This window comes from Bos indicus x Bos taurus, chromosome 7 (genome assembly GCF_003369695.1).
Source record: "Bos indicus x Bos taurus breed Angus x Brahman F1 hybrid chromosome 7, Bos_hybrid_MaternalHap_v2.0, whole genome shotgun sequence".
Taxonomy (NCBI): domain Eukaryota; kingdom Metazoa; phylum Chordata; class Mammalia; order Artiodactyla; family Bovidae; genus Bos; species Bos indicus x Bos taurus.
The window spans coordinates 32031950-32608665 of NC_040082.1; the positions used below are offsets into that span (position 1 = coordinate 32031950).

Here is a 576716-nt window from a genome sequence, read left to right on the forward strand (position 1 = left end):
TACTGTAACTGAGAAAAGGATGAGGCACTCAACTAATGCTCCTGGTTTGTGTTTAGATAAAAGAAGAATAAGGAGTTAGTAGAACGATTCATTAACTCAAGCTGAAATACAAACTCAGTACCATAGAAACTAGTACACAGGACAAACGGATTGGCCAGAGGACCTTCTGGAACTGAAGAAGAAAAAGGAAGAGGGGGAACAGAGAAGCGCGGGGAGTTGTTCTGTTGCTATGTCCGAATCTTTGTGGCCCCATGGACTGCAGCATGCCAGGCTTCCCTGTCTTTCACTACCTCCCAAAGTTTGCTCAGCTCATGTCCATTGAGTCGATGATGCCATCCAACAATTTCATCCTCTGTCACCCATTTCTCCTCCTGCACTCTATCTTTCCCACAGAGGAGAAAAGAATAGGAAGAAGAACGAAGGAGGAGGTGGTGGTAGTACCAGAGAATTTTTTAGGAGACCACTGTATGCAATGTATCCTGTTTATAGTCTGAATTTGTAGAGGGGGGTTTACTAGATTTTGGACCAAACAGTAAATGATAAAATTATCTTACCTGGCAGTTCTCTGAGGTACTTCTACCATCAGACTCAACAATGGAGTAGGTTCAAGTTCTAGGTAGATAGGATATCTTTCAAGCAGAAGCACATCACTCCTGCTTGGTACTGGCATTGAAATAATAGTTAAGAGCTCAGGGGAAGCAATGGGAAACAAGATGACAAAGAGGTTTAGATGTCAAGAAAGGGACTTGGATCTCTATAAAAAATGAGATACTCTGGAACAGTTTCTTGGGTTAGGACTGACAGAACAGAGCAATTTCTTAGAGTGGTTTATTAATCTAACAAATTTTTATTGAAGTTTTATTATGTAGCCATCATGTTGAGATTAATCCAATTGTGGTCATACAGAATGGAGACAGAGTTTTCCAATGAAATCACCCTCATGTCAGAAAGCAGTGAATGGGCATCCTGGATAATTTTTTAAAATGTGAAGCCCTGGTAATTAGAAATTAAAATTTAGAAATCTTTAAAAAGTAGTCATGTGTATTTTAACCTAGAAATATAACCGAATGCAACTGATGCTCCAAGAAGATGCAGCACATTTACAGTGTCTTCCAGTCCCTGTGAGGCACTTTCCTGTATCTTGGGTCATGATGGAGACAGCTTTTCTCTGTTAGGGCTAAGTGTGAAGTACAGCTACACGTTGGGTGGGGAAGTACGTGGGATCTACAAGGAAAGCATGCAGAGACCACCTTGTCTCTGTGTGTCTCCGTCTCATTTTCACATTATTTATTCTAAACCCCTTTGTTTTGTTTTCCACAACTGTCAGGGCATCACGTACCTTTAAAAGAAAAAGGCAGGCCACTGATCCTGCTGTTTTCTTAGTTACGCTAGTTATCCCAGTAGGTCATGTGGAAAAAGAGACATTTAGGTCGAAGCATTTTCTCAACATTCAAGTCTACTCAGAACCTGGGACTATGATCTTATTTGCAAATAGGATCTTTGAAGATGTAGGTCCTACTGAATTAGAGTGGATCCTAAATCGAATGACTGATGTATAAGAAAACAGAGGATGTGCAAAGAGACACACAGACACAGAGGAGACAGAGAAGATGTAAAGATGGAGGTAGCAGATGGAGTGACACTTCTATATACAAGCCAAGGAACACCAAGGAGTGCTGAGAGCTGCGAGAAAAAAGGAAAAGGCAAGGAAGGATCCTTCCTTAGAGCCTTCAGACAGAAGGAAGGCTGACTTGCTGACCCTCTAATTTTAGACTGCTAGTTGCCAGAACTGTGATAGAATATATTTCTATTGTTTTAAGCCATCCAGTTTGTGACAATTTGTTAATTTGTTAAGGGCTATATTAGTGGGGCTTTACTACTGGTGACTCAGTGGTAAAGAATCCACCTGTCAATGCAGGAGATGCAGGTTTGATCCTCTGGAGAAGCAAATGGCAACCAACTCCAGTATTCTTGCCTGGGAAATCTCATGGACAGAGGAGCCTAGCTGGTTATGGCCCACGGGGCCGCCCAAAGAGCTGAACACCATTTAGCAACTAAACTGAAACATACTATTAATGCATTATTTTAGCTTTATTTTAAAGCCAATCTTAAAGACTAAAGTCTTTCAGTGAGCTCAGGCACACAAGGGTATAAAAAAATAAAGAAATGATAGAATATTTCAAGAAATGGTGGTTGTTTCTCAATATTTTATGTAATAGACTACTGTATTTGTATCTAACAATGTATATGTATTTGTATATGTACAACTGCATTTAAAAATAACACAACACTTCAAAATATGAAATTTTAAAGAATCTTGGCTTCAGGTTAAATAATCCTCTTGCTTTGGGCCTCTATCTCCATCTACTCTTCCTTCCCATGGACCTGTCAAAGACTTTACTCCCTAAGTCAGGGTCAGAATCAAGGGGTTATGCCTCTTTGTGCCCACTTCTCTCCTTTGAACCGTGCTCCCAGTTGAAACTGGATAAGAAAGAAGAAACTTGGCTACTATTTTTGTAGTATTGAGCTAACTCATTTTTCTAGGTCACCTTACAGAACTGGAACCTTAGTTGGCAATTAGAGGTCAAGCCACAGTGACCTTAAACAGGATTATTACTATATATTTTTTTAATGGCTCAACTTGATCAAATACCAAAAGTGTGTTTTGGTGCCCAAAAGGACAGCGATGTTTTCCCAGGGTGAAAATGAGTTTTTAGCCAACAGCCGAATGGGAACCTGCCTTCACAGATAAAGTACTAATCATTTCAACTCAAGGACAGCTGTTCTTGGCAAAACATATTCCTAAAAAAAAGAGAGTTCAGCAGTGTACTCACAAATAGTCTATTCCTATGAGAAAACCAATCACAAGAGATCATTCAGGAAAATTGGCAGTGTCTGGTAAAGGGAGCTCCAGGCCTCTGCCTACCTGTGAAGTGAATCATTTGTTATCCCCTGAGAAGGTACAATCTTCAGCTCAGGGCAAAGGTCAATAGCAAGCCGTGTGATGAAGGTACACGTTTATGGCTATATGCACTCTCCACCTGGTCTATGAATAAAAAGACAAAACTACCTCAGCATTATCATTCCCTTGACCTTCATGAGTAGAGCTGTCCCAGCAGGGGAGGAAAAAAAAAAACAGCTGGGGAAGAAAAGGGAAAATTAAAATGTTAAAAATTATATTATAGCTTGTTTGTGACCTTTAAAAAATATTAGACTTGAGAATATTAGGCTGGAGTGGATACAACAAAATCTGACAGCTGTAAAGTCATAGACTTTTTTTTTTTTCTTAGTGGCTTTCTACCAAAATCTTAAACAATAAGCAGACCCTGCATGCTTCTTGCTGGCTGACAGCCAGAGAAAATTCAGAATTCTGATCAGCACTTAACTCTTGAAATAAATTTGCTTGAATTTCAGAGCATTCCTCTCTCCTATAAGCTATTTGCAGGGTTTATCAGAGAGTCAGTTCCTATTAATAAGAAATGCAAAATGCTGCAGATTGCAAGTTATGCAACAATATTCTTTTCCTTTACACTTCCATGTTAGTTGGTTTGCTAAGTGAATTCAGCATGACAGGCAAACATTTGAAGCCATCAGTGTTATCATAAGAATACTTCAAGAAGATCTGTGTTAGAAACGACAGTAAGTGTCAATATATTCCAACTACCTAGAGCATTCAAATTTAAAACCCAAAATATGATTGTTGTTAGAGCTGTGTGTTGAAGCCTAAAGACAGACTGCTGCAGTGTATAGGCTGAAACGATTCTATCGTCCCTAGGAAAAGGAGCCCTTAGTTTTCCCTGGGTCATCCTTGACAATAAATAAACAAGCAAACAAACAAACCCATCCAGGATTTTACAGCAATTAAGTATCCATCTGCTCTAAACAAAACGATCTTTCTACTTGGTGCAGTGGGAGGGGGTCAATACAGTTTTTTTTTTTTTTCCCCCTTTTTTTGACATCTTTGGGTAATCAGCATTTGACTCATGCTGCTTCCTTTAATTCTCAAACATTTTATGATCTCTCCTCACTGTCTAGAGAGTATATTAGAAGGTTGCTGATATTTTTAAATGGCCATTTAATTTCTATTTTTTTTTCAGACTGGATAATCACAAACAAATCTATTTAACCTCTAGGCTTAAACTTGTCATAAAGGTAATTTTAAAATAATACTTTTGGATGATGTTCTGCCCACACATAAGAAACGCCATTAAAGGTCAGTCAGAATTAATATGGAGATTAGCAAGTGTCAGAAGTTATTTTGTGGAACCTGAAGAATACGTTTGCAATCTGATTTTGTGGCATATCTATTACAAATGAGAAAGAACCTCAGTGGTTTTTGCCGAATCCCATTTTCTTAATAGGAAATTGATGAATGACAGCATCTGGCAAGAAGAAAAAAGCATATGGTCTAACTGTTTCTATAGAGGTTAAAAACAGCTTTGGAATATTTCTGGTTGCCATTATGATTGACAGACCATCATATAAATCATTCACCTCTCCTTCCCCCACCATTGGTCCCATGTACTGACAAAGACACAGAGGGAAATCAACAGTGTGGTGCATGAGAAATTAGACATGCAATGCCCATTAACATAAATGGATTTTTTTGCACCTAATTCCCTACACACCATGCAAAAATCTACCCGCAGGACATGGGGTATGCATGTTTTCTTGTTCTTTCTATTTATAATTTTTAATTATTAATTTCATATATAATTGGTTTCTTTAGAGAATGAAATGCCTACTAGGTTATCTAAAACACTGTTTCAGAGTCTTGGGGCTTGATGCTGAAAAAGATGGGCTGATACTGAAGGATGTTATCGTGTGTAAGACAAACAATGAAAATTAGGCTGAGAGGTCTTGAATGAAGTTAGGCTAATTAAACAATTCTCAGTGTTTAAATTCTTGCTACCTTCTCCAGAGTATACTGCCAATCATCTCATCTTGGGGGACTGCTCTGCTTTGCCCTTACCTCAAGGCTCACTTAATACATGCAACCCTCAAATAATTTATCAAATATTTTCACTATAAAAATGAAAAATGTTTCGGTGTTTTCAATTCACTTCATTTCTCTCTTTCTTTTCTTTTTCCAAGTCAGTTTAAATACTCCTAAGAGAACAGTGAGTTCTGAAAGGAGGGAACTTGTCTAATCATTATGTGTTCTAGAATTCCCCCATCCTTTTCCTCATTTGCTCAGTTCTGACCTAGGTTTTGTTTGTGTACCTCCAGTAACCAGAACTTAATCGCCTCATGAAGCAACCTATTTTGTCATTGGACAGCTTCATCATGGTGGCTGACCTCCAAGATGGCCCCCATTGACCTTTATCTCTTGGTATTTGTGTTCTTTCCTAGTAGTCTCTACCTCCTGACACTGAATAGAGCTTACAGATTAACAGAAAGGATACTGTGGAAGTGAGGAGATTTGACTACCAAGAATGAGTCATAAAAGATACTACAGTTTCTACCATATGACACAGCAGTCCCAATACTGGACATATACCCTGAAAAAACCATAATTCAAAAAGATACATGCACCCCAATGTTCAGTTCAGTTCAGTTCAGTTCAGTCACTCAGTCGTGTCCGACTCTTCACAACCCCATGAATCGCAACACGCCAGGCCTCCCTGTCCATCACCAACTCCCGGAGTTCACCCAAACTTGTCCATCAAGTCGGTGATGCCATCCAGCCATCTCATCCTCTGTTGTCCCCTTCTCCTCCTGCCCCCAATCCCTCCCAGCATCAGGGTCTTTTCCAATGAGTCAACTCTTCAATCAGGTGGCCAAAGTAGTTTCAGCTTCAACATTAGTCCTTCAAGTGAACACCCAGGACTGATCTCCTTTAGAATGGACTGGTTGGATCTCCTTGCAGTCCAAGGGACTCTCAAGAGTTCTTTCCAACACCACAGTTCAAAAGCATCAATTCTTCAGTGCCCCAATGTTCACTGAAACACTATTTACAGCAGCCAGGACATGAAAGCAGCCTAAATGTACCCTGACAGTTGCATGGATAAAGAAGATTTGGTACATATATACAATAGAATATTACTCAGCCACAAAAATGAATGAAATTGGGTCATTTGTAGAGATGTGGATGGATCTAGAGTCTGCTATACAAAATGCATTAAGTTGGAAATACAAAAATAGGTATCAGATATTAAAGCATATATGTGGAATCTAGAAAAATGGTACAGATGAACCTATTTTCAGTGTAGGAAAAGAGATGCAGATGTAGGGAACAGATGTGTGAACAGACCATCAGGGAGCAGAGGGAGGCTGGGATGAATTGGGAGATTGGGATTGACATATACACACTCAAACAACATTGTAAAGCAACTATACTTCAATTGAAAAAAAAAAAAGATATTGCAATTTCTGACCTGCTATCTTTTGAATCAGTAGTTCTTTGGAAAGCCAGCTTCCATGATGTGAGGACATCCAAACAGCTCTGAAGAGAGGCCCACGTGTGGGCAGGCACGAATGAAGAAACACTGAAGATTCCTGTCAAAAACCAGTAGCTCCTCACCACTCAGGTGAGCTAACCTCGTTGGGGGTTGGTCGCCCAGACTCAATGAACCCTTTAGATGACTATAGCTCTGGCCAACAACTTGGCTGCAATTTTGTGACAGACATCAAGCCAGAACTACCCACCTAAGCTATTCTGGACTCTCTGATCTACAGAAATTGCTGATAATAAACATTTATTATTGTTTTGAGGTTGAGATAAGTTTTGAAAAGAATATGTAGATGGCTGACACAGATTTCATTATAGTCTTTTTATTATTCCTCACTCATCCACTGAAGACTTAAGAAATCAGTGAAATTCCTTTCTCATACAACAGCAAATTCCAGATGCTAGGAAATCTGTTTCTTGTCAGGTAACATTCTCAGTCTCTTCAGGTCTTTGGTCTTTGGCTCTGCTTTCTCAATCTACAACTTCTTTCTGGGTCATCTCACTCACAAGCCTCCAGCCTTTATTACACTGAGGTCTCCTATATTCTACATAGATATTTCTGATTGCCTCTTACTCAGATCTTTCTAATGGCCTAACAGCACCTCAAACTCATAGGATCAGAATTAAACACCTCATTTTTCACCTGCATCCAAATCTGCTCTCTAAATGGCTTGGTCTATCTTGCCTAAGTGCACTGCTGGCCACTCAAATTTCCAAAGCATAAATGCAACATAACTTATGCTCTTCCTTATAACACAAAATAATGAACATGTCATTCCCCTGCTTAAAGTTCCTTTGGAATTCTCTACTGCCTTCGGATAGAATTAATCTAAACCTGTAAGCTCATCCATCAGAGATTTTGCACTCTGGTCAGTGCCTACTTCTCTAGCCTTTTCTATCACTTTCCATAACTCATCTACTCCTTACCCAAGAGTCCTACTGAACTATCTACTAGTTGTTTACCATTCTAGCACCTTTGCACAAACTGTTCTCTATGCTTTGACTGGCTTCTTCTCACACTGACTCCCTGTTCCCTGGGCATTTCTACCATCTGAAAGAGAAGGTATATTGATTTCCTTTTTCTATCTGGAACTCTTTATTGGAGTATAGTTACTTTACAATGATGTGTTAGTATCTGCTGTACAATGCAGGGGATCAGATGTATGTATACATGTATCTCCTTCCTCTTTGACATCCCAGCCCCCAGCCTATCCCACTCCTCTAGTCACCACAGCACCAAGCTGAGTTCCCTGTGCTATACAGCAGCTTCCCACTAACTATCTATTTTACACATGGTAGTGTATATATGTCAATCCCAATCTCTTAATCCCCCTTTCTCCTCCCCACCACATCCACACATCCATTTTCTACACCTGTGTCTCTATTGTTGCCCTGAAAACCGTAAGCGAGACAAAAAGAGAAGCCTCAGAATGGGAGAAAATATCTACAAATAAAGCCACTGACAAGGGATTAATCTCCAAAATATACAAACATCTCATCAGTTCAATAACAACAACAACAAAAAACAAACAACTCAATCAAAAAATGGGTGGAAGACCTAAACAGACGTCTCTCCAAAGAAGACATACAGATGGCCAAGAGGCGCATGGAAAGATGCTTAACATTACTAATTAGAGAAATGTAAATCAAAACTGTATCGCCTCACACCGGTCATCAAAAAACCTATACTGACTCCTTAAAACCTTTAAAGTCAAGCCTCCTCTGCTTCTGTCTCCTGTGCATCATTTCATCTGTGTAACTCTTAAGACATCTTACCATGTTTTATATCATGTTTCTTCATCCAGGTATATTTTACCAATCTCTGGATTTCTAGAGAGTACCTGTCTTATTCATATTTAAATTTATTCAATTATGCAGCTATTTAGAAGCATTTATTGAGTAATTTTTTTAATTGTATGTCAGTGACTATTTTAGATTCTGGGGATACGAAAGTTAACCCAACCGACAGAATTCCTGTCCTCAAGAAGCATGCTTTTAAGTCGCTTCAGTTGTGTCTGACTCTGTGCGACCCCATAGACGGCAGCCACCAGGCTTCCCCGTCCCTGGGATTCTCCAGGCAAGAACACTGGAGTGGGCTGCCACTTCCTTCTCCAATGCTTGAAAGTGAAGTCACTCAGTCATGTCTGACTCTTAGCGACCCCATGGACTGTAGCCCACCAGGCTCCTCCGTCCATGGGATTTTCAAGAAGCATATGTCATAGTAAAAGACAGAGAGAGCAAATTAGTATGCTTGTAAATACATAGCATGTCAGTTGGTAAGAAGGATAGTAAAGCAGGATAATGACTTTGGGACAATAAAACAAAACAGGATGAGTTTAGGGAGTATGCATGTGAGGGCAGGTAGGATGTTTGAATTTTGTATATGGTGAACAGGGAAGGCCTCTGTCATGCTGCTGCTGCTGCTAAGTGGCTTCAGTCATGTCCGACTCTGTGCGACCCCATAGACGGCAGCCTACCAGGCTCCTCTGTCCCTGGGATTCTCCAGGCAAGAGTACTGGAGTGGGTTGCCATTTCCTTCTCCAATGCATGAAAATGAAAAGTGAAAGTGAAGTAGCTCAGTTGTGTCCGACTCCTAGTGACCCCATGGACTGTAGCCCACCAGGCTCCTCCATCCATGGGATTTTCCAGGCAAGAGTACTGGAGTGGGTTGCCATTGAAGCTCTTTGATACCTGAGGAAAAGGTGCTTGAAAAATTTCTAGGAGCCCTTGTATGGCTGGAGCAGAGTAGGAAAGGGGCAAGAAAGAGCCGAAGGTCAGAGAGGCATCATGGCTAGGGTCCTGTAGCCATGGTATAATATCTGATGTGTAAACTATGTAAAGTGAAAGTCAGAGGAAATTTTTGCACAGCAATGTGTGAATACTAGTGTGGGGGCATGGATGAAGTCTTACTATTTTCAATAGCTTATCTAAGTGACTGACACATGAAGGTGCTCACAAGTGTCAATTAAATAATTAAGTCCATTGGGCCAGTCTAAACACCATTCTCAGAGCATATTTTAGTTTCTCTATGTCCCATTTTTGTCACAATATTTAGAACTAGACCAAGGCACCCAAGTTTCATCTAAAAAGCAAAGTGAGGAGAAATACGTATTCTATACTTCAATCAGTGATTTCCATAGACTTATTTTTGGTCTGATACAAGACACTATTGACTCATTTATATTAAAGTTAATGAATACGTCTTACCTGATAGTCCTATTTCTTTTTTCTTAAGCAATTTGGTTGAGGCATGATTGGAGCCATGAAATTAAAAGACGCTTACTCCTTGGAAGGAAAGTTATGACCAACCTAGACAGCATATTAAAAAGCAGAGACATTTCTTTGCCAATAAAGGTCCATCTAGTCAGGGCTATGGTTTTTCCTGTGGTCATGTATGGATGTGAGAGTTGGACTGTGAAGAAGGCTGAGCGATGAAGAACTGATACTTTTGAACTGTGGTGTTGGAGAAGACTCTTGAGAGTCCCTTGGACTGCAAGGAGACCCAACCAGTCCATTCTAAAGGAGATCAGTCCTGGGTGTTCTTTGGAAGGACTGATCCTAAAGCTGAAACTCCAATACTTTGGCCACCTCATGTGAAGAGTTGACTCACTGGAAAAGACACTGATGCTGGGAGGGATTGGGGGCAGGAGGAGAAGGGGATAACAGAGGATGAGATGGCTGGATGGCATCACTGACTCAATGGACATGAGTTTGAGTGAACTCCAGAAGTTGGTGATGGACAGGGAGGCCTGGCGTGCTGCGACACATGGGGTCGCAAAGAGTCGGACATGGCTGAGCAACTGAACTGAACTGATAATCCAAGTAGAGGAAATTACATTTACCTTGGCCAAGTTTATCTTATTTAATGATAGCATCAGAAACTGAGATAATACACCAAATACTTGGTGAGCATCTAACATAAACCAGTTCTTTCCTATGGTCATGAGATAAGTTTAGCATAATATATCAAATGATTTTTAAAATTTTCGTTTCATATATCACTGATTTTTAAAATATTTTTTAAAGTTGTTGTAAAACAAATACTTGATTATTGACAAAGATTGGGTCACATGTATGTATTTCTCTCTGATATTTGCTCTCAATATGCTATGTTTACACAGAAGATTCTATAGAATAGATATCCCATAAACTATTGATATACCCTCTAAACTATTAATATTTTAAATAGCTCTAGCATTTTGTGCTTTCCCCCACCTCATAAACTGCATGTTTATATCCATTGCCTAATTTTTATATTTGTTTGTCTTTTCCTAACTGGAACTAGTTTATGAATTTAGATATTAATCTTTGGTGTATCAAATATTTTACAAATACCATCAGTGTGTTTCTCACCTTGTAATGTTCTCTATACTATACTCCATCATATGTAAATTTAGAAATCTACATGGCCAGAGTGACCAGTGACATCAGTGACATCAGTGGAAATAGCAGTGCAGGCAGTTCCATCCCTCCAAAGACCAAAATAAATAAAATCAAGCCAAAAGTTGTTAATCAGATCACTGTAAAGAATTCAAAAGTATGCAGTAACCAAGTGACTCCTTAATTAAGAAAATCCCAAATAAAATTTGCTAGAAAAGTTTTGCAGCATTTTTCACTTGGCCTTGCCTCCTTCTCCGGCTTTGTGGCGGTATTAAAGATGGCAGCCCATGCTCAGAGTGCGGAATCCTGTCTCTGATTCCAGTGGAAGCAGAGCAGATCTTATAAACAAAGAACTGTGTTTGTCTGCTGTAAATGGCTGGAGACTGCCTGAAGGACTGCACAAGCTGCTTATTTCAGTGTCACCTAAATCAGAACTCCCTCAGGGTAGCAAAGCACCAGAGACCAACCCTATATTGTAAAGCAACTATCCTTCAACAAAAAATAAATACATTAAAAAAAAAAGTGTCAGGCAAATGAAAGAACCCATAGTCACCTGAATCAAGCAAAAGACTGACTGAGGTATACAACAGAGCATTGAAAACCTGGGAGAAAAATCTGAGAAGAGAGTTTTCTTTGAGAAATTATGGCATTTGAAAGCTTCCTGTGCATCCTTTGAAATTTAAAAAGCCATGAACATACTCTGGATAAGATACATGCTCAGAAAAGACCTCAGAAGACCCTAAACTTTATCTAGGTTAAATACAAGCTGAAGAGGAAGGTCATGACAGAGTTTTCCATGGCATGGCTAAACATTAAAAGAGTGCCCCAGCACAGATACAACCTGCAGATTAGGAAACATTTTCATTTATTTTTATTATATTTCTCTCTCTTTCTTTTTCTCACCTTCTGATCTCTAAGTACATCAGTCAAAACCTACCTGATAACAACTTAAGGAATGGAAATTTCATAAAAAGAGTAGTTTTTACAAAATATGTTATAGACTGTAACAATGTGATCTCCATTTACTACATAACAATATTCATAAGGCTTAATATTCATAATGCTCAGTTCAGTTCAATTGCTCAGTCATGTCCAACTCTTTGCAACCCCATGAACCACAGCACGCCAGGCCTCTCTGTCCATCACCAACTCCCAGGGTTCACCCAAACTCATTTCCATTGAGTTGGTGATGCCATCCAGCTATCTCATCCTCTGTTGTCCCCTTCTCCTCCTTCCCTCCATCTTTCCCACCATCAGGGTCTTTTCCAATGAGTCAGCTCTTCACATCAGGTGGCCAAAGCACTGGAGTTTCAACTTCAACATCAGTCCTTCCAATGAACACCCAGGACTGATCTCCTTTAGGATGGGCTGGTTGGATCTCCTTGCAGTCCAAGTGACTCTCAAGAGTCTTCTCCAACATCACAGTTCAAAAGCATCAATTCTTCAGCACTCAGCTTTCTAATAGTCCAACTCTCACATCCATACATGACCACTGGAAAAACCACAGCCCTGACTAGATGGACCTTTGTTGACAAAGTAATGTCTCTGATTTTTAATACGCTGTCTAGGTTGGTCATAACTTTCCTTCCAAGGAGTAAGCGTCTTTTAATTCCATGGCTGCAGTCACCATCTGCAGTGATTTTGGAGCCCAGAAAAATAAAGTCAGCCACTGTTTCCACTGTTTCCCCATCTATTTGCCATGAAGTGATGGGACTGGATGCCATGATCTTAGTTTTCTAAATGTTGAGCTTTAACCCAACTTTTCACTTTCCGCTTTCACTTTCCTCAAAAGGCTCTTTAGTTCTTCTTCACTTTCTGCTATAAGGGTGGTGTCATCTGCATATCTGAGGTTATTGATATTTCTCCTGGCAATCTTGATTCCAGCTTGTGCTTCTTCCAGTTTTCAGCATAAAAAATTATCAAGCATGCAGTGAAATAAGACACACACAAAATGAGCTAAGGAAAATCATGGCCAAAGAGCAAAAAAAAAAGCAAAAGAAAAGAGGAGAATGAAATATGAACAAATAAATAATATCAATAAAGAAATTAAACATTATAACATAGAACTAAACAGAAATTCTGAAAGGCACAATAATCAAAATGAAAATTCACTAGAGCATTTCAAATAGCAGATTTGAGCTGACAAAATATAGAATCTGCAAAGCTGAAGGTAGCTCAACTGAAATTATCTAGTCTGAAGATCAGAAAGATAAATCAAAGAACAAAAATGAACAAAGTCTAAGAGACTTGTGAGATACTATTTAAAAAATATATAGCATACTTAAAATGGGAATCCCATAGAAGAAAAAGAGGAAGAAAAAGAGGAAGAAAAGAGGAAGAAAAAGAGGAAGAAAAAGAGGAAGACTTGTGAGATACTATTTAAAAAATATATAGCATACTTAAAATGGGAATCCCATAGAAGAAAAAGAGGAAGAAATAATGGACCCAAACCCCTCAAATTAGATAAAAGCACAAATTAATATATTCAAGAAGCTCAATAAGTTTCAAGTATAAATCAGAGATCCACATGGACACAGGTTATAGTCAATTTGTTGAAAGCCAAGGACAGAAAGTAAGTAAATAAATAAATCTTGAAAGCAGTAAGAGAGAAGTAGTTCACTTTTACAAAGTGTCCTCAATGAAATTAATAGCAGATTTCTTATCAGAAAACATGGAGGCTAGAAACTATAGGATTTTTTTTAATAAGAAAGAAAAAAAAAGAAACTGTTATCCCAGAATACTATATTCAGTAAAACTATCTTTAGTTTTAGAATGAAGAAGAAATGAAAACATTCCCAGGCAAACAAAAGTTGAAAGAGTATCACTGATAGTAAACCCGCTCTACATGAAGTGCTAAAATAAATTTTCAGGCTGAAATGAGAGGACACTAGACAATAACTCAAAGCCATAAGGATGAACAAGAAATTCTGATAAATAGAACTACACAGATGCTAGACTTTCTAGAAAAATGGCTAGATGAGATGATCATAAAGATACTTAACATGATCTAATAATTCCTCATTCTCCCCAAGTAAGTCCATGTACCCTATGACAGACAGGATTAATTTCATTATGCTGTTTATCCAGGTAAGTATAAAAAAAAGAGGTGATTTTTATGTTTTACATCCAAGAATTATCTATATTCCTATTCCCTATTACTATGAACATAGTTATAACTATATAATATAGTTATATAGTTATATATATAACTACATAGTTATATTTATAACTATATATATAACTACGTAGTTATATATATAGTTATATAGTTATATTCATTACTATGAATATTTCTTATATGAACAAACAGGATAAATATAAAAGTGAATTTTGTATAAAGTGGATGAAAAATTCAATACACTGAATTCATTGTAACCATTGTAAATGTACTTTGTTAAAAATAATGAATCATATCATGGAAAATATATATAGCCAAATTTAATAGTTTTCTTTAATAGTTTCTATATTTTGTGTAAGGTTTTCCTTCTTACAACACAATTATATAAATATCATCTAAAATGTTCTTCTAATATGTTCAAAGTTTTCTCTTTTTATGTATAGTTTACATAGGAATTGGTTTTATATTTTGTGGGTGAGCAATTGAATATTTTTTCCAATATTACAGCTATTTAACCAGGGCTATTTATTGAAAAGTTCACCATGCCCTTTTCTTAAAAGTTAAAATAACTTAAAATGTTACACTGATCATAGGTTAGATTTTCAAAACTATTAATGAATGTTTCTGAACTCTCTACCATTGTTATCTATTCTCTGTTATCATGCCAGGTCAGTGATGTTTTAATTACTACAGCTTTTTAGTATGCTTTACTGTCTTGATATCAAGTTTCACCATTTTCTGGATTGTTTTCAGTTCTTAAATAGTTTTTTCTTTTTTTTTTTTGATAAATTCTAAAATCATCTTGTCATATTCCACTTAAATACTGATTCAGTTGGGATATAGATTGAGACTACTGATATAGATTCCTATTAATACTGAGTCTTCATATTCAGAGATATGATATCCTTTCATTAATAATATTTAGAGCACAGTAGTACAGAATGCAAGCTCTGTCTCTTTATTCCCGTGTAATTTGGGGAAATTTACTTAACTACTCTGAGGCTTCCCAGGTGGCGCTAGTGGTAAGGAACCCGCCTGCCAACGCAGGAGACAAAAGAAACACAAGTTTGGTCCCTTGTTTGGAAGATCCCCTGGAGGAGGGCATGACAACCCACTTCAGTATTCTTGCCTGGAGAATCCCAAGGACAGAGGAGCCTGGGGGGCTACAGTCCATAGGGTAGTGAAGAGTGGGATATGACTGAAACGACTTAGCACACACACACTTAACCACTCCATGGAGTGAAGATTTAACAATTTAATCCATATAAAGCTTTTAGAAAAAAGGGTAGCATATTGCAAACAGCCTATTAAAGTCCTTTTGAATTTTCCTTTAGAATAAAGTTATGTAACATGTGATTATAGAAAATAAAACAGAGAAAAAAAAAATCAAGCTTTAGTGACCAATTACTTCTTCCAGTAAGCACCTACATGTCAATTTGTGGAATGGTGCTGACAAATGTCCTGTTTTCTAGGCTTTGGTTGCATGTGATGGAGGGACAACAGGTGTGCATTTGAGTTGCATTCCAGCTGTGGATCTTCATTATGTCATCTAATCCCCTTTCTAATAATATCTACCTTCAACATTTAGAAAATTAAAAATATCATGATAGCATAATAATGATGTTGATGAAGAACTCAGCATATACTTGACACTTCAGACATTAACATTTACTATTCTAACAAACTAAACTGTTAATATCCCTACTTTATGATTGAGGAAACTGAGGCACAGAGGTTAGAAGACCATCTTTAGATTATAAAACTAGTTAATACTCAACCACTATGCTATGAAGCTTTTCATTTTTCCACAGAAACAAATAACTGCTTTAACAAGTAACAGATAACTTGTTTGTTTTAATTGCTGCTATTTTTCAAAAAATTATTGAGGTATGACCTCAAATTTGAGAGAAATAAAATATATACCAAAGAGTAATAAAATTGAATGAAGGAGAACCCTGTTTTGTCTCTGGTCATGTATATACATGCACACTAGAGTGCTGTGTCCTTCTGACTGATTTCCCGGCTAAGAAACCAGTAACTGGGTAAATGCCCAAGGTGGGTAATTGTTAACTCAGTGGACTTATGAACTCTAGCACTGTGGTCTCTGTCTTAAAGACACATTTATGACTACTGCCAGTAAACACCAGTATTTTTAGTCTACGACAACATCCATTAACAAGTTTGAAAAACGCCATTGAAAAATTTAATCCAACTCCACAATATAGGTCTTTTACATAGCTGGGTGTTTTAGCTTTCTATTGCCATAGTAGCTATACCCGGAAGTAAGGATATAAACTGAGATATTAGTATTATGATCTAGCACAAGTGTAAGTTTTGATTACTTAGCATTATATCAACTTCCAAGATTACCAGTCTTGTTAGTGGTCTTAGAATTACACTCATTAAGAATAAAGCACTGTTGGTGGGAATATAAACTGACACAGCCACTATGGATAACAGTATGGAGATTCCTTAAAAAACTACAAATAAAACTACCATATATGCCCACTACTGGGCATATACCCTGGGAAAACCATAACTGAAAAAGACATATGTACTCTGATGTTCACTGCAGCACTATTTACAACAGCTAGGACATGGAAGCAACCTAGATGTTCATCAACAGATGAATGGGTAAATAAGCAGAGGCACATATATATATACAATGGAATATTATTCAGCCATAAACAGGAACACATTTAAGTCAGTTCTATTGAGTTGGATGAACTTAGAACCTGTTATATACAGAGTGAAGTAACTCAGGAAGAGAAAAATAAATATCATACATTAATGCATATATATGGAATCTAAAAAAAAAATGATACTGATAAATCTCTTTGCAGGGCAGGAATAGAGACACAGACATAGAGAATAGATTTTGGACACAGAGAAGAAAGGAGAAAGTGGGATGAATTGAGAGAGTAGCATTGAAACATATATATTACCATATGTAAAATAGATGGATAATGGGAAGTTGCTGTAAAACACAGATGGAGGGATGAGACCGGGTAGGAGGTAGGGGGGAGGGAACATATGTATACTTATGGCTGATTCATGTTGTTGTATGGAAGAAGCCAATACAATACTGTGAAGCAACTATCCTCCAATTAAAAATAAAATTAAAAAAAATTAAGCAACAAAATCTGTCATACTGACTTCTAACAGTACATAATTTATCCCTCATGAAAAAGCACCAAACTGATATCTGACAATGGTGAAGTCACTTTCTTTATGTAATAGAGCAGTGCCATGCATGTTTAATGCCAAATATGCTGATGAAGTCAGAGAAATTCATTTAATTATCCAAATACCAGAATGTCAAGTTAACAAAATCTTAAGATATGCAATAAATTTTTACCACTTTGCCTTGATGCATGCACATCATTTAGACATGTGTCTGGGACTAGGAACTGTTAAAAATGAAATCCAAAATCTTTAATGAAATCTAGATTCTTCAAACAAACTCTGAAAATACTGCTCAATTCTAGTTTGTAATAAGGGCAATTTTATTAGAGGCTATGCTTACAGACAAACTCAAATTTGGGAATGTAAAGCTGAAATCATTCAAAAAGTGGTGACTGAAATATTTTAAATCTTAAAAGAAAAGAAAAAGAAAGCAACTCCTAAGAAATACAGAAAAAAAGGTTTTCCAATAAGATACACATTATACAAAATAAGGGTAATCGCTCTAATAGTACTTCTGAACAGAAAAGTGAAACACAGTTGAACATTAATAAACCCCTTTACATAAAAACTTCGGATTTCTGGTCTGAAAAATCAAAGCTTCAGAAAATGTAAGTCTATTTTTTTTTAGATATAAGCATATGGGTCTTTTGTTTGAAATATCACACTTTCTAAAAGCTACGAGATTTTGACCAATATATTATGCCTTGCTGACTTTAAATATCAGAGGCAATTTCTAAAGTGTTTCTTCTGTCTGAAAGATTATGTGCTTATAAAAACTAAATATAATCTTAGGCAACTATAAACCAAAGTAATTGGAATGGAATACTCTATTCCAGATACTACAGTTTGCATTTGTTCGATCATGTCATTAATTTATAATATTTTAAGTATTTTCTATTCCTTTCTTAATGTACCTGGCATCTTATTTCTGGCTTTAACTGCTGACATGAACTGGGCATAAAGTCCAAAGAGCCCTCTACAGACAGGATGACTCCTAAATATTTTTCCTCAAAGGAGCTATCAAAATCAGAGCCTATCAGAGCAGAGAAGGGTTTCAAGACTATTTTGGACAATATCCATTATTTTTCACATTATTCTAGGTTATATTTCATGTACCATCCAATTCCCTAAAGTGCTTACATCCACTTGGAATTTTTCCAGAATTCCAACTTTCCATCAACCAAAATAATTTGGGAGAGTGTGACAACATCACTTGCCGGCTTTCCTTGGACTCTTTCGAGAAAGCAGTGACTAACTAAGAGAAAACTACTTCCTATATCCTTACTCTATCCATGCCTGCCTCCTCTCCCATTTCTCCAGGACTTATTCCATCCAAATAATTTTTTTTAATATTTGGAGAAAATATTAGAATTTTTTTTTATGTTTGAGAATTAACCTAACTAGTTACTGCTCATCTATACCTTTGAAAATTTCAAGCAGATTATAGACACATTTGAAGGCATGAACCTTCAAAAGCATACTGAGAGAGTTCATGGTTTATTCTTTTTCCCCAAAAATAGTCTTTCACATTTCTTCCCAAATAATCATTCATAGCACCTAGTATGCATTGTTTTTCATCAACTATTATGATATTTAGAGGTTAAGTGTATAGATTTCACAACATCAGAAAGCTTCTCTTTGAATCCTGAATCTCCACAGATTTGGGCAAATTATTTAACTTCCCTAAGGTTCAGTTGCCTTGTTTGCAAAGGGAAAACACCAGGCTATGAAGCTGTTAGGAAAATTAAGTGACATAGTCTATAGATAGAATTTAACACTCACAGAGCATAGTTGTAAATGTTAGTTATTATCCTTATCAATTCCAAAAATATCAAGCAAAAATCTCATTAACATCAACACATCAAAAGCTGGATGAATGCCTACAATTGATCTATAGTTCAGACTTAGTATCACCTCAAACAACATAGTTTAGGTCTCCCAAGAAACAGGAAAATGTAGTTTCCTTGAAAGAAAGGATGACAGCTCATTCATGTCTAGTGCTATCCTTACAGCCCACCACAACAGGCTATATGCAGTCCTAGATGAAACACTCACCTGAAAAGATAGTTTCTCTTTACATAAGGAATAAATTCTAAACTCTTTAATATGCATTCAAGGCTCTCACTGCTAAGACTGGAAAACATATGATGCTTGCTTCAGCAGCATCTTAAGAGAATGTCCCAGTTGTACAGCAAGCCTGGTCATTTGGCAGGCTTGACTCCACCTTCAACTTCAGAAGAGGCCTTTGTTGGTCTCCTTCAATGCATCTCTGGTTTAGATTGGAGTGACGATCAGGCCTAAGCCAATAAGAATGCCATTCCTAAGCTACTTTGCTAGTTTCAAAGATGACTATGTGATATGAGTCAGCTAAACCAAGATACAACATGTAACTTTAATCCTTGAATTAAGAGAATCTCTCAGAAGGCAAAAATGGAAAAGCATAGCATCTTGTTTTCTTGATAATCACTTTTTGACAAAACATACACACAAACAAAAAGGTTCCTCATGGGGAGCTGATATTCCGTGTGGCAGGACACAGAGGTATAAAGAAAATGTAAGAAACTTTTTGTTGTTGTTGATACTGTTGAATCAGTGAATCGACCCATAATACACCATAAGTATTATGGTGTACTTAAACAGTACATTAGTTTTTAATTGAATTGAGCATACTTTTACTTGTAGTCAACGTTTTTGAACTTATATATGCACCAACTAGTTTTTTCAGAGCAAGACCCTTCTAGATCTTTTGTAAATATTCTGGTCCAGCCATACTTGCTGGTTTGCAACCCAAAGACCTTCCACAGATGAATAGCCCTGAATGCTTTTTGAGGTAGTTCCTTGCATCCAAATTTCTTTCCTCCTTTATTTTACTCATTTTTTCCAATTCCAGTCCAAATATACTCCCACTTGCAAACCTTTTCATAAATGTTTGGATTATGCTACAAATATAATGATTTGTGTCTTTCCAGGTTCCTTTTGCCCCAACTGCAGATTGTCAGTCAATTATGGGCAGAGTTGATATCATGCTGGTCTCTGCATCTCACCACTGAACCTACAGAAAGGCTTACACACAATAACCCTACTAATTTTAATCAAACCGGATGCTTTGGCTACATATTTAGGGGAAAATATATAATAACAGTGAATCTGTCTAATTGATGGAAGTGAAAAATTAACATACTCTGGACATCTATGTGTTGACCACTATGTTATAGGGTTTTACATATTCGTGGGTTATATCATTTAACTTTCATCACAGACTTGGAATTCTTATCCCTATTTTACAGATCAGGAAATTGGTACTTAGATAAGTATTTATCTAAATGCTTGCGTAAAATCACAGTTTGTGAGAGAACAGGCCAGAACCAGAATTAAGAATCAAAACTTGCCATGGGATAAGATCACTAAGTGGGAGAAAATATACTACAGAATATATACTACAGAATTTACAGTCCTTGGCTGGATTGGTCCATTTAGTCAAAAGATCAGTATGAAATAATGTTAATGTTTAGTGTTATGCAACCCTCTGTAGTTTAACTGAGCCTGGTTAAAGAACCAAAAATTTAAGGGAGTAAATCGATTAACTTTCCTGAAGGAACTGCCCTAAAGGAAGAATACAGTTTGAACTTGCGTGCTGCTGCTGCCGCCACTGCGTCACTTCAGTCGTGTCCGACTCTGTGCGACTCCATAGACGGCAGCCCACCAGGCTCCCTGTCCCTGGGATTCTCCAGGCAAGAACACTGGAGTGGGTTGCCATTTCCTTCTCCAATGCATGAAAGTGAAAAGTGAAAGTGAACTCGCTTAGTCGTGTCCGATTCTGTGCCACCCCATGGACTGCAGCCTGCCAGGCTCCTCCATCCATGGGATTTTCCAGGCAAGTGTACTGGAGTGGGGTGCCATCGCCTTCTCCAACTTCTGTGCTACTTTCATTTATTAAACATTTAGTCAGTGACTTTCATGTGGCATGCTATATTCTAGGTACTTGAAAATATCACATACACATGTATGTATATATATATTCTCCAACATAATTTGGTCAATATAGGATCTGTGGAAATTTCTCCACACATAAAATACAAGCACATACAATAATAAATTTTGAAATATAATTTAAAGAATATTAAACCTCTTATTTGTCTAAAATACAAATATCAATTAAAAAGCAGTCTTATGTAAATGTCTCTGCATTAATTTGAGAGTGTTAATTAACAGAGGTTAGAGGTTTTCCTTTCCTATTTGCCAGATGAAGTCAAATGATAGAGTTTTCCATAGAGGGTGTTTTTTTTTTCTCTTCAGCCATGTCAACCATAGATTAGGGGAAAATTTCAATCTACTAGTCAAAGCAGATCAAGATCTATAACATCATTTTGATCCTTACCCAGAGAAAGGTCTCAGCTGATTGCTGTTATCACATATCCTTCCTTGTTTTTCCCTAAGATTTCTAAGGATGATAAAAAAATCAACATCTCAAATTCTCTTTCCTCAGAGAATTTATTATTGAATCCTCTTTCGAATATCAGGCTCAAAGTTATAAGGAAAGGATTAATAAATGCAAAATTTAGGATATAATTAAATTTTATGTGGAGGAAGGGGAATTGGATAGGAAACAGATTTAAGACTTGAAATATAATGTTGGTAGATACATTTTTTTAATCTAAGTTTTTGAGAAAAAAGTCCCACAAAAATCAGTCCACCATCAACAGGTTTTCCTCCCCTTTCTTTTAGCTTGTAACAAGGATGTTAAGCTTTTATTTTGAATGCTTCTGATTGCAAAGCAGCCTTTTGATACAATAATTTCCACTGGAAAGATGCCACTTACTTAACAAGGGTCACAGTGTGATAAGGGAAAGCAAAGGCAGGTCTAGCCAGAAAAAAGATGCCAGTCACACACTGCAATTGAGTTTCATATGCACAGATTTAAAATTGAACAAAATTGGTATCTCTCAAAACTAGATTTGTGGCAACAATTTCCTTCCAATAAAAGCCCAAGGTCTGATTTTCTCCTTTTGATGACAATATACCAAATACTGTAGATTTATTGGTCACAGCTAAATAGTGTTTCCCAGAGGCACACATTATTGAACAACCTTAACATTGTATCTTCATGCTTAAATGCACTATTTTATTGAAAAAAATTTCATTCATGGTATAATGAACTAATTCTTAAGGGAATGACCTCAGAATTTAAAATGAAAACAAATAGAGGGTTGTGAAGTCAGTGTTGGTGACACGGGAGAAAAGTGGGGTTTCTTAGAGGAAGGTCAAATGATTTTAACGTACAGCATTTGGAGGACAAGTTTTCAATATATGTAAAAAAATTTTTTAAATAAGTTGATCTTTAATCTTATAAACTCAGTTCTAGGAATGTGTTCTAAAACAGAATCAGAAAAGCACCCAGACACCTATATATTTCCATCCACTGGAATACTACACAGAAGTGATGATAAATCAGCTACTGCTACATATCTGAACATGGATCAATCTTGGACATACTACTTTGAGAAAAAAAATACTACAAACAATAATTTTGTTTGTTTGTTTAAGTAAAACACAAAAGCAGACAAAACCAAACAATAGGAATAGCTGGATGGCAAAATTATAAATGAAAGATCATTAAGAACAATATTGAAAATAGTAATTAGATCTTAAGAGAAGGAAAAGTACTCAAAGAGCAAATATCTACAGAGCTAAGACTTAGTATACAAATGCAGAACCATCTGAATTCCTTAAACTTTTGATTCCTCTTCCATATATGTCACTACAGCCTAGATATGAATTATGCACTCAACAAAATGGTTTTGAAAACCAACCTTGTTATCTTAAGGTTTCCGGTAAAGGAGATCTTCCCCATCAAAACATTCATAGGGAGTACAATTAATTAAAAGATATTCATGAGGAAAATATTTATTGATGCTACAAATGCTAGCTCTTATTCAACAGGTTTACTCTGGTGACTTCTTATAGGAATGCTAAGTGGTTAGTAGAATTACTCTTGTTAGAGATAAAGGAAACAGAAATACATATAAAATATGATGGAACATGCCAAGGAAGTGGTTATCTTGTGGAAACATTTTTAAGGCATTGGTAGTATAAACAGTCCTTTTGTGTTTATTGTTCTATATCATAGATATAAAAGAGCTAGACGGATCCAAACCTAAAATACATTTACTCTTGCTAATATTATATGTCATTCAAAAGACAGAAATTGATGGAATCAATGTAGAAACATTTAAAAATAACAATAAGATCAGGGACTAAGTGCTCTATATTAGGCAAAGGAATAGATATAATAAAACAGGAATTTTCAGGAGAGTAAAATCAGTTTTAAATAGTCAGAAAAAAACATAAAAAAGATATGAAAGGGTAAATTATAATATAAATTAAATATAGGGAAATAAAATTTGATTCTAAGATAGCAGTAGGAAGTTGAAGTACAAGTAAGTGAAGTTGTAATTAGCACGTATTAAGTATAACTTCATAAAAACTCTATAATAGAAGTGAAATGGCAGTAGAACTCATATGTAGAACAAAGAAGAAGATGAAAAATGTAACAAAAACTTATACAATGGTGAAAATGTCCATTTAATTTAGGAATGTGTAAGATGAAAAGCTGAAAATAGAACAGTAATAGATAAAAGAAAGTAAATAATGACAAAAAAGAAAAGGGACTTGAGAAGAGCCACAACTTCAGTGTAGCATGAAATTGAAACATGGCAAAAGGATAATATGAAATTCTGAAAAGGCAAATGACAAAAGGACAAACCCCCCAAAATTGTTAAAAAACAAGGCAAAGATGAAAAGATTTCGGATGGTTCTGAAGAATTAAGTTAACAATGCATTGGTATGAGTTGAAACATACAAATGAGAACAAGTGATTGAACTCTATAAAGAAAATGAATAACGAAACGCTTCAGGAAGACTTTTTTTAAAAAAGCTGAATAAGATGAGATAAACATCTCGCTCAAAAACCAAAAAGAAACACATGGAAACAAATGCTTGCTTTAATGGTAGGTCAAAGAGCAATACAGAAATTGCAGAAATGCTTTTGAAAAGATAAAAGGCCAACAGAAAGCTAAAAGAAACTAGGGGAAAAAAGCTTACTGAGAGACGAAACTGCTGAGAAGGGCACCTTTCTCAATTATTTATGGGCTTTCTGAAGTAAGTTGTTATGAGATGCTAGTACAAAGATTTTGGTACTAAATAGGAAACAATATAAAAGATGATTAAAACGTTTAAGAGTTTTTTAATGTGAGCAGTCAATAAATGCAAAGAGAATCAGATGCTAAAGAACAGTCTGTGTAGACAGAATGTTGAAATATTATTGTATCACAATTTGAGACTAGTAGATTTGGACCAACTTGTCACTGGCAGTACCTGATGCTTCTACCAAACACCAGATATTTAAAATATAAAATAAGGTGAATTTCTGGTGCTAATCTGCTTCACAAACTCACTCTTGTATAAATGACTGGACTTTAAACTCCTTTAATGTCAAAATTATACTATGAGGCAATAAAGAGATAGTAAAATATAGGAACTTCATACAAATTAAAATGGACATTTTAAAAATTAAGAAACTACAGAAACATACAAATATGTTTATTTGATGAAATATTCACCCCAAAATTTTTACTAAATAAGAGGAGAAAATAAACCTGAGGGATAATTATGTAGGAAAAAAAAATAGGAGAAAAGTTGAAAAGAATGCCTTTCAAACTTTGCTAAATTTTGTTAAATTCAAAACTTGCTAATGAAGTTGTTAAATTCAAGATAGTTCTTTTAGCTATAGCATAGAAAATACTGAAATCAGTTTGGAAAGTTAACTTTTAAGATCCTGGGAATCAAACACTGAAAAACTGCCTATGGAAAGGGCATAAAAGACAGGAAGAAAAAGAAAATCTGAAGATCAAAAGAAATGCTGTATATTATTTGACAGTAAGAAAGGGTGATCATGGGCAAGTAAAGGATGGTTTGAAACCATTCCTGAGATGATGCAGGGCATATCTCTAAGGACACAAGCATCACTTGGGATCATTTTTCAAACTTTATACAGACTATCTACAATTTGTCAATGGGATGAAGCCATCACTTTTTACCAAGTAGTTGGTAGAAACTGCTAAAAGGTATCTTGTAATTTAATAAGCCTTGAAGAAATCTTTTCTAAATAAACAGGAATTACCTTCCAAGATTTGCCTGAGAAGTTGAGTCAAACCACACCTTCACTATTATTTAATTAAGTTATTATCAATGCCTAGACGGTGACTGCAGCCATGAAATTAAAAGATGCTTGCTCCTTGGAAGAAAAGTTATGGCCAACCTAGACAGCATATTAAAAGGCAGAGACGACACTGCTTTGCCAACAAAGGTTTGTCTAGTCAAGGCTATGGTTTTTCCAGAAGTTGTGTACGGATGTGAGAGTTGGACTATAAAGAAAGCTGAGCACGGGAGAATTGATGCTTTTGAACTGTGGTGTTGGAGAAGACTCTTGAGAGTCCCTTGGACAGGAAGGAGATCCAACCAGTCCATCCTATAGGAAATCAGTCCTGAATATTCATTGGAAGGACTGATGCTGAAGCTGAAACTCCAATACATTGGCCAAAGAACTGACTCCTTGGAAAAGACCCTGATGCTGGCAAAGATTAAAGGCGGGAGGAGAAGGGGATAACAGAGGATGAGATGGTTGGATGGCATCACCGACTTAATGGACATGGGTCTGAGTAGGTTCCAGGAGTTGGTGATGGACTGGGAGGCCTGATGTACTGCAATCCATGGGGTCTCAAAGTACTGGACACAACTGAGCAACTGAACTGAACTGAACCAGGTTGTTTTGGCACGATGAACTTAGGACAGAGTTGGGACTCAAGTCCAAGTGGCTTGACTCTCATACCAGGACTTGCTCTGCTTTAACACATACTTTGGCCACCTGATGCAAAGAGCCGACTCATTAGAAAAGACCCTGATGCTGGGAAAGATTGAAGGCAGGAGAAGGGGATGACAAGAGATGAGATGGTTGCATGGCATCACCGGTTCAATGGACATGAGTTTGAGCAAGCTCCGGGAGATGGTGAAGGATGGGGAATACTGGGGTGCAGACAGCCAGACCCGATTGAGCAACTGAACAACAACAAACAACAACCCATATGAAGTCAGGCAATAAGTGTGAAGATCACTCCTTAAGCCCCAAGTCTAGATAACTGTGTATATGAAGAAATGAGATGTTGGAGGAAAGAGGACTCTAATACCTTATTTTAAAGACTTTCATTCTCATATACATATAATCTGATCCTTATAACAATCTCATGAGACAGGACATCTTATTATTCTAGCATCTCCAAAGGGGAAACAGGTTCAGGAAGTAAGAAAGCTATTTGAGTTAGTAAAGTTCCTGGCAGTAAAACTTACAACTTGGACTTTTTCCTAGAGCTTCCATCCTACACCTGCTCAGATAGATGCCTCAGTTGTGTCCGACTCTTCGTGACTCTGTGGACTGTAGCCCTACAGGCTGCTCTTTCCACGGGATTCTCCAGGCAAGAAAACTGGAGTGGGTTGTCATTTCCTTCTTAGGGCATGTTCCCGACCCAGGGAATGAACCCACATCTCTTACATCTTCTGCACTGGCAGGAGGATTCTTTACCACTAGTGTCATATGAGAAGCCCCGGAACTTCCATACATGTTTTCCCCAAATAACGGCCTCTCAATATTTACTAATTTCTATCTCTCAAAGCAACATATTAGATCATTTAAACAAAGCATTTAACATCTCAGTCTTATTAATTCGCATTTGTTGTATTTAACACACACACACACACACAACTGTCCTAACTAGGTATTTGATTTAGATCTGCATTGTTAAGAATTTCATTGAGGGATCTGGAAGTGAAGAATTTTTCTTTCTTGGTCAAAAAACTAAAATCTCATGTTGACATAATTACTGAACACTGGGGCCCCTATTCTCTGCTCTCAGCTCCAGGTTTTCCTCCTGGCATTGCCATTTGAGCTCTCAAATGCTTTACATTTGGTACACATAGCCATGCTCCCGAAAGCAATTTTCTTATAGCACAAAGGATTTCTTAAAATGTTACAGTATAATCTAACAACTTTACACACTGTTTAAGAAATAGAGAAAAGGACAACTTGCTCTCATTTGCTTCTCAAATGTCAAACCCATATACAGTAACACAGTTTTATGGAGTGTAGGGTTTTTTTTTTCCTTCTTGGCATTAGACATTACATTACTTTTTGGTGGCATAAATTGAAAACAAAATCACATTACCTGACAAATTTCCAGCAATTTTCCAATACTAAATGTTACTGAGTCCATTAGTACTTGTATACTGAGTTTGTTTTATATGAAGTTTTTTTTTCCCCTCCACTATAGCCATTGGTAGAAGAGAAATTCAAAGTGAAAGAACAACTCGTTCAATCACTTAGCACAAAATGTAGCGTTTTATATAAAAGAAAGCCTTGCCCCATATTAGTAATTTAGCAAACATTCAGGAACAGGTTCCCAAATTACCTCTCTAGACATTTGGGGGATTTCTAGAGACCTAAATGAAAAAGACGCTATTTTGGAAACTTTCCTTAGACAAGAATCATATATGTGCATGCGTGTGTGTCTGTGTCTGTGTGTGTCTGTGTGTGTATGTGTCTACATATTTGTTTTCTTAAACACAAGTTTTATGTTCATATGTTGGACTGCATTTAGGAATTTATCAAGAACAGTTGTAGGTCAAGAACTTGTATACTTACATACAATGGTGGCATCATTAATAGAAACAGTTTAATATTTGGTTTGGAAGAGGGTAGGGAAGGTAATCGGAGAAAGCAATGGCACCCCACTCCAGTACTCTTGCCTGGAAAATCCTGTGGATGGAGGAGCCTGGTGGGCTGCAGTCCATGGGGTCGCTAAGGGTTTGAGATGATTGAGTGACTTCATTTTCACTTTTCTCTTTGATGCATTGGAGAAGGAAATGGCAACCCACTCCAGTGTTCTTGCCTGGAGAATCCCAGGGACGGGGGAGCCTGGTGGGCTGCCATCTATGGGGTCGCACAGAGTCGGACACGACTGAAGCTACTTAGCAGCAGCAGCAGCAGCAGCAGGGAAGGCAATGTTTTAAGATTAAGTTAATGGAGCCTGCAGCCAGAATATAAGGAAATGGAAAAGTGGGTCACATACTTCCTTTGAATTTTGCATATGACCCATTGGTTAGATTAGATGGCAGATACTCAAATTTTGTTGTCTAAGTGGATAAATTAATAGATAGATATATCAAGCCTCTTAAAATAGTGAATTCTAATCAGTAGCCAGAGAAAGAGATAAACTAAGGCTTTTTTTCTCTTCTTTGTTATGATGCTAGGTAGAAATTTTAAGGCGGTCCACTGCAAACTTTCCAGTAATCTTGAGACACCATCTTGAGTAGTAGGCAAATCAGATAGCTCTAAAGGTGATTTTCTAGCAACTATTTTCACTACATATGAATCAAGTTGTCTAACCTGTATTATTTACCAAGTCTAAGAACCAGCCCTGGAGAGGTGAAGCTAAGTATTTTAATGGAGGAATTATGAAAAACATTGCTGAATACAGAACTGATTCATTGTATATTCTCATTTTGTTACATAGACAAAAATATATTTTAAAAATCTGGGGAGAAAACACGTCAGGTAGATATGTTTGTTAATAGAATCCATAGATTTCTTTCACAACCATATGTTCTTTGGATTTAGAGGGCTTAATTATTTTCTGCTTTTGTGTTTTTCTAATACAATGACAATTCTGAAAACACCTTCTTTAAATATCATGGTTATATAAATCAAGGATTTCAGACGATTTTTAATTTTTCAAGAGAAAATGCTATTTGTTTCTATACAATTAATCAGCAAATGGATGAATTAGATATCAACATGGGTCTACCTAATGCTTCAGGAATAGGTAGTAAAAACTGTGATGTTTTAATAATATAATATTATGCATGATATTATTATAGCTGTATATCAGGAATAAAACAAACACGATAAATAAACTCTCCCTGGATAGAATCTGTAAATGAATTTCTTCAACAAGCCTGTTGCTACAAAGATTTAAAAGTGTGGTTTTTAAAATTGCTTTAAACAATGGCATCTGTATATTTTCTCTCTAAAAATGTCAAATGAGATAAACCAATTATAGTGTTTTTCTTTTTCCTCTTTGTGATCAATAAGTTACTTTCTTCACTTTAGGGAGATTTTTCTGGCTTTCTCCTTTTTAAAAAAAATTCTACTTCCTAAATTGCTTGAGAATCCTAGAGATGGAAAAATAAGAATCACAGCAAATCATTAGAAATTTCTGCCAGATGTGGGTGGTTGGGTGGGGAGAAAGGCAACACTTATTTCAGGAGGTGGTTCTTTTTCTAATGAGGTTATCATGAACATGATTAAGTAATTCAGGTCAGGAGAGATATAAAAATGCCAGAGTATTTTAAGATCATCTTGTTCAGGCCATAGGGTCACACAACACTCCTGAGGGTGAGAGAACATTCTCCTTAAAGAAAAGAATTCCCACCATCAATTATCTCAGTTCAGTTCAGTTGCTCAGTCATGTACAACTCTTTGCAACCCCATGGACTGCAGACCACCAGGCCTCTCTGTCCATCACCAACTTCTGGAGCCTACTCAAACTCATGTCCATTGAGTCGGTGATGCCATCCAACCATCTCATCCTCTGTCGTCCCTTCTCCTCCTGCCTTCAATCTTTCCCAGAATCAGGGTCTTTTCCAATGCCTCAGTTCTTCACATCAGGTGGACACAGTATTGGAGTTTCAGCTTCAGCATCAGTCCTTCCAATAAATATTCAGGACTGATTTCCTTAGGATGGACTGGTTGGATCTCCTTACTGTCCAAGGGGCTCTCAAGAGTCTTATCCAACACCATAGTTCAAAAGCACAATTTCTTTAGTGCTCAGCTTTCTTTATAGTCCAAATCTCACATCCGTACATGACTACTGGAAAAACCATAACTTTGACTAGACAAACCTTTGTTGGCAAAGTAATGTCTCTGCTTTTTAATATGCTGTCTAGGTTGGTCATAACTTTTCTTCCAAGGAGCAAGCATCTGTTAATTTCATGACTACAGTCACTATCTGCAGTGATTTTGGAGCCCCCCAAAAATAAAGTCTGTCACTGTTTCCCCGTTTATTTGCCAGGAAATGATGGGACCAGATGCTATGATCTTTGTTTTCTGAATGTTGAGTCTTAAACTACCTTTTTCACTCTCCTGTTTCAGTTTCATCAAGAGGCTCTTCAGTTCTTCTTCGTTTTCTGCCATAAGGGGGGTGTCACCTGCATATCTGAGGTTATTGATATTTCTCCCGGCAATCTTGATTCCAGCTTGTGCTTCATCCAGTCCAGCATTTCTCATGATGTACTCTGCATATAAGTTAAATAAGCAGGGTGACAATACACACCCTTGACTTATTCCTTTCCCAATTTGGAACCAGTCTGTTGTTCCATGTCCTGTTCTAAATGTTGCTTCTTGACCTGCATACAGATTTCTCAGGAGGCATGTCAGGTGGTCTGGTATTCCCATCTCATGAATTTTCCAAAGTTTGTTGTGATCCACACAGTCAAAGGCTTTGGCATAGTCAATAAAGCATAAATAGGTATTTTTCCAGAATTTTCTTGCTTTTTCGATGATCCAGTGGATATTGGCAATTTGATCTCTGGTTCCTCTGCCTTTTCTAAAACCAGCTTGAACATCTGGAAGTTCACAGTTCATATATTACTGAAGCCTGGCTTGGAGAATTTTGAGCATTACTTTGCTAGTGTGTGAGATAAGTGCAATTGTGTGATAGTTTGAGCATTCTTTGGCATTGCCTTTCTTTGGGACTGGAATGAAAACTGACCTTTTCCAGTCCTGTGACCACTGCTGAATTTCCCAAATTTGCTGGCATATTGAGTGCAGCACTTTCACAATCATCTCAGGAAAACCCAACTCCAAATAAAACCAATGAAAAAGTGCTGGAATTAACAGAATATTAGAAAAGGAAGCCAGTGTGACTGTGAAGGTACATGGAGCCGTCACCGTGGTTGGAGAAAAACTATGGTTGGTCCTATGTTTGCAAGCCAGCAAGCAAGAATGGCAGAGACCTGTATGTTGTACTTAAAAGAGCTGAGTATCCACTCTGAGCAAAGCGAGACAGGAAAGAACAGCTGGGGCTTTCCAGGTGACTGAGTGGTGTCGGTCCGGCTCCTTGAAGATACTAGCTATATCCAAGGTAGCCAGGCTCTTCGCAATGAGCCAGTGGCCTAACAATAAGGTGAACTGGCCTAGTGGAACACAGTGAAGAACATCTGGGTACACTTGTCCTAGAAAACTTTTATGTAATCATAGCTAAGAGTTGCAGTAGGGAATGTAGGGGGATCTTCGCCAGGAGTTAGGCTCATAGAGACTCATGTTACAATCACTTGGGTTTATAAAGAGAAATGTGGTTGTATTTTGTAGATAAAGCCAAAACTCTACAAGAGTCTGTAAAGAATCTGAGCCTGGACTCCTATAACTTACTGACAAGCCTACTCAATCTCGTTTACTTGGACAGTTTTTAGGTTGATGCTATCTAAATCACGGTCTTCAGGTGGGTAGAATCAGGATCACCTGAGAACATGAAAGAACCATAAATCTCCACTCCCAGTCAGACCTACAGAATCACAATCTCCAAGGAATTTGGATTTTAACAAGTTTACTGGGTCGTTCTTAAGCACACTAAAGCCTGACACCCATGCCTCCGACCTTGCATCCTGAGGTAGGTGAAATCAAGTCCTCTGATGCCATGTTGCTTGGATTTGAACCTATGCCCAGCTCACAACTTAACGGGTGAACAATCTTTCCCAAGTTATATAACTTCTTTGTGCCTCAGATTGTTCATTTGTTTAAAAAGAAAAGAACAGTAATAGTAGCTATCTCAGTGTGTCATGAGGGTTATTACGAAAGTTACTTTAGAAAATAAATAAAATGGTATCTGTGAAGTGCTCAAAATAGAACTTGGCATATAGGAAGCACATATAACAATAACTAAAAAGCTACTCAAAGAATAAGTCTCTCATTTTCAAATTACCTCTTCTCATTACCTTTGCAGACTGGAGAATTAATTTAATGTAAGTCAATAGTCCTTATCATTTCTACATATTCTTTGTTATGACTGAGGAGAACTTGAATACTTAATAATGAGTACATTATATTTTCTTGGATTCCCTTTTTACATGAGATAGTCTTTATTTATTTATCTCTTTGACTGTGACTTTTGAAACTCTGGGGTATCAATACATTAAATATAGAGACATGAACCCATTTTATTCAAAAGTCAAAATTCTATTCTGGAAAATAACAAGTTTCATTTGTGAAGTAGGCAGGACATCAGATGCGCATGCAATGAGCAGTAAACATAAAAGCTCCCCAGGAACACTGACAGAGCATTGACACATTATGTGTATGCATGTCTAGATCTTTATAGCTATAGACAAACTTGACCAGTGACAATTCTCTGGATGAAACCCCTCCTTTCCATCTATCTCTTTTCCCAAATCCTTCCACCTCCTTTTCTGGATCAGTCCTACTTAAAAGTAAGCAGATAAAAACTTCACTTTCTTTCTGCTTTTTTATTTTTATGACAAGGCATTTGCTAGCACCTGTGGAATAGCTATTGTTACTGGGAGCCATAGCTCTAATACAATTATGGATTTCAACCCACTCTTTACAGTTTCCAGGGAAGTTAAATACGGTTCAAGAATATTAAGTCACTATAAAAATAAGATGAATTGTGGAAAAAGAATCTTAGTTTCAAAAAAATGCACTTCTAAAAATATTTCTGAAAGTGCAACCTTCATTGATTTTTAAGCAGCTTTATTTCTTCTTCAAAAATGCTGGGGAAAAAGTCAATTGGTTTTCTCTGTTTTATTTTACTTGGCAAAAATAATGCTGATTTGAAAAAAGTGATCACAATTGCCTAAAGTTCTGTGAAATAATGATGTGGTGTGGCTTCTAGCTAATGGTCCCAGTATATTTGTAAATCAGAAGATTTATTCTAGAAGTTGTTACATAAATATCAGCAGGGTAGATTTCTTTCATTTATTTTGCATAATTACATTCAAAATGGATAGTTCTAGCATTTTAAAACCAACGCCTGTAGGAGAATGTCTTTTTATATTCATGGAAGCATCAGCATATTGCAAAGACATGTCTTGGTAGGTCAAAATTATTTTGGTTATCTACTTACCATCACAAATGAGAATTAGGGAAAACAAAACCTCTTACAGATAGAAAATCAGAATGGCAGTTGAGTAATGGAGAGTGTCCTCTAAGTGTCTGAAGTTCATCTTTCTACATGTTTTCCTTGCCCAACTCAAAGGAAATAGGAAAAGTCATTCTTTGGAAGGTATTTACACAGGACATTTAATGATGAAATCCAGTACCGGCAACTTACAATTCATGAAAATTGTTTATAAAATCTGCTTTCCATTTTTCATCTAGGTCTACCTCATCAGCCCTTGTTCTTTTAGACATAGATCCCTCACAGTCTGGCTCTAGCAATCCATCTCATAATTAATTTATGGGAACATAAATACTGTCAATCTATATGGGCAAAGATCTTTTTAAGTCAATCAACATTTTTCCTTTATCCTAAATGAAGTTTCCCTTGAATTTCTCTTGAAAGGTAAAACCAAGCTTTCAGTGCCTTTCTTAAGATACATAAATGTGCTTTTATCTCTAAAGGCAAATTCATACAACTCAACACTCCACTGAGTTTCTGTCAATTATTCTCTTGATGTTTTATAGAGAAATACAGACCACAGACTCTAAATTGAAAAGTCATTTATGAAAAGAAAGAATCAGTTCAGTTCAGTTCAGTCGCTCAGTCGTGTCCAACTCTTTGCGACCCCATGAATCACAGCACGCTAGGCCTCCCTGTCCATCACCAACTCCCGGAGTTCATTCAAACTCATGTCCATCGAGTCAGTGATGCCATCCAGCCATCTCATCCTCTGTCGTCCCTTCTCCTCCTGCCCTCAATCCCTCCCAGCATCAGGGTCTTTTCCAACGAGTCAACTCTTCACGTGAGGTGGCCAAAGTATTGGAGTTTCAGCTTCAGCATCAGTCCTTCCAAAGAAAGCATAATGGGTCTTTAAAAGCTTAATTAATTTGGTTTTAAATAAATGCTGGGTTTTCCTGGTGAGTCAGATGGTAAAGAATCTGCCTGCAAGGCAGGAGACCCAGGCTCCATCCCTGGGTGGGGAAGATCCCCTGGAGAAGGGAATGGCCACCCACTCCAATATTCTTGCCTGGAGAATTTCATGGACAGAGGATCTCAAAGAGTCAGACACGACTAAGCAACTATCACTTTCACATAAATGCTAGTTTCCATTTTCCCACCTTGGGACAGTGGTAGTAATCTTTGCTGTCTATATACCAGTATTTGTTCACTGGTTTGCTGATGACAGAGATTGCCACGTATTTCTAAAGTTGTTCATATCCCTTCCTTCCTGATTTAAAATACTTTTCAAGGGACTTGGTCATCCAGTCGTTAAGAATCTGTCTGCCAGCACAGGGGACATGGGTTTGATCCCTAGTCTGGGAAGATTCCACATGCTGCAGGGCAACTGAGCCCATGCACCTCAACTACGGAAGTCTGTGTGCCTGAGAACCCACGCTCTGCAACAAGAGAAGCCACCGCAGTGAGAAGCCTTCACACTGCAATTAGAGAGCAGCCCCTGCTCTCCACAACTAGAGAGAGCCGGCACAGCAACAAAGACACAGTACAGCCAAAAACAAACTAAAAAAGTAAAATAATTTTCACAAGTTTTTCATCATCAAACTGTCTATTATTGTGTCTATAACTTTTGGTCAGCTTAGCGTCAACTCTTTGGCTGAAATGTATTTGCCTACCATGTACATCATGCCTAGGTCTCATGGCTTCAGGCTTCTTGAAGAGAGTACATAGTAATGGATGTCCAGGAAATAGCTTCATGTTTTCCTAGTGTTTCCATTCAAACACACATCAGAGAAAGTGGAAGTCAGATTTTTAATAAAAAATTCACCACTGAGTGAAAATTAATGAAAAGGTAAATGGTGTTTTCAATTAACCCAAGGAAAATATTTGTAACAAATCTCCCATAGTCTCAGAGTTAAATGAAATCTCTCCCTTGATTTCTTCCTAGCCAAGTGAACTGATGTCTGAATGGTTTTAGGGATGAATACATGCAATAGTATACCACCATAGGACACTAAAATATGGAAGCCAAAAGACAGAGTAGAAAAAAAAAAAAAATCCAGAGGAGGATTCATTAATTATTACTGAATATAAATGGATGATTTCATACTGCATAGTGGAATCAGCTCACCCAAGTCTGAATCTAAAAGCTTCCATTTAACCAAAAATACTAGTGTTGATGAATTTCCAGGCATCCCATGATGATATTTGTATCTTAGTTGTTATAAAGTATATTAAAGTATTTTTTTCTTAAGTTTATTCAAAGGAAAAGGCAGAGTTTATCTTAGATTGCAAATTAGTACTGGCAGAGGGGGTGTGCTTGATAATTCCTGGATTGGCTATTTTTTTTTTTATCGAATTTTAAGTAGGCAGTCTGTTCTCTGGTACCCTGAATAAATAGCAACATGAATATCACAAAGGCAGCTGAATGCATGCAATTGATTTTTGCCTCAAGAGTCTACTGTCATCACAAATGTCCACTATCATGATCAGAACATGAATATAAAATTGGATTTCAGAATATTTCCTGATGGGGATTCACCTTCAATGGAATTCTTACCTATTGAAATTTGGACATAATACCAAAAGACAACAACTGGTCTGTGCCCTGAGGAAAACCAGTAACCTGAACATTTTAGGGTACCTTCTATTAAGGCACTTTCAGTGCAACAAAATGTTTAAGAGAGGTAGGTTGTAACATATAATGTTTGGTTTCCAGAAGTTCTATGTTAATTTTCAGTTTATGTATCTCACATGAGCTTCCAGACAAAAGATTTTTTGATGATTTCACAACTGGTTTCCTCATAAGCAGCACTTGTAAATGGTAAAAAAAAAAAAAAAAAGGCTCACAATGGTGTAGATCAAGCAGAAGAGCTGAAGTTTAATATGTCCTAATTAAGAGGATATGATCTATTTACCCACATCTGCCATTACTAGGAAAACTCAACATTTAAAATGCAGGCTGTTGGTTTATTTTATTCTGTACCCATAGGAAGCATTCTTGAAACATGTCCAATAAATTGCAACAACTCTATTTTTCTCAGATTATTATCTGTATTACTGTTAGTAATACTCTGAAAGAGAGAAAATTGGTCTATTCTCATCTCTTTCCATTTGCTATTCCTGTGATTAGCAATAAGAATAAGAGATGTAAATAAAGACACAGTCCCTGAGAGTGCTGTCCACAAAACAGTTAAGATAACTTGTAACACTAATGGTAAAGACTTCTTGAGTAACACTCCAGAAGGATCTGAAGCAATATTATTGATTCTAAGTGTACATTTTGTCCACATTATGGTCAGTAATGTCTAGTTCTCCACACTTAAACTGAAAAGAAACATGTCTGGATTCTTCTCTCATATCCTAAAAGGCTAGTCTGGAAGCTCTGCTTTCATTATATTATAACTGCTAATTTTGTTCTTACAAGTTTCCTTTTTTGTGAGTTTACAATATAATTTTATTTAATTCTATTTACCCTGACACAAATATGGAAAGGGCTGTATACAGGAATTCACCTACTTATAGGCAGACCTCTCAAAATGGAGAGGATTATTTATGTTAGTTCTTAGCACAAAACTAGAAGCGATGGAGTACTTACTATACATCATTAGCACACAAATCTATGCATCAAGGTAAATATTCTCATTTGGTCTCTTAAGACATGGACATGAAAGATTTGAACATCTATTTTGTAATAAACTAATTACATGTAATTATGGATTCATAATGGTAGTCATTATTTAGACTGCCAATTTAGTTGAGTAGTTCTAAATTAGTAATTGACACCTTATCCTTATATATTTAATAATAATAATAAACAACTAAAAAATTACAGTGAGATGTGTTGTACAATTTGATATTTCAAACAAATATTTTCACACCAGACCTGAAAGATCCAAGTGGCAGGCACTATTATTATTATTATTATTATATCCATTGTAATATAAACCAAGAACAATTATTGAGGGAAGGAAATCTGGCCATCACAATCAGAGAAAAATTGCTTACAATTTTGTCTTCTAAAAAATCTAATTCATAGAAATATTCAGTAGAATTATTCATTCAATTTCAAAAAGATGTATGACCAACGATGTGTGTATCAAAGTATTCATTGTAGAAGACAAAAATTAGAGACATATGAATATCATCAATAAGAGTATTGGGAAATAAATTACAGGTTCTTTAGACTATATAGTGCTGTACAGTACTATGTATGAATGGGGCTGGATATTTGGAGGTACTTAAATTTTAAAATTTACACACATATATTTTTATCTTTTTTTAATTATTATTTTTTACTTTATAATATTGTATTATATACACACATATATGCATTCATATATAAATATATAACATTAAAACTAAAATAATTTTACCCTAAGTTCTATTAGTTTAAGTTAATATATTCAAAGAGTGCTAAGCTGCTTTAGTTGTGTCTGACTATTTGCAACCCCATGGGCTACAGTCCTCATGGTGTGCAGCCTGTCAGACTCCTCTGTCCATGGGATTCTCCCGGCAAGAATACTGGAGTGGGTTGCCATTTCCTCCTCCAGGGTATCTCCCAATCCATGGATTGAACCCACATCTCTTCTGTCTCCTGCACTAGCAAGCCAGTTCTTTACCATTAGCACCACGTTGGAAGTCCATATTCAAAGCAAGACATTATAATAAAAGTAAGGTACTTTATTACAATTTTTAAAATAAAGTTTCTGCCAAGTTGTAATGTAACCTTTATCTTCATTATCTATTATTCTTCAATGAAATAGATTCCATTGCCCACCATTCTTTCACCATCTGGAATCAAGAGTTGATATTTCCATTCTCTCAGTACTCTGCTTACTGCTTTGAAAAAAGTTTCCAGACTGCAGCACAGGGAGAGGAAACCAGACCAAAAGTTGCAGGACTCTTGAGTTAAGGAGACCGTCTGAGAGTTTACAGAGACTAGGAAGTCAGAGTCTGCAAGTCAGAGTTCCATAGAACAGAGAGCAACACAGAGAAAAAAACGTCCATTAATCTGTATCAGGTACCCCTCAAATATCTGGCAGGTGATGACCAGTATGTGCATTCAAGGAAAGTAGCTGAGGCTGGGGAAATAACAGCCTAAAAGAATTAGAAAGAACAATATCCAGTGCCCAGACAAGAACAGAAAAGTACCACTTCCCAAGGGACAAACGGTAAAAACCTTGAAATTCACAAAGAATTAGGTCAAGTACCTGCAAGTGTTTGCTTCTACAGTGGAGAATAATTAGCTCTAGGCTAACAAGACTATAGCCTTGTTAGTCTGCTTAACAAATCTTAAAAACAAGACCTGGAAGGATCAAACTGTTCCTGAGTAACTCAGTTACATTCAGAACAAACCTAAAAATATTTATAGGAATACAAAAAGAAAAAAAAAAACATATTCAGCACTAAACGTGGTAAAATTCAAAATGTTTGACATGCAATAAAAAAGTAACAGATATGAAAAGAAGCAGAAAATGTGAGCCATAAGGAGAAAAATCATTCAACTGAAACAGATACAGAATTCACACAGATGTTAGAATTAGCAGATAAGGATATTAAAAGAGTAACACAGTATACACTCTGTGTTCAAAAAGTCAAAAAGACAATGAAAGATACAGAATAACCTACAGCAAAATTCTAAGCTGAAAACAACATGTGAGATCAAAAGTACACTGAGTGGTTATGACAGCAAATTGGATGTTAGAGAAAAAAATGATTAATGAACTTGAAAACAGAACAATAGTTATATAAAACTAAATAGAGTAAAAAGGCATGTCTGACTCTTTGTGACCCCATGGACTATAGCCAGCCAGGCTCCTCTGTCCATGGAATTCTCCAGGAAGAATAATGGATGGGATAGTCATTCCCTTCTCCAGGGGATCTTTCTGACCCAGGGATTGAACCCGTGTCTCCTGCCTTGCAGGTGGATTCTTTACTACTGAGCCACCGGAGAAGCCCAATAATTTTAAAAGTGAACTAAATTCAATGAACTATAAAACAACTTCAACTGGACTGAAAAAAAAAAAAAATGAAGTCGCTCAGTCGTGTCCAACTCTTTGTGACCCCATGGACTGTAGCCCACCAGGCTCCTCTGTCCGTGAGATTTTCCAGGCAAGAGTACTGGAGAGGGTTGCCATTTCCTTCTCCAGGTGATCTTCCCGACCCAGGGATCGAATCCAGGTCTCTCACATTGCAGGCAGATGCTTTAACCTCTGAGCCACCAGGGAAGTCAACTGGACTAAATATATGTAATAAAAATACATGCAAGTCCATGAAAGGAGAAAGCACAGAAATATATTTGAAGAAATAATTACTAAAATTTCAAAATTTGATAAAAATTATGATCCCACAGACCCAAGAAACTCAACAAACTCCAAACACAAAAAACAGGAATAAAATTACATCAAAGTAAATTGTAATAAAATTTCTAACACTCAATGATAAAGAGAACCCTTAAATCCAGCAAAGAAACACACATACACACACACATTACCTACAGAGAAACAAAAATAAAGTGGACAGAAGATTTCTTTTTGGAAAAAATTGCAAGCAAGAAGATAGTGGAACAGTATCTTGAAAGTACTGAAAAACAAATGTCAGGCTTGAATTCTATACCCAACAAGTACACTTTTATAAAGATGAAATAAGGAGTGTTATGCATATGAATGTACTGAAATAATTAGCCACCAGCAGACACACATTATGAGAAATGCTAAAGAAAGTCCTCAGGAAAAAGGGAAACAAAGCCAGATGAAAATATGGATCTACATAGAGGAATGAAGATCATTTGAAATGTCCTATGCAATAAACTTCACAATTCTTTTACAGATGAGGAAACTGAGGTTTAGAAAAGTTCAGTGATCAGTAGTAACCAACAGCACCACTATTAGAACTCACGAACCTTTTCCAAGACAGACAGTGAATCAATGGGTTATGTTAAGCATGTGGCAGTTTGCCCTCCTTTTAAGTAGATAAATTGCTCTTTGCTGTTATCCTCTAAATGACCATTTCTGGGAGCCAATCCCAGTGGGTAAGGTGATTCAGAAATCATGTAGTTACTTATCTTTTCACTCATTATCTCTTCCTTCTTTGAAGTGTGCCCAATTAGTAACTATTTTATTTACTTGTTTATAACTAAGCATCAATATAAGAAGTACTGCATATCTCATAAATGTGAAGTTCCATTTTGTAGCTAGACCATGTCTAGCACTATGGGGAATACATATATGTGAGTCATCAAATAGGAAAACAATAGAATGGGAAAGACTATGGATCTCTTCAAGAAACTTAGAGGTACCAAGGGAACATTTCATCCAAATATAGGCTCAATAAAGGACAGAAATGGTATAGATCTAACAGAAACAGAAGATATTAAGAAGAGGTGGCAAGAATACACAGAAGAACTGTACAAAAAAGATCTTCATAAACCAGATAATCACGATGGTGTGATCACTCACCTAGAGCCAGACATCCTGAGGTCAAGTGGGCCTTAGGAAGCATCACTACAAACAAAGCTAGTGGAGGTGATGGAATTCCAGTGGAGCTATTTCAATTCCTAAAAGATGATGCTGTGAACGTCCTTCACTCAATATGCCAGCAAATCTGGAAAACTCAGCAGTGGCCACAGGACTGGAAAAGGTCCATTTTCATTACAATCCCAAAGAAAGGCAAGGCCAAAGAATGCTCAAACTACTGCACAACTGCCCTCATCTCACACGCTAGTAAAGTAATGCTCAAAATTCTCCAAGCAGGCTTCAGCAATATGTGAACCGTGAACTTCCAGATGTTCAAGCTGGTTTTAGAAAAGGCAGAGGAACCAGAGATCAAATTGCCAACAACCGCTGGATCATCAAAAAAGCAAAAGAGTTCCAGAAAAACATCTATTTTTGCTTTATTGACTATGCGAAAGCCTTTGACTGTGTGGATCACAATAAACTGTGGAAAATTCTGAAAGAGGTGGGAATACCAGACCACCTGACCTGCCTCTTGAGAAACCTATATGCAGGTCAGGAAGCAACAGTTAGAACTAGACATGGAACAACAGACTGGTTCCAAATAGGAAAAGGAGTACATCAAGGCTGTATATTGTCACCCTGCTTATTTAACTTATATGCAGAGTACATCATGAGAAACGCTGGACTGGAAGAAGCACAAGCTGAAATCAAGATTGCTGGGAGAAATATCAATAACCTCAGATATACAGATGACACCACCCTTATGGCAGAAAGTGAAGAGGAACGAAAAAGCCTCTTGATGAAAGTGAAAGTGGAGAGTGAAAAAGTTGGCTTAAAGCTCAACATTCAGAAAATGAAGATCATGGCATCTGGTCCCATCACTTCATGGGAAATAGATGGGGAAACAGTGGAAACAGTGTCAGACTTTATTTTTTGGGGATCCAAAATCACTGCAGATGGTGATTGCAGCCATGAAATTAAAAGACGCTTACTCCTTGGAAGGAAAGTTTTGACCTACCTAGATAGCATATTCAAAAGCAGAGACATTACTTTGCCAACAAAGGTCTGTCTAGTCAAGGCTATGGTTTTTCCTGTGGTCATGTATGGATGTGAGAGTTGGACTGTGAAGAAGGCTGAGGACCGAAGAATTGATGCTTTTGAACTGTGGTGTTCGAGAAGACTCTTGAGAGTCCCTTGGACTGCAAGGAGATCCAACCAGTCCATTCTGAAGGAGATCAGCCCTGGGATTTCTTTGGAAGGAATGATGCTAAAGCTGAAACTCCAGTACTTTGGCCACCTCATGCGAAGAGTTGACTCATTGGAAAAGACTCTGGTGCTGGGAGGGATTGGGGGCAGGAGGAGAAGGGTATGACAGAGGATGAGATGGCTGGATGGCATCACTGACTCGATGGAAGTGAGTCTGGGTGAACTCCAGGAGTTGGTGATGTACAGGGAGGCCTGGCCTGCTGTGATTCATGGTGTAGCAAGGAGTCGGACACAACTGAGCTACTGAACTGAACTGAACATGAAGGCAGCACAATAAATATTCACCTTTTGATTACTAGGATATTTCCTGGAACTTGGCTACTATTCTGTGAATATTCACTGATCAAATCAATAAATGAAATTAGTAGGATATAATTGCTAGAAAAATAATTAACTACCCTTCTTGACAGATTCCATAATCAATTTAATGAATGCTCAGTTGTCTTAATTCTTCCTTAATTTCTCCCCTCCTACCTTCCTTCCATTTTATTTTTTCCCTCTGTATTGAGAAAAATTAAGATATGAAAGCTCTCAAATTCTTTTTTCTGAACCCTAGGTAGTAAACTTTTCTTTTGCTCTCTTAGTTGAATAAGAAATGTGCTAGTCAACTGACCTGAATATGATGGTTCACTTGAGGTTTTAACAATAATAGTAAATTAACAAATTGCTCTTCAAAATTGTAAAAACAAACAATCAAACTTTGACTCTTGGATTAATTTAAATAAATGTACAGGTGATTTTCATTACTTATAGTAGAACTACTGACATTTAAAAATTTTTCTGCCAGTCAGAATGGCTGCGATCCAAAAGTCTACAAGCAATAAATGCTGGAGAGGGTGTAGAGAAAAGGGAACCCTCTTACACTGTTGGTGGGAATGCAAACTAGTACAGCCACTATGGCGAACAGTCTGGAGATTCCTTAAAAAACTGGAAATAGAACTGCCTTATGATCCAGCAATCCCACTGCTGGGCATACACACTGAGGAAACCAGAATTGAAAGAGACACGTGTACCCCAATGTTCATCGCAGCACTGTTTATAATAGCCAGGACATGGAAGCAACCTAGATGCCCATCAGCAGATGAATGGATAAGAAAGCTGTGGTACACATACACAATGGAGTATTACTCAGCCATTAAAAAGAATACATTTGAACCAGTACTAATGAGGTGGATGAAACTGGAGCCCATTATACAGAGTGAAGTAAGCCAGAAAGAAAAACACCAATACAGTATACTAACGCATATATATGGAATTTAGAAAGATGGTAACAATAACAGCAAAAGAGACACTGATGTATAGAACAGTCTTTTGGACTCTGTGGGAGAGGGAGAGGGTGGGATGATATGGGAGGATGGCATTGAAATACATATAATATCATATATGAAATGAGTCGCCAGTCCAGGTTCGATGCATGATACTGGATGCTTGGGGCTGGTGCACTGGGATGACCCAAAGGGATGGTATGGGGAGGGAGGAGGGAGGAGGATTCAGGATGGGGAACGCGTGTATACCTGTGGCGGATTCATTTCGATATTTGGCAAAACCAATACAATATTGTAAAGTTTAAAAATAAAACAAAATTAAAATAAATAAATAAATAGCAAAAATAAATAAATAAATAAATCATAAAAATTTTTCCAAGTTCCTTCTGAACATGATGATGCTATCTCAAAAAAAAAAAAAAAGTGGACACTTTAAAGTTAAATAAATAAGGGACCTAAATACAAGTTACTTTTCATTCTGGTTTTAATGTTAGTCTAAAACATTCCCTCAGCAGAGCTTTTAAACAATTCTGAAGAAGGAAACACATCATCACTACATTGTTTTTCCCAGTATGTAGGGTATAGAATATTAGCATTTGAATATTTGGTTATGCTTCTTCACATGTAAAATCCAGTGCTTTTTCTTTTTCCCATCTCTCCCTGCTCCCAAATGAATCAAAGACTCTGTGGTTGGGGATTGAGGACTTGTTTTAATCAAGTTCTTCAAGGGTGTTTTACATGTTTCAAGACTCCAGAAACCATGAGTAAGTACCTAATACTGTGTAATGGGGTGGATTCCTTTCATTGTAAACAACAGAAAACCCAGTATCTATACTGGCTCATATAATTGAAAATTCAGTCAAAGTTCAGGCTGCGGCTGGTGCAGGATCAAGTGATGGAGGGGCTCAAGTATATCCTGGTTTCTGCCTTTCTAGCTCAGTTCTCCTAATACTGAACTTGTGCTCTTTTCTATCTGGCTCTTGCCCTGTGGTGGCAAATTAGATGAATCTTCTTAAGTCTGATCATATTTTGACCAAGAGGAGTGGTTAAAAAAATCCACATGCTCATTTACTCTCATCAGTTCTAATCTAGTCACCCGAGTTAGTGGATTTTGATGCTGCACATGGTAAGGCCTGAATCACCTGTCCAGCCCTCCAGGGATCAAACCTGTGTCTCCTGCATTGCAGGCAGATTCTTTACACTTTTTATCTTAGTATACACACCCACACACACAAGACAAAAAGACACTGCAGATTTCCTGGGACAATAAATGTATAGTGTTCCATACTAAACTCTTCATCTAGAGTAAGGATTGAGTCCACATATCATATCATATCCTATTTAGGAGGTCACAAATGATTTCAGTATTACGTTGGTAATCTGCCTGGGCTATGGAGCAATGCCAGCATTCCAATTTGTACTTAACGACCTTTTCTTTTAGAAGAAAATAAGTTAATCGGAATAAAGACCATTGGGAGAATTTCACTGAACTCTGAAGTTTAAAAAAATTGAAAAGGGAGTTAAGGGGGAAAAAAACTGATAATCGGAAAAGAATGAAAGAAAAAATAGAAAATAGAAATCTAATATAGTGGAAAAGAGGAGATACATCACCATCATAATTTCTTCTCCACAATCTAATTGCAATTCCCAACTGTTTTCCCTGCCAATATCAATACAATACTTTCTTTGAAGCTGAAAAATTATTTTGTAAACTGAACCAAAGCAGTAATAGACCATTTTGAGAAAGGAGAACCATGGAATTAGTTTACCTAATCTCAATTGTTCCACTTACCAGATCACTTTGGTTTCTTTAGCTGGCCTCCAAGAGACCTCTGATCTAAACTTCCTTTGTGTTCAAATATTTTGTGGCCACTATCCTTTTGAACTTATGTCCATCTTTTCTCATTTAAAAAGCATATATTTTGTGATTTATATTTAACTTGTTCAAACTGTATTCCATGACCAATCTAGAGCATTAAGTTGGAAAAGAAGCAAAATATAAAAATAATGGGGCTAATTTTAATAGCTCATACCTGTTCATCAATTTAACAATTTTGAATCATATAAATAAGTAATAGTTTATTACTGAAATACCTTTATTCTTCACAGAAAGACTTCTGAGGATTTTATGAAGTTTTGGAGTGTCATTAACATAACCCATGTCACTTTCATTCAAGATACAGTTGGCCTACATCCTGAAGTTTTAGAAATGAGTAAGGTCTTGAATCCTATCTTCTGAGAGTTCCGCTTGATTGATGTGATAGATAAGAAACCAAACAGTATAGTAACAGTCATGGTAGAGGTCATGTATTGGGAGCTAGAGGAGTATGGCAATAGGACTATTACGTTCTGATAGGGTTCAGGAACTGCTAAGAAAGCTCCCATTAATATGAACAAGGAAGGAAACTAGAAATTAAATTGTTATGACAGAGGGAAAGGCATTTAACTCAAAGAGAACAGCATGTGCAAAAGCCTGGAGGGATGAGAACCCATGGCACATTCAAGAACATATCAAGGTCTCTGTATGTTTTTAGCCATGCTAACCTCACAGGAGAAGGTAAGCAGTGGCCACATTATAAATGACCTTGATTATCATGTTGGATTTTCCTGATAAGAAGATGGAGAGCCAGAAGGAATTTAATGAGAGTAATCACAGCATTGTTGAGCATTTATTATGTATGAGGCATTGTTCTAAGTGTTATTTAATCCTCACAACTTTTTAAAGAGGAAAACTGAGACACAAAGACTAATACTGTCTCACAATTCTCAGCCAGAAAGGGCTATGCTCGATATTTAGACTCATTATGTGACTCCAGGAGAAGGAAACCATGTCATCCCAATACACTTACAAAGGAATAATTACATTTTAGGTGAATATTATTATAGGGGATTGTGAGAGAGGTACTGAGGTGGATGGCAAGACCAAACCCAAAAATATTTCAAGAATAGAGATTGGAGGTAATAGGGAATTAAGCAGAGGGAGCTACTTGCAGTGAGTATAGAGCAATATGAATGGATTTTGTAAATATAGAAGCAAGAGAATTTGGGAGAGGGAAGATTCTAGCATGAATCCCAGGGTCATATTTTCATCAAGCAGGAGGGAATGTCCATGAACTACAGGCATTCCATTTACCGAAAGTAAAATTCCGAAAACAAAGAAAGAACAATGATTGAACTGGAGAAGTTTAGGAGTTTAATTTTTGAAATAATGAATTTAAATCATCTGTGGATGTCCAGGAAATTAGGCTACCAATGGTTTTAATGACAGTTTCAACTTCACTAAGTGATGACTTATTACACCAAGAATGAGTGATAATCTGCTCTCTTTCCAATTCAAGTTGTAACCAAAATCAATCTATTATGACCTTCCCCCTAAGTCCCCATGCCTGCACTCTTTTCAACGTGTCTTATCACGAAAAGATAGATCTTCTCACTTTTTCTCTTGAAGGAAGCATGAATCATACTCAGTGCTAGAAACATAGCATCTGAGTCTTAAAAATGCTAGGTACCTTATCTCCTCTCAAATCTGTAATTCAGTGACTTGCTATCACTTGAAAAATATTTATAAATAAGAGAAGACTTCCTCCTGGTCCTTTTAGTTTGAAATTTCAGTTTATTTAAAGAGGTTTTACGTGGTTACTCACTACATTTCAAAAACCAGATAATAACATTATATAATTTTTTTATATATATAATGTTGGTCCCTCTTAAGGAAAAAAAAAAAAAATATCTTAAACATTGCCTCAACATTAAATGGGATAATCCACTCCAGTACTCTTGCCTGGAAAATTCCATGGACAGAGGAGCCTGGTAGGCTACAGTCCATGGGGTTGCTAAGAGTCGGACACGACTGAGCGACTTCACTTTCACTTTTCACTTTCATGCATTGGAGAAGGAAATGGCAACCCACTCCAGTGTTCTTGCCTGGAGAATCCCACAGACGGGGGAGCCTGGTGGGCTGCCATCTATGGGGTCACACAGGGTCGGACACGACTGATGCTGTAGCAGCTGTAGCAGCAACATTAAATGAAGTAATCACTGTTGATTTATCTTCAACCTTACAAATCTTTTAGATTTACTGGGAACTCCCTAGTGGCAGTTATGATTTTCTTTGCTATGATACCTGTCCTTATGTAGCTCTTTTTCAGCATATTTCTAAGACACAAATATGATCAACCTTTCTCTATTATGTAATTATCTTTGATTATGTCATATTGCTATTAAAGTTCAAAATTCCTAAGCAGGGCACCAAAGTCCTTCATAAATTGACCCTCAGTGCCTCTCTATTTCTACCTCCAGCCACTCTCCCAAATACATTACACGATACTGCCTCATATATACCAGACTCTCTCTCATGCATTGGCTTCTGCTTAAGTTACATCCTCTGTTGGCATTTCCTGCTCTGGCAATGCACCAATGATTAGCCCACTGGAATTTCATATTTTGCTAACAAAAATCCAGTTTAAATGTTGAAACTTTCTCTGTGAAGCTTCCTCAGTTCCTCTTAGCTGAATTAACTGCCCCCACTTTGTATATCTCTCTCCAATAACCCTTCTCACATTGTATTATAACTTAAACTGGGTAATTTGTATTCTCAGAATGTGTCTGGGAATTCTTTTTGAAAACATTTATGTTTCCTTCTAATAAAAATCTAAAAAAATAAATGTAAGCATTTCAAAATCTTCAGGTTGAATATTTATAACTAAGTACCATGGTACTATTTAAATGCTGAGGTTTGCATTTACATTTTGAGTCATGTTCAAGACATCATATGATTTTTATTGTTGTGTGGTAACAAGAACACAAGGCAGACAATGTAAAAATGATTTCTCCCAACCGAAGGCCTAATAAGTATATCAACATTGCCATATAAAGAGTTCAGCAATTTAAAGGAAACAAACGTAATAAGAGGGCTTCCCTGGTGGCTCAGATGGTAAAGAGTCTGCCTGCAATGTGGGAGACCCAGGTTTGATTCCTGGGTGGGGAAGAGCCCCTGGAGAAGGAAATGGAAATCCACTCCAGTATTCTTGCCTGGAAAATCCCATGGATGGAGAAGACTGGCAGACTACAGTCCACGGGATAGCAAAGAGTAGGACATGACTGAGCGACTTACACTTTCAAGGTAATAGGAGAATAGTGTCATTTACAGTTTTGTTTGCCTTATAATTGTCCAAATGTTAAATACTATTTGTTCATTTAGGTTTTACTTTTGTACATATTGGATTAACCTTATAACAAAATTAATAGATGCCATATCTTTTATTTTTCTTTTTAATTTAAAATTGAATTTGTATTACTCAAGTTTGAGAAACAATATTAAAGTTTTTATGGTTTGCTTTTCTACTATAGTGGGAAAAGTAATATGGAGGAGAACTCATTGTGTTTATCGAAGTATTCCACAAATAGGGCAAGCCTAGGAAAAGAATAAAGAGTAAAGTACTATAATATGAACATTTTTAAAAAATTGTAGTAAAAAAAAATATGACGTAAAATGTACCATTTTAGTCAATTGTAACTATATAGTTGAACTGTGTCAAATACATTCATACTGCTGTGCAACAGAGCTCTGTATCTTTTTCATCTTGCAAAACTGAAACTGTATGCCCATAGAACAGTGAGTGACTCCTCCTTTCCCTCTCCCCTCAGTCCCTAGGAATCATCATTTTACTTTGCATTCCTATGAAGTTAATAACTTGAGACACCTCATATAAGTATGCTGCTGCTGCTGCTGAGCCGCTTCAGTCGTGTCCGACTCTGTGTGACCCCATAGACAGCAGCCCACCAGGCCCCCCCATCCCTGGGATTCTGCAGGCAAGAACACTGGAGTGGGTTGCCATTGCCTTCTCCAGTACATGAAAGTGAAAAGTGAAAGCGAAGTCGCTCAGTCATGTCCGACTCTTCGAGACCCCATGGACTACAGCCTACCAGGCTCCTCCATCCATGGGGTTTTCCAGGCAAGAGTACTGGAGTGGGTGCCATTCTCATTTTGTGCCTGGCTTATTTCACTTAGCAAAATGTCTTCAAGAGCCATTCACGTAGTAGAATATGGCACGGTTTCTTTTAAGACTGAATGATATTCCATCATGTGGCCATGTCCTATTTTGTTTATCTATTCAGCCATGGTAGACATCTGAGTTGCTCCCATCTCTTGCTTGTGAATAATACTGTTATGAACATGAGCGTGCAAATATCTCTTCGAGAACCTGCTTTCAGTTCTTAATGCCAACATTTTATAATAAGAGATAAGTAGAAAACACCTCCATTTGCTGAGGGTCAAAAGGCCATTCCTTCTGACCTTTGGAGTTCAAGGTACTCTCTTACTTGGAGGTACTACCTGACATCATATTGAAAATCTTAACCACCATCCATTTTACACATTTAAATGGCTTTAAATTGGTGAAAAAATACTGTTTATAACTTTGTTTTGGAAATTATTTGGCTATATGTCACTAAATTTATGATTGGCAGTGATTCCTCAACACTCATTGCGCATACCCAAGAATGCTTATAAAACAAGGCTACCTAACATGGAAGTGTTTTGAAGTGTTATGAAATTTTGATGATACTAATTTAATAATTTTATTATTATATTTTTTTAATGAAGGGTAGTTGATTTGCAACTTTAGTTTGAGGCCTACAACATAGTGACTCAATATTCTTATACATTACTTTCTATGCAAAGTTATTTTTAAAATATTGACTATATTCCCTGTGCTATACATTATATCCTTGTGACATTATTTTGTAACTAGTTGTTAGCACCTATTAAACTTAACCATTAATGGGATTGACATACTATGTTACGGACCCTTAATTAAATATGCATTGATTTCCAATTCAGGTTTTGGAGTTTCTTTCCAAAACTTGAGACAATACATTCTATTCATGTTGCAAATATTTTTAAGTCCTTTGATAATGTCAAAGTCTAGACACACCCAGTACTTAACAGATAAAACATACCTGAGGACCAAATACCCCACCTCTGCTGCTGCTGCTGCTGCTAAGTCGCTTTAGTCGTGTCCGACTCTGTGCGACCCCATAGACGGCAGCCCACCAGGCCCCCCCATCCCTGGGATTCTCCAGGCAAGAACACTGGAGTGGGTTGCCATTTCCTTCTCCAATGCATGAAAGTGAAAAGTGAAAGTGAAGTCACTCAGTCATGTCTGACTCTTCGAGACTCAATGGACTGCAGCCTACCAGGCTCCTCTGTTCATGGGATTTTCTAGGCAAGAGTACTGGAGTGGGGTGCCATTGCCTTCTCCATCCCACCTCTAAAACTAGGTAAAAAGTAAGGCTCTCGGTTTTATATGGGATATGAGAAAAAAATCAATGGATTTAAAAGTGGTCTTTCCTGAGGGCTGTGTATCCACATGGTACCCTGAAGAACAGAAATATTTTTAAAATTTTTTATTTTGTACTGGCGTACAGATGATTAACAATGTTCTGACAGTTCTGGGTGGACAGCAAAGGGACTCAGACATACATATAATGTTATGTGGTAGCCTGAGTGGGAGGGCAGTTTATGGGAGAATGGATAGGTGTATAGAAAATATTTTAAATTAAAACATATGTTGGGGTCAAGAAAATGACTTGAAAGACTAACTGTTTTATTAAATTGAGACCATTCATCAAGTTAGAATCAGAGTGCAGAAAAGACAAGGTTCATGGCTCCAGCAGCTAAAGACTTCAAGAAAGTCATTCCATTTGGGGGTAGTTTCACAAGATTTCACAGGGATCCCTCCTGCCCTTAATTTATCTGTTCTCTAAGGTCCAGGTTTCACAACGTATTCTTCAGTGACAGAGGACAGAATCTTTATCTCAAAACAAGAGAAAAACAGAAATATTGGTCTATGAAATTTCAATTAACTACATGTCTTCAGAAGGCATTTAACTTTTGAAACACCCTGGCTTATGTAGATGCTTGTTTAAGGTGTCATAAAAACATGACCTGATCTTTGTATGCTGAAAGATTGGCTGTCCAGTAATTAGTGCCGTAACTGCTACTCGCAACTGTTCTCAACAGAAAATTGTGAGCCTTATGTGTATACTAAACTCACTTTCACTGGGAATCCTTTAAAAACATACAGCAAAGAATCACACCAAAATATTAATTTGCACTCAAACACTCAATGCCACAAGACACACCAATTATCTCTCTCTGTTTAAGCCAGAAGACTTTTCCAGGCTTTAAACTAGTCTCTGAAGAGATTTAATTCAGTATTACTTACCCAAAAGCAGTCAGCATGCTCTTTTTTTGACCTTCAGGTCAATGAGAGTGACCCAACTGAGACCCAATCAAATCTGAATATGTACCCCCCTAAAGAACTATTCACAAGGTTAATTGTATCTTGCTTCTATTTGCTGAATAAGGAATCAATTAAAGAGAAAAGCAAAAGAAGCCATAAATGGCTGCACAAACCATACAGAAATGAACTATATAGAGACATAAGCTCCCCTATGCTTCTGTTCTTCATAGATTTCTAAAAAGAAGGAAATGAAACAATAACAGAGGCATTCTTGTGCCTCCTATCATCATTGTAATCATTATTGTAATCACTGTAATAGGTATCTTACTTTAGCATAAAATTGTGTTATTTCAAAATCCATAGAGGCCAAAAAGATACCTAAGACTATTTAGTTATTGGTGACATGGTAAAGTCCTCTGGACTAGAATGCCATCATGGTGTTTTAAGTCACTGATTTGTAAGGAAACAACACTAACAGGTTTGGCTGTAACATCCAGGGGTGGGGGTGGGAAGAGAACATACTGCTATGTATTAACTTTCGTATACAGAATACATTGCTATATATTAACCTTCAAGGTTTCTGTGTGGGCACTTAATATAAATATATATACACATAATATATATATTATATATTTGGTGGTACTATATATTTGGTACATATATATATACATATATGTATATATATATGTACATATATATACAAAAGGAAGATATTAGGAGAAAGAAAAAACGTTTTCTACAGAAAATACAAAAAGGACCAGAGCACCTAAGTCCTTAACATTATGCTCAATTATATAATATCATAGTGTGGAAAGAGGGAATATAGTCTTTAAAACCTTAAAGTAATAACCACCATTTGAGGGCTTACTATTGCCAAATAATGACTAAGCATCTTTTCCTTCTTCATCACAAGCCATGAGACTTGGAGAACCTAGCTTCCTCACTCAGTGTCACAAAACAAAGAAAATGAAGAGCTTGAATCTGAAATATTGCAGCCAACTCTTTACATTTAACTGCATCTTCTGTTCACCTATTATCAAAGATAACAACATGTAGACATAACAGTAATCCACTATACAAACAATGAGCATGAAAGCTCGTAATAACCTCATCTCTGGCGTGGAACAGGCAGTTACTGAGGCTTCAGTAGACAGTGAGTGTGGACTCTTTAGAAAGAGGGTACAATAAGCCTAAGCCATCAACTAAGGCCTTAGTCAACTGAAGGCCTCTAGAAGCTTACAACTGGAGCCAAGTTCCTCTAGGCAGTTGATATATGTTGATTATCCAGAGTTTCCAGTATTAGCAGTTCCTTGGCCTACTTTGGACAAAGCAAATGTGACATTTCACCAAACTGCCTGGGAAGAGATAAGGTTTTGGCATAAATCCTTGTTTCCTGCATATGGCTACAATAATGAAGTGGAATTTGACTTTCATCTCTCAGCTGTACCAATAACGGCATTTTAAGGTCAAAAATATATTTACTCACTCTACTATGAAGACTTCTCTTCCCCTCTGTATTTATCAATCCATCTCTGTTTTCATTAGTCAGTTCTTTATGAAGCTGAGCTCTGTACTGAGGCCCTAAACTTGAGTGTGATTTGTGTGTGTATGTTGGTAGAACACTAATAAATGCAAGCATGTTAGTTGTAATCCTCATTCTGATCATCTCCTCATTTTTAAACCAAGAATTCTCCCTAAACTCTTATTCTTGCTTGGGTTAGATATCTACTTCCTTGTAAAGTGCAAATGCCATGTTCAATTCAATCTTTCCCTTAGAAAGACTTGGAGCTATTTATTCATTTCTTCCAACATTAGACTCTCCTTTTCCCACTACTCACCTTCTCTCCACAAATCCCATTGTGTCTGGATTAAATGAGGCCAGAACCTCTGATCTTCTGTCCTGTGGCACCGCTGATGGAGTTTGTGGGCTTTACCCATTGAGCAACTACTACTCACAAGGATATTAAGTTCAACATTTGAATCAGGATTAGCTATCAATAGAAGGCAACCAGGCCTTGGGAAAGGAATTGGCTTTTCAGGATAATTCTTCCCTCAGAAAGAATGTGGCAAAAACTGATGGAGAGAAACAAAGACATGCAAAGCGTGTTATACTTGGTAAACAATAGTTGTGTGCTGTGATCAATGACTTATTATGGGAAGCAAAGACCAAAAGGTGCAGTTTATATGTTGGAGACTAAAGCAGGTACACATCTGTCTGTCATTAATTCACATCTCTTCAACTCCGAGTAACCAACTAAAACTGCAGCACTTCTTTGATGGCATAACTTGACTCTTTTAGGCTTTTTGCTTTCTTAAATCTCACAGGTAAGACATAATGGGATCTGCAAAAGAAATAAGTATGCTTTCTTAACATTTTCAAGGTAGAAATGTAGATTAAACTTACTGAAGGACTTAGTCCAGTAAGGTCCCCTCAAATGTGATGAATGTCCAAATGGTGTGGGTACCCATACCTTTTGTGATCCTCTACTGCTGAGACCAGCAAGAGGGAGAAGATGCTTATAGAAACCTTTCAATGTGCTTGCTCTCGCTGGTACAGGGAAGCCTTATCATCATACAGCTGTTTTTATTAAGTACCAATTATTCAAAACTGTATTTGGGGCCAAGAAGAAAGTCCATGACCCATACTTTCTTGAACTTGATTATCAGGCTCTTCAAAAAGGTCCCTCATTTGTTGTCCCTTCTATAAATATGTATTCCCAGGAAGGAGTTAGCAGCAAGCAGCTGTTTAATAATGATCCCTGAGTTGGGAAGTTCCCCTGCAGGACGGCATGGCAACCCACTCCACTATTCTTGGCCTGGAGGATCCCCATGGACAGAGGAGCCTGGAGGGCCAAAGAGTCGGACACAACTGAGTGACTAAGCACAGCACAGCACAGCTGTTATTAATGGATTCTCTGAAGGACTTTCCTGGAAGCTGGCCACCTGCTGAGCCGAGTGCCTTCTCCAAAGGGAACTAGGCTCAGCTTGAACTGGGCTTCCAAGATCCTTACTGTATCCTTACATGCCCAAAATAAAACAAGGCACAGACACCTGGGCAGATAGTGCAGCGTGGCTTGGTTTCATAAGCAATGGAGCATACTTCATAGTACACTCCACAGGCTATGTCTGATCCCCACAAAGCATCCTTCCAACCCTTGAGAAATTTGAAAGGCAGGCATTTCTGTTAATGTTAATAGGTATCTCTCCGCTGTGCTTTGTGCTAAGTCATTTCAGTTATGTCTGACTCTTTGCGACCCTATGAACTGTATGCAGGCTCCTCCATCCAGGGGATTGGGTTGCCATTCCTGCCTCCAGGGGATCTTCCTGACCCAGGGATCAAACTTCCATCGCTGATGTCTACTGCATCTGCAGGCCAATTCTTTACTACCAGTACCACCTGGGAAGCCCCTGCTGCTGCTGCTAAGTTGCTTCCGTCGTGTCTGACTCTGTGTGACCCCATAGACGGCAGACCACCAGGCTCCCCTGTCCCTGGGATTCTCCAGGCAAGAATACTGGAGTGGGTTGCCATTGCCTTCTCTGAGGAAGCCCCTAGATTACCCTAAACCATAGAAAGAACTTTGATTTTATTCTAAATGCAATACAATAATTGTTAGAGATTCTTTTTTTCAGAAGAACAACATGCTATGCTAAGTCACTTCAGTTGTGTCTGACTCTGTGCGACCCCATAGACGGCAGCCCACCAGGCTCCCCCGTCCCTGGGATTCTCCAGGCAAGAACACTGGAGTGGGCTGCCATTTCCTTCTCCAATGCATGAAAGTGAAAAGTGAAAGTGAAGTCGCTCAGTCGTGTCCGACTCTTAGCGACCCCATGGATTGCAACACAGTTGTTATGCTTCCTAATTTGGGGAAGGAGGGAATTTCTATCTATCCCACTGTGCATGCTAAGTTGCTTCAGTTGTGTCCAACTCTTTGCAACCCTATACATCATAGACCACCAGGCTCCTCTGTCCCACTAGAATCATTTAAACTACCATTGTCTAGTGTTTGGACCACTCTATGCTCTACTTGTTTCTTTTCAAGAGCCATATTGATTTTTTTCCCTCAGTATTTTACTATGAAATTTCAAATATACAGAAATACTGAAATAAGTACACTGTAAAAACCTATATACCAATAACCTAGATGCTATACTCCATATTTATATTGGTTTCAAGTATCTGTAATTTAAAACAATCAAACCATTCCCCAAATGAACAAGATTTTATGGTACTCTGAATAACACCCAGGTCCTTTGCAATACCCAGGCTCAATCTGATCTGATTTCTAGCTTCTGTATGACTTCATTTCTTATCCTTCCTTCCTTCTATTTTTGGTTACCAGGAACACTGCAATGCTTTATATTTTTCAAATGCATCAAGTTTCCCCTGGCTTGGGACCTTTGCTCTTCAACTAGATCCTTCCCTGGACAATTCCTTCTCCTTCTGGTCTCAGCTTAACATAGCTCCCCAGAGACTCTTTCCCTGACCTTCACATCTGAAGTACATCTGTTTCCAGTTACTCTCTACCACAATACTGTATCTGACTGCATTTATAGCAACTACCACTCCTTGAAATCCTCTTGTTTTTCTGTTCATATCGTCTCTATCTCAATTCATTAAAACCTGAGCTGTACAAGAGCAAGGTCATTGGCTCTTTTACTCACAACCAAATCTCAGTGGCTTGAACAGGACCTAGTTCACTGTAGGAGTTGAATAAATACATGTAGAGTAAATTTATGAATATCATAAAAAGGCAATCCTTCTTTTGCACAGCTCAGTAGAACCTACTGTGTTGGGGAAAACAAAGAAATCCAAACAGATGAACATTAAGACCTGGAACACATAAGCCATTCACATAGTCACTGTCTCAAGAGTTCATGGGTGCATTTCCTAGACTAGAGCTAAAAGAGATACCAGTTAATGAAGATGACTCATTGTACATGTGGCACCCTGACCACTGCAGACATAATTGCAGTGGAGCTACATCTAGGACAATGCAAAGGGAAAAGCTAGACACACAGGTAGAAAAGCACTTGACTCTTCTTTATTCCATGAACTACAAAACCATGAAATCCAATGCAAAGATGCTACATTGGTGGCACTGCATTTTCTGTAAGCTATTTCTAACCTATTGCTATTGTTTTGAATATATTCTTTTAGGTTCAACATGAAATTTCTTCCAAATATTTTAGAGAACATTTTTTTCTTCTTCATAACCTTCTTCTGCATACCATGGAAAGCTTCAGGATAAAAAGAGAACTGTGGTGATTTTCCTACTAATTAGTTGCTCTTATTAAAAAGAGCAAGATAATTGATTTTAGGATGCACTACCCCTTATTAAGACCTAATTAAGCTGTATATCAAAGACTAATTAAATGGCATTATTCCATCTCACTGATGAGTCTTGATGCTTGGTGAATAGATTTGGGTGGTAGATGAATACACTTGGAATAGATTTCACAGCCAGACAGATAAATATAGACTAAGAAGCTGAGTAAAGGGAATTTTCGATTATCTAAACCTAACACACTTATTGGTATTTCTTCAGCCTGACAGTTTGAAATGCACAAAATGAAACATTTAAATACTAACTCAGCACAGTGGTAGGATAGGGAACAATGAAAGAGCTTCTTTGGAAAACTGAAAATTTAAATATGCCATTAATCCTACTAGTGAAATGGTGGAATGGTAGACTGGAGAAATGAAGGCATTTGATTTTTTTTTTTTTTTTTGATGATACAAGTTACTCAGTCTTGATGAACCTCAGATAAGAGCTCAATCATATATGAGTAAAAAAATAATCTGAAAACCTGAGATCATTTTTAAAGTTGCCAATCACCATCTATGTTATTCTGTGGATTTCAGGGAGAGAAAAATGGGAATAGTAAGAGAAAATTATCATGATAAGAATTTGAATATGGTAAAAGCTCAGAGATTGATGGAGCTATATTCCAGACAAATAGAAACTTCCCTTAAAATATATTTGGAAAGGAAGAGCTATTAATAAGATAAATGTTTTTCAGAATTTTATTCTATACCAGAAATGAATGTTTTTAACAGCAAATCAATCTCTGATAAGTCAATATTTTATTTGACAATGAAAATCCTATCTCAGACTTTCAAATGTTATGTAAATCCATTCATTGCTTTAATCCCACCAAGTTAACCTTATATGACCAAGGGTGTATCTTCAAGTCAGTGTCATTGTGACAACAGAAACTCATCATTCCATTTAATCTGTGAGGTCACAACCTCCTTAGATGATGGTGAGTAGTCTCTCAGATTCTTCAGCATTTCATAATGTAAAAGCTTTTGAATAAATCACAAGATATTTGCAGAAACTAATGATTTCACTATACAGCTGGGTTCTGTTTGATTGTCTTTAATAGTTACCTTCACTGGCAGTACAATAATTTGCAAACAATAACATCAGTCACATGTCACTTTTGTGCTCATTACCGGCCAAGGTGTAACCCCCAGAACCAATAATCTATACTGCTGAACGTCTAAATTAAATGCCACTCTGTGCTAAGCGCAGGTTATTCATTGGAAACTGAACTTTTGCAACTATAACATGTATTTTGAATTATCTGAAGGACATCTACCCTTGAACTCTTTTTGCATTAATACACACAGAAGTGGAAATAGCTGCAACATCACTAAGAAAAGCTGTACAAAGAGAGAACTGAAATCTCTATTACAGAAAAAGGAGTAAACAATTTATTTTTAGTTATCTCTACAGAATTCATGGACAGGAGATAAAGGGTTTGACTCAAGTATTTCAAGGTTGTCATTCTCGGTACTTTGTTAGATTTAATAGAGTTTATAATATTTAGACTACCTTGTAGATGGAACTTCTATTTCTTTTTTTAATTTCATATATAATTATGAATTTTAACATAATTTTTGATAATTACATCTTGCCCATGATCACTGAAAAACAATTAATTAGTGACAACTATAAAAATATAGTGACAACTATGAAAAGAAAACTTTTGTTTTGCATTCCATGTTTATTTTTTCTAACAGAGGTGGAACATGACTGAAGAGTGAGCTTGGGGTTGAGGGTAATTAATCTCTCAGGTTTTGTAGCTCAATGGGAACAAGTCTTTCTTGAGTCCAAATTATGAATTCCATAAATCCACAAATCTAATCAACAAAATTAATAAAAGAGTCTGTGACACATGCATTAAGTTTTTGAGATTCTCAAAGATGTCATTGATACTATGGGAGAAATATCAATGGATCACAGAAGACAATGACTCTGATAGAAATTTTAAGGCACTAAGGAACTAAAGGGCACTATATGACAACTGCAGACACCCAGTCCTCTGACAATTGGTTCACAACCACTAAACTGAAGGTTTCCTTATCTAACTGCCTAGGAACTGATGATTATGCCACAGCCTTGAATCGGAATTCATTTGGAAACAGAAAGTCTCAAGATACTAAGAGAAAACATTTCTTTGTACAGCACACAACGTCTCAAAACGAAAAACAGAGCAGCCCTTTCCATAGATGACATATTAAAAGATGAGACAGAGGCGTTAAAATTTCCAACCTAAGCTTTGATGTACAACAGTATTCCAGTGCATTAACAATGGATGGTGTGTCACAATAAAATTAACTAATCAAAATATGCTTTGGCTTAGGGAAATTGACATTCATTTATGAGCAATTTGGGAAGTGTGCACGTCCAAATAACAATCAAAGTATAATGTGTATGATCTCCTCTTTGCCACTGGCTTCTGCTTGGTGGCAGAGATGGATGAGAGCAGGGTTTGTGCTTGATTTGGGGAAGTTTCACAGCTTGTGCCAAACCAATTGCAAGCTCAGCAAATGCAAGGACTCATAAGCCTTATTGATAGCAACTTGAGTGGGTGCTTGCCCTCATTCCTGAGACTTGAAGTGACTTGAGGCGAGTAATAAAACTATAAAAAAATAAAAGATATTATATTAGAAATGCACTTTAATTTCTGTTTTAATTGCCAAGTAGAATGATATTATTTCTTTAAAATGTATGAGAAGCATATTCCAGACATTGGTTCCTTTATAAGTTTTCTTTAATCTTTTCCTTTCTTCTCTTTTTAATTACTTGTCTTATTTCTGCTATTATTGAACTATGAAGCTGAGTTTTAGGAAGCTGGAAAAGAAATGTGGTCCTTGAGCAAAGGCAGTGATATTAAAACCTCTTTCAAAATATCTTTACCTTTGTTTTCTTTTCAATATTCTCTATCACTTTCCTTCATTCCCACCCTGGAATGACACTAGTCATTTATTTGGGTACACACAGTATTTTCCATGCTGACTGTTGATTTCAAGGAACCCATGCAAAGCCTTGCATACAGTGTGCTTTCAATAACCACTGATTGAGGGAACGAATGAAAGCAAAAATTGCAATAGTCAGTATAAATATCAGAAAATGAACTTCTAGAGCTGCTTAGCATTACCTATAACTGGAGTATTTCCTTACTTTGGGAAGATGAAAAGTACTGTAAAATTTATCCTCTACAGTGATTTTCAAGTTTTTACAACATGACCCACAGTGTAAAATAGACTTTGCATTATAACTGGGTGCTTACACAGCGATAGACACATAATTTAATGCATGTGCCTGTAAATGTACACACACATATTATTAAAGCAATATGGTAAGTAAAACTGTAAAGTGATTCCAATGAATCATACTTTTGTATAATCACTACTCCCTGTTAGTAAGGACAATGTCTATAAAAGATAAGGTGCAATGCATTGATTAAGTTATATTATATGGAGAGGTAAAGAAAACTTTCAGATATAATTAAATCTATAAACCCTAATACAGTCAGCAAAAAACACGTTCAGGAGCTGACTGTGGCTCAGATCATGAATTCCTTACAACAAAATTCAGACTTAAATTGAAGCAAGTAGGGAAAACCACTAGGCCATTCAGGTATGACCTAAAACAAATCCCTTACAATTATACAGTGGAAGTGAAAAATAGATTCAAGGTATTAGATCTGATAGACAGAGTGCCTGAAGAACTATGGACAGAAGTTCATAACACTGTACAAAAGGCAGTGATCAAAATCATCTCCAGGAAAAGAAATGCAAAAAAGGCAAAATGGTTGTCTGAGGAGGCCTTACAAGTAGTTGAGAAAAGAAGTGGAAAGGAAAAAGTGAAAAGAAGAGAAGAGGAAAGATATATCCATCTGAAGGCAGAGGTCCAAAGAATAGCAAGGGGAGAGAATAAAGCTTTCCTAAGTGATCAGTGCAAAGAAATAGAGGAAAACAATAGAATGGGGAAGACTAGAGATCTCTTCAAGAAAATTAAAGCTATCAAGGGAATGTTTCATGCAAAGATGGGCACAATACAAGGACAGAAATGATGTGGACCTAACAGAAGACACTAAGAAGAGGTGGCAAGAATATACAGAAGAATTATACAAAACAGATCTAATGATTCAGATAACCATGATGATGTGATCACTCACTTAGAGCCTGACATCATGGAGCACGAAATCAAGCAGACCTTAGGAAGCATGACTACAAACAAAGCTAGTGAATTCCAGCTGAAATATTTCAAATCCTAAAATAAGATGCTGAAAAAGTGCTTCACTCAATATGCCAGCAAATTTGGAAAACCCAGCAGTGGCCACAGGACTGGAAAAGGTCAGTTTTCATTCCAATCCCAAAGAAAGGCAATGCCAAGGAATGTTCAAACTACCACACAAGTGCACTCGTCTCACATGCTAGCAATGTAATGCTCAAAATTCTCCAAAGCTAGGCTGCAACAATACATGCACTGAGAACTCCCAAATGTTCGAACTGGATTTAGAAAAGGCAGAGGATTTGAGAGATCAAACTGCCAACATCCATTGTGTCATAGAAAAAGCAAGAGAATTCCAGAGAAACATCTTCTGCATCATTGACTACGCTAAAGTCTTTGACTGTGTGGATCACAACAAACTGTGGAAAATTCTTAAAGAGATGGAAATACCAGACCACCTTACCTGCCTCCTGAGAAACCTGTATGCAGGTCAAGAAGCAACAGTTAGAACCAGACATGGAACAACGGACTGGTTTCAAATTGGGAAAGCAGTGTGCCCCGGCTGTATATACCTTGCTATTAAACTTATATGCAGAGTACACCATGTGAAATGCCAGGCTGGATAAGGCACAAGCTGGAATCAAGATTGCTGGGAGAAATATAAATAACCTCAGATATGCAGATGATACCACCCTTATGGCAGAAAGCAAAGCAGAACTAAAGAGCCTCCTGATAAAGGTGGAAGAGGAAAGTGAAAAAGCTGGCTTAATACTCAACATTCATAAAACTAAGATCCTGGCATCTGCTTCCATCACATCATGGCAAATAGAAGGAGAAACAGTGGAAACAATGACATACTTTATTTTCTTGAGTTCCAGAATCACTGCAGATGGTGACTGCAGCCATGAAATTAAAAAACACTTGCTCCTTAGAAGAAAAGCTATGACAAACCTAGACAGAGTATTAAGAAGCAGAGACATTACTTTGCTGACAAAAGCCGGTGTAGTCAAAGTTATGGTTTTTCCAGAGGTCATGTATGGATTTCAGAATTGGACCATAAAGAAGGCTGAACACTGAAGAATTGATGCTTTTGAACTGTGGTATTGGAAAAGACTCTTTAGAGTCCCTTGACTGCAAGAACAAACCAGTCCATCCTAAAGAAAATCAATCCTGAATATTCCCCGGAAGGACTGATGCTGAAGTCCAATACTTTGGCCACATGATGCGAAGATCCGACTTTAGAAAAGACCCTGATGCTGGGAAAGATTGATGGCAGGAGGAGAAGGGGACGACAGAGGATGAGATGGTTGAATGGCATCACCGACTCCATGGACATGAGTTTGAGCAAGCTCCAGAAGTTGGTGATGGACAGGGAAGCCTGGTGTGCTGCAGTCCATGGGGTGGCAAACAGTCAGAACAAAAACAAGCCCCCAAACAGTTAAAGTTAAGTTAATCAAAAGGAAGATCATCTGGGGTGGGCCTGAGCTAATCAGGTGATCCCTTTAAATTAGGTTTAGAGGTCAAAGACTTGTAGCAGACCCCACTAGCCTTAAAGAAGCCAGATGTTCTATATCTGCAAAGAAATGAATTCTTCCACCAAATACATGATTTGGAACATAAACAGGTTCTGCTACCAATTCCAACATTACTAGGGAGGAGCGCCCTCAAAACACCAAGCAACTCTGTAAACACCAGTTTCAGGTCCCACAAGTTAACTCTGACTTTACCTATCTGGAGATAGCATCAAATTTCACAGATAAAGGATTCAATCTTACAAGACTACCCCCTCCACACATATGTATACACATTTCAGACATGCCAATCACAAAACAAAGTTATCTTCAAAGCTTCTGACTCAATGGCTATAAATCAGAAGTTCTCACATCCCTTCCTTAGATTCAATTAATGTTCTAGAATGATTCACAGAACTCAAGAAACCCATTTACTCATTAGATTGTTGGCATTTATGAAAAGGACACAGCTCAACAGCCAGATAAAAGAGATGCATAGGGCAAGGTAGGGGGAAAAGACACACTTCTCTCCAGTTTTGCCACACTCCTGGAATCTCCACCTGTTTGTCAAGCCATAAATTTTCCATACCCAGCCCTCCGGGATCTTTAGGAAGGCTTCATTAACTACCATCATTGATTAAATCATTGGGCATTGGTGAGTGATACACCTTCAGCCCCTCAACCATCTTTGTAGGTCAAGAGGTGGGATTTGAAGTTTCAACCCTCTAATCACATGGTTGGTTTTCCTGGTAACCAGCCCTCATCCTTAGGTGGTCTGCAAGTCACCATTAACATAACAAAAGACATCTTTTGCCATCACTTAGGGAATTCCAATGATTTTAGAAGATCTCTGCCAGAAAAGCAATGAAAAGCAAATACCTGTTTCTTTCTATAACTTATAGTGTCACAGGAAATAACCTCAAGACTAAGATAAGAGCCAGACATTCCTGCTGCTGCTGCTGCTAAGTTGCTTCAGTCGTGTCCGACTCTGTGCGACCCCATAGATGGCAGCCCACTAGGCTCCTCCGTCACTGGGATTCTCCAGGCAAGAACACTGGAGTGGGTTGCCATTTCCTTCTCCAATGCATGAAGGTGAAAAGTGAAAGTGAAGTCTCTCAGTCTTGTCCGACTCTGAGCGACCCCATGGACTGCAGCCTACCAGCTTCCTCCGTCCATGGGATTTTCCAGGCAGGAGTACTGGAGTGGGGTGCCCTCGCCTTCTCTGAGACATCCCTGCTTACACCTTTATTTCAGCCTGTGAGACCCTGAGCAGAGGAAGCAGGTAACCTGCAGTCCAAGCCCCAACCAATGGAAACTTTGAGATAATTAATGTCTTAAGCTGCTAAGCTTGTGTAACTTATTACACAGTAGTAGAAAACTAATAAAATACAGTTTATTTTTTCTTTTTTAAAAATGCTGGACATAGTCACCTAAGTTGACAGCATGTCAAATAGATGGGCCAAAACCCACATTCTGAAAACCACAAGTATATTTTTAAACTATCTTCTCCATGATGCCAAAATATTTAAAATAGAGGTTCATTCTTTTATGGCAAAGAAGTTTTTGCATACTAAACTCTCTTGAACATTAAAAGCTATCATCAGCCACTGACATTCTCACTTATCCATGTATTTGCTCATTTTATAAATATTTATTGCATGCCAACTATACCAGGTGGTGTATCTGGCACTGATTAACAGTGGTGAAAAAAATATACAGGAATACCCACCCCTTAGAACTTAAAGTCTGAGGGTTGTGAGGGGAGTGGGGGATAGAAACAAACAAAATGAAAGATATAACTAGTTACTCGATAAATGTTTAGTAAGGACTATTTAAACTACTTAACACATATTTATTTGGGAGGTGAATCATATGACAAATAAGGATGAACATTATATAGTCCATATTTTGAAGGGCTACACTAGCTAATGGGTGCTATAAAATTTGTATATAAATAGGTATTCCACAATAATTATGGACTTGGTATTAAGAAAACAGAAGATATAGCATTGGGTAACAAACTCTACACAGGGAACTGAGGGAGGGTTTCAGAGAAGAGTTGTCAGTTCAGTTCAGTTCAGTCACTCAGTCCTGTCCAACTCTTTGTGACCCCATGGACTGCAGCATGCCAGGCCTCCCTGTCTATCACCATCTCCTGGAGCTTACTCAAACTCATGTCCATCGAGTCGGCAATGCCATCAAACCATCTCATCCTCTGTCGTCCCCTTCTCCTTCCACCTTCAATCTTTCCCAAAATCAGGGTCTTTTCCAATGAGTCAGTTCTTCACATCAGGAGGCCAAAGTATTGCAGTTTCACCTTCAGCATCAGTCCTTCCAATGAATATTCAGGACTGATTTCCTTTAGGATGGACTGGTTCGATCTCCTTGCTGTCCAAGGGACCCTCAAGAGTCTTCTCCAACACCATAGTTCAAAAGCATCAATTCTTTGTTGCTCCACTTTCTTTATAATCCAACACTCACATCCATACATGACTACTGGAAAAACCATAATTGATGGACATTTGTTGGCAAAGTAATGTCTCTGCTTTTTAATAAGCTGTCTAGGTTGGTCATAACTTTCCTTCCAAGTAGCAAGTGTCTTTTAATTTCATGGCTGCAGTCACCATCTGCACTGATTTTGGAGCCCAAAAAAATCTGTCACTGTTTCCACTGTTTCCCCATCCATTTGCCATGAAGTAATAGGACTAGATGCCATGATCTTAGTTTTCTGAATGTTGAGTTTTAAGCCAACTTTTTCACTCTCCTCTTTCACTTTCATCAAGAGGTTCTTTAGTTCTTCTTCACTTTCTGCCATATGGTTGGTTTCATCCGCATATTTGAGGTTATTGATATTTCTCCTGGCAACCTTGATTCCAGTTTGTGCTTCATCCAGTACAGCATTTCTCATGATGTACTCTGCATATAGGTTAAATAAGCAGGGTGACAATACACAGCCTTGACATACTCCATTCCTGATTTGGAACCAGTCTGTTGTTCCATGTCTAGTTCTAACTGGTGTTTTCTGACCTGCATACAGATTTCTCAAGAGGCAGTTCAGGTGGTCTGGTATTCCCATCTCTTTCAGAATTTTCCACAGTTTGTTGTGATCCACACAGTCAAAGGCTTTGGCATAGTTAATAAAGCAGAAGTAGATGTTTTTTGGAACTCTCTTCATTTTTTGATGATCCAACAGGTATTGGCAATTTGATCTCTGGTTCCTCTGCCTTTTCTAAATCCAGCTTGAACATCCGGAAGTTCATGGTTCATGTGCTGCTGGAGCCTGGCTTGGAGAATTTTGAGCATTACTTTACTAGCCTGTGAGATGAGTGCAATTGTGTGGTAGTTTGAACATTCTTTGGCATTGCCTTTCTTTGGGATTGGAATGAAAACGGACCTTTTCCAGTCCTGTGGCCATTCCTGAGTTTTCCAAATTTGCTGACATATTGAGTGCCACTCTTTCACAGCATCATCTTTTAGGATTTGAAATAGCAGCAGCTGGAATTCCATCACCTCCACTAGTTTGTTCAAAGTGATGCTTCCTAAGGCCCACTTGACTTCACATTCCAGGATGTCTAGCTCTAGGTGAGTGATTACACCATCGTGATTATTTGAGTTGTGAAGATCTTTTTTGTACAGTTCTTCTGTGTATTCTTTCCACCTCTTCTTAATATCTTCTGCTTCTGTTAGGTCCATATCATTTCTGTCCTTTATTGCGCCCATCTTTGTCTTCCCTGGTGGCTCAGAGGTTAAAGCATCTGCCTGCAATGCGGGAGACCTGGGTTTGATCCCTGGGTTGGGAAGATCCCCTGGAGAAGGAAATGGCAACCCGCTCCAGTATTCTTGCCTGGAGAATCCCATGGACAGAGGAGCCTGGTGGGCTACAGTCCATGGGGTCGCAAAGAGTCAGGCATGACTGAGAGACCTTACTTACTTACTTTGCATGAAATGTTCCCTTGGTATCTCTAATTCTCTTGAAGAGATCGCCAGTCTTTCCAATTCTATTACTTTCTTTTATTTGTTTGCATTGATCACTGAGGAAGGCTTTCTTATCTCTCCTGCTATTCTTTGTATCTCTGCATTCAAATGGGTATATCTTTCCTTTTCTCCTTTGCCTTTCACTTCTCTTCTTTTCACAGCTATTTGTATGGCCTCCTCAGAGAACCACTGGCTGCAGTCTCCAAAATGACCAAACATTCAGTATCACAGTAATCCAAGTCTATGCCCAGACCAGTAATGCTAAAGAAGCTGAAGTTGAACGGTTCTGTGAAGACCTACAAGACCTTATAGAACTAAAACCAAAAAATGATGTCCTTTTCATTACTGGGGACTGGAATGCAAAAGTAGGAAGTCAAGAAATACCTTGAGTTACAATTTTGGCCTTGGAGTACAGAATGAAGCAGGGCAAAGGCTAACAGAGTTTTACCAAGAGAACACACTGGTCATAGGAAACATCCTCTTCCAACAACACAAGGGAGGACTCTACATGGACATCATCAGATGGTTAATACTGAAATTAGGTTGATTATATTCTTTGCAGCCAAAGATGGAGAAGCTCTATACAGCCAGCAAAAGCAAGACCATGAGCTGACTGTGGCTCAGATCATGAACTCCTTACTGCCAAAATCATACTTAAATTGAAGAAAGTAGGGAAAACCACTAGACCATTCAGGTATGACCTAAATCAAATCCCTTATGATTATACAGAGGAAATGAAAAATAGATTCAAGGGATTAGATCTGATAGAGTGCCTGAAGAACTATAGATAAAGGTTCGTGAGTAATCAAGATCATCCCAAGAAGAGGTGTCACCTTATGTGAAACCTGTGGGTAGGAGGACTCTGCCAAGAATCTCTAGGTGTGAAGGACTTTCCATGTACCCTGTGACACTTTTTAAGGTCTTGTTGAGGAATTTGGGCTTTGAGGCATCAAATTATTGAATTTTTTTGTTTCTTTGTAACAGGATTGTAACATAAAATTTTGCCCCTAAAATATAAGCTAAATTGTGTGAAATGAGCTTTACTAGCACAAAGAGAATACAGGTCAGTGACAAGTCAGTTAAGTTCTGCAAGAGCAGAGATAGAGTAAGATGAAGAATAAGTCATGAAATTTTGGTTATTTCTAAGATAGGACTGAAGTAGAAAACTTAAGCTGACCGAATGGATTGAAATAAAAGAATTACCTAGGTGGGAGGAGTCCAAGCAGAACTTCACACAGTTTTCCAAGGTGAGTCCTAAAACAAGCACCAGCACTCCATTTAATTAATCATGATGCTCTTGAGCCCAGTGGGGGTGGCTCCACTACATTAAAAGCCTTTCTCCTTTACTCTCCTATTTACCACACAGCAAATGCTGAGACATAAGTAACCACAAAAACAGAGTCAAAATAAATATCAGCATAGTTTATGCTGTATCAGTTTACCTTTTAGAGTTTATGTATCCTTGTTTTAAACAGAGTTCTAACAAGCTTTCCTAATTTCTTTCCTAAGCTAGGGCAAGTGAGAAGCACCATATTGTGCCCTTCAAACAATGCTACTGTCGATTTTCAAAGACTCTGCATTTCATTCCATAAGGAGGAATTTTTAAAAGTCTTTGAGATGGGGAGAATTAGCTTTACCTATGCTCCAGAATAAAAAATATATATATTACAAGAATCTATTTTGCCTCTTGAATAAACTAATTTTATTTCCAATAGATAGAAAAAATATGAACTAGTTGTTCCGTATGTGGCCCAGTGTACTGTTCTCTAGTGGTACTGTGAAAATAGGGTCTCATGAAGAATTCTGAATCACTTCCCAAAATTATAATATTTGATGATACCCATATGCTTTTATGCAGGCTTTAATAATGTTTAGAGGGATTTCTACTTCTACTGATTTTTTTTGACGGAGTATTTTTTTTAGAGGTGGAAGAATACCAGATTAAAAGAATCACTATGTAAATAATTGACATCATAAAAATAGCCCTGTTAAAAGCTTAAGTGAGGTCTTTTCTCCTCTGCAGACCAAAGGCCATTCTAAAAGCAGAACAGCTCTAGATACTTATTGGTTCCAAGTATAATGATTGCTAACATTCAACTATGTTAGAAAGCGTGGACAGCTGAATTAGACCTCTAACATCCCAGTGTTCAGAATTTTGACCTCGATCAAGAGCTGTGTAGCTAAGCCTGAAATTCTTTTAAAATAATTCCCTGTTCCTCACAGCTTCAAGATCATGATTCACTTTATTTTTTTAAGCAGATTTTCATGATTAAGAAATGCAAATATTGACTATGGAAAAATGAAAGCATTAATATCATTTAAATTTGCACAGTGTTCTGGCCATACAAAATTAATCATTCAGCTCTTATTCTATTCCATCATATTATTTTCATAATAAAATGTTAAAATTCTTGTATCTTATTCTGAATCCAAATAAGTGTAGGCTGTGTAAAAATGGTCAGAGAACATTTATTTTTATAAATCTTTAAGCATAAGTTAATGGAACACAGCAAAACAGGATATGTCTGGATCCAAAGATTGAATTATAACTCAATGTGAACCTACTATAACTTTGTTTTGTTTTAATGAAAGAAAATGTAAGGACTTTGGCTCATTAGAGATGTTTTATATGTGTGTGTGTGTGTGTGTGTGTGTCTGTGTGTGTCTGTGTGTGTATGTAGTTGTTTAGTCACTCAGTCATGTCTGACTCTGTGCAACCCCATGGACTGTATAGCCCACTAGGCTCCTCTGTCCATGGGATTCTCCAGGCAAGAATACTAGAATGGGTTGCCATTTCCTTCTCATATATATATATATATATATATATATCCTTCTCATATACATATATATATATATACACACACACATATCTTAATACAAGACTGTGTCAGACATTTAAATTGTATATGACATTTACTCATTCAATAAAATTATTAAGCACGCAAAACTTAGGTTAAAAAAACAAACAGAACAAGCCAAGATATATGTGAAAGAAGACCCCAAAAGTGAAACACACACACACGCACACCCCTATAGCACTAGTAGGTCTCTCTTCAAGAGAGTGTCTATCACTGTCTGTATTTTATTTATATATCAGTGGATTTTCTTCTATAGCATGGGCAATTGTGAATTATTTGTAATGTTGAGCATCAAACTGAATGGGCTATTTCGCTTTGTTTATGATTGCTTTGATGTACTTTTTTGCTTTATGGCATTTCTGCAAATACAATGTTTCTCCCTTTGGAAAAACTTCCTTTGGGATTGTTGTTAAAAATAGTGTTCCATTCCCCTGCTTTATGGGCATTCTGTCCTTATTGTATACCTGTGGATTTAGTCCTCAGGAATAGCCAGCAGATAAGAAGTCAAACAATCTGCCCAGTAATGAAATTTCTCTGTGCCCTAATTTGATATCTGTAAAATGAGGATTCTATCATTTACTTAGGAGTGCTGTTTGAATGATGGAATAGAATACTGTTTGTACTATATCAGAGTCTGACACATGGTGAGTACTAATGGTATTTATTAGTAATAGTCTGTTTATGATAATAAGGCATCTGGCATCAAGTAGTTCACGTTTTGTGAGGAAACCAGACGTGTGCAGTAGTGACACCTGTACATTTAATGAGAATGAATTCAAACATGCACCAAAGGAGCTAGAGACATTTTTTTAAACTCTACCAATTTCCCTTCTTCTTTTAAATTAAACTTTAGTTTCCATTTTCCCCTAAAGGAAATCATAGATAAGATAAGAACAAGAAAAGTTAATTTTTGACCTTAAAGCCTATCGAGGCCCTTGGTCTGGGCGACTTAAATTTGCCCCCTATGCCCTGTGGCCTTTCACTCTTCCAGCTAAAGGGATGGACCGCGATCATCTAAGCCCGGCAGTGGGTCCGGTCACAGAATTCACTTTAGACAGCACAGTGAGATAGAAATGGCAGTGTGACAGTTCCAAGCCTGAGACCCAAGGGGCTCCTTTATTCCATTTGTCCTCTCAGGGTTTTGTCTTCTCCATAAGAAGATCACTTTACACTTCTGGTCTTAAGTGAAGCAGATAGACGCATGAAGCAGATAAGTGCCCAAGCACTTATCAGGCATCTCGGACAAATTATATAACTGTTCTCTTCAGTTATATATTTAAAATAAGCAAACAAATAGCAAAACAGTGATCCTTGCACAAAGAAAGATATATAGACCAAGGAAATAGAATAGAGACCTCAGAAATAAATCTCACATAGATGGTCATATGATTTTTAACAAGAGTATCAAGACCATTCAGCAGTGAAAGGACAGTTTTTGTCTTTTTTTCTTTTTACAAATAATGTTGGGAAACTAGGTATCCACATACAAAAAACGAAACTGGACCCTTACCTTACACTATATGCAAATAGTAACTCAAAATGGATCAAAGACCTAAACCTAAGAGCAAATTTTTACATCTCTTAGACGGAGAAGCCTGGTAGGCTGCAGTCCAGGGGGTCGCGAAGAGTCGGATACAACTGAGCAACTTCACTTTCACTTTTCACTTTCATGCATTGGAGAAGGAAATGGCAGCCCACTCCAGTGTTCTTGCCTGGAGAATCCCAGGGACGGGGGAGCATGGTGGGCTGCCGTCTCTGGGGTCGCACAGAGTCGGACACGACTGAAGCGACTTAGCAGCAGCAGCAGCAGCAGCAGCAGCGGAAGACATAAGGGGAAAATTTTATGACTTTAGATTTGGTAAAGACTTGTTAGATTGAATACCAAAAGCACAGACAACTAAAGATAACATTAGACAAACTGCACTTCATTAAATGTAAAGCCTTTGTATAGAAAGGACACTCTCAACAAAGTGAAAAAGGCAACTCACAATGTGGGAGAAAATATTTGCAAATTATGTCTGATAAAGGATTAATATCCAGAGCATATATAGAACTCAGAACTCAACAACAAAAATGACATTTTTAAAAGATGGGCAAAGGACTTCAGTAGACATGCCTCCAAAGAAGATATACAAATGGCTAAGAAAGACATGGAAAGATGAGCAGCATCACAATTAGGGGAATGAAAATAAAAATCAAAATGAGATATTACTTTAGACCTACAAAATGAGTCAAAAAAGAAAAACTGCAAAGGAGGTTGGTGAAAAGGGAGAGGAATTAGATATCTGAACATCTGTTTACAACAATAGTAACATTATTCAAAATAGAAAAAAATGTGGAAACAAAGTATCTTTTAATAGAAGACTTAATAAACAAAACATGCTCACAGCTCAGAGCAATCTTATTTGAAAGAAAAGAAATTCTGACACATAAAAGAACTACAATATGGATGAACCTTGAAGACACTGTGCTAAGTGAAATACACCAGTCACAAGGGGAGAGGTATTCCACTAATATGAAATACCTAGAGTAGTCAAATTCTTAGGGACCGAAAGTAGAATGGTGACAGCCAGGGACTGGGGATGAGGGTAATGGGGAGTTAGTATTTAGTGAGTACAAAGTTTCAATTTGGAAAGATTAAAAAGTTATGGAGATGGATGGTGGAGATGGTTACACAATGATGGAAATGTACTGACACTGAATTCCACCCTTGGTTGCCAACACTTGGTTAGAATGGTGTTTTGTATCATATGTACATTCAGTTCAGTTCAGTTCAGTTGCTCAGTCCTGTCTGACTCTTTGTGACCCCATGAATCGCAGCACGCCAGGCCTCCCTGTCCATTGCTGCTGCTGCTGCTGCTACTAAGTCGCTTCAGTCGTGTCCGACTCTGTGCGACCCCATAGACGTCAGCCCACCAGGCTCCTCCATCTATGGGATTTTCCAGGCAAGAGTACTGGAGTCGGGTGCCATTGCCTTCTCCCCCTGTCCATTACCACCATAAAATAAACAAACACACACCTTCCAAACAACAACTGATTCCAGACCAGTTTAAATTCTAGGATTCATTCATCTGAATAATGATCTTCTGTCACTAAGTAAACCTCAAACATAGGGTCTTAGAGTAGGGACAGGTTGGGTGAGGAGAGCTAGTCGTGTTCGTTGTTTCTTTATGTTTGTTTTTTGGCCTCCTCCTACTCTCTTCAAGTTCTAGCTGTACAGGATTAAAGCCTAAAAGGGATGAGAGACATAAGGGCTGCTTTTAATGGAAAAGGGCTTCCCTGGTGACTCAGACGGTAAAGAATCCACCTACAGTGGAGACCTGGGTTTGATCCCGGGGTCTGGAAGATCCCCTGGAGAAGGAAATGGCAGCCACTCCAGTATTCTTGCCTGAGAAATCCCATGGACAGAGGAACCTGGTGGACTACAGTCCATGAGGGCACAGAGAGTCGGACACAGCTGAGTGCTTTTGATTCCGGCAGGGATGCTTCATGTCTTGTTCTGGCGTGGTCTGCTCTGACTGCAATCAGTGGCCTCTACCAGGACTTGGTTTCCAGGTGTGGTGTGCGCTGTCCCAAGATTCCTCTCACTCTGTTTGGCTCTACTTCTAATGCAGCCCTGGAGCAAGACTGTTGATTCTGTAACTCCACAAGTACACAGACAGGGAGTAAATGTCAACCTCTCTTTGACATTGCCTGTAACTTACTTCAAAATACTTCAGTAGAGATAGTGGGATATAGTGGCCTCTGAAATGAATTCACTGTCTTGGAAACATCAGTTTACATGTTATTTACTCTCTGGGAAATACCAGTTTACCATTTTATGCATTCGAATCAGAATAGTCCCATGAAGACTAGCTAGCATTTGAAGACTTCAATCATAGATCTATGGAAGTCTAAAGATATACAGATGACACCACCCTTATTGCAAAAAGTGAAGAGGGACTAAAGAGCCTCTTGATGAAACTGAAAGAGGAGAGTGAAAAAGCTGGCTTAAAATTCAACATTCAAAAAACTAAGATCCTGGTATCTGGTTCCATCACTTCATGCCAAATAGATGGGGAAACAATGGAAACAGTGACACATTTTATTTTCTTGGGCACCAAAATCACTGCAGATGGTGACTGCAGCCATGAAATTAAAAGACATTTCTTCCTTGGAAGAAAAGCCATGAGCAACCTAGACAGCATATTAAAAAGCAGAGACATTACTTTGCCTACAAAAGTCCATATAACCTAAGCTATGGTTTTTCCAGTAGTCATGTGTGCATGTGAGAGTTGGACTATAAAGAAAGCTGAGCACCAAAGAATTGATGCTTTTGAACTGTGGTGTTGGAGAAAACTCTTGACAGTCCCTTGGACTGCAAGGAGATCCAACCAGTTCATCCTAATGGATGTCAGTCCTGAATATTCACTGGAGGGACTGATGCTGCAGCTGAAGCTCCAATACTTTGGCCACTTGATGTGAAGAACTGACTCTTTGGAAAAAACCTTGATGCTGGGAAAGATTGAAGGGGATGACAGAAGATGAGATGGTTGGATGGCATCACCAACTCGATGGACACGAGTTTGAGCAAGCTTCAGGAGTTGCTGATGGACAGGAAAGCCTGGCGTGCTGCAGTCCATGGGGTCAAAAAGAAGTGGACACAACTGAGCGACTGAACTGAACGAAGACACGTACTGTAAATATCCCTATATAAATCTTCACTTGAGGGTTTTGTTTTTACGTAGAATAAACTGTATGAAAATACTTTTTTTTTAATATGAAAAGAGTTAAGTTTAACTCTGTAGGTGGCTAAAATGTCTGCATAAGCATTCATCTTGCATAAGCAGGATGAAACTGAAACAATACGGGCCATCTACCATCTAACACATTTAGAGAAATACCTTTAGTCCATAATACCCTACATTCTTTCCTGCCCTTCCCCCATTTCAAAATTGTTGAAAGATTCTGTTACTTGATTCAGTTAGAAAGTTAGGTGATTGTGTCATCAGACTGTTGTTGTAAACTTGGCATGTGTGTATTTTTAATCCATATTTTTAAAATTTATTTTTAATTGGAGGATAACTCCTGTACAATGTTTTGTTGGTTTGTGCTGTACAACAATGTGAATCAGCCATAAGCATACACATATCTCCTCCTCTTGAACCTCCCTTCTTCCATCCCCCTATCCCATCCCTCTAGGTTGTCACAGATGGTCAATAAACATATGAAATGATGCTCAACATCGCTCATTATTAGAGAAATGTAAATCAAAACTACAATGAGGTATCACCTCATACCTGTCAGAATGGCCATTGTAAAAAATCTATAAACAATATATGCTGAAGAGGATGTGGAAAAAAAGGAACCCTCATGCACTGCTGGTGGGAATGTAAACTGATACAACCACTACGGAGAACAGTGTGGATATTCCTTAAAAACTAGGAATAACACTACCGTATGACCCAGCAATCCCACTACTAGACCTATATGCTGTTGTAAACTTTTCATGCAACCACTTATCAAAGTACCTAATACAGTGGCAATTTCTCAAGCTTACAGAATAGGATGAATGACTGTTTTCGTCTGCTTGCTAATTAAGTTTTTATGAGTTGCAAAAGTTGTCCCAGGCACACAGTAGGTACTCGATCATGTTTGTTGAATAAACAAATTGTATAGAAACATTAAGAAAAATACATTTTTTTTTCCAAAAGAAGAAATGAGGCTGGGCTGGGAATTGAGCAATCAGGAAAAATTTATAAGTTTATTAAAAGAATCTACTACAAAAGTACAACTGGCTGTGGATAGCAAGCTAGCTAGCTAGCTGAATAAGTGGACAGATAATTGAGCAGTTTCATTGTTGCTTCTGTCAGTTTGTAATGGTTAAAGAGTTCATCTACCATTCTCTTTATATTTTTAACCTCTTCTTGGAGTTGGGAATAATGCACCCTCTTGTAACACATTCCAGGGAACACCAAGTTAAGTCTCCCCCTTGAGCCCAATTATACCCTCTTCCAAATAGAAACCCTGCTACTCTCAGGAAGCTGTGGAATCTCAGAGGAAAAGCAGCTGCAGTAGCAGCTGTAACACTGAACAGAACCTTAAGTAAATAGTCTAGAAGATCAGTGAACAATGAATTATAATAAACCAACTATAGTAATAAAAGCCTTAAAATAACTGTACTCATGAGATAGTATTGGTCATATCCTTGCTGTACTCTGGAAATAATAGAATCGTTTTTTCACCAATATAACTACAATGGTAATTAAAAGCTGATTTAGGATCAAAGGCAACCTCAAGGTTATAAATATTAAGTCAATGGCTCTGAAAGTCTAAATATCTTGCTCATTTTACACCTTTACCTTTTAAAAAGAAAGTGGTATGGGACTTTTGGAGCCTGTTTTTCTTAAAAACAAATAAACTGGGCAAAAAGCATCTATTAAATGAAGCAAGTTACTCTACCATTTTTGTTTCCTGAAATATTCTGGGGAGATAGGACACCAGGCAACCTGAGCGGGGAAACATTTGTCCAAATTGTGTTTTCTATCTGGAGAGGAAATGTTTTAATCACTTATCTTAGTGATATAAGACATGAAAGAAATTTGGAAATGGTGATGAACAATGATGGCAAAAGTAACTGAATGATGCTAAACTGAAGAGGTGAGATTTGGTCAGGCAACAAAAATTCTATCTCTTTTTCTGTGGTACAGATATCCATGGTTGTAGTTCTCTGTTTCATAATCACTTACTGTCATAAATTTTAAAATTGTTACTTGATGAAATTATCCTGCATCTCAGGCAGATTCCTTACCATCTGAGCCACCAGGGAAGCCCCATCATCTCTAGCTACAAGCACAAAACCCTAGTAGTGAGAATGTATCAAAATCATTAAGGGCCAGGTTTAAACAAAATTACGTTATCTTAGATTAAGTGCTTTGGAATCAATATAATATTACATGAATGGCGACTTCCTAAGGGAAACATGGTGTAATACAGGTGGCTGGCGTTGGAAATAGCAAAACAAAGACTTGTCCTTATGGAGTTCACAGTCCAGTATGACAGACAAACGATTAATCCACTAAGGACACAGATCCATGTACAATGACAACAATGCTAAGTGCTATGAACAGAAGTCCCTGGGGCCAGGAAAGTATAGGGCAGAAAAATTAACCTAGTCAGGGGAAGGTGGAGAAATAGTGAGAGGATGAATCCCTGAAAGGGAGTCCTTGACTGAGATATGAAGGATGACAGTTGGTGAAGGGGCCATGAGGACGTGTAGGAAGGAGAGAGGAGGGTTGGGGCGGACGAGCAGAGTGACTTCCACCTGTGCAAAAAGTTCCATGGCTAAAGGTAACAGGCACATTAGAGAGACTTACAGAAGAAAAACAAAACACCTTCTTCCATAAGAAAGGTATTTTGAAAGTGTGCTAATTCTATTAGCTCATCAGGAATGGCCAACTTATGACATGAGTATTTTGTCTTCTCTCTTCTGTGTTGCTGGCATTCATTAGTGTGTCGAGACATAGCCCCAGTCTCTTTGTATACACAGAAATCTAGGAACTGGCCAAGACAAGCAGAAACCTACCTGTGAGCCCTATCATAGAGCAAAGGAATCAAGTCTTTATTAATCTGTATTCCCCTAAGGTCTAAGTTCCCTTCACATCCTAAGTCCTCAGTAAACACTGAGTAACACAAAGCATGAGGAAGATTATGAACTATGATAGTGACAAGATAATAAAGCTGTGATGCATTCATTTGTTAAAACATACTATTAAGCACCCACCAACTGCTAAACATTTATTTTTCTGGTTCCAGGGGATAGAGTCCCAACTGAGACAGAAAAAATCATTCATCTTTTGGCAGATATATGTTAATGGGGTCAAAAGAGATCATAGTAATTAATTAAATCAGTAAACAAAAATAGTGGATTGTGATCAATGTTTTAAAGATATTAAGTGGAGTGATGACAGAATAACATAGGTTAGTCAAAAAAGCACTCTTTAATTAAGTAATAGCTGAGATCTGAAGGATAGGAACAAGTGCCTTCTGCTGAGGCACAAAGAGATGCCAGACACAGAAATCTCAGGTTGATTCCTCAGGGCTGGGATATTCCAGGAAAAAGAAGCAGCTCAAGTTGGCTGAAGAGTGGTGAGTGAGAAGAGAGGAATATCATGGGGCTGGAGAGTTACAAATTATGTGGGCTGTTTAGGTCCAGGTGAAGAGGTTAGATTGTCTTCTGAGACCAAGGGAAAGTAAATAAAGAGTCTTAGTGGAATGACACTTTGGAATGCATATTTTACAAAGATCCCTCTAAATGTTTGGTGGAGAGGAACTGCACTGCAGAGAGGCAAGCATGAGAGCAGGAAGATATTCCTTGATCACCACTTATCACATAACTCTATAAAAAGATAAGTTCTCTATTTTGGCTACAAGAGAAAAACAAAAGAAAGCAGAACTAGCAAGTTAACATATCAACATGAAAAGTGTTAGAAAAAGATTATGGTATAATCGTGTTATCTAACAGGAATAAAATAAGTTAAAAATGTATGAATAAACTAGTGAATGAATGAATAAATGAGTCATCAAACCCAAACACGAATTGAGGCATTTGTTCATACAAGGCATCACAAGTAGAATACCTATCTTCACAAAGGCACCTCTGATGCTAACTATATCTTGTAACATGATCCTGTCCCTATTCTCGTTCCACCCAGCAAATATTTTGTATATTATATAGGCATATTGCTTTTAAAGCAAATTTGTCTATTATCTGGCATCCAAGAAATAAAAATGCTTCAAATTAACTTTTGTCATAACTCCAAAGGAAACTCTTCTAATGATATTCTGCCTGATGTCAGGGAACACACTGCTTTAATTCATTCCAGTTGTGACAATTTGTGTTTATGTCTTTTCTCCAAAAGAGTATAATATACCTTCTGCTTGTGGCCATCTGATTCTCAATACTACATTATCCATTGTCACTATTTGACCTGGATTCCTGATTCTTAACCTTGGCTATTTGACCCCTCTCATTTCTTATCCTGAGAATGTACTCTTTTGGCTTCTGACCTAAACTTTTCTCATTAGCAGGAACTAATGAGCATTTCAGTCAAAGTGGAAAGAAGACCTTGTCACACTTTTACTTCTCTTGGAACATATGTATTGCCAGCCCTCACTTCCAAACCAAAGAAAATTGGGAGCAAAATATATTGACATACTTGTCATCACACAAATAAAAGGTTCTACTTTGGATATATCTTACTAAGTCTGCAAAAGCCCATAGCATTTGAGTCAAAAAAAGTCTACCTTTTTCTCACAGTATCCTTCACAGAGATGCTAGAATAAATGAACATCCGATGTATTTATTTTCTTTTCCAGACACTACTCCATTTACAATCTATTTCCTGATTAAATCATTATAACAAGCTCAAAAGATGGTTTCTATTATAATTCCCACTTTACAGGTTGAAAAACTATAATTTGAAGATATTAAGTAGTTGGTCAATATTTTACAGTTAGAAAAATGGTCAAGAGAATGTATTTCTAGCCTGAATTGTCCTAAAACGCTCACCTTTACCTACTAGTTAGTGTGTGATCTAGGGAAGAAGAAAGCAAAATGCTTATTCTCCCACACTATATACCAAGCTTTATTCTTTTCTTTAAAAAAGTTTTGATTCATGTCATAACACAAAATAGGATGTTTTAAGAAAAAAAATCATGTATGATTTTAAAACTTAAGCATTATTATACCAGCTTATCTATACCAAAAGATTTAAAATATTAATAACAACATTAAATTTTCCCACAGATTATTTTAGGACTGACATAATAGCAAACAGCAGGCCAGCTGTTCAAATTACAAATCTCTGATTCTTAAAGGAAGTGTCTAAAACCCAACCTACACTTTAAAACATTCAGTTGAGTTTTAGTGTCATGGCTAACTTTTCTCACTCCTGAGTGAATTATCTTTCATTCTGTTTCTGAACATGATGGGGGAAATGTGTATTTTCAAACAAGATGTTGTAAAATTTGCAGAGTACTGCAAATTCTGCTTCAAGGCTCAAAAACTCAGTTTCTTTAATAATTTACATTTCTGTCTTCCTAGGCGGGCTTCACAATTGTAATGAAAAATTAGGAAGCCTGAGAATGTCTACCTTCCCCAGAAAGCAAATTCTTAGCATATGGATCAGAACATTTTCCTCTTTATCTTCAATGGATCAATAATACTGAGGCTACCAAAGTAAGTATCTATTCAACAGAGGACTCCATTTCAGAATTCACCCATGAACTGTCTTCAAACACAGCAACAGAGATTATCTACAACTCATCAATTTCTTAGCTTCTCTGACTGTAACTTACATGTACCTAATACCAAGAATTCTTATTCCAAGTCTTTTACATTATAGCAATTTCCTTTGGGATTATATTTCAGTAAGTAAAATGCTCTTTGGGAACTATTTAATTTTTCCTCAGCTTGTTCTTTTTCTTGACCACCCCCCCTACAAATCCCACAGACTTGTCATTTTTAGAGTTGAAGTATCAGCTTTTTCATAAAGTTTATTCTCTGCAGGCATGAACAAGCAAAACCAAAGCAAAATAAATGAACTGCAAAAAAAAACTACCCTGGAAATCTCTAGAAAGCACACATATATACCTACATATAAATAACTCATCTTGTACAAAAACCAGAAAGACCAAAAATTCCACCAAACTCCACAAAAAATACATGTCACAGGTTCAAAATTCAGACATTTTAAAAAGGGAAATGAATGACATTAAATGATAAATTCTTTTTAGCAGTAGCATTCTTTATAGTTTTCAGAGTGTTATTACATATGTCATCTCACTGCCTTTTTAAAACCTTTGAACAAATCTAATGCAATGTGTAATTTGCCTCGATGTTATAGTATGTTTCGATTTTATGAAAGAAAGCTGTTATAGGGTTAGATATGCAGAAAAGCAAAACAAACCACATGCTAAATAGAGAAAAGGCATCCATGAAGGCAGCAAAGACAGTCGAGCTTTGAAAAAGCACGTAATTAACTATAGCTTGGAACTTTTCCAAAATCCTGCTCACCAACTGGCTAACGCTTTGACTGAAACACACTGGGTGACAGGAAGAATTCTCAGGGTGAGAACTACCAGCTCTGAGATAGTCAGCCTCATTAGAACATGTCAAGTCTTCCTCCAATATGAACATTCTTTCTCCTGCCCAAATGTGTATCAATATATACCAGAAAGGGAAAGGACATGTGGTCACATGTGTATTTAACAGAATAGCCAAGTCAGCATGGTTGCTTAGCTGGAAAGCAAGATCTCACCAATGAAAAAACTAAACATATAAAATCAAAACTTAGAGTCACAAATGGTGGACTTTATATCTGGATATCAATATATTTTTTTTAAGGTTTCTGTTTTCATCAGTTCATTCAATCATTTGAACAACTTTCTTTAAGCACCTATATGTCAGGCACTGGAGGTTAAAAAAAAAATTATTAAGGCACCATCTTTATTAGCAAGAAGCTCTTGGCCTAGAGATGAAATCAAGCAGTGGGAGAATTATGGTAAGGGATACACTGAGTGTAATGAGGGCCCTGGAAAACTAACTTAGCTTGGGAAGAGGAAGAAGCAGCTGTTGTTTTTTTTGATAAACACATGCCTTTTTTCCCCCGATATATACATGAGCAGCAAGAAAGGTTGAAATCCTGACTATGAACAAGAAAAATTATCAAATGAGGCTACTGTTGAATTGCATATTCACTTAGGGAGGAGCACTCACAGATGCTTTGATTGGATGAACACAGGAGCAAGGCTTTTGGCTTATGACACACGTGCTGTCATTCCAGGGGATTACCTGGAGAAGAGCTTCAACAGGGGCCGCTCTCAAAACCCTGTGCGGAACCGTCTGGATGTCTTCGTTGAATCTGGAAGACAAGAAAAGCATCAGTTAAAGCTATCAGCTTATGACACAAAGGTAGTGCTGAGAATAAGTGATAGGAAATATCCACACCAAAGAGACCTGCCCACTGAACACAGAGAATGCCAAGGACAGAGGTGGATTAGGAGTTTATCTCCGAAGTGACAGGTTTCTGCATTTCAGAAGCATCATACAGGAGTGGTGATGGAAGAGCTTTGAATAAATAAAACCAAGATCCCCATTCACTGGGAAATCTTGGGTTTCTGTTTTGATCTCAACTCAGTTTGGAAATCCTAGATTAACCTGATAGAGCCAGTTTTTCTTCAGTCTCAGTTGCTGTTTCCATGAGGATTTGAGCAGATTCTGAAATACAATTCCTGTCACTATAGCCATTAACAAACATGATATGGAAAGGAAAAAAAAAATGCTTTTAAAAACACAAAAAGCAAACTAAATTTTTTTTTTTTTTTATAAAACCACATCTCTAGCTTTTAATAGTTTTGCTTTCCTCCCAAAGGTCATGCAAGCTATTTATTTGTCTCTCTGTTGAGTGACTGTATACATTTCATCATTTATAGAAAGACAATCAGAAGGTCATTATTTATCTTAGGTTCAGCTTTAATTCAATCCAGTGCAAAGGAATGCAATGAAACAAGCATTACGAAAGCTGCAAAACAGGATACCTTATTTTGTGTCAGTGTCCCCTGAGTATGCCTTTACACTGGGTTCAATCTTCCATGAGAATCTTAGAGAATTTACAACAAAAAACAGCAACACACTTGTGAATCTCCCTTAATGTTGGCAGCACAAGTTAAAAACAACAGCGACAACAAAATTACACTGGGCCTTCTCCAGCATAAGCATGAAAATGAAGGTGACAAGACAACATTTAGGCATATGAGAGGGTGTAGAGAAACCTGATGCTTTTATCAGGCTTTCTGCATTACTTTGGGACTTTTCTCTGGGTTCTGATAGGAAATCAGATGCAAACTATCAATTGTGATTATTGGAAAATACTTAACAAAGTCTGATACTGGAGCTCTAAAATGTTTCTCACTACATTAGCATTTCTGGAACTACAATCTTAAGATAGACACAGAGGAAATGTAAAGCCACGTGTGTTGACCTCTATTCCCAAAATAACTGCTAATTTTTTAAATGAATGTCACCTCTAGAGAGCCTCCCTTCTTGGGCCTAGGTTTTCAGAAAAGAACCTAACATTCTCTGCATAAAACTGTTTTGATGGGCAAGATTGTTTTCTTTGCCTTTGAAAGGAAAATAACAATAATTAAGCACTTAAAGCTTCCCTAGATGAGGTTATTTTGTTTTCCTACTTAAAAAAAATCATCCAATTCTTTGTAAACATGACCTAATTAATATAACCAGTTTCATCATAATTATCAGCCTCTCAGGACAGATTGTGTACTCTTGATGTTCAAGGTGCAAGGAATTCCTTTAGTCTTAGCTAGAAAGAAAATCAGTGGCCACCAAAGTTTACCAAATGCTACTGTCAAGAAATAAGCCCATTAGAATGACAGGTTTCATTTACCAGAAGATATTAAAATCCTGTCAATGTGATTTCTATCAAGAACGTTTTCACTGAAATAATAAAAAATGAATGAAGGAAATCAAATGGAGTCATCTAGTTAAATATTCATTTTCTAATCTTTAGGGAGGTGTTTATTATACTTTGAACACCTGGCCCTTAGTAGCACGTTGTCTGATTTTAAACTTGTTATCCTGTCATGGCAAATTCCAAGAGGGCTGTAAATTAAGCCCATTATTATGAAAAAGCCAAAGTAAAAAAAGTGCCTTCATTCTCAACCCAGGAATCATCTAAGGAAAGGGACTCTCAGAAAAAATAAAGAGGTACTCCTAAGGCGTGGGCTTAGGGAAAGCAAGTGAAGCTTTCGTGGTGCAAATTTTAAGGAGGCTGTGGCACAGAGGTGCAGAGATTCTGCACTGGCACGACACACACAGAATGAGTCTCCTTAAATTTTGCACCCTGGGCATCTCATTCATTTTACCCAGGTCCTGGCTCTGAGCCCTCTGGCACTTGTGATAATGGTATTTAAAGTGCTACTGATAAATAAGAAAACAACAATACAAATATGTTTCATGTATTTGAGAGAATGTTCTCACAAATGCAACTTAAATAAGAAAGCATACTTTTTGACATACATGATGTGCGTGTGCATTTGTGTATGTTAAACCACTTCAGCCATGTCCTATTTTTTGCGACCCCAGGGACTGCAGCCCTCCAGGGTCCTCTGTCCATGGGATTCTCCAAGCAAGAATACTGGATTGGGTTGCCGTGCTCTCCTCCAGAGGATCTTTCAGACCCAGGGATCAAATCCATGTCTCTTACATATCCTCACTGGCAGGGGGATTCTTTACCACTAGCAAATCAACTCAGAGATCTACAGTAGGCAGAAGAGGTAAGAAATGAGTCCAGGTATGAAAAGAGAAAGTTCCTCAGGTTATTTCCTAATCTCATTTCCCATCCCAGCCCAGCCTCTCCTACAGGAGGTACATCAGACAGAAGTGCTCAGTTCTGCTAGGGAAAGAAACAAGTGGATTAGAGGTAGGAAAAAAAAAAGTAAAAAGAAGGAAAGAGAGTATGCATAAGGCACACTACTTAAGAAGGCATATGTCTGACTCACTGAAACAAAACAAAAAGTAAAAGAATCAAAATGCCTAGGTAGAAGGAATATGATTTCAGAAACCGGGATTTTATTCCTTGATTCAAATCTGAATCTTGTCATATTAGGTGAACTTTCTGAAGGAAGTTAATTCCTGTGAAATAGTTTCCTCATCTATCAAGTAAGAATGATAGAAACAACACTAAATCAAAATCATAGCAATAGCAGCCCTATTGAAAGATTACCAATGTGCCAAGTTCTTTGAGTGTTACCTCAGTACTGTGGCAAACCCCTAGAAAACATATATTGTTCCTATTTTACCAAAAAGGAAATTCTGATGATAACATAATGCATTACATTATACACACACACACACACACACAGCATAATAACATTGTATATGTATGTATATATATTTTACACACACATACACATATGAAGCTCTGAGTGAGGCACCAAATTGTAAAAGCTCAAGAAAGGATAGCTAAAATGATGGTAAATTAAAAGTCTATTTACTGAATGCCATATTCATATAAGCACAAGTTTTTAAAAAAGTCTTATTTGGATCATGTCAATTTATTAGTTTATCTTTTTCCAGATATTCTTTCATTAATCTAAAGAGGATTAATAAAAGGAGTCATAAGCACCATAAGAGGTGTCAATAAGTATTATCAACAATTTCTTCCAAAGTGTATGACTAGAATTGGGGCTTTGGAAGTCCGAGTGAATTCACTGATACTTGTAAAAACAGAACATCATTGGAGTTTAGATTCAAAGGGCCAGGAGGACCATGGATTTTCCTAACAGTACAAATGAAATGTTTAGAAGCTTAGTGGTGATGGGAGCTGTCACACTGACAGAGCCAAGGTACTTGCTGCTGCCAGTGGCAAATCTAGATTCCAGGGAAGGGTTAAAAAACAGACTGAGGAGTTAAGATGGACACAGGAATAGTCCTGGGCTAGACAACCATCTTCAGCAGAACCAACAAATTTCCTGGGAGTTTGTGAATTGACAAATAGAGACACATTCCTGCAAGTAAGGTCAGTGGTTGCACAAGGTATCTTCAGTTCAGTTCAGTTCAGTTCAGACAGTCGCTCAGTCGTGTTGCCCGCAGTTAATACTTTTACACTGTAGGAGTTTCAGGTTTCAGTTGTAAGATTACAGCTAAATATCACTAGGAAATGTTTTCATTTTTTCTCTCCATTTAGCTTTGATAAACAAAAGTTGATGATTTGTGTACTCAAGAGAAAAGCTTACAGCTAAGAATGTTTATTATCTATACGTAGAGGCCAGGAACACTGAGAAATTTAAAACAAAACAAGCCATGTTGAAACAGGAAACATTATGGCTGAGCAGTCGCAACTTGTCTTCTCCCTCCAGGAATATGTTGGAGAAAACCCATCACCATTTACTGTACTGGCTCACCTCAGGAAGCAGGATGTCAGGGAAACTAGTTGATTAAAAATTATAGGTGTATATTTTTCATTAGCAATCATTTCAAAAGAGAACATTACTGAAGTCAAAATGCCAGAGTAAACATAAGATGATTCCATTCTCCTTCCTAGTATGGGTGTGCTCAGTCGCCTTGCTCCTAGTAGGTAGGTGTTATTACAATAAAAATTTCTAAAGGTGGTGTCTAGACCAAAGAACCCAGCAAACTGTTAACAGGTCATGTAAATCTGCCTTTGAAGGGAGTAAATCTCCCAATCTCAGCTCCTAGCTCCTTGAGAGAAGTTACTGTCTTTTTGTTCTATGTAGTGAGAATGTGTACAGAATGGGCTTCATTTGGTTTAACAGAACATGTTACACCTGAACGTCATCAACCACAGCTAAGAAGACAGATGATCATAAATCTGAAAACAATAAGGAGACAAAGTCCCAGGAAACCTGAAATCCCCTGACTTAAAGGCTCTGGGTCAAGAAAGACAGGTCATAGGTATAAATGTATTAATAACAAGGCTACCAGAGAAGAAACTGCTATTGACTTGAAGACACAGATTATCCTGCTTGGGAGAGGAACAGGAGTATACAGATTCGGGATGCATTTTAGAGAACCAATCCATTTCATTTAGAAATCTCTGAAACCTCAGGCCTTTACAGTTACCCTAGTTAGTATGTATTACAGCCTAAACCCAATCAACTCCACTATATTTCCTGATTCTACTTTCCTCCTTTATGAAATATCTTGTTTACGTCTTCATTGTTTGTCTCTCTAGGAATGTAAGCTCTCAGACAAGAGAATTCTGGATTTTCCACCCCCATGTCTTAGTATCAAAGAACAGTGCCTGGCACTAATAAGAAATAAAAAAAATATTGGAACAATACAGAAACAATAATATATTAAATGGTGTGGCACATGTCAGTATAAAGTCTACTACAATATATTGTGTGTTAAATAACTATTATCATGGGCTTCCCTGGTGGCTCAGATGGTAAAGCGTCTGCTTGCAATGCGGGAGACCAGGGTTTGATCCCTGGTTGCCAAGGAAATGGCAACCCATTCCAGTACTCTTGCCTTAACTACATATTAATAAATATACATTTTAAGATATTATACATCAGAAGTCTAGGTAATACACATATATGTTTGAATAATAATAAAATGAAAACCCATATGGCTACAGGTGTCTAAAGAAGTAGAGCATTACTGTTACCTTTGATGCTCTCTTCCACCAAAGCAGGTCCAGTCCATAAGAGGGACACAGATCCACTTCTGTACTGTAGTCTTTCCTTTCTTTGTTTTTATATTGATTGATCAGATTTCCAAAAAAGAAAAAGTACTAACAATATGATATACAAGCTATAGCTATGGATCCAAATTTTTTTATTCTATGTCATATCCATAAATCTTTTTATGTGATACACATTCATTATGTTAATATTTACAAAGTATATACACTTACTATTTATATGCAACATATTTTACACCTTATAAACCTTTTAAGATAATGAAATGTACAAAGTGTACTTTTTATAAAAACATGAAATCAAAATACTTCAGAATTGCATTTATTAATACATTAATTGCACAAAATTAACTTTTCTCATTAAGGGTATTATCATTAGCATTATTAGTGCTATCTTCTATTAAATGTAAAATATATTATTTCATGCACTACTAAAGGAAACATACTGCCAATTTAATCATCACATGCTACCCATCAATCCTAAAGCAGTACTCTAAATTTAGAGATGTTACAATACATATCTTATAATTAACGAAATACAGTAATTATTTTTAAGGGAAAATCTAACTGAATATAGTAGTAGCTTTGAAAATTATGTTTTAAAACTATGGTATAACACTTAAACTTCCTGGTTATAAGGTTATTTGAATTAAAATCTTAGGTTTCACAACTTTCATAGCAAGGAAAAAGACACTTCACAAATATATTTATGGATCCAAATATAAGAAATAAAACAAAGAATCACTTTCCAATAATAAAAACTTTTTAATCCAACCTAGCATTTATGTGGAAAGTTTTACTGTTGTACCTGAAAAATTCTCAAGAAGGAGTACATTAAAATAATTATAATAATAATAACTTAAAAATACACTGAAGCTTTATATTTGGAATATTTAAACCAGGTTCAACGATTCTACATCTAAGTGTATATGTGTGTATGAGAGAGACAAGGAGAGGTCTTAGGCATTTTTCCTCTTAAAACTAACACACTATGGCTTTCAGAATAGAATAATGAAAGCTTTTTTAAGTATCGTTTTTCAAAATATTTTTTCATAGTACAAAAGCACTTCACTCTCAATGTTAAAATGTTGCTTTTACCTTGAAAATTCATTTTTAGTGGACAGCTTATCAGACCTTATCAGATCATAATGGTTTTATCCCATAATGTGGCTGATAAGGACTGTTCTATGAATACAGCCAGCTAAGTCTGTTCACTTGTTGCCTATTATCAATGTTAGTTATTACCTTTATTCTTTATAGGTATCTTTTAATGTCAGCTTCCATTCTCTGGGAGTTTATCATATAATCCTTAGTTTTAATTAAACTCTAATATCACACAACGTTGAAAGTTACCTAAAATTGCTGGTGGAATTGTCAAATGCTCCACAATGTGGAAAGCTTACTATTCTCCAAATAACCCTTGAGCCACATATGACATATCACCATCTGATACATATAATAAATATAGGCACCATACCAATGGGTCTATTAAATCTTAACAAAGCATAATTTCTTTCTCATTTTAATATAAAATAATTGTAAACAAAAGTTCTAATACTGCCTTCTGGAATCTAGTGAATGGCCCTGTGTGTCCCTGAGCTGGACACAACTCTTTTTTGAATACCACTGAATCAACAAGGGATTGTGAAATGGGTCCTAGAAGTTTCAAACCTAAAAGTCTATGGATGCCAGTTTTACAATATAAATGAGAAAATGGGCTAGATTTTGGCAAACTAGGAAGTACATAGCTCATCTAAGGAAGCAACCCCTATAGGCCTGGTATTCCTAGATCTGAATTTTACTGAGAAACTGGATAGCCACACATTTATATGAAATCCATCCAATTGGACATGCTAAAAATAAATGAAAAGTTTTTGTAAAATGAACTAGAAGACCAATGGATAAATCCAGCAGTTTCCTAAGCTGGTTTCTGGCAAGTGGTATATTAAAGTGTCCAGGAGTTTTCTGGTGGAGGTGTGAGTGGATGGTGGCCTGCTGCAGGATCTGGGGCACTGAGTGCAGCAGTGCATGCATGGGACCTTTTGAAGGAGGTCACTATTATCTTCATTACCTCCACCATAGCTAGGCCTCAGGTCAAACAACAGGGAGGGAATACAGCCCCGCCTATTAACATAAAATTGGATTAAAGATTTACTGAGCATAGCCCTGCCCATCAGAATAAGACCCAGTGTTCCCCTTAGTCAGTCTCTCCCACCAGGAAGCTTCCATAAGCCTCTTATCCTGATCCATTAGACGGCAGACAGAATGAAAACCACAATCACAGATAACTAACCAAACTGATCACATGGACCACAGCCTTGTCTAACTCAATGAAACTATGAGCCACCCAAGATGGATGAGTCATGGTGGAGAGTTCTGACAAAACTTGGTCCACTGGAGAAGGGCATGGCAACCCACTTCAGTATTCTTGCCTTGAGAACTCCATGAACAGCATGAAAAGGTAAAAAGATAGGACACTGAAAAATGAACTCCCCTGGTCAGTAGGTGCCCAACACGCTACAAGAGATCAGTAGAGAAATAACTCCAGAAAGAATAAAGAGATGGAGTCAAAGCAAAAACAAGACCCAGTGTGGATATGACTGGTGATGGAAGTAAAGTCCAATGCTGTAAAGAGCAATATTACATCAGTTCAGTCAGTCAGTTCAGTTGCTCAGTCGTGTCCGACTCTGCGACCCCATGAATCACAGCACACCAGGCCTCCCTGTCCATCACCAACTCCCGGAGTTCACTCAGACTCACGTCCATCGAGTCAGTGATGCCATCCAGCCATCTCATCCTCTGTTGTCCCCTTCTCCTCCTGCCCCCAATCCCTCCCAGCATCAGAGTCTTTTTCCAATGAGTCAACTCTTTGCATGAGGTGGCCAAAGTATTGGAGTTTCAGCTTTAGCATCATTCCTTCCAAGGAAATCCCAGGGCTGATCTCCTTCAAAATGGACTGGTTGGATCTTCTTGCAGTCCAAGAGACTCTCAAGAGTCTTCTCCAACACCACAGTTCGAAAGCATCAATTCTTCGGCGCTCACCTTTCTCCACAGTCCAACACTCACATCCATACATGACCACTGGAAAAACCATAGCCTTGACTGCTGCTAAGTCACTTCAGTCATGTCCGACTCTGTGCGGACCAGGATCCCGTCCCTGGGATTTTCCAGGCAAGAACACTGGAGTGGGTTGCCATTTCCTTCTCCAATGCATGAAAGTGAAAAGTGAAAGTGAAGTTGCTCAGTCATGTCCAACTCTTAGCGACCCCATGGACTGCAGCCTACCAGGCTCCTCCATCCATGGGATTTTCCAGGCAAGAATACTGGAGTCGGGTGCCATTGCCTTCTCCTAGCCTTGACTAGACGGACCTTTGTTGGCAAAGTAATGTCTCTGCTTTTCAAAATGCTACCTAGGTTGGTCATAACTTTTCTTCCAAGGAGTAAGCGTCTTTTAATTTCATGGCTGCAGTCACCATCTGCAGTGATTTTGGAGCCCAAAAAATAGGAACTTGGAATGTCAGGTCCATGAATCAAGGTAAATTTGAAATGGTAAAACAGGAGATGGCAAGAGTGAACATCGACATTTTAGGAATCAGTGAACTAAAATGGACTGGAATGTGTGAATTTAATTCAGATGACCATTATATCTACTACTGTGGACAAGAATCCTTTAGAAGAAATGGAGTAGCCATCATAGTCAACAAAACAGTCTGAAATGCAGTACTTGAATGCAATCTCAAAAACGACAGAATGATCTCTGTTTCCAAGACAAACTATTCAATATAAAAGTAATCCAAGTCTATGCCCTGACCAGTAATGCTGAAGAAGCTAAAGCTGAACAGTTCTATGAAGATCTACAAGACCTTATAGAACTATAACCCATAAAAGATGTTCTTTTCATTATAGAGGACTGGAAAGCAAAAGTAGGAAGTCAAAGAGATACCTGGAGTAACAGGCAAATTTGGCCTTGGAGTACAGAATGAAGCAGGGCAAAAGCTAACAGAGTTTTGCCAAGAGAATGCACTGGTCATAGCAAACACTTTCTTCCAACAAGACAAGAGAAGACTCTACACATGGACATCACCAGATGGTCAATACCAAAATCAGATTGATTATATTCCTTGCAGCCAAAGATAGAGAAGCTCTATACAGTCAGAAAAAAAAAGACTGTGAGCTGACTGTGACTCAGATTGTGAACTCTTTATTGCCAAATTCATACTTAAATTGAAGGAGGTAGGTAAAACCACGAGACCATTCAGGTATGACCTAAATCAAATCCCTTATGATTACACAGTATAAGTGACAAATAGATTCAAGGGATTAGATCGGACAGATGTAGTGCCTGAAGAACTATGGAAGGAGGTTCGTGACACTGTACAAGAGGCAGTGATAAAGACTATCCCAAGAAAAATTCAAAAAGGCAAAATGGTTGTCGGAGGAGGCTTTCAAATAGCTGTGAAAAGAAGAAAAGTTAAAGGCAAAGGAGAAAAGGAAAGACATATCCATCCGAATGCAGAGTTCCAAAGAATAGCAAGCAGAAATAAGAAAGCCTTCCTCAGGGATCAATGCAAAGAAATAGAGGAAAACAATAGAATGGGAAAGACTAGAGATCTCTTCAAGAGAATTAGAGATACCAAGGGAACATTTCATGCAAAGATGGGCACAATAAAGGTCAGAAATGGTATGGACCTAACAGAAGCAGAAGTTATTCAGAAGAGGTGGCAATAATACATAGAAGAACTATACAAAAAAGATCTTCATGACCCAGATAACTGTGATGGTGTGACCACTCACCTAGAGCCAGACATCCTGGAATGCAAAGTCCAGCGGGCCTTAGGAAGCATCACTATGAACAAACCTAGCAGAGGTGATTGGATCCCAGTTGAGGTATTTCAAATCCTAAAAGATGATGCTGTGAAAGTGCCGCACTCAGTATGCCAGCAAATTTGGGAAACTCATCAGTGGCCACAGGACTGGAAAAGGTCAGTTTACATTCCAATCCCTAAGAAAGGCAATACCAAAAATTGTTCAAACCACCTCACAATTGCACTTATCTCACACGGCAGCAAAGTAATGCTCAAAATTCTCCAAGCCAGGCTTCAATAGTATGTGAACTGTGAAATTCCAGATGTTCAAAGTGGATTTAGAAAAGGCAGAGGAACCAGAGATCAAATTGCCAGAATCCGCTGGATCACTGAAAAAGCAAGAGGGTTCCAGAAAAACATCTACTTCTGCTTTATTGACTATGCCAAAGCCTTTGACTGTGTGGATCACAAAAATAAACTGTGGAAATGCTTAAAGAGATGGGAATACTAGACTACTTGACCTGGCTCCACAGAAATCTGTATGCAGGTCAACAACAACAGAACTGCACATGGGACAACAGACTGGTTCCAAATCGGGAAAGGAGCACGTCAAGGCTGTATATTGTCACCTGCTTATTTAACTTATATGCAGAGGACATTAAGAGAAATGCTGGCCTAGATGAAGAACAAGCTGGATTCAAGATTGCCAGGTGAAATATCAATAACCTCAGACATGCAGATAACACCCCCCTTATGGCAGAAAGAGAAGAAGAACTAAAGAGCTTTTTGATGAAAGTAAAAGAGGAGAGTGGAAAAAGTTGGCTTAAAACTCAACATTCTGAAAACTAAGATCATGGCATTGGGTACCTTACTTCAAGGCAAATAGATGGGGAAACAATGGAAACAGTGATAGACTTTATTTTTGGAGGCTCCAAAATCACTGCAGATGGTGACTGCAGCCATGAAATTAAAAGATGCTTCCTTCTTGGAAGAAAAGCTATGACCAACCTAGACAAAATATTAAAAAGTAGAGACATTACTTTGCCAACAAAGGTCTATCTAGTCAAAGCTATGGGTTTTCCAGTAGTCATGTATGGATGTGAGAGCTGGACTATAAAAATTGATGCTTTTGAACTGTGGTGTTGGAGAAGTCTCTTGGACTGCAAGGAAATCCAACTAGTCCATCCTAAAGGAAATCAGTACTAAATATTCATTGGAAGGACTGATGTTGAAGCTGAAACTCCAATACTTTGGCCACCTGATGGGAAGAACTGAGTCATTGGAAAAGACACTGATGCTGGGAAAGATTCAAGGAAGGAAGAGAAGGGGATGACAGAAGATGAGATGGTTGGATGGTGTCACCGACTCGATGGACGTGAGTTTGAGAAATCTCCAGGAGTTGGTGATGGACAGGAAAGCCTGGTGCTACAGTCCATGGGGTCTCAGAGTCACACAGGACTGAGTGACTGAACTGAAATTAAATATATATTTATAAGATAATCTCATCTACCATTAATGTGAAAAGTTTACTATTATACTTTCAAATTCTCAGGAAGGAGTGCACTTAAATATTTTTGCAAGTGACTTACATCATTTAAAATATAGTAAAATGAGTTACTATGGTCATGCAACCTCCTATTATTGCAGGTCAGACATACAATCCAATCAGGTTTCAAATCATTTACTCTTTTTTGGTGATAATATTGTAAATTGCTGCCTTATAAAAAGTACGGTTGCCAATAAATAATTTATTCATATTTTAATGTTGTCTTTGCAACACAGTCATCAAAACAGACTTTTTCCCCCCAATGTGTGTTGAAACACTGCCAAGAAGTGTTCTTAAAAATACGACCTTTCTCATTTTTTCCCCAATGAGAAGATGTAAAGAGACGAACCCAAATAAACTAAACATTGTTTAACACCTTTAGCATCTGTTGGAAAGCAAAAATAAAGACTAATGGTCTCCTAGATAGCTCATTCAATGTTTGTCTTGATGACTACAAAACAAGCAGCAGAACAACCACTGAACTGAATTACAATAAAATATACGTTTTTCAGAGAGAGGAGCACAAAATCAGTTTTCATTTGGCATGCTAAGTATGCTATATTTGAACAGAATGTTACATATTCATTTCATTCATCATTTAAAGGCAGATAATCAGGAAGTCATTACGTGGCCTGCATCGGGCAGCTATTCGATTAGAGCATAATTGAGCACTCTGTAATTCAGCCAAAGCTGACAGGTTGGGAATTCATAATACCCATCCTAGGTATTTTGAATGTGGAGATAGTATGGGGCAAGCACTATTTGCTTGTTCAAACAGAGCACTAAGATAAAAGGGAGGATCTAAAAAACCAAAATGTTACTTAACAGTTATTTCCTCTTTTTATTTTTAAAATTGTTCTGTTCAGTTAATTTTGCAAGCCAGCCATTTATAACTTGTAGTAATTTATTTGGGAAATCATTCTCTCTGGCCTTAAAAGATATGGGGTGACATTTTGGGTTACTGGCAGCCTTCTATGTTGTTCTAGACTGGTTATTCATAGATTCTTAGACATGAAGGCAGTCCATTAAGACAAAGAAAACAGATATTACTCAGGATTTTATAAAGTAGGGAGCAGGTTTTAGAGGTTACAGAGCACTGAAGTGGCTGCTAAGGCAGAGAGAAAAATGAGTAACAAGACACTACAAATATTCTTATCATGGTTGTGGTTATCAGAGCAGGTTATCATAATACAAATGCCAGGGTATTTATTACTTTGGCATTTACACTGTGACTAATAGATGTTGTCAGCACACCTACCTTCTTTAGGCATGGCCTATATATGGCTCAACATTCAGAAAATGAAGATCATGGCATCCAGTCCCATCACTTGTTGGGAAATAGATGGGGAAACAGTGGAAACAGTGTCAGACTTTATTTTTGGGGGCTCCAAAATCACTGCAGATGGTGACTGCAGCCATGAAATTAAAAGACGCTTACTCCTTGGAAGGAAAGTTATGACCAACCTAGATAGCATATTCAAAAGCAGAGACATTACTTTGCCAACAAAGGTCCGTCTAGTCAAGGCTATGGTTTTTCCAGTGGTCATGTATGGATGTGAGAGTTGGACTGTGAAGAAGGCTGAGCGCTGAAGAATTGATGCTTTTGAACTGTGGTATTGGAGAAGACTCTTGAGAGTCTCTTGGACTGCAAGGAGATCCAACCAGTCCATTCTGAAGGAGATCAGCCCTGGGATTTCTTTGGAAGGAATGATGCTAAAGGTGAAACTCCAGTACTTTGGCCACCTCATGTGAAGAGTTGACTCACTGGAAAAGACTCTGATGCTGGGAGGGATTGGGGGCAGGAGGAGAAGGGGACGACAGAGGATGAGATGGCTGGATGGCATCACTGACTCGATGGACGTGAGTCTGAGTGAACTCCGGGAGTTGGTGATGGACAGGGAGGCCTGGTGTGCTGTGATTCATGGGGTCGCAAAGAGTCGGACACGACTGAGTGACTGAACTGAACTGATACATGGAAGACCTGGCTTTCCACTCATGTGCCCATTTGTCAAATTCGTCCTCATACCTTTAGATTTCCTGTCCAAATCCAAGGTGATGTTTCATTCAGTAGGAAAATCTAGTATACTGTGGTAGAGTATTAGGTTTGGAAATTAAATGTATTTGGCTGAAGAATTTGTAAATATTTGCTAATATATACTATTTTATTTTTGTTAGTCACTAAATTAGTGATTGAAAGAGGATAGAGGAGTAGTCTATCCTTAATGTTTGTATTTGTTTCCTAGTTCTGCTGTAAAAAAACATCATAAATTGGGTAAATTAAAACAACAAAAATTTATGCTCTCATAGTTTTGGAGTCCAGAAGTCTGAAATCTAGGGTCTGTGTAAAATCTTCTGAGTGCTCTGAGAGACAGTTAAGTTCCATTGTTCTCTGTCAGCTTCTGGTGCAGTAATGTTGTCCTTGCGTTCCTTGTCTTGCCTTTTTTTTAAAAAAAAAAAATTATTTTTTAATTGATTTTTATTGGAGTAAGGTGGCTCAGACAGTAAAGAATCCACCTGCAATGCAGGAGATCTGGGTTCAATCCTAGGGTGGTGAAGATCCCCTGGACAAGGAAATGGCAACCCACTCCAGTATTCTTGCCTGGGAAATGCCATGGACAGAGGAGCCTCGTGGGGTATAGTCCATGGGGTCACAAGAACTGGACATAACTTAGCAACTAAACGACCACCACATAGTTGCTTTACAATGTTGTGTTGGTTTCTAAGGCACAGCAAAGTGAATCAGTGGTACATATCTATTAGCTCCTCTTTTGGATTTACTTCCCATTTACATCACCAGAGAGCACTGAGTGAAGTTCCCTGTGCTATACAGTAGGTTTTCATTAGTTATGTATTTTATATGAACTATCAGGTACACAGGAACTATGGAGTGTTACTCAGTCATAAAAAGGAATGAAATTGGGTAATTTGAGTGATGTGGATAGACCTAGAGACTATTGCACCTGGTGAAGTAAGTCAGAAAAAGAAAACCAAATGTCCTATATTAACGCATATATGTGAAATTTAGAAAAATGGTACTGATGATTTTACTTGCAGGACAGAGAGAGAGATACAGACATTGAGAGCAAACCTATGGATACCAAAGGAGGAAAGGGGTGGCATGGGGGGTTGGATTGAGAGACTGGTGTTGACATATACACAGTATTGTTCCTTACCTTGATAATGCATCACTCCATTCCCTGCCTACAACATTCACAGGCTGTTCTCCCTGTGTCTTTGTGTTTTCACACAGCCACCTCTTGTAAGGACTCCACTTGTTATTTTGGATCGGGGCCCACCCCACTCCAGTATGACCTCATCTTAACTTAATTAACTACATCTGCAACAATCCTATTTCCAATTAAGCTTGAATTCTGAGGTACTGAAGGTTAAGACTTCAAAACATCTCTTTCGAAGGAATACAATTCAATTTGTAACAGCGCTGCCTAGAATTGTTAGGACATGGTAATAATCACAAGAAGACTGACTTTTAGTTAGTTTCATAACCGTTTTTAAATTCTCTTCAGAAAATGCAGCCCTTTATTGCCTACACCTGGGGCAATACACAAGCTGCTGCTGCTGCTGAGTCGCTTCAGTCATGTCGGACTCTGCACGACCCCATAGATGGCAGCCCACCAGGCTCCGCCGTCCCTGGGATTCTCCAGGCAAGAACACTGGAGTGGGTTGCCATTTCCTTCTCCAGTGCATGAAAGTGAAAAGTGAAAGGGAAGTTGCTCGGTCATGTCCAACTCAGCGACCCCATGGACTGCAGCCTACCAATCTCCTCCATCCACTGGATTTTCCAGGCAAGAGTACTGGAGTGGGTCGCCATTGCCTTCTCCGGATAACATAAAGCGTGTGTCCACATTTAAATATTGATAAATTATATTCAAGATGACAAGTAAAAGAATCCTGAATTCACCCATTTCCATGAACACAATGAATCTACAGCTACATATAGAACAACTTTATCAGAAAAACAACAACAACAAAAATTTTTAATGGGTTGACTGACTCCTCCATGTGAGGGGGAGGGGAGAAGGCCAAGTGGAACCTGGTAGGAGAGGCCGGGACCCAATTACCAAAAACCCCAGCCCTGACCGTCACTTACGTCAAAACCTGGAACTTCTCCCTGAGGAGAAAAGGGTTTGAACCCCATATGGAGCACCTCAAACTTTTAAGACCTGCACTCGAGGAACAAGCCCCCCAGACATCTAGCTTTGCAAACCAACAAGGCTCACTCAGGTCCACGAGAGGTTCTGAGGTCCACGAGAGGTTCTGAGGAACAGCTTGGGGAGCACAGACTCACCTGCTTTCAGGGCGCTGGACAGAAGCGACCCAGCACGGGGCTCCTGGGCTGTGTTTGAAAGAGGCTCTTTTGCTTGTTTTCACGCAACAGCCTGAGACTCAAACATCTGCTTTGCCGGCCCATTTGGGGACTGCTGGCGCGCCCTTCAGAATGGAGACTGGTGGTCGCCATCTTTCCTTGTGGCCGCCCCAGGCCTCGCCCCGCCCCACCTCACCCCACTCCCTGCTGGGATAGATGTGCGCACTCTTGCGAGCTTAGCCTCCTGGGAGAAACGCAGTTGTTTGAAATTACACGACGAAGTTGCGGATGGTAAAGAAAATGAAAATGCTAAGACAACAATTAAGAACTGCTTGGCTAGTGTTCCCGTGTCTTCCTTCTCCCACTGGTATAGTCTCTATAGTGTCGAATCTATAACAGGATATGAACATGGAAATTTCAGCCAAGAAGGGAAGATAAGTAACAAATTCCCAGATGAGATGCTAAATTAACATGCATAGTTTTCAAGGTAATTTGTATGAATCTATGAGATGGTCTCAACACCGTTATCTGTGTCAAGGATCTGAAAGTGCCTAGAGAAGAGAGGTTTTATGACTTAAGTTATAGTCTGGGTTAGCCTCCTTTAAATGACTCTTCTTTCAAGCTGGGTTGGGAGATACTTCGATGAGGCCATTTCAGGGAACTTGATATGTACCCTCAATGCTTGGGATCAATAAGGACTGGGGTCTGACTTATACCTGAGAAACCTAAAAGTCAATAAATGGGGGGGGGGGGGGGGGCTTCTCTGGTGGCTCTGTGGTAAAGAAACAGCCTGTTGATGCAGGAGACATGGGCTCAATTCCTGGTCCTGGAAGATCCCACATGCTGTGGAGAAACTAAACCCATGCACCACCACTATTGAGCTTGTGTTCTAGAGCCCAGGGGCTGAGAATACCAAGCCCACGTGCCATAGAGCCCATGCTCTGCAACAAGAGAAGCCCCGGTAATGAGAAGCCTGTGCACTACAACTACAAAGTAGCCCCTGCTGTCTGCAACTAGAGAAAAACCCATGCAGCAAAAAAGACCAAGCAGAGCCAAAAAATAAAATATAAATGAATAAAATTTTTAAAGAATGAAAAGAAATGGGGTGGCTGCTGCCACACAATGGGTCAGGAAGAGGCAGTGGCATAGGCCAGCCTGCCTTCTTAGTCTGTTGAAGTAAAAGATGTGTAACTGGTCCTATGGATCAGAGGTGATCCACACGTGTGAGAATCATTGTGGGTGTGTTTATGTCTTGTCCACAGGACCATCTAGAGTGGCATGTGTTGCCCATAGATACATGCTTTAGGAATAAGCTATAAAGGACAGACTGGATAAGAGGACATTTCCACCATTGGGATCTACAAGTGAGAGGGGTCAGTGGTGGGGGAGAGGAGGGTTTCTCTGAAGAGTTCACAAAAAAAGTGAAAGTGAAAGTGAAAGTGCAAGTTGTTTAGTTGTGTCTGCCTCTTTGCAACCCCATGGGCTACATAGTCCATGGAATTTTCCAGGCCAGAATGCTGGAGTTGGTAGCCTTTCCCTTCTCCAGGGGATCTTCCCAACCCAGGGATCCAACCCAGGTTTCCTGCATTGCAGATGGATTCTTTACCAATTGAGCCATAAGGGAAGTCCAAGAATACTGGCGTGAGTAGCCTATCCCTTCTCCAGCAGATCTTCCCGACAGAGGAATTGAACAGGGGTCTCCTGCATTGCAGGCAGATTCTTTACCAACTGAACTATCAGAAAAGCACCTCTAAGAAAAAAAGGCAGTTTTAAATTCTTGCCAGAACCAGGAAATGTGAAGCCATCTCCCAAATTTATCAATAAAATGAGAATTTTCTTGTCTATTGTCTTCCTCCCTTCCCCCAATATCCCTCATGCTGTGCTTGTGGGCTCAGTTATGTCCTATTCTTTGTGACTCCATGGACTGTAGCCTGTGGGATTTTCCAGGGAAGAATACTGGAGTGGGTTGCCATTTCCTTCTCCAGGGGATCTTCCTGACCCAGGGATCGAACCTGTGTCTCCTGTGTCTCCTGCATTGCAGGTGGATTCTTTACTCACTGATCAATCAGGGAAGCTAATATCCCTTCCTGAAGCCATTTCCAGCTGTAAAGACTAAATCTGGAGGAGAGAAGATTTAACTTTAATCAAATATGGTGCTTTTGTTATTGTAAGAGAATGTATATTTTTATTTCAAAATAAAACCTTCATTTATAACATAGTAACCCTGAATTGACCACAGGTGTTTTATTTATAATTTATTCATTTTATTAACTCAGAGTGAGCAAAAATATTCTGGTGCCTGCCTCAGTTTTCAGAGGAGAGGGACAAGAAATAAACCCATTAAATAAATGTAAAGAGGATGCAGGGTTCAAAAATAAAATTACCATATGATTACAATCAAGTTACACTCACCTTATCTCATTCATATCTACACATTTATTTTTACTTCATCTTTCCTAATTGTTGTCATTGTTCCATGGGAGGACTCTGGACTAAAAGTGGTACTGCTTCTCGTGGATGCCCTTATCAGTTGCAGTTGCCTATTAGTAACTGAGGCAGCCAGGATGTGGAATAGATAGGGGAGAGGAATCACTCCCCTATCTTTTGATTTTCCTTCTATTTAATATCAATAACTCCAGAGTGCCTGAAGAACTATGGATGAAGTTTCATGACACTGTACAGGAGGCAGTGATCAAGACCATCTCCAAGAAAAAGAAATGCAAAAAGGCAAAATGGTTGTCTGAGGAGGACTTACAAATAGCTGAGAAAAGAAGAGAAACTAAAGGCAAAGGAGAAAGGAAAGATAGACCCATTTGAATGCAGAGTTCCAAAGACTAGCAAGGAGAGATAAGAAAGCCTTCCTCAGTGATCAATGCAAAGAAACAGAGGAAAACAAAAGAATGGGAAAGACTAGAGATCTCTTCAAGAAAATTAGAGATACCAAGGGAACATTTCATGCAAAGATGGGCTCAAAAAAAGAAGAAATGGTATGGACCTAACAGAAGCAAAAGATATTAAGAAGCGGTGGCAAGAATACACAGAAGAACTATACAAAAAAGATCTTCATGACCCAGATAACCACAATGGTGTGATCACTCACCTAGAGCGAGACATCCTGGAATGCAAAGTCAAGTGGGCCTTAGGAAGCATCACTATGAACAAAGCTAGTGGAGGTGATGGCATTCCAGTTGAGCTATTTTAAATCCTAAAAGATGAAGCTGTGAAAGGGCTACACACAATATGCCAGCAAATTTGGAAAACTCAGCAGTGGCCACAGGACTGGAAAACATCAGTTTTCATTCCAATCCCATAGAAAGACAAAGACAATGAATGTTCAAACTCACAATTGCACTCATCTCACAGGCTATCAAAGTGATGTTCAAAATTCTCCAAGCCAGCCTTCAACAGTACGTGAACTGTGAACTTCCAGATGTTCAAGCTTGATTTAGAAAAGGCAGAGAAACCAGAGATCAAATTGCCAACATCCATTGGATCAGAGAAAAAGCTAGAGAGTTCCAGAAAAATATCTACTTCTGCTTTATTGACTACAATCAAAGCCTTTGACTGAGTGGATCACAAAAAATTGTGGAAAATTCTTAGAGAGATGGGAATACCAGACCACCTGATCTGCCTCCTGAGAAATCTGTATGCAGGTCAAGAAGCAATAGTTAGAACTGGACATGGAACAACAGACTGGTTCCAAATCTGGAAAGGAGTACATCAAGGCTGTATATTGTCACCCTGCTTATTTAACTTATATGCAGAATATATCATGCAAAATGCTGGGCTGGATGAACCACAAGCTGGCATCAAGATTGCCAGGAGAAATATCAATAACTTCAAATATGCAGATAACACCACCCTTATGACAGAAAGTGAAGAACTAAACAGCCTCTTGATGAAAGTGAAGCAGAAGAGTGGGAAAGCTGGCTGAAAACTCAATATTCAGTAAACTAAGATCATGGCATCTGGTCCCATCCCTTCATGGCAAATAGATGGGGAAACAATGAGAGATTTTATTTTGGGGGGCTCCAAAATTACCTCAGATGGTGACTGCAGCCATGAAATTAAAAGACCCTTGCTCCCTGGAAGAAAAGCTATGACCAACCTAGGCAGCATATTAAAAAGTAGAGACATTAGTTTGCCAACAAAAGTCTGTCTAGTTAAAGCTATGGTTTTTCCAGTAGTCATGTATGGATGTGAGAGTTGGAGTATAAGAAGCTGAGTGTGGAAGAATTGATGCTTTTGAACTGTGGTGTTGGAGAAGACTCTTGAGAGTCCCTTGGACTGCAAGGAGATCCAACCAGTCAATCCTAAAGGAAATCAGTCCTGAATATTCATTGGAAGGACTGATACTGAAGCTGAAACTCCAATACTTTGTCCACCTGATGTGAAGAACTGACTCATTTGAACAGCCCCTGATGCTGGAAAAGACTGAAGGTGGGAGGAGAAGGGGACGACAGAGGATGAGCTGGTTGGACGGCATTACCAACTCGATGGCCATGAGTTTGTGTAAGTTTGTCCAGGATTTGTGATGGACAGGGAAGCCTGGTATCCTGCAGTCCATGGGGTCACAAAGAGTCAGGCACAACTGAGCTACTGAACTGAATTGATGAGAAGAACTGATTCATTGGGAAAGACCCTGATTCTGGGAAAGACTGAAGGCAGGAGGAGAAGGGGATGAGAGAGAATGAGATGGTTGGATGGCATCACCAACTCAATGGACAAGAGTTTGAGCAAGCTCTGGAAGTTGGTGATGGACAGGGATGCCTGGTATGCTGCATTCCATGGGGTTGCAAAGAGACACGACTGAATGACTGAACTGAACGGAATTGAACACATCAGTAGATAAGGATGCTCACAAAGAGAATGATCACAATTTGGATAATCTTTCTGAGTATCCAGTTTATAGAGTAGAAACAAAATCTTGAAAGCTGCGTAGATTCTCTCTGTTTTTTATGTGCTTAGTTTTATGACAGACACTATCTCAAAAAGAAAAATTCTAGCCAGCTGACTTTTGTTGTTGTTATTGTTAAGTTGCTAAGTTGTGTCAGACTCTTTTGCAACCCCATGGATTGTAGCCCACCAGGCTCCTCTGTCCATGAGATTTCCCAAGCAATAATACTGAATTGGGTAGCTATTTCCTTCTCTAGTGGATACTCCTGACCCAGGGATCAAACCTGCATCTCCTGCTTGGCAGACAGATTCTTTGTCACGGAGCTACCAGGGGAAGCCCTTTTTGACTTTTTCCTTAGAGTTTTGAAAACTATTTTATGATTAAGACACATATAAATCATAAACAAATTATATTTACCTCTCTTATTTGTTACATAGCTTTATGTAATTTAATATTTTTAATGCAATCTGGTTCAGGGCAAGGACACCTTGAATTTTAGGGGCATAGCTAATGCCAAGAATGTGACTCCTAGAGGGACCTAGAATGTTTTCAGCCTTATTGATGGTACAGCAAATCAAATATGCCAAAGAATATGATAAATTTTTATTTCTGAATATTTATTCTGGAAAATGGATGTTATGGATTGAATTGTGTCCCTCCTGTAATAATAAGTTGAAATCCTAACCCCCAGTACCTCAAAATGTGGCCTTATTTGGACATAGATTCTTCATAGAGATAAGATAAAATGAGCTCATATAATATCACTGCTTCCTTATAACAAGCAAACATCTGGATGCAGAGATAGGCATTTGGACATTCTCATGTAGAGGGAGAATGCAAAATAAAGACACTAAGAGAAGACGGTCCAGATGATTGGAACGATACATCTACAAGCCAAGAAAGAGCAAGGGTTGCCAGTAAAGACCAGAAACAACAAGAGACAAAGAAGGATTCTCCCCTAGAAACTTCAAACAGGGCATATCTCTGCAGGCACCCTGATTTAAAACTTCTAGCTTCCAAAACTGTGAAAGAATACATTTCCAATGTTTGAATAATCCATGTTTTGGTACTTTGTTATGGCACCCCTGGCAAACTAATACAGTGGGTTATTGGGTCACTAGAAGAACATGAATTAACAGTGGGGTTCAGAGAAGCTAGCTTATTTAAATTCGGAGGAAAGCTTACTTCTTGAGTAGGGCCAGAAGAAGCACAAAATGTATTCAGTAAAACAGCATGATAGTGACTGTAGCCGTGGAATGAAAGATGCTTGCTCCTTGGAAGAAAAGCTATGACAAACCTAGACAGTATATTAAAAAGCAGAGACATCTCTTTGTTTACAAAATTCCCTACAGCCAAAGCTGTGATTTTTCCAGTTGTCATGTACAGATGTAAGTGCTGGACCATAAAGAAGACTGAGTGCTGAAGATTCAATGTTTTAGAATTGCGATGCTGGAAAAAACGCTTGAACGTCCCTTAGACTGCAAGGAGATTAAACCAGTCAATCTTAAAGGTAATCAACCCTGAATATTCATTGGAAAGACTGATGCTGAAGCTCCAATACTTCAGCCACCTGATGCAAAGACCCGACTCCTTGGAAAGGACACTGATGCTGGGAGGGACTGAAGGCAAAAGGGGAAGGGAGTGGGAGAAGATGAGATGGTTAGATAGCATCATCCACTCAAGGGACATGAATTGGAGCAAACTTAGGAGATGGTTGAGGATAGAGGAGCCTGGCATGCTGTAGTCCATGGGTTCACAAAGAGTCTCACATGACTCAGCAACTGAAAAACAACAACAATAAAATACCCTAGGATTCTGTGCACTATGTATGTTTCTTTCTGCTTCAATAGTATCTCAGGGCTTTTAGGGGCCATACCTACCAAAGTTGAGTTTGATAAGACACAAGTGTTGAATGATGGTAGCACATTAAGTTGCATACAGCTAGTATAAAATGTCACCTATATTTGTATTTGCATTATTATCCCTTTTGTACATTTCTGCCTTCAGAAATTAATTATAGGTTTCTGGGATCAGAGAACAGGTTCTACACTTTGTAAAATCCTCTTGAAAATAGGAAATTTCATTGTACACAGTAGGTATGTAATGAATTCAGAGTTAAGTGAAAATATTAGAGTGATACAATATTGTATTTTGGGTCACATGAACTTAAATCCTTCTGAATAGGCAGCTATGCATTCTCCATTACAAAAGACTAACATGGGGCTATTTTTTTATCTACTGCATTTTAATTAGCTTTGATTAACAGTGCAAAGAACTGAAGGAACACAGTAGCCATCTCTTTTTTTCTTTCTTCCTTTTTTTTTTTAGTCAATATGTGGGGGATTTATAGTCACGAGTCTAACTCTCTCATATATTACCAGCAGAATTGGGCCCCAAGCAATTTCCTCATTTGCAGCCATAATAAATGACTCGGGGGATTGGAGTGGTGAAAGCCTCTGTCATTTGAAGATTTGAAGTGACTGGTTACAATAGGAAAACGAATTCCACAGAGCCAACTAGAGTATGTATAATGAATTCATTGCTTCAGTTACCACAAAAACGAAATAGCAAAAAGTTTAGTTTTCACATAAAAAACAAAGATCACTGGTACTGTCACGTGGAAAGCAAAAATGTTGAGACAACTAAATCCAGTGATAGTTACACATGCAAAATTGTACAGGTTGTTACAGTATCTTAGGCAGCCAGAGAGAACCCCTACAGCTCCTGACAACAATTCTTTGTAATTGTAGATATTGTCCATCATCCCTTGACTTTACCCCTACCTTTTGGTGCTCTCCTTTCTACGCTGGGGACTGGAAGCCAGAAAATACTGTTTTGAGATCGCCTTGCCAACGGATTTCTTGTTACATTCTGGCAGTGGGAGGTATCAGTTGGAGATTAGATGATTATAGCAAAAAAGTTTTTTTTTTCCTTTTGTTTGTTTGTTTCTTTCTTGTTTACTACTTATTTTCACAGCTTCTGGTAGTGAAGCCCAAGCAGTGAGCAAAGGAGTGTGACCAGAGGCAGCAGTAGGGGCAGATTCAGCAGCATCATGCAGTGTGGGATCTCTGTGCACAGCAATGCTGGGGCTCCAAAAACCACCAGCAGCCCCTCCAGCACCTTGGCAGCAATTGCAGTCAGATGGGGAGCAGCTCCTTGAATTTTAAGCAGTAACACTCTCCTCCATGCTCCTCCAGTCCTCCTTTCTTTGCTGCATTGCTTTCCTAGCTCCTCAGCATCTGCAGTTCTTTGTGTCAAACCCCTCTTTTCTTGAAATGTCTAAAACTGTTTCTGTTTTTGTTACTGGACACAAAGTGATGCCACATTATACCAAGACTGTTCTCAGAAACAAGCAAACAAGGTGGAATTGGCTGTGTAATCTTGGGGGTGGTGGTTTTATTGCTAAGTTGTGCCCCACTTTTTGCAGCCCCATGGACAATAGCCCTCCAGGTTCCTCTGTCCATGGGATTTCCCAGGCAAGAACACTGGAGTGGGTTGCCATTTCCTTCTCCAGGGGATCTTTCTGACTCAGGGATCGAGCCCACATCTCCTGCAACTGCATTGCAAGTGGATTCTTTACCGACTGAGCAACCCGGAAAGCCCTCTATTTAACTGTATTGGGCCTAAGTATAGTCATGATCTTATTGCCAATAGAAAATGGATAACTGTTAGTTCATGCCTTTCAGTGACAGCATAGTAACTGGAATTATTCCCTGACGTGACCAGGTATGATGTGCCTGGTAATGCTGACCCTGAAAGTTCCAGGTGACTACTTCTAGGTGGGCGTGATTACAGGGACGAGGGGCAGTTAGCTTCGGACTCTACTGGAAAGCTTTGAGAAAGAAAATGGCGATCTCCTGGCTTTAAATTCTCTCGGCTCAAAATACGAACAGAGACGTTCTGTTCATATTTATGTAATGGCCCTAGTCACAGAACTAAGTCACTGAAAATCAGACCCAAAATTTGATCCTGTAAGTTGTAGAATAACATAAACTGTATTCACAGCTTTAGGGTATCTGTTATATAAATATCAGGTCATTGTTTATCAAGGAGTAAAACTCTGAAAATTGTAATGAGGATCTGTCAGTGGATTCAGATTAATCTTAAAACTTTGGAATTCCAAGTCCCTCTGATCCTCCTTTTCTGAGAAAGCAGTTCTTTTTTTCCAAAGGAAAAGAAAAACAGGTGTCTTTCCTTATTTTATGAGCTTATAATAAGTCCCTACTGAGGCAGTCACTTTGCAAGAGGCCTCTTGCCTTAGGATACACCCTCATCCTGACTTACTGCCTTCATGCTCAAAACTAGAGTCATAGCCCAATAGGCCCAGGATTATGAGAACAAAGCTTAGCCCAGAAGGAGATAGTTTATACACTAAAGGAATTTTCAGACTCAATTAATTTATATTGGCAGAACCTGGATAATATGTATGGGAAAGGTCAAAGAGGAGAAAACACAACAATGGACTCAATGTGTTAGACTGATCACGCAGTGTGACTCCAACAGCTTGCTCGGTTGGTTGACAGAAGCCTTGAGTCAATACTGAGAGATACTTAACGAGGCTGTGATGACAGAACTTCCCAGAAATAACGTATAACAGGAATCCAACAATGTAGGAGACAGGAACGCTGCAGTATTATTTATCATATGCTACCTGCTACAGACTGTCCACTGTCTTTCATGTCCCCTGGCAGAGTCCGGACAATTCTTCCCCTTGACCATGGCATTGGAAGTCTGCATGACAGTACTACTAGGATCCTTGAAAAGCTTTTAGTTGGCTGACCTCTTCAGGTGATTATTATGAGAGGTGACATCACTGAAGGAGCTCCCCGATTTCAGTGAAAATAATGAGGTGGCAGAAGTCAAAGGGCAAGGAGACTGAAGTTATGAAAATGGGCAGCAGGGTTAGAGTGGCTGTTACACCATATATTTTTTAAGAAGGGATTTTTGGTAGTGACTTGTAAGTCAGAGGTCATTTGGAAGGAATTAGATTAGAGGCTGAAAAACTATGGACCATGGACCAAATCCAGCAGGCTAGCCATTTTGTAAGCAGTTTTATTGGAACCCTATCTTACCCTTTCACATATATACACACTTCTATGGCTACTTTCTCCTGGAAGAGGGCATGGCAACCTATTCCAGTATTCAGTCTGGAGAATCCCGTGGACAGAGAAGCCTGGTGGGCTACAGTCTGAAGGGTCACAGAGAGTTGGACACGACTGAAGCAACTGAGCATGCACGCATGGCTACTTTCACAGCACGGTGGCAACTGAGATCATATGCCCTGCGATTCCTAAAATAATCACTATTGGGTCTGTCACAGAACAAAGTATTTGCTAACACTAAATTAGATGCTTAACTGACTATTGTGTTGATTAATGCATATAGTATTAATCAGGCATCTAAGGTTAGAATGCAGAGACTTTGAGTCATTGTAATGTAGATAATAGCCTCAAACAATTCCTAGACCTGAAAGGGTTAGCAGGTTCGGAACCCTCTGAATGAAGAAAGCTGGGTTTTGTAGAAAGGTTGCCCCCATCCTCCAAACCACACTTCTGTTATCATACTATAAACACTGAAAATATTTCTCTAGACCTTCTATATAGCAGTCAGCATCTATTTGGATAGATAACTGTGCACTGAGGAAAATGAATCTCAGATCTTTGGGGCATTACTAGATATGAGCTCTTCAGTTCAGTTCAGTCGCTCAGTCATGTCCGACTCTTTGTGACCCCATGAATTGCAGCACGCCAGGCCTCCCTGTCCATCACCAACTCCCGGGGTTCACTCAGACTCACATCCATTGAGTCAGTGATGCCATCCAGCCATCTCATCCTCTGTCATCCCCTTCTCCTCCTGCCCCCAATCCCTCCCAGCATCAGAGTCTTTTCCAATGAGTCAACTCTTTGCATGAGGTGGCCAAAGTACTGGAGTTTCAGCTTTAGCATCATTCCTTCCAAAGAAATCCCAGGGCTGATCTCCTTCAGAATGGACTGGTTGGATCTCCTTGCAGTCCAAGAGACTCTCAAGAGTCTTCTCCAGCACCACAGTTCAAAAGCATCATTTCTTCAGTGCTCAGCTTTCTTCACAGTGCAATTCTCACATCCATACATGACCACTGGAAAAACCATAGCCTTGACTAGATGGACCTTTGTTGGCAAAGTAATGTCTCTGCTTTTGAATATGCTATCTAGGTTGGTCCTAACTTTTCTTCCAAGGAGTAAGCGTCTTTTAATTTCATGGCCGCAGTCACCATCTGCAGTGATTTTGGAGCCCCAAAAAATAAAGTCTGACACTCTTTTCAGTTGATGCTTATCTTTGAAGACCCCAAATGCTGTGATCATCAATAAGATGGGAGATTAGATGATAAATGGAATTTGACATGTTTCCATCTTGCAGTTGACCTAGGGAGGAGAGAGACCACTCTGGCGTTGCTTACCCAGTTCTTAGATTCCAATTGGAATAGACATATTGAATAACTTCCAGAAACCCACTTTATCCTCTGTTCCCTGAAGGGAGTATGTTATCTTTGGCTCTGGAGTAACTGCTGGTTCTTAGTCATGTGCTCTCTTGAAACATTTTAATTAAGTCCTATGCTGCTACTGCTGCTGCTGCTGCTGCTGCTAAGTCGTGTCAGTTGTGTCTGACTCTGTGTGACCCTATAGATGGCAGCCCACCAGGCTCCCCCGTCCCTGGGATTCTCCAGGCAAGAACACTGGAGTGGGTTGCCATTTCCTTCTCCAATGCATGAAAGGGAAAAGTGAAAGGGAAGTCACTCAGTCGTGTCCAACTCTTCTCGACACCATGGACTGCAGCCCACCAGGCTCCTCCATCCATGGGATTCTCCAGGCAAGAGTACTGGAGTGGGGTGCCATTGCTTTCTCTGATTAAGTCCTATACTCTTCCTCTTTTTTTCATACTTTTGTATTCAATCCTTTGTTTGTTTGTTTGTTTGTTTTTGAGTTTTTATTTTTATTTTTTTTAAGTGACTTTTTTTTTTAAACTTTACAATATTGTATTAGTTTTGCCAAATATCGAAATGAATCCTCCACAGGTATACCCACGTTCCCCATCCTAAACCCTCCTCCTTCCTCCCTCCCCTACCCTCCCTCTGGGTCGTCCCAGTGCACCAGCCCCAAGCATCCAGTACCGTGCATCGAACCTGGACTGGCGACTCATTTCATACATGATAGTATACATGTTTCAATGCTATTCTCCCACATCTCCCCACCCTCTCCCTCTCCCACAGAGTCCGTAAGACTGATCTATACATCAGTGTCTCTTTTGCTGTCTCATACGAACTGCCTTATGATCCAGCAATCCCACTGCTGGGCATATACACTGAGGAAACCAGAAGGGAAAGAGACACGTGTACCCCAATGTTCATCGCAGCACTGTTTATAATAGCCAGGACATGGAAGCAACCTAGATGCCCATCAGCAGATGAATGGATAAGAAAGCTGTGGTACATATACACAATGGAGTATTACTCAGCCATTAAAAAGAATACATTTGAATCCGTTCTAATGAGATGGATGAAACTGGAACCTATTATACAGAGTGAAGTAAGCCAGAAAGAAAAACACCAATTCAATCCTTTGTTTTTAATTTATCTTTGCTTGAAATATATTACTGATATACTTCCTTAAAATCAGCTTGTTGCTTAAACACTAGTAGAAGATAATAGGCCCAGGTCATAATGGCTTGTCTTCTCCTCAGTTTCCTCATTGAGATATGCAGGTATTATACTGGAGGGACCAAGCAAGTTGCTCAGCATTATATATCTAGATCATTGTCAAGCATGAGTATTAAGAATTCCTGGTTCCTGGCCCACCCAATAGGCCAGATTCTAAATGTACATATTAATTATTCTTATACATTTTTTAAATGCATAGAATCATTGGTTGAACTGAGATCTTGGAAAGATGAATCTCTGAGGAAGATCCTAGGGATCTTTTTCTAAAGCCCCAAAGTTCCTAGAGATCAAACCAGTCAGTCCTAAAGGAAATCAACCCTGAACATTCATTGGAAGGTCTGATGCTGAAGCTGAAACTCCGATACTTTGGTCACCTGATGTAAAGGGTGACTCACTGGGGAAGGACCCTGATGCTGGGAAAGACTGAGGGCAGGAGGAGCTGGGGGTGACAGAGGATGAGATGGTTGTATGGCATCACTGATTCATTTTACATGAGACCGAACAAACTCCAGAAAATAGTGAAGGACAGGGAAGTCTGAAATGCTGCAGTTCATGGGGTTGTAAAGAGTTGGACATGACTGAACAACTGAACAACAGCAAAGTTCCTAGAGCAGCATTTGGGAATTATGACACTATATACAAGAAAACACAGAGAGATTGCATCACAGTACATTTATCTTGTGAGAATTCAACTTTATATAAATAGGGAGGAGGACAAATAAGAGAAAATAAAAATGAATAAATAAAGCGGATGATTTTGTTTTTGATCTCCTCAGTGGATATGTACCCCAGTACCCAGAGAAGGTAAGATAAGAATTGGATGGTTCATTGGTTTGTCTTAGTTTCAACTTAGGCAGTCTTCAATTTACAAGACGTTCACAGTGAGAATGCCTTCTGTCTTTGGTAAGGCCATAAAGATATGTAACTCACAGAACCAGTCCCAAGTTTTTGTAATATCTTTAAAAGCTATGTAGTCCCACCAGACAGGAAGAATATTTCTGTACAAGATTTGATCATTCCAAATGTATTTTTGGAACTATATAGAAAAATCTTTCAAAATCTTAAGAGGCATAAAGATGCAAATTCAATCAAGTAATGTGGCAGTCTGGGTGGAATAGCAGATTTCTGTGAGACGATTAGGTTAATTGGGAAGTAATATGTCTCAAACTGAAATATATGGGGTTTCTGACCATCATCTTTTCTAAGTTACAGAGTTGAAAGTATAGTGACTGTAAGAATGGGCTCGGCCCTACAATTGAGGTCAAGAGAAATTACCCTGGATGTCTTCACATCTAGATATCTCTATTACTTAGTATCTTTTTCATTATTTAATTTCAACTGGCTATGAAGCTATCCCCTAAATTGCCAAGGTGACATAACTTCTTAGTGGGTAATATTTTAAAATCTAGGTATATTTACAATGAAGTGCAGAAAAAAATAGTTAAGAGAATAAAACTGTAATATTAATATTTTGTGTTAAGGAAATCATGTCTATTTTATTTTTTCATGTATTTACAATAGATACAAGACTTTTATCTTATAATTGGGCAGTCTTGCAATTCCAACTTAAAATGTGAAATGGAGGAGTTAATTTAAATATGCTTTAAGTTGAAATCTTACTGTGCTTCTATGCAGAATTAGAACATAAAAGGGAACTTTAAAATCACTATATTTATAAGTTTTATTTATAAAATATATAAATATTATTTAACTGCTTGTTAAGGCTCATCAAACAATTGAAGTAATTAAAAGAAAATCAAGGAAATTAAATTTGTAAATGTAATTTAAAAGTTTGAAGTTGTTTAATTAACTAAATTTGTAAGTGGGATCAAACAGTAATCAAAGGCTTCCTTAAAGGTAATTGCTAAAATTTGTTATACTTATAAATAGAATAGTAACTTTTGTATAATGAATTGAAAGCCTAAGGAAGAACCAGGTTTATGAATTTGTCATTAATACATTGAATTTTAATTTAAGTAAACAATTGAATACCTTCTGTGTATTCCAAACCTACACAGTAGAGAATGAAAAAATTGACATGTCTGGACTAAGTATATAAGGATTAGTATCATATTTTTCACATAAAGCCTTTGAACAGAAGCCAACTATTCAAACTTGTGTGCAGTCATAGACAAAAAAGAAACAAATCTAATGTGGAGGTTGTGTTGAAATTATATAAAAATGATAGATGTCAAATTAGTCTTCAGTATGGGATTTTCAAGGTTAATTTTTACTCTAAGCCATTTTTGCTTTATGTAAAACTCCCCATGTCAAAGTAACTCCCTATGAAGACAGTTCACAGCATTTCTCATAAAATTTCAGCCTTGAAAGGAATCTCGGCCCTTCAGTTCCAATGCCCCATTTCGTGACAAGGGAATGAAACCTCAGAGATGTAAAATACCTGTGGGCACAGGGGCAGATCATGAAAGAACCGAGACAGGGAGCCAAGTCTCCCGGGTATCAGTTTTAGTCATCATCTCTAAATCATAGCGCTTAACCCGCCAAGCCTTTCAACATTTGACCTCGGAGCCAGATCCCCATTTTAACCTCCAATTTCGAAATGAGGATCAGGAAATTAATGCCACATTATACAGTGATATCATCATTATCAGAACCAAGCCAGCTGAGATCCTAGGACTCTATTTTTTCACAGGACCCTGTTGCTTTCATTTCTCAACCCGGCACCTTCTGTTGCCACTAAGTATTCACTTGGAGTTCTCTTAAAAGGAAAGTTTCATACACTTCCTATGGCCTCTACTCTATCATAGAAGGAGTGACATTTGAGAATTCTGACAGTAAGACATCTCTGACTTCAATCACAAAGTGCGAAAATGAATATTTTCCACATGCAACTTTGAAGGTTGGTGCTCTTTTAACATAGCCTTTCAGTTTTACTCAGATTGACTGCAGGGGAATTGGTTGGTAGTTCAAGCAGCACAACAGAGGATGTTTGATAATCAGTGCCCACTGTAAAAGGAAGGATGATGAGGCCTCCGTTGCGCCAAGGCAAGGCAAAGCCTGTGGCTCGGGGAGAGATAATTGATCCAAAGAAATTTAGTGCTTCCGCTGAAGACTTCTATAGCAAATTGTGTGTGTTCAAATTCTGCCCTCTACCTAGTGTGGATGTTATTTCCCTACTTTTTTTTTCTTTTTTCAAATTTCTACCAACCAGAGAATTTTTTACAGTATTGGTTGATATCAACTCATAAAATATATATGTCAGTATACATAATATTCTAATATATAATATGTATTGTTATATATTTGGGCTTCCCTGGTGGCTCAGATAGTAAAAAATCTGCCTATGATGCAGGAGACCTGGGTTTGATCCCTTGGTTGGGAAGATCCCTTGGAGGAGGGAATGGCAACCCCCTTCAGTATTCTTGCCTGGAGAATCCCCATGGACAGAGGAGCCTGGAATGTTGCAGTCCATGGGGTCACAAAGAGTCAGACATAACTGAGCGACTAAACACGCTGTTATATATTATTTACAGAGCTTAAGAAAGGAGAGACTTTTTTTTTTTTAAAGGTAATACAATAAAGAAGTGAAAGATGAATACTTTTTTTTTTCTTGGTTAATCTGGAAGAAGAAATTCAATCTTGATAGATGCTCACTAGTACTTCAGGGATTGTAATGGAAATTTCCTCACATAAATCATGATAGTTAGGTATTTAAGACATAACCACCTTGATGTTAGAAAACATTGTTTTTGCTTGTTTCTACGTGTGTTATAAGCCTCACAATGCACTGTTGTCAGTTTTGCTTTTAATAGTCAATAATCTTGTAGACCTACACACATATTTACTATTTCTGACATTCTTCATTTTTTTCCTGCAGATCTAGGGCTCCATTTGCTATCATTTCACTTCAGCTTGAAGAATTTATTTTAATATTTCCTGTAGTACAGGTTTTGGAGAAGGAAACGGCAACCCACCCCAGTATTTATACCTGGAAAATCCCATGGACCGAGGAGCCTGGTGGGCTACAATCCAGGGGGTCGCAAAGAGTTGGACATGACTGAGCGACTTCTACGTGTGTGTGTGTGCGTGTGTGTAGTACAGGTTTACAAAAATGAACAAACAAAATCTCTCATCTTTGGATGCCTAAAATTACTTAATTTCACCTTCATTTCTGAAAGCTAATTTTCCTGAATATGGGATTCCCAGTTGATTTACACCCCTCCCCCACTACATTTCACCCCTTAAGTGATACTGTTTCATTGTCTCCTGGAATTCCTTTGTGATGAGAATTGAGCCATCATTTGCCACTTTTATAAATGTTTCCTTTTATGTAATAATACATCTCTCCCTGTGTTATGGATGCTTTTAAAATTTTCTTTTTCTCTTTTGTTTTCAATAGCTTGACTATGATGTACCTGGGTATACTTATCCAGCTTGGCAATTTTCTGCATTTGGATCTTAGTGTTGACAAATTTCATCATTTGTGGAAACTTTTCCTCTGTAATCTCTTTAGTTATTTCTTCTGCACCACTATCTGTCTTCACTTCATCTAAGATTGTAATTATTTGTATATTAGATCATGTGGTGTTTTTCATGTGTGTCTGTTATGAGCTGAGTTGTGTTTCTCCTAAGTTCATACGTTGAGGTTATAACCTACACTGTCACAAAATGTGACTAAATTTGTAGGTATGGTCTTAAAAATATAATTAAGTTAAAAGCGAGGTTATTAGGGTAGGCCCTAATCCAGTGTGCCTGGTATTCTTTTAGGAGGAGATTTGCACATATACGTGAACAGAAAGAAGATCGTATGAAAGCACAAGGAAAAGATGATCATTCCAAACTAAGGGGAGAGGACTCAGAAGAAATGAACTATGCTGACATGGGCTTCTACCCTCCAGAATTGTATGAATATAAATTTCTGTTGTTTAAGGCCCCTAATCTGTCAGACTTTGATATGATAGCCTTAGGAAATATCATATAGAGACCTATGGAGACTCTATGTCTCCAGTTTGAATAACATATTGATCAATTAGTTCACTGAATCATTTCTATTCTGTGTATAGTCTGCTAAGTCTATCAAAACATTTTCTTTCCCGTATTGCATTTCTCATTTGTTGTCATTACAGATTTCATCTTTCTGCTGGACTCCCCCATTTGTTAATATAATTGCCTATTTTTTCCACTACATCCTTTAGCATATCTATCATAGTTATTGTAAAATCCTTACTGGATTATCCCAATATCTGTGCCATTTCTAGTTCTGCTTCTTTTGAGTGTTTCCTCTTTTGACAATTAGTCAATGTTTTCTTTCTTCTTCACATGTTTCATACAACTTGGTTTGTACGCTGGAGATTGTACATATGCAGACAGTAGAGATTAAAGAAAATGATATTTAACCCTAGAACATGGAATGTCTCTTCATTTTTCAGGCAACAGTGTTGGGGAGGAGGAGAGGGTTAATCTAGAGTATGGATCTAAGTTTGGTTGCAGTTTTGAATAGATCCAGTTCACTGCTGGTTTCAGCTGTTTGGAGGATCACGGGGGAGGTGGTACTTTTTTCTCTCTAGTCCCAAACCTGGACGTCTGTGCCTGGGAAAACCTTTCTTTACCTTGCTTCTTTCTGCAACCTTTGAAGGGTCTTGGCAGTGCCCTTGAAGAAAGCCTAGAATGCCTCAGTGGTGTTTATCACAGTTCTGTTCCTCATCCTCTTTGAAGCCACAGGACCACACTCAGTAAGAACCTGAAGGGCCTAAGAAGTTTCTTCTTGGCTCTCCTGCCCTGCCCCAGCTTTTAGTCTGCACTGTCTTTCACTCCTAAAATGCCCGTGCTCTTCTGGGGAGAGTGGGGTTGAGGAGGAGGAGTGGGATCTCTTTCAGTGTAAGTTGTTCCAGGAAAGACTTGTTACTGTTCAGAGATTAGTTCCTTTAAGCATCTTTGGGTCTTCTGCTCTTAGATGTGCTTTTAAAACTCAAGGGATTCTCTAGCTCATCTGGATAGTTATCACTGTTAGGATGAGTGGGTCATATTTTGAAACTTCCTACAATCACCTGAGATAGCAATCCGTCCTATTTCTTAATTCTTAGGTAAGAAACTCAGCCACATTAAAAGGAAGACTTCTATCATATGTGAAGAAGGAACAGACAATACACAGATGCCAAAATATGTGGCATGTATAGAGAATATCAATTAGTTCAATTTGGTCAAAGCATTTGATTTATGAAGGGTCATTGTAGAACATGAGGAAACATTGTTTTAGATATCTACTGGTTCTGACAACATGGTGTCCCATTCGTCACTCTAGAAAATATTCTGTTTCCATTTGGGGAGCTGAATCCAATTATTTTATTTTGATGTGACTGTTAATACACAGAGAGGCATAGGATCTCAGCCTGGATAACGAATATCCCTTTTTTCAGTCAATGGTGTAGTTATAAAGGCCATGTCAAGTTAACTGATGTTTTTTTCCTGGAATCTACATACACTGAAGAGAAGAAAGAGGGTAAAAGGCAGATCTTCTCTGTGTAGTGAAACCTAATTGGAGCAGAAAGCCAGAGGACAGATGATCTGGAGGCTAGCTCCACCCCTCCTCTCTGTTTTGTAGGACTTTTTTGCTTTAACTAATCTGAGCTAGGTTCTGTCACTTGCTATCTCAAGTCCTGGGATGGTTTAGATTAAACTCTCTTTGTTGATGAGGCTCTCTTTATCTGTAATAAAATATTTATATTTTAGTTACTCTAGTGTATCTATGAAATTGGCTCATGATATTGGTTGCAGAGAATTTTTCTCAAGGCATGATCTCTAAAGCCAATACAAAAATAAAGGAAATAACCCCATTTAGGAATTTTTATAGTACTATTACATATAGATATAAACACACACATGGTACTATTATGGAGATACATATTCATATATCTCAATCTCAGACAGCGTTCTACTTGGATCTGCAAGCCTGGTCAGGATTCAAATAAGATTGGGTTTGAGGAAATGAGCAGTGTAAACAGAAGCACAGAGGTGCCAAAATATGCAGCAGGTATAAAGAATGTCAAAAAGCCATGGTTTGGTTGAAGTATTTGATATATGAAGCTGAGTTATGGAAAATGAGGTTAGAAAGGAGGTTTCAGACTAGAGGGCCTTTTATTTCAATCTAAGAAGTTTTACTTTTATTTTGTAGACAATGGGAGTCAGTGAAGGATGGTGCCCTGAGGAATGAACAGAACTATGGTACAGGATGATTAATCTGGGAGCTGTCTGTGGACTGGATTAGAATGTGTAGAGATTGGAGGAAAGGGGACAGGTTAGCTATAAATTACAAGTGAATAACACTAAAGTCTGAAAACAGAGGAAAGAAAGGGAAGAAGAGATATAGTGACATATAGTAATTATTCTCCTTATTAACGATTATTGCAGCCACAAATATCATTTATCGTTCCAGGCACTAGACTAAGACCACTATTGCATCATTTTGTTCCCACAAAAGCAACCTCATCAGGTGTACAACATCAACCTATTAACTTGAGAACATGAAGCACCTAGGGCACACTTAGCAATTGGTAGAGCCAAAAAAACCCAGATAATATGATTCCCAAACCTAAGCTCAAAGCAACTCTTAGTTATTTAGAAGTTAAATCCAAGGTCCTGAGTAATTCTTTAGATGCAGAGTCAAATAAGGAGGGGGTTCCTTCTATTTTAACAGTAATACTTGAAAATTGTAATAGTGATAGAAGAGAAGTTTATATTTATATTTAGGACATATTGGGTTTATGATGCCTCCAGTGTATCCAATGGAGAGTTCTACTAGACAACTTGAGACGTAAGACTAAAGTTCAAAGGACAGGTCTGGGAACGGAGATTTAGAGAATGTTAGCACAGAAAAAATATTTGAAATCACATTATTGCCATGATATAGGAACCCAGAACAGAGGGCCAGGAACCAATCTTTGAGAATGTTTCATATGATGGGAGGAGAAAGAGCAAACAGAATGAAACCAAAGAGTACCATAGGAGACAAACGTGTTATGGGTTTAATTGTGTCCCCACAAAATGATGGACAGGGAGGCCTGGCATGCTACGGTTCATGGGGTCACAAAGAGTCAGACACGACTGAGCAACTGAACTGAACTGAACTGAAAATGATATGTTAAAATCCAAACTTGTAGTACTTTAGAATATGAATTTTTTGGAAGTAGGTCTTTACAAATTCAACCAAGTTAAGATTAGGGTGGGCCCTAATCAAATATGAATGATGTCATTATAAAAAGGGGAGATTTGGACACAGACACACTCAGGGAGAAGACAATTAGAAGACACACAGGAAAAAGACACGGATATAATGAATGTGAAGCATCTAAAAGTCAAAAATGTGAAAGACTGCCAGAAAATATCAGAAGCTAGAAGGAGTAAGGAAAGATTTTCCCCTAGAAATGTTAGAGCATGGTCCTGCCAAAACCTTGATTTTGTACTTCTAGTCTCTAGAATGGTGAGAACAAATTTCTGTTGTTTGAAGCCAACTAGGTTTTGGCACTTTGTCATAGCATCCCTAGAAAACTAATAAAGAGTGCAAACCAAGAGAGTCTGTTGGAAAACACACACGTATACACACACACACATGTATACACACACACACACACACGGGCAATTTCAAAATTATGGATGCAAAGGGTCAACAGTCAAAATGATATAGAGATATCCTTAGGCATAAGGACTGAGCAAATCCTATTTTATTTGATATAATTAGTGATCTCTGATTAGTGGTCTCTGAGGGGTCAGTTTTAGTATAGAGGTGAAAGAGCAGCATATTGAAATTTAAACACCTACAGATAAAAGATAGTAAACTAAAGCACTTGAAATACTGGATTGAATGATAAGAACGAGTGGTGAAGACTGTGACAAACAGAACACCCCATACTCCATAAAGGTATTTCATTTTTTGGATGATTTATTACATTTTTAATGAGAGGATAATTACTTTACAATATTGTGATGGTCTCTGCCATATATCAATATAATAGGCTATAAATTACTAGAATGGTAAAGAAAATAAACCATCTGCAATCAACAAATGTACATCCTTTCTATCAATGAATAAGTCTATTATCACCAATTCTTGAAATCTGATGATACAAAGGAGAATAGAGAGAGAAGTTATGGAGTTTATAGGACTGAAAGAAAGGATGTGTTTTAATACTGTAGTCATATACATACACAATAGAATATTGCTCAGTCCCAAAAAAGAATGAATAAGTCTGTTATCACTAATTCTTGAACTCTGATGATACAAGGGAGAACAGAGAGAGAAGTTAATGGAATTGTTTATTGAGACATATTTTATGACCTAGCATGTAGTCAATCTTTGTGAATTATCTATGTGAAGTCTTTTTGAAAAAAAGTATATCCTGTAGCTTGGGGGCTTAATATGTGTTAATATGGGTGTGGGAATTTATGTCAATTATATCCAGTTGATTGTGTTGTTTATATAACTCACTGATTTTTTTTTCATCTGTTTAGTATTAATTATTGGAAAATGGATGCTATAACCACTGACTAAATTTTTCTATCCCTTCTATTGGCTCTCTCAGTTTTGCTTCTTGAATTTTAATACCCACTCATTGTTGCTGTTGTTCAGTTGCTTAGTTGTGTCTGATTCTTTGAGACTGCATGGACTGCAGCACCCTAGGCTTCCCTGTCCTTCACCATCTCCTGGAGCTTGCTTAAACTCATGTCTAGAGTCAGTGATGCCATTCTAACAATCTTGTCCTCTGTCGTCCCCTTCTCCTGCCTTCAATCTTTCCAAGCATGAGGGTCCTTCCTAATGAGCCAGTTCTTCCCATCAGGTGGTCAAAGTACTGGAGTTTCAGCTTCATCATTAGTCTTTCCAGTGGATATTCAGGATTGATTTTCTTTAGGATTGACTGGTTTGATTTCCTTGCAGTCCAAAGGATTCTCAAGCATCTTCTCCAACACCATAGTTCAAAAGCATCAATTATTTGGTGTTCAGCCATCTTAATGGTCCAACTCTCACATCCATAAATGACTACTGGAAAAACCATAGTTTTGACTATATGGAGCTTTGTTGGCAAAGTGATGTCTCTGCTTTTTAATACACTGTCTAGGTTTGTCATAGCTTTTCTTTCAAGAGCAAGTGTCTTTTAATTTCATGGCTGCAGTCACCATCTGTGGTGATTTTGGAGCCCAAGAAAATAAAGTATCTTACTGTTTCCACTGTTTTTCCATTTACATGCCATGAACTAATGGGACCGGATGCCATGATCTTAGTTTTTTGAATGTTGAATTTTAAGCCAGCTTTTTCACTCTCCTCTTTCACCTTCATCAAGAGGCTCTTCAGTTCCTCTTCACTTTCTGTCATAAGAGTGGTATCATCTGCCTATCTGAGGTTATTGATATTTCTCCCGGGAATCTTGATTCCAGCTTGTGCTTCATCCAGCCCAGCGTTTCACATAATGTACTCTGCATCTAAGTTAAATAACAAGGGTGACAATATACAGCCTTGAATATTCCTTTCCCAATTGTGAACCAGTGCATTGTTACATGTCCGGTTCTAACTGTTGTTTCTTGACCTGCATACAGGTTTCTCAAGAGGCAGGTCAGGTGTTCTGGTATTCCCATCTCTTTCAGAATTTTCCACAGTTTATTGTGATCCACACAGTCAAAGGCTTTGGCATAGTCAGTAAGGCAGAAATAGATGTTTTTCTGGAACTCTCTTGCTTTTTCGATGATCCAGCTGATGTTGTCAATTTGATCTCTGGTTCCTCTGCCTTTTTGAGACATTATTAATTTCTTTAAATGGATAAGATGACTTTACACAAATGATCTGCATTTAATGTACAGAGTATCAATGGAGTACTTTGATCCTTGGCTTATATTTTTGTTTTTTCATAAGTTTTAATTATGCCCTAATGTCTTAAATATCTTTTTAAGGTTATCTAGTACATTTGGGAGAATCTTCTCTATTTCCTATCACATATTTGATTATATCTAAGCTTCTAGAAATCAGATGGCAGCTTTTAGTTTATAGGAAGCCAAGAAAAGAAACATTTCTCTTATTGTTATTCTGTTAATTTTGGTAGGATTGCTTTATGCCAGTTTATTCACTTCACATGTGAACAAAAATAAAACAATAAATATTTTTTAAAAATAACAGTCTCCATGGAGTCACATTATATTTGGCTTCTGTGGAATGCATCTGACTGTAGATTTGACAGATGTAAATTAACATTGTAGTACCAATGAACTCATTTAATGGCATGTTTTTCTTTCAAGTATCATTATTTTAGCAACATTTATTCTTAGTACACTGAAAATTTTTGAAGAGTTGTACTTGCCACTCTAACATTGCTGCTACTGCTGCTAAGTTGCTTCAGTCGTGTCCGACTCTGTGCGACCCCATAGACGGCAGCCCACCAGGCTCCCCCGTCCCTGGGATTCTCCAGGCAAGAACACTGGAGTGGGTTGCCAGTTCCTTCTCTAATTCATGAAAGTGAAAAGTGACAGTGAAGTCACTCAGTCGTGTCCGACTCTTAGCGACCCCATGGACTGCAGCCCACCAGGTTCCTCCGTCCATGGGATTTTCCAGGCAAGAGTACTGGAGTGGGGTGCCATTGCACTCTAACATTAAATGGCTCTAATTGCTCTACTATTCTACTTAGATGGAAGTGGGTAGGGCCATAATATTTGAATTACTTGTTATATTGTCTGTACAGGAAATATAATAATTGCTCTTTAACTGGAAGACCACAATAAGTAGGAAAAACACACACACACAAAGTAAGAATTCATAAATTTGGTAGCTTAATGGATATTTATAAGCTATTTCTTGTCCTTATATATTTCATAATGACCATACAGCTTTTTCTACAAGCAGAAGTGAAAATCAAATAGTCTGACAATGTGTTTTTCCTATTACAATAAACTCAATACATTTTACCCTTAAACATTTTTTTCCTTCTTTTTGGTAGTATGTAGGTCAGCCTTTATAATTCTTAGCTGGAAGAATGCAAGTGTCCTAATTTGCTTCCCTACCTCTAGCCTCTTCCTACTGTAATTAATCTTAGGCAACTTTGTAGAACAATTTTTCTTAAATCCAACTTGGATTGTGTTGGCAACTCTCCATTGTCCAATTAGTCTAGAATGCTTAAACTGTTTCTATCATGTCTACATTCAAAACTGTCACTATCTTAATCCATAACAAGTCAGCAGCAGAATTCTGGCTTAGAATCCTTCAAGGCTTTGTCTTCTTTTGGTTCATTTTCAATATGTTCTTAAAAATAAAATTTAAATGTTTTTTTGTCAGGCCTCATTTTTTTTTTTTTTTTTTTTGACTTTCTGTCTTGAGTACACCATCATCATTTTCCCCACTTGAGTTTTAAAACTCAACTCTTGTTCCTAAACTGGTGACACATTTTCCAAGTTGCTGTCTCATATAACAGTACAGAGGCCATGTGTTCACTCTAGCTCTAGAATATCACAGGAAAGCTCTTGATATTACAGCAGAAACGAACTTTGCCATGATATGATTTCCATTACTAATCGTTCAAGGTGTAAAGTTCCATTCTGAAAGAGGATGCAACTTATTTTTATTTAGAAATCTTGTATGTACTAGAGATACTTTGGGTAAGAAGGGAATACAAATGGCAGAAATCCAATTCAAACAGGGTCAAGTACAAAAAATGATTTATTGTTTCAAATATCTGGAAGTCCAGATTTAAAGCTGGCTTCAGGCTTGGATGTGTTTAGAACGCAGATGATGTCAACATGACTTTCCCTTTCCCTCTATCTCTATGTATGGTCTGTTGTTTTATTCATGATAGACTTAGGCAGAGAATTCATATGTCTAAATATTTCATGCTGAAAAGCCCAAGACTGATTCTTATTTGGAAATTTTGGGCCATAGTTCATTACTGATTTATAATATGAAATGAAATTCACTTATTGATTTTTTTGCCTTGTTTGTAGAACACTGTTAGTTACCTAGAATGTATTCCTTTCTTCTGCCCAAATCTTTGATGAACTTCGATTTTGTTAAAGCATTTGTTCTTCCATGTGATTCGGAGGACAGAGAACCTATTCTCAGCCCAGGGGTAAATCCTTACATGTCTAGGCCAAATATTATAATCCTACTTTTTTTGGTAGTGACGGCTTTAGGAATGGGCATGTGAACTAACATAGGTCAACTCATTGGAGTATAGTCCTATGAGTATAGAAATGGGGTCAGAGAAAAGGCTTCTTGATACAAAGAAATAAAAACAAGAAGAAATGATCTCTTTCTCCCCACACTGAACAGTGTGATTAACAGTACTCAGGCAGTCATCTCATTAATGATCTAAACATGATATCATCATAGGGAGAAGAACTAAGTCGAGAAAATCACAGAGAAGGAGATTTCAAGGCTGAGAACCTAAGCCCATATACAGCACTTTCTCTCCTTGCATGCACTTAGGCTATAAACACCTTTATTGTTTAAGGAAGTTTGAGTTGAGATTTTCCTCTCCAAGCAAAAGCATCTTAACTGACATACCTGTGATGCTTTAGGGGTATGTATGTGGACTGCAAGGAGATCCAACCAGTCCATTCTAAAGGAGATCAGTCCTGCGTGTTCACTGGAAGGACTGATGCTGAAGCTGAAACTCCAGTACTTTGGCCACCTCATGCGAAGAGTTGACTCATTGGAAAAGACTCTGATACTGGGAGGGATTGGGGGTAGGAGGAGAAGGGGACGACGGAGGATGAGATGGCTAGATGGCATCACTGACTCGATGGACGTGAGTCTGAGTGAACTCCGGGAGTTGGTGATGGACAGGGAGGCCTGGTGTGCTGCTATTCATGGGGTTGCAAAGAGTTGGACACGACTGAGCGACTGAACTGAACTGAACTGAATATGCATTTTGAGGGTGTGTGGCTCACAAATGGCTGAAAGCAAGTGAGATTTCCAGATTAGTGATTTTAAATTGACTTCAGCAATTTCTTTTTTAAAGGGCAATAACTATGAGTTCCCATTAAAATATGGGCTTTGCTCAAGTAATCATTTATGGGATATAAAAATACAGTTATAAAATATCTAAAATCCTGAATCTCATAAAACACAGAAATTGAGGAGAAAAATATATTGTATAGATATGATTCAGCAATAATGGATGCAAATTCTTGTTCAGGTTTCTTCTACTGGGAGTAAGAATAAATTAAGAAGAGTTGTGTTTCAGTATTAATTAAAAAGTAAAAGTGATAGTTTTTATTGAATTCTTTCTTGGGGACTAATACTTTATGTCTTTAGGAATCACACTATCTTGTTGGAAGCATGTCAAATAATCAAAATACATTTTATATAGTGTGGTAAAAAATATTCATGGAGTAATAGGTGAAAAACTATTAAAGTCAAAGACACTGAATAAGATCAAATACAACTGTAAAATCTCAAACACATACTGGGGCTCATTCAACTTATGAAAGTGTGTTGGGGTCAGAAGAAAGAGGCATTAGAAACACAGAAAAGAACAGTGGAGAGAGAAAGTAAACAAAAAGAAGAAAAGAACACAAATGAGCTTATTTATTGAAGTGTGTAAAGTGCTAAATGCCTTATCGGTTATATTCAACACAACTAAGAAGTTAGGCAAGAAGACCTATACAGATGATACATAAATATAGACATAGACATTTGTCCCCCTGTGACCGCACAGAACTTTCCCAGGCCCAAAGTGAACTTTTCTGAAGTTTACTAAGTAGAGAAACATCCTACCCCGGTGATCTGTTCACTTGGCAAAAGAGGAAGTCAGAAGCTGTGATGAAAACTCTGATGGTAGAGCAGCTTTCCCTGGAATACAGTGTCTGGCCAGGCAGTGAGGTTTCCCTGATAACTCCATCTCCAACCCCCTCCCTCCTTCCTTCTTTGAATGGCATGATCTGTCTCTTGAAATGTCAAGTCTCACTGTGCAATTATGTAATTCAACCTACACTAATCAAGTGATTATGCAATTAGAGATATTCTAAGGTTTTAGCTATTTGTTCCTTAATCTTTCTTTGACGGCCCTGGACATGGAACTCTGCGAAAAACTCTCTTTTCAGAACACAGAATCTCATGAAGATTTTCTTGCCCAGTCCATCACCTTTGAAATGTGGTTTTGTTTTGTTTTTAATGTGAAGATGAGCAAACCATCATTGCAGTGATATGTTAGCCTAATCATATGTCAGTACAAGTTTTCCCTGCAGATAGCCTTCTTAGTCCGTTTCTCACAGGAAGGACCTTGGCATTGTTCCTGCTTCTATTATGCCAAGACTATTACCTGATGCTAGACACTGTGCTAATAAGATAAAAGAACTTGATTTATGGAAAAAAGAGTGGTTTGCTCTCATAGGAGTCTATGGTCTTCAAAGGCTTAATCCTCTCGGGTCAAGAGGTGTGCTTGTCATTCAGGCCGACAGGACTTTAGAATGAAACACTGCATTTACCTTAGCTTTAACATATGTAAACATCTTTCTTTTTACTGTCTCTTTGTAGTTTCAAACTGAAGAATACATTGCTTCTGACAAAAGAATTAATTTCTACTCATCATGGGCTTCCAAAGTGATGACATTAGCATTGAAATTCAGAAAAAATAAAAAAATAATGATGCAAGCACACTGAATTAAGTGTCTATGGTAGGAGAGGTTAATATTCTATAGCAGATCGTTTTTCTTTAGAAATACCACGTCATTGTCATCTGATAAAGTTTATATCACTTCTACTCCCAAGTAGAGTGCATGAATCAGTGCCAATGCACCAACTGTTTGCTCTGATCGATATCGAAGGCTTCCCTGGTGGCTCAGTGGTAAAAAGTCTGCCTGGCAATGCAGGAGATGCAGGTTTGATCCCTGTGTCCCTCCAGATCACCTGGAGAAGGAAATGGCAACGCACTCTGGTATATTTGCCTGGGAAATCCCATGGACAGAGGAGCTGGGTAGGTTACAGTCCAAGGGGTTACAAGGAGTTGGACATGACTTAGCGACGAAACAACAACAACAATAGGGAAGCTAAAAAATTGAGAGTAAAGGTTGGAGACGTATAGCAAATGAACAGTAATTTTATGTGTATTGAATATAATAATAATAATAAAAAATAGAGCCTATGGGGATGAGAAAGCAAAGAATGGTAGAGATAAAGAAAGCATGTAGTGAAATTGTGATTAAGGAGACAAAACAGCAAAGATAGCCAATTTCCACATCTGGGGAATCGTAACCAACTAAACATTATATAGGGACTCATCCAATTTTGTGTGTGTTTCAAGCAATGGCCAAAAATTAATGATTCCAGTCCTTCAATTGAACAAACAAATGTTTGGGACATCTGATCATATTAATCATCTAAAGAGAGAAAATGTGGAAGTGCTATTTGTTTTGGCAAAATTAAAAGGTAAAACAATTAAGTTGTATTTTAGCACAATGGGTCATTGAAAACTGGAATATGAAATTAAGATTTGAAGTCAATACCTTTCTGTAAATTGTGCTCATTTGTCCCCAAACTTCCCTTTATATCCAACCTGATTGATTGATTCATTCATTACTAAGGGTAGATTCCAGGATTATGTTTAGATTAACTATGTAAGATGTATTTCAAAGAAAAGCAAAAGAGAATAAGGTTAGATAAAAAATAAGGAAAAGCCTCATAACCTCAAACTACCCCTGGTTCTGAAATAACCAAGAGCAAATTTATATGTAAACCAAGATTACAGTTGATGTATACTTTGCTGTTCTTGTATTTAATATTCCCCTACTGCTGCTACCGCTAAGTCACTTCAGTCGTGTCCGACTCTGTTCGACCCCATAGACGGCAGCCCACCAGGCTCCCCCGTCCCTGGGATTTTCCAGGCAAGAACACTGGAGTGGGTTGCCATTTCTTTCTCCAATGCATGAAAGTGAAAAGTGAAAGTGAAGTTGCTCAGTCGTATCCGACTCTTAGAAACCCCATGGACTGCAGCCTACCAGGCTCCTCCATCCATGGGATTTTCCAGGCAAGAGTACTGGCGTGGGGTGCCATTGCCTTCTCCGTAATATTCCCCTAGGGACTAAAAAATTCTCCTTAGAGAAATTTAGCAATCTATTTTTATTTTGTCAATTGACTTTCTAGATATATCTGTGTGGTTTTCTTTTTAGTGAATTCTCTAGGGACCACAATGTGCATCCTTATCAAAATTTACTATATATTAATATTATACCATCTGAATAATATATCACTTGTACATACAATTTAAGAACCTCATGATTGTGTAATTCCATTTATACCTTCCCCTATTTTGTAAATATATTTTACTTACACACAATTATAAACCAAAAATACAATGCTATTATTTATGTTTTGAAAACAACTAATTTTAGTTAAATGCATTTAAAAACGAGGGACAAAAATACTATATTTACCCACATATTTAAAATTTCACAGCTTTTCATTCCTAGCAGTGAATTATTCTCCTTCACCCTAAGAACTTTTAACATTTCTTATGAAACGGGGCTGTGGTGATAAATAGGTCTGAAGTTCTTAGCTCTTATTTGCCTGTACTGTGCTGGGTTCAGTGGCTCAGTAGTGTCCGACTCTTTCTACCCCACAGACTATATAGCCCTCCAGGCTCCTCTGTGCATGGGATTCTCTCAGCAGAAATACTGGAGTAGGGTGCCATTTCCTCCTCCATAAAGTTTTCCCAACCCAGTGTTCGAACCCAGGTCTCATGTCTCCTGCATTGGCAGGCAGATTTTTAACCACTAGCATTACCTGGGAAGACCTTATTTACTTGAAGCTGTCTTAATTTTGCCTTCATTTTTGAAGGGTATTTTTTATTGGACATAGAATTTAAGGTCAACTTAAAATCATTTCATAATTTTCTAGTTGATATTTCTCACTGTATGTTCTGAAGTGAGCCCACCCCTGATCTGGAGGCTTTTAGTATTTCTTTGTCTTTACCATTGGTTTTAAAAAATTTGACTATGGTTTATATGGGTGGTTTTCTTTCCATTTAACCTGAAGACAGACTCACATTCTTATTTTACATTATGCTGATACACACTGGTATTCGTGGTTTTGTAACTATATACAATGTATTTTCCGGTGGCTCAGATGGTAAAAAATCTGCCTGCAATGCAGGAGCCCTGGGTTCAGTCCCTGGGAAGGGAATGGCGACCCACTCTAACTTTCTTCCTTGGAGAATTCTATGGACAGAGGAGCCTGGTGGGCTATAGTCCATGATGTCACAAAGAGTGGGACATGACTGAGTGACCAACAGTATCATTTTCACATTTATAAAGACAGCATTTCCCAAGTATACACCATGAAACCAGGGTTCCAGTATGGAATAAACTTGGAAAATTCTGCATGCTATCTCCTTCCTTTGGAGTCACAGTTTACATCAGCATCTTAAACCCACTGAGAAGCCCTCATGTAAAGACACGAATAGTTCTTTTAATCTCACTTTTTCCACATTTACTTGATCAAGAACCCCCTTTGATGCTTCAGTCACTACCAGCATGAGGTCTAGAAGATACTTTAGGTGTGTGTAGCAATGGTCATATAAATAGCAAAGTTTTCCTTACTTTTGGGGACAACTGAGTGGCTCAGAGTTAAAGAGCCACTGGCTCAGAGGTAAAAAATCTGCCTGAAATGCAGGAGATGTACGAGGCACAGGTTCAATCCCTGGGTTGGGAAGATTCCCTGGAGGAGGGCATGGCAACCCACTCCAGTATTTTTGCCTGGAGAATCCTATGGACAGAGGAACCTGGTGTGTTACAGTTCACAGAACTGCAGAGAGTCTGACATGACTGAAGGGGCTGAGCATGCACCTAGGAGAAACTTTACACCGTGAACTGATTAAAGGTAGTAGGCAAAAACCTTCCTGACGATAAGAAATTGAGACTCTGGAGGAAACTGTTTGAGACTAAGATGCAAGTCATAACTGAGAAAGATTATAAACTGGGCAAAGTATGTATATACCTTATCTTCTTCTCTAATTTGTTTCTCTCCATATCCCTGGGTCCTCAGTTAAACACGAGAACAAAACATTCCTACGATCAGCTCCTGGGTAGAGTAGCTAAGAACTTGATCCTCAGTCTTTTCTCCCTCATACCCTTTTTATATTGAGAATATTGCTGGATGACTTCCAGTGAATTCCCCAATCTTCAAAGTTTCAAGAAACCTGGGATAGTATTTTGAATGAAAAAAATTTTTTAAGAAACTATTTTATGGCACATACAAAGGGCCATCAGGGAATTTTTTGGTTTTTTTCTTTGATGACAGGCCTCCCCAAACATTTCTGAAATTGTATCACATAATTAAGCTATTCTTTTTACAAGCTATTGTCAATAAGTGTGGTAGATGAAGAGAAAATTCTGGCCTTGTGGAAAATATAATGCATTTGGAGGTAGAAGATGCAGGAGTTACTGCCATGGGATCTGGAATAATTTAGTCTATCAGACTCAGTGTGCTCATCTGTGAAATGGGTCTAGTAAAACCTGAACCAGAGATATGCTGTCAAAGAAACATAAAATATTTGTGAATATGCTCTTTACATCATGAGTTTTTAATTCAATATGAAGAAAATATTACTTTCCAGAAAATATAAAATATAGGTGTTTGGAGACAATTCTTCATGGATCTGTCATATTTTAGCCTGTTCTGGAGAAAGCAATTGTTTTGAAATATCTTTTCAAGAGTGTTTGTAATTCCATAGTAAACAACTTTGGAATTTAGAAACAATATTTTCTTCTGGAGAAAGAGCAGAATTCCTTAGAACCTTGGAATAAGGGATACGCATGCTTACTTTCCATTGTAAAATATTTGGGCTCCGTAAGACCAGATTCCTCTCCTGTAACAAAACCCACCATACATGTAAGTGTTGCTTGGCATCACCCTGTGGAACTTGAAGCTCTAATAAATGGGATAAAAATGTTGATGCTCTGGCTCCTGCTATTTCTATGATAAATAAAATGATTTTTCTCTGATTCAGTTTCACATGGTCTAAATTGACATTTATTGACAGTAGACAGGTATCTTTCTAGAATAAATTGTGTTTAAACTAGCCAAGAGACAGAATGCTAGAGTTCACATGACTTTGGGCATTTTATGGATGTAATTAAATTATCTCCTAACATATTTGTGTCTTGTGATTAAAAGAAAAACATATTCAAAATTCTGATTTTTATGTTTTACATGTATTTCCAGCAATATATTGAGAGGCAGTGAAGAAGGTACTATATTAGACCTTTAAAAAAAAAATGCCAAGAAAATTCTATCTTTACAAGGTAAATTTTGACCTTCTGCTACTACAGTAGTTACATAAATAAAAATCAGCATATCCTTCAAATTTGTATGATTATTTTGAATAAGTAAACATATGAAATAAAAAATAAAGCAGTCAATGACCTTAAAATTAATTCACATTTCTCTAGGTATTCTAATATGTCCCCATTTAAATATCTACATTTGGGCTGGAATCAAAATGAAAAAACAAGATTTACCTACCCTCTCTATTTTAATAAACTATAAGCTAATAAGATTCTTGTTAGAGTTTCCAAATCAAGAGTGCTAAGATGTACTTAATCAATTAGTGAGCTCATTTAAACAGCATGCTTAGGGAAAATTTTTCCTTGCTTTTTTACTTTACCTAAAAGGTCTTAAGACATTTAACCAATACATAGTATAGTCATTCTTTACAGTAAAAGATAAGAAGGCAGTTGTCCTCGAATGGGAACATATTGTAGACAAATGCACATTTCTTTGCAAATAAATACGGAGGACATCATCTCTCAAATTATTCTCAGTGGTCACTGGGCTATCAAAACATTATGCCTGAAGTTAGCTGTCTCCTACAAATACAAAGACTATCTCTTTGCTCTAATTAAATGTGAACTAAACAAACGCTATTTTAATCTCAAGGCTGAATTTCAGATCAGCTTCTCAAATAAGGAATCTACAGTAAGAAGATAAATTTGAAATTTATTTTAGACGTTCTAATTCAGACTGTCTGATTTTCTGTAATTTCTTCACTTAACTGAAGCACAGAGTGTGGCAAGGATTTTCCCAAAGCTTGATAAGCTGTATCATGGAGGCCACCATGGGAACTTTCCAGATACCAAAAAAATGAACCCATTCTGTAAGCCTAATTGTGACACAGAAAACAAATGCATTTATGTTTCTGTCTTGTCTGCATATTTCAAAAGGCCCAATTATTACATAAGATTTAGAATTGAGAAGGGGATTGGATTTTAAAAAGTGTTTTATAACCAAAGTCCAATGTGTTCTATTTAAGGGAATAAATGAAGAAGCTGTAATTTAAGTCAGATTTGTGAGTGCTCCAATATGAAGCTTTATTGGATTTTCAATTATAATTAACAAAATAATAACTAAAGATGTAAACAGAAACAGAAGTGACTGTACTATCAAACACCTGCTTCATAATTATTTGAACAACAAAATGTTTTTGAGTCTCTCACTTATTTATAATCCTGGCATTTTTTTTTAATGCCTGTCTATGTATCAATCTGCTTAATTATTTTACAGCTCTCCACGAGACAAAAAACAGCTCAAAAAATAATCTTATCCAGGTGACAAACTAGAAGCAAGAATAGTATTACTGGGAGGTCAGTTTACACAACTAAAGCCAAAAGACTAAGGAAAATGCAAAAGTATTTGAAAGTTCTTGTGAATTAAATCGATAGTCAAAGGATATTACAATAACCTCAAAATGTCAATTTGGGACTTAAATTCAGTGGACTTATAGTAGTCTTATAACTGAAATATGGGAATGACTTGGAAAACTATCTTTAGGGAGCTACTGCTGAATAGAAGCAGACTTCTGCCATTGTTCCACAAAGAAGGCTACGTACAATTTTCATTTGGCATCCTAACAATCTTATATTTGGTTTGAGCAGTACATTTTCATTTCATTCATCATTTAAAGACAGATAATCAGAAAGTCATTACATTGGCTGACACCAGATCCTTCGCTCAATTGTATTGTAATTGAGCACTGCAGAGCGTGCACCAGATCTAATGGATAATGAATATATTATGTCAGTAGAACCACCTCACTGAAGCTCCAGGGGAATTGACAGAGGGAGTTGTGGCAGTGACATACAGGGTCACAGATGTTGTGCTGATTTACTGATGGAGTGACTGTGTAATTAGGTAATCAATGGTGGGTACTGTGCTGTTTGCGGGCATCTCACTCTACAAACGGAAAAGTTATATGAGTGGACCAGCCATGATTCATTCAACACAGTTTAGAAAGACCAGACTTAGCTTGGGATTGAGCATATAGGTATTGTTCACCACTTCAGGGCAAATGTTTCGGGACAGAAAGACAAAGATGTAGGCGTGAGCCTGTGCTGTGCTGTGCTTAGTTGCTCAGTCATGTCCGACTCTTTGTGACCCCCATGGACTGTAGCCCACCAGGCTCCTCTGTCCATGCGGATTCTCCAGGCAAGAATACTGGACTGGGTTGCCATGGCCTCCTCCAGAGGATGATACCAACCCAGGGATGAAACCCAGTGATCAAACCCAGGTCTCCCGCACTGCAGGCAGATTCTTTATCATCTGAGCCACCAGGGAAGCCCAGACATGAGCCTGAAGTGAAATGAAAGTCCCTGAGTTGTGTCAGTTGTCTTTGCAACATTAAAGGAATTCTCCAGGCCAGAATACTGGAAATGGGTAGCTGTTTCCTTTTTCAGATGTGAGCCAACTAAGGTTTTAATGAGAATATACAGCACAGCTCTTATATTTACATCATAGACTGGGAAGCGTCCTTTTTCTTGCTTTATGATAATGAAATCAATGCAGAAGTACAAAGATATTCTTATTTCATGATGCTCCATTTAGAAAAATCTTTTTATTTTATCACTAACTATATTCACTGATTTCTTTCAGGCCTAAGAAACACTTAAGCACATGTTATTGTTCAGTCACTTAGCCGTGTCCAACTCTTTGCATGCCAGGCTTCCCTGTCCATCACCAACTCCCAGAGTTTGCTCAAACTCAAGTCCACTGAGTTGGTGATACCACCCCCATCTCATCCTCTGTCACCCACTTCTCTTCCTGTCCTCAATCTTTCTGAGCATCAGGGTATTCTATAATAATAATAGTGTTGCTAACAAGAGCTATATTATTAAATATCAATGGAGAGAGGAGGCTGACAGATGACAGTCCATGGGGTTGCAAAAGAGTCAGACATTATGTAGTGACTAAACAAAATTATTAAATATAATTATTGAGTTATTTAAAGTTTCAGCATTTTCTAATTACTACACATGAATCATTTACTCAAAATAATCCTGGCAGATATATATTATCATCCCCATTATACAGATTTGGAAACTGAAGTATACGTTAATCTAATGACTTGCCAAGACCATGATGTATTAATAGTAAATGAGTAAATCAACACTCAAAATTGACTGTATAACTTTAAAATCCATACTTGTAATTACATTGCCTTAATATCTTCTTAGCCTGGCTGAAATCCACTGACATATTATTTTTCTGTTTTCTTTTTCCCCACTATTTGGTCTCAGGCTTACCTTTTCTTTTTTTACAGCTCTAGTTCTATCAAATAATCTCTGCTTTTTAAACCAGTTTTTTTTTTTTTTTTTAATTGAACTACAGCTAATTTAAATGCTGTGTTAGCTTTGGGTGTATAGCAATGTAATCAGTTATACATACACACATATATTCTTTTTCAGATTCTTTTCCATTATGGGTTATTAAAAGACATTGACTATAATTCCCTGTGCTATACAGTAGGTCCCTGTTGTTAATCTGTTTCATACATAATAGTGTGCATATATTAGTACCAAACTCCTTATTCATCTCTCTCCTACTCCTACTATCCCCTCTGGTAACAAGTTTGTTTTCTGTGATGTACTGCTTTTTTTTTAAACTAATCTCATTTTCTCTTGTAAAGTCAGTTTCTCATTCAAACAATTATGAAAGGCATGCTAGAGAGTATGCAATGTTATAGGTTAAAAGAGGAAAATAAAGTTACGCATAATATTCAATGATACAAATCAAGTATTGTTAGAGATATAATAAGGATACATATCTTTTGATGCATGGCATTCTTTCTGGTACACTGGGAAATTTGATAAAATAATACAGAGTATTTAAAGTACTATGCTTTTTTTTTTTTTTACCGTTACTAATAATAACTGCAGGTTGCCCATTACAGCTTACACAAACCTCAATTATATTGCATCTTGAGCATAAGGATTATAGCATTTGATTACATTTACTTAGGTAGTGATTAAATATATTTATGCCAATCTAGACATATTATGTGGAGAAGGCGATGGCACCCCACTCTGGTACTCTTGCCTGGAAAATCCCATGGATGGAGGAGCCTGGTGGGCTGCAGTCCATGGGGTCGGTAGGAGTCGGACACGACTGAGTGAGTTCACTTTCACTTTTCACTTTCATGCATTGGAGAAGGAAATGGCAAACCACTCCAGTGTTCTTGCCTGGAGAATCCCAGGGACCGGGGAGCCTGGTCTATGGGGTCACACAGAGTCGGACACGACTGAAGTGACTTAGCAGCAGCAGCAGACATACTATGATTTTTATTATTTAAAACAGGAAGAGAAGCTTTTATAAACTAGTGTATATTGCTAATATTAAAAAGATTCATTTAATATTTTAAATTTATGTATAATGACAGACTGATGAAACATTTTATTCATGAACAATTAGAATTCAATAAAAAATTACAAAGAATATCATGTATAGAACCCAATGATCAAGTGGGGTTGGAGCAGCAAACAGAAATGGAACCACATACAGATACTTGAGTATCAGACACAGAGTTTTAAACTGCTAAGATCAATAAACATACATACAAGATAAAAAAAGGGAGATTTTTACAAGGTGAGTAGAATCATGTAAAATAGTCAAATGGAAATTATAGAACTCAAATGTGAATTACCTAGCATTAGATTAGATATAGCAGAAAAGAGAATTAGTAAACTGAAATGTATATCAGTAGAAAATATTTATACTGAAGCACACTAAAAGAAATTTTTAGGCAGAAAGACGGAAACACGTAAAAGACATGCTTAAAAGACCTATCCTATGTCTAAGTTAAGCTCCAAAAGGAGAAGAAAGAGGATATGCTATGCTAAGTCACATCAGTCGTGTCCGACTCTGTGCGACCCCATAGACGGCAGCCCACCAGGCTCCCCCGTCCCTGGGATTCTCCAGGCAAGAACACTGGAGTGGGTTGCCATTTCCTTCTCCAATGCATGAAAGTGAAAAGTGAAAGTGAAGTCGCTCAGTCATGTCCGACTCTTAGCAACCTCATGGACTGCAGCCCACCAGGCTCCTCCATCCATGGGATTTTCCAGGCAAGAGTACTGGAGTGGGGTGCCATCGCCTTCTCCGGAGGATATACTAATTCCCTATTAATATGTAATTTCCTATTAATATGTAATAAATTACTAAAATACTTAGTGGCTTAGTAACAAGTATTAATTATCTCAAAATAATGGATCAAGAATCTGTCCAAGGATTAGCTGGATGCCCTTAACTCAACACCCCTAGTTAGATTTCAGTTATCCTAACAGCCAGAGCTGCATTCTGATCTGAAAGTTTAACTGAGTCTGCTTCCAAGCGTGTTTGTTGATAGGATTCCAATTCGTCCTGTGCTTTTACACTAAAAGATTAAGTTTTTTTGCAGTTATTGGCTGGAAATTACTGAGTTCCTTGCCATGTGGGTTTCTTTATTGGGAAATTCATAGTTTATACCACGGCAGTTGACTTCTTAAAGAGGGAGTAAGAAAAGACCCTGATGCTGGGAAAGATTGAGGGTAAGAGGACGGGGGTTGGCGGGGGGGTGGGGTGGGTAGCGACAGAGGATGAGATGGTTGGATGGCAACATTGACTCAATGGACATGAGTTTGAGCAAACTCCAGGAGATGGTGAAGGACAGGGAAGACTGGAATGCTGCAGTCCATGGGGTCGCAAAGAGTTGGAAATGACTGAGTAATGAAGGACAACAAAAAGAAAGAGTGAGAGGAAGACTAAAACCACAGTCTATTTGTAATCCAACCTGCAAAGTGACCTATCATTATTTTGAAAATAGGCACTTCATTAAAAGCAAGTCTCTATGTCCTTCCCATACTTAAAGGGAGGGGAACATATAACATTATGAATTACCAAAGGAAATTATCACTGGAAGTCATCTTAGAGGCTATCTACAACAGAAAGAATAAAGAATAAGTAGTATTTGAAGAGATACCACAGTGAAGTTGAGAAAAATACTTCTCAGATCTTCGCAGGTAAGAGAATAGGCATACTATTTATCTGAAAATAACACTATATTGGGGTCAAGGCCACAAGTCCAATCAGCTACCTACTACCCCCAGACAATGACTTTGTCCTGCATGAATACTAAGATGAGCATGTTTTTGAAAGAGAGCAGTCTCTTCTGGGTGACTATGGATCAAAGAGTGTCCAATGACCTTGGTAAACTTTCCTTAGAACTTCACTATAATCTAAGATAATTTCACTCAAACTTCCTCCTCTTTCTCCTGTACTCAGGATAAGACAGGTCCAACAGACCTTCTACTTCCTTCTGGATCCTTACTATTTTCTCTCATAGATGTTTCCTCTAATAGATATCCTGCACAAAATTTCATCTTGGTACTTGCTTCTTGTAAGACCTAGACTAACATAGATACTGGCTGCTGCTACTGGTGCTAAGTTGCTTCAGTCGTGTCCAACTCTGTGCGACCCCATAGATGGCAGCCCACCCGTCCCTGGGATTCTCCAGGCAAGAACACTGGAGTGGGTTGCCATTTCCTTCTCCAATGAATGAAAATGAAAAGTGAAAGTGAAGTCACTCAGTCGTGTCCAACTGTTCGAGACCCCATGGACTGCAGCCCACCAGGCTCCTCCATCCATGGGATTTCCCAGGCAAGAGTACTGGAGTGGGGTGCCATATATAAAGTAATAGTTTGAAGGAGTTCAATAAGCCCCAAGTGGAATTTTTTAGAAAGTTCTGAAATCTAACACAAAGAAAAAATATTTAAAGCAGCCATAGGGGGGAAAAAATCCAATGCTTTCAAAGAAGAAATAAGCCTTATGGGTGACTTTTTAAAAGAAATTATGAAAGTTAGGTAACAATGAAACAACTACTTAAAAACAGTAAAAAAAAAAAAAAAGTCTATAAATTATGCTAGTAAACACTCTAACAAAGTTGATAATTATAAAGTACAAACATTTTCTCACACACAAAAATCAGAATTTGTCAGCAGCAGAACCATATTTTAAAAAATACTAAAGGAACGTGAACCTAGTTGGAGACGGTGATTTAGGAAGAAATAAAGAATAGTAAAAAGTGTTAAATGTGTTACATGTATTCCTGATGACTCAGCAGGTAAAGAATCTGCTTGCAATGTAGAAAACACAGGAGACATGGGTTTGATCCTTGGGTTGGGAAGATGCCCTGAAGGAGAAAATGGCAACCCACTCCAGTATTCTTGTCTGAACAATCCGATGGATAGAGGAGCCTGGCAGGCTACAGTCCAAAGGGTTTCAATAACTTGAACACTACTGAGCGACTGAGCACATGTATTAATAAATACAGATTTCTTAAAACAATAATAATTCTTGTGTGTTTAAAACACATTTATTATCAAAACACATGACAAAAACAGCACAAAGAAGTGGGGATATAAATGGAATTAAAGTATTATACAATTCTAAAAGTACAGAGAGTTATAAAAGTATTACTTTAAGGTACCATCAGGACCTCACAGCAGGACGTGGCAAGCTGCCTGCTTCATGAGAAGTATATTTGCTCAGTTGTGTTTGACTCATTGCACATCCACAGACTGTAGCTTACCAGGCTCCTCTGTCCATTGAATGTTCCAGGTAAGAGGACTGCAGTGGGTTGCCATTTCCTTCTCCAGGGGATCTTCCAGACCTGGGGATCTATTCGGGGTCTCCCACATTGCAGGCAGATGCTTTACCCTCTGAGCCACCAGGGAAGCCCAAATTTGGCCTTGGAGTACAGAATGAAGCAGGTCAAAGGCTAATAGAGTTTTGCCAAGAGAACACATTGGTCATAGCAAACATCCTCTTCCAACAACACAAGAAAAGACTACACATGGACATCACCAGATGGTCAATACAAAAATCAGATTGACTATGTACTTTGCAGCCAAAGATGGATAAGCTCTGTACAGTCAGCAAAAACAAAACCAGGAGCTGACTGTGGCTCAGATCATGAACTCCTTATTGCCAAATTCAGACTTAAATTGAAGAAAGTAGGGAAAAACACAAGACCATTCAGGTATGACCTAAATCAAATTCCTTACAATTATACAGTGTAAGTGACAAATAGATTTAAGGGATTAGATTTGATAGACAGAGTGCCTGAAGAACTATGGATGGAGGTTTGTGACAGGAGGCAGAGATTGATACCATCTGAAAGAAATAGAAATGCAGAAAAGCAAAATGATTGTCTGAAGAGGTCTTACAAATAGCTGTGAAAAGAAGAGAAGTGAAAGGCAAAGGAGAAATGGAAAGCTATAACCATTTGAATGCAGAGTTCCAAAGAATAGCAAGGAGAGATAAGAAAGCCTTCCTAAGAGACCAATGCAAAGACATAGAGGAAAACAAGAGAATGGGAAAGACTAGAGATCTCTTCAAGAAAATTAGACATACTGAGGGAACATTCGGAGAAGGCAATGGCACCCCACTCCAGTACTCTTGCCTGGAAAATCCCATGGATGGAGGAGCCTGGTGGTCTGCAGTCCATGGGGTCGAGAAGAGTCGGACATGACTGAGCGACTTCACTTTCACTTTTCACTTTCCTGCATTGGAGAAGGAAATGGCAACCCACTCCAGTGTTCTTGCCTGGAGAATCCCAGGGATGGGGAAGCCTGGTGGCTGCTGTCTATGGGGTCACACAGAGTCGGACATGACTGAAGTGACTTAGCAGCAGCAGAGGGAACAGTCTATGCAAAGATGGGCACAATAAAGGACAGAAATGATATGGACCTAAAAAAAGCAGAAGACATTAAGAAGAGGTGGCAAGAACACACAGAACTATACAAAAAAGATCTTCATGACCCAAATAATCATGATGGTGTGATCACTCACCTATAGCCAGATATCCTGGAATAGGAAGTCAAGTGGGCCTTAGGAAGCATCAATATGAACAAAGCTAGTGGAGATGATGGAATTCCAGTTGAGCTATTTCAAATCCTAAAAGATGATGCTGTGAAAGGCTACAATTAGTATGCCAGCAAATTTGGAAAACTCAGCAGTGGCCACAGGACTGGAAAAGGTCAGTTTTCATTCCAATCCCAAAGAAAGGCAATGCCAAAGAATGCTCAAACTACTACACAATTGCACTCATCTCACATGCTAGTAAAGTAATGCTCAAATTCTCCAAGCCAGGCTTCAACAGTATGTGAACTTCCGGATTTCAGGCTGGTTTTAGAAAAGGCAAAGGAACCAGAGATCAAAGTGCCAACATCCGCTGATTATCGAAAAAGCAAGAGAGTTCCAGAAAAGCATCTATTTCTGCTTTATTGACTATGTCAAAGCCTTTGACTGTGTGGATCACAATAAACTGTGGAAAATTCTGAAAGAGATGGGAATACCAGACCACCTGACCTGCCTCCTAGGAAATCTGTATGCAGGTCAAGAAGCAACAGTTAGAATTGGACATGGAACAACAGACTAGTTCCAAATAGAAACAAGTACGTCAAAGCTATATATTGTCACCTTGCTTATTTAATTTGTATGCAGAGTACATCATGAGAAACTCTGGGCTGGAAGAAGCACAAGCTGGAATCAAGATTGCTGGGAGAAATATCAATAACCTCAGATATGCAGATGATGCCACCCTTATGCCTGAAAGCAAAAAAGAACTAAAGAGCCTCTTGATAAAAGTGAAAGAGGAGAGTGGAAAAGTTGGCTTAAAGCTCAACATTAAGAAAACGAAGATCATGGCATCTGGTCCCATCACTTCATGGGAAATAGATGGAGAAACAGTGGAAACAGTGACAGACTTTATTTTTTGGGCTCCAAAATCACTGCAGATGGTGACGGCAGCCATGAAATTAAAAGATGCTTGCTCCTTGAAAGAAAAGCTATGACCAACCTAGACAGCATATTAAAAATCAACCCAGACAGCATATTTGTTGCTTTGCCAACAAAGGTTCATCTAGTCAAAGCTATGGTTTTTCCAGTGTTCAGCATGGATGTGAGAGTTGGACTATAAAGAAAGCTGAGCACCAAAGAATTGATGCTTTTGAATTGTGGTGTTGGAGAAGATTCTTGGGAGTCTCTTGGACTGCAAAGAGATCCAACGAGTCCATCCTAAAGGAAATAAGTCCTGAATATTCATGGGAAGGACTGATGTTGAAGTTGAAACTCCAATACTTTGGCCACCTGATATGAAGAACTGACTAATTGGAAAAGACCCTGATTCTGGGAAACATTGAAGGTGGGAGGAGAAGGGGACGACAGAGTATGAGAAGGTTGGATGGCATCACCAACTCAATGGACATGAGTTTGAGTAAACTGCACAAGTTGGTGATGGTCAGGGAGGCCTGGTGTGCTGCAGCCCATCGGGTCGCAAAGAGTCAGACACGACTTAGTGACTGAACTGAGCTTTAAGGTAGATACTAATAATTAAAAATGCATGTTGTAATTTCTGGAGTAATCACTAGAAGATTTTAAAATAAGATGAATTTATTTAAATGATTATTTTATAAGGAAGAAAGATTGGAGTAGAGAAAGGAAAAAAAACCAGTTTGAAAATAGAAAACAAATAACAGATTATTAGATTTAAACACAAATAGATTAGGAAGCACAGTAAACATCAGTAAACAAAGTACACCAATTATAGACCAAGATTGTCATATACAGAAAAAATAAAATGCAATTACCTGGTCTGGAGTTATGATATACTTAATAAATATTCATAGAATGAATAAGCTTGACACAAATCCTTCCGTCTGGGCCCCCACTGAACTGTAGCATTAAATAGTTATATATGTCATGTGAACAGTCAAGAAACAAATGTCAACAGTTTTATCTTATGTATTCTGAGTTTGAGGATGTTATTAACTTCTATGGTAAAGGCAAATGTTCTGTGCTTTTAGAACACCACAGCATTTTTATACTAGCATGGTCAGAGTGTTCAGACACTGTCATGATGAGGTGTCCTATCTCAAGTGCTAAGCAAAACTATCATGAGAAGTAAATGATATCCAAGACAATTAAAATTTATGCTATTTCGGTTGAAGAGTCACAGGAGAAAGCTTGATTTAAATGAGGAGAAACAAACTTTTGAAAATTCCAAACAGAAATGTATGAGAGCAGAATGTAATAAATGAAGAAGAACTAGCCAGGATACAAGAATTCATTTTGGTTATTTTACAAATATCATGGGACTGTTTCAGGATTCTCAAGATTCAGTTTCCTCTGGAGTTCACAAAATAAGTAAATTTCTTTTCTTCCTAATCATTATCTACCTAATTATAGTCCCCACACACAAAAATAAAAGAAGTCTCCCCTCTTTACCTCCTTAATCTCCACTCCTTTGAGAATGGGGTTTGAGGAATTTTCTAATGTGCCTCTAGTCTGAGAGTAGGAAGATAATTTTAGTAAAATAAGATATATAAGAAATTTTAACCTATCATTAACCTTAATAATGGGCTTTCTCAGTGGCTCAGACAGTAAAGAATCTGCCTGCAATGCAGGACACCCAGGTTTAATCCCTGAGTCGGAAAAGTCCCCTGAAGAAGGGAATGGCTACCACTCCAGTCTTCTTGCCTGGGGAATTCCATGGACAGAGGAGCCTGGTGGGCTACAATCCATAGGATTGCAAAGAGTCAGACATGACTAAGAAACTAACACTTTACTTTTTCACTTTTAAACCTTCGTAATAAAAAAAAATTGTATTGCCTTCAGATTCCCCACTATGATGGCTTCTGGTACTCCTCTTTTTCATCTTGAAGAATTAAAGAGTCTTTTTTAAAAATTCATATTCCAAATGTTATTTTTAATGCTTCACCTTTAAAATAACCTTTGCTATATAATCTGACAGCTTCTAATAAATTGGTCTTAGTTCAGTCATTCTGCAGACTGTCAACATGCCCTGATTTGCCTAGACATCTAAGGCAGAGATCTTCACCACTTGTATTTGAATATTCTGGTTCTGGTAAAAGATCTGGTAAAAAGGATGTGATGGGAGCTTATTTAATTTTTATTTATTTATAAATGAGGCAGAGATAAAACTGTTTACCTTGTTCCAAAGCAATATTTCTCTGCAATTATTATTGCAGAGAAAGGAAATTAAGTGACAGCTTCTCAGTGTGTTCAAGATACCTGAGATAATGTAAAACAATGTTCTAGATTTTTCAGACCAGAGAAACAAGATATTGAACTTTTTCAAAGTGCAAATAGTTTTTATTATACGGAACCTATGTTGAACTACTCCCTTCCTCATTTTCCATTTTCTAAGTAGCTTTAACCCTGGTAGCCAAGCTGACTGCACAGTATGTCCAAATACATGATAGAGGTGATTTTTTCATAAGATTTTTCATTGCTAAGGAAGTAGCAATACCCTCGTTTCATAGCACTAACCCTTATTCTCAGGATGAACTGTCATTTCATCCATATCAATCAAAGAATGACTTTCTTCTCCCTTTATGGCAAAACTCTATGTTCTCATAATTTGAGAACTAAAACATTGCCAACAACAAAAGCCCTCTGACAACTTTATTGTCTGTCATAAATCAATCTGAGAAGATCAAATGACAAAATATGAAATATCAAATACATACTTCTGTTAAAATGATAGCATTCACTGTATATTTAATGCACATATCTATTTTTTCTAACCTACGAATAAGAAATAAAATGCTTGATGCTTGATAGGAAAGTCATACTACATAAAAATAAAATAGAAAAAAACATTTTATAATATAAGGCATTATCATTTTACAGAAAATCAAGCTAAAATTTTTAACAATACTGATATACAGGATAATCACAGAAAGCAATAAATCTCAACATTACAAGTATATTATTAGCACTTGAGTAAGCTCAACCTATAAAAGTGTCCATGTTTTAAAGTCTGAAAACCAGCATTTCAAATAATTTAACTGCATAATCCCATAATCTCATAGTTTTCCTATTACATAGATTTGGGGTATATTTTACAAAATCTAATTTGGGGCATATTGCAATTTCTGAAATTGTAAAACCTAACTAAAAGATAGATAATGCTGTCTAGGACACATTCATAATCCTTCTTAAAGAATTGACAGAGGGAGAAGTCATCATCTTCCCATATGAAACACTCAGGACAATATAAAGACTAATCAGATGCACCTTATCATGTTATTACTAAACTGAGTAAGATTAGGGGAAATGGGGATATGAATAAGAGAATATCTTTTTTTCTCATATTCTAGCAAAGTTACTTGCCAAGTCTATGTCTATGTATTAACCTAGAACTTTGTTATTTTGACTGAAAGAATTCTTTGCTTTTTCTTCCCAGAAGGTCTTGAATTAGATGACTAATAATCATTTTGTTTATTGATAAGTTCTTGCTTTATTTTTCTCCTTACTGCTTGTCACCTTTGACAAACCATATTTTATAATTATTGATATGTTTATTGCCTATCATCATTCTACATTGTAAGCTCCCTGAAGGCAGCGGCTTTCACTGCTATTCTCTGAACATCTGAGCTAGTGTTTGGCATTCACTTAGCACTTAATGAATCATTTTGAATGAATTAACAAGTGAAAGAATGAATTAAATAAACTATAGAAAAAGAAAATTAAAAATGAGAAAAGATAGCATACAGTATAATGATAAAAGTGAATTTACCTTTATAAGCAATCACAATAAATATAAATGGAACTTAAATCATCTAGATAAAATACTGCTGCTGCTGATATTAAGTTGCTTCAGTCGTGTCCGACTCTGTGCGACCCCATAGACGGCAGCTCACCAGGCTCCCCCATCCCTGGGATTCTCCAGGCAAGAACACTGGAGTGGGTTGCCATTTCCTTCTCCAATGCATGAAAGTGAAAAGTGAAAGTGAAGTCGCTCAGTCGTGTCCAACTCTTTGAGACCCCATGGACTGCAGCCTATCAGGTTCCTCCATCCATGGGATTTTCTAGGTAAGAGTGCTGGAGTGGGGTGCCATCGCCTTCTCCGAAATAAAATACAGAGACTGTCAAAATGAACCAAAATAAACACACACACATTCTATGTAGTATCCAATTTACAAGATGCAAACAGGGATATGCAAAAATTGAATAAAAATGAGAACAATCTTACTATACAAATACTAGTTAAAAGAAACTTTGTAACTGTTTTAACATCAGCCCAATAAATCAGAAGGTTAAAAATATCTTTATTTTTTGATATAAATTTATTTATTTTAATTGGAGGCTAATTACTTTACAATATTGTATTGGTTTTGCCATACATTGACATGAGTCTGCCACAGGTATACATTTGTTCTTATAGATAAATGGGATTATCATCGAAAAAGCAGGAGAGTTCCAGAAAAACATGTACTTCTGCTTTATTGACTATGCCAAAGCCTTTGACTGTGTAGACCACAACAAACTCTGGAAAATTCTTCAAGAATGGAAATACCAGACCACCTGACCTGCCTCTTGAGAAATCTGTATGTAGGTCAGGAAGCAACAGTTAGAACTGGACATGGAACAACAGACTGGTTCCAAATGGGGAAATGAGTATGTCGAGGTTATATATTGTTATCCCGCTTGTTTAACTTATATGCAGAGTACATCATGAGAAACACTGGGCTGGATGAAGCACAAGCTGGAATCAAGATTGCTGGGAGAAATATCAATAACTTCAGATATGCAGATGATGCCACCCTTATGGCAGAAAGTGAAAGAGGAGAGTGAAAAAGTTGGCTTAAAACTCAACATTGAGAAAACGAAGATCATGGCATCTGGTCCATCACTTTCTGGCAAACAGATGGGGGAAAAATGGAAACAGTGACAGACTTTATTTTATGGGGCTCCAAAATCACTGCCGATGGTGACTGCAGCCATGAAATTAAAAGACGCTTGCTCCTTGGAAGGAATGTTATGACCAACCTAAACAGCATATTAAAAAACAAAGACATTACTTTGCCAACAAAGATCCATCTAGTCAAAGCTATGGTTTTTCCAGTAGTCATGTATAGATGTGAGAGTTGGACTGTAAAGAAAGCAGAGTACAGAAGAATGGATGCTTTTGAACTGTGGTGTTGGAGAAGACTCTTGAGAGTCCCTTGGACTGCAAGGAGATCCAACCAGTCAATCCTAAAGGAAATCAATCCTGAATATTCATTGGAAGGACTGATGCTGAAGCTGAAACTCCAATACTTTGGCCACCTGATGCGAAGAACTGACTCATTTGAAAAGACCCTAATGCTGGGAAAGATTGAAGGCAGGAGAGAAAGGGGATGACAGAAGATGAGATGGCTGGATGGCTTCACCAACTCAATGGACATGAGTCAGTAAACTCTGGGAGTTGGCGATGGACAGGAAGGCCTGGCGTATAGCAGTCCATGGGTTTGCAAAGAGTTGGACACAACTGAGTGACTGAACTGAACTGAACTGAACTGACTCTTTAATGATGAAAGTTTCAATTCATGGGAAGGGTAAAAGATTCCAAATTTCATGAAACAAATAACAAGGCCTCAAAATATAATAAAAATGTATAGACTCTGACAAATCCACAATCATACTGGGTGATTTTAACACATCTCTATATTAATATTTTTAACAAAAAGAACAAAAATAAATAAATAAAAATTTAGTTAAAACATATTATATTTAATGGCCTATTTATCTAGCTCATTTACAACATGAATAGTCTTGTAAATGATTATTAGATGGTTAGGTAGCTATTAGAAATTGGAGCCTTGATGCTTATGTTAAGAATGAAGAAGTGCTAACAAATAATGGTATAAGAATTTATCCTGTTCAAAAATAGAAAACAAATAGAACAAATCCAAAGGAGAATAAAGGTAATTGTATAGAAAATAATAAAATATAATGAAAATATAGACAGACAATGGTCAACCACACCAAAAGTTGGTTCTTACTAAAGACTGAAAATATAAACACACTTCTGAGAAGGTTTGTTAAATAATTTTTTAAAGACAAACTATGCCACAGGACTGGACAAGGTCAGTTTTCATTCCAATCCCAAAGAAAGGCAATGCCAAAGAATGCTCAAACTACTGCACAATTGCACTCATCTCACACATTAGCAAAGTAATGCTCAAAATTCTCCAAGCCAGGCTTCAGCAATACATGAACCGTGAACTTCCAGATGTTCAAGCTGGTTTTAGAAAAGGCAGAGGAACCAGAGACCAAATTGCCAACATCTGTTGGATCATCGAAAAAGCAAGAGAGTTCCATAAAAATATCTACTTTTGCTTTATTGACTATGCCAAAGCCTTTGACTGTGTAGATCACAATAAACTGTGGAAAATTCTGAAAGAGATGGGAATACCAGACCACCTGACCGGCCTCTTGAGAAATCTGTATGCAGGTCAGGAAACAACAGTTAGAACTGGACATGGAACAACAGACTGGTTCCAAATAAGGAAAGGAGTACTTCAGGGCTGTATATTGTCACCCTGCTTATTTAACTTCTATGCAGAGTACATCATGAGAAGTGCTGGGCTGGAAGAAGCACAAGCTGGAATCAAGATTGCCGGGAGATATATCAATAATCTCAGATATGCAGATGACACCACCCTTATGGCAGACAGTGAAGAGGAACTAAAAAGCCTCTTGATGAAAATGAAAGAGGAGGTTGAAAAAGTTGGCTTAAAGCTCAACTTTCAGAAAATGAAGATCATGGCATCTGGTCCCATCACTTCATGGGAAATAGATGGAGAAACAGTGGAAACAGTGTCAGACTTCATTTTTGGGGGCTCCAAAATCACTGCAGATGGTGACTGCAGCCATGAAATTAAAAGACACTTACTCCTTGGAAGGAAAGTTATGACCAACCTAGATAGCGTATTGAAAAGCAGAGACATTACTTTGCCAACAAAGGTCTGTCTAGTCAAGGCTAAGGTTTTTCCAGTGGTTATGTATGGATGTGAGAGTTGGACTGTGAAGAGGGCTGAGCGCCGAAGAATTGATGCTTTTGAACTGTGGTGTTGGAGAAGACTCTTTCGAGTCCCTTGGACTGCAAGGAGATCCAACCAGTCCATTCTGAAGGAGATCAGCCCTGGGATTTCTTTGGAAGGAATGATGCTAAAACTGAAACTCCAGTACTTTGGCCACCTCATGCGAAGAGTTGACTCATTGGAAAAGACTCTGATGCTGGGAGGAATTGGGGGCAGGAGGAAAAGGGGACGACATAGGATGAGATGGCTGGATGGCATCACTGACTCGATGGATGTGAGTTTGAGTGAATTCCGGGAGATGGTGATGGACAGGGAGGCCTGGCGTGCTGCAATTCATGGGGTCGCAATGAGTTGGACACAACTGAGCGACTGAACTGAAGTGAACTGAACTCAAATACTATTAGCGATAAAAGATAGCAAAGCAGAAATTTTAAGAAATAAAAGAATACTATTTTAGGAAACAGATAAAGAAATTTTTTTCCTATAATAACTTAAGTTACCAAATGTGACTGAGAAGAAATAGAAAAAATCAGAAGACTTTTAACCAGTGAAGAAATTTAGTAGTAAATCAAAAACATACTCAGGAAAATAAAACACACAAAGCTCTACATAATAATTTTTAACAAATACTCAAGGAATGGCTAATGATTGAAAGACAAGCTCTTCAGGGAATGAAACAGATAGTTCCAAGCTTCGTCATACATATATCAAGCAAATGCATCCACGTTAGTACAACTTTCAAAGGCAAGACTAAAAGGATGATTTGATAAAGGACAAATACGGGTCAATCTTATTTGCAAATATGGGAAAAAAAATACTCTAAACAAAATGTTAGGAATCCAAATCCAGCAATGAAATAAGAATAATGATATTACTACTGCTAATTCATGATTAGTTGGATATTTTTCAGGCACGCAAAAACTAAACATCGGAATACTTATTATTTGATTTAATGTATCAGTTAATATGATAAAATATAATAGATATTAAAAAAGCAATCTGACAAAATTTAACAGCAATTGATAATGAAATAAAAACTCAGGAGAACTAATAATAAAAAAGTTCTGAATCTTATGAAAAGTCATCTATTAAAAAAATTATATCCAATTTTAACACCTCATTTCCTAAAAGAAATCTAGTCCCACCTGGTACGCTAAAGAACCCCCCAAAAATGTTATACAAGTTGAAATGGAAGATACAAAAATGGCCTTATAAATACTTAGTTTGTCTTCACTGGATATAAGATCAATACATAAAAATTATTTGTATTGCTATACAGTAACAATAAACAGGTAATGTAATAGAAAAACACAATTCACAACAGTAACAAAAATTTTGATGCACTTATGAATAAAGCTGTTCAAAATCTATGTGATACATGTAGAGAAAACTATTTGAATTAAATTCTAGATTAACAGAAAGATGTGTACTGACTAAGGTTTAGAAATTCAGTGATATAAATGTATAAATTATGCTCAGATTTCTGTATAAATACATGAAAGTTCAATTTCCCTCAAGATTATATTGAAATTGTACAGAGGAACAATAAACTAAGAATAGAGAAGACATCCCTGAAACATAAGAATAAAGGAGAATGTTAAATATTAAGATATCGAAACACTGTTACGCTGTAGCAGTGGCAGCGACTGGAACAGACAGAGGTGAAACAAGGCTGCTGCTGCTGCTGCTGCTGCTGCTGCTAAGTCGCTTCAGTCGTGTCCAACTCTGTGCAACTCCATAGGCGGCAGCCCACCAGGCTCCACCGCCCCTGCGATTCTCCAGGCAAGAACACTGGAGTGGGTTGCCATCGCCTTCTCCGGAAACAAGGCTAAAAGAACTTAATTCCTTAATAGCACTGTCCAACAGATCTTTCTGTGATAAAGAATACATTCTACAACATTTGTAATGTCCAGTAAAGTAGTGACGTACAGCTAGTAACTACTTGAAATGTAGCTTGTGTTACTGGGAAACTGAATTTTAAAATTTTGTTTAGTTTTAATTAAATTTAAAAGTAAATATTTTAACTACTGCTTCCATATTAGGTAGTGCAGCTCTAGAAGCATGCATATGTGGAAAAAATATATAATAAAGTCACTGTAGATAAACAGGATAGATGCTAAAAGTATGGGTTAGCCACATGGATTCCTATCTCACAAAATATAGCCCAAATGGCACATGTATTAAATTTAAAAATAGGAAAAACAATATTATATATAGAATAAACTGACAGTAACTTTATTTCCTCAAAGTAGGAAAGACTTTCTAAAATAAGATATAAAAAGGCAAACATAACAAATTAAATTTTAAATCTTGGAATTGTCAAAAGCTATCATAAGCCAAATGCTGCTGCCGCTAAGTCGCTTCAGTCGTGTCCAACTCTGTGTGACCCCATAGACGGCAGCCCACCAGGCCCCTCTGTCTACGGGATTCTCTAGGCAAGAATACTGGAGTGAGTTGCCATTTCCTTCTCCCGTAAGCCAAATGACAAAAGATTAACTATAGACAGAGAGACTGAATTTTTACCTATATAACCAAGAAAGTTTTTGTGCCCCAAATAATGACTCATAAAACCCCCCTTAAAAAAATTATAAAGAAAGAACATAATGGAACAAGGCAATTCAAAGAAGTGCAAATCTGTATATGAAAGATACAGAATCTCCTCAATCATTAGGAAATATAAGATAAACCAAATTGGAATTTCCTATCAATCAAATGGACAAACTTAAAATTGATTTTAAATCATTTTTAAAATAATTTCACAAACTGGCTGGCATATAGATCCATAGGAATTCTTATGTGCCACTGGTAGGAAAGTAAATTATAAATGCATTTGAGACAAGGTGGCAAAATCTAGTCAAGCTGAAATGCTTATACTTTGTCATCTATCAATTCTATTCCCAACAAGTCTAAATAAATACTTTTACAGCCATAGATGAGGGGAGCATTCTTGTGATAGTAAAAAAGTGAAAACAATCTAAATGTCTATAATGGAAGAATAAAGTGTGAATATTCTTACACTGGGCTTCTCTGGTGGCTCAGATGGTAATCTACCTGCAATGCAGGAGATTCAACAACTCAGGTTGAATCCCTGGGTTGGGAAGATTCCCTGGAGAAGGGAATGGCAACCCACTCCAGTTTCTTGTATGGAGAATTCCATGGACAGAGAAGTCTGGCAGGCTACAGTCCATGGGGTCACAAACAGTCAGACATGACTGAGTGACTAACGAAAACATGTCCTTACAATGGCACATTATACAATTATAAAAAGAAATGAATTATAGCTATATCTATTAAGGCATCCTACAACTATGTTAAGAAAAATATAGCCCCACAGAGGAACAATGCAGTATGATTTGATTTTAGAGCTTTTTTATTTTGTTGGCGTTCGTGTATGTATATGTATGCATATGAAATACTATATATCATATATTAAAAACATAAAGTAATCTTTTGGAATGCAAACACACATTTCAAGGATAGTTGTTACTTCGCAGGGGAAGGAAGAGTCATGCATTTACATAATGCTACACACAAAAATACACTCACAAAATAATGATGTGAGTCTAAAGTTAGAATGAGGATACAATTTCTGAATTTTGTCTTTTTCATCTCCAAATTATCCTAATCTTTCTTCTGTTGCAGTTCCCAAATGCATACAAAGAAGATTAAAATGTCATTCATCTCTCAAAAATATCTCCATGTAAATCAATGATGAACCATTAAAAAATGTAGGAAGGAAAGGACAGGAGGGAGGGTGCGAGGCCATAAAGCATCTTTCCCAGTCTCCATCTATCACCATATTGTCATGATTTTCTGTGTGTATTTTGGATCTATCTATTTAATATTGTTTATTGACTAATAGATATGTAGTGTTAGATTTATAACTATCAACAGCCTTCTCATTTTAATTTTACTGTCTGATCAAGATTATTTGTTTTAAATATAAAGTTGACGTGAAGATTCTATCAAGCATTATTGAATTTATTAGATTAGTCCAAAAAGTCATTTGGTGAGTAGAAAACCTACTATCTATAGGAAAAGGGTCTTTAAAACATCTCCAGCTATCCTTTCAAGTGGAGAGGGGAGGAAAAAAAAGAGGAAGAAAAAAACCATGCCTCCAATTGCTGCATTACATTCTTAATTTCAGTATTACATGGCCGTCTAAAAGCATTTCACAGGTGTTTGCTGGAACTCATTAGACTATTTGGAACTCCTTCATGCTCCCTAAAAGGCAATTAAAATGTGTCTGCAAATTACCTCATGCAGGCCAAAGCACAGCTGCCTCTTCCCCCAGTTACTACGCAGTGTTTCCAAACACCAGAAAACTGCTTGGAAACCATCAGTTTGCAAAGGCAAAAAAGGGCCTTTGGGTGGCTTCCTTTCTTCTCATCCCCAGATAGGCCCATTCACTTGGGGTCTGTTGCCAAAACACAGAACAAGGCTGTTAAATGATAGAACTGGCTGATTACAAAGAGAGCTTTAAGGGTCTACGGATACAATAAAGACTTAACTGATCCAGTGAACTGGTGGATTCTGCTTTTAAAATCCTTTTCGTCTATATTATAAGTGTCACACCGAGTGTGTGTTACTGAATTGAAAATTCTCTGACTTGTTTCAGGACACAGCACTGACTTTCTTGGGCTTTGAATTTCATAGCATCTAAGTATTATCCACTTATTGCTCTAAGTAACAACCTCATCATGGTATACACTCCTAAAATATAGTCTGTATATGTAATCTGCTATTAGGTAGAGGTCTTCCTTATTCCTGGAGAATTTCTCTTCTTCAAACATAAAAGGGAAATTTATTGAGCAGTCATGAACATCCTCATGGCAACCCTTTGCATTAACTACTCTGTTTAATCCCACTGTACAGATCTTGACCCTGAGGCTTATAAAAGGCACAAAGTCAACTGGCACTTGGAAAACTGGGATTCAAATAAGCTGATTCCAAAATCACAAGAACTTAATCAAAAAACATGCTTCCAAGGTAACACAAAATTAGTCTCTAATTATTCCATTTATATTTAACGTTTTCTTTGTCCAATTTTTAGTTAGAAATATTTCCTGTGAACTCAAAGTACACCAGTTGATTTTGCTCTGTAGCTGACTTTCTTGATTTCAATTAAATCATTATAAATTATGTGTTTTGAGATGACATAGCTCAAAGTGAAAACAAAAAATTAAGGAATAGGAAACTGCTATTTTTCCAAAATTTTGTGCCATATAATTGGCATATATAATCATATTAGTATAAAAATGTTGAATGCCATCAAAATTAATTATTTAAACATTTTTAAAAGTTCTGTTTTTCTAATTAGAGGTTAAGCTGCTTGTGTACTCAGTCTCTATATCATGTCTGACTCTTTGTGACCCCAAGGACTGTAGCCCAAGGGAAATTTACTCCCCTGGAATTCTTTTGGCTGGTCTAATAATTAAATAGAAAACTGATTTACAGGAGGAGAAAAAGAAAATAATTTGTGTGTAGAGAGGTTTCATAGAAATAGAACCTAAGAAGTGATGAGAGAGAGCAGCTTTTACATTTTCTAGACAAAGAAATAATGAATTTGTGAGGAATTAACAGGAGGAAGAAACTTAAGCTCAGGTGCTTGATTAGTGAAGACTCTTAACAGAGTTTGGGCTTGGGGTAGTAAATTAGTAAAGAAGTAACAGGATTTGTTTATGCAGCTCTCTCAGCCCTGAATTTCCTGTCTCTGGTGGTAAGGATGTCTGTTTGCCTCCTGGTACAGGAAGGGTACCTTTCAAATGGGAGATTTATTTCCTATTTTCAGGGAGATAGAGAGGAGGGTCCGGAGAAGGCAATGGCACCCCAATCCAGTACTCCTGCCTGGAAAATCCCATGGACGGAGGAGCCTGGTAGGCTGTAGTCCATGGGGTCGCTGAGGGTCGGACACGACTTAGCAACTTCACTTTCACTTTTCACTTTCATGCACTGGAGAAGGAAATGGCAACCCACTCCAGTGTTCTTGCCTGGAGAATCCCAGGGACGGTGGAGCCTGGTGGGCTGCCGTCTATGGGGTCGCACAGAGTCTGACACGACTGAAGTGACTTAGCAGCAGCAGAGAGGAGGGTCAGAATGGCCTTCCTGCACCAGCTGTTTCTAAAGTAACTTTAATTCAAAAATCATCAATATGCCAATTTGGTATATTTTAGGGTAGCCTGCCTTGAGCCTCAACACTGGTATTTTTGCATCAAGAAGATTTGCATGTTCAAGTCAGATGTGAGGTATAAAGCAAGTGAAGTGAGATACAGTGAAAGATATTGAAAACTGTGAAATTGTATGGAAGACATTAAATATTTTTCCAGACAGCATGCAAGACACAGATTCCCAATAACTTAATTGGAAATCTGTTAAGAATAACTAAATGATGACTGTAAGTTATTTTGTAATTACAAAGTGCTAAATAATAAAAGTTGGCTAATTACCATTAAAAAATACATGAATGATTACTGGAAGGGGAAGAATGAGATGACAGTGATGGGTTTAATATCTCATCTTAATTAGTAATCCTCTTAACCACTTTATTGCTGGCCAATTAAAAAGATACATGAAATTTTAAAGAAAATGCACTGGTAGTTTTTATACCTTAGTTTACAACACAAAATATCACATGGCAGAATTGGAGGTGGACAAAAACAACTTGCTGTAGCATAAAGTTTGAAAGACAGTAGTATGTAGTGGCTCGTGGTAAACTGAATTTTCGAATTTTCAAATTTTCAGTTCAGTTCAGTTCAGGTGCTCAGTTGTGTCCAACTCTTTGCGACCCCATGAACTGCAGCATGCCAGGCCTCCCTGTCCATCACCGACTTCAGGAGTTTACCCAAACCCATGTCCATTGAGTCAATGATACCATCCAACCATCTCATCTTCTGTCGTCCCCTTCTCTTCCTGCCCTCAATCTTTCCCAGCATCAGGGTCTTTTCAAATGAGTCAGCTCTTCGCATCAGGTGGCCAAAGTATTGGAGTTTCAGCTTCAGCATCAGTCCTTCCAATGAATATTCAGGACTGATTTCCTTTAGGATGGACTGGTTGGATCTCCTTATAGTCCAAGGGACTCTCAAGAGTCTTCTTCAATACCACATTTCAAAAGCAGAAATTCTTCTGCTCTCAACTTTCTTTATAGTCGAGCTCTCACATCCATACATCCACACCATAGCCTTAACTAGATAGACCTTTGTTGACAAAGTAATGTCTCTGCTTTTCAATATGCTATCTAGGTTGGTCATAACTTTCCTTCCAAGGAGTAAGTGTCTTTTAATTTCATGGCTGCAATCACCATCTGCAGCGATTTTGGAGCTCAAAAAAATAAAGTCAGCCACTGTTTCCACTGTTTCCCCATCCATCTGCCATGAAGTGATGGGACCAGATGCCATGATCTTAGTTTTCTGAATGCTGAGCTTTAAGCCAACTTTTTCACTCTCCTCTTTCACTTTCATCAAGAGGTTCTTTAGTTCTTCTTCACTTTCTGCCATAAGGGTGGTATCATCTGCATATCTGAGGTTATTGATATATCTCCTGGCAATCTAGATTCCAGCTTGTGATTCCTCCAGCCCAGAGTTTCTCATGATGTACTCTGCATATAAGTTAAATAAACAGGGTGACAATATACAGCCCTGATGTACTCCTTTTCCTATTTGAAAACAGTCTGTTGTTCCACGTACAGTTCTAACTGTTGCTTCCTGACCTGCATATAGGTTTCTCAAGAGGCAGGTCAGGTGGTCTGGCATTCCCATCTCTTTCAGAATTTTCCACAGTTTATTGTGATCCACACAGTCAAAGGCGTTGGCATAGTCAATAAAGCAGAAATGGATGTTTTTCTGGAACTCTCTTATTTTTTCGATGATCCAGTGGATGTTGGCACTTTGATCTCTGGTTCCTCTGCCTTTTCTAAAACCAGCTTGAATATCTGGAAGTTCATGGTTCACGTATTGCTGAAGCCTGGCTTGGAGAATTTTAAGCATTACTTTACTAGTGTGTGAGATGAGTGCAATTGTGCAGTAGTTTGAACATTCTTTGGCATTGCCTTTCTTTGGGATTGGAATGAAAACTGACCTTTTCCAGTCCTGTGGCCACTGCTGAGTTTTCCAAATTTGCTGGCATATTGAGTGCAGCACTTTCACAGCATCATATTTTAGGATTTGAAATAGCTCAACTGGAATTCCATCAGCTCCAGTAGCTTTGTTCCTAGTGATGATTCCTAAGGCCCATTTGACAAATGTAATTTCATTTCTCCATCTAACAAACAATAGAGTTAATGCGTTTTCCTCATTTTTAAAATTTATATCAATTTATATTCCTTTTCACCAAGTCTTTCTTGACTACAGCATCTCCCAGTGTCCTTTCCCTGTTCTAGGATAAGTATGTGCTTTATCTTGTTCTTTGTTTTTTCTTCTCTCCTTTATAGCATTCATCATTACCTGACATAATATTAAACACGTATGAATAGGTCTTTGGTTTTGCTGCTCTTCACTGTTTTTGCTCCACTATACTCTACATTAAAATATAAGCTCCTAGAAGACAGGGGTTTGATTTATTTTCTCCCACTGTACACTCAGGACTGGTTCTAATAGGGCTCCAGTGATTTGGTACATTAGTAGATAAATCAGGGCATTCCTTGTAAGTTTCCTGAACAATTATTAGTAGTACTTATGTATGGTTATCAAACGATAATATCAGTCCTTATCCTTTGGCAAGGACTTCCTTGTCCAGAAGTTTAATCCTCTCAGTGGGGCCATACCTAACCAGAATCCAGAAGAAAGGATTCCTGTTAATTAAAATAAGATGCAAGGACCTCCCTGGTGGTCCAGTGATTAAGAATTTGCCTACCAACGCAGGAGACACAGGTTTGATCCCTAGTCTAGGAACTGAGATCCCACATGCCACAGGGAAATTAAGCTCACACACCACAACTACCAAGCCTGCCTGTCACAGCTACTGAAGCCGGTGTACTCTAGAGCCCATGCTCAGCAACTATTGAGAAGCCACCAGAATGAGAAGCCCAGCGCCCCTACTGAAGAGGAGTCCCTGCTTGCCACAACTAGAGAAAGCCCACAAGAAGCATTGAAGACCCAGCACAGCCTAAATAATAAATAAATAAATAAATTAGAAGATGCAGAATATAAACTAGTATGCCATGTTTCAGATGGCTAGGTGGCACCTAAGTCAAAATGTCACATAGATGTCACATACTTGGATTTGTAAGTCTAGGAATCAAACTAGGATGGAGACAGATATAGAGGAGTCCTCAGTATATGGACGCTCCTTAAAGCCACTGTTGAAGTCTGATTTAATATTTTGTATTAATATATCTCCCCAACTAAATGTTAAAGTCAGCTGTGACCACATATTTGTTTTTGTTTTTTTCTTTGGGTTAGTTTAGATGTGCCAAGTTTGCCCGCATGTGGAGTCTTGCATGCAAACAATGATATGGTACCTAACCTCCTCCCTTCTTGGCCTCCCCTGATCTGCCAGGTAGTCACACATTCCTTGTCTTATCTCTTGATTAATCATAACACGTTTTCTTTTTATTTATTTCCTCATGCATTCATTGTCTTTTTATTCTCTCCTAAATGAATGTAAGCCTACAAGCCTGAGGGACTTTAACTCTCTGTTAAATTCTGGAATTGTTTGGCACAAAACAAAACTTACTGGAATGACTAACTGAACGGATGTTGTTTTAACATTAGTGTATTTTCTAAAATTAGGATAATAATGATATAGGCTTGTAAAGAGAATTGAATACATGTAGGTAAGTAGGAGGAACATATATTCTCAATAAATGACAAACTTTATTATTAGCATCAAAAACTAAATGATTTACTGGAATTCCTTCAGATCACTTTGATGAAGAATATAATTGTAGCACAAATTTTAGCTAAAGTGTTTTTCAAAAGCCTCATCTGAAATCTGCCACAGAAGACTAAAATAAACATTGTTTTAAACACACACACAAAAAACTCTGTTTTGAGCTTTTCATTTTAAGTGGTGTTTTGTAAAATATATTCATCATTTTGAAATATTGATTAATTGCCTTGATTCCTTAACTTCCTAATTTAGTGTTTTGAAAAATGGTTTCCATTTTTGGCATTTATTTTGCAATATTTTATCTTCAACTGAACTTTACTTAGGTTGTCGTCAGAAGTTTTATGGGATGGAGTTAGCAAGCAAAGTCAATATTTGGCTACACTAGTATGCACTACTTATAAATACACTCCCCAGCATCATTTCAGCAATTCATAACAAAAGATGGATGGTGCCAAACTCTGCTGTTTTATTATGCTCACATAAGTGTGGTTTGCTTTAATAGAAGAAATACACACATTTAATGCCTTAAACCAAGGCTAAAGTAAATATCTCCAATAGAGTACACTGAAATCACTCAACATATCTCAAAACATGATACAATGGAAAAACTTAAGCAACTTCAATATTGTCACTCAAGCCCTTGATGAGATTTAAAATTGATTCCTTGTCTTAGTAAAACACTGTGATCTAGCGACATACATAAAGATAATTTGGTACCCCTAACATTGCTCCCTTGAGCTCTAAAACCAGAAAGCTAAAATTATCCATGACCCACTCAGGGTTCCAGCAATAGCTTCTGGTATCTAAGGTTAGATTCCTGCCACCTAGTTCCCAAACAAATAATTTGTTATTAATATACAGATATCATGCAGACTACTAAAAAGTCTATGGGGGGGTTTATTTTCCTTTCTTTGTCCACTTAATCTTGGTAAATTCTGTAAAACCTAACATGAACTCACTAAGGGTACCTAAAATAATTTATAGGATTTTGTTCTCAGAGTTACCAAGATTAAATTAAACATTATATTCCAAGACTGTGATAACTAATTTTTTTGTGTTAACTTTGTTGGACTAAGGTAAAGCATTACTTCTGGGCATGTCTGTGAGAGTATTTATAGAAGAGATCAGCATTTATATCAGCAGACTGAATGAAACTCACCCTCACCAGTGCTGGTGGGTGATATCCAATAGTCTGAATAGAACAAAAAGTTGGAGGAAGCAAGAATTTGTTCTCTCTGCTTGGGCTGGTACATTTTTTTCCTACTCTCCTCAGATATTGGTGTTCCAAGTTCTTCCGCGATCGGGCTAGGATGAAATTACTTTTCTGGTTCTCCATCTTGTGAACAGCAGACTGTGGGTATGCTCAGCCTCCATAATTGTGTGAACCAATTCCTAGAATTAATCTCTCTGCCTCTCTTTGTCTCTTTGTGTGTCTGTTTCTGTCTCTGTCTCTCCCTCTGACTTCCTTCCCCTAACATGAGTGTATAGACATTGGTTTGGTTCTTGCAGGGTTCCCAATCTCCAGAATCTACTGCATGATGAACTGAGGTGGAGTGGAAGTAGTAATAATAGAAAAAAAAATGCACAATAAATGTAATGCTTGAATCATGCCAAAATCATCCTCCCACTCCCGGTTCATGGAAACATTGTCTTCCATGAAATTGATCTCTGGTGCCAAAAAGACGGGCCTGCTGCTCTCAGTTCAGTTCAGTTCAGTCACTCAGTCATGTCCAACTCCTTGTGACCCCATGAATCGCAGCACGCCAGGCCTCTCTGTCCATCATCAGCTCCAGGAGTTCACTCAAACTCACGTCCATCGAGTCGGTGATGCCATCCAGCCATCTCATCCTCTGTCGTCCCCTTCTCCTCCTGCCCCCAATCCCTCCCAGCATCAGAGTCTTTTTCCAATGAGTCAACTCTTCACATGAGGTGGCCAAAGTACTGGAGTTTCAGCTTCAGCATCAGTCCTTCCAATGAACACCCAGGACTGATCTCCTTTAGAATGGACTGGTTGGATCTCCTTGCAGTCCAAGGGACTCTCAAGAGTCTTCTCCAACACCACAGTTCAAAAGCATCAATTCTTCTGTGCTCAGCTTTCTTCACAGTCCAACTCTCACATACATACATGACCACAGGAAAAACCATAGCCTTGACTAGAGGGACCTTTGTTGGCAAAGCAATGTCTCTGCTTTTCAATATGCTATCTAGGTTGGTCATAATTTTCCTTCCAAGGAGTAAGTGTCTTTTAATTTCATGGCTGCAATCACCATCTGCAGCGATTTTGGAGCCCCAAAAAATAAAGCCTGACACTGTTTCCAAAGTTTCCCAATCTACTTCCCATGAAGTGATGGGACCAGATGCCACGATCTTCGTTTTGTGAATGTTGAGCTTTAAGCCAACTTTTCCATTCTCCTCTTTCACTTTCATCAAGAGGCTTTTTAGTCCCTCTTCACTTTCTGCCATAAGGGTGGTGTCATCTGCACATCTGAGGTTATTGATATTTCTCCCGGCAATCTAGATTCCAGCTTGTGCGTCTTCCAGCCCAGTGCGTCTCATGATGTACTCTGCATATAAGTTAAATAAGCAGGGTGACAATATACAGCCTTGATGTACTCCTTTTTCTATCTGGAACCAGTCTGTTTTTCCATGTCCAGTTCGAACTGTTGCTTCCTGACCTGCATACAGGTTTCTCAAGAGGCAGGTCAGGTGGTCTGGTATTCCCATCTCTTTCAGAATTTTCCACAGTTTATTGTGATCCACATAGTCAAAGACTTTGGCATAGTCAATACAGCAGAAACGGATGTTTTCTGGAACTCTCTTCCTTTTTTCATGATCCAGCAGATGTTGGCAATTTGATCTCTGGTTCCTCTGCCTTTTCTAAAACCAGCTTAAATTTACCAAATCTCAAAAGCTTTTCTCTTTTTGAATCAGAATTTTGAGGTTGAAGTACAGAAAATAGATATTTAAAATAAATGAAAATAACATCAACTTTCCATGTAGAATACACATTAAAATTAGTATAGGATGTTTATATATTCACCAGAGTGGCTTAAATGGAAGAGATAGAAGAATGACAAGTGCTGGCAAGGGTGTGGAGCAAACAGAAGACTCACAGACTTCTAGAGGGCAATTTCATACAGTCAGTTCGGAAAACTTTTTGACTGTGACCGCTAAAACTGATGTATTTAGAGCCTGTGACCCAGTACTTCTACTCCTCTGTACATATTCATCTGAAATGTGTAAATTTTTAGTAAAGGGGTCACTTACTAAAAAAATCATTTGCTAAAAAAATCATTTACTAAAAGACATATACTAGAGTGTTCATAGTGCCCCTCTCTGCAATAGCCTAAAATGGAAAATTACTAAAATACCCATCCATGGTCAAGTACATCATGGCACATTTAAACAAACAAAAAACAAAGATGGCATACTTTAATGAGAATGAAAGAGCTACCACTGCACCAAAAATACAGATAAAGCAAACATAATGTGGATTGAAATGAGCCACTTAAAAAAGAATTCCTTCTGTTTGTTTATTTGTATGAAGTGAAGTGAAAGTTAGTCAGTCGTGTTGGACTTCTTGCGATCCCATGGACTATACAGTCCATGGAGTTCTCCAGGCCAGAATACTGGAGTGGGTAGCCTTTCCCTTCTCCAGGGGATCTTCCCAACCCAGGGATCAAACCCAGGTCTCGTGCTTTGCAGGTGGATTCTCTACCAGCTGATCCAAAAGGGAAACCCATTTATATGCATGGAAAGTTCTAGAATGCACAATCTATGGTATTAGAAGTCAGGACAGTGGTTGCCCTGGGTCAGGAGTAGGACAATAAAACAAAGTGATGCACACTAGCTTCTTGGATGCTGAAAATGCTCTAATTTCACATCTGATTGCTGAGTGTAGCAAAAGGTTACATGCACGCAAATTCACTAAGCTGTACAGTCATGGCTTGTGTACTTTTATTCGTTAAATTATAATAAGAAGTTAAAAAAAGAAAAAAAAATCCCTTGTAATTTTGCTGATCAATGAATATACCTGTCTAACTTTTACATTTTTCCCAGGTTTAACCCCAGCTCTTCCAGACATTCTTCCACTGCAGAGTACAAACCCTCTTTGTCACATATGAAAATTTACTTGAAACATAAATTTGGTGAGGTGGGGATAAGGGAACTGATACGATCTTTACTTTGAGATTTTGCTAGGATTTTATTTGAGAGTCTGAATTTGGGAATATTATCATTACCCAGTTTGCTCCAAACTTGTAGGTTTGGAGCAAGTTCCACGGAGAAGGCAATGGCACCCCACTCTAGTACTCTTGCCTCGAAAATCCCATGGACGGGGGAGCCTGGTAGGCTGCAGTCCATGGGGTCGCTGAGAGTTGGACACGGCTGAAGCGACTTAGCAGCAGCAGCAAGTTCCAAGAATCTGCAAGTTCAGGGACTTCCCTACTTCCCTTGTGATTCAGCAGTTAAGAATTTGCCTTGAAATGTAGGGAACACCAGTTCAATCGCTGGTTGGGGAACTAAGATTCCACAGGCCACGGAGCAACTAAGCCTGCATTGCAGCAACTATTGAATCCATGTGCCCTGGAGCCCACATGCCACAAAGACACAACTAAATAAATATTTTTTTTAAATACATCTGCATAGTTATAAGCCCTATAGATATTATGATGCAGGTAATCTATATATAGCTTACCCTTTCAGAAATACTGACTTGGAGTGGGAAAACGAATATTCCTCAGGCACTGTGGCCCAGAGACAGAAGGAAGACTTTGACAGTGGAAGTCTTTCATCAGCTATCCCTAACATCCTTGTGTCAGAAATGTCTGCCTCTGTGTATACCTGAGCAATTCTTTATTGTCTGCAAACAACATTTGCACGGTTTATACTTCTAATGTCATGAGTGACAGCTGGTAAAGTTCTAACTGATCAGGAAGAAAAAAATGGTTTAGATTAAGATATTGTCCAAATTTTTTTTTAACAATGCTGAGACTGACATAAACCTCCGGTGTGCCAAATACTTTAATTGCAAAACACACATCATTTGTAATACTTGGTTCCTGTCCCAGTGAATGTACAGGAAAATCTCTTTCAGGCCATTTTATCTGAGTTATAACTATTTACTTGCTGAAACCTGGATAGTCTTGGGCTAAAAGGCAATCATGTGCCATCTTCTTACACAGTGAGATCATGGTTTTAGATGTATATTCCTTCTTGCCAGTCAGAGTTATAAAGAGAATCAGCTGAAGCAAACTAGAGTTAATGCTGTGTTGTTGTTGTCTAGTCTTGCAGTCATGTCCAGCTCTTTTGTGACTCTATGGGCTGTAGCCCACCAGGTTCCTCTGTCCATGGGATTTCCCAGGCAAGAATAATGAAGTGGGTTGCCATTTTCTTCTCCAATAATTAAGGCTAAACTAGACCAAATTCAAGAAAAAATATGTCATAACACCATATCTGAATACATGTACCCACAAATATACTCTTATACTTAGTTATTCTGTCCTTTGGTATATCTATGCTAATAATGAGTTCTGTGTTTTTTAGCACATATAATTCTATAATTTAAAATTCTGAATTCTTTACAATATCCAGATACCAAAGAGAATAGTAGATAATCAGGGAAGTAAACAGTGCCCTACTCAGCTTCACAAAGGTAAAGACATTCCTGCTCGGTTAGACCTTACTCTTTCCTTCCTTTCTCCCTCTCTCCCTTTCTGTCTTCCTATCTTCATTTTTAAAATGTGTTATTTCCTTAAAATAAAACTTAAAAATAATATAGAAATTTTAAAAAAGAAAAGCACAGAGAAGAAAATAAAAATCAATAATGAAACAAACCATAGATATTAGCATATTAATGTTTTTCTTCATCTCTTTTCATCTTTTTTAGATACTCATGTGTGTGTGCACATATGCATATACACACATGTAATTCTATACATTTGATAATAAAAGTTATATATTATATATAATATTTTGTGAGCTGATTCTTTCTATAACCACATATAACTGAATAGTTTTTGAGCCCAATTTGAAATTAATAGCACTTATACAGCCATGAAATTAAAAGACACTTACTCCTTGGAAGGAGTTATGACCAACCGAGATAGCATATTCAAAAGCAGAGACATTACTTTGCCAACAAAGGTCCATCTAGTCAAGACTATGGTTTTTCCAGTGGTCATGTATGGATGTGAGAGTTGGACTGTGAAGAAAGCTGAGTGCCGAAGAATTGATGCTTTTGAACTGTGGTGTTGGAGAAGACTCTTGAGAGTCCCTTGGACTGCAAGGAGATCCAACCAGTCCATTCTAAAGGAGATTAGCCCTGGGTATTCTTTGGAAAGAATGATGCTAAAACTGAAACTCCAGTACTTTGGCCACCTCATGCAAAGAGTTGACTCATTGGAAAAGACTCTGATGCTGGGAGGGGTTGGGGGCAGGAGGAGAAGGGGACGACAGAGGATGAGATGGCTGGATGGCATTACCAACTCGATGGATGTGAGTTTGAGTGAACTCCGGGAGTTGGTGATGGACAGGGAGACCTGGCGTGCTGTGATTCATGGGGTCGCAAAGAGTCAGACAGGACTGAGCGACTGAACTGAAATGAACTGAACTGAACTGATACATTAGTGAAACTGAGTCCCTCTAAAACTGAGTTCCCTTACCAGTTTTTAATTAATTTTTCTATCCAAACTTTATTCCCTTACTTGTCCCCTCTGACCTCAGTCCTGTGCTAACTGAACACTAATTAACCAGTCAGATGATCAAAACTGCTGTTGTAGATAACATTGTTAATGTACTAAAATTGCTCTTCTAGATATTATCATTAACATAAAAACTCAGGTTGTTTCCCTGGGGCAAGAGGAGCTAATAGATCCCTGGGCCATGGATCACCTGAGAATTGTAAACCAGAGACATCTGAACTGAAACGGCAGTTAAGAAACGACACAGAATTGTAAAATGATGATTATTCCTAGCCTCTTTGCTCTTCCCCTTTAAAAAGTCCCCTAAATCAAAGACCAATTTAGAGTGTCTGTGAGACAGAAACCTGTCTCCCATTCCCTTGCTTGGAACCCTGCAATAAACATTGTGCTTTCTTTACTGCAACCTGGTGTCCGTAGATAACTTTTGCAGTGCTTCGGATTAGCAGACGTGAGTTCAGTTTGGTTACATGGCATTAATTGCCTACTGTCTTCACTCTAAGTTAAACCACTGACCTATACTATGCCACATCCACATATAAAAATTTTCAAGCAAGAGAGAGAGGCGGGGAAGGAAAAGGAAGAAAGAAGGGAAGGAAAGAGAATGAGAGAAAGAAAGAAACAAAAGATAAATAACAATACATGTAAGCTTCTCTGGTGGCTCAGTTGATAAAAAATCCACCTCCAATGCAGGAGACTCAGGTCCAATCTCTGGGTTGGGAAGAGCCCCCGGAGAAGGAAATGGAAACCCACTCCAGTATTCTTATCTGGGAAATCCCAAGGACAGAGGAGCCTGGCGGGCTATAGTCCATGCAGTTGCAAAGAGTTGGACATGACTTAGAAATTAAATCATGTAAATGGTAAAGATTTCACTGCACTTGGTAATTTAAAAATAGCTCATTTGACTAGATTCTACTTTTCTAATGCATTTTCTTACATTGTATTGCATTCTTTGAAATTATATCTTTTCTATAATATAGTTCATCTATCTCCAAAGAGAACTAAATAAAAAATGAAAAATTTCCTTATGTTTCCTTCACAAACACACACAAAAAAATGATATGGATATTGAACAAAGAGAAAATTCCGAGAAGATTGTATAACTCACAATAAAATGCTTGATGTTAAAAATACTGAGTATTGAAACTAACTTTGTCAACCTAACAGAACTTGAACTTTACATTTTAAATAGATTATTTGACAGTCCTTGAATATTCAAAATTGGAAAAATATTGATAAACGGGGTGTACAATTTCTTAATCTCCAGACAGAATACTTAGTTGAATTAGCAAGTTTTCACAAACATTCTTATTCATTCTTTAATTTAAGAACATATGCTCCCAATGGTCACAATATACTAGCTGGACATAGACATTTTAATGTTTAAAAATTACATTATACATATACTAATTTTTAAAATTACAGAAAATTTCAAGCTTTGGGAGCAGATTAAAGATTTCAAGGCAAATTAATTTTAGAAGCATCTACCAAATTCTATTTTCAAAGAAAGAATTTGAATGGAAAAATGAATGTGTACTGCACACTTTGCCAAAACCAGTGAAACTTCAATAGTTAGTGATTCAACCAAAGTACATACTCATATAACATTTGAATACAAATAACTATTTTAATGATAATTTTGATGTTAACTGTGTTATGGGAAAACAAACTTAAGGATAAGGATGTTTATGGCATAGTTTTAAAAAGGTGTATGAAATAGCTTTTAACATAAAATATATATTTGCATTGATTGGACTATAATAGTACAGGTCCATGTGTGTGTATATGTGGGTGTGTGTGTGTGTGCACTCAGTCCTTCAGTCTTGTCTGACCCTTTGTGACCCCATGGACTGTAGCCTCCTAGGTTCTTCTGTCCATGGAACTTTCTAGGCAAGAACATGGGAGTTGGTTGACATTTCCTATTTAAAAAAAAAAAAATGCAGTGTAGCAACTCATTATAACAACTTAAGACTTGAGAATACTAGCACAGGAAGTGCGATCATATTCCCAGGACATGGGTTATCTCTTTCTTTGCTCCACCAGGAAATTCTGAAATGCCTTGGCTGTGAACATTCTTCCCACTGTAAAGGAAGTAGTTCTCATTCTGTCTAATTCAATGAGACTTTCTGATTCCATTCACACTCAAATTGGTTTTCTTAAAAAGCAACAAAAACAACACATTTAAAAAAAAATGCTAGTTATTCAAGCATTTATTATAAATATGTTTACCCAACTTACAAGAATAGAATATAGCATGCAACATTTTAAATCTGAACACTGATTATTGGAGAGTATATGTGTGAATATGTGTTACGTGTGTATTTTTTGAAATTTGAATAGTTGGTAGGATTTAGAGATACACAGATAAAACAATTTTAAAAATTAGTTGTTTTTCACACACACCCCCACCCACACACATATTTGATATCATCATGAGCTTCCCCATATGCATATTTTAGTTTTCATTCATAAACAAATACAATAAACATTACATGATATCAAAGCATCCAGCAACTCTAAGGGGAAAATAACCAGTCAAAATAGGATGATGATGACGAACTGTTACATTTTTCTTGTATTTTAAAATACAAGATAGAAAAATAGTTTTCTTAACTGAAAATTGAAGATTTCATACAATGAAATAAGTCACTACTTGGAGCAAATACGAAGAGGACTGAAAAGGACACAGGGAAAAATCATCAGAGAAAAAGGCAAAAGAAGGGAAACGAAAATCTCATGCAGAATGGAAAGTGAAATGAGTTTGATGGCTTTAATTAAATGTAAAGGAAATAGTGGAGGGGGGGAGGGGAAGGAAAACTTCAATAGTGCCAGTATAAGATTGTCTAAGAAGGTGACAGAACTTAATCCTATCAACATCTCATTTGCATATCCATAGTAAAAATAACAATGGTATTTTTGTGACCAAAAAATATATGCAAAGCAGTCATTGTGATAGTTCAGTAGCTATTTTTGAAATGGAAATTTCCTTACAATTTGAAACAGCTCCTTCTTCAAAACACCAAAAGGCATCAGCCTCTACTTTAGACTACAGAGCCTTTTTTCAATGTGATATGCTGGATTTAACCATAGTATTCCCTTTAGAGGCAAAATTTACCCCTGTCTGTAAAAAAATGATGAATTTTTTTTTCTATGTGTATTTGAGACTGTTATAAACATCTGAAATGTCTAATTTAAAAAAATGCATCAGTGCAGTGAAGTGATACATCTATGTCAGTTTGCTGCTTATGGCAATTTTTTTTTTTTTTTTTTTCTTTTTTGCAAGCCCTGCAAGGTGGGGGGGAGCGGAAATAATTATATTTCAAGTGGAAAAGCTGAGTAATTTTATCATCAGTACCATATTCACATAAACCTCTGATTGTTTACTACTAGTTGTGACCCCCTTCACTGATGGCTGTATAAACTCACATTCCTGCCACAGATTGTGTGCTTCTATTCAGCACTAACATTTTAATAAGAAAAAAAATGTTAAATACCAAAGTAATAGATGAGCATTCCTCTAAAAGCCAATTTCATTAAATACCATCGGTATTAATCTTTCTAAATCTTAATTACAGCCTTTTGACATATTACCCCCCATTTGACCTTTTCTGTTCAATTCCAGTAAAGAACTGTAGGACAGACGGGGATACCAGCCTATGTAAACCTACAGAAATGCATCATTTTAATGCTTCTGAGCAAGCGAGGATTGTGACCCAAATGATATTTTATTCAGGAGTCAATGAGATTACATTTTTTTTCCCTGAGGATCCACCAAGTTCAATCTGTTTGGAGGTTAAGGAATCCAAAATAAGAGGTCCATAAATCGGAGCAGATAAAGTGCTAAAAACCGGGGCCTTAAAAAACAAACAAAAAAAATCTATTGCTGAAGAACAAAACTTCCTGAACTAGATATGTCCCACAAAATGTAAAAACAATTAGTAATGGCAGCCTGTAATCCAACAACTTGAAATTCAGTTGAAAAGAGTAGGGACTGGCAGCTCCAAGATTAAAAAAAGTAATGATTCTGCTATTAAGCCACATTTGCACCAATCAATAGCTCAAAAGCATCCACAGTTTGTTAGATCTACTGAATAAGCACAAGCAAAATCTTTGAGAAAAGGGGGCATAGCAAACTTTTTCATAGGATCACATAAAGGATCTTGACTACCAGGAACCAAAAATTTGAATGGCAAGTTATTCGGCAATTCTCTTTTCTCATGTTTTCCTCTTTTTTATATCCCACACACTGTGATTTCCTTTATTTCTTTTTCTTTTAAAATATTTGCATTTTTATTTCCTTGTCTTTGTTCCTTTTTTTTCCCCCCAAAATTTATCTTCATATACCTTAGCTCTACTGGTCTGTCTCTCCCTTCATTATTTTTTCCAGCAGTAAACTGCTAAGAAAATGGAAAGAATGCACAAAGTACAAGAATTAATAGTGTAAATAATTTTAAAATTCTCAATGTTTCCTGTAAGATCTACCTTTAAATTTTAAATACAAGTTGGACAATCTAGGGTGATAGATTACCACTATTGAGGAGATGATCACAGTTTCATAATTTCAGAGCACATCAATAAAAACATTAAAAATATACACAAAATCTACTCTATCTGGGAAGAAGCCTGTGATTCCAGATGTGTAACACTGAGCGTAAACCTGGGATATTTAATTGATGTTTATGCTTGTTGCGCTTGTTCCTAGTCATTCAGTCATTTCCGACTCTTTGTGACCCACTGGACTGTAGCCCACAGGCTCTTCTGTCCACAGGATTTTCAGGCAAGGATACTGGAATGGGTTGCCATTTCCTCTTCCGGGGATCTTCCTGACCCAGGGATTGAACCTGCGTCTCCTGTGTTTCCTGCAGGAGGAAGATTCTTTATCTACTGAGCTATCGGGGAAGCCCAGATATTTGTGATAGTGTCTTTTAAATGAAATTGTGATTTCTTGATTCCTTGCTTTTATATAAGCAATGGGCAAAGATGTGCTAAGAAAGAAAGCAAAAGTCTCCAGTCAATGGAATTGGAAACTTAAAGGCTGTTTCTGCCAGCCTGTCCTAAGGACACCAAATGTAGTTATAAAGTGTTATGTTGGAGAAATGTTTTCTTCACTTTGTAACGTGAAGCCAGTCTTTAATTTTGAACCACTATAGCCTTACAAACTGATAAAGTAACTGAAATACATTAGGAGGATGAAGAGGTGGTTCACAGTCTGCTTTCTGTAACCTGAAAAATCACCCTTTCCCTTAATATGAAAATAGGGATGGTGTCCTCAATGTGTGAAATTATGCCATTTTAGATTTATTTGTTAGGCTTCATCTTTAGTCTAACTTCTCCCACTGCCTTTTTAAAAAGAAGTTATTCTGCAGGGAATACAAAGATCATAAACGTTAATATAGAATTGTTTTGTTACTGAATCTGTTAGCAATTATTTACTGAGGCTTATTTTGATAGGCATACATTTACAAATATTACCTACTTTAATTTCACAATAAGTCTAAGACAAGACTGAGAGAATTTTAATGCTAACATATCTACTTATTTACACAGTGAGGCTTGAAGAGCATGTATTATCCCCCATGTCCTACAGTTACTAAGGGACAGAGTCAGAATCAGAGCCCAGGTCTGCAGGGCTCCACAATTCACATGGTTAAGCTAACCACTACAATGTACTGACTTTCCGGTTATTTTAGGTTGATTTCTTCCTGGCCTGGAGACCTAGTCCCCATGAAACATTTATTTGGGGTCACTGAACTGCTGAGCTGGTTGCCATGTCTAGTTGGAATCTGGGTGTTTTGGAAGGAGGTCATTTCAGAGGGGATTGTTTTCAGATGAAGGGTTTGTTGAGGAAGCAGGCAGAGCCTGAAAATGAGTTTCAGAAAATTTCACGAGATCCACTGGGATGAAAAGCACAGGAGGCAATTTTCCATGTGCACACACAGTCCGAATTCTTCTTGTTAGGTCTGACATGGAGCACCATTTCCATAATGCACATTAATAAGGCAATTTTCTTGGGAAAATAATCGGGACTGCTTGCATGGCTTATTCAACTCGATTTCCATGGGGATATAGCAGTTTGGTGCACTCTGAAGAATGATGGAACCCTTCTACAGCAGGGCTCTTAACTGGGAGGTTCAGTGCTGACCTTTAACATATATTTTTTATAGCTTCCCTTAAATCCACAGTGTGGTGAAAACAACCTTCCTGCTCTTCAGTTCTCTAGGGCTTATGTGCTCATGTTGCGCTAGTCATGTTGCATTAGATGTTATAACTAAAAGGAACTCAGGTGATGCATCATAATGAGAAACCCTAGGAGGAGAAATCGAAAGGAGGAAATGACAGGTGGAGTGCAAAGAACTCAGCACCTTGAAATTACAGACAAATGATTCTCATGGAGATTCCCTCCCATTATCTCATGATGCTGAAGGCATACCATTTGATTTAATTCTAGACACTTTCCTGGGTCTCTAAGAGGTACTTTATTAAGCACAGAATGTCTATAAAGATGAACTCAACAGGATCCTTGCCCTCTGAGGGCTGATAATCAACTGGAAGAGAAAGCCATGCACGCAAAGAGCTATACTGATTTTTACATAGTGGTTCTAAACATGGATTTGGCTTCCAATAGACTCTGAATTGTGTACTGCCTCTGCTTTTTATTAGCTCTGAGATCTTGATCAAATTGTTTATCCTAAGATCAGTTTCCTTATCTGAAAGATGGCAATACTAATATTACTTACAGGATTGTTTTCACAAAGGACTGAGCCCGGTGTCTGACTCATACAATCACTCTGTAATCTTGTAATAATACTGTTAGCAGTACACCAATAATAATAATAAAAGGTAGCCTGTGTTGAGTAGGTGAAATAAGGTGTTGTAAGGTGTTGTGAGTGTAGAGAAAAGCAAGGAGCAATTCTTAATCAGATTAGAGAAGTCATTATAGATTAGACAGTAATGCTTAAAACAAGACTGTGAAAGTGGGAAGAATTTCAATAGAAATAAATAATATTGATGATGGAAATGTCAAACAAAAAAAGAAGCTGTGGAAATAGAAATGACAGACGTGTGCATTGAAGAGTAAAATCATCTGATGGGCATGAGAATGTGGGCAAGGCTGTGAATTTAGGTAGACCAAATATTGGAGGACCGTATATAAGACAATAAACACCAAATTATATCTTAAAGTAGTTGATGTTTGTAAAATAGACATTTTCTAGGGTATTAACATAGTTCTGCTAAAATAGCATCTGTGATAATTGAGGAGAGGCTGGATTAAACAAAGTCAACAGATGTCTTAGCTGTAGGAATTTTCATTGCCTTTAAAAAGCCAATGTGCATTGGATTGGGGATACAGTATACAAGGACTTGTTCTAACATTCCACAGAACATTTTTGTGTGGTACAGTTATTTAGAAAAACAATTTGGAAAATGCTTTTCCAAAGACAAAGGAAAAGCTTTAAGAGACTTTGAGCACAATAGTGGCTTGTATCTGGTTTCATGTATGTTTATTGAGAAATCTGCAAATCATCAGTGGGTACAAATGAAATGATTTTTTTTCTCCAACTGTTGATTTCATCCCTGTCAAGTCCCCCTCTCTGACTGTTTACAATATCTTGAGGATGTTCCATAACATTCTGGATAAGTTTTGATATTACAGTTTTGGGCTATCCAATTTAAGATTCTAATCTCTTAACTGATTCCTCCTACTTCTTATAGTCTCAAATGCACTTAGTGGGTGAGGGTGTGAAGAAGAGAAAAAAGTCAACTCCTCTCTTAATTTCTTGAGGCTGGAGCTCCATCGGGCTTCCCTGGTAGCTCAGCTGGTAAAGCATCCACCTGCAATGCAGGGGATGCGGGCTTGATCCTTGGATTGGGAAGATCCCCTGGAGAAGGGAATGGCTGCCCACTCCAGTATTCTGGCCTGGAGCTCCGTCATTTTATTGACTAACACTATTAGTGCTCCTGTGTGGCAGGTATCCTTAACCTGGCTCTCATAAGCACAAGGATGTAGATTCATCAGAGGCCTTCATACCATCTCAACATTTGCCTGATCCTTTGCTATGGGAGCTTGAGCTCCAGGCCATTTCTTTTCTCCATCTCCCAACACAAGTTGCTGTGACCCATCAGGGTGGGGAGCCAACAGGATGGCTTAAGCCAGCAACTTCCCTCATGTCTACTTGACCTACAGGAAATTTGCATCCTTGCTAAGACAGTAGGCATGCAGGCTATTCAAGGGCAATTCACCAGTTGTCTTTTCTCCATTCAGATTGGCATGGGTTCAGACCAGTAAACATACTACTAAAGAAGAGATCCAACAAGCAAACAAGGGATTTGCAAGAGGCTCATTGGTAAAGAACCCACCTGCCAATGCAGGAGATGTGGGTTCGATCCATGGGTAAGGAAGATCCCATGGAGAAGGAAAAGGCAACCCACTCCAGTATTCTTGCCTGGGAAATCCCATGGACAGAGGAGCTGGTGGGATACAGTCCATGGGGTCACAAAAGAATCAGACACAACTTAGAGATGAAGCAACAACAGCAACTAGAGAAGAGAAGGACTGCTAGTTTCACCTTCTCACTAAAATTTTCAACATTTATTTACCTGGAGTCACATTTATCCACATCAAGCACATATCTAATTGACTCTATAAAAAAGAAACACACTTTGTAGAGAAGAAGAAGACATTACATTCAGTTCAGTTCAGTTCAGTTGCTCAGTTGTGTCTGACTCTTTGCAACTCCATGGACTGCAGCACATCAGACCTCCCTGTCCATCACCAATTCCTGGAGATTACTCAACTCATGCCCATAGAGTTGTTGATGTCATCCAACCATCTCATCCTCTGTCATCCCCTTCTCCTCCTGCCTTCAATTTTTCCCAGCACCAGGGTCTTTTCCAATGAATCACTTCTACACATCAGATGGCCAAAGTATTGGAGCTTCAGCTTCAGCATCAGTCCTTCCTATGAATATTCAGGACTGATTTCCTTTAAGATGGACTGGTTGGAATTCCTTGCTGTCCAAGGGACTCTCAAAAGTCTTCAACACCACAGTTCAAAAGCATCAATTCTTTGGTGCTCAGCTTTCTTTATAGTCCAACTCTCACATCCATATGTGACTGCTGGAAAAACCATAACTTTGACTAGATGGACCTTTGCTGGCAAAGCAACAAATATGCTATCTAGGTTTATTTTTAATATACTGTATACTGCTGCTGCTGCTAAGTTGCTTCAGTCGTGTCCGACTCTGTGTGACCCCACAGACGGCAGCCCACCAGGCTCCCCCGCCCCTGGGATTCTCCAGGCAAGAACACTGGAGTGGGTTGCCATTTCCTTCTCCAATGCATGAAAGTGAAAAGTGAAAGTGAAGTGACTCAGTCATGTCTGACTCTTAGCGATCCCATGGACTGAAGCCTACCAGGCTCCTCTGTCCATGGGATTTTCCAGGCAAGAGTACTGGAGTGGGGTGCCATTGCCTTCTCCAATATGCTGTATAGGTTGCTCTTAATTTTCCTCAAAGGAGCAAGCATCTTTTAATTTCGTGGCTGCAGTCACCACCTGCACTGATTTTGGAGCCCCCCAAAATAGTCTGTCTCTATTTCCACTGTTTCTCCATCTATTTGCCATGAAGTGATGGGACCGGATGCCATTATCTTAGTTTTCTGAATGTTGAGCTTTAAGCCAACTACTCCACTCTCCTCTTTCACTTTCATCAAGAGGCTCTTTAGTTTTTGCTTTCTGCCATAAGGGTGGTGTCATCTGCATATCTGAGGTAACTGATATTTCTCCTGGCATCTTGATTTCAGCTTGTGCTTCTTCCAGGCCAGCATTTCTCATAATGTACTCTGCATATAAGTTAAATAAGCAGGGTGACAATATACAGTCTTGACGTACTCCTTTCCTGATTTGGAACCAGTCTGTTGTTCCATGTCCAGTTCTAATTGGTGCTTTGTGACCTGCATACAGATTTCTCAAGAGGCAGGTCAGGTAATCTGGTATTCCCATCTCTTTCAGAATTTTCCAGAGTTTATTGTGGTCCAAACAATCAAAGGCTTTTGCATAGTCAATAAAGCAGAAATAGGTATTTTTCTGGAACTCTCTTGCTTTTTCAATGATCCAACAAATGTTGGCAATTTGATCTCTGGTTCCTTTGCCTTTTTAAAATCTAGCTTGAGCATCTGGAAATTCACAATTCACGTGTTGTTGAAGCCTGGCTTGGAGAACTTTGAGCATTACCTTGCTAGTGTGTGAGAAGAGTGCAAGTGTGCAGTAGTTTGAGCATTCTTTGGCATTGCCTTTCTTTGGGATTGGAGTGAAAATGGACCTTTTCCAGTCCTGTGGCAAATGCTGAGTTTTCGAAATTTGCTGGCATGTTGAGTCAGTAGAGCACTTTCACAGCATCATCTTTTCGGATTTGAAATAGCTCAACCTGAATTCCATCACCTTCACTAGCTTTGTTTGTAGTGTTGCTTTCTAAGGCCCACTTGACTTTACATTCCAGGATGTCTTGCTGTAGGAGAGTGATCACACCATCGTGGTTATCTGGGTCATGAAGATCTTTTTTGTATAGTTCTTCTGTGTATTCTTGCCACCTCTTCTTAATATCTTCTGCTTCTGTTGGGTCCATACAATTTCTGTCCTTTATTGTGCCCATCTTTGCATGAAATGTTCCCTTGGAATCTCTAATTTTCTTGAAGATATCTTTAGTCTTTTCCATTCTACTGTTCTCCTCTATCAATTGTTATCATTCTATTGTTTTCCTGTGTCAATTGCTAGGCAGGTTGATAAGAAGTCCAGGGTCCCTGAGGAGGAGAGAGGTGTCTGGGGCTCTCAAGGAGGAGATAGGGGTCTCAAGGAGGAGAAAAGGACAAATAATCTTTTTTTTTTTTCTCTCTCTACAGTCCTTAGTCTTAGTCACATAAAATGTTTTTCTCTTTAAGCCTGAAACTGATGATTACACAACAAACAACTCAGTTTAAACTCTATACTAAGGATTATATAAAAACAATGTATCCTGCTTGAGGACAGTTTTTCCTTCCTGAAAACCTTCCAATTCTATTATCTTAAAACTTATATTATGGGAATGGGTCTGGTAAGATCTTTTATTGTTAAATTCTAATCCTGTTACCTTAAAATGTAAATTGTGGGAGTGGGTCTGGTAAAATTTTTAGACTTTGAGACATTCTTTTGATTTATTGTAATAACTAATGAAAAAAGGTGAGCTATTTCAAATCCTGGAAGATGATGCTGTGAAAGTGCTGCACTCAAAAGTAAAAGTGAAAGTGAAGTCACTCAGTCATGTCTGACTCTTTGTGATCCCATGGACTATAGCCCAGCAGGCTCCTCGGTCCATGGGATTTTCTAGGCATGAATACTGGAGTGGGTTGCCATTTCCTTTTCCAGTGGATCTTTCCGACCCAGGGATCAAACCTGGGTCTCCAGCATTGTAGGCAGACACTTTACTGTCTGAGCTACCAGGGAAGCTGCACTCAATATGCCAGCAAATTTGGAAAACTCAGCAGTGGCCACAGGACTGGAAAAGGTCAGTTTTCATTCCAATCCCAGAGAAAGGCAATGCCAAAGAATGCTCAAACTAGTACAATTGTACTCATCTCACACTCTAGTAAAGTAATGCTCAAAATTCTCCAAGCCAGGCTTAAGCAATACATGAACCGTGAACTTCTGGATGTTCAAGCTGGTTTTAGAAAAGGCAGAGGAACCAGAGATCAAATTGCTAACATCCACTGGATCATGGAAAAAGCAAGAGAGTTCCAGAAAAACATCTGTTTCTGCTTTATTGACTATGCCAAAGCCTTTGACTGTGTGGATCACAATAAACTGTGGAAAATTCTTCAAGAGATGGGAATACCAGACCACCAGACCTGGCTCTTAAGAAACCTATATGCAGGTCAGGAAGCAACAGTTAGAACTGGACATGGAACAACAGACTGGTTCCAAATAGGAAAAGGAGTACGTCAGGGTTGTATATTGTCACCCTGCTTATTTAACTTATATGCAGAGTACATCATGAGAAACACTGGGCTGGAAGAAGCACAAGCTGGAATCAGGATTGCCGGGAGAAATATCAATCACCTCAGATATGCAGATGACACCATCCTTATGGCAGAAAGTGAAGAGGAACTCAAAAGCCTCTTGATGAAGGTGAAAGAGGAGAGTGAAAAAGTTGGCTTAAAGCTCAACATTCAGAAAACGAAGATCATGGCATTTGGTCCCATCAGATCAGATCAGATCAGATCAGTCGCTCAGTTGTGTCCGACTCTTTGCGACCTCATGAATCGCAGCACGCCAGGCCTCCCTGTCCCTCACCAATTCCCGGAGTTCACTCTGACTCACGTTCATCGAGTCAGTGATGCCATCCAGCCATCTCATACACTGTCGTCCCCTTCTCCTCCTGCCCCCAATCCCTCCCAGCATCAGAGTCTTTTCCAATGAGTCAATTCTTTGCATGAGGTGGCCAAAGTAGTGGAGTTTCAGCTTTAGCATCATTCCTTCCAAAGAAATCCCAGGGCTGATCTCCTTCAGAATGGACTGGTTGGATCTCCTTGCAGTCCAAGAGATTCTCAAGAGTCTTCTCCAACACCACAGTTCAAAAGCATCAATTCTTCGGTGCTCAGCCTTCTTCACAGTCCAACTCTCACATCCATACATGACCACAGGAAAAACCATAGCCTTGACTAAACGAACCTTTGTTGGCAAAGTAATGTCTCTACTTTTCAATATGCTATCTAGGTTGGTCACAACTTTCCTTCCAAGGAGTAAGCGTCTTTTAATTTCATGGCTGCAGTCACCATCTGTAGTGATTTTGGAGCCCAGAAAGATAAAGTCTGACACTGTTTCCACTGTTTCCCCATCTATTTCCCATGAAGTGGTGGGACCACATGCCATGATCTTCATTTTCTGAATGTTGAGCTTTAAGCCAACTTTTTCACTCTCTACTTTCACTTTCATCAAGAGGCTTTTTAGTTCCTCTTCACTTTCTGCCATAAGGGTGGTGTCATCTGCATATCTGAGGTGATTGATATTTCTCCCGGCAATCTTGATTCCAGCTTGTGTTTGTATTTCTCATGATGTACTCTGCATATAAGTTAAACAAACAGGGTGACAATATATAGCCTTGACGAACTCCTTTTCCTATTTGGAACCAGTCTGTTGTTCCATGTCCAGTTCTAACTGTTGCTTCCTGACCTGCATACAAATTTCTCAAGAGGCAGATCAGGTAGTCTGGTATTCCCATCTCTTGAAGCATTTTCCACAGTTTATTGTGATCCACACAGTCAAAGGCTTTGGCATAGTCAATAAAGCAGAAATAGATGTTTTTCTGGAACTCTTGCTTTTTCTATGATCCAGCAGATGTTGGCAATTTGATCTCTGGTTCCTTTGCCTTTTCTAAAACCAGCTTGAACATCAGGAAGTTCATGGTTCACATATTGCTGAAGCCTGGGTCCCATCACTTCATGGCAAATAGTTGGGAAAATAGTGGAAACAGTGTCAGGCTTTATTTTTTTGGGCTCCAAAATCACTGCAGATGGTGAATGCATCACTGAAATTAAAACGCTTACTCCTTGGAAGGAAAGTTATGACCAACCTAGATAGCATATTCAAAAGCAGAGACATTACTTTGCCAACAAAGGTCCATCTGGTCAAGGCTATGGTTTTACCCGTGGTCGTGCATGGATGTGAGATTTGGACTGTGAAGAAAGCTGAGCACCGAAGAATTGATGCTTTTGAACTGTGGTGTTGGAGAAGACTCTTGAGAGTTCTTTGAACTGCAAGGAGATCCAACCAGTCCATTCTAAAAGAGATCAGTCTTGGGTGTTCTTTGGAAGGAATGATGCTAAAGGTGAAACTCCAGTACTTTGGCCACCTCATGTGAAAAATTGAGTCATTGGAAAAGACTCTGATGCTGGGAAGAATTGCGGGCAGGAGGAGAAGGGGACGACAGAGGATGAGATGGCTGGATGGCATCACCAACTCAATGGACATGAGTTTAGGTGAACTCCGGGAGTTGGTGACGGACAGGGAGGACTGGTGTGCTGCACTTCATAGGGTCGCAAAGAGTCGGACATGACTGAGTGACTGAACCTAACTGAAATGAACTGAATGAAAAAAGTATATACTCCCTTGCTTAAACTAGCAAGGGGGGCACTCTCTATCCCCCTTCTGATGTCTATGTCAGAAGTTTTCTCTGTCCCTTTTTCACTTTAATAAAACTCTGCTACACAAAAGCTCTTGAGTGATCAAGCCTTGTCCCTGGTCTGGAAGCTAAATCTTCTTTGGAAATCATGAATCCGACATTGTTCACCATAAGCTATCAATATTACCAATCCTGTACTCCCAACAAAGCCTGGAACCATGAAACTCCCTTTCTTTTCTTCTACAGGCTTCCCTGGTAGCTGAGACAGTAAAGAATCTGCCTGCAGTGCAGGAGAATCAGATTCAATTCCTGGGTCAGGAAGATCCTCTGAAGAAGGACATGACAACCCATTCTAGTATTTTTGCCTGGAGAATCCCATGGATAGAGGAGCCTATTAGGCTACAGTCCATGGGGTCACAAAAAATTGCACATGACTGAGTAACTAATATACACATCTACTTTTTATATCCTGTGAGAGTAAGAAAGGAGCTAGTGTAGCATTATTAACAGGAAATATACAAATTATGTTTATGGCTGGTTAACCCAGGGTTTTCTGGCCCCAGAGGCCAGAGATACCTAAACAACTCTTTTTAGTATACAAAGGGCACAGTTCCTTGAATTCCCATTGAAACTCTGTTAACCAGAAACCGCAGATAACCAGAAGAGTCCTAGTCAATATTCTGTTAGAAGTGCCAAAAACTTTAACTTTAAATTAATTAAATTAAAATTAAGCTTGTATTCACAAACATATGTATCTCTATATGTACAGATACATATGTAGGAGTGTGTCTATATACATAGAGCAGAGGTGTAGTGGCTATGATGCCCATGTGGCTTGATGGTGAAACAAACTATTGCTATTATCAGCTATTCATTGAGCTCATTTCTTAGAGCAGCAAAGCCTAGTCTATCTTGACTGATACAGATGTTAAGTGCTTTGGAAGAAAAAGGAAGATAACACTGCAGAGGGAGAGAGGTGGATTTTACTAGAAAAATGACTAGAAGTGTCATTTTCCCTAAGACTCAAAGGAGTTGAGGGAATGAGTATACTTGGGTGTTGGGTGGTGGTGATTTGAGTTTTTCTTCTCAGTCCTCAGTTGTCCATCATTAGACTCAATTGTTTCCTTGACCCCAGTTGCCATATGATGCCTTGTAGCCTTCCAATATGTTTTCTTCTTGTGCTCAGTCTGATTTGAATAAGTTTTGTTTCTAGCATAACCTAACCTGTTCTTTTATTTCTTGCCAACAAAGAGTGTTGATAAAGACTAGAAAACTAGATTGAAGGTATTCTAATACCTGCCATGATGTCATCATGATTATGTGTATGTGTGTGTGTGTGTGTGAATATATTGTGCATTGTGATACTGGTCACTGAAAAAAAAACAAAACAAAAACATACTGGAGCTGAGGCTGAGACAGAAACCTTCTGTCTCCTGTAATTTACAGTCATTTAAACTTAAAAATCTCTTTTATAGTATAAGGAGAAAAGTAACAGGGAACATACACATGGATGCTTTGTCTTAGTGTGAAATGACCACCAAAAGCAGAGTCTCTTCATAGTGGATCCCTCATTGACAGGCACCTATGTGAAAACAAATCTTCTTCTCCTGTGAGCAGAGTGTCTCACACTCTGCAGACACTCAATCAGTAATTGTGGAATGAATGCTGAAAGCCTCTTTTTCTGCTCCTATCTGTAGACAAGTGTTCTTGTTTTTATTTTGTTTCCTATTTATTTGGTAGTTGTTTGTTGTCCCTGCCTGGCATCTAATTCTTTTTCGCTTAATGAGAGTATACAGATTTTCTAGGGGGACTGCCTTACAGGTGTTCTTGATATTGACATTGAAGAGCCCTGACCCTGCCAGACCAGAGGATAAACACGTGACCCTAGCCTACTCAAAGTATGTCTCCTGGACATTTAAATTCCAAGTAGAAAAACACAAAAGGAAAATCAGAGAAGGTGATGCTCTCATGTGTTGTTGCCCTGTGTGGCAATCCATTAAATCCTGTTTTCCAGCTATATCAGAGTCACTCTGGTTTCCGGGTTTCCTAGTGTGCAATAGCTTGACATTTAATTCTATCCCATGATTACCAGGGCTTCCTTGGTGGCTCAGATGGTAAAGAATCTGCCTACAATGTGGGAGACCTGGGTTTGATCCCTGGGTTGGGAAGATCTCCTGGAGAAGGGAACGGCTACTCACTCTATATTCTGGCCTGGAGAATTCCATGGACTGTATAGTCCATGAGATCATAAACAGATGGACACAGTTGACTTTCACTTTCACTTTCACATGATTACCAACAAAACAGAACAATAGCAACACCTCATCTTTTATTCTCAATTTGCTTACAAATAAAAAACCCTAACAGATGTATTTTTGAAGAAGAGCTATTTGCAACATCTTGGGGAGTGCTGTTGTTCAGTCGCTAAGTCATGTGTGACTGCGACCCCATGGATTCCAGCACATCAGGCTTCCCTGTCCTTCACTATCTACTGGAGTTTGTTCAGTCTCATGTCCATTGAGTCAGTGATGTTATCTAACCATTTATCCTCTATTGCCCCCTGCTCCTCCTGCCCTAAATCTTTCCCAGCATCAGGGTTTTCTGATCAATCAGTTATTTGCATCAGGTGGCCAAAGTATTGGAGCTTCAGCTTCAGCATCAGTCCTTCCAATGACTATTCAAGGTTGATTTTCTTTGGGGGATGGTCTGTGACAATTTGTGATGGTTGTGCCTTACCACTCAAGCCAGAGTTCTACACTTTGCTCACCTGGGGTCCTTAGAAGCTGTTATTTTAACCATCCTTCCTGAGACCAAGGGGACATTCTCCCTTAGGAGAGCTGGAGTTTGCTAGCACTTTCTCTCCTCTGCCTATCTATAATTTAAGTATTCTGTTACTGAGTGCCCACCCTCCAGACATCTTCAAGTAACTAAGTGAAGTAAAATTCTGATACTTAATTTATTAAGATACTGCATGGCTTTCTCTGAGTTACAGAGTGATGCTAGGAAACTGCTCAACTCTCTGAAAGCTAGGACTATGTCACAAACAATTGCTTAAGAAACTCCTATGATGGACCAAGCTCCTGTGCCTATCTGCCGTTGGAAGTTGCCAAAGAAAGAGTGTAAGATCTGCATCTATTTATAAAACGAAGCATGGATGGTGTGGTGAGCCATACAATCCTTTTTGCTTTTTTCTTTGTTTCTTGTTTTTCAGTGAAGATAGTGGGAAGAGAAATAGGGCTATTCTAAGTTAGAGAGCGACACAAACATCTTCATTTGTAACTTTAACAAGGACCCTGAGAGGTGAGTTCCGGCACTGATACAGAACGTGCCTGAGAACTCTCAGTCCAACACGGGCATCCCTGAGTTATTATTGTTGTTATTCAGTCGTTAGGTAGTATCTGACTCTTTGCAGCCCCACGGACTGCAGCACGCAAGGCTTCTCTGTCTTTCACTATCTCCCAGAGTCTGCTCAAACTCATGTCCCTTGAGTAAGTGATGCCATCCAATCATCTCCTCCTCTGTCGCCCCCTTACTTGCCTGCCTGCTTGCTAAGTCACTGTAGTTGTGTCTGACTCTTTGCGATCCTATGGACTGTAGCCTGCTTTACTAGGACCATTCAATTATGACAGCTTCCCAGGTGGCCCTAGTGGTAAAGAACCTGCCTGGAAATGCAGGAGACATTAGAGACACGGGTTTGATCCCTGGGTTGGGAAGATCCCCTGGAGGAAGCAGGGCATGGCAACCTACTCCAGTGTTCTTGCCTGGAAAATTCCATGGACAGAGGAGCCTGGTGGGCTGCAGTCCATGGGGTCACAAAGAGTCAGACACAACTGAAGAGACTTAGCACAGCACACAAGTGATTTACAGTCTTAAAGTCTCCTGGCCTTAAGTTCTACCTATACATTCTGGGATAGTCTATCGGCCACGTAACACTTCCTTGCTCACCTCCAGTGGAGGGGATGATTCATCTACAGCAGGCAATTTATTTCACTTTTAGATGGGTCCATTTTTTAATGTTCTAATTTAATACAGAAATTCTTTGTAGTTTCTACTCAGTGGTTTTAGATCTACTTTCAAAAGCTACACCATCGTCTCTGTACTATTTAAACATATTTTGACTTGCATGAAATCTACTAGCTCTTCTTGAAAGCCTAAATGGTAAGTTCCTAATAGTCCAAATACACTAATTAGGAATTGCAATTTAATTACACATTAATTACACACCATTTTCTTTTTAATTAGTGTCACTTAAGGTGAACTGTGACTACAAATTTGTTTCTATTGATTGTGATGGTAATAAAGCCTGATTTAGAGTAATACCTTCCCCTCCCCCCACTTTTTTAAGCATTTCTCAATGGATTAACGTGGTTTTACATCCCTTGCTTTCTTTCCTAGGGTATTGTACTGAGTGGATTAGAACTTCAAATGCTGCAAAGATACAAAAGTGCTTTACTGTAAAATCCAAGACACGGGTAATTATCATCCAGGTTTTCAATGATTTTTTTTTTTTTTTTTGATGTTTAGGTGAAGCTTTGAGGCATAAAAAAAGTTTTTTTTAAAGAGAATAAAAAATATTTTCAGTGGATATATAATAGTCGTCAGATGTTTAAAACCTCAGTGTGACTTAAATTTTATGAAATGGGGTCATTGACATCTGAAAAAGTGCAACAAAAATATATACTGAATATCCTGCGGACTGAAACACATGATTGTCTAATGAAAAGGTTATCCACTGTGCTAAGTCCATCACTGGCAGAATTTTTCTATTACTTCTAAGAGAACAGATTTGGCTGCATCTTCAAAGACCTCAAATTTTATGTTGACTGGAATGTGTCCATAGGTATTACTATGTTCTATTACCAGCTTATGGTATCTAATTTATAAAGTCAATTTACATGCAAAGCCTTTTGTATTCTTTGTACTGCTTAAATTCTCATAATACATTTATATTTCCTTTGTGAAATTGCTTCCTGGCTCCCAGCTATTCAACACATAACTTTTTAAACAAAAGAAGCGAATTTAAATGGTTTTTCCAATAAACCAATTCTAATTCAGCCACTGGGTCTATAAAAAAATATTCCTTTTTAGTAGACTATATTTACAAATTGGGAAAGATCATTTACTCAAGATCACTATCAACATAGTAAATAATGTTTCCTGGCATGTTTAATAGCTAATATCAAAGCTATTCATAACAGACTGAGGGGCCCCTGTGAAAAATCAGACAGAGCAAATTGAAATAATTTTTTATCAAAAAAAAAAAAAAAAAAGGAGATGGGGTATGAAATTCGTAGTATCTAGAAAAAATTCTCACCCTTAACTCTGGTGCTGATTTGAAGGAGTGTTTATTTATTTATTTTTTTATGTTCTAAGGTTGGATATATGCATATAACCTTTTGTTCCCCCCAATTCCCTCCCCCATGGCTGGCATAGTGACCTCCTTCTTAATTTCCATCTTGTACCTCATTCCTCATGCAGACAACCTTTTTCAATGGATACACAGTTGCTTCACTGGCAGTAGTGTAAACTTAGTATATGGAATATATCAAATAATATTTCAGCAAAGATAATTCTGGTTATCACACAAAGCCCATCTATTTTTAAGACAGAATTTTACTAAATATGATTTAAAATAAAATCATACTGACAATTTTCAGAAGGCCCTATAGAAATTTTACAGGTTCTGATTTCATCACCATAAATAATGTTTCTTATAAAGAAATCAGAGGGTTTGCACAGCAGTTCCAGGAAGAGAACCACTGCTCCCTCTCCTTCCATCACTTAGCTTCTTTGAGAAGAAAGGGTTGATATAAGAACTCCTGACACCCACAGGACTCACGACTTTTACATGGCGGTTAGGTTTTAAAACCTACGTTCCTCCAATCCAATCCAATCACTGCCCCTCTCTGGCTGAGCTGGGGGGCTAAAATGTGACGTATGAAGGGACAGAAAGTGAAAGTGTTAGTTGCTTCAGTCATATCCGACTCTTTGCGACCCCATGGACTAGAGCCCACCAGGATCCTCTGTGCATGGGATTCTCCAGGCAAGAATGTTGGAGTGGGTCATCATTCCCTTCTCCAGGGGATCTTCCTGACCCTGGGATCAAACTGGGGTTTCCCCCATTGCAAGCAGATTCTTTATTGTCTGAGCCACTAGGGGAACCTCAAAAGGTGAAGTATAAAGCTGTTGCAAATTAATAGGGGAAGAAAAGCACAGTGCAATGTTGCCCCCAAAAGATATGATCAAGTCCTTACCCACGCAATACCTGTGAATCAACCTTCTTTGGGCATCAGGTCTTCACAGAGGTAATCAAGTTGAGTGGAGGTCTCACTAGATTAGGTTAGGCCCTAACCCAGTGACTGGTGTCCTTAGCAGGAAAGGGAGATTTGGAGGTACACAGACAAGCATGGAGGGGAAGATGAAGGCAGAACTTGGAGTAATGAAGCCACAAAACCAAGGAATGCCAAGGAATGCTGGTGACCACCAAAATTAGGAAGCAGCAAGAAAGGATTCTCCTGTAGAGTCTTCAGAAAAAGCCTGGCCCTACTGACACCCTAATTTCAGACTTCCAAACTCTAGAACTATGAGAAAATACATTTCTGTTGTTTTAAGACACCAAAATAGAAAGAAAAAACATAAGGTTTAGAGTTAGATTGGATATTGTAACTCTGTAGTAAGTTTAACTGATAAAGTAGTTATTCAACATTTGCCAGATACTTTCTTGCTACTGTAATGAATTACAGATAATACCAAGTGCAATGTATTCTGCTGCTGCTGCTGCTGCTGCTAAGTCGCTTCAGTCGTGTCTGACTCTGTGCGACCCCATAGATGGCAGCCCACCAGGCTCCCCCGTCCCTGAGATTCTCCAGGCAAGAACACTGGAGTGGGCTGCCATTTCCTTCTCCAATGCATGAAAGTGAAAAGTGAAAGTGAACTCACTCAGTCGTGTCCAACTCTGAGCGACCCCATGGACTGCAGCCTACCAGGCTCCTCCATCCATGGGACTTTCTAGGCAAGAGTACTGGAGTAGGGTGCCATTGATTTCTCTGGCAATGTATTCTAATATACTGTAAATACCAAGCCAACTCAGGAAGTAGAATCAATCCATTTCAATGGGAATTTTATGAAGTGTGTGTGTATATTACTTTATTGAAAAGCCCCATTAATTCAAGGGCACTATGCCAAATTTGTTAGAAAAAGTCTACCTGCTTAACTAAATAAAGTTTCAGATGTTGACAAGTAGTTGGTATATAATGAGATCTTTACCAGAGTAAAAACCAATAAAACAAGTTTCAGTTTCAACTGAAAACCATAATGTTCAAGAGAAAGATTTTTTAAACTCAATTTCTTAAAAACTTTTTTGGGGGAATAGAATATCAATGAAAAATTATCCATTTGAAAACAAGTTTCTTAAAATTTATGATTTTGTAACTTTTGGACTAAAAATGTCATTAGCTTTTAATGTACCTTTCAATTGCCTGATGCTCCTCATAAACTCAAAACAATTTTGAAAATCCAAATATGATTAATTATAAAAAAGTTCTGTTACATTATATTTTCAGTTTGGAAATATTCTTAGAACTTATACTAAAGAAGAAGGTTTTCCACCAATTTTTAAATTAAAGTCAAATCTGTATTGATTTATTTGGTGAGTTCAGAAGCATGAAAAGCATGGGGAAGGTTAAAGAATGAATTGTTTTCTTTAAAGTGCACTGATGGTACAAAGATAGATTGAGTTTTAAACTCTGAATATGCAATCTCTGCAGGAATCATTTAAAATTATTTCTGTTGCTTCTTTTGTTTAATGATCTGAAGTCTGAAAATGAGAATGAGGAATGCCAGCTTGGTTTCACTCTGAACAATTCACATAATACGCCTGCAAAACAGGAAAATAACTCTGTACTTTCAGATTATTTGATATGCCTGGTTTAGACCTTATGAAAATGAAATGGATATGAAACTGAATAGAGCTGAAATTAATTAGAAACCTAACTCAGTTATATGGTGAGACACTCATTAAGCTCTTGGAATCCTGAAAGATATCCTTTCGTGGACTAAACATTGGTAGGGGATGTTTGGGGATATTTTAGAAAGTACAGTGCTCTAAGATACCATGATTAAAATCTTCTCAGATACTTCCTTTGTTTATAACATGGAAAGCTCTATAGCCATAAAGCAATGAAGGCTAAATATACTTGTGACTTGGTACAAAGTTAGATAACAGATAATTCTTTGCTTTTATATTGCATTGGGCTTCCCTGGTGGCTCAGCTGGTACAGACTTCACCTGCAATGCAGGAGACCTGGGTTCGATCCCTGGGTTTTGAAGATCTCCTGGAGGAGGGAATGACTACCCGTTCCAGTATTCTGGCCTGGAGAATTCTGTGGACTGTAAAGTCCATGGGATTGCCAAGTAGAATATCAATGACTTGGTACAAAGTTAGGTAACAGATAATTCTTTGCTTTTATATTGTATTAGAAAATATCTTTTACTGGTATTGAGTAACATTGAATTAACAAGATAGAGAGAGTTGTCGGCAGTCACAGCGCAAGGAAACACATCAGGGATTTATTAGATTTGGATTTATCAGTGCATAGAAATTCATGATGTTTAACTTAAAGGCAAAAAGAGCAGAACACTTTGAATAATAGCTTGAAGTGGATGATTAGCTAAGGGGATGCAACATTTAATAGCCAAAATAAATTACTGTAATTATTTTATTACCTATGCTAACTGATTCCATTGTTTTTATTGAAATAACAGCTCCCTGAGGAAAGGAACAGTGCTTCAATGAATCTCAGCTGTAGGCTTGTGTGTTCTTCTACAGCAATCAAAACCAATGAAAAATAGCCTTCATTGATAATACTCTTAATGTCTGCATTTCAGCACTTGGAGAAAACATCCTATTCAAGTCTAAACATCTAGAAAGATCTGGGAACTTCTGGACAGAAAAGAAAGCCTATTAAAGATATGGTTATACATAGAGTTTTAGTCCCCCATATTTGTACAGTTTTACTGCTTCATGTCCTCACCATATATCTTTCTTTTCCATGTTATTTTCACTGAGAGACCTTCTGAGAAGGTCTGTGAGATACCCTCCTTCTAGCAAAAGTGTACATGAGTACTTGCATTCGCAAGTACAGATTCTCAAAGCAATAGAAAGGAGGTGAGAGGAGTCAGGGTGCCAGAGAGCATGTGAAGCCATAGAAAAAAATATTACATATTTCTAGAAAGTCTATTTTACTGGAAGATTTGTCAAAAAATATTTTTTATAAAAGAAAAAACAGATACATATTGATTACATAAGCATTTTCATATGAAAAAGGGACTTGAAAATAAATTATGAATTTGTAAGCGGTCTCCCTCCCTCCTTTCTCATTCTCAGTTTCTACTCCATCTTTCCTTCTCATTCTCCTCTGCCTTTAGGGGTGCTTCATGAAAGTGACTGATACATATTCCTAATCTACTTCAGTTCTTTGCAATGTTTCACATCTTTCAGTAAATAAACAAAAGACCTTTTGCCAAAATGCGACATAAACTCCCAGATATGGAATAGAAAATCAAGAGAGGAGCCAAATCTTTTTTTTTTTTTTAATTTAGGAAAAGTGAGAGGTAGGTTAGAGAGCAACATTTTAAAGATTGAAAGTTTCTGACCAAACTCTTTTTGTTGTTGATGTTGTTCGTGAAGTAAGGTCAATGTTTAAATTTTTTATTTTAAAAATTCCATGCTCCTTATGTGGATATTTTATTTGATTTTGTTTAGAAAAATATTCTGATAGTTGGATATTTAGAATGGTTTCCTATAAGCCCTTTCCAGTGTCTATTACTTTAACTTTCACCAACTTATCTATGTATTTGCTTATTAAAATTTACTGAACCCCATTCTAATACAGACACCACACCAGGCTTTGTAAATACAAAGTTGGCATAGTGGCTTCCAACCTAGCTAGCATACTGAAAAGCAGAGACATTACTTTGTCAACAAACGTCCATCTAGTCAAGGCTATGGTTTTCCCTGTGGTCATGTATGGATGTGAGAGTTGGACTGTGAAGAAAGCTGAGCGCCGAAGAATTGATGCTTTTGAACTGTGGTGTTGGAGAAGATTCTTGAGAGTCCCTTGGACTGCAAAGAGATCCAACCAGTCCATTTTGAAGGAGATTAGCCCTGGGATTTCTTTGGAAGGAATGATGCTAAAGCTGAAACTCCAGTACTTTGGCCACCTCATGCGAAGAGTTGACTCATTGGAAAAGACTCTGATGCTGGGAGGGATTGGGGGCAGGAGGAGAAGGGGACGACAGAGGATGAGATGGCTGGATGGCATCACTGACTCGATGGACGTGAGTCTGAGTGAACTCCTGGAGTTGATGATGGACAGGGAGGCCTGGCGTGCTGCGATTCATGGGGTTGTGAAGAGTCGGACACAACTGAGCGACTGAACTGAACTGATAGTGGCTTCCTGCAAGAAGCTGACAGTTGAGAGGTGAACAGATAAACAACTAAGGGATGCAACTGCAAAGCACTTCTATGAGACTGTATAAAGTGTGTGTGCACAAGGGGGCTTGTGAGGCTGGGGGCAAAGGAGAAAAAGTAGTGGAGGGGAGGAGGTAAAGAGTGTTGCGGGTAAAGTGAAGACATTACTTGGCAAGGTCAAAGAAGAAATCAGATTCTTCTTTATCAAGGCTTCTTATTTGTTCTCTAACCTTGGAGGCAATGGTAACTAAGATAGGACCATAAGTGAAAGAAAGGATACCCATCTCTATTACCTTTTAGAATAAGCTGATATTCTGTAAGCTCAATGTTAACTATGTTCTAAGGGCAGGTGGCAGTTGTCTTTGTAGGGCTATGTGAAGGAAACTGGGAGGCACTATTTACATTAAAAAAATTTTAAAAAGTCCAAGAAATCCCTCCCACCTATTTGCCAGTCTACAATTGCCCCAAGAATCACTGTATTGAATAACAACATTAGAAAACAGATCATTGTTAGGTATATCAACTGCAGCTTGAGTTTTTAAAACAAGAAATAGTGAATTAGAATTGAGAATGTCATTTGGCCTTGCCACTAAAGCAAGTATGTGACTTTGAAACTGCTTAATTAATATTCCTTCCTGACTCCGGAACTTCCTTATGGATTAAGGAATTACATTGAAATATTTTTGCAATGAGGTATTTTGTTTTTCCTTTGGGAGAGTCAATTCTTAGTAGTTTGATAAGAAGTCCTGGGTCCCTGAGGAGGAGAGAGTGGTGTGGGGCTCTTGAGGAGGAGATAGGGGTCTGGAATTCTTAAGGAGGAGATAGGACATTTTTTTTTCTAGATTCCTTAGTCTTAGTCACATAAAATGTTTTTTCTTTTTTCTTTAAGCCCAGAGCTGATGATTACACGACAAAACAACTCAGTTTAAGCTCTGTACTAAGGATTATATAACAACAATGTATCCTGCTTAAGGACATGTTTCTCCTTCTTTCTGACTAATCCTGTTATTTTAGAATGTATATGAGTGGATCTGGTAAGATCTTTCTATTGTAAAAGACGTAAATTGTGGGATTGGGACTAGTAGGACCTTTACAACTTTGAGATATTCTTTTGATTTATTGTAATAACCAATTAAAAAAGTATAGAGCTCCCTTGCCAAGACTAGTGAGGAGGCATTCTACGTACCCCTTCCGATGTCTATGTCAGAAGCTGTCCCTGTCCTCTTTCACTTTAATAAAACTCTGCTACACAAAAGCTCTTGAGTGATCAAGCCTGGTCCCTGGTCTGGAAGCTAAATCTTCTTCTTCAGAGATCACAAATCTGACATCATTCACCACAAGCTATCACCTTTTACTCTAGAATATGCAGTACTCTCATTGCAGTAGCCATATGAACTTGTTACGCTGGATTCAACTGTGAAGTTGCTCAACTAAATGTCTCTATACTAAGAAAATGGAGTCCTTCAGGATACATCACTAAATTAAGAATAAAGATCTTAGAGACAAACTCACTTTTTTCATTTCTACTGATGTTTTCCTCCACACTCTCACATAGAAAAAAAGGGTTTGATGAGAAGGAGACTTTGAAACGAGAGAAAGAATTTTATTTTCTGTTTTTTATATCTCTCTTTTCAGAATAGTCCAAGTTTATTCTGATAGTCACACTAATAAAATGTGCTAAATGTTCATTACTTCAAAATCCCTCAAGGACCCGAGCTACTAAGGGCTCTCCTGGGATTGTGAAAGTGAAAAGTGTGAAAGTGTTAGTCATTCAGTTGTACCCAACTCTTTGCCACCCTATGGACTGTAGCCCACCAGGTTCCTCTGTCCATGGAATTCACCAGTCAAGAACACTGGAGTGGATAGCCATTCCCTTCCCAAACCAGGGACTGAAACTGAGTCTCCTGTTACTGAATTTTAGATTGTAACAGCAGATGCAAGTTAAGGGGAAAAAAGAAGCAGAAGACACATTCTAACAAATAATATGATTATTTTCATTTTGAGGTTTTGGGAAAAAAGAGTTTGAACATACAAAAGTAAACACAAAAATGTCTTGGAAAAATGTGCTTATAAGTATTTTTTAATGGGAATAACTTTAGAGTGAACTTCATGATGCCTAGTTAAAATTTACAGTTGAAACATGTACATGATGCTTGTTAATTTTAATAAATAACTGTCATTACATGTGCTGTTGTTTTCATTCCCAGGACAGCCCTATTTTGTGGAAAAGATACCTGAAACCCAGAAATATGAGTAAGTTACAGAAACAAACACCTAGAAGAGATGCAAGTGGGACTGAACAAAAATCTAACCGATTGTAGCATCTATTCTCTTCCCTATACAGTTTTTCTCTCTGCTTTTGGGACTTTAGTGAAGACTGCATGACATGCCCTAAACTCATTCTAATTCTGCTGGAGATAAATAAGGGTGAAGTGAATCAATAAATCATAATTTCTGTCAATTATGCTATTCATCCAAGGGGATCCCCGTGAAACTCTAGAAACTGGCCACTGACTGAAAGATGTAGGCTGCTACTGGTGTAAGTATCTACCAGTAAAAGCAAAGTTACTAGACACAAGTCATGTGGCTGGTACCAATATCCAGAGAATGGGTGAAATATACAGGGCACCAAAATGACGGACTTAAGGCATATAGGAAACACTTCATAGGCATGATGCTACCAAACCTAATAGTGAGATAGAGCCTTATAAAGGAAGGAAGGAAAATAATAATAATAATTAATAACAATATTAATTTCTAATCCTATAAAAATCCTACAAAGTCAGAATTATCATCTTTATTTTATCCCAGAAGAAACTAATCCACAGAGATGTTAAGAGGCCTATGAACATGTTATTTAGTAGAAGAATTGGAATTTTAAGGCAGTTTTTTCCTGTTTCCAAAGTCTGGATGCTTTTCATTTTGCTAATCTGATAATTTTGGGTCTACAATTCTTTAGGTTCAAACATTCAGTTTATTATTCTTAAATCAGCATTTTACTCTTCAGTATATGTAGGAAAGTAGGAAAGAGAGAATATATTAAAAAAGATTTCTTTAAGGTAGGGTTTTTCAACATTGGCTACTACTGACATTTCAGGGGGGATCACGCTTTGTAGTGGAGGGTTGTCTGGTGCCTTGTAGATGTTTAGCAGCAACCCTGGTATCCACTACCTAGATGACAGTTACCTCATACTCCCAATTTTGACAGCTGTAGGGATCGAACCCGGGTCTCCCACATTCCAGGCAGACGCTTTAACCTCTGAGCCACTGGGAAGCCCACTAATGTCTTTAGGTGTTGCTAATTGTCACCTGCAAAGCCAAATACCCTCTCTCCTTCACTCTGAGAACCTCTGTCTTATAGGAGTCAGGGGGATAAAGATCAGGGTCTGGATTCAAGGCACTCATATTGCAGTCCCAGTTCAATCATGAATTTCAGAAATTCTTGAATTTATCTGAGACTCAGCAACCTTACCTATTAAAACTGAGAAAACTATAATAATTAGAACATCCACCAATAAATAGGAGGCAATGTGGAATTAACTTAGACATCTAAAAGGGCTATCTGACATAAACAGACGTTAGTATTACCTGTTTGTGGGCAAAAAACTAAAAATAAGAAACATACATTTAGGCCATTTTAAGGAATATTCTTGGCTCTCCCAAATAATCAGAAATCATAGATATAGGAGTGCTAACATATAACAACTGAGGAGACTGCTTAAAACTACCAGGCAAACCTAAGTGTCCATCAACAGATGAATGGATAAAGGAGATGTAATATGTGTGTATATATACACACATATATACAATGTAATACCATTCAGTAATTAAAAAAAAAAAATTCTTGACCTTTGCAACAACACAGATGGACCCAGAGGACATTATGCTTAGTGACATAAGTCAGATAGAGAAAGACAAACGCTGTATGATATCACTTAAATTTGGGATGTTAAAAATAATACAAACAAATATATATAACAAAACAGAAACACTCACAGATTTAGAGAAAAAATTAGCAGTTACCAGTGGGGAGAGGTAGGTGGGGAAGGGACAAGATAGGCCTAGGGGATAAAGAGGTACATACTATGTATCAAATAAATAAGCCATGAGTATACAAGTGTACAAATAAACAAGCTGTACCACACAGGGAATATAGTCTATATTTTATAATAACTAAATAGAGTACAATCTATAAAAATGCTGAATCCCTTAAAAAATAATGAATCACTATGTTGTACACCTGAAATTGACATATCAGCTTGACCAAAAAGTTCTTTTGAATTTTTCTGTAACATCTTATGGAAAAACCCAAACAAACTTTTCACCCAACCCAATGATATTGTGGATCAACTATACTTCAGGTAAAATAAAGCAAAGTGAAACAGAACTGCTGTGCAAGAAAATCTGGCAGTTTTAATGGAGCTTTCTGATCATCTAAATGTTGTCAGTCTCTATAGGTAAGTCAGACATGGGTATTCATCCCACTTGCAAACCATCTGATACAGAACAAGAAAGCCCTATTCTTCTGGAATTGTAAAACAAATATTGTACCCAGTTGAAATAATCTCTAATTTCAGATCTGTAAAGAACTGGCTTAGTGATTCTAAACCACGATCTTTCTGATTTCCACTGCCTTTATTTGTTCAATGGTAAGTAAGTTAATTTGTAATCTAGTTTGGGACTCTAACTGAGATAATGTAATTGGTAACATTTAAAGCCCCTTCATGGATCACTGGGCTTCCCTGGTGGCTCAGACTATAAAGAATTGCCTGCAATGTGGGAGACCTGAATTCAATCCCTGGGTAGTGAAGATGCCCTGGAATAGGAAGTGGCAACCCACTCCAGTATGCTTGCCTGGAGAATCTCCATGGACAGAGGAGCCTGCTGGGCTACAGTCCATGGGGTTGTAAGGAGTCAGACATGACTGAGTGACTAAGTACATGGATTAGCATCTTGTCATGGTGAAGGATCTTGCATAACTCAATGAAGCTATGAGCCATGCTGTGCATGGCTATCCAAGATGGACAGTTTGGCATTCAATATGTCAGCAAGTTTGGAAGACACAGCAGTGGCCACAGGGCTGGAAAAGGTCAATCCTCATGCCAATCCCCAAGAAGGGTAGTACCAAAGAATGCACTAATCACTGGACAATCGCACTCATCTCTTATGCTAATAAGGTCATGGTTAAAATGTTGCATGCTGCTGCTGCTGCTGCTGCTAAGTCACTTCAGTCGTGCTCAACTCTGTGCGACTCCATAGATGGCAGCCCACCAGGCTCCCCCGTCCCTGGGATTCTCTAGGCAAGAACACTGGAGTGGGTTGCCATTTCCTTCTCCAATGCATGACAGTGAAAAGTGAAAGTGAAGTCACTCAGACGTGTCCGACTTTTAGAGACCCCATGGACTGCAGCCCACCAGGCTCCTCTGTCCATGGGATTTTCCAGGCAAGAGTACTGGAGTGGGGTGCCATTGCCTTCTCCACTTTCATGCTAGGCTTCAGCGTTATGGGAACCAAGAACTTCCAAATGTCCAAGTTGGGTTTAGAAAGGCAAGAGGAACTAGAGATCAAATTGCCAACATTCAATGGATTTTAGAGAAAGCAAGGGAATTTCAGAAAAAAAAAATCCATCTCTGTTTCTTCAACTACACTAAAGCCTTTGATTCTGTGGATCATGACAAACTGCAGAAAGCTTTTAGAGAGTTGGGACTACTAGACCATCTTACCTGTCTCCTGAGAAACCTATATGCAGATTAAGAAGCAACAATTAAAACCCTGTAAGAAACAACTGACTGGTTCAAGATCAAGAAAGGAGTACAGTAGGGCTGTCTGCTGTCACTCTGCTTGTTTAACCTATATTCTGAGCACATCATGAGAAATGTCAGGCTGGATGAGTTACAAACCAGAGTCAAGCTAGTGGGAGAAACATCAACAATTTCAGATATGTGAATGATACCACTCTAATGGCAAAAAGCAAAGAAGAACTAAAGAGACTCTTGATGGGGGAAAAGGAGGAGAGTGAAAGAACCAGCTTAAGACTAAACATTAACAAAAAACTAACATCATGGCATCTGGCCCCATTATTGAATGGCAAATAGAAGGGGAAAATGTGGAAGCAGTGACACATTTCCTCTTCTTGGGCTCCAAAATCACTGCGGATGGTGACTATAGCCATGGAATGAGAAGATTGCTTCTTGGCAGGAAAGCAATGACAGACCTAGACAGTGTGTTGAAAGGCAGAGGCATTACTCTGCCAACAAAGGTTCATATAGTCAAGGCTAAGGTCTCCCCATGGGTCACATACAGTTGTGAGAGCTGGACTTTAAAGAAGGCAGAACACCAAAGAATTGATGTCTTTGAACTGTGGAGCTGGAGAAGACTCCTGAAAGTCCCTTGAACAGCAAGATCAAACCAGTCAATCTTAATGGAAATCAACCCTGAATATTCACTGGAAGGACTAATGCTGAAGCTGAAGCGCCAGTATTTTGGTTAACTGATATGAACAGATGAGAAGAGGATATCAGAGGATGAGATGCCTGGATGACATCACCGATGCAATGAACATGAACTTGGGCAAGTTCCAGGAGATGATGAGGGACAAGGAGGCCTGACGTGATGCAGTCCATGGGGTCGCAAAGAGTCGCACACTACTGGGTGACTGAACAACAATAACATTTAAAAGTATAAAGCACAAGACCAAACCAAGGCATGTTTCTAGAGTTGTTTTTCAACACATGAAGGGAGGGGTATTTCAGAGACACCTGCTTCAAACAAGAGGTACATCTGTGTTTACCAAGATTCAGCTGTGTCCTAAATAGGCTATGTTTAAAAAAAAAAAAATTGACTCTGTCTATATAAGAAGTAACCATATCTTAAATCATTTAAAATCTCCAGAAATTTGCATCTATAAACACTTTTATTCTAATTTCTATACATTCCTTTGGCAAAAGTGAAAGTCTAACCAATCCTATCTTTAGTTGTGATGGTAATTCTAAATATTTGTCAGGTTTATGAGCTTCAAAAGCATAATTATATTGTCAGGAGAGGAGAGCATGCTCATTAAAATTACCAGAGGGAGAAAAATCACCTGTAACAATCAGATATATGATAAAAAATGTCAAAAGGTATTACAGATATTAACTGTGCCCAATTTGGAACATAAATACAATTTTTACTACAGTATGACAATTGAAAATATGTTTTCATTATATGAAAGAATAGGGAAAAAAAAACTAGGAGTATACAACTGGCATTTCAATAATGATATGTTTATGCCTAGAGAAAACATCTTTTCTCTGCACTCTAGAACTTTCTTTCCTAATGATATTTTAAAAATTATATTATTCATTACACTCTTTTAGGTTTTCTCAAGGCACCTCAGTTTGGCCAAAGCCATGGCAGCTTGCTTCCCTGAGATACCATTTCAAAAGAAAAATGCTTTTATCTTTTTATTTTCTCAGTTGTGTCTTTCCAATAGCTGCATACATTTGTCTCTCTATTTTAACTTTTTCTTTCTTCCGTAGCCTACTTCTTCTTGATTTGTTTATTTCAGGAGTCTGGAAATGTTGGGTAGACAGCTCTCCCATGGGCCCAAACTAGAAGAATAAAATTGCCATGGACTGTAAAGACGATAGTTCAGCACTGTGGACAGCAACACCAGTTCTTCAATTAGGCTTGGACCTGAAATAGCTTTGTAGTCTTTTATTACTTTAGACCCATCAATAAGATTCTTCAAGATGCACACTCACAGTCAGTAATTTATTTGAAAATTTTGGCTGATCCTCATTCCTCCGTTACTTGTCGCTAGAGGTTTCCTATGCACTTGTAAGGAGGGATATAAGATTCTCCAGTAGGTGACAAAAAGAACTTACTCCATGACCCACAAAGGGAAAGTCAGACTTGGCCATCAAAGTATAGTCTCGGCAAACAAATGTCACTTGGTCAGTGAAAATCTCATGGCACCCTAGAGCAAAGTCAAATGGCTTTTGTGAAGTCTTGGGCTTCAAATGGCTGAGTAGAGTGTATATTTTCTGAATCATAATGTGATGACAGTATCTCTTATTTTATTTCTTACATCTTTGTACTGTAAGTAAAAAATCTCTTTGGGTTTCCTTTACATTTGCAGTAGTGTATTTATCTTTTTCAAGAAATCTTCACCTGGATTTAGAAACTAAGAAACAGAGTGTACCAGTCATATTAGTTCTCTCCTGTAGGTTGTGGACTCAGCAATACCTCTGACAGATTTCCATCAGATCTGGAGAGACTTCAATATAATTTTCTAAATGTTTATTGAAGGTTAGTACACACATTTTTCCTTTTCATTGTAGAAAGGATAAAACCTGTACAACAATTGGATTTTACAACAGCCCTGTCTCAGGGTCATAAAACTGAAGTTGTAATTTAGGACTGATAGCTACAAAAAAGAACAAGAGTTCAGGATTTTTCAAGTTTAAGATAAATACTTTGCACATGCACCAGTTAAACCTCCAGCACTTATGATCCTATGAAGTAAATTCAGGCCCTGGGGCTTGATGGGATAAGAACTACAGGTACTTTATAACAGCAAGTGAAATCATCAATTTAACACATTTGATACATGTGCTATTCAGTTTTCAAAAAGTAAAAAAGAAAGCTGACGGAAATGAACATGGCATTTGACTGGATGCCGAGCATTTTGAAAATGCGCATCTTGAATTGAAACATAATAGTTACACGAGCATTCTAGAGGCCTCTATGCAGAGTCAGCAAAGTGCCATGCATCGGCAATCAGCCTGGAGGAAGGTGAGGTCACTGACCAGCGTGTAGCAGAAAGACCTTGCATTTTTGTAAAGATTTCCATCAGTAATTTAAAACCAGTCTCTTGTTTTTACCTTGACTAAATTCTGACATTTAGAGGTTTAGAGTATTAGATAAACATAACTTTGTGCCCTCTGAAAAACTGGCTAATGTCTTACTCTTCTGGTTAAGGACACTATTTCCAGCTTAGTTAATTTTAAGAGCAAAATCCCACCATACTTAATGCCGGATAGCCTGAGAAATTAAGAATAGACCCTGAGTAAGAATTTTATTATGAATATCAGCAGCTGAGTTGAATATGCACGATGTTTATAGTAAGAAAGAATAAGAGACAACTGACTCTGTGTCCAAATAGTTGGGAATAGCAGCACACAAGAAACAAGCATCAGTCAACATCTTTTTTAGCTTTGTCCATAGATGTGTATAATGTGTCAAAGATTATGCAGTGGATCTGGGGTCTAACACAAAGATAGCCCTTGCCCTCGGTGTATTATTATTATTTTTTTTTTTAGTCTAAGAGGAAAAAAAAATCAATTTCATTCTGTCTTACATAGTAATTCAATAATGTATACACTTTAAAAAAGTATCGTAGAGGATAAAATAATTAGTATCCAATGTACACAACCTACAGGATAAGGTACTGTGCTAAAGCTGGAGCCTAGATACTACAACTATGCTGGGGAAGGGAGAGATCAATAAGTTATAGACTACATGTGAATAGAGGAGCTTGACAGAAGAAAAAAATCTTGGCTATGACATCACATTGAAGATTCTGAAACAGTAAAATCACAATTCTATTTTAATAAGCCTCTGACACAAGTGGGGCAGACTATTCAGTATTTATGGCGAGAGGGGATCAGTGGAGTTTTGGTGGGGAGTCAGTGAGAAAGGTAGTTGAACTAAGTAAGTAACTAATGTTCAGAACAGGTGAGAGGTAAGAGTCTGACCAAAAGGCATGGCATGGGGTATCAGAGAAGGAAGGTCTGAGAGAAATTAAGAAGATGAAACTAGTAATCATAACTGTAATAGTTAATATTCCATAGAAAGATAAAAGTTCATCTACCCAATAACTCTTGGGACAGTCATCCTTGTGAATGATAATTTTAAATGCCACCATGAAAAATATTAGTTTTCTAAGTGTAAGAATCGGTAAGAACAAAAATCATATATCCATAAAAATATAAGCAGGAGAAAAAATCATATTAAAATGATACCTGACTTTTAGAAAAGCTTAACAGAGCATTATGTATGCTTCTGAAACTTAATTTTAAGATATATACATACCCAAGAATTCCCTGGTGGTCCACTGGCTAAGACTCTACACTCCCAATGCATAGGCCCCAAGTTCCATCCCTGGTAAAGGAACTATATCCCATATACTGCAACTAAGTTTGTATGCCATAACTAAAGATCCTGCACGCAGCAACGATGAGCAAAGATCCCTTGTGCCACAACTAAGAGCTGACACAGACAAGTAAATAAATAAATACTAAAAAAGATATATATATATATATATATATATCCAACAAAATTGTATAGTCATCAAAACACATGCACCAGAATATTTTTAGAAACTCCACTCATAATAGCCTCAAAGTGAAAGCTGTTGAAAATCTACCACCAGTATAGAGTTGACTAAAATGTGAGGCATATTCTCACAGTGGAATACTATGCAGCAATGAGAATAAACAAATTATAGTCTTACAGAAAATTACAGATAAATCTTGTAAACATAAAGGTGAACGAAAGAAGCCAAGGACAAAATAGTATATACTGTATGCATTCTAATAATGTAAAAGAAGACAAATTATGATGTCAGAAATCATCATAGTGTTATTTTGGAGAAGATAGTGACAAAGAAACACAGATAAGAATTACAGCGTTCTGGTAATGTTCCATATGCATTACCTGAATGTAATTAGCTTGAGAAAATCCATTTAGCTGTCACTTTATGATACTTATATGGTACACATTTCTGTATTTATATTGTAGTTTAACAGAATAGTTTCAAAAATTATAACTAGTGAAGAATAGAATAAATAGTGCCAAGGAAATGGGTTATTTCTGAGAAAAAATACAAATAGAACTTTCAGATAAAATAATCCTTGTACCTACCTATGTGTAATACTATACATATTAATATGAACAAATCAGGTTTTCTTAGGGTTAACTGCATCACAGGTTTTAAGTGATATAACATATTCTCTTTTACTTTGTAGTCACTTACATATTTTCAGGAGTTTAAGCTTCTGCAAACGTCAAAAAATTGTCCACTGGTTGCATTTTGTGTATATATTATCATTCCAAAGTCTTGTATGGGCTGCCCATGGAAACTCACAAATGGTCATAGGTTGGAGCAATACACTACTTTATCCCCTGGAATTGAAAATCCCATGGACGGAGGAGCCTGGTGGGCTGCAGTCCATGCGGTCGCTAAGAGTCGGACACGACTGAGCAACCTCACTTTCACTTTTTACTTTCATGCATTGGAGAAGGAAATGGCAACCCACTCCAGTGTTCTTGCCTGGAGAATCCCAGGGATGGGGGAGCCTGGTGGGCTGCCGTCTACGGGGTCGCACAGAGTCGGACACGACTGAAGCGACTTAGCAGCAGCAGCAACCAACTCATGAGAAGAATGAAACTGCCTTGATTCAGACTTCCTGCTGTGCATTAGCATTTTAGTTACAGCTGCTACCTTATTATAACACCCACATTTCTTCAGTCACAAGGCCAGCTTCACAGAAAAAAAAAATGCCCCATATTCATTGTTGTCTTATGAAATTCACCTACTTTGGAAACAGACTATAGTTCAAACACATGTAGGATTCAAAACATTACTGTAAGATTAAAATCAGGAACAATTAAAAATAATCAGTGTTAATGGGTTCATATAACAGAAAAATAATGATGAGATAAAGTAGAGTATTTTAAAAATCTTAACATTTTAATGCATTAAACTTATTCATAGAAATATGAAGTGATTTAGATAAGTGGAAAGAAAAAATCTGATGTGGAACAAGGTGGGCCAAGAACTTGTTCAGAACACTGGCAGCCTGCCGAGCATACCCCTGGAAGGGACATGCAACTTTAATCTTTATTATGAAGTAATCATAAGTGGACTGATTCTGAATGCCATCTGCTCTCCATGAAGCATTAGAGTTATAGGCTGCTCACTTGATATGCCCTTCAACCCTGCTCTCCAATTTCACCCAAAGTTCCATTTTGAAAGGCTGAGTTCTAAAGTTTATTATAATTAATATTCTTTACAAGAACCATTTATTTTTAATGAATAGCTGAGTGGACAGCTGAGGTTCCTTCTTCAACCCTGAGAAGCTAACCAAATGGGAGAAAATATCATTATCTAACTAAAGATCTCTATTCAGGCAAGAGACAGAAGAATTTCTATTTAGGTGCTCAGATGAGTCTCCAAAAGTCAGACATTTAAACCTACTTGTTTTGCCGTGTAGAAACACAATTTAGGCAATAAGAGATAAGAAATGAAGACAGGTGGACTGTTCTTAACATAAAATAAAAAGAAAGCCATGCCTTCTGGTTTCTAATATGACAACATCCTAAATTAAATAAGGTATCTCTAATTTAATTTGTTTTATTGTACCCTATTGAATATTGTGCTCTGTTGAATAGGACACATCAGATTAAGTTACTTAGATTGTGTGGGAACCAGAATAAACCAGTGATGCTTTATAAGACACATCTGGCCACAGAGGAATGACTGCCTTGTAAGAGAGGAGGTTAGTGTGGGTTGAACAGTATTCCTCCCAACTGTATGTCTGAATGTATTTGAGGCATGTGAAGATGGAAGCAGAAATCAGAGTGATGCGGTAACAAGACAAAGAATGCCAGCAATTGTTGGCAGACATCAGAAGCTAGGAAGAGACATGGGCTGAATCATCTTCAGAGATTCTGAAAGGAACCAACCCCACAGACACCATGGTTTTGGACCTTTGACCTTCAGATCTGATAAAGAATGCATTTCAGTTGTCTTAAGTCGTCTCCCTCCCTACTCCCCGCTACCTCTGCCCCAGGTTTGTATTAGTTAGTTACAGCTCTAGAAATCTATTACAGGGACACTTAATAGCCAATTACATTTTCTGAGAATCTTTTTGTGAGCTTAGGAAAACAGAGATTCATTGGTGTTCAGCTGCTAACTGAAACAGAGTGGCTCCCTGCTCTTCCCTTGTATTTCACAGTGTTTGACTTTCACTCCTTCCCTTCCTTTGCCAGATATCTTAGAAAGAATGCTTAGAAACTGAAGGGATTGTTTTTTGAGGGTCAGGATAAAAATGAAAGATTTCAGAAAATTCATGAGAGCAATTTTGGCAGAATCTTGAGAGCATCTATGGACGACATAAGTATACAGATGTCACTGCATTTCAAATACACCAAAGCAACAACAGAAGTACAAATGTTCTCTTGTGTACAAGCCAGCACTGTGGCTTACACGGATTATGGAAATACAACACTTTTTCCCCAAAGACAATGAACACTTACACATTAAATCAGCCTGTCTCTGTATTTCCCTGAGTAGTGTCACCGTAATACCTTATAACTTTCCTAAGGCAAGCTCCTACCATCCAAATAACATATGTCACTATTTCCTGGAAATTCCATTCCTAGGATCTCTGTGAAAGAATACCACCAAATTACTGTCAAAATGCATACTTATGGCTCAGCATAACTCAGTTACTCTCACAATAGTTTTTATATTTATATTTTACTACTTAAAGATTTATTGTTTTGTTCCTTAAATAAAACTGTGGAGCAAATAAAAAAACAATGTATTCCTAATTTGCTAAGGCAGTGACAAACAACCTCAATCCCTTAAAAATAAGATTACTAAAAATAATGTTCTAAGAATCTCTTTATTCATCAAACAGAATTTTTAAACAGAGCTATGTTTTAAGATTGAAGCAGTTCTCTTTTAAGACTATTCCTTATCTTGTGAAGTTGTCCTTGTGAAAGATTCACAATGACAAAATATCAGAGTATTAGAGTGGATTGGGGACAGCTAGGAGAAACAAAAAGTCAACTTTAACAAATATTTTGAAGTTTTCATTTTACTGACTCTAATGACACATGCATAAAGGAAAGCGAACAGAAATTGTTTTAAAATAAATAATAGGTGCAAAGCAGTGAAAGTCATAATTTAGATCTAAGAATTACTTAAAGGAAATGAAACAAAACTGTGTTGGTGGAAAAGAAAAAAAGAACTTCAGTGTCCCTCATAGGTGTTAAAGCCATTTAATAGATATTTGAGAATCAGCAGGTCATATAGAAAATCACAAGACCTAGAAGACAAATCTATTATGAATATATTTTAACTCTTTGATGTTATTTTGTGATATCTTCCATCTTTACCTATGAAATGCAGGACTGAGGGAAAATGCATGCTTGTTGAGTCACTCACTTGTGTCTAATACTTTGCAACCTCATGGATTATAGCATGCCAGGCTCCTCTGTTTATGGAATTCTCCAGGCAAGAATACTGGAGTGGGTTGCCATTTCCTACTTCAGAGGATCTTCCAAACCCAGGGATCAAACTTGGGTCTCCTGAAATGCAGGCAGATTATCTACCATCTGAGCCACCAGGGAAGCCCAGAGAGAAAATAGTTTCTATATTTGTTTCCAAGAGCTACCATAATAAACTACAGAAAATTTATTAGATTAAAACAGTAGACATTTATTTTCTCACAGTTCTGGCAACTAGAAATCCAAAGTCAGTATATCAGCTCAGCCATGGTATTTCTGAAGGCTCTAAGGCAGAATTCTTCTTTGCCTCTTCCTAAGTTTCTGGTGGCTCCTGGCAAACCTTACTATTCCCTGACTTGCAGGTACATCACTCTAATCTTTGTTTCCATCACTTTCATCTTTGTGTCTCTGTCTCCTCTGAGACTGTGGGACTTTATCTATGTCCTTTCATTTTCTTATAAAGGCACCACGGGATATAGCAGTGGTGATTTAATCACTAAGTTGTGTCCAGCTCTTTGTGACCCCATGGACTGTAGACCATCAGGCTCCTCTGTCCATTGAAATCTCCAGGCAAGAATACTGGACTGGGTTGCCGTTTACTTCTCCAATGAATCTTCCCGACCCAGGGATCAAACCTGTGTCTCCTGCTTGGCAGGCAGACTCTTTATCACTGAGTCACCTGGGAAGCCTCCATTGGATATGATATCACTGTAATCCAATGACCTCATCTTAACTAATTACAAATGCAAAAACCTTATTTCCAAATAAAGTGCTTGAGTGGACATATATTTTGGGAAAATACACTGCAGGTCAAGAAGCAACTATTAGAATCTTATATAGAAAAACTGACTAGTTCGAAATTGAGAAAGGAGTATGTCAAGGCTGTATATTGTTCCCCTATTTATTTAACTTAAATACAGAGTACATCATACAAAATGCCAGGCTGGATAAATCACAAGGTGGAATCAATTGCTGGTAGAAATATCAACAACCTCATGTATGCACATGATACCAGTCTAATGGCAGAAAGTGAAGAGGAACTAAAGAGTCTATTGGTGAGGGTCAAAGAGAGAGTTTTGAAAAAACTTGCTTAAAACTCAACATTCAAAAAATTAAGATCATGGGATCCAGTTCCATTACTTCATTGCAAATAGAAGGTGAAAAGTTGGAAGCAGTGACAGATTTTATTTTCTTGGGCTCCAAAATCACTGCAGACAGTGATTGCAGCCATGAAATTAAAAAATACTTGCTCCTTGGAAGGAAAACTATGACAAATCTAGACAGATTATTAAAGCACAGAGATGTCACTTTGACAACAAAGGTCCACATAGTCAAAGGTATGGTTTTTCAAATTGTCAAATATGGATGTGAGAATTGGACCATAAAGAAGGCTGAGCACTGAAGAATTGATGCTTTTGAACTATGGTGCTAGAGAGACCCTTGAGAGTCTCTTAGACAGCAAGGAGATCAAACCAATCAATCCTAAAGGAAATCAAACCTGAATATTCATTGGAAGGACTGATGAAGCTGAAGATCTAATATTTTGGCCACTAGTTGTGAAGAACTGACTCATTGGAAAAGACCCTGATGCTGGGAAAGACTGAGGGATTGAGGAGAAGGGGGTGAGAGAGGAGGAGATGCTTAGATATTATCAACAACTCAATGGACATGGATTGAGCAAACTCAGGAGACAGTGAAGGACAGAGAAGCCTGGTGTTCTGCATTCCATGGATTCGCAAAAAAGTCAGACAAAACTGAGTGACTGAACGCAGCAACAATACTTCAGGAGTATTCAACCAACTACAATTTCCAATGCTGTGATTCTAAAACTGCTCTCCTTATTGTGTTATCTCTTAACTAACCAAAGAGAGAAAAAAGAAGCAATAGTGCATATTGATTCTTTGGAAACCCTGATAGATGATGGAATAAAAGTTACTTATTCAGTCTGTGGTAATCTGAGGGTTTGCCTACAAGTCAAGGAAGGCTCTTATTACAATAGCTGGAGCTAGTTGAGTGCTAGTTGACCCAAGTAGTTATAGAGAGTATGATGTTGGAAATCCAAAACACCTTCAGTATTTCACAATACCCTGGACTCTGGGTAGCTACTGACAAACGCCAGCCCTGTGAAAGAATGGAAAATGAAAAATTCTAAACCTATCACCACTAACTGAAAAATGAATACAGTAACGTCTGCTGCAGATGGGTAAAAGAAGCTGCCTTTATAAACACCAACTCCAAATAACCAGGACCATCTGAAAACCATGTATTCTTTTTCAGTTCTCATTAGTTATTATCATTTAGAATAAATATTTAAAATTGATATCCCTCAAGAGATTTGGTAGTCTTCTATTTATTAAGGATAACAAATATTTATTTTTTCCAGGTAATTTTCTATTCATGACCTTTTCCCCCCATTAATTTTTATCCATTTACTTTTCTGTTTTCCTTTCCTATTATGGTATTATAGGATATCAAATATAGTTTCCTGTGCTATACAGTAGGATCTTGTTTATCCTTCTTATATGTAATAGTTTGTATCTGCTAATCCCAAACTACCAACCCTTCTGTTCCCCTCCCTCCTTCCCTTTCCTCTGGCAACTGCAAGTTTTTTCTTTATGTCTATGAGCCTGTTTAGTTCCACAGACAAGTTCATTTGTATCATACTTTAAAGTCCACATATAAGTGATATCATATAGTATTTATCTTTCTCTTTTTGACTTGTTTCACTTAGTGTGATAATCTCTAGTCCACCTATGTATCTGCAAATGTCATTATTTCATTCTTTTTTATGGCTGAGTAATAGTCCATGGTGTGTGTGTATGTGTGTGTGTGTGTGTCTATATTAATCTTTTTTATCCATTCATCTGTTGATAGACATTAAGATTATTTCCATGTCTTGGCTATTGTAAATAGTGCTGCTATAAATATAGGAGTGCATTTATCCTTTTGAATTGTAGTTTTGTCTAGATATATGGCCAGGAATGGGAATCCTGAATCATATGTATTTGTGACCTTTTGATTTTGTATTTTGTGTATGATGGTAAGAATATTTTCACAAGAATTGCATCATCTATCATAAATATACTGATTTTAAAGAGTTAACATAAACAATAACCATTTTACATGTATTATCTCTCTTGACAGGAAAAACAAAACAAAACAAAACAACTATGGCATTAGGAACTTTAATTCTCCTCAAGGATAAGAAAATTGAGGGTAATGAGATGAACTAAACTCTCCAACATCACAAACCTAGTGAGAAAGGGACCTGAGATACCAAGTCAGTTTGAGGCTATAAATTTTACCAGTAAGCCATACTTTATCTCAGAGTTTCTGAAATTTCAAATTTATATACAATTTTCCAGGAACCCCCAGGAACTTCCCTCATCTTAAACCTTGAAGAATCACTGTTTCTATGCCCTTGGCCTCTTGTCAAGCTAAGCTGTCGCCGATTATTCAGCTAGGCTAGTTTTCCTTTTAAAGCTAGCTATTCTTTGCTATCTCTCTTCCAAGATTCTAGTCATATCCAGTTATAGTTCCTTAATCAACAATCTCTAAGCCTCCCTCTCCCACAAGCTATTTCCTCACCACCTGTCTTAATCAGCTCAGACTGCTGTTACAAAATATCATAGTGGTTTAAACAACAGACATTTATTTCTGACAGTTTTGGAGGATGGAAAATTCAAGATAAAGTGCTGACAAATTCAGTTCTTGGTGAGGGCTCTCTTCTGGCTTGCAGACCACTACATTCTTGTTGCGTGTTCACAGGGCAGAGTGGAAACTCTGATGTCTCTTCCTCTTCTTATGAGGACACCATTCCTATCATGAGGACCCCACTCTCATGCTGCTGCTGCTGCTAAGTCGCTTCAGTCGTGTCCGACTCTGTGAGACCCCACAGACAGCAGCCCACCAGGCTCCCCCGTCCCTGGGATTCTCCAGGTAAGAATACTGGAGTGGGTTGCCATTTCCTTCTCCAATGCATGAAAGCGAAAAGTGAAAGTGAAGTCACTCAGTCGTGTCTGACTCTTCACCACCCCATGGACTGCAGCCTACCAGGCTCCTCTGTCCATGGGGTTTTCCAGGCAAGAGTACTGGAGTGGGGTGCCATTTCCTTCTCCAATGCATGAAAGTGAAAAGTGAAAGTGAAGTCGCTCAGTCGTGTCCGACTCTTAGCGAGCCCATGGACTGCAGCCCACCAGGTTCCTCCACCCATGGGATTTTCCAGGCAAGACCACTGTCATAGTCTCACCTAATTACTTCCCAAAGGACTCACCTCTTAATACCATCACATGGGGATTAGGGTTTCAACATATGAAATTGTGGGTTATACATATATTCAGTCTACTGCATCATCTAAATGAAAAACACTGGAGTATACTTTTTGCTGTCAAGGTTTTGTTACTAATCTCAGATGGAAAAACAGAAACAGACACAGGAAGGAAATTTAGAGGATTTCATGAATACCTATCTCTTTTTTTGCCCCTGGATTTTTCTTCATGGAAACATTAAACAATATCTAATAATCATTTAAAATAAAGGATGGTTGGAATTAGTTTCCTGGAACTGCAGTGGTCAGAGCAGTTAAGCTTGAATGAAGTTAAATTTATTGCTGTTTGAAAATGGTTTGCTTCTTTTTCATCCTTTGAGGATCTGAATATTAACATCTGATGAACACACAAAGACAGAGCATTGTTTTAGGATCCCTAGAAGCAAACCTTGGAATCTGCCTTTTTCCTCACCTAAATCTGGGAGAGAAGTGTGTGGTCTGCATGTTTCCCTCACTTCCCCAACGTCAGAGGTCAGTGCTCCTTCTGTGGAGACCTCAGGAATTGTCTACATTTGAGCTGTTGCGGCCATAAGCTTGTTTTATTCTACCTTCCTAAGTTTTACATTTGCAACTGTATTCATTTACCGTTGTTAGTTGCTCAGTTGTGTCCAACTCTTTGTGACCCCATGGACTGTATGTAGCCCACCAGGCTCCTCTCCAGGGGATTACCCAGGCAAGAATACTGGAGTGGGCTGCCATTTCCTCCTCCAGAGAATCTTCCCAACCCAGGGATCGAATTCGGGTCTCCCACATTGTATGGAAATTCTTTACTTTCTAAGCCACCAGGGTTCTACTAAACTACTGATGTGCCTGCTCCTACTTTACTTTAGATTCTTTAGAAGAGGAAGAACTCAAGGGAGGCTGGTAGGCCAAAACCAAGGAAAGATCAGTTTCTAGAAAATTGAGTAAGGAGAAATGCATCTTAATGACAGGACATTTCTTTCCAGTACATTGTTTTCAAAATGGTGGCAATCACAAAATCATTGGCAATATTTTAGGTAATGCATGGATGAGTATTACACAAATTAAAAATTGTGCACTAATCATAATGTAGAGGACAAAAACCACAGCTAGTCAAGTATGTTTGTGTTGGGTTATTACTTTCTGGAACAAGACAAAATTAACAAAGTGAGTAGACCTAAAGTCAATTTAATGGGAAAATCACTGTAAGTGGTACCTGGTAATGGCAAAATGTGATACTATGTGGATGGCAGAAATATTTGAAGTATTGTCTTAGAAGTTCAAGATACTCATTGAAAGCAAGAAACAAATATGCACATTCAGACTTTGGAGTGAGATGACTCATCAGTTGGGTCATGGACAAAATTACTTTAATTTATGCACCCTTCTTCAGTTTCTTAATCCAGAAACATGGAATCCTTTTCTCAAAGTGCAGTTATGAGTAATAACAACATGCCTATGTGACAGGGCCCAGAATAGGTTAATAAATTTTAGTTCTTTCTTCACCTGCATTCACCTTATAAAATAATAAACATAGTCAGTGATGTTTGTAAGTGGACTCATGTCCATAAATATTTTCCTTTCTCTGCACTCTAACCTATTCTTTGTCAACCTCACAGATAGCCTCTATCAGGCCTTGAAAAGAAAATTTATTCTCAGAAGATTTTTAGATTTACAGCTTGAAGGAAAAAACCATAAACTTCAAAATCTTTTAAAATCTGTTCTAAGCTGTTTTGTTTCTTTGAAAGATGGGAATTGACCACTCATTTTCCAATGGCTATTTAGAGAGTGGGTCACAAGAGGTTAACTTCTTAAAGAAATGAAAAACATGTTGCTTTTTCCAGAAAAAAAACAAAATCTAAATAAATAATTAAATAAATAAAACCCTGATTATTAGTGAAAATAAAGCAACATTCTAATAATACTGAAGAGTTTTCCAGCCATTTTTCAAAACTCATCAGTGATAAATTTTTATAAGGGATATAATTCAGTACTTATAAATTTTAAGTATATTTTTTGAACTTTCTGTATAAGTAAAAAGCTAATTTTATGGGATATGGAATTATTTGGCTTAACATTATCTAATAATTTTTGGAAAAACCAATCATTTCAATAGATGGATATTAACATAGTTTTAAATAATTCCTTGAATAAAGTATGTAAATGCCTTGAAACTTTTATTTTTATACTTAACCCAAAGACTTGTTTGCAAAACACTTTAAAAGAAAAAGGAGCTAGCTTTTGCAGTGAAAAAATAGCTAGTAATTATTCAGTATAGAAACAGTTGTATATTATAGGTTTTTAAGCACAATCATTAGGTAAAGAAGAAATTAATCTTTTAAGTCTGACCTTTTTAAAAGTTTTCCATGTATTTCTCAAGAGATGATATTTATCTATCAGAACTAAAAAAAAAAAAAAAAAAAAGATTAAGATACTGTAAATACACAGAAAGAGATAGTCACTAAGGAAGCTTAGGGAAGATTTCTCCTGGAGGAGATAACCTACTCATTCTGGAACTTTGAGTTGAAAACCCTTTAGAGATACTGCAAGGCAGAAGATATCTCAAAGGCAATTGTCAGTTCTCTGGGACTCACTATAGGATGAAGACCATGCCTCCCTAATTCTAGGAAGACACATCGCAATATACTTATATATAGGCCTGTTTGGGTGAGATATCTCTTTATAAGTGTAAACTCTAGAGAATAAAAAGATTTATTTTATTAAAAAAAAGAAAAAAACATTAACAAAAAGAAATCTATTTAAAGTTCTAGTTCACATAGCATAATGATTACTGCCTAAATTTAATTAAAAAAATAACAGTGAACAAGAAGACTAAAGGAAACTATCTATTGGCCATGAATTATGCAAACCACCTTCAATTTACATGTATGTGCAGAGAAAATATCCAAAACCAGTAGATAACCATGTTAGTGGGTCTGAGGAGAGAAATCATCTTATTTCCATATATTCAGAAAGGACAAATTCCCAAAATTACATAATAGAACAGAAATTTATGGATGCTTCAGTAACACAATATCTGTATTAATCTATGCAAACCTATATATATCCATTAATCAATAACCTATTTATTTATCTGTAAGATTAAATAGATCAAAGGATCTATTAGCCAAACACCAGCTTCTAACTCAATGGAAAAACAATAATTGATTTGACACTGAAGATAAGAACACTGCAAAAATGCCCATTATCTCCACCCTTATTTAATACTTGGCTGGAGATGTTATCAGCGCATCCAGACCAGAGAAAATAAACAGAGGCATAAAATTGAAAAGAAGTAAAACTATCTCTATGTACAAATCATAATATGCCTGAAAACTTTAAAAGAACTGCTTTTAAAATATTACGTAATACAATAAGAATTCAGTAAAGGAGCAGAATACATAATTAATGTAAAATACAATAGACTTTATATGTCTTCAAATGATAATGAGTTAGAAAAGACAATAAAAGAGGAAAAGCCCCATTTCCAGTAGCAAATTTAAAGATTAATTAGCTAAAACTAAAGTTGATAAAAATGAGCAAGTTATATATAAAGATAATATTTAAATTTCTTGAAAGATAAGAAATAGAACTGGATGAATGAAAGAACAAATCATATTCTTAAATGTGATAACTTGGTCTTATAAAAATGTCAATAATCTCCAAGTTAGTAAATTACTATAATCACAATAAAGTTTGGAAGTTATTATTTGGAGTGAGATAAGTTTATAAAAATATCATTGTTAAAAAAAAATACCAACCAAGAACGATAGAAGAAAAACCTGAAAAAGACATGCAGTTGGGTGAGGGGATGGCAGGACAGACCCACCAAAAATTCAAACATACTCAGATCAGATCAGGTCAGTCGCTCAGTCGTGTCTGACTCTTTGCAACACCGTGAATCCCAGCACGCCAGGCCTCCCTGTCCATCACCAACTCCCAGAGTTCACTGAGACTCACATCCACCAAGTCAGTGATGCCATCCAGTCATCTCATCCTCTGTCGTCCCCTTCTCCTCCTGCCCCCAATCCCTCCCAGCATCAGGGTCTTTTCCAAGAGTCAACTCTTCCCACGAGGTGTCCAAAGTACTGGAGTTTCAGCTTTAGTATCATTCCTTCCAAAGAAATCCCAGGGCTGATCTGCTTCAGAATGGACTGGTTGGATCTCCTTGCAGTCCAAGGGACTCTCAAAGTCCTCTCCAACACCACAGTTCAAAAGCATCAATTCTTCAGCGCTCAGCCTTCTTCACAGTCCAACTCTCACATACATACATGACCACAGGAAAAACCATAGCCTTGACTAGACGAACCTTTGTTGGCAAAATAATGTCTCTGCTTTTGAATATGCTATCTAGGTTGGTCATAACTTTCCTTCCAAGGAGTAAGCATCTTTTAATTTCATGGGTGCAGTCACCATCCGCAGTGATTTTGGAGCCCAGAAAAATAAAGTCTGACACTGTTTCCACTGTTTCCCCATCTATTTCCCATGAAGTGGTGGGACCAGATGCCATGATCTTCGTTTTCTGAATGTTGAGCTTTAAGCCAACTTTTTCACTCTCCTCTTTCACTTTCATCAAGAGGCTTTTTAGTTCCTCTTCACTTTCTGCCATAAGGGTGGTATCATCTGCATATCTGAGGTTATTGATATTTCTGCAAGCAATTTTGATTCCAGCTTGTGTTTCTTCCAGTCCAGCATTTCTCATGATGTACTCTGCATATAAGTTAAACAAACAGGGTGACAATATACAGCCTTGACGAACTCCTTTTCCTATTTGGAACCAGTCTGTTGTTCCATGTCCAGTTCGAACTGTTGCTTCCTGACCTGCATACAGATTTCTCAAGAGGCAGATCAGGTGGTCTGGTATTCCCATCTCTTTCAGAATTTTCCACAGTTTATTGTGATCCACACAGTCAAAGGCTTTTGCATAATCAATAAAGCAGAAATAGATGCTTTTCCAGAACTTTCTTGCTTTTTCCATGATCCAGCAGATGTTGGCAATTTGATCTCTGGTTCCTCTGCCTTTTCTAAAACCAGCTTGAACATCAGGAAGTTCACGGTTCACATATTGCTGAAGCCTGGCTTGGAGAATTTTGAGTATTTCTTTACTAGCATGTTGAGATGAGTGCAATTGTACGGTAGTTTGAGCATTCTTTGGCATTTCCTTTCTTTGGGATTGGAATGAAAACTGACCTTTTCCAGTCTTGTGGCCACTGCTGAGTTTTCCAAATTTGCTGGCATATTGAGTGCAGCTCTTTCACAGCATCATCTTTCAGGATTTCAAATAGCTCAACTGGAATTCCATCACCTCCACTAGCTTTGTTTGTAGTGATGCTTTCTAAGGCCCACTTGACTTCACATTCCAGGATGTCTGGCTCTAGGTCAGTGATCACACCATTGTGATTATCTGGGTCATGAAGATCTTTTTTGTACAGTTCTTCTGTGTATTCTTGCCACCTTTTCTTAATATCTTCTGCTTCTGTTAGGTCCATACCATTTCTGTCCTTTATCGAGCTCATCTTTGCATGAAATGTTCCTTTGGTATCTCTGATTTTCTTGAAGAAATCCCTAGTCTTTCCCATTCTGTTGTTTTCCTCTATTTCTTTTCATTGATCACTGAAGAAGGCTTTCTTGTCTCTTCTTGCTAGTCTTTGGAACTCTGAATTCAGATGTTTATATCTTTCCTTTTCTCCACTGCTTTTCACTTCTCTTCTTTTCACAGCTATTTGTAAGGCCTCGCCAGACAGCCATTTTGCTTTTTTGCATTTCTTTTCTATGGGAATGGTCTTGATCCCTGTCTCCTGTACAATGTCACAAACCTCATTCCATAGTTCATCAGGCACTCTATCTATCAGATCTAGGCCCTTAAATCTATTTCTCACTTCCACTGTATAATCATAAGGGATTTGTTTTGAATCAAACCACTGAATGGTCTAATGGTTTTCCCTACTTTCTTCAATTTAAGTCTGAATTTGGCAATAAGGAGTTCATGATCTCAGCCACAGTCAGCTCCTGGTCTTGTTTTTGCTGACTGTATAGAGCTTCTCCATCTTTGGCTGCAAAGAATATAATCAGTCTGATTTCGGTGTTGACCATCTGGTGATGTCCATGTATAGAGTCTTCTCTTGTGTTGTTGGAAGAGGGTTTAAAACCCTCTATAATGTACTGTTTTCAAAATGTGTAAATACTGATATATGAATAGTCAGAGAGCAATGTTTCAGAATAGAAAAGTCCAGAATCTTGATGTAGGTTTTCAGTAGCATCTGAAATTACTGTGAGAAGTAAACATTTTAATCAATAATGCTGGGAAAACTATAGTCATCTACAAAGTTATAAAACCAGACTAGAACCCACAGTTTACACCAGACTATTTATAAATGGATTAGAGATTTAGAAAAACTACAAGAAGTAAATGAAAATATGAATGGATTAACTTATAATCAAGGAATAAAGATAAGCTTTTTAACCTTCAAAATTCAGAAACAACAAAAGGTAAGCCTAACATATTCAACTTTCAAAGAAAAAATAAACATTATATACTGCAGGCAAATGGTTTATCCTCCTATCAGATAAAAAGGGGCTAAAAAAATCAAGAAAAAATGATTTAAAAAATCCTAATACAAAATTGGGCAAAAGTGGTAAAAAGAGTTCCAGGAAAAGCTAAACAAATCATACTTCAGTATATGAAAAAAGTGATTGGTCTTATTCTTAGTCAGATACATATGAATTAAACTACAAAGAGATGCAATTTCTCACCTATGACTCAAATCCAAAAGTTTTACAATATACTGTGTTGGCAATGCTATGGAGAAAGGGACCCAGCATAATATTGCTGGAGTGATTGCAAAATGGCATAACTCCTATAGAAGAGAATTTGGTAATATCAAACAAAATTACGTGTCATTAACCCCTTGACTTGGTAATCTAAGGATATCATCCAAGGGAGAAAGGAAATCATCTCAGGTATAAAATATCAAGGCAATAGTTATTCATAGCAGAATTATTTAAAACAGTAAAAGGTTGGAAACAATTCAGATATTTAGCATTAGAGGACTGGTTCAGTGAATTATTGTATTTCTACTGAAAGATTGTATTATGCTGCAGTAAAAGAAAGAGCAATGACCAGTATTTATGCACAGGTAGTAAATGATCTCCAGGTTATAATAAATGAAATTTCGAAAAAGTGGAAATAAGAATACACATATGCATGTACTTGCTTATTATTATAAAAATGAACACTAGAAAAGAAACAAGAAATTAAAAAAAAAAAAACTGTTTACTTATGGTGGGGGGAATTAGAATGAGATTAAGATTTCTCTGAGAAGAAATTAAAATATTTTTTCCATTTTAGGTCACTATATGATTTTATTCATGTATTAGAAAATAAATGAATCATGGAAATGACTCTAAGTTTAAAAATTAAGTCAAACACATGGATAAACTTTTCTGTAAAATTTGGTTTCATAATTATATAATGTTTAAGTATATAGTAAGTACATTACTAGGATAATATATCTATAATAGTATATCTTGTAGGACAAAAAGAATTATAAAAATATGTTAAACTCAGTGGTTTTATTTCCAGTGTATTGATTACATAATTATAATAAATCAAAATGTATATAGGGTAATAATAGCAACCAAACATTTCAATGTAAGAGAAAAAAGGACTCAAATACAAAATTAGAGAAAGAAATCCTGTAATAGTAATCTTATATCAAGAATATCATATGTGGTCATAAATATATGGCTTTAAAAGTTAATCATATTCTTTAGCATTTAGTAACCATCTCATTATCATTTGTATGTAATTTTATAAAATACATTATGAATTATTGAAAAATAGTCATTACAGAGAGTAAACATATTGAAAATATTTCCCTCAATGAGATGGATGGTGAGGGTAGTTTGTCATTTTGATTCTCAGTAAGCAATTACAAATATGTTCTGAAATATCCTTTGTTTGTCAGCCCAGAGGTTTTTGTTTTGTTCTGTTTTTCCTTTGAATTAGAAGACTTCAAAGATTTAGGACTGAGATGGGTACAGTATCTGACTTTCTTCTGTGGTTTCATAAAGTGCAACTAGGATGGAATAAGATCGTAGCAAAGTTCTTGAGCAGATCAATTTCAGTAAAGGTTCCACAGAAAAATTGGGATTTGACAATCAAATCCCTTTAAATTGTAGGCGTTTTGAACAACCTTTATGTAGACCCAGGAATTCATGGGCCCACAGTGAAGACTACTGCCATAAATTCAGTTCAGTTCAGTTCAGTCGCTCAGTCATGTCTGACTCATTGTGACCCATGGACTGCAGCACGCCAGGTTTCCCTGTCCATCACCAACTTGTGGAGCTTACTCAACTCATGTCCATCAAGTCAGTGATGCCATCTAACCATCTCATCCTCTGTTTTTCCCTTCTCCTCTAGCCTTCAATCTTTCCCAGCATCAGGGTCTTTTTCAATGAGTCAGTTCTTTGCATCAGGTGGCCAAAGTATTGGAGTTTCAACTTTAGCATCAGGCCTTCCAATGAATATTCAGGACTGATTTCCTTTAGGATTGACTGGTTGGATCTTCTTGAAGTCCAAGGGACTTGCAAGAGTCTTCTCCAACACCACAGTTTAAAGCATCAATTCTCCGGTGCTCAGTTTCTTTATAGTCCAACTCTCACATCCATACATGACTACTGGGAAAATCACACCTTTGACTAGATGGACCTTTGTCAGTAAAGTAATGTCTCTGCTTTTCAATATACTGTCTAGATTTGTCATAGCTTTTCTTCCAAGGAGCAAGCATCTTTTAATTTCATGGCTGCAGTCACCATCTGCCGTGATTTTGGAGCCCCATGAAATAAAGTTGCTAACAGTTTGCATTGTTTCCCCATCTATTTTCCATGAAGTGATGGGACTGGATGCCATTATCTCAGTTTTCTAAATGTTGAGTTTTAAGCCAACTTTTTCACTCTCCTCTTTCACTTTCATCAAGAGACTCTTTAGTTCTTTGCTTTCTGCCATAAGGGTGGTGTCATCTGCATATCTGAGGTTATTGATATTTCACCTGGCAATCTCGATTCCAGCTTGTGCTTCTTCCAGCCCAGCGTTTCTCATGATGTACTCTGCATATAAGTTAAATAAGTAGGGTGACAATATACAGCCTTGACATACTCCTTTCCCTATTTGGAAACAGTCTGTTGTTCCATGTCCAGTTCTAACTGGTGCTTCTTGATTTGCATACAGATTTCTCAGAAGACAGGTCAGATGGTCTGGTATTCCCATCTCTCTAAGAAATTTCCACAGGTTTTGTGATGCACATAGTCAAAGGCTTTGGCATAATCAATAAAGCAGAAATACATGTTTTTCTGGAACTCTTGCTTTTTTGATGATCCAAAGGATGTTGGCAATTTGATCTCTGGTTCCTCTGCCTTTTCTAAATCCAGCCTGAACATCTGGAAGTTCATGGTTCACGTACTATTGAAGCCTGGCTTGGAGAATATTGAGCATTACTTTGCTAGCGTGTGAGCTGAGTACAATTGTGCAGTAGTTTGAATATTTTTTGGTATTGCCTTTCTTTGGGGTTGGATGAAAACTGACCTTTTCCAGTCCTGTGGCCACTGCTGAGTTTTCCAAATTTACTGACATATTGAGTATACACTTTAACAGCATCATCTTTAAGGATTTGAAATAGCTCAACTGGAATTCCATCACCTCCACTAGCTTTGTTCATAGTCATGCTTCCAAAGGTCCACTTGACTTCACATTCCAAGATGTCCAGCTCTAGGTGAGTGATCACACCATCGTGATTATCTGGGTCATGAAGATCTTTTTTGTACAGTTCTTCTGTGTATTCTTGCCACCTTTTCTTAATATCTTCTGCTTCTGTTAGGTCCATACCATTTCTGTCCTTTATTGTGTCCATCTTTGCATGAAATGTTCCCTTGGTATTCTCTAATTTTCTTGAAGAGGTCTCTAGCCTTTCCCATTCTGTTGTTTTCCTCTATTTCTTTGCAATGATCACTGAGGAAGGCTTTCTTATCTCTCCTTGCTATTCTCTGGAACTCTGCATTCAGATGGGTATATGTTTCCTTTTCTCCTTTGCCTTTAGATTCTTTTCTTTTCTCAGCTATTTATAAGGCCTTCTCAGACAACCATTTTTCCTTTTTGCATTTATTTTTCTTGGGGATGGTCTTGATCACTGCCTCCTGCACAATGTCACAAGCCTCCATCCATAGTTCTTCAGGCACTCTGTCTATCAGATACAATCCCTTGAATCTATTTGTCACTTCCACTGTAATCATAAGGGATTTGATTTAGGTCTTCCCTGAATGGTCTAGTGGTTTTTTCCCACTTTCTTCAATTTAAGTCTGAATTTGTCAATAAGGAGCTCATTACCTGAGCCACAGTCAGATCCTGGTCTTATTTTTGTTGACTTTATAGAGCTTCTCCATCTTTGGCAGCAAAGAATATAATCAATCTGACTTTGGTATTGACCATCTGGTGATGTCTATGTATTACAGTATGAAAAGTTACAGTATGAAAAGGCAAAAAGATATAACTGCCCTAAATTACCCTAATGTAATAGGCTTCCCTGGTGGCTCAGACTGTAAAGAATCCACCTGCAATGCAGGAGACCCAAGTTTGATCCCTGGTTCGGAAGATCCTCTGGAGAATAAATTGCAACCCATTCCAGTATTCTTGCCTTGAGAATCCTATGGACAGAGTAGTCCATGGGGTTGCAAAGAGTTGTATATGAGTGAGTGACTAACACACACATACGGTTGGATCATAGGCATTCTCCCCTTCTCATATCTTTCCTCTTGCCCATTTAAATTGTTATTCCCCTTTAGAGTGTTGCTGCTGCTACTGCTAAGTTGCTTCAGTTGTGTCCGACTCTGTGCGACCCCATAGACGGCAGCCCACCAGGCTCCCCTCTCCCTGGGATTCTCCAGGCAAGAACACTGGAGTGGATTGCCATTTCCTTCTCCAATGCATGAAAGTGAAAAGTGAAAGGGAAGTCACTCAGTCGTGTCCAACTCTTCGCAACCCCATGGACTACAGCCCACCAGGCTCCTCTGTCCATGGGATTTTCCAGGCAAGAGTGCTGGAGTGGGTGCCATTGCCTTCTCCCTTTAGAGTGTAGCCATTTACAATTGTGTGTGTGTTAGTCACTCAGTTGTGTTCAACACTTTGGGTCCCCATGAATTGTAGCTCCCCTGTCCATGTGATTCTGAAGGCAAGAACGCTGAAGTGGGTTGCCATTTCCTTCTCCAGGGGATCTTCCCAATGCAGGGATTGAACCTGGGTCTCCTACAGGTGGATTCTTTACCATCTGAGCTACCAGGGAAGCCTATTTACAATTAAACAGATGTAAATCTCATTTTCAAGAAAATGAGTTTAAAACTACATGTGAGCAAATTATAGATATTTCATATAGTGACCAAACTTTCATAATTTCACTTTGCTTTCAACTCTAAAGCTACCTAATTTATTACCTGTGGCAAAAGAAATATTGCTTCTTAAATAATAGCAATGTTAACAAGAGGTATGTATTGATTGCCCACATTATGTCAGATGTTGTACTGAGATTATATTGTTCAGTCCTCATTTATTTTAATGATCTGAATTTCACAGGTGAGGGTATCAAGCTAGGTTTAACTAAATATATTCCTTGTCCAAGGTCACACAAGTAGTAAAACAGAATTCAAAATGTGTCTACTTTTACTTTTTGTGCTTCTTATCATTGCATTGTGCCATTATGGTTGGGAAGTTTCAGGTAAATCTTTATTCTTCCATATTTTAGGGGCTCTAATATTCCCTGTATTATAGTCAATATGTCTGTATCTTGAATTTGAATGAATCAGTTTTATATTGCATATTTCAAATTCCTCTAAAATACATGTTTTGGTAAATATATGACTTAGTCTCGAGGTTCCCTTCCAGCACTAACCCTCTAAGCTTCCACAACTTCTTTAGTCTGTAACTTATTGAAAACATTTCACACAAAGCAGTTATTCGAACAACAAACTCAATCTCTGAATTGTATCCTTTCTGGCTGATAAAAGCAGCTTCTAACTAAATCTAGTTCACATTTTATTCTTCATCTTCTTTCTTACCATTCCTTTCTCTTCCCAACTTTGCCTTTTCTAAGCTGCTTCTTTGTTTGTTTTTTACCTTTCCTGCCTTTTTACCGGTCACTGATTTGCCAAGAGTCAAGAAGGTCTGCCAAACAATTATTCCAAAAGTCAGCATTAATAATAGCTAACCTTTTCAACAAAGAAAGGCTCACAACTATTAGAGAAGGCATCGTTGCCTCACAGGGACTAGTTTCTTATGAAATGATTTTAAAAGAGTGAAAAGACCTTCAAAATGCTTTTCCTATTTATCTGCATGACATCAGAAACATGCTATTGGAGTGATCTCTTTACATGATGACACAGGTTCTAGTTGTTCAGTCACTAAGTCATGTCCGACTCTTTGCAACCCCATGAACTGCAGCATGCCAGGCTTCCAGGTCCTTCACTATCTCCGGAAGTTCTAGTAGGTTCTAGTAGGTTCATCCTAAAATGCCATTATGTGGAATGAGTGAAGGGTGAGGTAATAGGATGTGGAGGAATAGGAGAGTAAGTTAGAATCACTTATTAAGTTATTAAAATGATTTCACTTAAATAACCATTCATGATCACAGACTTCCCAGGGGACAAAGCAGTGACCATGTAAATTTTGAGTGTTAACACTGGAGAAACAGCCTGATGAAGTGGTGGGGGATGGACCAGTAACTCTGGGAGGCAGGGAACTGCCTGAGGGCATTCTGGTGAAATGAGAACTGGAACTGGGAACTTTGCCTACTTAACAATTTTGCCCAAGGCCTGCCTATCTATGAAGGTCATCTTCTTCAACCTCAGGTGTGCAGACTTGATTGCATCGAAACCACACAGGACAGCTGTGTTCCTATCCAATACCTAAAATCTCCAGTAAAGGAGTTCCAATAACCTTGGCCCAGAGAGAATTTATCACAAACTGTTCACTCTCCATTTTTTTGGAAAGCCGGGCAAGAATGACAACTCTTTATAAACTTCTCCACTGCCACTCTTTGAGATGACCTGGAGCCGCACAAGCAATAAAAACACAGTACACTAGCTCTCTTGCAAATTAGGGTGTGATCGGCCTCAAATCGTCTACAGAGATTTCTCAATGAAAAGAAAAGTGTCTGCATATTTAGGCCGATAGTACACCCACAGCACCAAAACTTCTAATTACAAACCTGACTAAAATAACCCTCAGGCACACATCTGCAGCAGAAACCCTCACTGATAACTGGATTTAGGCTCTTTTCTAAGGGCGAGACCTTGGGAAAGGCATTGGGTGACAGATAAGGGATTGGAGAAACATGGAGCAGGTGTATATATCTCCGCATTTCTGAATTTTTTGAATGGCAGCTCTGTCAGAATATCTAAGTATTCAGCCAAAAATAGTGCATCAGAAACAGAAATGGGGGAGGGTTATGCTGTATTAGGTCCACCATCTCACCAAGGTGTATAAACCATCTCTAAAAGGCAGAATACAGTACAAAAATATATCATCAAGAAATGTGTTTTCCTGTCCTGACAATGCTTGCTTGTGGGGGCTTACCTAACAGCAGACTGGTTTATTAGAAGCCATTTTATTCCTGCATGACGGGCAATAACGTTAACATGGGTGGCAAGATATTAAACTTAAAATATGCACCGGCATGCAGAATTAAAGCAGAGATCCAAGTCCTCATTGCTCTATTCACCTACAGAGGAAAATATTAGCACTATGCTTTAATTGGCCTTTTCTATGATCAATTTTTTTTAAGTAAATCATGCAACTCTACAATATCACCATAGGAAGTCAAGTTACAGGCACGTAGCTTCAGAAATCCTTTAATGTTCCTTTACGGTTAAAGAGAGCGATATAGATGACTTGATTTTCATTTGTCTGATTTTTTTTTCCTTTTTAAAAAGACATGGGATTCAATCACTCTAAGGTGATTCCCTTTTTAAACCTAATCCCACATTCATGCAGCAAGCCTAATGAGTCCACTAGGAGTAAACAAATTAGTCTCCAGGATGTATTATGCATTAATTAATCAGCTAATAGTATTGTATAATGTGCAATAGATGAAAATTAGTTCTAAGTACAATACTCACATGCAAGAAAAGGATTGGAGAAAAAATATGGAATGATAAAGGAAAAATCCGTTTCTATAAGTTAAACAGCTCTGCTTCCCCTCCACACGTTTCAGGCCATTCAATAATGAAGAGAATATGCCAAAAACGGCCTTTACAGCTGAGATAGTGTGTCTCAGGGAAGCTGTGATGAGGAAGAAAGTAGGTTTGAGCAACAATACCTGCAGGGTGAGGGAAGGGGTTAGCAAAGTGTGGACTGCATACCATTTCTTGTACAACTGAGGAACAAACCGTCATTCTTTCACTTTTAAATGGTTGACAGAAACCAAAGGAAGAATAATATTTTGTGACATGAAAATTACATGAAATTCAAATTTCAAGTCCATAAATAAGGTTGGCACAGAGTTACACATGTCCGTTATATATTGCCTGTGCTAACTTTCATCCTTTAACAGCAGGTTGAGTGGTTGTGACAGAGACTTGGCCCACAAAGTCAAAAATATTTACTCTCTGGCTCTTCGCAGAAAAAAAAAAATTGCCAATTCCAGTCTCACGGGAACAAAAGTCCTCTGCTATAATAGGACCAATGCAAATATAGTATAAGAATGTATCTTAAAAACTAGAAAAGGAAGCAGATACCATCTCTTGTGATGCACTAGAAAGAACACAGAATCATTTATTGCTCTCCCTGCCAAATTCCTCAGTCAATTTTGAGGGAAAAAAAAAAAAAATCAGCTCAAATGGAGGGACAATACTATACTTTAAGGATGGGGAACACAGGTATACCTGTGGCAGATTCATTTCAATATTTGGCAAAACTAATACAATGTTGTAAAGTTTAGAAATAAAATAAAATTAAAAAAAAAAATGACAAGGTTTGAAAGACAATGAAAGACCAAAGGACTGGTCCAGGATAAAGGAGACTTAGATGTGACAACTAAATTCAACATATGACTCTGAATTGGAATGTGGACAAGACATTTTTATTACGAAAATTTGGGGCCATAAAGGGCATTATTGTAATAATAAGGTAAAACTTCAATAAACTTTGGAGATTAGATAATAGTATTTAGTCAATGCTAGTTCTCTGTTTTTGATAATTATAATGTGGTCAAGTATTTGCTCTCAGGAAATACACACAAAAGTGGTATAGATGGGCTCAAAGTATACCATTTAGTCTCAAATGTTTCAGGAAAAAAATGTGTATGTATGAGTGTCTATCTATCTGTCTATTGGCTTGACCAAAAAGTTCATTTGGGCTTCTTTGTTAAAAAAACAAAAAACTGTTTTCCATTGTAAAACCTGAACAAACTTTCTAACCAACCCAATATTTACTATCTATCTACCTACCTAACCTACCCACCTACCTACCTACCTATCTAACCTACCTACCTGCTGCTGCTGCTGCTGCTGCTGCTGCTAAGTCGCTTCAGTCGTATCCGACTCTGGGCGACCCCACAGACGGCAGCCCACCAGGCTCCCCCATCCCTGGGATTCTCCAGGCAACAGCACTGGAGTGGGGTGCCATTTCCTTCTCCAATGCATAAAAGTGAAAAGTGAAAGTGAAGTTGCTCAGTTGTGTCTGACTCTTAGCGACCCCGTGGACTGCAGCCCATGAGATTTTCCAGGCAAGAGTACTGGAGTGGGGTGCTATTGCCTTCTCCAACCTACCAGCTACCTATCTATGTATCTATCTACCCAAAGAGAGGGAGAAAGAGGGGAGGATATATAAATTTGGCAAAATAGGGAAATCTGAAAAGGGTCTAATGGAGTTGTTTGTAGAATACAACTTTTTAGAAAATTGGAATCATTTAAAAATTTAAAAAGTAGGATGAAAGTACTTCAAATTGCACTATTCCCTCAATGTGAACCACAAATGGTCACATCTTCACCTCTTCCTAATCAGTGGCATTTGGGTTCTAAGTTGTTTCTCCATGCAATGGCTTTGTGTTGTATCATTGTTACACATCTGGAACTACCTTTCCCTTCCTGCATGGCTTAGAGTCAGTGCTGGACACAAGGAGATTCACACAAGATTTGGAAGGTAGAGGGGAAACAGTGGCCATTATTTGTTCCCCTGAAAGTTAGAGCAGTCTCCAGGCTTTCATACAGTTCACACGTTCTGCTGCTGATCTGATAGTTGACTTTGCTGGTAAGTGACATCCACCAGACCCATAGGGCCTTCAGTGCTCACCAGATCTCCTCCCTTCAGCACTTTCTTGTCCTTGATCAGATGTGTTACAACTTGGTGGTGAAGATTAGAGTACAGTTCCTCCAATGGCAACCCACTGCAGTATTCTTGCCTGGGAAATCCCATGGACAGAGAAGCCTGGTGGGTTACAGTCCATGGGGTCACAAAAGAGTCAGACACAACTGAACAACAGCCTCCTGGAGATGGTCCTGGTGACATGTGCAGGCAGTGAGAGACTGATGAGGACTCCGGAATGTCCTTTCTCTCCTCCACACCCAGATCTCCTCTGTGACCATCTCTACCAGCTCCCAGAGTTGCATAAGGTCTAATCCCTATTTTATTTTACTTTTATTCTCATTCTTTTGGCTGCATGGCTTGTGGGATCCTAGTTTCCCAACCAGGGATTAAACCTGGGCCTACAACAGTGAGAGCTCCAAGTCCTAACCTCTGGGCCACCAGGGAATTGCCATAATCCCCTACTCCATGTCACTGACAGTGGCTCTGCTCCTCCAGTCAAACTCTGACTCATACCCTTGGCTTCCGGAAGTACAGCAAAGGTCATTTAGCAAGCACTTGACCTGTTCATCTCAACTCAAGTCCCACTTCTTTACTTTATCCTTGAAACCACCTCATTATCTAGAACCACTAGGAGAATGTATTTAGGACTGCATAATAATGAAAGTGATTAAAATCATCATCTGAATGCCTACTATGTGAAAATCCCTGTGACACACATGACTTTTAAAAGTCACTAATGCCCCACAAGCCAGTTATCATCCTTATTTTTACAAATGAGAAACTGAGAGGCAGAGAGTTTGGGTCATTGAGCCACCATCTCATATCCAAGTAATGGTAAACCAGAAGCAGGAACTCAAATGCAGTTCTGTTCCACTCTTAAGGTCATATTTATTTCAAGTTTATATATTTATTTTATTACATCAAGCTGGCACCTTAGGAAAAAGAAGCGGCCTTTTCAACCTTCAGAGGATATTTGCTTTGTTACTGCCTGAGAATTTACTGAATCTCAGTATTTCATTCTTGATTATTCATATCGTATAGCTATTGTAAATTTGAAGAATTAAAAAAAAAACCACTCAGTCAAAAAATGAGAAGACCTAATTAATTTCTTCAAAGAAGTCAGGTAGATGGCCAACAGGCACATGAAAAGATGCTCAACATTGCTAATTATTAGAGCAAAGCAAATGAACAGTACAGTGAGGTATCACGTCACACTGGTCAAAATCCAAAAAGTCTATGAATCATAAATGCTGTAGAAGGTGTGGGGAAAAGCGAATCCTCCTACACTTATGGGAGGATGTAAATTGGTGCAGCCACTATGGAGAACAGTATGAAGTTTCCTTAACAATCTGAAAATAGAGTTCCCATATAATCCAGCAGTCTTCCTCTTGGGCATATATCCAGAAAAGACAAAAACTAATTAAAAAAGATACATGCCCCTCAGTGTTTATAGCAGCACTATTTACAACAGCCAAAACATGGAAGCATGCTAAATGTCCATTGACCAATGGACAAAGAAGAAGTGGAAGATGTGGTGGAATACTACTTAACCATACAAAAGGATAAAGTAATGCCATTTATAGCAACATGGATGGAGATAGAGATTATTATACTAAGTGAAGCAAGTCCGACAGAGAAATATAAATATCATATATCACTTATACATGGAATCTAAGAAAAATGATACAAATGAACTTACTTAAAAAACAGAATAGACTCATAGACACAAAAAGTAAACTTATAGTTACTGAAGGGGAAGGGGAGAAGGAATAAATTAGGAGTTTAGAATAAACGGATACACACTGCTATAAACAAAACCTACTGTATGGAACAGGGCAAAATATTCAGTATTCTGTAAAAACCTATAATGAAATAGAATCTGAAAAAGAGTATACATAAATGAATAGATTTGCTGTATACTCGAAACTAACACAACATTGCAAATCAACTAGATTTTAATAATAAAAATAACTACAACAACTAGATACATATTAACCTCATTATGAAGTCCTTATGTCCTAGAAAAGAAAATGCCAATAACTGCTGATGCACACGGTGAGAAATATCACACAACCTTCTACTAACGAGCAGTAGCTTGTCTTGATATATAAACACTTTTTAGGATCTTTAGTATGTTTAGATTTTCAACATACTAAAAATCCAGTTAACTCAGTACTTCTTCTTTTGAAGTACTTCTATATCTACATCATGTAAGCTTTACAATAATGAACCTAGAAAATATATAGAATTTGTGCTATGAATGCTTATTTTACAGATGAAAAGATTAAACCCTAAGAAATTACATAAATCATCTTAAGTAGCATCTGTTGTTTTTAATTTATTTAGTTTCGTTTCTCCCTTTATTTAATAAGAGCAGATTTTGCTTGAAGACTCTCCTTGCCATACAATTTTCAGTTCTTATCCTTTTCCTGGGGTTGGTTCCCCATTATAATTAGCAGAGGGCACATTATGCTGACTTGGGAAATCATTATGCATCCTGCACCCAGTCACAATTATGTGTTCAAAATGGACATGCAACCCACATCAGTTTGTTCAGGGCCAAGTTCAGAAGGAAGACCATGAATAGATTCTCCTCTTTCCCTGAACTTGGAGCTAGAAGATTGCAACCTTCCAGTTGCGTAGGTCAACTCAGGGTGAAGAACAAGCTTGATGTCGACATAGAAGTAAGAGAAGGTGGCATGCAGAGCGACAGTTTCTTGTCACTTTTGTGCACCTGGCTCCAGCTATACTTGAAGGTAACTTAGAATTTGTCAGTTATGTTTAAAATTGATTCTATCTACCTCCACCCCTCCTACTTTCTTCCCTTTCACTTCCCTCCTTTCCGTACCTCTAACTAAGCTTTGTAGTCAAAGATTAATAATACTGAATAATAATACCCATCCAAGTTTCCAAGTCTTAACTGCAAGTCTGCAACTTAGGTTTATATAGCATAAAAATTCCCTTATTAAGCAAGCTACCGCTTCAGAAATAGACACTTGTTTCCTCTTTGGCTGAGATACACTTTGAACTCAAACATTTGTCCCGATTTTGCTTCTTTAGAGAACTTCTGTCTTGAATATCCATTGGCAGAAAAAATGCATGTGGAATCTGACATTTTTCTAAGCTGTGTAATTACATATGTAGTATAGAGGACACCAAAAAGACAAGATTGATTTGAGTGCTAGTTCTCTGTTGAAAAAAATCCAGTTGGTTCATGCTATAATCAAATCCCAGAGATTGAATTATAACATCAGTCATCAATGTCTCCCTTAATCAATTGCTTTTATTATGTTTAGGGAAGATTTACAAGCAAAAACAAACATGTCAGAATGTTTCTGTGTGGGGATTTCTTTTCTTGTTCTTTCAAGCTAAAGACTGATAAATCCTGTACAGTACTACGGCAGGAATTCACTATATTATGATGAAAGAGAAGTGAGAATATTTTTGTCTGAGTGATGAAGAGGCAGGCACTATGTAATTTATAGCGAAATAAAAGTGATACTGTATTATACTATAAAGCTGTCAATTGGATTATCACTGAATAAGCTGTTCAGTGTTTACTTGTATGTAGCAGATATGTTGAACAAGCAGGACTTGTAGAAGGCAATCAGAAAGCAACTTTATTTTTTTTCCCCTTGCTGCTTCTTCAAATGCTTTTCGTGCAATTGGTTCTTTACCTAGAAGAAACCTTGCACCAGTCTCATAGCTTAGCTTCTTCCCTTTACCCAATCAACCCCTCTTCAGTCAATCTCAGGGACAAAAAAAAAAAAAAAAAAAAAAAAATCATCTCCTTTTAGTAATTACTCCGTCCACTGTGTTGTATTGATTACAAACTCAGAAGGTGATTCAAAGTTAAAAGTTTCTCCCAATGGACTCTTCTTCCACACCAGCTCCTGCTTGCCTCTGACTGCCTCCTGTATCAGGAAGGGGACCGAAAAGGACAAAGGGTTGGTGTCTTTATTTTTCTGCCTTGATGGCTGCTCCTCTTTTCTCACTCGCTAGGCTGCCTGTGGCTTCTCCAGGCTGGACACAGAGGAGGGAGAAGAGGATGCTGGCAGGATAGGTCTTTTGGGGCTGACACGAAGTGATGGGGTCTGGCGTTCTCTGGAAGTAGCAGATGCTTAAAGGTGATCCTTTTTCTCACATGCGCCTCCTTTTACTCCTGGGAGATGTCCTCAATGTCTTTCTCACTTGGGTAGTGCCTCCACTTCAGCTGGCCATTTACCATTCCTTCTCATGTACTTCCAGCCTCTTCTGCTGAGGTCACCTGTTGTTGGGCAGAAGCTCTCCAGGGAAGTAGCCTTAAGCCAGTCTTCCCATGGTGGGATGTCACATGGTTACTTTTGACTTACGTTTAGGGAGAGGGTGAGCAAGTGAGTAAGTGAGTGCTCAGTCGTTCAGTCATGTCTGACTCTTTGCAACCCCACGGATCGTAGTTCCTTTGACTCTTTGCAGACCCCATGGATCTGTTCCTCATGGAACAGATCCAAGCTCCTCTGTTCATGGGATTTCCCAAGCAAGAATCCTGGAGTGGGTTGCCATTTCCTCCTCCAGGGAATCTTCCCAACCCAGGGATCAAACCCATGTCTCTTGCATCTGCACTGGCAGATAGATTAGTTAGCACTAGCACCACTTGGGAAGCCCTCCAGGGGGACTCCGTTACTATATCAGGAAGGAAGTCAGCGCATCTGGTTATAATAGCACAGTGGTCCTCAATTGCCCCCTTGGGGACAATCTGGCAATATCTGGAGACAGTTTTGATGGTCACAACTAGAAGCAGAAGTGCTGCTGGTGTTTCCTGGTAGGGGCCAGGAATGCTGCTAAATATTGCCCCAAAGCCCAGGACAGCTCCTGAAACCAAGAATGATCCTGTGTAAAATGTCAACAGCTTTGGGTTTGAGAAGCCCCGCTTCCCATGAGGACGAACACCATCAACTGTAAACAAAGGGTGATGAATATAAACTTTTCAGTAATTTCAAAGCTTTTTTATCAACTTTTTGTCTTCCATTTATTCCTTTAGGAAAGAACTTTGCAGAGTGCTGATCTCCTGGTTAGTAAGAAAGTAAATTCAAGGGAGACTTGAGGTCCCTACTCCTCTCTATATCAGATTAAAAGTGGGAGAACCTTAGCACAGTGAGATTCAACATGATAGATTGTATATGCTCCAAAATCATTTAGAAAAAAATATGTATATATACATATCTTCACACATTTTACAACCGATATCTAAATTTTTAATTAGCATTTGTGTAAAGTTGCAAATTACATATTTTCCAGAAGTGAGGCCTATTATATATGTGCTTTAAATATACATACTTCAAAAGTTTACAGCTTCAGATTTAGTTCATTCAACTGAATAAGCTAATTGGCAAAATGAATCCTCATTGTCAAACCAGTCCTTTACATCAATTGTAACTTCAATTAGAAAAATGTCTGATTTTAGTTTTTAATTAAAAAATGATAATGCACATTCTGATGACAAGTTTTCTCACTTATTCATTCTTATTTAAGTTAGATTGAAAAAGGATAGGAAGGAAGGAAGTTAGTGTACCATTAGAATGTAAGCACCAACAAGGCAATACTTTTTTTTCCTGTTGCTAGTAGTATATTCTCTGAATGCTGTAGCACACTGTAGACCCTTTACAGGTATTTAATACTGGATGGAAGAAGAGTAGATAGATACATAGATAGATAGAGGCACTGAGCTCCACTGTAAGTTTATAGCCAGGATAAAATAAAATATCTCAGTCACTCCAATGAATTTCTGCATTCTCAAATTATCCCTGGAAGTCTTTATAATCTGGGGTAATGCATCAGAATGAGATCTGGACTGGGTGAGAATTTATTTTGTTAGTGCAGCAAGAGATGAACACCATGGAAGCAGATCAAGGAAAGAACTGGCAGACCACAGACAAGAGCTTAAGGAGGTCACATTGGAAAGAACAGTTTAGGAAATACATTGCTATAAAGCTATCCATGCCTATGTGATTGCTAGACAATCCTCTTGTGCTATGGTTTAAAGGCCAGTCCACTAAAGATTGGGGAACAGCATGTTCATGATGAAAACAAGGCAGCCTGACAGACCTATAGAACAAAAAGCATGGGAGGAGGAGGAAGGCAGAGATCCAAGACAGGGCCAGATCAGGGACCTAATAAAAGGATAATCTAGTCTTTGAGAAGTATCATCAAACACAAACCCTATTTAAACAGATCTATTGTTAAACAGAAATAAATGCTGTCAATAATCATTGTTGAGAAAGTATTTCTTAAATTAACCAGAAATAATCAATAGGTAAAAGAACTCTAAAATCTTGTGGGATCTCTAGCAATTCTCCTGATAGGTACATAGCTTAGGTGCCATACAAAATTGGTAGTAATGTAACTATTAAGTATTGGCAGTTATTTGTCAGTGATACCTAAACATTATTTCACTTAATTCTTTTAGTAAATTTATGACACAGACACTTTAGTTTCCCCATTGAGCAGCTGAAGAAGCACAGGCTTAGGAAAGGTCAATATCAACTCTAAGGTCGTACATTTCACACGGTAAAAGTAATGCATGTCAGAGACACCTTTTATACAAAGACATTCTAAACACTCGCCAAATTTACTATAATTTGTCACAGGCTTTGCTGTCTAGACATGGCAAGCTTCCTCTTAGGAGAAGATCTTATTCGAGGTGCCAAAAAACCCTAAAATGCCTTAAGCCAGGCAAACTTCATGATTGAAAGTAAATTACAACCATTGTTTGCCTGCTCACTTTTACTTTTAATGTACATTTGTGTGAGACTGCAGAGATGAAAGCCTTGTCAGTCATAGGTATACTTAAAAAATCAATCCAAAAGCAAAAGGAATTTGAAAAAGATTCTACAGTGGCAACATGAGCTAGCCACAAATGTCTATTTTCCATTCAATTGCTTTTCAAAAGTTTGAAAGCTGCTTGTTAGCTCTGTTTTTTAATATAAAATTTTAAGGTGTTTGTTATTTCTAAGTAATATGATGGAGCCGAATGTTTTCTTTCATTGAGATGTCAAAAGAAAAAAATGTGTGATTTTTTTTATGAGCTGTCAGTAGGAGATAATCAATATAATTAATCATTATGACATTTACTAACATTTATATATTATTATTTATTCTTTTTAATTGTGCTAACATTTTATTAAAGGACACATATCAACACAATTGTTACAGAACTTGAATAATGGTTACTTTTTGATTAGAACATCCTCTTCTACTTGCCATGATTTTATCTTCTTTTTCTTAACGTGAAGAAGTTTCATTTGGTTTGTTTTCTGTCTGTGGTTCATATAAATGTGAAACACCATGTACATAAGGGAGGATAATATAAAGGAAATATAAAGGTATTTTTATAGACTTCAACATGAACTAGGCTTCTATTCTGTGAAAACTGAATAAATGCTGAAAGCCACATGGTCCACTTTCTGCACATAGTAGACTCTGCCCAGCAGATAGTAACTAAAAAGAAACTTTCACTTTTATATGCATTTCTCAGGGAACACTAAAGTTCCTATACATAGTACTTCTAGAAATCCTCCCTCCAATGTCTAATACTTTCTTCCCTCATGTTTATTCTAAAGTCCTTCAAATCCAGAAATCTCAAATCCTCTTCTCTCAACTCCAGTCTACTGGCATTTCCCCCTTTTTTCTTCTTTGCAGTTAGAATTAATCTTCCTATATGCATCTCCTCCCTTTCTGAAAGTTCTTCTACCTCCCCCTATTCTCTTAATTTAGAATCAAAATATTCTGGACCATGCCAAGGAACACTTTGCTTTAGTTGGAGATGGGGATTTCAAGAGAATAGGGGAAGATAGTTACTATGCAAATGATAATTCATTCTAATTCATTGCATCAATAAGGGCAGGGGTTCCAAACTTTCTTGATAAGTTACTCTTTGTCTTGCAGTGGCAATTAACTCCCAGCCTCTAGCTTTTTTCCCCTAGAGTTACCAGCACCATCTTGGCAGTCTCCATTCCTACTTGAAGGTCTGACTCACCTTTATGAAACCCAAGAAAGTTGCACCAGGTGGGCAGAACTAATACTCACATGTCTGAGTCCCAGTTTGGGGGGAGCCCTGTGTCTGTTTTACCCAGGTGTGATGCTCCAATTACTTTATTTGCCCCCCTGTCCCCCAGCTCAGGAAGCGGTGGCTATATCCTACAGCTACTATGTCTGGATTCCTGGAGAAGGAAATGGCAACCCACTCCAGTACTCTTGCCTGGATAATTGCATGGATAAAGGAGCCTGGTGGGCTACAGTCCATGGGGTTACTAAGAGTCAGACATGACTGAAGTGACTGAGCACACAGCACTACGTCTGGATTATCTCAACAGTCTTTTTTGTCGATTTAGTCCTTTAACATCTACATGATTAACTCCTATGCTAAACTCCTCCTGGAGAGATGCCTAGTGTGGTTTTTAGTTTCCTCACTGGAGCTGGATTGAAGCAGAGCTGGAGGATGTCAAAGTGTAAATCACTGGACTGGAAAAGTTTCACACTCTATATGTGGAGGAGAAACACTACAGGTTTGTATGCAAAATTCAAGCAAAATCCTGAAAATCACTGTTGAAAACGTTATCTGATTCTGAGTTCAGATGAAGGTAGTTTAAACTGCTAGGTGAAAATCTCAATTTATTATATATTTCTATATTTTGAGAGTGCTTTTAAAAGCCAATATGGTACTGTTGTTCATTAAATAATCATTTCAAGAGTGATTGAAAACTATGGTATGAAACATATCAAACTTTATGCAGAAGTCTTATACTTGTCTTTAGATTCCTAAATTGAGCCCGAATGGCTCCAAAGGGAAAGATTTCTTCATATTTCTGCACCTGTGGAGGAACAATAATATTTGAGGCCTTCTGGAAATTTATTTATAAAGTCAATAACAGCTAAAAGTATATTGGTTTGCCCTTTACCTCCAGGAAAACAAATGATGTATGGCAAATGACTCTCCTTTTATAAGTGTTTTGCTAATGTGATATTTATAATATTACTTTATATTTGAATAGAGTTTTATTGTGCACCAAGAACTTTTGTATCTCTTACTCTTCATAGACTTATTCAAGACTGTAAAACATATATTCCCTACATTTTTCTTTTGAGAATCTTGAATTCAGAAGAATTCAAAAGTGTGCCCAAGGCTCTATAGTAAAAGATGGCACCTGATCTTATATTTAAATCTCAGAGGCTCCCATTCAGGTACAACTTTGCTCCATCATCGTTGACTTAATTGTTCCATAGAAAGTGTGTTGTCAAACATGGGATCTTATGATGGCCTGGCTATATTGAAAATTTTTAAATGAACCATGGTAAAAAATTATCACACTAATTGTATGGGTTATGTATTTTGCTGTATTTAGCACAAGGCTTACCAGAGATAGGGTTCTAAGAAACCAACTGGAAGGTATAATTATCTTCAGGGATATTTTATTATTAAAAGGTATAATAAAAGTTAATATAAGAGTAGATAAAACTATTAGGAAACCTGTCACAAGTGACTTTGTAATTTGAAAGATCATGTATCATTTTCAATAATGACTTTTAGTTCTCTTCTCTGGGTGATTTTTCAAACTACTATAAATTAAAAAAGAAATTTAGATTGATAAATAGATAAACTGTGCATCTGTTTCAGCAGAGAAAATAAAAGTTCATTCAATAATTAAATTAGCCATACATGTACCATTTGAATTTACAATATTTTCTCAATTTATAATAATATTTTAAACTTATCTTTTTATGGTTACTGGATACTGAATTCTTCTTACTTTAGAAACTTATTATTATGGCCTAGATTTACCTTATCTCTTGGTACTTTTAAGCTTGCCAAAAATAGTTGTAAATTATTGATAACTTTTGATCAAAAAGCAAATTAAAAAAGCATATATTAGTAAAACTTACATGTATATATCTTTATGTATATGCAAGTATAATGTTTGGCAGAAGCTGATAATTTCCTTCTCGGTATCAATTTCCCAATGCATTATTACTAGGGGGTCCCTACAGTGATGGAATTAGTAATCTATACAGCTAAAGACTGTATATTCAACCCTCCTGCACAGATAAAGATGATCAATGATGTGTAAACAACCATTTGATGAGGCTTCTTAAAATTACCTCTTTTAGGACAGCTTACTCAGATGGCAGCTTTTTATAATTTTACATATCTATTTTTCTTCATATTTCATTGTGATTCATTGATGTGAATGGAGACATGATGGCTGGAGTGGATGTTATATATAACATCCACCATATATATATAGTGGATGTTAAAGTAAATTCAAGGAATAGAGACATATTCTAAAAAGAACAAAGCACATTAACAGAAAGATTATGAGCCTGTGAAAATATGAAAGGCTGATATACATCCCTATATTGACTATGTGAATTTTTTGTTGTTTGTAAGAGAAGCCAGTGTAATTTCAGACCTTCTATAGCACTCACATAAAATTCCCTAGTTAACATACAATGTCTCTAAAATAAGGGATGCTCTTATGCATTTCTTAAGAAAAATACACTGCTACACAGTTTGGAAGATAAGTCAGCAGGCAACATCAAAAACCTATAAACATATATGCATTTTTTGTTTGTTTGTTTTGCTTTTTATACCACCTCACACCAGTCAGAATGCCCAGCATTAAAAAGAATACAAATAACAAATGCTGGAGAGGGTATAGAGAAAAGGGAACCCTCCTACCCTCTACACTATTGATGGGAATGTAAAGTGGTGCAGCCATTATGGAAAACAGTATGAAGGTTGCTCAGAAAACTAAAAATAGAATTATTTTATGATCCAGCAATCCCACTCCTGGGCATATATTCAAACAAAACTATAATTCAAAGAGATACACGCACCGTTCATAGCAGCACTACTCATAGCAGTTCACAGCTATTCACACCAGTTCACAGCAGCACTATGCACAGTAGCCAAAACATGGAAACAGCATAAATGTACATCAACAGATAAAGTGTGAAGATGTGGTATATATACATGACGGAGCGCTGCTGCTGCTAAGTCGCTTCACTCGTGTCCGACTCTGTGCGACCCCATAGACGGCAGCCCACCAGGCTCCCCGGTCCCTGGGATTCTCCAGGCAAGAACACTGGAGTGGGGTGCCATTGCCTTCTCCGACTACTCAGCCATGAAAAAGAATGAAATAATATTTTTTACAGCAACATGGATGCAACTAGAGATGGTCGTGCTAAGAGAAGGAAGCCAGAGAAAGACAAATACCGTATGATGTCACCTACATGTGAAATCTAAAATATGGCACAAATGAATCTACCTATAAAACAGAAACAGACTGACAGACATAAGACTGTGGTTGTCAAGGGGGAGGAGAGGAGGGAGAGTGATGGACTGGAAATTTAGAGTTAGTAGATGCAAACTATTATATTTAGAATGGATAAACAACAAGAGCCTACTGTATAGCACAGGGAACTATATTGACTATTCTATGATAAACCACAAATGGAAAAGAATATTAGAAAAGAGTGTACATATGTATGGTTGAGTCACTTTGCTGCATAGCAGAGACTGGCACAGCACTGTAAATCAGCTATACTTTAATAAATATATATATACATTTTGACATAGCAATTTCACAACAGTAATTGATCAAAGGTTATAAAGTCGAGTATAGTATGAACTCATAGAGATGTTCAACCCAATATTGCTTATATATACTGGAATATTTGAATCAAAATAGACATTCAATAAAATATAAACTATTAAATAAATTACAGTAAAACTGTACACAACTTAGCAAGAATACTTTGCACAATATAACGACATGCAATATTTATGACATTGTAAACTAAGTTAATGTGGCATCATGCATTTAATTGAAGTACATAAAGCATATAATATATCCAATATAATACAATATAATTCCTAAAATTCACACATATGGAGACTTCCCTGGTAGTACAGTGGATAAGAATATGCTTATCCAACTGTACCATCCCCTGCAGGGGACACAGGTTCGATCCCTGATTGGGAAAGATTTCACTGGCTGTGGGACAACTAAAGTCCTTGCGTCACAATTACTAAGCCCATGCTCTAGAGCCGCGAGTTGCAGCTCCTCAGACTGTGAACAAGCCCTAGATCCCACACACTGCAACCAACGGGCTAGTGTTAGCTCAACTCCTAACTACTGGAGCCTATGCACCTGGAGCCTATGCTCTGCAATAGGAGAAGGCATGGCCATGAGAAATCCGCACACTACCATGAAGAGTAGGTCTGGCTGACCACAACTACAGAAAGCCTGTGTGCAGCCAAAGACCCAGCACAACCAAAAATAAATTAATCAATTTTTAAAAATCACACATATGCAAAGAACATAATCTGCATGGACATTTGCCCAGAAATTGATGGTAGGTATCTCTAGTTGTTCTGGTTCAGTTGCCCAATTGTGTCCAACTCTTTACAACCCCATGGACTGCAGCACAGGCCTCCCTGTCTCTCACCATCTCCCAGAATTTGCCCAAGTTCATATACATTGCATCGGTGATGGCTGGATGGCCAGCCATCTCATCCTCTGATGTCCTCTTTTCCTTCTGCCCTCCATCTTTCCCACCATCAGGGACTTTTCCAATGAGTCATCTGTTTGCACCAGATGACCAAAATACTGGAGCTTCAGCTTCAGCATCAGTCCTTCCAGTGAATATTCAGCATTAATTCCCTTTAAGATTGACTGCTTTGATCGCCTTACTGTCCAAGGGACTTTCAGGAGTTCTTCTCCAGCACCACAGTTCAAAGGTATCAATTCCTTGGTGTTCTGCCTTCTTTACAGTCCAGCTCTCACAGCTGTTCATGACCCCTTTGAAGACCGTAGCCTTGACTATACAGACCTTTTTGGCAGAGTAACGACTTCTTTTCAACATCCTGTCTAGGTCTGTCATCACTTTCCTGCCAAGAAGCAATTGTCTTCTGACTTCATGGCTGCAGTCACCATCTGCAGTGATTTTGGAGCCCAAGAAGAGGAAATCTGTCACTACTTCCACCTTTTCCCCTTCTGTTTGCCATTCAGTAATGGGGCCGGATGCCATGATCTTAGGTTTTTTTTAATATTTATTCTTACGTTGGCTCTTTCACTCCCCTCCTTCACCCTCACCAACAGGTTCTTTAGTTCCTCTTCGCTTTCTGCCATTAGAGTGGTGTCATCTGCGTATCTGAGGTTGTTAATGTTTCTCCCACCTATCTTGATTCCAGCTTGTAACTCATCCAGCCTGGCATTTCTCATGATGTGCTCAGCAAATAGGTTAAACAAACAGGGTGACAACAGACAGCCCTGTCATATTTCTTTCTTGATCTTGAACCAGTTGTTCCATACAGGGTTCTGTCACTTCTTAACCTGCATACAAGTTTCCCAGGAAACAGGTAAGATGGTCTGGTATTCCCATCTTAGAGTTTTCCACAGTTTGTCGTGATCTACACAGTCAAAGGCTTTAGCATAGTCAATAAAGCAGAGGTAGATATTTTTCTGAAATTCCCTTGTTTTCTCTATCATCCAGCGAATGTTGGCAATTTGATCTCTAGTTCCTCTTCCTTTTTGAAACACAGCTTGGACATCTGGAAGTTCTTGGTTTCCATAATGCTGAACCCTAGCATGCAAGATTTTAAGGATGATCGGTTGTCCTAGCACTGAGTAATTTATATTTGAGCTTAACTTAAAAAATTTTTTTTACAATAAGGAAATGTTAAAAAATTATGTTGGAAAAATGAATTAAAGTATTTGGTGTTACTGATATTGAGGATAAATACAATAGGTTAAGGAAATAAAGTTATGATTTTTCTAAATATTCCTAATAAATGTGTAAACTGCCTCAGTTTTTGTCAGCATAACTGAGAAGGAGAAATGTAGAAAAGTTTCTTCACAGAATAAAGTGAAATTCTTTGCCTTTCTTTTGGCAGGTATTTATACAGTGCTGTTACACTATCCTATCATTCCATGTGGATAGCATGTGGCTATGGTAGACATGTTCTTATTGCAAATGAGATATGATTTGATGCCTCTATTTGCCTAAGAAATCCTCTAGAACATAATTAGTGTCTCCCTTAGTCTTTATTCTCAGTGTCTGGCACAGGGTCATCCTTGAGTATGGGAGAATTGATTTTGTATCCACCCTCTTTTGGTCCCAGGATGTTACTATGGTCTTTCTTTGTTATATGCTTTTAAGGAAAGTTTTCTTATTCCTGATCCACCACATAGCAACTTTGGTAGATAAAATTTGAAAAACACAAATATAAAAATTATATACCTGAATCAGGTAGCCCATCTGCATAAGAAATTATCAAATTATTGTGGTAGGCATTGGTGCAGTTTGACAATATTCCAAGTTCTTAACTAGTCCAGGATACTTGATAGGAAAGTACTTCCAGGTTTCTTATTGTTGGGATGGGGCCATGTGATTAGTAAGGCCAAGAAATTATGGGCTGAAGTGACTTGCTGGCTAAACGTTTAATTGTATGTACAAAGTTCTCCAAAGTGTTCTCTCTCTCTCTCTCTTCTCTTTGGGACGGTTTTCAACATTTTTCAAGATATTGGTTGCTAAGTCATCTTGGATTCTTAAATGACTATAGTGACTGGATTTTCAACAAATGCATAGTGTGATCAGGGCTTCCTGTGGGGCTTAGAGGTAAAGAATCTGCCTGCCAAGCAGGAAATGGTGAGATGTGGGTTCTGTTCCTGGATTGGGAAGATCTCTTGGAGGAGGAAATGGCAATCCACTCTTGCCTGGGAAGTTCCATGGACAGAGGACCCTGGCAGGCTACAGGTTTAGGGGTCTGCAAAAAAGTCAGACACGACTAAGTGACTGAGCATGCACACACATATAGTGTGATCAAGGAATAAATCTTTGTTATATTAAGCCACTGACACTTTGAACTTGTTTGTCACTGTAGGATAACTTAGACTATTCTGATTACATATAACACATTTAGTTATATGAAATACATTTTTAAAATTCTAAAGTACACTCTTGAAGTCAGAAATGATATATGACCGCACTATATTTTATAAAATGGATTAAAAAAATTCTATGTATATATATATATATATTTTCATTTAAACAAATCAGACAATACACATAAGCATGTGTGTAAGCATATATACACAATAAAGGCACAAAAAAGACCAGAAATTGAATGGACCTAACAGAAGCAGAAGACATTAAGAAGAGATGGCAAGAATACACAGAAGAGCTATACAAAAAAGATCTTCATGACCCAGATAACCACGATGGTGTGATCACTCACCTGGAGCCAGACATCTTGGAATGCAAAGTCAAGTGGGTCTTAGGTAGCATCACTACAAACAAAGCTAGTGGAGATGATGGAATTACAATTGAGCTATTTCAAATCCTAAAAGATGAAGCCGTGAAAGTGTTGTACTCAATATGCCAGCAAATTTGGAAAACTCAGCAGTGGCCACAAGACTGGACAAAGTCAGTTTTCATTTCAATCCCAAAGAAAGGTAATAGCAAAGGATGTTAAAACTACCGCACAATTGCACTCATCTCACACGCTAGCAAAGAATGCTCAAAATTCTCCAAGCCAGGCTTCAATAGTATGTGAACCATGAACTTCCATATATCCAAGCTCGTTTTAAAAAAGTTAGAGGAACCAGAGATCAGATTGTCAACATCCATTGGATCATCAAAAAAGCAAGAGAGTTCCAGAAAAACATCTACTTCTCTTTTATTGATTACGCCAAAGCCTTTGACTGAGTGGATAACAACAAACTGTGGAGAATTCTTCAAGAGATGGAATACCAGACCACCTGACCTGCCTCCTAAGAAATCTGTATGGAGGTCAAAAAGCAACAGTTAGAACTGGACATGAAACAACAAACTGGTTCCAAATTGAGAAAAGAGTACATTAAGGCTGTATATTGTCACCCTGCTTATTTAACTTATATGCAGAGTACACCATGCGAAATGCCAGGCTGGATGAAGCACAAGCTGGAATCAAGTTTGCCGGGCAAAATATCAATAACCTCAGATATGCATATGACACCACCCGTATGGCAGAAAGCAAAGAAGAAGTAAAGAGTCTCTTGATGAAAGTGAAAGTAGAGAGTGAAAGAGTTGGCTTAAAACTCAACATTCAGAAAACTAAGATCATGGCATCCGGTTCCATCACTTCATGGCAAATAGATGGGGAAAGAATGGAAACAGTGGAAAATGGAAACTTTATTTTTCTGGGCTTCAAAATCAATGCAGATGGTGACTACAGCCATGAAATTAAAAGATGTTTGCTCCTTGGAAGAAAAGCTATGAGCAACCTAGACAGCATATTAAAAAGCAGAGACATTACCAACAGAGGTCCGTCTAGTCAAGGCTATGGTTTTTCCAGTGGTCATGTATGGATGTGAGAGTTGGACTATAAAGAAAGCTGAGGGCCAAAGAATTGATGTTTTTGAACTGTGGTGTTGGAGAAGACTCTTGAGAGTCTCTTGGACTGCAAAGAGATCCAATCAGTCCATCCTAAAGGAAATCAGTCCTGAACATTCATTGGAAGAACTGATGCTGAAGCTGAAACTCCAATAGTTTGGCCACCTGATGCGAAGAATGGACTCATTGGAAAAGACCCTGATTCTGGGAAAGATTGAAGGTGGGAGGAGAAGGGGACAACAGAGGATGAGATGGTTGGATGGCATCATTGACTCAATGGACATGAGTTTGTGTAACCTCCAGGAGTTGGTGATGGACAGGGAAGCCTGGCATGCTGCAGTCCATGGGGTTGCAAAGAGTTGGACGTGACTGAGTGAGTGTACTGAACTGAAGCATATATACACTAACACAAAACATTTTTGAAATAAATCAACTTGGATCCCCTTGCCCAGAAATAGGTTACATTAGCTTATGTACATGTAATTTGAAGTATTTCATTGGTTATATTTAGAAATGAAAAGAGAAACAGATAAAAACATTTACACAAATAATTTTTCACTTGAATATAAAACAAAAATGAAATTGAAACATAGAAAAATATTTTTCTCAATTTTTAAAAATTGTTAACATCTAGGAATTTTTTTTTTTTGGGGGGGCCAGAGATACTAAGTAAGTACCTTTAGAACTAATTTATATATTTGTTTTTAAAGAAAAATTCAGATCAGATCAGATCAGTCACTCAGTCGTGTCCGACTCTTTTCGACCCCATGAATCGCAGCACACCAGGGCTCCCTGTCCATCACCAACTCCCGGAGTTCACTCAGACTCACATCCATCAAGTCAGTGATGCCATCCAGCCATCTCATCCCCTGTCGTCCCCTTCTCCTCTTGCCCCCAGTCCCTCCCAGCATCAGAGTCTTTTCCAATGAGTCAACTCTTTGCATGAGGTGGCCAAAGTACTGGAGTTTCAGCTTTAGCATCATTCCTTCCAAAGAAATCCCAGGGCTGATCTCCTTCAGAATGGACTGGTTGGATCTCCTTGCAGTCCAAGAGACTCTCAAGAGTCTTCTCCAACACCACAGTTCAAAAGCATCAATTCTTCGGCGCTCAGCCTTCTTCACAGTCCAACTCTGACATCCATACATGACCACAGGAAAAACCATAGCCTTGACTAGACGGACCTTTGTTGGCAAAGTAATGTCTCTGCTTTTGAATATGCTATCTAGGTTAGGTTTTACTTATGAAAGGTGTATGTGTATGGTTATGCTAACAAAAAGGGGGTTTATGTCTTAGGTTTACATATTGAAATGATTAAAGTTTAAATTAGACTATGTCTGTTATCACACATATTAATTGGAAAATGAATATGTATGACTCAGGGAACTCAAATGGGGCTCTGTGACAAACTAGATGTATGAGATGGGGTGTGAGTTGGGAGGAGGTTCAAGAGGGAGAGGGCATATGTATACCTATTGCTGATTCATGTTGATGTATGGTGGACACCAACACAATATTGTAAAGCAATTATCCTTCAATTAAAAATAAATTTATTAAAAAAAGAAAGAACATGGATGGAGAAGTAGAGGGGTTGGAATTGCCCATAGGTGTATGGTTTTGGATGGATGAGTATAGGTGGATTCAGTATAATTGTCTATTTTTTTCCTAAGACTTCATTTTCTTTTTAGAACAGTTTTAGTTTCACAGCAAAATTGAGAGGGAGAGGAAATTGAGAAAGACTTCCAAGATATCCCCTGCTCCTAAACATATATAGTCTATCTACTTTTTTGCATATTTGCAATTCTCTGTAATATAAAATCATAATTTAAAAAAGAGACTTCAGATTCTAAAATGTAAGTCTATTTAAAACAACCTGGGCACTCCACTAAAGGGTCTCTCTTGAACACAAGCTGATAGGTGGCTAAAATATTGGGGGAAGGCTTTGAGAAAGTGGACAGATGTCCATTAGGAATTGGTGTAACAGCACTGAAACCAGTGTTACCTGTGACTGCTGCTCTCCAAATTTCCATAAGCGGGTGGTAATACTCCAAACCCAATTATCCTGCCTTCTGTTCTGCTGGCTGACCACTGGATTGATGATAGAGCAAAGTTAACAAAATTAAACAAAACAGGGATTTCATGTAAAAGGGATTTCTCCTCGCCTTTGTGGTAAGGTGTATTATCGTCATTATGAAAGGTTTTAACTAAGTAAGGCATTTTTATATTACCTGTAAAATACATTTTAAAGTGCTAACCTTGAGAAGAATAACCCTGATTAATTATAGTTCCCAATAATTAATTCACTCTTTTAAATTTTTTATCCAATTATAATCCTTCTTCCTAGCTGGTTTCCACTGTAATCACTCATGTTCTGTAAGAATAAAATACTCCGAAATGGACCTAATTCAGCAACCTGAATATAGCAGCACTAATTATAAATGTAAACTGTAAAGAATGTCAAAAATAATTTGACAGATTTTTTTTCCCTGTGACAACTTAAGGAATTAATAGGTTCAGCTCAAATGTATCTCTTTTAAATTTCCACACAGATACTCTCATTTCTGCATACATCTTTTCAGAACTGCTAGAAGATAAGCTCTTTGAAACTATTAGCTATTTTTCCCCCTGTAATCCTCAAAATGACAAACATTAAAAAAAAATTAAAAACCCAGCTGCACACAAAACCAAAATAAATGGACAAACAAAATTAAAAAAGAAGGAGTATTTTAAATATGTATAATAGAAAAAAATCCCTTGTTTGGAAATCATCAACCCTTGTGCAAAAATTTTGGGTAGGCGTTTTCTTCTAAGAACATTGAGGGCCAAATTTTACCTTCAAGATTCTTCCTGATTATATGAGAACAAATCTGCAGGGAAAAAGAAAAAGAAGCAGCCTAGTAGAACACACTGGAACAGCTAAATTTTTATTGGGATGATTAAGAAGAGGAAAGCTTTGAACATTTTTGTTTTCTCTATAGTGAAAACTATGAATTCACACTAACAAGTTTTCATTAAGAAATATGGTAAAGGACTTGATTTGGAAGACTAGGATTTCTGTTAGAAATTACTTGTTATCTAGCTTTGGGGCTGGAAGTGTTACATATTAAAAGAAATTATTAAAGGGATCTGGAGGAGCATGCCAATTCTTTGGTGGCATGCGAGAGAAAATATTCATCACCATGGGGAATCTGAGAGATTAGTGGCAGGGTGTTAATATCACAAGCTAAAAAGTAGATTTGTCAGGTGCTCAGGATTTTTATCCAGGATGCTGTTCTGCAGAATGCTCAAATTTTTTCCCCATGAATTTGGAAATGTGGACTCATGAATGTCAGCTGAGCAATCCTGTGATTCAATTCTCAGGCATCATTTGCTAATGTAGGTACTGGTAGAAATGAAGGAGTCCAGCAGCCATCCAGTTCTGCTGCTGCTGCTGCTAAGTCACTTCAGTCGTGTCTGACTCTGTGTGACCCCACAGACAGCAGCCCACGAGGCTCCCTCATCCCTGGGATTCTCCAGGCAAGAACTCTGGAGTGGGTTGCCATTTCCTTCTCCAATGCAGGAAAGTGAAAAGTTAGAGTGAAGTCGCTCAGTCGTGTCCGACTCTTCTCGACCCCATGGACTGCAGCCCACCAGGCTCCTCCGTCCATGGGATTTTCCAGGCAAGAGTACTGGAGTGGGTTGCCATTGCCTTCTCCCCGTCCAGTTCTGGTACCAGTGAAATTTACTTCAGGCTAACACAGCAAGTATCATCATTTAGCAGACTATCTCACATGAAGTTGAAATGATGAGAAGTAACTAAAAGCTAGAAACTGTAAATGGAACCAAGCAAAGTGTTCTGTGATGAGATGTTTGGGAATTTAAAGAGAGAGAAATATGGAATCCCTACAATTATGTATTTTTTGACTCTCTACAAAAAATCTGATTTTTTAAAAAATCTGATAATAGTTTTTCTTATTGTTGTTAAATCCACACTTAGGTTTTCAACAATCATTCCTTCAAAAAATACCATCTGAGTTTTCAGGAGCCAGGAGGGGAATCAGTGATTCCACAACTAATAAATAAATAAATAGGGGATTGAGTCATCTCCAAAGAATCAATACAGTGCCCCAGTTCAGTGACTAAGACGGATTCCCTTGGAAACCTTGGGCAGAGAAGAAAGAATCAAAATAAGGGATAAAAAAAGGGGATAAAAATTGAAACTCATTTGTTCCTTTCTCTCAAGTTCATCATCCTCACTGAATGAAGCTTATAATAAGAAAAGACATCTTTATTCCTCAGTTCAGTTGAGTTCAGTCACTCAGTTGTGTCCGACTCTTTGTGTCCCCATGGACTGCAGCACGCCAGGCCTCCAGAGTTTACCCAAACTCATGTCCATTGAGTCAGTGATGCCATCCAACCATCTCATCCTCTGTTGATGCCTTCTCCTGCCTTCAATCTTTCCCAGCATCAAGGTCTTTTCAAATGAGTCAGTTCTTCACAACAGGTGGCCAAAGTATTGGAGTTTCAGCTTCAATATCAGTCCTTAGTACCCATCTTTAGTTCATTTTACCCAGGAGCTGCTGCTACTGCTAAGTCGCTTCAGTTGTGTCTGACTCTGTGCAACCCCATAGACGGCAGCCTACCAGGCTCCTCTGTCCATGGGATTTTCCAGGCAAGAATACTGGAGTGGAGTGCCGCAGAGGCCTACATATATTTCTTGGTCATTACATGCTTACAGATATTAGGATGCTACTGCATTATGCAGGGATATGATCGTGTAGTCTTATAATTTTTCTATTAATGAAAGCCTTACAATGTGGCCATTATTATTCTCCTTTTGTCATTGAAGGACTCAGTTCCTGCTGCCTACTCTCTGGCTTTGCTGAATCTGGAACTCCCTTGGCATCTCTTTGCCCTTTAGACCTTTGATACAATGTAGGAATAACTTGTAATTGAATCCTTTATGAACAATATCCTGTTTTGCCTTTTAGAAGGTTCTTCTGAATATGGATTTACCTTCTCCTTTATGGCTTTGGTTAGTCACTCTGTAAATTCACTTTTCTATTCTGATCAGTCTTTACTCAAAACTATAAACCTCCATTTCTGAATATCTACCCTCCCTTGGCTGCCTTACTTACTACATTATCTGAGTTTTATTCCACAAAAATTAAAAAAAAAAAGAGAGAGAGAAAGAGAGAAGAAAAAATGACTATCAAATCTAGGTACAAACTCCAGTTATCTATCTTGAGGTAAATCAATTGCCAATTGCCAAGGGCGGGGGGACACTAAAAGAATACCTAAACTCCCCAGAGTTTAGGTCTGAATTCTATTCATTTTAGATCCGAATTGTTTGTTGGCCATTTGACTACCAATCTGTGCATGGAATGTGGCAGAAACATTCTTTGCACTTTAAATTGATGTCACCATTTTCTGGAGTACTATTGAAAACAGAAAAGTGTGTTTCATATTTATTTCTTTACTTCATATTAAAGTAAAATATATGAGGTAGATATCTTGGATGGTTTTGATTGATAACTTAAACTCTCACTGGTCAGTCCTCAGATTGCTAGAAATTAATAGAGATTCTAAATACATTTTTTGTGTGTGTATTTATGCGGGTGTATACATTTTCTGTGAGTGCATGCTAAGTTGCTTCAGTCGTGTCTAACACTGTGCGACCCTATGGACTATAGCCTGCCAAGCCCTCTGTCCATGGGATTCTCCAGGCAAGAATACTGGAATGGGTTGTCATGCTCTAGGAGATCTTGCCGACCCAGAGATCAAACCTGCGTCGCATATGTCTCCTGCTTTGGTAGGTGGATTCTTTACCACTAGTGCCACCTGGGTAGCCCAACATTTTCTGTATTAGATAACTAATTTGAATCCCAGAACTTTGTGGCTTCAATAACCATACTCTTATTACATTTTTAAAAATTTATGTATCATTTTTTAAAATTCTTTAAGTATAGTTACTTTACTCATCCCCCTTTGGTGTTCATAAGTTGTTGTTTTAAGGTATCTCTATTTCTAGTTTGCATCCATCTGTACCATTTTTTCCTAGATTCCACATATATGTGTTAATATGCAATATGTGTTTTTCTCTTTCTGACTTGCTTCACTCTATAACAGTCTCTAGGTCCATCCACATCTCTGCAAATGGCACAATTTTGTACTTTTTTATATTTTAAAGCAATCAGGAGTTATTTAGCCTGGTAAGGATAATTAAATTCATGTAAATGAAATTGTGCTACATATTTGAATATTACAGGTTTGGCAGATTTTTTAAAAAAGATTTCTTCAAGGAAAAGACATGTAATTCTCAAACTTAATACCTCAGTGATCAGAGATGGATACAGAAAGTGAGAAGAGAAAAATTTTACAGAGTTTCTCTTTTACTTTGTTGAGAGACTGGACTAAACAATGATGTTGGTCTAGGAGATGAGCATAGTATCTGAAATCAGCATTTGGATGGGGGTAATTTAAATCACAAACAAACTATCCGAGTGGAAAGGACTATTGGCTGAATTACCAGCTGAAAGCACTCTTTATGGAAAATATTCACAAAGTCCTTAACACAATATTGATGGGCACAGGATGAACTACCACTCAGCAGGCACCAAATCCATTTCACTAATTTCCCTGGTCAGAAGAAAAGACACTAACCCAGAATGGAGCCAATCAGCAAAGCCAAGGTGCACCATGCAAGCTGTACACACTGGCAAATCCATAAATCTATTGTAATTGAGGTAGTCTCTTTAGAGAAGGAGAAACATTTTGAAAAGCTTCATTTTTTATCAAAGAACTACAGAGATTATAAGAAAGTTAATTATCTAGAACTAATCTGTTTTTAAGAAAAATTATTTAAATATAAAGTTAACAATAACAAATATTAGTTACTGAATACCATACTGTTTACCTGAATACATTATTTAATTATATTTATCACACAAACTCTTTAAATTGGGTATAATTATTTCCATTTAATAAATGAAATAACTGAAGCTCGGGAATACAGTAACATGGTCAGGGGAGACAGACTCATTTAATCTAATAACAAAGTTCTCCCCTCCACAATGACTATGTGAATGAAGAAACTAAAACCCAGATGTACACCTTTTTCCTTATATCTAATGTGTAGGATAATTTAGGGGGTTAAATTCTGAAAGGTAATTCATATTTTCTGATGATCCAATTACCATTCTTTATTTTTAAAAGGGAAATAATCATAGCAAACAACCATGAGGCCAAGAAGTAGAACATCTAAGAGAAAAGCCAAACACTTTAATGTTCATTCATTCATAGCATTCATTCATACAAATATGTACTCAGTATCCTAAAGCACAGGGCTACTTAAGCAGTTTTTTCCCTAAGTAGCAACACAGACATCCTATCCTCCCACCCCCACAAGAATAAGATATATTCACAGCAAAATTAACTCCAGTTTTCTTTTCCTGAAGTGCATTGTGGGTATATGGCTATACATTCAGATTTTTAAAAAGGACTCCAATAAGGAAGGAAATGGAATCAATTTAATATGAGATGCAAGTGGAATATTAGTCCATTAACTCTTTATTAAATTGACAATGGAAAGTTAATTGATAACTCAGTAATTTTAACTGTAAGCATGGTAATCTGTAATCTTAGAATATAGGAAGAACAGAATCATTTGCTCAGAAAAGTTCACAGATAAGTTACTTCTAAAAGTTGCTAGTTGAATTTTAAAAAATATATGAACACTCTGTTTTGAGAACTTGACACATAAGAGCCTGGAAATGCAATCCCTATAAAAAGTTCAATAATATTTTTCACAGAATTAGGATGAATAATTCTAAAAGGTGTATGGAACTCCAAAGATCCACAATAACCAAAGCAATCTTAAGAAAGAAGAACAAAGCTGGAGATATAATATGCCCTGATTTTAAGCTATACTACAAAGCTATAGTAATCAAAAGAATATGGTATTGACATAAAGACACAGACCAGTAGAACAGAATAGAGAATCAAAATAAACCTACACATTATACGGTCAGTTAATTTGCAACTGATAGCTAACATTATCCTATGGAGAAAGGAGAGTCTCTTTAATAAAGGTATTGGAAAAACTGGACAGACTCATGCAAAAGAATGAAACTAGACGACTATGTTATACTATATATAAAAGTTAACTCTAAATGGAATAAAGACTTAAATGTAAGACCTGAAACCATAACACTCCTAAAAATACACAGACATATTAAAAAAAATAGAACTTGTAATTTCCTTGATAGTGGTTTTGACATGAAATTTTTGGGTGTGATGTCCCAGTGCAAAAGCAGCAAAGGAAAAAATAAACAAGAACACTGTATCAAACTAAAACACTTATTCACAGCAAAGGAATTCGTCAACAAAATTAAAATACAGCCTACTGAATGAGAGAAATTATTTGCAAATTGTACATTTGACAAGGGATAATATCCCAAATATACAAAGAATTTGAAAAATTCAACAGTCAAAAAAAAAAAAGTCACAATCTGGTTAAAAAAATGGGCAGAGGATCTACATAGATATTTTTTCCAAAGAAGATATATAAATGACCAACAGGCACACAAAAAGATGTTCAACATCTCTATTAGGGAAATGAAAATCAAAACCACAATAACATATCACTCACACCTGTTAGAATGATTATGCAATCAAAAAGACAAGAAATGACAACCGTTGGCAAGGATGTAGAAAAAAGGGAACATTTCTACACTGTTGGTTGGAAAGTAAATTGGTGCAGCCATCATGGAAAACAGTGTGATGTTTCCTCAAAAAATAAAAATGCAAAACTACCATATGATCCAGCTATTCCAATTACAGGCATTTATATGGAGAAAATGAAAACACAAATTAAAAAAATATATAAGTGCACTATGTTCACTGTTGCATCATTTACCATAGCCAAGATATGGGGACAACTTAAATATCCATTGATGGATGAATGAATAAAGCAGATGTGATACACACACACACACACACACACACACTCACATATATATATATATATATATATATATATATATATATATATACACACACACACACACACACACACAAATAATGGAAAACTGCTGTGCTGTGCTGTGCTGTGCTTAGTCGCTCAGTCATGTCCGGTACTTTGCGACCCCATCGACTGTAGCCCGCCAGGCTCCTCTGTCTATGGGGATTCTCCAGGCAAGAATAATGGAGTGGGTTGCCATGCCCTCCTCCAAGGGATCTTTCCAACCCAGGAATTGAATCAGGGTCTCCTGCATTGTAGGAAGATTCTTTACCAGCTGAGCTACCAGGAAAGCCCACAATGGCAAATCTCTTAGTTATTAAAAAAAAAATAACATTTATCCAAAAACATAGATAATGCCTTGAGGGCATTATGCTTCATAAAATAAGTCAGACAGAGAAAGGCAAATACTGTATGATTTCACTTACATGTGGAGTATGAAATAAAACAAATGAACAAACAAAGTAAAACAAAACAAAACTTACAGAGAACAGATTGGTAGTTATCAGAAAGGAAGGGGATTTGGGCGGCACATGCAATGGGTGAAGGTCGTCAGTTATTTGGTGAAGGATCATAACCAGACTTAGGATGGTAATTAATTTGTATAAAGATCAAATTATTATGCTGTATATCTGAAACTACAACAGAATAACATAATGTGATCAATTTTATTTCAATTTAAATAAAAGACTCTAGAGTAGTATATGATTCTGCTCCTTGCCAGGAGCATGAAATAAAGTCCCAAACAGGCGAATCTTGCAATACTAGAGTTTCAAGTCATACATAAGGGTACTCATATTCCTGGTGGCTCAGATGGTAAAGAATCTGCCTGCCATGAAGGAGACATGGGTTCGATTCCTGGGTCGAGAAGATTCCCTGGAGAAGGGAATGACTACCCACTTCAGTTTTCTTGCCTGGAGCATTCCAGGGACAGAGGAGCCTGGAGGGCTACAGTCTATGGGGTCACAAATAGTTGGACACGACTGAGCAACTAAAACTAGTAGATAGAGAGTTACTTTAAGTTGGAGATGCTCTAACATCTATATATTTTTTATCCTTATAAGAGCAGTTTGATCCTTGAGAAAACTCTTTTACTATTTATTTTATGAAAAGCTTTAAAAAATTATTTTTCCAGTCCAGAATGATGCTATATTTCCACACAGTATACAGATGGGGTTAGTTCTATTGAAACTGTGCTCTAATTTCATTTTTTTCTGAGCAGTGGAAGCTACAATATGATTCTGGTTGAAGACAGTAAGTATCACCAAAAGATTTGGATGTATGTAAATATCAATAAACAGAACACTGAGCAACAACTTATTTCAACACAAATCACATGCTTATTTGTCAGTCACTACATTAGAATCTGAGATTTTTGAAAAAGGAAAAATTAGAGAATAGTAAAATTTTAACACCATCAGTCATACTGTTTTTATCTATATGATTCATTCATTCATTTACTTATTCACACAATAATACAAGTACTTATCATCTAGTGAGTGCCAAAAACTGAGTTAGGCAATGTGAATACAGAAGTTAACAGGGACCCAGGGACTTTAAAGTGGAAAGATATATAAGCAAGCATAAGACTGCAGCATAGTGATAAAAGTGCTTAGTTAAGGGTATTTTGTTGTTTAGGAAGAAAAGAGGGTTCACTGTTGCTGGTGATAGGGGCTCGATAATACTAATTTTAACTCACAGCATTATATTTAGGGCCAATATGCTGTTGAAAGTAGAGGTGATCACCTTTACTCATACCTGTTTTCACTGACATGAACTTCATCTCTTGTGTAATTCAGGCATTAAAAATAGGGAGAAGTGGACAAAAATGATGGTCTAAAACATTTCTTACTGACAAGTTTACAAGATAGGACAAGAGGAACAGAATATAAAGGAATTGGAAACTGAATATTTTCTCCTTCTGGAACATCAAGGTCTCACAGAACAATAGTGACTCTTGACACAATGTAGAGACTACTGAACACAGCTTAGCTTTTTGCAAATGGATCCTTTCTTATCTTAAAGAAAAATGACCTTGGTTGTGTGTTTGTGGGGGCCAGGGTGGGTATGTATGTGTAACAAGGGATGTAATATTCTGGAGCCCAGGTAAATTTGCTGAAAAACATTTACTGCATAGGGACACTGCCACTTGGGGGAATTGCTGAGGTCCAAGATGGATGGCAGTTTAATCAGTAACACTGATTTTCTCTACAGGTTTATTTGACTGCATAAGATTATGGTCTATACCACATTGGCAGGAAGGATGGAGAAAAATACATTGCTTTAAGAGATGTTAAAAGGTGTTAGATTAGTCATCTATTACTGCATAACAAATTGCTCCAAAACTTCAGCAACTTCAAACTTATTATCTCACATTCTTCTGTTATCTCACACAGGTCACACACGTCTAGAATCACTTTAGCTGAGTGGTTTTGGCTGAGGATCTCTCAAGAGGTTTCAATCATGATGCTGACCAAAAGTGTAGTCAATCTGAGGGCTTGAATAAAGCCAGATAATTTTTTAACCACAGTGGCTCATCCACATACATTTTAGTTTCATCCTGATTGTTGGCAGAAGGCCTCAGTTCCTTACCTTTTAGACCTCACTAGAAGGTTACTTTAGTGTCATCATGACAGTGTAGTTAGTTTATCCCAGAGAAAATGATCTAAGAGAGCCAGGTGCACCTAGCTGTGGAAATCATATACCATCATTTCTGCAATCCTAGGGGTCTCAGAGGGCACCCTATTCAATGTGAGAAAAGTAAAAGGAGGTATGAATACCAGAAAATAAAAATCATTGAGGGACATCTCTGAAGCTGGTTATGACAGAGGAAAAAGTTAAGATCTTTATTGGAAATTTGGATAGAGAAAAAATGAGGAAATCAAGTACGAAACTTTGGCTTTTGATAGTATTGTTGCTTTTGTTTAGAAGTGTTTTACATTTGCATTTTCCTGCTAAGTATTTGCTAACATAAATAGTTGACAATTATTATTTCTCTAGAGCTTCCCACAATAAACTGTGGAAAATTCTGAAAGAGATGGGAATACCAGACCACCTACCTGCCTCTTGAGAAACTTGTATGCAGGTCAGGAAGCAACAGTTCGAAATGGACATGGAACAACAGACTGGTTCCAAATAGGAAAAGGAGTACATCAAGGCTGTATATTGTCACCCTGCTTATTTAACTTATATGCAGAGTACATCATGAGAAATGCTGGACTGGAAGAAGCACAAGCTGGAATCAAGATTGCTTGGAGAAATATCAATAACCTCAGATATGCAGATGACACCACCCTTATGGCAGAAAGTGAAGAGGAACTAAAAAGCCTCTTGACGAAAGTAAAAGTGGAGAGTGAAAAAGTTGGCTTAAAGCTCAACATTCAGAAAACAAAGATCATGGCATCTGGTCCCATCACTTCAAGGGAAAAAGATGGGGAAACAGTGGGAACAGTGTCAGACTTAAATTTTTTGGGGCTCCAAAATCACTGCAGATGGTGACTGCAGCCATGAAATTAAAAGACGCTTACTTCTTGGAAGAAAAGTTATGACCAACCCAGATAGCGTATTGAAGAGCAGAGACATTAATTTGCCAACAAAGGTTCATCTAGTCAAGGCTATGGTTTTTCCTGTGGTCATGTATGGATGTGAGAGTTGGACTGTGAAGAAGGCTGAGCGATGAAGAATTGATGCTTTTGAACTGTTGTGTTGGAGAAGACTCTTGAGAGTCCCTTGGACTGCAAGGAGATCCAACCAGTCCATTCTGAAGATCAACCTTGGGTGTTCTTTGGAAGGAATGATGCTAAAGCTAAAACTCCAGTACTTTGGCCACCTCATGTGAAGAGTTGATCATTGGAAAAGACTCTGATGCTGGGAGGGATTGGGGGCAGGAGGAGAAGGGGACGACAGAGGTTGAGATGGCTGGATGGCATCACTGACTCGATGGACGTTAGTCTGAGTGAACTCCGGGAGTTGGTGATGGACAGGGAGGCCTGGCGTGCTGCGATTCCTGGGGTCGCAAAGAGTCGGACACGACTGAGCGACTGAACTGAACTGAACTGAAGAACTTCCCAGATGGTGCAGTTGCAAAGAATCCACCTGAAAATGCAGGAGATGCAAGAGATGTGAGTTCAATTCCTGGGTAAGGAAGATCCCTTGGAGTAGGAAATACAACCCACTTCAGTATTCTTGCCTGGGAAACTCTATGGACAGAGGAACCAGGTGGGCTACAGTCCATAGGGTCACAAAGAGTCGGACACGTCTAAGCATGCACACATGGGTGCACAGGGAAAGTCATTGGTACGATTTGTTAGATTACAGTGAGGTTCTTAATTTGTATCATCTCCTGGAGAAAGGTAAGGAAAAGTATCCAAGGGACTGTTATTGAAACCAATTAGTTCAACAAATTAGTGAACTAGACTGTCTACATCTCTAAGATATATCAAAGTTGTAGAAATTGAGAATTAGTAGTTGTCCACATCAGAGAAGGCAATGGCACCCCACTCCAGTACTCTTGCCTGGAAAACCCCATGGATGGAGGAGCCTGGTAGGCTACAGTCCATGGGGTCGCTGAGGATCGGACACGACTGAGCGACTTCACTTTCACTTTTCACTTTCATGCATTGGAGAAGGAAATGGCAACCCACTCCAGTGTTCTTGCCTGGAGAATCCTAGGGACGGGGGAGCCTGGTGGGCTGCCGTCTATGGGGTCTCAGAGAGTCGGACACGACTGAAGTGACTCAGCAGTTGTCCACATTAGAGAACAAATTTAGTGTCGTATTATGTAACTGTCGATTTCCTCTAAGTCAAGTGTTTTTAAGCTGTGCTTTATTGGCATTGTGGGCTGGATTATTATTTTATTGCTATGGAGACTCTCCTCATTATTGTACACTATTTAGCACCGTCCTTTGTCTCTGTACTCACTAGATACCAGTAGCACTTGCCTATCACTGTGAAAGCAAGAGGATTCTTTGTTGTTAGGTCGCTCAGTCATGTCTGACTCTGCAACCCATGGACTGAAGCATGCCAGGCTTCCCTGTCTTTCACTATTTCCCAGAATTTGCTCAAACTCATGTTGATCGAGTTGGTGATGCCATCCAATCATCTCATCTTCTGTTGTCCCCTTTTCCTCCTGCCTTCAATCTTTCCCAGCATACGGCTCTTTTCTAATGAGTCGGCTCTTTGCATCAGGTGGCTTTTAGACATCAACAAATGTGCCCACAGAACTAGAAAGCCAGGGAACAAAATCACCCTTGGTTGATAAAATACTAATTTGAGTATTCTTAGCTAGTTTTTCTAAAAGCTTTTGCTTAACGCTTTGCAAAAATTATGTTAAAATCTGGCTTTGGTGAAATCTAATGCTTAATACACCTGCTCAAAAGTCATTGCTTGTCATGAACAAATAATTTTTCTCTAATTCAGCTGAAAATACAGGGCAGGAAACTCATTCAGATAAAGATGAAAACAAAATTTTATGTCAGCCCAGCTTTTGAAAATTGAATTCCTGCAGTCTGTTCTAGTAATTTAGACTTTTTGGATTGTATAAAGCACTGATCTTTACCATTGGACTGAAGTAAACATGAAATTGCAAGATGGGACAGAATACGGACACACACACTGAAGAGCTTTGCCTAGAAATACTACTAAAGAAATGTTTATAGGAAAAGTAAAGTGTCTGTCCTGAAAATGACCTTCTGAAGTAATCTGTGTTACTACTGTCCCTATACGGCTCCCATAGATATTCCAGGTCAAGTTGAAATGCACAAAACTTGAGAAACCAGTAAGAACATATCTCTTCCTTTATTTACAGAAAGCGTAACAAAAACATTATTACCTGCTGTAATGAGTAAGGCAGATTGCAAAGTAGCTAGTTGCTTTCTTTCTTCCAAAATGTGCAGCATTAAGATTATTTTGTACATTGCTAAAGTGTTTTATTGAAAAGTAAAGTGTAGAATGACTTTAAGAATGAAAGAGCAATGAGTTCTGTGGACTATCTCTTTAGCATAACAACCATATTTTCAAAAACTGCTAAAAACAAAACAGCAATCATATAAAATCTGCAATAATTGTCTCAGGGTATACAGTAAATTGGTCTTCCCAGGTGGCACTGGTGGTAAAGAACCCTCTTGCCAGTGCAGGAGATTTTAGAGACTCAGGTTTGATGCCTGGATCAGGAAGATCCCCTGGAGGAGGGCATGGTGACTCACTCCAGTATTCATGCCTGGAAAATCCCATGGACAGAGAAGCCTGGTGAGTTATTGTCCATAGGGTCACAAAGAGTCAGACACAGCTGAAGCAACTTAATATCTAATACAGTAAACATACATGTTTATTTAACACACACATATGTATATTTAGAAAATGTAGTAAAACTTCTTAAGAACTGAAAGAGTCTGTAGTATTTGAACCAAGAATCTCATTGCCACCCTGGGCTGGACTGATGGAAACTCTACCCAGGAGACATATACCCAAGAACATAGGTAAGACATCCTTTCTCCTCAGCTTGTAATCTAGAACTATGGTTTTCCTGTAGGAGACTTAGGTCATCAGAATGTTTAATTCTCCCCAAATCTGTATTGCAGAAGCACTAGATCAAGGAATAACAGCTGAGAAGCATGAGGGTTTCTTCCTCTATCCAGCTCCCACCCACAGGGCAGAAAGTCGACTACAGCACTGGCAGACTGAGAACATCGGGGCACCAGTCACCCTCAGCACAGCTTGCTGGTATGGCAAAGGCTCTATGCCAGGAAATGCAATCTGTGAAGACTAGTGACTACCAATTCCACTTAGTGCCTTCCTTCTGAAGCTGGGGTGTCACTCTGAAAGCAGGCTATTTTTTTCCTTTCACTGCTACAGAGCAGTAATGTGGAGTTGTTGCCAAGGGGAGAGCCAGGCCTCAATACAAACCTTAAAGATTCCCCCCTGCAAAAAGTGCATTTGTAACAGTAGGTGCGGAAGTTCAAGCCTAAGAGCATCTTCAAAAAGTAGGGAGATTTTGGTGATAAGCAATTAAGGGGAAGCTGGCAGTTCTAGGAGAACTGTAAGCTAAATTGTAGATGAAGCAGGAATTTACCAGGGAGAGCCAGGGAAAGAATCTAAGATTTCTCTTGGGTTGAAGTAAGCTTTAAGGTGTAAGTCAATTACTACTTTCACAAGAGGGTTGAACTGAATTGGATCAGATGCTGGGGTAATTTATGCTCTGTGGCATTGTTGAAAACAGTAAAATGACCAGCTGGCATTAATGGAGGTTAACAGCTGGGTGTGATATCAACAAAGGCGGCTCAACAGAAAAACTTGGGAGAGACAAAGGGGATCCTGCTAAGACACTATGATCCCAAAGAGAATGTATGTGTGCCAGGGCTGCACCACCTGCAGAGTGATCTCAGAGACTGGGCACTGGAGGGGAAATGTGAAGTGAAAGTGTTAGTCACTCAGTCATGTCTGACTCTTTGTGACCCCATGGACTGTAGCCTGCCAGGCTCCTCTGTCCATGGAATCCTTCAGGCAAGAATACTGGAGTGGGTAGCCAGTCCCTTCTCCAGGGCATCTTTCCTGACTCAGGGATTGAATTTGCAAATCCTACATTGCAGGCAGATTCTTTACTGTCTGAGCCACCTGGGAAGCTGGAGGGCAGATGGTCTTCACTAAAATGGTCTACTAGAGTCACTAAACAAATAAAGAAGCAAAGCAACAATAAAAACAAAATTCCAAAGGTAGGGATCAAAATCCAAAGTTTCTACAATACATTTTCTAAAATTTACATTTTTCAACTACAAAAAAAGTACTAAATAGATAAAGAAACAGTTATGTGAAAACTTTTACATAAGAAAGAAAACAGATACTAGAAACTGCCATTGATAAGTTTCAGATGGTAGGCTTAACAGAGACTTCAAATAACTTTTATATATCAGATCAGATCAGATCCGATCAGTCGCTCAGTCGTGTCCAACTCTTTGCGACCCATGAATTGGAGCACACCAGGCCTCCCTGTCCATCACCAACTCCCAGAGTTTACCCAGACTCACGTCCATCGAGTCAGTGATGCTATCCAGCCATCTCATCCTCTGTCATCCCCTTCTCCTCTTGCCCCCAGTCCCTCCCAGCATCAGAGTCTCTTCCAATGAGTCAACTCTTTGCATGAGGTGGCCAAAGCACTGGAGTTTCAGCTTTAGCATCATTCCTTCCAAAGAAATCCCAGGGCTGATCTCCTTCAGAATGGACTGGTTGGATTTCCTTGCAGTCCAAGGGACTCTCAAGAGTCTTCTCCAACACCACAGTTCAGAAGCATCAATTCTTCGGTGCTCAGCCTTCTTCACAGTCCAACTCTCACATATATATACATATATATACACACACACACACATACACAATATGAATATGTTCAAAGAACTAAAGGAAATAACGCTTAAAGAAATAAGGGATGACTTCCCTGGTGGCTCAGATGGCAAAGCGTCTGCCTACAATGTGGGAGCCCCTGGGTTCGATCCCCAGGTTGGGAAGATCCTCTGGAGAAGGAAATGGTAACCCACTCCAGTACTCTTGCCTGGAAAATCTCATGGATGGAGGAGCTTGGTGGGCTACAGTCCATGGAGTTGCAAAGAGTCGGACACGACTGAGTAAACTAAAACTATGATGATAATAGCTTATTAACAAATGAAACTGATGAAATTACAGAAATTCCAAAAGGGAATTCTAAATTATGAAAATTCAAAGGTTTTTGAGTTTAAAAGTGCAAAAACTGAAATGAAAGTTACACTGGAAAGTCTCAAGAGTAGATTTGAGCTGGCAGAATATAGAAATAGGGAACTGAAAGTAGGTAGACATTACATATTCTGAAGAACAAAGAGAAAAATCAATGAGGAGTAATAGTCTCAGAGAACTGTAAAGTACTTTTAAATATATTAACATGTGTAATGAGAGTATTAAAATGATAAGAGAAATTAAAAAAGAAAAAATGTTTAAACAAATAACAGTTAAAACTACTCAAATATGATGAAAAACCATTAATCACAAATTCAAGAAAGTCAACAAACTCAAAAGGGAATAAATTCAAAGAGATCTATACCAACACACATCGTAGTAAAAACGTTTAAAATCAAAGATGGAGAAAAATATCTGAAAGAAAAAAATGACACATCCTGTACAAGGAACCATGAATAAGATGAACTGTGGACTTTCTATCAGAGACAATGAAGTCCAAAAGCCAATAAGATGATATACTCAAAGTCAAAGCTGTCAACCAAATATCACTGACACAGGAAAACTGTCTTTCAAAAGTGAAAGTGAAATAAAGATATCTCCACATGAAAAATAACTGAGAGAATTTGTTGATAGCAGATCTGACTTACAAGAGATTTCTTCAGGGTGAAAAAAAAGTGAACTCAGGCAGTAATTTGATATGAAAAAATAAAACTAAACATAATTATGTAATTATAAAAGACAGTTTAAGTGCATATTTCTTCTCCTTGTTTCTTTTAATTGATCTAAAAGAACAATTGTATAAAACAATATGCATATAACTTTATCGTTGGACCTATAAGATATAGAAATATGATATATTGGACAATAATCGCAGGAGGCAGGTGGGAGCAAAGCTATATATAAACTCTTTTAGTGTATACTTGCTCTCTTTTCTTCTCTAAGCTTTTATATGAGACATATAATTACATAAAGTAATCATTAAGGTAGTATATTACTGCTGTTGTAACATATGTGTTTGTGTGTTAGTTATTCAGTCATGTCTGACTCTTTGTGATCCCATGGACTGTAACTTGCCAGGTTCCTCTGTCCATGGAATTCTCCAGGCAAAAGTACTGGAGTGGGTTGCCATTTCCTTCTCTAGGGGATATTAACATATATAAATGTAAAATGTTTATCATAATAACAAACCCAGGAAGAAAGAATAGAATTATAGAGAGTAACATTTAAATATCTCATTAAAATTAACTTAGTATAATTCTGAACTAAAGTCTCATGAGTCATTTATATGGTAAACTTTAGTACAACTTAGAAGTTAGTGGAGGTGATGGGATCCCTTCTGAGCTATTTCAAATCCTAAAGATGATACTTTTAAAGTGCTGTACTCAAAAATATACCAGCAAATCTGGAAAACTCAACAGTTGCCTTCAGACTGGAAAAGGTCAGTTTTAATTCCAATCCCAAAGAAAGGCAATGCCAAAGAATGTTCAAACTACCATATGATTGCACTCATTTCACATGCTAGCAAGATTATGCTCAAAATCCTTCAAGCTAGGCTTTAGCAGTACGTGAACTGAAAACTTTTAAACGTACAAGCTGGATTTAGAAAAGGCAAAGGAACCAGAGATCAAACATCAACTGGATCACAGAAAAAGCAAGGGAATTTCAGAAAAAAAAAAAAAAAAAAAAACACATCTACTTTTGCTTTATTGACTATGCTAAAGCTTTGACTGTATGGATCACAACAAACTGTGGGAAATTCTTAAAGAGATGGGAATACTGGACCACCTTACCTGCCTCCTGAGGTACCTGTATGCAGGTCAAGGAGCAAAGTTAGTACCGGACATGGAATAACAGACCGGTTCAAAACTGGGAAAGGAGTACATCAAGGCTGTATATTGTCATCCTACTTATTTAACTTATATACAGAGAATATCATGAAAAATGCCAGGTTGAATGAATCACAAGCTGGAATATAGATGGCTGGGAGAAATATCAACAAACTCAAATATGCAGGTGATAACACTTTAATGGCAGAAAGCTAAGAGGAACTAAAGAACTTCTTAATGAAGGTGAAAGAGAAGAGTGAGAAAGCTGGCTTAAAACTCAACATTCAAAAAAAAAAAAAACACCCAAAACACAAAAACCTCAACATTCAAAAAACGAAGATCATGACATCTGGTCCCATCACTTCATGGCAAATAGATGGGAAAAAGTGGAAACAGTGACAGATTTTATTTTCTTGGGCTCCAAAAACACTGTGGACAGTAACTGAAGCCATGAAATAAAAAGACATTTGCTTCTTGGAAGAAAAGTTATGGTAAACCTAGACGCTGTATTAAAAAGTAAAGTCATCATTTTACCAGTGAAGGTCCATGTAACCAAAGCTATGGTTTTTCCAGTAGTCATGTGTAGATGCAAGAGTTGGACCACAATGAAGGCTGATTGCCAAAGAATTGATGTTTTTGAACTGGTGTTGCAGAAGACTCTTGAGAGTCCCTTGGACAGCAAGGAGACCAAATCAGTTAATCCTAAAGGAAATCAACCATGAATACTCATTGGAAGGACTGATGTTGAAGCTGAAGCTCCAATCCTTTGGCCACCTGAGGCAAACAGCCAAGGCACTGGAAAAGATCCTGCTGCTGGGAAAAATTGAAAGCAAGAGGAGAAGGAGGGTAACGGAGGATGAGACAGTTAGATGGCATCACTGATTCAATGGACATGAGTTTGAGCAAACTCCAAGAGATAGTGAAGGACAGGGAAGTCTGGGGTGCTGCAGTTCATGGGGTCACAGAGTGTTGGAACTGACTTGGTGACTGAACAAAAACATAAGAAAATAACTCAAAAAATAGCGAAAAGTTATAAAGGGAATCAAAATGTTACACTTTGGAATGTTAAAATAATTTTTTAAAAACATAGTCATAAAGGAAAGCATAAAAATATAGGAGACATATAGAAAACAGAAAGTACAAAGGCAGATGTAAATTTAATATATGAATGATAACATTAAATGTGAGTGGATAGTGGTGATGGTTTAGTCACTCAGTCATGTCTGACTCTTGCAACCCCATGGACTGTAGCCTGCCAGGCTCCTCAGTCCATGGAATCCCCCAGGTAAGAATACTGGACTGGGTTGCCATTTCCTTCTCCAGTGAGTTGATTCAAGAACTAAATCTAAAGACTGCCAGATTGGAGGAAAGAAAGAAAGGAAGAGAAAATGAAAGAAAAAAGAAGAGAAGGGAAAAGTAAAGAAAAGAGAAAAAAAAGGAAAGAAAGAAAGGGAAAAGGAAATAAAGGGAAAAAAAGAGAGAGAGGAAGGGAGAGGAGAAAAAGTAAAAGATAAGGAGAGGTTGAAAGGAAATCATACAGACAGCAGTAATAGGAACAGTAAGAGCGACTAGAGTAATATGAGTCAAAACGTGCTTCAAGGGAACCGGGAATTAACAACAGTAGTTGGACACTTTGATACCCCACTTTCAGTAATGGTCAGAACGATTAGAATAGTCAGTAAATCAGTGAAGAGATAAGAGACCAGAGCAACCCTATAAACCAACTAGACTAATACACATCTTTAGAATATTCTTCCGAAATACAGTATATGCTTTCTCAGGTGAACATGGAGTATTTTCTAGGACAGACCACATGCTACACAGTAAAACAAGCCTGAATAAATTCAAAATTATTTAAATCATGCAAAGTATGTTTCCAGGGGCTTCCCCAGTGGCTCAGCGGCAAAGAAACTGCTTGCAATACAGGAGCCGCAGGAGACGCGATTGATCCCTGGATGGAAAAGATCGTCTGGAGGAGGGCATGGTAACCCACTCCAGTGTTCTTGCCTTGAGAATCCCATGGACAGAGGAGTGTGGCGAGCTACAGTACATAGGGTTGCTAAGAGTTGGACACAACTGAAAGCGACAGAGCATGCACATGTTTCCAACCCAAATGGATTTAAATTAAAAGGCAATAACAAGTTTGGAAAAATACCCAGATATGAAGAAATTAAACAATACACTCCAATACAAGCAATGAGTCAAAGAAGAAATCACAAAGGAAGATAGAAAATACTGTGAAATAAATGAAAATGAAGATATAACATACCAAACCTCATGGGATGCAGTGAACTCAGTAGTTACAAAGACATTTAGGTCTGTACCATCCACAACAAGAAATAAAAAAGACTGCAAATCAATAGCCTAACTTCTACCACAAGACAATGAAAAAATAAGGGCATACTAAACCCATGGCAGGTAGATAAAGGAAATAATCAAGATTAGGGTGGAAATTAATAAAACAGAATAGAAAAACAAGAATGAAAAGCAGTGAGACTGAATGTAGTTTCTTTGAACAAATTAGCAAATTGCAAAACCTTTATAACAAGCCAGAAAAATAACAGAGAGAAGGCTCAAACTGATAAAAACAGAAATAAAATGGGGGTCATCACTAATGGACTTCCAGAAATAAAAAAGAAACATAAGAGGATACTATGAATGACTACTGTGCCAACAGATTATAAAACTTATGAAAAAAGTAACCTTCCTAGAAGAGAAGTAAACTACTGAAATTGAACTGAAATAGAAAATCTAAATAGAGCTATAAAAAGTAAAGAGATTGGGACTTCCCTGGCAGTCCAGTGGTTAAGAGTCTGTGTTTCTACTGCAGAGGGCATGTGTTTGATCCCTTAGCAGGAAACTAAAATAATATCTGATTCCACATGCCACACAGTGTGGCCAAAAAGTAAAGATATTGAATTAATAATTCTACATTTTTCCCTCTCTCTCTTTCATGCACACACACAAACACAAAATAAAAAGTCAAGACCTGACGGCTTCTCTGGTGAATCCTATCAATACCAAACATTTTAAAAAGAATTAATACAAAAGTTTATTAACTCTTCCAAAAATTAGAAGAGAAAGAAACACTCCCCAGCTTATGCTATGAGGTTCATATCAAAAGAAGCCAAACATATCTCAGGAAAATAAAACTGCAGACAGATATCTCTTATAAAAGGAGATGCGAAACTCACCAAAACACTAGCAAACCAAATCTAGCACTGTATAAAATAATGATACAGCATAAACAAAAGGGATTTATTCCACAAACTTGTGGGTGGTTGGCTTTTGAAAATTAATTAGTATCAATGGAATAAATGACAAAAACTACATCGTATTTTTATTTATTTATTATGATTAATTTTTACTTGTTTGTTTTTATTGAACTATAGTTGACCAATGGAATAAAATTGAGAGTGACACTACTTCCATCTTCAGATGAAAATAACTGAGGCAAACAAAAATTAACTTGCTGAATGTCACAAATAAAAGCTTAGAAAAGCAGAATTTGCCATATTATACTTTTGCATTAAGCCATTTTTCATTTCATTAACGGATTTGACTTTAGTGCTTTTAAGGGTGAACAAATTCTAGTGATGTGTAGAAATTATCATCCTTTCCTTTTTGATCAGTCTTAAATATGTCTGATCTCATACTGATTTTTTGTTATTTAGGAAATGTACAATGCATCATGGCTGGATGAATGGGATTTCTTTTATTCTCCTCTTCCAGATTGTGAGTTTCTGAAGAGCATGGATAATATATATTTCTTATTTCTCAACTCCCTGTAAGTGGCATTGCATAGAGTAGGTATTTGACAGAAGTGTGAGAAATAAATTCAAACCGAAAATATAACAATGGTAAAGATCGCAGTTGCTGAAGTTTGTTGGAAATCTCTATTTCCTCCATTTTCATGACTTTAAGCAGAGCATTTTCAACTACCTAAGGTCACAGTAACATGTGGACCTGTGTTTCTGAATCTTTTTTGAAGCAGGATATATACATTTCAATTAATTATAACTGTGCAACACACGTGGATTGTGTAAGAGAAATTTTGCTAGTGGGCATTAAAAAACTCTGATGGGAATTCAGATGGGACAGAATTTCTAGAAGAATTTTAAGTTCTAATATTCTGAAATTTTCACGTTTTCTAAAAGAAACAGTGTCTTTCTTGGAAATTACATGTTACAGTTCAAAATTTATGGCATAAACATTCTAATATGAATCTTAGTCTCTCTCTGTTAGAAGGATGACTGCTTATTACATACCAAAACTGGGTTCACATTCTGTAAAAAATGTTAGAATGTGACTTCTCAACCTTGGAATTTAAATATAAATTTTCATGGAAAAATATTGTTCCAATTATAAATATAAACCATTCTCATTATGTCTTTTAGCTCATTGCTTAAAGTGTTTTATTTAAAATTGAGAATCTATTTAGCATTTCTGTTTAGCAGCGAATGACATTTTTTGTAGGGCAATCTTTTCATGGCATTTATACATGTCTTGTAACAGCTTTTGTTCCAGGCTATCTTTCAGGAATGTTTATGTAGCAGAACACCCTTGGAAGATAGAGATAGTGACCCCCTCAGGGGCAAATGGCGTTTTTTTTTTCCCATGAAGAATATAATAAAGATACTTTTCCCCTCTGAGGCAAAGACTCAATAACTTTGCTAGCAAAGCCTTTAAAGATTGGGGTTTCTTGAGATCAGTGTTCCTCTGAATGACACAGATATAGCATCAACCTGGGTCCATTTGTCACTGCCTTATGGGACTTATAGGTTGAAAGGAACTAATGCAAACATGAAGCCATGCTGCCTGCACTGTTATGGGTAATGAATTCACCGGTCTCTAACCAGAAGTCTCATGGTTCTACTAGCATCTATGAGACTGTGGCAAGCTACCTTGTTACTTTGTAAATAGGGCAAAACCTCTAACCTTTCATGCTGCTGCTGTTAAGTCGCTTAGTGTCCGACTTTGTGCGACCCCATAGATATAAGCTTCCAAACATGGTCTCACACAATGTGGATATTCTTAACAGAATCTGGAAACAATGATAAAAATACATTGCCACACTGATACATTTAATGTTTTTGATGATGACCATAATATATCAGTTTGATCAAAAGTTCATCCTGGTCATCCACTGTCACCAGTTTACACATTCATTTATAAATCATGGAGTTTTCTTACATCCTTTCTATTTCTTAAATATTTAGTTTTGGCATATTAACATTGTAGTTTTACTTTTATTAATAAAATTTAAATATATACTCAGAGTTTATTATCATAGAAAAAATTAACTGAGCAAAAATCCAAGTGCAACATCATAGGTATAAATACTTTTACCCAGGCTTTTACTTTGGCTTCCCTGTGATTGTCAGATTCAAAGCTTTTGTGATGGCTAAAACCCACAAACAAAACACTTTTGTCAGCTTAAGCCCTAATTCAAAATGCTGTCATCTTAAAAGAACTACTGACTATGCCAGGGTAATATCAGAAATACTTTTCAATAAATAAATCTGATTGTGCTACAGCATTAAGTAGTTGTTTGTATTTTTTCCCCCTTTTTTTGTTCATCTTTTTAGTTTAAATAGAATAAGGTAAGACAGCAAGGACTATTTCTCCTTGTATTCTACACCACCAACAAATAATGTCTGCTATAATAAATGTTAATTGAATGAATGTACTATTTATGCTTAAAACTCCTACTGCTGCTATGCTTTAGGAATTTTCAACTACTAAAAAAAATGACTTGGTTTTTCATTCAGATGGTGAGTCCACCTGATACCACCAGAGTAATTAGTATTGTAAAAGCTGTTTGGGAAAATGTACATTGGAAACTCTGGCCAATTCTGTTCAAGGTCATCGAACTAATTTGAAACATCATTGGTTCAAGTCAAGTTTATCATATGTAATTCCTGGAGGTCCCTGCACTGCCTAACAAAATTTACTACTGAAGAGTCAATGTTTATAAAATACCCAACCTTCAGTAGGTGACACCTTCAATAATAACCATGGACAAGACCCCGCCTATAGGGCTCAAGAGCTGAAATTGACAAGAAGGCAGGAAAAACATAAACAAGTGAATTGCAAAAGCAGATGACTCCCACCATCTGCTTAGCTTGTTTCTGCTCTCATTTTGCCAGGAGCCTTTTGAGAAGACATGAAACCATGCTGCTGCCCTCCATCATATGCTATCTCTCCTTCCCATCTGTGATGCCCTCTCCTGTGTTCAATGACATTACTTTGGCTTTGTCCTTCCCTATGGAAATACATAAGATAAAGACGGGGGGCTTAAGGGATTTCATGAACCCCAAAAAATACTGAGAATGAAGATAAGATAGGATGTTAAGTTCCACTTTTGAAGGGGCCAAATGAGGAAGAAAATTAGAATAATATCTAAAATACAAGCCACATGAAAACACTGATTTATTCAATAAACATTTCTAAAAATATGTTGTGTGGTAGGTACGATAGTAGGTTCTGGAGATAATAGGGGAAAAGTGGGGGACAGAGGAGAGAAGGTCATCTGATGCGAACAGCCGACTCATTGGAAAGGTCCCCGATTCTCGGAAAGACTGAGGGCAGCAGAAGAAGAGGGCGCCAAGAGATAAGATGGTCGACGGCATCACCTTGTAAGGCACATGAACTGGGCGAACTTCGGGAGATGGCCAGGGACAGGGAGGCCTGGTGCGCTGCAGTCCATGGGTTCTCAAAGAGCTGCACATGATTCGGTGACTGAACAACAAGGGAGAGAAGGCTTAATGCTTGACTTCAACAAGTTTATAGTTAGAGAAAGGGCAGAAAGTAAATACATAAAATAATTATAAATGATTGTGCCTGCTATGTAAGGAATCATCTTAAAACTTAGAAGAGCACAGAGTCAGGAAAACTACTGTGAATGAGCTGGTTGAGAAAGACTGTGTCTACAAGATGATGGATACTCATTAAATGTGAGGTTATCATTTCATGATGTGTGTAAGTCAAGTCATTGTGTTATACACCTTAAACATACCTAGTGCTGTATGTCAACTCGATCTCAATAAAACTAGAAGAATAAAAACAGTAATAAATAAAAGAAGACTTCAGCTGGGCAGTAACATTTAAGCTAAGTGGTGAAAAACAGCCCAGGAGACAATTAGATTAAAGCAAAAGTAGGGAGAAAGTTAACCTCAGCAAAGATTTGGAGGAAGAAAAAACTTGGTGTGTCCTGGGTAAAGAAAGTCAGCCATTGTTCCTGGAGTGTAATGAGCAAGGGAAAAAGCGCTGTGAGAGTAGACGAGTGAACAAGTGGCAAAACACAGACAGTGTTGAGTCTTGGGACCATCTTGAAGACTTGATTTTATTCTAGGCAGTACAAGAGCCATTGGACAATTTTATTGAGGAGGTGACAAAGCAAATTTACTTTTAAGGAGATCACTCTGACTGTTGTATCTAGAGTAGATTGAAGACAGCAAAGTAAATCTCAGGGAAAGTGACATGTCGTAAGGGTAGGATTTTGAAGAGAAATTAGAATAATAGAGTTCATATAACGGAGCAGGAACAAAAAGTGGTGTTATCACAGTCACCTTTGACAATGTCACAGTGGTTACAGTGTAGCAGGATGACCAAGTTCAGATGGGAAATGCATTTTCTTTATGACAACCAGTTTATCATTCCCCTGGGGAGTATCACCTACTTGTTCCATCTTGTACCATGGTCTGAATTCCCCAGTCAGATATTCATATTTATTTTTCTTGACAAATATTTGCCCACTTCTAAACAGGAAACATTGAATACATCCAAAAGATCATGATAATGGCTGGGATGACAGTTTCTGGGCCTTGATTATTTGCTCTCACTGTTTCTGATGCTATCATCATAAGGTCAAATATGCAGGAAGGATATTGTGGCTCTCACAGCCACGCCAGAGTGCTACAGTCATCCGCCTTCCCTTAAGATAACAAGTGTAGGCTCTCCTTGTTCAACGCGACCAACCACAGCATTACAAATGGCACCAGCTGAAATGCCTTGTACAACATTGCAGGGGGAAAGCTACAGATTTTTCAGAGCTGAGAAAGAGCACTGTGTATCTGCTCATTATTAAAAAGGAAGACTGTGTTTCACAAAATATGGTCTTGTGGGCTAAAGCTGTCTTTCTTTGTTCCTTGGGACAGCCGAGTGTGGCTTTACATCTCAGGCCAATTATTCTCCACCGTTTTTCAAAAACTGACAAAAGCTGCAAAATGAGCAATGATATGAAGACAGCCCACCACTCTGCAGTTTACTCTGTACCCTGCATTTGCATCTGATTTCGGTGTCTGTCTACTTGCAGGGTGGGGGGTGGGGGGGACAGTGGATCTCACTACAGGGACAAAAGATTTCCTAATATGAGAACCACAAATAAAACAAATTGCTGATTTCAGCTGTCTCCTTGCTGGACAGCTCTCCTCAAGAAGAGGGCTTCTTTCAGTAACCAAAATTAACTCTCCCTCCTTGAGATAATGAGATCAGCCAGGAGCAAAGCTATACCTTCTACTATCCTTTAAGAGAGCCTTTGCTCTTGCCTGGGTTTCAGGAATATAACCTTAGTGTTCACTGAGAGCTGCTGGAGCTTGATGTGCAAAACAAAACATTGGGGCATGTGCAGTGATTTCATACAGGGTTACTCTCACAGGAGAAGAGCAAAGAGTCAGAGACAGAAATTAATCGTGACTGTCCATCAATAAGGCACAGTGTTCCTTCAGGTTAATGATTGTCCTGGCCCCCCGAAACCCCAGGAAGCCTAGAGACACTGTCCTGCAGGCTCCTGTTGGCAGCAGTCTTCATGGGGAAGACAGTACAGGAAATGGATGTTAAAAATCAAAATGGGACTAAATACAGGATACAAATATTTTCCAATTTTTTTTCACTTTCACAGCACACAAGAAATTTATTTAGAATATACCGATAGTAAAAAGAGAAATGATCAGAGGGATGTAGAGTAGAGCCTGCTGAAAACTGATTTTCAGTAATGTTCTGCAAGAGAAAACATTGTGTCAAATGTGAATTAAATTTGAACAACGGCCTTTCAAATGCAAATCCTTCGGAAGGGATGTCATTGATATACAACCTCTAAAAACCTTTCAAGAGAAATAAAATGGATAAATGTGATAATTAAGATCTCTATTTATAGGAAAATGATCAGATCACATTTGTTCTGAAATGTTTTTGTACCTGCAACATGGAGGGCAGATATGAAAAAGTGAGGATCGATTCTAAAATTTGCAGGTTGGAGGTGAAAATGGAATGATAGCTTGTGTGACAGAGGCAGAGGGTTTTCCTCTAGTATGCTAAGACCCCATTATTATGCACCCATAATTGTCAAGTCCCCCACTGACCTCTATTCACTCTCCCTCAGACAGTCTCCCTTTCAGCTCTCCCTACAACCCCCTCCCTTCCCTAATGGAAAGTGTAAGCCACTCTGCTACACTGCAGCAGTATTCTGAAAAACAGTAGTGGCCGCCTTGGGTATGTAAAGAGAAGTGATGCTACACAGAGTTTTGGGGAAACAGTTATCTGCTGAGGGCTTATTAGGGAGTGAGAAACCCAGGGCTGGGCAGAGGGAGAAGGTCACTGACAATGTGGTTGCGACGGAATTCTTAGTTGATCCTAAAAGTAAAGTGGAAGATAAAGGATATGATAAAGCATATCAAGAATGTGAAAGGAGATGGGTCTCTTCAGAATTGACTCAAATTGAAATGGGGAAGAGGAGAGAGAAGGAGAGAGAAAAGTGCTTTGCATTCTTGCATCTGCCAATTTTTGGCCAAGGCTGTCCCTAAGAAAGGGTATTTCGGGATGAAGCCAAGCTCTGAGGTCAAGGTCATTTCCCAGTGAGATAAGGCAGCTGTGATACCTGAGGAGGTCCACAGCCCCAGAAGCTGTGAGATGGGTGTGAGGGTCCAGGTAGTATACAACAGTACTCACTAGAGTTGTACGAATGTGCATGTACGTTCAAGTTGTGTCCAAGTCCTAGCAACCCCATGGACTGTAGCCCACCAGGCTCTATCCATGGAATTTTCTAGGCAAGAATATGGGAATTGTTGCCATTTCCTACTCAAATAGTTGTATACATAATGGAATTTAAGAACCCCTTCTCCTAAGGATTCCCTCACATCATTTGGATGTTATTACTTTCTTTTTATCAATAAATTGTCAATATAGGGCCTGTACCTCAGCAAAAGAAACCACATAAAGCTATTATCTAACATTTGTACCTAACTCCAGTACTCTTGCCTGGAAAATCCCATTGATGGAGGAGCCTGGTAGCCTGCAGTCCACAGGGTCGCGAAGAGTCAGACATGACTTCACTTTCACTTTTCACTTTCATGCATTGGAGAAGGAAATGGCAACCCACTCCGGTGTTCTTGCCTGGAGAATCCCAGGGATGGCAAAGCCTGGCAGGCTGCCATCTATGTGGTCGCACAGAGTCGGACACGATGGAAGTGACTTAGCAGCAGCAGCAGAAGCATGAATTGCTTTATCCTATCCTTTCTAACTACAATGCTAAGAACTTAGTTACTGCTGAATCTACAGAAGAGCCCAGGTTATGGAAGGTAAAAGAAATCCTTTGCTGAGAAACCTGGGGTAGTCATATGGAGAAAGAGTAGCCAAGAATCTAGAGGAGCTTCCTATCACAGATGACAAGAAGATGCTAAGAAGAGAAGAAACACTGGCTACTCCGGTTTGCCCATGGTCAGTTCTGTATCTTCATGGAGCAATAATGGGAATGGAGGTGAATAAATAAAAAGAGTAGGCTTCTATGAAGATCTGGACTCACTCTTTTCTCTGATTGAGTTTTTACAGTGATCTTCTTTCTAAGCACTTCCCTGGTGGCTCAGATGGTAAAGCGTCTGCCTACAATGCGGGAGACCTGGGTTTGATCCCTGGGTCGGGAAGATCTCCTGGAAAGGAGGAAAAGAAGGAAGGAAAGAAGGAAATGGCACCCCACTCCAGTACTCTTGCCTGGAGAATCCCATAGATGGAGGAGCCTGGTAGGCTGCAGTCCATGTGGTCCCAAAGAGTTGGACATGACTGAGCGACTTCACTTTCACTTTTCTTTCTAAGCATGAATTCTGGGAATGGAAACCTCAGGAAACATGGAAGACAGAATACACATTGAGTGACAGTGTTGCTCCATCAAATTTTGACTGTTCTGTGTTCTTAATTTGTTTTCTAAGCTCAATCATCAGTGACACTGTAAGACCTTCTAGGTTTTTGTTTCTTAACAGACTTATTTTAAATGCTATGAATACCATTTGTGGATCCATTAATATTCCCATTTTCTTTAGGCAAATAGTAGCTAAAATCAGGCAAAGCTGCCTTGCAGAGCATTCAAGCCATGTTCTTATGTGTCACTTGACTGGACTTGCCTATGGTATTTTTCTGGCCACATTTGTTAGGGAAGTGGCCACACATTCCAAGGACCATTTTGCTCTTATGCTTTTTTTTAAGCTGATTCTCAGCATTGATGAGGTTCAGAGGGTTTAGAAAACTATCTGAACTCTTGGGATTTTATTTGAACTAAAACCCAAACTTTGAACCCTTTATCGTTTTATACATCACAAGTAAATGTGTCTCCTGCCTTGATATTATTCCCTCTGGTTTCCTCCTGACTCTTTGTCCCTTGAAAAAAACTGAACAGTTAGTTGGAGATCAAAACTTGATCCAAGGGTCACCTCCAATTGACGACTTTCTCTCTACAACAACCACTTTAATTAAAGACCACATCTACAAGCAACCACTTTTCCATGGGCCCTTGGATGTGTTCTCAAGACAGATTTTTCTGTTTCACAGCAGCTGTACCCCTCTGAAGAGGAGCAAGTCCCAGTAGATCACAGATCTTAACCCCATGACAGGCCAAGCTATTTATGCTGGCTACTAATAATGACTTATGTTTATAATAGCACTATTCATCCCAAAGCCACGCTCACAGCACTCCACTGACCACATGTGTGCTCTTTAGATGGGCATGTGTCTATATACACCCACATATCACAACTGCACAAAGGTCTTGACTGCTGTGGCTTTAATCAGCCCTTTCTTCCTTTTGCTTAGCTTCAGGGTCTGATCCCTGGGATTAGGGGAACAAGTGCACCCTTCTCTTTATCATTGGAAACAAAAAAGAATTGAACAATTGGGAGTCCAGCTCCCTATTCACTTTGTTGCTTATTAGGATCTGTATACATCAGCCGTGATGCTGCAAAGTAAGTTGAGAGAGACCTTGTGCAATACATATTTAATAGTGGGAACTCTTCCCATTTTATCTTTTCCCCTTTTCTCCTTCCATTTAATGAACCAATTATTCTGACAAGGAAGAGAATGCTCCCTTCCTAGCTCCCTCTCACTTTGAGCCTTTATTCCCTGCTTCTCTAAAGTGCTGCCTAATTTGGCATAAGACCCTATTGTAGGTTATTTTTACATTCACCATGAATTGTGTAAAATTGTTTCAGCACTTTGAAATTTTTCTTTTAAAGCAGAAGATATTATTTTATCCCCATGTGAGTGACAGATAAGATGTGATGGTAGGAGAATGTCCAAATCTGCATATGAACTCAATTGCCTTCATTTTAGTTAACACGACTACAGTTTGTTTTCTATAACAGATTAAACACAAAGAAAAACACATAGACTACATATTAATGGATTCCCTCTTCTGTTTTTGTTGAAATGCTTAAAATGTAGCAAATCTAGCTTTCTCTTTGAAGACTCTAGCTATTCATTATTCATGATGAAGCAGGATAGCATTTTATTAATTTGCACATTTACTTTATTTACATGCATAAAAATCTGCAGAATTACTACTGATCACCAAATATTTTGATGATAGAAGCAGATTTAAATAGTGCTACCTACCTAATTTTTCCCCAGGCATTTAATCCTTTCTTTGGATTAATATTTAATCCTCTCTATTAGATATTTTGATTATTGATATCTATTTTGGATGGTGCAATCAGAATCAGATGATGGTTGCTCTTTGTATAAAGTGTTTGGTTTGTTCACTAAATAAAATGAATGGATGATACTGGTGTACTCTCTTTAATTAGAGGACTGTGATCACTTTAAACTTTTAATCAATAATGAGTTCCAGGCACTCCGATAGATGGTACTTTCAATAAGATGAATAAAAAACATTCTCTCCCTTTAACAAGCTTCTGGATTAGTGGGTAGAAAGACTTTCTGAACTCACAAATGTCATTATAGAAACATGAAAGATGAGCCAGCTATTTCTTCTGTCCTCAGAATCTCTTCTTTTCATAATGTTCACATTTACTTAAAAAAATTCACTGAATCCTCCAATGTCTATGTAGCTAGGAAGGAGGTGACTCTGCCTGCTTCTTCTTAGAGTTAGCGTTGGTCCCTGATGTGGCTAACTGGATCATCCCTTCCTTGTAGACACCAGAATGCGTAAGTATCATAACAACCAATCAGAGTGTTTTCTGGGAGTTTTTCTTGAGCTAGAGGGAAAGAATGTGCCCTTTCCACTGAATTTGCTAGACGAGTTGAAGATAAATCTGAAGTTCATGGAGTCTACATTTAGAAATTAAACCAACATGGCAAAAGCAAAGTTAAGATTTGGAGAGGATCCTAGTGAAATCACTTGAATGTCTGGATCTAGCTATAGCTAAATCCATAAATTCTATTAATATTTTAATGAGCAATGAGCAGCTAATGTATGCGTGTGTGTGTATATATATATATATACACACACACATGCTTATTTACCTATCTATATGTATGCTCTTAATTTGATGTGAGGTGGTACTCATAGATAAGAAACAAAGTTTTCTAAAAGTATGGGCCAAAGAGGAGGCAGTAAAAGACTTCTGGAAGAGCTTTCAGATGAAATGTTTATAACCTATCAAAGGTACATGTGGAGATATTGAATTAGGTTTATCGTGAACTCATATTTAAACTAAAGACCATAGAAACTTTGTTGGAAAATATATATCCAGTATTCCTGTTCATGATGCCTGCTTCCTATTCATTGAATTCTTAGTCATCAAATAACCTCAACATAAGTGAGACTTTGATGAGCCCAGAGCTGCTAAATTACCTTTAGTAGACACAAGAGAAACTTCCTGAATTCATTCCATGGCTCCAACAGTCAACATTGATAATCCTATCCAAGAAAGTAAGTAAAACTTCGCTCTGAAAATTAATTATGCCAAATGACCATATTTAAATGTGAAGACAATAAAATACATCATGAATGAATACTTCAAGGTAGCATATGGATTAAGTAACATTTCACGATCCCTTCTATCTCAACAATCCCAAGAGTCCACAAGACTGTCTTCCGTTTCCCACAACATTCCTAACTAATTTTACCACGTGACCAGTTAGTTCTCAGTCTAGGTAAGTGAGAGGATACCTTTTATTCTAAAGTTGTAAGTTTTCTTCCTGTGTGTTACATGTGTTTCTCCATCAGAAAAATGGAATGAAGAAAAAAATTGGAAGGTGTTTTTAAGCCCTTAAAATGGACTTCTCATATTCCTCTGCAAATCTCTTGATCCTGTCTCTCGCACCACAGTGACCAGCTGATCAGGCTTTGACAGCTTCGGATAGGTGCACCAGAACAGACTTTGCCCTGAGCTCACTTTGGTATTGTTCTTGCTTCTTGTCCTGGGGCTTCTCCGAACTCAGTGTAGTGCCCATGGGGACCATTTCAGTATTCATGCTTGTGCAAACCAGAAGTGCAGGGAACATCACAATGAGAAAAAAATATAGGTGAACAAATGCTTCCCCCTTCATGCCCCAGGTGGATAGTTCTGAGAAACATTTCATATGGCTACCCAGAAGGTCATAGGAGAGGTTAAATTCTACTTCCCTAGCCCTCGAGATCTTTTTTGTTTGTATTTTTTTGTGAGTATTTCTGTTTGTTTCTTTCTGCATTCTATCACCCTTTTACTTCTGTTTTTTTTTTTTTTTCAAATAAACTGTCACTGTTGTTTAGTTGATAAGTCATGTCCAACTCTTTTGTGACCCCATGGACTGTAGCCCACCAGGCTCCTCTGTCCATGGGATTTACCAGGCAAGAATACTGGAGTGGCTTGCCATTTCATTCTCCAGGAGATCTTCCAACCTGAGGATCGAACCCGTATCTCTTGCATTGGCAAGTGGATTTTTTACCACTGAGCCACTAGGGAAGCCCTCTAATTAAACTACCTTTACATAAATCTTTGCTTTCTTTTATCCTTTGGGAGATGGGGAGAACCCAGGCTAAATAGTACTAATATATTTTACCTTTACAAGGCATCCAAAGACACCAATAACCTGTTGTCTGGTTTTCAAATAACAGCATTCTTCTAACTATTTGGCCATGGTGCAATCATTAAAGCTAAACAAAAGGGGGAAACTGGGAGAGAATTATGTGCTTTTGAAACACTACCCGAACAACAACAATGGCTTCGATTTTAACATTTTCTTGGTGATTCAGAAATAGTTCTAACTAAAAATAGTATAAGAATTATTTTCAACACAGTATCCTAGTGAAATTCATTTCACAAAGAACCTAAAATTCGTAGAATCTTAGAAGTCATATTCACACTAGTCAACACTGCACGTATCTTCGAAAGATGACTTTCATCTCTGCTTGAACACTTTGAATGACCTATGGATTATTTTGTGGTTCTACAACACAATGCAAAAAAATGAATACAAGAGTGCCCTTTACTGATCTAACTTCCCTTGAGGAAAGAATGACTTTGGGGATTTTATATAAGATCACATTTTAAACATGATATCAGGGGTTCCATTGTTACACTTCCTAGGTTTGACTCTCTGCTTTAATTCCTACTAGCTTTGTCTATGTGAATAAGTTACCTAAAAGCCTCAGATTTTCCTTCTGATAAATGGTTATAGCAAAATCTGCCTCATAGGGTTCCAGAGTATTCTAAATAAGAATATTTGGGGAAACACTTAAACTATATCTGACATAGAGTAGGCCCTATATAAATGTGAGATATATTCCAAGTCAGAAAACTGGGATCAATTTTACGGCCTAAATAATAATAGTTATTTGTGTTTTTGAAAATGAAATAAGAAAAAAGCAAAATAAATATGTCAGAGAACTTTACTATGCAGCTGAAATCCTGCAACTTCATAAGGGTGGTGTGGAAGTAAAGTGAATTTGGGTGTTTCAAATAACTCAAATTAATTTCTCTAACTTATCTAATATAAGCACAGTGCTAAAAATACATACATAAATTTTAATCTCAAAGTCCCTAAATATTATTTTACCTTCCAAGAACACTGGAGTGGATTGCCATTTCCTACTCCAGGGGATCATCCTGACCCAGGGATGGAACGTGTATCTTTGAATCTCCTGCATTGGCAGGTAGATTCTTTGCCACTGCGCCACCTGGGAAGCAGTCTCGGGTTCCCTAAATGTTTGTTTACCTTCCTTTGTGTTCCGTATGTACAATGCAAGAATTTTTTTAAAAAAAAGTTTTTTAAAATTGGTTTTAAAGATACTTTACAAAGAGACACACATCTGTCTTCTACTAAATATAATTGGTTTGAAAATTTTAGCTAATAGAAATAAAATCAAAGCAAAGTTAAAAGTGGATAAAGGAAAACATTTAAATTATAGCAGACAGAACTCTGGACTGGTTGTAGCAATAGAAGATTCAATGGCTGTTCTAAAGTCTGCTGTTAATAACACGTGTAGCTTTTAGCAGGACACTTAATTTCTCTAGGGTTCAATTTCCTCTAGATCAAATCTAGTCTAAAGCAAATGGGATGGGCTTGATTATCTCTGAGGACCTTTCCAATTCTAAAATGTCACAATTCCACAATTGTAAGTTCCCTTTTTATGGGATAGATCAAAGAGTAAATAGACGGGTAAACTTTTTTTTTTTTTTTTGCATATGACTATGCAGCAAAATCATTTGTTTCTGACCTTGATCTTGACACAGATAAAAATTCCATCATAGAGAACCAGAAGGAGTCCAGTTCACTGTGAGGCATGCTGTGTTTCTTTTGAAAAAGACACATGACATTTGGTTTGGGTTTTCTGAAGCTGTAACAACATCAAAACTTGAAGTTGAATTTTATTAATGAGGCTTTAGGGTTGAGAAAGGAGAAAAGAAGCCAGACAAGAAAGATCTGTAATTAGCATATCAGTTATTTGTAGGTAACTAGATGCTCCTGAATTGCTTTAAGGAGCTTAAAAATGAATATTTCCACAAATACTTCAAGTGCTTCTTTGCCTCTGCTTAATGTTTTTAATACATACTAACACCAATGAAAAAGTTTACTGCTTAAAGACAAATGGTTCTTTAAATGTTTTTTCAACTTTTTCTTATGGTTTTGTGGACAAAAAATACATGGGTCTGGGCTATAATCTTAAAATATCGGTCAGTGATACATTCATAATTCAATAAATAGTGAGCAAAACTCACTAAGGGAAAAGTTCTTGTGCTTTGGCAAAATACCCAAAGAGGAATTCTATCTTTTTCTCAGAACAACAATGATAACAGTGACAACAAAAGTCCATCTTTACAGTAAAAAGAAAAGAAGTAATAAAATATGACATGGTTATGCCAACATCAAAATGGTGTTTGGCCTTCGCAGATGGAAAATTATTCAACAAATTTAGGGAACTTCCCCACAAATTTGTAAAATAAGTTTTCTTTCTGGTTATCTAAAGTATCTTTGAAAAGTTGGCCAAGTCTTTTGTAGAATAATAATGGCAAATGAACTTGGAGATTACAGAATAAACAATGTCACCCATTATTTGATTAATTAGACACATTAAATGTATGAATAAGTGGAAAGAGATCTAAACTTTCACATCCCTACCCTCAGAAGGTAAGTTCTAGTATAAGGAGCACAAAAATTAATTGGAAGTTACTTAAGCAAATTATGATTCAGGAGGAATGTTTTTAGAATGCCATGGTTATTTTATGATATCATGGAAAATTAGAGATAATTAAAATATAACATGTCAACACCTTTTTTAATGCTGTACAAAACAAGGTAACTGCTGTATGAAAAGTATGTATGATACAAGCATTGTCAAGCTCCACAATAGGAATTCTAATCTTGGTGTATTGTCATACAAGTGGAAATACTTTTTAATAAAGCTGTTTCAATTTAATACATCTCATAACTTATAATCAGCATTTCTTTAATAAAATGAAAATAAATACCTCAAAGGCAATGAGTATTTCATGCAGAATCCTAAAATAGAATTTACATTCAACTAAAAATTGGTTCTTGCTTCACCACATAGTAATTTGGCCTAAAGATAATTCTATTCTCATATTTATAAGATGTGAGTTTAAGGCAATGAAAACACTTAAGCGCAATATGAAGTAGCTTCTATAATGTAAAATTGTCTCTGTCAAGTTCCAGTGTAACAAAATACAGAAATCCATGGGTTTAGCAGTGTTAGCATAGGCTCTCACCAAATTAACTGTGAAAATGAGAATAAACAACACCCCCCCGCCCAAAAAAAAACCTGAAGAAATTCAGGTCTCTTATTTCACATGGTGCTTCATTTCTTGCTAAGTAATTGGTGGCATTTCTGAGATCAAGATAAAAGGGATTTTTTTCATGAATGGATGTTAAAATTTATTAAAAGCTTTTTCTGTATCCATTGAGATATGGATTTTTGTTCTTCGTATGATTTTCATTCTTCAATTTGCTAATGTGGTGTATCATACTGATTGATTTACAGCTATTGAAAAATCCTTCCATCTCTGGGATACTATAGGCTGTGTGTGTATCTCATTTTTGTGTCCATTCAGCCAGTCTATGATTGGAGCATTTAGTCCATTTACATTTAATGTAAGGGCTTCCCTGGTAATGTGGTTAGTAAAGAATCTGCCTACAAAGCAGGGGTCCTGGGTTCTATGCCTGGGTTGGGAAGATCCTCTGGAGGAGGGTATGGCAATCCACTTTAGTATTCTTGCTTAGAGAATTCCCATGGACAGAGGAGCCTGGCTGGCTACAGTCCATGGGGTCACAAAGAGATGGACACAGCTGAGCAACTAAGCACAGCACTGAGCATGTTCTTATTACCATAGATGAAACTTACCTCAACATAATAAGTGTCATGTGTGGCAAACCCACAGCTAACAACACACTCAATGGTGAAAATCTAAAAGCGTTCTTCTAAGATTACTAACAAGATAAGGATGCTCATTCTCACAATTTTTATTCATTATAGCTTTGGAATTCCTATCCATGGCAATCAGAGGAAAAGAAAAAAAATAAATAAATGAAAGGAATCCAAATTGAAAAGGAAGGTAAAACTGTAATTATTTGCAAATGACATGGTTCTATACATAGAAAATTCTAAAGACACTACCATAAAACTATCAGAGCCCATCAATCAATTCAGCAAATTTAACATAGAGAAAAATATTCCATTTATACACACTAACAATGAACTATCAGAATGAGATATTAAAGGAATTATATCATTTACCATTGCATCAAAAAGAGTAAAATGCCTAGGAATAAACCTTCCTATGAAGGCGAAAGACTTGTACTTGGAAAACTCTGGGACACTGTTGAAAGAAACTGAAGATGATACAAACAGAAGGAAGGACTTACTGTGTTCTTGAATTTAAAGACTCAGTATTGTTAAAATGACTATACTATCCAAAGCAATCCACAGACTCAATGCACTCTTGAACAAAATATCAGTGATTTTTTTTTTATCACATAACTAGGACAAATAATTTTAGATTTGTATGGAAACGCAAAATCTCTGAATAACCAAAACAATCAGAAAAAAAAAAAAAACAGAGTTGGAGAAATCATGCTCTCTGACTTCAGACAATACTAAAAACTACAGTCATTGAAACAGTATGGTAATAGCACAAAAACAGAAATATAGATTAATGAAACAATAGAAAGCTCAAAAACAAACCCACACACTTATGGTCAGTTAATCTATGATAAAGGAGACAAGAATAGACAATGTAGAAAAGGCAGTCTTTTCAAGAAGTGGTTCTTGGAAAACTGTAGAGCTATATCTAAAAGAATGAAATTAGAATTTTCACTAATACTGTATACAAAAATAAACTCAAAATGAATTAAAGGGGTGGGGTCAAGGGAATGAAGGATTGGGAGTTTGAGATTAGTAGACGCAAACTATTATGTATAGGATGGATTAAAAACAAGGCCCTCCTATACAGCACAGGAAACTATATTCAATATCCTGTGATAAACCATACAGGAAAAGAATATGGAAACTAATATGTATGTACAACTGAGTCATTCTGCTGTACAGCAGATATTAGCACATTGTAAATTAACAATGCTTAAATAAATTTAAAACATAACAACTAAGCTGGAAAAAAATCTTATATAGTGCAGTAGTATATCAATTATATTTCAATAAAACTAGGGGAAAAAGAAAATGTGGAATATGCATAAAATGCAATATTATTCAGTCTTCGAGAAAAGGAAATTCTGTCATATATTATCATCTGAAGCACTTTGAGAATGTTATGCTAAGTGAAATAAGCCTGTTACAAAAAGATAAAACCTCCATGATTCCACTTACATGATGTGTCCAAAGCAGTCAGATCCTTACAAACCCGAAAGGAGAATGGTGGTTGCCAGGGCCTGGAGAGGAGGAAATGGTACGTTATTGTTCATGGGTATGAAGAACTGTTATAAACTATGTACATACAGTTAACACTGTTGTACTATACACTTAAAAATGGTTAAGATGGTAAATTTACCGTCATGTGTTTTTTTATTCCACAGTAAAAATAATGCGCAAAATGGTAAAATATATATTATGTGTATATATATATATATATATATAGAGAGAGAGAGAGAGAATGTATTAAAGATCTAAATGTAAGACCAAATACTATAAAACTCCTTTAGGAAAACACACGCAGAACACTCTTTGACGTAAATAGCAGCGATACAGCTCTTGGAATTATTTCTTAAAGCAATAGAAACAAAAGCTAAACAAATGGAAACTAATTAAAAGCCTCTGCACAGCAAAAGGGAAGCTATTGACAAAATGAAAAGACAACCTGCTGAATGGCAGAAGATATTTGCAAATAATTTGACTGATAAGGGAGTAATATGTAATATATATAAATTTGCTCATACATCAACATCAAAAAAACAAACAATCTGATTAAACACGGGCGGAAGAACTGAATAGACTTCTTTCCAAAGAGGAAATGCAGATGGCTAACAGGCCATGAAAAGATACTCAACGCTACTAATTATCAGGGAAATACAAATGTAAACTCTAGTGAGATATCAACTCACACCTATCAGAATGTCTATCATCAAAGACACAAATAACAAATGTCGTGAGGATATGGAGAAAATGGAACCCTTGTACAGTGTCTGTGTGAGGGTAAATTAGTGCAGTCACAGTGAAAAACAGTGTGGTGGCTTCTCAAAAAAACTAAAAATAGAATTAATGATGCAGCAATTCTACTCCTGAATATGTACCCCCAAAAAACCCCAAACCACTAATTTGAAATGGCACATTCACTCCAGTAATCAAAACAGCATTATTTATAATTTCCAAGATATGTAAGCACCTAAGTATCCAGCAACAGATGAATGTATAAAGAAGTGACACATATGTATCTAAGTGTATAAGTGTATACACACACACACACATATATACATACAATGGAATACTACTTAGTCCCAAAAAAGAACAAAATTTTGCTATCTGCAGCAACATGAATAGACTTTGAAGGCATTACGCTAAGTGGAATAAGTCAAATAGATAGAGACAAATAGTATATGATATCCCTTATATGCAGAATCTAAACAATGCAACATACTGCTGCTGCTGCTGCCGCTGCTAAGTCGCTTCAGTCGTGTCCGACTCTGTGCGACCCCATAGACGGCGGCCCACCAGGCTCCCCGTCCCCGGGATTCTCCAGGCAAGAACACTGGAGTGGGTTGCCATTTCCTTCTCCAGTGCATGAAAGGGAAAAGTGAAAGTGAAGTCACTCAATCGTGTCTGACTCTTAGGGACCCCATGGACTGCAGCCCTCCAGGCTCCTCCATCCATGGGATATTCCAGGCAAGAGTACTGGAGTGGGGTGCCATTGCCTTCTCCATGCAACATACTAGTAAATATACTTAAAAAAGAAGCAGACTCACAGATACGGAAAAATGTTAGTGGTTTATAGTGTACGGGAAGGGACAACATAGGGGAGGGCAGTGAGAAGTAAAAGCTCTTGGGTGTAAGATAGGTCCAAGGTTTTACTACACAACATGCGGACTACAGCCAATATTTTGTAATAACTACAAATGGAAAGTGACCTTTAAAACTATGTAAATTTTTAAAATTAAAAATAATAAATATAACTTCAGGTTTTTTCTAATTTAAAAAAGAGAAAAGGAAATTTGGAATGAACTTCCATGTATGGTGATATTGTGAGGCATTTCTTCTACTCCCTGCTTATGATCCAACACTGTTTGAAATGCGTACTTAAGTGCTAGAGAAGAATTGATTGGTTTTGCTGGTGGTGAAGAGAGGATGTAACCCACTGAACAGACAAGTGGTAGACGTTCTCTTTATGTTTATTATGGAAAGTGGAATATGGAAGTTTTCGTGAAACACATGAGAAAAAAATCATGTTGTTTTACAAGGTTCAAAGAATTGAGTCCTTTGAAGAAAGTTTGTCATAGAATTAGTTTCTATTTATCATTCACAATACTTAAATGAAGTATTCAACACAAGCTTCTCTGAGTGCACCATGCAACAAACTCTAACGCTATCTATAAAAATCAAAACTGAGCCATATCTTATGAAAACAATAACTTCTTGTCAACTCTGCTTCCCTCTGCTGCCCAGTAACGAGAGAGTCTGACACCACCTGACACTTTACACTCACATAAAAGTTTCAAATGTATCATGCAAGAGATTCACAGATCAATCCCAACTTCCATGAAAGCAGTGGAGTGAGACAGAAGAGCCATTTTGAATGGGCCTAGCAGAGCAGAACACTGCTAAAAGCAGTCCTTTTTCCATCACCTGTACTGGTGCACCCAAGGCAGAAGTTTAAATGATTAGCGATAACACTGAATATGGTAGTTCTGACATGACACCATCACCTGCTACATTTGTTACACACTTAAATGCAATACCAAAATCATCATTTTAGAGTTGATCTTTATTAAAAGCACTGACCTTTGTCTATAAATGCTACAGGGCTGTTACTGAATATATCCCATCAGAAACAAATTACTTATTCAATATCAAGTTCAGAATGTTTCCTTTGATATTATGAAATTCAATTCATTGTCACTAATGTTAGGAGTAGTTCATAAAAACTTTAGGAAAAGAAACAAACACTCTTTGGCTATAGTGTTTATATTCTTATAAGTAAGCACAATACTTGAAGAAAACTAGTATGCTGGGAAGTGAAGTGAAGAGAAGTCGCTCAGTCGTGTCCGACTCTTTGCGACCCCTTGGACTGTAGCCCACCAGGCTCTTCCATCCATGGGATTTTCCAGGCAAGAATACTGGAGTGGGTTGCCATTTCCTTCTCCAGGAGATCTTCCTCCCGACCCAGGGATTGAACCCGGGTCCTCCGCATTGTAGGCAGATACTTTACACTCTGAGCCACCAGAGAAGTCATATTGCAAATTTCTCTGACCTTCTTCTGACAGAAAACTTGCCAATATTTCCCCAAGACATGATTTCTAGAGCCCATTAATAGCCTTAATAGTTGTATACAAATTGCTTTAAAGTGATATTTTGAATGGTTAAGTTGGCTGGGATGGTTTGAATACTCAAATACAGTGAGTTTAATTACAAGGGAGTATTTCTTATTTGGTTAGCTATTCTTTTTTTACTCACTAGACTACAAATTTATTATAAAATTGTATTAAAATATATGAATGAACAGCCAGATAGATAAAGAGATGCATAGAGTGAAGTCCCTGATAAAGCAGCTTCTATCTTTGTGGAGCCTGGGGCTCAGCATGGTAGCATGGGGTCCTAGACATGGAAACTCTTTGAAAACCTAGATGACCTATTAACTACAGATATTGAGATTGCCATTTATAAGTACATACAAACAGGTGGAATATCTGTGTTTAAATGAGTTGAATGGCATTGGCTGTGTATTTTAGCTAGATAAAAACTGATACCTTTTCTGCAGTTCTTAGCTATAGCATCTGTCTTAAAGTGAGGAGAACTTTGTTAGCATTCAAAAGCAATACTCACTACAAAAGAGGAGACTGCTTTTCACTACAAAAGAGGAGACTGCTTTGCTTTAATTAGAACCTTAAATAAATACATTAGAGCTCTTTATAGATATTTATTTCTTAGTAGGAGTGTTCTGCTGCTGTAGGATCCACTCATCTTTATCCAACTGCGGAGTAATTTTGTGGCTGGTGTCTACTGGGGTGCCTGTCCCTGAACATATCATCTAATCTCTGCATTTCTATTTCCTCTAAGGCCTCTCAAGGACTTAATTTGAGTTCTATATATGGCACGAGTCTTACTTGAATGAGTACAATTGAAATTCTGGTTTCTTTTGGCATAATGTATTAACTGTGAACAAAAATTAAAAAGACAGAATATCTAGGTCTTAATTCTGATTCTACAAGTCTTCATGTGCAAGTCTCTAGTGCATTTATGCAAGAGTGTCTCAAAAGTATCAGACTTCCCTGGTAGCCCAGATGGTAAAGAATCTGCCTGCATTGTGGGAAACCTGGGTTCAGTCCCTGGGTTGGAAAGATTCCCTGGAGAAGGAAATGGCTACCCATTCCAATATTCTTGCCTGGATAATTTCATGGCCAGAGGAGCCTGGTGGGCTACAGTCCATGGGGTCACAAAGAGTCAGACTTGACTGAATGATTTTCACTTTCTCAAAAGTATGTACCAAGGGTAGTTTTATCAATTGAGGATATACAACTGATAATATCACACTAATTTTCAAAGTGGTTGTGTCTGTGCTTAGTTGCTGAGTTGTATCCATGGTACAACCAGTTGGATATATAGATCCAGGATTGTTTGATGAGAGTACCCAGTATCTTTTGCAACCCTTGACATTGCCTGACTTTTTGACTTCCTGAAGAATTGATGGTTTTAATATAATATGATTAATATAATGAAATGTCCTTTCATCTGTCTATTGGCCACTGGTGCCTCCTTTTTGGTGTGTAAAAGTGAAAGTGAAGTTGCTCAGTCGTGTCCGACTCTTTGCAACCCCATGGACTATAGCCTGCCAGGCTTCTCTGTCCATGGGATTTTCCAGGCAAGAGTGCTGGAGTGGGTTGCCATTGCCTTCTCCAGGGGATCTTCCCGACCCAGGGATCGAACCTGGGTCTCCTGCATTGTGGGCAGACGCTTTATCCTCTGAGCTACCAGGGAAGTCCCATTCATTTCCTCCTTATTTTTTTATTTCATTGTTTGCTTTGTCTTATTGAAGCATTTAAGTTTTTTACATATTGAATTATTTGAGTTCTTTACATATTGGTTAATCTACTAAAACTTTTAGAAGATCAGGTTTCTTTCATTAAAAAAGGATAACAATAAGATTTAATTGGTTGTCATGAAGCACACATGAGCTAATAGAATAATAAAGTTTGCTAAGCCTAATTATCTTTTATGAGATGTACTAGATGAAATTAGTAGTGAAGTAGTAGTGAAAAGTAGCGAAAAGTGAAGTTGTATGGAAATTCTAATATACCAGTTCTATCTTTCCATGTACAATAGGATAAAGTCACAAAGGAATACTGTTCCCTCCCAAACAATCAAAACAAGATAAATAACACATAAATAAATACATATTAGAGTCCATTAAAAAGCAGAAGTCACAAAGAAACTTAACAAATTAAAAAAAAAAATTAAATGTCAAGCTCTTCCCAAGACAGAAGGAAGACTTGACACTTTCCTGCCTGACAGAATACCAGGAAGAGGTGGAAAACGTCCTAGTTATGGGCAAAGCACAGCTAAATTTACCAAAAATGTAAAGTCTGAATGTATGATAATCTGGTATGGCAATTTACAATCTTGGGGACTCCAGAAACAATGGACGTTTGCACCTACACTCTTTTTTACAGGTCTTCACCAACTGATTATGTGGATTAAAGGCAGTGCAGGAAAGAGACTCTTTCTGAGGCAAAGGTATAAATGATGCCCTAATTTCTGAGGCTGGAACTGGGAACTTAGAGAAACCATATAGATAATTCAGTCAGTGCACTAGTACCTGGATGCTGTTGGCTATGACTGTGGGAGGGGCGGGAGAAATATGATTGCTCTTCATCTCTCCAACTACCTGTGAAACAGACTCACAGATCCCACTGAAATCTGTGGGTTTGGAGTTAGAACTGAGAGAAACCTTATGGACATTCAGAGTCTCATCCACTGAGTATGAGCTATGGCTATCTATGGCTGTATAGGTGAAGGTGGGAAAGAAAGCTAAAAGGGATGCTCCTGAGGCAGAGGCATATAGGGTTCACTGAAGTCTGAGGACAAGGAAAGAAGCAGGGTGTCTGAGTGAAATCCCATAGGCAGCTGAAAGCTTTCCTGGTCACTAGGCAGAAGCCATCTACAGGAAGGAGAGGCAGGAAAGAATAAGGAAACACTACAGAATTCAGATTCCCTTGTCAAGTAATATTGTTTGGGTGAAAAGAATTTAACTAAAGCAATGGAAAGTTCACACTCATTGCAAGTATAGACTATACTGGAGCTAGACTGACAACCCACATAATAATGGTCAGATGGAAGAGGTATTATCACTTCCAGCTGTAAATATCATTTACTTTGTGTTGTTGTGTGTTAGTCGCTCAGTTGTGTTCGACTCTGTGACCCCATAGATTGTAGCTCTCTGGGCTCCTCTGTCCATGGGGATTCTCCAGGCAAGAATACTGGAATGGGTTGCCATGTCCTCCTCCAGGGTATATTCCCAACCCAGGGATTGAACCGCACTTACATTAATTTTTATTTATGTTAGATATTCAACCAAAATTCACATAAGACATAAAAAATAACAAGAAAATATAATCCATCACCAAAAGAAAAACATGGTCAAAAGAATTATGAGAGATATAGTCAGTTGTTAGAATTTTTAGACAGTGACTTAAAAGTTGCTATAAGTATAGTGAAGGTATACTGAAAAGGTTTCAGCATGCATAAGCTGATGGAGAATTCCAGTGGAGAAATGGAAACCATATAAAAGACCTAAATGACAAAGCTAATTTAAAAAAAAGTGACAGATAAAAATAATTATTTGGTGGATTAATCAATAAACAGAGATCAGTAATGGATGGTATCAATAAATATGAAGGTAGGTTGATATGAACAAAAAAATAAACAAGGAAATAGTATATAATATCTGAAAGTGAAGTGAAAGTGAAGTGAAGTCGCTCAGTCACGTTCCACCCTTAGCGACCCCATGGACTGCAGCCTACCAGGCTCCTCCGTCCATGGGTGATTCCAGGCAAGAGTACTGGAGTGGGGTGCCATTGCCTTCGCTGATACAATATCTGAAGGTAATATCAAATGGTCTAACATATGTGTAACTGGTATCATAGAAGAAGAAGAGGGAGAAAATAGAGACAAGAAATATTTGAAGAGATAATGGTCATAAATTGCTCCAACATTTATGAAAGAAATCATTCCACTCATTAAATAAGTTCAGTTCACTACAAATAGGATAAATAAAAAATAAATCAGGGGACATAAATATCAAATGGGATAAAAAAATCAGGGAATATAATAATCAAAGTATTGAAAGGCAAAGATTTAAAAAATCTTTGAAATTAGTTAGAGTGAAAGACAGATTACATAGAAAGAAAAATAATGAGAATGGCGGCTGACTTCTGATCAGAAACAACAAAACAATACCTTCAAAAAGCAAAGTAAATGGATAAATAAATAAATAAATCATATATTCCACATCCAGCAAAAACACATTACAAAACTGAAGGCAAAGAAGTTATTTTCAGGGACAAAAGCTGTAAAAATTTTTCTTCAATAGACCTGCTTTATAACAAATTTTTTTTAATTCTTTAGACAATAACTGTAATATTAGATAGAAAATCAATTTTACAGGAGAATGAAGAACATCAGGAGTAAAGGTATTAATTAACCTGATATATGTCTCTCTATATAGACATAGATATAAATGTACATATATGTATATGTGCATATCTCTGTATATATGTGTACATGTATACAGAGAAATAAGTACACGTATTGATGGATAATAGATAGATATAACTCTTAATTATTGAAGTATAAGCAGTTTTTGTATTTTCAGCATTTATTAAGATAAACAAAATGAAAATAAGAGAATAAAAGTCAGAAGGATGATTTGATTTTTCTCCCTTTGTTTCTTGATGAGTCTGGCTAATGGTTTGTCAATTTTATTTATCCTTTCAAAGAACCAGCTTTTGGCTTTGTTGATTTTTGCTATGGTCTCTTTTGTTTCTTTTGCATTTATTTCTGCTCTAATTTTTAAGATTTCTTTCCTTCTACTAACCCTGGGGTTCTTCATTTCTTCCTTTTCTAGTTGCTTTAGGTGTAGAGTTAGGTTATTTATTTGACTTTTTTCTTGTTTCTTGAGGTGTGCCTGTATTGCTATGAACTTTCCCCTTAGGACTGCTTTTACTGTGTCCCACAGGTTTTGGGTTGTTGTGTTTTCATTTTCATTCGTTTCTATACAAATTTTGATTTCTTTTTTGATTTCTTCTGTGATTTGTTGGTTATTCAGCAGCGTGTTGTTCAGCCTCCATATGTTGGAATTTTTAATAGTTTTTCTCCTGTAATTGAGATCTAATCTTACTGCATTGTGGTCAGAAAAGATGCTTGGAATGATTTCTATTTTTTTGAATTTACCAAGGCTAGCTTTATGGCCCAGGATGTGATCTATCCTGGAGAAGGTTCCATGTGCGCTTGAGAAAAAGGTGAAATTCATTGTTTTGGGATGAAATGTCCTATAGATATCAATTAGGTCTAACTGGTCTATTGTATCGTTTAAAGTTTGTGTTTCCTTGTTAATTTTCTGTTTAGTTGATCTATCCATAGGTGTGAGTGGGGTATTAAAGTCTCCCACTATTATTGTGTTATTGTTAATTTCTCCTTTCATACTTGTTAGCATTTGTCTTACATACTGTGGTGCTCCCGTGTTGGGTGCATATATATTTATAATTGTTATATCTTCTTCTTGGATTGATCCTTTGATCATTATGTAGTGACCTTCTTTGTCTCTTTTCACAGCCTTTGTTTTAAAGTCTGTTTTATCTGATATGAGTATTGCTACTCCTGCTTTCTTTTGGTCCCTATTTGCATGGAAAATCTTTTTCCAGCCCTTCACTTTCAGTCTGTATGTGTCCCCTGTTTTGAGGTGGGTCTCCTGTAGACAACATATGTAGGGGTCTTGTTTTTGTATCCATTCAGCCAGTCTTTGTCTTTTGGTTGGGGCATTCAACCCATTTACGTTTAAGGTAATTACTGATAAGTATGATCCCGTTGCCATTTACTTTATTGTTTGGGGTTCGAATTTATACACCATTTTTGTGTTTCCTGTCTAGAGAATATCCTTTAGTATTTGTTGTAGAGCTGGTTTGGTGGTGCAGAATTCTCTCAGCTTTTGCTTGTCTGAAAAGCTTTTGATTTCTCCTTCATACTTGAATGAGATCCTTGCTGGGTACAATAATCTGGGCTGTAGGTTATTTTCTTTCATCATTTTAAGTATGTCTTGCCATTCCCTCCTGGCTTGAAGAGTTTCTATTGAAAGATCAGCTGTTATCCTTATGGGAATTCCCTTGTGTGTTATTTGTTGTTTTTCCCTTGCTGCTTTTAATATTTGTTCTTTGTGTTTGATCTTCGTTAATTTGAGTAATATGTGTCTTGGGGTGTTTCGCCTAGAAGACATACAGATGGCTAACAAACACATGAAAAGATGCTCAACATCACTCTTTATCAGAGAAATGCAAATCAAAACCACTATGAGGTACCATTTCACACCAGTCAGAATGGCTGCGATCCAAAAGTCTACAAATAATAAATGCTGGAGAGGGTGTGGAGAAAAGGGAACCCTCTTACACCGTTGGTGGGAATGCAAACTAGTACAGCCACTATGGAGAACAGTGTGGAGATTCCTTAAAAAACTGGAAATAGAACTGCCTTATGATCCAGCAATCCCACTGCTGGGCATACACACTGAGGAAACCAGAAGGGAAAGAGACACGTGTACCCCAATGTTCATCGCAGCACTGTTTATAATAGCCAGGACATGGAAGCAACCTAGATGCCCATCAGCAGATGAATGGATAAGAAAGCTGTGGTACATATACACAATGGAGTATTACTCAGCCATTAAAAAGAATACATTTGAATCAGTTCTAATGAGGTGGATGAAACTGGAGCCTATTATACAGAGTGAAGTAAGCCAGAAGGAAAAACATAAATACAGTATACTAACGCATATATATGGAATTTAGAAAGATGGTAACGATAACCCTGTATACGAGACAGCAAAAGAGACACTGATGTATAGAACAGTCTTATGGACTCTGTGGGAGAGGGTGGGAAGATTTGGGAGAATGGCATTGAAACATGTGAAATATCATGTATGAAACGAGATGCCAGTCCAGGTTTAGTGCACGATGCTGGATGCTTGGGGCTGGTGCGCTGGGAAGGCCCAGGGGGATGGTATGGGGAGGTTGGGAGGGAGGAGGGTTCAGGATGGGGAGCATGTGTATATCTGAAATTAAAAAAAATTAAAAAAAAAAAAATAAAGTATGAAGATGGAGGAAACTGAGACCCAGGTGGACAGGAGGCTGCTCTGCCAAGAGTCCCACAGCTCAGTTACTAGCTGGCTCCAGGCTTCACTGGTGGTTGATTCTCCTTCCCACCACCATGCCACAGATGCTGTGCCAGGTGTGTAAATTAACTAGAAGACTTACAAACTCGATGATAGAAAGCCGTTGTCTTGAGTTTTTCTTTTTGTCTTGAGTTGCAATTAAAGGTTTTGCTTATTGATGAGTGATCTTCTATTTAATATTTAAGGAGGGCAAGACTATATTAATTGCTTCTATGTGCACAGTACATGTACTACACAGGGAGACAAATCTTACTAACATGTTCAGTTACTATTTGTTGATCCAATTGAATTGGTTCTGAACTAGTCCGAGTTAGTGTCTTCACTTTGGTTAAAGCCAGCCACCTCTTAGAAGACACTGGCGATTCGGTAGAGAGCATACGTAGCCTCTCAGTACTCCTTGGCAGTGTGCAGAATGTTAAGGCCTGGTTTTAACGAAAGGCCCTCCCCCTGGGGAGGGGCCAAACCAGGATATACAGGAAGACTGAGGCACTGCCCCGGTGGTGAGCCTGGCTCAGGGAATTCGGTCAGGGATTGCTCTGCTGAGGTGGCTGATGTTTCTGTGCTGGGGCCAACCATCAACCCTGCAAGGTCGGAGAAGCTGACCGCTAGGGACAATTTTGGGGAGGAAACAAGCACCATCTTCTTGAAAGACTGTCCTGAATTCTTAGTGCTGCATCTAATGGGACCTCAAACACAGTCTGAGCATATGGCTACCTGCATGGGGTTATTTAAAGAGTCCTGCGAATTTGAAGGGTATGATTCACACTAACACTGTTCAATAGAAATATAATGTGAGCCACAAATAAAATGTAAAATTTACTTGCAGGCATATTAAAAAAGTACAAAGAAGCAGGTGAAGTTTATGTTATGAATATATTTTAACTTAATTCATTACCTCTAAAATATTCGAATTTCAACATATTGTCACTATAAGACATTAATAATAAGATGTTTATAAAAAAAAAAAAAAAAAAAAAGTCAGAAGGATGATAAGTAAACATACACAATAGTAAGATTATTATTTATTGGAAATGTAGCTGTACTTCTCAAAGTTAGACCAAGATAACTTAAAGAAGTATATTCTAACCTCTAGAGTATCTAATAAAATAATACAAAGATTCATGACTAAAAATAAATAATTGAGAAAATAAATGAGGAAAAATAATTGAGTATATAATCTATTTCATTCAATAAAATACAGTAAGGAGAGAAAACTCAATTGCATGCTTTTAGAAGATACACAATTTAAAGATAAATATATAGATATTTCAAAACCAAAAGAAAAGTTATACTATGCAAAAGATTGTAAAAAATCTGGTGTAGCTATATTAAAAATTAGACTTCAAGACAGAGTAGTATCAGAGAAAAGAGGAATATCTTCAATTATGAGTCAAATCATCAAGACAAACAATCATAAATGTGTATACCTAATTTCACAGCTGCTTCCAAACACATAAAGCAAAAATTGAAAGAATCACAGGACTAAATTGAAAAGTCTGTTCAGAGTTTCAGAATTTCACACTAGTTTCTTGGGAATTGATATAAACAGAAGCCAAAATATCAGTAAGAATATAGATGATTCAAACAATACTATCAACCCATCAAGACTCCACCTGTTCTCAATAGAAAATATATCTTTCTCAACTGCACAGAGAAAATTACCAAGTAGAGTATATGCTGGGCCATACAGGAAGAAAGTCTTAATACATATCAAGGATCATAAATAAATATTATTAAATTTGAGACATATAAGAAGAATTTATATAAAATATATAGGAATGACTGGGAAATTAAACAACATATTTTGAAAGCTAAGGAAGAAGTCACAAATGGTCTGAAAAAACTGACCTGATAAGACATTGACAATAAAAGCATATCAAAAGCTGTATGATGGCAATAGAGCCCTTAGAACTTGATTTATGAAACAGACAAGCAATAAAGACAAACTTTAGGTTTAGGAGATGTTTAATAAAATTGATCACCCCTAATAAGACTAATTAAAAAAAAAGACAACACAACCAACAATATCAGAAATAAATTTCTTATGGACTCAATTTCTGTAACTGATACAATAGGAAGTAGAAAATCTAACTCCATGACCATTAAAAATATTTCTTTAATTTAGAGACTTTCAATAAGTTTAAAACACAGTCTACCTAAAAACTAGAAACATCATGTAATAATATATGTTACACACTGGGATGTGTGTGAAACCTGGTTATGACAAGATAACTTAAAATGGTGAAGCAACTATGACATTTACATATCCATAACTATATCTCTTTTCCTCTCTCTTTCTCTTTTTTTCCCTGGGTGGATTAAACCACCAGCTGTATTTTAGTTTCCTAGCCCAGGATGATAGAGTAAAAGAAAGGGACAGATAAAATTAATATTCATTTGGTTTGTATAGTATGCTAGGCACTATGGTATACATTCTGAATTAGGAAGGCAAGTGATTTCTACAAGGAAATACTTTCTTTTTTCATTTTTCTTGAAATCTCATCTATACTTCATTCACATATTTCATCACTTTAGTAAAAGTTGTTGAGAAGGCCTGAAGGTCACACTTCTTTACATCTGGGAAACTGTAGTCTTAAAATAGTCAACAAATAGACACAGTGACAACAAGAAGTTAAAAAATCACAAGAATTAATCACTTCAAGGTCTTCTTTCATTCAGTAATTATTACACAGTTGCCATAAACCTTCAATTTCTTATAAAACACAGTATCTGCAAAGTGCAATGAAGTGAAGTGCATAAAATGAGAGATGCCTGTACATAGGTTAGGCCATTCACTAGTCAAGGTTTTCATTTAATTCATTTTATTCATTTAATCATCACAACTATCTCATGACATATGCCCCACTAACCTTAATTTATATATGAGAAAACTGACCCTCAAGAACTTAAAGGAAAGTATTAAGAATATATATAGAAATGATTGGTAATTCATTACATTGTAGTAAGTGGAAGAGCTGGAAATCAAACTTTTGCTATCTGACTCCAGGGTATGTGTTCTTAATCAAAATCTATATAAAGATATATTTTTTCTATTTTCAAGAAACTTCAAAAATAATAATAATATAAAAACTAGAAGCAAACATATAAGGTGCATACTCATCAAAATATTTTGGTATATGTTTCATGATCTTAAAAAAGAAGATTAATATGGGTTAAAACTTAAAATTGGCACCATAAAGGAGTGCATTTAAATCAGGGACCCTGATGCTGGGAAAGACTGACGGAAAGAGGAGAAGGAGACAACAGAGGATGAGATGGTTCAATGGCATCACCGACTCAATTTGCTCAAACTCAATGGACATGAGTTTGAGCAAATTCCAGGAGACAGTGAAGAACAAGGAGCCTGGTGTGCTGCAGTCCACGGGGTCACAAAGAGCTGGAAACAACTCAGCAACTGAACAACAGAAAACAACGAGTAGGAGCTAGATAAGCAGAGGGTCAAAATTCTGAGTAGCTAAAATTTAGGCATTTTAAAATATTTTGACTACTATTTGTGCTTCTTCAAACAACACAAGAGATGACTCTACACATGGACATCACCAGATGGCCAATAATGAAATCAGATTGATTATAGTCTTTGCAGGTGAAGAAGGAGAAGCTTTCTACAGTCAGCAAAAACAAGACCAGAAGCTGATTGTGGCTCAGATCTTGAACTCCTTATTGCCAAATTTGGATTTAAAGTGAAGATAGTAGGGGAAACTGCCGCACCATTCAGGTATGACCTAAATTAAATCTCTTATGATTATACAGCAGAAGTGACAAATAGATTCAAGGGATTAGATCTGATAGACAGAGTGCCTGAAGAACTATGGATGGAGGTTCATAACATTGTACAGGAGGCAGAGATTAAAATCATCCCCAAGGAAAAGAAATGCAAAAAGGCAAAATGGTTGTCTGAGGGAGCCTTAAAAATAGCTGAGAAGAAAAGCAAAAGGCAAAGGAGAAAAGGAAAGATACACATGTTTGAATGAAGAGTTCCAAAGAATAGCAAGGAGAGGTAAGAAAGCCTTCCTCAGTGATCAGTGCAAAGAAATAGAGGAAAACAATAGAATGGGAAAGACTAGAGATCTCTTTAAGAAAATTAGAGATACCAAGGGAACATTTCATGCAAAGATGGGCAAGTAAATGACAGAAATGGTATGGACCTAATGGAAACAGAAGATATTAAGAGAAGGTGGCAAGAATACACAGAAGAACTATACAAAAAAGATCTTGATAACCACGATGGTGTGATCACTCACCTAGATCCAGTCTTCCTGGAGTGCAAAGTCAAGTGGGCCTTAGAAAGCATCACTATGAACTAAGATAGTGGAGGTGATGGAATTCCAGCTGAGCTATCTCAAATCCTAAAAGATGATGCTGTTAAAGTTCTATATTCAATATGTCAGCAATTTTGGAAAACTCAGCAGTGGCCACAGGACTAGAAAGGTCAGTTTTCATTCCAATCCCATAGAAAGGCAATGCCAAAGAGTGTTGAAACTACTGCACAGTTGCACTCATTTCACACACTAGAAAAAAAATGCTCAAAATTCTCCAAGCTAGGCTTCAACAGTACGTTAACCAAGAACTTTCAGATGTTCCAGATAGATTCAGAAAAGGCAGAGGAACCAGAGATCAAATTGCCAACATCTGCTGAATCATAGAAAAAGCAAGAGAATTCCAGAAAAACATCTGCTTATGCTTCATTGACTATTCAAAAAACTCTGTGTGGATCACAACAAATTGTGGAAAATTCTTCAAGAGATGGGAATACCAGACCACCTTACCTGCCTCCTGAGAAATCTGTATGCAGGTCAAGTAGCAACAATTAGAACTGGACATGGAAAAACAGACTAGCTCCGTATGGGAAAGGAGTGCCTCAAGGCTGTATGTTGTCACACTGCTTATTTAACTTAAACAGAGAGTACATCAGGCAAAGTGCTGGCTGGATGAAGCACAAGCTGGAATCAAGATTGATGGGAGAAATATTAATAGCCTCAGATATGCAGTTGATACCACCTTATGATAGAAAGTGAAGAAGAACAGAAAACTGGATTAAAGATTTGCTCAGCATGGCCTGCCCATCAGAACAAGATCGAGTTCCCCCCACAGTCAGTCTCTCCCATCAGGAAGCTTCCATAAACCTCCTATCCTTATCCCTCAGAGGGAGACAGAATGAAAACCATAATCAAAGAAAACTAATCAAACTGATCACATGGACCACAGCCTTGTCTAACTCAATGAAACTAGGAGCCATGCATGTAGGGCCACCCAAGACAGATGGGTCATGGTGGAGAGTTCTTACAAAACGTGGTTCACTGCAGAAGGAAATGGCAAACCACTTCATTATTTTTGCCTTGAGAACCCCATGAATGGTATGAAAAGGCAAAAAGATAGGACACTGAAAGATGAACTCCCCAGGTCGGTAGGTGCCCAATATGCTACTGGAGAAGTGTGGAGAAATAACTCCAGAAAGAATGAGGAGACGGAGCCAAAGCAAAAACAACACCCAGTTGAGGATGTGACTGGTGATGGAAGTAAAGTCCAGTGCTGTAAAGAACAATACTGAGAAGAAACCTGGAATGTTAGGTCCATGAATCAAGGCAAATTGAAAGTGGTCAAACAGGAGATGGCAAGAGTGAACATCGACATTTTAGGAATAGGTGAACTAAAATGGACTGGAATAGGAGAATTTATTTCAGATGACCATTATATCTACTACTGTGGGCAAGAATCCCTTAGAAGAAATGGAGTAGCCATAATAGTCAACAAGAGTCCAAAATGCAGTACTTGAGTGCAGTCTCAAAATGACAGAATGATCTCTGTTCATTTCCAAGGCAAACCATTCAATATCAGAATAATCCAAGTTTAAGCCCCAACCAGTAATGCTGAAGATGCTGAATTTGAACAGTTCTATGAGACCTACAAAATCTTCTAGAACTAACACCCAAAAAAGATGTCCTTTCCATTATAGGGGAGTGGAATGCAAAAGTAGGAAGTCAAGAGATACCTGGAGTAACAGACAAATTTGGCCTTGGGATACAGAATGAAGTGGGGAAAGGCTAATGGAGTTTTGCCAAGAGAACACACTACTGGTCATAGCAAACACCCTCTTCCAACAACACAAGAGAAGACTCTACATATGGACATCACAAGATGGTCAATACCAAAATCATATTGATTTTATTCTTTGCAGCCAAAGATGGAGAAGCTCTATACAGTAAAAAGAAGCTCTATACAGCAAAAACAGGACTGGGAGCTGACTGTGGCTTAGATCATGAACTCCTTAGTGCCAAATTCAGACTTAAATTGAAGAAAGTAGGAAAAACCACTAGACCATTCAGGTATGACCTAAATCAAATCCCTTACGATTATACAGTGTAAGTGACAAATAGATTCAAGGGATTAGGTCGGATAGACAAAGTGCCTGAATAACTATGGATGGAGGTTTGTGGCATTGTACAGGAGGCAATGATCAGAATCATCTCCAAGAAAAAGAAATGCAAAAAGGCAAAATGGTTGTCTGAGGAGGCCTTATAAATAGCTGTGAAAAGAAGAGAAATTAAAGGCAAAGGATAAAAGGAACGATATATGCATTTTGAATGCAGAGTTCCAAAGAATAGCAAGAGAGATAAGAAAGCCTTCCTCAGTTATCACTGCAAAGAAATAGAGGGAAACAATAGATTGGGAAAGACTAGAGATCTCTTCAAGAAAATTAGAGATACCAAGGGAATGTTTCATGCAAAAATGGGCACAATAAAGAACAGAATAGGTATGGACCTCACAGAAGCAGAAGATCTTAAGTAGAGGTGGCAAGAATACCCAGAAGAACTATACAAAAAAGATCTTCATGACCCAAATAATGATAGTGATGGTGTGATCACTCACCTAGACATCCTGGAATGTGAAGTCAAGTGGGCTGTAGGAAGCATCACTACAAACAAACCTAGTGGAGGTGATGGAATACCAGTTGAGCTATTTCAAACCCTAAAAGATGATGCTCTGAAAGTATTGCATTCAATATGCCAGCAAATTTGGAAAATTCAGCAGTGGCCACAGGACTGGAAAAGGTCAGTCTTCATTCCAATCCCAAAGAAAGGCAATGCCAAAGAATATTGAAACTACTGCACAATTGCACTCATCTCACACGCTAGCAAAGTAATACTCAAAATTCTCCAAGCCAGGTTTCAACAGTATGTGAACTGTGAACTTCCAGATGGCCAAGCTGGATTTAGAAAAGTCAGGGGAACCAGAGATCAAATTGCCAACATCCGTTGGCTCATTGGAAAAGCAAGATAGTTCCAGAAAAGCATCTACTTCTGCTTTATTGACTATACCAAAGCCTTTGACTGTGTGGATCACAATAAACTGGAAAATTCTTAAATAGATGGGAATATCAGACCACCTTACCTGCCTCCTGAGAAATTTGTATGGAGGTCAAGAAGCAACAGTTAGAACCGGACATGGAACAACAGACTGGTCCAAATTGGGAAAGGAGTATGTCAAGGCTGTGTATTGTCACACTGCTTATTTAACATATGCAGAGTACATCATGCAAAATGCTGGACTGGATGAAGCACAATCTGGAATCAAAATTGCTGGGAGAAATATCAATAACCTCAGATATGCAGATGACACCACCTGTATGGCAGAAAGTGAAGAAGAACTAAAGAGCCTCTTGATGAAAGTGAAAGAGGACAGTGAAAAAATTGACTTAAAACTCAGCATTCAGAAAACTAAGATTACTGCATCTGGTCCCATCATTTCATGGCAAATAATGGGGAAACAATGGAAACAGTGAGAGACTTTATTTTATGGGGCTCCAAAATCACTAAAGATGGTGACTGCAGCCATTAAATCAAAAGACGTTTGTTCCTTGGAAGAAAAGCTATGACCAACTTACACAGCCTATTGAAAATCAAGACATTACGCTGCCAACAAAAGTCTGTCTACTCAAAGCTCTGGTTTTTCCAGTAGTCATGTATGGATGTGAGTGTTGGACTACAGAGTAAACTGAACGCCGAAGAATTGATGGCAGTGTTGATCTGTGGTGTTGGAGAAGACCCTTGATAGTCCCTTGGACTACAAAGAGATCCAACCAGTCCATCTTAAAGGAAATCAGTCCTGAATATTCATTGGATGGACTGATGTTGAAGCTGAAACTCCAATACTTTGGCCACCTCATGCAAGGAACTCGCTCATTAGAAAGATCCTGATTCTGGGAAAGACTGAAGGCAGGAGGAGAAGGGGATGGCAGAGTGGTTGGATGGCATCACCAACTCAATGGACATGAGTTTGAGCAAGCTCCGGGAGTTGGTGATGGACCGGGGAGTCTGGCATGCTGCAGTCCATGGGGTCACAAATATTTTGACACTCCTGCGTGACTGAACAACAATAATACATTTATTACCCTATTATTTACAGGGTAATAATTCTCCTGTTTCAAATACCATGGCATTCAAATGTGCCTGTGTGTGTTCAGTTGTGTCTGATCTTTGCAATCCCATGGCCATGGAATTTTCCAGTCAAGCTCCTCTGTCCATGGAATTTTCCAGAAAACAATACTGGAATGGGGTGCCATTTCCTTCTTTAGGAGATCTTCCTGTTCCAGGGATCAAACCCACATTTCTTGTGTCTCCTGCATTGGCAGGTGGATTCTCTACCACTGAAGTCACTTGTGAAGCCTGGCATTTAAATTACAGGGTTCAAATAAATGCATACAGTTTTTAGTATTCAAAGGAATTTTTTTTTCCCCTTGAAGCGACCCAATTAAAGCGAAATGTTTATCACTTAAGAGACACTAATTTCTTCACTCATTGATGCTGCATTTACCTAATGGATAACACATAAGAAAAACTGGGAAGTCTCTTACCCAATCCCCACCATAAGTAGTTGTCCTTACCCAAGGATCTATAAAGCACCTTCATATCTTTTTCCATCAAATGCAGACACTAGAGGAGAAGCCTATACATTTAGGCTTCACTAACTGTAGTTTAGTGAAAATGATTTTACTAGGCCACTTTTCTCTGAACCACAGAGACAAGGAAACATAAGTATCCTGGGCTGAGTGCCAGGTCTGCTCCTACATTGTAAGAATCAAACTACTAATAACTCTGAAAGTGTCTGGTACACCCTGAGGTCTATATCACTGATTGTTAACCTCTGGGGCCATGAATTCCTTTGTGATTTTGATGAAAGCCACAAATTATTTATATGAAAAGAAGGCATGTGTGACATATTGCCACCACAAGCAGTACAGAATTTTGTACACAATTTGAGGAGATTTTGTGACCTTCTCTCCATACCTAGAGGTTACATAGATGCTAAGTTAAGAATACCAGGTCTAAAGTTATAGAAGAGACAATTATTTTGAAATGTATTATTTTGAAATCTTCTGAAAAGGTGGCATAGGCTGCAAGTCTTTACTCAGCGTCCTCTTTCTCTTCTTTTTGGTACCTGATCTCATGCTAATTTTCTTTTTTTATTAAAATATAACTTTATAATTTAAAAAATTACTGCAATTAAGTTGTTGAATATAATTTTAAATTTGTTATCAATATTTAGTATCAACATTACTTTTTCAATATTAATATATCAACTTCCTCAATTGAATGTTGCTGCTGCTGCTGCTGCTAAGTCACTTCAGTCGTGTCCGACTCTGCGCGACCCCATAGACGGCAACCCACCAGGCTCCCCCAGTCCCTGGGTTTCTCCAGGCAAGAACACTGGAGTGGGTTGCTATTTCCTTCTCCAATGCATGAAAGTGAAAAGTGAAAGGGAAGTCGCTCAGTCGTGTCCGACTCTTAGCGACCCCATGGACTGCAGCCTACCAGGCTCCTCCATCCATGGGATTTTCCAGGCAAGAGTACTGGAGTGGGGTGCCATTGCCTTCTCCAATTGAATGTTAGTACTGATATTTAATTTTTATTTCTGTTATCATCAACACTGCTGCCACCAAATTATTTGCAAGCATTTAAAAATAAACATCTAGATTTAGAGGCTTGAATTAGTTGATTTAACATTTCAGTAACTCAAACAGTATTTTCTAATCTTATCTGGAAAATATATTTATTGATGATTAAAAAAAACAAACAAACAACACCTATGAGTTTAAATCTGCATGAAAACAGATCTATCTTTAAATGTTTCTCTTCCCTTCTCTCTTTCCTAGCTCTTCATACAACCAGCTTGATAACCCTGTCCCTCTCTTTCCAGTACACTGGCTTTTTAAAGCATTAATAGAAACAGGTACTTTTTGTGTTGACAGAATATATGTTTTGATAGCTTTTTGAGTGTAATTTGAGAATCTTACTAAGAATCCTCAGTAGATATTTCTGTACTTCATCTCCTACACGATTCCTGCTTGAAACAACCAACCAAGCTACCTGACTTTCTTGTTGGTCCAGTTTAAGATTGCTTTCATAAATCTCTGCCCTTCTATCCAATACAGCATTTTCATTTTACTCAAAACTCAGAGTCAAAAAGTTATAATAATTTATTATATGTGAATGTGACTACTGGCTAAGCACTTTGAAATAAAAATACCTGCACAATACAATTTCCCCAAGTTGTAGGTAGACTAAAACATCTAACTGAAGAAAATAAAGTAATAAAATAAAATGTAAGTGTTTTTAAAATGGTCTTTGAGGCAGGGAGAGATCATCTTTCTATACTTGGAGTCTAAGTTATATAGTTAACTTTAAAAATCAAATTGTATAATCTTATTTAATAATATACACATTTAAATGGGTATCAATAAAGGTATGGGGAGAATAATGCCAAAGTCTTAGGAGTTAAGAGCAGGATTGACATGGGTCACAGTAGATGATTTTTAATGTATATGAAACATTCCTACATTGTTTGAATTTGTTACGAGTATTAATAACACTTGTAATTAGCAAAAGCTAGTAACAATGAAGTAGAGATTATTGCTTTTTTAAAAATGACTACTTCTGTTCAATTGTACAAAGTAATAAAAAATATTCATATATCTTTTAAAGTTTCAATGTAATGTTTCTCATATTTGTACATGAAAGTGAGCAGCATGTCTTGCCTATAAGAGATTATGAAAGGAATATAATTACATACGTATAATACATTGTGTATAATAAATATGTAAATTATATATTTTAAACATAATATTATAGGGCTTTCCAGGTGGCACAGAGCTAAAAAATCCACGTGCCAATGCAGGAGATGCAAGGACACAGATTTGACCCCTGGGTTGAAAAGATGCCCTGGATTAGGAAATGGCAACCGACTCCAGTATTCTGGCCTGAAAAATTCCAGAGGAGCTGGTGGAATGCACTTCACAGGGTCACATAGAGCTGGACACAAATGAGCATGCATATATGTAATGTAATATTATATAAGATGCCCAATGAAAAATCTTTGAGCTAGAAAGAGTCCTATGTTATAGGCTGTCAGTATACACACAGTATTTTCAGGGATGGCACCAACCCTATATGTGCAAGATAGCATTATGGGCCGTGTGATTTAAGGAATTGAAAGTCACCTCAAAAAGAAACAAAAGGAAATTTGGTAAAACTCCAGGATTTTAATTGAAGGGTTTTAATGACATGATATTATGATGTTATAATAAAATATATTTCAGGAATTAAAGACTTCTGATTCTACATATATGTTGTCATATATCTAAATGCTAATTGTGCTGTCAAAGAGCACAGATGTATATCAAATGAAGTGATGTATGTTAAAAGCTTAAAAAAAAATAAGACCTGATAAAATACTGGTGGATTTATATCATGCTTTTTGAGCCATTAGATTTTTAATAATCTAAATTGTTTGATCTCTGATGGCATATACTTAATTTGTCCAGAATATTGAAAATAGATTGACTGGTAAGTATCTTTATATAATTCAATCCCAAAATGTCTATCCAACATTAAAATTGATGAATGTGGCATTCAGGCAAATGCTACCAGCCCTTGGGGAAGAGTACATCTTGGCTTCTGTTGTGATGCTGAAACACTGGACTATACTATATCCAAGTCATGAGCCTTTTGGCAGTGGCAGTTTCACAAAATATTGGCTTGGGAAAATAATTCTAATTCTTTTTCCATAGACAAATTCATGAATTAACTAAAGCTTCCAGTTGTTCACTCCAACCAAAAATGCTATCCAGCTAGCTATCTGCTTAACTATACATTTTTTTAAGACTTAACCACACGGTGGAAACCCTGCATATGAACTGCCAGAATTACATAGAACACCTGTTTTCAAATACCCACTCTCTTACGGTTTCAAACAGCAACTCAGAGATTCTTATTTGTTTTGGGTGAGCTATAGGCAAAATAATCACTCTGCCAACATCCTGATCTGCTATTGATAAGCAGCCACAGTTGTGGCAGTGGTAGTGGGGGGATTTGGGTATTTGGAAGATTGGACCCAAATGCGTGTTTGTAATTGTGTTGGATGATTGAGAGCATCAGAGACATTCTCAATATTTTGCCCAAAGCCTAGTAGAAAATTTACAGAATACCTGAGAGAATTTTTGATTCAATATCCTTAATGGGTACAAAATGACTAGGGACTGGCTGCAACCTCAGGGAAGAGTATAAATGAGAGTGGTCCATTCCTTTGGGCAAGCATGAATTTTGGAGGAACTGTGTATGTACTCAGTGGTCAAAAATAAACACCAGAGTCCTTACTAATTTGCTTGACCATACAAATACATGTTCTTTGTCCTCCAAAGTGGGTGAAATACCAAATTTACTAATAATTTACCCTTAGAAATATCTGTGGGATAGGAAACATATAATCTTGTTACAGATAATGTAGCTAATATGTAACATGTAGTAGTTACAGATAAGTTTAAACTTTCAAACCTTTGTTCTGGCTGTAAAATGTCAGTTGGACTCATTTTGGTGCTTTTTATTACTGCATCAAAACCATGCTGTGAATTTGTAGCTGCCATAAATGCTTAATGTAAGAGCTCATTGTGCAATAAAGTGTCAGAACACTGTTTTTAAACACGTTTTTAAAGCAACATTTTACAGCTTACATTTTTTCCCACTGTGTACTATAAAAAGTACAGATTTTCAATGTCACATTCATGAGAAGCACATAATCGTTCCTGGGAAAGCCTAGAATGGTGAGAATTAAATGGTTCCTCTTCAACCTTTTTATAAACCCTACTTTTTCTTCCCCCTTCTGTGAAGCCACTTCTATCTTCCTCAAAGGAGAAAACAAACCTCAGAAGAACATGATGTATTCAGAGATTAATTTGGGTGTTTTGATCTTCAATTGATTTACACTTTAAACATGCAAATCAATACAAAAAAAATATAGAAAGAAGTAGATCTCCCATATTTTATCAAGGATTACTTCACATATCATAAAATAACTTTCTTATTTACCATCCAAAAATATCCAAACTCTTTGTTTTTAAATTAAAAGACAGTATTTCTCTTTCCATTTTGAGTTAGAATTTTATTTTCATCTGAAATCTCTCCTTCTATTATCCTATCAATATTCTCATTCTCTTACAGTTGAAAGAATTACATTATTTCATTCATTCATTTGTTTGTCAATACAACCTTGAGTGCAACTTGAGATCTTTTTCATATTTTTCTAATTATTTTCCATCTTGAATTAATGGGCAGTCTTGTGGCCAGGATTTTCTAACAACCAAATTGAAGATCTAGGGGGAAGAAAAAAGTTCTCCCTGGCAGCCTCAGCCATTGCTATTCTGGCACAAACTTGTCAATACCAAACTGAAGAGTATCACAAGACTTACCTTGAACGTCTGTATTCAAGAAGGGCAATATCCTATAAACATGGCAATGACAGAATTCTTTTTTTAAGATCTACCTGCTGCTGCTGCTGCTAAGTCGCTTCAGTCGTGTCCGACTCTGTGCGACCCCATAGACGGCAGCCCGCCAGGCTCCGCCATCCCTGGGATTCTCCAGGCAAGACCACCGGAGTGGGTTGCCATTTCCTTCTCCAATGCATGAAAGTGAAAGGTGAAAGTGAAGTCACTCAGTCGTGTCCAACTCTTAGCGACCCCATGGACTGCAGCCTACCAGGCTCCTCTGTCCATGGGATTTTCCAAGCAAGAGTACTGGAGTGGGGTGCCATTGCCTTCTTCGAAGATCTACCTAGATGGAGTCAAGAAGTTGTTTCTGTAACAAACACGGATTGTTTCATAGCCTTCTCCAGTACTGGCAGATAAGAAAACATCCTTCTTGTGGAAAGATTTCCGCTCTGTTTGGAAACTTGTGTATGATTCCAGAGGTACAAGTGAAGAAATTTTGTCTGTTACTGCTCATTACTCCCTCACAAAAATTTGGCACCAGGCTGAGCACTTAGGTGTCACTCAGTAAGTGTCTGTTGAATATGTGAACTGTTTAATTTGAAAATTTGAATAAGTGAATAAAATAAAGTATGTTCACACAGTCATTAGTTTTGTTTGCTTTATGTACAAGAAGTTTGACTTAAAATTTGCAAGTACCTACATTAGTATAATCTTTAATTTTTGTCTCAGGATCCAATTTAAGGGGGGATCTTCAGAATAGCCTGGACTTTTGTCCAGAAAAATGGCTCAACTCCACAAAGATTAGGGACAGGTTTTTTTTTTTTTTGACTTGAGTTCTCTTTCCTTTTTCCTCTGACTTGTAACATGAAATTTCCTTTCTTTCCCTAACTCAAAACCAAGGCATCATGAAATGTATAAAAGTGTTACATAGTGGACTGAGCAACCAATTAACATCTTTGACTGAAAACCTAACAAAAAAATTCACATCTTATAACACAATGATTTTCACAAGAGACAAAATCTTTTGAAATGACTGCCATCAAGAAAAACATCACTAACTTTTGAGCTGCTCTTGGTAAACATGGAAATAAGTTGGTGATTCATTCTTATTCAGAGGAAAGCATTTGATTTTTTTTAAAAGCCCAAGGGAAAGTGCCAACTACAAAATGCCAAAGAGATTAAAAGGAAGTGCAGACATTCATGAGAAGCCTTTAAAAAAGTTACTTTTACATTCCAACCAATTTTCGTTGGTTTTTTTTTTTGAGCCACATGGCATGTATGTTTAATATGCATGAAGTTGGCACAAATGTGTGTTTTTTTTTTTCCTACTAGCTAGTGACAACCTAAGAATTTGGAATACACAGCATTTTTTTGTGTGTGTTCTAAGGTATGACAATTTATTACTCATTTAATTTTTTAGAATATTTTCTAGCTGCTGAAATTTAAGCTTTTCATAATCTTAGTATCTCTGGCCATAATAGCCATTGCCTAAGGTTTGTCATTTATAATTTCTTAAAAACAATGATGCCAGTGAAAACCACAATGTATTAGAGACTAAAAATGGTGAGACCAAATGCTTAAATTCCCAACAGTTTCTTCTAGCTTCTATTAATTTTTTCTGGCTTCCTTTAGATGCTGAGTATATAAGTGAGTGCATATTTAATACTAACACTAATAATTTTACCTATTTCTTGAAAATTTAAGTCTTTTTATAGATTTATGATAAAAGAAATCCAGCCTCAGGAGTCAATCCTGGATTTACTTCTGATTCTATTAAGCAAATTTTACCCCATAATTTTATGTCCTTTGACCTTTAATGTGTTAAAATTGCTGAATTACTTTTATTTGAAGTATCATTTGTTGTTCGGTTCACAAAATTATATTTAGAGAGTGAAAATATTAAAGAGAAAGGTGAAGTCGCTCAGTCGTGTCCGATTCTTTGCAACCCCATGGACTGTAGCCTACCAGGCTCCTCCATCCATGGGATTTTCCAGGCAAGAATACTGGAGTGGGTTGCCGTTAAAGAATATTAGCTTTTGAGAATTGAATCCTCTAAATCTTGCATTCTGGAGTGCGAAATAGGTAACATGTAAATAAGTGAGTGAAGGAAGATTGACAACAGTATTCTAAGCTCTTGTTTCTATTTGGTTATAAATGTCATATATTTGGTTATGTCATATAGCCTGCATAACTATCCTGCTTGAAGACTCAGCAACACAAAAGACAAGACAAGAGAGAAGGCATGGTGGTAAATGGAAGAACTTTTCTCAGGGTAGAGCTTCTGGGAAACAAATCTTGATGTAATAATACTGATACTAGTCAGTAAGATTCCTGGTGTTCCGGCACCAAGCATGCTATAAGACATCCTAGTAGATAACCCACTCTGTAGTGATGTAGAAAGTAGACAAATTGCTTCCATTAAACTATCCAGTAGCTTTAGGTGTAATTACATTTCAGATGATCACAGAACCTCTATAACTACTCCTTTCTCATTTAGTAGGTTCATACATGATTACATGCTTCCTACAGAGACAAAGCTATGTTTCCCCTAGCATGAATACATTTTAGCAAGAACAACAAACGTTACTAAAAGCTTTATATATGATTAAAAATATGTAGCTTTTACATTTTGATTTTTCTTGTTTTTATGCTTTCAAGATGGAAAAGCAAATACCAAGATAAGTAGTTTGTGTAGGTAAAATTATAGTGCATTTGCTCACTTATTCCCCCCACTTATTCAACAAACATTAAACACTGAGCAGCACCAATTGGGGTATCAGAGAGATAGTAGAGGGCAAAACAGATAAATCTAGACAATAAACAAACAAATAGATGTATTATAGATCAGATGGTTGTAAGTGAAATAAGGAAAACTAAGATTAGGTGAAAGAGAAGGAGTGGAAGTCATTATAGAAAGAAAGTAAAGAAAGATTCAGAAAGTTTAGCTGAGTGAGAAAGCAAGCCACAAGACTGCATAAAGGGTGAAGCTCACCAGGCAGGAGGAACAGTGAAGTGATGCAGAGTTTCATCTGCATTAAAGAACTCACATTTCTGTTCAATGTTAAATGAATTACCCCTGGACACAGCTGGCCTACTCTGAGGTATCTTGTATAGGTGAGAGACTAGTATCTTCACGAATTTTAATTACAACATAAAGAATGAATGTTGATAACAACCTAAATCTCTGTCAATAAAGGATATTTAAATTATACTCATCCACCCTTTAAAAACTCAGCAGCACTTATTAATAAAAAAAATAAGTAAGTCTATACGAACTGGTATGGAAAGATCTCTAAAAGTAATGCTTATGAAAAAAATCAGTTACAGAAAAAATGTTTATTCATAGAATCTGATTTCATTTATACTAAAAATTTATAAAAATATAAGTAGCAAATACAAAAATATATAATTTGTATATATATATGCATATTCAAAAAGTCAGACATTTATAACAATTAATAAAGGTTACAGTCTCTCTAGATGAATTGGGGAGCAGAGAGGACTTTGGATGTTTTCTCTGTTTTATGAAGCTTGCAATATAGTAAAAAAAAATAATAATAATTTTCATGAAAAATAATGAAAACCAAAAAGACCCTGCCTAAAAATATGTAGCTGATAATATTCCTTGTGTTGAAATGCTTAAGACCAAGTATTTTTTAAATGTTTAAGCATAAATATATATTAATCATTCTTAGCATATAAATATTCTTAAAAACATATGGGTGATTAAACAAAACATGAAAAAAGAAACAATAGTCTGAATGTCTACAGTATCTTTGATGTGAAAGAACATGGAACTTTTAAAGGTAATGGACAGTTACATAAAGAAAATATATTTAGAATTTAAAGGTTAGGAACTTCACATGAACAAAATATTTTCAATTTTCTAATATCTAAAGAATGTCAAATATTGTTTCTTAGTTATACTGCAAAATTGACATCACTAAAATATCAATAACCTCAGATATACAGATGACACCACCTATACGACAGAAAGTGAAGAAGAACTAAAAACCTTTTAAAGAAGGTAAAAGAAGAAAGTGAAGAAGCTGGCTTAAAACTCAACATTCAGAAAACTAAGATATTGGCATCCAGTCACATCACTTCATGGCAAATAGATGGGGAAACAATAGAAACAGTAACAGACTTTATTTTCTTGGGCTCCAAAATCACTGCAGATGGTGACTGTAGCCGTGAAATTAAAAGATGCTTGTACCTTGGAAGAAAAGCTATGACAAACCTAGACAGCATATTAAAAAGCATAGAGATTACTTTGTAACAAAGGTCCATATAGTCAAAGCTATGGTTTTTCCAGTAGCTATGTATGGATGTGAGAGTTAGACCATAAAGAAGACTGAGATCTGAAGAATTGATGCTTTTGAACTGTGATGTTGCAGATGACTCTTGAAAGTCCCTTGGACTGCAAGGAGATCCAACCAGTCAATCCTAAAAGAAATCAGTCCTGAATATTCATTGGAAGGACTGATATTGAAGCTGAAACTCCAATACTTTGGCCACTTGATAAGAAGTGACTCATTAGAAGAGATCCTGATGCTGGGAAAGATTGATGGCAGAAGAAGGGGACAGCAGAGGACGAGATGTTTGGATGGCATCAACTGACAAAATAGATATGAGTTTGAGTAAGCTCCGGGAGATGGTAAAGGAAGGTTAGTCTGGAGTGCGGCAGTCCATGGGGTTGCAAAGGGTTGGACACAGCTGAGCAACTGATGTGAGAGTTAGACTGTGAAGAAAGCTGAGTGCTGAAAAATTGATGCTTTTGAACTGTGGTGTTGGAGAAGACTCTTGAGAGTCCCTTGGACTGCAAGGAGATCCAACCAGTCTATCCTAAAGGAGATCAGTCCTGGGTGTTCTTTGGAAGGAATGATGCTAAAGCTGAAACTCCAGTACTTTGGCCACCTCATGTGAAGAGTTGACTCATTGGAAAAGACTCTGATGCTGGGAGGGATTGAGGGCAGGAGGAGAAGGGGACGACAGAGGATGAGATGGCTGGATGGCATCACCGACTCGATGGACGTGAGTTTGAGTGAACTCCGGGAGTTGGTGATGGACAGGGAGGCCTGGCGTGCTGTGATTCATGGGGTCGCAAAGAGTCGGGCACAACTGAGCAACTGAACAACAAGACAACTGTTGGCACTGCTACTGAGAGCCCAACTAATAATAAAGAGCAGAAAGAAAAATATGGAACAGTTGAATCATGTAAAACAATGCTAGTCTGGTTTAAGCCTGTTTGCTGGTACCTTTAATTTCATATATGCTTCCCTGGTGGCTCAGAGGTTAAAGAGTCTGCCTGGAATGCAGGAGACCCAGGTTGGATCCCTGGGTCAGGAAGATCCCCTGGAGAAGGAAATGGCAACCCACTCCAGTACTCTTGCCTGGAGAATCCCATGGAGGGAGGAGCCTGGTAGGCTACAGTCCATGGGGTCACAAAGAGTCGGACACGACTGAACGACTTCACTTTAATTTCATATGATCAAAAATTCTGATTAGTCCTTTAGTAAATTTATAATTTCTCCACAATGTCAATAGTTATAATCTTTCATTTTTTTTAAATAATAAGCTCAGTTCATCTGAGTCTAACCAAACAGTCAAGGAATCCTTAAAATTTGTTTAGAAATTGATCATATTTTGAGTCTTTACAAATCTATAACTGCCAAGTTTTACCAGTTTCTATAAATAGCTTGACCTCCATGAGTTAACACATATGTGGTATAAGATTAAAAGACCTTCTGTTCTTCCATAAAATATTATTTTTTTTTTAGGTGAGAGTGTTCCAATACTGCTCCAAAATAAATACACCAGCTAAAGTTGGTTTTACTTAAACATCTCAGAGAGGCTAGTTACTAGAGACCATAAACCTAAATGAATGGTCGAGACCTTTGCAAAGCAATATATAAGCAATTTCTCTCAAGCATTCTGTCTTATTATTCTATTAGTGCAGTGTGGTTTCACTCAGATTTGATTTGCTTTCAGCCAATCAGCATTCGTGTGTTGGGTATTCCAATCAGCTATAATTCAGCCAGCATTATGACAGTTTAAGAACCAGCTTTAGATCTTAATAGGCAGGCTAGTGTTTCAGTACTACACATCTGTAGAAGCCGGTGCCCTAATCCGCAATAGACCTGCTCAAGTGAATTGTTAGACACCCGTACAGCGAGCAGGTGGCTGTGCTCTTAATTAACCCAGGAACATCCTCCCGGAGGGGCTGGGATCAATTACATCAGGCTGTCTCTCACAACTGCAGCCACTTTTTTGTTGTTGTTTTCGCTAGAATTTGATTGAGTCTCTGATCGTGGGGGAGGATACACTTCTAGCTCTCAGGAATTTCTGAGAAGTGAGCTGTTCCCAGTCCTGTGTCTTCTAAGTTCCCATTTAAAATAGTGTGTGTCTGTACACACATACATATGTGTTTACTCTCGAAGTGAAAAATGGCAAAGGTTGATGATGAGGCCCCTTGTAAATTGCACATCATGTTGTTAGCTGCCATCACACACAGCAATCTAAACACAGATAGTTCTAGAATATAATTTTGTGACATGGGAGAAGATCATGAGACGTGTACATCAGAGGGCTTGAGGTTAAAAACCACATTGAAATGGAAAGCTATGAGATTTACAGCTTGGTGTAGTCCCTTGTGCTTTTTAGGTGACATATGTGGGTGCTTTGCCGTAGATTGGCGATTTACCAGAGTTGGAGATCTTAGAAATAGAAAAAAAGATGAAGAAGGAAAAGAGAAAGAGGGTAGAACAAACAAGAAAAAAAGGATCGGAGAAGCAGCAACAGCAAAGGCCTTCACCTACTACAGCTCCTCCTTTTGAAACACATTTATTTCTTCTCCTGCTTGTCTCCTGAGTTTGATTGGCAAGTTCATCAGGAAGAAAGGGAAAATCACCTGAGAAATTAAGGCACTGGTTTTCTTATCAATCATGGTGACAGATGGAATTGACTATGGCTTTTGTTTGTGGGTACGTTTGGCAAGACTTCTCTGGGTCAATTTCATCTCAGTATTTGCAATTAAATGTCAAATGCAATAGAAAAAAAATTGCAAGTTGGCATGTAGATGGATTGACTACCATATTATTTTGCTGCTTTAATAAATTATTTGAAAATTATGCTATTAAGAATCATAGGCTAAGGGGTTGCAGTCCATGCTTTGGAAATACATATTAGAGAAAGGAAAAGAAAAATATATGAACACATACAGGAAGGAAGCTTCAAATAACTTTGTAAACCAAGCTATATCCTAACATTGTTTGCACAAGGTGACATGTGATATACAGGAAAGATCTGTCTTCCAATGGCCAAGACTCATGTCAGCCCTAGTAGAATAGTTCATGTCCAAGCTGGACCTAGGGTCAGCTATTTACAAGTGCAAAGATTTTACCAGAATAATTCACAAAAAGCAAAACTGAAAACTTCTGTTTCTAGTGTCATCACTGACATAAAATCTACACAAGTACGTGGCACAACTAGTGAGACAAATTCAGTTTTGCTTTTGCTATTCATCATGTTAGAATATCCAGGAAAGTATGCTATTTTCTTTACAAAAGTATTTCTCAGTTTTGACATGGGCTCTTTTCCATTGGCTTAGGAAATACATAATAAAAAAAAAAACCATGCCCCCCCTCCTCTACACATTATAAAGTGTTCTATAAATATGCTTGCAGGAATAAACTCATTGGCTATTCAATATCCTGTCAGATGCACAGATCTGGCATCCTTGGTAAGTAACAGCCTGATTGGCTGAGGTTTTTGACGTGATCAAAACTGTAGCCTCCGTACTGAAAATTGTTTGATAAATGTGTGTTTTCCCATTTTGCTTAAAAGGAAACCTATTATGTGGGCAGCTGCCTTTTGAATGTTATTAATGCCAAAGTGAAGCTTTATATTACAAAGTAAAATGAGGCCAGCTTTTAATATTAGACTGAAAAGTATTGTTATGCAGCAGACGGGGTGACCTTTGACTCAAGCAAGAAAGCTGATTTATATAATAAAATGCAGAGAGATAGCCTTAAAAAATGCTAACACCCTCTTTTTTCTTAGTGAGGGAAACCAGAAAAGAATTAAATATGTAGTTATAAGAAGTACCCCAAGGAGAAAAACCCTCCAAGGAGTCATCCCAATACATGCTTAAACTTTCCTTTAAGTTGGATGAAAAGGTCAAACCCACAGATGGAAAATGCATGTTCCATCAAGGAGCTAGGGGCAAGACCTGTCTGCATTATTTAGTGTAAGTACAAGAGAAATCCAGGCAAACGGGGAAAATCGATTGGGATCATCTCACTTGCTGATCTGGTTGCCTTACCAGAGACATAGGACACATGCTTATCTAGGTTAGGGTGTATCTTAGTGGAGGGGGCATTTAGTGATATCCAAATGGAATTTTAATGTGTGCAGAGGCAAGGAAGAGATTGGTAGGAGGAGGGAGTAGACAGGATTTGCTCTTGACTGATCCACCTTTCCATCAACATTTCATATCTGACTGTCAGAAACATGTGCAGTGGTCAGGTCTATACAGTGATGCCAAAGATAATGTTTTGACAGTTTATCTCAGTATGTGTTTTCACTGCCCAGTCCAGAAAAGATGTGTGTCACGTACAGCCAAGGTTCTATTCAACAGGGATGTGTAATTGATGTAAAGATGGGCTATCACTAGGAAAAATTCATTGCAAAAGAAAAGGAAATGAAAGTGATTTTTAATATTCTAAAGTAAAAAGTACAATACTGGTAATGGATTTTAAAAATGTATTCAAGTCAATTTAAATATCGTGTTCTCTTAAATATACAATAAAATTGTCACATATATGCTATTGAGAATACTCTAAATTGAAGTGAACTTGGGGAAAATGAGAGCTATTTGAATTTGCATTGCTTATCAAACAGAGTGAGATAAGCATGATTGCTTTCAACATTTTACAGTAGAAAAATGTTTATCTGGCTTTGGACTTGATTTCCCTAAGACTAGCAACAAACAGTGCCAAATTCTACTCTAAGACTTCGCTTTGTATTCAATTTCAAGAGCAACGATGAAGCCAAAGATCAAAGCTTGGATCCTTCAAGGAATGCATAAAATATACTATAAATTATTGATTTATAGAATATGCAGGATTAAAACTCCATAGCAGAGCTTCTGCTCCTTGCTTTACAATGTTCTAAGTGTTCTCAATGGCTTAGTACTGATTTTCTTTTACAACTTTGAGTTGCCCCAAATTCCTGACCATTATTACTGCCAGTTGCTGAAATCATAATACTGCCATGAGCGATCACCCAAATGTATGTTAAAATCCAGTTACAATACATTTCCCCTGTCATAGCGACCTATAATCTTTGAATGTCCCCTAATTCAGATGACATGAGAGGGAATCAGAGACATAAAGGCTTTTTCTGCCAAATGCCTGTGTCTTTTGGTGTTCGTAATCTTTGAAGAAAGAGATGTGTGTGAAAATAGAGAAACTGCAAAATAGAGAAACTGACTAGTGAATCCAATTTTGATATATGACTTGTTTTATCATAGTGTCATCTCTTGGCTTTGGGTGAACTTTCTGTCCTTGCAAAGAATCCAATATCCCTCAAGAGACATAATTATTAAATGAAAGATCATATGTAAAATGCTTAAACATAGCAATTATAACTGAGTAGAGCAGAGCTACTTTTCTTTGCAATTAAAGGATAGCCAATGCTGTTTGAATTTCCTGTATCTGGAAGTCCTGGCAGGATTTTTCCAGGATGACATAAAAGGAGCTGTTTCTGTTTTTAAATTTAATTTTGTACATGTTTAAGGAAAATGTTTTTTCTATCACATCCACTGTAAAGTGATGAGCAGATGTCAAAGCTTGTGAAACATTCCTGAACTCAAGCCATGGACTTACTTTGAGTTAGAGGCTGTTTCCATTTCTCATACTTTCATCTCAAACGCACATCCTTGCAGAGCTTCAGAAGTTTGGGTTGTTCTCAGTCACTCAAATGAAGTTTGCTGTTTCGTGACCAACTTGTTGCCCTTGCAAGTTTAGAATACGTCACATGCCTTGTTTTCTTAATTTTAGAATTAGTCTCTTCCTGTCCCCCAGCCTCTCTGATTCAATTTCAACTTGATCTGCCTCTATTTCAATTTCCATGATATCTATATGTTCTCAGGGTCTGAGTATTATAAATTAATGTATATTAAATGCTCAAAGACATAAAACTTAGCAAAAATGATGAATAGGTACTTAAGAAAAAAGACATTGTCATTTGCAAAGCGACCAATAGGTTGAACAATGCTCAGCATTAAACAGTCAGGTCAGTTCAGTTCCGCTTCAGGTTCCAGCATAACTAGTGCCTGTCTTTTGTCCTCTTTGTACAATGAGTCATTTGGGTGATACTCTCACACATCAAGTGCTAGAATTTTATGATTCTATGACACTCCACCCTCTGTTTTGCACCAATGGCCATTTTTTGTGTGCACATCAAAAATGTAACTTTTGTGATGAGAGCTCTTTCTGCAAAAACAAAAATTCTGTGTTACCCAGATGTCAGCTAGGTTATCTTCTCAATCATATTCATAAATAAGATATACTTTTGGGAGGGGGAATCCAATTTCTCCAGATTTCTGCAAATTCTTACAGGGCTTGTACTCTCAGCTACTTCAATACTGGTTCCCTTCTCTAAGCTCAGTTTATAGGTCATCCCAATATCAGCCATATGTTGCCTTTACTCTAAAACCCAGGTGAAGCACAGTTCTCTTCTGAACTGCCCACGAAGCAATAATTTTTGTACAAGATTTCTCTATATGGCAGCTTCATGGATGGTTTAAGTTAAATGTTGGAAGTGTTACTTTACAGCAAGGAAAACAATTAGAAATCATACACAGAAAATCACTTTTAAAAGTGTTTTTATAAAAGTACCATATGATCCAGCAATTTCACTTCTAAGTATTTATCTGAAGAAAATAAGAACACCAGCTCAGAAAGATACATATACTTCCATGTTCATTGCTTCATTATTTACTGGTATGAAATCAACCTAAGTGGCCATTATAAATGGAGAAAGAAAATGTGGTATATATTATACATAGTTTAATACTGAGTGGGTGCCCTCAGTCATGTCTGACTCTTTGTGACCCCCACAGACTGTAGCCCTCCAGGTTCCTCTGTCCATGGAATTTTCCAGGCAAGAACACTGGCGTGGGTTGCCATTTCCTACTCCAGGAGATATTCCCAATCCAGAGATTGAACCTGATTCTCTTGCATCTCCTGCATTGGCATGCATGCATGCATGCATGCATGCTAAGTCGCTTCAGTCATGTCCAACTCTGTGCGACCCTATGGACAGCGGCCCACCAGGCTCCTCCGTCCACAGGATTCTCTAGGCACGAATACTAGAGTGGGTTGCCATTTCCTTCTCCTGCATTGGCAGAAGGATTCTTTACCACCAATATTTGCAACTTAGTATTATTCAGCCTACCTCCTAAAAAATAAAACAACAACAAAAAAGGACATTCTACCATTTGTGACAACATGGATGAACTTAAAGGCATTATGCTAAGTGAAATAAATCACAGAAAGGAAAAATATTGTACAATGCCATTTACATGTGGAACCTGAAAAAAACAAACTCTCCCCCCAAAAAACAACCCCCCAAATCAGATTCCTGGCCTCTGAGGAATGAGGGATGGGAATGAGGGATGGGAAATTGAAAGAAGGTGGTCAAAGATAGACTTCCACTTATAATGAGTACCAGGGTTGTAATGTACAACTTGATGACTAGAGTTAACCCTGTTGAATGATCTATGAAAAGGGAAGTTAAGAGAATAGATCCTAAGAATTCTTATCAAAAGGAGAATTTCTTTCTTCTCATTGTGTCCATAGATGATGAAAGTTAACTATTATGGTAATCATTTGACTATATGTAAATCAAACCATCATGCTGTGCACCTTAAATTTATATAGTGATTTTTATCGATTGTTTCTCTATACAAGTTGGAAAAAAGTAAGCTCATAGATACAGAGAACAGAGTTCAGGTTGCTAGAGGCAGGTATGGATGGGGCAAATGGGTGAAGGGAATCTAAAGGTACAGTTCAGTTCAGTTCAGTCACTCAGTCATGTCCGACTCTTTGCGACCCCATGAATCGCAGCACGCCAGGCCTCCCTGTCCATCACCAACTCCCAGAGTTCACTCAAACTCACATCCATGGAGTCGGTGATGCCATCCAGCCATCTCATCCTCTGTCATCCCCTTCTCCTCCTGCCCCCAATCCCTCCCAGCATCAGAGTCTTTTCCAATGAGTCAACTCTTCGCATGAGGTGGCCAAAGTACTGGAGTTTCAGCTTTAGCATCATTCCTTCCAAAGAAAGCCCAGGGCTTATCTCCTTCAGAATGGACTGGTTGGATCTCCTTGTAGTCCAAGGGACTCTCAACAGTCTTCTCCAACACCACAGTTCAAAAGCATCAATTCTTCAGCACTCAGCTTTCTTCACAGTCCAACTCTCACATCCATACATGACCACTGGAAAAACCATAGCCTTGACTAGACGGACCTTTGTTGGCAAAGTAATGTCTCTGCTTTTCAATATGCTGTCTAGGTTGGTTATAACTTTTCTTCCAAGGAGTAAGTGTCTTTTAATTTCATGGCTGCAGTCACCATCTGCAGTGATTTTGGAGCCCAAAAAGATAAATTCTGACACTGTTTCCACTGTTTCCCCATCTATTTCCCATGAAGTGATGGTACAAACTCCTAGTTATTAAAAAAAACAAGTCATAGGGATGTGATGGGCAGCATAAATCCATAATTAATATAATAATCCTATATTGTATATTTGAAAGTTACTAAAAGAGTAAATGTGAAAAGTTCTCATCACAAGGGAAAAAACTCTGTAACTTTATAGGGTGATCTTAACTTGAAGGAAATGGCAACCCACTCCAGTACTCTTCCTGGAGAATCCCATGGATGGAGGAGACTGGTGGGCTATAGTCCATGGGGTCACAAAGAGTCGGACATGACCGAGTGACTTCCCTTCCCTAACTTGATTGTGGTGATCATTTAACAGTATACAAAAGTACTGAATCGTTATGTTGTACACCTGGAAACTGTTATAATATTGTATGTCAATTATACCTCAATAAATAAAAAAGATGTAATTGGATATATTTTTAATCCATCTCCTTTTCCCCTTCTTACCCTTTGAGTTGCCCCCATTCTTTACAACGCAGAGGAATTTAGCTATCATTTTAGTATCTTGTCTCCTATAAACCAATTCCTGGGTGAGTCTCACTCACTACTTTAAGTGGCTTCTCAAGGTATTTTCTTAAGCACATTTGCTGTCTCAGGCAAAGTCTAGGTTAAGCATGTAAACTATCTTTTTCTACAATGTTAAACACATATATAAACTCCCTTTTTATATTTTTTCAGTTGTTCTAATGAAGCAACCAGAAAAGGTAACACTGAGTAACATTGTTTGGCTATTTTCTTCTCTCTTTCAGGAAGACAAATAACAGATTGTTGCTGGGAAAGATTGAAGGCAAAAGGAGAAGGAGGCAGCAGAGGATGAGAGGGTTAGATATCATCACCGACTCAATGGACATGAATTTGAGCAAATTCCGGAAGATAGTGAAGGACAGAGGAGCCTGGTGTGCTGCAGTCCATGGAACTGCAAAGAGCTGGACATGACTCAGCGACTGAACAACAACAATATATAATCTTTAAAAACAAAGTAAAATGGGGAATTCACCTGACATTTCTGGCTATATGCATGTGCCTGTGCATATGTGTTTTTTCCCAGTAACACCTCTCAGATCTGAAATCCAGTGATCACTTTGTTTTCCACATCATTTTCTTTTTCGCAGGCCTGACTGCTACTCTTTCGGCCAAAAGATTTGTATAAAAGGGGATATAAGTACCAATATATCGCACCACACTAGCAATGGTTTCCAGAAAGGTTGGAGAGGCATTTTGTTTTGGTTGTGTTTAAGTATTGTTTTGGTTGTGTTTAAGTATTGTTTTGGCAAATAGAATCCCATTTGACTGTTGACTTGCATTACTATCTCTAAGGTGATTTATCTTCACTTATGTTTGAACAACTCCTGCGAAGAGCACCTCTCTTTTTTCCTTCAGATCCTGTGTTTCCTCCCTTCCTGCTTTCCTGGAAAATAGTTAAGGATCAGTAATAAAAATGTAAAGGCACTAAGGGAGATAGCTGATTTTTTGTTAGGTGGAGAGAAGGTATGAATTTTATTTTTGTAACTGGGGCCTAGAACAATTAGAATGATTACTGTTATTTAAACTTTTGTGTGTGTGTGCAAAACTAAGAAAGTTACAAACACAGGTGTTTACTTAGCTTTTTGCAGACAAGTGAGAGGCATACACTTCCAAATTGTATTAACAAAGTGACTCTATTCTTTACACAGAAATTTAGGAAAAATGGAGAATGGGGATTCCTTTTTGGCTTTCAACAAAGGAATTAGGTTTACATCCTAATCTGCCCAATTTCCAAAAGAGCAAGTGTTGCACTGAGAGATGAAGCTCTGACCAGCATGCTGGGAGGAGGGTGTGTGTTTTTTGAATGGAGGGGAAGTATAAGGAGAGAGTAACCTTGGGTCTAGAAGAAGATGATGACACCCCACTCCAGTGCTCTTGCCTGGAAAATCCCATGGATGGAGGAGCCTGGCAGGCTGCAGTCCATGGGGTCGTGGAGAGTCAGACACGACTGAACGACTTCACTTTCACTTTTCACTTTCATGCATTGGAGAAGGAAATGGCAACCCACTCCAGTGTTCTTGCCTGGAGAATCCCAGGGACGGGGGAGCCTGGTGGGCTGCCGTCTATGGGGTCGCACAGAGTCGGACACGACTAAAGCGACTTAGCAGCAGCAGTAACCCTGGGTCTAAGGAGAGATGTGATACATTATTGCCAAAAATAACAACCTACTATTTACTGATATTTACTGCTCCAAAATACTGTTTTGGGTCTTTGCAAATGCCAAATGTTAGAGCAGAAATGCAAGATGAATGCTTAGAAGTTCCAACTCCTTTCTACCCTTTAGTGAGCCTAGAATCTTGTTCAAAGATGCCTAGCATGGGTTTGCTCACATGGAATCCTTAGTCCTTGGGTTCAAAGTTACTTTTTCCTTATCCCATTAATACTAAAGTCAGGGACTAAAGCTATATGATGTACTCATCTACTTAATATTTCTCCCAAATGTAATAAGTGTGCGGTCTTCACAAAGTGGCAAATCCTTTTTATTCTTTCTATTGGTTCTCAAGATTCTTACGTAAAACATCAAGATTTGCTTTGATAGAACTAATCTTGGAAACTCGTTTTCTGTCTTTAAAGCACGTAAAATTTTCATTTTTACATACTTATGTTTCTCATTCTGTTCCTCTCTTTCACTCTCTTTAGCCAAAATGGGAATCATCAAAATAAAAGATGTCTGTCATAGAAACAAATTAGAGAACAAGGAAAAATGTAAAGAATAGATAAAAATTGCCATTCTAAATATGATTATAGCCAGTGTGGGTGGTGGGGGTAAGGGGAGAGGTATTGACAGTAATGAGGCATTATGCTATTTTTTGCTGTTGTGTCCTAATTTTAAACAATTTTAACAAGGGACCTCTTTCCAACTCAATCAATAGACGGTCTTATTTTATACTGATGTTAATTCTGTAAGATATGAAGGGAACGTTTCTCCTCTCACTTATTTTAAAACTATAGGAACCACCATTAAGAAGGGTTAAGCAGTTTACCTAAAGCCACACAGCCAGTTGGAGTCATAATTCTGCTGAGAACCCGAGTCGATCACATCTTTCTGCTTCAGACCGTGCTAAGAATCCATGACAGATTCTGCATTCTCTGTGGCTTTGTGTCACTTTAAACCAGGCCCATGAACAATGGCTGTTCTCAGCCCCCTCGAAACACAGATTGGACAGCTTCTCTCTATGCACTGAATATCTGATGGCTTTTTACCACATGCATACATTACTTGGTACTTGTCCATAAATCTCATGTTGTCCTTCTCTGACCCTGCATTTGTCATTATTCAGGTGATTTCAATCATCTTTAGCTGTGAGTCATGTAAGCAAACTCTCTGCCTGTTACAATCAATTCTAAGTTTCATCCATATGTTTAAAGCTGTACCACCTCCTAGATATAATGGCATTTATTTTGTTCAGAGATTAGGAGGAGTGGTGAAGTTTCTCTGTAATACTCAGATTATCTATTAGGGAAAAGAGTTGGCCTGCAAAAGAAGCCACTTTTCTTACTCATTTGGGATCCCTGCTCTTATCTAGAAATGCATTTTGGGCAGGTAATGACTGGGTTGTTGTCAGCAGCTTCTCCACAGTCCAGGACACAAATAATCCTAGGAGATACCGTGTCACCTGAACCTCAGAGATTACTTTTAAAAGACAGACAGTTTATGGCAAAAACCTCACTTGAAGGAAGGGAAAGGGTCATTGAGGGCATTAACTGGTTTTATTTTTGTGGTTGTTAACTGCCACAGTAAGTGAGGGAATTACTGACTTACATGAGTATTACAAAGGCTTTAGCGAGGATGGCTGAAGACAGTTTTCTCTCTCTCTTGCACTTTTTTCTTTTTCCTAAAAAAGGAGTATGATACTTGTCACTTAAAAGGGGTTGAAACCCTAATACTGCACACTTCTTTTGTTTAAAAGACTTGAAAAGGACTTATTAACATACGGCATTCAAAAAATATATCAGAGTAGATTAGGGTACAGTCTATGAGGATATTGTTAGCTTCAATTAAGCTTACTAGCTATGCATGGAGAAGGCAATGGCACCTCACTCCAGTACTTTTGCCTAGAAAATCCCATGGACGGAGAAGCCTGGTAGGCTGCCGTCCTTGGGGTCGCTAAGAGTCAAACACAACTGAGCAATTTCACTTTCACTTTTCACTTTCATGCATTGGAGAAGGAAATGGCAACCAACTCCAGTGTTCTTGCCTGGAGAATCCCAGGGACGGGGAAGCCTGGTGGGCTGCCGTCTATGGGGTTGCACAGAGTCGGACACGACTGAAGCGACTTAGCAGCAGCAGCAGCAGCTATGCAATTTGGGGCAACGGCCTTTCCTTGGTAAAAATGTAGAATAATAAAATACTGTAAAATAAAACAGCATCTTTGGAGAATTTTTTTGAGCTTTGAGAAAATATTGGCAAAACACTTAGCACAGTGCCTAGCCCATAGGAAGGGTACCTTGGTTTTATACGCAAATTCTGTCAGCAATGATTGTCCTCATTCCACATTGCAAAGTAAAATCTTCCAGAATCTTCCTACACCCTAAAGATACATGGGCTTGCACTTGTTAATAACTTCAAATGAAGCTCACATACTATTTTGTCATGTTCTCAAAGGCAACAATGGTTCATTAAATAACTATTTATTAAATGCCCAAAGTTTGCCAAGCACACTTCTAATGGCTTGGCACACATTTGCTGTTGTTTTCCTTCGGTCGCTAAGTTGCGTCCGACTCTATAATAAGACAAAAAATGTCCTTGCCCTTGTTAAATTTATTGTTTATTCAGATGACCAAATATCAAAACTGTGCTCACTGAAGATGTATGAATTAGGAGGTAAAATATTATAAACATGATCTAAATCAAAAGAGGAAAGTTGAAGAAATGAAATTGAATTCTCCCTAATTTTAAAGGATGTGTTCTCCAGTACAAAGGGACCTTTTCGTGGCTGATATTCAATTTTTGTAGAGGTTACTGTATGAAACACTAGATTCTACCTGTTCATTTAATAGATTGTTAGGTGGTGGAACTTGCTTGCATGATCTCATGGTTTTAAAAGTGTACATTAATCATTTCAAAGCTAATTTGATCAAGTATTCAGGATTTACAATTTGCATATTCCTCTTTGTATCTGGAAGTAATAAATAGTGAGCTGATTATGTAGATCCTATTTTTATTTCCCCCTCCAGTTGTAGCCTCTGGGTTGACTCTTTTCTAACCAGTGACTGTCCTTGACTCAAATAATTGTCCTCTTCCAGGTCACAAAGCAAGTTTTGCCTATATTCTTGGAAAAAAAGGAATGTGACCTCTCATATGATTTATGTTTAAAATTATGTTTTTAAGTGTACCACATCTCACTATTAAAGAAGTGAAAAATTACAAACAAGATGTAATCCTCTCTGAAGGCATCACTTCTATGCATTCATTTAGTCGATGGAGGAGAATTCCAGGTGTATTCTAGTTATTCTCAATCATTTAAAAAACGTAAAGATTCAAATAAGGACTAAGTAGCTTTTTGATGTAATATTCTTTTACAAGAGTAATAAAATGGTGAGTTTTTAATTTATTGATTGTTTTTTGAATTTGTCTGTCTTGCAGGGGTCAAATATTTGAGATGTGGTATCTTTTATGAATCATAGCAATAGAAATGCTAGGATGAAAAAGACTATAAAAAGAAAAATGAAGAGTGGTGAAGGAAATTCTCTGCTTTTAAGAGAGTTCTGCTAGCTCTTCTATTGTAGTACAAGGGCTTGAGCAAGGCTGGAGGTTCAGTGAATGTGCTGAATGACTGGAAAATCGGTGTCCTAAAAAAATATTTTTGCAAATAGCTTAGGCTTACATTTGCAGTGCAAGACTTTTTAAAGATTTCAAATATTTTGGCTAAAAATGCTTCTGAACGTATTTTATTCTTCTCTGTTGTCTTACAGTATATGCTGAATATAATAGAACATTTTATGTTCTATCATCCAAACATTGATGATTTGGATCAATATTACAAATATTATGTTAGTATTACAAATAGTATTGTATTATACTAGTATCAGAAATACTAACTAACCAATTTATGCCAGATTGAGGTACTTTAAAGCACTTATTTGTGTGAATGTGGATCACTACATACTTAGCATAACTTGTTCCTTCACTGTATGGTACCACAAACGTTTGCTTTTATATTTTTATAATTATTTTATCTTTTTATAGCCAGCTGTTACATCCCATGGCTGTTTATTCTAAGTGCCTGTTTTCCTACTTATAATTAATAACACAATTAAAAACCTGTTAGTGTTTTACAGTTTCATGAAACACTTTCACATTCATTTTAATGTATAATCATATCAATCTTAGGAGAAAAAAAAAGTTAACAATTATATATATACACAGTGACTTGCTTGAGGCTAATTATACCCTCTCCAGAGTGGGAAAAAGGACCAAAATTTTAAGTGTTGGAAAGAAGACTCAGGTAGAATGTAATTAATTGATTTCTAAAAATTGGAAAGTGTACAACAATGGTTCTATCATATCCTTCTTCGTTCTATCAGAGATGATGAACTTTAACAATTAGAACAACTGAGATCTTAAAGAAGTTCATCTGCTGAGAAATCACATTTTGCCATCAAAAGCTTTTAAGGCAACAAGACCAGAATAGAAATGCAGAAGACCCTTACAAGAGGATTAACCTAGAAAGCCAATCTATGGGTTCTGGGAAATGATGTCTTGTCATGGTATAATATCATGATAATTAGGCAAAATTAGGATCATGAGAGGTAGATAATCTCATGGCAGATATGAGAGGCAAATAGAAAAGAAATTTTGCAACAAGGGCATACTGCAGGGAGGAAAATGGGATATGATACAATTTTTAGCACCAAGCTTGGGAGTTGAGGTCTCTCTGTTCAGACTAGCATGACTAGTGAAATATTAGAAATTCATTCAGCATAATGTAGATTATCCTCAAATGGCTTTACATTTTCAGTGCTTTGGCCCCTATGATAAGCTAAAGTACAGTCTTTTAATGCAAAACAAGAAACTTCTTTATCTAAAAAAAAATTAGCTAATGAAAAGCATTCATTGAGACTGTCATTTCTAATTCCAATCACCAACCAAAATGTATTCAGTATTTGGCACCAAAAGTTTACCATCCCTAAATCTTTTCATCTTTCCTTGTTCTTCAGACAATCTCTGCTATTTGGAATTTAGGTAGGTTCTTCCCTCTTTGGGGACCATTATTGCACTCTAATTATTAAGAGTTTTCTTGCTACCTCACTGGATTTGCAGTCTCAGTCATCTTAGCAGGCTCTTCTTCTTCCTTTGTCCCCTTCGCAGAACAACAATAATTGCCAAAGCCTTGTTCTTGATCTTCTTTGCCAATGTTAGCATTCTTTCTCAGTAATCGTGTACTTCTATACAGAAAGTCTTATGATATATTTATTTCTAGCTTGAAACTCTCTTCCTGACACTAGATGTCCATTGGCCATTTCACATTAACAAGTGCATGTAATATTACAATCAAATAAAACTCATCATCTCTAACCATGTATGATCATGATTTTGATATTCTGGTTGATTAACGAAAGCACTGCTCTCCTGGTCTATCCAACTCACACCTTTAGGAGGGAAAGAAACAAGAGGAACATTCTATAAACTATGATTCTCTAACCTCAATATCTTCCCACCTATAACACTCTCAGTTTTCCAAATGACACTCCACCTTATTATTTCATCACTGGTAGAATGATAGCTGTGATTACTTATACCTATTGTCTTTATTTCTCCAAATCCTTCTTACACATGACTGCCTCAGTAATTCTCCAAAATACATGACTCTGATCATGCTACCCCCGCAATCAAGATCATTCATCAGTATAAATCCACTTAATTGCAAATTCTTCATTCTGTTGTTCATGGTTCTTTATACTCTAGCCTTAAATCACCTTCTGAATCTAAATTCCCAATTATTCTATCACATGAGGCTATATCCAGACTCTGCTGATAATTTTACTTTTCTTTGCATATGTTCTAAACTTTTATACTTTATTCTTGCCTTCTGCCTGAGATACCAGTTCACATATATGCCTTGTGAATGTATTCTTGTTTTGCAAATATCTTTCCTCCAACCTATGTGACACCTGCCTACTTTGAACCCTCCCAGAACTGAGCCATGGCTTTACACATATGTTCTCAATAAATACTTATTAAATTCAACTGAACTGAATGGTGTTTTGTGGACTCATAATAAAAAAGTTAAACCTACACTGGTCTTTATTTTTCTTCTGTAATTGTTTTTCTTTAGTATTCCTCCCCTCCACCTCATTTTTTTTTTTTTTTTAATGTTGTAAACATCAACTGAAAAGAAGTTACAAAGACACATGGGAACATCTGCTCTTAGAAGCCACTTGAAAAATAAGTATGCCACAGAACGGGGAAAACATCTGTGCAGTGTTCATGAGATTATTAGCAGTCCTGTAGGAAAGTAGCAGAGAACACAAGTCCACACACACACACACACACACAAATCTGGAAATGAGTCTTAGCAAGAAATTCGGAACCATCCTGTTGGAGAACAAAGTGCTACTTTACTATCCCTCAACTTTCTGACTCAGTGTTTTCTCAGGAAGAAAAATCCATCAGTTTGTGTTCCATAATCAAAAACTTTCACAACTGTAACTTCAGCTGATTAGTCCAAGGTTAAAAATGCCAATTTTTATCTCAAAGGATACAAATACTTTCATAATTAAGAATAACGAATTATATAGATTCTTGGCATCTGCCTATTACTGCAAGAGAAAAAGCTAAATTGGCATTAAAAGACTTGAGTTCTATACCTGGATTTACAACTAAAATTGACTTTTTTTAAATGAAGCTTTAGTTTTTGGTTTATTGTATTTTTTCACTAACATAAATGTACTTTATTTTTTATTGAATTTTACCAAATTTAAAATAAGACTTTGCTGTTTGTATTTTAATCTACCTTTTCTCTATGAAAGGAGAACTACTGTTCAGAACTGGCCTCATGCAAACCGTGACACTCCTATAAACGACACAAAATCTTTCAGTTCAGTCACTCAGTCGTGTCTGACCGTTTGCGACCTCATGGACTGCAGCACACCAGGCCTCCCTGTCCATCACCAATCCCTGGAATTTACTCAAACTCATGTCCATTGAGTTGGTGATGCCATCCAACCATTTCATCCTCTGTAATCCCCTTCTCCTCCTGCCTTCAATCTTTTCCAGCATCAGTATCTTTTCCAATGAGTCAGTTCTTCAGATCAGGTGGCCAAAGTATTGGAGTTTCAGCTTCAACATCAGTCCTTCCAATGAATATTCAGGACTGAATTCCTTTAGGATGGACTGGTTGGATCATCTTGCTGTCCAAGGGACTCTCAAGAGTTTTCTCCAACACCACAGTTCAAAAGCATCAATTCTTCAGTGCTCAGCTTTCTTTATGGTCCAACTCTCACATCCATACATGACTACTGGAAAAATCATAGCTTTGACTAGACGGAGCTTTGTTGGCAAAGAAATGTCTCTGCTTTTTAATATGCTGTCTAGGTTGGTCATAACTTTCCTTCCAAGGAGCAAGTGTCTTTTAATTTCATAGTTGCAGTCACCATTTGCAGTGATTTTGGGGCCCCAAAATATAAAGTCAGCCACTGTTTCCCCATCTATTTTCCACGAAGTGATGGGGTCGCAAAGAGTCGGACACGACTGTGCGACTGAACTGAACTGAACTGAATTGATAGGACCAGATGCCATGATCTTAGTTTTCTGAATGTTGAGTTTTAAGCCAACTTTTTCACTCTCCTCTTTCAATTTCATCAAGAGGTTCTTTAGTTCTTCTTCACTTTCTGCCATAAGGGTGGTATCATCTGCGTATCTGAGGTTATTGATATTTCTCCCGGCAATCTTGATTCCAGAAGCTGGATGACTCTTGCTTCATCCAGCCCAACATTTCTCATGATGTACTCTGCATATAAGTTAAATAAGCAGGGAGACAATATACAGCTTTGATGTACTCCTTTCCTGATTTGGAACCAGTCTGCTGTTCCATGTCCAGTTTTAACTGTTGCTTCCTGACCTTCATACAGATTTCTCAGGAGGCAGGTCAGTTGGTCTAGTATTCCCATCTCTTTAAGAATTATTCACAGTTTGCTGTGATCCACACAGTCAAAGGCTTTGGCATAGTCAATAAAGCAGAAGTAGATGCTTTTCTGTAACTTTCTTGCTTTTTCGATGATCCAACAGATGTTGGGAATTTGATCCTTTGTTCTTCTGCCTTTTCTAAATCCAGCTTGAACATCTGGAAGTTCACGGTTCACGTACTGCTGAAACTTAGCTTGGAGAATTTTGAGCATTGCTTTGCTGGTGTGAGAGATGAGTGCAATTGTGTGGGAGTGTGAGCATTCTTTGGCATTGCCTTTCTTTGGGACTGGAATGAAAACCAACCTTTTCCAGGCTTGTGGCAACTGCTGAGTTTTCCAAATTTGCTCGCATATTGAGTGTAACACTTTCACAGCATCAAATCTTTAGTCTACAAATAACTCAGCATCAGTCCTTATATAAGACAATACTTAAAACTAACTTGCCCTCCTTCTTCCCAAAAACAAAAAACACAAACTGTTTTCATCAATATAATAAGGTACTTTATATTGTACAAACCAGACTAGGGTCTTACAGGCATCACAGGTCTAGGAAAGACACAAAATGTACAAAACAGGCATGTTTTCTGTCACTCATTTTTGGACTTGTAGGCTATCTTATTTTTGTTATTTGCAAGTACATTTTATTGGAGAAGATATGAATTAAAAGAATGACAAGGTTGCTCTCCTCAGATACTAAAATAACTGTCACAAGGAAGAAGTCGCTTTAGTCTGTGTTGCCCCTGAGGGCAAAACTAGGGCCAGTGGTTACGCAGAAGAAAAGGCAGACAGTAGTTCTCTGTATTAAAAAATGTTTAAACATTAACATTAAAAATGGTCTAGTAATTAATATAACTTTCTTTTAAAGGAGAGAATACTAATCCCTGGAGATGTTCATCAAGAGGAAAGGGGAATAGATGTTGGGGATATTCTAGGAAAGTTTCTATACTCAGTTTGTACAAAATTACCTCTTTATTAAAGAAAAGTCCTATATTTACTCATTTAGCATTGAAAGCAATGATGGCAAATAAATTAATGTAATTAATAACTTCTCCCTCTACGAAAGTAAAGGAGCAGGTCTTTTGGAAGCCCACTAAGAATGTGGCAGGCTGAAATTGGAAAGAACCAGAAGGATGGGGACAAATTTTATAGACTTTTTTGCTTTCCTCCGTAACATGAAAGGTGTTTAATACATGCCTTATCAGTGATTCAGCTCAAAAGTAATTCAAGCTGATAAATTTGTGATTTTTAATTTTTCTTCAAAGTCCTGCTCCCCTTGAAGCCATCAAGGTAAGAGGAAAGAGTCTCCTTAGGTTTCAGACACTAGAGATTTGAGTAATATTAAGCAAGTTATTAAGTTATTAAGCAAGATGATATAAGCATCTGAATGCAGAGTTCCAAAGAATAGCAAGAAGAGATAAGAAAGCCTTCCTCAGCGATCAGTGCAAAGAAATAGAGGAAAACAACAGAATGGGAAAGACTAGAGATCTCTTCAAGAAAATTAGAGATACCAAGGGAACATTTCATGCAAAGATGGGCTCAATAAAGGACAGAAATGGTATGGACCAAACAGAAGCAGAAGATATTAAGAAGAGGTGGCAAGAATACACAGAACTGTACAAAAAAGATCTTTACAACCCAGATAATCACGATGCTATGATCACTCACCTAGAGCCAGACATCCTGGAATGTGAAGTCAAGTGGGCCTTAGAAAGCATCACTATGAACAAAGCCAGTGAAGGTGATGGAATTCCAGTTGAGCTATTTCAAATCCTGAAAGATGATGCTGTGAAAGTGCTGCACTCAATATGCCAGCAAATTTGGAAAACTCAGCAGTGGCCACAAGACTGGAAAAGGTCAGTTTTCATTCCAATCCCAAAGAAAGGCAATGCCAAAGAATGCTCAAACTACCGCACAATTGCACTCATCCCACATGCTAGTAAAGTAATGCTCAAAATTCTCCAAGCCAGGCTTCAGCAGTATGTGAACCGTGAACTTCCAGATGTTCAAGCTGGTTTTAGAAAAGGTAGAGGAACCAGAAACCAAATTGCCAACATCTGCTGGATCATCAAAAAAACCAGAGTTCCAGGAAAACATCTATTTCTGCTTTATTGACTATGCCAAAGCCTTTTACTGTGTGGATCACAATAAACTGTGGAAAATTCTGAAAGAGATGGGAATGCCAGATCACCTGACCTGCCTCTTGAGAAATTTGTATGCAGGTCAGGAAGCAACAGTTAGAACTGGACATGGAACAACAGACTGGTTCCAAATAGGAAAAGGAGTACGTCAAGGCTGTATATTGTCACCCTGCTTATTTAACTTATATGCAGAGTACATCATGAGAAATGCTGGGCTGGAAGAAGCACACACTGGAATCAAGATTGCCAGAAGAAATATCAATAACCTCAGATATGCAGATGACACCACCCTTATGGCAGAAAGTGAAGAGGAACTCAAAAGCCTCTTGATGAAAGTGAAAGAGGAGAGTGAAAAAGTTGGCTTAAAGCTCAACATTCAGAAAATGAAGATCATGGCATCTGGTTCCATCACTTCATTTGGAAATAGATGAGGAAACAGTGGAAACAGTGTCAGACTTTATTTTTAGGGGCTCCAAAATCATGGCAGATGGTGACTGCAGCCATGAAATTAAAAGACGCTTACTCCTTGGAAGAAAAGTTATGACCAACCTAGACAGCATATTGAAAAGCAGAGACATTACTTTGCCAACAAAGGTCCATCTAGTCAAGGCTATGGTTTTTCCAGTGGTCATGTATGGATGTGAGAGTTGGACTGTGAAGAAATCTGAGTGCTGAAGAATTGATGCTTTTGAACTGTGGTGTTGGAGAAGACTCTTGAGAGTCCCTTGGACTGCAAGGAGATCCAACCAGTCATTCTGAAGGAGATAAGCCCTGGGATTTCTTTGGAAGGAATGATGCTAAAGCTGAAACTCCAGTACTTTGGCCACCTTATGAGAAGAGTTGACTCATTGGAAAAGAATCTGATGCTAGGAGGGATTGGGGGCAAGAGGAGAAGGGGATGACAGAGGATGAGATGGCTGGATGGCATCACTGACTCGATGGACGTGAGTCTGAGTGAAGTCCGGGAGTTGGTGATGGACAGGGAGGCCTGGCGTGTTGTGATTTATGGGGTCGCAAAGAGTCGGACACAATTAAGCAACTCAACTGAACTGAACTGAACTGAAGCAAGTTACTTTCCTTTGTTTAGGGGCTTTCTGGTGTAGCTCAGTCAGTAAAGCCTCTGCCTGCGATGCAGGAGAGACCTGATTCAATTCCTGGGTTGGGGAGTTCCCCTGGAGAAGGAAATGGCAACCCACTCCAGTATTCTTGCCTGGAGAATCCCACAGACAGAGGTGCCTGGCAGGCTATAGTCCATTGGCTCACAAGAGTAGTACACGACTTAGACCTTTTTTCCCTCCTTTGTTTAGTTTTTTTTTTTTTTTTTTTTCATATGAATAGTTGATTATTTGAGAAACAGCATACTGTCCATTCCAAATGTTTTAATCATTTGGCTCTAAATCTATCACCTTCCTATTGCCTAGATGGAGACCAATCTTGAAAAAAGGCTAATATACATCACCAGCTCAGTACCTAGCCCTCAAAAAGAAAAAGAGAGAAAAAAAAAAAGTTAGATCTAAGAAAAGTGAACCTTGAGAATTCTACAAATGTAAGTAGAAATAAGTAGGAAATGTCTTAGCAGAATTTCCATATTTATATACTCTCAGTGTTTTTACTTAAATCACTAGCAGATCATGAAATGGGGCCCCAGGGATGTTAAGGCTTTATGATCAGAATGACTATGTATGTTTCATTTCATCTCAGACCCTGGATAAATAAATATTCTTACAGAGCCTGGCACCAAGGGATAATGAAACCATTTCATTATGGCTTCCTGGTGGGTCAGCGTCCTTCTGAAAAAACTCTTCCTACAGGGTGAGAAATAAAACTCCATATATATAAAATACTTTTGAGCTCTTTAAAATGAAAATCCAGGGTATATTTTAGCTATTATTGTTATCATTATCATCTCTCACTCAATCAATATAATCTGACACATTGTATTCCCTTTAGGCCCAAGGAGTTTCTTTTCTGAATGTTAGTTCATAAAATATTCACATACAGTAAAAAATTCTTCATGCCTAGAAATTCAGTGAACCCCATCATTTATGGGAAAACTGTCCCTTCTGATAATCAAAAAAAAAAACAAACAAACAACATAGTATTTTCTTGGATGTTTGCCTTTCCATAAGTAGAATGTTCTTTCAAAAACAATCCAAGACATGGAAACAACAAAAAAAAAAGGTTAGTAGAACAGAAGCAATATCATACTACACAATCTGTTTCTATATACCAATCTTGAATTTCAAGACATTTCCAGAGGCACTACTTTCTCCATATTCTCTTCACAGAGCTGAAACTGATTTTTTTTTTTTTTTTAAGGTATTGATCTTTTCAAGGAGTACTATTTAATGCTGAGAACGTCAAATTAAAACATGAGGAATTCTTGCAAGGACTCCATGATGTCTCAGTTTCAATTCATCACAAAGACTAAAATAAATTGTTTATGATTCTTCCAAAATGGTACTTATTAGCATGTATGCATGCTAAGTTGCTTCAGTCATGTCCAGCTCTGTTCGACCCCATGGACTGTAGGCTGCCAGGCTCCTCTATTGTAAAGGAAATAGAAAAGTTTTTTCAGTTATGTAAAAAGAAAATGGGAATTAGATGAGGCTTATCACAATGGAATTTTTAACCTCAGTCTTGCGCTAAGTTGGACAACAGTTGATATTTGTGCCTCAATTTTAAGTAGGGGGAGATGGTAACTGAGTTATCGTTTATCCTAAAATTCAGATTTCTTTACTATCTTTTCAATATGTATGGAAAGTCAACTTCCCTGTTCACATCTCCTGGAGCTTGGAAACTGGTTCATCTATCAAGATTTCCAAATAATTAATGACTGCATAATTACATCTAAAGTACTTTTCTAGAATTAGAAAATCTCCATTAGAGATATATGGAGGAATAAAACATATTTTACCCTGTGGTCTGAAACCACAAACTTGAGAAAGAAAAACAGACATATTAAATATGGAATCCAGGTGTCAGTTTCCCCACATGCTGTGTCCAATTGATTGCTTCAAATTCCTTGTACATAGTACTAAAACTTCCCCTGATATACTATAGGAAGATGGTCTCCCAACAAATATATAGTGAAATCTATAGTTTTTCTGCTTAAAACTAGGTGGCAGAAATGGAGGAGCAGTTTAGACCCTACAACTTTCCCCCAAAGACATAAGGATTTCCATCAGATATCACGTTATCCTAACCTCTTTCCTGGTGGGTGGTAGAGGTGCATTGGAGGTGAGGGCCAGTCAGGGTTTATCTGCCATTCTTCCAGACCTGAAATCCTCTCGTTCTGTTTTCCTTTAACCTGTGAACTCTCACTGACTTCCAGTTCTCTTCACAATTTGTGCTAACCCATTCATTCCTCTCATGGCGTCTCCCATCAGGCTTATGCGCACATACCCATGATCATATTCCAGATAGTGAAGAAACATCCATCATACCTTTAAAGCCATATGGTTATTTTTAAAAAGACACAGAAATAATTCTGACAAAAACAAAAATATAGTTATTTTATAACATAGATATGGATAGAACACTATGAAGACCAGCAAGAGAACAAGATTTACCTCACAGGGACATGTGAGCAGAATTTAGAAACCTGTGTCACTGTAATTTGCAGCTCCCATTGGCATTACCATCTTTGAGATTCTGTCATTCGTAGTAAGGGGGAAGTAAAAAGGAAGAAGTAAGGAAGAAGATAAGAGAGAAGCCATGATTCTTTCTGGATGATATTAACAACAGCTTAAAATAGTAAATTTAACTTCTTAGGCTCCTCCTTCCTCAAATACATGTGTTTGTACAGATACAGATGGAAGCAGAAGGACCAGCCCAGTCCTAATATTTGCAGGCCCTGGCTAAGAGAACAGAAGAGCCCGCATATCATTTGTCTAAATGTTTAAAAGTTAAAAATCAACCTAAAGTTGAAGGGCGGGGACTCAGATGGGAGGGTTTGGGGGGAGACTCAAGAGTGAGGTGACATATGTAAATATATAGCTGATTTACATTATCATACTGCATAAACTAACACAACATTGTGAAGCAATTATTCTCTGATTTAAAAAAAACTCAAGCTACTGAAACTGCTAAATAGAAGTCTATCCTCTCTTTTAACAACTCTGTCTCTTTAACAGGAAAATTGGGGGAAAAAAGGTGTGAAGCTATGGTTTTTGTGGTTAAAAGTGGACAAAATACCAAAGATGACTAAATTTTAGTACATTGATGATGAATTTCTTGATGCTTGGTTTAAGGGTCATCAATGTGTGGAGGAGTAATAGAGATCATAGATCATTGTATATTGACTTTTAATATAAATAATAATTAAAAATTAAAAAGTAAGTTAAAAATGATAATATTTTATTATTTTACAATTTTATTTTAAAATAGTAATAATAACATAGTGATGTAATTATTATACATTTATTCTATAACTTTTCATAGCTTTATTAACCGTATTTCCTAATTATATTGTTATGGCCAAATTTTCTTATATATATGCTGTATTCTACTGTCAGTAATTCAAAGCTAGGTTAACTTTCTTTTATCATGTAAATCATTGTAACTTACATAATAAACATTTTCACTGTCTCTTAAAATACTATCTAGATCAGAGGTTGAAAGCACTCTCTTTAAAAGGCCAAATTGTAAATACTTTAGGCTCTGAGAGCAAAGATAGATGACTCAGATGATATAGAGTCTGGCTGCAATGTAGAGGATCTGGGTTTGATCCCTGGATCAGGAAGATCCCCTGGAAAAGGGAATGGCTACCTAATCCAGTATTTTTGTCTGGAGAATCCCATGGAGAGAGGAGCCTGGTAGGTAACAGTTCATGGGATCACAAAGAGTTGGACACAACTAAGTGACTAACACTTTCATTTTATTTTAACTAGGCATTGAGAGACCTTGGGTTTCCGATCAAACTACTCAGATCTGCCATTGCAGGTCAAAGACACCCATAGACAATATCTAAAGATATGTTCCCCTATAAAACTTTAATTATAAAAACAGGCAACAGGCTGACCTTGGCCACAGTTTACTGATCCTTGATACAAACGCATACAGAATTTCTTATAGTCTCTTAAAATTTCTTCAGTGCTGGAATTTTATAAAGAAAACAGGTAATTATAGTCAGTGTTCAATTTTCTCAAAACTTACTTTAACGGAAATTATACATTGATATCGGAGAAGGCAATGGCACCCCACTCCAATACTCTTGCCTGGAAAATCCCATGGATGGAGGAACCTGGAAGGCTGCAGTCCATGTGGTCGCTAAGAGTAGGACACAACTGAGCGACTTCACTTTCACTTTTCACTTTCATGCATTGGAGAAGGAAATGGCAACACACTCCAGTGTTCTTGCCTGGAGAATCCCAGGGACGGGGGAGCCTGGTGGGCTGCCGTCTATGGGGTCACACAGAGTTGGACACGACTGAAGTGACTTAGCAGCATACATTGATATATCTCCAATTTTCTTGAAGAGACCAGAGATCTCTTCAAGAAAATTAGAGATACCAAGGGAACATTTCATGCAAAGATGGACTTGATAAAGGACAGAAATGGTATGGACCTAACAGAAGATATTAAGAAGAGGTGGCAAGAATACACAGAAGAACTGTACAAAAAAGATCTTCACAACCAAGATAATCACGATGGTGCGATCACTCACCTAGAGCCAGACATCCTGGAATGTGAAGTCAAGTGGGCCTTAGAAAGCATCACTATGAACAAGGCTAGTGGAGGTGATGGAATTCCAGTTGAGCTATTTCAAATCCTGAAAAATGATGCTGTGAAAGTGTTGCACTCAATATGCCAGCAAATTTGGAAAACTCAGCAGTGGCCTCAGGACTGGAAAAGGACAGTTTTCATTCCAATCTCAAAGAAAGGCAATCTCAAAGAATGCTCAAACTACCGCACAATTGCACTCATCTCACATGCTAGTAAAGTAATGCTCAAAATTCTCCAAGCCAGGCTTCAGCAGTATGTGAACCGTGAACTTCCAGATGTTCAAGCTGGTTTTAGAAAAGGCAGAGGAACCAGAGATCAAATTGCCAATATCTGCTAGATCATTGAAAAAGCAAGAGAGTTCCAGGAAAACATCTATTTCTGCTTTATTGACTATGCCAATGCCCTTGACTGTGTGGATCACAATAAACTGTGGAAAATTCTGAAAGACATGGGAATACCAGACCACCTGACCTGACTCTTGAGAAACCTATATGCAGGTCAGGAAGCAATAGTTAGAACTGGACATGGAACAACAGACTGGTTCCAAATAGGAAAAGAAGTACATCAAGGCTGTGTATTGTCACCCTTGTTATTTAACTTATATGCAGAGTACGTATAAGAAACGCTGGGCTGGAAGAAGCACAAGCTGGAATCAAGATTGCTGGGAGAAATATCAATAACCTCAGATACACAGATGACACCACCCTTATGGTAGAAAGTGAAGAGGAACTCAAAAGCCTCTTGATGAAAGTAAAAGAGGAGAGTGAAAAAGTTGGCTTAAAGCTCAACATTCAGAAAACTAAGATCATGGCATCTGGCCCCATCACTTTATGGGAAATAGATGAGGAAACAGTGGAAACAGCGTCAGACTTTATTTTTCTGGGCTCCAAAATCACTGCAGATGGTGACTGCAGCCATGAAATTAAAAGACGCTTACTCGTTGGAAGGAAAGTTATGACCAACCTAGATAGTATATTGAAAAGCAGAGACATTACTTTGCCAACAAAGGTCCGTCTAGTGAAGGCTATGGTTTTTCCAGTGGTCGTGTATGGATGTGAGAGTTGGACTATGAAGAAAGCTGAATGCTGAAGAATTGATGCTTTTGAACTGTGGTGTTGGAGAAGACTCTTGAGAGTCCCTTGGACTGCAAGGAGATCCAACCAATCCATTCTAAAGGAGATCAGCCCTGGGTGTTCATTGGAAGGACTGATGCTGAAGCTGAAACCCCAATACTTTGGCCACCTCATGCAAAGAGTTGACTCATTGGAAAAGACCCCAATGCTGGGAGGGGTTGTGGGCAGGAGGAGAAGGGGATGACAGAGGATGAGATGGCTGGATGGCATCACCAACTCGATGGATGTGAGTTTGAGTGAACTCTGGGAGTTGGTGATGGACAGGGAGGCCTGGCACGCTGTGATTCATGGGGTAGCAAAGAGTCAGACACGACTGAGTGCCTGAACTGAACTGAAATGAACTGATACATTGATATATAAATGCAAGAGAATTGTTTTTATAGAAATTAATATTATTGTATAAGAATCTTCCCCTTCAGAGTTATTTGATTTCTTGTTATAGTTTTCTTATGCTTTTAGAATATCACTTATATTGTGTATTTCAGTTTCTTTTGATTTATAAATATAAAAAGAAAAGAATAAAAGTATGTCAAGAAGTGATACTAACTAACTTAGGCTTACTTGGGTTTTTTCGCAAATATTTGGCTAGAATTATTCATAGTCATCAAAAAGTGTGGAAAGTGCTAATTCCAAAATAATTTTATTTGCCAATGAAGGTCCTTATATACTCATTATTTATGGATATTCCAGTATTTCACAACTCTTTTAGCACATTTCATATATTATCCTAAATTGATTCTTATTGCTTTAAGAGCATTTAGTCCATTTCATCAATTGTTCAGGAGTTTTAGTAAGGTTAAACTTAATAAAAGTCTCATCAAGATATTCTATCTTATAAAAGATCCAGAAAATACCATATTTAATATTTGTATAACCTTAAAAGATTCTTCACTGTTATGGCCATGTTTTCTAGTAACCCATTCAAACTATGTGCCATGCCTAGCATAAAGAATGGTTCAGATTTTCACTCAAAACTCTGGCTTATATGCCTCTTTCTTTATCATTCATGTTATTTCCCTTATCAAAGGCTAGCACTAGGCAATATTTTAAATCAATGTCAGAATTAAAAGGTGTTTTTTCAGGTCTTCATATAACTAGACTTATAACTAAGTGTGCTTATAATATGTGCTTCTTTATAGAAACAGGTGTAAATCTCATGAAATAATTTCTACTCTTCTGTTTTCTTTTTGTGGAGGTACATAAAACCTATTCACAAAGAATACTAGATGTTCAACAGGACTTTTCTCCATGATAAAACATCCATGAGTAGTATTTACTTTTGATTTAAGTTTTTGGTATGATTTATTGTCTCACTTTATTATCCATGAAATAAATATTCACTTTTTAAATTTATCACATTTATCATTTATCAGTGAAAATTTGTTTTGTTTTATCATTTTACATGGTTGGTCACTCTAGTATCACATTTTAAAATAATTCTAAGACAACATAATTTCCATCATTTCATTGTTGTCTATTTTATATGAAGTTTCCTATGTTTGCCTAAGTATTAGACACAATATTCTTTTAACCAACCACACAAGTGTTGTAACAAGATATTCCATCTTATAAAAATCCATAAAATGTCACATTTAACATTTGCACCACCTTATAAGATTTGTATCAGACAAGGTGTCTTTGTCTTTTTAAATACTATGTCTTGTTAGCACTTTATTAAGTCTTTTTTAGTTCTAGTAAATTATGTGATATGTGTGTGTGTGTGTGCAAATTATGTTTTGCATTTTTTGAAATGAGAAATGTTTTAATTAGTCAAAGCTAATCTTGAAGGTTGGTACATACAACTGCAATACCTGCATATTTTGCTTTTGAAATTGAAATGCAAAGTTAATTTCTAAAGTTGCTTTTCTATTTTGAAATAGTTTCTGACTTCTAGTAAAAGTACCATGTCATCGTCAACCAGTGGAAATTGTAATTGTTGATTAAATCAAAATACTTTTTTATTAGAAAATATTTCTGCAGTGTCAGAGAAATGTGGTGTCTGTGTTCTAGGACCATCATTTAATAAGCGTAATATAACTACAGTTTATCTTCTTCTCCAACTTTATGATTTTGTGAATATAATTTTCTTTAGCTTCTAATGTACAGAATAGAGATGTGATTGTTGTCTCTGAATTATGAATTTGATGAGTAATCCCTTTTTTAATTCTCATTATTATAAGTATTTAAATATTTGCTTAGTAAAATACACAAAAATGAAGATGATTATATGATCTATTCAACTTGTGTAATTGATGAAAATAATTTTCTTGTTCCTCTTCCTTGTTTTGAGTAGTAATTAAATATCCATTAAATAAAGAATGCATAATATCCTTTTCATGAATTCTTAGACCATATTTGACAAAAGTCTACTGCCTTTCATTTTTCAAGATTATAAAAATTCAACTAGATCACCTCTTTGAAGATTTGCATTTTCTTTTAGATTTTCTTTCCTTTTATTTTTTTCCTGAGTTCCAGTATGACATTTTAAATTTCAACCACAAATTTGACCTGTGCACAATCCAACTATATAAAAAATAATTAAATTCAATGTTTGCAAAACTCGAATTTAATTTTATGAAAAACAAGTGAAAGGAAATGTATACCAAAATAAAAGCATTTTTTATGATTTAAAAATTGTTTTATTTTAAAATAACTGAATTATCTATTAAAATTAAAGAGCAAAATATAAATCAGAAAAATGCAATAATTTTAAAATAAATTATTCAAATAAAACTAAATTTTTTTCTGAAATTTAACTTAATGTTTTAATATAGTTTTATAGGGGATTCCCTGGTGGCCCAGTGATTAAGACTTTGTATTGCCAATGTAGGGGGCATGGGTTTGACCCCAACTGGGGAACTAAGATTCCACCAGCCATGAGACCTACTGCTGCTGCTGCTGCTACCAAGTCACTTCAGTCATGTCTGACTCTGTGTGACCCCATAGACGGCAGCCTACCAGGCTCCCCCGTCCCTGGGATTCTCCAGGCAAGAACACTGGAGTGGGTTGCCATTTCCTTCTCCAATGCATGAAAGTGAAAAGTGAAAGTGAAGTCGCTCAGTCCTGTCTGACACTCAGCGACCCCATGGACTGCAGCCTTCCAGGCTCCTCCTTCATGGGGTTTTCCAGGCAAGAGTACTGGAAGGGGGTGCCATTGCTTTCTTCAGCCATGAAGCATGCCCCACCCCAAATGCATAGTTTGGTAAAAATAAAATTTGTTTTAGTATCCATTGTCTCTCAAACAGGTAATGTAAAAATATCTGTATCACACTTTATTATACTTCAAATAGTTTTGTATAATATACATAAATTTAAGAGTATATATTGTTTAATAATTTAAAAATTCTTCAGTTTCCATGTGCCACTGTGGGGAACACCATGCTAATTCATGACTACCTCAGGACCACAAATTGAAACAGGAAGAGAACAAGAAATGGATATTCAGTGCTACTGGGAAATACCGTTTCATCATTCAGGAATCTATTACACGTATGCTGAGAGAAAGGACTTGACAAGTTAATTAATTTGTCTTTTCTTTTATGTAAGTGCTTCCCTGCTCACAATCTCCTGATACTCTGAAGCAGTGTCTGCCTTCAGTGTTAGCTGTGACATGACCCACAGCCTTCAGAGCACTGGAACTTATCTGCCTTTTATTTTAAGACATCAGGCAAGAGGCCTGAAGAAGACTTTCCTGGGACCTGCACTGGGATCATAAGGGTGATGAGCAGCTCTGTGCCAGCTATAAATGCCAGAACACGAGACCAAAAATATCTTTTCAATAAATTTATTTCTTTATGTTTTTGAGACATGCAAAGCTATCATAAACACACAGAGCAAGGCAAGCATCTCTTGCCAATACTGCTGGGGACAAGGTAGCCAAGGGAATCACTTTTCTTTACACACTCTATCTTATGAAACTTTTAACCATATAAATATATAACCAGATCAAAACATACACATGACTCATGTTGGCTTTTCCTAGAAGCAGGTCCTAAAACAAGACTTATTTTTATGTAGTTTACTGAGCAATGGCCTCAGGGACACTGATACAGAAGTAAGGGGAGAGACAGGAGAGGGAGAAAGCCAATCAAGTGTACACTGGCAGCCTCTGTGGACAGCTGGAGCATAATCCCCATGGGGTTCTGGGAAACTGCACAGAGCACATGCCTCAGAGATCTTTCTCTTGAGGGACAAGAGAGGTGAGGTATTTATCAATCAATTCCCTTCAGTCATTAATTGAGCATTGCTTCCCAAGGGCATGGTTAACACCCTGGCACTTCCAGCCTGTCTTATGCATAGGCAGAATTGGGCTCCGGAGTACAGACTACTCAGGCTAAGAGTCTCCAGTACTATCAGTGGTGCAGTTCGAAGTCAACATGCTCCCAAGTGGTCTATTGGAGATGGGGGTGGGAGGATATGAACAAGGAACTGAGAGTGTCTGCTTCAATTTAAAAAATAAGACGGTAAAGAGTCCACCTGCAGTGCAGGAGACCAGGGTTTGATCCCTGGGTCAGGAAAATCCCCTGGAAAAGGAAATGGCAACCCTTTCCAGTATTCTTGCTTGGAGAATCCTATGGACAGAAGAACTTGATGGGCTGCAGTCCATGGGTTTGCAAAGAGTCGAACATGACTGAGCGACTAAGCACACACATATAATTAAGAGGGAACATTCCTACACTATTGGTGGGAATGCAAATTGGTATAACTATGATGGAGAATGGGAAGAGAGGGGGGCTGACAGAGGATGATGACTTGGTTGGATAACATCACCAACTCAATGGACATGTGTTTGAACAAACTTTGGAAGATAGTGAAGAACAGGGAAGCCTGGAACACTGCAGTCCATGGTGTTGCAAAGAGTCAGACATGATTTAGAAACTGAATGACAAATTATGGAGAACAATATAGAGGTTTTTTTTAAAACTAAAAATTGAGTTACCATGTGACCTAGTAATTCCACTCCTGGGCATATATCCAGAGAAAATCATAATTCAAAAAGATACAAGCACTCTAATGTTCATTGCAGCACTATTTGGCTAAGACTTGGAAGCTAGGTAAATTTCCAGTGATGGGAATGAACAAAGATGTGATACATGTATAGGGAGGAATATTACTCAGCCATAAAAAAGAAACAATGCTATTTGCAGTGACATGGATGGAACTATATATTTTCATACTGAGTGAAGTAAATCAGGCAAAGACAAATATCATATAGTATCACTTACATGTGGAATCTAAAATAAAGGGTACAAATGGACTTATTTACAAAACAGAGAGAGACACAGATTAAAAAGAAAACTTACGGTTACCATGGGGGAGAGGAAGGGAGGGATAAATCAGGAGATTGGGATTGACATTTACACACTACTATATATATATATGGAGAAGGCAATGGCAACCCACTCCAGTACTCTTGCCTGGAAAATCCCATGGACGGAGGAGCCTGGTAGGCTGCAGTCCATGGGGTTGCTAAGAGTCAGACATGACTGAGCAACTTCACTTTCACTTTTCACTTTCATGCATTGGAGAAGGAAATGGCAACCCACTCCAGTGTTCTTGCCTGGAGAATCCCATGGATGGGGGAGCCTGTTGGGCTGCCATCTATGGGGTCGCACAGAGTCGGACACGACTGAAGCGACTTAGCAACATATATATATATATATATATATATATATATATAAAACTAATAAGGACCTACTGTATAGCACAGGGAACTCTACTCAGTACTCAATGATCTACATGGGAAAAGAATCTAAAAAAGAGTGGATATATGTATATGTATAACTGATTCACTTTGCTGTACAGCAGAAACTCACACCACATTGTAATCAACTATATTCCAATATTTTTTTAAAAAACAAAAGAGGGAAGAAATATTTGCATATTCAGTGAATGCAAAATTCAAAATGAAGTTAGGTTTTGCCTTATTCCAAAGGTCACTTGAGTCAGATGTAGCTTTATTCTGATGAAGGAACATGCCTTAATGTTTGCTATATTAGCAACCTTTAGATCCATGCAGTGTCACTAGGGCCACGCTTCTATCTTTTTTTATAATATGAAAAATAGAACTTATAATTTACAATAAATAGAAAAATTGTTATGTTTGCTTGCTATTAATGACTGTGTTTATAAATTTAGAAGCATCTATTCAGTATATTTTCCCAATATACTCCAAAAGCCTTTATAAACACTTTGTATACATTTGCTTACAAAATCCTTTAAGACCAAATCAATGCTTTATCTTTCTCATGCCTCAGGCCAGGAAAAACCTGCAAATCTCTGATATTATACAGAAGTATACCTATTCTCAGTGGACCTAAAGAGTTTCTTTTTTCCTCTGTCTTTTCATGAAATCTTAAAAAAAAATGTATTATATAAATTTATTGCTTCTCCTTTAATGTCACCCAAAGTAGGCCATCCTTGAAAACACTTATTGTTTTAAAAAAAGACTGGTCTTTAAGAAAAGTATATCATAATTTTTAATAGTTGGACTTAATGATTCTAGAAGAAATAAAAATGTATTCAATAGATTAATTCTTATCAGTGAGGGAACTGACCTAAATGTCATTTAGAATAAGACACTTAAAAACAAAAAACAATGATAGTACATTTGCTTGGTCCATTTTTTTTCTATTGCAGAAATAGTTCAAATATTTTTCTTCTAATTTTTACAGCTGGGTTATCAAACACAAAAAAGATCTGCTCCTACAAACTTAAGTTTCAAAGCTTACAAATTATGAATTTTATTTTCTTTTAAAAAAGCAAAAAGCAAAGAAAACATGTAAACACACATAGCCATTACTGAGTCAAGTGATAATTTTTGCATATGTAGGTACAGACGTAAGTTGTAAGAGTATTCTTGGGTGATGAAAATTGCTCATATAAAATTATATATGTATGAGTCATATATATAGCTGATTTTCTTTTAAAATACTTTTTAAATTTCTTTTTGTTGCTGTTGCTTTAAGAAAGAACAGATATAGCCTGCAAATTCCAAGCATTTAACAGCAGAAAAATATGATCTGGCTATCCCCTTAAAACACAAAACATTTTTATTAGAAATTTAATTCATGAAATGTGTTGATTTCTCTTCCAGTTAAGAAGAGTTTATATTGTACCTCTATGAGTAACTTCTTCTTTGCAGTAAGATATTATTTAAAAACCAGGAAAAGAGGAAAATGAAGTATGGGATAGGCAACATGCTCCTTTTTTCCCCCTAAGTAGCCATAGATTTCAATATAGTTAAGGAAAAAAAAAAAAACAAAAACCTCCTTAAATATAGAAATGTCACAGACAAAGAATACACAAAGGGAAAGGTATTAGTTAATTTGTAGGAACACTCTTCCCACTTCCTGTCAAAGCACATAGTTTAGAAATAGATACTTGTGCATTTTGGACATTTCTGGATTTTTCTTTCATATTACTTAAAGTGTCTTCATCTGGTGATTATTCTTCTACTTATGGCAAAAATTCTTTTGTGGTGGACCACATGGTTATGGTAGAAAGATGGGAGACCATCAGGAGCATGAATTCAGGAGTACATAAGAAGTAGGAGCTAATGAAGCCAGAATCTATTAACCTGACAAATCTCATTTCTAAAGCCATAGCCACAAATATTACAAAGAAAAATAGTTACTGAAGTATAATTGTTTCTAAGTGTTTCTGTAGATTTCTTTGGCTTTTCTAACCATTGAAAAGATACTCTTAGCTCTCGATACATATAAAGATGTAAGAACCCACAAGTACTGTAGCAACTGATCCTAAGATACCTAAGAAACAAATCACCAAGATTAAGAAAGGAAGCTAAGAAATAGTTCACTCTGTTGAGTGATGATTATTTAAGCAGAAAATGAACTACAACAAAACAGCTGAGTTCTCTACCTGATGTGTAAGGAATTTCTCAAGGGGTACACAAACTTTAAGTTTCAAAAATTTTCTGTAAGGACAGACAAACACAAAGTGGAAAGTTGGAATGTTTCTGAAATTTTCCAGAGGAGTATGGGCTTGCTGATAAAAAAAGCAGCATTCAAAGTTTTTTCCCTGATAGAGTAATATATAAACCCTTTTTCTTTTCCTCATTCTAAACGTTACCACTATGAAAATGGCTTTTGAGTTACACTGGTTTGCTTGGTGTCCAGTTTCAGGACGATTGAGAAATGTTTAGAGACATTTAGATTATAAATCTCCCAAGGCAAAGTGAAATAAAGAGCTTAAAAGTCATCTAAAGTGAAGTTGCTCAGTCGTGTCCAACTCTTTGCAACCCCATGGGCTGTAGCCCACCAGGCTCCTCCGTCCATGGGATTCTCCAGGCAAGAATACTGGAGTGGGTTGCCATTTCCTTCTCCAGGGGATCTTCCCGACCCAGGGATCCAACCCAGGTCTCCCGCATTGCAGGCAGTTGCTTTAACCTCTGAGCCACCAGGGAAGCCCCCTAAAAGTCATCTAGCCATTCTGAATATTTTCAGTTCAGTTCAGTTCAGTTCAGTCACTCAGTCGTGTCCGACTCTCCTCGACCCCATGAATCACAGCACGCCAGGCCTCTCTGTCCATCACCAACTCCCTGAGTTCACTCAGACTCACATCCATTGAGTCAGTGATGCCATTCAGCCATCTCATCCTCTGTTGTCCCCTTCTCCTCCTGCCCCCAATCCCTCCCAGCATCAGAGTCTTTTCCAGTGACTCTTTGCATAAGGTGGCCAAAGTACTGGAGTTTCAGCTTCAGCATCATTCCCTCCAAAGAAATCCCAGGGCTGATCTCCTTCAGAATGGACTGGTTGGATCTCCTTGCAGTCCAAGGGACTCTCTAGAGTCTTCTCCAACACCACAGTTCAAAAGCATCAATTCTTTGGCACTCAGCCTTCTTCACAGTCCAACTCTCACATCCATACATGACCACTGGAAAAACCATAGCCTTAACTAGACGGACCTTTGATGGCAAAGTAGTGACTCTGCTTTTGAATATGCTATCTAGGTTGGTCATAACTTTCGGCAAAGGAACACAGTATTCTCTTCCACATTGGATGGCAAGGCTCTCCAAGTCCAGGGCTCCAGGTCTCCACCTCCATCAACTCAATTATCTACCTAACTATTCTAATTACATAACTTTGTTCACACAACCTTAGTATCCACTTAGACACCTCAGAACACTCTCTCAATTATCTTGGATAATAGCCAATCCAATTCACATGCCTTCAGTGCTTGGTTTTGGGAAAATAATACATTTATTTTATCAGATCCCATTTAATGAAAAAAAAAAAAGGTTTAAAAATTTTTCTGTTTTAAATACATAGGCTTCCCAATCGCACCCCCAAAATTCATTGAAGATGTTAAATATTTATATTAGACTCTTAAAAACAGAAGTCAAGCATGACTAAAACCATCAGAGAACTGAGAAAGTCCTCAAATGCTTATCAAGATGGTATTGTTCAAAAAGTTTCAATTAGATTAAAAAAGAACACAAACAAATATGGGTACTTAATTCATTAATAGCGTGATTGTAACTAGGATTTTGAAAATGTGGGCTCTGTGGCAGAGAGATGTGCACACACAGTTCTAATTAACACCAATCACAAACGCTAATGGTAGAACCTACTGCTTAAGTAAATGAACATCCTTACCCCTGCTGCTTTGAAGAGTCTGATAGGCATGCACTTTATTGACAAAGTAAGCTAATTTACAGAGTGATTGTCCAAGAGGGAACTGCTGTTTATTTGCAGAGTTTTTCCCATTGAACTCACAGGGCAAACATTGCACTTAAATTGTTAATTAAAATATCAACAGATAAAAATGTAAACATTGGGGTTTCTGCACAGTAGAGTGACATATACTCATTCAGAACCAAATCCTGAGCTCCTCCTGATTATTGATTTCTGCAAAATGAGAATAAATTCTCTGAAAAGGTTAGGAGGCTGAACTTTATTTGCACCCAAAGAAGAGAATTTATGAGGATAAAACAAGAAACTGACTCTCAGTTCATCCACACAGAGGAAACAAGAACCTAAGGGGGTCTCCACTTCCTCTATGCCTTGAGTGATAGCCATCTGTATTTGCCAGATGTGACCACCCTAAACCTGAAGAGTTTAAGGACAGAATGAAAACAGATTGCTGCTGCTTCACTTTGTTAAAGAAGAAACTGTAGTAAAGACCAGAAAAGAGGGTGGCCCAGAGTCCACTTATTTCCAAAAGGAAAATGTGTCTCAAATGCGAAATAAAAAAGCCTTTGGCCTTTCCTGATAATGTATAAGTTAATTCTGGGAATCAACACTCTATTATTGCGAAATTTTGAAGTAATTGGATAAAGGCATTGCTAGCTTGACTTATTTTGATTGGTTCTTTCTAAGGTATTTATTTACCCTATCTCCTTGGGATGCATAGCTAAGAGAGATCTTTTCTTGATTCTTTCCTCAGAATGAAGAAGGTTTGGGTTTTGAATTCTGAATCAAGCTTTGGGTTATTTCTAGAAAGGCACCTGATGATACAAAAAGTAAAACTTTTAATGTTGCCAAACCAGGACATCCCTGGTGGCACAGTGGATAGGAATCTTCCTGCCAATGCAAGGAACACAAGTTCCATCATTGATCTGAGAAGATCCCACATGCCTGGGAGCAACTAAGCCCCTGAACCACAACTACTGAGCCTGTGCTCTAGAGCCTTCAAGTCACAACTACTGAACCCACATGGTACAAATACTAAAGCCCATGCACCCTAGAGCCTGTGCTCGGCAGTGAGAGAAACCACTGCAATAAGAAGCTCATACATGGTAATGACACTGCAACAACAGGATCCTCTGCTTGCTGCACCTAGAGAAAGCCCGCATACAACAGTGAAGGCCCAGTGCAAACAGACAGAAGACAAAAACCCTGCAACACCAAGGATTGCTCCTGAAATTTCCTTCTCTGGACCTTTCTGTCTATTTCAAACTGGGTTCTGAGGAAACCCAGAGCTCCCCCAGGAGTTGAATGAGAAGATGGAGGGAGTAGCATTCCAGGAACTCTCCTTTTCTTGCCTCCAGGAGAACAGCAGACTTTTATCTGCAACTGCTATGGGTATTCTAGCCTAGAGCTAGTCTGCAGAAAGGATTCCAGGAGAAGGAAAAGTGGTGGGGGTGGGGCAGTGACACAGGATAAGATCTGGACAAGATGACTTCAAATTTCCCTTGAGCAATACAGTTTTCTATAGGTGTATATTTTTATATGACTGACAGAGAAGTCTTTAGACATGTGCGTGTGTGTGTGTGTAAGAAAGAGATTGAGAATTTGAATAATTTACCTTGTTTACATGTTCCTTACCATGTGGGAAATATGAGGGTCAAAATAACATACCAAGAGAAGGGTGTGTTTTGTCCATTTTCCCATAGTGCTTGGGCACTAAAAGAAGTACTTAACTGAAAAAATGAATCAAACAAAAGTTATCCAGCGATTTTCAATGAACTTGGAAAGTGAACTGATGGGTCATGTGCTATGTTTTCTTCATCTGTAAAATGCCATCTTTATCACATAGAATTGTTAAAAATATGTAACAAAACACATAAAATTTCAGCATCCAGAGATACCTTGGTGCTTATCTACTTAAAGCTTTTAACCTAGGGCTATTCAATATGAAGCCACAAATTCAAGCCACACATGTAATTAAAAATTTTCAAGTAGCCCCACTTAAAAAGTAAAAAAAAATACTAAGTTTTAACAAAACTGAATTTTTAAATTAAGTTGTTGACATTTGGACTTACAGCATTTTGCACTAGTCACATTTCACCTGCTCAGTAGCCATGTGTGACTACTGGATCTCTAATGGACAGTACATTTCTAAGCCTTGAGTGTACACTCTGCACAAATGAAAAGGACATTAAAACTGGATATTAAAACTCCTTGAAGCTCAGTTCACATGATATGCATGGATAAGTGTGGGCAATATTATCTTAATTCAAGGTTAATACCAGTGGTTCCCAAACTTACATGTTCAATCAGTTGGGGATCTTTAAATTCCCAAACTCAAGTGACTCTCAAGACCAATACACAGAGATCCATATTTTTTAAGTCCCTCAGGTAATCTCAATACACAGCCAAGTTTGGAAAGCACCAAGTTGTAGTAAGTATCTAAAACCATCTTCTTCTATGGCTGTCTATTGTGACTAGGTTGGGACTCTTCCCACTTTAGCTGGTCAGTGCAGAAAGAAAGTCGCAGGGTGGTCAAACATCAAAGTTTTCTAGTTTTCTGATCTTAAGTTAGTTTCTCTAAACCTTAATTTCTTCACCAACTTAAAAAAAATACTATCTTAAAACAGCATTTCTGGAAGCGTCCTTGTGATCTGCCTGAATCAGTTTCACCAGGAGATGTGCTTTGAGATACAGTCCTTGTTCCCTGCAGTGTCCTCATCAAGCCCCCTTCTCCCCTCCTCGTTTGCCGACATTGAGTCTCTGGGGGAGGAACTTTGAAATTTGCATATTTATCAAGTGTCCCAAGCGGTTTTTGTACATAGTCAAGTGTTATCTTCTGTCTCAAGGAGCTGAAGGAGATGAAGTATATTAAAGAGTGTTACAAACTGACAGATATCATATCCATGACATTGCAAAGAGTTGGACTGAACAACATGATTAGAGAACCCAAATGAAGATGCTATATGGATTAAATCTCTTCATGCATCCACCAGTTCTCCCAGGCCTTGTCCAGTGTTCATGTTCTATTTTGGATAGAAATCCACAGTTGCTTACTTAAGCAAAGAAAGACTAGAGGGAATATTGCTGAATTCCCTGGCTAGCAGTATGTGTATTTTTGGTAGGTGAACACAAATAAACCTCATGCTGGGAAGCCTTTTCAGAAATGAGATTCCTGTTCCCAACCCCTTACTATTTCACAAGCAAAGGGAGGGCGGATCTATTAGAGGTGACACTCTCATCTAACAAGGGCCTCAGAAATCTGAATTAGAAGTTTCCTCTACGGCAAGAGAACCAAGTTCTGAATGCGAAGCCCTTGCTTTGATTTAGCCCACTTAGGTGGTGATCCCAAAGTATAGGTTTTGTCCTAAACTTTATTAATCATTTTGTCACCCACGAAACTAGAGAAGTGATTAATCATACACATAATCTACAACAGCTCTTCTGTTGGGCTTGCAGTCCTGGTATAAATGATCATGTCAAGGATTAATCCATTTCATTTGCCTTAATCCTCCGTTTTCATTCTTTCTCTTCCTCCTAACTGCACTCTGTTTACCCGGCTTTTGTGCAGAAGGATTCCAATTGTGTGTTTGACAATTGGAATCTGAATGATTAATAACAGTGACAGAAACTTGACCAAGGGTTCAACAAACCATGAATAAAAACATTGAGCCCAAGGTCAGCACAGGTTATACATGCACTGTGTCCTCAAACAGAAAAAGGCATAGAGTGGAGGTGAGGGAGGAAAGCAGTTTCCTCAAGCTTTAATGCCTCTCACAGAGGATAATCTGAATACAGCATGTCTAGCCATTTCCTCCAAACAGACGCCTTCTGTTATTAGACTTGCTGTGTAGGCCACCCAGCCTGGTGGAACGGCTCACTTCAGCAATTTCAAATCACAGTTAAATGCTGATGCCTCCAGGGCTTTGACTACTGCAAACAAAGTGAGCTGGCAAGTTGCAGAAGCTTCCCTAAAGTGTGATACAGGATCGTAAATTTCACATGATGGCTATTAAGCGGCATAAGTTGTAGTCAGAACATCTTACAATCAGCGCTCCTCCGGGCCTTCCCGTCAGGGCTGAGAGGGCACCCAGCCCACTTCGACAGGCAGCTGCGTTTGCTATTGATTAATTAGGGGCCTGTCAATGCTGCTTTTGAAACTTCTATGCATCTGTTTAATGTAAATGATTGACTCTTAGATTTCAGGAGGAACATTTTAAACTGAGGGGCCAGAGCAAAGCCACAGCTAGCAGAAGCTCAATAAATATCAATTAATGATGAGGACCTCAGAGAGTGGCTCCAGTAAATGGGGAAATGAAACTTGGCTACTCTGCTGGCAAATCAGATACCAATGAGCGTAAGATAGACATACGACATGACTTAAAAAATGAAAGTTATTATTTGAATAGTATGATTTTACTACGTTAGTAAGTCAGATTTGGGCTATTCAACTGGGTAAAATACTAGACTCATTCAACTAACACATTGGCAAACACCAGAGGTGCCAGGGTGACGAAAATATATGTGGCGTCTGCCCTAGAGGCACACATATTTCATAAGGACAACCAAACAGCAATAATAATCAACTCCTCCAGCTTGTTAAGAAAGTGGTCATAAATGTCAGATTTACTTTCAGGATCACTTGGCGTGGAGAAAAAGTCTTTCGGCTTCCAGCCTTTTGTATGTCAGTCAGCAGAAAAGAAGCATGTTGTACAGACAGCCTGGAGACAAAACTATTTACTGATCATGTGACAGATACTCAGTGGTATTTGGAGCTTTCCAGTTAAGAAGATGACAAAAATGAAATAAAACCCAGTATATTTTGTGATCAAAATAGGCTAAGGCAGAATTTAAACAGGATAAAAATCAAAGATAAAATCAATAAAGTATTCTAGGCAAAAACTACCTTTACTTTGAATTCACTGAATTGCAAGTACATTTACCAGACATTAATAATGACAAGATGGTATTTTTATTTTCTTAGTTAAATAGAGTTTTAAACATCTACATTCAAGTTCATGGAAATACTTTCAGTGATAATTGCTAAACATGCCAAATGCATTTATAAAAGCCGGCATATATGTTGATAGTAGCAAATGTCTATATTTGGGATGTTTTATATAAACATAGACATTCAATAATTATCACAGTTGCTGTTCATTTCAGTGGGGGGAGACAGCACAAATGCAAGACCAATTATTTCATTTATAAGGCAAAAAATATGCTTTTTGGATCATAATTCAAGCTCACCACATAAAGTACCAATTGCCTCTATTTTGTTAAACAAAAAAAATGTATGAAAACATACACAAATATGCAAAGACCCACACATAAATCTACTTTAAAATGATTTATTTAAGGAGATATTATAAATATGATTTAAGATAATATTTTTGAGTGAAATCTCACAAATATATTTATTAGTGAAATAAAATACTTAAAACTCAGGGCTGCTGAGATAGGGAGAGTTCAAGGTTTAGAAGCTCTGCATTGAGAAAATTACAACTTTCATTCTAATCACTGGAAAAAAGACACTGGTTGGAAAGTAAATCAATTAATCACTCTGGATTTGTGTCTTGTGGTTAGTAATTAAATATAACAATAATGATGATAATAATAATGTTACCAATTCCATAACAAATATAATAAGGACACTGATAATAGCAACAGGGTAATAGTTTCCATGAACAGAACTCTTATTAGATGCTTAAACACGATGTTCAATCTTACAGTTAACTCTGTGAGATTCCAGGGCCAGAACAGAAGCACATGATCTAAAATGAGATACTTCTCTTAGTATGGTTTCTGCCAACTGTTTCTACATTCCTTATTTTGTTTCCTGAGACCTTATCTTCACTTCAATTTCCATTTCCTTTGAATACCCTCGCAAAGTTGTGAAGAGCCTGCTGAATGACTGTCTCTCAGTGGCCCTTTCCAGAACGCTTCTAAGAGGTTATGTGTATATATATTTGTTCTGATCATAGGTTATGGGAGAAGGAGAGTAAGATATTAAATGTTTAGCAAGCTTCTCAAGATACTCTGAGATTCATGGATGAATTGTATGATATCAACTATTACTATTATAGGATTTTGGAAGAGAAAAAGTATATTGAGATAACTTCTGACCAAAGTGAAGAAAATATGGAGATATTTTTGGCGCATTCACTGATGATCTGAAAGCCAAACTGAGTCTAGATCTGAGTATAACGGGTAGCAGACAATGAAGGTTGACAAGCAAGACACAGGGTTGAACCTCCTGCACTGGGACTTGAAAGTAAGACTTGTTTTTCTGGGTTTGTTAATTTTAAAATGTGTCTGTGCTTGTACAGAAAACATAAGTAGATTTATCTGCTACAACCATCCCAACCTCAAGTGCTATATGTATTCACATTCAGTTAGCTAACTTGAAAGGAGAATTACTATACATTCTGTTATGGAACCTTTGCCATTACCCATTCCACACATCACACGTTCACACCGGATGTTCATAAATTCTCTGTATGTGTATTTGTTTGGTTAATTACTGTCAAAATGCTTGGGATCATAAGGGTTTTTTTTTTTTTTTTTTTTTTTTTTTAGCACACCTGTGAAAGGAGTACAGAAGTTACTCAGGATCTTAATTTGAATTTCTAAAAGGCATGGAGTCTAAGTTAATGTTTTAAGATGGAATCATGTATTATATTTACTAAACAAGAACACTAAAATATATAGGGACTTTTTGCTATTGAATGTCTTTTAATAACTTTTTATTACGTGGTTTTATTTGGTATTCAGATTGCTTTTATTTTTATAACAGGAAAAATATAGTTTCTGTTATTTTAAAAGTCCAGATCATGTAGGTAGAGTCAAGTCGCCAAATAACATATACATCCCACTTAAAACCTCCAGCTTTGGACACAAAGCAGGGTTGGACTAGAACAAATGACAGAACACTGGGGAGGGACTGTGCGTGGACCTGGGTCCAGAGTATGGGCTGGGAAGGGTTGCGGCACTCATTCGTTGACCATGGGGCAAAAGCCAGCACACGCATAGTATCAACACATGAATACCCTATGTATGAATCTGATGGTCTACTGAGCAGTCTGATACTGGTTTATACTCTGCTAACATGAATGATTTTCTATCATGATTTTAACAGCCACCATGAGAATGTATTAAAGAGGCACCATTTTGAAGAAGTGTCCACTTTCTTTCCCACTCCAGTTCCATTTCATGCTACGCTTCATGAATGGAAATCACATAGTTAGCAGTCATTTTCAGACTCCTTCTGTGAGCTCACAGCATGATGAAGGGTTTGCAGTGATATGGTAGGGCAGATTCAGGAGGCAGGATTTTAAGCACTCAACCTCTTCATTCATTAAAGTCATGTTCTTATGTTTTGGCTTAAACATTCAGATTGGAGAGGAAGAAAATTCAAACTAAAACAAAGGGAGAGTGCTACTTTTGCTCAAAAAACAGCTCAATAAAACAACCACACAGAGTAAAAAGAAACAAAGATAAGAAACATAATTCTCACAGGATTTTTAGGGCAATGAAATGACTTTGTAGGATACTAAAATGGTAGATACATGTCATTATACATTAGTCCAACTCCATAGAATGTACGACACCAAGAGTGAACCCTTGTGTAAGCTATGGGCTTTGGGTGATAATGATGTGTCAATGTAGATTCATCATTGTAACAACGTACATACTCTGGTTGGGGATACTGATAATAGGAGAGGCCACGCACGTGAGGGAGCAGTCAGTACATGAGATATCTCTGTACCTTACACTCAACTTTGCTATAAACCTAAATTCCTCTAAAAGTAGAGCCTATTAAAACAAAGAAAGAAATACATTTGCAAAACCACTGATCTAGTCTAAAGGGAGAAACGACCCTAGAGAGGATGAACGCCTGGCGTCAGGTCATCTAACTTGTAGGTGTTATAACGGATGAGTTTCCTGAGATTGTGATTCCAATATTGTTTCAAAACACAATCACATTTTACAAGATGGTAAAAGCAATGACCTTTAAGCTGTGTGAAATGTTTCTAAATCTCAAGCCAAATATGCACACAAGGAATGTGTCTCTTTCCTCTTCCTTTTGTGTTTCTTCCATTGCACCTCAATGTCTTTCAAACAACCAAGCCTTAAGAATGAAACTGAACATCCAGGAAATTCTTACAAAATTGCAAATATGTTAAATGATTAGAACAAAACATCAATTGCATAGTAAACATAACTTAGCACGCATGCATGCTAAGTTGCTACAGTCAGGTCTGACTCTTTGTGACTCTATGGACGTAGCCCACCAGGCTCTTATGTCCATGGATTCTCCAGGCGAGGACTAGAGTGGGTTGCCACACCCTCCTCCAGGGGATCTTCCTGACCTAGGGATCGAATCTGAGTCTCCAGTGGCTCCTGCGTTACACATGTATTATTTACCGCTGAGCCACCAGGGAAGCCCAAATATAAGCATATATACACCTAAAAAAATGTAATTTCCATCTAGTTCTACAAAAATTAAGTCACTAACCACTGCAGTCACTGATCTGCAATTTACCCTGAAAGGAGTTCAGGGTGGAGATCAGGAATGAGGCACTCTGTACTCAGAAAATCTAGCAGAACCGGCCTTTAAGACAGTTAAGGTATCTTCAGGAAAGAATATTTTATGAACCCAAACTTTTGCATTTTCCCATACTTAGACAAGCTTTAAAACCAGTAACTAGGATATCTGACTAGCAGCAACCTTCTACCAAGACTTAATGCTTGCCTGCACATACTCCTTTCACCAATAACACACATATACTGACCTCCCCCATTCCACCTTTTTTTGGAGCAGTTCCTCAGAGCTATCTGAGAGGCCATCTCCCAGGCCATAGTCCTCAGTAAGTTCTTAAGTAAAACTGAACTTACAGCTCTCCATTGTGTGTGTGTGTGTGTGTTTATTTTTTTGTTTTTTTCAGTTGACAACATGTAGGATTGGAAAGGGGAGAAGAGGACAAAGCATGAGTGGGATTGTGAAGATAGTATTAGGAAATGCTAAGTCTGGAGAAGTTGAAATAGGTTCAGGAGGAGTTTAAAAACCACCTGCTAGAAGACCCTACAAGGATAAAGGGTGCGTACACACACACACACACGCACATATAACCTAGAGCAGGAGTCCTGAAGATATTCTCAAAATCAATAAATGACTAAATAATAATCTATAGGGACCTACTAGAATATAAGAAATAGTTAAATAGAATGTTTACAGTTATATCTAGAATATAAGAAATAATTAAATGATTTTTTGTTGTTTAGTTGCTCAGTTGTGTCTGACTCTTTGTGACCCCAGGGCTATAGCCCATCAGGTTCCTCTGTCCGTGGGATTTCCCAGGCAAGAATACTGGAGTGGGTTGCCATTTTCTTCTCCAGGGATCTTTCTGACCCAGAGATCAAACCTGCCTTTCTTGCATTGCCAGGCATATTCTTTACCACTGAGCCACCAGGGAAGCCACCAGCACCCATTCAATAATTATAGACCTATAATTTAACAAGCATATATTTTCTAAATGACAGTTGCATTTTTTTAGTAAATAGATGTCCCTCATTATTGAGAGAGGCACAGCACTAATATAGAATATATGAAAAGAAACCCTGTCTTAGAGCTTAGAAGAAATAGATGTGAAAAATAGAACGATAACACTTTTTTAAACTTAACATTTTAGTTCTTTCTCCTTGCCCACCTGTTACCTAAAGCAAATCACCCACTGAGGACAAGTAACAGATAATTGATACTTCCAGATATTTTAAAACTCTTAGATAGATTTGCATTAAATTATTATGTTTTGACTTTACGAACTGATTTCTCATGACTTGCTGCAGCTTAAAGCCAATACAATTTATTATTGGGAAATGATGAGTTTCCTCAGGTTGTAAACACAATCTCTATTTTACATGGTGGCACTAAAAGCGACATTTTTCATGTGTGGACTGTTTCTGCAACTCATAGAAAACATGCACATATAAAAGCAGACTATGCTCATTTGCTGTGCCTGTGATTAAAGTTACTATCATTCAACTTAATCAACATTTTTGAGGGGACATGTCACAGTGCTTTGAAGCTTTGCTGCCAAGTTGCTTCAGTCGTGTCTGACTCTGTGCGACCCCATGGACTGCAGCCTACCAGGCTTCTCTGTCCCTGGGATTCTCCAGGCAAGAACACTGGAGTGGGTTGCCATTTCCTTCTCCAATGCATGAAAGTGGAAAATGAAAGTGAAGTCACTCAGTCGTGTTTGACTCTTAGCGACCCCATGGACTGCAGCCCACCAGGCTCCTCCATCCATGGGATTTTCCGGGCAACAGTACTGGAGTGGGGTGCCATTGCCTTCTCCCGCTTTGAAGCTTTGGCTTTGGGTATTTTGGGAAGAAAGTGCACACACCAATTTTAGGAACAAAAATGCATTCACATATCATGAACGCTACAGAAGAGATGGTTGGGACTGACAGAGGAGAGTCCTACGCATCCCCTATCTAATGTAATGAGCAGCCCCAGGAGGAAAGGCTTCAGACTGAGTTTTTAATAATGAGAACCATAGTTTCTGGCAGATAGGAAGAGAAAGTCAGTCCGGGGCATGAAAATTCCCATGAGCAAATTCAAATGACTCTGTGATGAGTAAAGGCAGGCAATTTAGCCTGACTATAATTGAAAGCTTGGGTCTGGCCGGGGCGAACACTATGAAGGAAGAGAACGTGGTCAAAATGTTGTGCATTCTTGGAGTAAAGAAAAATATGTGTTCAAAGAGTTAATTCTATTGATTTTTATTGTTGTTGTTGAACATAATTATTCTTGCAACCAACAGATTTTTTTCCACACTGCAGAAATTTGTGGTCGTTGGACTGAGTGTTGCATAATTAGAAGAGGACCTAATGCACTAGATGACATTTTTCTTTTTTTGGCCTAGATTACTCAATTACTTGATAACCTGAGAAGTTACTTAGAAACCAACTCTCTGGGACTATGTTTATAGGAACTGTAACTCAGATCTAGTTCTGAGCAAATAGGATCATGCCACTCCTGCATTCTTTTTTTCTTCTGAAAAATTCAAGTTTTTTTAGCTGGGTGTTAAGCTCCTCCATCATCCGACCCCTGGTGACCTCTCCTGCTCCTTTTCTACTTCTTCATCTGGATAACTTTTACTTCTCTATGTAGATGGAGTTTAGGGGTTGACTCCTTTGAGAAGACATTCATGACGGCTCCTAACAGGATCTTTGTTCCTCCTTAGTGTTACGTAAATACCTATAGATGTTTCCATCACCGCATTTTCTGCATGACTGTATGTTATCTATTAGTGCACCACTCACTCCCCTAGACGATTCTTGCTCTCATTTTCTTCTCAGTTCTTAGTACAAGGGATTCCATAGATTCAATATTTAGTATATCCTTGAGCTGAGGAGAGTATTATACATGAATAGTTTTGAGTTTTTCTTTAGGTAAATTGGTCTTGTTTGGTGATAACGTCTTCTGCAGTTGGTTATTTATTAAACTGTCACTCATATTTGGGGTTTAAGTTAGATCAAGTTATTTTTATAAGATTTACTATATAATTTTATTATATGATTTGATTCCTTAGTCTACATTTAGAAAAGCAACTTGTGGAATGTTTAAGAAATATGGGTGTGCAAATGGACATAGTAGGTCCTTACAGAATTGTCTACTGAGCATTTTAGTCTGGAGATTGCTCTTCAACTTTCACTCCATTCACATGGTTATTTTAAGAACTAGGTTAGTTAGTTGTAGGTTAGTGGTTGTGGGATCCCCATTATCTAACTAGAGTTGACCAGTTAAATTTAGGCACCTAACCTGAGCTACAACATGAATTCCTCCTTAGGAATTCTGGAATTGAAACACAGAATGCCTGTCACCTTCTTTTGGAGAATCAAAAATATGACATGTAATTTTTGGTAACTAAATTTCCCTCCATAAGGACCCAGGAAGCATAGAAAACCTTTTTTAGAGGGAGAAAGAGAAGGCTGACCTTGATCACTAGAGAGAAGAGACAACATATGGAAAGCATGTTTTAAACATGTTTGAGTTTCTTGAATAGGCCGAGTCATATTCTTGTTCTTGGGTCTCATGAGTGACCTGAAGTATCCTTATAATAATCTATACTTTCACTTAAGTCAGTTTGAGTCAGACCTCTCTCACTTACAACAAAGACCTAAATTATTACAATATATTAGACAGGGTCCAAGTTTCCCTTCAATTATGCATTTCAATTATGTTTCTGATACATGACACAATTTCTTAAAATATTTCAATTGGGTAATTGCAAACTTAATTCTGGCAACTAATTAGTGAAAAATCAAGGTCTGTGAAAAACAACAATTCTTACCCTGCATGTGTAAAGAAGGAAATTAGAGGCAATTTAGAATTGTACAAGCATAGAATGAATGAAGTCCAAACCCCTAATTTTAATGTTCTTTCCTTTTGTTCTAAAAACTCATTTAAATTATTAGACCCTCAGTGGTAACCAATATAAAAAGAAGGGAAAACATGTTTCCTCCAATTAAAAGTAAAATGTATTTGAAAATTTTGGACAAATTTTATGTTTTTCTAATTTACCAGAATTATTTTCTGTCATCTCTTCATCTTCTTCTGGTGGTGATTAGAGATTTTTGTAAAGACGAATTCTTGTAATAATCATGTCTATCTGCCACTGGAGAGCACTTCTTTCCCCAGTGAACCTCACAGACATTTCTCAATTAGACTTTCCAACAATTCTTGGAAGGAAATTGGGTGATATTGTCCGTGACTGCATGGTTTTGGAGGAAACTATCAATTGGGATAAACCAATTACAAGGACAGCTAGTATATCTATCAGCAAAAGGACAGAAATCACAACATCCTGAAAGTTTTACTCCTTAAACAGGAAGTCATTACCAAATGAACATTTAGCTAATTCCCTAGTGAAGGTCTGGCTATCATTATAAGATTATTGCAACAAAGTCTTACAAGAGCATCCAACAGATTTTTTTTTTTTTTTTTTACTTCTTTGTAGTTAAGTATTCTAACATTTTTAACTTCATGAAGATACTGATTTATACAAACTTTGCTTTAGGTTGAATGCAGCTGCCCAACCAAGGCTATATAAGCAAATTCTGTGTGTGTGTGTGTATGTGTGTGTGTGTTTGAGCGAGCGAGAGAGAGAGAGAGAGGGAGAGAGGGGGATAGAAAGGAAGAGGAGAAGTTATGGATATGCTAAGTAGATGAGCGAGATCCTTTTAGAATGTGTGTGTTTATCAAATGACAATGCACACTTTAAATATCTTACAATATTATTTGCCAACTGTACTTCAATAAACCTGAAACTATACATACATAATTTAGCTTACCTGATCCACTTGTATGGGAGTGGTTATGGAGTATTGTTCTCTTTGTCCAGTCCCCCAAACCCAGTTTTTTTGTTTGTTTGTTTTAGAGCTGTGTTTTAAACCCATCCCTGTGATTATCATGGGAAGAATGAATTAACAAAATGTAAGTTTTTCCAGTTCTATAAGACTATTTTCATTTGTCCTAGGATATGCAACTGATCTATCCTGGACCAACACATCCGTAACCAAATTTTATTTTGAAAATTAAGGAAAGTTAGGCAGGAGCTCACTATACTCTTGTCTGTTTGAACTGAATAGTATGCTGAAATGTAATGTTTAGGAAAGGTGGTGACAGGGCTTAAGTACATTTTTACTAATCAGGTTGCTATTTTGCAGTGATGAAGTTGTGAATTTTAGCATTTATAATCCAATCACATCATTTGAGGAAGAGTAATAAAGCAGGGCTTTTATGATGTATCCAATCAGAGATAAAGACAGGGAACATGATTGTCTTCTCTAATTTTGTTATGAATCACAAAATATATAATTTTCATGATAATATGCAAGGAAATCTTAAGAGAGATGTGTGTGCTCTGTTGGGTTTCACTTTTTTCTGAGACAGCTTAAAGGGGGCATTGGAGCATTTTTACACTGGTTGCTGCTCAAAGATAGGGAGCCTTGACAGAAGAAGGAAATAGCCATTAACACCAGAACCTGGATTTCACAGAGAACCACATAAACCCCAAATCCAGCAGTAATATGTGCAGTGTTGTTCAGGCAGTCTGAAAATAGACTAAAAACGATGTTCACCTGGGATTCAGGCTGCTTCTTCTGAGACGGTTGACTTCTAGGAATACACATGAGCTAACATACAGTTCTGGAGAAAGAAATGGTAACCCATTCCAGTATTCTTGCCTGGAGAATCCCATGGACAAAGGAGCCTGGCAGACCACAGTTCGTGGGATTGCAAGAGTCAGACACGACTTAGCACTATCTTTCTTTTTTCTTAACATCAAGTTTGCCCTACTCAGTTCCTTGTGGAAGAGACCTCTATGGAGAGTTATTACCATGGGCCAAATTCAGTAGTAAATAATTTATGAAGATAATGGCGATGCTGGTGATGATGATGATAAAAGAAAATGAAAAGTTAAAAATAAATAAAAGTGAAGAATGAGAGGAGACGTCAGAAGAGAAAATGAAAAAAAAAAAAAAGACAAGGACAGAAGCTAAATAACTAAGTGCTGTACCTTGTATTTCATAAACAAGTATTTTAATGACTCTATAAAGCAGATATTATTTCCCCATTTTACAGATGAAAAAATGATGGCTATAAAAATGAAGAGACTTATCCAAGCATCTGCTGTTTTGATGCTCAGAATCAATTTCTCTATGCCATTTTTTCCCTGATAAGAGTATTTCAATTTTAATCTTTCCCCACTGATCATCCACTCTCATGTACTGAAGATGGAGCTCCAGGAGAGAGCATGTGGCCCAGACTTCAACTGCCCAATCAATGCACTTCATTCCTCTGGCCTCAGTCATTGGCACAGGAATGCATTTCTCAGGCTTAAAACTTTTGTTTGAAAACTATTAGGCTGAGAAAGCTTGCTTTCCCACTGAGCTTGAACCAGGAAGCATGTAGCATTGGAACTGCTAGCCTCCATCACATCACCAAGCGGAGCCCAAGTATAAAGTCAACAGAGAAAAGAGACTGAGAATGGAGGTAAAGACTAGATTTGGTGACACTGTTAAAATCTTAAAGCTGACCATGCCTGAAAACTACATTATTCTGGAAATTTTATTTATATAACATTTTTTGTTCCTGCAAATATATATGTGTATATAAATCTGTGCTGTTCTTCAACTGATGGCAGGAAAAAAAAAATCTTGACTAATACATAAAGCCAATTAAAGAGTTAGTGGTAAAGAGGTTATTCAGAGGAAGTTTCTCTGACTTTACTATTTATGCAACATATTGTACAGTCCCTCAATTTAAAGGAAAATCTATAACACAAATAATATCATTTAACAAGAGGACTAGCCTAATTTTGGTTTGGCTTATTATATTTTTTTCTTCTTTCGAAAAGCTAGGATAATAACATTATCTCTTTGAGTTGTTATAAATACTCAGAGATAATTTGTGTAAAATGCCTTGAATAAACACAGTCACATGGTAAACAAGCATATGCTAAAATTTTGTTAGAAATTCTTAGAATTATTCATAATTCTTGTAGTTGAGATGCCAGAGAACAACCATTTTCAAAATTTGTCTTTCTTTTAGGTGATAAGAGTCATTAGGCTATCATTTACCTGGGTCCTCACTTGTTCCTATCAAATCAAACAAAAGAGAAGGATAAGAAATGCTAAATATAGACACTTTATACCTTATATGTTGCTGTAACAGTTTTAACTGGACTATATTTTAAAGGAAACATTTTTCAGAAAATCAGCTCACAACTTTGGTGTTTCAGGATGTGTAGAGTCAAGAAAGCCACCAGAAGGGACATTTTTGGATGTCAACATAGGGACTTTCCTTGGTAAAATAATCTGCCTGCAATGCAGGAAACCCAAGTTAGATCCCAAGGTCAGGAAGATCCCCTGGTGAAGGGAATGGCTACCCACTCCAGTATTCTTGCTTGGATAATTCCATGGACAGAGGAGCCTGGCGAGCTATTGTCCATGGGGTTGCTAAGAGCTGGATATGACTGAACAATAACACTCACAGTATTTTCACAGTGACGTGAAATTTGGATGAGTTTTGCACTTGGAAGACTTATTTGGATCAGTAGGCACTACAGATACATCCTCCCACTCTGGGGGTCATACTAAATTTATAGGATTTGTTTGGAATGAAAGCATATAGAAAAGGAAAGTGGAAATCGAGTTGTTTCAAGAATAAAGAAAATACCCGATAAATGCAAAGCCAGACCATTCTGGAAAAAAAAAAGTCAAGTTACTTACACTTATGCCAAGCACACAGAATTAATCTGATTCCAGTTGTTCACAAGCAGAATCAAGGGGAAGAGTATGAACTACAAGCTGCTAGTAACTCCCACTGGACAGGGACCACGACATGTCAAAAGGTCCATGTAAATTTGAAACTTTAAAATCTAGAGGTGTATTGAGAAATGCTCTCGCAATATTTTTCGAGTCTTTCCTTGAATAGCAGTGACAATCTGCCAGGGGAAGTGACTGCAACAAATCTCTACTTAATATCTCCCAAAAGCCACAGGTGCAAGCTGATTTCTCAAGCCAGCCTCTAGAGACAAGCAAACATTATATTACAACGGATGTCATTAGACGTACAGAAGGTAGCATAAAATGCCTAATTTATTCACAAAGTGACATTTTATTTAGTGCAAATAGGTAATTTGGGCATTTACCGGAGGCACTTTCAGTAATAAAAGGGTGTTACTAAAATAGGTTAGAACACCTGACATTGTTGTCTTTATAACACAAGTTGCCGTTCTTCGGCTGTGGCAGAATTTAACCATAAAACCTATAAGATGTCTAGTGCTCGATATCCTTCCTAATGAACATATGCTCCTCCCTAGTCCAACACTACACAATACCTCCCTGGCCGTAAGCTTTGGAGGTCACGTTACTGTTTATTACTATGCATCAGTGTTTCCGGAGTGATTTTGCATAGGAGTGTTTTTGGAGCTCTGCATTAATTTACTGCTCCAGTCAAAGGTTAACTACTATAGCGAATGCTGTGCTTAGTTAAACACAGGGTCACTGTGTACTTTTGGTGCTCTGACAATTTATATCTGTTTATGGTATCTGGCAATATGGCTTGAGAGTGGGGTCATCCTTAAACATTAGCTATTTTCTCTGTTCCCATCAGCCCTATAAACATTGAACAAATGCTGCATCATTCTAGAGAGCTGCAGTTTTTTCTCATCCCCTTATTCTTTGTATACTTAAGCTTATTGCTGGTTGTACACAAAGCATATTAGGAATCAATGACATATGACAAGTGGCTGTCAAGTGCACAGATTAACCAAATGTAGCCGAGTCTATTTCTTGCTGAAATTGTAAGGGAGGTAAAACCCATTTTCTCTGTGTTAGAGTTCAGATCTAGTTTCCGACTTAGTCCCAAGATCCAACATAAACATCTTGTCAGCTCCTTAAAAGGGAAGTAAATTCATACCCACCACTGATACCTAGGCCCAGCAGAGTTTCTGATATTGTTGACTAAAAAAGATGCACAACGTGAGAGTTGTGAATTAAGTTTTATTTGGGGCAAAATGAGGACTGCAGCCCTGGAGACACAGGACCTCAGACGGTTCTAAGGAAATGCTCCAAAGAGGTAGTGGGGAGATCAATATATAGGATTTTAGTGAAGGGGGAGTTCAGTGCAATCACACGCTTATTTCACAAAAGGTTTTCTGCTATTCACCATGAAGGGATTTACTGCTTTTCTAGATATGAGGAGATGCAAGGATTGGGATAATGAAATGATTTCCTGAAAATTTCTACCCTTATGGCAGAAAGTGAAGAAGAACTAAAGAGCCTCTTGATGAAAGTAAAAGAGAAGAGTGAAAAAGTTGGCTTAAAATTCAACATCCAGAAAACGAAGATCATGGCATCCAGTCCCATCACTTCATGGCAAATAGATAGGGAAACAATGGAAACAGTGACAGACTTTATTTTTTGGGCTCCAAAATCAGTGCAGATGGTGACTGCAGCCATGTAATTAAAAGATGCTTATTCCTTGGAAGAAAAGTTATGATCAGCCTAGACAGCATATTAAAAAGCTGAGGCATTACTTTGTCAACAAAGGTCTATCTAGTCAAAGCTATAGTTTTTCCCGTAGTCATGTATGGATGTGAGAGTTGGACTATAAAGAAAGCTGAGTGCCGAAGAATTGATGCTTTTGAACTGTGATGTTGGAGAAGATTCTTGAGAGTCCCTTGGACTGCAAGGAGATACAAGCAGTCCATCCTAAAGGGAATCAGTCCTGAAAATTCATTAGAAGGACTGATGCTGAAGCTGAAATTCCAATACTTTGGCCACGTGATGGGAAGAAGTGCCTCACTTGAAAAGACCCTGATGCTGGGAAAGATTGAAGGTGGGAGGAGAAGGGGATGACAGAGGATGAGATGGTTGGATGGCATCACTGACTCAATGGAAATGAGTTTGAGTAAACTCCAGGAGTTGGCGATGGACAGGGAAGCCTGGCATGCTACAGTCCATGGGGTTGCAAAGAGTTGGACACAACTGAGCAACTGAACTGAACTGAGCTGAAAGTCCTGTTCCACCAGTTTCCCTGGAGCACAGAGTGCCTCACTCCATCCTGAACTCCCTTCAGGAAGTTGAAGACCAACCAGTTGCAGCAATATAGGGTTCAATCTCTGCAGAGGCAGATTGCAAATGCTCTTGGCAAGCGCCAATTTGTAGCTGACACTTAGCATATGTGTTTTGAACTGAGCTAACGATGCTGAAGCTGAAACTCCAGTACTTTGGCCACCTCACGTGAAGAGCTGACTCATTGGAAAAGACTCTGATGCTGGGAGGGATTGGGGGCAGGAGGAGAAGGGGACAACAGAGAATGAGATGGCTGGATGGCATCACTGACTCGATGGACGTGAGTCTGAGTGAACTCCGGAAGTTTGTGATGGACAAGGAGGCCTGGCGTGCTGTGATTCATGGGGTCACAAAGAGTCGGACACGACTGAGCGACTGAACTGAACTGAACTGAAGACATAAAATTATTGTTTATCAATTTATGGTACCTTTTTATTCTAACAAATGAATCTTGAATGTCCACATATCTTTGAGAAATACAAGACAATCTCAAATTGTGGATTTCAAAGGCTGATGGGGCTTCCCTGGTGGCTCAGACAGTAAAGAATCTGCCTGCAGTGCTGGAGCCAGGTATCATCCCTGGGTTGGGAAGATCTCCTGGAAAAGGGAATGACTACCCACTCCAGTATTTTTGCCTGGAGAATCCCATGGACAGAGGAGTCTGACAGGCTACAGTCCATGGGGTTTCAAGGACTGAGTGACTAACACTTTCACTTTCAAAGGCTAATAAGGAGAGGTATTTTGAGGGAGGGGATTTTGGTGCATTTCTTTTATCACATTTTGGACCAAAGCCTGCCAATACAGCTAGACCTAAATGATATCTAACTTTAAAATAAGATAAAACTAATACCTCACCTCCTGTGACTATGTAAACTGCCCACATGGCAGGCTTTCCTGCTGAGAGAAATAATGATTCTTTAAAAAGAGACTTCAAATGGTTGTAAAATATAAGCTTCATAATTAGGAAGCTGAGAAAGAAATCCGCCAAGCATTTCATTACTGTGACTGCGGCTGTGGTTTTAGGGGGCCCTACATGCTATCCACGCGAGCTTTTCAGGCTACAACACTGCCTCGAAACAGAGCATGCCATGAATGCTCTCATGCAGGTTTTCTTAACAACACCTGTGAATGTAGGCTCCAAGCATCCAAGGAAAGTTTGGGGTGCCCTTCCCTCAGATTTGTGAGTTGCTTAAAGCTCCCTGCTAAACAGGAAGGCCTCCTTTCCAGTGAAAAGGTGGTCAAAAGGTAGTCCACAAATGATGGCAGTCCAGGAGCTGTGTTCAGCACACAGCTGAGCACGAAAGGTCCGCCCAAGACACCACCTTCTGTGATTTCCTTTCTCCTGAGTCAGCAGGGACCGGCATGCACAGGGACCTTGGACATGCCCGTGATCAAAGAGCACAGATTTGTCAATTCTACTTCCTACTGGCTAGCAAGAAAAGAAGTACACAAACAGGGAAAGTGTGTTTTGAAGCCCTTTCTCCTAGAGGACTTCAGAACACATCCCAGCCCTGTGAATAGATTCTAAGGCTCTAAGGTATCAATAAGTCTCTATTAGACTTGGGGCAACAATTAGGAGAAAAAAAAAAAAAATTTCCTGAATTTTACCTCCATCTATGCTTAATATGACTGACTGCTAGTTTAGTTTATTGGTCATGGCCAATAAAGACAACTACCCAGGAGAGAATATAACCTTTAATCACACAGCTCTCAGTAAGATTTGTTTTTTTAATTTTATGAATGCAGTATGAAATTTTTATTATTTCAGTCTATTTTTGATATTGCTTATATGTGCATGTTTCACACACTCTCCTGACTTCCTATAAAACCCCAGTTTAGGTGGCCGATTGGTATGCACAAGTAATCACAAGTGGAATTCTGAAAATACTTTCATCATCGCTACGGTGCAACTCCTTGGAGAAGGAAATGGCAACCCACTCGAGTTTTCTTGCTTGGAGAATCCCATGGACAGAGGAGCTTGGTGGGCTACAGTTCATATGGTTGCAAACAGTCGGACATGACTGAACAACTGAGCACATGGTACAACTCTTACATTCAAGTAAGAAATAGTTTGAGGAAGAACAGAAGTTTAATACTGAACGTAATATTCAAATAAATAAAAAATGGGAAGTGCTCCAGGAACACTTGATTCCCTGAACCTTACCTCTTCCACTCAGAAAAATCTGCTGAAAAAACACATTAGGAGTCAGTAGCAATAAAATTCATTCCTTTGTGATATCAGTCAGTGCTGCACATAGACTATTATGTTGTAAGTTTATTGGACACAAAATCTAATATGATTAGATATACTTTTGGATTTTTTTGTAATGATGATTAGAATTATGATTGTGGTCCGTCTGAATGGTATCCACTAGAGTCATGCAGTAAGAAATCTTAGCACAGTTTAAAGCTATCCATGTCATTTGTTCTCAGGCAAGAGTGTATGTACCAGTCTGTGCTCCTCCATAATGTATTTCAAAAATTTTGAATTGCACTAAAAACCAAGATTCCTTAAGGGCTCCCATTACAATAAATGCTGCTAGAAATAGCAATTATTGGGGTATGTTTGTCTGTGTCTCTGTGTGTATGTGCCTTCCCCCACTGAGTTATAAAACCATAATTCTTTGCATTAATACTGAGATTTTGGAACCTCAGTAATATATCCACTGCTAAGACACCACACAATGGGAGTCTTACATGTGAGTAAAAAATGTTGAATAAAGATTAGCCTTGATTTAAGCAGCATTACAAATATCTGATTCTGCATTTATTTTTCAATTGTTCATAGTTACTCTTTTATTATGTACTCGGCTTGAGACTTCTATTTGACCCTAGATTGTTCATTATTATAGGAAACACAACATAAAAGCCTACCTTTCTGGATTCTAATATTCACCAGTAAAACCCTGGAGTTTTATAGAAATAGATACAGGTATTGATTTCTCTCCATAAAGATCATAAGGAATTCACGACTTCTTGGCCATTTTTAATTAGCATAAAACATGCTTTGTTGAATGAAATGCTGGGTTTCTGAATCTTTAAAGAGAAATTATTATAGCCCAACAAGAAATGTAAAAATCCACGGAGTCTAAGTAAGATTTTCTTCTCTTAAACAATATGCTCTCAAATTCTTTATGCTGAAGTTAGGTGGCAAAATACTTTTCATTTCTTCCCATGGTACTGCCTTTAGTTTTTCCATACATTTAAACCATGTCTACAATTGACTGAATGGTTCAAAGCAATACAATGGTATTATAAAGCTTTTGCAAGGCTGTGGTGATGTTTTTTCCCGCCCTTGTACATTACTTGTCACTGTGGAAAACGTACCAGGATAAACACTGAGTTCTTAGCAGAATAGAGAGGTTGTTTCCAAATGTGTGCCTGGCACAAAGAAAGATTTCACGCTGAATTTGAAACTCTCAGGTCTCATTTTGATAAGAAGGCTCCCTTTTTTATGGTAGCAAAACAAACCTGTGTGAGTCACTTGTCACTCATGACCACTTGTTACTTGGGGAAACCATACAGGCATCAAGGAAGCATCGTCTTCAAGGAATTACCAAAAACTTCCCTCTGAAGCAATTAGTTAAAGTAGACATACATCTCTCAGATTTATAACCTTAACTCTGTCAGTAATTTACTGCAGGCCTCAAGTGACAAGCAGTGTGAGCTGGATAGCACAGTGTTTTCCAAAGGTTCAATTGCAAGATTAATTTTAGTTGGTAAAAATATTTGAAACACCCAGCATGCAAAAAGCTCCCCTTTCTAGTCTTTCAATGCTTCTTGTTACATCAAAGAGAAAAATTCTGCAGCTATATGTCTTTAACATCTCTTTAATACTTTCTAATCTCTCTGTGGAACAAAGAAAAGGCCTTAGGCTCAGAGTTTTTGGTAGATAACACTGTCTAACCAGACTGAATAACACTGATGGTTTTTTAGGGGGGGGTGTGGAAATATGTAATGTTATCATCTATTTATAACAATCAGTAATAGGTATTTTAAATTAAAGTTTGCTTTTATAGTATATTCAAAAATTAATGATTTAAGAAAGCCATTTCAACAGTAAGGAACAGGAAGTAGGGAATGTGATATAGCACCTTTCTGAACAGTTGTATGTAGTGGAATCCAGATATTCTAAAGTCAAGGAAAGTGTAAGTCGCTCAGTTGTGTCTGACTCTTTGTGACCCCATGGACTGTATAGCCCACCAGACTCCTCTGTTGATGGAATTCTCCAGGCAAGAATACTGGAACAGGTAGCCATTCCTTTCTCCGGGGGATCTTCTCAACCCAGATCGAACCTCTGTCTCCTGCTTGGCAGGCAGATTCTTTACTGTCTGAGCCAACAGGAAAGTCAAGAAAGTGACTTTGGACGGCTCTTTGGCGAGGACATGGTACAAACCAAGTCACACATTTGGTTAGGTGAACCAGATGTCTTCCCTATAGTGCAATGAATTTAGACACATATTGATTGCCTTTTGTGACTTTGCAGAAAGGCCCGCTGAAGCTGATCCAGAAGACTTTACAGCATGTTCAAATGAGAAGAAGGTTTGAATATACCAGAGGAATAAGCTCTGAACATTTAGTGTGTCTATGAATCTCCTGGGATCTTATTAATATGCATATTTTCATTTTGTAGGTCTGGGATGAGGCCTGAGATTCAGCATTTCTCAGGAAAAGTCCCTACTGCTAGTTCAGAGTAGCAAGGAACACAGTACATTCAACACTGAATTCCTGGTAATTGTTACTAAAATACAGTGGAGGAAGGATCCTTGGATACAACGCATTGGAGATAGGCCAGCAACAGTAAGTCGATTTCATAACTTTTACTGGGATTTTTTTGGCTAGACCTCTGTATTATAATTCAATGGGAAGCCGTCACAACATTGTCATGGAAGGGTACACCCACCCCTACAGAAACAGACTGCTTAGACAGGAGGCAAAGCCAGGGTGAATGTCACGAAGATATACATTCATATGGAAATGTCCAGACCTGAGGGCAGGAGCATATGGGTTAGGACAGAAGAGCACAGAAGTGCTATCATTATGAGAGAACACTGGGACACGTGGGGAAATGTATGGTGTGTTACTAGACACAGACTGTAAAATCAGCACAGAAAAAAGACAGAGTAGTGATGGGGATTTCAACTCTCCAGACATCTGCTGGAAGTCTCATTTGGTTAACAGCAGAATGTCTAACAGGTCCTTGACTGGCTTCGCTAACAGCTTCATTTCCCAGAGGAGAAAATTTCCCCGGGAACTGCTATCCTATACTCATTTTTGGCCAACCAGGAAGAATTAGTTGGCATTTCAACAGTGATAAGTAATTTAGGAGTGAGACATCATATCATTTCAGTTTCTGATAGGTTGAGAGGGAAAAGACAGTCACATATACTATAATTTATTTAGTTGTATTCCAAACAATTTGGAGACACTTGACATGAGATCTTTGGAAGGCAAATTTTTATCAGCTCTCAAAAATTCAGTTTTGGTTGTGTACTACAAAATGATCTAAAGGCAAACCAAGTAAGAGATACCTGGAAGTCACTGTAAATATTTAGGAAACAGCTTGATGGCCAAAGAGACGTTCATTGTCCAGGGAGCCAATGTTTTCTCCATTACTGGATATAATCTCTTTGCAGAAGAAAATTAACACAGCGACAGAGTTGGATGACCTCCACTTTGGCAACCCTGCTCCAGTGCCCTGAAATAGCTTTGTACCTTCAAAGCATCGTTCTCTCTTTCACCTCCAGGGCCTCCTGCTGCTGCTACTGCTGCTGCTAAGTCACTTCAGTCGTGTCTGACTCTGTGCGACCCCATAGACGGCAGCCCATCAGGATCCCCTGTCCCTGGGATTCTCCAGGCAAGAACACTGGAGTGGGTTGCCATTTCCTTCTCCAATGCATCAAAGTGAAAAGTGAAAGTGAAGTCGCTCAGTCGTGTCCGACTCCTAGCGGCCCCATGGACTGCAGCCTACCAGGCTCCTCCAACCATGGGATTTTCCAGGCAAGAGTACTGGAGTGGGTTGCCATTGCCTTCTCTGGCAGGGCCTCCTACATGCAGTCATCTTCTTTGAGAATATTCCAACTTGTTGAATGCTAATTCCAACTCACCATTTGATGTCAGCTTAACCATAAAGTAGGTGTTCTAGACAGGTTGTGTGCTAAGTCACTTCAGTCATGTCCAACCCTGTGACCCCATGGATTGTAGCCCATCAGCCTCCTCTGTCTATGGGATTTTCTAGGCAACAACACTGGAGTTGGTTGCCATTTCCTCATCCCGGGGATCTTCCCGACCCAGGGATAGAACCTGCATCTCTTATGTCTCCTGCATTGGCTTGTGGTTTCTTTACTACTAGTGTCACTTGGGAAGCCCATTCTAGATAGGTTAAATCCTCCTAAAACAGTCCATATTTTCCCATTATTCAAATCATTTTGTGTGTCCATCTTTTCCAACAATTATTAGGTTCAGGGATCTTGTCTGTTTTCTTTTCATTGTATTTGCAGCATTTAACCAATCCCTGCCATATTTGAGAAATTTGTAAATATTCATGCTATGAATGAATGACATAAATTGTGTATCATTCTAATCCCTTAAAATCAAATCCTCTATCTTATTAGTGTCTCTGTCCTCTTAGGTTTTGATAGTATTTCCTATACATTTTTATTTGTTAAATTGATTTTATTCTTCTGTCCCTTCCCACACCCACTTTTAACTTTTTCTACTTGTTTTCTCAGAGAGAAATGAAGAAGAGAGATGAACATTTCAGTTCATTCCTTGACTCTTTCTTTCAAAAAACATATCAGATTATTAAATACAATGTAAAAAGAGAAACGTAACAAGACATAACTATGTCCCTAAAGATGAACATTTTGAAGAGCAGAAATAGAACAGGAACTCAGAGTGCTAACTGAGGCAGATTTCTCCCAATTCTTCTGGGGCTTTGGGTCTCAGAACAAAAAGACGTATCTATATGGAGGTCATGGTGGTTAAAATTGCTCCATGTTTCGTGGAGACTGAACCCAAGTTCATTCTTTAAAACTGTAGCTTGGAACATCCTTTTTCTGGCTAGGAAACACTTGTAACTGAGTGATTCCTGCAATTTAAGCTTCTATAATGCTAAATTAAAGGGTGAGAACAGGCACAATCTCTTAGTCAAGCCTGGGCCAGGATGACCACCTGTTGGGTGACTGGACCTCACAGGACAGGAATCCTGAGCCACAGCTGTGAGACCATGAGAACTTGGTTTTAGACCAGGGGGCTTAAGAGTCCTCTTTAAAGGTTGAATGTTGGAGGGAAGTTTCCATTGAAGATGAAATTTAAAGCCGAACTACCGAAACTGAGAAAAGTTACAATATGCAGGGTCAAAAATTGGCAATCAGATGATTAATTCATTCCAGTTCAAATGGAAATGAGCCAAAACAGTAACTTTACACTGAGTATCTTTAGGATCTTTGAAAATAAATGAAGAAAGCACAACATAAGGAACAGAAATTACCCCAAAAAATTCATGGAAAGAAGAAATTAAGAACAGGTGGGGATTTTTAAAAGAGCCAATTAGTATTACTGCAGTGAAAAACACAGTCACTGATTTAAAACAACAACAACAAAAATATCAATCTAGTGGGGGAGTTGAAACACTAAACAGTTATGAAGATAGGCAGATGAAGACACAAATGCTCTAATCTAGCCTGGTTCTTGGAGGAAAAAGAAATAGAAAAGTCAACAAGGTTGAACTGTCTTGAATAACAGAAGTTAGTAGATAAAGAGAGGATATCTGCCAGAGATGGAACAGGCAAGGCGAGAAACAGTGTCTAGACGAACTAGAAGCAATTCAGTGTTATTGGAACAAAAAGGATAAGTAGAGAGGCTGACAAATAGGACTGGAGAGAGGCCAAATCTTGAAGGATCTTTGACGCTATGTTTGGAAGCCCAGATTTTATCTTAGGGTGGAAAAAGGCAGTATTGGAGGGCAAAATGTAAGGTCCAACATGGTAAAATTTATTTTTGATGTTGGGTTCCTTTTAAGACTGGGTGGAGGATAAATCAGAAGGGATTGGTAAAATCAGGGTCAGAGAAATTAGATAGAAGACAGCTTTAATAGGCCAGATTGGGAGTGATAATGGCTGCAACATTTTCTTATTCATCTTTGCACTCCAAGCACTCGATTCAGAATCTGGCACAGAGTAGGTACTTAAATCAGTTCTGATAATGTGATTTTGCTCAACTGGAAGTCAAATAATTTGCAAAATTGATGAAGGTGGAGTCATCATTAGCCACAGATCTATAGTCAGAGGTAATGTGTCTAAAGATAAATCGGCAGGGATTCTGATCAACATAAAACTTTTGCATGGGTTTCAGAAGGATAGCTAGATGATATCTTGCTCTAAATGATTCATTTTAATCACACAGTCCTGGAGATAAGCTGGCCATTGGCTAAGGCTTGGAATTATATTTGTCATAACAGGATTTGAGCTGTGTCCAGAATTTCTGTGTGACTGGACAAATCCTATGCCAAAGGGTCAGAGGAGCATTCCATTCTCATTATAACACTAGTTTGAGGAAATTAGTGGGAGGGAAAAACGTTTCATTTACAGGGTGGTGGTAAATATGTGTATTGATATAAACACCTTGCATGGACAGCACATGCTCCTGCCTTTGAATTACATGGGCTGCTTCCTGCACCTAACTGTTGGCACGCAGCAAATGTAAAATATTAGCAATAATAATTACACTCTGCATATGCTTAATGTCTATCAATAAAGCAATGGCTCTTAAATTCCCTTAAGCTTCTTTCCATTAGAAGCAGTAAATTAAATATATATATTCAAACAAATTAAATGCTGCTAACAGCTTTTCTAATTTGTAAACACTTGCATAAACATGAGCTTTATCAAATGCTTAATTAATCTGAAATGCCAACTTAAAAAGTAAAGTAATGAACAATAAGCATATTACCACCTTAGGATATTATTCCATCTGGGTGTTTTTACAAGAAGTTTAAAGATATGCTTTCTGTATATACTAGCTAAAGTTGTGAAAAATCAATCAGCTCTTAGGGATTAAGAACAGTTTGGGATTGAACAAGGTTGGTTAGGTTTCTGAATAAACTATTTAATGAAAAAGAAAATCTCATAGGCTTTTAATAAGCAATTCGCTTTTAAGTCAATGAAAGTGAGGTCTGAATTTTATACATTTGAGTTTTCACTTATTGCAATATTGCCAACTATTTTGCTACAATTTAAGTAGCAAAAATAACTTGCAGGACTCTAACTTTATAAATTTAGGATTTGTATCAGTTCTTTTTAAAAATCTACTAGAAAATATTCCATTTTAAAAGTTTTCTATAATTATTGCTTTTTATAAAATTTTGATATGGATATTGTATATGATACATAAAATGTGGGAGTTGCTGCCTTAGACAAATTCACCTTTTATTTTCCCTCATGGCTCATATTAAGCATTCAAAAACACTCAAGATAACTGTTACACAAATGAACAGCCATATGAATATGAGACCTACCATCAAATGAGGAAAAAGTACAACCTCTCCTATGTATTGGGCTTCTGGTGGCTCAGATGGTAAAGAATCTGCTGGCAATGCAGGAGACCTGGGTGTGATCCCTGGGTCAGGATGATCTGGACAAGGGAATGGCTACCTACTCCAGTATTCTTGCCTTGAGAATCCCATGGATAGAGGAGCCTGGCAGACTACAATCCATGGTGTCACAAAGAGTTGGACATGACTTTGTGACTAACACTCCTTTGTATTCATAACTCTTATTTGTTAAATAGAAGACATAAGTGATGGAAACAGCCCCTGTTATCTATGAGATGCTTCAACTTTGTTACCCAGATTATGACGAATCCCTAAAGCGTTATTAGCCAAAGAATCAGAAGTAGCCTTAGAAGTAAGTTCTCTAAACTCACCCATTTTATAGAATGGAAACTAAGCCCTAGAAATAATTACATAGATACAATGATTCACAATAGAGGTGAACAAGAAATTTCTTGTGTCCCCATTGCTAAGCCACTTACGGTTCTTTCATTCCTTAAAACATGCTTCTAATCCTAAGATATAGATAACCATCTTTCTGGGGCAGTGTTTTGGCATTTATGCTTATTCCTAATAGTAGTATGGCATAGACCAATCTTTCTAGCCCACTGATGAGAATGCTATGTAGGACAGAATCAGAAGTCTCAGTGAAATAGAGGTAGATTACATCTATTGCTTCCCCTTTATCTTTTGGCCTGCCACTCTATCAGAGAAGGAAATTAAGTTGGTCTGGCTTGATTCACTCTTCACAAAACCTTGTTTGCTGCTCAGAACTCTGTTCTTCTCCAGGGAATTGTTATATGACTTTTTGATATTTTTTTTCCCTAGTATCTTCTTAATTGTTACAGCTAAGCTGACCATTAGCTGCAATTAGATCAATAGAGTATTTCCAAGAATTTGTGTCTTTAAGGCAAGGTCTAAATATGCTCTTTCTTTTGGAAACTTTCTTTGCCTTTTAAAAGTTCTAGCAATTAATAATTGGGTATTCTACAAAATTATGTATTACCAATCTCTGAGTTGGTGGAATTCATGTCATCAGACTGCTGATTTTAAACATGCAATGATTTGTAAAGTGTGTTCAAGTATTTTCTGCTTTTCCATCTTTTGGCTTCTATATCTCTCATCTTGATTTTCTGGGCAGAAGTTGTTCTCATTTTCTCTCTCAAGATAACCTTTTTTTTTTTTTTTTTTTAAAGACATAAGTAAAAATCTAAAACAAAATACCGAAATCTCTGTGGTTTTTGTTTCTTCTCATCTGTCTGTCATCAGATTTCTCTTCCTTCCTAGTCACATCTGACATTTCGCTTGATTCTGTTTTGCTTCAGAGAACTCAGGAATCATTCTTCATTATCTCTTCTACATTTACAAAAAGTTTACTCTTATGTGTGATTTTCATCACCTATTATTAAAGAACAGTCTGAGCATGTTAATTTTTCTCCTATGATACCTACTTGGTTATGATTCTGACCATACTGTTCTACAGGCACAGGTGTGGTACCAAGACTTCATTCATTCATTCATTTATTCAACAATCATCTCCAAGAACTTACTGGCATGAAGATGTTAGGAGATGTTAGTGTAAAATGAATAAGTGTACTGCTCTCATGGCATTTATTTTCTACTGAAAGATACAGGAAAATATATGTTTTATATATATATAATTTCAGTAAGTTGTAATCAATATGAAATAATCAAGAGTAACATTAATGGATGGAGGTGGGGTGTGTGTGACCAAATGCATTTGAATAGTGACTTCAGTGATAAAAGCACTAGTCACTCAGCCACATCTGACTCTCTGTAACCCCAAGAGCTGCAGTTCACCAGACTCCTCTGTCCATACAATTCGCCAGGAAAGACTACTGGAGTGGGTTGCCATTCCATTCTCCAGGAGGTCTTCTTTACATGTGGATCAAACCTGAGTCTCCTGCATTACAGGTAGATTCTTTACTAGGGTGTGTGTAATCAAATTCATTTGAGTAGTGACTTCAACGATAAGAAGGAGATGGTTATTTGAAGATGATATAAGATGTCTCAGGCAACAGGAACCAGCATGTGTAAAACTTTGTGGAGGATAAATATGAATGTGCTTTGAGATTCTGGTTCAGAGCCTCAATGATTACCTATGCCATTTAAAAAATGAATATTTCTCATGCTCACAGCCATTTCAGAGTATCCTTATTGGATACCTTCTAACCTCTATGGACCATCCTCTCTTCTGGGTGCCTCGCATCTCAGGCACATCCACCTGGTATTTTTTTGTGGTACTCCAGTGAGACGCTGGATCACGCAAAAAGCAAGAGAGTTCCAGAAAAACATCTATTTCTGCTTTATTGACTATGCCAAAGCCTTTGACTGTGTGGATCACAATAAACTGTGGAAAATTCAGAAAGAGATGGGAATACCAGACCACCTGACCTGCCTCTTGAGAAACCTATATGCAGGTCAGGAAGCAACAGTTAGAACTGGACATGGAACAACAGACTGGTTCCAAATAGGAAAAGGTGTACGTCAAGGCTGTATATTGTCACCCTGCTTATTTAACTTATATGCAGAGTACATCATGAGAAACACTGGGCTAGAAGAAGCACAAGCTGGAATCAAGATTGCCAGAAGAAATATCAATAACCTCAGATATGCAGATGACACCACCCTTATGGCAGAAAGTGAAGAGGAACTCAAAAGCCTCTTGATGAAAGTGAAAGAGGAGAGTGGAAAAGTTGGCTTAAAGCTCAACATTCAGAAAACGAAGATCATGGCATCTGGTCCCATCACTTCATGGGAAATAGATGAGGAAACAGTGGAAACAGTGTCAGACTTTATTTTTTTGGGCTCCAAAATCACTGCAGATGGTGACTGCAGCCATGAAACTAAAAGACTCTTACTCCTTGGAAGGAAAGTTATGACCAACCTAGATAGCATATTGAGAGCAGAGACATTACTTTTCCAACAAAGGTCCATCTAGTCAAGGCTATGGCTTTTCCAGTGGTCATGTATGGATGTGAGAAGTTGGACTATAAAGAAAGCTGAGTGCTGAAGAATTGATGCTTTTGAACTGTGGTGTTGGAGAAGACTCTTGAGAGTCCCTTGGACTGCCAGGAGATTCAACCAGTCCGTCCTAAAGGAGATCAGTCCTGGGTGTTCATTGGAAGGTTTGATGCTGAAGCTGAAACTCCAATACTTTGGCCACCTCATGCAAAGAGTTGACTCATTGGAAAAGACTCTGATGCTGGGAGGGATTGGGGGCAGGAGGAGAAGGGAACGCCAGAGGATGAGATGGCTGGATGGCATCACCAACTTGGCAGGGAGGCCTGGCGTGCTGTAATTCATGGGGTCCCAAAGAGTCAGACATAACTGAGTGACTAAACTGAACTGAATTGAGTGAGACATTAAAAAGTAACGACATCACTTTGCCAACGAAGGTCCATATAGTTACCAGAGATCAAATTGCCAACATCCACTGGATCATGGAAAAAGCAAGAGAGTTCCAGAAAAACATCTATTTCTGCTTTATTGACTATGCCAAAGCTTTTGACTGTGTGGATCACAATAAACTGTGGAAAATTCTGAAAGAGATGGGAATACCAGAACACCTGATCTGCCTCTTGAGAAATTTGTATGCAGATCAGGAAGCAACAGTTAGAACTGGACATGTAACAACAGACTGGTTCCAAATAGGAAAAGGACTTCGTCAAGGCTGTATATTGTCACCCTGTTTATTTAACTTATATGCAGAGTACATATGAGAAACGCTGGTCTGGGAGAAACACAAGTTGGAATCAAGATTGCCGGGAGAAATATCAATAACCTCAGATATGCAGATGACACCACCCTTATGGCAGAAAGTGAAGAGGAACTCAAAAGCCTCTTGATGAAAGTGAAAGAGGAGAGTGGAAAAGTTGGCTTAAAGCTCAACATTCAGAAAACGAAGATCATGGCATCCGGTCCCCCCACTTCATGGGAAATAGATGGGGAAACAGTGGAAACAGTGTCAGACTTTATTTTTCTGGGCTCCAAAATCACTGCAGATGGTGACTGCAGCCATGAAATTAAAAGACGCTTACTCCTTGGAAGGAAAGTTATGACCAACCTAGATAGCATATTCAAAAGCAGAGACATTACTTTTCCAACAAAGTTTCGTCTAGTCAAGGCTATGGTTTTTCCTGTGGTCATGTATAGATGTGAGAGTTGGACTGTGAAGAAGGCTGAGCGCCGAAGAATTGATGCTTTTGAACTGTGGTGTTGGAGAAGACTCTTGAGAGTCCCTTAGACTGAAAGGAGATCCAACCAGTCCATTCTGAAGGAGATCAGCCCTGGGATTTCTTTAGAAGGAATGATGCTAAAGCTGAAACTCCAGTTCTTTGGCCACCTCATGCAAAGAGTTGACTCATTGGAAAAGACTCTGATGCTGGGAGGGATTGGGGGCAGGAGGAGAAGGGGATGACAGAGGATGAGATGGCTGGATGGCATCACTGACTCGATGGACGTGAGTCTGAGTGAACTCCAGGAGTTGGTGATGGACAGGGAGGCCTAGCGTGCTGCGATTCATGGGGTCGCAAAGAGTCGAACATGACTGAGCGACTGATCTGATCTGATGGTTTTTCCAGTAGTCATGTATGGATGTGAGAGCTGGAGCTCAAAACAAACAAGCAAACAAACAAACAAACAAAAAAAAAACAGAGAGCCAAATAATTCATGCTTTCAGACTGGTGCTGGAGAAGACTCTTGAGAGCCTTGGAGAGCAAGGAGATCAAACCTGTCAATTTTAAAGGAACTCGGCCCTGAATACTTATTGGAATGACTGATGCTAAAGCTCCAATACTTTGGCTACCTGATGCGAAAAGAGCTAATTCATTGGAAAAGACTCTGATACTGGGAAAGACTGAAAGCAGGAGAAGGGAACGACAGATGATGAGATGGTTGGATGGCATTGCTGATTCAGTGGACATGAATTTGGGCAAACTCCGGGAGATGGTGAGAGTCAGGGAAGCCTGGAATGCTCCAGTCCATTGGGTCTCAAAAAGTCAGACATGACTTGCTGACTGAACAACGACAGCAAAGGGAGACATGTTTATTCACTCCCACTCAAGGCAAGAAGCAACTGGCAGAAAGAGTATTTAGGGAAACCTGGTGTTTTCTTCTACCTTTTTTTTTTTTTTTTCATCACAGTTTACTTCAGTAAAAACCACATGTAAAAGAAAACAAAGGCCAACTTTTAGTTTTATTTTTTAATAAAGTCTGTTTTGCATGGGTTCCGAGCCCTCCAGGCACCCCAGAACTCTATAGTGGTTTTCTTTTTTATACTCAGCGGAGAATCTCAAAAGCCAGGGAAGCTTCTATACATAGACTGCTGTGAGAAGTCAGTCTTGTGTTTATTAATTTTGATACACATGCCCATAGGCCTTAGGGCAATGAGTTTATTTAAATAAGTAGAAATAATACATAAATAACCACATTGTCCCCTAATCCATAGAGGTAATTAGTCCCATAGAATGGCAATGAAGCTTCATGATTCTACCTGTGTGCTATTAGGAAAGAAGGAAATTCCACTTACTAGCTAGAATATTTATGATATTTAAGCCCAATGACGTGGAATAGGTTATATTTATTCACTTGGAGAGTGGTTCTATTCACCTTCAGTCTCCCTAGTTTTCTATTTTTTGTATCATTAGGATTATTTTGTAGTAAGCCAAGGAAATTCACCCTAGCAAAATTAAGAAAAAAAAAAATGGAATCCATTGGAAAGATATGGGAGCTCAGAGAAGTAAATGAAGAATAAAGGATAAGGTAAGGAAACTGACGAATAACAGAGGACAGTAGCTTCAGAGAATCTTTGTAACAGAAATTCTATGATAGTCTTGCTCAGATTCTACCTCTGAAATGAATATGCCCGCACTTTCTCTGTCTTTGGATCTTTTTTCTCAGATCTAAATTTATAGAATATAACACAATTGGCTTTGCCTGGGTAACAGGACAGGTCTTAGACTAGGGAGAGCTTGGCATATTTAAAAATTTTATTTTATTGACGTACAGTTGATTTGGGGCTTTCCAGGTGGCTCTAGTGGTAAAGAACCTGCTGTCATTGCAGAAGACCCTGGTTCTATTCCCAGATTGGGAAGATTCCCTGGAGGAGGGCATGGCAACCCACTCCAGTATTCTTGCCTGGAGAATCACTTGGAAAGAGGAGCCTCATGGGCTACAGTCCATAGCGTTGCAAAGAATTGAATATGACTGAAGTGACTTAGCATGCAACCTGTCTAGAACACCTACTTTATTATTAACCTGACATCAAATAGTGAGTTGAAATTATACTATTATATATGCACATTCTTTTTTCATATTCTTTTCCATTATGGTTTATCATAGGACACAAATATAGTTCCTGTGCTGTGCAGTAGGATCTTGGTGTTTATGTATTCTGTATATAATAGTTTGCATCTGCTAATCCCGAATTCCCAATCCATCCTTACCTTACCTCCTCTCCTTCTTGGTAACCACAAATCCATTCTCTATGTCTGTGAATCTGCTTCATACATAGGTTCATCTGTGTCATCTTTTAGATTCCACGTGTAAATGATATCATACGGCATTCGCCTTTTTCTTTCTAGGACATCTGGATTAAAGTCTCTATTAGGCTTTATTCAGTGAAAAAGTTTTACCTGTTGTAGTAGGTAGAATAATGGCCCTTCAAAGATTCCCATGCCCTAATCCCAGTATGTGGAAACTTAAGTGTGTAAGCTTACACGACAAAGAGTTACTAAGATTGCAGATGGAATTAACTTTTCTAACTTCTGATCTTAAACTAAGGAGATTATCCTGAATTAATCTCCATGGTCCCAAAGTGTTAAGAAGGGTTCTTAAATGTGAAAGGAAGTAAGAGGAGATAATTAATCAGAGGAATAAGTGCTTATGAAAGAAAGATACAAAGAAATGACACATTGCTGGATTTGAAGATGAAAAAAGGGGATAAGAACCAAGGAATAGAGGAGGTTTCTGGAAGCTGGAAAGGACAAAGGTACAGATTTTCCCCTAAAGATTATCCCCCTCGATAAGAATGCAGCCCTCTTAACATCAGTATTTTAACTCATTGATACAAATTTTGGACTTTTGACCTCCAAAATGAAAAGATAATAAATTTGTATGGTTTAAGCCATTAAGTTTGCAGTAATTTGTTAAAGCAGTAGTAGAAAATTAATACAATTAGCCTTTAGGAAAAAGACCGTTAAATTGTGTAATAAATATTTGATCATTGAAAGGCCAAACTCAAAATATCTCTATATGTGTATACACCCATTCCACCAAAACAAAAGAAACAAATAAGAACAAAATTTCTGATTCTGAATTGTTTTTTATGTTCACACTATTTTTCTACTCAGAAACCATAGAGATGACACTCACACAAATACCACTGTCTAGGATTAGACAGTAATGTAGAAATACCCATCATTCCAAATGAAATGACTAAATAGAAAAACTGTGAATTATTTCACAAAATTCCTTAATTCTTCACCTTCTCTCAGGATCAAATAATTCGAGGCATTATTTTGCATACAGTGTGCATAGGTAACATGTTCATTCTGTACTAGAACTTCTTCATTTTCTGTCATTGTTTTAGAACCATTCTGTAGTCTACACTGTTTCACTGTTCAAGTTATTAAAAATATATAAGGTCCAAGAAATTCTGCATGTGATGGTTAATTTTATGTTTTAGCTTGACTGGGCCACAGAGTGCTCAGATATTTGGTCAAACATTTTTGTGGGTTTCTGAAAGGGTGTTTTTGGATGAGTTTAACATTTAAATCAATATGTTTAATAAAGCAGATTGCCCTCTTTAATGGGAGTGGGTCTCATTCAATCAATTAAAGGTATGAATAGAACAGAAGGCTGACCTTCCCATGAATAAGGATAAATTCTTTCTGCCTGACTCCCTTCAAGCTGGGACGCCAGTTTTTTTCCTGCCTTCGGGATCCAGGTGAATCATGATTTCATACTGAGTCTTGAGTTTGCCAGCCTTTAGACTGGAATTTATATCATTAACTCTCTTGCTTCTCAGACTTAGATTTAAAATCACACCAGTGGATCTTCTGGGTCCAACGTGCCAACTTCAGATCTCTGGACTTATCAGTTTTCACAATTGTGCAACTTAATTCATTATAAAATGTATTATATGTATATTACATATATATTATTATATATGCATACACACATATATATGTACATAAATATATACATCATGCATGCTAAGTCACTTCAGTTTTGTCTGACTCTTTACACCCTGTGAACCGTAGCCTGCCAGTCCCCTCTGTCCATGGGATTCTTCAGAAAGAATACTGGAGTGGGTTGCCATCCCCTTCTCCAGGGGATCCTCCTGACCCAGGAACTGAACCTGCATCTCCTGCATTGGAAGGGGGGTTCTTTACCCCTAGCGCCACCTGAGAAGCCACATATACACGTAGATACATCCTACTGATTTTGTTTCTCTGGAGAAACCTGACCAAATTATGGTATAAGAAAAAATTATCTTCTATGATAACTGGAAATTCTACTACTATTAAGCACATTTACTTAAAGAAGAAAAAAAATATTGTCACTATCATCCAGTCATTCAGGATTTTAAAAATAATGTATGATTATTGTAAAAACAAAATAAAACATACAAAAAATCAGAAAAGTGTAAAAATTGCTCATCTTGCATACCAAATATAACTACCATTTATATATAGGTGTGTGTTTGCATTGTTTTATATGCTGTCTTCATCATTAATGATACAATTTGAGTATCCTTAATTTCAATAAACAAACTTCTTAATTATTTCCATGAATAACACACCAATTTCATATTGTTCAATGTTTTAAGTTGTTTCTAATCTTTTATGTAATTGACAACACAAAGACAGACATGAAAGCATGTATCAAGGCAAGTTCTTGGGTGTGGAATTTATGGGTACAAGTATTGTTGAAAAATGACAAATCACACTATACTTCTGGAGCCATTAGTATGTCATCACTAAGTGAATTGAAGCAAGCTAATAAGTTTGATAATGCCTTCTTTGTAGGAGGCAAAAGAAACCAGAAGTCACAAATGGGATGTGATGTCCAAAATTATGGATGGTTGTCTTCAGGGGGAAAAAAAATCAAGAGAACTTTCAGGAAATGGAGGGAAAGATCTAAAAACTAGCTCCACTAATGCCAGCTAGTGGTTGCAGGATACAGTTGCCAGTCATTTATAGGTGACCAGATTGTCTCCTGTTTGCTGCTGCGGAGACAGTCTGGGTGCATTTTGGCTTTCACACTAGCCAATTCTGAATCACTCTTCCTGGCTCATGCTGCTTCTCTCTTTGTCCAGTCCCCTTCATAAATCATACATCATGTGTTGGAGAAAAATGCTAGCCAGTTTCTGGGAGGAGAGAGGCATTTAAAAATCAAATCACTAATTTTTCTACTGCTTGTCATTAATTTTTAAGGCTTTAAAATGCCTCAAGGAAAATGTATCTTTCGTGTCAGTAAAATGCATTTAATGGATTAAGAACAAATATATGTTATATATTTGTGTGTGTATATATATATATATATATACACACACACACAATAGATAGAGACAAATAGATAGATAATCTTTACACAAGAGCAATTATATTTTAGTTCTCCCTAACAGGGAAATCCAAAGACACATAATCTATATTCCCTATTTTTCACATGAATAAATTTGCCAATCTCTAGCAAGTGCCAAATGCAAATTTATTATAATTTAAAATTGGCTCTATAATGGGCTCTGTGACAAAACATATGATTTAATATTCTTCATTATGGTATTGTTTATGTTCTATTGGAAAGTTCCTTTATTACGATTTAACCACATTAATTTTCCCTAAGGAGTCTGATTACCCATTAATTCTTTAAATAGATATGTCACCTTGGACTGACTGAAGAAATGAGTTTAATCTTTGGAAACTAGATGATGTCTTAGGAAAAAGAAAGTAGGAGATATCCATTCTGTGTAATAAAACACGGTGGGATGGGAGGTAAGGAGTGAGTGCACAAGTCCTCTTTATCTGTTTGCTTTCTGGAGTTGTGGTTGCCTATGGTAAATTGCAATCTGAAAATATTAAATGGAAATTCCCAGAAATAAACAATTCATAAGTTTGCAGTCATGTGTCATTCTGAGTTGCAAGATGGAATCCCTTGGAGCCCTGCACCATCCTGCTCCGTCCTTCCTGGGAGCCCCAACCATTAACATCTTCTGCTCCTGACATCCAACCGCCAATATCCTCATGGTTCAATGATCCAGGATCACCCAGAGCAGATGATCTTCCTTCTGACATATGTCAGAAATAAGAGCATAAGAAATCTTTCTTAATCATTCATTTCTAGAGCTAAACATTCAATAATTCTTTCTAAGCAGAATATATTCTTTTGGCTTTATCTCACTTTATTACTTTCCCACATAATTCATAGAATTTTTATCAGTGTAGAAGCAGGGTCAGAAGTCTAAATCCTTGAGTATCCTGCCAATAAATCATTACAGATTTCCTATTCATGCTTCAGTTATGCACAAGGCAAAAATAGTATTTACACAAATGTTGCCATTTCATCCTGACATTCATTCAACATATATTCACTAGACATCTGGGAGGTAGGGAGCTGTCATGAGACAATAAATGTGTATCATTTCTCTTAGGAGAAATTGCAGACAACTTAGTAAGCCTAGTCTTTCTCCTATTTCACACCATTTCTCTCTTCTTCCCTGGCTCTAGCCCCACTAGTTTTTCCACTTCCTCCAATTCACAATCCAAGATTTGAAATCTCTCTGGATATCTCTGTTCCCATTGTACGGAATGTTCTTCCCACATCCTTCAATAGTTAACTCCTAATCAGATAACTCCTTTCCCATCTTTTCTTTAAGTAAGGTTTTTGACTCTCAAGACTATGTAAGATTCCTTTTGCAAGTGTTCTTTTTGCAAATTATAATTATATAAACATTAGAGTGATTCTTTCATGGACATCTATCTTGTCTATCTCCCTCTCAACCTGAAAGCTTCATGAAAAAAGGACCTTGGCCTTTCTTTGTAACAACATTATCCCTGTGTTGCTTAGAAAATGAAAAATCATGCTAGAAAGGATACTCACAGAATAGTCAGTGAGTTAAAATTGTAAATAATCTCCTTGAATGTACAACATAACTGGGGAGTCAAGGCTTGTACATACATACCAAAAACAAACAAACAAGGCAAAATAATAATGCAAGTGAATTTGAGATGAGTGATGTAAAATACAGGCTTACACATAATTTCAGTCAAAGATGAAGGGCACCATGGGCCAAGTATAAGAGAGATGAAGTTACAGGGGAGTCTTATAAGATGTAGAAGATTTGGATAAGTGGTTAAAAAAAAAACACTGGGCTCTTCATAGCATGTTACAAAACTCCACCCCAACATTTGAAAAAAAGCTTTTTTTTTGGATAGGTGAGAAGTAGATTTATTAATATCCTCTGTAAAGACATTACTGAAAAATAAGGCATAAGAGGATGGTCTTGTCCCAGGTCCCAGGTGAGTTCCTGGAATAGTCCACCAAGTGAGGGTCCTTGAGTCCAGGCAGGAAAGCATTGAAGAGTGAGTCATAATAAAGGGAAAACAGAGATACACATTCCAGAGAGAACTCGGCCCCTCTCAGACGGTCCCTAGGAGAAACACACTCCAGAATATCAGTTAAAGATGACTAACCGTAGGATAAGCAAGAGCAATGAGAGCTTGGACCAGGTGGTTAAGTGGTCCAAATGGAGAAGGTGAATGAGTGATTAATCTGAGAAGTTTCGTTGGCAGTAGCTGGGCAGCAGAGACACATGTGCACAGACATACAGAGTGGATTTTATGACAGATTCTATTCAGAGGACAAACAAAAGAAAACAGTCAAAGACGGCTCCGAGATTTCACATTACTGTGATCGCTATTTTTCATTAAATAGATTGAACTATATGTATCTATGAACTATATCATTTGTTATCAACTGTTAACTATGAAGAATTGTGCACAATTATTTATAAGCCTTATTTTGTTGCAGCTTCAAAACAACGTGAAGGAGGCATTATTTTTCTCCATGGAGTTGAGGCAATTGCCAGGAGTCCTGTCATTATGTAAGGGACATAATCAGGGTACAGACTCAGTTTCTTTGTCTCAAAAGTCCTATCCAGGCCCGTAAACTGCCTCTCTCTACACTCTGTCTCTTTTGGAGAGGTGGGCATTTTGTGTGATACTGTATTAACCTCATATTAATCTAATGTTTTCTTCATGCTAGATAAAATAATAATGAGTCATGTTTCAATAAGATTTGCCCTAGAATAAAACATTGAAGTAGGTAAAGTTTGCTTTAGGCTTTATTTGCCTAGCTCTCTCAACTCTCCCTCTCACTCCATAGAGCCTCAGGCTCACTCTGGCTGCTCATTCAAAATGCACCCTCTAAATACTTCTCCTGTATACTCACAACAAACATGCCATAATGGTTCTACTGCAGTTGGGGACCTTGGCAGAGTCAGTGTCTTGGTCCATTCATTCAATATACCTCTCGTTCAGACTGGATTGGGTACTAACTTCATTCAGACTAATTAACACTAAAGTGTTAATGTGTGTTAACCAGCCTTCTCAAAAAGCCTGCATTTTAACTTTAAACTTAATACTTTCATCTAGCAAGTTTCAATATTTGCATGCACTGAAACCTCCGTATTAAAAATGGGTATAAATATTATTGCTTTGGTTAAGACAACAGTGGTGGTTTAGTGCCTCCAACCCCACCAGCCAAGAAAAATTAAAAGTAGCAAGGCACATGAGGGAAAAGAAAAAAAAATCTAGTTCTCTGAATAATCCATTTTAAAATCTACTGCTCAGACCCTAGGAAATAATTAATAGACTAGTTTCAGACACTCGTAGTAAAGATAAATGGGTGGATAAAAGGGAGAAATCTTAGCTAACCTTAAAAAAATGAAAACATACAGACAACCACTAACTCCCCCCCAGCCATGAAGATAAAGCTATCTCTGGCTTGAATGAGTCCAAAGTTCTAGTCATCAGACAGTTTAATCAAGAGTGCATCGGACACAAGTTATTTGCTTGGTCTTAGACCTGGGGGTAGGCTTGAATAGCCTCCTTGAATTTGGATGATCAAAGGAGAAAATAGAGATTGATGACTCCTCCTTGGAAGCAGTTGGTTTAATTGCAGTGTGGTTGTGTTTCCTGGTGCCACCTGGACTTGAAATGTCCCACACTGAGCACCAGTGAAAAATGGCCTTTTCATTTCACTTAGGATTCTCTCCGATCTTTAATGCCTTCCATAATTAAGGACTAACTACCAAGGCGTGGGGCATTTCTAGGGGATTAATGGCCAGCTGGGAGTTGATGGCCCAGAGCCAAGTGGGGACTCATTAACCTCAGCTGGTCATTAATTCCTTAGGTACTGCCTGGGGTTAGGGACACGAGGGAGGGTGTGAGTGAGGAAGTAGAGTGGGGGTGGAGGATACAACTCGTGTTGATGGTGTTTCCAGGAAAAGAAAGAAGTGAACTTTTAAATACTCAGAGGCACAGAACGTGTCCCTTGGCAATGCAGGATGCTGTCTCTAGCATTTCAACTGCATTGTGTCATCAGGTCTCCCACCTCGTGGAGGCTTTTTCACTGTGGGTGCTAACGTTAGAGAGAGCAGAGATAAATGAGACAGGTTCCGAAGTGGCAATGGCGGTGAAGAGCCTGGAATATGCTAAATGATGAAGTTAAAAGGGTTATATTTCAGGCCAATCGAGCATCACCTTTTCTGAATCACAGCCTTAACGTAGGCAGGGAGGGTAACACTGCTATATTTTACCCTGTTATTCCTCCCTCCCTCTCTACCTTCAGAATATTCACCAGAAAGTAGAAGACATTTAAAAATACGTGCTGCAGAGAGTGGTGAAATACAGCTTCTACTACATGGCTGGTAGGAATGTATACTGGAGCAACCAATTAGAGAACAAGTGGATAACAGCTATTGAAAACTGAAACCTTCATGCCCCACGATCCAGAATTCCACTCCTCCACATCATTCCCAGAAAGAACAACTTTACATATATGAGCACAGATTTGAAAAACAAGGAAGTGCTGGGGAAGGGGTGTGAGGAATAGAAGATCATATTCCCCGCACCAAGAGTACCTGAAGCTTTGTGCTTAGATATCGGGAAGTGAATGTCCTATGGGCGAACACTGCCTGCAAATGATGGTACAAAGTAATGACAGTAACACGTTACCCACCAGTGGGAGTTCATTTAAGGAGAGGAGTTAATGCCTCTGTGGTTTTGTGGTTGTGAGAGGTGGGGGCAGATAGTGCCCCAGCTGGGTGATTCAGAGAGAACTTTCAAGATTTGGTTCTTGGAAGTGCAGATAACCACGAACACCTGATATTTGTGCTGTGACGATGTCTATCTCCATAAATTAGATATCCTTCTAAAATATTTACATTGGAGTTGGCTTGAGAACAGACACATAAGACACACAAAGTTCAGAAAGTTAAAAGAAGTCTGTGCAGATTTTCCTGGTGGTCCAGTGGTTAAGAATCCACCTGCCAATGCAGGGGACACGGCTTCGATCCCTAGTTCAGGAAGATTTCACATGCCTTGGGGCAACTTAAGCCCATGTGCAGCAACTACTGAGCCCGTATGCTACATCTCCTGAAGCCCGAGTGCCCTAGGGCCCATGCTACGTGATAAGAGAAGCCACCACAATGAGAAGCCTGAGCACTGCAACTAAAGAGTAGCCCCTGGGGCTCACTGAAACTACAGAATGCCTGCTCGCAGCAATGAAGACCACTGGGCTAAATATAAATAAATGAGTAAATAATTAAGAGTCTGTGTATTGTCCCAGCTCTGCTATTTATGAGCTATAGAACCTCAAGAAAATTGCCTAAATTCTCTGAACTTCATCTCATCTATAAAATTAGGAGACTAATATTACTTGATTCATAGATTGGTGTTAAAACTAAAAAATAACTTCTGTAAAAGGTTGGTTCATGATAAGCAATCAATAAATGTCCATTATTATTGCTATTTTAAAAATAATACTATTATTCTTACAACTAGTTTTCATTGAGTGGGACTGAAAATTAGAATTGGTTCTTCTTAGTGACTATGACATTAATCAAAAAGGTGATCTGTGGAGATTAAGTTACTCTCTAGAGTCAAGTTTCATTATTTGTTAAATGAGTTTAAGAATAAACTGAGATATTCTATGTCAAAAATAGAAAAAAAAAGTAGTATCAAATAAGTTTTATTTATCCTCTTATAGTCTTCTTTGTCTTCATCATCACTGCCATGTGTATTTTATTCATATTATTTCAGTCCAATAAATATGGATTTAACCTATATGCAATGGTGTTATAGGTGGAATGATAGAGTATTATTTGTCAGTTATTTGTCAGTAATCACTATTCCCATTTTGATGTCAAATGGTTTTCTGATTCTTTGTCATACTTATGATATTTATCATTGGCCCAGAAAAGAAGTTGATTTCTTTACTTTGCTGCCTAGCCAAGGTGATAGTTACAATCATGGATACTTTCTGACATGACACAATATTCTCTAGTTCATACACCAGAAACATGGATTGCAAAAACAATCACTATAATAAAACATGACCCTCTAATTTTGCTGTTGCAACTGCACTTTCATATAGTAGGAAGACATATTCAGGGCAGTGAAAACACCTTTTGAAATATTTGCTAAAGTTTCTCATGATATTTTGGCCATTGTTTTGCATTAAGAACATTAGATTCAAATATAAAATTAGTCGCTCACTCATATCCGACTCTTTGTGACCCCACAGACTGTAGCCTGCCAGGCTCCTCTGTCCATGGAATTCTCCAGGCAAGAATACTGGAGTGGGTTGCCATTCCCTTCTCCAGGAGATCTTCCTGACCCAGGGATTGAATCATGTCTCTTGCATTGCAGACAGATTCTTTACTGTCTGAGCCACCAGGGAAGCCCTGAATTATTTACAATTTGATTTATTTATTTCATGCCAAGGTATGAAAAGAACCTAAGTATCCATCAACAGATGAATGGATAAAGAAAATGTGATGTATACATAGACAGATTTTATTTTCTTGGGCTCCAAAATCACTGCAGATGGTGACTGCAGCCATGAAATTAAAAGATGCTTGCTCCTTCGAAGAAAAGCTAAAACCTAGACAACATATTAAAAAACAGAGACTTCATTTTGCTGACAAAGGTTTGTATAGTCAAAGCTATTTTTTTTTTTTCAGCAGTGGTGTACAAATGTGAGAGTTGGACCATAAAGAAGGCTGAGCACCCGAGAATTGATGCTTTTTGAACTGTGGTGCTGGAGAAGACTCTTGAGAGTCTCTTAGACAGCAAGGAGATCAAACCAATCAATCCTAAAGGAAATCAACCCTGAATATTCATTGGAAGGACTGATGCTGAAGCTGAAGCTCCAATACTTTGGCCACCTGATGTGAAGAGCCAACTCATTGGAAAAGACTCTGATACCAGGAAACACTGAAGGTAAAAGAAGAAGGGGTTGGCAGAGGATAAGATGGTTAGATCGCATCACCAACTCAATGAGCATGAATCTGAGCAAACTCTGGGAGTTAGTGAAGGACAGGGAACTGGTGTGTTGCAGTCCATGGGATTGCAGAGTCGAACACAATTTAGCGACTGAACAATAAATGAGAAACAAGGAAATCCTGCCATTTGTTATAAAATGGATGGACCTCAAGGGCATTATGCTAGATGAAACTGGTCAGAAAAAGAAAGATAGACACTATATTATACTGCTTACATATGGAATTTAAAAAAACAAAAAACACCTCAGAAACAAAGAACAGAGTGGTGATTATCAGAGGCAGGATCAGACTAGGAAAATGGGCAAAAGTAGTCAAAAGGTACAAACTTTCAGTTTTCAGATTGATAAGTTCTGGGGATGTAATGTACACTGTGTCGACTATAGTTAAGAGTACTGTACTGTATATTTGGAAGTTGTTAAAAGAGTAGACCTTAAAAGTTCTCATCACAAGAAAAAATGTGTAACTATGGGAAGTGAAGGATGTTACCTAAATTTATCATGGTGATAATTTCATAACATATACACATATCAATCATTATGTCATATACCTCAAACTAATGTTGTATATCAATTATATCTCAGTATAACTGAAAAATGAGACAAAAGAGAAGATTAGAATGAAGTTTAGGCTTCCAAGGTAGGGCCATGCAGATGGTATGAGGGGCCTCCATAAAGAAGGGGGCAGCTCATCCTGCATCTCCCAGCCGGGCATACCACATTTTGACATCCCCTCCTCATTTGCCAGCCTGTCTTGTTAGTGGTCACAGACTATCACTTCCGTCTGTAACCCCATTTTTATTGCACTTTGGTGCTCTTTCTAGCTGAGTTTTATTTATTTCCTTTATTTAAAAGGGAAACAGATGATACTGGTAATCCTAATAGACTTAGATAGCACATTTGACATAGAAATAAATATAGTGAATTTTGTAGAAGAAAGTCTCCTCTTCCCTATGGCCTTTCAACAATTCTGGTAACATCAAAATGAACATCTCTATGCATTGCTAGAATATCTTTAATATTCCTTTAGTGTTTGTTCATCTCCTTTGTTTCACCAAGAGACCCCTGGGCGCAGACCCTTTCCTAGCTAATAGTGGGGAGCCAGAATTTAATGGGCTTGTTGTGTTGTAGATGTCTATTTATTTTCAGTTCTCTTCTACTTATGACATTCTATCATTTTCACTTTCAAGATAATGATGTCATGATCACTTTTGAAAATATATTTCTGAGTGAAGGAATTAAAAGAAAAGTACTATGGAAATGAATGGAAATGTGGAATGAGTGAAGTTTGATCACCATATCTCATCCTCTTGGTACTGTAATGATTCCATTTATCAGGGGCACCTTAACGCACTGCCCTTCTTTCCCAGGATGACAGGGCTTTTAGCAAAGTCCTTAATCAGACTACAGACTGCCAGTAGTCACTTTTGCAACTCCAGGACCTCAGTTTCATGCAGTAGGCACAGGAAGTTGTCTATGAATGCATGTTGACTAAGTGAATGGCTAAAAGCAAGAATAAAAGGAAGAGTTAAAACAAAACACAGTGGCCTGGTGATTGCCTGCTTGTTTCTCCTAGGCAGTGGACTTTGGTCGCGTTTACCTGTATGTACGCAGGGGGAGAATGGTGGGTTAGGGATGGGAGGACCAGCTGCAGATGTCTATCTATCTGTGGAGGCATATGATATTGACCATATATCAAGAATGGTGTTCTCAAAGCATGGTCCCAGGGCTAGCAGCAGCTGACTGTGTCAACTTTTATTGTTAGAAATGCAATCAGGCCCCATTCCAGACATACTAAGGCATGAAATAGAAATTCTGGAGGTGGAGCCTCAAAGCTGTTTTTTTTTTCTTTCTTTTCCTTTTAGAGCCCTCTAGGTGATTTTGAGGCATGCTAAATTTTGAAGGTTGCTGTCACATTGGCAATTATACATGACTGAAGTTATAATTCTTAAGGGGAGGAAGAAAATCAACCTAAGTTTAACGAGATTTGGAAACCAGAGAGACTAAGTACTTCCAGTTATCAAAATAGGACACAGATTTAGAAGAAATTGGGAAACACTCCTTTTTATAACTCCACGCAGTTGATCCTTGCAGATTAAAAATAACATAATATTGCCGCTTTCGCTCTTTTGAATAAATGCCAAACTCCTTTTCTAAAGCACAGGGAAATCAGCACATTGAGTGTTCCTGGATTTTAAGTTCTAACTCATTTACTAAATTAGCAAACCTAGACTACAGATCAAAGTAGCTAAAAGTGTAAATGACACCCAATTAAAGAGAGTGCTACCCCAAAAAGCTCAGACAGGATGACCCAGCACTGCTGTTTAGCTTTTGAGATTATTCAGGATAGCGTTGCTGGAGTTTTCTCTTCCACTCTCCTGGAGAGAGTACAGAAGGTAAGAAAAGAAGAGGGAGGGGTTTGTCAGAAGGAGTGAAGAAGCCATTTCAAGAGCCCTTATAAGCCTATTTAAAACATTTTCTTCAAAGGAGTTCCCGCAACAATTATTACAGCTCATTTGCCTGCAAATATGCTCTCTGTTGTTAATCAGCCAGTCATTAACCTCAGCAATATCAATGTGTTGTCACCATGCATTTCAAAGAGGTAAATGAAGATGGGCGGTCTTTAAGAGATGCTTAAGCTCAAAAAACCCATTACGTTATTTACCCTTCCAAGGTAAACTAACCCTCAGAACAAAGATTTTTATCTTGGGTACTCATCATGAGCTCCTCCAGGCTTTTCCTAGAGTCCCTTATTTAGGTTCATGATCACAGTTTACTCTGATTGCCAAGGAAATGGTCTCAGGGACGAAATAACACACTGAAAAAATTGGTGGATTAGGACAGAGATGAAATTCGGTCTAAGGTCTACAGTTTAGGGTCTGAAAGAGTAATTGCTGTTACCTTCCTCGCCAGCAAAAAACCCAAGCCTCCGAGAAAAGAGCCAGAAAAAGCCAAAGAGGGGGCCATTAATTATCCAGAGAACAAACTCTGATGTCCTTAGCCTGTCGTTTTTCTCCACAAAGTGGTCATTTAGAAATCCTTGTGGGTGCAGGGCCTGTAAGTCTGTCCTTATATCAACCCTCTGTTGTTGCTGTTGCTCAGTCGCTAAGTCGTGTCCTACTCTTTGCAACCCCATGAACTGCAGCCTGCCAGGTTTCTCTGTCCATTAGGCCAGCAAGTCCTCAAGATACTATTTGATTCTCCCCTGTGGGCCTTCTTATACATCCTCATGTAATGGGTGAAGGTTCTTAAAAGAGAGTGGATACATTATGTGATACTGCTACTGCTGTTGCTAAGTTGCTTCAGTCGTGTCCAACCCTCCGTGACCCTATAGATGGCAGCCCACCAGGCTCCCCCGTCCCTGGGATTCTCCAGGCAAGAACACTGGAGTGGGTTGCCATTTCCCTCTCCAATGCATGAAAGTGAAAAGTGAAAGAGAGGTTGCTCAGTCATGTCCGACTCTTAGCGACCCCATGGACTGCAGCCTACCAGGCTCCTCCATCCATGGGATTTTCCAGGCAAGAGTACTGGAGTGGGGTGCCATTGCCTTCTCCATATATGATACTGAGAGCACCCTAAAACTGTACACAGAATTTTCTATCATCTCGCATTTTTCTAAGGAGGAATCCATTGCTTTCACCATTTTTAGGATCAAAGTAAAGAATCACTAGAAAAACTATTCCATATTTTATTTTCAGTGAATATATATCCATGGTAATTATATTGACTTCTATACATTGACACCTTCCTTCGTAGTTCAGGTGGAAAAGAGTCTGCCTGGATTGTGGGAGACCTGGGTTTGATCCCTGGGTTGGGAAGATCTCCTGGAGAAGGAAATGGCTATTCACTCCAGGATTCTTGCCTGGAGAATCCCATGGACAGAGGAGCCTGGTGGGCTACAGTCTATGGGGTAGCAAATTGAATATGACTGAGCGATTAACACACACACACACACACACACACACAGAGTCCATTGAAATTACATAGAATGACTATTTTCATAGGTCAAATACAGTTGCACACCAGAAATTTCAGTTGGTTCAATCTAATAAATGTTTTATATAAACTTACAAATGACTAAGTATGTACTGAATAAGCTTTATGTAAATGAAAATAACACTTTAATATGACTGTTATACAAGTAGTATATTTAATAGTGTAATATTTAAATATACATAGGGAAATGTATGCTAAATATGTTTGTACATGACTGTGTTTTATACAAAGATAAGCTGTTATCACAGTTTTATAATATATATACCAGATACATAGGCATTTGCCAGGTTATAAAAACACTTTTGCAATATTATGTACACTGCCATTGGTCACTGGGCTAACTGGGTGAGACTTTGTTTTTCTTTTCCTGAATCTGATTTGTGTTCTTGCCTGGAGAATCCCAGGGGCGGCAGAGCCTGGTGGGCCGCCATTTATGGGGTCGCACAGAGTCGGACACGACTGAAGCGACTTAGCAGCAGCAGCCACAGTGCACCTTACATACAAAGGCATCAAAGTAATAAATCTCTAAATAATAAACAGGTCTCATTCTCCTAAGACTGTGGGTAGATTAGCTTCTAAACGTTTAAATTCGTTTTGATAGAGATGCCCCTATTAAACATTATAACCCCATAGACAGGCTTCAGAATACACGGCAAGCATACAGATCCTTTTAATAAAGCAGCATTATTAGACTTGTGCAGACTGCCCCCTCTACCCCCCCATCCCAACCTGCATATTTCCTTCCTCTGTTATGGCAATTTACATACATAAAGCTATCAATTTAGTTAATTAGGCTTTAAAAATGCTATTTAAATAAGGATGAAACTTTTTTTTCTCCAATAAAACGACACAAATAAATTATTGCTGTTGTCAGAGATTGCCTAGCTGCTACTTTGCTAGAAAGCTTCAAAGTATAACTTTGATGTGAAAAGACTCTTAGGGAATATGCATATGAGAAATGATTTTGAAAAGGGAAGCTTTAACACAAAGTCTCAGAAAAATATAAAAATACAGTGAGCCAGAGACCTAGTTCTATTGGGTGGCAACTTAAGGAATTCAAAGAAATAGGATTTTTCCCTTTGATTAAAAATGATAGTAATAAAAATCTGTTTTTTTGTTTGTTTGTTCTCAAAATTTCTGATCCTTTTTGTTTCCAAACACAGGAGTATAGAAAACGTTTGGAGTCTTTGTAGATGCTGAGAGAGGGTGTAAATTGAAAAAAAAAAAAAAGGCGATTAAGTTATTATAGAAGATACCGTCATCCTTAAAAAGGTTGAAATGGACTCATGTCCTTTGCTTCCAGTTGATAACTGATCAATCAGGCATGAAAATAAAGTGTTTTGAGTTAAGATTTCAGATAAAAGGAAAACATTTCTTTAGGATGGTTCTAACTCCACAATTCTTAAACCTCACATTTAACATAGGAAGCCAGGTCACAGAGTCTAGTTCTAGAAAGCCCCTAGGTGAGGAGCAATGAACTTGGTAAAGCTAGAATCAAAAAATGTCCCAGCTTCATTTCTGTGTGTGTGCAACAAACAGCCATTTGAGATCTAATTTTTTTTTTCTCTTAATCCAATGCTGTAGAATTAATTGGTGATTTCAATGAATGATGAATGAATTGGCTTGTTAATTTTTTTTTCTATTCTATTCTTTTTAAAGGCAGTGGTTAGTTTAAAGCAAAAGGAATGAAAATTTGACTATTGATTCATCTCTTTTGCAGAAAGCCAGCCACTTGAACAGGGATACTAACAGAGGGACTGTGTGTGTGTGTGTGAAACTGAATACACAAACTTACAAATTGTCATGAAAAGATTTATAATCTGTCATTAAGAGGCAGTGTTAGACTTTTTCTGTGAAGCAGTGTCTGCTATTAAATACCTTCTATTATCAATGGAAAAGCAAAGGTAATCTTTAGTAACTAACTACCTAAATCCTTAAGAAAACTCAGGATCACTTGGTAAAGATAAGGCGCTCTTACATGAGAAAGCCTTCCCTGGGAACTAAGACTAAGACACCACCCAGATACCAGCAAATTAAAATGCTAATAGAAAGGGTGGCAGGCGGCTGTATCTTAGTTTTAGTTTTCTTTGGTTTTCCTTTCTGTCAGGGTTATTCTATCATAATGTATCAGGAAAAGCATTGCACTCACATCAAATCAACTCGTTAATGGAAAGGGTGGCAGCCTAAAGTACTCTTGATCAACTGCTAATTTTGTTTTATTCTTCTTCCTCTTAGAGCTATTCTCTGAAATGAATAACTCTGCATTCAAAAGAGGTTTTTGAGAGAAGCTGGGCACTAAAACAGATTAAGATGAACTGAAGACACAGAAAACCATTATGTTCACAGAATAAACAGTTTTCGTCATTTAACGTTATAATAAATGTATTTGCCTGTGACGCGCTGCCTTCACCACTGAAAGGTCTCCTGTTAAATATGCACGTGTTTCCATAGTGGGCAAGTGACATGGACAGGACAGTCAGGGGTGACCGTCTCTCTACCAATCTTGAATTCGTGATTCTGAGGGGGCAGACTACTGTTGTAAAATGTCCTGCTATTCAAAACTGGGAGGCAATGAGTTGAGTGTTTCTGAGAAATGTCAGCTTTGCTGCTTTAAGGATCAAAGTAATCAATGCATCTAGAGGATCGGGAAAACAGCAAGAGAGGCAGATTCTGCCCCATCCTTGGCCCTGCCTTTGATGACCAGAGCCCTGGGTAACACAGGTGTGTCAGCTTTTTTGCCATACCCAATCCTTGGGGATCTGTGCTAAGACTGAAGAGTCTGAGCCCTTGTTGCCCTATTGGAAAACACAGTGGATGCATATCCAGCAGGGATATGATGGAGACAATCAATTGCTGTCCAAGTGTTCATTTAGTCTGTCAAATATAAAACTTGCCTTCGAACACAATATAAAGGAAAAATAAGACCAACCAAAAAAAAAAAAAAAGCCTTTTGATAAGCTGCTGACAAAGTATGTTCAGTTTTTTTGTATTTACTTTGGAGACTGGCTTTGCAGATCATAAGACATTTGTTACATGACTGTGTAATGTGTGGGGCATTTACCTTCAGTAAGAAATCCAAGAATATAAGGCAATAGAAGGCAGAAGACCTGGAAACTATTCTAACACTCATGACATAACTATAACAGGCCAACTCAAGAGCCTGGCAACAACTTAAAAATGACTAGACTCTTGTTCTAGGGTTTTATAAATAAACACAAGGACACACAGATAGTTCAAAATAAATCTAAAAATAATTTTCGTCCTCTTTCCATAATATATGTCTTGGAATTTCCTCTTGTATGCCTCTAATTTTCTCCCCAACTAATAACGTGGCCATAATTATTACAAACCATTCTTGCTATGAGAATTTGTTACCGAGCTGTGATTTCATCTGCTATACTTCAAATGTTGCTTTTACATCATTATGATCTCCAAAATAGTCATCTTGGTCTCTTTGTTTAGACCAAATAAGTTTGGTTCCCAATTTCTAATAGTATTAAGGGAAGACTACACCTGGTTCAACATAGTGATTAGGTCTGAGAAATCAAAATCAATATTCAAACAAATAAAACCAAACAACAACAAAATAATTATATTAACAATTAAAATAATTATATTAAGCTTTATTTTTCTTCACAAACAAGTGGAATGGATGGGAATCAGGAACGAAAAACTATTACCAGAGTCCCTGTGTACTATCTGAAGCCAGAATGAAACTGAAATACATTATTCACAGTTTGAGTGTAGACATATATTAACATATGCATAGGGTAAGATAGAATTCCAAAGTATGGATTTTCTGATGGGAAAATTAATGATCTATTAAGTTCTCAAGTGTGGGAATCCACAGTCCAATGACAGGCAATGCTGCTGCTAAGTGCTATGTGGTTGTGGGCAGAAAGATTTCTGGGGAGAGTGAATGGGTTCCATTTCAGGAAGAGATGTAGACCTTTGTCAATATTCAAGTCCACTCACCCCATCCAGCTCTGATCTCTCCACCTCCCAGCAATCTGGCTGCTAGTGTTTTTGCTCTCCAGAATCTCAGTGAAGCTTCAGACTGCTTCCCTAATGAAATGCTTGTCAGTTGCTACACTGGAAATGTCCCCCCAGAATCTTGATTAACCTTTGCAGTCAATGAGTCTCTGTGGTTTTTCACCTTAGAGATATGAGGCTCATAGTGAGCTGGTTTATTTTTGGAATTTATTCCCTACCTAGTGTATCCATTTATCCTTGTATTTATTTATCTATGTATCTATCTGTTAGGTAGTTACAATAGGAAAAAGGAGTCCAGAATGGTGGTGGCTAAAAGACAAAGAAGGGAAAAGCCCTCAAAAATAGAACAAAGGAAGGTCTGAGGACCTGAGTGAGAACCTCAGGTAAAACAAACAGCCCTTCTGGCTAGCTCAATTTACATAGGGAAGGCTCAGGGGGAGAAGAAAAAACATATAAAAAGAGGAGCCAAAATTCGGCAGGGGCCTCTCTTCTCTTGAGTCTTCTGGGTGAGCCTGCCCACCCCTCCCTGTCCCACCCCTCCATGTCCTGCCCTCATGCCTCACCTTGAGGATGTATTTTCCTTTACTTTCTAAATAAAACTGAGCTGTAACACGGAGCTGGACAGAATACTGTTCTGTCCAAGGGCTGTAACACTGGTCTGTCCATTGCTTCAAATTTTTGTTGTGACAGAACCGAGGTAATTACAAACTCCCCTGAAATATCCATTTTCTAATAAAGTTTTCCAATAAAGGAGAGGCCTGTCTACCTGATTTTAAGTGTTCATATATGAAATAACCCTAAACCACTCTATCTGAAGCCTCTTTTTTTTTTTCCTGGATGGTGGGGAAATCTGCTTTGAAATACAGGTTTTGATCAATTTTATATTATCCCTTTTTCAGGTCTCTAATGTCTATTTCAAGGGATGTTTTAACACTGTAAGTTTTACAGCAGCTCATAACTGATAATGAAGACTTTCCCAGTACTATTTCTCCTTTGACACCTGAACTGCAAACTGAGATTTAAATATATAGTAATTATGAATGATATCACAGACGAATATTAGATTAGAGAACAGAGTATATAAGACATCACAAATCCCTTTGTTAATGCTAAATTCCCAGCCAAGGGAAGCTCAAAAAGGCATCAGTGGATACTAGAAATAGAGGTTCTTTTTTTATGCTCAGTGGATTTCTCATAGACATGCTTTAAAGGAAAACCTAAAGAGAGTATGTCAGCATCAAATAAAATTGCTACTTTGTGTCCTATGGATTTAGATTATCTGGTAGAATGGCTTTAGAAAATTTGAATATTTTTAAGGAAGAATATTCAGTAGAAAACAACTTTGATAGGTAAATAATACCAAACTTTAATCATTCTTAGTGTTCCAATTTAAAAACAAGTTCAGAGATAACTCTATTCCATTCACTGAGGGAAAATGGTAATTTAAAATAAGAGGCATACTGAAAATCTTTCATCTATAGTCTTGCATTGGCTAGGCAGGGTACGGGATGCCTAGCTGACTAAAATTTCTTTTAGTAGGAGGTAGGAGATTTTTTATATAATTCAACTGAAGCATTTAATATGCATCTACTTGGTCCAAAGCACTGATCTAGGCATTGTGAGGTTTTAGAGATGAATAGGACAGAGTCTCTGCCATTAGGAGAAAAGATGTTTTGATTTAAACAAACAAACAGCTAATTCAGATGCAATGAGAAAATGCAGTGAAACTGTATCCTCAAACACAAGAGCTAGGTTCTCAATCTAACAAGGCAAATTAAGGCAAACATCACTGATAATTATCAAAATTATCCTCAAAACTTCTTTAAATCTGAAAGACCAAGGCTCTGGGAAACCCAGAAGGCTAAGAATTAACTATTGTACTTTGATTTCGTTTTGCCTTGAGGTTTTCCTATCCCTGAAGGTGGTGGAGGCCTGGGTCCACTTTGAAACGGGAAGGAAAGGGGTATGAGAAAAGAGTGGGAGTGAGTAGAGAGGAGAAATACGTCATAAGGAAAGGAGGACTAAAGAGATCTATTTGCTCTTTTTTTCCAAAAAATGTGGAGTTTGTGTTCTCATAAATCAGGGCATCCTGGACCTTTGCTATGTCTCTCTGGTGGTTGTAACGCTTGTGGAGGATGAAACCAAACCACAGATGCAAATATTATGTTGAGAGATATGGACTATGAGGTGCCCATGCCTTTGATTCACCATGAGAAACTCCCCTGAGAAGATAGTTGCTGCTGGTAGTGGCTTGTTCTTTGTCTAAGAAGGAGAAACACCAAGATCACAGATTATGCTTCCAGAGGTTGGGTGGTATTAACTGCTTCCTCCTTTTTGGTGTTTACCTTACACATCTGACTCCAATCCTCACCCTTCGAACACTGTGAATTTATTACGAAATAAAGCTATTCTTTCGGAAGCAGTGGCCAACCATATTTTATCACCACTACCATTTAACAGAACATACAGTTTCTGAGGATGCCATTAAACCAGGCTTCAATGCACAGAACACGCAGAGAAAGTGAAATAGCAAATGTATTTGTAAGACCTCTATTCCCCTACACAGTAATGGCTTAACACTTTGGCATTAATTCCATTTGTCAAGCTGTAAGATAAATACATGCACATCAGACACTTTCCCAGCATTTATTCAAAGGGCAGACAGTGAAGACCACTATTTAAATGGGAAATGTATCCATTTGTTTTTAAAAACAAAGCAGAGATTCACAATTCACACAGCATGTCAATCTTTTTAAAGAGACAGTACCATTTTCAGAAAAATATGACCACTGCCTAGGTTTAATCTCCCTATAAAAATAATAATGATATTACTCAAAATTTTGAAATCCTAAATCAATGTGAATACTTCAGATTCTTTGGTCAAAAGGTAAAAGCCATAATACCTAAAACACTTACCAATGATATTTTTATTTAACATTTCTGTGTATTTCTATTAGGATCTTTATCTACTATGATTCCACAGTTTTTAACCTTGGACAAACTGCATGGAGTTTTCCATCCAATGAAGCTTTTTACGTGTAATGATATTCACACATGGATAATTTATCACATCTTGAAAGAGATTTCCAGACTCTCCTTATGTCTCTTGCCTAAATTGGTCTCTATTTATATTGCAATTCCAGGATGACTCTCTTCTTTAAAATGATGATGAGTTTCTTTTTTTTTTTTTTTTCCCCACCTTTCCTAATAAACTAAAGGATTAAGTTCTGACATATGGCCTCAGTCAAGTATTTTCCTCCAAGAGATCGACTACAGTTAAAAGAGAATTGCCAAGAAGGGATCAAAAAAATTTGAAACACTATGCCTAAACACAACTTCTCTGTTATAGAAATATGCACATATATATATATATATATATATATGTATAATATATATCATGCCCTCCCCTCCACAAATGAAAACCTATGACATCATTCAACTTGTCAAAGAGTTATGTGTGGTAGGTAAATGGTCAAGAAAAATATATTTTGTCTGACTCTGTAGTCTCCTTTTCACCTTGTTCATTCTGATACTGATAAACACTCATCTCAACTGCTCTGCTTAAATCTCTTCAGATTTCAGATATTTCCATTTCATGCAGAGAAAAATATAAAGTTCCTGTTGTGGCTTTTAAGACATATTCCTTCTCTCCTACCTCAGGGCCTTTGTACTTCCTGTTATTTCAACCTGGAAAGCTCTTCCATCACTATATACATGCTTTCTTTTGTACTCTCCTCATGTCTTCCTCCCAAGGAAGTCTCTTCTGGCAGCACATATGCAAAAAGTAAACAAACAAAACAAAACTACCCCCCCCCATACACATTTCCTTGTCATCGCCTTATTCTTTTCTATTCCCTAGCACTCTTATATAACCTCTGTCTTAATTATAGTTCATCAAGTCAGCTGATTCCCTAACTCCTAGAACATTATGTGGCATTGAACAGGCATTAAATAAGTACTTACTAAAGAATTATTTTTTTCTTTCCTTTATAAGTGTAAGCTCTAGGGGAAATATCTTTTTCTTTCTTTTTTTTTAAATTAATTTTATTTTATTTTTAAACCTTACATAATTGTATTAGTTTTGCCAAATATCAAAATGAATCCACCACAGGTATACATGTGTTCCCCATCCTGAACCCTCCTCCCTCCCCATACCATCTCTAGGGGAAATATCAAGGGAACATTTCACCCAAAGATGGGCACAATAAAGGACAGAAATGGTAGAGACCTAGTAGATACAGAAAAGATCAAAAAGAGATGGAAAGATTCTCACAGAAGAACTGTACAAAAAAGATCTTAATGAACCAGATAACTGCAAAGGTGTGGTCAGCCACTCAGAGCCAGACATTCTGGAGTATGAAGTCAAGTGTGGCTTAGGAAGCACTTCTGTCAATAAAGCTAGTGGATGGGATGGAATTCCAGTAGAGCTACTCAAAATCCTAAAAAAATGATGTTATCAAAGTGTTGCACTCAAAAGTAAGCAAATCTGGAAGACCCACAGTGGCCCCAGGACTGGAAAAGGTCAATCTTCACCCCAATTCCCAAGAAGGTGGTACTAAAGAAAGCTGAGTATCAGTTGCTCAGTTGTGTCCAACTGTTTGCAATGCCATGGACTGTAGCCTGCTAGGCTCCTCTGCCCATGGAATTTTCCAGGCAAGAATACTGAAGTGGGTGGCCATTCCCTTCTCCAGAGGATCTTCCTGACCTAGGGATCGAACCAGAGTCTTCTGTGTTACAGGCAGATTCTTTACTGTCTGAGATACCAGGGAAGCCCCAAAGAATGCTCAAACCATCTGACAATTGCACTCATTTTACATGTTAGTAAGGTCATGCCGAAAATCTTGCATGCTAGGCTTTAGCATTATGTTAACCAAGAACTTCCAGGCATCCAAGCTGGGTTTAGAAAAGGCAGAGGAACCAGAGATCAAATTGCCAACATTCGCTGGATCACAAGGGAATTCCAGAAAAACATCTACTTCTGTTTCTTTAACTACACCAAAGCCTTTGTGTGGATCATAGCAAACCGTGGAAAGCTCTTAAAGGGATGGGATTACCAAACCATCTTACCTGTCTCCTGAGAAACCTCTATGTGGGCCAGGAAGCAACAGTTAGAACCCTGTATGGAGCAACTGATTGGTTCAGGATTGAGAAAGGAGTATGACAGGGCTGTCATTGTCATCCTGTTTATTTAACCTATATGCTGAGCATATCATGAGAAACGCCAGGCTGGATGAGTTACAAATTAGAATCAAGATAGGCAGAAGAAATATCAATAACCTCAGATATGTGGATGATACTACTCTGATGGCAGAAAGTGAAGAGGAACTGAAGAACCTCTTGATGAGAGTGAAGGAGGAGAGTGAAAGAAATGGCTTAAAACTAAATATTAAAAAAGTAAGATCATGGCATACAGCCCTACCACCCCATGGCAAATAGAAGGGGAAAAGGTGGAAGTAGTGACAGATTTCCTCTTCTTGGGCTCTAAAATCACTGCAGATGGTGACTGCAGCCAGGGAATCAGAAGACATTTGCCTCTTGGCAAGAAAGCTTTGAAAAACTTAGACAGTGTGTTGAAAAGCAGAGACATTACTCTGCCAATAAAAGTCTGTATAGTCAAGGTTACGGTCTTCCCAGTGGTCACATATGGTTGTGAGAACTGGACCATAAAGAAGGCAGAGAGCCAAATAATTGATGCTTTCAAACTGTGGTGCTGGAGAAGACTCCAGAGAGTTCCTTGGACAGCAAGAAGATCAAACCAGTCAATCTTTAAAGAAATCAACCCTGAACACTCATTGAAAGGCCTCATACTGAAGCTGCTAGTTGCTTCAGTCGTGTCCAACTCTGTGTGACCCCATAGACGGCAGCCCACCAGGCTCCCCCATCCCTGGGATTCTCCAGGCAAGAACACTGGAGTGGGTTGCCATTTCCTTCTCCAATGCATGAAAGTGAAAAGTGAAAGTGAAGTCGTTCAGTCGTGTCCCACTCTTAGCGACCCCATGGACTGCAGCCTACCAGGCTCCGTACAATTCAGGTATTGGGCAAAATTGGAAGCTAGGTAAAGGCTTCTTTGGAGGTCAGAGCCCGCAAAGGAGAACGGAAGCGGCTTTTGAAATCGCTGCTGCTGTAAGATGATAATGTCTGAATGGCAATGGAGAGGACAAAGGGCAAAAAACCCATTCTGAAGCTCCAGTAATTGTGTCACCTGATAAAAAACAGCTGACTCATTGGAAAAGACTCTAATGCAGGGGAAGATTGAAGGCAGAGGGAAAGAGGGCATCAGAGGATGAGATGGCTGGATGGTGTCACCAATACAATGGACATGAACTTGGGCAAACTTTGGGAGATGATGAGGGACAGAGAGGTCTGGTGTGCTGCAGGCCATGGGGTTGCAGAGTCAGACATGACCGGGTGATTGAACAACTAGGTGAAGCAACTGAGGAAGCGGATACCTAGAGAAGGTGAGTATTTTGTCCAGTCATCATTCAAAACTGATCTAAACTGTAATGAGATGGGAAGTTATGACACTCCTGTGGGTATTTTTTCTGTTACATCATACCTTTAATAGAGTTCATCCAAAATTATAGAAAGGAAAGAAAGGGTGAGTTGAGCAAAGGGCATCCTATCTTTAAGTCATTGGTTTATAGGTAATGAACACAATTGGGTATGTGATTAATGGAACTATTAACTCTTGAGTGACTAAGATTAAAGAAGCATATTTGAAAGGAAACAATTAAAATAAATAAGACAATACAAATTACCTTTACTGCTGCTTTCTGAATTTGGAGTTACCTTCAACATCATGTCTCCTCTCCTGCAAGGCCTACAAGGTCAGGGACTGTTTTTTGTTTATTTTTTAAATTGCTGTTTCCCCAGCACCTAGAACAACATGCTTGCCACATAGTATATGCTCAATAAACATCTGCTTAGTTAAATTGAATAACTTATTCCATGTAGAAAGGCACTACATTGCACTAAGGCCAAGCATACCATCTCATTTTTCCTCACCAAAATCCATCAAGAAGCTCCTACTATTATCTCCATTTCATGAATGAGAAATTCAGGTTAGACTCAGATAGCTTGAAAAAAGTACTTTTAAGAACTTCCAAACTCACCTTTCTGACCCTCACAAATTTTACCTATTTGTCTAACCCTGTGATCAGATAAGAATATGCTGTGACTGACCCTACATCAATTCAGTTCAGTTCAGTCGCTCAGTCGTGTCTGACTCTTTGAGAGCCCATGAATTGCAGCATGCCAGGCCTCCCTATCTATCACCAACTCCCGGAGTTTACCTAAACTCATGTCCATCAAGTCAGTGATGCCATCCAGCCATATCATCCTCTGTTGTCCCCTTCTCCTCCTGCCCGCAATCCGTCCAAACATCAGAGTCTTTTCCAATGAGTCAACTCTTTGCATGAGGTGGCCAAAGTATTGGAGTTTCAGCTTCAGCATCAATCCTTCCAATGAACACCCAGGACTGATCTCCTTTAGGATGGACTGGTTGGATCTCCTTGCAATCCAAGGGACTCTCAAGAGTCTTCTCCAACACCACAGTTCAAAAGCATCAATTCTTTGGCACTCAGCTTTCTTCACAGTCCAACTCTCACATCCATACATGACCACTGGAAAAACCACAGCCTTGACTAGATGGACCTTTGTTGGCAAAGTAATGTCTCTGCTCTTCAATATGCTATCTAGGTTGGTCATAACTTTCCTTCCAAGGAGTAAGCGTCTTTTAATTTCATGGCTGCAATCACCATCTGCAGTGATTTTGAAGCCCCCCAAAATAAAGTCTGACACTGTTTCCACTGTTTCCCCATCTATTTCCCATGAAGTGATGGGACCAGATGCCATGATCTTCGTTTTCTGAATGTCGAGCTTTAAGCCAACTTTTTCACTCTCCTCTTTCACTTTCATCAAGAGGCTTTATAGTTCCTCTTCGCTTTCTGCCATAAGGGTGGTATCATCTGCATATCTGAGGTTATTGATATTTCTCTTGGCAATCTTGATTCCAGCTTGTGCTTCTTCCAGCCCAGCGTTTCTCATGATGTACTCTGCATATAATACCTCATGTGAAATGTAATAGTAAATGTGTAGGTAAGAGATTCAGGTGTCCTTTTATATGATTATAAACTAGAAAGTAGTCTAATGATGACAGTTCTTACTTTCACGCCTAGGTGTCAAAAATCAGCCTGCTTTCATTCCCCATCTAGAAACTAGTAGTCAAAGGAGATTGCAATCTAAGCAATACTGTTATACACCAAACAGGTAAAAAAATAAACTGTCAGAGTTAAAACAATTTAACATATTTATATCATTATGCTGTCAAATATAAATCAAAATTTATTTCTAGAGTGGGAATATAAAAATCAATATTGGAACAAACATCTAAATTGAACGTTAGAAATACATACTCTGTAAGGAATTGTCATTTTAATCTATGCTACATATTTATATCAGATAAAAATTTCTATTGAAAACTTACACATTTATAATTGTATATAGCACAGAGGAAATGACATAGTAAATTGACTTAACTATTAGTACTAACATAATACCCTAAAGGGAAACAATGATAAAATATATGAACCAATGGATATAGTTTTTATTTTTTTAACCTAATTATTAATATCTATGAATTCTGTCTTTGCTTGTAAAAACAGTATAAAATTATGTATCTCATAACAATAACAGTGATGCTGATGGTATTTTATCTTCTTTTCTAAATTCTAAAGTACCACAATTTTTATGAAATGTATTTCTTTGCCCCTGAATTTGGAGTTATTTGTGTACTTATCTGAAGCAGTATGCTAAATTGTGGCTGGACCATCCTGGTCTTTCAAATATCATGCATTGTGCAGAGTGGGTGTTTAGTCAAAGTCTTTTGAATAAAGGAAAGAAAGCATGCAGGTAATACCTAATGTGAGAATAAAAAAAAAAATAAGCAGAAAGATGTAGTGACAAAGTTAAATGGATGTTGCTGGTTGCTGGTCAACTTCATGGATAACCTGAAGACTTCTAGTGGCTTCTGATTGCAAATCGTGAGGTCCAACCAGACAGTCACAAGGCTACATGATCCCAATGCAACTGGCCTGATTAGACAACCAGGTAACAAGCTCATGAAGTGAAACTACCCACACACTTTTTTTCTGAAAGCAGTTTTAGACTACCTGCATCTGAGTAACCTGGAGTGTTTGGTTAAAGAAACAAAAGCAACAAAACAAAAAACAGATTTCCAGCCCTTACTTCTCTCTAGATCAGCTTTATCACAAATTCTTTTATTAGAGGGGAAAAAAAGTATCCAAGGTAAGGCTAGAATCTCTGAGAATTAAGATTCATATTTCTAGCCACTCTCTTCAGTGTTGTTCTTAGGGTACCTTTTGAGCTAATTTGGGGAGAAAATTTCCTTGTGGGCTCCTCCTTGGTGTAGAGGCTTCCATGGTGGCTCAGGCAGTAAAGAATCTACCTATAATGCATGAGACTCAGCTTTGATCCCTGGGTTCCATCCCTGGGTCAGGTTGCTTCCCTGAACAACCCACTCCAGTATTCTCGTCTGGAGAATTCCGTGGACATAGGAGTCTGGTGGGCTACAGTCCACGGGGTCACAAAGAGTCAGACATGACTAAGCGACCAGCACTTGGTATAGACAGTGAGAAAAAGATACCTCTATGAGGGTGGACAAAGCATAACAGTCTGGCAGGTGCTGAGTTTAGAGACATGAGTGCAAATGAATTCAACACCCCTCTCCCTGCCTCCTCCACTACCATTTTACTTAGTGTTTCTGTGCAGATCATAAATTACATAACCGTTTGTGATGGCTCTGGGTACTCTGCTAAGGACCAAATTAGAGAGCTACCACATTTCAAATGGGAGAACAGATCCCAAGACTTACTATGCAGCTACAGCCCTCAACCTTCAAACAGCCTTTTTGTCCCCCCAGGATTCTAGGGAGGTGGGGGGACAACAATTTATTTCAGATATATAAAAGCATTTCCTGATGGAAAGGTTATTAAACACTGCAGTAGGCAGGTAATAATGCCTACATGTCTGGGATGGGGTAAATGACCTCCTTACCAAAAGCTGGGCTATGGAGTTTGGGACAGGACAATGTCTCAAATTCCCTTGTAGCCGCAGGAGCTCACAATTTTATTACCTAAAGATGCAAAAACATTTTGGCACATGCTGGGCTTAGGCAATTCCACTATAGCCTAAGTGGCCTTTAAGATGCAAAGACCTTTTTAAAATCCTACTCTATGAACATTTAATATTTGAAATTATTTGAGATGAAAGCATAATACCCAATTGTTACAGCTTCATAAGTGACTCTCTTACGCGCCTAATTATGGCAAGCAATGCTGTCAATAGTAAAACATTTTTAAGAGATTAACTTTGCACAATAAAAGCTTCTGTGGCAGCCAGAAAATCCTTTAAAGTGTTTCACCTCTTTTGCAATACTGAGTGGCCAGCAACTCATTTTAATATTTACAGACAAAACGATATTTGGATAAAGTAAAGGTCAGATTCTAAAAGAACAAAACAAGGCAGAATGACATTCTAAATGAAGTTCCAGGTTATGGCTCTCAACTTGGCAACCAATACAAGGTGGGACAAAAGTAGAAATAAATTTTACTATGTTCTCTCATTGTTAAGAACCACCAAAATGTACACATTTTCTAAGATAACTTAAAAAAAAAATCATTGAAAAATCTTTCTAAGATAGCCATACCAGGATTATATCTTCTCTGTTTTATTTAATTCCATATTTAGTACTGAGTCTTTTTGTAATATATACTGATGATGCGTGATTTGAATTCCTTGTCTAAGCACAAGTGTTATTCCTGCTACTGACAAGAAACATGAGAAAGGAACACGAGATTGGGCTGACTCTCTGTGTAGGTGGTGCGGTTCCAAATCTGGTTGATTATCAGTATATCCAGGGATGCATCTTCAAATGCAGTTTTCAAGTCACACTTTCTGTGATTTTAATTGAGTGTGTGTGTGTGTATATATATATATATATATATATATATATATATATATATGCATATAGAAATATATACAGAAATCCCTGGAACAGGTGACTTACAGATTAGAAATGCAGGACCTCTAAGGGTCTTCTCTATGCCTGACATAACTTTATCAATCTGTTCACTAAATGTGGAATTCCATGAATCAAAAGTCATTTCCTGTCATTCCAGAGTTAGAAATACAAACATTACCAGAACAATGCATGCGTGCTCAGTTGTGAGCTCTTTGTGATCCCATGGATGGTAGCCTGCCAGGCTCCTCTGTCCATGGGGATTTCTAAGCAATAATACTGGAATGGGTTGCCATTTCCTTCTCAGAGGATCTTTTCAACCCAGAGATGGAACCCGCGTCTCCTGTGTCTCTTGCATTGGCAGGCAGATTCTTCTTAGCCCTGAGTCACCCAGGAAGCCCAACCAGAAAAGGAAACTTTAATGAACACAACCCATGATGATGACTGACAATAGTTTTCAAGGTCTAGTTGAACCATAGAGGAATAAATAGGTATGAGGGAAGTTTTGTAAGACTAGCATAGCAGAACAGCATAGAGGATTGATTAAACATGATTCAGATCCATGATCAGAGAGTGGACTTGTATCATGCTTTCACCACCATTGACCTTTGTGACTCTCAGCAATTTACTTAACCTCTTTGAGTCTCATCTACAAACGAAAATAATTGTACACACTTCATAATATTTTAGTGAGAAATAGATACATGTAAAGTACTTGGAATGGATCCTGATACTTGGCAACAGCTCAAGAAACATTACCTAGTATAAGTCATATTAATACTTCTCTTCATAGTTTAGCTGAATAATGCCTAACCTAGGTAAGTGTTGAACGGTCTATGTTTAGAAGTTCGGTAATTCAAGGTAGACCTCAGAATCTGCATTATAAAAGGCCGGCAGATATTCCTATACAAAGCCAATAGAGTGAAAGAGGGTTAGAGTAATTGGACTGAGGAAAAGAAAAATGAGGTCACAGGTTGGGGAAAGGAGCATGACATCTATAAACATATCTAATTAAGTCAAATTTATATGTACATAATGTTAAAAATTCATTGTTTCTACAAGTCTTCCTCATTTTCTCCATTCTATCCTTGATAGCTGCTTCTAAAAGACAACAATTCTCCATGCCTAAACTAATTTTTAGGTGATGTCATGACACCTTCTCATTTCTGTAAAACATGCTTCTACTATGCTTTTAGTTGTAATTTTTCAGTTTTAGGTATTTTTCTAATCTATTCCTCTTTTGGAAAATACAGATTCACCTTTTAAATCATTCTCTCAACACGCACACACTCACACACCATCACACCCCTTCCTCCCAGGCTTTTAACATTGTTGTGTCATAATTCTTTATGGGATTATTTTTATAAAAATTACTTAAGGTTTGTCACAAAAATATTAATAAATGTGGTTATGTCCTATATCATTTTAATGTGCATATCTTGCTTTTCTTTTTTTTTGCTAATGACATTACTTTCTGTGTATTTTATATTTATTTTAGACTAGGGAAATAATGTTCGGAGAAGGCAATGGCACCCCACTCTAGTTCTCTTGCCTGGAAAATCCCATGGATGGCGAAGCCTGGTAGGCTGCAGTCCATGGGGTCGCTAAGAGTCCGATGTGACTGAGCGACTTCACTTTCACTTTTCACTTTCATGCTTTGGAGAAGGAAATGGCAACCTACTCCAGTGTTCTTGCCTGGAGAATCCAAGGGACGGGGGAGCCTGGTGGGCTGCCGTCTCTGGGGTAGCACAGAGTCGGACACGACTGAAGCGACTTAGCAGCAGCAGCAGCAGGGAAATAATGTTAGACAAAAAGCAAATTTGAGCAATCTTCTTATTCAGGTTCAAAATGGGTCATAAAGGAGAGGAGACGACTTGCATTATCAACAACACATTTGGCCCAGGAATTGGTAATGAATGTACAGTGCAGTGGTGGTTCAAGAAGCTTTGTAAAGGAAATGAGAACCCTGAAGATGAGGAGCACAGGGGCTAGTCATTCAAAATTGACAACGACCAACTGAGATAATGATCAAAACTGATGCTCTTACAAACTACACGAGAAGTTGCCGAAGAACTTGACATCAACCATTCTATGGTCATTTGGCGTTGGAAGCAAATTGAAAAGGTGAAAAAGTTTGATAAGTGGGTGCCTCATGAGCTGACCACAAATCAAAAAAAAAATCATCATTTGAAGTGTTGTCTTCTCTTATTCTAAGCAACAATAATGAACCATTTCTCAATCGGATTGTGACATGTGATGAAAAGTAGATTGCATAAGACAACTGGCAATGACCAGCTCAGTGGTTGGACCAAGAAGAAGCTCCAAAGCACTTCCCAAAGCCAAAATTGCATCAAAAAAAGAAGTCATGGTCACTCTTGGTGGTCTGCTGCTGCTCTGATCCACTATAACTTTCTGAATCTTGCTGAAACCATTACATCTGAGAAGTACCCTCAACACATCAATAAGATGCACTAAAAACTGCGACACCTGCAGCTGGCATTGATCCATGGAATGGGCCCGATTCTTCTCATGGCAATGCCTGACCACATGTCATATGACCAAGGCTTCAAAAGTTGAATGAATCGGGGTACGAAGTTTTGCCTCATCTGCTGTTTTCATCTGTTGTCGTTCAGTTGCTAAGTGGTGTCTGACGATATTCACCTGACCTCTCGCCAACCGACTACCACTTCTTCAAGCATCTCAACAACTTTTTGCAGGGAAAACACTTTCTCAACCAGCAGGATGTAGAAAAGCCTTTCCAATGTTCATTGAATCCCAAAGCATTGATTTCTATGCTACAGGAATAAACAAACTTATTTCTCATTGGCGAAAAAAATGTGTTGATTTTAATGGTTCCTATTTCAATCAACAAAGATGTGTTTGAGCCTAATTATAATGATTTAAAATTCATGATCTGAAACTGCAATTAGGTTTTCACCAACCCAGGTGACGCTAGTGGTAAAGAACTTTCCTTCCAATGCAGGAGACTTAAGAGATGCTGGTTCAATCCCTGGGTCATGAAGATCCCCTGGAGAAATAGCAACCCACTCTAGTATTGTTTCCTGGAAAATACCACGGAGATAGAAGCCCGGCAGGCTATGGTCCATAGGGTTGAAAAGAGTCAGACGTGACTGAAGTGACTTAGCACAACACAATACTGATTACAATAGAGCCATGTTGTATGATATAAACACATTGTCTTTTTTTCAATACAGTATTTTGGCTCCTCTAAGATTAACATTGCCTCATTTTCATGTACCTAGTTTCCCATGTACTTATCACTACTCCGTACACAAATAGTAAGGACTACTAATTCCATTTCTTTTCTGTGTCACTGTAGCTTTGCTGATTTCTAGGGCTGCTGTGCAGTTATCTTTCTGATAACTCCCACCAGTACCATCCTGCAAATTCCCACTGCCTCTCTCCTGCATTGGATGACCTATTTCATGGATATCTTGATTATTTCCCTGTCTTGATAAAGCATATTCATCAATATCTAGGGAGAATGTTATATTAAGACCTGGCATATCTGATAACACATATGTTCTATTTTTCACTCTGGTCAGATATTTTGGATAGGTGAGAAATTTAAGATTGCAAATATTTTCCCCTTGATTTTGTACTTTTTCCAATCTACCAAGCCAATCAGCTTCAACTTCCTGCTTTTCGATACTACAATTTGAAATCGTTCAATTTAAAAATACCTGTGGTGATTTTTAATGCAGTTTCCAGAAGGGGGAAATATAAACAAGCATGCTTGTGTCACTACTAGCTGTTCTAGTATTAATAGATAAACCCCACAACTTGGTAGCAAGACACAGATGTTTTTCTCAAATATAAACTGCCCCTGATGATGATCTTGTGTCTGCTCCTGTAGCATCCAGGAACCTAGGATCTTTCTTCACTATGTGAATGAGTGTTCATTTCTAGCTAGCAGATGGGGAAAGAGCCAGAGAGTAGTTTCGTGAAAAGGTTGTGGTGTGTCTTCATATGTTAGGCCTAAGTGGCATATGTCATTTTCAATCACATTTCTCACATTTGTGAGAACTCAATCAAATGGTTATAATTAATACCAAAAAAGATTACAATCATAGTCCAATGTATGCTTAGGCATAAATAGACACTTCTGTAGCTGGTACATAGCTACTGAAGAAAAGTCTAATTGTTCTAGCCACCATAATTTGACATAATTGGCTATGGTGTTATATCATGGTTGCATTACAGTAAATTAGGTAATATTCCACCAATTTGAAAACATGTCCTTGGTTATGACTTTGAAAGAGAAATCTCACCTCTATTCCATTCTCTGTCACAGTGTTCAATTTATCAGATTTATCCAGAAAGACTAAAGTCACTGAATTTCTGTAAAAACTCTGGCAATAATGATAATGATGGTATTAGAAACAATAATAGATGACATTTACTGTGTTCTAAATCAGAATCTGATATTATGCTGAGCTCTTTATAGACTGTTTCTACTGTGGTTCATACAATAAAACATGAGCTAGGTAATATTTTTATCCCTATTTCACAGATGAGCCACAGAGGGTCTTCAAATTTGATCATAGTTCTATGGCTAAGATACATTGGTTCCAAGCCTAGGCCTATGCTATTCAGAGAAATGGTCTCCCCACTAGACCATGCTGCTCTGCATTATTCCATAGGAATTTAAACAGAGTCTTATAAAAATGTCCAAGGTATGATGTGACTTTCTAATCCTCTACCATCAATACAGCCTCTCTGACACAATCAAAATTTTTGATGTGAGTTCCAAAAAGGCAAAGAGTAGTTTCAATATTTCTGAGTATTTCTTTTCATAAAAAATCTTGGATATTTTTTTCTTCATGGTCAAACTGCTAAAATTCATAAGTGACATAAATAATTTGACAATAGCAAGCCTGTTGTGTTTAATGCATGTTCAGTGCTGTAATTCAGTCTCGAAAATTGTCCTCTCTGGTAAAGCTGCCAAGCCAAAACAATAAAGGGTTTTCAGCTACAAAGTGAAGTTTTCTGGAATTATAATATTCCTTTTGACCTCTGGGATGACTAAATGCCATTTAATTCCTTTTCTTTATTCACTACTGTGAAAAAGACTTGGAAACATGCTGGAGCAGAGGGAACATTTCCTTTCAAAGCCATAGCCAGACATTAATACTCCCGGGAAAGAGGGGAAATGCTTTCAAGTTGGTGGTGGAATACCTTATTTTCTGTAATGCTACAAACGTCCTTCTTACTTGTTGGTTTTGCAAGAACTGTGATGGAACACTCGAGTCAATTATTTCAAATTATAGTGGCTGCAACAATTAGACTCTTTCTTCTGAAGTAGCATGCTAAAATTTCACCAGGACTGAAATGGAACTAGTTTATAACTGGCTGAAGGTAGCTATACCAGAGCAGCATGGTGGTTCCTTTCCCAAGAGCTTTAGCTTTTTAGGTACTATTGCTACTAATTACTTTAGGTGAGAAACGCTATAGCTGTCAAACTTCACAATCAACTCGGGCTTTGAACCAGCTAAAATAGAAATGCTTGATAGCTAAGGTCCCATTTCTTTCTCTTGCCATTTCATAGAGATGCTAAATGCAAAGAAACTGCACTCAGGATCTTTGTGTTCAATTCCCTCTCCTGGCTGATTCAAGAGTATTTGATCTGATGTGATGATTTTTAGCCTCTTTACTATACATAGCCCCAGCATGATCAATACCGAAGTGCATCTCCAATCTGGGCTACTTTACATCCTATTTGCTTAAAGAGTTTAGGTAATGAAATTCACAAGCAGCAAAATCTATAAATGAGTTACTGACAAAGAGGGTATGTCACCCAGAAATGCTGATTCTAAGGGGGGATGATACCTGGAGCTGACTGATAAGGTTTAAAACCACCTGCCTGTATCATCAATAACATGGCCAACCCTAGGCAAAACCAACAAGCCAGAGCTATCCTCAGCACCTCCTGGGCTGCTCACTCTGTATTTTATGGCAGCATCTGCCAGGCCCTTTTCTCCCACTTTCTTCTTAGGCACCCCCTACACTCACACTCCCTTCCCCAAAGCCTGTTCTCAAAGCTTGTTTTCCAATTCTTCATTTACACTAAGAGCATAAATGATAGATTAACACTCTGTGTGTTATTACACTCTTAAGAGGAGACGTTGCATTTTCATAAGGAATCAGTCTAGGTGAAGAAAAATATTGGAATTGCATATTAAACCAAAGGGCTTTGGGGAAGCATATGAGATCTTCTTGGCACCCATAAAACTCATATAATGTCGCTTGCTTTGCACATGGTAAAATAAATGCAGGTGTAGAGTAAAACTCAGAGCCCAGGGAGCAAGGACTGTGTGCATACTCAGTCACTCAGTCGTGCCTAACTCTGCGACCCCATGGACTGTAACCTGCCACGCTCCTCTGTCCACGGAATATTCCAGGCAAGAATACTGGAATGTGTTGCCATTTCCTCCTCCAGGGGATCTTCCCAAACCAGGGATCTAACCTGAATCTACTGCATTGGCAGGCGAATCCTTTACCACTGAGCCACCTGGGAAGCCAGTGTTTCCTTTTAAAAATTGAAATATATGAAACAAATGTATCAGGATAGTAACATTGAAGATGGCTTGTTACACCAGCCAACAAATTCAGAAGTCATACTAATTTGTGGACCTTAGCCAGATAGAATAGAATGTGAGTGGTAGGTTTCTGGAATCTGAGTTTAGGTAAGCAACCCCAGATTTTCTTATGAGTAGCATAGTGGTTACACATTCTGGAGTCAGTCTGCCTGGGTTCCTGTACTCAGCACAACCATTTACCATGCACACATTATTTAGATCTAAGTGTCACTTTCCTTATCTGTAAAATGGGAATGCTAATGGAATGTACCTTGTAGGTTTGAAGGTTTTGAAGGTTAAACGAGTTAACAATTGTTAAGACACCTAGAACAGTGCTGAGCACTATTCAGGATTTTGCTAAATACTAATATACTCAACTTTAAGAAACACAGATCTAAACGTAATACCTTTAAAATCATTGCCACAATCTCAGAAAATCAGTCCAAAAGATGTTTCCAAGCTGATGCTAGCAAGCATGCTATAGTAATTGAGTTAATGCCTTATTTATAATAACAGAGAAGGCAATGGCAGCCCATTCCCATACTCTTGCTTGGAAAATCCCGTGGACAGAGGAGCCTGGTAGAATGCAGTCCATGAGGTTGCGAAGAGTTGGACACAACTGAGCGACTTCACTTTCACTTTTCACTTTCATGCATTGGAGAAGGAAATGGCAACCCACTACAGTGTTCTTGCCTGGAGAGTCCCAGGGACGGAGAAGCCTGGTGGGCTGCTGTCTATGGGGTTGCACAGAGTCAGACACGACTGAAGCGACTTAACAGCAGCAGTAGCTTATTTATAATAAACATTGCATTCTATATGACTAAGTAGAAGGGCTACATTTGTGTAGACCGCATTACAAATGAGAGGAAGAATAGATATTTGAGATAGAGATATGATCTTGTAGCTTCTTTGGGAATAAATTTATCTAGAAATATACTGAAAGAAATATCCCAATATCCAAAAAAGTTAGTTCTGTAACATATACTGAAAAAGGAGGTTTTATGAATGAGATGTCCATCAAATGTGTTGTATCATGTCCAAACATGGCTGGAATGATGCACATAAGAGTCATCCATGGAAATCTTATGCAATAAAGTGAAAAGAGAGTAGCTTGATTTCCTTTGAAGTGTTTTCTTATAACAAGAGATAAAAGCAGACATCTATTTTCTTTGATGTTTTTATCCTAAATTTTGTGTTTGATTTTCCTATAGACATTACAGAATTTTTTCCCTTTTCAATTCACTAGACCATACCCATATTTTTAAAGAGGCAAAAAGTTATAGAAATTGCAAGTTCCTTGCAGGCATCTCAACAATGATCAGGTTTCTCATGGCAGGGTTGTGAGCTTTAGTTTCTCTTTTCTAATTTTTAATCCATATGCACACTAATGTATCCATCTTAAACCAAAAGTTTCACAGTTCAGTACTTTGGATGCTGTTTACTTCTCAAAAGAGACAAGGAAATGGTGTTAAACTTCAGAGTAGTAAGGCACACATCTATGAAACACAATAATATCATTCAATGCCATGTTTATACCTAGTTAGAAATAAGTGAACATCTGCTGATTAAAAAAATAGAACTGTGATAGTGGCCAGCAGGGAATAAAACACTTTATTGAGCTTTGTTATGTAGATGGAAATGTGCTTTGTAGAAAGTGCTTTATTTGCAAATAAAACAACTAATTGCCAGAGCTAGAAATACAGACACAAAGTAGATTCTGAACTAATTTTGAGGAAGTATTAGTTTTAACGGGAGCATCAGCTGATACTTCTGCCTTCCCCAAATTTATATTGATTACTTTCACAAGCTTGATTTTGACAATCAGGAAGAAGACTTGCATGGCTCACAATAAAATCCTGTGAACAGAGGTAGCAGTGCATACTCTAGCCAGTATTATAATTCCTGGAACCTCTTCCTCAAGTTCTTCCAAATGTCTTTGATATTTTTCATTCATTCATTCACCAAAAAACTAAGATCCTAGCATTTCTGTCTGATATCTTATGTAACTGTTTTTTTAAAAAGGCAGCTTAAAGGGAGTCTTAGAACACATTGTGAGCAAAAGATATTTTGTTGTGTTCTTTTTAATCTCAATTTGCCTTCCCTATCCTCCCTGGAAATAGTCTGCTCAGGTCTTCCTCAATTTTGAAGCCCAAATTTCCTTTTAAGATGATCTGACTCTTTAATCAGACTTGTGCAGACTTTTACAGCTTGAATAACATCTACTTCTGGAAAGTATTTCTTAAGTGCAGCACTAAATATGTGGGATTTTTCCTCAATGCTTTGAAATCTCTCTTCTCTAGCTGTTCTTTGTTCTCCTACCTGGTGAAGAAGGAGATTGAACAAGGCTCTGTTTTCAGATCCTTTCTTCACCTTTCACATCTTGGCCCTCCCTCTTTCTCACTGTCTTCTTTGTCACCCTCTGTGTCTTAGTGAGTCTCCAACATGTGTCTCCCATCCTCCGTCTCTTCTCTGAGCTGAAGCTACTTAATATCTTCATCTTGTCATCTATGATTTTCCTTAGAAATAGGGAACTTGAAGTTTAAAAAGAAAAGACTATATTTTTACCAAACTACTGCATGATTTGGTAAAAATATGACTTAGCAGCCTTCAGCAATACAGGGAAGACTGTGGCAAGATGCATCTCAATCTCAGAAGAGCACTGTTGCCCTTCTGATAGATATGCTGAGAATGGGACCTGTAATGTAGTCAATTTGTCAATTTGAATTTGACTTTGAAGGCCAGTGGGATTTGATCACAGAACTTCCACAGGATTGGGGAAAAAGATTCTTGGAGAGCACAGACAAAACCTTGTACACACCAGGACCCAGGAGAAAGGAGCAGTGACCTCAAAGAGACCAAGTCAGACTTGCCTGTGAGTGTCCAGGAGTCTCCAGCAGAGACGTGGGTTCGACGATGGCCTGACATGGGGTCAAGGGCACTGAATACAACAGTACTGACATAAGCACTTTGAAGGAGGTCACCATTACCACCATTACCCCAACCATAGCTTGGCCTTAGGCCAAACTACAGGGAGGGAACACAGCCCCACCCATTAAAAGAAAATTAGATTAAAGATTTACCTAGCATGGCCATGCCCATCAGAGCAAGACCCAGATTCCCCCACAGCCAGTCCCTCCCATCAGGAAGATTCCACAAGCCTCTTATTCTTATCTATCAGAGGGCAGACAGAATGGATACCATAATTACAGAAAACTAACCAAACTGATCACTTGGATGACAGACTTGTCTAATGCAATGAAACTATGAACCATGCCATGTAGGGCCACCCAAGATGGACAGGTCATGGTGAACAGTTCTGACAAAACGTGGTCCACTGGAGAAGGGAATGGCAAACCACATCAGTATTCTTGCCTTGAGAACCCCATAAACGGTATGAAAAGGCAAACATATATGACACTGAAAGATGAAGTCCCAGGTCAGTAGGTGGTAAGTGAAGTCCAACTCTCACTGAGTCGTGTCCAACTCTTTGTGACCCCATGGACTGTGGCTACCAGGCTCCTCTGTCCATGGGGTTTTCCAGGCAAGAGTACCAGAGTAGATTGTCATTTCCTTCTCCAGGGGATCTTCCCAACCCAGGGATCGAACCAAGGTCTCCCTCATTGCAGGCAGATGCTTTATCCTCTGAGCCACCACTACTGGAGAAGAGTGGAGAAATAGCTCCAGAAAGAATGAAGAGCTGAGCCAAAGCAAAAACAATGCCCTGCTGTAGATGTGACTGGTGATGGAAGTAAACTCTGATGCTGTAAAGAACAGTATTGCATAGGAACCTGGAATGTTAGGTCCATGAATCAAAGTAAATTGGAAATGGTCAAACAGGTGATGGCAAGAGTGAACATTGACATTTGAGGAATCAGTGAACTAAAATGGACCAGAATGGGCAAATTTAATTCAGATGATTGTTGTATCTACTACTGTGGGCAAGAATCCCTTAGAAGAAATATAGTAGCCCTCATAGTAAAAAAAAAAAGTCCAAAGTGTAGTACTTGGGTGCAATCTCAAAAATGACAGCTCAAATGGTAAAGAATCTGCCTGCAATGCAGGAGACCAGGGTTTGATCCCTGGGTTGGGAAGATCCTCTGGAGAAGGGAACAGCAATCCACTCTAGTAATCTTGCCTGGAGAATTCCATGGATCCCTGGGTTGGGAAGACCCAGGATCCCTGGTTGGAGAATCCCATGGACAGAGGAGCCTGGTGAGCTACAGTCTGTGGGGTCACAAAAAGTTGGAGACGACTGAACGACTAACACACCCACACAGGGGTGAAATATCAAAAACCACAGAATAATCTCTGCTTGTTTCCAAGGCAAAGCATTTAACATCATAGTAATCCATGTCTATGCTCCAACCACTAACACTGAAGCAGGTTAAATTGAGTGCATCTATGAAGATCTACAAGACCTTTTAGAACTAACAGCAAAAAAAGATTTCCTTTTCATCATCGGGGACTGGAATGCAAAAGTTGGAAGTGAAGAGATACCTGGAGTAACAGGCAAGTTTGGCCTTAGAGTAAAAAATGAAGCAGGGCAACAGCTAACAGGGTTTTGCCAAGAGAATGCACTAATCATAGCAAACACTTTCTTCCAACAAAACAAGAGACAAGTTTACACATGGACCTCACAAGATGGCCAATACCAAAATCAGATTGATTATATTCTTTGTAGGCGAACATGGAGAAACTCTATACAGTCAGCAAAGCCAAGACCAGGAGCTGACTGTGGCTAAGATCATGAACTTTTTATTGCAAAATTCAGACTCAAATTGAAAAGAGTAGGAAAAACCACTAGACCACCCAGGTATGACCTAAATTCTTATGATTATGCAGTGAAAGTGACAAATAGATTCATGGGATTAGATCAGATAGATAGAGTGCCTAAAGAACTATGGACAGAGGTTTGTGACCTTGTACAGGAGGCAGGGATCAAAATCATCCTGAAGAAGAAATGCAAAAAGGCAAAATAGTTGTCTGAGGAGGCCTGACAAAAAGCTGAGAAAAGAAGAGAAACAAAAGGAAAAGGAGAAAAGGAAAGATATATCCATCTGAATGCAGAGTTCCAAAGAAAAACAAGGAAAGATAAGAAAGACTTCTTAATTTCATGCAAAGATGGGCACAATAAAGGACAGAAACAGCATGGACCTAACAGAAGCAGAATACATTAAGAAGAGGTGATAAGAATACATAGAAAAACTGTACTAAAAAGATCTTAATGACTCACATAACCACGATGGTGTGATCACTCACCTAGAACCAGACATCTCAGAGTGCAAATTCAAGTGGGCTTTAGAAAGCATCACTATGAACAAAGCTAGTGGAAGTGATGGAATTCCAGCTGAGCTTTTTCAAATCCTAAAAGATGATGCTGTGAAAGTGTTGCACTCAATATGCCAGCAAATTTGGAAAACTCAGCAGTTGCCACAGGACTGGAAGAGGTCAGTTTTCATTTCACCCAAAGAAAGGCAATGCCAAAGAATATTCAAACTACTGCACAACTGCATTCACTTCACACACTAGCAAAGTAATGCTCAAAATTCTCCAAGCCAGGCTTCAACAGTACATAAACTGAGGACATCCAGATGTTCAAGCTGGATTTAGAAAAGGCAGAAGAACCAGAGATCAAATTGCCAATATCTGTTGGATCATAGAAAAATCAAGAGAATTCCAGAAAAACATCTACTTCTGCTTCATTGACTACACCAACACCTTTGACTGTGTGGATCACAATGAGCTGGAAAGTTCTTAAAGAGATGGGAATACTATACTACCTTACGTGCCTCGTGAGAAATCTGTATGCAGGTCAAGAAGCAACAGTTAGAACCATTCATAGAACAATGGACTGGTTTCAAATAAGGAAAGGAGTATGCCAAGACTATATATTGTCCACTTGCTTATTTAACACTCTAAAACTAAAATAAGTTAAAGTTTAATCTCACACTTTCATTTTGCTTTTACAAAATTTTTTTAAATTAATTTATTATTTATTTTGTATTGATACATGATGTTGTGTTAGTGTTACATGTACTGCAAAGTGATTCAGTTATATATATATATATATATATATATATATATATATATATATATGAGGAGATACCCTTCATTCAAGATAAGGAGCAATGGCTGTGCTTCGCTGGAGCAGCCATGAAGAGATACCCCACGCCCAAGGTAAGAGAAACCCAAGTAAGACAGTAGGTGTTGCAAGAGGGCATCAGAGGGCAAACACACTGAAACCATACTCACAGAAAACTAGTCAATCTAATCACACTAGGACCACAGCCTTGTCTAACTCAATGAAACTAAGCCATGCCCGTGGGGCAACCCAAGATGGGCGGGTCATGGTGGAGAGATCTGACAGAATGTGGTCCACTGGAGAAGGGAATGGCAAACCACTTCAGTATTCTTGCCTTGAGAACCCCATGAACAGTATGAAAAGGCAAAATGATAGGACACTGAAAGAGGAATTCCCCAGGTCAGTAGGTTGCCAATATGCTACTGGAGATCAGTGGAGAAATAACTCCAGAAAGAATGAAGGGATGGAGCCAAAGCAAAAACAATACCCAGTTGTGGATGTGACTGGTGACAGAAGCAAGGTCTGATGCTATAAAGAGCAATATTGCATAGGAACCTGGAATGTCAGGTCCATGAATCAAGGCAAGTTGGAAGTGGTCAAACAAGAGATGGCAAGAGTGAATGTCAACATTCTAGGAATCAGCTAACTGAAATGGACTGGAATGGGTGAATTTAACTCAGATGACCATTATATCTACTACTGCAGGCAGGAATCCCTCAGAAGAAATGGAGTGGCCATTATGGTCAATAAAAGAGTCCGAAATGCAGTACCTGGATGCAATCTCAAAAATGACAGAGATCATTCGTTTCCAAGGCAAACCATTCAATATCACAGTAATCCAAGTCTATGCCCCAACCAGTAATGCTGAAGAAGCTGAAGTTGAACGGTTCTATGAAGACCTACAAGATCTTCTGTTCGTTTCCAAGGCAAACCATTCAATATCACAGTAATCCAAGTCTATGCCCCAACCAGGCAAACCATTCAATATCACAGTAATCCAAGTCTATGCCCCAACCAGTAATGCTGAAGAAGCTGAAGTTGAACGGTTCTATGAAGACCTACAAGATCTTTTAGAACTAACACCCAAAAAAGATGTCCTTTTCATTATAGGGGACTGGAATGCAAAAGTAGAAAGTCAAGAAACACCTGGAGTAACAGGCAAATTTGGCCTTGGAATATGGAATGAAGCAGGGCAAAGATTGATAGAGTTTTGCCAAGAAAATCCACTGGTCATAACAAACACCCTCTTTCAACAACACAAGAGAAGACTCAATACATGGACATCACCAGATAGTCAACACCAAAATCAGATTGATTATATTCTTTGCAGCCAAAGATGGAGAAGCTCTATACAGTCAGCAAAAACAAGACCAGGAGCTGACTATGGCTCAGACCATGAACTCCTTATTGCCAAATTCAGACTTAAATTGAAGAAACTAGGGAAAACCACTAGACCATTCAGGTATGACCTAAATCAAATCCCTTATGATTATACAGTGGAAGTGAGAAATAGATTTAAGGGCCTAGATCTGATAGATAGAGTGCCTGATGAGTTATGGAATGAGGTTCGTGACATTGTACAGGAGACAGGGATCAAGACCATCCCCATGGAAAAGAAATGCAAAAAAGCAAAATGGCTGTCTGGGGAGGCCTTACAAATAGCTGTGAAAAGAAGAGAAGTGAAAAGCAAAGGAGAAAAGGAAAGATATAAACATCAGAATGCAGAGTTCCAAAGAATAGCAAGAAGAGATAAGAAAGCCTTCTTCAGCAATCAATGCAAAGAAATAGAGGAAAACAACAGAATGGGAAAGACTAGGGATCTCTTCAAGAAAACCAGAGATACTTGTGCTCGCTTCGGCAGCACATATACTGAAAAAAAAAAGAAAGAAAGAAAATCAAAGATACCAAAGGAACATTTCATGCAAAGATGGGCTCGATAAAGGACAGGAATAGTATGGACCTAACAGAAGCAGAAGATATTAAGAAGAGATGGCAAGAATACACAGAAGAACTGTACAAAAAAGATCTTCACAACCAAGATAATCACGATGCTGTGATCACTCACCTAGAGCCAGATATCCTGGAATGTGAAGTCAAGTGGGTCTTAGAAAGCATCACTACGAACAAAGCTAGTGGAGGTGATGGAATTCCAGTTGAGCTATTTCAAGTCCTGAAAGATGATGCTGTGAAAGTGCTGCACTCAATATGCCAGCAAATTTGGAAAACTCAGCAGTGGCCACAGGACTGGAAAAGGACAGTTTTCATTCCAATCCCAAAGTAAGGCAATGCCAAAGAATGCTCAAACCACCGCACAATTGCACTCATCTCACACGCTAGTAAAGTAATGCTCAAAATTCTCCAAGCCAGGCTTCAGCAATATGTGAACCGTGAACTTCCTGATGTTCAAGCTGGTTTTAGAAAAGGCAGAGGAACCAGAGATCAAATTGCCAATATCCGCTGGATCATGGAAAACGCAAGAGAGTTCCAGAAAAACATCTATTTCTGCATTATTGACTATGCCAAAGCCTTTGACTGTATGGATCACAATAAACTGTGGAAAATTCTGAAAGAGATGGGAATACCAGACCACCTGATCTGCCTCTTGAGAAATCTGTATGCAGGTCAGGAAGCAACAGTTAGAACTGGACATGGAACAACAGACTGGTTCCAAATAGGAAAAGGACTTCGTCAAGGCTGTATATTGTCACCCTGTTTATTTAACTTATATGCAGAGTACATCATGAGAAATGCTTGTCTGGGAGAAAAACAAGCTGGAATCAAGATTGCCGGGAGAAATATCAATAACCTCAGATATGCAGATGACACCACCCTTATGGCAGAAAGTGAAGAGGAACTCAAAAGCCTCTTGATGAAGGTGAAAGTGGAGAGTGAAAAAGTTGGCTTAAAGCTCAACATTCAGAAAACAAAGATCATGTCATCCGGTCCCACCACTTCATGGGAAATAGATCGGGAAACAGTGGAAACAGTGTCAGACTTTATTTTTCTGGGCTCCAAAATCACTGCAGATGGTGACTGCAGCCATGAAATTAAAAGACGCTTACTCCTTGGAAGGAAAGTTATGACCAACCTAGATAGCATATTCAAAAGCAGAGTCACTACTTTGCCATCAAAGGTCCGTCTAGTTAAGGCTATGGTTTTTCCAGTGGTCATGTATGGATGTGAGAGTTGGACTGTGAAGAAGGCTGAGTGCCAAAGAATTGATGCTTTTGAACTGTGGTGTTGGAGAAGACTCTAGAGAGTCCCTTGGACTGCAAGGAGATCCAACCAGTCCATTCTAAAGGAGATCAGCCCTGGGTGCTCTTGGAAGGAATGATGCTAAAGCTGAAACTCCAGTTCTTTGGCCACCTCATGCGAAGAGTTGACTCATTGGAAAAGACTCTGATGCTGGGAGGGATTGGGGGCAGGAGGAGAAGGGGACGACAGAGGATGAGATGGCTGGATGGCATCACTGACTCGATGGACGTGAGTCTGAGTGAACTCTGGGAGTTGGTGATGGACAGGGAGGCCTGGCGTGCTGCGATTCATGGGGTCGCAAAGAGTGGGACACGACTGAGCGACTGATCTGATCTGATCAATACATATATATTTTATATATATATATAAAATATACATGTGTATATTATATATATATATATTCTTTTTCAGAATTCTTTTCCTTTATAGAGTATTAAAAGGTATTAAATAGAGGAATACTTTTATAAAGAGACACTTCTCCTTATCTACTATCTGGTTGTCCAGATATACAGTTCAGATAGGAAAGATAAACACTTGATTATAGTTCAGATAAACACTTGATTCGTTATCATTTATGTGCCATTTTTCAAGACAACAACTTGTCTTCTGATTATCTTCCAAAGATAACAAATTAGTTTTTTTTTTTTTAATAGTATGATGATTTAGGCACTTTGGAAAACAGATTGACAATTTTTATTAAGTTAAGTATATGCTTACAGCGTAACCTAGCAGTCACACTTCTGGGGATTTACTCAAGAGAAATGGAAACTTTGGTTTATACTAAAACCTCCAAGTGAATACTTATAGTGGTTTTCTTCATAAAAACTCGAACTGAAAATAACTCAAATAACTGATGTACAGATAAGCAAACTGTGGTACATTCATACAACATAATATTATTAATACCTAGCAACAATAAGGAACAAACTAGTCATACAGGCAATGTGGTCAATCTCACATCAATCCTGCTATGTGAAAGAAACCAGACTAAAAAGGCTGTGTACTATATGATGCCATTTACAGGACATTCTAGCAAAGGATTGAGAACAGATAAACAGATTGAGAACAGATAAACAGTTGCCAGGGGTTTAGGGCAAGGAGGAGCAATGATAAGCAAACATTTTGGGTTGATAGAACTGCTCTGTATTTTCATGATGGTCATGCTGACATGACTTAATGCATTTGTCAAAATTCCCCAAATGGTATACTCCCTGAAAGTGAGTTTTTATAATTGTAAAATTAATTATTAAAGGTAAAAGAAAAATGACATTAGTAGGGTCAATAATTAGCTTTGAGGAGGTCAGTGTATATAAAAATAGACCATTCATGTTCACCATTCTTTTCTGAGGAGGAAAGAAAGAGGCTAATTGATAGAAAAAATATTATTTTCAACTCACGCATTTAAACAAAATTTGTTAGATTTTTTACCTGTTATAGTGATTATTCAATGAAGGTCAAATAGACCTGTCTTCAGTCAATGATTACTCAGATTGTCTACAGCATTCTTTCAACATGACCCCAAAGTTGTCTTGGTTTGCTTCCTGGTTTCTGGAATCACAATATGTCCCAGATTCAACCTGTACACTTCCTACCCTAGACCTAAAAAGAGCTATGGAAGCAGCCTTGGTTTATTTCACTGGGAAAAGCTATTTAAAAATCACAATGTGTTCATTGAATTTTGGAGATCAGGAATACCTTATCACCTAATTTTACTGTAAAAGTTGCCACGGAGATTGAATTTTGCCCCCCTAGGTGTTTTTCTATTTTTATGTGGATGAGATTCAAAACCTCTGCCATCCTTGCTGCTGATGCATTTCCAGAATTCTTGGCAGATAAATAATTTTGATTCAAGATACATTTTGTAGATAGAGAGTTACTGATGAAAAGAATGTCAGGTATGAAGGAAAGAAATGAATCCAGGTTGGCCATTAAGTTTCTCACCTGAGCAGATGAATGAATGTAGAAATATTTTCTCTGACAAGGAAGGCAAGGATATGTGTAGACTGGGGACAGCACGACACACTGAGACAAAATTGTTGACTCTGAAAATTCAGATATGTTGACTTTGAAAATTGTGCCAGACACATGGAAGAAGTTCTTGGTTACATGAGTTTAGAGCTTAAGTGAAAGATTAATGCTGGAGATACAGATATGAGGAGTCACAAACCCATAGGTGAGATAGAAAGCATTGAGAACGGAAGAGAGTATAGCCAAAGAAACAATGGGTTAGGATAGAGGTTTAGGGAACTCAGTGAGGAAAAGCAAAAGAGGCTGAGAAAGAGCTTCAGATGAGGTAGAAGGGACACTGCATAAATCTGTGCCAAGGGACAAGATTTATGGCTGAAAAATTTCAGTGCAACTGTTCCCAATAGAGCAATAAAGAGTGTTTTTTTATTTTTTATTTTCTAAGATATTCTCTTTCCTTGGTTCCATGATTGAAATGCAGAATTCACGTATTGCATCTTAGCAATACTTTCAGGTTTGTCTACTTGATATATAATTTTTATCCTATCATCTCACCCAAAAATCTATTACTTCCCAGGGCTTATTGGCTAAGGCCCAGGCATTTTAATCAATCCTTATGGCTAACTATAATGAAGGCCAATCCCACCCTCTCACCTCATCCTGTATTATTCCTCTCTAGGCATCCTATAGCCCTCAACATTAACCTCTCTCCTTCGTGGTTCTCTGTGCATGTTTTAAGTTCTACTATCCACAGACTTTCACCGACATGATTCTGCTCATGTAGAGTCCCACTTCCTACCTTCATTCTCTAATTTCCACAAGTCTAAAGCTGACCCATTACTGAAATTACCTAGATGAGCCACATGAAAGGCCCCAGCCAATGGGAATCTTGAGGGTGAGTCAGAACAAATGGAGCATCAATATTCCAAGAAGGGAATCTCTGTAAGAATTCTACAGGAAAAACATTACAGTACTTCCCTGAGAGTCTGGCAGAGGTCTTAACAACTGATTGCTGGAACAAAAGAAAAGCTAGCATAACGAGAAACAGACAAAACATGAAGCAAATGAAGTTTAAGTTTCAGGGCCATGTACTTAACAATCCCCTTCAAACTCTGTTTCTGATTTTGTACTTGTGGTGTTGTTTTGTTTGGTAAAGAGAATCCCTGAAATTGTATATGCTCGAGGACTCATATAATATTAAGTTATTTATTGCAGTGCAAAAAAATAAATAACTAAAAATGAAAATACCATGGATTTTGTAACTGACCACTTACATTGAATTGTGATGAAGTTACTTAACTTTACTCTGCCCCTGGTTTATTCTTCTTTAAAAGGGGAGTAAGGTCACTTTCGGAGAAGGCAATGGCACCCCACTCCAGTATTCTTGCCTGGAAAATCCCATGGATGGAGGAGCCTGGTGCGACTTCACTTTCATGCATTGGAGAAAGAAATGGCAACCCACTCCAGTGTTCTTGCCTGGAGAACCCCAGGGATGGGGGAGCCTGGTAGGCTGCCATCTATGGGGTTGCACAGAGTCGGACACGACTGAAGCAACTTAGCAGCAGCAGCAGCAAGGTCACTTTGTTTACCTACATTAAAGACTTCTGGTGAGAATCAGGTAAGTGCCTTCAAACACTCAGTAAACAAACATTTACTGAGAAGCTACAATGTGCTAAGTTCAACAGCATTTGGTGGCAGCTTACTGATGAATAAGGAAATGGCAATCCACTCCAGTATTCTTGCCTGGAAAATCCCACGAACAGAGAAGCCTGGTAGGCTACAGTCCATGGGGTCGTAAAGAGTTGGTCACGACTGAGCGACTTCACTTCACTTTACTGATGAACAAAGAAATACATGGTCCTTGTTCCTAACAGCTTAATGTGAGACAGACAATAATACAAAGATCACACAAATAAATGTGCCATATGTAAGAGCATTTAATATTTATCACTGCATTGTCACAAATATGACATTAATAACAAAGATATGCCCAATGTCTATGTCTATAGATCTGCATTTTTAACCATCAATATATACAGAGGTGATTAATTCCTGGGAGAGGAAAAACCAACTGTCTCAAGATATCCCAAAACCCAAACTAATTGGAGCCAGTAAATCAATTAAATTACAGAAAAGGTAATGGCTGTGAATCGATATTCAAAAAAGTTGGTCAGCATGTTCTTTCCCAAGGGAGGTGTCCACTTAAATACAAATCAGAAATATGCTTAGTGAATATGTAAAATGAGAAAAAGGCAAGAACTGTGAAGCTATGGGGTAAACCCATGGCTAAACCTATGGGCTTAACAACAGCAGGGCCGGTTTAACTGGGTGTCGTCCTTCTGAGCAAGCCCAGAAACACAAGCCATGCAAATATCTAGCACTGAATAGACACAGATTTTGCCACCTTCCCTCCAAAAGATCTTCTTCTCATGCCATCTTCTGAAACACTCAGTTTGTAAGGAGGATTACATTACATGGTGGTTACAAATGAAATCTGAACTCAGACAGACTTAGTGATGAGGAATCTCAGTTCCCCAGGGTTTTCACAAAACTCTTCTCAAAATTTACATAACACCCTACCAGACACAGGGAACCAGGAAAAATAATTTCATTTTCTGTATAAGAGAGACTTACACTTGAATCCCTCCTCAAACACACACTAGCTACGTGAACGTAAGCAAATTATTAGCTTCTCTTTACCTCAGTTTCTTCTCTGGAAAGTGTGAGTAGTAACAGTCCCTTTCTATCAGACAGTTACAAGGATTCAATGAGAATTCATATAAGGCACTTAGAACAGTGCCTGCCATATATTAAGCAGGCAGTAAATATTCGCTACTCACAGAGTCTCTGCAACCGCCGCCACCAGTACATTAGCACTATTACTATCCCTGCTAACACTGCTCCCACCAGGGCTACTGTTACCACTACAGCTCCTGCTCCTGTTACTGCTACTCTACTCTTTTGGGCTTTGTTGCCCTCAAAACCATCTCAGAGTGCTTTTACTTAATTCCTTATGGGCTCATTGAGGAAGGTGCTACTCTACTGGCCCCAGATCTTGCCAAGTGACACAGGACTGGGTTGTTGGTTTAATGGTTATTAGACCACATTCTTTAACATGTAGAAAAACTATGATTGTATTCTTGACATATGCTCATGACCCTCACCAGCCCCTGCCCTCTGCCCTCTGCACTGGGGTGGTGGTGGGGGATCCAGAGGAAGATTGATGCAATCAGCTCTACAGTCTTCTCAAGTATCTCTGTGCCTGTGTGTGGCCCGGGGGGTTAGGGGCTGGGGTAGGGTAGGGGTGGCAAGAAGGGAGATCAATTGAGTTGAAGGTGACATCACCCTTAGCGCCTCCTTCTGCAGACTTCTTATCATTTGCCCCAACCCCCTGTTCCTTTTCCCTTTCATCCAGAGGTTGGCTATCACAAAAACACAGGCTACTTCTATCTGATAAATCCACTCTGGGCTAACGGACAGAAACATGTCCTTTCCCTCAAGAAAATGGCCAAAGGAGGGGAAAAAGATGAAAGCTCATGGTTTCTTTGGCTGATGTGTAAAAATCGAGAGAAGTTGCTGGAAAGAAAACCCTTGATAATATATATATATTTTCCAACTAAGGAAATAAAAAGAAGAACGCTGATTTTATTCAGTATTAATAACAAGGGAGAGTTGTTTGACGTGGAAACAACTACTTAATGCCCTGCAGAATCTCGAATGTATGCCATCCATCTCCTCTGACAAGGGGATTATTCCAATTTCTGTGCTGGAGCAAAGGAAAAAACACAAAATGTTGTTTTCTATGAACTAGGTTTAGGTTTTTTTTTTTTTTTAACCTCCTTGATAAATCTTCTGCATTTTGGTTCTTTCTGTTCCAATTAAAATAGTTGCCTGAGTTCAATTCATGGGTATAATAACTAGGATTTCTTTCAGAGCTCCATTCCTAATTAAAAGCAGCATTTACAGAGAAAGGGTTTTACATACTTATGTATTACTTTATTCAATCCAAGCAAATTGCTTCCCTATGTAAACTTCTGAATAGTTTCATTTCTTCAAACATTGAAAGCCATTCTACTGTAGATTTTGCATTAATTTGGGGAAAGAAAATGCAGCATAGTCTTAGTGGAGTTACTATTTCTAAAATTAATTTTGATCTTATAAATTGATATAAACACACATGTATATGTATGTGTGTGTGTGTGTGTGTGTGTGTGTTTCTTTCTTTATGAACCAAGTAAAGACTGAACATTTTATTCAGGAAATTTATGCAAAGAATTTTCCTTTTAAATATTTTTTTCTTTCTGAGGAAAAACAGAAGGATAGAATTTGTAAAGAAAGAGAGTTTAATGATAACAGCATACCCTTGAGTAATGTGGTAACCAGGTTATTCACATACACCAATTTAATTCTAAAACTGATGTTCAGTTGCTAAGTCATGTCTGACTCTCTTGTGATTCCACAGATTGTAGCCCATCAGGCTCCTCTGTCCATGGGATTTCCCAGGCAAGACTACTGGAGTGGGTTGCCATTTCCTTCTCCAGGGAATCTTCCTGGATCAGGGACTGATCCAGGAACCCACTTCTCCTGCATTGGTAAATGATTTCTTCACCACTGGGTCACCAGGGAAACCCAATTTTAACAGTAGTATTAAATACTTCTCCCATTTTACAGATAAGGAAGTTGAAGCACAAAGAAGCTAAGTAACTTGCCTAGAGTCACTAACTAACTAACTGATGAGAGAAGGTGGAACTCAAGCCCAGGCAGTCAGGCTCCCTAATTTGCTCTCTGGCCTGCTCCTATACTACAGCTCCAGGATGGTCTAACGAGAGAGTCACAGCAGGGCTCCAAATCTAACTTTTCTTCTTCCTGGCTGTTCAATATGCAGCCAGCCTCTTGGTCTCTCTGTTCCTGAGGTTTTTTCTTCATAATACAGCGGGGCAATCATGCCTTAAACTATGGACTTGGGATGGAGGTCAAATTTAAATTAAAGTGAAAGAATCTTTATTCCCTTTTTTTTAACTTAGTTTTGCTCTCAGTTCAGTTCAGTCGCTCAGTCATATCTGACTCTTTGCAACCCCGTGGACGGCAGCACGCCAGGCTTCCCTGTCCATCACCAACTCCCGGAGTACACCCAAACCCATGTCCATTGACTTGGTGATGCCATCCAACCATCTCATCCTCTGTCGTCCCCTTCTCCTCCCACCTTCAACCTTTCCCAGCATCAGGGTCTTTTCAAATGAGTCAGTTCTTCGCATCAGGTGGCCAAAGTATTGCAGTTTCAGCTTCAGCATCAGTCCTTCCAATGAATATTCAGGACTGACTTCCATTAGGATGGACTGGTTGGATCCCCTTGCAGTTCAAGGGACTCTCAAGAGTCTTCTCTAACACCACAGTTCAAAAGCATCAATTCTTCAGCACTCAGCTTTCTTTATAATCCAACGTTCACATCCATACATGACTACTGGAAAAACTATAGATTTAACTAGACAGACCTTTGTTGGCAAAGTAATATCTCTGCTTTTTAATATGCTGTCTAGATTTGTCATACCTTTTCTTCCAAGGAGCAAGCATCTTTTAATTTCATTTGTAATTAGCCCTCTCTCTGCCTCCTCTATGCTGTCTCATGCTGGATGATGACTCAGAGTATGACCATTTTAATGGTCATGAACATGTGAACAGTCAGACTTGTTTCTGCCTATCGTATGGGCTCAGTCCACTCACATGTCTTATTAGAGTGAACTTGCCTGAGGACTTCGTAGCTAACATTTCTCATGGAATTGCTTCAAAAAATAAGCATAGCCTTTAATGGGTATGATAATATTGGCTTTGTTTTCTTCAAAAAAAATCTATTGGCATGAAAGTTTTTGAGAAGATTTTGTCACTGTATCTAACCGGAGGTTGACTGTATTGGATATCCACACCCTCTGGTGTTCAGAGATGGTCCCAAGGTGCCCTTTCGTTTTGGAGATGGGAAGAATCGTTGCACAATTGTTCCTTCAGGTCTGATTCTTGGCATTCCTCTCTGATATCCCACTGCATAAGATCTAATGATAATGGATGGATGAGGCTTTTTAAAAACTATTTTACCCTCTTTGATCTCTAAAACTCTTTCCAAGACCTTAACAAGCTCACAGGGGACTCTAGAAACCAGCATTTATGTCAATTCCTGATACAAATCATCAATCTAGTAAGCAGATTGTACAAATTCCATCTATAGACTCTGATAAAGCTTGATAAAAGTGTCAGAATTGGGGTTTTGCTGATGAATTTAAGGAAAACAAATTTAAAGAAAGATATGGTTCATCCCTCCAATCCCTGACCAATGTCACAATAACAGAGAGTTTCAGAAACAACAAGTATTACTGAAGTAATTTGTTATTTGAGATGGGAACATTTAGGCATGTCTCTAAAAATAAAAAAGAGGTAATTAAAATATATGGTTAAATAAATCAATTTCAGAAAGGTGAAAATAAAAATGCAAGCCTAAAGTTTTTAGTGGCTCATTCCCTTGCAAGAAAAAGTTTCCAGTGAGAAAGTTTCTGAAGAACCATGAACATTAGATTAGATAGCTTCAAAAGCACATTCTCCCAGGTCTCTGTGTCCATAACTAGGAAAGATCTTTGCTAATACCTAACAGTTACATTGTTAAGAATGATTATCTATTATGCCTTATTAGCTTGAATTTAACATTCTTTCAAATACCTGAAAGCAGGCAAATAAAATTTTGGCACAGGTGCCCCTCACCTTGTAAAAATGCATTTTAATTCTGAAAAACATTCATTGCATGATAACATTCCTTGATACTAAATTTGTTCTTCCACTCATCAGTTGACAACTAACACTTTGAGCAATCTCATAGATGCCCCAATATGCAAGATATGGTTCAGTTTCAACATTATCACCATTTGTGTGTGCAAAAATACCTGTGTAATCATTTGAATCCTTTATTATAATTTGACTCTTAAAAGCAATAATATGATAGGCCTCATGGATGTGGTACAAGTAAGAGAAATGTGGTGATCATTACTTTATGATAAGAGAATGGTCAACTGTATGCATTTGTAATAGGAGAGAACAAAAGAAACATTAACTCATTTATTACTATTAAATGTGTGTCACCATAGACTATTTCCAAGGGTAAGATGCAATTAAGCGTTATAAAGTTTCTTTTACATCTCATGGTACAGAAATCTCCTTTATAACCTATGAAACCATTGTTCAACTTTCGTATGTTGAGTTCTGAACTTATTTCCAGAGAGGCATCACGGATGGCTGTGACTAGCAGACCACTACTAACCCACAGTGTTTTTCCTCCTTGCCCTGCAGGTGCTCACAGCTCCTTTACCATTTGTCAGGCTTGCATGAGGGCCAGTCATGTGATAATAGGATTTTTTTGGAGACTTTCTGCTTAAAAATCAATTTCAAAATCTTAATGTTGGTTAAATGGATTTTGGTTTTCTAACAGCTTGCTTCAGTGTTTGCTATTTTATCAAACACCTGTTCCTTGACTTCCTGGACTGTGTCCTCCCAAACAGTCCCTTGAACAATACAGGGGTCAGCAAACTAAAGATTCTGATTGCAAATGCTTTCAGTTTTGAGGGCCACCAGGTCTCTGATACAACTATTCAGCTCTACAGTTGTGGCATGAAGATGGCAAGAGACAAGACATAATTGCTCTCATAGACTTTTATTTGCAAAACAAAGGGTCAATGACGGAGTTTGGCCCATAGGTCGTAGTTTGCAGATCATGGTTTATAATAATACTTTTCTGCTTTCACTCATTCTCCCATTGAATAGTTTGAGAGAAGAATCCTGTCAAGGCCCAGCTTTCTTGAGCAGTAGATATCCCAGCTCTCATCTCATGCTTGTTTTGCTGGTGGTAAAACTGCAATGCTCTGTGTCAGGCATACAGCCTGGGAGGGAATGAGGTGAAATCCTTTAATAAATTTAATAACAGCAGTAACAGTAGAAACAGCATCTGTTGATTGTACGGTCTCTACATGCCCTACTGTTTGCTAAGTTGCTTTCATCCTTTCTGTTGTTTTATCTGCCCAACATTCTCCAGAAATAGACATTATTCAAACTCTGATTTATAGATGAGACATCTGAGGCTTTCTAAAAGTTACAGAAGAGTAGTCAGAGCTGGATCAGATGCTTCATGCCTATCTTATACCAGAGGTCATGGCAGGGTTGCAATCTAGTTTTTCAAGGCCTCTTTCCACAATCATTTTGCTACAATGGTTCCAATTTCCAGGAACAATTGCAGTTCTCAATAAGATGCTTCAAATGCAGATTTTTCATTTTTATTCTTATAGAAATCTACATGTGGACAACAGGAGAATATCCATGACCTTTCGTTTCTGAGAATGAGGGATGAGAATTCTGCAATGATTAGTATATTGTTTAAGGTCAAACAGACATACAATATTGAAACCAGAGGGAAAACTAGATCTTTCCACTTCTAAACCATTTTTCTCAACCACACTATACTGGATTGTCAGATGACTCTAAGGTTTTTCTCAACTTTAGTTTAAATCTTCCTTTCTTTGCTGCCAAATCAAGGCCCTGGAGAGAAAAACATTGTGCTCTGAGTAGGACGTATCATTTAAATGTTGCTCCTTTGCATTTATCTTGGCCATGCACTCTCACCTATGTTCACACAGAGAGACTTCAAGGTGGGTCCTGAGTTTATATAGGAAAGCAAAAACTATGAGCTATGCAACAAAAGAAAGTCAGTCTTAGGTCACAGCCACATTTCTGATTTGAAACCAAATGACCAGCCCTACAGCCCTGGTTTCTTCTAAGAGTGAGAGGCTAGCATGTCACTGGGTCAACAGAGACACAGAGCACAGTTGTGGTTTTAATTCTAGGTAAACTATGATCTTCAAAGAGCAATAATATTGTCATCTTATTATACAGCCCTTTGAATTTAAAATTGGAATTTGTATGAAAGAAAGAAGAAGGCATAAGACAATACCTATTAAGCGCTATTTAATATGACTAGGTTTAGTTATCAGTTCTGCTAGCTAGTACCGGACTCTCCCATTAAAATATAAAACATGGAGGCATGTCCCTTTATTATTAATATAATATTGTTCTTTGGTATCTTCAAATTCATTACGCTAGATGGAAACCTTACATAGTCAAGGACATCTTGCCATTTGCATTTTTTTGTTTTCTCAGAACATAAAAGCCCAGCAGAAAATGGGCCTTAATCCCTGATGAGTCTCCCTGGATACTTTGGAGAAGATAACTAGGCTTTTCTCACTGTATGATAATGTTTACTCATTATACCTATTTTCATCAATATCAATTGATCTTTTTTATAAAGTGAGGTGAGGTCTTCCAATAAAATTTATGCTAGCTTAATCGACATGCTGTTAAGCTATTCTTTATTTCTCCTTAAAATTCGAATTTCTGAATAACAAAGCAGAAATTGTTCCAAAGAAGCAATATTCAGCACATTTCAGTCTAAGGAGACACATAATTAATAAAATTTGCACATAGTATTTTAAAAGGTGATCAGATCTTTTCTCTATGGTAAGTGCCAGAGAGAATATATTCAACCAGCTCACAGTTCAGTTATAGAGTTTGAATTATTTCCTTTTAAAAATTTTCATTGAAAATAATGCACATGACTTGTTTATTATTGTAAATGTAATCTCTAATGCCTTCCAGTTCACTAGGGTGGATTCACTTCAAGATGAATTTATATGCTATTTAAGTACCACTGATATTATCAAATGATGTCAGATTTAATTAACAAAAAGCAGATTTTATAAACATTGACCTTGGTTCAGGGGAAATGAAAAAAAAGCTGAAGATAAGGAGATAACAATTGATGGATAGAACATTATTCTATTTGAGAAAACAAAAAATGGTAAAGCATTTAGAAATTGAATTCATGACCTGCAAAACAAGATCAAATTAAAAACTGTCAGACTGGTAAAAAATCTCTAAATGTGTGAAGGCAGAACATTCTAGTTCTGAAATGTAAATGAGGATAGTTAGAAATGTCTGAACTGAAAGCTGGTTTTCTTATTGCAACAAAGAGGGAAAAAAGATTTAAAGGAGAAAAGAGTAGGTAAATATATCTGGATTCTGAATCAGTGCTAATATTACAAGAGACATAAAGTGCTAGCAGTGGCATAAACCAGGTTACTTGTATGTTCACAAGGAAAAACATTCTCTATCTCTGTTATGTGAAAATGATAGAAATTCCTACTTAAGGAGTTTTAAGATGTTTAACCTATGACTATTCAGTGTCATGGAGAAGGCAATGGCACCCCACTCCAGTACTCTTGCTTGGAAAATCCCATGGATGGAAGAGCCTGGTAGGCTTCAGTCCATGGGGTCGTGAAGAGTCGGACACGACTGAGAAACTTCACTTTCACTTTTCACTTTCATGCATTGGAGAAGGAAATGGCAACCCACTCCAGTGTTCTTGCCTGGAGAATCCCAGGGACGGGGGAGCCTGGTGGGCTGCTGTCCATGGGATTGCACAGAGTCAGACACGACTGAAGTGACTTAGCATTCAGTGTCATATAGTCCACTGCGTGTACTGAACATTGTCTTACGTGTGGTAGACACTCAACTGTGATTTACTGAAGAAAAGTAGAATTTTAAATCAAATTTGAAAGTGAATAGGAACATAAAAGAGAAATTTAACTTATTTTTAGTAATTGTATGAGAGCAAATTGGATATTTTTCTGATATTTGACAAAAAAAAAGGAGAAATAGTACCAATAAATCTGTGGATTTTTATACTTACAGGAAATCATAGTACATTTTCCCTGGGCTATGATTTACTTCTCTGTACTCTGATAATAATAAAGAAGTAGATTTATTAAAAATATCATAAAGAAATCCTAAGGATATAAACCACAACTAAAAGGGCCAGTAATCTTAATTTACCAAGCCTAAAGAGACATGAACATAAAATAAATAGATTCTTCACACTAGTGAATTCTAAAACATGGATAAAATTGAATTGAATATTGAGCTAATATTAGACAGTAATGACAACAGTGCATTATGCTTATAAAACACAATCATACTTTAAAGCATCTCACATTTCATAATGTAACTGAGATGTTCATTATAAATCCATTCATCCATTTGATGAATGAGAAGACTCAACCATAGCAAATTTCATCCAGTAACTCATTTAACTAGCATTTATTGAACACTTACTATATGCCAGGGTCTCTGCCAGATGCTTCAGATATGAAAGTGAGCCTCTGCTTTCATGGAGTTTCAGTTCAGTTCAGTTGCTCAGTCGTGTCCAACTCCTTGCGACCCCATGAATCGCAGCACGCCAGGCCTCCCTGTCCATCACCAACTCCCAGAGTTCACTCAGACTCACGTCCATTGAGTCGGTGATGCCATCTAACCATCTCATATTCTGTCATTCCCTTCTCCTTCTGCCTTCAATCTTTCCCAACATCTGGGTCTTTTCAAATGAGTCAGCTCTTCACACGAGGTGGCCAAAATATTGGAGTTTCAGTTTCAACATCACTCCTTCCAGTGAACACCCAGGACTGATCTCCTTTAGGATGGACTGGTTGGATTTCCTTGCAGTCCAAAGAGACTCTTAAGAGTCTTCTCCAACACCACAGTTCAAAAGCATCAATTCTTTGGTGCTCAGCTTTCTTTATAGTCTAATTCTTACAACCATATGTGACTACTGGAAAAATCATAGCCTTGACTAGACAAACCTCTGTTGACAAAGTAATGTCTCTCCTTTTTAATATGCTGTCTAGGTTGGTCATAACTTTCCTTCCAAGGAGTAAGTTTCTTTTAATTTCATAGCTGCAATCACCATCTGCAGTGATTTTGGAGCCCAGAAAAATAAAGTATGACACTGTTTCCACTGTTTTGCCATCTATTTCCTATGAAGTGATGGGACCAGATGCCATGATCTTAGTTTTCTGAATGTTGAGCTTTAAGCCAATTTTTTCACTCTCCTCTTTCACTTTCATCAAGAGGCTCTTGAGTTCCTCTTCACTTTCTGCCATAAGGGTGGTGTCATCTGCATATCTGAAGTTATTAATACTTCTCCTGGCAATCTTGATTTCAGCTAGTGCTTGTCCAGCCCAGCGTTTCTCATGATGTACTCTGCATATAAGTTAAATAAGCAGGGTGACAATATACAGCCTTGACATACTCCTTTTCCTATTTGGAGCCAGTCTGTTGTTCCATGCCCAGTTCTAACTGTTCCTTTCTGACTTGCATACAAGTTTCTCAAGAGGCAGGTCAGGTGGTCTGGTATTCCCATCTTTTTCAGATTTTTCCAGAGATTATTGTGACCCACACAGTCAAAGGCTTTGGCATAGTCAATAAAGCAGAAATAGATATTTTTTGGGAACTCTCTTGCTTTTTCAATGATCCAGCGGATGTTGGCAATTTGATCTCTGGTTCCTCTGCCTTTTCTAAATCCAGCTTGAACATTTGGAAGTTCATGGTTCATGTATTGCTGAAGCCTGGCTTGGAGAAATTTTGAGCATTACTTTATTAGTGTGTGAGATGAGTACAATTGTGAAGTAGTTTGAGCATTCTTTGGCATTGCCTTTCTTTGGGATTGGAATGAAAACTGATCTTTTCCAGTTCTGAGTTTTCCAAATTTGCTGACATATTGAGTGCAGCACTTTCACAGCATCATCTTTTAGGATTTGAAATAACTCCACTGGAATTCCATCACCTCCACTAGCTTTGTTCATAGTAATGCTTTCTAAGGCCCACTTGACTTCACATTCCAGGATGTCTGGCTCTCGGGGATGGTCACACTATCGTGATTATCTGGGTCGTGAAGATCTTTTTTGCATAGTTCTTCTGTGTATTCGTCCCACCTCTTCTTAATATCTTCTGCTTCTGTTAGGTCCATATTATTTCTGTCCTTTATTGAGCTCATCTTTGCATGAAATGTTCCCTTGATATCTCTAATTTCTTGAAGAGATTTCTAGTCTTTCCTATTCTATTGTTTTCCTCTATTTCTTTGCATTGATCACTGAGGAAGGCTTTCTTATCTCTTCTTGCTATTCTTTGGAACTCTGCATTCAGAAGCTTATATCTTTTCTTTTCTCCTTTGCTATTTGCTTCTCTTTTTTTCACAGCTATTTGTAAGGCCTCCTGGGACAGCCATTTCGCTTTTTTGCATTTCTTTTTCTTGGGGATGGTCTTGATCCCTGTCTCCTGTACAATGTCACGAACCTCCGTCCATAGTTCATCAGGCACTCTCTCTATCAGATCTATTCCCTCAAATCTATAGAGCTTACAGTGATGTTAAAGAAGACTCTAATGAAATAATCACACTAATGTCCATATAATTGCAAGCTGAGACTATAAAAAGAAAAGAAATACATCCCTGTCAAAGTTTTCCTTTGAATGGAAAACTAATTCAATTTGCAGATCCAGAGAGGTCTCCCTGAGAAAGTAATGATAATGCTGATAAGTAAATGGTAGATCATACCTTACATAGTAAAGGAAAGAGAGAGTAAATGGAAACAAATGGATGCCCAGGCAGATGAAATATTAACAGTGTGTGCAAAGGCCCTGTGGGGAGAGTGGGACAGCTTTTCTTCTCAGGAAGCTCCTGCTCATTTATCCAGAACCACATGAGAGGTGTCCTCTCCAGTCAGTTTCCCTAAGTTGCCCATATTTGACTTCCTATGCATTTTGTAAAAGCATTCAGATCACAGTATTATATTCCTTATGAACCTCTAGTGGAATTATTATCTTAAGTATTAATTTTCTCCAACAAACCACAAATTCAACCTGATGCAAAAAGTCTCTCCCAGCTTCGCTTCTCAGGTGTTCACTCAGCAGCGTATGCACAAGATGTAGAAAGGATGGGATCTAAATAAACATTTAGAAAAATCAGTGAATATACAAATGAAGCTAGGACACACACAAGAGGCCATCTTCAGTTAAAATACCAAATTAGTAAATATAAAAGAACATTTTTTTTCTAACAAATTTTCAGAAGAGTATCTAATAAGAATATTTTTAAAGCAAATTAAGAACACAGGTGTTTAGTTATTAAGGGTAAAATATGAAAAATTTTTTTCAAAGTAAATAATCAAAGAAAATGAGATTTTGGCAATGATTATTTTGTATCACCTGAAAGGCAAAAGACCAATTTGTCTTAAAACCTTGAGAAATATATTTAGATCAGATTTTTTAAATCTAAAAAGTGGATCATTGCTTTATTTTTCTTCATTATCAAGAGCAATTTTAAATGTTATACTAGGGCTTGAAAAACATGTTGATTTATCTTCCTTGTTAATAATACTGGGGAGTGTGATGCATCTTTTTTTATTTTCTTCTTATACATTGCTGGACTGTTATTTTTGGTTATTGTTATTGTTTGTTTTATTTTCCTTGATAAAAGGCAATGCATACCTAAAGTGGTAGAGAAAAATGCCCCAGATGACTGGAACACAGCTGTCTTCTATAGGTCTACTAAGGCTGTGTTGTGTATTGATTTTAGAGTGTGTGGAGCGGTACTCTTTTTCTATTACTGCTTCTTTTATTTTTGTCTTAGTAAACAAGTCAATATTTCACAAATTAGATATCTATCCCTCCCCCCACAATAGTTACCTTATGAAGTAGAAATAATGAAATTTTGAGCTCCCAAACGTATTTTGGGAATCTGATTAGCAAGGACTACTTGAGTTACTTTGACATACTTAAATAAGATCTAGGTCTCCAGGTGGGGCTGCTGCTGCTGCTAAGTCACTTCAGTCATGTCCGACTCTATGCAACCCCATAGACGGCAGCCCACCAGGCTCCACTGTCCCTGGGATTCTCCAGGCAAGAGTACTGGAGTGGGTTGCTATTGCCTTCTCCCCAGATGGGGCTGGCAAACCTATAATCTATCTGATGTGACATGTTTTGCTTAAGAGGAAAATGTCTTGGGTCTGGAAGGTAAAAGAACATATGTGCACACACGTATATGTAGCGTATAGGTGTATATGTTTGTGCATGTGTAAACGCAGTCTGAGAAAGTGTCTTCAATATTTCAAGATGACTTCGTATTAAAACATTTTTTAAAGCCCTCTTATCTTCTCATTTAAAATCACTTACAAATAAACTCTAACAAAAATATCCTTGGTCAGTAGGGCTGACGAAACAATGTTGCAACTACAGGTCTCGGTAGTCACTAGTAAACAGATAATGGAAGAAATAAATTTCCTAAGTCATCCACAAGTCTCACTGTAACCCTTTATGGAACTATTTTTACATTTTTGGTAAGTTAACGGTGATAAGTGAAAATTCTATGGACAGAGGAGCCTGGCGGGCTCTATCCATAAAGAATCAGACATGACTGAGCACACATCTCCTCTTCCTCTCTGTACCAGGAAGAGGAGGGTGAATAAGTTGCTAGAAATGAAATTTAGATAAGAATCATATTTGGGGTGTCATTATTAGTCTTACTTTTAATAAAAAATGTTTAAAATTCACATATATAAAATGGTAGCAGAGAATAAAAAAATAATGAAGAAAAAGAAAAAAAAAAAAGCCTACACACAATAAAAACAAACCCACAGTGGAGTAAGCTTGACTGTCTCATGCTCAAATAATGACTTATGGAACAGCAAAAGGTATTATTATTTCAAATGAAAGAGGTCCAGGTCAAAGCAGTTTAGGAAAGTCTGGCTTCACAGATTGAAATAGTTGGGAAAGGCAGGGGTGCAGCTAGTGAAGAGGAGCAGAATTTACCACCCTAAAATACATCTCTTTGGCATAAAAATTACTCTGTGCTAATTATTTTTGAGTGGCTGTAGACACAGGAGAAGCTCTAAAAATCAAATAGATATTCATAAGGGAAATCTTTATTTGTAAGGGAAGATCCCCTGTGTCAGGCAGATCCCCTGGAGTAGGAAATGGCAACTCACTCCAGTACTCTTGCCTGGAGAATTCTATGGACAGAGGAGCCTGGCGGGCTACCATCCATGGGGTCCCTAAAGAGTCAGACACGACTGAGCACATATCTCCTCCTCCTCTCTGTACCAGGAAGAGGAGGGTGAATAAGTTGCTAGAAATTCTTATCAATGGAGAAGGCTGTTTTAGCTCCCCAAAACAACCAGACTCCTGTTTATCTGTTCTTCACCTGGTAACCTCCATTATAGGCCTTCCTCTCACCCCACAACATCTTTCTTTTGTATTTAGCTGAAGATGGTATTTAAGGTGATGGCTTGAGCCATTTTGGTGAGAGTTACCAGTTTTCCTAGGTATCATCCCGTGTACACAAGACATAAATGTGTTGTTAAACTTCTGTTTATTCTCCTGTTTATCTATTACAGGGGTTTATCAGCCAAGAACCTAGAAGGGTAGAGGAAGAATTATTATTATTAATATTTTTTCCCTTATACTAGGAATTCAATATGGTAAATGCCTCTACTGTACTCCCCACTCCTGCTTCTTTCTGGATGTCAAATTCAGTCTCATGTTTATAAAAGATGGAAGGAAACTTGGGAGTGGGATTGGTTATCATCACTGCTGCTGCTGCTGCTGCTAAGTCGCTTCAGTCGTGTCCGACTCTGTGCAAACCCATACATGGCAGCCCACCAGGCTCCCCCGTCCCTGGGATTCTCCAGGCAAGAGTACTGGAGTTGGGTGCCATTGCCTTCTCCTGCTATCATCACTAGAGATATGCAATAGAATGAACAGATAAATACATGAGACAGACTGGATGATCTTTTATTTAAAATCCATGTGCAAAATAATTACTACATAAATGTGATGACATTAAATATATTTTCTATTATCTGCTTTAATCCTTATCTATCATTTCATGTCAAGGTTAAGCCTATCTTTTTCTTAATATGAATTTGTAATCCATTCAGATCTGCTACTCACTGGCTATATAACTGAGCTAGTATTAAGGTGGTATTTAACACCTCTACAGCTTAGCTTTTTTATCTGAAAAATGGGGATAATTATAGTACCTATGTTATCAGAATGTGGAGAGAATTAGATATATAGAGAATTTGATATGATAGGTGTGAAGAGCTCAGTATATTATTGACACAGAGCAAAAACTCAATAAAGATGATCCATTATTATTTGTAAATATTATTATATTATACATATATAATGTCATAAACTATTATGTATTACTCATATTGCATAAATTCCATAGGAACAATAGATTAATTTTTCATTAATATAAATTCTAGAATAGATATTGTTTATCTGGAAGTACAAATCTTTTTTTCTTTCCCTTTCTTTAGGACTAATTTCCAGAAACTGAATAAGAGATCAAAATATCTGCGTGTTTAAAATGTTGAGATATATTACCAGATGGGTCTCCTCAAAGGTTGTGTCAAGTCACCCATCCCTCTCGAGGGACACTGCTCCACACTCTACACAGTGGTAAATGTTTGGATGATTGCAAGTTAGTCCGTTCTAAATTCTACCTTTGGTTTCAAAATAAATATATTTTATGGCCTGCTATTCCATAATGTTACAAATACTTAAAACAGAAATAAAAAGAAAGTAAAATAGTGTTTGGGGACTATAAAAAAAGAGTTTTCCAACTGTGATCCTACTGCTGTTGATTAAGAGGGTATCTGGGGAAGAGTTAAATAATTCTTCTGGGGTGAGCGGCCTTAGTTGCTAAGTAGAAAATTCAGGAAAAAAGCCAAGTGTGTTTAATTTCCCACAATACATCACTCCAACCATCTGTGAGAAAGATAATGTTCTCTTAAAAGGAGAAACAATTACTGAAAAAAAGGGGTTTAAGGGAATAACTTGATACATATTTCCTGTTATTCAATTAACTCTTTGTTAATGGGTTGCTAAGATGCATAAAAAATAACTAATTAATGTCTGAAACACTAATATTAGACAAAACCTAAAATGAAAGAATCTTTCCAGTTATAACTGTGGTATAACTTTATCTGGACACATGATAAAGTTAAAATACTACCTTCATCTTCTTTAGAGATGAATGCATGTAAAGACAGATAAGAAAAATTTTATCATCAATTGATTTACTTAATAAAACATTATTATAACTTGAATGATAGAATAAAATGAATGAGTTTCCCTAAATAATGATTCTAAAATATTTCTTATGGGGGGTTTTTGCTCTTTTCTATTTCCCCAAAGATGAATATTCTTTACTTTTTTTGATATTTTTTCCTCTCTAGTTTATCTTTACATCTAATAAATCTCTAGTGGTAAATATTTAGTTCCCCACTCACTTCATGGAACTAGGACAATTTGTAAAAAAGCTGCCTCTATGGCAGAAAAGATCTTGCAATTGATGGTATACAAGGAACAATACCATAAATTACAAGATCAAATATCTCAGCAAATATGTGCTCCAATTGTACATTAAAATTCATCTCTGTCGTGGTGCGACAAACAACATTCTTAGAAAAAATCACAAGAAACTTCAAATTATGTGAAGCATTTGGTTTGCAAGAACAGTTTTTTTTTTTTTTTTTTTAAACCCTGTGTAAAATTTCCTAGAAACACAATTTATGTCCTAGTATGCTTAAAGGATAGGGTTGTCCCAGGCAACAGCAGCTTTTGTTCAGCATATCTGGCTTTTGGGTGGATTCGTGGACCGTCTGCAATCAGTGTTGAAATGCAGGCTCCAGTGAAAACTGTGAGAAGCTGAGAAATGTTACATGCATAATTCATCATTTCTCATCACTGGATATATGCGTGTGAGGATTCAGGGTTACTCTGCTACCCTAGTTCATTAAAAGTATGAATTTAGACATATGCAATATTCTTTTACTCATGTTAAAAATATGTATATACTTCTCATTAAAAAGAAGCGCTTCTGGAAGGGTTTTCTTAATTTTGCACTCACAGCTTCCTACTATGACGGACACAGCCCTATGTGCCTAAATTAGCTGGTTTCTATTTACTGATCCAATCTTATTACATAATCTTGCCTCCAACCTCCACCTTTAAGCTACACTAGTCTCTTGAAAATTTCTAGAACATTCACGCTACTTTCAAATTCAAGACATTTGGTATTAAACTATTCTATTCACCTGTGGTGGGCAGGCTATACAATGGCCCTCTATGTTTCCTATTTGTTGATATTTACACTCTTGTTTAATCCTCTCCCATGAGTGTAGACTGGGTCCAGTGATCAGTTTCAGAAGAATAGAATATAGCAAGATGATGAAATGTCACTTCTGTGATTAGATTACAAAGGACTGAGTGTTCTTTCTTGTTACTCTGAGAAAAGCCAGCTATAGTGTTGTGAGATCCTTTGGGAAGGATAACAAGTCAGGGCACTGAGGTAGGTCTTTGGTCCAAAGTCATTAAGAACTGAGGTCATCAGTAAAATAACTGAGGAGAAATTGAATTCTGACTATATCCATGTGACTGTAAGTTCAGTGGCTCAGTCGTGTCCAACTCTTTGTGACCCCGTGGACTGCAGCACACCAGGCTTCTCTGTTCATCACCCACTCCCAGAGCTTGCTCAAACTCATGTCTATCGAATTGGTGATGCCATCCAACCATCTCATCCTCTGTCGTCCCCTTCTCCTCCCACCTTCAATCTTTCCCAGCATCAGGGTCTTTTCCAATGAGTCAGTTCTTTGCATCAGGTGGCCAAAGTATTGGAGCTTCAGCTTCAGTATCAGTCCTTCCAATAAATATTCAGGACTGATTTCCTTTAGAATGGACTAGTTGGATCTCCTTGCAGTAAAAGGGACTCAAGAATCTTCTCCAACACCACAGTTCAAGCATCAGTTTTTCAGTGTTCAGCTTTCTTTATGATCCAACTCTCACATACATACACGACTACTGGAAAAACCATAGCTTTGAGTAGACAGACCTTTGTCAGCAAAGTGATGTCACTGCTTTTTAATATGCTGTCTAGGTCTGTCATAGCTTTTCTTCCAAGGAGCAAACATCTTTTAATTTCATGGCTGTAGTCACCATCTGCAGTGTTTTTGGAGCCCAAGAATATAAAGTCTGTCACTGTTTCCATTGTTTTCCCATTTATTTGTCATGAAGATATGGGACTGGATGCCATGATCTTAGTTTTTACAACGTTGAGTTTTAAGCCAGCTTTTTCACTCTCCTCTTTCACTTTCATCAAGAGGCTCTTCACTTCCTCTTTGCTTTCTGCCATAAGGGTGGTGTCATCTGCATATCTGAGGTTAGTGATATTTCTCCTGGCAATCCTGTTTCCAGCCTGTGTTTCATTCAGTCCAGCATTTTGCATGATGTACTTTGCATATAAGTTATATAACCAGGGTGACAATATACAGCCTTGACATACTCTTTTCCCAATTTGGAACCAGTCTGTTGTTCCTTGTCTGGTTCTGTTGCTTCTTAACCTGCACACAGATTTCTCAGCAGCCAGGTAAGGTGGTCTGGTTTTCCCATCTCTTTAAGAATTTTCCACAGTTTGTTGTGATCCACAGTCAAAGGCTTTAGTGTAGTCAATGAAGCAGAAGTAGATGTTTTTTCTGGAATTCTCTTGATTTTTCTATGATCCAATGGATGTTGGCAATTTGATCTCTGGTTCCTCTGCCTTTTCTAAAACCAGCTTGAACATCTGGAAGTTCTCAGTTCACGTACTGTTGAAGCCTGGCTTGGAGAATTTTGAGCATTACTTTGCTAGCGTATGAGATGAGTGCAATTGTGCGGTAGTTTGAATATTCTTTGGCATCACCTTTCTTTGGGATTGGAATGAAAATTGACCTTTTCCAGTCCTGTGGCCACTGCTGAGTTTTCCAAATTTGCTGGCATATTGAGTGTAGCACTTTCACAACATCAACTCTTAGGACTTGAAATAGCTCAGCTGGAATTCTATCACCTCCACTAGCTTTGTTCATAGCAGCCCACCTGAATTAAATGCACTCCGGGATGTCTGGCTCTAGGTGAGTAATCATACCACTGTGGTTATCTGGGTCTTCAAGATCTTTTTGGTACAGTTCTTCTGTGTATTCTTGCCACGTTTTCTTAATATCTTCTGTTTCTATTAGGTTCATACCACTTCTGTCCTTTATAGTGCCCATGTTTGCATGAAATGTTCCCTTGGTATCTCTAATTTTCTTGAAGAGATCTCTAGTCTTTCCCATTCTATTGTTTTCCTTTATTTCATTGATCACTGAGGAATATTTTCTTATCTCTCCTTGCTATTCTTTGGAACTTTGCAGTCATATAGGTATATGTTTTCTTTTCTCTTTTGCCTTTAGCTTCTCTTCTTTTCTCAGCTATATGTAAGGCCTCCTCAGAGAATCATTTTGCCTTTTTGCATTTCTTTTTCTTGGGGATAGTCTTGATCACTGACTCCTGTACAATTTCACAAACGTCTGTCAATAGTTCTTCAGACACTCTGTCTATCAGATCTAATTCCTTGAATCTATTTGTCACTTCCACTGTACAATCATAAGGGATTTGAAGTAGTTCTGACTATATCCATTTGACTGTATTTGGAAGGAAATCCTGCCCTACTCGAGCCTTCAGACACCAGAGCAGAGGACAACAGCACAAGGCAAACTTCCAAGAGACCTTACATCAGAGTCACCCAGCAAAGCTGTGTCTTTTTTTAAATAAACATTCTTTTAATAAACCACATAATGAAATTTCATAACGAGGTTTTAGGATTTAGTTACAATGTTATTTTAAAGTAATTAGGTAGTGTTATTAAATCAAAGTTGATATATTGCTGTTTTTTAAAACTCAACCCATATATAATGGCAAAGGTCTGTCTTGACTCCTGACCTGAAGAAACCATGAGACATAAACATGATGTTTTAAGCTAGTAAGTTTTGAAGTCATTTGCTATGCAATGATGGATAACTAACATGCTACCTAAACTATTTGCCTGATCTTTTCATTTCAGGCTTTTTCCTTGTCTTCACTTTCTCAGCTTCAAAGTCACCTTCTAGAGAGTTTTTGCTTAACTGTTCTGTATGAAGTAGGCTACTCCTTTTTCTTTATTCCCTGTCTAGAAACCTTTTACATTTCTTATGAGATTACCAAGTGGCACAATTTTCTGTTTGTTAAACTTGGGAGAGGGGTCTTATATTACTATGTCTCCTTTTTTGGTGTCTATCATAGAACTTAGTATTTATTAAGAGCTCAGTAAATATTTGCTGAGTGAAATATTTAAAATAACCAAAAGTATGTATAAAACATAGGAGTTTAGATTTAAAATAAATGAGAAGTATTTTATGATTCTTACAACTGGTAGTATCTCTGGGTTACTAAAATGACCCTCAATATGCAGAATATGACATATGTATCCTAGATACATAATGAACATCAGTTAAGCATCTATTTTAAACTTGTCCTTAAATGATTTTGTGCCTATTTAGGATTTATGGGGGCTGAATTTATCCAGTAAGTAACAAAGTTATCTTATGTGCATTCAAGAAACAAGAGAAAAAAGAAGCTGTTCCAGTGTTCTGAAATATCTCATGTCTCGTCCAACTTTAGGTTTCTCATAAAATAGTATGAATGATTAGACTATAAGACACAGATGTCCATATAATCCTTATTATCATTTAAAAAGCTAATTGGCTTATCAAAGTCATCCATTGTTAAAGTTTAATATGGAAAGAAATATCAACAATTTTAAGTGTTTTACAGTTACAGATTTGTGAATCTAAGAACTAAGTAGTGGTGTTAGGATGAAAGACTTTTTATATTCTAAAATGTTTTGAAAGAGACCCTTATAAAGAAAGATATTCTTATTCCGTTCATGACAATATCTTCAGTTAATGCCAACATAAACGATAGCTTTTATAACTTATTTAAACTAAGTTGAATAAAGGCTCAAATGGTAAAAATAAACCATGTAACAGGACAAAGATGAGATCCTTTTGAAAAATACAGCAGAAATGTTTAAGCAGACTGTAATTCTTAGATGTACTTCATGTGAGATGAGGGATGATTTAAACAAAAATAAAAAACAAGCTATCTAGAATACGGTTCAGACACTTCTCCTAACATGAAAATTAAATTGCTCTACAGAAATAAGCATGCTCAGAAATAAGGTCTAAAAAGGGAAAGACTACTGTTCTCAGATTAGCAATTTATTAGCTCTTCGAAATTAAACACTAATAGATATTCAATAATGTAAAACTCCAATAAAAAAAAATGTTCCAGATAATACAAAGATAGCAAATTCCAACACAAAGCATACAAAACTTCATAACACAAAAAATAATGTAAAATACTGTCTTCCTCTTATTACTTAAGCTGCTTTATACTGCTTTTCACTAAAAAGAATATCATGATTTTAAAAAAGTCATAAAGACAGACTTGAGTTTTTACCCTTATTCAGGACTTATTCACTGTGTGACTTCAATCACTTACTAAATATTCCTGAGCCACTATCTGTGAAATGAAAGGAACAGAAAAAAAATTTCCTGTGAATTGATCTGCAGGTTACATGAGTTCCTATATGAGAAATAATCTGAGCATGTTTTGCGTTCTCTAGACTGTATGCTTTTGTACAAAACTACCACATCTGAAGTGTCACTACCTCAAATTTCCTTGGTCTTCTGTCTTCTTCAACTCCCAGATAAACCCTGATTTTCTCCATCTCTGCTCACTTTGTCTCTTACCTGTCTTCCACTTCTGTGGTGTGTGATAGTTTAGTCGCTAAGTCAAGTCTGACTCTTGCAACCCTGTGGACTTGAGCCCACCAGGCTCCTCTCTCCTTGGGATTTCCCAGGCAAAAATACTGGAGTAGGCTGCCATTCCCTTCTCCAGGGGATCTTCCCAATCCAGGGATTGAACCCGTGTCTCCTGTACTGCAGGCATTCTCCAGCATAAACAAGTGGATTCTTCACTGACTGAGCCACCAGGGAAACTTCTCATCTTCCACTTCTAGGAAGAATTAATGATCCCTTCTCTTGTGTGCATTTCAATTTTATCACCAGCAGAACATTATAGTTGTCTCTTGGCATTTGATTCCTATATTGTTTCTTCTAGGATATTGTGATCTCTCTGACAAAGATCCTATGCTTTATTCACTTGCCTGACTTCAGGGCTAGCACATAGTTTGGTAACTGGTAAATCTAATACTAGTTGATGTACTGAATTGAATCAAATTTCATTATCATGCTTGAGCTTAGTTTTCAGTTATTTCCTTACAAAGTTAGCACAGTGGTGCATCTACAGCAGGAAGCAAAAATATTACTGAATAGATGGATGAATAACTCTTTTACTTGTGGGAAATAAAACCGGACAAGATGAAGACAAGTTCCCTGTCTTGGCCTTTTCCATAGGTATGCACACATAGACACAGCCATCTTATTTGTAAAGTAACAGTTCTAGGATAGCCACAGGAAATGTCTGATTTAAGATTAATAGAGTTGCAATTGCACTTCTTTTCCTGATTTTATAATCTTCCTTAATTTAAATGAGACATAAACAGCTCAAACACATTTATAACTATAAATTCACAAATGATGGGCTTCTATCAGCAAAACTGTGAAGAGTTGAGTTGACTCAGTTGATTAGATGCAGCTACTCTTAAAACAGCCACCAGATTTTTAGAAATGTTCTTAAAATTTGGAATTCCTTTTCACTCTAGTCTATGTGTGGGAAAAAAAAGAAACTGAATGCACAGAATTTCAGCAGCAGTATCATGAAAGTGGGAAATTTTGGAAACAAGCATCCTATTTTAAGGCAAAAGGGTTTGGAAATGAGACTCCAAGTTTAAAAGGTCAGTTTCTACTATAAAAACAATGCATGGGTAAAGTGAAGAGGACTATCTGGACACAATCAGCAGTGAGACCCAGGTTCGATCTCTGGTTCAGGAAGATCCCCTGGAGAAAGGAATGGCTTCTTGCCTGGAGAATTCCAGGAACAGAGGAGCCTGGTAGGCTACAGTCCATGGGGTCACAAAAGAGTTGGACATGACTGAGCAATTAATACACACTCAAATGTATATTTGTAGTTATTTCTATGCACATGTATGTAATATGTATGTACATAAGGAGATAAACAGTGAGAAAGGTAAACTTCTGATTGCATGATATAGGTATACACACCTATATTCTTCTAAGCCAAGGGGAGATGTTGGTAAAGGCATTAACTTTTCAAAAATTTAAGAATAATTCTATGAAGAATAAGAAAAAAAAATAGACACAAACAAGGATGATATTTTTCTTGAGGAAGAATTGGCTTGGTATAATCACCAGAAGACAGCAAATATGCAAATATCAAGAAGATTTGCTGGAAAATGTTTCAGAAAAGTCAGCTGAGCTTGCTGAGTAACAAGACTTTTGCATGTAACAAGTGCTTATTTCAAAATATCATTTTTGAAAATTCATGACTCAAACAGCTATACTGCTAAGAAAGAAAAAAATGGAAATTTAGCTATAAAGTAAACAAATTAATAAAGTCTCATATATAGCTTAACAATAAAGACTATTATTGGATTGGAAGAACAGGTAATCACTGAAAACAAAAAAATGAATCAGAGTGGAAAGCTTATTCTCTCAGCATTTACCATACAACGACTCTCAGAAACAGGCAAATTAACTACAGTTTGAATGTAGTTGAAAATGTTGAAAACAGGCAAACTAAACTACAGTTGAAAATGTTGAATAAGTTCAGCTTTGAATCATTTTTCCTGGTGTTTTAGCTGTGGCCTGCCCTGGAATCTTCCTGCCCACTTGTCACATATCTTAGTAATAACCTTCCCCGCACTCCGACCACACACACTAGTGACTATATTCAAGGAATATAGTTCTATATTCTTCTAATGGTCAGCTGCAAGCAAATTTTTACTGGTCATTTTCATCGACCAGAATCCACAGAATTAGAGCTATTCTTAATTGAGATTTTATCCAACTGATTCTGTATGTTATTTACAAATTTCAGTGTAACATGATTTTGATATATCTTTTTAGTAGATCTCCTTGATAAAGCAGAAAGAATAGAAATGCATAGATATACATATTTATAAACAGGTCAATCTTGCTTTACCCAAGACTCTGATCTCCCTTACATGAATCTCTTCCCTTCCACTGTTTCCAAGAGGAATTCAGTAATAAGCAAGAAGTATGATCACCAGAAGAAAGAGGTTCTTTTACAACACTGATAACGTATTAAAAGCCACCAGAGTTATCCAAGAGATGTTTCTCTTCCATAGACCTAGCTAGCCAGGAAGAGACAAGTAAAAAAGGAAGAATCAGTTTCTTCTGAAAATGCATAATACTGAGGTGATGCATACTCCATTTTTCTATCCATCTTAGCTGTGAGACACCATATTTTCAAAACAAGAAACAGGGAGAAAAGTTTGCTCACTGAAAGAATAATGATTTTTTTTTAAGTTTATATTATACCAGTTGCTCCAACTTACTGAATACAATGAGGCACCTAACCTTTTCTTGTCTTGTTATTACTCAGGAAAGTATTTATTTGACCTTGACAAGAGCAATTATTAACAACGATTTCAACTGAAGGCTTTTTTTTTTTTTTTTTTTCTAACATGGTTTAAAACTGATATAGGATATACAAGTGCTTACAGAAAAAATGAAAACAAAAACAAAAAAACAACTTTCACAGATTTGGCTTTAAAATAGATAGCCTGAGTCTTGGTAATATCTGTAATTAAAGTGTCTGAAAGGAATACAAGGAATACAACTTCAATTATTCTGACTCACAACTCTCCATGGCATGAAGGCACAGTAAGGAAAACCTCCAGTAAAACAGGCGTGCCAACTCTCAAAGAAAGTAAGTAACTAACAATTGGAGACTAAACTTGGCCAATGAATTGTTTTACCAAGGGATGTTGCTATGTAAAACAAAAACAAGCAGAAATGGATATTCAGTTTCTTTACGTACAGCTTCAGGGTCATGTCACTGATGCTTCCTTATAGATTTTCTTATTTTCCACTTTTGGAGACCTCCTTTTTGAAGGGAGTCCTTAGTTATCTGTTTCCCTATTGATAGGATTATGGTGATAAACCAGGAACAATTTTTCTCTGTGTCAGTGCTTCTGAAATTTTAATGTGCACGGACATCCCCTGGGGATCTTGTTAAAATGCAGATTCTGTTTCAGTCGGTCTCTGCTGGGGATAATGATTATGCATTTCTAACAAGCTCCTGGATGGTGGTGATGCTGATTGTCTCAGGTACACACTTTGAGTAGTGGGGCTCCACGAAAGACTTGGAGTACAGGAAATGTAGTGTTATATAGAGCCAAACAGGATATAAGTAGCCATTTCAGTGACTATGATTAAACTCTTAAACAAAGAGAACTTCAGTTATTATGATTCACAAATCTCTTAGAATAGGGAAGCAACAAGGAATTACCTAATAAACTTCAACTTTGTTAAAAAAAAAAAAAAAGAAAGATTTTCCAACAACAATAAAGTAAATCACACATCTGTAGTTTAATGACAACACAAAATGCTTCTCCAAGTGTATTTTTCTTATCTGTATAATGGGACAAAATTACCTATTTTATAATATTGTGTGAAGATTATTTTTTTCTTTTTTAATATAAATTTATTTATTTTAATTGGAGGCTAATTACTTTACAATATTGTATTGGTTTTGCCATATATTGACATGAATCCACCATGGGTGTACATGTGTTCTCCATCCTGAACCCCCCTCCCACCTCCCTCCCCTTACCATCACTCTGGGTCATCCCAGCGCACCAGCCCCAAGCATCGTGTGAAGTTTAAATGAAATACTTTTCTGAAGGCACTTGTCACAGTTCTTGGTACACAGTAAGGGTTCAGTGAACATTACTCACTATTGATATTATTATTATTTCATATCATTAAAATAGATTATTGAAGACCACAGGAAGAATCCAAATTGTATTCTTATCTAGATGATAAAACTGAAGCCCGAGCAGTGGAAGTGACTTGTATCTAACAGTATAACAAATTGGTGGCAGAGCTAAGATACGAAATCAATCTTTTTAAATTTAAGTAGTTAATATACTTACTCAGTTGTTCATTCAAACACTTGCATGTCAAATATCTACAGTAACTGTGCTATGAACATAAAATGAGAACAGAAAACACCCTGCTCTCATGAACGTTGAGGAACTATTTTCCACTAGAGAGAGACTGAAATGAATGTACACAAATATTACTTTAATAAAGTCACAATTTCTATAATGGAAGAGTACAGAAATACAAATGGAAGATTTCATAGAAAAATGAAAACTAGGATTTTGCTAGTTTTCATTTTTAAGTAGGAGAGAGAAAGACAGTTTAGACAAATGGAGATGGTATTGTAAAGTAGAAGTATTGAATTGGCTCCTAGGAAACCTGTCCTCAGGTAAATTTTGCCAGGTACGCTGTTTTAAAATTTTTGAGTTAGTTGTCAAATTTAACAATAGGGGAATTTCATCTGAGTATTCAACTTTTCAGCTTCCCCTGAAAATTTAAAACACCCTATCACACTCAATCTATTGTTCCATGCAGCAAAGATTAATTAGGACTCTGTGAGGGTGTTAGTTACTCAGTTGTGTCTGACTGTGACCGCATGGACTGTAGCCCTCCAGGCTCCTCGGTCTATGGGACTTACCAGGCAAGAATACTGGAGTGGGTTGCCATTCCCTTCTGCAGGGGATCTTCCTGACCCAGGGATCAAACCCAGGTCTCCCACACTGCAGGAAAGTGTCTGAGCCACCAGGGAAGTGGTACATTTTAAATGGCTTATCTGTTTTCTAGAATCAAATTCTTATTGATGCATACTGAATCCTTTATGACTTTGACATTTATGATCAAGGCAGTTCATATATTGTTGTTGTTCAGTCACTAAGTCATATCTGACTTAGTTCATGTTTGCAATCCCATGAACAGCAGCATGCCAGCCGTCTCTGTCTTTTACTATCTCCCTGAGTTTGCTCAAACTCATGCCCATTGAGTCAGTGATGCCATCCAACCATCTCATCTTCTGTCGCCTCCTTCTCTTGCCTTCAATCTTTCTCAGTATCAGGTTCTTTTCCAATGAGCCAGCACTTTGCATCAGGTGGCCAAAGTATTGGAACTTCAGCTTTAGCATCAGACCTTTCAATGAATATTCAGGGTTAATTTCCTTTAGTACTGACTGGTTTGATTTCCTTGCTGTCCAAGGGACTCTCAAGAGTCTTCTCCAGCACCACAGTTCATAAGTGTCAATTCTTTGGCGCTCAGCCTTCCTTATGATCCAACTCTCATATCCATATGTGACTTTTGGAGAAAACCAAAGCTTTGACTAACTACATGGACCTTTGTCAGCAAAGTGATGTCTTGGCTCTTTAATACATCGCCTAGGTTTGTCAGAGCTAGTCTTCCAAAGAGCAAGTGTCTTTTAATTTCATGGTTGCAGTCAATGCCCGCATTGATTTTGAAGCTTAAGAAAATGAAATCTGACTCTATTTCTACATATTACTCATCTATTTGTCATGAAGTGATAGGACTGGATGCCATGATCTTAGTTTTTTGAATGCTGAGTTTTAAGCCAGTTTTTTCACTCTCCTCTTTCACCTTCATCAAGAGGCTCTTTAGTTCCTCTTCATTTTCTGTCATTAACGTGGTATCATCTACATATCTGAGATTGTTGATATTTTTCCCAGCTATCTTGATTCCAGCTTGTGATTCATCCAGTCTGGCATTTTGCATGATATACTCTGCATATAAGTTAAATAAGCAGGTAAATAGTATACAGCCTTGACATACTCCTTTTCCAATTTTGAACCAGTCAGGTGTTCCATGTCCAGTTCTAACTGCTGCTTCTTATCCTGCATAGAGGTCTCTCAGGAGGCAGGTAAGGTGGTCTGGTATCCCCACCTTATTAAGAATATTCCACAGTTTGTTGTGATCCACACAGTCAAAGGCTTTAGCGTAGTCAGTGAAGCAGAAGTACATGTTTTTTTGTAATTCTCTTACTTTTCCTGTGATCTAGTGTTATGGTTCCTCTACCTTTTCTAAATCCAGTTTGTACATCTGGAAGTTCTTGGTTCCTGTACTGCTAAAGCCTAACATGGAGGACTTTGAGCATAATCTTGCTGGCATGTGTGAAATGAGTGCAATTGTATGATAATTTGAACATAATATGGATTTGCCTTCTATGGGATTTAGTGACCTTTTCCGGTCACTTTGTTTTCCAAATTTGCTGGCATATTGAGTGCAACACTTTCATAGCATCATTTTTTAAGATTTGAAAGTGTTCAGCTAGAATTCCATCACCCCCACTAGCTTTGTTTGTAGTGATGCTTCCTAAGGCCTACTTGACTTTACACTCCAGAATGTCTGGCTCTAGGTGAGTGACCACCTCACCTCGGTTATCTGGGACATTAAGAGTTTTTTTGTATAGTTCTTCTATGTATTCTTGCCACCTTTTCTTAATCTCTTCTGCTTCTGTTAGGTCCATACCATTACTGTCCTTTATTGTGCCCATCTTTGCATGAAATGTTCTCTTGGTATCTCTAATTTTCTAGAAGAGACCTCTAGTCTTTCCCATTCTAGTGTTTTTCTCTATTTCTTTGCATTGGTCACTTAGAAGGCTTTCTTATCTCTTGTTGCTATTCTCTGGAACTTTGCATTCAGTTGGGCATATCTTTCCTGTTCTCCTTTGCCTTTAGCTTCTCTTCTTTTCACAGATATTTGTAAGGCCTCCACAGACAACCACTTTGCCTTCTTGCATTTCTTTTTCTTGAGGATAGTTTTGGTTATCACTTCCTATATAATGTTATGAACCTTCATCCATACTTCTTCAGGCACTCTGTCTACCAGATCTATTCCCTTGAATCTATTTGTCACTTACACTGTATAATTGTAAGGGATTTGATTTAGGTCATAGCCGAATAGCCTAGTGGTTTTCCGTACTTACTTCAATTTGAGTCTGAAAATTTCAATAAGGAGCTGATGATTTGAGTCACAGTCAAGTCCAGGTCTTGCTTTTGCTGACTACATCAAGCTTCTCCATCTTTGGCTGCAGAGAATACAATCAGTCTGATTTCAGTACTGACCATCTGGTGATGTCCAATTGTACAGTCATCACTTGTGCTGTTGGAAGTGTTTGCTATGACCAGTGCACTCTCTTGGTAAACTCTGTTAGCCTTTCAGTTCAGTTCAGTTCAGTCGCTCAGTCGTGTCCCACTCTTTACGACCCCATGAATCGCAGCATGCCAGGCCTCCCTGTCCATCACCAACTCCTGGAGTTCACTCAGACTCACGTCCATTGAGTCAGTGATGCCATCCAGCCATCTCATCCTCTGTCGCCCCCCTCTCCTTCTGCCCCCAATCCCTCCCAGCATCAGAGTCTTTTCCAATGAGTCAACTCTTTGCATGAGGTGGCCAAAGTACTGGAGTTTCAGCTTTAGCATCATTATTAGAAGGCAATGGCACCCCACTCCAGTACTCTTGCCTGGAAAATCCCATGGACGGAGGAGCCTGGTAGGCTGTCATTCATGAAGTTGCTAAGAGTCGGAGATGACTGAGTGACTTCACCTTCACTTTTCACTTTCCTGCATTGGAGAAGGAAATGGCAACCCACTCCAGTGTTCTTGCCTGGAGAATCCCAGGGACGGGGAAGCCTGATGAGCTGTTGTCTATGGGATCACACAGAGTCGGACACAACTGAAGTGACTTAGCTTCCAAAGAAATCCCAGGGCTGATCTCCTTCTGAATGGACTGGTTGGATCTCCTTGCAGTCCAAGGGACTCTCAAGAGTCTTCTCCAACACCACAGTTCAAAAGCATCAATTCTTCGGCACTCAGCTTTCTTCACAGTCCAACTCTCACATCCGTACATGACCACTGGAAAAACTATAGCCTTGACTAGACGGACCTTTGTTGGCAAAGTAATGTCTCTGCTTTTCAATATGCTATCTAGGTTGGTCATAACTTTTCTTCCAAGGAGTAAGCGTCTTTTCATTTCATGGCTGCAGTCACCATCTGCAGTGGTTTTGGAGCCCCCAAAAATAAAGTCTGACACTGTTTCCACTGTTTTCCCATCTATTTCCCATGAAGTGATGGGACCACATGCCATGATCTTCATTTTCTGAATGTTGAGTTTTAAGCCAACTTTTTCACTTTCCTCTTTCACTTTCATCAAGAGGCTTTTTAGTTCTTCACTTTCTGCCATAAGGGTGGTGTCATCTGCATATCTGAGATTATTGATATTTTTCCCAGCCCTTACCCTGCTTAAATTTGTACTCCAAGGCCAAACTTGCCATTATTCTAGGTATCTTTTGACTTCCTACTTTTGCATTCCAGTCCCCTAGGATGAAAAGGATGTCTTTTTTTTGTTGTTGGTTCTAGGAGGCCTTGTAGGTCTTTGTAGAATCATTCAACTTCAACTTCTTCAGCATTAGAGATTTGGCATAGACTTGGATTCTGTGATATTGAATGGTTTGCCTTGGAAGCAAACCAAGATCATTCTGGTATTTTTGAGATTGCAAGCAAGAACTGCATTTCAGACTATGAGGACTACTCCATTTCTTCTAAGGGATTCTTGCCCACAGTAGTAGATACAATGGTCATCTGAATTAAATTCTCCCATTCCCATTCCCAGCCCCAAGCTGTTTAGAACAATGGATGCTATACCAAAATAATGCTATACCAAATACTTCCTATATTAAGAAATTCAATCACTGATACAAAAAGGTGAATGTTGAATGTGAGAATCTCTGTTGATTATTGACTAGTACCTAAGAGGTCAAAGTACTAAGTCCAATTTCCTTGGACACAAGTTACCTTATTTGATACATGGCTATCAATACAAATAAAGAATTACCATTAAACTATTATCTATAATAAAAAAAGAAATAAACTTCAAAATGAATACTCAAAGCAAGGCAGTTGTCTACATATGTTGTAGTCAAGCTTCTCCATAAGTACAAAGAAATTGCAGAAAATATAGAGATAACTCCTGAATAAAACTCATCCTTAAAAATGGGTACAGAATAAAAAAAAAATGGGTACAGAATAGGACTCAAAAAGGATACGGATATGACAAAGATAACTCTATAAAAAGGTCATTCCATATACTAAGTGCTGAAACATGTTTGTGGAAATGAAAAAAAAAAAGCTTTTGAATATTTATGTGACTTTGTGCATAATCTTGAATACAATTCCCTCAACTAGTACATTTTTATGAAATTGTTAAATTTCACTAAGATATTTGAAACCAGAAGGGAAATTTTACTGGTGTTATTTATTTGAAAGTACAAAATGCATTTATTTATTCAGCTGGTATTTTAGAAGAGATGCAATGACTAGTGTGGTTTCTGAAGATATAATACATATTTATTCAACTCAGGTTTTGGAGAAATAATATGAAAAAGTACTAATGGGACTGTTTCTAGTATTTATTGGCATAGAATAAGTAAGCCTAATATGCATGCTTTTAGGCAACAGGATAACAGGTTTCTGAAATGAAATGGTCAGGGAGAACTGTCGGTATTCTTTTTTATTACCTTGAGTTCTTTCAGCTGGATAAATTGTCTACTACTTCCTATTGATTGTGTTTTAATAGGCTTATCCTTTTTGGTGGTAGCTTTTAGTTTACATTTTTGGATGCTATTGCCATGGGAAAGAACGATGACCTTAAAAGACAGTTTGTGAGTACTTAACAATATATAGACCTAAGGCTCTTTTTTTTTTTTTTTTTAAAGTAATCTTATTGAGCCATAATTTACATAACATAAAATTATACATGCTAAGTGTATGATTAATTTTGATATTTGGCAAAACTAATACAATTATGTAAAGTTTAAAAATAAAATAAAAAAAATAAAAAAAACTTTTAATAAATTTACCACCAGGACCTAATTTTCATCCTAGTAAGATTCTGGATCCGTTTTAAAGTTATTCTTGATATCCTTTCCCAGCCCAGGTAACCACTAATATACTTTGTATGTCACAGAATTGTCTTTTATGGCAATTTCATATAATATAGATGGACTCATATGACACATGATATTTTGCATCTGGCTTCTTTCACTAAGCATGATGTTTTTGAGGTTCATTAATTTTGCATAGTATATTAGTAGCTTGTTCTTTCATATTGTATGTAAAGTGAAAGTATTAGTCTCTCAGTCATGTTCCACTCTCTGTGGCTCCAAGGACTGTAGCCCATCAGGCTTCTCTGTCCATGGAATTCTCCAGGGAAGAATGCTGGAGTGGGTAGCCATTTACTTCTTCAGTAGATCTTCCCAACCCAGGGATTGAATCTGGGTCTCCTGAATTGTAGGTGGATCCTTTACCATCTGAAACATTAGGGAAGCCCTCTTCATAGTATGGATATACCGTATTTTGTTGACTCATTTACCTGTCCAAGTATCTCTCCTTTTAGCATTTAACTTACAGTTATTTAGAGAACAAGTTTGTTGTTTCCATTTAAAAATGCTTCATGCCTTAACAGCAATCTTAATGTCTCCCTACTATTAGAGAGGAATATGAAACGTACATCTGGATCACATTTAACTCTAAGTTGACCAGGTCCTGATGATTTTGCATTTTATAAGCTAATTAGCTAAACTATTTACTAATTAACCCAATATATTATAATTTAATTTTAAGCTAAATGTTATTGAAGTAAAAAAATTTACCCGACACAAATAATTTTCCTCAACACTGTCATGCAAGCAAAACCAACAGTATGAACCACAGAGAAGAGATTTGGGAAAAGAATTACAAATGGAAAAAAAATCCATTAATAAAAAAGAGCATGCTTAAAGATATTCCATTTTTCTAGCAGAGGTCAGAAGGAGCTGTTTTGTTCAGCAAAGCTTTAATGCTTCATGAACACACAGAAAAGCTAATCCCAGACTGGTTAAAAATGCCAAGTTCATGCAATGGCAAAAAGAAATGTTATACTACTTATGGATTTTCAGAGGGCAAAAAAATAAAAAAAAAACCATAAAATATTATGAAATATGTTGCTTGGTATGCTAACAGGCTTTGGAAGAAGTTTCATTCTGTTCATAATCAAAATGCTGATATTGGCTGACATATACTCAGAATGTGTAAACAGAGAAGAGAGAAGCAAAAGAAGGTGTGGAAGATTAAGCAGAGTATTGTATAATTTATGAACCCCTGGAAAATGATAGAGTAGAACAGAAAACAACAGAGACTCATTATCTGTGCACTACTAGAAAAGAGAAACTACTCAAAGAATACTCAAATATATTTTCCTTATGAACCCAAATATACTTAATTTGCAATTAGTATTTTTTAATAATCATATATTTTAAAATATCAAAATAATTTCTACACATTCTACTCTTTTCACATTTTTTTAAGGAAAGGGTATTCTGAAAACAGGAAGTAAATATCAAAATCTTGCTTCTTCCTCCATATGTTTTTCAATGAAGTATCATGTGAAAGGTTTTATTTTTCTTTGGACCAAGTCTAAGTTCTAAGCATTTGTAAGCAGAAAAACCTCTGCTTCATTAAACAAAGTTCTTGGAATATAAAATATCTCTATACCATAGGTCAAGGGCAGTATTTTTGTCATAACATTCTCTATTGAATTGCTAGAGAGAAAGAAACAGTGTCTCATGAAAGTAAAATAATAGCATCATTTCATGGATATTTGGAAATATTTTATTTCTCTTAGCAGTTACTTTGCTTTGGGAGCTTTGACACTTTATTTCCAAACATATATATGAACCATTCTCTTGTGTTTAGGGGAAAATGTATAATTATATTATCTAAAAAGCATCTCCTTAATTTTGGATCTACATTTATTCCAGAATTTTTTTAACATGCTGAATGTTATTAAATGTTGCTATATTTTACTGAGCCACACTAGAGTTTCTCAGCATGAAACGTCTTAGGATGCTCTCAGAATTGTCCAGCAGGACCTGGGAAATGAGCACCTGCCAGTGACAATGTGTTTATTATTTCTAGATGCGGCACATCAGTCAAATTATTTGGAATTTGTTAATTCACCTATTCATTCCACAAATATGCATTGAACATTTGCTATGTGTCAGGTACTATTATACACACAATAGAGATGGAATAAGAAACAAAGAAAAAAGGAAATCCCTGCCTCATGGAGATTATACTCCAGTGGGGGTGTGCAACTAACGTATTTTAGGTAGGTAAAATATATAAAATGTTAAAGCATAACTAATGATAACAAAGAAAAACAAATCAGGAAAAAGGAATATAAAATGTTAGGGTAAGGTAAAACATTTTATAGAGAGGCCTAGAGAGGCCTTCGTAAGAAAGTGAGGGAGTCAACCCCAGGAATATCTACAGGGAAAATGTTAAATCAAAGGAACAATGTATAGGCTCTGAAGTAGCAATGTGTCTAATAAGTTCAAACTATATCCAAAATCCAACCACAATTCACCAACCACTTTTCTCCCACCCTTGTTCAGTCACTAACTTCACTCCACTGGATTACTGCGAAGACCCTTACCTACTCAAGGCAGAGGCCACATTGGCTACAAACAGCAAGAGACTAAGTAGGGAGACCAGATAGGACTTGGAACCTAGAGAAAGCTGCTTAATGGGATTAAAATGAGCATATGGGGATGAACAGGAGCTCAGTTTTAGATAAAGCTCAGATTACTTTTGGAAGTATGCATCAGAGGTCCAGGTAAAATTGCAAGTCCATGGTTGGACATAAATGTGTGGAGTTGGTTCACAAGTTTGGGTAGAAAAAAGATGTGGGAAGTTACCTGTTTACAGGTGGTTTTTAAGCCATGAGAGTAGGTGGATTATTTTGATAGCAGATAGGGACAGAAAAAAAAAAAAAAAAAAATGGAGGTCCAGGGATTGAGTCCTAGACTAAAAGCAGAGGTCCAAGGGATGAGAAGATACTCATAAGGAAAATGACAAAGAGCAATGAGAAATGCTAAGAGCAAAACCAGGCAACTGTGGTGAATGAGAATCCATAAGGAGATAGTCTTATAGGTTTGGCCTCTAGTTCTGACATCCCCATCATCCTTCCCCAGGAGGGTTGAACCCAGGGAGCAAACCTACCTGGCCAATACTGTGAGTACAGTTCTTGAACTCTTATCATTTACCCACGTTCTATCAATCCTGTGCTTTCTGGTTGACTACTTCAGTGTTTCTAAATATGTTCCCTTTTCTTTTCCTGTCATTATCTTACCTGGGGCCCAAATCATCTAGGCTCAAGAAAATGAAAGAAGCTCCAGTGTTTATCACTGTCTCCACCCCTCCAGTTATTCATCCCTTAAATCCACACTCCATATGATCTTTTAAAAATGTAAATCTAATAAATGAGAAGTCATTTAATCACGTTCATTGCCTTCAAGATCCAGTTTAAACTCAAGACCCTTCTTTGCGACCCCATGGACTATACAGTCCATGGAATTCTCCAGGCCAGAATACTGGAGTGGGTAGCCTTTCCATTCTCCAGGAGATCTTCCCAACCCAAGGATCAAACCCAGGTCTCCCACATTGCAGTCGGATTCTTTACCAGCTGAGCCACCAGGGAAACCCAAGAATACTGGAGTGGGTCTATAATCTACCTTATTCTACAGCCTGCAGTCTCTCTTTACTGACCTCATGCATTCCAGCCATTTAATCCAGGTCCTGATTACTTCAAACCATCAGCTCTATCCTTTAGACACTACACAAAGCTGTTTCTATAACATAGAAATGCCCCCTGCTCAGCATTACTCAGGTTACTCTTACTCATATTTTAGATCTCAGTTTATATTATTTTCCCCCACCTCCCACCCCCAGAATCCATCACTAATGTTCCTTATCAGGCTGTCTTCTGAGCTTCTTATTTTACAATGACAACTCTGATTTTTCTCTATCACTTTTGGAGGTGGGAGTGGGGCAGCTCAGTGGTAAAGAATCTGCCTACCTATGCGGGAAACAAATGAGACGTGAGTTGGATCCCTGGATCAGGAAGATCACCTGGAGACAGGAAAGGGAATCCACTCCAGTATTCTTGCCTGGAAAATTCCATAGACAGAGGAATTCGGTTGTCTTCTGGGCTCCTTATTTTGCAATGAAACTCTGCTTTTTTTCTATAATTTTTACTGTGATGTAATCAACATATAAAATTGCAAGATATATACGATACACATCATAGTGATGTGATATATGTATTTATATCATGAAAGGAATCTCCTATTTGTTAATGAACACATATTAACATTACAGCATTCGTGTCTACTCTTATGGCAAATTTCAGTTATACAATAATGTTATTGACTACAGTCATCATGCTTTACCTTAGATCCTCAGATCACTTATCTTGTAGCTGAAAGTTTGTACCTTTTAACAACCTCTTCCTGTTTCCCCCATACTCAGTCCCTGGCAACCATTTTTCTAGACTGTTTCTGTTTCTATGAGTTTGGCCTTTTTTTTTAAATTACACATATAAGTGATACCATGGAGTATTTGTCTTCCTCTGTCTGGCTGATTCATATTAGCATAATGACTTTAAGGTACATCCATGTTGTTGCAAATGGTAGGATGTCTTTCTTTCTCATGGCTGAATTAATTTTATGCATATATTTATATCGAAGAAGGCGATGGCACCCCACTCTAATACTCTTGCCTGGAAAATCCCATGGATGGAGGAGCCCGGTAGGCTGCATGCAGTCCATGGGGTCACAAGAGTCGGACACGACTGAGCGACTTCACTTTCACTTTTCACTTTCACACATGGAAACCCACTCCAGTGTTCTTGCCTGGAGAATCCCAGGGACGGGGGAGCCTGGTGGACTGCCGTCTATGGGGTCGCACAGAGTCAGACACGACTGAAGTGAGTTAGCAGTAGCAGCATATATATATATCCCACATTTTATTTATCTACTTATCTGTTGATGTAGGCTTCGATTGTTTTCATATCTTGGCCTCTGTGAGAAATGCTGCAATTAATGTAGAAGTGCAGATATCAGTTTAATACCCTGTTTTCATTGACTTTGAATGTATACCCATTAGTGAGACTGTTGGATCATATAATCCTATTTTTAATATTTTCAGGAACTTCCATAGTGTTTTCTGTAGTGGCTGCATCAATTTACATTTCCTCAACAGTGCACAAGTGTTCCCTTTTCTTCATATCTTCACCAACACTAATTATCTCTTGTCTTTTTGATGATAGTTATTTTAACAGATGTGAGGCGATACCTCATTGCATTTTTGATTTCCATTTCCTTGCTGATTAGTGATGCCCAGCACCTTTTCATGTATGGTTGGCCATCTGTATGTGTTCTTTGCTGCTGCTGCTTAGTCGCTTCAGTCGTGTCCGACTCTTTGCAACCCTATGGACTGTAGCCTGCCAGGTTCCTCTGTCCTTGGGATTCTCCAAGTAGGAGTACTGGAGTGGGTTGCCATGTCTTCCTCCAGCAGATCTTCCCAACCCAGGGATCAAACCCAGGTCTCCTGCATTGCAGGCAGATTCTTTACCACTGAGCCACCAGGGAAGCCTGTATGTGTACTTTGGAAAATGTCCTTTCACTTCCCTTGTGCATTGTCTAATTAGATTATTATTATTATTTACCTATTGAGTTGTATGAGTTCTTTGTATTACTGTTTATTAATTGATTCATATCCCCCTTATGCTAACCATTAACAGTGTCTTACTTATTCACTTTGTTTGCTCTGAATTTCAGAATAATTTCTGAAACACTGCAGGTATTTAGAAATTAATTTCTAAATAAATGAAGATGAAATTCTATGCATCCTTGCCTGTACCTGAATAACACAGAATTTTTATTCTCTTGCAATGTCTTCTTCCGTTTGTCCCTACATGGGTACTTCTGGGAGTTCTAAGGTGATGTTTCTCATGGATACAGTAAACAGTCTATTTCCACAGTGCACTTGCAGTATTTTGTCTGGTACCAAATGGACACCATCTCAACATAGCACCTTCCCACCCCAAAGCTTCTGTAGTCTCATACTGGCATTTTATCTCCAGTAAGACTCTGCTGTGATCCCTGATTCCTCCACAATCAGGAAATAGCAGATGTTTTCTACGATTATTGTTGTTTAGTCACTTCAGTCATGTCCAACTCTTCACGACACCATAGACTGTAGCCCACTAGACCCCTCTGTCCATGGGACTTCCCAAGCAAGAGTACTAGAGTGGGTTGCTATTTCCTTCTCCAGGGGATCTTCCCAACCCACAGATCAAACCTGTGTCTTCTGCATTGGCAGGTGGGTTCTGTACTGCTGAGCCATCAGGGAAGTCCTCCTTGGTTCTAGAAAGATTTATATGCATAGCTGAAGTGAGTTTTATGCTCACTCCTTCTAATTCTTGTCACAGGTTATCATAACAAGATATAAGTGAAGTTACCACTGTCCTGTGTTTCTTGAACACCAATGTACAAAGAGTATTTTCTGTTTTACTGAAAGCCTCTCTTCTAATGGAGGTCAAAGATTTTCCTTACTGCCCAAGCTGCAGAACAAACTTCACACCACTCTATCTTCTTTCCCTTTCTCATCTAAGATTCTGGGTACCTGGAAGTAAACATTTCACCTCATAAGCTCCCCATCCTACCATCCTAATGCCCACTACATGCCAATCAAATCATATACATTTAGGTCTTGGAGACCCTGATTACTCTAAAACTAAGATCAGGCTTAATCAGAAAATGATTTCTACTACCCCTTCACTATCAGTCCTCAGGAAAGATTATTAGATTAAATGGGACATTATGGATACACTGTTTAGCTCAGGTTGAACGTAGAATAATCATTAATAACTGCCAACTTTTTATTTTGAAAGCATATTTTAGATGCAAAATGTTGAAATATTAATATGGATCATACTATTATTCAATATTGATCATACCAATATGGATCATAATACTATTATTCTTATATTCTTATGTTGAATAGTATACCAATACTATTATTGGGATCAAGATTTCCGGGAGAAATATCAACAACTTCAGATATGCAAATGATGCCACTCTAATGACAGAAAGTGAAGAGGAATTGAAAAGCCTCTTGATGAGGGTGAAAGAGGAAAGTGAAAAATCTGATTTAAAACTCAACATAAAGAAAACCAAGATCATGATTTCTGATCCCATCACCCAAAGCAAATAGAAGGGGAAAACGTGGAAGCAGTGACCAATTTTATTTTCTTGGGCTCCAAAATCACTGTGGATGGTGACTGAAGCCATGAAATTAAAAGACACTTGCTCCTTTGTAGAGAGTGTATTAAAATGTATACAGTGTATTAAAAAGAGATATCACTTTGCTGACAAAGGTCCATATAGTCCAAGCTATGGTTTTTCCAGTAGTGTATGGATGTGAGTAGGACCAGAAGGAAGGCTGAGCACCAAAGAATTGACACTTTCAAATTGTGGTGCTGCAGAAGACTCTTATACCCTTGGACAGTAAGGAGATATAACCAGTCAAACCTAAAGAAGATCATCCTTGAACATTCATTGGAAGGATTAATGCTGAAGCTGAAGCTCCAATACCTTGACAACCTGATGCAAAGAGCCAACTTATTGGAAAAGACCCTGATGCTGGGAAAGTTTGAAGGCAAAGGAGAAAGAGGAGCAGAGGATGAGATAGTTAAATATTGTCACCAATTCAAAGGGCATGAATTTGAGCAAACTCCAAGAGATAGTGAAGGACAGGGGAGTCTAGCGTGCTCCAGTTCATGGGATTGCAAAGAGTAGAACATGACTTAGTGACTGAACAACAACACTATTAACTGAAGAAGGTTTCTACCAGTCCTCAACTTTACCCAGACCAATTTCTTGGAAATGTTTCTCACAATGAGTCATAGCTAAAACTAGCTTGTCATCATTCTATTTTGTCCATAGGACCTGGTTTGCCCTGGGAACCATACAGTGGTTTCTGTATGCATTTTACTTTACCTCTTTATAAAAAATAAATGCAAAGTCTTATTAATAGGTCTATTAAAACACATTTCCTCAGCTTTTTCTTTTTTCTTTTTATTCCTTCTTACATGTTGAAGTATATGAAGTTACAGATTTTTGCCACTTCACATTGGCCTGTCCTCTTCTAATAGCAAGGAATTAATAGATGCATAATAGCATAATTAGTATTAAGGGTTTCCTTATCATATTCACCATAAAACATGGCTGAAAAAGTGTTTGGTCTGTGTTGCTATCCTTTCATTAATGTCCACCTAACTTTGAAAAATGAAATTCTTGAATTTCCATTAACACAAATCTTGATTTTCTTGAAGACCTTTAGCTCATTGTAATCTATTCTCTAAATTATTTTCCCATCTGAATTACTATTTTGTTATAGGTTACATACTAATGTCCTTCTTCCACCAATGAATCAACTTCTTGTCTTTTATAATAGCCAGGACATGGAAGCAACCTAGATGTCCATCAGCAGATGAATGGATAAGAAATCTGTGGTACGTATACACAATGGAGTATTACTCAGCCATTAAAAAGAATACATTTGAATCAGTTCTAATGAGGTGGATGAAACTGGAGCCTATTATACAGAGTGAAGTAAGCCAGAAAGAAAAACACCAATACAGTATCAGATCAGATCAGATCAGTCGCTCAGTCGTGTCCGACTCTTTGCGACCCCATGAATCGCAGCACGCCAGGCCTCCCTGTCCATCACCAACTCCACGAGTTCACTCAGACTCATGTCCATCGAGTCAGTGATTCTATTCAGCCATCTCATCCTCTGTCGTCCCCTTCTCCTCCTGCCCTCAATCCCTCCCAGCATCAGAGTCTTTTCCAATGAGTCAACTCTTCGCATGAGGTGGTCAAAGTACTGGAGTTTCAGCTTTAGCATCATTCCTTCCAATGAACACCCAGGACTGATCTCCTTTAGAATGGACTGGTTGGATCTCCTTGCAGTCCAAGGGACTCTCAAGAGTCTTCTCCAACACCACAGTTCAAAAGCATCAATTCTTCGGCGCTCAGCCTTCTTCACAGTCCAACTCTCACATCCATACATGACCACAGGAAAAACCATAGCCTTGACTAGATGGACCTTTGTTGGCAAAGTAATGTCTCTGCTTTTGAATATGCTATCTAGGTTGGTCATAACTTTCCTTCCAAGGAGTAAGCGTCTTTTAATATGGAATTTAGAAAGATGGTAACTATAACCCTGTATATGAGACAGCAAAAGAGACTCTGATGTATAGAACAGTCTTTTGGACTCTGTGGGACAGGGAGAGGGTGGGATGATTTGGGAGAATGGCGTTGAAATATGTATAATGTCATATATGAAACGAGTCGCCAGTCCAGGTTCGATGCACGATACTGGATGCTTGGGGCTGGTGCACTGGGACAACCCAGAGGGATGGTATGGGGAGGGAGGAGGGAGGAGGGTTCAGGATGGGGAACACATGTATACCTGTGGCAGATTCATTTTGATATATGGCAAAACCAATACAATATTGTAAAGTTAAATAAAATAAAATTAAAAAAAATCTTATTAAAAAAAAAAAGTGACTCTTTTATTTATTTTATGTATGCCCCACCATGAATTCTAGCAGCCTGCTAAGCACAGATTGTGTAGTTAATATCTTTGTACTGATGGATAAATATAAAAAGAAAATTCTAATGATCAAAATGCAATTAAGTATTTTCATCTTTATTAAGTAAAGTGCTATGTTATTAAAAAGCAACAGAAGTTCTTTAATACATGGTTGATTTCTCAGACTTACATGCAATTTCTTTTCTTAAAATATTTAGCGTGGTATGCTAGTCAGGAAAAAAATAATTTCCAAATCTTTCCATGAGTAAATGTAATTTTCAGAGAGCTGGCTTTGGTTATTATCATCATATTTCTTATTAGATCCAATTTCTGATCACCTTTAAATACATTTTATTTCAGTTGCCACACTGAAAAATTCTAAATTAATCTGATTTTCTTTAGTGGAAATTTTGATTATAATAAGTTTCATAATAAACCATCAGAGAATATATAAACCCAGGACTAATGAATAAGTTGTGACCTAGTACTAGCTTTTATAGGCTATTTTGTCTTATTCTAAATCTCTAAGGCCATTTTTACACTGGAAGTAGAGGTGAAATGAAAGGAACTTCCTGATTTGCTCTAAAATATTTCTGGAATTGGCAGAATGGCCCTCCAGTGAGGAGCCACCAGGGCCTGCCAATCTTATAGTGGGTCTCAAGAGTCTACTGAAGTGCTGGCTTAAAGCTTTGAGCATAATATTTATTACTGCAGAGTGTCTTCTAACTGCACTTCAACTCTAATACTATATAATGCTAAGTCTCCACTGTAGGCCAGCTTACTGATATCTTAGCTTAAGTATTTGCGTATTCCCATTTGATTGGCTATAATAACACACTGAAAGTACTAGTCAATTTCCAAATAAACCTTAGGCTTCTCCCCAAACCTGGGCAATAACTAGAAGCCATTCATTGCTTCATTTCTTAGATATTCTTTATTCTGTGTATTTATAATGGTAAATTGTTTTTGGTTGTTGTTGTTGCAGGGTGACAAAGATTTACTTATTTCTCCAGAATCCTTGACATTTTGAGACTTATGGTAAGCAGGTTCTTATAAACAAGAAGATTTTCTGAATATAGAAGACAGATATGATGTAGGTGTATGGTAACCCATCTCTCTATTTCAGTTCAGTTCAGTTGCTCAGTTGTGTCTGACTCTTTGCGACCCCATGGACTGCAGCTCGCCAGGCCTCCCTGTCCATCACCAACTCCCAGAATTTACTCTAACTTATGTACATTGAGTCGGTGATGCTATCCAACCATCTCATTCTCTGTCGTCCCCTTCTCCTCCTGCCTTTAATCTTTCCCAGCATCAGGGTCTTTTCAAATGAATCAGTTCTTCACATCAGGTGGCCAAACTACTGGAATTTCAGCAACAGCATCAGTCCTCCCAATAAATATTCAGGACTGATTTTCTTTAGGATGGACTGGTTGGATCTCCTTGCAGTCCAAGGGACTCTCAAGAGTCTTCTCCAACATCACAGTTCAAAAGCATCAATTCTTCTGCACTCAGCTTTCTTTATAATCCAACTCTCATATCCATACATGACTACTGGAAAAACCATAGCTTTGACTAGATGGACCTTTGTTGGCAAAGTAATGTTCTGTTTTTTATTATTTCTCTATTTGGATGAATCCATATGCTGGCCTGGACTAATGAACAGCAAGATAATGGTATGCACTGGAGGAATAAAGGGAGAAGGCAATGGCACCCCACTCCAGTACTGTTGCCCAAAAAATCCCATGGATGGAGGAGCCTGGTAGGCTGCAGTCCATGGAGTCGCTAAGAGTCAGACATGACTGAGCGACTTCACTTTCACTTTCCACTTTCATGCATTGGAGAAGGAAATGGCAACCCATTCCAGTGTTCTTGCCTGGAGAATCTCATGGATGGAGAAGCTTGGTAGGCTGCAGTCCATGGGGTTGCACAGAGTCGGACACGACTGAAGCGACTTAGCAGGAGCAGGAGCAGGAGGAATAAAATAAAGTACCATTAAGTACTATTGAGGTGCCATTTTAAGAACCACAAAATATGAACTAAATCTCAATTGCTTGGTCATTAAGTGTATTTTTATGTGTGTACATGTGCACATATATGTGTGTATGTGGTGTTTTTTTTTTGTTGTTGTTGCTTGTTGTCACTTTTTTTTATATTAATCTTAGTTAATGTTAGTTTCTCCCCTATCATAGGATATGGTTACAAAACGAACCTTCTCATTATCTGATGCTGTTGTGTTACACCGCTAGCTAGTAGTCATGACTTTGGCCTTTGCTTCTAGAATTCCTTGGAGCAATATTGCCTTGAGAATGCTGTTCATAAGGATTCTAAATGTTTACATTGCTTTCCTGATTGACGAAGTCAGTGACACACAAAATTTGCCCAGATTCCTATAAGTCACACTGATGACAAAAGGCATTTAGACTGAAATTCTGATGCTACTCGCAGTCCTGAAAGCTACTATGCCCACTGGGAGTTTTTGCCAGCTTAGCTATGGTTTTTTGCCATTTTTTATAGCCTTTTCCTTAAATTTAAGCCTAATGCACAGTGCCTCTTAGAGAACAGAGGCTGTAATAAATATGCCTTGGGATATGCATATTAACATGAAATGTGAAGGCTAGTGGGCACTTAAATGGTGCTAAATACGTTTATTTTTATTTAATGGAGCCCGATGTACTGGGCAAGAAAACTAGTGTCTGCGTCCTGAGTGAGCTGCACAGAAATTCTGATCTGCTGCACAGAAATTCCTCTTTCAATCCCTTACCTTTTTATTAACATGTGTCCAACTGTTCTAGTTCCTTCCTCCTCTTGGTCTCCTTGCTTCCCCACTTATTACTCTCAATCTTGACCCCAATCTGGTTCCTACCCTGTGGTTCTCAGGTTGAGGCAAGGCAGAAATGAGGAATGGTTGCTAGAATGAAGGACTCCCAAGCAATAAATGCCATCATTCTATTATTTACTCTTGCAATTTTCCTTCATATTTTTCTAATTGTAGGAACCTTTTTGAAACTTGATATAGTAAGATAATGCTTGACGTGCATATTTTCCCCAGTATTTGCTTATATTATGTTGCCATTTCCCTAGGTCATCAGCTAGGTGTTTCACATCATTGCTACAGGAGATAGAAAGACCCCAGGAAGGCCACTTTCCATGTCAGCACATGAGAAGAAAGCTAAAAGGCCATTCATGGTCTTTGAGTTTAGGCCTCGGCCTTTGAGGACCAGAATGGAGGGCAGGAGCAACACATTCAGAATACTACTTCATATGAAACAGTGACCTACATTTCCTGAGTTAGGAGAGAAATGAAAGAACCAGCGGATGCTAAGAGTAAATGGAAATGGGTCCCTGAGAAAGGGAGGTTTTTTCCCCTGCTGTGTGGATCAAGCCTCATGTTGAAAGAGATGAGAGGCATGCCTCTGAGAAGCTTGTAGGATGTGCTATTAGGAGAACCTGAGCCTTACTTCCTGGGTGGAATTCCAGGAGGGTTAATGAGATGACAGAAATAATAAGGCAGTATGGAGTAAGGAGATGAAGGGGGCCTGAAAGAGCCTCGTTGACTTCCTGTGCCAATGCAGTTACAAAAAAAAAAAAAAAGCATTAATACTGATCTGAAGGACCTGAACCAGAGGAATCCTTGAAGATGGAGCTGAAAGCTGACTCATCATGGACAACTGATGTGAAAATTCAATCAATGGCAGACATATGACAATGCTTGCAATGGAAGTCCTTGCTTATAGCACTGAAAATCCCACCACCATTATACAAACTCCTGCCTCTCCACAGGTCTACAAAATCTTTTAGGTATTAATATCTAGCCCATGGGGAAAAGTGGAGGAATATCAAGAACCAACTGAGTTTAATCCTACAGCTCATACTAGAAATTATGCGAGATTCTCAAAAAATAAATATTATTTGCTACCCATCTGAAGGGTTAGGTGCAATTCATAATGGATGCATATATAAAAATATGTTGTTTAAAATATAATATTCTGCGGAATGCACTGTCCTTTTTATTTAAATGATATGAAAAAAATAGAGAAGGAAAGAAAGATCTATAAAAATAAACTGTTGGCTATCTTCCCTAAGTAGTACAGTGTGCTAGGTGTTTCACAAATATTTAGCATTTTCAGAAAGCGAAAGCGAAGTTGCTCAGTCGTGTCTGACTCTTTGTGACCCCATGGACTGTAGCTTATGAGGTTCCTCCATCCATGGAATTTTCCAGGCAGTGGGTTGCTGTTCCCTTCTCCAGGGGATCTTCCCGACCCAGGGATTGAACCCAGGTCTCCAGCATTGCAAGCAATTTTACTGTCTGAGCCACCAGGGAAGCTATGTGATAAATAGTATCACACAGAAAAATAACTGTGTAATAATATCACACCGAAAACTATGTGATAAATAATATTACCCCCAATCAAGGCATGGGGGGATCAAATCACTTATCAATGTCATTAAGAAACTATTGAGCTAAGATTCAATGCTATGCTTATATATATATTCAGAGCCCCTCAAACCCTTTTTGAAATTTCCCACTTAACAAATGCAGTTTAATTGAAATAACCATATAAAGAAAGGATACCCCCAAAAAAAAAAAAATACACACACACACTAGATTTTCTCCTAAATCAGAAGGAAAATAACCTAAATTTTCCACTTCACTTCAACTTTAAATGTGAATATAAAAGATATCAACACCAAAATTAAAAAATATATTTCTCTATTATCATACTAAGAAATCTATTGAACATATCATTAAATATTTCCTTTGAAAATTGATAATAAGTTTTTCATTTTAAATATATCTGGTAAGAAGATTAAATAATGGCTGGAAGAGTTTAAGAAAAATAACATGAAACCAATTACAGAAATGATTCATAATATACATCTTGATTATTATGAAAGACTATTATGAGAAGCAAATACTGGACTTTGGCTTGTGAAAACAATTTAAAACACAAATAGGGATGTAGAATCTAGAATTTAATTATTTGGATTTTATACTGCTAATGCTTTATAAATACTATAAATATAAAGGGCTTGCAAAAATTTATCTAGCCATTGGCATAAAGCAGATACACATTTTCTCCAGAGCTGATAAATTCTACTTAACAATTAATAAAATAATGGAAAGTAATGAAGAAGCTAGAGATCTCAGAAATCACTGACACTTTGAGAATCTTATTTACCAGAATTAGTGCTAGATCTAATGGAAACAAATTTGTTATTTACATAATCCAGAGGTGACGGATAACAGCATGCAATTGTGAGTCAAGTAAGAAAAATTGTTACTTTAATCCAAAACATTCCAGAAATCAATCAACACAACAAATTATCAGTGTGATAATATATTCAACACATTTGACATTTACATTAATTGGAGGTAATGAAGAAAATATTTTTTGTTGTTTGTTGGATGAAGTTAAATGGGCTGGAAATGCGTATGAATAAAACATCATTATTACTCTCATTCTACACCTGTTCAAATTTCTACTGACAATTTGATATTTTTATTAGAGCCCACACGTAAGGACGACAAGCACAAATGACAATCTTTTACACTCTCAGGATAAAAGTAAACAAGCAGTGTTTTGTGCCCAGCTCTCTTAAACCGTGGCGCTATGAAAAGTGCTTAACTAGCCCCCGAACACTGCCACTTAGTCATGACTTCTGGTTTTATAAATTATTTACAGTTTGCTAGGTAAGAGGCTGGTGGAAAATGCCTTTCTTAGCCACTTGATTGACAGTATAATTATACTGTGTTTTTGTTTTAAGCACTGTTATGCAGAATCGTAATGCCATAAAAAGTAAATAGGAATTTTATGAGCTTTTAACTTTGACAAGGTCATGCTGAAGTGTACCAAAGAGATATCATGAAAAGCCATAGCCATTATTAGCTGTGTCCTGTAAGCGCCACTGCACCTCAGAGCTCCACTTGGGTTAAAACATGTATTGGCTACTCTCTACCTCAGCAGAGGAAGTGAGGGCAAGATGAAAACCACGAGTAGTGGGCACACTGAGTCTCTGAAAGTTCCCTTTGTTTCTCTCCTGTGAAGCCTGGTTTACAAGTTCAATTCTGCAGTCAAGAAAATGAGACACAAAGCAATGTGCATAATAGGTTTGGTTTTATTTTGGTCACTTTTCTCTTATCTCAGAAGCCTTATTCTCAATTATTTTTTCTGTCTGCTTGCTTTTGTTGCCTTTTTTTTTTTTTTTTTTTTAATTTAAGCTTGCTAAGACAGCGGCAGCCGGTGGTGGGGATGGTGAACAAGATCAGCCATTGTTACAACGTGAGTGTCAACAGGCCTATGGTAATCAGCCTTGAGTCCTCTCATGCTACCCCAATTGCCTCAGGATAAATGCCTACTCTTTTAAAAGCTCCAGTGGGATCTTTAAAATAAATAAAACAGATGTGGTTTTAAGGTCTTTCCCCAAAGGCCCAAATACCATGTCAAAGTCAATTTATCTAATATGGCAGAAAGGGACTATGCCATCTACCCAGCTGGGATTTTAACAGTTGCTTCTAGCTGATGGCTGATCTAAAAGTTGTTCTTCATATAGAACGGGGACTCAAGGTTAGCTTGGATGAGATCTTTTCTGTCATAAAATTATCTACATTTTTTGGTGTGCTTCTCGGCACTTTTGGCTTTGATCTCATTGTCTTTAACCTCCTAATATTGTGAGGATATCTCAAGCCTTTGGAGTCATTGCTTTTTTGTTGCCCCAACAGAATGAATGCATTAATATTTGTCTTATGCATCCTGTTCCAGCTTTGGTACTCTGACAACAAATTTTTTCATTTCTCTCAAGTCATTTATTCTTTGTGCTCAGTGTCCATGACCACTGTAAGAAAACGAGAAAGGATCACTGCATGATGATGGTGGCATTGGCAGGGCACAAATGTCACTTCACACTTTCTTGTCAACCTATATTCCACATGCTGCCCATCTTGGCAGAGAATGAGTGATTGCTCACTGGCAATTCCTTTGATCAATCATCTAGGAGTAAATTGTTCTGAATAATGACCTATTCCATCTTTCTACTCGGAATATATTTTACAAGAGGCCAAGAAAAAGACTATTTCAACTCAGTTGTAATTCACATTCACCATAAATGCAAGGCAGAAATCTTGGAGTCTTGGGTCCCTTAAATGTGAAACATGGTTATGAGTCAGATTCAAGCTTCTGACAATTGTCTGGGCCCATTTACTTTCAAAATTCTGCTGGAATGCGAATCTGTACAATAATTTCAAAGGAAATTTCATGGGCAATCACTCTGTGTGTGAGTGTGTGTGTGTGTTTAGTGTGTGCGCATGTGCCTGTGTGTGTACAGAAAGAGATGAGATGGAGAGGATTTCACTTTTGCAATTTTTTCAATTTGAAAACAAAAATTTGTTTTCTGTGGTGGAGTGGTACAAGACAGTATAATAATCTGATTGCTTTAGGTGTGAAACTAAATTTTCCCCTCCTCATACGCTTGAGTGAATTGATTTAAGCTCTTCTTTATCTCTGCAGCAGAAAGAAGGGGAGACAAATTGCCACCTTCTCTCATGCAGTACTGCTAGGTGTATTCACGTCTCATCTGGTATTACTAACTTATCTAGGAGGATGTTTACAAAAGGATTCTTTGGAAGCAGTGCCGACATTCCCACAGAAAGATAAAAGGTTTCTAGCTTTGTGGTTGTACCTGTCCCAGGAGCTGCGGTGTCAGTTTTTAGACATTTCCCTAGATACCAGAACAAGTTCAACTTTCTGGCTTTATATAAACTTTTATGTGTGTGTGTGTGAGTGTGTATCTGTATATATCACTACCTGCATGTGATCTTGTGGATGCACACACACACACACACATATATAATTTAGAGTTGATATACATATACATATACATTTCAAATGTTGATACTGTATTCTATGTTAAATTCACTGAGAAGGATTCTTCTAAGAAGCTTGACTGTAATCATTTCTGAAAGGTTACCAACTATTCAACATTATTTATAGTAAAAATATGCTCAAATATTTCTGATTTTTAAAGAGAAGGACATCTGAAATAATAGCCTTCATTCCTCCCTTCCACCTAAAGGGAGGATTTATCAATGAAACATTTGATATATTTGTTGATGCTTAAATTATCTATGTTTCCCCTTCTGAATAAATGTGTACAGGAAAATCTAGCTATTTTAAATATTGTCAAAGATTTTGAATATATACTAAATATGGTGGTGATGTGCTCAGTGAGCAATTTAATAACAGTGATACATTTCTGAGGTTAGAATCATAAATCCGTTTTTCTAACCTGTACTTTTCATCATTAAATCTAAACTCTTTAGTTAAGGAAATCACTCACTTTTTTGTTAACTGGTTAGACTTCATTTGAAAGTAGCAAAAATTATGATGATCAATTCAAAAGTCACTTTGACAAGAGTTGTGTGATGAATATTTTCATCCTGGGTTTTATCACTAAGTGATCTTCATACATTCCCTGGTGAAGTGGTTTTGACTAACTCAGATTTATTTTCAAAAAATAAAATCACTGAGATGGGATATATCAAAATGTCGTCAACCTCTTCCATGTCAGCTGGATTCCATACATGAGACACATATACTCCTTGGTAAATACTTTTTCTCAGGTTAACTGTGTGAAAATTGGGAGCATCCTCGCTTGACATAAAAGTTAATTTAGTTAACATATATTTATTGACGGATAAGGCAATGGCACCCCACTCCAGTACTCTTGCCTGGAAAATCCCATGGACAGAGGAGCCTGGTAGGCTGCAGTCCATGGGGTCGCTAAGAGTCAGACACGACTGAGCGACTTCACTTTCATTTTCACTTTCCACTTTCATGCATTGGAGAAGGAAATGGCAACCCACTCCAGTGTTGTTGCCTGGAGAATCCTAGGGACGGGGGAGCCTGGTGGGCTGCTGTCTATGGGGTCGCATAGAGTTGGACACGACTGAAGTGACTTAGCAGCATAGGAAAAGAAAGGTATGACTTCTCCCTCATGAAGTTATAGTAATATACCACAAACAGCGATCAGGGTTTCAAACTTCCAATATAACACAATCGAAAACCTTTTATAAAACCCTGGTGTTATACAGTAAACTTATGACAGAGATGTTCAAACTTTTATGCAACTCAGAATTACCTGTTATTCCCTGAGAAAAACAAATGCCTGGACTTTTCCTTCTCAGTTTCTGGTTACATACATCTGGAGCATTCCTGGTTATCTATATTTTTAATAAGCCATCCAAGTAATCATTGTCTACAACAATGTTTGAAAGCTAATGGTCCAAAGTGAAAGCTTTCATCTTGCTTTTTTTCTTTTCTCTAACATTAGAAATAGTAAAAGGCCAATGTATTATTTAAACATTAGGATATAAATGAATGGATTGATAAAAAGGATAACAGAAAATTCTGACTAAAAATTCCTGTAGTTGGGACTGTACTTAATATTGTGCTTATAGCACTCTATTGGCACTCTGTATTTTTGATGCGAATACAATATATCTTTACTTTTAGAAAATGTAACAGTGAAGTTTTCAGTAAAGAAATTACTAGCTCATATACTTAAGGAGTTATATGGTGGTTAATACTGGGCTTCAGGTATGGTGTGATCTGGTGGTTTACATTTTCTCTTAATTCTATATGTATACCAAATCTCTTCAATCATGTCCGACTCTTTGGTCTGTCAGGCTCCTCTGTCCTTGGAATTCTTCAGGCAAGAATACCCTCCTCCAGGGGAACTTTCTGACTCTCACACCTAACTCACTGACCCAGGGCTTGAACCTGCATCTCCTGTATCCCTTACATTGCAGGTGGATTCTTTCTGATTATCAATTCCACCAGTAATTACTACACCAGCTTTATATGTTATGTTCTTAAAGCACAACATAAAGAAAATCACATCTTTGTACCCCAAACTGCCTAAAACATGTTTATTTCACTCTATTTAAAGCAACTTGGAAGGCATGCCCATTGTAGAACTAATGTCTGAGCTAGAGGGATAGGACTGCTTCGGTCAATTTGTAACAATGAGGGTGCACACGGAGGAGGAGACAGGGTCCAGCATACCAAGAACCAATGCTCTTGCAAAACACAACAGTGGTGGGACAGACTCTGGGGAGACGACTCCAGTGTGCTCTACTGGAGAAACTGGTACGAATAGAAATTGAAATAATTTCCCTGAGCAAGGATATAGTATTAATTCTAAAGATTGCCAAGATGTTTCCATTCTTTCTTTTGAATGATTTTTCTTCAAAATACAATTTGAAGGTTCATATAAGAATCAAGGAAAACACAATCTTAAACTTGGGAAATCATGAATTTAGGAAAAACAAATGATGCTCCAGTTCTTCTGCCTATTAGAAGCTATGGGCCATTTAATTTCACTGTGGGCATCACAGTGATACGGCAAGTGATATGGCAAGCGGTATGGCAAGCTGGTAGTAGATGCTATGACATTTACGTATAGGTTGCATACATGATCAACACTGTACTTGTCTTCATCCAGAGTGCAAGTAACTATGTTATTAATTCTATAAAAATGAACTTGAGGAGCATAGACAATAGCTTAACTAATTATGTACCATAGGATGTGACACCAATTTCAAGGAAATAATGGTGCAGTCCAAGCTGGAGGCGGTTTGATGACAGACTTCGTTGAGGTGAGTAAATGTAGCTTTAAAAGCAATGTGTCAGGGACTGTCTGTGAATTTCACTTCACTGCCTTTGGTTTGTGCCAGTGAAGCAGCAATGGGAAGTCTCTAGAGTGAGTTAGGTGTGAGGAAACAGGGAAAGCCAGGGTTTAATTTCCTCAGGACCACCATGCAACGTTTCAGTGCTGTAGAGTAGAGCTGTTCAGAGGATTGGATAGAATATTGTACCTAAATTCTATGTAGGAAAAAGAAAGAATCCATAATAAAGAAATTCCAGATTGTGCAAATCACTCCAATACTTTATGTAAGGTAGAAACTCCTCTAAGCAAGATGCTAATAGCTTGGGCTTTTTAGTTGGCTCAACAATGACTTCTTATTTCTATGAAAGGGCTAAAAATCATAGAACTTACCCTGAGCATCTCTGTAAGAGACAAGGTAATATTCATGTTGCAGTATATTATAAAATCAAATAGAGAAAAGTGATAGCTCTTTTAAAGTAATCTTATTATGGAGCTTCCCCAGTGCCTCAGGGGTAAAGAATCCCCCTTCAATGCAAGAGACACAGAAGACAAGGGTTCAATCCCTGGGTCAGGCATATCCCCTTGAGAAGGACATAGCAACCCACTGCAGGATTCTTGCCTGGAGAATCCCATGGACAGAGAAGACTGGTGGGCTATAGTTCATGGGTCACAAAGTGTCAGACATGAGCGACTGCACATGGACACATACACATACGCACACACAATCTTATTATTACATCATCTTCTTGGTAGTTAATGTGTCATCTCTACTATCAAAAGTCAAATAGCATCCCTAATGGCCTGCAAAAGTGGGCTTGACAAGTGCTCCTATTTACTTCTATCCCTACCCCTCCATTTCCATCAGGTTTTAAACAATTATTTTGAGTCTGGATGTGACACATAGGGATTGATACCTACCTCTACTCGGAAGATGAAAACTTGTACCTAGAGCAATCAGGCAGGTGCAGCAAATGAATGAATCATTTATTTGCACCATGGTCGCTGGGAGAAGGTAGGCCCCCTCTAAAGAGGTGGAGAGACTCCTAAGAGCCCTGTCCTCAGCTGCCATTTTGAACGTATGGGCCTCAAAATGCTAGACCTTCCAGTTTTTCAAGAGAAGCTAGAAATCAGAGTTTAAATGTGAAATGTCCTCATTTAAGTAACTTGAAAACAGGTTATATAAGTCAAATAACAAAGGTGTGCAGGCCAGGTGTGGCTTATGGAGCCCCAGGTTCCTCCATGTCACCTTCAGGAGCCACAGGATAATGAAATAAGATCCATCTTATCACTGCTTTGTTTTATTCTAAAATTCAACCTGCTTCTCTGGACCTACAATTTGTCAGTCATGAAAATGGTTGTGTCTTAATGTCATATGATATTGCTTATATGTGGAATCTTGAAAAAGGTTATAAATGAACATTTCTACAAAACAGAAATAGAATTACAGATGTAGGAAACAGACTTACAGCTACCAGGGGGTAAGGGACAGTGTCAGTCGCTCAGTCATGTCCTGCTCTTTGTGATCCTATGGACTGTGGCCCACCAGGTGCCTCTTGCATGAAATTCTCCAGGCAAGAATACTGGAATGGGTTCCCATTCCTTTCTCCAGGGGATCTTCCCAACCCAGGAGTCAAACCTGGGTCTCCCACACTGCAGACAGATTTTTTATTGTTTGAGCTACCAGGCTGGGATGGAGGGAGAGGAGGAGGGATAAATTAGGAGATCAGGATTGACATATACACACCACTGTATATAAAATAGGTAAGTAGTAAGAACCTACGGTATAGCTCAGGGAACTCTACTCAATAGAGTAATGTAATGGCCTATCTGGAAAAAAGAATCTAAAAAGAGTTGATATATGTATATGTATAACAGATTCACTTTGCTGTACAGCAGGAACCATCACAACATTGTAAATCAACTATATGCCTAGAAAAATATTTTTTTAAATGATTGTGCCTTTCAATAACTTTCCAACTTGTGCCTCCACATTGTTGAACTGTTGAGTCTAAGAATAAGAGTCATAAACACAAACACTCTGGAAGCAAAGTATTTAAAGCTAACATCTCAAGTGGGCTGGGCATGGAAGGCTAAGGAGACCATGGTGCTCTGTAACTCCTGTTAGAAAAGAGTAGTAAATGTCTCTTTCAACCCAGAACAGTTTGAAGTGAAAAAGAGTGTTATTAACAATTACATTAAGATAGCAGTTATAAAACAGGACATACTTGAATATGTGGTCATCTTAACAGATAAGGAATGCTGAGTCCACAAGAGCTTACATAGGATCTTTAAGACCATATGAGTCATAAATAGAAGTCAGAGATGAGAGTTTTATGTTATATCTCTAATTTTTAAACATTAGTTGATAATTTAAATTTTAATCTCAGCATGCATGCTCAGTCACTCAGTCGTGTCCAACTCTTTGGGACCCCCATCCCCCGCATTGTAGCCCACCAGGCATCTCTGACCATAGAATTTTCCAGGCAAAAATACTAGAGTGGGTTGTCCTCTCCTGTTCTATTTTTTAATCTCCACTTAAAACAAAAAATCAAACCTACCACCCAACCGTATCTGTTAGTGAGATCTTGCACTCTGCCTTCTAGTGTGCAAACTTGATACAAGGCTTTGCTTTCATGCTGCTGCTGCTGCTGCTGCTAAGTCGCTTCAGTCGTGTTCAACTCTGTGCGACCCCATAGATGGCAGCCCACCAGGCTCCCCCATCCCTGGGATTCTCCAGGCAAGAACACGAGTGGGTTGCCATTGCCGTCTGCAATGCATGAAAGGGAAAGTGAAGTCGCTCAGTCGTGTCCGACTCCTAGTGACCTCATGGACTGCAGCCTACCAGGCTCCTCCATCCATGGGATTTTCCAGGCAAGAGCACTGGAGTGGGGTGCCATTGCCTTCTCCGTGTTCTTCTTCCCAGTGTGTGTTTCTATCTGAATGTTATCTTTGTCCCTTGTTTGTTTTAGATGCCCCAGTTGGTCCCTGTCATGAGAACATGACTTCTAGCCATCTCTTTCATTAAACTTAGTCTTTGGAGACTGAAAATTCTCAATCATCTCTCAGGTCCCCTTTGGCCCTCCACTTTCAGGGCTCCTGCTTAGGTGAAGTTTTATTCCTGCCCATTCTGGTGAGGTGTCCATGGCCTCGGCTTTGTAATCTTGGTCCTAATATCTCACTGTCAATGGCAAGTGGTTAGAAAAGAAGCTCTTTACAACTGGTATTTCTATTCTTTGGCAGAAAATTACCTTTGTCAAATTTGCTAACTATAAGACAATTGGCAAACATAAAATAATTACAGTCCTATATCAGTAAACACCCAACTGGTGAACAATTTCATAAATAAATATGGCCTTCATAAAGCTAGTACAATCTCAAAGCTGAGTATAAAATGTACCAGCAACGGTAAATATAAGATTAGTGAAATTTTCATAATTGCACTATTTTGTTCAGAAATTAAGGAATTTTCAAAGTGAAGCTCTCTAAATGTTATATTTAATACATGCATACTTTAAAAAATCTCTCAGCAAATGAATAAATGCATCAGTGAAAGCAATACATCTTCTAGAGTTAAATTTGTGCTTATATGATGTACGGTGATTTCACTTGCATGTACATATTTAATAGGTGTGTAATCTTCTAGTTTGAATGAGAGTCATCATATATGCAGGCGCCAAGAATTGGCAAAGAAAATAAACATTAAATTGAGTTTAAATGTTCTTCAAAATTGATTATAGCAAATTACCCAAACTAAAGCTATATTTAGAAGTAAACCTAGGAAATCTTGTTTTGGCAGATGATATAGGTCTTCTGACTAAAGACGTACAAATTCATCCCAAGGGCTTAGAAGAGTGCTCCTGAGCCGAGGAGCAGAGCTATACTGACTCCTTTTGATTCACTGTCACAGTCGAAGTTATACACCCCAAATTTTGCATTTTGATCCAAGATCCCAGTTTCTAATAAGTGATATTCCCTACAATTATAAAGCTAGTCAACATATTTTTTACTATATACTTGATCATAACTGGGCACAATGGAATCCTTCCTTTGGTCAATACAGGTTTCAGTATCTGAACTTCAAACAGTTTGAGTTTTTATACCTCTTTAATATACCCCTGTCCTATATATATATATTCATAGAATATATTAATATTTTCATCAGCCAAATTGTTTTGTTTTCTAGATCTGGTTAGGTCTTCCAATGGTCTTCTAAATAGTACTCTTTGTGTTTTATATACCCTTAGAATGAATTTTATTCTTATATTTTGTGCCCATATTTCATTTCTAATATATACCTATAGCCTATAAACAGACTCTAGATTCTATGAATACAAAGGAGAATATAAACTGTAGCAGCCCTCAAGTAGCCATGAGCTGCAGGACAAAGCACACGGAATGAATATAAGTTAATAACAGTAACTACTACCACCATCCATCATTTTGGTTAGCAAAATTTACAGTATCTGAGATTTGCTAACAGATAACTATGTAGCATTACCCTGTTCAACAAATAGCCTAGATCATAGATATACATTATTCAGAGGTGAGGAAACTGAGGATTAACAACTTCAAAAGTTAATTAGTAAATGAAAGATTAGTAACTTGAATCCAGAAGCCTGATTCTAAGTCCTTGGCACACTGATACTATGGGATTTGGGCAAATGAACAATTATTTATACAAAAGAAAATAAGAAAGGTTCCATAGAAATAACTATTTTCCGTTTATTTTATAAAATGTATTTGATACCTATTATGAATTAGGCAGTGTGCTAAATGCTAGGTGATCACATACAAATAAAACATAATGTTTTCCCTTTAAAAGTTCACAGTCTGGAAGGACAGACAGACTAAAAAAATAATTAACAGGGAGGTAAGGGCAGCAATAGACATATGGAATGAGGGCAACAGGGAGTCAGGCACCTGCTTGGGCGGGTGAGGAATGGCTTCACAAGGAAAAGACAAGTCTTACTGAGACCTGAAGAATAAGGTGAAACTGCCAGATGGCCTGAGTGAAGTTCATTTGTGGCTCAGCATGTGGAAAGGCATAGAGACTTGAAATATCATTGTATGTATGAGGATGTTGAAGCTGGGGCTGTTGTGGAAGTGGAGAGAGTCTCTTGAGTTTAGTCAGGCCGAGGCAAGTTGAACACAGCCTTTGGGTAAGAAGTATAACAAGTTTACCCTTTAGAGTTTTTTCTACTCAGGATTATAAAATGTGGAGCCACTGAGAAACTAAGCTGGAAGAGTAAAGCAACCAGATGTGTGATTTAAAATAGGGTAAGAGTGCAGAGAATAAGTAGGATTTTTCTAAGTACCAGATCAGGGGAGAAGGCACAACAGAATGACACCATATGGTGTGTTTAAGGAAAAATGAGTAATGCAAAGTGGGAAAGACAGAGACAGAGACCCAAAAGGTTGCTTAGGCTAGATTTTAAAGGGCCTTCAATCCCCTGCTTAGGAACTGTTTTGTTTTACAAGACATGGCCAGAAGGATAATGTGATCATATCTGGATTTTAAAAAGATAAATCAAGAAGAGTGATTGTCGGCAGACAGCCCAGGGAGTAGGTTTTGTGATAGTCCAGGTGTGAGGGAAAAGGAGCCAGAAATGAAGTAGCAAATAAAATGGAAAGAGGACAGTGAATTTAAAAGAATCCTACATAGAAACAGCATGACTTAGTAAGGAAAAGGATGCATCTGGTGAAAGATAGCACAGAGTTACACTATTCCGAGGTTTGACTATGTGTTCTTGTTACGGCTTGTCTTGTATTATTATGTCTGTAAAGTGTAGATGATCTGTCTTCTCAGATTGCCTATATTAAAAAGGTTCTTGTTTAAATTCAGGATGGATCAAATTGCAGTGGGCAGTGTCTACAGATAGCCCATAGAGATGACAACAGAAGGTAGAATAGCAGTAGGCAAGAAGTCTAAGCTAAGAAGACACCCAAGACTTCTGAGCCACAAGATTCTGTGCTGTGAGAAATATATAAATAAGGATTGGGGAACTATATTTCAGTCTTAGAGAGTACAGGGCCATCACAAATATCTGTTCAACTTCTTAGTGAAAATATGAGCTCTGGATTAAAGAATCAAGATAAACAGAGGAGTGGAGAACGAAGACAGGTAAGGTGCAAGGCTGTATCCTGATCACAAGAGAGAAGCAGCAGCTTAGCTATGGTTTAGTAACTCAGAGTAGAATTAGTAGCATTGTTGATTTGATAGTGAGCTGACCAACTTTTGCCTCCTTGCATCTCTTTCAGAAACAAACTGAGTCCTGGAGTCTGCAGAGATCTAAACCCATAGGTATAATTCATGTCTCTAGAGGACCAGCGATGCAGAATTGAAGTCAGGACACTGCATGATTGGAAGTTTTTTGAAGAAAATTAAAGGAAACAATTCACTGAGTTTCTGTTCTGTGCCAGGTACAGTGGCAACTGGTCTCCACATTGAGGCATAAATATTATTTTCATTTTAAACCAACGTTCTTAGTGGTAACCTATCTCAAATTGCAGAGCTGGGTATCTAGGGTCTGTTCAGTTTAACGCCAAAGCCAAAACAAATTCTTCCATCTAATGCTTGTTCCTTGGAGTAGTCCACCAGGCCATTCCAAATGCTTAGCACATGTGCACACGCATGCACTCACACACACAAACACACAAAAAGTGCCTGGCAGCTGACATTCTAAATGCCTCCTAAATCAAAGAAGTGACTCTGTTTCTCAGTTGAAGAGAGATTGAAGAGACGTCCTCTCAGCAAAGGATAAAAACAGGAATGCATTGTTCTGTTAACTCCCCCAGCCCCTGGTTGCATTCACTCCCTGTCCCCTCCCATGCTAGGACACCAACAATGTTCTAAAGAAAGCAGCCAGTACCAGACTTCTCTTTCATTGTTGACTGAAGTCCATCTAACTTCTGACCTGTTCATCCCCTCTGCTTGCAGGAAAAGAAGCAATTGTAAAACAGACTTGGATTCATGTAGACCAAACAAGGAGCCAAAGGGTCATCTGAGCACTTTCCAGCGATCATGGAAATTCCATGACTGACCTACTCAGTGAATCAACAAGAGTTCTTAGGTCAGGAGTATGAAGGCCCTCATCATTTCACTATCAAAGCACCAGTCTCTGAAATATTTTTGAGACCTGCCTTCTGGAAATCTGGCTGAGATGGTGCAAGAAATGGCAAAGCCAGAGTGGTATGAGGTAGGACAGTGGTTATTTGCTGAAGAAAGCACAAACTGGGATTAGTCTCTGCTGATTTTGCAATATATCTCACCCAAGGAGTGCCGTTTGCCTTAAGACAAAGTTGTGTTTGTAGTTGGGAGTATTCATTCATTTCTTGCTAAACCATAACAACAAAAAAAATAAAACTGGTCAAACTCAAATGCTAAGATTTACACTCAATTTCCTAGCAGCCAGGCCTTGTACATTACATTCAGGAAAAAGACTGCACCCGTTTCCTTTTGTTTCTTCATTGCTTTAAACTTGGTAGACAATTAATAAAATTTTCTGATTAATTTATAAGGGCTCAGAGTATCATACTAAGAATCTATGTTTTTCTTGTACTCCTAATGTATTTTATTTTAGGCACTTTTGCTTTCTTGTCCCTGGGTTGTATGCAGCATGATTTATTAAACACCTTAATGCAGCCTTTTGATAAACTAGAAACTGTCTCATATAAAAGATGGGCTTTATTTTTTAAAGACACAGACTCATTTGTACTTGATTGTGAAGGAATCCTAAGTCATCAGGAGCCATGGTGCTGAGAGGCCAGGATGAGGTGGTTTATTATGTTCTTATTACAGATTCCCTGCATGGCTTCCTTGCAGGGTGAGGCTTTCTTTTCCACATCAAAAATGACTCAAAGTTTCTAGTGTACTATTTCACCCCAAAAAACACAGAAGGAGAAAAAGAATTTGTACGTTTTTGGAATAAATTTCAGAAACTACATGGTTAGGAATGATAACATGGAATTGATGTTTTTAATAACCCATAGTTTGAAATATGACAAATCCAACCATTGCACAGATTAAAGGCCAAGACACTCTGCTAAATCCTGGAAAGATGGAGAGGTAAGAGGGGTGCATTCTAATTTTGAAGTGGATTCACGAGAATGAGACTACACACATGCTAAACACACAGGAAGTAAAAAAGAAAGCACATTGTTTCAAACAAATTAACTAAAATATTAACCAAACACCAAATGGGAGTTAATATAAAATAAACAAACACCAACTAAAGATATTTTATCTATCAGTTCAGTTCAGTCGCTCAGTCGTGTCCGACTCTTTGCAACCCCATGAATCGCAGCACACCAGGCCTCCCTGTCCATCACCAACTCCTGGAGTTCACTCACACTCATGTCCATCGAGTCGGTGATGCCATCCAGCCATCTTATCCTCTGTCGTCCCCTTCTCCTCCTGCCCTCAATCTTTCCCAGCATCAGGGTCTTTTCAAATGAGTCAGCTATTCGCATGATGTGGCCAAAGTATTGGAATTTCAGCTTCAATATCAGTCCTTCCAATGAACACCCAGGACTGATTTCCTTTAGGATGGACTGGTTGGATCTCCTTGCAGTCCAAGGGACTCTCAAGAGTCTTCTCCAACACTACAGTTCAAAAACAATTCTTCTGTGCTCAGCTTTATAGTCTGACTCTCACATCCATACTATATTTCACTATTAATCTCAAATCCCTTGGATGTCTTAAATCTTCAATACTTTTTATTTAATTTCACATTTATATCTTAATTGGAAGTAACAAAAGAAAAGAGAAAAATCAAAACAAAACAAAAAAAAACCAGGAAGATGTCTAAGATTTCCGAGTAACAATAAGCAGGGCTATCAGAGTAATCTCAGTGAGGACTCAGTTCAGTTCAGTTCAGTTCAGTTCCTCAGTCGTGTCTGACTCTTTGCGACCCCATGAATCTCAGCATGTCAGGCCTCCCTGTCCATCACCAACTCCTGGAGTTCACTCAAACTCATGTCCATCGAGTCAGTGATGCCATCCAGCCATCTCATCCTCTGTCATCCCCTTCTCCTCCTGCCCCCAATCTCTCCCGCATCAGGGTCTTTTCAAATGAGTCAACTCTTTGCATGAAGTCGCCAAAGTATTGGAGTTTCAGCTTCAGCATCAGTCCTTCCAATGAACACCCAGGGCTGATCTCCTTCAGAATGGACTGGTTGGATCTCCTTGCAGTCCAAGGGACTTTCAAGAGTCTTCTCCAACACCACAGTTCAAAAGCATCCATTCTTCCGCACTCAGCTTTCTTCACAGTCCAACTCTCACATCCATACATGACCACAGGAAAAACCATAGCCTTGACTAGATGGACCTTTGTTGGAAAAGTAATGTCTCTGCTTTTGAATATGCTGTCAAGGTTGGTCATAACTATCCTTCCAAGGAGTAAGCGTCTTTTAATTTCATGGCTGCAATCACCATCTGCAGTGTTTTTGGAGCCCCAAAAAAGAAAGTCTGACACTGTTTCCACCGTTTCCCCATCTATTTCCCATGAAGTGAAGGGACCAGATGCCATGATCTTAGTTTTCTGAATATTGAGCTTTAAGCCAACTTTTTCACTCTCCTCTTTCACTTTCATCAAGAGGCTTTTTAGTTCTTCTTCACTTTCTGCCATAAGGGTGGTGTCATCTGCATGTCTGAGGTTATTGATATTTCTCCCGGCAATCTTGATTCCAGCTAGAGCATCATAATTTAGCCTTAGAGAGAACCAGACCTTCAACAAATGTCTGTTTAATTACTTACTCAACATGTTAACCCTGGAGTAGATTAACCAAGGCAAAGATAAATACAGAGAAAAAGGATAGGTAAGGTACAAAGCAGATATGCATGCCTGGTATCTGTCTGAGCTGAAGTCAAACTGTGTGGTTCATCTAGTTGTAACATTTTTAAAAAGAACAACAAGATCCCACTCTATAGTCCAGGGAACTATATTCAATAATTCAATATCCTATGATAAACCATAATGGAAAAGAATATTGGCAAAGGAACACTAAAGAAGAATGTGTATGTGTGTGCATATATATATGTATAAAGTGATTCAGTTATACATATAATGATGTATATGCATGTGTACAACTGAAGCACTTTGCTGTTCAGCAGAAATTAATATGGTATTACAAATAAAAAATATAAAAAGAAAAATATTAAAAAATACTTCAACTAAAAAATATTTTTAAATATACTTTCTTTTTTTCCAGAATATGGACTTCATGGTTGTGTGAATAATATTAGTTTGTCTCAAATAAAACTCATTTGCTACATGGTACTTGTTATAGGAATAAAGGCTGTGAAGGCAAAAGAGCTTTGTAATAAAATATGAATGTTTTGAAGTCCAGCAGGTTTGGAACTAAATTCTGGCCCTATTACTTTCTAGATCTCTGAACTTAGATGGTCATTTGACTTTTCTGAACGTATGTACTGTCATCTGTAAAATGAGAAAAATTATCTGTTCTCAAGATTTATGAGTTAATGTGTTAAACAGGACAGTGCTGGAGGATAATAGGAGCTCAATAAAATGATAAAGAGAATTAGAAGACACATGGGAACCCCATGGGTCATTGGAAGAGTGGATTATTAAAGTGACCTGGGATAATGACTGATGACATCAGAATTAATTTCAGTTTCTGCAGAATGTTTATTGATTGTATGTTGAGAACTCTGCTTTTGTGGGGGAAAAGCAAACTGTTTAAAAGTATCCTGGAAAAAGCATCATAGCTAATATTGTCAGTTTTACCCAAGCTATTTTAGTATCAATTTAGTATCATTCTTTTAGTCTTTTTGGTTTTTTATTCCTCCAGGTATTGATCTCAACTCCATATCTGGCTTTACTGAGAATCCTTCCCTTAGCAACTCATGGATCCAACATGGGATGCTATGCTTCTTTACTGCTTTCTGGTTTGCGACAACCCTGGGATTAACACAACTCAATTTTAGACCACAACCTAAAAGATGTTGCTTTTAGAACAGATGTTGCTGAGGTCTTTAGCTGTACTTGATGATCTGAAGAGGCAGTTTCTTTGTCTGTGTGGTTAATTTTAAACACAAAAGTCATTCTCATCAACACTCACATTTTCAGTTTTGCTTGGAAAAGAAAACCAAAATATCTGAGCCCTGAATTCCTAAGAACAACAATTGGCTGGAATTAAGTAGGGGTGGAGAAGATACCATAGACCAGCAGCCAACCCTCCAATCCCTTTCTTGAAATAACTATGCTGGTTCAGATATACACAACTGCCCATAATCTTTGTGACTTCTGGAAAAATGACTTGCTCAATTTCTGAATCTTCCTTTTGACCAGACACATTTTTCTTGAAGGATTTGAGACCAAATATGAGGTAATGCGAAGAGTTGACTCATTGGAAAAGACTCTGATGCTGGGGTCGGGGGTGGTGTTGGGGGCAGGAGGAGAAGGGGACAACAGAGGATGAGATGGCTGGATGGCAGTACTGACTCGATGGACGTGAGTTTGAGTAAACTCCGGAAGTTGGTGATGGACAGAGAGGCCTGGCGTGCTGCGATTCATGGGGTCACAAAAAGTCGGGCACAACTGAGTGACTGAGCTAACTAACTAACTATGAGGTAATGGAATGTTAAGAGAGCTTTCCTAGGGGTTTCTGAAAAGATTTAGGTTCCCCCTAAATCTTCTGAGAAAGTTTCCAAATTGTCTCTCTCCTTTCCTCTGGTTACTATTAGTCATAATTACGAGGATTTGAACTGCTGCAGCCATCTTGCTACCATCTTGAATATAAAGCCCTATGACCAAAGGAGGACAGAGCCAGGAGAAATTCCGGGAGACAGAGAGTCATTCAAAACCCCACTTGACCTCTGCACTGACTTACTGCATGCAAGCCAATAATTCCTTTGCTTCATCCATTTTAAATGAGGTGGTCGTTGCCTGTCTTTTAATGAACAAAATTGATGGTGTGTACCCCACATAAGCATCACCATATTTTCATAGCAACAGCTTTTCATGCATATGTCCTGACCTACTTTCTTCCTATTAGTTACTTACGGGGTTCTGGTCAGCATTTAAGTTAGTGTCTTGCATTATAGACACGCCCTGAAACAAATCCTAACCAGGAAAATATCAAGGCTCATAGAGTTTCAGGACTCAAGGTGAAATATGGTAATGGATGACATCTCCTCCTTTTTAAAAAGGAGTAATGGAAGGAAACTCTCCCAGGAAATGCCTCCTATTTTTCCATTCATGAATAATGTTTCTGTCCAGGGCAGAGTATAAAAGAGTCTATCAGGGTGAGGGCTCTGAATTCAAAGAGCTTAGGAATAGATTCTTTTATACTAAATATATTGTATTTACATATTTTCATACTTGTGTGGGGTATTATATTTTTATGTTGCAAGAACAGGCATTTATGAGCTTCCTCTGCTATGCATCAAAATATGTATATTCAAGAATTTTATTTCAGAATGGATACCCTTGACAGCTCCTTTAGCTATTTCCCAAGAAGCTGCATTCCAATTCAGGGAAAAGTCTCCAGTTAGATTTTTATTTATTTATTTTTTTGTTTGTTTGTTTTTTTTTGTCTCTAATATTTTATTAATATTTAAAAGCAAAGAAGTTGAAAGAATTTCACAGTGAACACCCATATACCAAACATCTATATTCTACAGTTTATATTGTATTATCACACACTTCATCTCTCTATCACTCTATCCATTTATCATCCTTATTATTTTGATGCATGTCAAAATAAGTTACAGATGTACAGCAACCATAATATGGAAAAATTCTACTCCTCAGTATTTTCACAAGAGAAATGAAATCATTAGTCCACACAAAACCTGTATATGAATGGTCATAGCAACTTTATTCATAATACCTCCAAACTGGAAATAACTCATGGGTCCAGTAGTAGGTGAAAAACTGGTATAGTCATACAATGGAATATTACTCAGCATAAAAAGGAATGAATTACTGATACACACAACAGCATGGATGAAACTTTAAAATATTATGCTGAATGAAGGATCCTAAAACAAAAGAGTATAAACTTCATGACTCTATTTACATAAAGTTCTAGAATAGGCAAAGTTAATCTATGATAAAAATACAAACAAAACGCAGGCAGGGATAAGAGGAGGAATTGAATGCAGAGGGGCATGAGGAACTTTCTGAAGTTTTGGTAACGTTCTATATCTTGAAAGAGGTCCAGGTTACATGTATATTAATTTTTCATTTCTCACTGGTGGTTTAATGAAGATATATGCATTTAATTTTTATGTAACTTTAATTTCAAAAAAAATGTACCCTAAACCAATGCTGAACTCTAGTTCATGATAGGTATGCTGAAGTATTTAGGAAGAAGTGTATCGTAAATCTAAAATCTCAACTAAAAAAAAAAAGAAACAGAGAGAAAGAGAAACATGGGAATTCCATGATAGTTTAGTGGTTAAGACAGTGCTTTCACTGTCAGAGGCCCAGGTTTGATCCCTGGTCGGGGAAACAAGAACCCACAAACTGTGCAGCTTGTCCAAATGTAAAAGAAAAAAGGAGAGAAAAACATAAAAACTGTATATACATGGGATTTTGAATCAGCTAATTAGAAAGAATGCTATTCTATCCAAAAGGCTGGAAATAAACCATTATTCACCACTAACCCACTGAACTTTGTTGCTGAAATCATTCAATACCTTAGCTTAGGGATTTGTGTAAACTTTCACTTAATAAAACATCTTCAGTCATTAAATTAATGTACATACCTTAAGCAGAATATAAATTTGACATTTTTGGACACTTCTGATTTTATTCTCAAGGTTTTAACTAAAAATAAACGTGGGTTGAGTCAGACAGAAAGAGCTCGTCTGTATGTTCCTACCATTTACTTGCACCTGAGGTACATTCATTTTAGCAGATTCAGTCCAAAATTAGAGTCAGAAATACAGGAATTATAATATGATCTCTATTTCTGCTAGAACTATATGATACATGCAGCTCTTCTGGCTCCTCAGAGACTTAGTTTCTTTCCTAAGTGTAGAGATAATATCCAGTCTTTCTTAGCCACAGGCTAAAATGATATAATATATGGAGTTGTATTATAAAAATTAAGATAATTAGAAGAAAAATTAGGAGAATTAGAAGAATAAAAAGCAATTGTTAATAAGTCATCATTTTCTCCAAAGCACCTGATGATTTTTTATTGAGGTATAATTTACACAGAGTGACTTAAAAATATAGCTCAATTCGTTTTAACAAAGTTATGCATTCAATAATCTACATACCAGTCAAGATATACAGCTTTTTCATCACCCTAGTAATATTCCTCATGTCTCTCCCAGGGAACCTCCTCCAGTCACTCAGTGATTTCTTGGATATGACACCAAAAGCATAGGCAAGAAAAACAAGAATAGACAAGAGGGGCCACATCAAATGACGTGGGTTGTCATTTCCTTCTCCAGAGGATCTTCCTGACCCAGGGATCAAACCCATATCTCCTGCACTTTAATATTTAGCCTAGATTAATTATTATTTTCTAAGAATCTGTACTTCATCCTGAAGATGACCTCCTCTGCCAAAGGGGAGCATATCTTGCCAAAGGACACAAGTATAAGCTTCATCAAGTGACAACCTTCTTTCCTCCAAGTGAATTTCACATAGAAGAAAATGATATGAAAGGGCCTAGAAGTAATGCCCAGTACTCCAAATATGAGCAGAAGACAGAGTTGATTAAAATATATATCTTCAGAGCAAGAGTGAGAATATGTGTGTGTGTGTGTGTGTCTGTGCATAATTTCTCATTTACTTATTCCTAATGGTCCTGAAATTAATGTATCAATGAAAATTAAAGTATGAAAACCAATTTGATGCTCTCACATGAAAACCATTATTAAATTTCAGTCTATAAAAATACAATACTGCAAGTTATCCATAATATAAAAGGTATCATCATTTTTATTCCTACTTTCATTGAAAAAGAAATATTCAATCAGATTTTCTCTTGATCACTTTATTCAATAACCTTTGAAATCGTCTCTGGCATGAACAGATAATAATTCTGAATTAAAATCTCTTTCTCAGACTCATTTTCTATGTCTGGGGTTTGACTGTGCAACTTGGAAGCAGAGTATATCATTTTTTTTTGTTTGTTTGTTTTTTCCCAATCAGCACTTTTATATTAATTTCCAAATAAATTTAAAAATGTCAAATGTTAGGTGTTAGCTATATACTTTTATTTACTCCATGAGATGAAGCGTTATCATTCTATGCATTAAAATTCTTGCAGGCAGTACAATTTCACATGCATTACTTGTGACTAACTTGGGCTTGGTGTTTAAGGTTATAATATTACCATTAGTAAAAATGAGGAGGACCAATATACAATATGCAATACAAGACAGGGGTCTCTCATGAAGTCAGTGCAGACTTTGTTACAGGTATTGTTAATGCAGCTGAAGTCATGTGTCAATAAATGTTGAAACTAGGCTGGGAGAACAAACTAGGAGATGATGACAATTAACTCATGACACCATTGCTTAAACACAAGAGTGAAGAAAAAGGACAAAGATCCAAGTACATAATAAACCAAGAAAACTTCCTATGATAAGATTACCTACAGATCAGAATCCCCCATGGTTACTGGCAGAATGTGAAAAAAGTTCTTGATCTTGTGAAGTTAGAAGCCGGTCAGTCAATAACAAAACTAGAAATTTGTCAAGTGACTATATACAGGATAAACAGCTATCAACTTTTCTCATGAATGCATGGACAGGTATCAAAGAAAAAAGCAAGAGAAAGATCGTGCATATTTCATTAAATTAATAATAAATAACTTTAATTTTTACTCAACTGACTTTCATACATAATGCCTACTTATGCTTAATGTGATTCTACTAGAAAACACATTCACATTACTAAATGCTTAGTAGTTTACTCTTCCAGCTTAATATAATGAGACATTGTACATTTCTTTGGCAGAGGAGCAGACAGTTACAAAAGTACTACTAAAACTAAATGTTGCTGCTGCTAAGTCACTTCAGTCATGTCCGACTCTGTGCAACCCCATAGATGGCAGCCCACAAGGCTCCCCCATCCCTGGGATTTTCCAGGCAAGAACACTGGAGTGGGTTGCCATTGCCTTCTCCAATGCATGAAAGTGAAAAGTGAAAGTGAAGTCATTCAGTCATGTCTGACTCTTAGCGACCCCATGGACTACAGCCCACCAGGCTCCCCTGTCCATGGGATTCTCCAGGCAAGAGTACTGGAGTCGGGTGCCATCGCCTTCTCTGAAACTAAATGTTACTAAATCCAAAACTAAATGTTATGGATTTGTGAGATATATGCCACTAAGTTTTACTATATATCCAGTTTGCAAAGAAATATACTTTGGAAACACAGAAGATAATTAGGCAATGGATAATTCAAATTAGAATTTCTAAACTTGTTTTGTTTCTAAATTAAGGCCAATAATAGCCTGTTTTGCTTCTCTATTTTTACAAGACTTTACATTTTCAAGACTTTGCCAATAGACATTAACCGTTGTGGTTCAATCCCATAAAGTATCTGAACCAGTCTTCACTGAAACAAGGGATATATCAGAAGGATTCTTAAATCAAATCTCATTCCTCAGACTCATGACTTGTCACATATTTAAGTTACTTTCAAGCAAATCACATCCCAAAGTTAAAGGTTTCAACAGCAGGCCTCAGCATTTATTTCCTGAAATCTCTCAAGGCTGTGTCCCACTTTTACAGAACTGGTTCCGGAAACATGCAAGCCTGTAAACAAACATGGGCTGTGAATCTGTTCCCTCCCCTAATGGAGGATGTCACCTTGCCCTTACAACTTGTTTAAAGAATGATGCAATGCAGCAAGCCCACACTGGCTCTTGATTTTGTTAATTTTCGGGAATTTTGTGAACTTTTGCTCAATAAAACCATGATTTAAAATTAAATGTTATAAACTTGTAGTGAAATTGATTATGTGGGGTAAAAGAATAGTAAATACCGCAAACTCAACACTTCTGGATTGCCTTGGGAGGTTACCATCACAAAACACCAGAAGTTTCCCATGAGTCCTGGAGGCTAGAAATCTTAAGTCAAACTGTCCCATGCTCATGCTAAAGGCTCAAGGGAGAATCCTTTCTTGGTTTTCCTAGCTCCTGGGGATTGCTGGTAAACTTTTGTATTCCTTAGTTTGTGGCAACATAACTAATCTCTGTCTCCCTTTTCACATGACCTTCTTTTCTGTTGCTCCTTTTAAGAACACCATCATTGGATTTAGGGCCCACCCTAATTCAATATGATTTCAGCTTAAATTGATTATGTCTCCAAAGACCATATTTCCAAATAAGGTTACGTTCACAGGTACCAGAGATTTTAAAATTTCATAACTTTCCTTGGGGACCCAATTCAACCAACAACTTCCGAATTACTTAACTACATTTTACTTTATGTTATATTCTTGGGTTTATAGTAGAAATATTTACACTACAGCAAACACTACAAAACCTGGCAAAAACTACAAATGAAGATTTGATTTACATTTTCTCTACAAGGCCAGAAGTAAATATTTCAGGCTTTGTGTGCTGCTTTGTCACTGCTGTTCAGTACTAAGTGGTGTCCAAGTACTTGCGACTCCATGGACTGTAGAACACCAGGCTTTATAGGCTCCCCTGTCCTTCACTGTCTCCAGGAATTTGCTCAGATTCATGTCGCTTGAGTTGGTGCTGCTATATATTCTCTGTAGCAACTACTTAACTCTGCTTTTATACAGTGAAAGCAGACACAGGCAATATACAAACAGGCTTAGCAGTGTTCCAGTCAAACTTTATTTACAAAAACAGGGAGTAGACCAGATGTACCCTATGGGGTGATAGTGGGCTGACCTCTGGTCTAGACTTAAGAAAGTAACATATAAAATATTAACAGGGTAGACAAATTTCAAAATGTGTCGCATCTTTATCAGTTATTTCACTAATATCACAAAAATTGATGAAATATGTTTAGTTTTTAGAAATTATTACTATTCACTTCAACAAAGAAATTAATTGCCCAAGTCACTGATGAATGTAAGTGAAGTTCCAACACATGTATTTTTGTATTTTCATACTTTTTGTTAGAATAAAAATCAATACTCATGTCAGAACTACCATGTTAATCAATCCGCTGCAACCATGAGTTAGTGACAGACATCAGAGTTTGGCAAAAATTAAAGGACAAAATTAAAGAAGATGCTTCAAGAACAAATTGGCCATGTGGAATTTAAAGAATATTGCATGTTTCAATATTTTTTTTGTAAATTCTGTCCTATACATTATAAATTTTATGAGTATGCATATATACACACATTTTGTTTTTCTAGAGAGTTGCTTGTTAAACTTTTTTGCCAGTACACCGCTACACAAACTCCTGAGTGTTGTAGTATTCCTGCAAATAGTAGTACATATATTGGGAATGTAAGCTCTGACAGGATGGTGATAGAAGTCCAAAACATAAAAGAGTGGAGAAACAAACATTTTTACCACTTCCAAAGACTGATCAAAACTTCAACCTTCAAAAATACATTCATGAGCATTAACATACATGATTAAGAAATCAGAACCCAAAAGAAAGCCTCACAAATGAGTAAATATTTAGTACTTTGACATTTAAATTTTGTCTTTCATTAGATTGTAATCTCTACATTTTTTTTTTTTTTTAATAGCACCTACCAAAGACAAGTGACACCAAGTTGCAATGACCACCTGGATCATACCTAAATTTTTGACATCTTTGCTACACTATGGCTTGGGCCACATTTTTATGGCCAGCTAGCCCTTGAACCTATGTCCTACTGCTTATGTGCTTTCCATTGGGTATTGATTCGTTTCTTTAGCCTTTCTAAAGGATAAGTTCCTTTCATTTCTTTTTCTTTAACTATAGATTGCTAACATACCTCTTAGTTCAGTTCCTCTACACTAGAAATATTATGAGAACTAAAGGAAGTAAAACATAGAATCAATCCTAAAGAAAATGAACCCTGAATATTCTTTGGTAGGACTGATGCTGAATATGAAGCTGCAATACTTTGGCTACCTGATGCAAAGAGCTGACTCACTGGAAAAAACCCTGATGCTGGGAAAGATTGAAGGCAGGAGGAGAAGGGGGCAACAGAGGATAAGATAGTTGGATGGCACCACTGATTCAGTGGATGTGAGTTTGTGCAAACTCCAGGAGATAGGGAAGGACAGGGAAGCCTGAGTGCTGCAGTCCATGGAGTCACAGATTCAGACACGACTTAGCAATGGAAGAACAACAATAAAACATAGAAAGTGTTCTTCAGAGAGTAAGTGCCAAACAAATGTATGCTATAACCATCCCTCCCACTAATTTTGCTATTACTAACATAATTATTAATTTTCCCAGTAGGCATCAGTTTTCTAAGAATCCAGGAAGCCTTTGTTAGGCTCCATGACTGGATATAAATGATATCTGGAAAATAAAATATAAATAATGCTATTTCTATTCATTTTTCTCATAAAAGTAACAGAACTAGTCCTGGTGGTATCATGCCATAAAATACATCATGTCAGAAAATGCTCTGGTCTCAAATAGCTGCATCCATGCATGCAGGCACCTACCCTGGCTGATGTCAGTGGATGGAAATGCATGTTGAATTCTATCTAACCTCCATCACTGCATGTAAAATCAAGCCATCAACTAAGGAGTGGTTATGGCATGATCATTTTTACATTGTGTGACATGTTCCTGTTGTACTGTCAACAAACATAAACTTTAATCTCCACAAAGAGACTTTCTGTAAACCGTATGTCACACTAATGCTTTTATTTTGCATGCTGCTTTTCCCCAGAGAAATTCCTTTTACTGTGATTTCTTTACCACAATTGTAATTCATTTCTGACTGACATGCTGACAAAACTATTCCATTTCTTTATATGATTGTACAGTCATTGATTATTTCAACATATTTTTGCTCTCTCTTTTTCCTTTTAAAAATGAATACTGTTCCTATTGTCTGCACAGATGGCTTTGAATATACATTCAAGTTCAGGGATCAGTACATAATCCTCTCTATTAGATTTGCCATGCTTAATTTGAAATTTCATATCTTGACTTTGGACAGCAGATTGAAATCATTTCCTCATCACCAAAAACGTCCTTTAGAATTTAAAATTTATCAGAATCAAAATATCATGGTTTTAAAGACTGATGTGGCCTGTTTACACATAATAAATGAGAAAAATATTGAGAAATCAATGGAATCTTAAATTCAATTTTATGTCAAATTAGACTAATCCCAAAATGGGAAATAGGGATTGATAGTTTTGCTAGATGGTTGGATAATAAGCTAGTGATGCCACTACCTTTCTCCAAATATTTCTTTTTTACTCCTAAAGACATTTCACTTGTTCCTCAAGACCATATTATTGTTCTCTATTCATCTTGACTCCTCATTAATTTATGAGCATCATTCTCGATACCACTTGCCTCCTGCAGATATTCTGATTCTAACTCACTTACTTTCCCTTCTGCTCAAGTGAGATGTTTAAGAGTAGGGAGACCTATAGAGACATTCAGAATAGCTTTCTGTTTAGAACAATGGATCTTTCTCTTTTTCATCACCCTTGAAGATAAGAACTCTGCTCACCTAAGTCTCTTTACAGTTTTTGGAAACAATGTAATTTTTTACTAAACATGTATTTTGTTGACAAAAAAAAAAAAAAAATGAAATCGCACAAACTCTCCTTTCTTATTTCAATCACAATAAGTAATGTTCTTGAAGAAATCAACTTGGTTCCTATTTTACTAAGATCATTCTTCCTCACCCCTACATTTTTCCTGGAATCAGTTCCTTTGCTGAAGTGCCACCTATTATGATCATAAACATCAGTACATTTCATCCATAGATGATTATTTTTTTAATTGAAAAAATGAGAACTTTTAAGACATCAATTCACTGATGCAGTTCAGTGTTACAGAAAAAGATGAAAGTAAAAGAAATTTAAACAGCCTTTGTTTTACACACAGATTTAAGTCAGGTTTAATAAAACAAAGTTAATTTTACTGTAAGCCTCACAAATTAAATTTTTAAAAATTGTCTGAATTTGACTTTTTCTACTCTGTTTTAAAATTTATAATTTGTCATCTACTGAGAAACTGATATCAACTAATGAGAAAAGTGATATGTTCTCTATTACATTTGTCATTTTACAGCCCTGAAAGATGGACATATTTCCATGAATTCAAAAATTAATGGTTTATTGATTTCAACTATCCAGAGGTGTTTTTGATTGCCAGGTATTCACAATGTGGTGGTAGATATATATTGCTCGTTTTATCTGCATTTGGAATCTTAATTCAAAACTACAAAGTGTCACATGAAAAAGCTGCAAACTACAGTAGACAACTGTGCTGAAGAGTGTTCTATGGCTAAAGAATTAAAGTGTTATTGTACTAAGCTACGCTTTCTAACATGATGCTTAGTTATGTCTAGGTTTAAAACTGTCTTCTATGTTTCATTTTCCTTGAAGTCCAAAAAAGAAGAAAGATACAAACATCTTAGATTTAGTAGTCATACATGTGACTATCTTTCTCTTTATTGTATGTTAGTCATCCAGTTGTGTCCGACTCCTTAAGGCCCCATGGACTGTAGCCCAACAGGCTTCTCTGTCCATGGGATTTCCCAGGCAAGAATACTGGAGTAGGTTGCCATTTCCTTCTCCAGGGGATCTTCCTGATCCAGAGATCGAACACTGCAGATGTCCTGCATTGCAGGCAGATTCTTTAGGGTAATTTTTAAGCACTTGATTTAGGAAGAAATAAAAGGTACCATCTGAGCCACCAGGGAAGTCATCCTCTTCATTGCTCATTCATTAATAAAATGTGAGATCAAGATCTAAATTAACGTTGAAAAAATTTCTGGTGATTCAAGAAATTTTAATGTCCTTTTTCTCATAACCCTTTATGTTTTTTAATAGTCATCGAATTGTTAGTTTATTTTGTTATTGTTGCTAGCATTTTTCTTTATCTTTCAATGCTGATTTCCCTTGAACAAACAAAAACATTTAGCTAAATTGATAAAACTACTGCAAAACAGGTATCTTACCTTATTTTGGCCTGACGCCAACAATGTTGCAAATTATTTTCAAAATCAAGACACAGGTAATCCTGTCAATCACATTCTACAAAAGCATAAGGTAGCATCGTATTTTTTGTGCCTTTAATGTCTTATAACTCTACCGTAACTAATGGAGCTTCTATTCTCGGAAATTGAATGGGGAAGGCATTCCTGTAGAGTGTACCATTTCCAGACAATGTTCTCTTAATTTTTTAATGCAACTATTATCATGATTTATAATTGCACTGAAGGTTCTCTGTAATCTTTTTCAGGATATGTTCATTGTTATTAGTGAAATCCTTAACTCCTTAGAAGGGATGTTTCATAAACCTATTTTATAACACTTTACTGAAAAAGGACGCAAACCTTACTTTTTTATGGATCAGGTTAACACCTGCACATCTTGCAGGTCCTTAGAGATCCAAGTAACTCTAATTTACAGGGGTGTTGAATTTGAGGGTAATTTTTGAGCACTTGATTTAGGAAAAATAACAGGTACCTATTGTTTTATTAATATGTGTCAGATTGCTAAACTGTTTTCTATATTAGAGAAGCTGCAAGTTAAAATCTATGATGTGATTTAAAGACATTGGTAAAAAGTTGTTTCTTTCTTTTATAATCATCATTTGATGAAAATTTCTGCTAACTAATGAATTCTAACTGTGGAGAACATATCAAAATGTGTTTCTATAACCATTGCACTGGCTTGACTCAACAATGCCTAGTTTGGAAGAAAGCAGAGGTACTTTAGCAATACGGAAAATGTGTTCAAACTGGATTAGAATTCCAGTATTACAATTTTTTAAAACAGAGAATTCAAAAGAAGGAAAGTCTCTGTTGGACTATGTCAGTAGGGTCTATTACCCAAGATACTGGAGGGAACTCGCTATAAATACGTTTCAGTCTTATAGCAGGAACCTGGAGCATGGTGGAGAAGCAGGGCTCCAGCATATGAATTATACATGCCTCTTGACAGTGTATCAACACAATAATGGCAAGATAGAATTTCAATAAATTGTCTTCTGCCTTTCCAAATTTATCAAAAGCAAATTTCAGTTATGGCTAAGTTTTGAACATAATTTCTAATTTATCCAAAAAGTTATGGAGGAAAGAAAAATGTAGTGCTAAGAAATGCATTTAGCAAGCAAAATTAAATATGATTTTGAAATTAAATGTTTATTTAATTATCCTTTTAATGTATTAGACACTGGAGGTAAAACTTGAAAAAACTTGAGTAGGAATTAGTATCTGTCACTCTTAGCAATATTTAGTCAGTGTATACAAAACAAATTCAAGAATAAAGTGGAAGTCAACAATTGGGAGAGGGAATGGCTATTGAATGACTTCTAGAATAATCTAAAGAAAATGCAAAAGGATCAAATCAAATAGCTGCTTTTGGGCACAGAATTATCAGAATTTTGGACCAACTCAATTATATGATTTTAAATCCAGAATGTGAGTGTTACCGATATAATAATAGAAAATAAAAAAGAAGGGAAAATGAATCCAGGTAAATCAAACTATCACATCAATTATTAAGGAGTCTCTCAGACACAAGTTTATATATATTCTATTACAAGAGTATAAGAATAGGGAAGAAAAGTTCTTGCAAGGGGCTTCATGTTACAAGTAATACCAGCCATTTTTATATTTGGAAGAAGTTTCTAATTTTGCCAGAAATCGACAATGTATTCATTTGAGCTAAGTGTAAAACTGCAGCGCACTGCTTGTGCCCACATCCTAACAAAAAGCCATTTTGTCAAAGTAAAACTCTAAAGGAGATGAAAAATTATCCTAGGATGAAAGAAGAGAAAAATATGAGAACATGTCAGCAAATTTTGTTTTATTTTTAAATAGAATGAGCATTAATCATGGATTTTGAAAAGAAAGAAAAAAGTTAGTAGAGAGAGGAAATAAAATAATATCAACATGAGCCATACTTTAACATCCTAATGTTTTGTTGCCCTCTCAAAATTTTTATGAGATCTGCAGGTTTAAAGAATGTCCTTACCTTTAGTTGCTAAGTTGGGAAGCATTTAACTATTATTTATACTAACTAGATATTTTATAAAAGAAGTGTTAAATTCAGAAGTTGGATTAAACCATCAGGAAACACATATTCCAGTAAAACATTAACCACATGTCTTTAGACAATAGCAAACTTTGGGGTTTACCACATTAATTTCAACTGTAAAAAAAGTCCTTTAAAAATCTCTTCCTCTTCTTTAGACTCTAAAGTTTCTGAATTGAGATTGCATATGCTCTTAGTGTTTACTCTAGGTTAATTACATGTGGTGGCCACGTCTCATTTTGGCATTCCATGCTCCACTATTCATACTATACTACTTAATTTATAATCTGGCTAAATCACTCCATTGTATAACAGTCAACTGGAACATATTTTACTATCTTAGTTCCTAGAAAACCACTGTTGAGAATGAAATGGACTTAAATTGGCATTTCTCACATTATGTTAGGTTTCAAAAGACAGAGGCCAGTTGCTTTTAGCTAAATCAGACAAATGGTCTTGCCAAAATTTGCCAATACCAAATTCCTGGGCTACACATGGATATCATCATATATTAAGGCTATCTCCATTGCTGGTAAAAATGAACATATTTTTTAGAGATTCACAGTTAAGAAATCCCAATCACTGCTGCAAAAACAGAACAGAATATTCTATCTTCAAAATGTCACAAGCTAAGATATTTAGGTCTAGCATTCAATCCACTTCAGTGTTCTTGCCTGGAGAATCCCAGGGATGGCGGAGCCTGGTGGGCTGCATTCTATGGGGTCGCATAGAGTCGGACACGATTGAAGTGACTTAGCAGTAGCATTCATTTTTGTAGATCCTCAGGTTTTAAACTTTCTCTTCCATAACATTTCTTTAGTAACTATGTCCTCTGCAAATGTCTCATGATTTTTCCTCTCCACAAACATCCCAGAGAGAAGAGTGGTTTCCTGTAGGTGGTCATGCCCTGTCTGATTTTCTTAGCACAGAAATTGAGTTTTTCCCTCTGTGGGTCCCTTTATGACAATGGTCTTTGCAATATATAATCAATGCAAATACTGGGGGCATAGGAAAGGTAAGTCATGGTGTTTTATTTGATGAGATAAGAGAATAAACTACATATACCATATTAAAAGATGCTTCCAGCATTCATCATTGAATGAGTTCATTTTGCTGGAGGAAAACAAATACCCAAGATGATGACAAATATAACAAGCTTGATAATTATTTGGAAATAGAAGACAGAACTCTGAGAGCTCCAGGGCGGATGGCAAGAGGAGGGAAGAACTGCTGTAAATGGGTCCAAAGAAAAGTGTGTGTGTGTCCTTTGAAATAACAGAAGGCAGATAAGAGAACAAAATGGAGAGAAGAGAGGAACAGACAGAGAAGGCAGTCGACAGTGCAAAACCCTACAGCCAGGGCATCAAGAGAGATGACTCACCTTAGGGCACCAAGGAATATTTTACATAACTTTAAAGTCTAATTTAAAAAATATATTTTTGTTAGGTGGGGATTGTATGATAACTGCTGTATTATTAAAAAAAAAACTCTGCTGTAGTCATAACATGCCTGTATGAATGAGCTGACTTGTGGATATTCATAAAAAAATATGAGTTTCATGTCTGCATGGACATGGTAAGGAATAGAAGCTATATGAAGATACAGCATGAAAACCTTGATCTCATTAGGGATTTGCAGAAATCTCCTTGAGAACTTTGGTATAAATGGAATTGCAGTTGGGGATGTACCAATTTTTCCTGGAATGCATGAAACAGCTTGCATCTGAAAGAGGTCCAGCTGATGTCTGAACTCTGCACAATTCTTAATTGCAAAGGTTCAGGTAAAGTCAGTGAGTACAACAATGCAGGCAGGAGACACTAGAGAGATTGGAAATGATGGAAACTTAGGATCTCCTGGCATTTCCAAAGAGAAACACTTTTCCTTAGTTTCACATCATTTTGGCCATATGTGGATGGCCACTCAGTGTCACTTAGAGTAACCACCTTCTTTCCATGAGAAGATTCAAATTAAATATTTAGTTAAATATCTTCATTAAAATGTCTGTGATATGTTTCCAAGCCCTGATATAAAGAGCTGAAATTTTATTGTTATAAAATTAATTAAAATGGTATATAAGTTTGTTCTTTTTCCGCTAATAAAAAACACAAATCCAAAACATTTAATTCGCCACTCCTTAACATATGACTCACATTTAATAGCCCAAGATTGAATTCCAGACACCACACCCACATTTCAGGAAGCAGTATGAAGGTGCTTGACAGTGTCAGAGAGAGTGAGATATTCTCTGAATTATCAAAAGAAACTTTCTTCTTCACGAAGGACAAAGACTTGAAGCAGCTGTCTCTTGGGGAAGGTTTCTATAAGGCCACCTGAAATTCCAAATATGTACCAGTGACTCTGAATAGTCACTGGAAGGACTGATGCTGAAGCTGAAGCTCCGATACTTTGACTACTTGATGCAAAGAACTGACTCCTTGGAAAAGACCCTGATGCTGGGAAAGATGGAGGGCAGGAGGAGAAGGGGTTGGCGAGGATGAGATAGTTGGATGGCATCACTGACTCAATGGACATGAGTTTGAGCAACTCCACGAGATAGTGAAGGTCAGGGAAGCCTGGCATGCTGCAGTCCATGAGGGGGCAAAGAGTTGGACTACTCTTAGTGACTCAACAACAACACCCAGTGGCCTAGACTCAGTCATGTGGTCACATTTGCTATTAAGGAACTTTGGAAATATCATCCTCTTCCAATTGCTTATTTGCCCATCTAAAATATTTATTTTGGAAGAAGAATACAGTAAAAGCTGGGGATGTTCAGTCTCAAAGGATGACTATAATACTCCCCCTCCCCATCCATGAAAAATTCTCACTGTAATGAAAGTAATCCACTAGACAAAGTGTTGTTAATTTTACTCTCTAATGAATGTGCTGGTAACATGCTACAAAATGAAGTTCAAAACCATTTCAAGACATGTGGAGCTATTTCCAAAAGAACTGTTTTGAATCATTGATGTTTAAGATATATTTCAAAATTAGAGAAAAACTGAATAACCCATGTTACAGATACCCACATCCCCAGCAGCTAGACTAAACAGATATTAACACATTTCCATCTAAGTTCTCTCTTTCTTGAAACAAATTTTTAGGGAAAATTCCAATATGCAAAGGACTATGTGGAAATGAACTGTTTGAAGATGAATGAAGGCTCAGAAAGGCTCAGAAAGGTGCACCCTTTCTTTGTGCCACTCTCTATACACCAAATCTCCAATGTTCTACTGAGTATTAAGCTGGCAAGATCCAAGGAGGCATTGATAATAAAAAACAAACAAGTGCTATTTCTGAGCCTACTAGAATTAAGACTTCTACTACACAAACTGGAAAAATGAATCTGCATGATGACATTATTTATTCTGACTTTCTTATTTCTTTGCATTCAGAGTGACTTTCTGAAAAGAAGAAATTCTTTTAGGAAATTTTTTTAGTTAAAAAAAAATGCAACTTTGGCCTCAATTCTCTCTATTTGAAGATGATCCTGTATGTCTATCTATTATGCACAGTGAGATGAAGTATACCATATAAGTCATCTGTAAGAATACTATGGCTTTTGATTTTACACAACTGGTTATAAAATAAATGTTTTATACTTTCATAAAAGCAAATGCATTTAAATTTCAAAGAAAAGCAAAAATTAAATGATGCTAAAACATGAAAACACAATTATATGATGATCAACTTTAGTCTATGACCATTTGCCTCTGAACTTGACTATGAGACACACTGAGATACCTAGTTAGATATTGCCCTGAAATTTTAAGCACTGACTTTGCCATACTAAATTGAAAGGAAGAAAATAATACATGGAATAATGAGACTCACAATTCTAAAAGAGGAATTCATCTAGAGTTTTTCTTGCCACTTTGGCCGTGATCCACTTAACAATATGGAACAGTAAGGTGGTTGGCACGTGGAAAACACGGGTCTCAAAATGTCAGGGACAAGTGGTATATTTCCGCGTAGCACAGCCATAGCAAGCATTTTATTTCCCCCTGAAAGACTCAATTTGTCTAATTTATCTGAGACATGAACCCCGGAGAGTTCCTGAACAAGTTCTATACAATGTATTCTGCACACTTCAAAAGTAAGAAATAAATATGATATGACTTACCCTGACCTCCTTTCCAGTAATTCCTGACTTCACTCAGTCCTCGTTTCTAAAGAAAGAAAAAGCCAGAAGCACTTATTGTTAGTGTACCTACCAGTTATATAATTTAATCCAGAATACAATTCTTCAAAAATTAACTACTGAATAGCAGGTCTGTTTTCTTCTTCTTTTTCTTAATCTTTGACAAGTTGCTGAAATTGATTCTTTTAAAACCATTTTATTGAAGCATATCTGACATATGAAAAGCATACATATTTAATGTACGTATATGACTTGATAAACTTGGAAATAAGTATGCACTCATGAGACCATCATGACAATCTATGCCATAAGTATATCCACCACATCCAGAAGTCTCCTCTGAAAAGTGATTTAATGTTTGCTATCACTACCATAGCACTTTACCTGTTATAGACCAAACGGGTCAGTAGACATCTGTTCAACAAACCTAGTCTGTTTCCTTTTCCTTCAGAATCCATCAGTTTCTAGATTTTGAGTTAAATACAGCTTTTAAATCTATATTTCATTTTGAAATTTAAAAATATCTTTAATTACATTGGAAAGAGAATTCACAAACAAATTTCACCCTTTATTTACTTAGGTCAACTCCTCTCTCTGGTTTACTCACAATTCCTTAATTATTGTTTATTTCTTTAATTGTTGCATCTCTAAATATGTCTACATTAATCTGGAAGAAACAATCAGCTGGCCAAATTCAATATGTTCTAAGAAAAGTGTAATACTGGGAACTTCACAAAATAAGCATTTACTTTTATCTTTCAAAATGAACAGAAAGGGGGGCAGTGGGGGGAGAGGAGAAATAGCTGAGTAAATATTCAGATCATACAGAGTTAATTTTAAGAATGTAAGCATATGGAGCTGATAAATGGATTCTGGTTATCAGCAGTGCTTTAAAAATAATTAATCAGACAAAATGGTTTGATATCTACTGCAATTTGATATAATTATGAGAAATAACCAAAGATCAAGTTATGTTAAAACATGAGAGTCATCGTTTTTCTAATTACAATTTTATTTAAGTCAAAGTTGAACACCACCATGGGGCCCTGCTGCTATTAAAATAACAAGTTATTGCTGGAAAAGACACACTAGCTCCTTAGTCATCGGGCAAAACTGACAATAAAATAGCAGCAAAATAAGAAGTTGGCACAACCACTTCCTTCTATCATATGCTAACAGGGAAAAATAATGAAAGCTGGACCAACAACTGTACTTAAGATTAAAATGCATTTACATGAAATACATGATTCTGAGGCAATTAAGGGTTTCATTTCTAGCAGCTTGTTACCAGAGTGGTACCAACAGTCCTTCATAATTAAAGGTGTCATTTCATCCTCAGACCCTTGGTGAGGAAAGTGAGAAATCACCTCATGTTTCTTGGGAATTGCAGCTTTCTAATCATTTTGAAACAGAGGGTGACTAGCGGAGTCACCTCCCCACTCTGTAATACAAAAGCAGCCTGTCTTGGAAACAGCTTCTGAGGAACCAAACATCCCCGCCCTCCACAATAATGTGTTTCATTTTGTACATCCTTCGTAATCCTGGCCAGGGTTCCTTTAAGGTGACTTGCCTCTTAACTTTTCAAAAGATGTGTTGTTTTACATTAACACCAGAAGCTCTATACATCAAGGGAAAAGAAAAAAAAAACCTTCAAGTGATGGGGCTTCAAACGAATTTCTAATCTTTACAGTCCTTCAATACTTATATTTTAAGAACGGAGACATAATTTATTTCCAATGAAACTGAATTGCTTAGCTCTCTGCTAATAGGATCCTCAGGGCAAAAAAATATTGCAAGGGTGGCATCATATAAAAGCAGAAAGTGTCATAATTTTTTGAAATTTAAGCTAGAAACAATAAATTAATAAGTATGTTTGCCAAGATTATTGTATGTCTATGATGAATTGTTCTCATTTAGTAAAGGGGACAATGAACTTGAGTGGCCCAGAGGGTTATTAACAGACTGCTTATATTGGACTAAGAAGCATTGGTGAGCATTCTTATTTTATTAAGGCAGTCAAACAGCTATTTGCAGATATAATATGATTCTTTTACCCTTAGTCCTTATGTTTTTCTCTTCCTAGACTCAATTTGATTGGTTGCCAAATGACCATTGTAGGAACCTTTCTGTCTTTGCCACAAAACGCTAAAATTCCCGTCTACTGCAAATACTTTTTTGAGTCCAATCATGAAGATTGAGTTTTTCATCAGGTCACATAATCAAAGGAGTGCTTAAATACCTTAAACTATCATTGTGGAGGAACAGAGCAGCTTTCTACAAAAGAATCATCACTAAAGCAAGGGAGGTCCATCTGCCTAATTAGCCAGAGAAGAAGACTGCCTTTGGTAAGCGTAATACTAAAACTGGCTTGGTTTTTCAAAGTGTGCTATCCCATCATCTTCCCTTGAAAATAATGAAAAGGAAGCCACAGTAACAGAGGGCTAAAGTGGATGACATGCAGGAAAGGCTCCGGGCAAGCATTGTGTTTCCTCCTGTGAAAAGTATCATCATTTATTATCCCTCATTAAAATTTAATTTTATATGGCATCTTTCAAAGGTCATTTTTTAAACTGGAATTTTGTAAGTAATGTTACTGATGGGTTAACTACTGTGGGAAAAAAAAAAACCCACAAACAATTCTTCATAGATTTATTGTTTTAAGCTATTATTAAAGAGGCACCTTTAAAAAACAAATGATTTCCCTCAGAGAGAACCAGAATGTTCTCCTTTCTAAGTAATTTAGTTTAGTCAGTAATTTCAGTTGGTTTTGCACAAGAAGCATCTTGGAAACTTATTACAAGTGAATAATCTTCAGCATATAAAGGATTTAAACCTGCAACTTAACTATGATAAATTTAAAACAAGACTAAGATAATAACATATTAATAGCACTAGAATTCAACACATCTTTCCTTTGCACTTACTGCAGTTAAAATTTATTTTTCTTCTAGTGAAACACTGTCCATTATAGACCATGATTTTTTCAACTTCTGTTCTTAAAATGTTGCATGTAGTTGTGAAGTTGTGATAAATGTTAATACTTAAGATCAGTATAAATACTTTTATTGGATTCCTCTAAAAAGAAAAAGAACATTTTTATTGAGTACCCAGATTTCAGGCAGTATATATACATTTTACTCTTTAATTCTGCAAGGACACATCAGAATAGACACTGAACCCTTTTTACAATCAAGGAAACTGATGTTTACGGAGATAAGTGGCCTGCTAAAACCATGCAAGAAGACAATGGTAGGATACAAAAATTAGAATATTAATCCAAATCTTCATGAGCCCACTGGGTTTTTTCACCACCTAGGCTACTTACTAAAGAAAGTGAATCTATCTGCATTAGAAGAGAGTTCAGGAAACATTTTCAGTGAAGAGAAAAAATGGCACACATATTCTGCTTTGTAGGGCATACAGTCTCTGTAGTAACTATTTAAAGTCATAATTGCAGCATAAAGCAGCTTTAGACAAAGTATAAAGAAATGAGCTAGTTGTATTCCAGTAAAACTTTATTTACAAAAATGGTCACTGGGCCAGACTTGGTCAAACAATCATAGTTTGCCCTATATTAAGATACAAGCTATGTGAAGATACAAAATGTATTTTGTTTAACATTATACAACTCATTACCTCAAAAAGTAATGAATAATTAATGATAATATAAAAATAAGGCTAATATTTACATGGAATTCATTATGTGCTAGTCATTTTTGCATGTAATAACTCATTTATTTCTCAAAGTATCCTTATAATTTATCTACAATTTTCACCCATTTTAAGAGAAAAGGAAACTGAAGAATGAATGCTTAATTTTTCATGATAATTCAGAAAATAATCCTTGGCAGGATCCAAGATTCAGATTATAAAAGTACACAGTAGGAGCTTAAGAATTGATTAAATGAATGATTTAATCAATACAGAGAATTAGTTCTATATATTTTAAGACAGAGTTATATATCTTAGTAGTCCATGAAATATCGCTCTTCCAAATTGTCTAGGTTTATAAAGTCAAATTTAAAAGACAATAAAGAGAAGAAAAGGTAAATGAAATAAAGAAGATAACATAATAGCATTCATATAAATGCAGAATTACAAATCACGTTAATATCTACAAAGAACTGGATAAATGCTCTGAGAGCATGCCAGTGGGACAGAGAGGTATGGGAAGGTCTCCAAAGAAAGCATATTGAAATTAAGAGTTTCTGATGAATAGGAATTATCTGAATGAAGGAGAACATTTCAGGCTGATAACTAGCCATGGTTAAAAGTCCAGAAACAGAAATGATGATGAATCAAACAAAAGAGTGAATAATGCAGCTAGGAATTAGATGCTGGCAGAAATTTACAAGTTAGGGCAAGGGAGAGAGAAAATATCAAGTGTTAATGAAGTGAGGAGGTTAAAGTTCAATAATAAAATTTTGGACATTTTAAGTTTGAGAAACCTAAAAGAAATTCAAGTAGAGTTGTTTAGAAGGCATTAGATCTATAAACCAATCTCTCAAAGGAAAGATATGGGTGAGTGAGAAGAAATGGTAAATATGAGTATTTGGAAGACATTAAGTTATGGGTGTGGAATACCATCTAGGGAAAGTTTATATAGAGAGAAGAACTTTGATATTTTGGAATGTCTCAGTGGTAAAGAATCTGCCTGCCAATGCAGGAAACATGGGTTTGATCCCTGCTTTGGGAAGATATCCTGGAGAAGGAAATGGCAACCCACTTCAGTATTCTTGCCTGAAAAATCCCATGGACAGAGGAGCCTGATGGGCTACAGTCCATAGGATCACAAAAGAGTCGTACATGACTTAGTGACCAAACAACAGCAGAGAGAGTACCTTGTGAAGGAGGCCAAGAAGTAGTGGTCAGAGCAGAAGGAAAACAAAAACAGGAAATTGTAGTAAGGTGAAAGCTAAGAGTGTCTTCAAGAAGGAGGCTTGGCTCCTTCTATGTTGAATGTGGTGAAACGTTAAGTAAGATGAGGACTAAGAAGTATTCTTTACATGGTCGTACTGTACAGCACAGGAAGCTATAGTCAATATCCAGGGATAAATTACAATGGAAAAGAATATGAAAAATAACATATATATATATATATATATATACTGTATATATAACATGTATATATGTTTACTGTAGTCTTTTCAAATAGGAAAACAATTCAATTATACATATATAATATATATATACATATATATTTACATATATAGGGAGAGTATAGTTGATTTACAACTGTGTGCTAACTCCTGCTATACAGCAAAGCAATTCATTTATGCATATATGTATTATGCATAAATATATATGTATTATGCATAAATATATGTATTATGCATAAATATTATATATGTATAATATGTGTGTATGTATGTATACTATATATGCATATATTATATATATAAATGAATTTCTTTTCTGTGCAGTGCAAATTAACACACCATTGTAAATCAACTATACTCCAATAAGATAATTTTGCTTAAAAGTGTTCTTTGGATTTCCAGTGTGGAAATCATTGATGTCTTTAACAAAGTTGTTTTGGAGTCAAGGATGCAGAAATAAGACAGGAGTAGGAAGGTAATTATGGCAATAAGGTGTAACAGCCCATAAAGACAACATTTATTTTTTTAAGAAAAGGAAAGCATGTGTGAAATCACAACAACACTAGGCTTAAGAAATCGTGGAGAGCAAGTGAATGAAATTGAGTTGGGGTTGCTATGAACAATGCAAATCTAAAATCCAAACAACCAACGGCTTATACTAGAGAGATTCCCTGAGATGTCTTCAAGTTGGCCCCACATAATAATTTAAGTGTGGTATAGATTACACACTCTCACTTTCTCCCACTATTTATGGGTGCAGTCAATTAAGCTTAGCAACATTACACAGTAGTAGCAAAGCCATTGCATTTTCCATCCTGTGGGGCTGTCAGCGTATAAAGTCATTTTCCAACTGTCAGGGCAGAGGATTCGCTCTCTGGATAGTGATTACAATCCTTTGAATGTTTATGTAGAAACTCTTCCTACCCAGAAGAGAAACTATTACAACAAGCACTATCAGTGAATGATACACTGCTTCTTTTTGCATTCTTAACACAAGCATAACTAAGCTACCACATAAATCAGAGAAGCATACACATTCCTTAGGAATTATTTTCTTGAATTTAAATAGCTATTGATTGGTAGGGACCAGGTCTCTACTTCTATTTTTTCTCTCTTTAAATTAATTTTTACCAAGTACTGGATTTTACTATTTATTCAATAATTCATTCAACAAAATTATAAAGTACTATTTATTAAGAACAAGAAATATCAAAATAAACAAGACATGCTTCAGCTTTCATACAACTTATACTCTAGTGGCTTCTTATATATATTTATATTCTAGGGGCTTCCCTGGTGGCTCAGATTGTAAAGAATCTGCCTGATGTGGATTCAATCCCTGGGTTGGAAAAGGCCCCTGGAGAAGGAAATGGCAACCCACTCCAGTATTCTTGCCTGGAGAATCCCAGAGGAGCATAGTGGGCTACAGTCCATAGGGTTGCAAAGAGTCAGACATAACTGAGCACACACACATATGTTCAGTGAAGCATTGTTTACAATAGCCAAGACACTGAAGTAAGTGTTCATAGAGAGATATAAAGATGAAGAAGATGTGATGTACATGTGTGCACACATACACACTGGAATGTTATTCAGCCATAAAATAAAGTTTGATATTTTTCCATTTGGGACAATGTAGATAGACCTAGAGTGTATTATCCTAAGTGAAATAAATCAAATGGAGAAAGAAAAATCCTGTGTGATTTGACTAGTATATGAAATCTAAAAACAAACAAATGTAACAAAAGAGACACAGATTCATTTAAACAGAGAAGGAACTGATACTTGCCAGAGGAGCAGATGTGGGGTAGGGGATAAACTGAAGTAGGTAAGGGAGATTAAGAGGCACAAACTCAGTTTTAAAATAAGTAAGTGACAGGGATGCAATGTACAGCATAAGAGATACAGTCAATAACATTTTAATAATTTCCTATGGTAACAGATGGTAATTAAACTTATCATGGTGATCATTTTGTAATGTAGAAATTATTAAATCACTGTTACACACCTGAAGTTAATATAATATAGTAAGTTAATTGAAATTCAATTTAAAAACTCCAAAAAAAAAAAAAAAAGAATTAGTAGGACATAATGACTGACTGACTGTAGGGGGAAAAGGAGATAAAACTGAAGCCTAGATACCTGGTTTGAACAACTTCCCTTCCTGTCTGATGATGTGATGTCATATTGTGAACTGCCCTGTGAAAAGGCCCATGTGGGAACCATGCGGCTTTCAGTGGATAGCCAGAGAGAAAGACAGCTTCAGTCTGACAGCCCACTAGGTACTAAATCTTGCCATCAACCATATAAACTTAGAGGCAGATCCTTCCCCAGTCAAGCCTTCGCTAAGTCTCCAGCACTGGCTGTCACCTGACTGAGCTTTTTGAAAGACACTGAATTGGAGGACCCAGCTTAGTTGGGTTCAAATTCCTGACCCAATAAAACCATGAGATAATAAATGAACAAACAGGTGATGGGTTTTGTTTGTTTTTTAAAAGACTGGGAATTAGGTAACAAGACCTTGGGAAAATTACTTAACTATTAGGCGTCAGATTTCTAAGAATGAATCCTCTCTTGCTTGTGGCTATAAGTAAATCTATGTTAGGGGCCAGAAACATAAATCTCTACTGAAATCAAGCAGGCAACATACCAGTAAAAGAAGGCTGAGAGGCGTAAGATAAAAATAACACCATAAGTGAGTTGATAAATGGCAACTAGGTATTAAAGAGATTGGAATACTAGAACACCCTACCTGCCTCCTGAGAAACCTGTATGCAGGTCAAGAAGCAACAGTTAGAACCAGACATGGAACAGACTGGTTCAAAATTGGGAAAGGAGTGAGTCAAGGCTATATATTGTCACCTTGCTTATTTAACTTATATGCAGAGTACATTATGCAAAATGTCGGGCTGGGTGAAGCTCCCACTGGAATCAAGATTGCCGGAGAAATATCAAAAACCTCAGATATTCAGATGTTGCTGCTGCTACTGCTAAGTTGCGTCAGTTATTTCCGACTTTGTGCAACCCCATAGATGACAGCCCACCAGGCATCTCCATCTCTGGGATTCTCCAGGCAAGAATACTGGAGTGGGTTGTCATTTCCTTCTCCAGTGCATGAAAGTGAAAAGTAAAAGTGAAGTCGCTCATTTGTGTCCAACTCTTTGCAACTCCATGGACTGTAGCTCACCAGGCTACTCTGTCCATGGGATTTTCCAGGCAAAAGTACTGGAGTGGGTTGCCATTGCCTTCTCCAGATATGCAGATGACACCATCCTAACGGCAGAAAGTGAAGAGGAAATAAAGAGCCTCCTGATGAGGGTGAAAGAAGAGGGTGAAAAACTGGTTTAAAACTCAACATTCAAAAAACTAAAATCATGGTATCTGGTCCCATCACTTCATGGCAAATAGAAGGGGAAACAATGGAAACAGTGACAGATTTTATTTTCTTTGCTTCCAAAATCACTGCAGACAGTGACTGCAGCCTTAAAATTAAAGACTCCTTGGAAGAAAAGCTATGACAAACCTAGACAGTGTATTAAAAACAGTCACTTTGTTGATGAAGGTGGGTATGGTCAAAGCTATGGTTTTTCCAATAGTCATGTATGGATATGTGAGTTGGACCATAAAGAAGTTGAGAGCCAAAGAATTGATGCTTTCAAAAAGTGGTGCTGGAGAAGACTCTTGAGATTCATTTGGACAACAAGGAGATCAAACTAGTCAATCCTAAAGGAAATCAACCTTGAGTATTCATTGAAAGGACTGATGCTGAAGCTGAAGCTCTAGTACTTTGGCCACCTGATGAGAAAAGCCAACTCATTGGAGAAGAGCCTGATGCTGGGAAAGATTGAGGGCAGGAGGAGGGGATGACAGAGGATGAGATGGTTGGATGGCATCATTGACTGAATGGACATGAATTTGAGCAAACTCTGGGAGATGTGAAGGACAGGGGAGCCTGGTTTGCTGCAGTCCATGGGGTCACAAAGAGTCAGACACAACTGAACAACAATAACAACAGCGAGGTCTTGGGAGACAGAAGTGAACAGCAGGAACTACAGCAAACTTGAAACAACGAAGCACCTTAAGGAAAAAAAATGAATAAAAGTGAAGAAACCTGGATTTGTGTACATAGCCATCTAATTAAATACACTATACTTTAAAGCTGTATGTGTATAAAGACAGAATAATAAAAATATAGTCAGGAGTAAGAGAGAGGAATAGACAGAGAGACAGATATTTGAGGCTGGAAGGCTAAATTTGATTAGAAGACTATCAGAATGAACTATGCTGTGATTTAGTGGCCCATATGAGAAAAGCACTATATCTGGGAGTAAAAGTAAGGAAGGTAAGGAATATAGTAGGGAGAGATCAATTAGATGGCAAGATATAAATGGTAGACTTTTATGATGGACTCCTGCCATGATGGTCTTGATCAAGGTCATATAGCTGATAATTAGTGGAATCACACATATGGCTGCCAACTAAGATATCCAATTATGACTCTGAAGAAATGGCAGAGAGTTAAAGTTGCAATGCTCTTGAATTGACCTGCTGATCTCAAGTGTCAAAAGGATAGAGTTGGCCAAGGAAGACCGGTATTGGAAGTCTGATTAAAAGAGAGGTCTTACAGTTTGGACAGACAAAATGTTATGTATTAAAATGACAGGGAGAGATAAAAAATATTGAATAAATGCAATAGATGGGGTATAGGAAGATAAGATTTAAAAAAAAAAAAGAGAGGAAGAGGTACTTATTCCCAATCTAGGTAAGAGGATAATGTTTGAGCACCAAGACAAATTTAACTAGCAAAAAGGGTACAATCAAATCTAGGGTCATTTATTTTTGCCCTTTAAAAATACACACAGATTACTGTCATTCCTCTTTGGGGAACTGGCTAAGATGATTGACAAAAATTATAGTTATAACCCTCTATTTCAATTATTTTTAATGGAAGCATAGCATAATATGACAAATAGGAAATATGGAAAAATTTTAAAGGATCCTTCAATAAACGAGAACTCCTGCTCTGGAAGCACCCACTGACCCTATTTGAAATGAAATAAAAGCCTGCTTATTAACAAAAAAAGATGTCCACCTCTCTACTCTCTTCCCTCAAAGCTACACAATAACATGGGATTCAATACAAAGCCAAATTAGCAAATTTGCAATTCTTGTCTACTTGTACATGCTTCAGAATGCCACTATCTGTATGAATTGTAATAATTTTTACATGATTGCACACAGACTTAAATCAAAAGAAAAATGATAATATGTTTAAAAAGACAAGTGTTTGCTATTTGCATGAGAAGAAAATTTTGAAAAAAAAAAATCCAGTTCAAGTTCTGTTCTATGCTGCTTAACTTATTTCATAGCTTTATTTAGGACACAGAGGGGACAGTTTCTATAAAAATATTAATATTAAGTACCCAGCCAGTGTTTTAAATCACATCTGGGCTACAGGTCACCCATGAACAGACAACATGGGGAAGAACGTCAGTGAATTTGCAAGGTCCTTTTCCCTTGGCACATCCTTCTTTTCTATCTATATTGGCAGATTTCATCTCATCCTTCAAGATTTAGCACTAGGGCCACCTTCTGTGGAGTCTTTCTGTATACTTACATGCAAAAATTATTGCTTTCTTCTTATTTTCATAGTACTCTGCTTATGGCTCTGTTTTGATATATTTCTCATCATCTTATAACTCTTTTATAGCTGTCTTCTACTTTAGATTATGAGTATCTGAACAGTAGTGCCCTTCTCATTCTCTTCTAATCCCTAAAATTTATCATAATATATGATTTGCGAGATATTCATTAAATAAGCACAAATTTGAATGAATGAGTAGGTGAAGTGAGTAAGATATAAAAGGCAGTATGCATTTCACTAGGTCAAGGGCAAAGCTTTTCCTCTGACATGTGAATTATTTGGGCAGGAGGCATTAATGTCTGGTTGAGCTTATTAGCTCATGGGTCAGTCTACACTATCTAGGTATATACCCACATGTTGAAATTTCCACAGTTCATGCATGTGAAGAGGAGACTGGGAGTGTAAGAATTATGTCTACATTAACTCCAGAAAAATAGTCAAGTAAGAGAACTCACTTTACTTCCCAGTAACACTCTGCCATGGCTTTCTACAACCATAATCAGATTTTTCAGGAACAAATGCCAATGTCGATTTTTTAAATTATGCTCCTATGGCTTCTAGTACTTAAATAGGTATCTGCCTTTGTACTAGAAATGCAAGAACATACCTGATGTGTTCTCAGCCTGAGAAGTAGGAACAGTGATGGTGACTGTAGTCTTGCTCACATTCATATTTTAATGAATTTAATTTCTAATTTAAAGCAACTTTACCTTTATTGAAGTAAGGGTGGGGGGAACTGTGGAACATTTTCTCTTGTGGGATAGTTGTATCTTGCTTTTACATTTATGCTTTCAAAATGTATTTTAAGATCATACGTATGATCTCATCTGTTAAACGTGGTATAAAGAATATTTTGTAAAGGCTATGTTCATATTTTCCCCATGTGTATGCATATATATATATTTAAACATTTCTATAAAGATGGGTTTCCCTTCTTTATAGAAGGGAAACTCAGATGGTAAAGAATCTGCCTGTAATGCAGGAGACCTGGGTTCAATCCCTGGGTTGGGAAGATTCCCTGGAGGAGGGCATGCAACCCACTTCAGTACTCTTGCCTGGGAAATCCCATGAACAGAATAGCCTGGTGGGCTACAGTTCATGGGGTCACAAAGAGTCAGACATGACTCAGTGACTGAGCACTGCACATCTATAAAGATATGAAGCAGTAAATGTGTGAGTCACTAGAAAATGGCACACGATTTGAACCAAGGAGTGAGAAATTACAGATCTGTGTCATTTCATGTGAGGGAAAATAACAGAAAACTGCTTGAAAAACACAGAAAAGTTGCAGGTAAATGCTGAGCAATTGCAAAAAGACTGCTATTCCATGAGACATTTTCCCTTAGTGTTTTTTATCTTTAAGCTGAATGTGTAGGGCTATGTTAATGTGCACATTTACATCTTGGCTTTTTGAATGTGGCCACTGATGCTGCCACAGGTGTTCTCTGGCAGTCTCAAGAGAGGCGGGCATACCCAGCTGTGCGGCTGCAAGGGAGAACAATCCTGGGGGTGAAGAGCCAGTACCCGATTTCTGAACAGCCACAAAACTGAGATCCCAGTGTCATCACTCCCTACACTTGTCTCCATTACTCATGCCATAGGCTTAGGCTGCTGAGAGAAACGTGCAAAATATAATGCTCTTGGTTTGAAGCACAGGAAAATCTTCATTTTGACTGTTTTAATTCCCTAGATTTATGACCTTCCCATTTCATTATATATATCTTTCAGTGTTTACAGCACAGGGCCAGTCCCACTCCCCTCATGTATCATTTTCTGATATTCACATTCTCTCTGGCAAGACTCTAATGATAAGTCCGGTCTTCTGCTGTGACACAATTCTGTTCATGTTGCTAATTTCTTAATTTCCCTGCCCCTACCCTCTCTCTTTACTGCACAGTGTCACTTGAGGCTAAATGAGACTTTTGTTGTTGTTTTTAAGCCTTCAACTGTCCTGCTTCTCAATTTCCAGCTGAAGTTATAATCTTCTGTTTGGGATACCACAGTTGATTACTCTCGAAATGACTGTAATGTTCATTATCCACCATTTGTTGGAAGGGTGAAAGAAAACTATGATTAAATAAAAATTGGCTTGGATTTTGCTTCATACTTCTACTACACTACTTTAAGGGCTTAGTCAAAATCTTGCTGTTGGTGTTTCTAAATGTTTTTCTCTAGCACTTCTCTGGTCACTATAAGGGTGGCCAGAAGTTGAATTATTGACTCCATTATTTACCATTACCAGAATTCATACCCTCTTCAGTGGGACTTTGTAGTTTCTCACACCGGAGGTTGATTATACACTTCCACTCTAACAGTGGGCTCAGTCATGTGACTTTATTTGGCCAACAGGCTTGCCACGGGCTTACATACTCGGGCTTGTCCTCCTGCACCTCTGCCATCTTTGTAAAAATAACCCACCTGGTTCGACATGCTGTCCCAAGGAAAACGAAAAATACAGAAGCATATTTGGACTCAACCACCCCCCACCCCTGGGGACCACCCTGGCCTAGAAAGCCAATTCTCTGCCCACCGACACACAAGAAGGACAGAATAAATTGTTGTTGGTTTAAATCGTTGAACTTTGGGACAGTTTATTATGCAACAGTAGTTGACCCAGTATTGTGACTATGAGGAGAAAAGTGAAGTGAAGTGAAGTGGCTCAGTCGTGTCTGACTCTTTGCTACCCCATGGACTGTAGCCTGCCAGGCTGCTCTGTCCATGGGATTCTCCAGGCAAGAATACTGTAGTGGGTTGCCATTTCCTCTTCCAGGGGATCTTCCCAACCCAGGGATCGAACCACGGTCTCCCTCATAGCAGGCAGATGCTTTACCCTAAGCCACCAGGGAAGCATGTTCAGCCAGACTATGAGGAGAAAAAATATACAGTTAATTTCAGTGTATACCTTTACACAGTACTCATTGTGTGGTGAAATATGCAATCTGGGAAACCACAAAAGACACTGAAATTGTGAACTCTGCTCTGGAAGATTTTGGTTAAGGGCACGACATTCATCCTATTCATTTTTTTAATATCATTTATAGAGAGTTCCTCTGTGCCAAATACTGTGCTACAGCTTGAAAGAACAAAAATAAACAAGGTGGAGACCTGACCTCGATAAAGTCTACCAGGAGGAGACAGACTTGCAAATAGAGCAGTGCTTATAAAATTACACACAGAAGATGAATCTGAATTGTACATAGCACAGTTGTTTGAAGTCCAGCAATAAAAAGAATGAGGTAAACTTTTCAAAATGGAAATATAAATGTTTCTCACATCAATGAATGAAAAAGCAGGTTTCTGAACAGCGTGAAAAATATGGCACCATTTGTTTTTCAAAATGCACACAGAATGTATTATTCTACATGAAGATGTATACGTGTAAATGTATGGAAATGGTTTTGAATGATACCTACAAAGCGGTGGTTATTTGTGATAAAGGGACTGAGATTACCAAGCACTAAGGAAAACTTTTGCTGTATTAATCCATAGTGCTTTAAGCTTTGCAAAACTTTCTCATAGTTTAGTACATAATTGAAAAGGAATGAGGAGGACTTTCACGTTTGGGTAAGGTGGAATAACACGGACTGAATTTACATTCTCTCCTGAAACAACCGGAAACTGACAAAATGTATGAAACAAAAATTTAAACATACTGGATATCAGACAAGATCTGTAGTTCCGAGAGATGACAAATGAGATAAGGCTCATGACTACTATCGTCGTCTGTTAGCACTGCTATAAACAAAGTAGCACAGACCGAATGACTGATAAACAGAACAACTTTATTTTTCACAGTTTCCGCCTGAGGCAATAAGTCTGAGATCAGGGCGCCAGCATGTTCAAATGAAAGCTTTCTTTTAGTTGGCAGACTTAGAGTTATATCCTCACTTTTGAGGTTGAAGAGGCAAGGAAGCTCTTTGGGGCCTCTTTTATAAGGCACTAAAGTCACTGTAGACTGTTCTATAGTGTTACTCACTCAATCGTGTCTAACTCTTTGCGACCCCATGGACTGTAGCACAGCAAGGGCCTCTGCCTATGGAATTCTCCAGGCAAGAATCCTGGAGTGGGTAGCCATTCCCTTCTTCAGGGTATCTTCCTGACCCAGGGACTGAAACCTCATCTCCTGCGTTGCAGGCAGATTTTTTACCATCTGAGCCAAAAGAGATGTACACAAAGAACACCAGGATCAACAGTGCTCTTTTTAAGTATTCAGCTGAGTCCTGATCAGTAAAGCAAACGCATGAGAGGAAATTACCTGAGGCTATAGAAAGAACAACCTAAAAAGAGTCATCACACAGGGCTGGGAGTAGTACTGGTTCCAGGATCATGGGGCACTGAGTAAAGCAAATAGAACGGCCTTGCCACAGCAGTGTTGAACAATTACCCCAAGGCTGAGGACTACTCTGGTCTCCCAACAAATCTTAAATCTCAAACACTCAAGGTTCAAAATAACTCTACCATAAAACACAGCTTAATAATATTCACAGGGAAATAAAAGAGCCAGTACTCAACAAGATAAAGTTCACAAACTGACATCCAATCAAAACTTACTAAAAAAAAAAAAGAAAATTACAAAAATAAGTATAATAATATGGTTCATATATAGTTCAGTTCAGCTCAGTTCAGTTTAGTCGCTCAGTCGTGTCCAACTCTTTCTGACCCCATGGACTGCAGCACATCAGGCCTCCCTGTACATCATCAAATCCCGGAGTTTACTCAAACTCATGTCCAGTGAGTCAGTGATGCCATCCAACACATCTCATCCTCTGTCGCCCCCTTCTCTTCCTGCCTTCAACCTTTCCCAGCACCAGGATTTTTTCCAATGAGTCAATTCTTCATATCACATGGCCAGAGTATTGGCGTTTCAGCTTAAACATCAGTCCTTCCAATAAATATTCAGGACTGATTTCATTTAGGATGGACTGGATGGATCTCCTTGTAGACCAAGGGACTCTCAACACCATAGTTCAAAACCATCAATTCTTCTGCACTCAGTTTTCTTTATAATCCAACTCTCACATCCATACATGACTACTTGAAAAGCCATAGCTTTGACTAGATGGACCTTTGCTGGTAAAGTAATGTCTCTGCTTTTTATTATGCTGTCTAGGTTGGTCATAACTTTTCTTCCAAAGAGCAAGTGTATTGTAATTTAATGGCTACAGTCACCATTCACAGTGATTTTGGAGCCCCCCAAAATAAAGTCTCTCACTGTTTACATTGTTTCCCCATCTATTTGCCATGAAGTGATGGGACCGGATGCCATGATCTTAGATTTCTGACGTTGAGTTTTAAGCCAGCTTTTTCATTCTCATTTTTCACTTTCATCAGGAGGATCTTTAGTTCTTCTTTGCTTTCTGCCATAAGGGTGGTGTCATCTGGATATCTGAGGTTATTGATATTTCTCCCAGAAATCTTGATTCCAGCTTGTGCTTCATCCAGTCCAGTGTTTCTCATGATATACTCTGCATATAAGTTAAATAAGCAGGGTGACAATATACAGCCTTTACATACTCCTTTTCGTATTTGGAACCAGTCTGTTGTTCTATATCCAGTTCTAACTGTTGCTTCTTGACCTGCATACAGATTTCTCAGGAGGCAGGTCAAGTGGTCTGGTATTCCCATCTCTTTCAGAATTTTCCACAGTTTATTGTGATCCACACAGTCAAAGGCTTGGCATAGTCAATAAAGCAGAGATAGATGTTTTTCTGGAACTCTCTTGCTTTTTCGATGATCCTGCGGATGTTGGCAATTTGATCTCTGGTTCCTCTGCCTTTTCTAAATCCAGCTTGAATATCTGGAATTTTACAGTTCATGTACTGTTGAAGCCTGGCTTGGAAAATTTTGAACATTACTTTGCTAGTGGGTGAGATAAGTGAAATTGTGTGGTAGTTTGAGCATTCTTTGACATTGCCTTTCTTTGGGATTGGAATGAAAACTGATCTTTTCCAGTCCTGTGGCCACTGCTGAGTTTTCCAGATTTGCTGGCATATTGAGTGCAGCACTTTCACAGCATCATCTTTTAGGATTTGAAATAGCTCAACTGGAATTCCATCATCTCCACTAGCTTTGTTTGTAGTGATACTTCCTAAGGCCCATTTGACTTCACATTCCAGGATGTCTGACTCTAGGTCGGTGATCACACCATCATGATTTTCTGGGTCATGAAGTTCTTTTTTTGTACAGTTCTTTTGTGTATTCTTGCCACCTCTGCTTAAGGTCTTCTGCTTCTGTTAGGTCCATACCATTTCTGTCCTTTATCAAGCCCATCTTTGCATGAAATGTTCCCTTGGTATCTCTAATTTTCTTGAAGAGATCTCTAGTCTTTCCCATTCTATTGATTTCCTCTATTTCTTTTCATTGATCACTGAGGAAGGGTGTTTTATCTCTTTGTGCTGTTCTTCGGAACTCTGCATTCATACGCTATATCTTTCCTTTTCCCCTTTTCCTTTCACTTCTCTTCTTTTCACAGCTATTTGTAAGACCTCCTCAGACAACCATTTTGGCTTTTTGCATTTCTTTTTCTTGGGGATGGTCTTGATCACTACCTCCTGTACAATGTCATGAACCTCTATCCACAGTTCTCCAGGCACTCTGTCTGTCTATCATAGTAGTTAAACTAATTAATGAACTCACCCAAAACAGACATGATAATTTAATCTCCAGACAATGATATTAAACAGTTATTAAACAGTTATTAAAATTATCTTCCATATGATCACAAAATTAAGCATAGACATAGAAGATATTAAAAAAATAATTTAATGTAAATCCTATAAGTGAAAACTGCAATGTGTATGATAGAAAAGACACTGGGTAGGCTTAATGTCAGAGTACACATAGCCAAAAAATTCAAAAGAACTTGAAGGCATAGCTGCAAAATTGTCTAAAATGAAACACCGAGAGAACAAAATCAGTTCAAATCTATGTTGTTCAAAGGTCAACTCTATAAGAAAGATGCTGCAAATATAAAGATACAACCATTAAGTTACAATTGTAAAGTGAAAGGATAACCAAAGCATTGGATAACAGATGCTCACACTAGTCAAATAAAAAGCCAAGTGGGTATTTGGTATCAGACAAATTATATTTCAGAGCAAAGATTTGATAAATAATGTTTTTCACTCGAAAATGGCAAAATATCAGTGCATTCAGAAGACAAAACTGTGAAAAAATGTTATGTACCCAATAAGAGAACTTCAAGATATCTGAAGCAAAAATGAATAAACAGCAAGAAAAAATAAAGAAATTCGTAGTTGAAGTCAAAGATTTCAATATAACTCTTTCAGTCATTGATATATGTAAAGAGAAAGTCAGTAAGAATATAAAAGAATTGACAGCTAATGGCAACTAACACGACCTTTGTGGCACACTCCATGCAACAACAGCAAAGTATACTTTTTTTTCAAGTGCAAAAGGGAAACGGACCAAGAGAGACTATATACTGGATCATAAATGTAGGTCACAATAAATTAAAAAGTATTTAAGCTACATCAATACTATACTAATGTGAACTAAATTTTAAAAATGACATAAATATTTGGAGATAAACTTGAAATACTTCGGATTCGAAAACATCCAAAAGAGATATTAGAAAACATTTTGGAATGAAAAAAAAAAGAAAAGAAACCATAGCAAAAAATGCTGGGATATTCAATTAATAGCACGAAAAGATGAGTGGCTTTACATAAATGATTTGAACTTCTACCTTAAGAAGTTAGAAAACCAAGAGTAAATTAAGCTTAAAGTAAGCAGAACAAAATAATAAAGATCAATTTGGAAATCAATGGAATAGAAAAAAATTGAGAAAATTAATAAAATCAAAAACTGGTTCTTTTATATGATTGAAAGTGGAATTCACTCAGTTGCATCCAACTATTTGCGACCCCATGGACTATACAGTCCACGAAATTCTCCAGGCCAGAATACTAGAGTGGGTAGCCTTTCCTTTCTCCAGGGAATCTTCCCAGCTCAGGGATCGAACCCAGGTCTCCCACATTGCAGGCAGATTCTTTACCAACTGAGCTATGAGGGAAGCCCTTTATATGATTAATAAACTTAATAAACCTCTAGCTAGACTGATCTAAATAAAAATAGAAGATTCAAATTATCAATATCATGAATGAACAATTTCCAATATCATGAATGTCATCACTAGAACTTCTAGAAAAACATAAAAGATAATAAGGAAATAGGCCAATTAATTTGACAACTTAGTAGAACAAATATTCTGAAAAACATAAAGTATCAAAGCTTACCTAAGAATAACCTAAATAACCTATATATATCCTTTAAAGAAACTGAATTTGTTGTCCCAGACTTAGGAGACTTCACTGGTTAGTTCTACAGGACACTTAGGAAAGAAAACAAATGCTACACAAAACTCCTTTCTAAAGAAAGGACTATATACTCTATAACTTATGAAGTCATTATTATTATGATGCCAAATCTTCACAAAGACATTAAAAGAAAACTACAGATCAATATCACTAGTAATTACAGGTGAAAAAATTCTAAATAGAATTTTATAAACAAACAAATCTTAAAATTTATTTTAAAAACAATTTATAGTCAAAAAGGACCAAGGACCTTTTTTGAAGGACCAATATTGAATATTTCAATAGGTAGAGAAAAAACAGTTGGAAAAACCCAACATTAATACTTGATAATAACTGTTAGTAAACTAGGAATAGTTAGGAATTTCCTTAACCTGATAAAGTATATCTATAACAAATTAGTAGGTAGCACAATAGTAATGATGAAAGACTGAATGTTTCCAACCTAAGATCAGGAAGAAGTTAGGGATGTCCACTGTTACTTCAATTAAACACTTCACTAGAGGGTCTAGCTACTGTTATAAAGCACAAAAAATGGGACATTTAAAAAAAATTTAAAGGATATTACTGTTTGTGTTGAAAATATGACAGATTAAACAAAACAGTTAAAGGATTTATAGGTGAATTTGGCAAGTTTGCAGAATATAAGATCACTACAGCATTAAAACATTCAGAAAACTAAGATCATGACATCCAGTCCCATCACTTTATGGCAAATAGATGGGGAAACAATGGAAACAATGACAGACTTTATTTTTGGGGGCTTCAAAATCACTGCAGATGGTGACTGTAGCGATGAAATTAAAAGACCCTCCCTCCTTGGAAGAAAAGTTATGACCAACACAGTGAAGTCGCTCAGTCGTGTCCAACTCTTTGCCACCCCATGGACTGTAACCTACCAGGCTCCTCAGTCCATGGGATTTTCCAGGCAAGAATACTGGAGTGGGTTGCCATTTCCTTCTCCAGGGGATCTTCCTGACCCGGGGATGAAACACCAGGTCTCCCGCATTGTAGGCAGATGCTTTACCGTCTGAGCTACCAACCTAGACAGCATATTAAAAAGCAGAGACATTACTTTGCCAAAAAGTGTCCATCTAGTCAAAGCTATGGTTTTTCCAGTACTCAGGTATGGATATGAGAGTTGGATTATTAAGAGAGCTGAGTGCCAAACAATTGATGTGTGTGAACTGTGGTGTTGGAGTAGACTCTTGAGAGTCCCTTGGTCTGCAAGGAGATCCAACCAGTTCATCCTAAAGAAAATCAATCCTGAATATTCATTGGAAGGACTGATGCTGAAGCTGAAACTCCAATACTCTGGCCACCTGATGTAAAGAACTGACTCATTGGAAAAGACCCTGATGCTGGGAAAATTTGAAGGCAGAATGAGAAGCGGATGACAGAGGATGAGATGGTTGGATGGCATCACCAACTCGATGGACATGAGTCTGAGCAAGCTCCAGGAGTTGGTGATGGACAGGGAAGTCTGGTGTGCTGCAGTCCATGGAGTTGCAAACAGGCAGAAATGACTGAGCAACTGAACTGAACTGAACAGTATTAAAAAAATTAATTGTGTTGTCTTGTACCAGAGATAGAAATCAAAAATTGAAGTTAAAAATGTCATTCACATTGAATCAAAATATAAAATAGAGATAAATATGACAAAAGATATAAAAGATACACATAAAACTAAAAACTATATTGTCATAAGTGAAAGAAAGTGAAAATGACCTATTATACAGAGCGAAGTAAGCCAGAAAGAAAAACACCAATACAGTATACTAACGCATATATATGGAATTTAGAAAGATGGTAACAATAACCCTGTGTACGAGACAGCAAAAGAGACACTGATGTATAGAACAGTCTTATGGACTCTGTGGGAGAGGGAGAGGGTGGGAAGATTTGGGAGAACGGCTTTGAAACATGTATAATATCATGTATGAAACGAGTCGCCAGTCCAGGTTCGATGCACGATACTGGATGCTTGGGGCTAGTGCACTGGGACGACCCAGAGGGAGGGTATGGGGAGGGAGAAGGGAGGAGGGTTCAGGATGGGGAACACATGTATACCTGTGGCGGATTCATTTAGATATTTGGCAAAACTAATACAATATTTTAAAGTTTAAAAATAAAATAAAATAAAATTAAAAAAAAAAAAAAAGGAACACTGAAGAAATTTTAAGACAGGCAAGAACTCAGAAATTTGACTATCCATGAGATCAATACAAAATAATTTCCTGAGGAATTTTCTCCAGCAAAAAGAAGAGGAATAAAAAGAAAAAAAAGCAAAATGGAAATCAAGAAAGTATGGCCATTAGCCCAATTCAGAAAAATTGAAGACAACTAAAAACAACCAAGGGTTCAGAAGTTCTCCTTTTAGGAGCCAAGTTTTATGGACATAGGCTTTCATTTTCTTGTATATGCATGCAGTCACAGTATTGGTTTCTCAGCAAGAAATTATGAGTATTGGTTATTGGTTTCCAACTTTTAGAATCAACTTGCACCCAAAGCACTAAGAACTAATAATAATTACAAAACACACAATCACAATAAAACTTAGTAAAGTAATATGACTTTATATGACTATATTATATATTTTAATAAAATCTGTTAAATTAAAAAAAAAAAAAAAAAAGAAAGTGAAAATGAAAGTCGCTCAGTCGTGTCTGACTATTTGTGACCCCATGGGCTATACAGTCCATGGAATTCTCGAAACCAGAATACTGGAGTGGGTAGACTTTCCCTTCTCCAGGGAATCTGCCAAACCCTGGGATCAAACCCAGGTCTACCTCAATACAGATGGATTCTTTACTATCTGAGACACAAGGGAATCCCATTGTTATATGCAATGAAATAACAAAATAATTAGAGTGATACATTGTATTTGGAAGGTTGATATTAAGATGACAATTATCCCCTGGTAGACCTATAATTTCAACAAAATCTCAAGCAAAATGTCATCAAGCTTTTGTTGAAACTCACAAACTTACTTTAAAATTCCACTGGGAAAGGCAAAGGGACTAGTATAACCAAAAAGATGTTTAAAAGAACAATTACAGAGCTAACATTCCCTGATTTTAAGACTTCTTATAAAGCTACAGATATGAGACCCAGTGCTATTAGTATAAAAATAGACAAACAGATAAATAGAACAGAGTAGAGTCTTCAGAAACTGATCTACACACACATGGACAACTGTTTTTTGACAAAGGTAATGATGAATATTAGTAGTCTCCAACAAATGGTAGTTTATCTTTGAACACTACACCTGCAAAGAAAGGAACTTCAATCTGTGTTTGACTGTATATCTGTGTATGTGTCTATACATATATATGCACAATATGCATTAATGTACAATTTAGAACTATAGAATTTTAGAAAAATAAGAAAATTTTCTGGCCTTGCCTTAGGCAAATATCTCCTAGATATGATGTCTAAAGCATATTTCATGTAATGATACATTAAAAAAAAAAAAAACTATACTTCACAGATAAAAAGCTTTTCTTTCTCAAAAGACATTAAGAGTATTTAAAGAAAAATTTCATCCTAGAAGAAAATATTTACAGATTGTATTTTTGATAAATGATTTATATCCTGCTGTTGTATTATTTTCAAAACTCAACAATCAAAAAAAAAAAAAAAAGAAAAAATCCACAACAAATGGCCCAACACGAAAATAGACAAAATGTTTTGAACATATACTTTACTAAGTATATATGCATCTATCTCTCTATATATAAATGGAAAATAGGAATATGAATATATTTAACATCATTTTCATTAGGGGAATGCAACTTAAAACTTCAAAATCCTTACATACCTGTTAGAAGGGCTCAAACAAAGACTGACAATACCAAGTGTTGTGAGGTATGTAGGTACTACACTAGAATATATTCATTTATGCAAACCAATGGAGAAGGCAATGGCACCCCACTCCAGTACTCTTGCCTGGAAAATCCCATGGATGGAAGAGCCTGGTAGGCTGCAGTCCATGGGGTGTCTAGGAGTCGGACACGACTGAGCGACTTCACTTTCACTTTTCACTTTCATGCATTGGAGAAGGAAATGGCAACCCACTCCAGTGTTCTTGCCTGGAGAATCCCAGGGAAGGGGGAGCCTGGTGGGCTGCCGTCTCTGGGGTCGCACAGGGTCGGACATGACTGAAGCGACTTAGCAGCAGCAGCAGCATGCAAACCAAGATGGCAGCGAAAGAGTAGAGAAACCAAATACAGGAGACGCACAGAAAATGATACACTGTATTGTGGACATCTTCCTGTATCAATGGATGTGGTACAAACCACCCTTTTTCCTTTTACAGGCCTGCACCATATTCTATTCAGTGTCTTGTTTCTTAATTGAAGTCATTTACCACCAAGGATAATCAATTAGATTGCATTCATGTGTATGGTATTTTACACACTGCTTAGTGAACATCCTTACAGATACATCTTTGCATTTCAAGCTTGTTTATCTCTTTATCTTAAAGCACCAGATGGTAGTTCACTTTCTTCTCTCAGAGGACAGTGGCTAGCAATGGGAGAACAGAACAGTGTGAACACAATATACAATCATGGTACTTTTCTATACTTTAGAAATCCCTCAGTTTCCTTCTAAATATGAATTCATTCAAAACAACACTTGAGTGGCATTGGCAATATAGATGATCATTCAAGTTTAGGATTCAGTTGTGGCAAATTTTATGTAAGCTTTAGACTGCTTCTGTTAGAGGATATTTCTTAGCCTCAACTCACTTGCTTGTGTTCATGCAAAAAACTCTTGTAATAATAGGTACTTTCAGATTAAGGAAAGAAAAGCAAAAGAACACAACAAGCCACCAGCAGTAACACCGTCTCTAGTACTGCCGTTTATTCTGGGCTTACACTCTTAAAAGCAAGCCATGAACTAAGTACTTCTATTATCTTATTTACTGCTCAAGGTAGTGAATGAGACAGGCACTGTTCTCTCCATATAAAGATCACTAAATCTAGGCACACGTTAAGAAATGTCTTTCAGTCATTCAGTGGATAAGGAAAAGGATCAAAGGATTCAAATAGAGACCTTTCTGACAGGAAAGCCACATTCCTAAGCCAAGACCTTACAGCTATGCTTAATATATAATCTGTATGACGCAGGGAGCTCAACATGGGGCTCAGTGATAACCTAGATGGGTGGGATGGGGTGAAGGGTGGGAGGGAGGTTCAAGAGGAAGGGGACGTATGACGCTGTCCTGATTCGTGTTGTTGTATGCCAGAAACCAATACAATATTGTAAAGAGATTATCCTCCAATTAAAAATAAATGTTTAAATAATACAAGAAATATACCTGGAATTTCAATTTACAATAGTAAGGAATACATAGTATAAAGGGTGCAATATTTATATGATAAAATATTCTGCATACATTGGTGATATATATTCATAATTCATTAATTCAAATAAAGCTAAACTGTAAAACAGAATGATTCAAATTTTGTCCAAAACAGAGTGTGAGAGGAGATGGAACTAAGCCTATATTGTTCCAAATCATTTTTTTCATTTTACTTTTCCTGGGCATTTAGGAAGTCTATATTTGTCAATCTATTTTGCAGCCAATTTGGGACCATGTGGTAGAAGTAATAATAAGCCACTTACATGTCTGGATCTTATAAGCATCCTTCATAAGCCTTCTGTCTTCTCTCACCCGACCACAGTAAGCTTGAAGGCCATGTGTTTCAAATAATTTAGCTATAGTATCCTAAAGCCCCCAACAAGCTGGGACTTGAGAGTGATTATAGGAAGCAGAAGCCTGCCAACCTGCATTAAACATACAATGGAAAGTAGGAAAAACAAAAACAAAAAGCTTTGTCCTATTAAGCCTCTGAAATTTGGAGATTTATTGACGCAACATAATCTAGCCAACCTGACTAATAATTTCTCCATGTTTACAAATTATGCAAAATTCCTAGGGAAATACATAAAGATGCTTCTCTTTTACTTTTGAGATTGTTATTTCTCTCTTCTTCTCTCCTGTGCATTTTAAAAATTTTCTTCTAAAAGATACCTATCTACAACGTAATTACTTAAATTATTTTTAAAAGTACTCCAAATGTATTTTAGAGCTATTAATTAGTACAGACTCAATAATTCAAGAAGAATTTCTCTACTGCCTTTTGGGAAATTTTTCCAATGTATTTGTCTCTCTCAGGTTAATGTAAGTTTTAATCTTCACTCATCTGTCCCATTATTAAAGATCTTTTGAAACTATACTAATCTTCAGTTATATCTACCTTCTTGGAATAAATAATTTTCCATTAGACATGCTACTTTAATTTTTTCATTAAATCGTTTCAGAATATGTCTAATTTAGTTTGCATTTTGTTTGAAAACTGCATTGTTTTATTGCCTTAGGATCTTGTTGGGACCTTTTGAATAGAGAAAATCCATCTTATAATTTTTGGTATTTTACATAAGACCAAGAATAGCTGTGACTGAAAATTTTCATGACTTGTGCCCATGAACATGGAAAACTTTGTCATAATTCTTATATTTAATTAAGAAAGTATCCATGTACTATATACATTGACAGCCTAAGCAAAAGGGACCAAATGAGGAGAGAGGAAGTTATTATTGACAAGGATAAGGTTGAGTCAGTGTTATATCAAACAGTTGCCAACAAAAGACTCAGAGAATTGTGTATTGATTATTGATATCTCTGAGTCAATAAATTGACCAGTGTGAGGGCTTTTCTAAAAATAACTCAAATAACCTTTCTCACTAGTCCACAAAACAGCTATTCCAAATGTTTGTTGTTTTGATGTGTTTGTGTTTATGTATCTGTGCCCATGGAAGGTGACAAGACCAGAATGGAGGGAAGGAAGAAAGAAAGGAAGCAGCAAAGAAAGGCTGAAAGAGCTCACAAACAAGATTAAGAAGTCACTTGCCAGATGGATTTCTTTTTTTACCAAAATAATAGCTCACCGTGTATAACCCTGCATTCGACTAAAAGAAATAGAGGCAGAAAAAAAAATTGTTCTCTGTGCATATTTTGGTTTATTGGAGGTTGAGGGATAATAACATATCATTGAAGCCTAAACAGGACCAGAAATCATGGGCTCTGTCTTCCTTTTTTGACATCATTATCACCACAACACAAAAACAGTTTTGGGCGGAGTCCTCTGGATTTTCCAAAATGTCTGTTGTTTTACAATTAGAAAATGAGATAGGCTTTAAAGAAAGTATGATAAACTTTTTGGAAAATGGGCTACCTTGGAAATAAGGACATTCTGAAACCCTGGGTCGGGGAGAGGAGTGCCCAATGCAGACTGTGCTCTTAGTCATTTTTAACCACAGGTTTCTGTGTTGAGTAAATCTTCCTCCTTTCAAAGCAGGCAGCTGTCCTCACCCGCTTATAATCCTTTGCACAGTTCTATAAAACTGAAAATCAACATGGAATGTACCTCATTCTTATATCCCCTAGTCCCAGAATGCCATGGTCATTTTATTTGCAATCTCTTCCTGATTTTAAGATCTTTAATTAGCTGTGTTCTGGACCTTCTCCATTTTTAATATGTGTTCCCCTATAGGTAGCCGTGCATATCACCAGAGCCCCTAAGTAGAATGCAAGAAATGACAAGACAGAAACAAAATATCCTTTAAGATGTAGTTTGCAAACTCTTCCTTGTTTGCTGCCTACTGTCGGTTTTTAAATAATGCACAAATCAACTTCAGTATCATAGAAATAATCAACACAGGATCAAAACCTGAAGTTCCTCGTAGAGCACAAATCAAAAGCTGTAGGACTCCAACAGCTGGAGCCTATCTCATTATTTCCCTGTTCTTTGATGTGCTTTTCAGCCAAGTATCTTAGAGAATTACTCGCAGATACGTCTATCTACAAATTCTACATTGCTTACATATTATAGTTTCCAACAGAGATAAATACTGTAACTGAGTTCTCATTTTCAAAATAGAACCCCCCTCTTTTCTCATCTGCTGTTATGCACACAGTCTTGTAAATGGCAGAACCGAAAATCAGCTGCATCTAATAAGAGAACCAAGTTTGTTATTGACTCTGAAATGCTAGTTTCCATTAGATCATCCATCATAGCTTTATTATGTGATCAACTGCCTAATTAATTTTGTACTGGGGTATTTAGACAGAACACTGAATGTTTCAGCGGGGTTTTGCTATAATCCTGCACCTGCGGCCTCAGAGATTTAGATACCCTCCTATCATAAGTTTGTGCTATGCCTATAATCACTTCTGCTTCACTAGGATTCCAGCAATTCAGTCCAGTGAAATTCAGCAATATTAATTTCAGAAACACCAGAACATTTGCATCTGTGGGTATGTTTCTTTGGACTTTAATCAGATCAAAGTCACCACAAGATATTAAGAGTGCTAGATACAATATTTTGTTCCGACAGTTTTAGTGGTTAAATCAGACACTGTTTTGATTTTCTGTGCTTATCTGTTAATATGAACAGATGCAATCATGCTATTGTATAATGACTCTTGATTGCCAGCAGTATTTGATTTTGCAACCATTCGGTGGTGATAATTAAAGATAACGGGATATCCTATACAGTAATAATTAAAGATAGCTTTGTGGGCTTTATCACATGAATAAATGCCATAGAGGAGGAATTGGTTTCCTGAAGTTCATTTTATTCAATGCATATTTTTGGAAGGCCAAGTTTGAAAAGTCTCAAAAAGAGACATTGAAGTGCAACAGGCTTAACTAAACATGAGCTGATTTGAAAATTTCACTTGTCCTGGCTGCCGTATACGGAGGCTTTATTCCTTATTTATTCAGGAAAGTACCAGCATCCATGTGCTGTTCACAAGACAGAAACATAAAAGAATCAAATGAGATGGAATTTTATATTTCACATATAAATAAGCATTCATAAATGTACATATAAAGAATCTTTAAATCTATCTTTGCTCTGAGAAGAGGAAATAAAAGCACTTAAAACTCTGCTTTTATTTACTCTTATGGAAGCGAGGTGATAATTCAAGATGCTGACAGCCCCTCTCAAAGGACAATACAACTCTCGAGACTAAAGCACAAGAAAAATATTTTATTAATTTTATTTTCAATTAATTTAAAGGGTTGTCAGTGGTTTACCAAAAAGGAAATCATTTAAGCAAAGCTGTGAGTGGGCCCAGCTGAGGTCACCTGCCTCTAGGATTACATTGTTTATAAATTTAGGGGTGTCTTATACAATGAAAGTGAAAAAAGGTGAAAGGATGAGTCGCTTGGTCAAGTCTGATTCTTTGTGACCCCATAGACTGTAACCTGGCAAGCTCCTCTGTCCATGGGATTTTCTAGGCAAGAAGACTGGAGTGGGTAGCCATTCTCTTCTCCAGGGGATCTTCCTGACCCAGCGATGGAATCTGTGTCTCCTATATTACAGGCAGATTCTTTATCATCTGAGCCACCAAGTAAGCCTGCCTTATACAGTACAGGAACTCCAGTTAAATTTAAATCTCAGATTTTTAAAAATGAAGTTTTTTAGTATATTTATGAGATATGAAATCTCCCATGAAATATTTGGGATATAATTACACAATAAAATTATTTGCTGTGTTGCGATGAAATTCAGATATGTACATCTTTTACTTATCTCACAAAAATCTTGCAACCCTATATAAATCTTCCTTTCTCACAACCATGCTCAGACCACCTGCTGTGCTTTAAGTGGTACCTGACAGGATAGAGCAAGGGTTAGAATAACAGTAGAAAGAAGCCTTTTCAAGGGCAAAGTAAAGCCTGATGGCTGGAGTTAGCAACCTAAGTGGTAGCCAGGTAAAGTTCCTGGGCAAGGAGCCAACCTCTCCTCTGACCAAATGTACATTTCCTTTCCTCCTGCCCACTGCCCCTGAGGGCTTCAGCAGGCAACACTGGAGGCTGATGCTATTTAATGAAAGATGGGAATGGGTGATACATTATTTTAAGTGGCTTTAATCTAGGAGTCCATCGCACGTAGGAAAGAGAGTTTATAGTTTTTATCAGCTCCTTAAAGGATAAGCAAAATGCAATGATGCCCTATTTGCCCATGATGCTACCAATCTGGAACAGTGTCTATATTTTACAGTTCCTTTCTTCACACTCCACCTCCAGACTTATCAGATTCTTGATCCAAGGAGCAGCTTTTTCTCTGAATTAAAGGACGAATAAAGATTAAGTGTCTCTATATGTGGTTTTTAACGTCTCTGGTAAGAGACACAAGAACCACATGAAAAGAAGCATACAGGGCAATGCATCTGTTAATAAGCAGGTTGTTCTACAGTATAGAGCTATGAGTCAAGGGAGGGGGGACTTCAAGGTCTTTCCCTCTCAAATCACTTACATATACGGAATCTAAAAAAAAAAAAAAAAATACAAATGAACTCATTTACAAAACAGACATAGAACCCCAGACATAGAAAACAAACTTATGGTTATCAAAGGGGAAAAGGGGGTAGATGAGGTATAATTAGGAGGTTGGGATTAACATACACACACTACTGTATATAAAATAGATAATCAATAAGGACCTACTGTATAGCATTGGGAACTAGAGTCAGCATTTTGTTATAACTTCTAAGGAAAAGAATCTGAAAACAAATGTATATATAACGTGTAACTGAATCACTTTGCTGAACACCTAAAACTAACAGTACATTATAAATAAACTATATTTCAATTAAAAATACAAAAATCGAACTAAAACAGGAAATTATCTCTTAGTGAGTGGTGCCAAAGAGCCTAAATCAGAATATTAACATAATTAGCCTTCTCTTTCTGGTTATAGGAACTTGGAGACAGTATTCACTTTAAACTATAGTGTCCACTTCTGTAAAATGGGTCTATTAACATAACAATCTGAAGCGACTTGGCAGCAGCAGCAGCAATATAACAATCACAGGGGCTTAAAGTGGTGACAAGTGAAAAGGATAATGTAGAGTTTAATGCAAGATCCTGGAATACAGTATAAATTCAATTAAAATGACCTCTTCTCATAAATAGTATTTGATAATTCTTAACAGATTCAATTTTGAAAGTGATTCCTTAGAGAGTAATTTTGACTGTGGCTCAGATCATGAACTCCTTATTGCCAAATTCAGACTGAAATTGAAGACAGTGGAGAAAACCACTACACCATTCAGGTATGACCTAAAGCAAATCTTTTATGACTAAACAGTAGAAGTGAGAAATAGGTTTAAGGGACTAGATCTGACAGACAGAATGCCTGATGAACTATGGACAGAGGTTCGTGACATTGTACAGGAGACAGGAATCAAGACCATCCCTGAGAAAAAGAAATGCAAAAAGCAAAATGGCTCTCTGAGGAGGCCTTACAAATAGCTGTGAAAAGAAGGGAAGCAAAAAGAAAGGAGAAAAGGAAAGATATACCCATTTGAACACAGATTTCCAAAGAATAGCAAGGAGAGATAAGAAAGCCTTCTTCAGTGACCAATGCAAAGAAATAGAGGAAAACAATAAAATGGGAAAGACTAGAGATCTCTTCAAGAAATTAGAAATATCAAGGGAACATTTCATGCAAAGATGAGCTCAATAAAGGACAGAAACGGTATGGACCTAACAGAAGCAGAAGATATTAAGAAGAGGCAGCAAGAATACACAGAAGAACTGTACAAAAAAGATCTTCATGATCCAGATAATCACGATGGTGTGATCATGCACCTACAACCAGACATCCTGGAATGTGAAGTCAAGTGGGCCTTAGAAAGCATCACTATGAACAAAGCTAGTGGAGGTGATGGAACTCCAGTTGAGCTATTGCCAGCAAATCTGGAAAACTCAGCAGTGGCCACAGGACTGGAAAAGGTCAGTTTTCACTCCAATCCCAAAGAAAGGTAATACCAAAGAATACTCAAACAACTGCACAATTGCACTCATCTCACATGCTAGTAAAGTAATGCTCAAAATTCTCCAAGCCAGGCTTCAGCAATACGTGAACCGTGAACTTCCAGATGTTCAAGCTGGTTTTAGGAAAGGCAGAGGAACCAGAGATCAAATTGCCAACATCCGCAAGATCATCGAAAAAGCAAGAGAATTCCAGAAAAACATCTATTTCTGCTTTATTGACTATCCCAAAGCCTTTGACTGTGTGGATCACAATTAACTGTGGAAAATTCTGAAAGAGATGGGAATACCAGACCACCTAGCCTGCCTCTTGAGACACCTGTATGCAGGTCAGGAAGCAACAGTTAGAACTGGATATGGAACAACAGACTGGTTCCAAATAGGAAAAGGAGTATGTCAAGGCTGTATATTGTCACCCTGCTTATTTAACTTATATGCAGAGTACATCATGAGAAATGCTGGGCTGGAAGAAGCACAAGCTGGAATCAAGATTGCCGGGAGAAATAACAATTAACTCAGATATTCAGATGACACCACACTTATGACAGAAAGTGAAGAAGAACTAAAGAGCCTCTTGATGAAAGTGAAAGAGGAGAGTGAAAAAGTTGGCTTAAAGCTCAACATTCAGAAAACGAAGATCATGGCATCTGGTCCCATCACTTCATGGCAAATAGACGGGGAAACAGTGGAAACAATGTCAGACTTTCTTTTTCTGGGCTCCAAAATCACTGCAGATGGTGACTGTAGCCATGAAATTAAAAGACACTTACTCCTGGGAAGGAAAGTTATGACCAACCTAGACAGCATATTAAAAAGCAGAGACATTACTTTGTCAACAAAGGTCCGTCTAATCAAGGCTATGGTTTTTCCAGTGGTCATGTATGGATGTGAGAGTTGGACTATAAAGAAAGCTGAGTGTCAAAGAGTTGATGCTTTTGAACTGTGGTGTTGGAGAAGACTCTTGAGAGTCCTTTGGACTGCAAGGAGATCCAACCAGTCCATCCTAAAGGAGATCAGTCCTGGGTGTTCATTGTTAGGATTGATTTTGAAGCTGAAACTCCAATACTTTGGCCATCTCATGTGAAGAGTTGACTCATTTGAAAAGACCCTGATGCTGGGAAAGATTGAGGGCAGGAGGAGAAGGGGACAACAGAGGATGAGATGGTTGGATGACATCATCAAGTCGATGGACATGGGTTTGGGTGCACTCCGGGAGCTGGTGATGGACAGGGAGGCCTGGCATGCTGCGGTTTATGAGGTTGCAAAGAGTCGGACATGGCTGAGCCAATGAACTGAACTATTGTTTCCTTCAAATAGGATAGCCTATAAGTGGACTTGAGAAGGAAAAAAGGCAAAATTCTTAGAAACCTTTGCCTAGTAACATTTTTCAGCTTAAGGAAAAGCATGTTCGACAGAAGTATATTCTGTCCACATTCTAATTTTGATGTGACAGGTTAATGACAATTTTATGACATAATGTGCATATAGTTTATATCTAAAATCTTCTCAGAATCCAGTTGAATAAGTTTTGCTATAAGCATGTCTGGAAATGCAAATTTGGTCAAATGCAATTAAGGAACAATGAGATTAATGTGAATCATGTTTACTCCTGTGCTATTCCATGTGGGTGAAAAACGTGAATACAGAATCTGCACTTAGCTGACCCTAGCTTCATAGGAATACACAAAACACATACTCTTCAAACAGCTACCAGGCACCTCAGTTCACTGACTCAGATGAGCCACACCTGTCCTAATGTGGTGTTTCAGCTTTCCTTTGAATGTCAGAATATTAAACCGCAACTCTTTTGATATCTATTTCCATGAACAAATGTCTGCAGCTTTCTGAGATAAGTACCATCTTTTCATGCAAACATGCATTTTTTAAAATCATTTAACATCTGTCAAACTTTGTGACCCATTTCATATTAGTTTCCTGTATTTTTAATATCAATAATGCATAATAATAATAAAATAAGCCAATATTGAAGTTTTTCAGTGTTGTGCCTAATCTCATTTCCCCCATGAACCCTCTGGTTTTTATTCTATGATTTTCCATAGCAAAATGATTTTTAGAAATGAGTATGTTGTTTCAGCAGAACAGACTATATAGTGAAGATACACATTCCCAATTTTGAACTGTTTCTGCTTACAGAAAAAAAAAAAAGATAATCATTTTTCTTTCTGAAGTTTAATTTTTTCTGTAGAATAAGCATCCAATTCATTGTCCAGTAGGTAACCTACACATGTATTCAAGATTAGAGGATAGAACAGAAAGTTAATTATCTCCTTGTTAATAGTTTGAGACATATTTTGAATAAGTAGCTGAATCTTGCCTAACATAAATAGTAGCTTGCTGTTTAAATATCTCTATGGGTACTTAGGAAGTCTGAATCAAATGTAGGCAGTATTTATAACCTGTAAAACCACAGTTAACAATTTTACTTTCTTCTCTCAGACAGAAAAAATCAGTTTAACAGTTTAATTTTAATAATATAAGCTAACAGTTTCCAAACTACTCCAGTTTTAAAGCTCATGATTTTTTTCTCCCTGGACTTAATTACATAGATACTTATTTCGCTTTCAGGGCAAAAAAAAAAACAACCCAAAAACCATTTTCTCTCTCAGTGCTATTATCCATCAACGTTGAATGGGCTCATGCTATTAAGCAGATGCTGCCGTTTTCAATGTGGCATTAGAACACTTGTCACTACATTCCAGACTGCATGATTAATTTTGATCATGGTTCAGGATCCAGCCTAGCCAGCATCCCAGTTAGTCCACTGATATTTTATTTAATAAGTGATAAAAAAATAAAAAATACACTTCAATGGGACCTTCATTCTGTTTAAGAAGTGATAGGTGTCATAAATCCAAAATAGCCAATTAAAGCATTGTTTTTCTTCCTTAAAGCTGCTGACTATAAACTAGATGTACCTGTTTTTTAAAAATCATACATGCTTTCCCATGTTTCTTACCATTGGGGCTTAAATATGGTCTATGCATGTATTCTGTAAGAAAGAGTAGGTGGATAATGGTACTCTCGGTGTCCTGTTCTTCACTTTGATGTTGGCTCTTAGGAAGAGATCAGTTTCTTCAGGAAAAACTCTAGAAGCATTTGTGCTGACAGTGGGCTAGTATCTTTTTATTCCAATTTACACATAATAGGGTGAAACAATTTTACAATTCCAAGTACACCCTACTGGAGTGACAGTCTGAGCCTTGATTAGCTCATCAGAGATCAAATTCTTTAGTAAGTCACCAACAGATGCAGTTTTAAACCCAGGAAGTAGGTCAGGTTTATTACCTACATCAATCTTTTAATATAGTAGGACAGAAACATAAAGGAGAAGAAAGAACACTTGTGTTCAGGAATGAGTTGACAGACACAATACAAAAATAAGTCTTATCCTTCAGAATATTCCTCATTTAAAAAAAAAATAAAGAACATCATATCTCAAGTTAGGGGCTGTATACATTGCAGCCTGTCCTGTATAAAGTGTGATTGTGTCACCTGTCATGATTATAAAGACAGGTTTTCAGGGTACATAGCGGGGAACAATAAATGTCATTCTTTTCATCCTAATACAGCTCTGATAACTAAATAAATACCAGTGCAAATTTTACTTTTAATATGACCTCTGATTTGAAATATACTTATATCTGCCCCTGAAAAGTAAGCCTATTATAGTTATATGTAAACCAAATCATTCTTGGAAGTTCCCACAGATTTTGAGGCTTGTCTGAAATTCTCAAGTATTTCTGTTAGATTTTCAATTCTACATTCAATCTTTCTCTCTTGTGCCCCCCGGCACTTTATTTTTCACTGTTGTTAGTAAAAATAAATTTAGTTCCCAAATAAGCCCTAACAAAATAAATAAAAAACATGCTCTAGCTTTCACTTTTTGATGTGTATTTACCTGGATTTGGGGGGAAAGAATATTACAATTAAAACTGTCCCTCTACTTCTTACTGATTAAACACTGAATGTTGGAAATAAAGAAAATAATTTCCATGAAGAACTAGGAGTTTGGTATTTACATCAATAAAATATAACATGTCCACAAACCTTTTCTTTTTCTTTTCTTGATCCCCTTTTGCATTTAATTTATGATAAACCACTAAAAATAGAAAATAAATGTTCCAGATTAAAACACTTAACATCTATATATGCTAATTATTAGTTTCAAGTAACTAAAATAATAAACTGAGCCAAAAACCGACATCCAAAGAGAGTCATATTTCATAATTAAAACATATGTATCCTAAATATGCTTTCTTGGCTAATCATGCCATTTCTATGGATATACCATGAAATCAGAATGCACCCATATATTCCAATTAATATTTCCATCTTGGCCAACTTACTTGGTGGATTCAAAAAGTCAGAATACACTAACAACTTCACATATACAGCATATGAGCCGGGCTCGTACTTTAACATGATACTCTTTCCAAATATTGACATATGCTCCTAATACAAATGGCAGGTATAGTTTGAAAGTAGCACTATAAAGAGCTGAAAAAAAGAGAACAGAAGTGCTATTGGATACTAATGCTCATAAGTTTAAAAATATAACATATTTTCTCCTTTTAGATAGAAGGGGTGGTCAGGCCATACTTGCAAATGTGTGTGTGTGCATGTGTTGTTGTTGTTATTGTTCTATCCAAATTTGTCCATCAAAGTCATAAATTTGAGGGGCCATCTGTCAAAAAGTGCTGACATACCACTATTACAAACTGAACCACAGACATTTTCAAAGCACTAAAGTAATTTATTTATTTGGGTGGACAATATTTCTTAAATACATTAATAAATTCCTATGAGTCCATCAACATCTCTAGTCTGCATTTAATCCATCTATTCTGCAAACAAATTCATGGTCTGTCAAACAACAGTTGCCAGATTAAAATCTTAGTTAAGTATCACCATTTACAAGAATGACAGGCAGATAAAAAAGACAGGGGGATGATTAGAAGTAAAGTATTTGTGGGGATTAGGGTAGATGTTAGCCCAGAGAAATATCTTTCAGGATAACATATGTTCTTAATTTAAGTTTGTCTCTCCCTCTGACTTGTTGTTTTTATTAAGCAATATGTAATTGGTTTCTAAGGCAATTGATAAATTCCCTGCCTCCACTACTGTTGCCTGGTATTTATGCCGCTTTGGTTGCTATTAGATATTGAAAAATAGAGTTTCATTTCATTCACTGTGTCTGATGTAATATAGCTAAGACAGCTTCTAGTCAGCTTTCTAGAATTCAGCATTTTATTATTTAGACTTTATGTGTATGCCCAATAGTTTGCTTTACTTCTAGACCAATAACTGCATAGAAACCAGACTATTATTAACAATGATAGCAGAATTCTTGAAGTAGAATTACATGAGGTGCTGAATAAAATGCTTATTCCTAGTTTCCAACACTGCCCTATTGAACCAGACACTCAGGGTCATAAATCTGCAATATTAACAATTTTCCCAGTTGATTCTTAAGTCCACTAATGTTTGGAGATGAGTGCTTTCAACAATTTCACAGCTCAATAAAATCTCCACTCTACGTTAACAAGTAAAACCCAAATGGAGAGAATAAAGCATCATTCTATTTGTTAGTCACACTTTGGTGGAAGCAAGAAAAAATACTAGTTAAATGAGGTTTGGAATTGTGCCTGGCTTTTATTAATTCCTGCTATTTTTCCTCTATTATCATGACAAATTAAAAAAATATGACGAGCTGAACTTTGGGCCCATTATATAAACTGAATTTCTGAATCCATTTGTGGAAAACTATTTCACAACTAGTGAAGTGGAGACACACTATATGCATTTTTCCTTGTATCAACCAGATATTAAGTGCTGCATATTAGGAGTACATCAATTACTATTTTGAATCTGAGGCAAAACAAAAAGATAAAAAAGAGATAATCTGAGTTAGAAAAGCTGAGGAAGATAATCTGAGATTATCCGAGGAGGCCTTACAAATAGCTGAGAAAAGATGAGAAGCTAAAGGCAAAGGAGGAAAGGAAAGATACACCCATTTGAATGCAGAGCTCTGAAGAACAGCACAAAGAGATAGGAAAGGCTTCCTCAGTGATCAACGTAAAGAGATGAAGGAAAACAATAGAACAGGGAAGACTAGAGATCTCTTCAAGAAAATTAGACATACCAAGGGAATATTTCATGCAAAGATGTGTTCAATAAAGGACAGCAATGGTACGGACCTAACAGAAGCAGAAGATATTAAGAAGAGGGGGCAAGAATACACAGAAGAATTGTACTAAAAAGATCTTCATGACCCAGATAACCACGATCGTGTGATCACTCACCTGGAGCCAGACATCCTGGAATGGGAAGTCAAGTGGGCCTTAGGAAGCATCACTATGAACAAAGCTAGTGGAGGTGATGGAATTCCAGTTGAGCTATTTCAATTACTAAAAGAGGATGCTGTGAAAGTGCTGCACTCAACATGCCAGCAAATCTGGAAAACTCAGCAGTGGCCACAGGACTGGAAAAGGTCAGTTTTCATTCCAAGCCATGCCAAAGAATGCTCAAACGACTGCAAAATTGCACTCATCTCACAAGCTAGCAAAGTAATGCTCAAAATTCTCTAAGCCAGTTTTCAACAGTATGTGAACCATGAATTTCCAGATGTTTAACCTGGATTAGGAAAAGGCAGAGGAACAAAGATCAAATTGCCAACATCTGTTAGCATAGAAAAAGCAAGAGGATTCCAGAAAAACATCTACTTCTGCTTTTTTGACTACACCAGAGCCTTTGACTGTGTAGATGACAACAAACTGTGGAAAATTCTGAAAGAGATAGGAATACCAGACCATCTTACCTGCCTCCTGAGAAATCTGTGTGCAGGTCAAGATGCAACAGTTAGAACCGGACATGAAACAACGGACTGGTTCCAAATTGGGAAAGGAGCATGTCAAGGCTGTATATTGTCACCCTGCTTATTTAACTTATATGCAGAGTACATCATGTGAAATGCTGGACTGGAGGAAACACAAGCTGGAATCAAGACTGCTGGGAGAAATATCAATAACCTCAGATATCTGGATGACACCACCCTTGGGGCAGAAAGTGAGGAGGAACTAAAGAGCCTCTTGATGAAGGTGAAAGAGGAAAGTGAAAAAGTTGGCTTAAAACTCAACATTCAAAAAAAGAAGATAATGGCATCTGGTCCCATCACTTCATGGCAAATAGATGGGGAAGGAATGGAACAGTGACAGACTTATTTTCTTGGGCTCCAAAATCACTGCAGATGGTGACTTTGGCAATAAAATTAAAAGATGCTTGCTCCTTGGAAATTAAGTTATGACCAACCTAGACAGCATATTAAAAAGCAGAAACATTACTTTGCTGACAAAGGTACATCTAATCAAAGCTATGGTTTTTCCAGTAGTCATTAATGGATGTGAGAGTTGGACTGTAAAGAAAGCTGAGCACTGAAGAATTGATGCTTTTGAACTGTGGTGTTGGAGAAGACTCTTGAAAGTCCCTTGGATTGCAAGGAGATCCAACCAGTCCATCCTAAAGGAGATCAGTCCTGGGTGTTCATTGGGAAGGACTGATGTTGAAGGTGAAGCTCCAATACTTTGGCCACCTGATGCAAAGAACTGACTCATTGGAAAAGACCCTGATGCTGGGAAAGATTGAAGGGGAAGGGGACAACAGAGGATGAGATGGTTGGATGGCATCACTGACTCAATGGACATGAGTTTGAGCAAGCTCCAGGAGTTGGTGATGGACAGGGAAGCCTGGTGTGCTGCAGTCCATGGGGTTGCAAGGAGTCGGACATGACTGAGTGATTGAACTGAAATGAACTAAGGAAGAAAAGCATCTGACCAATAATTCAGAAAATAAGCACAATGACTACTATGACTAGGATCTACGAAAATTGAGGTATGGACAAAGTGCTATGCAAACGATGTATTAACTTAGTTCTTGTGGGAAATAAAGAAAAAGAAAAATAGGGTCTTTTTGAGGTATGGGTTGGACCTTCTTAAGCAAAGAGTTTGTTCTGAGCAAGGGCATGAAGGTATGGAAATAGGGTGCATTCAGGAAATTGGTTAGGGTGGTTCACTTGTAAGGTACATGGGAATTCATGTTAGAAACTGAGGAGGGAAGGATCAGGTCTGCTGTGTATTTTACTGTCTGTGTTTGAGCTGGGTTTAGGAAGTGCATTCACAAAAGAGTCGACTTAAAAGCTGTCTAAACAGATGAATAGGATTTTACCACCAAACAATGAAAGCACACTCTGACAGGAGAAACAGCATGAGTTAATAGCAAGAGAACATTAGACTGTCCCTTGTCACTAGGGAAAAATGTAGCTCCCTAGCTCTAGAATAATAATGCAAGGGGTTGAGAATGACATTATATAAAGTTGGAAAAGAAGATTAAGGTTAAATTATAGTAAGCTACAAATTATGAGCTATGATGTTTAGATGTTAATATAAATGGAATGGGATGAATGAATGAAATAGATATACTTAGTAGAATGTTTAATAAGTTAATCAAAGATTTTTTTCTGAAATTAAAAATATAGTAGTATGATAGACAATGGAATGAACCCAACAAGAGACTTTCACTTCCAGAAATGGTTTATTAACTATTTAGAAAAGCTGTCCTCTGAATAAAATATACATACATATTTATAATATTTAACATATATACATATCTATTTTAAAATTGCCAAGCCACTTTAGTTGTGTCTGACTCTGTGTGACCCCACAGACGGCAGCCCACCGGGCTCCCCCGTCCCTGGAATTCTCCAGGCAAGAACACTGGAGTGGGTTGCCATTTCCTTCTCCAATGCATGAAAGTGAAAAGTGAAAGGGAAGTCACTCAGTCGTGTCTGACTCTTAGCGACCCCATGGACTGCAGCCTACCAGGCTCCTCTGTCCATGGGATTTTCCAGGCAAGAGTACTGGAGTGGGGTGCCATTGCCTTCTCCGATTTTAAAATTGCTGAGGCCGGGAAGATAGAGGCTCAAAGAGGTAAACTTGGACTTGGAGGCCACATTTTTTTTTTAATTGTTTGCCAGTTCTGTGGGGCTACCCAGGTGGCTCAGTGGTAAAGAACCCACTTGCCAATGCAAGAGCCACAGGAGACTCCTGAGTCTCTGGGTCAGAAAAATCCCCTGCAGGAGGAAATGACAACACATTATAGTATTCTTGCCTGGAAAATCCCATGGACAGAGGAACCTAGTGGGCTACAGTCCATGGGGTTGCAAAGAGTTGGACACAACTGAGCATGCATGCATGCCAGTTCTATGGCAGACAGCCATAGACTGATCATGATTTTTACAGCCCTATTGGGTTAAGTGGACATTATTGGTGTCTAAGGTAGCAGGTAGAGGAAAACTACAGAATCACCCTTGCTTTGGGGATAGATATGGAAATGCTGCGTTGTAGGGTTAAGTTTAAAAGAGTAACAGGCAGGTCCTTTTCAGGGACTTATAACTCATCCCCAAATGAGCTGAAACTAAGACTTATTTCTTACAGATTAGAAAATCTATATCCTGAGTGGAAAAGGATAATAATATCAGATACCTTAAATTGTTTCTGCAAATAATTCTGGAAAACAAGGCCCAACAATAAAAAAAATAACCAGGCATAATAGGAGACAAAAAATATGAACAAAATCAGAAGAAACAATAAAAATACAGATCTACTGATGATCGAGACACTAGAGTGACCACTCATAGATTTAAAAATAGCCACTTTATTATGTTAAATAGGATGAATACAAGTGGCAGAATATTGGCAGATCACTCACTTAGAACCAGACATCCTGGAGAGTGAGTCAAGTGGGCCTTTGGAAGCATTACTATGAACAAAGCTAGTGGAGCTGATGGAATTTCAGCTGAACTATTTCAAATCCTAAAAGATGATGCTGTTAAAGCGCTGCACTCATTAAGCCAGCAAGTTTGGAAAACTCAGCAATGGCCACAGGACTGGAAAAATTAGTTTTCTTTCCAATCCCAAAGAAAGGCTATGCCAAAGTATGTCACATACCATACAATTGCACTCATTGCACATGCCAGCAAGGTTATGCTCAAAATCCTTCAAGCTAGGCTTCGGTAGTACATGAACCAAGAACTTCTAGATGTTCAACCTGGATTTAGAAAAGTCTTTAGAATTTAGAAAGGATTTAGAAACCTTCTAAATCTCTGGATTTGGAAACCAGAGAACAAATTGCCAACATATGCTGGATCATAGAAAAAGCAAGGGAATACCAAAAATAATCTACTTGTGCTCCATTGATTATGCTAAAGCCTTTGATTGTGTGGATCACAGCAAACTGTAGAATATTCTTAAAGAGATGGAGATACCAGATCACCTTATCTGAGAAACCTGTATGCAGGACAAGAAGCAACAGTTAGAACCAAACATGGAACAACAGAATGGTTCAAACTTGGAAAAGGAGTATCATGGCTCTATATTGTCACCCTGCTTATTTAACTTATATGCAGAGGACATTATGAAAACTGTTGGGCTGGATGAATCACACACTGGAATCAAGATTGCTGGGAGAAAGAGCAACAACCTCAGATATGCAAATGATACCACTTTAATGGCAGAAATGAAGAGGAACTAAAGAGCCTCTTGATAAAGGTGAAAGAAAAAAAGCTGGCTTAAAACAACATTCAAAAAATGAAGATCATGGAATCCAGTTCTATCACTTCATGGCCAATAGATGAAGAATATGTGGAAATAGAGTTGCGTTTCACTTTCTTGGGCTCCAGAATCAATGCAGACGGTGACTACAGCCATGAAATTAAAAGATGCTTGGTCTTTGGAAGACTAGCTATTACAAACCTAGATAGTGTATTAAAAGCAGAGACATTACTTTGCCGACCAAGGTCTGTACAGTCAAAGCTATGCTTTTTCCAGCAGTCATGTATGGGTGTGAGAATTGGACCATAAAGAAGGCTGAGAGCCAAAGAATTGATGCTTTTGAACTGTGGTGCTGGAGAAGACTCTTGAGAGTTCCTTAGACAGCAAGTAGTTCAAACCAGTCAATCCTAAAGGAAATCAACCCTTAATATTCTTTGGAAGAACTGATGCTGAAGCTCTAATACTTTGGCCACCTGATGCAAAGAACTGACTCATTGGAAAAGACCCTGATGCTGGGAAAATTGAAGGCAAGAGGAGTAGGGGGCAACAGAGGATGAGTTGGTCAGATGGCATTAGTGACTCAATCAACATAGTTTGATCAAACCTAGGGAGATAGTGATAGATAGAGAAGCCTGGCATGCTGCAGTTGATGGGGTTGCAAAGAGTAAGACAAGACTTAGTGACTGAACAACAACAGCAGCAACAGCAACAACAATAACAGAAATTGAAAAAAAAAAAAAACCACTGGTGAAAATTTCAGGATATAAAAATACAGTAATCAAAATGAAGAATGCACTGATGAGATTAACAACAAGTTAAACAGAAATGACAAGATACTTAGTGAACTAGATGAATAATGAGAGTAATGAATGAAGCAGAGAGCTTTACGGAAGAAAGTACAAGGAGGGTAACAGCCGTATAATTATAGTAAGAAAAGAATATTTAGAAAGAGAAAAAGGCAGCCATCATATGTGAACAGATAATAGCTGTAAACCTTCCAAAACTAATGAAAGTTATCTGGCCAAAGATGCAAGAAATTAGTTATGAATGGACATTTCACAAAAAAAGACATGCAAGAAGCAAATAAAAATATTTAAATTTACTACTTATGATTATACAGATTAAAGTCACAGTGAAATAATACTTCATATGCCTAAGATTGGCTAAAATTAAAAATACTTTCACAAGCATTGTCAAATATGTGGATAAATAAAAATTCTTATACAATGATTGGGGTATAAATTGCTACAACCTCTTAGAAAATGTTTTTATATTATCTGTTAAAATGGACATATAACTGCTAACGTGTATCCCATTGCCAGAAACTCCATTCTATAAAAAGCACCCAATATAAATGTAACTACATGAACTTGAAGAAATATGTATACAAAAGCTAAGAGTGGTATGATTTAGAATCAATAATGTAAATAATCCCCATAGTCATTAATATTATAATAGATAAATACATTGTATCATATTCATATGTGGATTATTTTGTGGTGCTGGTTTAGTTGCTAACTTGTGTCGGACTCTTACAATCCCATGGACAAAGGCTTCTCTGTCCAGGGAACCTCCCAGTATTTATACTGGAGTGGATTGCCGTTTCCTTCTCCAGGGGATCTTCCTGACCCAGGAATCAAACCCATGTCTCCTGCATTACAGGCAGTCTTGTATTGCAGGAGGATTTTTTACCAACTGAACCAGTGTGATTACAATTGGCAAAATGAATGAGATATAGCTTCCCACAACAATGATGGATCTCACAACTACAATAAGTGAAAGAAGTCATATATTTCTATTAGGACAAAATTAAAAGAACAGGAAAAGCCAGCCCAGGATTAGATGGTAAAACCAGGGGAGCGATAGTAGTAAATGTCAGGATGTTTCCTTTGGAGACATGGAAGAAGTAGTGATGGGGAGAATGTAGGAAGAGGCTTTTAGATTGCACATTCTAATCTATTTATTGATTTGAGTGGTAGTCACATGGATGCTGGCTTTATGATAATTCATTGTTTTGATTTTTGTTTTGTGCATTTTCTCTGTGTTATATTTCATAGGCAAATATATGTTAAAGAATGTATTGGTAACAGAGTATTTTTCAGACTGAGAGATCAGTTCCATGTTTAAATCATTTTTAAATGCCATTTCAACATTTCAACACTGTCAGATATGAGGTAGATTTAAAATCATTTCAAATAATCAAAATAAGTTTACTTTTGCTTACTAGGCAATCATTCATTTAAATTATGTATATCTGCTTAAGGAATTTTGTTAAAGTTTGTTGATTTTTTTCATGTCCATTAGAATTTCTTTTCTTAAATGATTTTTTGTTATTTCTAATAAAATTTGCATTTAACATGCTAGGTCAGCCTTTTTTTTTACTCACTTGCCTTTGACTTTATCTAGCAATCCCATGTAGTTGTCTTGCTCTAAATGTCTAGGTATTTTGCAAACTTGTTTTTAAAATTACAATGAGTAATGAAGAATTCAGATATTCTATTTCAAGTTTAACTACAGAAATGTCATTTTTTTACATTAATCCTAAAACGTGGTTTTTATATGGTCATTCTTCTGCTCAACATTTCACCATGGCTTGCAGAGTAATAATACGTTATTACATCACCAAAGAACTAAACAAGATCTTCAGATCATCCAGCCCACCTCCATCACTTCATAGATATGATAACTGAAATCCATAGATATTATGAGACACAAGGTCTTGGATGTCATGGGAATAGTATAGAAACTGGGTTGTCCTTTTTCTGTTCCTTTGTACTATACCAAAAAGCAAATTCCAGGGTCTAGTATTTAAAACCTTCCAAATCCAAAATCCCCCACTACTTTTTTTTCAATGTCCCACCCCCACCAAACACATCATTTCCACATAATACAACCACCTATATCTACTCTATTCCTAATGTTTTTGTGCAAACAATTATTTCTTTAGCTTATCCATTGGATGAAGGTTTTGATGTCATAGTATTAGTTAATGTTCTTGAGCCACAATAGAAACAATTAATTTTGCTTAAAGTGAATATATTGGAAGGAAATAGAATAGCTCCCCAAATAAGGGAATCCTTTACAACCAACTCTTCATAAGAACAGGATTTAGGACTGCTTTAGCAATGTAAGAAATAAGAAACCCATAGGAATTCTCTTCAGCTTTTCACAGTGTTTTATCAGGCCCAACCATTTTCTATCCCTATGTCTCTTCTTAAAATTTAAACACAGCAGAAGGGCAGTCTTATTGGTGTAATTTGGGTCACATGTCTACCCACTCTTGGCTCAGGAAGGTGAGTTACTGCTATTGACAGTCCCAGGAAAACTGCAGAAAAGTGGGGTTGAAGGAAGACCATGGTTCCCTAAAGGAAAATCAAATGGAGGAGCTTCTACCAGAAGGAGGAAGAAACACTGAGAGTCAAAGTTAACAGATGTTTATACAAGTCACCTAATCCAAACCAATGAATGAGTTCTACTGTATATTTCCTCCTTAGAAAATGCCAGTTTAGAAATTACAATTAGCCAAGCCCTATGATTTACACCTTGGTAAGTCTTATTATTATTGATTACACATTAGCCTAATGGATGTAATGCAGTTACAGAGACCAGGAACAGACACACATTAGTTGAAAGCTACACCCCTAAGTGATAACGTATCTTCTCATAGTCTACTACAAAAGTAAGCTTTAAAATAAGTGTAAGAGAGAAAGAAAAGGAGCTCTTAACTTTTCAGATTAACACAATGAGGGAGATTCTTTGCGGGTTATCCCCTCCTGACCTTTGCCTTTAACTTCTCACTGCAGATACTTGGTCAATTCATTCACCTCCTGTTTCAGTGGGTGAGAATCCCACATAAATCACAATTGCCTTGCACAGCTGCTCCTGCTTTCTGATGCTGGGCTTTGGACGCTGTCCTGTTCAGTCCACAGCACTCCAGAGGGTCTGGGAAGTGTGCCACAGGCCTCGCTCACTAACCCAACATGATTTTATGGCCTTATGTGGGAGCATTATACAGCACTATAGAACTACGATGACACTTTTTAGTCACAGTAATAATGACATATGGCACTGTCTTCATAACCCTTCCATTTGGGAGAAAACAATTTTCTACTTATTTTCTTAAAACATAGGGGCTGAGTGACTGCTGCAGCTTCTGAAATGGACACTCAACATTAATGAGCTCTAGCCTATGGTGACCTATTCAGAATGGAAGGCTCACAGTGTGACATTCCGTTTAAGTGGGCTAAATGATTGGACATTAGTCACAGGAGTTTAAAGGTCTGAAGAGATGGCAAAATATTATTAATTCAATATCTCTTTAATGCTAAAAAGTATGGCCAGAGGGACCCTTTGACAATTTCTTGGGCTATCAGAATACCTAATTGGAGATTAATCTCTAATAACCTCTTAATACCATTCAGAAGTTTAAATGAAGCCCAAACAGGAAAGAAACTGTGAGTTCAGCAGTGTCATTTACAGCTAATGCTATGGAAAACTATTTAATTCATTACAGAGGCAGAGAGGCCCACTTTCAATTTCTGCCCTATTTCTATCTGGCCAATTAAATATAGTGCTGGCTAAACACGAAAATTGAAAAATGGGAACTCCTGCACCAAGCATTAACTTCTTTAAAGACGTTCTAGACTGATGCTTCAGGTTTCAGGCTAGCCATCAGTCCCCCGAAATCCACCTTCCTTGGCACCCCAGGCTAAGATAGAACCTAGTATTCTTTATAGCACTTAATAGAACTGAAATTTTTCTTAAAAAAAAAAAAAAAACTCTGTCACCTCCCACAAAAACAAACTCCATGGGAACAAGTGATTTAACTTGCTTCTCGATGTACCATAGCATATGGGAAAGTACCTGAGTTGCTAAATAGGTTCTTATTCACTGGAAAAAAAAAAAAATGAATGAAAAAAAAATATGTGAATGAATGAATGAATACACATGAAGGCCTGATTTTGAAATCTATCATAAATGTTTTATAATTGCTCCTGCCCTACAAATAGTGATACTCTGCTAGCACATAGTTTTAGAAGAATGAAAAGATCTTTTACACCTAGAGGGTTCCAGCCATTTAGGAAAGCTGTATCTGAGAGTCATGCAGGTCCATCACCACACTGCTCCTCTATGTGTGATCCCACATTTAGCTCAGGATGCAGCCGTGAAAGGAAGGCAGGGACCTTAATATTTGTTCTCCAAGTTTGTTTAGTCAGTCTGGTTTCTTAGCACCCCTTGCTTCATCTTCATTTAGTCTCTGAGGAAGCTGTCTGGTTTCTGGAGTAAGAAGCCCCTAGGCATTCTAACCAAGCAGGTAAAGACCAATGTAATAGAGTTTGACCCTATTTTTGGGTATTAGACTACTGACTTTTTTTTTTTAATTGAAGTACTGTTGATTTATAATGTGTTAATTTCTGCTGTACAGCAAAGTGATTCAGTTATACATATATTCTTTTTATAATGGTTTATTATAAGAGATCGAATATAGTTTCCCATGCTAGTTGTTTATTCATTCCACATATAGTGATTTGCATCTACTAGTCCCAAGCAAAACAATGGAATACTTCATGAATCTTCATGTCATCCTTATGCTGGGGCCATGCTAATATTCTAACTTTAGTATGAAGTATGAAAGTGTTTGGAGAAGGCAATGACACCCCACTCCAGTACTCTTGCCTGGAGAATCCCGTGGACGGAGGAGCCTGGTAGGCTGCAGTCCATGGGGTCGCTGAGGGTCGGACATGACTGAGCGACTTCACTTTCACTCTTCACTTTCATACATTGGAGAAGGAAATGGCAACCCACTCCAGTGTTCTTGCCTGGAGAATCCCAGGGATGGCAGAGCCTGGTGGGCTGCCATCTATGGGGTCGCACAGAGTCGGACACGACTGAAGTGACTTAGCAGCATCAAAGTGTTAGTCACTTAGTAGTGTCTGACTCTTTGTGACCCCATGGGCTATGACAAACCAGGCTCCTCTGTCCATGGGATTCTCCAGGCAAGAATACTGGAATGGGTTGCTATTTCCTTCTCCAGGGGATCTTCCTGACCCAGGGTTAGAACCTGGGTCTCCTGCATTGTAGGCAGAATCTTTACTGTTTGAGCCACTAGGGAATGCATTTTAGTATATGTGCTGTCAAAGAAAGCATACCACTGACTTCTTTTAAACCTCAGTTTCCCCTTTCCCGTTAGCTCCACATCCAGACAGGTTGATAATAAAGTTGGTACACGTGCCCTGCTGTGGCCCTCTTGGAACATTCCAACTTCACAAATCACAAACCAAACCTAGAAAATGCCCTAATCTTACTCCTTAACCATAATAAAGGCCATTTCTCTGGGACATTTCTGTGCTTCCCCTGCCCTTCCCAGTAATCCCTTGTATGACTAATAAACTTTCTTTCAATTTCCCTAAGTTCTCCATAGCCTACCTATTAACTGGAAGACGGTCCAACCCATGTCCTTGGGTGATCACAAGGTAGCCAGTCTGACATAAACTGCTTTCACCACTGACCTGCTTTGTACCTCAAAATAATTTGGGTACATTTGTGATGAGTTTATCACCAAGAAGCCCTTGCTAAAATACAGATTGGACTTAATGACTGTATAACTGTTGGCTTCATGGAAAGAAATTCTAAAGGAAAATGTTTTAAACAATAAAATGATAATCTAACACATGGCTAAAAGACCCGTGGGTATCACCTGGAGCTGGAACCTGGGTAGATGGGAAAGGCTATGCAAAAAGATATGAATGTTGTCAGGAGAGGAGTAAAAAGGAGATAGGAGGTAACTTCCTCAATTTACTGTCTTGCCCTATCTATCCCTAAATTTGTGGCTCAGCTGGTAAAGAATCCGCCTGCAATGAGGGAGACCTGGGTTCGATCCCTGGGTTGGGACAATCCCCTGGAGAAGGGAAAGGCTACCCACTCCAGTATTCTGGTCTGGAGAATACCGTGGACTGTATAGTCCATTTGATTGCAAAGAGTCAGGCATGACTGAGCGACTTTCACTTTAATGATATTTTGAGGGTTTATATTAAAGGTCTGATTTCTGATTACATGCTAATATGCATACTTTCCTTCTCCCTTCCTTCTTCTCTTTCACCCTTTCTTTTATAATTTTTTAATTTCCAAGTTTGACCTAGTGTTCAAGTTTTAGAATGATAAAGAAAGTATGTAACAATGGCACAACATGAAGCACTGACCAAGGAGCTTCATGTACCCTTTGAGGATCAGCAAATTTTTGACTTGTTGCCTGGCCTTCATGAGTCCACTGTTTCCTAAATGGAAGTTGCTTTGGTGGGGACAGAAAATAAAAAATGTCAAATGTGAGACTCAGTGTACAAAAGCCAAAAATAGAATTAAGGAAAAAAAAAAAAAAAACTTTTGAAGAATATTTACCAAGATATGTACTTCAGTGTACTTCAGCTGTGATTCCTCTAAGACAGTCTAATGTCACCGACATTACATGGGACCTGCTGCTGCTGCTGCTAAGTTGCTTCAGTCGTGTCCGACTCCGTGCAACCCCAGAGACGGCAGCCCGCCAGGCTTCCCCATCCCTGGGATTCTCCAGGCAAGAACACTGGAGTGGGTTGCCATTTCCTTCTCCAATGCATGAAGGTAAAAAGTGAAAGTAAAGTTGCTCAGTCGTGTCCGATTCCTAGCGACCCCATGGACTGCAGCCCACCAGGCTCCTCCGCCCATGAGATTTTCCAGGCAAGAGCACTGGAGTGGGGTGCCATTGCCTTCTCCACATGGGACCTGAGCCCTGCCTATATGTTCTTTGCTGTCTTTGTTCAGTTGCTCATCTATGTCTGACTCTTGGCAACTCTGTTGACTGTAGCCTGCCAGGCTCCTCTGTCCATGGAATTTTTCAGGCAAGAACGACGGAGTGGGTTGCCATTTCCTTCTCCTGAGGATCATTCTGGCCCAGGGACTGAATGCACGTCTCCTATGTCTCCTGCTTTGCAGGCAGTTTCTTTATCACTGGATCACCAGGGAAGCCCCTATCTACCATAGAAGGCACCAAACTTGGCTGAGAGTTTCTAAAACCAAGATGGTTTGGGAGGATAGAGCCGGCTAACCAAATTATCCCCAGTCTATGTAACAGGGCAGGCGAGCTGCTACTTGTTTTCCTGTGGAACCAAAGATGGTGGTGTTCTGACATTGATTATTAATAGCTTACAGGTAGAAATTTCACATGTGGCACAAAGATGCCAAAGAAGAAAACAACACATCACTGTGGATGGAAAATAAACTGGAACAAAGAAGGTTTAGCAAATACTGACAAAATGTTTAGAAAGTCAGATGAACCTAGAGGAGATGCTGGTAGAAGTGGAGGGAGTGGAGTAAGTACTGAATTAAGTAGTTTAATCCTAAAATAAGTGAGTCCACATAGAATGGACTAAGACTGTATGTTTGGCCCTCAGGGAAAAGGAAAGCTCAAGACAAGGTTGAGTTGTAGAAAAAAGAATCACATTTTTATTCCTGCATATTTTAGTGATTGAGAAATATCAATTCCTACATCTCCAATTAACATCTATGTTAGAAACTAGCTTGTTAACTTTGTCTTAGAGAATTCTTTCAACCAAGAATTTACTGAAATACCACTGACTATTTTACTAAATAACATTCTGAAAGCAAAATGAGCAAGTCACCAAGGACAAATCTTGTCCTCTGGTAGATTCTGCATAAATGATTTCTGTTAGCTTCCTTTCATCAAGATTTTTGCCAATTAATTCATAAATATTAGCATTTCATTAATTGCACCAATATTAACATTGCATGTCAGTGGGGATTTTTAAGCAAATTTCTAATTACATTCAAAAAGTAAAACAAAGAAAAAGTTTTCTAATAACGTTGGTATTAGCAGGCACTAGAATTGGTTTTGTCTTGAGTACACATACATTCTAGTAAAAAAATCTATTGCTCTGAGTTTTAATGATCGATTTTATGGGTATTTTATGAATAACACATACTGAGTACCATAAATTGGATAATGAATTTCAATGCTTGGGATGAATTTAAGAAGCAATTTATGCATCTTATGAATCTCTCTTTTTTAAAAATCAACAGAAAACCAATTTCTAGGAAGTAAAATATTTTCTACATGTTTATTTAAGTACTAATCTATAATGCAAGTGAATTATAGGCATAATTCAAGTATACTTTTGTTTTAATAATTTTTTCCAAAAGAAAAAAAATATGGTCTAATAAAGGAGGGAGATTTTTTGAGAAAACATCTTATTTTTAATTTTCATAAGTCAAACACTTTTACTATTTTAAAATTTGATGTATAATACTGAACTTTATGCTAATTTACCATAATTTAATTTGTTTTACATATAAATTGTTTTCACACTAGCAACACGCTACAGGAACTAAAATAAGAATTCATTTGTTTAATAATCCCTTTATAGAAACTCCTGAGGTCTAATGAGGTGGGAATCTGAGAAGTAGTGACTTTGGGGCTTCAATTGGCATTTTGTTTGTTTATTTTATCCCTTGTCAGACTCATTTTAATTTCCATGGGGAATCCTCATAACTTAAGGGAAATTGTGAAGATGAATAACAAACATAAAGGTAATTTGTGGATTATATCTGTGTTTGACCTAAATCCTTATTCATTCTTAAGAGTATCAAGTTACTTTTGTATCATTTTTTCCCCTTAAATTCGTGACATTTTCCTGAAATTTAAAAATCAATCAATAGAAACTAATTAGAATTTCTTTCTCTTAAGACATTTAAAGAACATAAATATCCTTCTGAAATCCCCCTCCCACATCATTTCATAGTAGCACTGGCCTTCCATTCATCTAATCTTTGAGTATTTGAGGTCTTTCTAACTTTAAATCCCTTACACATGCTATTATTTTCCTCCAGCTAATTCCTAATTTTTAAAACCTCACGAGGGAAATTCCCCTTCCTCAGAGTCTTGCCCTAACTCTTTCATTTGAATTAGATAAATCTATCCTTCTCCTTTGGAGAAGGCAATGGCACCCCACTCCAGCACTCTTGCCTGGAAAATCCCATGGACAGAGGAGCCTGGTGGGCTGCAGTCCATGGGGTCGCTGAGGGTCGGACACGACTGAGCGACTTCACTTTCACTTTTCACTATCATGCATTGGAGAAGGAAATGGCAACCCACTCCAGTGTTCTTGCCTGGATAATCCCAAGGACGGGGGAGCCTGGTGGGCTGCCGTCTCTGGGGTCGCACAGAGTCGGACACGACTGAAGCGACTTAGCAGCAGCAGCATCCTTCTCCTTGATGACATCCTGTTCTTTTTCTTCTTGGCATTTATTAAATTTGAATTTTATATTTTTTGTGTGTATTTATTCTATCTGTACCTACCTCTCAGACTAGACTAAATCCAAGAAGACAAAGACAATGCCTGATTTGGCTCATTGATTTTTTTTTTTTTTTGGTTAGGTTTGGCAAATAAGTGGAATTCAGAGAATGAACAACTGAATGAAAGAAATGGTGGCTTATAACAAGACATGACTTAATGAAATTGCATAGAATCCAATACAGCATCATTATTCCATAACCATTAATGGATAGTCACAGTGATGTTCTGAGCTCTCTAGAATAAAGTTAAATTATATTCAACATATTTTAAGAAGGCAGGAAACATACATCTAAAATAATGTTCAAAAAATTTTAAAAATAATAACAGGGAAAATGTATATACTGCGATATATATACATACAACTAACCAGTTCTATTTGCATCTCACATTACTGGGATCATTTTGCCCCATAGAATCTAAATACTGTCTCCTGAAGGAGATGCAGTTAACAGTATACAGCTCAGAAAGCTCTTCCTGAACTTTAATTTTAGTAGCAGTTTATTAGGTAGCAGCTCCAGAGAAGACTAGAAATTTACAAACAATAATTGAAACTTGTCACCTGGTCAAATACTGCAAAACCTAACACTTCTAATTTTTTCCCCATTAATTATTCCAGATTTCTTATGTAGGAGGAGGAAGAGATGCTGAAAGCGGAAACCCCATGCAGTGACTGCCTCCTTTGGAGCAGTTCTTTATGAAAAGTTGGTATCTGCCATACTGATTGACTGAGAGCAACAGAAAACCCCCCGAGGCCTTTTGGTTCAGTTGGGATTGTAATGATAGACTAGCAAGATAAAAGCCTGCCAGAACATTAGCTTCAACTGTATGACAATGCCCTCCCCAAGAAGATACTATGCCGTGTGGATGAATATAGATTGAAAGCGTGGATCCTGACAGCAGCACTGATTTCACTCAGAAAGCCCATGTGCGGAGAGGATGCTGTGTCTGCTCAGGATGAGGATTCCAGCAATGTGTGAAAAATTCGTTTTCTCAGCTGGAAATGCTCATGTGTCTAGTTGTACAAGTGGTAAATTTGGGGTCCATACTAATGCTGAAGTTTGAGAGAGAGAAAGAAAAAGAGTTGTGTGGATATCTACCCCTGTTTGGAATGAGTGGATTCTTTTTGGCCTAATACTGGGGCATGGGGAGAGGATCACACACCACTCAGAAATAAAATTTCTTTCCAGGATTCCTTGAAGTCCTACTTTCCAAATGCACCCTGATGCCATGAAGTAATTCATTTTCCTCTTCTCTATAGAACTGACACAGTTGTCATCATTTTTATTATTTCTCTGACTGATTCTCTCCTTCTGACTCCACAGAGCAGAAAATTTACCCTCCAGAGGTGCAGAGAGAATAGATTTCTGTTATTTTTTTTATTATTTCTCCAGATATTTTTTTTTCTCCTTGAGGGTGAAAAAAAGATGATGACAAACTATGATACCTTTTCATTAGAGTGGTTAATAACATTGACTTTGAAATTAGCCTGAAAACCTGTAGGATTTTTCTAACTATGAGAACTTAAGAAAGTCACTATAACTCTCTGAGCCTCATAGGGCTGTTGTATGAACCTGATGGGATGATGATAATAAAGTCAGGCACATGGAAACTCTCCATAAATGTTTTCTAATGGCATTATTATCATAAACACAGTGGAAACAGCATATTTCAGACATGCTTATTGATATGTTATTCTATGGACTTAGCCAAGAATCAAGCGAAAGTGTGACAATTCATTTGCCTCCTCCTTTTTTCTGGAGAAAAGGAGTTATGAGTGGCATTCATCTTCACCTGAAAAATCTTTCTCAAAATGGGATGCATGAATTTAAATCTTTACCTTAGAGAAATAGTAAGGAAATGTCCTTTCTGTGACATGACTTTGAAGACGTTCTGACATCTGGGATGAAATAAAATATTTTCACTAAAAATGTAACCATCATTGTACTCGGTACCTATGGGATATGTGTAATTCAGTACTAAAAATTCAATAATAATTTTTAGTCTTTATATAATATAAATCAAATCTTTTGCATTTCTCCCTCTCATCCAAGTTGAACGGCTTGCTTTTGTCACCACAAAATAGCTGAATAGCTGGGAAAAGCTGAATAAAACATAACTTTCAGTGTTTGCTGATAACTATTTTTTGATGGAATAAAAATGTGATGATATTCTGACATCATATAATAGATACAAAATTCATAGCATTTCCTCTCCAGTATGTAACATTGCTAAACTGGTTGTAAGTGGAAAAAACTGTTTGAGTTCGGCACTCTAGGATTATTTAGAATAGAAGATCATAAATGATAATCTTTCTTTTAGGGAGTTAATATATGTTATCACTATTTTTTGATTTACAATATTTCAGCATTTTATTTATTTTGGCTTCTCTGGCGGCTCAGACAGTAAAGAATCTGCTTTTAATGCAGGAGATCTGGACTTGATTCCTGGGTCAGGAAGGTCTCCTGGAGAAAGAAATAGCAACCCATTCCAGTTTTCTCACCTGGAGAATTCCATGGACAGAGGAGCCTGGTGGGATACAGTCTATGAGGATTTATTTTTCATTTTTTTCTTTTATACTACTCCTGTAATAATTCAGTCTATGACCTCCTTGCCTTATAGAATTAAAAGCTGAGAAATGTAATGCCATTTTATTTTTATGCAATATCTCCTTATTTTAGAAAAGTCACTAATATTGTTAGACAAAAATTATTTGCCCTCATCTCATCATGAACTGAAATATGAAAATTTAAAAAGAGAAAGATAATGAATTTGGTTTTGAACATATTGTATTTTACATACCTACTTAGATATCAACCATCTGGAGGCACTCGACTTGCTAAGATATAAATCTGGACCACATTAGAATGGCATGTACTAAATATGTAAGGATTATCAGCAGAGGAGACAGTTGAAATCAGGGATATAAGTTACAATACTACTTTTTCTCAAGCTTTAATGTGTATGCTGAAGCTGAAACTCCAATACTTTGGCCACCTCATGCAAAGAGTTGACTCATTGGAAAAGACTCTGATGCTGGGAGGGATTGGGAGCAGGAGGAGAAAGGGACGACAGAGGATGAGATGGCTGGATGGCATCACCAACTCGATGGACATGAGTTTGTGTGAACTCCGGGAGTTGGTGATGGACAGGGAGGCCTGGCATGCTATGATTCATAGGGTCGCAGAGTTGGACATGACTGAGTGACTGAACTGAACTGAATGTGTATTTATAGGAATCCGCCTGAGGATGTTAAAATGCAGATCTGTGATGCAGTGTGGGGCTTCTTCAAGACTGAAGAGCTCATAGAGGCTCATGCTGCTGGTTGACAGATCATACTGTGAGTGGCAAGATTTAGACCACTCAAGGGAAAAGTTAGACTGAAAAGAATAAATAACTAGGGAGATGATCCTGGATAACACATCAGAAAATAATTCAAAGAAAGGCAGTGAAAATGATTAAAATAAATGAATTAGAATAAAAAATGACCAAAGAAAAAGAACAACAACTAGGACAAATCACTTTTTAAGAAGTGATTGGTCAAACAGGGGCAAATGATGTGAAAAAGGAAGGCACAGAAGGAAGAAATGAAAAGTCTATATATTTAATAATTAAAAGATCATCAGTTATTTATAGATTGCTCATTCAAGTACTTGTCAGATATATTCATTTTGAATATTTTCTCTCAGTCTGTAACTTGCCTATTCTTTTTCTTAATGGTGACTTGACGATGGACAGGGAGGCCTGGTGTGCTGTAGTTCATGGGGTCGCAAAGAATCAGACATGACTGAGTGACTGAACTGAACTGAACTGATGTGCAGAAGGATTTTATTTTGATGAAATCTGATACACCAGTATTTTATTTTATGGATAGTGCTTTCTCTGTTCCCTCTAAGAAATTTCTGCCTATGCTGTCGAGATGTTTTCCTAAGAATAGTATGTAATTTTTATAATTTTTAATGTTCCATGCCATACTTCATTTGAATTGATTTCTGTGTATGGAATGAGGCATGGGTTTCTTACAATTACATAAATAATAGTAATATACATAATAATAAACGACTCAAAATGGGCAGAATTCTTGAACAGATAGTTCACAAATGAATAATAAAATCAAGAAGTGCTCAAGATCTTTAGTCATTAGGAAAATGCAAATTAGTATCACATGCAGATATTGTTCATACATGCTAAAATAGTTATAATTAAAAACACTGAAAACACCAAATATTGTTCATATATGCGGTTATTAGAACTTTTATTCATTTCTGGTAGGACTAAAAAATGGTGTGTCCACTTTGGAAAACTGTTTGAAGGTTTCTCATAAAGTGAAATATATATCTACCTTATGATTCAGCAATCCTCTTTCTGCGCATTTACAAAAGAGAAATGAAAACATGTTCACAAAGAGACATGTACAGGTATGCTCATAATAGTTTTACTCATAATGGCCCTGAACTAGAAACAATCCAAATACACAAAACAAAATAATTAATTAATGCAGTGCAGTATGATTATTTAATAGGAAGCACCTACTAGTTATACAGGGCTTCTCTGGTGGCTCAGATGGTAAAGAATCCACCTGCAATGTGGAAGATCTGGGTTTGATCCCTGGGTTGGGAAGATCCCCTAGAGGACGGCATGACAACCCACATCTAGTATTCTTGCCTGGAGAACTCCCTGGACAGAGGAGCCTGGTGGGCTACAGTCCATGGGGTCACAAAGAGTTGGACACGACTGAGTGACTAAACACACACTAGTTATACTACTAGTGAAATACAATGAACTTCTGTTATAGATGACAATGTTGATGAAACTCCAAAATGTTATGCAGAATCAAAGAAGCCAGATACAAAAGACTACACACTGTTCGATTTCATTTACCTTAAGTTCTACAGAAGGAAAAAATAATCTACGATGAAAGAAATCAGAATGCATTTTACATTCTGCCAGAGGCAATAACCATTCTGATTTTTTTCATCACACCTGCAAGGTGGCATGAGGGAATGATCTGGAATGAGGCAAACATAATATATCTACAAAGGTGTATGGTTTATTCAGTGTACACATTGTCAAAAATATTTAGGAGTCTGCTTTCCCAGTGAATAAAAATTATACCTCAACTTAGTGAAATAAGGTTAAAGATGAATCATTAATTATATTTGAAAGGCATGCTTCAGTAGAGGTGGAGGGCAGACCTCTATTTCAAAGACTGAAGGAATATATTGCAAAAAATGTAGTACCTTCTTTTGAGAATTTTAGCTTTAAAGAGAGATACAGAGATGCCACAGTTGTTTGAAATTGAACATAGTGACTTTGTTGTTTGATATTCATTTTAGGTTAAGGTCTGATAAACTTTTTAACCTAGGAAGAGGAATATGTAAAGAGGATGGAGAAATAAAAAGAGTTAAATCAAGAAAAAAAAAAAAAAAGCCTGATAGTAATGCTTATGAAATGAGTTCTTAGCTTCCCTTCCCCATAATATCTACATTCTGCATTATTAGAATTAAAAGTTTAATGTATATCTGCTTAAAGTCATTTGAAGAGTTTTAGGAATGCTTGTGTAAATATGGCATTTAATACAATTTAGTGTGTTTCCTTCATTTTTTAATTTGGTTAAACACTTGTTAGGGGCTAAGAAGATGAAAAAAAATTTTTTTTATCTGCTCTCAAGGAGCACAGATGTTGTGGAAGTTTACATTGAACGTGAGATAGGCTTCTTGGGCTTTCCTGGAGGCTCAGTTGGCAAAGAATCCACCTGTAATGCAGGAGACCTGGGTTTGAACCCTGGGTTGGGAAGATCCCCTGGAGAAGGGAACAGCTACCCATTTCAGTATTCTGACCTGAAGAATTCCAGGGACTGTATAGTCCATGGGGTCACAAAGAGTCAGACACACTGAGTGACTTTCACTTTCAGGCTACTTAAATAGGCTTGGAATTTTGCTCTCAAGTTCTTAAACTAGTGACCTCAACTTTGTTGCTGCTGCTAAGTCGCTTTAGTCGTGTCCGACTCTTCGTGGCCCCATAAATGGCAGGCCACCAGGCTCCCCTGTCCCTGGGATTCTCCAGGCAAGAACACTGGAGTGGGTTGCCATTTCCTTCTCCAATGCATGAAAGTGAAAAGTGACAGTGAAGTCGCTCAGTCGTGTCTGACTCTTAGCAACCCCATAGACTGCAGCCTACCAGGTCTTTGGTAGGGATTTTCCATGGGATTTTCCAGGGATGGGATTTTCCAGGCAAGAGTACTGGAGTGGGGTGCCATTGCCTTCTCCTTCAACTTCGTTAGGATTGTCTTAATAATTTTCACAGCAGAGGTTGGTTTTCCTGACCAATCTGAATTAAATAATGGTCTAGGACCTACTGTATTTTAAAATAAAATATTACCTAAAATTATATTTCAGAATTGTATGAAGGCTCTTGGGATAAAGAAATAGCTTGGGTGAGGCAAAGATAAATACACAAAATAGAAAGAGAGATAAAGAACCTCTGTATACCATGAAGCATCTTTGGTGTTGCTACATCTGAGATAAACAGTAGGAAAGCTATTTAAGTTCTATATGTAGCTCTAATCTATTTGGATGTGATACTGTTGAACCTAGGCTGTCATAGGCTACTCTGGGGCTTTCTACAATGAAGCTAATATAGCAAAAGCCATTTGCTAATATTTTTCATTGGCTCAAGCTTTAATCTATTATATGTTTTATTTCCCAGTTTTACGGTATTCTTTTATGGGGGTTGCGTGGATTCATGGTGTTCATTTCTATCTGTTATTATTTTATCTGGATTTGTAGATGTTAAATTTATTGTAGTTGACACAAACAATATCACCTTATTCATCCAAATTTACCATTTCTTAGAATGGATTAGAGGCTTTGAGCAGAATGGGGAGACTGATATATGGAAATGACATACGGGATCACACAAGAGCAAAAGAAATGAGTGTTCCCTAACTTCCATGAAAATACAAGAGGGTTCTGTCAAGGAAGGTTTTTCTTGAAAATGGGAACCTGGAATTTTTGACAGCAATTTACCACACAGTGGTTCGAGCACTGACTCTGAAGTCAGAGTGGTGTGACTCAATTTACTCTTCTGTGAAATGAAGTGTGTAACAGTTATGTGAGCAAAAATAACAGCTGTGAGAGTAAAGGAGGTAGTATAAGTAGTGTTGAGAATAGTGGGGCACTCTCAATAAAATTAGACATTATTACTGGAGTGAAAATAATTTCTCGCTTCTAGTAGTTTCTCATACCTTACATACATATACAACACACAAAACCAAACTCTGGCTTTATGGTCCAAGATATGTCCAAATTCACACAGTCATTGCTCTGGATTCATGATCTCTCGACATAGAATTCTAGCTAAACAGTGCCATTTTCTTCTTCTATAATCAACTACAAATTCATTTATCAATTGCAGGCCGGAATCCCTATGAGACTCAAGTAAACTTTCACATTTTGAAGCCCACAGCCCACTTTGTTGTCCCTGTCTGTTCTCTGAGAATGCTTTCAAACCAATCTCCTTTTCTGAAATACTAGAAAGGGACTCTTTATTAAATACCTTGGTTCCTATTTTCTTCTTTATAATGTGGCTACACTTGCTATTTCCAGGAGCTCCCCAGTTCTTTATTCAGTGCAGAGATAGGCTGCCCTGAAATCTTTAATTACTGATCATACCATCCTCTTAATCTTCATTCCTTCTTAATCTATTCACCCAAGGCTGACTTGTGTCTTCTGTCAAAGTCCCTATAGGTTAAATTGCTTTCTCAATTAACATATGTCTGTCTGTCCCTCCACCCACTGATTTAGGGGAAAAAAAACCCAACACCCTCCTATTCTGCAAAGAATGCCACTTAGAAAGGCTGTTAATCACTACATGCTTGTTCTGAATTGTATTGTTCTGCATTGTATTACGCTGCTCGATTGTAAGCTCCACAGGGCAGAGTCTTTATTTGCCTTGCCCTGACTATTGTTCAGTGCAGTGCACACTGATGACACTATAGAAAAAACAAACAATGGCTTTTTCCACGTTTTTCCATTTTAATTGTCAAATGGGGTGGTATAAAAGCCCAATTCACAGGAGACTTGAGTACACAGCCTCTGAAATTGCTAAAATAAGCTACGTGAGCTTAGAAGCCAAGTCTGTCTTTTTAAAAGAGTCATTTGCAACTCTTGTTCATTTGTCATTATTGTTCCCTCAAAATTACCTGAAAGTTAAACTTTCTATTTAAATGATTACAGGTACCCTCAACTCATTTGATTTAGCGGAGAACTTTCTGGGCACTGAACATAGTACCTGAATACACTTGGCACTGCCAAAATTGTAAAGACGAAAGGCAGTGTCTGTCACAGCCTTTTCACAAACTGACCCTATAACAGGTGCCATTTCTCGGTAAAGTTCACAGCTAGTACCACTGTCAACAGTCGACACATATGAACCAGTGGGAAGTGATTAAAAAAATAATAAAGATAAATAAATGTTAATCTCTCGCCAGAACACAGTTTACCTCATCTCGAGGAAATTCACACAAAGGCAAGCATAGTTCAGACAGTTGCCAAGTATTTTCACTGCTTCTGCCTGACATTAGCTCCTGCAGCATATCTCAGAAGGGACTGTTTCTGTGCATCTCTGGATTCAATATCTTACTAAATAGAATGTTGATTGAATGGTCAAAGCTCTAGATGGACTCTAAGAAATGGCAATATTACAGAAGACAGACGTATAAATACCATAAATATAAAAGCAGATTCCAGGAAAATTGACTTATAAATGGACACTGCACAGGTCTCAATGCAAGGCTTCCCCAAAGTCTCACATATAAATACAGACAATTTAAAAATAAACTCATAAGGATACACATCTTAGAAACTTTTATACAGCCTTAAGTGATAAGAAATGGTTTTTGATCTCTGAAGACAGAATTGTAGAGTACAAAGTTTTCCATATTTTTGTATCCTAAGAATTTCTCAGGGGACTTGTCAAAATGCAGATTCTCATGCCCAATACCATTGCTATTAACACAGGTCTTTGAAGGGAGAATTCTGGGTATCTGTATTTTTATGAGTTTTCTCAGTTGATTCTGATGATCACATAGTAAGTGCCAGAATGGTAAGATGGGAAAATGAAATTGGAAATATCAAGCACTCATCTCTTGTTTGGATCATTTGTATGCTGTCAGATACCTTCTTGGGGATCTTACATCAGTTGTTGTAGCATTCTGAACCTCTTTCTTTTCAAATAGCAAAAGAAGGGTCTAGAATGAATACTCTCTCTAAAGTACTTTTTATTTTTTTTAACTCTAACATTCATTTTATGATTCCAATTAAGAAGATGAGCTGGTTCATATTGTTTTTCTGATTCATCTTAACATATCTGAGAGATTAAGTGAGCTTGCTAAGAACAAAGCACATTGGCTTTGTTGTTTCTCTCGATACATATAACTCAAGGCTAATTTCCCCACTGCATGCCAATGTATTAACACTAATGGAGAAAAAGGTTTCCTTGAGAAATTTGAATTGTGAGGGTGTTTGGAAGGGGATAAGCAATAAGTAAAAGTGTGTGATGCAAAGACTAAATTAGATTTTAGAAGAGTCTTCTAAGGCTCTTTAAACATCTATTCATGATGGTCACAAGCCCCCCGGAGAGTCAAATAAATTACCCTAAAGATTCTTTCATAAGATAATGGAGACTAATTTGAAGAAGTAAATAGTAATTGCAATATTAAGCAGTTCAAACTACCTTGATGGCTATTTTTGGAATTCCCCATGCTGACAGTTGTTTTTTTTTTTTTTTTTTTGGTGCTAAGTCCTTTTCCCTCTTCCTTGAAAAAAGCATTTTACATAATTCGGCATTACCTATTTTATGTATGTGGCATTTTGCTTAGCATTAAAGTAGTTTATTTGGAGAAGATCTTTTCCACACTATTCTGGGGAACAGACTGCTACCCTCTTCAAGTAGCAGCAAAAGATGCAAGGAGGCTCGTTTAAATGTGGCTTCTCTTTAACAGCTTGTTGGGATGAGGAACAGAACAAGAGCATAAACATTATTAAAATAGACTACAGTGCCAAATGCGAGGAAGTGCATGCCAGAAATTCTCCAAAAGTAGCATGGAACTGACAAAGAAGGCATACTCCAGTATTTACACTCTTGCTTTACTACGACCTACCAGGGTTCATGCATCAGCCACGTGTTCTCATCTGTATGCTGTGGCTGCACCCCTTCCCTGCCCAATGGCTCTGCAGAGAAAACAACAGGTGTTTCTAGTCAAATAACCTCGTGGAACACAATCAGTAAAGACCCCAATGGGTCTAGTAACCCACAGATTTGCTTTAAGATTTTCTTCTAATAGTCTCCTTTGGTTTTCTAGCCTTTGGGAAACACACACACGCGCACATTCACATAAACATACACAAGGTTGTTTGTTCAAAACCTGTCCCACTCCCCCTCCCACCACCATTGTTTAACAGAATTCAACAGTGTTCCCAACCTGACAACAAAGGCTTAAGGTAACAAAGAATAGAGCAGACACATTTTGTGGCCCTCTTAATAAGAATCCAAACATAGGGGTTTCTGATAATGCCGAGCACTTGAAATGTAACCGCCCCCGCCCTTCATAAAACACTAGCTGCTCTATGCCTGTACATGGACAGAGTTCAAATGCAGAGCTGAGACAATAGCTAAGTCCTTGGGATTCTCTTTTGAATACTGTGTACAAGAGTGTGGCGAGTAGCACGGAAGCTGTTTCTGCTAAGCATGAATTTTAATCTGTACCCTCTGGCCTCTTGGAGGTCTGAAGGTTTTGTACGGATGAGGCAGGAATTTACTCGTGCCTTGAAAAAAGATGATATTGTAGGCTGTTTTTCCCTGACAAGATATGTATGTGGTCTCTCCAAGGATATTAACCCTGCCTGACTGCTTGAGTCTTACGTTACTTGAACTGGTTTTCTGGTGGTTAATCCAATTCCAGGCATTAATTGGCAGTGGCTAAACATGACAGAGCTATTTTGGTTTTTGCTTTTTTACTATAGAATCTGGAAGACTTAAAAAAAAATTCCTCAGGTTGCAAGATAGCTCATTATGAAATCGTCACTGAGATATAGGAAATTTTGTTCTCTGAGATTTTTTTGGAATCACTGTCTCATTGTTAAGACTAAAGTCTTGGCTGTTCTAATTTTCCACATGCTTATCCATCATATCCCACTGCCAATTGTGGAAATACTGTTATATAGTGACAATACCTTAAATAGATTTTAAGATTTTATAAGTTGGATCTAGCATACTTCTGGACACATAGTTAACATATGTTGAATGAATACATATTGGTAATGGGAATAATATTAGTGATTAATATTTTTTTAATGCTTATTATGTGCCAGGTACTATGTTACATATCTTATTTGCCTTATTTCAACTAATCCTCAAAACATCCCTTTAGGTTAAACATTTTTTGTAAAAAAATAGTCAGCTTCATGGCTCTCTTTCTCACTGCTTGGAGTCTTAAGTAGTGGGATTTTAGTCCATTATATCTAAGCTGACTTATTTTCACGCAGGGCACCATGGGGATAGACTGGCTGTCCGTTAGTGCCTTCTGATTTTTGTGAAATCAAATAATTACAAAACAAAACAAAATAGCAGAATAAGTAATTTGCTCAAGATCATAATAAACCAGTAAGTAGGAAACTAGTCATGTCTTGCTACTTATTCATTACTTGCAGCATAAAGTACAATACAGATGGAAAGATAGTCATTTTTAAATATTTTGTTTTATAGTACAATATTCAGCAAAAGAGCAAGGTATACTATAATAGATAAATAATTTTTAAACACTCACATACGTACACATATGTATGTGTGTATTTGTTGTTTATTAACTACATTGTGTCCAACCCTTTTGCAACCCTATGGACTACTGCCTGACAGGCTCCTCTGTCCATGGATTTCCCAGGTAAGAATATTGGAGTGGGTTTCCATTTCCATCTCTAGTGTGTATGTGTGTACTTATATTTCTTTACTGTTACATATATTCTTATATGGAAATTAAGACCAAAGCTTTCTTCTGACTGATAAAACTTCAGGGGATTGTTTTTATTCTTTTTGCTTATTCTAGTTTACTTTTCAAATTTATACATGTTAATTGTACAATAAATATTTTAAAATATCTTCAGCAAATTAGAACCTTGAGAATGTAATTAATGCAGTTTAACCCAGGCAGGCCTTCGTGAAGGAAGACAATTGAGTTAGTCTGAAGAATCTATCAGATTTAGGCAAATGGAGAAGATGCAGAAAGGCAGCTAGAAAGAGAAGGAAACCTTTCTGGCAAAGCCAGAGGCAAGAAAAAATATAACATATTCCAAGAACAGACACAGTCCAATTTTCTACACCAAACACAGGCCAGTATATAACAGAGAATGGGCCATATAGGAGAGGTGTCTTTAGGGTGAGGATATTCAGCCTGTTCTACACTATCCCAAGAAGGCTGGATGTATGTGAAGCCACACAAAAGGTAAAGTTGAATTCATTTCAAAATTGTATGTCAGTCTTTTCAGTCAAGGCCCACTGTATACACTTTGCCCTTTGTTCAACTGTTATGTGGCACAAAGGTCCTAATAATTGAGATCTAAGCCAAGTTACACAAGGGTTTGAAAACATTCAGTTTTGACAATAAAATTCTGTTTCTTGCAAAACCGTCCTGACAGTTGAAACTTCCTAGGGTTGGGATGATAAATACATAGATGACGGCATGAAAAGGACTCAGCAGAATGTCAGACACATGAAAAGTATTCCATACATGGTAGCCACTAACACTTGTACTCATTAGTTCTGGAGAAAACCCAAGTGTATAGTCACAGACAGAAGTGATTGGCAAAGTGTTGAAAGCCATCTCATAGAAGGACATTTTCTCCATCATGTTCAATATCGTCTATATACAATGTACAATTTCTACCATTAGCTATCTTGTTGATATAAGTGGTAAAGGTTCCTACTTAGATGAAATAGGACTATTTAAGAAAATAGAAGAGAGGAATGAAACAAAATATTGACCAATAAACTGATATTACCCAGGCACTGTGCTAGGCACTTCACACACTTTTCTATATTTAGGCTTCACAAAAAACCTGTATAGTATCTGTTTTTAACCTCATTTCAAAAATAAGAAAACACAGGCTACAAAAGAGTACCTAGTTTATTAATGATTATTATTTGGATAGAACATGGGAAAAAGGAATTCAACCTGTGATTCTGAAATTCATGGTCTTTCCGTGAGAAGCCATGCTTAATTAGAAAGAAGTAAAGCACGGGTAGAGCAGCAAGGGTATAAGAAACATGAATGCTGAGCTCACTAACCATTTCCTAACTTTTGTCAGATCATTTGATTTTCTGTTTGTAGATGTATCAAATATTCAAAAAAGAGATTCAATTCTATGACTGCTACAGGCTCTTTCTTATTTGAAATTGATCAAGATTATGATCTCATTATTTTTTAAGTCTAATTACTTAAAGCAATTGACAAGGGATATTTTATAAAATAAGAACTAAGGATTACATATGCCAACAAATTTGGAAAACTCAGTGGTGGCCACAGGACTGGACAAGGTCAGTTTTCATTCCAATCCCAAAGAAAGGCAATGCCAAAGAATGCTCAAACTACTGCAGAATTGCACTCATCTCACACGCTAGTAAAGTAATGCTTAAAATTCTCCAAGCCAGGCTTCAGCAATACGTGAACTGTGAACTTTCAGATGTTCAAGCTGGTTTTAGAAAAGGCAGAGGAACCAGAGATCAAATTGCCAACATCTTCTGGAACATTGAAAAAGCAAGAGAGTTCCAGAAAAACATCTATTTCTGCTTTATTGACTATGCCAAAGCCTTTGACTGTGTGGATCACAATAAACTGTGGAAAATTCTGAAAGAGATGGGAATACCAGACCACCTGAACTGCCTCTTGAGAAACCTGTATGCAGGTCAGGAAGCAACAGTTAGAACTGGACATGGAACAACAGACTGGTTCCAAATAGGAAAAGGAGTACGTCAAAGCTGTATATTGTCACCCTGCTTATTTAACTTATATGCAGAGTACATCATGAGAAATGCTAGGCTGGAAGAAGCACAAGCTGGAATCAAGATTGCTGGGAGAAATATCAATAACCTCAGATATGCAGATGACACCACCCTTATGGCAGAAAGTGAAGAAGAACTAAAGAGCCTCTTGATGAAAGTGAAAGAGGAGAGTGAAAAAGTTGGCCTAAAGCTCAACATTCAGAAAACTAAGATCATAGCATCTGGTCCCATCACTTCATGGCAAAAAGGTGGGGAAACAGTGGAAACAGTGACTGACTTTATTTTTCTGGGCTCCAAAATCATTGCAGATGGTGATTTAGCCATGAAATTAAAAGACACTTACTCCTTGGAAGGAAAGTTATGACCAACCTAGACAGCATATTAAAAAGCAGAGGCATTACTTTGCCAACAAAGGTTTGTCTAGTCAAGGCTATGGTTTTTCCAGTGGTCATGTATGGATGTGAGAGTTAGACTATAAAGAAAGCTGAGCACCAAAGAATTGATGCTTTTGAACTGTGGTGTTGGAGAAAACTCCTGAGAGTCCCTTGGACTGCAAGGAGATCCAACCAGTCCATCCTAAAGGAGATCAGTCCTGGGTGTTCATTGGAAGGAATGATGCTAAAGCTGAAACTCCAATACTTTGGCCACCTCATGTGAAGAGTTGACTCATTGGAAAAGACTCTGATGCTGGGAGGGATTGGGGGCAGGAGGAGAAGGGGACAACAGAGGATGAGATGGCTGGATGGCATCATTGACTTGATGGACGTGAGTCTGAGTGAACCCAGGGAGTTGGTGATGGACAGGGAGGCCTGGTGTGCTGCGATTCATGGGGTCTTAAAGAGTCAGACACGACTGAGCGACTGAACTGAACTGAACTGACTAGATGGACCTTTGTTAGCAAAGTAATGTCTCTGCTTTTCAATATGCTAGAATAGGCTTAGTAAGATATAAAGCTCTATACAAACATGAGTCATATTCATAATTATTAATCTTTTACCTTGTGGGCTCATCTTTTCCAAAAATGTGCAATCACAAGAGATGACTGGTAAACCTTGTAAATCTGTGATAAATTGATTATAGAAATTGCTGCAATTCTTGGCTACTCCTATATGAAATCAGAACATAAATATACAGAAAAATGACCACTCTGGTAGGAATATAAAAGAGAGATTGGGGTCCTCTGTATACGTATTTAGAGATACTACTTTGAGTGATTAAACAAAAGAGTAGCATAAGGGAACAACTGAAATGAGACTTTCAGGCAAAGGGAAGAACATATACAAAGGCTCTGTGGCAGCAGGCATTTGGTTGACGAGGACTGGAGAAGTAGAAAATGATTAGACCAGACACTAGGCTGTATTGCTGCTGCTGCTGCTAAGTCGCTTCAGTCATGTCCGACTCTGTGCGACCCCATAGACGGCAGCCCACCAGGCTCCTCCGTCCCTGGGATTCTCCAGGCAAGAACACTGGAGTGGGTTGCCATTTCCTTCTCCAATGTGTGAAAGTGAAAAGTGAAAGTGAAGTCGTTCAGTCGTGTC

General features: G+C 37.7%; 2 non-coding genes across 2 annotated transcripts; one reads left to right on the forward strand and one right to left on the reverse strand.

The window, feature by feature from the left end:
* Positions 1–556332: 556332 nt before the first annotated feature.
* On the reverse strand, positions 556333–556435 carry LOC113896711. The gene has a single exon (XR_003512086.1). It is a non-coding gene; the product is annotated as a U6 spliceosomal RNA (small nuclear RNA).
* Positions 556436–572586: 16151 nt separating this feature from the next.
* LOC113896744 lies at positions 572587–572732 on the forward strand. The gene has a single exon (XR_003512115.1). It is a non-coding gene; the product is annotated as a small nucleolar RNA SNORA79 (small nucleolar RNA).
* Positions 572733–576716: the final 3984 nt, after the last annotated feature.